Below are 538864 nucleotides of genomic sequence, written 5' to 3' on the forward strand. Positions count from 1 at the left end.
ATCTGTTGGCTTGGCACATTGGCTCAAATCCCAATACTTTGGGAGGCCAAGGCAGAAGGATCACTTGAACTCAGGAGTTTGAGACCAGCCTGGGCAACATAGGGCAACCTCTTCTCTACTAAAAATAAAAGTAAAAAAATTAGCATGGCATGGTGGTACTTGCCTATAGTTTCAGGTGGGGCTGAGGCAAGGCAAAAGGGTAACTTAAGTCCCAGAGATAGAGGATTCAGTGAAATATGACCGTGCCACTGTACTTCAGCTTAGGTATCTCAAAATAAATAAATAAATGAAATTAATCATTGGCCATAATTATCAATTCATAGAAATAGAAAAAGGAAATTTTAACAAAATGGGAAAGTGATCATTTCTGAATAAATTGGTAAAAAGGAATGGAGGGGAAAGAGATACAAAACACACAAAAAAATACGAATAGAAAAGTTTTAAAAAATATATAAATCTTTAGTTTGAATAATTTAGTTTCACACAAAGACTCACTACTTTGTCTTTAATTTTGTCATTTTGCCACAAACGAGGGAAAATTTACTACAGGATTCATTTGAAACTGAATCAATACGAAACCTCTCTGCTGCTTCGAACCTCCTGTCTTATTCCTGCTCCTATGTCATGAAGTTCTCAAATGCTACCCTGCAGCTGTAATAGAATTACTCAGTTCTTCCCCAGTGATATCATACATTTAATACATAATGTCATTATAGCATTAATAATACTGCAACCTTTTCTTACAAAGATTGTGAATATCTTTTTTGTTAAGCTAATATTTCCTATTTGTTGGTTCAAAGTACTGATTTGCAAAAAATACTCACATATTGATAGAAGAAAATAAAATAGCACCCAAGAAGAAAAACTGCAAAAAAAAGTTATACTTTTGTAAATTTAAAATCTATTAGAAGCTATTTGCTCTGTGTATCTGGAAAATAATTAATTAAATAAAATTAAATGTATTAGAAACTAAATTAACTCATCAGTATAGGTAACAAAATGAACATACCCAGCTTTCATATTTACAAACAACAACCTCTTAGAAATAGAGGTCTCAGCCAGGCGCTGCGGCTTACACCTGTAATCCCAGCACTTTGAGGGGACGAGGGTGGCCAATCACTTGAGGTCAGGAGTTCAAGACCAGCCTGATCAACACGGTGAAACCGTGTCTCTACTAAAAATATAAAATTAGCTGGGCACGGTGTCAGGCGCCTGTAATCCAAGCTACTCGGGAGGCTGAGGCAGGAGAATTGCTTGAACCCGGGAGGCAGAGGTTGCAGTGAGCTGAGATCGCACCATTGCACTCCAGCCTGGGCAACAAGAGTGAAATTCCATCTCAAAAAAAAAAAAAAAAAATAGAGGTCTCTAAGTTTACAGTTCACAATAGTAAATACATGTATATAAAGTTAACACCAAGGGCCCAAGATCTAGAGAAAAAAATTAAACATCCCCTCAGTTGTTCATTACTGTGTGTAACTAACCACCTGAAAACTTTATGGCTTAATAAAACAGTAACATATTTGCAAAAATAAAAAAAGAAAATATACACTTATACTACTTTCTTTAGTTGATTCTAAGACACTTTTTTTGTATTTTGACATCTTTAATATCATTATGCATCTCATCCTTAATGGTACATGATGCCATCTAATAGACTGGGAAAACAGTACATCCATTTTAAGGACATTACCCCTTCTAACCATCATCATCCAATCAGTGATTGCGTCCCATTGATTCTACCCCTACTTCCTCTTGAATCTGTTCCCCACACAACTTCCTCCAAACCCCACTGCCCTGGACATTTATTTAGTTCAGTCTGGTTCCTTGTAGCTGTAACTAATAGAAACCCCATCTCAAAGTGGCTTTTCTAAAAAGTAAATCTATTACCTCATGAAATAGAAAATCGAGAGAGAGGGCAAGATCCAGGCTTGCTTGACAGCAGCTTCTCTTTATTTTATTTTATTTATTTATTTATGTTGAGACAGGGTCTCACTCTGTTGCCCAGGCTGGATGGAGTGCAGTGACACAATCTCAGCTTACTGCAGCCTCAACCTTCCAGGCTCAGGTGATCCTCCCACCTCAGCCTCCCAAGCACCTGGGAATACAGGCACACACCACCACACCCTGCTAACTTTTGTATTTTTGGTAGAAACGAGTTCTCACCATGTTGGCCAGGCTGGTCTCGAACTCCTAGGCACAAACAATCCTGCCTCAGCCTCCCAAAGTGCTGAGAGTATAGGTACGTATGTGACAGTATAGATGTGCATGAAGATAGAAGAGTGTGGAAGAAAGCCCCTCACCACCAACTCACTCCAGCCCCACATCTACATCTCCAGTGACTTGGAGAAGGTTTGTTGTAAAATTACACATACAGAGAAAGATATAAAACATTAAATGTGCAGTTTAATAAATTACAAGAAAGGCAAATACCTGTGTAATTATCATCCTAGCTAAGAAATGAAACTTTAGCAGCACCCAGAAGCTTCCCATATGCTGCTTCCAGATAACAGACCTCTCCCTTCCCAAAGGTAATTACTGGCCTGACTGTGATGGAAATCAGCACTTCCTTGTGCCCATACCACATTGTTCCAAATATTTTAGATTGATAAAATGTCTTGATATCCAGTAGAGCAAGGCTTCTCACTTTGCTCTTCTTTTTTGGTTATTCTTGGTCGTTTACCTCTACACATACACACACACACACACACACACACACACACACACACATGCACACACCCTTTAGGATTTTATTGGAATTACATTGAATCTATAGATCATTTAGAAATAATTTACGTCTTTAAAATATTGAGTGTGGCCTGTTTCTTCATTTATTTGTGTTTTTATTGCTTTTTCGTATCTTATAGCTTCCTTATAGGGATTTTGTGTATGATTTGCTATTTGTTCCTTAGTATTTGACTTTTTTTTTCTTTTTTTAGACAGGGTCTCACTCTGTCACCCAGGCAAGTGATTCTCCCACCTCAGCCTCCTAAGTAGCTGAGAACACAGGTAAATATCACCACGGCCAACTAATTGTTTTATTTTTTGTAGAGATGGGATCTCACTATGTTGCCCAAGCTGGTCTCAAACTCCTGGGCTCAAGCAATCCTCACACCCTTGGCCTTCCAAAGTGTTGGGATTACAGGCGTGAGCCACCATGCTGGCAGTGTTTGACATTTTTGATGCTATTATAAATGCCATATTTTTGAAATTTTATTTTCTAATTGTTTGATGCTTATATATAGAAATACAACTGATTTCACAAATATATATATATTTGTGAGATATATATATATTTGTAAGATATATATATATCTCAATGACAGCACAGGAAAGACAAAGTATCAAAATAAATATAAATTTTCAGCTTGAATAAATTTAGTTTTATGAAAAATAATATTTTTTCTTACTTTTCTCATTTTGCTACAAACCAATGAAAACACTCTTTTGGTGGGGGGTCATTCTAGAGTAGCACTGGCCCCCAGACTACATTTTGGAATCACTGATCCAGGACAAACTTCCTCTGATGCTTCAATACCTGCTTTGCCATTTCTGTCCCAGTGTCACTCCTCAATTTCCTGAGCATAAATGTCACTCATGCCTCTTCTCCCTCAACAATGGGATGGATCACTTCCTGCCCGGTGTTGCCACATCCCTTATGCCCATTATTATCTTAACACGATAACATGACCTTTTCACTGTTTACATGTTTCTCACAGCAGTTCTTAAGAAAAGGTTTATGAGGCACCATATTTGTTAAGCTAATACTTTATTTGTGGAGAGAAAATATTGAACTATATATTTTCAGATATATTAACAAAAGGAAATAGACTGTATCTAGGTCCAAGACAAATATTCGATTTTTTTTTTTTTTTTTTTTTTGAGACATGGTCTTGCTCTGTCACCCAGGCTGGGGTGCAGTGGTACAATCATGGCTAATTGCAGCCTTGACCTCCTGGGCTCAAGCGATACTCCCACCTCTGCCTCCTGAGTAGCTGAGACTACAGGCACATGCCACCACACCCAGATAATTTTCTAATTTTTTTTAGAGATGGGGTCTCACTATGTTCCCCAGGCTGGTCTCTAACTCCTGGGCTCAAGTGATTCTCCCACCTCATTCTCCCAAAGTGCTGGGATTATAGGTGTGAACCACTGTGCCCAGTCCAAATAAAATTTATGCTTCTTATAAAACTATGTCTAACACTTTCATATCTCTGATATTGAGTGCATCCTTCATTCAATGGCATATCATAGTTTGTATTTCATCTTGAGTGGTACATAAAACAATGGTGCATTTTATACCTTAGATTTGGTGAAAAAATGCTAGCTCTGACATTAGCATAGAGTTGGTACTCTGAAATGAGAACTCCCTGCAAGCCCATAGGCTTGAGCTCCAATCCAAGATCATGTACTAGACATGTGACATTGGGCAAACCACTTCATCCCTCTGGACTTCAGTTTTCATGCAGTAAAATGTGAATAACAAGGCCAGGTGCGGTGGCTCATGTCTGTAATCCCAGCACTTTGGGAGGCGAAGGCAGGCAAGTCACTTGAGGTCAGGAGTTCGAGACCAGCCTGGCCAACATGGTGAAACCCCATCTCTACCAAATAATATAAAAAGTAGGTGGCTGTGGTGGTGCGCAACTGTAATTCCAGCTACTTGGGAGGCTGAGGCAGGAGAATTGCTTGAACCCAGGAAGTGGAGGTTAGAGTGAGCTGAGATCTCGCCACTGTGATCCAGCCTGGACAATGCAGCAAGATTCCATCTCAAAAAATAAAAATAAAAATGTGAGTAACGAGCTCTACCTCACAGGACTGTTGTGAGGAGTGAAATGACAAGAGCAAAATGAGAATGTACATGAATATGTGAAAGGTGTGATTATCATTAAGAAAGATTATCTCAAAAACCTGGATTTCTCTTTACTACCACTGCCATCAGCAGCTCACCTCAGCTGGGAAGCCCCAAACTCAATCAACAGGTGTGTATAGCACCCATATTTTATTCTTCATGGATTTTTTACTTTCCTATTTGGCCTGTGCAAAAGCCCCCTTGCTTTACATAAGCCCTTCTGCTACATACTAAGGTATACTTACACACTGCATTGCTTATGTGAGGATTCAGAAGATATTTATTGAAAGACAGAATGATAAAATGTTTACAACTCCAAGAATAGACCTGAAGTGGACCTATAACCAGGGTCTGCTAGAGATTAAATGATTAAATGAAAGTGTTTGGTATTCTAGGAGACTGCTAGAACCAAATTTAAAAAACAAAATCCCAACATGCTTTCATGTTAAAAGCCCTCAACAAACTAGGCATTGAAGGAACATACCTCAAAATAATAACAGCCATATATGACAAACCCACAGCCAACATCATATGGAATGGGCAAAAGCTGGAAGCATTCCCCTTGACAACCAGAACAAGACAAGGATGCCCACTCCCACCACTCCTATTCCACATAGTGCTGGAAGTCATAGCCAGAGCAATCAGGCAAGACAAAGAAGTAAAAGGCATCCAAATAGGAAAAGAGGAAGTCAAACTGTCTCTGTTTGCAAACAATATAATTCTATACCTAGAAAACCCCACAGTCTCTGCCCAAAATCTCCTAGATCTCATAAGCAACTCCAGCAAGGTTTCAAGATTCAAAATAAATGTACAAAAATCAGTAACATTTCTATACACCAACAACGTCCAGGCTAACTGCCAAATCAAGAATGCAATCCCATTCACAATTACCACAAAAAGAATAAAATATCTAAGAATATAACCAACCAGGGAGGTGAAAGATTTCTACAATGAGAATTACAAAGCACTGCTTAAAGAAATCAGAGACAATAAAAAACAAATGGAAAAACATTCCATGCTCATGGATAGGAAGAATCAATATTGTTAAAATGGCCATACTGCCCAGAGCAATTTACACAATCATTGCTATTCTTATCAAACTACTGATGACATTCTTGGCTGGGTGCAGTGGCTCACGTCTGTAATCACAGGACATTGGGAGGCTGAGGTGGGCAGATCACTTGAGGTCAGAATACAAAATACAAAAATACAAAACTCAGCTGGGTGTGGTGGCCCATGCCTGTAATCCCAGCTACTCAAGAGACTGGGGTAGGAGGATTGCTTGAGCCCAGGAGGTGGAGTTTGGGACCAGCCTGGGCAACATGATAAAACCCTGTCTCTACTCAAAATACAAAACTTAGCCGGCTGTGGTGGCACATGCCTGTAATCTCAGCTACTCAGGTAGGAGGATCACTTGAGCCCAGAAGGTGGAGGTTGCAGTGAGCCAAGATAACACCACTGCACTCCAGCCTGGGTGACTGAGGGAGATTCTGTCTCAAAGAAATTAATTAGTTTAATTTAATTTAATTCATATGGAATGAAAAAAGAGCCCAAATAGCCAAAGCAATCCTAAGCAAAAAGAACAAAGCTGGAGGCATCACATTACCAGACTTCAAACTATAGTGAAATGCTACAGTAACTAAAACAGCCGGGTACTGGTACAAAAACAGACACATAGACAAATGAAACAGAATAGAAAGCCCAGAAATAAAGCCACACACCTACAACCATCTAATCTTTGACAAAGTTGGCAAAAAACAGCAAAGGGTAAAGGACTCCTTATTCAATAAATGGTGCTGGGACAACTTGATAGCCATATGCAAAAGATTAAAACTGGATCCCTTTCTCACACCATATAAAAAATCAACTAAAGACAGATCAACTAAAGATTAAATGTAAAACCCAAAACTATAAAACCCTAGAAAAAAGCCTAGGAAATACCATTCTAGACATAGGTCCTGGCAAAGATTTCATGATGAAGACACCAAAACCAGTTGCAACAAAAACAAAAACTGACAAATGGGATCTAATTACGGTATTTAATAAAGAGCTTCTGCACAGCAAGAGAAACTATCAACAGAGTACACAGACAACCCACAGATATTTGCAAGCTATGTATCTGACAAAGGTCTAATAGCCAGAATCTATAAGGGACTTAAAAAATTTTACAAGAAGAAAACAACCCCATCAAAAAGTGGGCAAGGTGTGGGAGTCACCAAGATAGCTGAATAGGAACACCTCCAGTCTACAGCTCCCAGTGTGAGTGAAGCAGAAGATCGGTGATTTCTGCATTTCCAACTGAGGTACCGGGTTCATCTCACTAGGGCTTGTTGGACAGTGGGTGCAGCCCATGGAGCAGGGTGGAGCATTGCCTCACCCAGAAAGTGCAAGGGATAGGGGATTTCCCTTTCCTAGCCAAGGGAAGCTGTGACAGACGGTACCTGGAAAATCGGGACACCACCATCCTAATATTGCACTTTTCCAACGGTCTTAGCAAACGGCATACCAGGAGATTATATCCCATGCCTGGCTTGGAGGGTCCCACACCCACGGAGCCTTGCTCACTGCTAGCATAGCAGTCTGAGATCGAACTGCAAGGCCACAGTGAGGCTAGGGGAGGGGCGTCCACCACTGCTGAGGCTTGAGTAGGTAAACAAAGCAGCCTGGAAGATCGAACTGGGTGGAGCCCACTGCAGCTCAAGGAGGCCTGCCTGCCTCCGTAGACTCCACCTCTGGGGACAGGGCATAGCTGAACAAAAGGCAGCAGAAACTTCTGCAGACTTAAACGTCCCTATCTGACAGCTTTAAAGAGAGTAGTGGTTCTCCCAACATGGAGTTTGAGATCTGAGAACGGACAGACTGACTCCTCAAGTGGGTCCCTGACCCCCAAGTAGACTAACTGGAAGACACCCCCCCAGTAGGGGCCGACTGACACTTCAAACAGACAGGTGCCCCTCTGAGATGAAGCTTCCAGAGGAAGGATCAGGCAGCAACATTTGCTGTTCTGCAATATTTGCTGTTATGCAGCCTCTGCTGGCAATACCTAGGCAAACAGGGTCTGAAGTGGACCTCCAGCAAACTCCAACAGACCTGCAGCTGTGAGTCCTGACTGTTAGAAGGAAAACTAACAAACAGAAAGGACATCCACACCAAAACCCCATCTGTACGTCACCATCATCAAAGACCAAAGGTAGATAAAACCACAAAGATAGGGAGAAACCAGAGCAGAAAAGCTGAAAATTCTAAAAATCACAGCACCTCTTCTCCTCCAAAGGACCACAGCTCCTTGCCAGCAACAGAACAAAGCTGGATGGAGAATGGCTTTCATGACTTGAGAGAAGAAGGCTTCAGAAGATCAGTAATAACAAACATTTCCAAGCTAAAGGAGGATGTTCAAACCCATTGCAAAGAAGCTAAAAACCTTGAAAAAAGATTAGATGAATGGCTAACTATAATAAATAGTGTAGAGAAGACCTTAAATTACCTGATGGAGCTGAAAACCAACCAAGAAGACAAGTTTAGAGAAAAAAGAGTAAAAAGAAATGAACAAAGCCTCCAAGAAATATGGGACTATGTGAAGAGACCAAATCTACATCTGATTGGTGCACCTGAAAGTGACAGGGAGAATGGAACCAAGTTGGAAAACACTCTTCAGGATATTATCCAGGAGAACTTCCCCAACCTAGCAAGGCAGGCCAACATTCAAATTCAGGAAATACAGAGAACACCACAAAGATACTCTTCAAGAAGAGTAACTCCAAGACACATAATTGTCAGATTCACCAAAGTTGAAATGAAGGAAAAGATGTTAAGGGCAGCTATAGAGAAAGGTTGTGTTACCCGCAAAGGGAAACCCATCAAACTAACAGCAGATCTCTCAGCAGAAACTCTACAAGCCAGAAGAGAGTGGGGGTCAATATTCAACATTCTTAAAGAAGAGAATTTTCAACCCACAATTTCATATCCAGCCAAACTAAGCTTCATAAGTGAAGGAGAAATAAAATCCTTTACAGACAAGCAAATGCTGAGAGATTTTGTCACCACCAGGCCTGCCTTACAAGAGCTCCTGAAGGAAGCACTAACCATGGAAAGGAACAAACGGTACCAGGCACTGCAAAAACATGCCAAATTGTAAAGACCAGCGATGCTAGGAAGAAACTGCATCAACTAATGAGCAAAATAACGAGCTAACATCATAACGACAGGATCAAATTCACACATAACAATATTAACCTTAAATGTAAATGGGTTAAATTTTCCAATTAAAAGACACAGACTGGCAAATTGGATAAAGAGTCAAGACCCATCAGTGTGCTGTATTCAGGAGACCCATCTCACATGCAGAGACACACATAGGCTCAAAATAAAGGGATGGAGGAAGATCTACCAAGCAAATGGAAAACAAAAAAAGGCAGGGGTTGCAATCCTAGTCTCTGATAAAACAGACTTTAAACCAACAAAGATCAAAAGAGACAAAGAAGGCCATTACATAATGGTAATGGGATCAACTCAACAAGAAGAGCTAACTCCTAAATACATATGCACCTGGCACTCCCAGCCGGCCACAGCCTGACACGCCGCGCGGCCCCCCAGTCTCCCGCGGCCGCTCCCCCAGGCATGGCACAGGGCCTCGCCTCACTATGGCAGCAGCACGGCACAGCACGCTCGACTTCATGCTCAGTGCCAAAGCTGATGGTGAGACCATTCTAAAAGGCCTCCAGTCCATTTTCCAGGAGCAGGGGATGGCGGAGTCGGTGCACACCTGGCAGGACCATGGCTATTTAGCAACCTACACAAACAAGAATGGCAGCTTTGCCAATATGAGAATTTACCCACATGGATTGGTGTTGCTGGACCTTCAGAGTTATGATGGTGATGCGCAAGGCAAAGAAGAGATCGACAGTATTTTGAACAAAGTAGAAGAAAGAATGAAAGAATTGAGTCAGGACAGTACTGGGCGGGTGAAACGATTACCACCCATAGTGCGAGGAGAGCCATCGACAGATATTGGCCCACCGCCGATGGGCGCCTGGTTGAATATGACATAGATGAAGTGGTATATGATGAAGATTCACCTTATCAAAATATAAAAATTCTACACTCGAAGCAGTTTGGAAATATTCTCATTCTTAGTGGGGATGTTAATTTGGCAGAGAGTGATTTGGCATATACCCGGGCCATCATGGGCAGTGGCAAAGAAGATTACACTGGCAAAGATGTACTCATTCTGGGAGGTGGAGACAGAGGCATATTGTGTGAAATAGTCAAACTAAAACCAAAGATGGTCACTATGGTAGAGACTGACCAAATGATGATTGATGGGTGTAAGAAATACATGCGAAAAACGTGTGGCGATGTCTTAGACAATCTTAAAGGAGACTGCTATCAGGTTCTAATAGAAGACTGTATCCCGGTACTGAAGAGATACACCAAAGAAGGGAGAGAATTTGATTATGTGATTAATGATTTGACAGCTGTTCCAATCTCCACGTCTCCAGAAGAAGATTCCACATGGGAGTTTCTCAGACTGATTCTTGACCTCTCAATGAAAGTGTTGAAACAGGATGGGAAATATTTTACACAGGGGAACTGTGTCAATCTGAAAGAAGCACTGTCGCTCTATGAAGAACAGCTGGGGCGCCTGTATTGTCCTGTGGAATTTTCAAAGGAGATCATCTGTGTCCCTTCATACCTGGAATTGTGGGTATTTTACACTGTTTGGAAGAAAGCTAAACCCTGAAGATCAGTAGCCCCTAATCACATGTGCTGCAAATAGCCTTCCTGACCTCCATATGCTGTACATGACATCAAAATGAGTCAGGCAATTGATTGTGAAGTCCTTAAAGTTTTCCTTTTTTTAGTAATTATTTTTAATTTAAAAAAGCAAATGGAAAATGTATATTTTGATGAGCTTAGGGTGTTTTTTTTGAAAGTCAGCTGAAGGATGGTTAGACAGCACAGCGAAGACTGCTAAATGCACTGACCCCCCCATTAGAATGTGATTTTTGTTCCTTTTTATTTATCTGTGGGCTTTTGTTTTTGTTTTTGTTTTGGTAGATCTTCAGTTTGGATATTTGGAGGAGTGAACATCGTTGTTTTGCTGGAGGGAAGATCTTGATGGTGTTTCTTTCCCCAAAAATTGACTTAGATATTAAAAATTGGTGCTTATAAGAGAGAGTTAAAAAAATAGGATTGCTTCAATTAAAATTACAAAAGAGAAAAAAAAATACATATGCACCCAATACAGGAGCACCCAGATTCATAAAGCAAGCACTTAGGGACCTACAAAGAGACTTAGACTCCCACACAATAATATTGGGAGACTTTAACACCCCACTGTCAACATTAGACAGATCAACGAGACAGAAAGTTAACAAGGATATCGAGGAATTGAACTCAGCTCTGCACCAAGTGGACCTAATAGACATCTACAGAACTCTCCACCCCAAATCAACAGAATATACATTCTTCTCAGCACCACATCACACTTATTCCAAAATGGACCACATAGTTGGAAGTGAAGCACTCCTCAGCAAATGTAAAAGAACAGAAATTATAACAAACTGTCTCTCAGACCACAGTGCAATCAAACTAGAACTCAGGATTAAGAAACTCACTCAAAACTGCTCAACTACATGGGAAATGAACAACCTGCTCCTGAATGACTACTGGGTACATAATAAAATTGAAGGCAGAAATGAAGATGTTCTTTGAAACCAATAAGAAAAAAGACACAACATACCAGAATCTCTGGGACACATTTAAAACAATGTGTGGAAGGAAATGTATAGCACTAAATGCCCACAAGAGAAAGCAGGAAAGATCTAAAATTGACACCCTAACATCACAATTAAAAGAACTAGAGAAGCAAGAGCAAACAAATTCAAAAGCTAGCAGAAGGCAAGAAATAACTAAGATCAGAGCAGAACTGAAGGAGATAGAGACACAAAAAACCCTTCAAAAAATCAATGAATCCAGGAGCTGGTTTTTTGAAAAGATCAACAAAATTGATAGACCACTAGCAAGACTAATAAAGAAGAAAAGAGAGAAGAATCAAATAGATGCAACAAAAAATGATAAAGGGGATATCACCACCGATCCCACAGAAATACAAAATACCATCTGAGAATACTATAAACACCTCTATGCAAATAAACTAGAAAATCTAGAAGAAACAGATAAATTCCTGGACACATACACCCTCCCAAGACTAAACCAGGAAGAAGTTGAATCCCTGAATAGACCAATAACAAGCTGTGAAATTGAGGCAATAATTAATAGCCTACAAACCAAAAAAACTCCAGGACAAGATGGATTCACAGCCAAATTCTACCAGAGGTACAAAGAGAAGCTGGTACCATTCCTTCTGAAACTATTCTAATCAATAGAAAAAGAGGGAATCCTCCCTGACTCATTTTATGAGGCCAGCATCATCCTGATACCAAAGCCTTGCAGAGACACAACAGAAAAAAAGAATTTTAGACCAGTATCCCTGATGAACATTGATGCAAAAATCCTCAATAAAATACTGGCAAACTGAATCTAGCAGCACATCAAAAAGCTTATCCACCACAATCAAGTCGGCTTCATCCTTGGGATGCAAGGCAGGTTAAACATATGCAAATCAATAAATGTAATCCATCATATAAACAGAACCAAAGACAAAAACCACATGATTATCTCAGTAGATGCAGAAAAGGCCTTTGACAAAATTCAACAGCCCTTCATCCTAAAAACTCTTAATAAACTAGGTATTGATGGGACGTATCTCAAAATAATAAGAGCTATTTACGACAAACCACAGCCAATATCATACTGAATGGGCAAAAACTGGAAGCATTCCCTTTGAAAACTGGCACAAGACAGGGATGCCCTCTCTCACCACTCCTATTCAACATAGTGTTGGAAATTCTGGCCAGGGCAATCAGGCCAGAGAAAGAAATAAAGGGTATTCAATTAGGAAAAGAGGAAGTCAAATTGTCCCTGTTTGCAGATGACATGATTGTATATCTAGAAAACCCCATCGCCTCAGTCCAAAATCTCCTTAAGCTGATAAGCAACTTCAGCAAAGTCTCAGGATACAACATCAATGTGCAAAAATCACAAGCATTCCTATACACCAATAACAGACAAAGACAGAGAGCCAAATCATGAGTGAACTCCATTCACAATTGCTTCAAAGAGAATAAAATATCTAGGAATCCAACTCACAAGGGATGTGAAGGACCTCTTCAAGGAGAACTACAAACCACTGCTCAATGAAATAAAAGAGGACACAAACAAATGGAAGAACATTCCATGCTCATGGATAGGAAAAATCAATATTGTGAAAATGGCCATACTGCCCAAGGTAATTTATAGATTCAATGCCATCCCCATCAAGCTACCAATGACTTTCTTCACAGAATTGGAAAAAAATACTTTAAAGTTCATATGGAACTAAAAAAGAGTCCGCATTCCCAAGACAATCCTAAGCCAAAAGAATAAAGCTGGAGACATCACACTACTTGACTTCAAACTGCACTACAAGGCTACAGTAACCAAAACAGCATGGTACTTGTACCAAAACAGAGATATAGACCAATGGAACAGAACAGAGCCCTCAGAAATAATATCCCAAAACTACAACCATCTGATCTTTGACAAACCTGACAAAAACAAGAAATGGGGAAATGATTTCTTATTTAAGAAATGGTGCTGGTAAAACTGGCTAGCCATATGTAGAAAGCTGAAACTGGATCCCTTCCTTACAACTTATACAAAAATTAATTTAAGATGGATTAAAGACTTTAATGTTAGACCTAAAACCATAAAAACCCTAGCAGAAAATCTAGGCAATACCATTCAGGACATAGGCATGAGCAAGGACTTAATGACCAAAACACCAAAAGCAATGGCAACAAAAGCCAAAATTGACAAATGGGATCTAATTAAACTAAAGAACTTCTGCACAGCAAAAGAAACTACCACCAGAGTGAACAGGCAACCTACAGAATGGGAGAAAATTTTTACAATCTACCCATCTGACAAAGGGCTAATATCCAGAATCTACAAAGAACTTAAACAAATTTACAAAAAAAATCAAACAACCTCATTGAAAACTGGGCTAAGGATATGAACAGACACTTCTCAAAAGAAGACATTTATGCAGCCAACAGACACATGAAAAAATGCTCATCATCACTGGCCATAAGAGTAATGCAAATCAAAACTACAATGAGATAACATCTCACACCAGTTAGAATGGCGATCATTAAAAAGTCAGGAAACAACAGGTGCTGGAGAGGATGTGGAGAAATAGGAACGCTTTTACACTGTTGGTGGGACTGTAAACTAGTTCAACCATTGTGGAAGACAGTGTGGCGGTTGCTCAAAGATCTAGAACTAGAAATACCGTTTGACCCCGCCATCCCATTACTGGGTATATACCCAAAGGACTATAAATCATGCTGCTATAAAGACACATGCACACGTATGCTTATTGCGGCACTATTCACAATAGCAAAGACTTGGAACCAACCCAAATGTCCATCAATGATAGACTGGATTAAGAAAATGTGGCACATGTACACCATGAAATACTATGCAGCCTTAAAAAAGGATGAGTTCATGTCCTTTGTAGGGACATGGATGAAGCTGGAAACCATCATTCTGAGCAAACTGTCGCAAGGACAGAAAACCAAACACCACATGTCCTCACTCATAGGTGGGAATTGAACAATAAGAACACTTGGACACAGGGTGGTGAACATCTCACACTGGGACCTGTCATGGGGTGGAGGGAGGTGAGAGGGATAGCATTAGGAGAAATACCTAATGTAAATGACGAGTTAATGGGTGCAGCACACCAACATGGCACATGTTTACATATGTAACAAACCTGCACGTTGTGCACATGTACCCTGGAACTTAAAGTATAATAAAAAAAAAAACAAAACAGAAACTTGGGGTGGGGTTGAAGGTAGTGACTTGATATTTACTGAGCTATACTGGAATTCAAATGTAGTTCTTCTCTTTCAAAGAATAAAATCTCTCTTAACTTCAAAAAAAAAGTGGGCAAGGATATAAACAGGCACTTTTCAAAAGAAGACATACATGTGGCCAACAAACATATGAAAAAATGCTCAATATCACTAATCACTAAAGAAATGCAAATCAAAACCACAATGAGATACCATCTCACACCAGTCAGAATGGCTATTACTAAGAAGTCAAAAAATAATAGATATGGTTGAGGTTGTGGAGAAAAGCGAATGCTTATACGCTGCTGGTGGCAATGTAAATAAGTTCAGCCACTGTGAAAAGCAATTTGGCAATTTCTCAAAGAACTTAAAACAGAACTACCATTCGACCCAGCAATTCTATTATTGGGTACATGCCCAAAGGAAAATCAATGGTACTACTAAAGACACATGCACACGTATGTTCATTGCAGCACTATTCACAATAGCAAAGACATAGAATTAACCTAAATGCCCATCAACAGTAGACTGGATAAAGAAAATGTGGCCCATACATACCATGGAATACTATGCAGCCCATAAAAAGGAACAAGATCATGTCCTTTGCAGCAACATAGATGGAACTGGAGGTCATTGTCCTAAGCAAACTAACACTGGAACAGAAAACCAAATACCACATTTTCTCACTTATAAATGGGAGCTAAATATTAAGCACACATGGACACAAAGAAGGGAAAAACAGACACCACGGCCTACTGGAGGGTGGAGGGTGGAGGGTGGGAGAAGGGTGAGGATCAAAAAACTACCTATCCGGTACTATACTTATTACCTGGGTAACAAAATAATCTGTACACCAAACCCCCACAACATGCAATTTACCTACACGTGAAATCTGCACATGTACCCCTGAATCTAAAATAAAAATTAAAAATAAAATAAAAAATAAAACCTTTGGCATAAAAAAATAATTAAATTAAAAATAAAAATTCCATTACTTCGGCATTTTCTTATTTTGTAATCCACATCACTTACAAGTTGAGACATTTCAAGTAGGTTATATGCTGCGTTAAATTTTCACTTTGAATGAAGGGGCTCTCCCTTGGAAATCGAGCATTCTGGCTACATCCATCCCCTGTTCAAAATCCTCTTAGGGCATCTTCCTGCTTTAATTCCCACTTACTGGTAGAACGGTGATATGGCACATGTTTTATATTCACTATTCATTTGCAGTTTTCCCAGAGCCACAGATCCTTTATCTGGAGATACTATTAATTAGAAGAATTACTTTATTCATGGAAAAGCCTGCACCCTTCTCCTTTGGAGGCTGAGTAGAGTGGACCTTTGTGCCTTTTCTGGCTACCCCACACCAGAACACCGTTCTTCTTTTGGAGGAATCTCTCTCACACCCTGTATCATGTAAGATTTGGAGGGAGGCAGAGCCCCATCTCTAACTAAGGAAGCTGAAGGTCCCGATTCTCCCTTGCACCCCTCTGGACAGTCCATGATGCAGGCTGATGACCTAGGCTTGGCTGATGATCACTAGGCTTGGCTAGTCAGCGTTGCAGCCCAGAATTCTAAATCTTGAGACAGAGAAGCAAAGTCAGAGAGTCAGTTTGGTAATGACCACAGTAGTGGCAGCATCAGCAGCCCAGAGCAGCCTCAGAGAGCCTGACAGACACAGAGCCAGCAGCAGCATCCTGACAAGATTGGAGCTGCAACCAACCACAGTTGTGTTCCCTGAAGCTCTCCCTCCTTTGAGTTCCAGCCCATTTTCCAAGCCTAGGATGCCATGCCAGCCTTCCCACTTTCCATTGATTCTAGAATAGTTCTGAGATTCTAAAATAAATTCCTTTCTCCTTCAGTGAATTGTGTGTGTGTGTGTGTGTGTGAGAGAGAGAGAGAGAGAGAGAGAGAGAGATCTAAAATTCTTGACCACAAGAAAAAATAATCTCAGAGGAACCCCATATTGACAATATTTCCAGTCAAAATTTTATGAAAAACTAGACAAAAGTATGAAGCAATTGTACTTTGTTATACATCTTAATCTTCTGCCAAAGTGAATATCATTTTTTGTTGTTGTTGTTCTTGAGACAGAGCCTCACTCTGTTGCCCAGGCTGGAGTGCAGTGGTGCAATCACGGTTCACTGCAGTCTCAACCCACTGGGCTCAAGCAATCCTCCCACCTCAACCTTCCAAGTAGCTGGGACTACAGGCACACACCACCACACCTGGCTAGTGTTTTTAGGTTTTTGCAGAGAGGAGGTCTCACTATATTGCCCAGGCTTGTCTCAAACTCCTGGGCTCAAGCAATCCTCCCACTTGGTCCCCCAAAGTGCTAAGATTATAGATATGAGCCAACATGCCAGCCAATATCATAATTTTATTCTTATCTCTTATTTTAGAAAAAGAAGAAATACAGTCATTCCCTCTTATCTTCAGGGTATATGTTCCAAGACCCCAATGGATACCCAAAACCAATGATAGTACCAACCCTATATGTAGTGTGTTTTTCCTATACACACGTACCAATGATAAAGTTTAATTTGTAAATTAGGCACAGAGGCCAGGCACGGTGACTCTATACCTGATATCCCAGCACTCTGAGAGGCCAAGGCAGGCAGATTGAGCCCAGGAGTCTGAGACCAACCTGTGGAACACAGTCAGAACTCGTTGCTACAAAAACTAAACAAAATTAGCCTGACATGCTGGCTTGCACCTGCAGTCCCAGCTACTCAGGAGGCTGAGGCAGGAGGATTGCCTGAGCCCAGTAGGTAAACATTGCAGTGAGCTGAAATCACGCCACTGCACTCCAGCAACAGAGTGAGACCCTGTATCAAAAAAAAATAAAATTGAAAATAAAAATAAGAAATAAATTAGGCACTGTAAGAGATTATCAGCAAAAACTAATAATAAAATAGAGCAATTATAACAACATATTGTAATGAAAGTTATATAAATATGGTTTCTCTCTCTCTCTCTCTCATTACCTTATTGCACTGTACTCACCTATTTTCAGACCATGGTTGACCTCAGGTAATTGAAATTATAGAAAACAAGGCCAGGCATGGTGGCTCACGCCTGTAATCCCAGCACTTTGGGGTGCCAAAGTGGGGGCATATCACTTGAGGTCAGGAGTTTGAGACCAGCCTGGCCAACATGGTGAAACCCCCTCTCTACTAAAAATACAAAAATTAGCAGGGTGTGGTGGCAGGTGCCTGTAGTCCCAGCTACTTGGGAGGCTGAGGAAGGAGAATGACTTGAACCCAGGAGGCGGAGGTTGCAGTGAGGCAAGATGGTGCCATTGCACTCGTCTGGGGAACAGAGTGAGACTCCGTCTCAAAAAAAAAAAAAAAAGAAAAGAAAAAAGAAAAAAAAAGAAATTATAGAAAACAAAACTGTGAATAAGGGGGTACTATTTGTATAAACAAACCTATGGATGCACAAAAGGTTGCAGATGCTCAAATGACATTGCTAAGTCAATCTTTTTGTGCTGCTGACACCATTGGCAGGGAGAACAGCTTTAAAAAAAAAGAAAATCAAAGAATTTGAAACTTCAGTTACTGCCCCAAGACTTCTCTGTATAATGCACACGCCTTCTCTCCTTAACCAGGCAGCCCTTCTTCTTCTAGTATAGAGCATGTGCTAGGTAAGGTCCTACCATACCAGGGTTGGGACAAGCCGACATTGTCTATCCCCTAGATGCTCTGAGAAGAACATAACAGCAACAACATATATTCCTGCCAGAGATGTTTAGCCTGGAACCAATAACCTGAAGGAAGCAGCCAGACAAACCCAAGTTGAGGAACATTCTGCAAAATAGTTGACCCCCTAGACTCTTCAAAAATGATAATATCATTAAAGACCAAAAATAATCTCAGTTACTAGTCTAGATTAAAGGAACCTAGGTACACACGACAAATAAATGCAGTGCATAATCCCTGGTTGGATTCTGGATCAAACAAAAAGCTATAAAGAACATTATTGGAATAATTAGTGAAATTTAATATAAGCTACTCTTAAGTACTAGTATTTTATTAATGTAAAATTTCTTGAATTATATTTGTATTATGTAGGAGATTAATGTTGAAATAATTAAAGGTAAAGTGTCACAGGCTGGGCAAAGTGGCTCACGCCTGTAATCCCAACAGTTTGGGAAGCCAAGGTGGGCAGATCACCTGAGGTCGGGAGTTCAGGATCAGCCTGGCCAATATGGTGAAACCCTCTCTCCACTAAAAATACAAAAAAATTAGTCAGGCATGGTGGTAGGCTCCTGTAATCCCAGCTATTTGGGAGACTGAGGCAGAAGACTTGCTTGAACCCAGGAGGCAGAAGTTGCAGTGAGCCAAGACGGTACCAATGCACTCCAGCCTGGGTGACAGAGGGAGACTCTGTCTAAAAAAAAAAAAAAAAAGTGTTACACTTGCAACTCTTTTCTAAGTTCTTCAACAAACCATAGTGAGAGAGAGAGAGAAAACAAATGTAGCAAAATGTCTAGATGAAGGAGTTCATTGCCAATCTTTTGCACCTTGTAGGGGATACATGGCAACATATTCAAGCTTCTATACAAGGCATTTGAGGTCGAGGTATGGCAAAATACTGAAGCACTGTGTGCATGTTTTTTGGGCATGAGACTGAAATTCCTTGACCCTGAAAACAGAGCAAGGAACAGAATGTGTGATAAGGAGCTGTGTGATAAGGAGTTGTGTGATAAGGAGCGCTGAAAACAGCCTCCTGAGAATGTGGTCTGAGTGATTTTAGATGTAATAAACAAGGCCGTATGTGCCTCATGACCCAACTGCAAATTGTTACCTAGTGGATGTCTCTTGGTTGTCTAAATTGTAATTCTTGTACAATTACAATTTAGATTACAATTACAATTACAATTAGAACTACAATTTAGAGAGGGCTTGTTGCCCTCTTAATAAATACTTGGCAGACAGATCTTAGAGTGGCACTCTCTCAGAAGAGCTACTCCCTGCCCTGCTCAGCTGGAATTCTCTGAGTACTTCATTCTTGGCGTTCGCTGTAGCTACAAGCTGCAAGTGGTGACCCTGACATAACTGCGTTGAAATTACACGTGGAGTATGAAAACTCATCAAACTTCAGGGAATACCAGTAAGGGACAGTCCCAACCCATTTCAGGAAGATGGGACCAACGCATATAATACCAGGGATTGGGCTATCATGGGTCAGGAATTGACCAAAGAGCAGAAAGTATTTTTTAAAATGGTGCAACAATTACTTAAGGCTATCCACTGCACCTTAGAGTCTGAAGATTTGCATCAGCTTATGCTTTTTATTCAGCAGGAATGCTCTTGGTTCCCTGATCAAGGAACATTAGACTTAGAGTTATGGGAGGAGGTGGATCACTGCCTGAAAACAGGATTTAGGCAGGGCCATTTTACTAAGGTTATCATTTTGACCACCTGGGCCCTGGTACGCTCTGCATTGTACCCTCTTTATATGCCAGATTGCGGTGAGTCAGACTGCCCATTAGCTCCACCTGAAGGGAATTCAGGAGATTTAAAGAAAAACAGGAACCAGAACAACAGGGAGGGGCTCCTCTCCCTACTTCATTCCCTTCCGTAGGGCATAAGGAGGACACTTTCTAGTGATGATGAGGACAGACCGGAGCTTTTTCCTCCCCCAATAGAAAAGCCATTGCCCTCCTTTCCTCCACCCCTAAAAAAATCCACATCTATTGGCCCTGTTCAGGCTACAGTGCCTCCCATCCCCCTGGAGGAGATTGGAGGCCACCCAAGGGATGGACGGTTCTTGGATAAGACCCCCTGTCAGTGAACATCTATATTGTCACGCACGTCCGTGTGAAGAGACCACCAAACAGGCTTATGTGAGCAATAAAGCTTTTTAATCACCTGGGTGCAGGCGGGCTGAGTCTGAAAAGAGAGTCAGCAAAAGGTGGTGGGATTATCATTAGTTCTTATAGGTTTGGGATAGGCATACAAAGTACATTCCCAAGGGCGGGGAGAATATTACAAAGTACCTTCCTAAGGGCAGGGGAGAATATATCATATCAGTTAGGGTGGGGCAGGAACAAATCACAATGGTGGAATGCCATCAGTTTAGCCTATTTTCACTTCTTTTGTGGATCTTCAGTTGCTTCAGGCCATCTGGATGTATACGTGCAGGTCACAGGGGATATGTTGGCTTAGCTTGGGCTCAGAGGCCTGACATATATGATCAGGTGAACGCGTTCTCAGTGACGACTCCTCATCAAACTTCCCTAGTAGAGGGGTGCCTCCAGGAGGGACTTAAAAAGGGAGACTCTTAGGCACTTTTTGGCGCATTCCCTGTCATTGTTCAAAATGATAGGAGACGGCATGAGAGTTTGCCTTTTACTGTTTTTAAAGAGATAAAGAAAAGTATCTGTGAAAATGGTGTACATTCACCCTTTACCCAGGGGATGATTGAGGCTCTGGGAAATGGCTATAAGATGACTCCGCATGATTGGAAAACTTTAGTAAAAGTTTTGGTTTCAGCTGCAGAATATACTGTGCGGTGGAGTGAGTACAGTGATCTATCCATGCAGCAGCCCTTGCAAAATTTGGATAATAATATCCCAACACAGCTTGATATGCTATTGGGACCAGGTCCTTTTGCTTGAGCTCAGGCTCAAGCTCAAATAAACAGCCATCTATTTCCACAATGCTTGCAGCTAGCAATACAGGCATAGAAGAGGATACCCACGGGACAATCCCAGGGTTCCTTTATAACAGTTAAACAGAGTGCCACAGAAACATTCCTTTATAACAGTTAAACAGAGTGCCACAGAAACATACGTTGAATTTATCAACTGATTGCAAGCTGCACGTAGTGACCAACATCACATCAGCAGAGCTATAAAAAAACTCTGCTATTCAAATCCACTGCACACGGAATAAATCAGAAGATAAAATAAAAGTCTGTCAAAATTCATACAACTTGTGAGTGAGTTCTAAAAAGCTTAGTTTAGAAGGGCTAGAGAAAGAAAAACTTCAATGGGGCCCAAATCAGAATGCTTGTAATGAAACCCAGTCTCCAGGAAAACAACACTCACATGTGTTCAATCATATAAAATGATTTGTAACATCTCTAATTAGGTGAATCAACTAGAAACAAACTCACTAGTCAAAATAAATTTTTAAAGTATCTTGTAACCTATATTTTACTTTTCTGAGTATATTAAGGGGCTGCCAGCCCAGAGATATACTTAAGATATAGGCAAAAAATCCCCAGGCCTTTACACAAAAGATTTCCACTTTCAAACCAATGTCAGTGGACATTGATAAAAGTATAGCAGCATCCTCTACTAAGGTGATTTCATTTATTCCCTGCAACCCACTAATAAATATCCCACTTCTCCCAAACAGTATTTAAGCTCCTAGCTAAGCAAAAAACTATTGTCTATTAGCATTCAACTGAAGAAAAGAAAGATAAAATATTGTCTTGTTTCCATCACTGTATTACTTGGGCAACATAATTACATAATTCTTACCCTAAGAGAAAGCCTTCATATTTTTTTAAAAGTCTTTTCAAATAAAATCTTCTTATGTTTTAAACAATATAAAATACAAACTTTCACTTTATTTATTGTAAATTATAAAGAGATCATTGTCTTAATATATTGTTAGCTTCAAGCTTCCTAAAATATAAAAACATTGTTGTCTAAAGTCACATATTAACACTAAGCTCCGTGGTTTACAGAATCTCCTACATTTTTGCAAGCTCAAGCTGATCATTCCTTTTTTTATCAGAACAACCACAGTCTTAAACAACAGTTTTATTTGGCGCTCACTCAAGCTCGCATGATTATTAAAACCTGTCCTGACTGCCAATGGCATTCGCTCTCCCCTTTTTCGTTAGGACTTGGTGCCAACCCACGAGGTCTGGTGCCTAATGCTATCTGGCAAACTGATATTACTCAGCATCCACCCTTTAGATGCTTCAAATTTCTCCACGTTACTGTAGACACTTATACAGGCCTGAAATATGCTACTCCTCAGACTACAGAAAAAACTAAAGATGCAATTGCTCATCTTTTTAAATCTATTATGACTTTAGGCCTTCCACAAATTACAAAAACTGATAATAGACATTGCTGTCTTAGTGCTCGATTTACATATGCATTTACAACTGTGGCACATACAACACAAGACTGGCATTCCTTATAACTCAACCAGTCAGGCCAATGTTGAGCGAGCTCATCAAACTCTTAAAGTATATCTTAACAAACAAAAAAGGGGGAATATTGGGCTTTCTCCTCGAGAACAGGTAGGAGACAACTGAACCCCTCCTGATGATGAAAGACCTGTCGTTGGAGAATCGACCAGCAATGATAGCGATGACTCGGAAGGCATCTGACATTACCTGAGGGCAGCTAAAGAAATTGGATCAACAGGCAACTATCCAGCTTGTTGCCATGGGAGCCCCTGCAATTGCAGAGAATTGGTTTCTTATGTATCTGGCAGTAATTGGGGGAGCTTTTGAGAAAGTAAGACAGACATGGATGCTGGGGTGGCTGGTGATTCTCATCCTTTGCCAAGTGGGATCAGCTCAAGAACATGTTTACTGGAATCATATTCTGAATCCCACTGTTGGAAATGTTATTATGTGGTGGGATGCTGACCCGCCTTTGTCATCTAATGATACTTCTTGGATGGGAGGTCGATGGATGCCCCTGTCTTACCCCTTAACTGAAAATTTGGGATGGATTAAACTCAATGACTCCTTGACTTTATTGTCTAGCAACCCCCTTCTTTGTTTTTCTACAATAGCCCATGATAAGCACATTACTCTTATTCCTCTGGAGTATCTTTACTGTCACCTCAAAAGGGATGCCAAGCCCGCAAACTTGACCTTTATTTCTGCTGTTACCATTAATCTCACTAAGGTCTCTAATGAAGCTACACAAGTGCCTAGTCTTCTTATATGCTGTCTGAGAAGGGACTGGCAATGTAAGTTTGAGGCTGTCCAGTGTGAACCCCATGCAGACAACCTGCGCCACGACAAGGGCCTCTGCTTAATAATGGCACCTTACTTGATTGGGGTCCCCATGCTAATCTTATGTCTGCAAATCAGACTATTGGATTTGGGAGTCCTCCAATAGTTCCATCACCTGGTCAGAGTATGGGCTTTCAGGACCAATATTACAACTAAAAGGGAAGCAAGCTTTAAGCCCTGCTCATACCCAAATTTGGAGACTAGGTCTTCCCTTTTTTGAATGCGTTGTTTTGTATGGTGATTACATTTACAGCAGTGGCAACTATACCCTCTCCTTGCACAATAATGTTACTGATACAGTCCTGATTTGTACTACACACCCCTAGATAATTTTGTCTGGGCAGGGTATTCCTAACATAGAACAGAATCAATCCTTATATAGTATTACTTTCTCTTCCAGTAGTTGGTACGCTACATGCTTGTCTCATCAAAATGTTACATAGTTAAATATAACCTATGGCATGATCCTAAAATGGCATGTAGAATTGTGGCTCCCTGTAAATTTAACCCTACGGTTATTTAGAAAAGCACTATCTCATACTCAAAAAAAAGATTTTTGGCCACTTTAATTGCCTTTTTTGTCTCAGCTATTATTATACTGTGTCCGGAACTGTTTCCTTCTGGTGGGTTCTTGGTCTCGCTGACTTCAGGAGTGAAGCCACAGACCCTCGTAGTGAGTGCTACAGTTCTTAAAGATGGTGTGTCCAGAGTTTATCCCTTCAGATGTTCAGATGTGTTCGGAGTTTCTTCCTTCCGTTGGGTTCGTGGTCTGGCTAACTTCAGGAGTGAAGCTGCAGACCTTCACAGTGAGTGTTACAGCTCTTAAAGGTGGCACATCGAGTTGTCTGTTCCTCCCGGTGGGTTCGTGGTCTCACTGACCTCAGGAGTGAAGCCGCAGACCCTCGTGGTGAGTGTTACAGCTAATAAAGATAGTGTGGACCCAAAGAGTGAGCAGCAGCAATATGTATTGTGAAGAGGGAAAGAACACTTCCACACAGTGGAACAGGACCCAATGGGGTTGCGGCTGCTGGCTCTAGTGGCCAGCGTTTATTCCCTTATTTGGCCCCACCCACCTCCTGCTGATTGGTCCATTTTACAGAGTGCTGATTGGTACATTTACAAACCTTTAGCTAGACACAGAGCACTGATTGGTGTGTTTACAATCCTTTATCTAGACAGAAAAGTTCTCCAAGTCCCAACAGGACCCAGAAGCCCAGCTGGCTTCACTTCTCAATACTAGCAACTGCCGCTACTACAGCTGTTTCTCTGACACAATCTATTCACACAGCCTTGGTAGCAAACCACATGGTATACAAAGTAACCCATGGATTTCAAGAACAAGTAAATATTGATAAAACTATTTTGTCTCACCTGGAGGCTCTTAAAGCCGCTGTTGAATGGCTGGGGGATCAGCAGCAGGTATTCATTACTTGTCAAAATTTACATTGTGATTGGCAATATAATTCTATCTGTGTCACACCTCTGCCATATAATAGCTCCCAATATACTTGGGAGAGAGTGAAGGCGCACCTACAAGGGGCTTATCAGGACCACTTATCCTCTCAAATTTCTACTCTTGAGTGCGAGTTAAAGAAACAACTTAAAGAATGATCACAGCAGGCCAGGCGCGGTGGCTCATGCTTGTAATCCTAGCACTTTGGGAGGCCAAGGCGGGCAGATCACGAGGTCAGGAGATCTAGACCATCCTGGCTAACACGGTAAAACCTCATCTCCACGAAAAATACAAAAAATTAGCCGGGCGGGGTCGCGGGCGCCTGTAGTCCCAGCTACTCGGGAGGCTGAGGCAGGAGAATGGCGTGAACCCAGGAGGCAGAGGTTGCAGTGAGCCAAGGTCGTGCCACTGCACTCCGGCCTGGGCAACAGAGCGAGACTCTGTCTCAAAAAAAAAAAAAAAAAAAAAAGAATGATCACAGCAATTACAAACAAATATCCTTCAGCAATTACAAGAAGGTTTTCAATGGTTGAACCTGAACACTTAGTTGTCTGGATTAAACATACACATTTGGGTGATGGCCACTATACCTATTCTTTTTTGTATCTGTTTGCTAGGCATCTGCAAATGGCTCTGTGCTGCCCCCCGCCCACGCATCTATGATCAGGAAAGAACGATAGAAGCTTACCTTGCATTAGATAACCAGCATGCTCTAAGAATTAAAGAAGGGGGAGATGTGGGGGGTGCACAGCAACATATTCAAGCTTATGTGCAAGGCATTTGAGGTCGAGGCATGGGAAAATACTGAGGCACTGTGTGTATGTTGTTTGCGCATGAGACTGAAATTCCTTGACCCTGAAAACAGGGCAAGGAACGGAATGTGTGATAAGGAACTGTGTAATAAGGAGTTGTGTGATAAGGAGGGCTGAGAACAGCCTCCTAAGAATGTGGTCTGAGTGCTTTTAGATGTAACAAATAAGGCTATATGTGCCTCGTGACCAGACCGCAAATCGTTACCTAGCCAATGTCTCGTTTGTCTAAATTGTAGTTTAAGAAGCCCTCTCAATAAATACTTGGCTTACCCATCTTAAAGCAGCACTCTCTCAGAAGAGCTGCTACTTGTCCCGCTCAGCTGGAATTGTCTGAATACTTCATTCTCGGTGTTCGCTGCAGCTACAAGCTGCAGACCTTGTTTCTTATTCTGCTCTTAACAAATTACCACAAACGTGGTGTCTTAGAACACAAATTTGTTGTTTTAAAGTTCTAGAAGTCAGAAATTCAAAATGAGCTTTATGGAGCTGAGAGGTGTTGGCAGAGCTGTTTCTTCTCAGGGCTCAGGGAAGAATGTTTTCTTTTCCAGATTCAAACACCACCCACACTCCTTAGCTCATGGCTCCTTCCTCTATCTTCAAAACACATCACTCTAACCTCTGCTCTGATCATCGCATTTCCTTTTCTGTACCCTCTGCCTGCCTTCTGTACCCTTGTTTGACCCTTTGCCTGCCTTTAAAGGACTCATGTGATTACATTGAGCCCACCTGGATAATCCAGGACACTCCTCTCATCTCAAAATCCTTAACTTAATCACATCTGCAAAGTCCCTTTTGCCATCTAAGATAACATATCCACAGGTTTCAGAAATTAGAATGTGGACATCTTTGGGGGGCCATTATTCTGCCTTCCATACCCTTTACTGTAGATTTGAACATTTTCAAAATAAAGAGTAAGGAAAATGTCTAGAAAATTAGAGCAATCAAAATAAATGTAGGCCTGTAACTCTTTGTGAAGCTTTGCGAAGGCCCTTCTTAGGAGCTAACCTTGGAGTCCAGGAAGCCTCGCAGGGGAACCAAGGCTAAACAGAGGTTCACAGAGGACTCCTGAAACCAGGAATACATCCTCCAGTCATGCAGTCCAGCATGGTTAATGAAAGAAAAAGCACAACTCTTCCTTCAAAAGCCCACTGCTGAGCCAGGTATGGTGGCTCAGAACTGTAATCCCAGCTACTCTGAAGGCTGAGGTGGGAAGATTGCTTGAGCCCATGAGTTTGAGTCAACCTGGGCAAAATAGCAAGACCCCATCTCAATTTTTTTAATAAAATTTAAAAAAACTTTTTTTGAGATGGAGTCTCACTCTGCTGCCCAGGCTGAAGTGCAGTGATGCGATATCAGCTCTCTGCAACCTGCACCTCCCAGGTTCAAGTGATTCTCCTGCCTCAGTCTCCCAAGCAGCTGAGATTACAGGTGCGCACCACCACACCCAGTTAATTTTTGTATATTTTTTAGTAGAGATGGGGATTCACCATGTTGGCCAGGCTGGTCTTGAACACCTGACCTCAGGTGATCCACCCGCTTCAGCCTCCCAAAGTGCTGGGATTACAGGTGTGAGCCTGTGGAGAAAAGAAAGAGAGATCAGATTGTTACTGTGTCTGTGTAGAAAGAAGTAGACATAAGAGACTCCATTTTGTTCTGTACTAAGAAAAATTCTTCTGCCTTAAAATGCTGTTAATCTGTAACCTTACCCCCAACCCTGTGCTCCCTGAAACATGTGCTTTGTCAACTCAAGGTTAAATGGATTAAGGGCTGTGCAAGATGTGCTTTGTTAAACAGATGCTTGAAGGCAGCATGCTCCTAAAGAGTCATCACCACTCCCTAATCTCAAGTACCCAAGGACACAAACACTGCGGAAGGCTGGAAGGGGAAGGCCGCTTGGGCCTCTGCCTAGGAAAGCCAGGTATTGTCCAAAGTTTCTCCCCATGTGATAGTCTGAAATATGGCCTCGTAAGAAAGGAAAGACCTGACCGTCCCCCTGCCTGACACCCGTAAAGGGTCTGTGCTGAGGAGGATTAGTAAAAGAGGAAAGAACGCCTCTTTGCAGTTGAGACAAGAGGAAGGCATCTGTCTCCTGCCTGTCCCTAGGCAATGGAATGTCTTGGTGTAAAACCCGATTGTATATTCCATCTACTAAGATAAAGGAAAACCACCTTAAGGCTGGAGGTAGGACAGCAGGCAGCAATACTGCTCTTTAAGGCATTGAGATGTTTATGTGTATACATATCTAAAGCACAGCACTTAATTCTTTACCTTCTCTATGATGCAGAGACCTTGTTCACGTGTTTATCTGCTGACCTGCTCTCCACTATTATCCTATGACCCTGCCACATCCCCCTCTCCGAGAAACACCCAAGAATGATGAATAAATACTAAAGGAACTCAGAAGCTGGCAGAATCCTCCGTAATGCTGAATACCAGTCCCCTAGGCCCCCTTTTTCCTTTCTCTATACTTTGTCTCTGTGTCTCTTTCTTTTCAAAGTCCCTCGTTCCACCTAATGAGAAACACCCACAGGTGTGGAGAGGCAACCCGCCCCATCATGAGCCACTGTGCCCAGCCTGAATTAAATTTTTTAAAGTTTAATTGAGCAATGAACAGTTCCCGAAACTGGCAGCCTCCCAAGCCAGAGTAGGTTCAGAGACTCCAGCGCAGCTACGTGGTGGAAGATTTACTGATGGAAAAGGAAAGTGACATACAGAAAATGGAATTGAGGTACAGAAACAGCTGCATTGGTTATAGCTTGGCGTTTGCCTTATTTGAACACAGTTTGAACATTTAGCCACATTTGATGGTCAAAATTTGGTGACTGGCACAAGAGTAGACCACAGTTTGTTCACATTTCCACTTAGGCTATAGTTCATGATGAAACCTTTAAGCCGAACTGAAAATATGTAACGAAGCCGCTTTAGGCTAAACTTGATTTAACAAATTCCCCCTTTTGGTCATCCTCTCAATTTTGAGAGATTTACTGAAACTTTAGTCATTGATGTCACAATCACCGTCATAAAAGTACTTATTTGGTCTTGAAACCCACTGGGAAATGGTAGAACAGTGGGTTTTTGCAAGGTGAGAACAAGGACTTTGGGTTGTTTTTTTAAGGGTAGAGGGTACTTCCTTATGCTGGGACGTCCTGTTTACAGGAGAAAAAACAAAACCTGGTCTGTTCTAGGATCTATGTGCTTCCTTAAAATCTTAATTTGATTATGTCACATTTAGAACAAGTGACTCCATTTTGGTTTGGTCTGGTCTGTTTGGGCCTAGTGCATGAGCTCAGTCCAAAACAATGGCCTTCCATAATTTGGTTTACAAATTTCCCCATTTGGTCCTCACTTAGGTGAGATGGTGACCAAAACTTAGTGTAACTCTCAGTTGCCATCATTTTGGATTCCAGTATCAGCATGTCATTCACAGGTTACAGTGCCCTCATGGTCACACATTTCTTTTCTTTTTTTTTTTTTTTTTTTAGACAGGGTCTTACTCTGTCACCTAGGCTGGAGTGCAGTGGAGCGATCTCGGCTCATTTCAACCTCCACCTCCTGGGCTCAAGTGATCCTCCCACTTTTGCCTCCTGAGTAGCTGGGACTACAGATGTGCACCACCACACCCAGCTAATTTTTGTACTTTTTGTAGAGATGGGGTTTCGCCATGTTGCCCAGGCTGGTCTCAAACTCCTGGACTCAAGGCATCTGCCTGCCTTGGCCTCCAAAAGTGCTGGGATTACAAGTATGAGCCACCATGCCTGGCCTATGGTCACACATTTCTTTCAGCCCTTGTCATTCCAGTTGAAGCAAGACCATTTGACATTTTAGTGATGGCTGCATGCAAACATTTAAAACTTTTGAGAGAATACAGTGCACCAAGGAGACTACTATTATGACAATCATGAGGATAATACCAAGAGTTTGGCATATATTCTTTACTCAGGGTCCCCATAAACCAACTCCTAAAATCAAATAGGTTAAAAAAAAATGAGCTAGATATACAGTCTACTTGCTTAACTAAGCAGTCTCTTCATTAATCCCTTACAACTGAATCGCTGTCATACCCAAGACAAGATATTTCTCATTAGGCTACAAAGTGTCAGCAGTTGCACAGGTATTTCTCTGTTTAGCCAGTAAGTAATCTAAAGCAATTCTATTATTTAGCATAACTTTCACAAATAATTTAAAGTCTGTTGTATAATCATATCTATTACAGTAGAATCTGCTGTAGAGCCTATCATGAGGGATACATTTCTAATCAATGCCTCTTTTACTCCAAACCATGGAAAAATGGACCTAACGAATGATGCCCTTCTAGAAGAGTGAAGACCTCCTGGCAATGTTCTCTTTAACCCATCATGTAAGTTAAGAGGGGTGAACCAATGTTCTGTTTCTGAATGATTATGAAGTAACATATGTACCATTAAAATTTCTCACCTACATTGAGCCTTCATCTCCCATCTATCAAGGTATAATATCATCCATGTATAAGGCTCACTACAAAATCCTTCACAGATAAAAGTATACTAACAGATCCTCTTTTTTTTGTTGGGGGGGGGACAGAGTCTTGCTCTGTCACCATTCCAGACTGGAACCCAATGGCATGATCTCAGCTCGCTACAACCTCTGCCTCCCAGGTTCAAGTGATTCTCCTGCCTCAGCCTCCTGAGTAGCTGCAACTACAGGCATGTGTCACCACACCTGGCTAGTTTTTGTATTTTTAGTAGAGATGGGGTTTCACCATGTTGGTAAGGCTAGTGTTGAACTCCTGACCTCAAGTGATCTGCCCTCCTTGGCCTCCCAAAGTGCTGGGATTACAGGCATGAGCCACCATGCCCAGCCGCTCTTTTCATTTCTGTTGTTCATAGAGGCATAAGCAAGGGAAAAAATATTCAAAGAGTCTCACGATAGTAGAGAGGTCTGGATCCATGGCCTCAGGAAAAAGCTGTTCACATCAAGGATGTCATCTTCTTCTGGGGAGAAACTTCCCTGATTGGCTTTACCTTAAGTGTTCCAATGGCTCTACAAGAGTGTGGAGGGACCCGTCTCAGTTGTGAGATTGTGAACCTGAGATTCGAAGTCCCAAAGTTTTGCTGCAGTGTGGATGGCAAGGGCAGTCTTTCTCTGATATTCTCAGAAGATCCAATCTTTGGGTTTTAGATTGTGAAGGGGTTGATTGTCCTCATAAAAATCTTTCTTTACCTGTGGCATAATAATCTACTGTTATAACATCAGCCCTCTTCCATGGGAAAGCTCTTATGCAACCAGGAAACATGCGTTGAAAATGACAATTGAATGAATTCTCTCTATAAATGTTTAAATGGCCCATCAGGTTGCAGAATGTACTTGAAGTTTTGATTGTCTTCCTGGGATGTGGGTTGACAAACCAAACATTGGTCATAAACTATTTTAGCAATTTAGAAGTCACCGCACCAATATGTATTTAATTTGGATCATTTTATCTTTTCCATAATGAGTCATAGAATGAAGAGCTTTTAATAACAAAAGCTTTAAGGACTCAGAAAGGACAAGGCAGACGTCCCAGTTCTCCATGAGTCCATGCTTAACTGGACTTATATCTTCTTGAATACTAGTTGTTTCTCCAATTTAGGGACATAGCACTGATAGCTGATGGGTTATCATAAGTAATTTGACTTAGACCATGGAATTCATTCAAATTGTATATTTAAACAATTTCAGTATTGGCTGATCCAGCATGAAAATCTGACAAAGTATTCTCTTGGTTTTCAAATAATTTTTGTTCTACTTGGATTAGCAGTTTTATAAACCAGTCAGTCTTTTTATTAAAGTTCCAGGAATTCTTATTCAGTCCAAATGATATGATTCTAAAGTCATCAGAAACCTGAATTCAAAAGTGCTTTTCAGGGTCCTTTTCATCCTTTCACGAACCTCCTAAAAGACACTATATTCTAGGATTTTGCCTGCTTATGAAGCTTTCAGAAACTGCATCAGAATTAAGTAATTAACTATGGAAATTACTTTAAATTGTCATAAAGACAAAATTGACAAGGAAATTTCTGTGGCCTACAATATCTTAATATAATAACCATAATTATTATTGATAGCATATACTCAGACATATTAGAATTTTAGAAATCCCATATGATTTGGGAACATGTATTAATAAATTCACTAAAATATAAGCTGAAGAAAGATAGACATTATTTCTTGTTTTAACAATGCTTCCCATGTAACTTGTCAAATAATTCTGTTTTCCTCTCTTTTGGATGCTTCAGGGGTACTCTGTAGCATCCCAAAGTTAGAGGTTAAAAAAGACTTAATTTTGAAGCTAAAATTTGATTTTGGGAAGCCTGTCAAACATGTTAAAGTTTTAAAAGACTTAATGTTATAAAATATAATTACAGGTCTGCATTTGTCCATTTTCACACTGCTGATAAAGACATACCCGACACTGGGCAATTTACAGAGGAAAGAGGGTTAATGGAGAACTCACAGTTCCATGTGGCTGAGGAAGCCTCACAATCATGGCAGAAGGCAAGGAGGAGCAAGTCATATTTTACATGGGTGGCAGCAGGCAAAGACAGAGAACTTGTGCAGGCTAGCTCCCATTTTTTTTTGTTTTGTTTTGTTTTGGGGTTTTTTTGTTGTTGTTGTTGGTTTGTTTTTTGTGTGGTTTTTGTTTTGTTTTGTTTTTTTTTGAGACAGAGTCTTGCTCTCTTGCCCAGGCTAGAGTGCAGTGGCACAATCTCAGCTCACTGCAACCTCCGCTTCCCAGGTTCAAGTGATTTTCCTGCCTCAGCCTCCCGAGTAGCTGGGGTTACAGGTGCCCTCCACTGCACCCGGCCAATTTTTGTATTTTTAGTAGAGATGGGGTTTTACCATCTTGGCTAGGCTGGTCTCATACTCCTGACCTCATCATCCACCCACCTCAGTCTCCCAAAATGCTGGGATTAAACTTCCATTTTTAAAGCCAACAGATGTCATAAGACTTATTCACTACCACAAGAACAGCACAGAAAAGAGCAACCCCCATGATTCAATTACCTCCTGTCGAGTCCCTCCCACCACACGTGGGAATTATGGGAGCCACAAGATGAGATTTGGGTGGGGACACAGAGCCAAAACATATCAAGCTCACTATAAGTCATTCATTTAGCCAAAATGATAACTCAACAATTTTTAAAAGGCAAAAACCTCTACTCATTGACAGAGGGAATACTTAGTTTCCCAAACTCTGTCTGTTGTCTTTCCCTTCCCTTTCCTATAGTTTATTCAAAAGACAAACAAAAATATTTCATAGCCAGCCATGGTGTCTCATTCCTGTAATCCCAGCAATTTGGGAGGCTGAGGTGGGTGGATTGCCTGAGCTAAGGAGTTCAAGACCAGCCTAGGCAACATGGTGAAACCCCATCTCTACTAAGATACAAAAATTAGCTGAATGTGCACACACCTGTAATCCCAGCTACTCGGGAGGCTGAGGCAGGATAATTGCTTGAACCTGGGAGGCAGAGATTGCAGTGAGCCAAGATTGTGCCACTGCACTCCAGCCTGGGTGACAAAGAAAGACTCCATCTCCAAAAAAAAAAAAAAAAAAAACTTTCATTATTCTTTCATATACATAAGTATCTTACTCAAGAGAAAAGCCAAGTTTCTTTTCTTTCTTTAATTTTTTATTTTAAATTCTGGGATACATGTGTTGAACATGCAGATTTGTTACATAGGTATACATGTGCATTGGTGGTTTGCTTCACCTATCAACCCGTCATCTAGGTTTTAAGCCATGCATGCCTTAGGTATTTGTCCTAATGTTCTCCCTCCCCTTTTTCCCCACCCACCAACAGACCCAGTGTGTGATGTTCCCCTCTCTGTGTCCATGTGTTCTCATTGTTCAGCTCCCACTTATGAGTAAGAACATGCAGTGTTTTGTTTTCTGTTCCTCTGTTAGTTTGCTGAGGATGATGGTTTCCAGCTTCATCCATGTCCCTGCAAAAGATACAAGCTCATTCTTTTTTATGGCTGCATAGTATTCCATGGTGTATATGTGCCACATTTTCTTTATCCAGTCTATCATTGATGGGCATTTGGGTTAGTTCTAAGTCTTTGCTATTGTAAACAGTGCTGCAATAAACATAAGTGTGCATGTGTGAGAAAGCCAAATTTCACCCTTGCATTTGTGTACTATTAATGTCAACATCAATTTTTAATAAAACCTTATAGGCAAATCTATCTAATCCTAATCAGTTTCACCATAAGGTAAGAGTCTCATAAGCCTCTTAAAACCCTTTACAAATTTTTGTTAAAGAGCAGATCAGTTCTCTAAGAAAACCCTGTTGTGCTTATTCCAATGTTCAATTTATGGAAAAATCAAATAATACCCCTTTAAATTTAGCTGATATGTTCCCACACAGAATTTCTTTTACAATATTAATGTTCTATAAACCTTCCACAACTTGCTCAAACTTTCAGCCTTATCCTATCTAACTTAAAACAATCCTTTAATCCTTTAATTTAGGCACAAACAAAAACCCACATTCCCTTGCCTTCTTATAATCTTTTGCCAAAATCACATTTTGCTTTCCTCACACACCTTGCATTTAAAACTGTTTTTTCAGTAGTCTCAATTACATGGTACAATGTTAACTCTTAGCAATTTTTATTTTTGATGAAAAACCTGGTAAGTGATTTTAATTATGTACTAGGTGTGGAGCCTAGGACACCAGAAAGAAATGCAGATAAAGTCTGATTTATTCCAGCATAGCCAGGAGGCATGGCTAACTCCACATGTCCCCAGGGCTTACCTAGAATGTAATGGCTCCAAAACAAGTAAGTTGAACAATTTTCAAAAGACAAAGCAGTTTATTACCTTAAAGCATTTAGCAAACCTAATATCTGACGTGCCTAATTTAGACCAAATAGCTTCATTTTACCAATAATCTTTAAAACTCTTCATTTCTCAAAGTCACATTAACTAAAAGGCATTAATTACAGTTTTTATTTTTGATATGGTTCAGCTGTGTCCCCACCCAAATCTCATCTTGAATTGTAGCTCCCATAATTCCCATGTGCTGTGGGAGGGACTAGGTGGGAAATAATTGAATCACAGAGGTGGTTTCCCCCATAATGTTCTCATGGTAGAGAATATATCTCATGAGATCTGATGGTTTTATGAGGGAAAACCCCTTTGATTTTGTCCTTGTCCACCACCATGTAAGACATGCCTTTCACCTTCTGCCATGATTATGAGGCCTCCCCAGCCATGCGGAACTGTGAGTCCATTAAACCTCTTTTTCTTTACAAATTACCCAGTCTTGGGTATGTCTTTATCAGCAATGTAAAAACGAACTAATACAGTAAATTGGACCAGGAGTGGGCACTGCTGTAAAGATACCCAAAAATATGGAAACGACTTTGGAACTGGATAGCAGGCAGAGGTTGGAACAGTTTGGAGGGCTCAGAAGAAGACAGGAAAATGTGAGAAAGTTTGGAACTTCCTAGAGACTTGTTGAATGGCTTTGACCAAAATGCTGATAATGACATGCATGCACAATGAAACCCAGGCTGAGGTGATCTCAGATGGAGATGAGGAACTTGTTGGCAACTAGAGTAAAGGTGACTCTTGTTATGTTTAGCAAAGAGACTGGCAGCATTTTGTCCCTGCCCTACAGATTTGTGGAACTTTGAACTTGAGGGAGATGATTTAGGGTATCTGGTGGAAGAAATTTCTAAGCAGTGAAGCATTCAAGAAGTAACTTGGGTGCTGTTAAAAGCATTCAATTTTAAAAGGGAAACAGAGCCTAAAAGTTCAGAAAATTTGCAGCCCAATGATGTAATGGAAAAGAAAAACCTGGCCAGGCATGATGGCTCATGCCTGTAATCCTAATACTTTGGGAGGCTGAGGTGGGCTGATTGCCTGAGCTCAGGAGTTTGAGACCAGCCTGGGCAACACGGTGAAACCTCATCTCTACTAAAATACAAAACAAATTAGCCAGTTGTGGTGGCATGCACCTGTAGTCCCAGCTACTTGGGGGGCTGAGGCAGGAGAATTGCTTGAATCCAGGAGGCAGAGGTTGCAGTGAGCCAAGATTGTGCCACTGCACTCCAGCCTGGGTGAGAAGAGTGAGAATCCATCTCAAAAAAAAAAAGGAAAGAAAAACCCATTTTCTGAGGAGAAATTCAAGTCAGCTGCAGAAATTGGCCTAAGTAATCAGGAGCCAAATGTTAATCACCAAGACAATGGGGAAAATGTCTCCAGGGCATGTCAGAGGCCTTGAAGCAGCCCCTCCCATCACAGGACCTAAGGCCTGGGAGGAAACAATGGTTTGTGGGCAGGACACAGGGGCCCCATGCTCTGTGCAGTCTAGGGACTTGGTGCCCTGCATCCCAGCCACTCTAGCCATGGTTAAAGGTGCCAAGGTACAGCTCAGGCCATGGTTTCAGAGGGTGCAAGCCTCAATCCTTGGCAACTTCCATGTGGTGTTGAGCCTGCAGGTGCACAGAAGTCAAGAATTGAGGTTTGGGAACCTCCATCTAGATTTCAGAGGATGTAAAAAAACACCTGGATGTTCAGGCAAAAGTTTGCTGCCAGGGTGGGGTCCTTATGGAGCATCTCTGCTAGGGAAGGGAAATGTGGGGTTGAAGCCCCCACACAGAGTCCCCACTGTGGCACTGCCTCGTGGAGCTGTGAGAAGATAGCCACCATCCTCCAGACCCCAGAATGGTAGATCCACCAACAGCTTTCACCATCCACCTGGAAAAGCCAAAGGCACTCAACACCAGCCTGTGAAAACAGCCAGGAAGTGGGCTGTACCCTGTAAATCCACAAGGGCATAGCTGCCCAAGACCATAGGAACTCACCTCTTGCATCAGTGTGACCTGGATTTGAGACACAAAATCAAAGGAGATCATTTGGCACTTTAAGATTTGACTGCCCTGCGAGATTTTGGAATTGCATGGGGCCTTCAGCCCCTTAGTTTTAGCCAATTTCTCCCATGTGGAATGGGTGTACTTATCCAATGCCTGTACCCCCATTGTAGCTAGGAAGTAACTAACTTGGTTTTGATTTTACTGGCTCATAGGTGGAAGGGACATGCCTTGTCTCAGATGAGACTTTGGGCTGTGGACTTTTGAGTTAATGCTGAAATGACTTAAGACTTTGGGGAACTGTTGGGAAGGCATGATTGGTTTTGAAATGTGATGACATGAGATTTGGGAGGGGCCAGAGGTGGAATGATATGGCTTGGCTGTGTCCCTACCCAAATCTCATTTGAATTGTAGCTCCCATAATTCACATGTATTGTGGGAGGGACTCAGTGGGAGATAATTGAATTACGGGGGCAGTTTCCCCCACACTGTTCTCATGGTAGTGAATATATCTCACAAGATCTGATGGTTGTATAACAGGAAACCCTATCACTTCATTCTAATTCTCTCTTGCCCACTACCATGTAAGATGTGCCTTTCACCTTCTGCCACGATTGTGAGGCCTCCCCAGCCATGTGAAACTGTGAGTCCATTAAACATCTTTTTCTTTATAATTTTTTTTTGAGACAAAGTCTCATCTCTGTCACCCAGGCTGGAATGCAGTGGCACAATTATGGCTCACCTCCACCTCCTGGATTCAAGTAATTCTCCTGTCTCAGCCTCCCGAGTAGCTGGGATTACAGGCATGCACCACCATGCCCAGCTAATTTTTGTATTTTCAGAAGAGACGGAGCTTCACCATGTTGGCCAGGCTGGTTTCAAACTCCTGACCTCAGGTAATCCACCTGCCTCAGCCTCCCAAAGTGCTAGGATTACAGTCATGAGCCACCGTGTCTGGCCTTTCTTTATAAGTTATCCAGTCTCAGATATGTCTTTATCAGCAGCATGAAAATGAACTAAAACAATTTTTCTGAAAAAATATTTGATTTAAATGCTTATTATTATTAAGCCAATTAATCAGAACTTTTTCATATAAACATCACACACAACACATAAATATATAGACAGAAGAAGATCCAGTAGTTGTAAGATTTTTCATTTGCCAGTTTTTAAGATTCTTAATTGGATTACTGGATTCAGGGTGGAGTCCTTTGAGGAACAGGGCTAGGAAAACATGCAGTTTCTAGGGCCTAATAAGCAGGCACAGCTGGAAAGCAAACAGATCTCCAAAAATTCAGGGTCCCATTTTTATACTGGATTCTGGATCCCCAAAAGAGAAATGCTGTGGAACAAGACAGTGCAATGATTTTACCGTACATTTCATTGCAAAGCAACCCAAACTCAATCAACCCAGTTTTGATCAGTCCATCCTCCATGGGAATCTTATCTCTCAGTGGGCAGGTAGGAGGACACCCAGCTAGGTGTGGAGCCTAGGACACCAAGCTCCTAGGCTAGTGTATCTTGATATACTAGGATATCCAAAAGTACATTTAGCCTTAGATTTTGAGAAGAATGGTATGCTTTGGCCGTGTCCCCACCCAAATATCATCTTGAATTCCCACATGTTGTGGGAGGGACCTGGTGGGAGGTAATTGAATCATGGGGACAGGTCTTTCCCATGCTGTTCTCATGATAGTGAATAAGTCTCATGAGATCTGATGGTTTGATAAGGGGAAAGCTGTTTTGCTTGGCTCTCATTCTGTCTTTGCCTGCTGCCATCCACACAAGATGTGACTTGTTTCTCCTTGCCTTCCACCGTGATTGTGAGGCCTCCCCAGCCATGTGGAACTGTAAGTCCAAAAACCTCTTTCTTTTGTAAATTGCCCAGTCTCAGTTATGTCTTTATCAGCAGCACGAAAATGGACAAATACAAGGGATTTATCTACTCTCAGTTCCTGGGGTTTCATGAGGAAAAAAGGTTTTTCCCAAAATGGGGTCTGTGGCACTTCTTCTGATTTTCCCAAGGAGTCTGGGCTGTTAGAAATTATCTTAGGTATTCACATCTGTAATCCCAGCACTTTGGGAGGCTGAGGTGGGCAGATCACAAAGCCAGGAGTTCAAGTTCAATGTGGCCAACATGGTGAAACCCCTTTCTCTACTAAAAATACAAAAATTAGCTGGGTGTGGTGGTGCGTGCCTATAGTCCCAGCTACTCAGGGGGCTGAGGCACGAGAATCACTTGAACCCAGGTGGCAAAGGTTGTAGTGAACTGAGATTGTGCCACTGCACTCCAGCCTGGGCGACAGAGTGAGACTCCATCTCAAAAAAAACAACAAAAAAAGAAAAAAGTAATTATCTTAAGTCTGGCCAGACATAGTGGTACATGCCTGTAATCCCAGCACTTTGACAGACTGAGGCAGGTGGATCACCTGAGGTCAGGAGTTCAAGACCAGCCTTACCAACATAGTGAAACCCCATCTCTACTAAATACAAAAATTATCCAGGCACGGTAGCGCATGCATGTAATCCCAGCTACTTGGGAGGCTGAGGCATAAGAATCACTTGAACCTCAGAGGCGGAGGTGGCAGTGAGCCAAGATCATGCCATTGCACTCTAGCCTGGGCAACAAGAGTGAAACTGCTTCTCACAAAAAAAAAAAAAAAAAAAAATTATCTTAGGTCCTCTCGTGTGTGCATCAAGAGTGGCAAGAAGACAAAATGAAGAAAATCAATTCAGTTGACTGAAAAGATAAAAATATTTTTTTCCTAGAAAAACAAGACCCAGAAAGAGAAAAAAAAAAAAACATAAAGGTCTTGTCAATATACCTATAGCTTGAATATCTGCTTTTAATTAAGTTGACTTTGAACCAAATATCTTATTACAAGACTCTAGCCAAAACAAGCAGCAAATATTTCTTACCTTTGAACTTTACCAAAGGCAACCTCCCAAGTGCTCAGAGAAAGGAAAATTCAAGACAGGAAGTCAGAAGTTGTTCATGGAGGGAAAGAGAATCAATAAATGGCAAAAGTCACACAGATATCAAACCAGAAAGTGTTACAACAGTGGGTAGCTAATTAGGTATGAGCAGGGCAGGAGAGGGCTCCCCACACACAGACACACACACACACACGCACTAGGAGTGTTGGGCGCCAATCAGGTGATGGTCAGGCGGTTGTTAACTGTTTCCTTAAAGTAGTAATCATTCACAGCTGGTGCCAGGGAACAGCAGTCTCCTAATAGATACAAAACACCTGAAACTGATCAGCAGCTTCCCAATAAGATCTCAGGAGTTGGGAGAAGTAACACAAGATCCTGGAAGGATGCCAACGTATAAAACCCCGAGTCAAGAGGTCAAGTTGTGCACTTGGTCTCTTGAGTCACCCACTTGGCTTGTATTTCCAAGTGTACTTTCCTTACTGCTCTAAAGCTTTTTATAAACTTTCCCTCGTGTGCTAAAACTTGCCTCAGTCTCTCCTTCTGCCTTATGCCCCTCAGTTGATTTTTTTCTTCCCAGGAGGCAAGAACTGAGGTTGCTGCAGACCCATGTGGATAACTACCACTGGTAAAAAAAGTACTCATTCCCTAAGTCGGGAATTGAACCCTGGCCACCACTGTGAAAAGACAGAGTCTTATCCACTAAGCCACAGCATCAGGCAGTTTCTGCTGCTCTTCCCAGAAGTAGCCTAGAGAGGTCAATTTTGAACTTCAAATGGCTTTTAAATGTTCAAAATAATTTTCAGAGCTGTTACATGAACTCCGAAATTCCTGTTCCCTGGATGATGGAGACCAAGACAAAGTATTGCTCTATGGTTACAAGATCAATCTCCCAATGACATTAAACAAGAAGATAGAGAAACCTCATCCAGCTTTTTTGTTTCAGGGATCTTCAGCAAAGTTTGTAACTAACCAGTTTGCCAGAATGGCTTGAACAGTGAGCTTATGGGGGTCCTAGGCCCACATTCTATTTTATTGTACCCCTTTTTATGACAGAACAATGCAGAAGGACACATTCATAGCACAAAGTACACCAGATTTGCTACAGCTTAAGACCAGCCTCACGAATCCTTTTACTCATTAATTAAAACTTTGCGGTCAGGCATGGTGGCTCATGCCTGTAATCCCAGCACTTTGGGAGACCGAGGTGGGCGGATCACCTGAGGTCAGGAGTTCAAGACCAGCCTGACCAACATGGAGAAACCCCGTCTCTACTAAAAATTCAAAATCAGCCAGCCATGGTGGCGCACACCTGTAATCCCAGCTACTCAGGAAGGCTGAGGCAGGAAAATCACTTGAACCCGGGAGAATTGCTTGAAGCCAGGAGAATCACTTGAACCTGGGAGGCAGAGGTTGCAGTAAGCCAAGATCACGCCATTGCACTCCAGCCTGGGCAACAAGAGAGAAACTCCATATCAAACAAACAAAAAAAAAAAGTCTTAAATGCTGGGCACGGTGGCTCACACCTGTAACCCCAGCACTTTGGGAGGCTGAGGCGGGCAGATTACCTGAGATCAGGAGTTTGAGACCAGCCTGGCCAACATGATGAAACCCCATCTCTACTAAAAATACAAAAATTAGCTGCGCATGGTGGCACGCGCCTGTAATCCCAGCTACTCAAGAAGCTGAGGCAGGAGAATCCCTTGAGTCTGGGAGGTGGGTTCACTGCAAGCCACTGGAGTGCACGCCACTGCACTCCAGCCTGGTGACAGAGCCAGACAAGAAAAGCAAAGGGGTGGAACACAAAAATCCATGCAAATTTCCAAAAGCCAAATTTTACACCCCCTGCAATATTGCCATTTACTACCTGTTTCTTTCTGACCCAGTCAGATGTAAGAGGCTTCTAACTAGATCCAAGCCAGTTGATCAGTTAATTACTGAATCCAATCTGGTCCTGGACCCAGTCTGGTTTCTGTCAGGACTTTCAAACCAAGTTTGGATCAGAAATTTGCTCAGAGAAACTCAGAGAGCTCAAAACACAAATCTATGGCGCTTCGGAATCCGAGAGAGAACTTACCCATGATCCCTGCTTGGTCACTCAGCACTCCTGGGGGTTGTGAGAAGCTCTACTTCAGATCCCACTTCTGACACCATCTGAAAAACTTCAGCCAAATTAAATTTAAAAGAGTTTAATTGAGCAGTGAATGATTGATGAATTGGGCAGCCTCCTGAGCCAGGGTAGACTCAGAGACTCCAACAGGGCTATATGGTGGAAAATTTATGGACAGAAAAAGGAAAGTGATGTATGGAAAATGAAAGTGAGATGCAGAAACAGCTGCATTGGTTATAGCTTGGTATTTGCCTAATTTGAACATTTAGCCACATTTGACTGACCAAAACTTGGTGGTGATTGGCACAAGAGTAGACTACAGTTTGTTTATACTTCCATTTAGGCCATAGTTCGTGATGTACAGAGAAACCTTTAGGCCAAACTTAAAATATGTAAGGAGGCAGCTGTAGGCTAAATGTGATTTAACAATGGAGAAAATTTAAGATTACATCACCCAAACAGAAAGAAGGGCCTGGGCACCTGTAGTCCCAACACTCTGGTAGGCCAAGGCAGGAGGATTGCTTGAGCCCAGGAGTATGAGACCAGTCTGGGAAACACAGGGAGACCCCATCTCTACAAAAAAAATTTTTTAAAATAAAAATTTAGGCCAGGTGCGGTGACACTGAGGTGGGCAGATAACCTCAGGTCAGAAGTTTGAGACCCACCTGGCCAACATGGTGAAACCCCATCTCTACTAAAAACACAAAAATTAGCTGGGTGTGGTGGCAGGCACCTGTAATCCCAGCTACTTGGGAGGCCAAGGCAGGAGAATTGCTTGAACCCAGGAGGCAGAGGTTTGCAGTGAGCTGAGATCATGCCATTGCACTCCAGCCTGGGCAACAGAGGGAGACTCCGTCTTAAAAATAAATAAATAAGGCTGGGCACAGTGGCTCACACCTGTAATCCCAGCAGTTTGGGTGGCAGAGGCAGGCGGCTCACAAGGTCAGGAGTTTGAGATTAGCCGGCCAATATGGTGAAACCCTGTCTCTACTAAAAATACAAGCCGGGCGCGGTGGCTCATGCCTATAATCCCAGCACTTTGGGAGGCTGAGGCAGGCGGATCACGAGGTCAGGAGATCGAGACCAACCTGGCTAACATGGTGAAACCCCGTCTCTACCAAAAATACAGAAAATTAGCCAGGTGTGGTGGCGGGTGCCTGTAGTCCCCGCTACTCAGGAGGCTGAGGCAGGAGAATGGCATGAACCCAGGAGGCAGAGCTTGCAGTGAGCCGAGATCGCGCCACTGCATTCCAGCCTGGGCGACAGAGTGAGACTCTGTCTCAAAAAAAAAAAAATACAAAAATTAGCTAGGCACAGTGGCGGGTGCCTGTAGTCCCAGCTACTCAGGAGGCTGAGGCAGGAGAATCGCTTGAACCTGGGAGGCTGAGGTTGCAGTGAGCCAAGATCACGCCACTGCACTCCAGCCTGGTTGACAGAGCGAGGCTCCATCTCAAAATAAATAAATAAATTAATTAATTAAAATAAATTTTAAGAAAAGAGAAAGAAAGTTTAATAATGATTTGAAAGGTTATATATCAGATATCACTTAAGGCCAGTCACAGTGGCTCACGCCTGTAATCCCAGCACTTTGGGAGGCCAAGGCAGGTGGATCACCTGGGGTCAGGAACTCGAGACCAGCCTGACCAACATGGTGAAACCCCTTCTCTACTAAATACAAAAAATTAGCCAGGTGTGGTGGTGCATGCCTGTAATTCCAGCTACTCAGGAGGCTGAGGCAGGAGAAGCGCTTGTACCCAGGAGGTGGAGGTTGCAGTGAACCAAGATTGTGACACTGCACTTCAGCCTGGATGACAGGAGTGAAACTCTCTCTCAAAAAAAAAAAAGAAAAAGAAAGGTATCGGCCAGGCGCGGTGGCTCACGCCTGTAATCCCAACACTTTGGGAGACCAAGGCAGGTGGATCACGAGGTCAGGAGATCGAGACCATCCTGGCTAACACGGTGAAACCTGTATCTACTAAAAATACAAAAACTTAGCCGGGTGCAGTGGCGGGCACTTGTAGTCCCAGCTACTCCTTGGGAGGCTGAGGCAGGAGAATGGCATGAACCCGAGAGGCAGAGCTTGCAGTGAGTTGAGTCGAGATCACGCCACTGCACTCCAGCCTGGGTGACAGAGCGAGACTCTGTCCAAAAAAAAAAAAAGCTATCACTTAAAAATAGCAGCAAGTGAATGAGTAAGTCAGCCTCACCTTCAAAATAGTCTAACCTGACCACCATTCACAATCCTACTGCTTTCATCCTCTTCTAAGCCACTAGCATCCCCTGGCTGGCTGCAAGTCTCCTCATTGGTCTCTCTGCTTCTGCTCTTGGCAGTCTTCAGTATATCCTCAACACAGCCAAAGTCATCCTGTTAAATCAGGCTACCCTCCTACTCAGACCTCTCTGAAGGCTTCTAGTCTTGCCCAGAAGGCCCACAATATCCTACACAATCTGCTCCCATCTTACCTTTGTGCTGTCATGACCTGCTGCTTTCCTCCATACTTATGCAGCTTCTGCTAGCCAAATCTCCCTGCAGCTCCCTGAACGCAGTGAAGATACTCCCATCTCAATACCTTGGCAGTTGCTATTCCCTCTGCCTGGTACTTTATGGCTCAATCCCTCACCTTCTTCAGATCCTTCCTCAATGTCACCTTCTCACTGAAGTCTTCTTTAAAGATCTATTAAAGTTGTAAACCACCACCACCCCCAATATATCTATGTCGCTACTCAACTTTCTTTTTCTCCATAGCACTTTTCAAACTTAACATTCTAGTCTGGGTGTGGTGGCTCATGCCTGTAATCCCAGCACTTTGGGAGGCTGAAGCGGGGGGATCATTTGAGCCCAGGAGTTCAAGAACAGCTGGGCAACATAAGGAGACCTGGTTTAAAAAAATAAAAATAAATAAATAAATAAAAACTTGACATTCTATTATTTATTTTTATAGCATATTGTATATTTCCTGGTACTAGGGTACAATCTCCAGAAAGGCAGAAATGTGTACCTGACTTGTTGCTATATCCCCAGCATCTAGAATATGTTCTGGCACATAATAGGCTCGCAATTAATGCTTTTAAAAGAAATAAACACACAAATTTGTGATTAGAAAACATTCATGAAGCCTGCTGTTAGTTCTAGAGCAGCCACTAAAAGGATAGAAAAAAAGCTTACAATTTTAAAACTAGTAGAGAGAAAAAAACAATGACACAATTGTGTCAGTTTCCTAGGGTTGCCATAACAAATTGTCACAACCTAGGTGGCTTTTTAAGAAATTACTCTATTTCAGAGGTGAGAAGTCCAAAATTAAGGCATCAGCAGGACTGTGCTCTGTCCAAAGACTCTGCAGGAGGATCTTCTCTTGCCTCATCCAGCTTCAGGTAGAAAGCAATCCTTGGGTTTTTTGTTTGTTTGCTTTTGGTTTTGATAGAAATGGAGTTTCACTGTATTTTTTGCCCAGGCTGGTCTCAAACTCCTGGGCTCAAGCAATCATCCCACCTCAGCCTCCCAAAGTACTGGGATTACAGGTATGAGGCACCATGCCTGGCCAATCCTTGGTATTTATTGATTTGTGGCCACATAACTCCCTTCTCTGCCTCCGTCTTCATACAGCTGCCTTCCATCTGTGTGTGTTTCTGCATCTGTGTCTCTTCTCTTCTTATAAGGATATTAGTTATATTGGAATTAGGGCCCACCCTAATCCACTATAACTGCATTTTAAATAGTTGCATCTGCAAAAATCTCATTTCCAAATAAGGTCACATTCACAGGTACCTTGGATTAGGACTTTAACATACCACTTTAGGGAACACAGTTCAACTCACAATAGCAATCATCAGTCTTGGTCTTGAATTATGTCTATATTCATACAGAATGCTCAGCAATGCTATGATCTGAACATTTATGTCCTCTCAAATTCATATGTAGGTTTGTTAATATCCTGTTTAGAATTGTTGCATATACAGTCATGAGGGTGGTTGGCTTATAATTATCTTTTCTTGTGATACTCTTGTGAGATTTTCATATCAAGGTTATGCTGGATACATTGTTAGAGGAGCAGCCCACAAGACCACCCTCACTTCTGACACCGATTGCAAGGTTGGGGTCCCCCAATATCCTCCTCCTCTCTGACATTAATTGTCAGCTTGGGGGGACCCCAAGACCACCCGTGAGTTTAATAATTCACAAGACAAACTCACAGTGCTCATGGAAAGTTACGGTTTATTGCAGCTAAGAATACAGGTTAAAATCAGCCAAGGGAAGGGGTACATAGGGCAGAGTTCAGGAAAGCTCTAAACACAGAACTCCCAGTTGTCCTTTCCATGAGTTGTGGACAGTGTTAATTTCCTGACATCCAGTGTGTGATAATACTCGCAGAATATTGTCAACCAGGGAAGCTTACTCAGGCCAGTTTATTAGGCTCAATCACATAAATCTGGTCAGCTGCCCTCAGTCTCCTAGCCCTTGCAAAGTTTGAGCTGATACCACTGTTCTGGTGTGGGGTTTTCATGAGGTTGCAGTCACATGGTGGCTGGGGTTGGGATAATCTTTAAGACTCTTTCTCTAACATGTCCGATCCCTGGGTGGGCAGACTGAAACAGCTACAGAAAGAAGCATATATGGCTTCTTGGGCATCTTTCTACTTCTATATGATCTTTTCACATGGTCTCTCCAGCATAGCAGCTTCAGGATAGTGGACTTCTCACTTAATAAATCAGGATCCGAAGGCACAAGTCCTAAGAAAGAGAAAGCCAGGAAGAAGCTGTATCATTTTTTAGGATGCAGTCTCAGAGGTCACACTTCTGCCATATTCTTTTCATGAAAACTTAGTCACTAAGCCCGCCCAAATTTGGTGGGGTGGGGGGAATTACCAAAGAATTGGCAGGCTATATGCAGAATATGCCATATCAGTGAATTTTCTATGTCAGAATGATCTTTCCAAGGTGAAAAACAATACTGGGTCAGGGTTGGTCTCTGGATTTTGAAAGCAACACATATAACATGTGAGCCTGCTGCTTTCATCTAGGCCAATTTTAAGTGGGGCACAAAGCAAGAAAAGCCTCCACGGCAAGTCTAGGCTTTGATGAAAATTTTCCTTCCACGTGGACCTTATGGTTGAGCATACCATATAAGATTGCTAGTTGGAAAAGGTATTTTAGCTCTCCCTTTCCCCTCCCCCTCCCCCCTCCCTCTCACTCTCCTTCTCCCGCTTTCTGCTCGGTCTCCCTCTCCCTCTGTCCTTCTCCGGCTTTCCACGGTCTCCCTCTGTTGCCGAAGCTGGACTGTACCGCCATGATCTCCGCTCGCTGCAACCTCCCTGCCTTTTTCTCCTGCCTCAGCCTGCCCAGTGCCTGGGATTGCGGGCGCGCGCCGCCAGGCCTGACTGGTTTTTGTATTTTTTGGTGGAGATGGGGTTTCGCCCTGTTGGACGGGCTGGTCTCCAGCTCTTGACCGTGAGTGATCTGCCCGCCTCAGCCTCCCGAGGTGCTGGGACTGCAGACGGAGTCTCGCTCACTCAGTGCTCAGTGTTGCCCAGGCTGGAGTGCAGTGGGGTGATCTCGGCTCGCTACAACCTCCACCTCCCAGCCGCCTGCCTCGGCCTCCCAAAGTGCCGAGATTGCAGCCTCTGCCCGGCCGCCACCCTGTCTGAGAGGTGAGGAGCGTCTCTGCCTGGCTGCCCATCGTCTGGGATGTGAGGAGCCCCTCTGCCCAGCCGCCCAGTCTGGGAAGTGAGGAGCCTCTCTGCCCGGCCGCCCATCGTCTGGGATGTGGGGAGCGCCTCTGCCCGGCTGCGACCCCGTCTGGGAACTGAGGAGCCTCTCTGCCCGGCTGCCACCCTGTCTGGGAGGTGAGGAGCGTCTCTGCCCGGCCGCCCCATCTGAGAGGTGAGGAGCCCCTCTGCCCGGCAGCCGCCCCGTCTGGAAAGTGAGAAGCCCCCTCCGCCCGGCAGCCACTCCGTCCGGGAGGTGGGGGGCAGCCCCCGCCCAGCCAGCCACCCCATCCGGGAGGTGGGGTCAGCCCCCGCCCTGCCAGCCGCCCCGTCCGGGAGGTGGGGGGCAGCCCCTGCCCGGCCAGCCGCCCCGTCCGGGAGGTGGGGGGTGCCTCCGCCCAGCCGCCGCCCTGTGTGGAAGGTGGGGGGGCGCCTCTGCCCGGCCGCCCCGTCTAGGAAGTGAGGAGCCCCTCTGCCCCGCCGCCACCCCGTCTGGGAGGTGTGCCCAACAGCTCATTGAGAGCGGGCCATGATGATGATGACGGTTTTGTGGAATAGAGAGGGGGAAATGTGGGGAAAGGAGAGAGAGATCAGATTGTTACTGCGTCTGTGTGGAGGGAGGTGGACGTGGGAGACTCCAGTTTGTTCTGTACTAAGAAAAATTACTCTGCCTTGGGATGCTGTTAATCTATAACCTTACCCCCAACCCCGTGCTCTCTGAAACATGTGCTGTGTCCACTCAGGGTTAAATGGATTAAGGGCGGTGCAAGATGTGCTTTGTTAAACAGATGCTTGAAGGCAGCATGCTCGTTAAGAGTCATCACCACTCCCTAATCTCAAGTACCCAGGGACACAAACACTGTGGAAGGCTGCAGGGTCCTCTGCCTAGGAAAACCAGAGACCTTTGTTCACATGTTTATCTGCTGACCTTCCCTCCACTATTGTCCTATGACCCTGCCAAATCCTCCTCTCCGAGAAACACCCAAGAATGATAAATAAATACTAAAAAAAAAAATTAAAAAAAGAATACCACAGGGAAAAGGTATTGTATGGAGTCTCTGACAAGCCCCAATAGGAGAACCACACCACTCACCTCTAGGGTTTTAGAGTAAGACTGTTTCTGTTTGGTCTTCTGCCAATTATTCTCCATTTGAACAGCTCCTGCCTTGCTGCTGGGTGCTGGAGAGGCTAAATGTATGACTAAGGAGCATCAAGTGACTACCAAACCCAAACTCCCCATCAAGCACTGGGTACGAACTGTGAGTAAAAACTTCCTGGCCAGGGGCAGTGGCTCATGCCTGTAATCCCAGCACTTTGGGAGGCCAAGGCGGGTGGATCACCTGAGGTCAGGAGTTCGAGACCAGCCATGGTCAACATGGTGAAACCCCTTCTCTACTAAAAATACAAAAAATTAGCCAGGCGTGGTGGTGGCGCATGCCTATAATCCCAGAATCCCAGCTACTCAGGAGGCTGAGGCAGGAGAATCACTTGAGCCTGGGAGGCAGAGGTTAGAGCAAAGTTCCATTTCTAAACAAAAAAAAAACAAAAAACTTCCTTCATGACAGTCATTTTTGTGTCTGTATGCCTTACCATACCCAAAACAAATTCCAGGTACCCTTAAAACACAATGTGACCAACAGACTTCCTCCCCTCAAAGAAGGTGATCAAAACAAGAGCTGCATTTATATATGTATATAATATATATATGCATTTATATATTATATATATTATATATTTATATTTATATATAATATTATATGATATATAATATAATAATATATAATAATATAAATATATATTTACATATATTATATATTTATATATACATTTATAGAATTATATGTAATATTTATATATAATATATATTTATATATGTACATATATATTGTATATATATGCTATATATATATATATATATTTATTTTTTATTTTTTTTTTTTTTGTAGAGACTGGATTTCGCCATGTCGCTGGTGCTGGTCTTGAACTTCCTGGACTCAAGCAATCCACCTGCCTCAGCCTCCCAAAGTGCTAGGATTGGCCAGGCGCAGGGGCTAACACCTGTAATCCCAGCACTTTGGGAGGCCGAGGCTGGGGGATAACTTCAGGTCAGGAGTTCAAGACCAGTCTGGCCAACATAGCAAAATCCTGTATCTACTAAAAATACAAAAACTAGTCAAGCATGGTGGCAGGCACCTATAATCCCAGCTACTCGGGAGGCTGAGGCAGGAGGATCGCTTGAACCCAGGAGGCAGAGGTTGCAGTGAGCCAAGATGGCACCACTGCACTCTAGCCTGGACAACAGAGTGAGACTCCATATCAAAACAAAACAAAAAAAAAAATGATTCTTCCTGCAGCACGTATGTGCTGTCGCTACAGAGCAGCGCCATGGCAGACTCAGAAGCACTGAGCTTCGAACACATAGGGCCTTGATCCCTGGCTCCTGCAGGCTGTCAACAACTTGGGCTGCTCGTGACCTACGGTGATCCAGGAAAAGGCTATCCCATTGGCCCTAGAGGGGAAGGACCTCCTGGCTCAGGCTGGCAGGGGCTCCAAGAAGACAGCTGCTTATGCTATTCTGATGCTGCAGCTGTTGCTCCACAGGACGGCGACAGGTCCAGTAGTAGAACACGCAGTGAGAGGCCTTGTTCTTGCTCCTACCAAAGAGCTGGCACAGCAGGCACAGTCCATGATTCAGTGGCTAGCTACCTACTGTGCTCGGGATGTCCGAGTGGCCAATGCCTCAGCTGCTGAAGATTCAGCCTTTCAGAGAGCTGTGCTGATGGAGAAGCCAGATGTGGTAGTGGGGACCCCATCTCGCATATTAAGCCACTTGCAGCAAGACAGCTTGAAACTCCGTGACTCCCTGGAGCTTCTGGTGGTGGACAAGGCTGATCTTTTTTCCTTGGCTTTGAGGAAGAACTCAAGAGTCTCCTCTGTCACTTGCCCCGGATTTACCAGGCTTTTCTCATGTCAGCTATTGTTTTTTAGTTCCTTCTTCTTCCTCTTCCTCTTCCTCTTTTCTTCTTCTTCTTCTTTTTTTTTTTATTATTTTTTTTTTATTGATCATTCTTGGGTGTTTCTCAGAGAGGGGGATTTGGCAGGGTCATAGGACAATAGTGGAGGGAAGGTCAGCAGGTAAACAAGTGAACAAAGGTCTCTGGCTTTCCTAGGCAGAGGACCCTGCAGCCTTCCACAGTGTTTGTGTCCCTGGGTACTTGAGATTAGGGAGTGGTGATGACTCTTAATGAGCATGCCGCCTTCAAGCATCTGTTTGACAAAGCACATCTTGCACCGCCCTTAATCCATTTAACCCTGAGTGGACACAGCACATGTTTCAGAGAGCACAGGGTTGGGGGTAAGGTCATAGATCAACAGCATCCCAAGGCAGAAGAATTTTTCTTAGTACAGAACAAAATTAAGTCTCCCATGTCTACTCCTTTCTACACAGACACAGCAACAATCTGATTTCTCTATCTTTTCCCCACCTTTCCCCCTTTTCTATTCCACAAAACTGCCATCGTCATCATGGCCCGTTCTCAATGAGCTGTTGGGTACACCTCCCAGACGGGGTGGTGGCCAGGCAGAGGGGCTCCTCACTTCCCAGAAGGGGCGGCCGGGCGGAGGCACCCCCCACCTCCCTCCCAGAGGGGGCGGCTGGCCGGGCGGGGGCTGACCCCCCACCTCCCTCCCGGATGGGGAGGCTGGCCGGGCGGGGGCTGACCCCCACCTCCCTCCCGGCCGGGGAGGCTGGCCAGGCGGGTGCTGCCCCCCACCTCCCTCCCGGATCGGGCGGCTGGCCGGCAGGGGGCTAACATTTAAGTCTTTAATCCATCTTAAATTAATTTTTGTACAAGGTGTTAGGAAGGGATCCAGTTTCAGCTTTCTACATATGGTTAGCCATATGTAGAAATGGCCATCTACAATTGGCCAGCACCATTTATTAAACAGGGAATCCTTTCCCCATTTGTTATTTTTGTCAGGTTTGTCAAAGATCAGATGGTTGTAGATGTGTGATGTTATTTCTGAGGGCTCTGTTCTGTTCCATTGGTCTATATCTCTGTTTTGATACAAGTACCATGCTGTTTTGGTTACTGTAGCCTTGTAGTATAGTTTGAAGTCAGGTAGTGTGATACCTCCAGCTTTGTTCTTTTTGTTTAGGATTGTCTTGGCAATGCGGGCTTTTTTTTGGTTCCATATGAACTTTAAAGTAGTTTTTCTAATTCTGTGAAGAAAGCCTTTGGTAGCTTGATGGGGATGGCACTGAATCTATAAATAACCTTGGGCAGTATGGCCATGTTCACGATATTGATTCTTCCTATCCATGAGCATGGAATGTTCTTCCATTTGTTTGTGTCCTCTTTTATTTCATTGAGCAGTGGTTTGTAGTTCTCCTTGAAGAGGTCCTTCACATCCCTTGTAAGTTGGACTCCTAGGTATTTTATTCTCTTTGTAGCAATTGTGAATGGCGTTCACTCATGATTTGGCTCTCTGTCTTTGTCTGTTATTGGTGTATAGGAATGCTTGTGATTTTTGCACATTGATGTTGTATCCTGAGACTTTGCTGAAGTTGCTTATCAGCTTAAGGAGATTTTGGGCTGAGATGATGGGGTTTTCTAAATATACAATCATGTCATCTGTAAACAGGGACAATTTGACTTCCTCTTTTCCTAATTGAATGCCCTTTATTTCTTTCTCCTGCCTGATTGCCCTGCCCAGAACTTCCAACACTGTGTTGAATAGGAGTGGTGAGAGAGGGCATCCCTGTCTTGTGCCAGTTTTCAAAGGGAATGCTTCCAGTTTTTGCCCATTCAGTATGATATTGGCTGTGGGTTTGTCATAAGTAGCTCTTACTATTTTGAGATATGTCCCATCAATACCTAGTTGATTGAGAGTTTTTAGCATGAAGGCTGTTGAATTTTGTCAAAGGCCTTTTCTGCATCTATTGAGATAATCATGTGGTTTTTGTCTTTGGTTCTGTTTTTGTGATGGATTTCGTTTATTGATTCATGCATGTTGAACCAGCCTTGCATCCCAGGGATAATGCCAACTTAATCTTGATGGATAAGGTTTTTGATGTGCTGCTGGATTGGGTTTGCCAGTATTTTAGTGAGGATTTTTGCATCAATGTTCATCAGGGATATTGGTCTAAAATTCTGTTTTTTTGTTGTGTCTCTGTCAGGCTTTGGTATCAGGATGATGCTGGCCTCATAAAATGAGTTAGGGAGGATTCCCTGCTTTTCATTTATTGGAATAGTTTCAGAAGGAATGGTACCAGCTCCTCTTTGTACCTCTGGTAGAATTCAGCTGTGAATTTGCCTGGTCCTGGACTTTTTTTGGTTGGTAGGCTATTAATTATTGTCTCAGTTTCAGAGCCTGTTATTGGTCTATTCAGAGATTCAACTTCTTCCTGGTTTAGTCTTGGGAGGGTGTATGTGTCCAGGAATGTATCCATTTCTTCTAGATTTTCTAGTTTATTTGCATAGAGGTGTTTATAGTATTCTCTGATGGTAGTTTGTATTTCTGTGGGATCAGTGGTGATATCGCCTTTATCATGTTTTATTGCATCTATTTGGTTCTTCTCTCTTTTCTTCTTTATTAGTCTTGCTAGTGGTCTATCAATTTTGTTGATCTTTTCAAAAAACCAGCTCCTGGATTCATTGATGTTTTCAAGGGTTTTTGGTGTCTCCATCTACTTCAGTTCTGCTCTGAGCTTAGTTATTTCTTGCCTTCTGCTAGCTTTTGAATTTGTTTGCTCTTGCTTCTCTAGTTCTTTTAATTGTGATGTTAGGGTGTCAATTTTAGATCTTTCCTGCTTTCTTTTGTGGGCATTTAGTGCTATACATTTCCCTCCACACACTGCCTTTAAATGTGTCCCAGAGATTCTGGTATGTTGTGTCTTTGTTCTCATTGGTTTCAAAGAACATCTTTATTTCTGCCTTCGTTGTGTACCCAGTAGTCTTTCAGGAGCAGGTTATTCAGTTTCCATGTAGTTGTGCAGTTTTCAGTGAGTTTCTTAGTCCTGAGTTCTAATTTGATTGCACTGTGGTCTGAGAGACAGTTTGTTATGATTTCTGTTCTTTTACATTTGCTGAGGAGTGCTTTACTTCCAACTATGTGGTCAATTTTGGAATAAGTGCAATGTGGAACTGAGAAGAATGTATATTCTGTTGATTTGAGGTGGAGAGTTCTGTAGATGTCTATTAAGTCAGCTTGGTGCAGAGCTGACTTCAAGTCCCAGATATCCTTGTTAACCTTCTGTCTCGTTGATCTGTCTAATATTGACAGTGGGGTGTTAAAGTCTCCCATTATTATTGTGTGGGAGTCTAAGTCTCTTTGTAGGTCTCTGAGGACTTGCTCTGTGAATTTGGGTGCTCCTGTATTGGGTGCATGTATATTTAGGATAGTTAGCTCTTCTTGTTGAATTGATCCCTTTACCTTTATGTAATGGCCTTCTTTGTCTCTTTTGATCTTTGTTGGTTTAAAGTCTGTTTTATCAGAGACTAGGATAGCAACCCCTGCTTTTTTTTGCTTGGTAGATCTTCCTCCATCCCTTTATTTTGAGCCTATGTGCATCTCTGCATGTGAGATGGGTCTCCTGAATACAGCACACTGATGGGTCTTGACTCTTTATCCAATTTGCCAGTCTGTGTCTTTTAATTGGAGCATTTAGCCCATTTAAATTTAAGGTTAATATTGTTAATATTTACATTTAAGTTTAATTATGTGTGAATTTGATCCTGTCATTATGATGTTAGTTGGTTATTTTGCTTGTTAGTTGATGCAGTTTCTTCCTAGCATCGCTGGTCTTTACAATTTGGCATGTTTTTGCAGTGCCTGGTACCGGTTGTTCCTGTCCATGTTTAGTGCTTCCTTCAGGAACTCTTGTAAGGCAGGCCTGGTGGTGACAAAATCTCTCAGCATTTGCTTGTCTGTAAAGGATTTTATTTCTCCTTCACTTATGAAGCTTAGTTTGGCTGGATATGAAATTCTGGGTTGAAAATTCTTTTCTTTAAGAATGTTGAATATTGGCCCCCACTCTCTTCTGGCTTATAGAGTTTCTTCTGAGAGATATGCTGTTAGTCTGATGAGCTTCCCTTTGTGGGTAACCTGACCTCTCTCTCTGGCTGCCCTTAATATTTTTTCCTTCATTTCAACTTTGGTGAATTTGACAATTATGTGTCAGATTCACCAAGATACTACTCTTCTCGAGGAGTATCTTTGTGGTGTTCTCTATGTTTCCTGAATTTGAATGTTGGCCTGCCTTGCTAGGTTGGGGAAGTTCTCCTGGATAATATCCTGAAGCATGTTTTCCAACTTGGTTCCATTCTCCCCATCACTTTCAGATACACCAATCAAACGTAGATTTGGTCTTTTCACATAGTCCCATATTTCTCGGAGGTGTTGTTCATTTCTTTTTACTCTTTTTTCTCTAAACTTCTCTTCTCAGTTCATTTCATTAATTTGATCTTCAATCACTGATACCCTTTCTTCTGCTTGATTGAATTGGCTACTGAAGCTTGTACTGAAACTTGTACATGCGTCACATAGTTCTCGTGCCATGGTTTTCAGCTCCATCGGGTGATTTAAGGTCTTCTCTACACTGTTGATTCTAGTTTGCCATTCGCCTAATCCTTTTTCAAGGTTTTTAGCTTCCTTGCGATATGTTTGAACATCCTCCTTTAGCTCAGAGAAGTTTGTTATTATGACCTTCTGAAGCCTACTTCTGTCAACTTGTCAAAATCATTCTACATCCAGCTTTGTTCCATTGCTGGCGAGGAACTGCAATCCTTTGGAGGAGAACAGGCTGTCTGGTTTTTAGAATTTTCAGCTTTTCTGCTCTGATTTCTCCCCATCTTTGTGGTTTTATCTACCTTTGGTCTTTGATGATGGTGAAGTACAGATAGGGTTTTGGCATGGATGTCCTTTTTGTTGATGTTGATGCTATTCCTTTCTGTTTGTTAGTTTTCCTCCTAACAGTCAAGTCCCTCAGCTGCAGGTCTGTTGGAGTTTGCTGGAGGTCCACTCTAGACCTGTTTGCCTGGGTATCGCCAGCAGAGGCTGCAGAATAGCAAATATCGCAGAACAGCAAACATTGCTGCCTGATCCTTCCTCTGGAAGCTTCGTCTCAGAGGGGCACCCAGCTGTATGAGGTGTCAGTTGGCCCCTACTGGGAGATGTCTCCCAGTTAGACTACATAGGGGTCAGGGACCCACTTGAGGGGGCAGTCTGTCCATTCTCAGAGCTCAAACACTGTGCTGGGAGAACCACTGCTCTCTTCAGAGCTGTCAGACAGGGATGTTTAAGTCTGCAGAAGTTTCTGCTGCCTTTTGTTCAGTTATGCCCTGCCCCTAGAGGTGGAGTCTACAGAGGCAGGCAGGCCTCCTTGAGCTGCGGTGGGCTCCACCCAGTTCAAGCTTCCAGGCCACTTTGTTTACCTACTCAAGCCTCAGCAATGGCAGACGTCCCCTCCCCCAGCCAGGCTGCCACCTCGCAGCTCAATCTTGTACTGCTGTGCTAGCAGTGAGCAAGGCTCTGTGGGCGTGAGACCCACTGAGCCAGGTGCAGGATATAATCTCCTGGTGTGCCATTTGCTAAGACCATTGGAAAAGCACAGTATTTGGGTGACAGTGTCCTGATTTTCCAGCTACAGTCTGTCACAGCTTCCCTTGGCTAGGAAAGGGAAATCCCCCAACCCCTTGTGCTTTCCAGGTGAGGTGATGCCCCACCCTGCTTCAGCTCACCCTCCGTGGGCTGCACCCACTGTCCAACCAGTCCCAATGTGATGAACCAGGTACCTCAGTTGGAAATGCAGAAATCATCCGTCTTCTGCATTGATCACGTTGGGAACTGCAGACCAGAGCTGTTCCTATTTGGCCATCTTGGAACCCTTCCCAATATTTAGTATTTTAAATATTTAGTTTCTTGTTAGCTGGTCTTCAGTTGACTTGGTTCTCTATCCAGTTACAGCCATGGTGCATGTTGCATGCAGTCGTCTATACATTATTTAAACGGGCTTAAATATTAAATGTGTTACCCACCAATAATAAAATAGACCCTTATGAAAACTATAAAAACAAAACACACAAAAAAAGCCATTGGGTACATTTGTTCAAATCTTTTTTTTTTTCGAGATGGAATTTCACTATTTGTTGCCCTGGCTGGAGTGCAGTGGCACAATCTCAGCTCACTGCAACCTCCGCCTCTCAGGTTCAAGCAATTCTCCTGTCTCAGCCTCCCCAGTAGCTGGAATTACAGGCACCTGCCATCACACCCAGCTAATTTTTAATATTTTTAGTAGAGATGGGGTTTCACCAGTTGGCCAGGCTGGTCTCGAACTCCTGACCTCAGGTGATCCGCTCCCCTTGGCCTCCCAAAGTACTGGGATTACAGGCGTGAGCCACCATGCCTGGCCTTAAATCTCTTTTTTTAAATGCTCTTGGGCTTGGCACGGTGGCTCAGCCCTGTAATCCCAGCACTTTGGGAGGCTGAGGCAGGCAAATCACGAGGTCAGGAGATCAAGACCATCCTGGCTAACACAGTGAAACCCTGTCTCTACCAAAAATACAAAAAATTAGCCGGGCATGGTCGTGGGTGCCTGTAGTCCCAGCTACTTGGGAGGCTGAGGCAGGGGAATGGCATGAACCTGGGAGGCAGAGGTTGCAGTGAGCCAAGATCTTGCCACTGTACTCCAGCCTGAGCGACAGAGCAAGACTCCATCTCAAAAAAAAAAAAAAAAAGTTCTTTATTGCCTTCAGCTGTCAGGGCTTCATGACTTCCATTCTATAGAATTTAAACAAAATCCTCTGTTTCTCAATGGCAGCACAGCTGGCATTTGAGATCAGACCATTCTTTGTCATGGAGCAGGGATGTCCTGTGCAGTGTAAGGTGTTTCACAGCATCTCCAGCCTCTATTCACTAGATGTCAGTAGCGCTCCTGCCAGGCCTTCCACCACCACTCATTGCGGTGTCTCCAGACATTGCCAAATGTTCCCTAGATGTAGGGTTGCCAGGTAAAATATTGCATGGGACAAACATACTAAAAATATTATCGATTGTTTATCTGAAATGCAAATTTAAGTTGGCCTTCCATATCTTTATTTGCTAAATCTGGCAACCCTATCTGAGAGGTGAAAAACCCTATCTGAGAGGTAAAATCACCACTACATCTCCTACCTCCCATCCCATTTGAAAACCAATGCTCTAGTCCACAGGGAGCAATGGAGAAAAAGTGTGGTAATGGGTTTGGGAAATGTTATGATTAGATTTGCATTTGGAGCAAAGCACTTTTTGTTTGTTTGTTTTGTGTTGTGTTGTTTTGTTTGAGACGCAGTCTCACTCTGTTGCCCAGGCTGGAGTGCAGTGGCACGATCTCAGCTCACTGCAACCTCCGCCTCTGGGGTTCAAGTGATTCTCCTACCTCAGCCTCCCGAGTAGCTGGGATGACAGGCACCCACCACCACACCCAGCTAATTTTTGTATTTTTAGTACAGACGGGGTTTCACCATGTTGGCCAGGATGTTCTCGATCTCTTGACCTCGTGATCCACCCGCCTCGACCTCCCAAAGTGCTGGGATTACAGGCATGAGCCACCGCACCCAGCCTGGAGCAAAAAAACTATAAGACGTCCAAGCCCTCTTCACCAGCCAGGACTGCTGTAGTCAACATCCTGTTTGAGACCTGATTGGAATGCCTGGCTCTCTTTTTTTTTTTTTTTTTTTTTGAGATGTAGTCTCGCTCTGTCACCCAGGCTGGAGTGCAGTGGTGCAATCTTGGCTCACTGCAACCCCCACCTACTGGGTTCAAGCGATTCTCCTGCCTCAGCCTCCTGAGTACCTGGGACTACAGGTGCACACCACCACACCTGGCTAATTTTTGTATTTGTAGTAGAGATGGAGTTTCACCATATTGGCTAGTCTGGTCTCAAACTCCTGACCTTGTGATTCGCCTGCCTCGGCCTCCCAAAGTGCTGGGATTACAGGTGTGAGCCACCACACCTGGCCATCTCTCCTTTTTAGTAAGCAACTAGAGTTGGGATTCCAGATGTGGCCAGGCACATGCACCTCTGGAGAGACTACCCTGTCTGCTAAAGCTGGAAGAATAAAAGAAATGGGTGATTGTGCTATCTCCTGTTTCTCTTCTTTAATATGTTTATATTGAAGGCTTAATTTAATTAGCTAATAAAGGTGCATTAGGAAGAACTAACATGAAATATTTTCTCTTGTCCTTAAATCCAGTTCAGGGATCTCCTAAAAACAGGAACATACTTGTGTTCTGGGACAGATGAGACTTGAAATTCCAAACCCAGAATGTCTTTGTCTTTATTTTTCTTTTCTTTTCTTTTTTTTTTTTTTTTTTTGGGTAAAGTTTTGCTCTGTCACCCAGGGTGGAGTACAATGGCGAGATCTTGGCTCACTGCAACCTCTGCCTCCCTGGCTCAAGCCAACCTTCCACCTCAGCCTCCTGAGGAGCTGGGACTACAGGCACGCATTACTTCCTAGCTAATTTTTGTACTTCTTGTAAAGATGAAGTTTTGCCATGTTGCCCAAGCTGGTCTCAAACTCCTGACCTCAGGCAATCCACCTGCCTCGGCCTCCCAAAGTGCTGGGATTACAGGCATGAGCCACCATCCCTGGCCCAGAATGTCTTTTTATTTTTCAATTTTTTTATATCTTTTTGCTAATCTTCTCTGTATTGTTCCAATTTTAGTATATGTGTTGCTGAAGTGAACATTTATTTTTATTCAATGGGTTCTTCCTAGCCACTGTGCAAGCCCAGAATATGTGAGGTGGAATTCACCAGAACCATAGGTATTCTTTTAAAATATCCCTCAACACATCAGCCAATTTATAAAAAGAATTCAAAGAAACATAGAGTTGCAAATTGATGTGATTTAGTCTCCTCTCCTCCTTGTTAGAATTCCAGTTTTTCCGTCTCCAAATAGCCGGGGTTGGAAGATGGGTTCTCGCCCTGACACCGCAGAGCTCTGTCTCATCTATAGAACAAGAGTACAGCCGCCTCCGTTATCTCCCGACTGCAGCTGCTCTTAACGTGAGTTCCATATCCATCCCAGTCAAAGGCGGAGAAGTCCCCACACTGACGGGGTTTGCCCTGTGGGAAGAACCCTCCTCCACCGATGCAGTGCTGGGAAACAGAAAGAAGAAACACTGTGAGGAATTTGATTTGCTGCTGACACCAGTGAGCGCAAGGCTGGTCTCGAACTCCAGACCTCAAGTTATCCGCCTGCCTCGGCCTCCCAAAGTGCTAGGATTACAGGTGTGAGCTACCACACCTGGCCCTATGCATGTATTTTAAAGTAGTAATGCATGCAGGAACATACACAAACACGCACTAATGGACAGTCTGAGGAGCACAGAGCCAGTAGAGAAACTTGTCAAGGAAAAGGGCATAAAGACATATACTCTAGTCCACCCCCACTGCCCACGTGGTCGTCATCCTCCGAATTCTAATCTGCGAGTCCCTCCATGAGAGAATAGCTGCCTCATCTTAGCTGGAAAATGAAAAAGCTGAAAGCTGGGGCAGGGAAGATGGAACCGTGAGTTCAGACTGTCAGTTGGGGAGGGAAGGGGGCCCTAAGTGAATGCCCTTGTTCTTGATGGCTCTGACGCTCTCTTCCTCCAACCCCTAGGCACAGGATGTCCCTCAAATACAATCTCCCACCACTACAACTGTGGTGCTGTCTCCTACAAGACTGGAAAAACAATAAAAATATAAAGCTTCTAAAAGTTAAGATTAATATTGGAGAATATTTTCACGACCTCGGTGTAAGGAGGTACATCTTAAAGAAAACATTAAAAGTACTAACCATAAATGAAAAGTTTGATAAACTGAATTCCATTAAAATAAATTATACTCAGCCGGGCACGGTGACTCATGCCTGTAATCCCAGCACTTTGGGATGCCAAAGTGGGCAGATTGCCTGAGGTCAGGAGTTTGAGAACATGGAGAAACCCATCTCTACTAAACCCATCTCTACTAAAAATACAAAAAAATTAGCCGGGTGTGGCAGTGCATTCCTGTAATCCCAGCTACTCAGGAGGCTGAGGCAGGAGAAACACTTGAACCCGGGAGGCAGAGGTTGCAGTGAGCAGAGATCCTGCCATTGCACTCTAGCCCAGGCAACAAGAGTGAAACTCCCTCTCAAAAAATAAATAAATAAATACATAAGATTTAAAAGACAAATAAATTATACTCAACTTCTGGCATCTACTACTCCAAACTTTGTACCACTTAATTTTTATTAAAAATATGGACTCTTCAGGCTGGGCGTGGTGGCTCACGCCAGTAATCCCAGCACTTTGGGAGGCCGAGACGGGCGGATCACGAGGTCAGGAGATCAAGACCATCCTGGCTAACATAGTGAAACCCCGTCTCTACTAAAAATACAAAAAAAATTAGTGGGGCGTGGTGGTGGGCCCCTGTAGTCCCAGCAACTCGGGAGGCTGAGGCAGGAGAATGGCATGAACCCGGGAGGTGGAGCTTGCAGTAAGCTGAGATCGCGCCACTGCACTCCAGCCTTGGTGACAGAGCGAGACTCTGTCTCAAAGAAAAAAAAAAAGAAAGAAAAGGACTCTTCAAAGAAAAAAAAAGAAATAAAAAATAAATTATATTCATAAGACATCATCAGGAGAGTAATGAGAGTAAACAGAATGAGAGTAAGCGAGTAACCACAGAGACACACATTGATACACCCCACACAGGTACACACATGTGCATACCCATGCACACACATGGTGAAGGGGGCCAGCCCCTCCACATCTGTGGGTATTTCTCGTCAGGTGGGATGAGAGACTGAGAAAAGAAATAAGACACAGAGACAAAGTATAGAGAAAGAACAGTGGGACCAGGGGACCAGCACTCAGTATACGGAGGACCTGCTCCGGTGCCAGCCTCTGAGTTCCCTCAGTATTTATTGATCATTATTTTTACTATCTTAGTGAGGGGAGTGTAGCAGGGCAACAGGTAAGGAGAAGGTCAGCAGGGAAACATGTGAGCAAAGGAATCTGTATCATGAATAAGTTCAAGGAAAGGTACTGTGCCCGGATGTGCACATAGGCTAGATTTATGTTTCTCTTTACCCAAACATCTCAGTGTAGCAAAGAGTATCAGAGCAGTATTGCTGCCAGCATATCTCGCCTCCAGCCACAGGGCGGTTTTCTCCTATCTCAGAATAGAATGAATGGGAGTGGTCAGCTTTACACCCAGACATTCCATTCCCAGGGATGAGCAGGAGACAGAAGCCTTCCTCTTACCTCAACTGCAAAGAAGCCTTCCTCTTTCACTACTCCTCCTCAGCACAGACCCTTTACGGGTGTCAGGCTGGGGGATGGTAAGGTCTTTCCTCTCCCATGAGGCCATATCTCAGGCTGTCTCAGTGGGGGAAAACCTTGGACAATACCCAGGCTTTCTTGGGCAGAGGTCCCTGCGGCTTTCCGCAGTGCATTGTGTCCCTGGTTTATCAAGAATGGAGAATGGCGATGACTTTTACCAAGCATACTGCCTGCAAACATATTGTTAACAAGGCACATCCTGCACAGCCCTAAATCCATTAAACTTTGATTCATTACAGCACATGTTTCTGTGAGCACAGAGTTGGGGCTAAAGTTACAGGTTAACAGCATCTCAAAGCAGAAACAATTTTTCTTAGTACAGATTAAAATGGAGTTTCTTATGTCTTCCTTTTCTACATAGACACAGTAACAATCTGATCTCTCTTTCTTTTCCCCACACGTGGGCCATTGATCTCCCCAAAAACTCACATGCTCAGTGTTACAGCCAGTAACTTTTATCCCAGCACAAAGGGCGTTGGCTGCTCTCTCGTTATTAAACACCCGGAACTGAACGAATCCTGCAACAAATTCCCCTGAAAAAGAAGAGGTGAAGAAACAGCCAAGTAGTCAAAGGATGAACTAGAAGCAGCATCCCATTGGCCAGTCCAGGGATTCCCTAAGCCAAAAGCTGAGGCTACAGCCAAACACCCCAGGCTGTAGGGGTGCAGCCCAGTACCTTTATGGCCAGTGGCTGGTGCACGTCAGTCCTAAACTTGTCCCCAAGGAAACCTCTGTTCATAGGGGGCAAGAGGACAAAGGCTGGGACTCACAAAAGGACCCAGGTCTGCTTACAGCTTACAGGAGAAACTAGACTCTACAAAAAGATTACCAAAAAGATCTGAGAAGGCCCAGCAGGAATAAGCAATGATCAGATGTGGCTGCCTATTGCTGTTTACACACTTCTCATCCAATTACCATGGGTTAGTTTCCCTGACCATCACCTGCTTTCATCAAAATATCAAAGGCAAACAGTGATGTCTTTGATTTTTTTATCCACAACTTAACTTCTGTGCTCTTATTATACTGAAAACTGTCTTTTGTAAGATAATTAAAGTTATCCTTCATAACAAAAGTAAATCTCTCTCACCACTCTGCTAGTGGTTCTTTCCTGTGAACCTCAGTGTGCACTTTTTTTTTTTTTTTTTTGACAGGGTTTCGCTCTTGTTGCCCAGGCTGGAGTGCAGTGGTGTGAACTCAGCTCACCGCAACCTCCGCCTCCCAGGTTCAAGCGATTCTCCTGCCTCAGCCTCCCGAGGAGCTGGGATTACAGGCATGCGCCATCATGCCCAGCTAATGTTTTGTATGCACCTTTTCTTAACTATTATTGAAGGGGTGGCCTGCCCCTCCACACCTGTGGGTGTTCCTCGTTGGGTGGAACGAGAGACTGAGAAAAGAAAGAGACACAGCGACAAAGTATAGAGAAAGAAAAGTGGGCCCAGGGGACTGGCGCTCAGCATAAGGAGGACCCGCACCAGCACCAGTCTCTGAGTTCCCTCAGTATTTATTGATCATTATCTCTACCATCTCAGAGAGGGGGACGTGGCAGGACAATAGGGTAATAGTGGGGAGAGGGTCAGCAGGAAAACATGTGAACAAATGTCTGTGTCATAAACAAGGTTAAGAAAAGGTGCTGTGCTTTTGACGTGCACATACATAAACATCTCGGTGCATTAAAAAGCAGTATTGCCGCCAGCATGTCTCACCTCCAGCCCTAAGGTGGTTTTCTCCTATCTCAGTAAATAGAACATACAATCGGGTTTTACACCAAAACATTCCATTGCCCAGGGATAAGCAGAAGACAGATGCCTTCCTCTTATCTCAACTGCAAAGAGGCCTTCCTCTTTTACTAATCCTCCTCAGCACAGACCCTTTGTGGGTGTCGGGCTGGGGGACAGTCAGGTCTTTCCCTTCCCACGAGGCCATATCTCAGGCTATCACATGGGGAGAAACCTTGGACAATACCTGGCTTTCCTAGACAGAGGTCCCTGCGGCCTTCCGCAGTGTATTGTGTCCCTGGGTACTTGAGATTAGAGAGTGGTGATGACCTTTAACAAGCATGCTGCCTTCAAGCACTTGTTTAACAAAGCACATCCTGCACAGCCCTAAATCCATTAAACCGTGAGTCAACACAGCACATGTCTCTGTGAGCACAGGGTTGGGGGTAGGGTTACAGATTAACAGCATCTCAAGGCAGAAGAATTTTTCTCAGCACAGACCAAAATGGAGTCTCTTATGTCTACTTCTTTCTACATAGACACAGTAACAGTCTGATCTCTTTTTCTTTTCCCCACAATTATAAGAGTATACAAGGTGGTGATGAAGAAACCTGGGATTACGTGCTGTGAAATGGGGATAACAGCAATTCTAACTTCATAGTTTTCTCATGGTAATTAAATGACACAAAATCATGTTAAGTTCCAAGACAAGAGTCTGGTGCATTTTAAGTGCTCAGTAAATACTAGCAATTATTAATTGTTGTTATTTGCCACCATTCTCCAAGAGTACAAGAAAATATTTATGACTGGACTTAGGGAGCAAACACTCACGTTGACCATACGGTGAGTAATAAGATGCAGTCTTCTTAGCATCACCAAAGTCATAGACCACAGGTATGGCTGGGCCATTGTCATTCCAACATTTCCCTGATCTGTATTTCACTGGGTATTTCTGCAGAGACCCAGAAGAAAGGTTTTGTGAGGACAGTAGAGATGCTGCCACAGTGTGGGGGGAGGAGGGGTTTCAAATTAACTGCCATTACCCAAAACCAATCCTCATAATAGTGACTGCTTTTCCCCATAGCTGTGTCTCCCCAACAGCCCCAAACCCCTTGTCCCTGTCTCTTTCTCCCCATGCTTTCCTGTCCCACAGGCCTCTTCCTTGCTGGCTTAGAGTTTCTGAGAGGCCAGACATGAGTTCACAGTGAATCAAAGGAAGGAGAAACAGCCAACCACTCAGTAGTGATGTGGAACCACAGGACAGATCTGCCCCCTACCCTAGACACTTCGATCTCTGTTCACCAAAGAAAGTGCCCCCCAGCCAGCAGCCCTGTGTACCTGGTAGATGCCAAACAGATTATGTCCCAGTCTCTGGAGGAAGCCAGTGTTGGTGCGGTACCTCAGCAGGGCGCTGTTTCTCCAATGCTGCATGGGGGACTTGTTGGGCACATGCCAGATGCCCAGGTCCTTGGCCTGGATGTCGTAGTAGCCAGGGTTCTGGAAAGCAACAGACACTGAGCCTGACTGGGCCAGGAGGTACCAGGAGGCAGAAGGTCCACATGTGCAGCCTCAGCTGGGCTGAGAGCTCTGGGATCAGTAGGCAGATGGCCAGCCACGCTCAGACACCCCACTCCCAGCTGATGATCCCACCACCACCCAGGGCCCTAACAGCCTTGTTGAGAGGAAGTTGTGATTCAAGTCCTGTATTTCTCTCTTCTTCTCCAGCCCTTCCCCATATCCCCACCTTCCAGCCCTCCCTCCTGCAGGCTGGTGGCCAGCCACACTCCACACCTCACCCTCACCCAAGTAGGAGAGAAGTGGCACCAACCTTGTAGTCATCGCTCGTGGCCGCCTCTGCAGATCCAAAGGTGTTGTAGTTGGCCCAGTTGCCATCCCCCTCTGGGTAGTCTGCTTTGTTGCCCTGCTGACTGGACCAGCGATCACCCACCGTGCACTTCCCACGCATGTCATTCTCGTGCACGCTGGCCACCAGGGTCCAGCCGCCACCCCCAGAAGTCATGTCACAGAAGGTCTGGTAGACAACACCATTCTTGGTGCGGAGAAAATACAGGCCATCTGTAGAGAGAACCAGCCCAGAGCCTCCCTGTCTGAGAGCTCAGGGTTCATCTCAGCTCCGTGAATAGAAAAGCCCTAGGAAGTCAAAAGCACACTCAGAAGACTCCAACACATACTTGCTGGAAGACGATGCTCCATGCATCTTGTGTTCTGCTCACCTATGAGCAGAGGCACTGACTGTCTTGGCTTCACACTATCTTTTCAAAGAGTTTGTAGAGCAAATAGTCTTAGAAGAGACAGAGATGGTATCTCCCTCTCGACAGTGCCACCCTGTGGCCAGGAGAGGCCAGAAATCAGCACACGCCACATCTGATTCTACAGCAGGATAGGGCCTCTGTGCAGCTCAGAGCAAAGGTTGTGCCCACTTCATAAGATTCAGCTTCCCTAAGCTCAGAGTTCCCCTCCTGTTCACAAGCTTGCAGGAGACTGGCTCCACGGTGGCATCCTGGTGACCTTGCACATTTGCGCATAGGCCACATAGGGACAGCTGACCTAAGTCTTGGCAGAAAGCCTGTGGTCTTCCCCAAACATGGAAAGATGGGAACCTTGTGAGGAGCTGCAACAAGGTCACTTCTCACCCCCCTTCCCATCTTTCGTGGAGGCTGTCATGAGACAGCTGTCATAACTGTGTCATCATCTCCTGGGTTCTGAAGAGGTATGAGGCTTTTTGCCTCACTCACCCCCACCCCGTAGGGTACACAGGCTATGAAACAGCTATGGCAGCATGGACTGGCTCCTCAGCCACTGCCCATGTTGTGTTGTCACTCGCCCTCTTTTCTGTGCTGTCTTGTGGGGCAAGGGATGGGAAAAGCTGACACTTTTGCCGATCTTGAACTTGCTAGCTATGTGAGTAATAAACTCTCTGGCTCTAAAAAGGGTTTGTTGTTTCCTTGCCAGCCACATTTGTCAGCCAGCTTGACAAACCCACTACTTGGGCAGATGTCACCTGGCCCAGTACAAGAAAATGCTGATGCTCTGGCTACTGCTATTTCTGTGATTAATAAAGCTCTTTGTCTCTGGCTCGGGAGTTTCAGGTTTTCTGCCAGCATCTATAAACCTGGGGCAAGTAGGGGCAAATCTCAGACGCATCACAGTTCTTGCCACCACCATAAGCATCACCAGGAACACTGCATTCTCTCTGTGTTCAGAAGACTTTGTGACTGGAATGGGACACAAAAGCCTCAAAATTCCCACTAGAAACCTCCTTGAGTAGGAGCTGGGGGCAGAACAGGCTCCATATGGATATGTCCCTCCTGATTTCCATGACTGGGCTCTGTTGAGCTAAAAAGTGGCTTCAAAGAGAGAATGCTGAGTTGGTTCATTACTCACCACCTGCACTATGGCAGCGTTCCTTGATTTCTTTGCAGCTTCTAGGCAGGGAAGAAAAGGAGAAGGCACAGGTTTCGAATTCCCTCGAGAGCATCTCAAGAGAAGAGGCTGCTGCTAGAAAATGTGAGAATGAGTCTCATTAGAAGTCTGACCACTGAGGCCATCTTTCCTGGCCAATCTCTGCCCCTGTATCAACTCATCACTCTGCTCTGAAGTCCCAGGAGGTCAGGGATTCCCTATGCTAAGACGGTCTGATCCAACAGCTGGTATAGGTTAAACACCTGGAATCTTCCACTCGACTAATTTTAATTAAATACCTACTGTGTGAACTACCTAGACACCGGACAAAGACAATTTGACACATTTCTTCAAGAGACTACATTCTACAAGGAAGGAGCACATGGAAAGGGACCCAACTGAGATGGGAGGGCAAACCCACTAACGGGGGTGAGGCCTGGGAACTGCTGGGGAAGGGACCAGCTGTAACTCAGAGCAGGCTGATTTTGATGGGAGAATGGGAGCTGGCTACAGGACAGGAAGGAAAGGGGAGAGTACACCCCAGGAAGAGAAGAAAGCACATGAGATGGCCTGAAGCAATAACAGAGCCCAGCCCAGCCCAGCCTGCCAAAAACTACAGGTCAGTCGCTTATTGTGGCTGGAACATATGTTGTAATACAAAGAAGTCTGGAAACCAAAGCTGAAAAATTAACAGAGGCCAGTGGATGAAGGGCCATGTATATAAGTCTAAAAGCCTAGAAATCATTCCAAAAGCCTGGCAGAGCGGGAAAAAGTGTAAAATTACAGGACTCAGGCCAGGCACAGTGGCTCATGCCGGTAATCCCAGCACTTTCGGAGGCCGAGGAGGGTGGATCACAAGATCAGGAGTTCAAGAACAGCCTGGTCAATATGGTGAAACCCCATCTCTACTAAAAATACAAAAATTAGCTGGGGTGTGGTGGTGCACACCTGTAATCCCAGCTACTGGGGAGGCTGAGGCAGGAGAAGCTCTTTAACCCAGGAGACGGAGGTTGCAGTGAGCCGACATCACGCCACCGCACTCCAACCTGGGCAACAGAGCAAGACTCCGTCTAAAAAAAAAAAAATTACAGGACTCAAGGTAAAATCCAGACAAACCCTGATGACAGTGCCTCCTTGAGCAGACACTTAACATCTCTGATCCTTTTTCTTCATCTTTAAGATGTCATTAATAACTTCTTTATACGCATGGAGATCAAATGAGATGACATATGTAAATGTGCTTTTTTTAACTGATGGATTGAAATAAACAATAAACCCAGTATCAATGAAAAAATATCACTATTGTGCCTACTGGAAGAATAGAATTGTGAGGATTCTATTCTCACAATATCCTCCTCTGCGACTAGAGGAGGGTGTACCCTGGACACAGCACTGATCACCCAGCTGCCTCTGGAGATCCCAAGGCCAAGGCCACAAGAGCAGCTGAGCAGGGACACAGTTCTTACTCTCTCACCCCATGAACCCCTCACAGCCACAGAAGCAGAGAATCAAGCCCTAGGAAATACCTGAGCTAACACCCTGACTGCTTCAGACCAGACCCCAGGAGAGGCCAGAAATCAGCACCCAGTCCACACCTCAAGTTGGCTGCCTAGCCTGGGTTCCCTGCCTCTCCAGAACTTCCCCTTTGACCCTTGACTTCAGAGCCCTGCCCAGCTCTACTCCCTCCAGGCCCTGCACAGCAGAGGGGAGCCCAGGAAACTGCAGCTCCTACTCTCAGAAGCCATTTACCTGCACTGCACCCACTGGTGGCCACAGAGAAGAATAACAGGAAGCAGAGTCTGGTCATTGTCCTCTAAGGAAAAACAAGATGCACAAGGTCACTGGCTGGCCCTTCCTTTGTCATCCTCTCGTTCTTACTTCCTAACCTTTCTGAGTCAGGAATCCTCAAATGGAAAGTGATGGGCTCATGAGCATTCTAAAACCTCCTGGAATATGCCCCACGGCTGTCCAACACTACAAATACCCAAGGGGCCATGGGCTCATTTCCCTGAAACTCTAAATCTCTAAAACTGAGACCTGAGCTGGCATCATTGCTCCCACACACATGGATCAAAAACATTTTTCTCACCAGCATGGACAGCATCCTTACAGATGCCAGGAGCTGATAGTTCCCTTCCTGTGGACACTCGGAGCTCCCCTGCAGAGGATCCTGATGAAGGGTGAAGTGCTGGTCCCTTTATGTGGAGAGCTGTGGAGAGCCAAACCACCTGAGCCCTGCCCAGCCCAACCCTGAGCAGCCTAGGCTGCTAGCCCCTCCCTCTGAAGCCCTTCCCTCTGAGGGTACCTGAGCCTGGGACCGTGGAAATGAGAAAGGACGTGCGACTGGCTGGAGGAGCAGGGAGCTGTGTTCCTGGCCACACAGGTGACTGTCGCCATCTGAGGAGGGGCATCCTGCTTTGCCAAGGCAGGCCATACAATGTAGCAGTATCTAATCAGATTCGTGGATAGGTCACAATCCTCCCCTGCGTTCTCCCTCTCCCACCTCCCCCAGATGCCCTGGCCCCCTAGACACAACTCTGTCAAGAAATCATCCTTTTAGACTGAGGTGACACCTCATGAAAAATAAATTAATTAATTAAGAATAATAATTGGCCAGGCACAGTGGCTCACACCTATAATCATAGCGCTTTGGGAGGCCGAGGTGGGCGGATTACCTGAGGTCAGGAGTTCAAGACCAGCCAACATGGTGCAACCCTGTCTCTACTAAAAATACAAAAATTTAGCTGGGTGCAGTGGCGTGCACCCGTAATCCCAGCTACTCTGGAGGCTGAGACAGGAGAACTGCTTGAACCCAGGAGGTGGAGGTTGCAGTGAGCCAAGACTGCTCCACTGCACTCCAGCCTGGGCAACAGAGCAAGACTTCACCTCAAAATAATAATAATAATAATAATAATAAATAAATGGGAAAAGAAGACATCATCCTTCCAATCTTTCCTCCAATTTCTCTATGAGGCCTTCCCTGACACCCCCATCACCAGACAAAGCTGATGGATCCTTCCTTTGTCCCACTATACACTGTCCAAACACTAATTATTGCATGTATCCTGCTGTAATTTTATTGTTTTATTAACTCTGTTTAGAAACAATTTGAAATTTATTAAATGTTGCAAAAATAACAATAATATAAAGCCACATATATGCCCTTTACCTAGATTCAACTATTGTTAATATTTCACCCCATTTGCTTTATCTTTCGTGTTCTCTCTCTCTCTCTCTATATATATATAGATATATGTATATAAAATACACCCACACACACAAAATTTTTTTCTGAACCATTTGAAGGTAAGGTACATACATCATGGGCTTTTACCTTTAAATAAATGCGTATGGGTTTTTTTTATTTTGTTTTGTTTTTTGACACAGAGCCTCACTCTGTCACCCAGGTTGGAGTGCAATGGCATGGTCTCAGCTTACTGCAACCCCCGCCTCCCAGGTTCAAGTGATTCTCCTGTCTCAGCCTCCCGAGTAACTGGGATTACAGGCACCCACCACCACGCCCAGCTAATTTTTGTATTTTTAGTAGATACGGGGTTTTGCCATCTTGGCCAGGCTGGTCTTGAACTCGTGACCTCGTGATCCACCTGCCTCGGCCTCCCAAGTGCTGGGATTATAGGTGTAAGCCACCATGCCTGGCCAACTGTGTGTTTTCTAATAATAGGAATATGTCATGTATAACCACAGTACAATTATCAACATCATATTATTAAAAACTCTTTTTTTGGGCTGGGCGCGGTGGCTCACGCCTGTAATCCCAGCACTTTGGGAGGCCGAGGTGGGTGGATCATCTGAGGTCAAAAGATCGAGACCAGCCTGACCAACATGGAGAAACCCGGTCTCTACTAAAAATACAAAATTAGCCGGTCGTGGTGGTGCATGCCTGTAATCCCAGCTACTCAGGAGGCTGAGGCAGGAGAATCACCTGAATCCAGGAGGCGGAGGTTGCAGTGAGCCGAGATCACACCATTGCACTCCAGCCTGGGCAACAAGAGTGAAACTCCATCTCAAAAAAAACAAAAAACAAAAAAAACTCTTTTCTTTTCTGTAGAAACGGGGTCTCCCCATGTTACCCAGGCTACTCCAGAACTCCTGACCTTGATCCTCCTGCCTCAGCTTGCCCAAGTGCTAGGATTACGGGCGTGAACCACCGAGCCAGCCTGTTAACTCTTTTTAACATAACTGATACTTCCCTAGAGTATCATCAGCCCAGGGGTCATGGTGAGTTAGCATTAATGAGACAGGAATTTCTCTGGCTTTCATGCCCTCCCATTGTAAGGAGACTTCTGGTCCCCTTTTAAGTCCATAATCCCAAGGGGCATCTTGTGTGTGCTAACAAACATTTCTCCATTCCACACATACTCCCAGCCCACCCTGACTCCTTTCAGCACTGCCTACTGAAACCACAGTAGGCACACACCACAGCTGAACACCAACCGTATGATTTGGCATCCCTGCTGCCTCTGATGCTGGATCTGGTGTCGGGACAAGTTGCTGGTGTTTAAGGCACTGCTTCCTCTCACTCCCAGGCCTCCGGCACATCTCTTGCTATTCAAGGCATGGAAGTCATCCACCTCATAGGGTGCTGGAGAAGGGAAACGCCTCACTGCTCCCATGATGGGCACCAGACCAGGACATGTCTCCAGGTGTCTCAGTGACCTCAGTGACACTGTTCTTTCAGTGTCTCTTGCAGTCTGTCTCTCTCTTGGACTCAGACAGGAATCTAAGGAGACGAGGATAGAGGACAAACCTGGAAGATGTCATACTACTCTGATGGACCTTTGTCTCTGAATACTAAGATACTATTATTGGAAAGATTTTGTAAGCTCCTTCTCCTGAAACTTTTGAATTTTTTTATTTGAGTATTTATATAGGTATTTGCTTAATACCTGTCTCCTTCTTTATAGAGACAGAATCTATGTCTGTGGTTGTCCACCAGATGTCCAGGCCTATGCACAATGCCTGGCACACAGTGGGCCTTCAATATGCATTAGTTGAATGAAAGAAATTGACTCCAGGTGGTACTAAAAAACACACATGAACGCTTCCTCCAATCCAAAAAAATTTTAGGAATGAAAATGGCCAATGCAAAATTTTACAGTTTTCTCCCCTTTGTTGTAATTACTCTAAGCCATGTTTCCACCATCAAATACTCAATAAAAGTTAGAATGCATGCAACAGCTTGGTGTTTACCAATGCTTTGGAGGAAAAAAGGAAGAGATGTGGTGTCCTGTTTGGGAAAGAACAACAGGACAAAGGAAACCAGACAAAAACAATGGCATCCCCAAACAGATGGATGATAAGGAATAGATGAGAGCCCAGGAACTGGCTGAAATGCAGAAACACACAGGAGAAAAATAGGTCTCCTTGGCACTCTTCAGTTGAATTGGGTAATTTTCTACAGTAGATTTTTCCCGCAGTACCAGAACTACTGGGAATGGCAATGAAAACGTAGCTGGAAGAAAGGGGACCTGAGGCTTCCATTACATATTCATAAATGTTTATTATCCACTTAGTACCTTTCTTTGTAAATTCTGGATTTTTTTTTTAAGACAAAGTCTCACTCTGTTGCCCAAGCTGGAGTGCAGTGGCATGATCTTGGCTTACTGCTACCTCCACCTCCCGAGTTCAAACGATTCTCCTGCCTCAGCCTCCTGAGTAGCTAGGACTACAGGCACGCACCACCATGCCCAGCTAATTTTTGTATTTTTAGTAGAGACGGGGTTTCACTATGTTGGCCAGGCTGGTCTTGAACTCCTGACCTCATGATCCACCTGCCTCAGCCTCCCAAAGTGCTGGCATTACAGGCATGAGCCACCAAGCCCGGCCAATTCTGGATATTTTAAATTTCATTTTTAATACCTCTGGCATTAATTTTCATGTAAATCTGAGGTGAACATCTAAATTGATCTTTCTTCATCTTGCAAATTTTTTTTTCCCAACATTGTTTATGGATTGTTTTCCATCATAATTTTTTTTTTTTTTTGAGATGGAGTTTCGCTCTGGTTGCCCGGACTAGAGTGCAATGTAACGATCTCCGCTCACTGCAACCTCTGCTTCCCAGGTTCAAGCGATTCTCCTGCCTCAGCCTCCCAAGTAGCTGGGATTACAGGTATGTGCCACCACGCCTGGCTAATTTTGTATTTTTAGTAGAGACAGGGTTTCACTATTTTGGTCAGGCTGACCTCAAACTCCTGACCTCAGGTGACCCACCCACCTCAGCCTCCCAAAGTGCTGGGATTACAGGGATGAGCCACTCCACCCCGCCTTTCATCACAATTAGTGCCTTTAGTAGGCATTAAATGAGTTCTTACTTAGGGTCGATTCATCTATTTTTGTACGAGTACTATGTCGTTTAAATTATTACAGCTTAACAACATATTGTGATTCCAAGAAGGCTAATGCCTACATTTACACGTACATATAAAATAGTTGTTTATCAAATGCAAAACCTTATTAAGTGTTTCTTTGGGCCAGGCGCAGTGGCTCACAACTGTAATCCCAGCACTTTGAGAAGCTGAGGTAGGAGGATGACTTGAGCCCAGGAGTTCCAGAACAGCCTGGGCAGCATAGTGAAACCCTGTCTCTAAAAAAAAAAAAAATTAGCCAGGTGTGGAGATTTGCACCTGTAGGCCCAACTACTCAAGAGACTGAGGCAGGAAGATCACTTGAGCCCAGAAGGTTTAGGTGGCAGTGAGTAATGATTGTGCCACCAAACTCCAGCCTGGGCCACAGAAAAAAAAAAAAGTTTATTTTTTATTCTTCCTTGTATATTTATTTCAGACTAACTTTAAAAATCAAAGACCAGGCCAGGCGTGGTGGCTCACACCTGTAATCCCAGCACTTTGGGAGGCCAAGGTGAGTAGATTCACTTGAGTTCAGGAGTTCAAGACCAGCCTGGGCAATATGGCAAAACCCCATCTCTACAAAAAATATAAAAATTATCCAGGAGTGGTGGCACACGCCTGTAGTCCCAGCTACTCAGAGGCTGAAGCAGGAGAATTGCTTGAACCTGGGAGGCAGAGGTTGCAGTGAGCCAAGATTACACCACTGCACTCCAGCCTGAGTGACAGAGCAAGACTCCGTCCCAAAAAAAAAATTATAATAATAATAATAACCCTTTTTAATATATAGTTCAGAGCTAGTTATTTCCTTATATGTCTAATTTCCTCATTTGCTCATCTTGGACAAGCATCAGCAACCTTTTTTCTGTAAAGGACCAGATAACAAATACAATAGACTTTATGGCCACATAAGTCTTTGTTGCATATTCTTCTTTCTTTTTTGTTTGCTTGCTTGCTTATTTTTAACAATTTTTATGTGAAACCCTTCTTAGCTCACTGGCCATGCAAGACCAGGCCATGGTCTAGAGTTCGCCAACCCCTGATCTTGAAGACAAGCAAAGGGTATCAATGTTATTCTCTTCTGTTTTTCCACCCACCCACCTCCTCCTGGAATCTATCACAAGACCTGGTCTGCAGTAGAATCTTTGTATAAATTTGTTTAAAAAAATAAATCTGGCCAGGCATGGTGGCTCACGCCTATAATCCCATCCCTTTGGGAGGCCAAGGTGGGTGGATCACTTGAAGTCAGGAGTTGGAGACCAGCCTGGCCAAAATGATAAAACCCCATCTCTACTGAAAGTACAAAAATTAGCCAGGCATGATGGCTTGTGCTGGTAGTCCCAGCTACTCGGGAAGCTGAGACACAAGAATCACATGAACCTGGGAGGTGAGGTTGCAGTGAGTGAAAATCATGCTACTGCACTTCAGCCTGAGTGACAGAGGGAGACTGTCTCAAAAAAAAAAAAAAAAAAAACATGTGCACACACACACACACACACACACACACACACAAATTAGCCAGGCATGGTGGTGCATACCTGTAGTCCCAGCTCTTCAGGAGGCCAAGGCGGGAGAATCACTTGAGCCTGGGAGGTCAAGGCTGCAGTGAGCCGTGAGCATGCTACTGCACTCCAGCCTGGGCAACAGAGCAAAACCCTGTCTCAAAATAAATAAATAAAGAAAATAATCTGCCTCCTGAGACTAATTATTCCATTTGGGACTGCTTTTTGATTGTAAAAATAAATCTTATGTTCTTTTGTGCTAAATATCTCCTCCATTGGTGGTGTTTCAATTGTCTGGTAAGAGAAATGCAAAATTCCTAGGAAAAGCCCACACCTGCAGATGCAGGCCATTCCTGCTGGAAATCGTATCGTTGGAGAGGCTAGGAGATGGAGTAACCCATGAGTGCCTAAACTACAGGCACCTTGGTCTTTAGAGGCTGTGTTAGACCAGGAGAGAAAGAGTGAGGCAGGGTGTACAGAAGTTACCCTCACCTGGAACCTTCACAACCTTCACTACCACCTACTTACAATTCATCATCCCCACTCTGCCCAAGAGTCCTAGGGGGAAGGCTGTCCCTTCAAGAAGTCTGTGTTTCCTCATAGGTAAAATAGGGGTAGCAATTCAGGTCCACATTTCCTTGTCCAAAACTCTGCACCAGGTGAGTTTTAGAATTCAAAAAGTTAAAGATTTGCAAAAGAAACAGTTCATATATACCATATATACATACCATATATAGCTACCATATATGGCTAACATACCATATATACCATATATAGCTAACATCTCCAAGAGAATCTAACGCAACCCTTGTAATAGAATATGGTATAGCTTTTTTGGAATTTTAGAATTGTGGGTAAGGAATTGTGGACTTGTACTGACCTTATAGAACTGTTGCAAGGTTCAAATAACCATGCACTTTGTACACTATAAAACATTAAGAAAACATTAGATCATATTAATTTCTTTATCATTGTTGGGCTCACCTTCTGCTCCCTAAGGCCTGCTCCCCAGATACTGTGGCATCAAAGGGAAGCCCTCCTGAATATGCCTTTTGTGTCAAATGGCTGTGGGTTTGGGATGAAGGAAGGGTCAAATTACAGTAGGATCTGGGGAAAACACCGCTGGCCCAAAGTTTACTCTGCAAGTCACAAAATGCTCTGTTTCCAGGAATGATCAATTGTTCCCTAAGTTCTTGAGGTCAATGCCTTCCCATTACTGTAAATTATCATGGTGATGTCAGTCCAAATTTCTAAATATTTCCCTGGCAATAAAACAAATTTCTATAGTTTTTTTCTGCAATATAAAATACTTCTAGGTCAGGTAAGGTGGCTCACGTCTGTAATCCCAGCACTTTGGGAGGTCAAAGCGGGCAGATCACCTGGGGTCAGGAGTTCAAGACCAGCCTGGCCAACATGGTGAAACTCCATCTCTACTAAAAATACAAAAATTAGCTGGGCGTGGTGGTGGGCATCTGCAATCCCAGGTACTCAGGAGGCTGAGGCAGGAGAATCGCTTGAACCTGGGAGGCAGAGGTTTCAGTGAGCTGAGACGGCGCCATTGCACTTTAGCCTGGGCAGTAAGAGCAAAACTCCATCTAAAAAAAAACAACTTCTAAAAAGTAAAGTGATGGCCAGGATGGTGGCTCACACCTGTAATCCCAGCACTTTGGGAGGCTGAGGTAGGAGGGCTGCTTGAAGCCAGGAGCAGAACTTGAGACCAGCCTGGGAAACATAGTGGGACCCCATTTCTATAAAAAAAAAAATTAGCCAGGCATAGTGGTGCATGTCTGTGGTCCCAGCTACTTGGGAGGCTAAGGTGGGAGAACTGCTTGAGCCCAAGAGGTTTAGGCTACAGTGAACCAGTGCATTCCAGCCTGGACGACAGAGCAAGACTCTGTCTCAAAAACAACAACAACAAAAAAAAACACTAAGTGATAACAACTGCATGAAAAATAAGTAAAAATTATTACAGCAAGCAAAAAGGATTCAATGAAGTATATTTATTATTAAATGTGTTTCAATATCACCCCAATATTATTGATTTATTTATTTAGCTGTGATAAAACTGGGAAATCCTAATTGTTGTACTAAATTACAAAATGTGCCCTGAAAATTCAGGAAATGGAACCCATTCTATTTCTCCTGGAAAACAAATCACCATGAAATCTTATTCTACTTGTAATTTTTGTGCATTTCCACTGGTGGTTGAAATGGAAAGAGGAGCCTGAGAAAAAGATTTATACCTCCTTCTGGTCAATCGTATGAATTCAGACTGGTCTCTTTACTTCTCCAGGAGTTACTATTCTCACCTGTTAAGTAGAGATAAGGGGTTTGCTGAAAACCAAAGTGAGATGAGGAAACCTTTAAGGATAAGATAGGGAATGCAGGGATTTGACAGTGTGTTCTCAGTGTTATTCCAAAAATACTTATTACTCTTTTCTCTGTTTTTTGTTTGTTTGTTTTTGTTTGTTTGTTTGTTTATTTGTTTTTTGTCTTGCTCTGTCGCCCAGGCTGGAGTGCAGTGGTGTGATCTCGACTCACTGCAACCTCTGTCTCCTGGGCTCAAGCGATTCTCCTGCCTCAGCCTCCTGAGTAGCTGGGATTATAGGTGCCCACCACCATGCCCAGCTAATTTTTTGTATTTTTAGTAGAGGCGGGTTTTCTCCATGTTACCCAGGCTGGTCTCGAACTCCCCACTTCAAGTGATCCGCCCGCCTTGGCCTCCCACAGTGCTGGGATTACAGGTGTGAGCCACTGCGCCCGGCCTTCTTATCACTCTTACTCAAGCAACATCATAGTGCATTTGGGAGACACGTTTTCCATTTTTACTCCAAGTTGGAAGAAACTTTTCTCAGCCAAAGACCTTTAAAATTCATCGTATCCACAGAGCACAGTGAAGCCTGCAGCCTTCTGGCAAAGGAAATTGATCCAGCACCAGGGGAAGAATGATAGAGCTGAAACACCCATTCCTGGGCTCACAAGCAAAGGAAGGCCCAGATCCAAGAGAGTCCTCTGAGCACACACCCAAACAAGGATAAAGACCCAGAAATAAAGGCCCAGGAGTAAAAAGTGGACCAAGACAGTACGGCAGCATGATTAGGAAAGCAAACACTTACCATTCCCTTGGGGAAGCTCCATTTCCCCAGTCGTAAAGTGAAGATATTAAGGCCTCTCACGGGGTTATTATGAGCATAAAATGGAATGACATGTGTTAACACTTTAGAGCCTATAAAACACCGCACAAATACTAGATAACATTAAACTGCTTTGGAGTTGTGGAACATACCATCTGCTCCTTCATGTCTGCTCCCCAGATAATGTGGCATCAAAGGGAATCCTCAGCCAACCCAAACTCACCTGAATGAGCCTTGCTTTGTCAAATGGGCTGTAGTTTTGGGAGGAAGGAGAGGGAGGGAAAGGGCACAGGCGATAAGCTGGACCTGTGCAGGTGTCCTGCTGGCCTAGGTTCTCCTGCTCTCCTTTGAAGTTCAGAAAAGTCCTGTTTCCAGCAATCACTTATTGATCCTTGTGTTTGCTAATTAATGCCAGATCTTCAGCAAGACTGGGTTTGGTGTAAAAATAGTTCAGTATCTTGTTAGTAATAAACTGTTTTAATTAGCGAGGCATGGTGTGGGACACCTGTAATCCCAGCTACTCAGGAGGCTGAGGGAGGAGAATCGCTTGAACCCAGGAGGTGGAGGTTGCAGTAAGCCAAGATGGTGCCACTGCACTCCAGCCTCAGTCACAGAGCAAGACTCTGTCTCAAAAAAAAAAAAAAATTTTTTTTAATGTTTTGACTGTATCAGGAGCGGTGACTCACGCCTGTAATCCCAACACTTTGGAAGGCTGAGGCAGGTGGATCAAAAGGTCAGGAGTTCAAGACCAACCTCTCCAAGATGGTGAAACCCCATCTCTATTAAAAATAAAAAAAAATTAGACGGGCATGCTGACGTGCATCTGTAATCTCAGCTACTCGGGAGGCTGAGGCAGAGAATTGCTCGAACCTGGGAGGTGGAGGTTGCAGTGAGCCAAGATCGCGCCATTGCACTCCAGCCTGGGCGACAGAGCAAGACTCCATCTCAAAAGAAAAAAGGGCCGGACGCAGTAGCTCACACCTGTAATCCCAGCACTTTGGGAGGCCAAGGCAGGTGGATCACGAGGTCAGGAGTTTGAGACCAGCCTGGCCAATATGGTGAAACCCCATCTCTACTAAAAATACGAAAAAAATTAGCTGGGTGTGGTGATGAGCGCCTGTAGTCCCAGCTACTCGGGAGGCTGAGGCAGAAGAATCCTTGAACCCGGGAGGCAAAGGTTGCAGTGAGCCGAGATCGTGCCACTGCACTCCAGCCTGGGCAACAGAGGGAGACTCCATCTCAAACAGAAAAAAAAACAAAAATGTTTTGACTGCAGTTCAAAAATTGTTTCAAAACTTTGTTGCAATTTTAAAAATATTTCTCAAAATTAAAATGTTTGGAAGACTGCCCAAACAATATAAACAAATTCAATTGAAACATGCATTTAACTTTTATAAACTTATATTTATGACTCAACGACAAAAAAGCAAGCAACCCAATTAAAAATTTGGGCAAAGTAGGACTTACAGTATGATGTTGGGAAAAAAAACTGGACAAAGGACTTGGATAGACATTTCTTCAAAGAAGGTATACGAATGGGCAACAAGCACATGAAAAGATATTCAACACCACTCATCATTAGGGAAATGCAAATCAAAACTACAGTGAAAGGCCGGGCGCGGTGGCTCACGCCTGTAATCCCAGCACTTTGGGAGGCCGAGGTGGGCGGATCACGAGGTCAGGAGATCGAGACCATCCCGGCTAAAACGGTGAAACCCCGTCTCTACTAAAAATACAAAAAATTAGCCGGGCGTAGTGGCGGGCGCCTGTAGTCCCAGCTACTTGGGAGGCTGAGGCAGGAGAATGGCGTGAACCCGGGAGGCGGAGCTTGCAGTGAGCCGAGATCGCGCCACTGCACTCCAGCCTGGGCGACAGAGCGAGACTCCGTCTCAAAAAAAAAAAAAAAAAAAAAAAACTACAGTGAAATACCACTTCACACCCTTTAGTATGGTTATTACCACGGGGACCGAGGGAGGTGAACAGAAAACAAGAAATGTTGATATGAATGGGCCGGGCACGATGGCTCATGCCTGTAATCCCAACACTTTAGGAGGCCGAAGTGGGTGGATCACTTGAGGTCAGGAGTTCGAGACCAGCCTGGCCAATATGTTGAAACCCCGTCTCTACTAAAAACACACAAAAATGTGCTGGGTATGGTGGTGTGCACCTGTAATCTCAGCTACTCGGGAGTCTGAGGCAGAAGAATCGCTTGAACCCAGGAGGCAGAGGTTGCAGTGAGCCAAGATCACACCATTGCACTCCAGCCTGTGCGACAAGAGCAAAACTCCATCTCAAAAAAAAAAAAAAAAAAGAAATGTTGGTATGAAGGTAGAGAAATTGGAACCCTTATGAATTGCTGGTGGGAATGTAAAATGGTGCAACCTCTGCAGAAAACAATATGGCAGGTCCTCAAAAAAGTAAACAGAATTCAGCTGGGCACAATGGCCCATGCCCATAATTCCAGCTCTTTGGGAGGCCAATGCAAGAGACTCGTTTGAGGTCAGGAGTTGGAGTCCAGCCTGGGAAATGTAGTGGGATCCCTATTACTATTTTAAAACATTTTTTTAAGAAAAAAATTAGCCAGGTGTGGTGGCACATGCCTATAGTCCTAGCTACTCAGGAGCCTGAGGGTGGAAGGATCACCTGAGCCCAGGAGCTTTAGGTTACAGTGAGCTCTGATGGTGCCACTGCACTCCAGGTTGAGCAACAGAACAAGACCCTGTCCCAAAAACAAAAATAATAATAATAAACAGAATTACCACATCATCCAGCAATCCTACTTTTGGGTATATACTAAAAGAATTAAAAGCAAGGGCTTTCAATTTTACAGATATTTGTACACCCATGTTCATAGCAGCATTTTCCACAATAGCCAAAAAGTATAAACAACCCAAACGTTCAACAACAGATGAATGGATAACAAAACATGGTATTAGGAGTCTCTCTGAACATATTCTGGTTCTGGAGGCTGCTTGATTCACAAATTACAGAAAATAAATATAAATATAAATATGCTTTTTTAAAGAGATGGGGTTCCGCCATGTTGCCCAGGCCAGCCTCAAACTCCTGAGATCAAGCAATCTGCCAGCCTCAGGCTCCCAAAGTGCTGGGATTACAGGCGTATGCCAATATGCCCAACCAAAAATAATTTTTTTTAAATGTGGCATGTACAGCCAATGAAGGAAGGAAAGTCTGACAGATGGTACAACATGAATGAACCTTGAAGATTATGCTAAGTGAAATAAGTCAGAAACAAAAAGATAAATACTGAATGATTCCACTTATAGGAGGTACCTATAAAAATCAAATACACAAAGACAGAAAGTAGAACAGTGATTACCAGGGGCTGGAATTGGCAGGCAGGAATGGGGAGGCGTGGGGTTTTTCTTCAATTTCAACGGCTTTAGAGGTACAAGTGGTTTTTTATTACAGGGATGAATTGTACAGTGGTGAAGTCTGGGATTTTAATGTACCCATCACCTGAGTAGTGTACATTGTACCCAATAGGTGGTTTTTCATCCCTCACCCCCTCTCACTCTCTACACTTCTGAGTCTCCAATGTCCATTATACCCCTCTGTATGCTTTTGTGTACCCATGGCTTGGCTCCCACTCATAAGTGAGAACATGCACTATTTGGTTTTCGATTCCTGAGTTATTTCACTTACAATAATGGCATCTAGCCCCCTCCAAGTTGCTGCAAAAGACATTGTTTTATTCTATTTTATGGCTGAGTGGTATTCCACGGTGTATATGTATATATGTTATATACATATACCATATTTTCTTTTTTTTTCGCTTTTTGAAACAGAGTTTTGCTCTTGTCACCCAGGCTGGAGTGCAATGGCATGATCTTGGCTCACTGCAACCTCCACCTCCCAGATTCAAGCGATTCTCCTGCTTCAGCCTCCCGAGTAGCTGGGACTACAGGTGTCTGCCACCACGCCTGGCTAATTTTTGTATTTTTGGTAGAGATGGGATTTCACCATGTTGGTCAGGCTGGTCTCATACTCCTGATCTCAGGTGATCCACCCACCTCAGCCTCCCAAAGTGCTGGGATTACAGGCGTGAGCCACTGCGCCCGGCCCATATACCATATTTTCTTTATCCATTCATCAGTTGATGGGCACTTAGGTTAATTCCATGTCTTTGCAATTTTGAATTGTGCAATAAGCATACACGTGCAGATGTCTTTTTGATAGCATGACTTCTTTTCCTTTGGGTAGATACCTAGTAATGGGACTGTTGGAGAAATAGGAGGTTATTGATTAAAGGCTATAGTATGATTGGAAGTAAAATACACCCAGTTTTTCAAAAAATAGGTATAGTATGAGATGATGAAAAGCTCTGGAGATAAATAGTGGTAATTATTGCTCAACAATGTAAATGTACTCAATGCCATAGAACTCTATACTTTTTTTTTTTTTTTTTTTTTGAGACAGAGTCTCAGTCTGTCACCCAGGCTGGAGTGCACTGGTGTGATCTTGGCTCACTGCAACTTCTGCCTCCCAGATTCAAGCGACAGAACTCTACACTTAAGACACTTAAAACAGTGGCTCATGTCTGTAATCCCAGTACTTTGGGAGGCTGAGGCAGGTGGATCACTTGAAGCCAGGAGTTCAAGACCAGCCTGGCCAACATGGCAAGACCCTGTCTGTACTAAAATACAAAAATTAGCCAGGCGTGGTGGCGCATGCCTGCAATCCCAGCTACTTGGAAGGCTGAGGCACGAGAATCGCTTGAACCCAGGAGGCAGAGGTTGCACTGCACTGAGATCATGCCACTGCACTCCAGCCTGGGCAACAGAGTGAGACTCTACCAAAAAAAAAAAAAAAAAAAACAAAACCTCTACACTTAAATATGGCAATGATAATAAATTTTGTTATGTATTTTTTACCACAATAAAAAGTTCTTATTGAAAATAATTTATGTTTGGCTGGGCGCAGTGGCTCATGCCTGTAATCTCAGCACTTTGGGAAGCTGAGGCAGGCAGATCACCTGAGGTTAGGAGTTCGAGACCAGCCTGGCCAACATGGTGAAACCCTGTCTCTACTAAAAATACAAAAAAAACTAGCTGGGCATGGTGGTGGGTGCCTGTAATCCCAGCTACTTGGGAAGCTGAAGCAGGAGAATTGCTTGAACTCGGGCAGCAGAGGTTTCAGTGAGCTGAGATCACACCATTGCGCTCCAACCTGGGCAAAAAGAGTGAAACTCCGTTTCAAAAAATAAATAAATAAATAATGAAAATAATTTATGTTTATGATTATGTATTTTTTTAAACAGGGTCTTTCCTGTCACCCAGTCTGGAGTACAGTGGTGCGAATATGGTTCACTGCAGCTTCAACCTCCCAGGCTCAAGTGATCCTTCCACCTCAGTCTCAGCCTCCCAAGTAGCTAGGACTACAAGCATGCACCACCATACCTGGCTAATTTTTTTTTTTTCTGTAGACAGAGAACCTCACTGTGTTGCCTAGGCTAGAATTTTGCATTTCTGATGACCAGATGGTCCCACCTGGACTCATGACTCTTGACTCAACTGGTCCTATAGCCCCCACCCAGAAGCAGACTCAGTGCATGAACCATTTTCCACATGGCATCCCCAACCAATCAGCAGCACCCACCCATACCCTAGCCCCTGCCCACCAAACTACCTTTGAAAAACCCGCCAGGCGCGGTGGCTCACGCCTGTAATCCCAGCACTTTGGGAGGCTGAGGCGGGTGGATCATGAGGTCAGGAGATCGAGACCATCCTGGCTAACACGGTGAAACCCAGTCTCTACAAAAAATACAAAAAATTAGCCGGGCATGGTGGTGGGCGCCTGTAGTCCCAGCTACTCGGGAGGCTGAGGCAGGAGAATGGCATGAACCTGGGAGGCAGGGCCTGCAGTGAACCGAGATCGCGCCACTGCACTCCAGCCTGGGCGACAGAGGGAGACTCCATCTCAAAAAAAAAAAAAAAAAAGAAAGAAAGAAAAAGAAAAACCTTAGCCTCCAAATTTTGGGGGAGATTGATGTGAGTAATAACTCCATCTCCCATGTGGCATGGCCGGCTTTGTATCAATTAAACTCTTTCTTTACTGCAATGCTGTGGTCCCAGTGAATTGATTTTGTCTGTGCAGTGGACAGGATGAACCCACTGAATGATTATGTAGTCAGGAAATTTTCATCAAAGGTACAGGTGCTCCTCAACTTACCATGGGGCTCCATCCCAATAAAGCCATTGGAAGTTGAAAATATTGTAAGTCAGCTGGGCGCGGTGGCTCATGCCTGTAATCCCAGCACTTTGGGAGGCCAAGGTGAGTGGATCACCTGAGGTCGGGAGTTCGAGACCAGCCTGACTAACATGGAGAAACCCCATCTCTACTAAAAATGCAAAATTAGCCGGGCATGGTGGCACATGCCTGTAATCCCAGCTACTTGGGAGGTTGAGGCAGGAGAATCGCTTGAACCTGGGAGGTGGAGGTTGCGGTGAGCCAAGATCACACCATTGCACTCCAGCCTGGGCAAGAAGAGCGAAACTCCATCTCAAAAAAAAAAAAAAAAAAAAATTACGAGTCAAAGGAGTGTTTTAGACTTATGATATTTTCAACTTATAATGAGTTTATTTAAACAGAGCTCCACTGTAAGTCCAGGAATATTCTGAATTCATGTTGCTTTCAGAACATCATAAAGTCAAAAAATCATAGGTTGAACCACTGGAGACATCTGTAATATAAATCTATGTCAACCCACCATAGACAAAAATGGCACAATTAATTAGCTATGTAACTGAGCATTCTGGTGATAAAGTCAGGGTGTGATGGGATAAGTACAAGACTCAGATGAGATCATCAGGCCCCTCCATCTCCAGCTCTTCTTTTTGCGTATCTTGTCCATTCTTTACTTCTGCAGGCAGGCTGTCTCCAGGTGGCAGAGAAGATACACCTGGATGCACTCCTCACTCTATGAAAAGGGGCTTGGCCAGGGACACTAGAGCAGTGCCCTCTAAAGCACAGGACCCAAATCAGGTGCCCTTTTTGTCTGGGCCTAAGAATAGTACTACCACTGGCTGGGTGCAGTGTCTCACGCCTGTAATCCCAGCACTTTGGGAGGCCGAAGTGGGAGAATCACGAGGTCAGGAGATTGAGACCATCCTGGCTAACACGGTGAAACCCCGTCTCTACTAAAAATACAAAAAAAATTTAGCCTGGTGTGGTGGCGGGCTCCTGTAGTCCCAGCTACTCAGGAGGCTGAGGCAGGAGAAAGGCGTGAACCCAGGAGGCAGAGCTTGCAGTGAGCCGAGATTGCGCCACTGCACGCCAGCCTGGGCCACAGAGCAAGACCGTCTCAAAAAAAAAAAAAAAAAAAAGAATAGTACTGACCACCAGTTCAAGCTATGAGTTGGAAGGCTCAGGTTCAAATCCTGTTGGTTCTGCTTCCCACATATCACTTAAAGTCTTAAACCTTCCCCTCTTGGCTGGGCTCGGTGGCTCACGCCTGTAATCCCAGCACTTTGGGAGGGCGAGGTGGGCGGACCACTTGAGGTCAAGAGATAGAGACCATCCTGGCCAACATGGTGAAACCCCGTCTCTATTAAAAATATAAAAAATTAGCTGGGCATGGTGGCACATGCCTGTAGTCCCAGCTACTCAGGAGACTGAGACAGGAGAATCGCTTGAACCCGGGTGGTGGAGGTTGCAGTGAGCCAAGATCCCGCCACTGCACTCAGTTCACTGCAACCTCTGACTCCCTGGTTCAAGCGATTCTCTTGCCTCAGCCTCCTGAGTAGATGGGACTACAGGCACGCGCCACCACACCCAGGGAATTTTTGTATTTTTAGTAGAGACCCTGTGTCACCATGTTGGCCAGGATGGTCTCGATCCCCTGACCACGTGATCCAACCACTTCGGCTTCCCTCAGTGCTGGTATTACAGGCATGAGCCAGGGCACCTGGCCAAGTTGTGTTAAAATATAGGTTTTTATGATAATTTAGGTATGGAAAGATAAATAGATCAGGAGACAACTGCAGTTTGAAAGATAGAGTGTCATACTCACAGTTCCCAAGGGAAGGGGCCATGCCACGCAAATGGCAGGAGGCAGAGCTACATGGGAAACACCGGGGTGAGTCAGGAGGCAGTGAAAGCAAGGGGGGAAAGTGGGCTAGAGCCTTTATTGTGGTTTTCACAAGAAGAAAGGAATAGGCAAGGGAGGGTGAGCAAGTTTAGGCCTGGCTAGTTTGAATAATTTCATCAGGCTCTGGGGCACAGGGGCTGTCCCTCGTTGTCTGGTATCTGGCACTGGATGATTAGGGCAGATGCATAGCAACCCAGAATACGAGCCTCGCTGGAGGAGTTGGTTGCATGGGCTCTGGATTGGTCGTTTTGCATATGAAAGGCATGCTCACAGGCAAGTTGTTTGCTATCTCTAAGAATCAGCCAAACCTAGGAGAGATTGTCTGTCCAGGGTCAGCAAGGTTTAAGGTGAAGATGTCAAAGTATCAGAAAATAAAAGGAATGGCTAATACAGCCTCACCCCCATAGACTGAGGTAGACACACCCTAAATATATTTCCATCACCAGATTTATTAAACTCCATTGTAAGAATTGTTTTGTTGGTCTTTTCCTGTTGGACTTAATTCTGCTGGATAGGGATTTTGTCTCCTTCATCTTTGTGCTCTCAGTTCAGAGTACAGTGTCTAGCCCAGAGCTTCTGAGCTCATGTATCATAGCACCCTGGTATGGCATAAACAGGTTACAGGTGTCCCGGGAGATGCTGATGATTGTAAATTTTTTATAGTGATACAGAATCTAAAATTGTGTTTTCATAGGCATTTAGATTTTTACTCCAGTTAAAATTATATTTAAACATTATTTGTGTGGCTCTTTCTGTATACTTAAATTCAGTTCTTATTATCTTGGCAAAAGACTTTAGGCATAACACCCACCATCCGAGAGTGTTCTCTATGGGCTACACCAAAGAGCATGTGCCCTGGAAATACCAGGCAAAGAGTATCCTCCTGTGTGTCCCATGATGCAAAGGCTTGGGAGCTCTAGTCTAGCAGGATTCAAAAAAGGGATGTTAATTAAATCAAATAAGATTGCATAAATGAATTGATGAGTGTAATCAAAGTACTTGTTTTGCCTCTTACATACTGCAAAACACTAGCCTCTCTAACCCTTGACTTTCAAGCTACAAAGAGAGAATAATGCTTATCTTATAGGACTATGAAGATAAACAAGGAATGTTATAAGTGAAAATTTAGATAAAAAGCATTATGCAAATCTAATTATTACCACATTTGGCGTGAACCTACTGATAATTCTTCAACTTTGCCAGTCTGCCATAGATCCTGCTCTCATTAGCAAATTATTCTTCAAACTCTTTTCTACCTCAAATCCCTCTTCAAATTAAAAAAAACTTCGCGGCATCCCTTTGCCTACTCAGCCACAAGAACCTTCAACTACCTGGCTGCAACTTCCCTCTGTTCTCTGTGACAGGTCCTGGGGAGAATCCAGGGCCAACCTGGCAGGTACACCAACCACCAGGGGTGTAAAGTCCCAGGACCAAGCTGTATTAGGCAAAAGTTCACCCAGAGAAGTCGGAAGCAACAGTATAAAGGGGCAACAGATGAGGCAAGGAGCCAAACTGTAGAGCTGTAGGAGCATCAATGTCAGGGTTAGAGGCAAAGTAAGGACATAAGTCATGTGTTTTCATCAAGATGGGCTCTGTGCAGCCGGGCACGATGGCTCACACCTGTTATCCTAGCACTTTGGGAGGCCGGGGCAAGTGGATCACCTGATGTCGGGAGTTCGAGACCAGCCTGACCAATATAGAGAAACCCGTCTCATCTAAAAATACAAAATTAGCTGGGCATGGTGGCGCATGCCTGTAATCCCAGCTACTCAGGAGGCTGAGGCAGGAGAAGCGCTTGAACCCAGGAGGCAGAGGTTGTGGTGAGGCAAGATTGCGCCATTGCACTCCAGCCTGGGCAACAAGAGTGAAACTCAGTCTCAAAAAAAAAAAATGGGCTCTGTGATGCTGCCCTAGCCAACAACTTCAAAACTCCAGTAGCTTAACATAACAGAGGTTTATTGGTTGCTTATGCAAACTCTGCTGCCCGTCTGAGTGACTCCCAGGGTAACTATCTCCCATGGAGCAGCTCAGTAACTTTACCATCAAACCTTTTTGATTTCAGAAGGAGATAATAGATCTGGAAGATTGTGCAGGCCTTTTTTTTTTTTTTTTTTTTTTTTGCTTCAGCTTGGAAATGAAATATGTCGCTTTTGCTCACAGCCCCTTGTCCAAAACTAGTGAAAGTCCCTGCCTAATTGCAGGAGGAAAGGTAAATGTGGATGTAGTAGACAGAATCCAAAGATGTCACCCACAATCTCTCCCCTCCCTATACACACATAACACTCCTCCCTCGCATCGAGAAGAATCCTGGCCAGTGCCCTAGCTCACGTCTGTAATCCCAACACTTTTGGAGGCTGAGGTGAAAGAATTGATTGAGGACAGGAGTTCAAGACCAACCTGAGCAACATAGTGAGACCCTGACTCTACAAAAAATAAAAATAAACATTAACTGGGCATGGTGGTGCATGCCGGTAGTTCCAGGTACTCAAGAAGCTAAGGCAGGAGGATTGCTTGAGCCCAGGTGGTTGAGGCTGTAGCCTGAGTGACAGAGTGAGACCTTCTCTTTAAAAAAAAAAAAAAAAAAAAAATTAAAGAAATGGAGTCCATGCTGGGTGTGGTGGTTCACGCCTGTAATCCCAGAACTTTGGGAGTCCGAGGCAGGTGGATCCCCTGAGGTCAGGAGTTTGAGACCAGCCTGGCCAACATGGCAAAATCCTGTCTCTATTAAAAATACAAAAATTAGCCAGGCCTGGTGACAGGCGCCTGTAATCCCAGCTATTTGGGAGGCTGGGGCAGGAGAATCGCTTGAACCCAGGAGGTGGAGGTTGCAGCGAGCTGAGATCCTGCCATTGCAATCCAGCCTGGGCAACAAGAGTGAGACTCCATCTCAAAAAGGAAAAGAAGTGGAGTCCTTTTCCCTCTCCCTAAATATGGGCTGACATTGTGATCTTCTTTGACCAATAGAATGTCATGGCAATAATGAAGGTGCAGTTTAGCCCATAAGAAGTGGTACCTTCTGTTTGGCTCTCTTGGAACCCAGCCTCCATGTTGTAAGGAAGTCCAAGGTATATTGCTGAAAAAAGAGGGGCCATGTAATGAGGCCCTGGAGGATGAGACACCGTATGGACAGAGGCATGTGGTGGAGAGCTGAGGAACCCCCGCCCAGTTTCCAGCTGAATGCAGCCACATGAGTGACCCCAGCTGAGAATGTGTGTTAGTCAATATACAGAATCTGGAGAAATAACACACATGTCCATCAACCGATGAACAGATACATAAAATACGGCAAATCTATATAATTATTATTTGGAAATTAAGCACTGATACATGCTACAAAACAGACTAAACACTCATGTGAAAGTCCAGAATAGACAAATAGACAAATCATAGAGACAGAAAGTAAGAAGATTAGTAGTTGCCTAGGACTATGGTGGAGAGAAGAGAAATGGAGCGTGACAGCTAATGGGGAGGTGGTTTCTGTTTAGGGTGATGAAAATGTTCTAAAATTGATTGTGGTAATGGTCACACAACTCTGTAAATACACTTAAAAGCATTCAATTGTAACTTACAATGGGTGCTTTATATGGTATGGGAATTATATCCCAATAGTATTTTTTTTTAATCAAGGTAAACAATATACCCTCAGAACTCTTAGAAAAAATTATCCTAAACTTGGAAAAAAGGCAAAGGGATAAATGAATGTTGTTTCAATGTCGTACAGAAGTGTGGTCCCAGAGACGCCCACGGATTATGGAATTCTCTAGTTCTACACTGTCTGATTCTGTAGTCACAAGCCACTTGTGATTATTGAGCACGTGAAATGTGGATAAGGCACCAAATATTTTATTTTAAGAACCAATACTCTGTTCAGTTATTGGAAAAGTTTTAAGTATGTTTTTACTTTTATTTGGAACAACTTTTTCAACTGTAAATTTTATGAAACCTAAATGTAGATCAATTATTGAAGCAGTCCCGTTCGTCTGGGGTAATACCCGAGGATTGTTGCCTCATGCCAAGGAGATCAAGGACACGGACACGTGTGGAGTGAGCTTAAGAGTAGAGGTTTAATAGGCGGAAGAAAGAGAAAAGAGAATGGGTCTTGGGGCGCCTGGCTGGGTCTTCTGGTTTCCTGGAGAAATGCACAGGTTTTACAGACGAGCTTGAGGAGGAGGGCCCAAAGATTGGTTGGACCAGGTGTGATGTTTACATAGCCCCGGAAGAGCTGGCCAAGCCATCCTAATCTTTTTTTTGGAGACGGAGTTTCCCTCTTGCTGCCCAGGCTGGAGTGCAATGGCGCAATCTCAGCTCACTGCAACCTCTGCCTCCAGAGTTCAAGCAATTCTCCTGCCTCATCCTCCCGAGTAGCTAGGATTACAGGCTTGCGCCACAACACCCAGCTAATTTTGTATTTTTAGTAGAGACTGGGTTTCTCCATGTTGGTCAGGCTGGTCTCGAACTCCTGACCTCAGGTGATCCGCCCGCCTCAGCCTCCCAAAGTGCTGGGATTACAGGCGTGAGCCACCGCGCCCAGCCTCACCCTAACATTTTTATTATGCAAATGGATTTTCTACCTGGCCGGTGCCATGTTGTCTGCTCCTTATCGTACACGTTGTTGACAAGAAAAGGGAAGATGGAGCCTCCATGTTGAACAAGCCTGGCCCCCAGGTAGCCTTTTCCTATTGGCACAGCTGCCAACATTCACCCGTGCAAGCTTCCAGCTTGCTTATCTGTGTCTGCAGCTCGATTTTACAGGCGGCTCTTTGTTCGTAAAGAAATGATTTAGAGGCTGCTTTTAATTAAAAGGAACCCTTATCCAGGACTTCCTTACCCTCACTATCGGCCTGAATAATTTCTTTTCAACTCCTATATCACTATTTCTGATGGAAGTTTAGGATACAAATTTAGATGAGCTGTGAGTGTTAAATATACACTGGATTTTGAAGACTTAGAAAAAAAGGAATGCTGTGATATAAACTTAATATGTTTATATGTATATTTAAGTATATATATATATATACATATATATATACACATATATATATATACATATATATATACACATATATATATACATATATATATATATATATATATATATACATATATATATATTTTTTTTTTTTTGAGACACGGTCTCGCTCTGTCACTCGGGCTACAGTGCAGCTCTGTCTCAGCTCACTGCAGCCTGGACCTCCCAGGCTCAAGCAATCCTCCTACCTCAGCCTCCAAAGTAACTGGGATTACAGGCACTTACCACCACGCCTGGCTAATTTTTGTATTTTTAGTAGAGACGGCGTTTCAGCATGTCGCCCAGGCTAGTCTCAAACTCCTGACCTCAATCGATGCACCCACCTCAGCCTCCCAAAGTGCTGGGATTACAGGCATGAGCCACCACGCCCAGCCTTAAGGTATATATTTTTTATTTGCTATTTACTATTAATTATGGCCTACACTCTGAAATTGCATATTAACTTGTAAATTTTAACCTAATAGAAATACAAATAGTTGGGGCGAGTGCGGTGGCTCACACCTGTAACCCCAGCACTTTGGGAGGCCAAGGCAGGCAGATCGCTTCAGGTCCAGAGTTTGAGACCAGCCTGGGCAACATAGTGAAACTCATCTCTAATAAAAAATATATTAAAAAATAGTTAGGCATGGCAGTGTGTACCTGTGGTTCCAGCTACTCGAGAGGCTGAGGTAGAAGAATCACTTCAGCCTGGGAGCAGAGGTTGCAGAGAGCTGAGATCACACCACTGCACTCTAGCCTGGTGACAGGGCGACTCCATCTGAAAAAAAAAAAAAAAAAAAGGCTGGGCGCGGTGGCTCATGCCTGTAATCCCTGCACTTTGGGAGGCTGAGGTGGGCGGATCACCGAGGTCAGGAGCTCAAGACCAGCCTGGCCAACATGGTGAAACCTCGTCTCTACTAAAAATACAAAACTTAGCCAAGCATGGTGGCAGGCACCTGTAATCCCAGCTACTCAGGAGGGTGAGACAGGAGAATAGCTTGAATCCAGGAGGCGGGGGTTGCAGTGAGCCGAGATCGCACCATTGCACTCCAGCCTGGGGGACAAGAGGAAGACTTTGTCTCAAAAAAAAAAAAAAAGTGTAAGTTTCCCCTTAAGTAAGAGAAATTTACATTTGAAAAGAAAATTTCCAGCCAGCTGTGGTGGCTCAAGCCTGTAATCCCAGCACTTTGGGAGGCCAAGGCAGGAGGATCGCTTAAGGCCAGGAGTTCAAGACTAGACCCTGGGCAAGAAAAGAAATGTCCATTAATAAAAGTATCTGTATCAGGAAGAGAGCTAATCTGACACAACTTTAATCACCTGAGAGACTTCTATCTGCATAATCAAGCAACTTTTACTCACCATACATTTCCTCTCCTCACCCTCCTATAATTTGCCTCCACCACCCTATAGAAGCCCCAAGCCCGTATATCTTTCTGTAGCTCAGGATGGCATGTAAACCTCAATCATCTGGCTACTTTGAATCTCTTTTTATTTTATTTTATTTTTTTTGAGAAGGAGCCTTGCTCTGTTGCCCAGGCTGGAGTACAGTGGCAAGATCTTGGCTCACTGCAACCTCCACCTCCCAGGTTGAAGCAATTCTCCTGCCTCAGCCTCCAGAGTAGCTGGGGACTACAGGCATGTGCTGCCATGCTCAGCTAATTTTTTTCTATTATTTTTAGTAGAGATGGGGTTTCCCCATATTGGCCAGGCTGATCTCGAACTCCTGACCTCAAGTGATCCACCCGCCTCAGCCTCCCAAAGTGCTGGGATTACACAGGTGTGAGCCGCCGCGCCTGGCCTTTCATATTTTTGTCAGACTCCCACTTATATATATGTAACTAAGAGAGAAGATTATTTTTCCTCCCCTACGATTGTTTTTTTAGGCTGGGTGCCATGGCTCACAGGCGTATTTGTTCACGCCTGTAATCTCGGCACTTTGGGAGGCTGAGGAGGAGGGAGGATCGCTTCATCTCAGAAGTTCAAGGCCAGTCTGGGCAACATGCCAAAACTCCATCTCTACAAAAATACAAAACTTAGCCAGGCATCGTGGCACATACCTGTAGTCCCAGCTCCCTGGGAGGCTGAGGTGGGAGGATCACTTGAGCCCCGGGGGGTGAGGCTGCAGTGAGCCGAGATCCCACCACTGCACTCCAGCCTGGGCAAAGAGAGAGATGCTGTCTCGAAAAAAAAATAAATAAATAAGATTGTTTTTCTTCTGTTAATCTTATATTAGTTTAATTCTTAGACCAGCTACAGAATCTAGAGGGGTGAAGAAGGCATTTTTCCTTCCCTACACTTAGTTGACATTTCAGCATGCCATTTCTGACTATATAAACCTCTATTCTCAGGAGGAGATGAAAATCTCATGGAGGAGATGAAAATATGCCACCCCAAAATATGACTGTAGGACACCTGAGTATGCCACCCAAAACATGCCTTTTGGGCATAAGGATTATTTTGAGCTGATTATTTTGAGAACTGCAAACATAGAAGTTACCCTTTTGTATGTGAAATCTATATCTCAATAAAGGAAATCTTCCTTTGTAAGAATGATTCCTAAAGCAGAACTACTACATGACTCTCAACTGCATGAGACCAACCTAGTAGAAATGTGAGCTGCAGATTTTGACTTGGAAAAAAAGAACTTTAGGCCAGACAGTGGCTCATGCCTATGATTTCAGCACTTTGGGAGGCCAAGGTGGGAGGATTGCTTGAGCCGAAAAATTCCAGACCAGCCTAGGCAACATAGCTAGCGAGACTCCATCTCTACAAAAAACTAAAAAATTAGCCAGCTGTGGTAGCATGTGCCTGTACTACCAGCTACTCAGGAGGATGAGGTGGGAGGATCATCTGAGCCCTGAAGGTGCAGCAAGCCATGATTGCACCACTGAACTGCAGCCTGGGTAACAAAGCAAGATCCTGTCTCTCAAAAAAAAAAGAACTTTATAGTCCTTGAGAAAAGTACGACCCCAGGCTGGGTGTGTTGGCTCACGCCTATAATCCCAAAACTTTGGGAGGATGAGGCGGGTGAATTGCTTGAGCCCAGGAGTTCAAGACCAGCCTGGCCAACATGGTAAAACCCCGTCTCTACTAAAAATACCAAAAAAAAAAAAAAAAAAATTAGCCAGGCTTGGTGGTGGTCACCTGTAGTCCCAGCTACTCAGGAGGCTGAGGCAGGAGAATTGCTTGAACCCAGGAGGCTGAGGTTGCAGTGAGCTGAGATCGCACTGCTGCACTCCAGCGTGGGCAACAGAGCGAGACTCCGTCTCAAAAAAATAAATAAAAGAAAAAAGAAAAGAAAATTATGAGACCCAGTAGGTTCTGACTCCAAGACAAGATTCAGAAATCCAAAGGGGCACGAGACTGTCGGTAAAGTAAGACTGAGTTATGAGTAAAACTGTCAAGTATTAATGGAAATATGGAGTAATGCTTAGATTATATTTCCTATACAAATTAAAAGCATACTCAACCAGACTGGGCGCCATGGCTCAGGCCTATAATCCCAGCACTTTGGGAGGCCAAGACAGGCAGATCACCTGAGGTCAGGAGTTCAAGATCAGCCTGGCCAACATAGTGAAAACCATCTCTACTAAAAATACAAAAATTAGCCTGGCGTGGTGGCCCATGCCTGTAATCCCAGCTATTTGGGAGGCTGAGGCAGGAGAATTGCTTGAACCCAGGAGTCAGGGGTTGCAGTAAGCGGAGATGGGGCCACTGCACTCTCGCCTGGGAGACAGGGCAAAATTATGTCTCTAAATCAATTAATTAATTAAAATAAATAAAAGCATACTCAGCCAGGCAGTGGGATTACTCCTGTAATCCCAGCATTTTGGGAGGCTGAGGCAGGATTGTTTGAGCCCAGGAATTTGAGACTGGCCTGGACAACATAGTGAGACCCTGTCTCTATTTTTTTGAGAAATTAAAAAAAAAAATTAAAAGTCTATTCAATAGGCATCATCCTTAAGTACAGCTGTATCAGTTCGTAACACAACCACAGACTGAGTGGCTTAAATAACAGAAATTTATTGTCTCACAGTTCTGGGGGCTAGAAATCCAAGATCAAGGTGTCAGCATGTTTGGTTTCTTCTGAGGCCTCTCTCCTTGGCCTGCAGATGGCCATCCTCTTGCTATTCCTCATGCAGTCGACCCTTGGTCTGTATTAGTGTCTTAATCTCTTATAAGAACACCAGTCACATTGGATTCGAGCCCACCCTAATGACCTCATTTAACCTTAATAACCTCTTTAAAGGCCCCATGTCCAAATACAGTCACACTCTCAAAGGTACTGAAGGTTAGAACTTGAACCTAAGGGTTTGAGGGGACAAAATTCAGCCCAAAACACCAGTGTTAGTGATAATATTTGTTACAATTTTTGACATTAAAGTGTAAAAGTCTCCTGGAGGGATCCTATTGGGAAAATCATGTTCCAAATAAGCACAAAATAATTAGAGGGAAAAAGCCCTCTTTACACTGCCTCCCAAAAGACATTGAAAGGGGATAAATCCTTAATCTCAGTAATACTTTTTTTTATTTTTCTTATTTTTTTGAGACGGAGTCTCACATTGTCGCCCAGGCTGGAGTGCAGTGGCCGATCTCGGCTCACTGCAAACTCCGCCTCCCAGGTTCACGCCATTCTCCTGCCTCAGCCGCCCGCCACCTTGCCCGGTTAATTTTTTTGTATTTTTAGTAGAGACGGGGTTTCACTGTGGTAGCCAGGATGGTCTCGATCCCCTGACCTCGTGATCCCCCCGCCTCGGCCTCCCAAAGTGCTAGGATTACAGGCGTGAGCCACCGCGCCCAGCCAGTAATACTTTTTATAATCCCCTTTCTCTTCTCCCTCATTTTCTCCAATCCCGCTCCCCTAACCCACAGAATCCAGTTGCGCACCCTAGTTCCCAGGGCGGGTCCCCAGCCCTCGGCTCTTTGCAATGTAAATTAAGTCAGCTTCCCCGTAAATACCTTGCGCTGGCCTCTCCCAGGCTTTTCAGTTCTGCCCTTTCTATAATTCTGCATCACAAAAGTTCAGAACCAGTCTGGCCAGGATCTACTCTCCCAGAGATGGGAAGTGGGACGCAGTCGCTGCAAGGTATCAGAAATGGGGTCGGGACAGGAGGCGCAGCTTGCAGTGAGCCGAGATAGCGCCACTGCACTCCAGCCTGGGCGAAAAAGCGAGACTCCATTTCAAAAAAAAGAAAAGAAAAGAAAAAAAAAGAAATGGGGTCGGGAAGCCTGGAGGAGGGGACGCGGCGGCGCCCCTGCACTCACCCACACCTCCAAACCCTGCGCAGGGAACATCCCCGCGCGTCCCCGCTGCCCCGCTTCAAGCCTAGCGCATGGCTCCTCCCCGTGCCTTGAAGATGCCACGGGGCTGAGCCACCTTGCACAAAAAGATTTGGAACCCACACCTTCTTAGAATCAAGGCCTGGGGATTAAAGCCCCTCCACGATTAGGTCTTCCGCCCCAAGGGAGAGCAAGAAGACGAGCGGCCACTCGGTGTCCCCCTGAGCCGTATCCAGGGCCACTCGGGGCTCAGCCAGACCGCGAGGTCTTGGTGTTCGTTCCTCCCTAACTTGGCCGTGGGGCGGCACAGCAGGCTTCCTGGCCCCAGCGCTTCCCCTTAGGGCCAGATTGGCCTCCGAGTGTAGCAGGACTAGCCACAGACAAAACTCCTCAGACACCGAGTTAAAGAAGGAAGGGGTTTATTCAGCGAGGGCCATTGGCAAGACTCCTGTCTCAAGAGCCGAGATCCCCAAGTGAGCAATTCCTGTCCTTTTTAAGGGCTCACAACTCTAAGGGGGTGCGTGTGAGAGGGTGGTGATTGATTGAGCAAGCAGGGGGTACATGACCGGGGGCTGCACGCACTGGTAATTAGATCAGAACAAAACAGGATAGCGATTTTCACAATGCATTTCTATACAATGTCTGTAATCTATAGATAACATAACCGATTAGGTCAGGGGTCGATCTTTAACTACCAGGCCCAGGGTGCGGCCTGGGCTGTCGGCCTGTGGATTTCATTTCTGCCTTTTAGTTTTTACTTCTTTTTTTTGGAGGCAGAAATTGGGCATAAGACGATATGAGGGGTGGTCTCCTCCCTTAGGAGGAAGCGAATTAGCTGACGTAGTCTCCAGCCAGAGGCTCGGCTAGCTCCGTGAGAAGCGATCCCCGTGGGATCTTAAGAACACCCTCGAGGCCGGGCGTGGTGGCACGCCCCTGTAATCCCAGCACTTTGGGAGGCCGAGGCGGCGGATCACGAGATAGGAGATCGAGATCTGGCTAACATGGTGAAACCCCGTCTCTACTAAAAATACAAAAAATTAGCCGGGCGCGGGGGCACCCGCCTGTAGTCCCAGCTGGGAGGCTGAGGCAGGAGAATGGCGTGAACCCGGGAGGCGGAGGTTTCAGTGAGCCAACATCGCGCCACTGCACTTCAGCCTGGGCAACAGAGCGAGACTCCGTCTCAAAAAAATAAAAAAGAACGGCCTCGAATCTACTCGCAGGGACCTCAGGTATGGAAGTTTCTTCTGTCTTTTGGGAATCCAGCCAGGTCAGGCCTGAGTCCCAGATCCCAAAGACACCCACAACCCTGGGGTACCGGGGACAGTCTCAAGCTGAAGTAGAAAAGAATCTGCATTTCAATGCATTGTATACATCCTTCCAGGTTCCTTCTTTGAGGTACTGCATTTTAAGTCGTAGGTAATTGATAGTAAATTCTGTGACTTACCTAATTTGTATTACTTCCTTTCCCACGCCCCCAACGAATTTTTGCGTCCATTTGCATTTCAACATTATTTTACTCTCCGTATAAATTTGTGTTTTTTCTATTCTCCCTTGAATCGGTTATAACATTTACCTGGCTATCTCATACAAGTAAAATAAGGTCCTTCACCTGCGTTCATTTTTATATCGCTATATCACTTTTATTCATGATTTGACTTTTTTCTGAAAATTACTTTTTTAACAATGATTAGAGGCAGAATACGATTTTTTTTCCCTTTTTTTTTTTTTAATGTAGAGTGTCTCGCTCTATCGCCCGGTGGTGCAGTGCCAAAGATCATAACTCACGGCAGGCTCAAACTCCTGGGCTCCAGCGGGTCTCCCACTTCGGCCTACCAAAGTGCTGGGATTACAGTGCGAACCACGGCTCCAGGGACAATAACTGCAATATTAAAGTAACTGAAGCTTCAGGCCCCCGTCCAAGGTCCTGTACCCAATTTTGTATTTTTTCTTAAAGAGATCCTCAATCGGTGCCGGGCTCAGTGACTCACGCCTGTAATCCCAGCACTTGGGGAGGCCGAGGTGGGCAGATCACTTAAGGTCAGGAGTTCGAGACCAGCCTGGCCAACATGATGAAACCCTGTCTCTACTAAAAATACAAAAATTAGCTGGGCGTGGTGGCGCATGCCTGTAGTTCCAGCTACTCGAGAAGTAGACAGGAGAAGTGAGACAGGAGAATCACTTGAACCTGGGAGGCAGAGTTTGCAGTGAGTGGAGATCACACCACTGCACTCCAGCCTGTGCAACAGAGCTAGATGCTGTCTATATATATATTATATATATATTACATATATAAATAATATATATTATATATAATATATATTATATATAATATAAATAATATATATTATATATAATATATAAATAATATATAATATATAAATAATATATAATATATAATATATAAATAATATATAATATATAACATATAAATAATATATATAATATATAAATAATATATATAATATATAAATAATATATATAATATATAAAAATATATAATATATAATACATATATAAATAATATATTATATTATATATGATACATAATATATTATATATAATATATTATATGATACATAATATATTATATAGAATATATTATATGATACATAATATATTATATAGAATATATTATATGATACATAATATATTATATGATACATAATATATTATATATAATATATTATATGATACATAATATATTATATATAATATATTATATGATACATAATATATTATATATATAAATAAATCCTCAATCAAATGAACTTCAGGCCAGCCAAACCTGTCTTCTGCCCTGCTGCTGACTGCTAGCTCTGACAGCTTCCATTAGGTAGTTGAAAGATAATTTAAGGTATATTATTCTCACCACAAAGAAATAATATTTGCTGTGATGTATATGTTAATTAGCTTGATTTGATCATTCCACAATGTATACAAGTATCAACATATCACTTGTACCTCATAAATATATGCAATTAGTATTTGTCAATTAAAAATAAAAGTTGGCTGGCTGCGGTGGCTCACGCCTGTAATCCCAGCACTTTGGGAGGCAGAGGCGGGTAGATCACCTGAGGTCAGGAGTTCAAGACCAGCCTGGCCAACATGGAGAAACCCCATCTCTACTAAAAATACAAAAATTAGCTGGACGTGGTGATGTGCGCCTGTAGTCCCAGCTACTCGGGAGGCTGAGGCAGGAGAATTGCTTGAACCCAGGAGGCAGAGGTTGCAGTGAGCCAAGATCGCACCATTGCACTCCAGCCTAGGCAACAAGAGACTCCATCTCAAACAAATAAAAAAATAAAAAATAAAAGTTTCGGCTGGGCGTGGTGGCTCACACCTGTAATCCAGCACTTTGAGAGGCCAAGGCGGGTGGATCACCTGAGGTCAAGAGTTCGAGACCAGCCTGGCTAACATGGTGAAACCCCGTTTCTACTAAAAATACAAAAAATTAGCCAGGCGTGGTGGTGCACGCTTGTAGTCCCAGGTACTTGGGAGGCTGATGCAGGAGAACTGCTTGAACCCAGGAGGCAGAGGTTGCAGCAAGCCAAGATCACGCCATTGCACTCCAGCTTGGGCAACAAGAGCAAAACTCTGTCTCTTTTTATTATTACTTTTTTAATAATAATAATAATAAAAGTGTTATGCGTGTCCACATAAGAGACCACCTGAACAGGCTTAGTGTGAGCAACATGGCTGTTTATTCACTTGTGTGTGAGTGGGCTGAGTCCGAGAAAGGGGTCAGCAAAAGGTGGTGGGATTATCATTGGTTCTTATAGGTTTGGGATAGGCGGTGTAGTCAGGAGCAATTTTTTACAGGCAGGGGATGGATATTACAAAGTACATTCTCAAGGGTGGGGAGGATGTTACAAAGTACATTCACAAGGGCAGGGAGGGTGTATTGTCACAAGGGCAGGGAGGATGTATTGTCACAAGGGTGGGGAGGAATGTTACAAAGTACATTCACAAGGACAGGAGTATCACAAAGTACATTATCACAAGGGTGGGGGAATGTCACCGTGGCTTGACCATAGTGCAGCCAGCTCAGAGGACCTTACAAAAAGTTTCATACTTGCACGTGTTTTCTTGTGGCAAAAATATAAAACATTTAATTTCTGGGATTCTTTTTTTTTTTTTTTTTTTTTTGAGATGTAATCTCACTCTGTTGCCCAAGCTGGAATGCAATGGCGAGGACTCAGCTCACTGCAAACTCCGCCTCCCAGATTCAAGCAATTCTCCTGCCTCACCCTCCAGAGTAGCTGGGATTACAGGCGCCCACCACCACGCCTGGCTAATTTTTGTATTTTTAGTAGAGACAGGGTTTCACCATATTGGCCAGGCTGGTCTCGAACTCCTGACCTTGTGATTTGCCTGTCTCGGCCTCCCAAAGTGCTGGAATTGCAGGGTGAGCCACCACGCCTGGCTGGGATCATCTTTTTTTCTACAGAGAGAAAATCAATTGTATCTCTACCAGGCAAACAATTTGCATTTGTATTAATATGAACAGGGATCATTTGTATCACTGTCAGGCTTCTACATATTTAACTTTTCTTTCTAGAGTTGCAAAACAGTACAAGACAAGGAAGGATACTGACCTGTAGAGAATCAGAAAACCCCCAGAAGCATCCTGTCCTCTAGTCTAGACAAATCCTAGTAATCCACTGGAAGGATGCCTGTATTTGTCCATTTCAGAAACTGTCACAATTTTTCCTTAACTAACAGCAGGAATTTTGATAGCCAAAAGTCATATTGTTTATTATCACTGTGGGAGCCAAGGCCTTTGGCTCCCTGAAGTTTGCTGAAAATCACTGACGCAAGGCAGATTAATAGGAAAAAAGGCATACAAACTTATTTAATATGTATACATAGAAGCCTTCAGAATGAAGACCCAACCTCCCAGTGAGGTGCAAAAGCTTATACGCCATCATGAGGTTACAGAAAGAATGAGTTTGGATCCTGCGGGAGAAAAGGAATTCTGTTGATGGGCAATAAATGATTACTAAAGAGAATGATTTGATCAGGAAACAAATTAACTTGTAAATAGTTTTCTTTGGAATTTAGATGACCATGAGAAGCAGGCATTAACTCATGAAAAGGTCTGTTCAGGTGTGGTTACATTTTTGGTCTTACAGGAGGAAAAGAAACCTACTGTTCTCCTTGGAGGGTCTGGATCTTAGGCAAATAAAGGAACTTCAGCTTTTTGGGAGAGACCGTGTGGAGCGGGGAAGGTCAGAGAGATCTTCAGGTTGCTTCTTCGGTTCAGTACTATATTTGGGGGTATCGATTTATAAACCCCAACATTACCTAATGTATTGTTCCCGATGAGCCTCCCTCCAATCCCTTTTCCCCTGTATCCCAATGGCCGGAAACTTGTGGAAATTCTTCCCAAGGCCTCTAAAAGCAGCACTTGCTTTTGCCTGGTTGCTAATGCAAGTTGTGAATTGCGCACGTGAATCACTATCACTGTCCATCCACCACTCTCTTGCTCTAAGGCATTGAAACGGCACTGCAGAGAGACGCCAGGTAACAAAGACTCTCCTTAACCAAGCTCTAGCATGGCTTCTAGCAACTTAAGGCCTTGTCCCTAGGAGGACCTCAGCCCCCCGCTTAAAATGCCTGCCTGAAAAAGCTCATCGCTGTCAGAAAAATTTACTGTGCATCCCAGCCCAAACCTAGCAATAGACACAGGCCCCTGAACTTCATCTTAGTGCAATTACTTAGAAAGAAAGCTTGCAATTAAAACATCTTTCTCTGCCTCTTTGAGATGTAAATCTTCTACCCAGAGCTATTTTCACTGGGACCTGAGAGTTTCTTTGAAATGCAAACATTTGAGGAAATAAATCTTGCTCCAGCTCCCAACCAGGTGGGTGCCTTGCTCTAACTTGCACTACTAGCTCCTGTCGTAAAAATAGGTGCTTATTTCTCTTCTGGACAAGAGCCAATTCACAAATCCAGATTGTCTAGTCACATGGAGCAATTCTCCTTAATATCTTCATGCCTATCCCTTAGCACATCCCAGCCTTCAAAAGGCCTCCTGCATTTTTTTTTTTTTTAAGGAAGTTAAGTTCAGTTCACCTTGGGCCCTCTTCCCTACTGCAATAGTTACTACTTAAAAAAACCTATCCTAGGCCGGGTGCAGTGGCTCACGCCTGTAATCCCAACACTTTGGGAGGCCGAGGTGGGCAGATCACCTGGGGTCAAAAGTTCAAAACCAGCCTGACCAACATGGAGAAACGCTGTCTCCACTAAAAATACAAAAAAATTAGCCGGGCGTGGTGGTGCATGCCTGTAATCCCAGCTATTCAGGAGGCTGAGGCAGGAGAATCGCTTGAACCCCGGACACGGAGGTTGCGGTGAGCCAAGATCGCGCCATTACCCTCCAGCCTGGGCGACAAGAGTGAAACTCCATCTCAAATAAATAAATAAATACCTATCCTTACTTCTTGTCTAAACTATTGTCTGGCTTTGTTTAGCTTTGACACAGGCTTTATAAGCCCACAAGTAACTTTAAGGCAAAGCCTTATAAATTCATCCAAGGCACTGACATTGAAGAATGTCTAACATTTCTGTGATATGCTTCAATCTCACTTCCAGCCTGTTCCAAACCTTCTTTTTAGTTTTCTACTTCCAGAGACTTTTTCCTTTGGTTAATCACCTTGTAATTCTTAGGTCTGATTCTCGAGCTAGCACATTTCAGCCCCTACAAATAAATGCCTTCTCCCAAAATGTGCAGCTCTTTTGCCATGCTACATTCTATTTGTCTTTCTAGTACTATTTTAATAAGTATCATAGCTCAAGCATGATCAACCCTCAGCTTCTTTATATGGTTATAGGAGTCTCTGACAAGCCTGAGGACAAGCATGTTCTGCATATTTTTTCTTGTCAACTTTTTTTAATGTGCAAAACATTAACATGGATCCAGAAGTCAAAACTAGACAAAATGGTAAATAAACTCAGAGAAGTAATACTCCATCATGTATCTATTTTTATTTTTATTTTTTTGAGACAGAGTCTCGCTCTGTCGCCCAGGCTAGAGTGCAGTGGCGCGATCTGGGCTCACTGCAAGCTCCGCCTCTGGGGTTCACACCATTCTCCTGCCTCAGCCTCCCAAGTCGCTGGGACTACAGGTGCCCACCACCACGCCCGGCCAATTTTTTGTATTTTCAGTAGAGACTGGGTTTCACCGTGTTAGCCAGGATGGTCTCGATCTCCTGACCTCGTGATCCGCCCGCCTCAGTCTCCCAAAGTCCTGGGATTACAGGTGTGAGCCACCGCGCCCGGCCGATCATGTATCTATTTCATCTAGACCTTATCTACCTCTTGAAATAACCAATTTAGTTTATTTTCCTTCCTGTGTTTGTTTCTGCAAAAATAAGCAAATATAGTATGCTTTCTTATTTCCCCTCCTTTCGTATCAAAAAGGTGGCCTTTTTTTTTTTAATTTTCTCATAGAGACAGGGTCTCACTTTGTTGCCCAGGCTAGTCTCAAACTCTTGGCCCCAAGCAATCCTTCCACCTCAGCCTTCCAAAGTGCTTGGATTATAGGTGTGAGCCACCATGCCCAGCCATTTGTCTTTTATTTTCCTTTTTTTTTTTTTTTTTTTTTTTGAGACGGAGACTTGCTCTGTTGCCCAGGCTGGAGTGCAGTGGCGTGATCTCGGCTCACTGAAACCTCCGCCTCCTGGGTTCACGCGATTGTCCTGCCTCAGCCTCCTCAGTAGCTGGGATTACAGGCGCGTGCCACCACGCCCAGCTAATTTTTGTATTTTTGGTAGAAACGGGGTTTTACCATGTTGGTCAGGCTGGTCTTGAACTCCTAACCTCGTGATCCACCTGCCTCGGCCTCCCAAAGTGCTGAGATTACAGGCGTGAGCCGCCGCACCAGGCGCCATTGTTTTTTTTAAATTGGGCAGCTTCCAGAACCTGCCCAGGCTCAGATAGACTCCCTATCAAGCTTTTGAATTTTTGCCAATCAGATAGGTAAGGTTAACTATTTTTATCCCCTCTTACTTATCTCCAGCGAACCAGGCCTGTTACGTAGCATCACTGTTTAGAAGTTCCATGTCAGACTGGGCGTGGTGGCTCACGCCTGTAATCCTAGCACTTTGGAAGGCCGACGCGGGCGGATCACTTGAGGTCAGGAGTTCAAAACCAGCCTGGCCAACATGGTGAAACCCCGTCTCTACTAAAACTACAAAAAAATTTAGCCAGGTGTGGTGGCGGGCGCGTGTAATTCCAGCTACTCGAGAGGCTGAGGCAGAAGAATTGTTTGAACTCGGGAGGTGGAGGTTGCAGTGAGCCGAGATCGCGCCACAGCACTCCAGCCTGGGCGACAAGGGCGAGACTCCGTGTCAAAAAAAAAAAAAAAAAAAAGTTCCATGCCAGGAGAGTCTGGCTCCACCTAGTGGTAGCATATCTAGTTGCAGAAAAAGTACCTTTTCTTCGTAGCTGTGCCTTTGTACTTACTTTTACTTACCTACTAAATTTCCTGCTCCTTCCTCCCTAAATGGAAAAAAAACCTGCATTCTAATCCCTTTCCTATGGGTTGCAGCATGTGCCACACTCTTTGAGGGAGGCTTCCATGTGGTCCTTATTGGGCACTTCAACATCTTAAATCATGAGTTGGGCTCAAAGGTAGGAGGAGTGGTACTGAACTCTAGGGTCCACTTTCTCAACATACCAGAGACAAGGAAATGAGGCTGGTTTGTTGGTTTGTTTGTTTGCTTGCTTGCTTGTTTGTTTTTTGGCCCTTCAACCTGCTCTACTGTCCACACACTAAGAACAAAGTGTTGGTGGTGGCAACTTTGAAAAATTCAGGGCCGGCCTGAATGACTCATGCCTGTAATCCCAGCACTTTAGGAGGCCAAGGCAGGTGGATCACTTGAGGCCAGGAGTTCGAGACCAGCCTGGCCAACATGGTGAAACCCTGTGCTAAAAATACAAAAATTAGCTGGGCAGTAGTAGCACGTGCCTGTAATCCCAGCTACTCGGGAGGCTGAGGCAAGAGAATCGCTTGAGCCTGGGAGGCAGAGGTTGTGGTGAGCCGAGGTCTGGCCACTGCACTCCAGTCTGGGCAAGAGAGTGAGACCCTGTCTCAAAAAAAAAAAAAAAAAAGTTGTTCTAAAATGGGTATGGGTATCCCCACCAGTTACATGGCATCTCCCAACACTTCTCATTGGTTTCTCATTCACCCCTTTTTCTTCATTCCTCATTCTTTTGTGGCTGCTCCTAACCACTCTGCCTTCTGCATTCCTTTCTCCCTGGGGATGTTACAGACCACGACCAAAGTAATCTGCATTTTATAAGTCTGCGTTGAAAAACAAATGACGCGGCGGGTGTGGTGGCACACACCTGTAATCCCAGCACTTTGGGAAGCCGAGGCGGGTGGATCACGAGGTCAGGAGATCGAGACTATCCTGGCTAACACGGTGAAACCCCGTCTCTACTAAAAATACAAAAAATCAGCCGGGCATGGTGGCGGGCGCCTGTGGTCCCAGCTACTCGGGAGGCTGAGGCAGGAGAATGGCGTGAACCCAGAAGGCGGAGCTTGCAGTGAGCCCAGTTCGCACCACTGCACTCCAGCCTGGGTGACAGAGTGAGACTTTGTCTCAAAAAAAAAAAAAAAAGAAAGAAAGAAAAACAAATGAGGCTAGCTACTTTTTTTTTTTTTTTTTTTTGAGACGGAGTCAACACAGATTTTCAGGCTGGGCACAGTGGCTCACGCCTGTAATCCCAGCACTTTGGGAGGCTGAGGCGGGTGGATCACCTAAGGTCAGGAGTTCAAGACCAGCCTGACCACATGGAGAAACCCCATCTCTACTAAAAATACAAAACATTAGCCTGGCGTGGTGGCGGGCACCTGTAGTCCCAGCTACTCGGGAGGCTGAGGCAGGAGAATGGCGTGAATCCAGGAGGCGGAGCTTGCAGTGAGTCGAGATTCTGTCACTGCACTCCAGCCTGGGCGAGAGCCAGACTCCATTAAAAAAAAAAAAAAAAGATTTTCAATCTTGGTTAATTGCCAATTACCAACCCATCACCTGTTTTTGCACAGCCTCATATATAAACATCGTTTTTACTTTTTTTTTTTTTTGAACTGGAGTCTCACTCTGTCTCCCAGTGGCGCAATCTCAGTTCACTGCAACCTCCGCCTCTCAGGTTCAAGTGACTCTCCTATCTCAGCCTCCCAAGTAGCTAGGATTACAGTCACCTGTCACCACACCTGGCTAATTTTTTGTATTTTTAGTAGAGACAGGGAGACAGGGTTTCACCATGTTGGCCAGGCTGGTCTTGAACTCCTGACCTCAGGTGATTCACCTGCCTTGGCCTCCCAGAGTGCTAGGATTACAAGCATGAGCCACCACGCCCAGCTGTTTTTACATTTTTAAATGCTTGAAAAAGATTTGATAATTATTTCACAACACACAAAAATTATATAAAATTCACATTTTAGTGTCCACAAAAGAAGGTTCATTGGAACACAGCCATGATCATTGTCTATGGATGCTTTCCCAATAGAACTGGAGTGGTATCATTGTATAGAGACCTGCAGAACCTGAAAAATTTATTCTCTAGCCCTTTACAGAAAGTATGCCAACCCTTGAGCCGGGCACGGTGGCTCACACCTGTAATCCCAGCACTTTGAGAGGCTGAGGCAGGTGGATCATGAGGTCAGGAGTTCGAGACCAGCCTGACCAACATAGTGAAACCCCATCTCTACTAAAAATACAAAAATTAGCCGGGCGTGGTGCTGTGTGCCTGTAATCCCAGCTACTCGGGAGGCTGAGGCAGGAGAATTGTTTGAACCCGGGAGGTGGAGGTTGCAGTGAGCCGAGATTGCGCCACTGCACTCTAGCCTAGGCAACAGAGTGAGACTCTGCCTCAAAAGAAAAGAAAAAGAAAGAAAGAAAGTATGCCAAACCTGACCTAGAATACCCAATTTAAAATCAACCATAGACGCTCTTAGGTGAGGTGCTGCAAAGTGATTTACAGACCTTGCTACATTACGTTTCCAAACTTTGCAGAATACATATTACTACAATTTTTAAGTGAGAAAACTAAGACTGACATAAAACTTTGTCAAGAGTCTGGAATTAAACAAGGTCTGCCTGACTTGGAAACCAGTATTTTTTTCCAGTGCACAACACCCCTTCCTTAAATCTCTGAGGGATACTACATTCTGAATTAATACAAGCAGTATCCATCCACTGGCCCTAATTTTCTCCCTTCAGTCCATTAATACAGTATATCTAGACTATAATTTTGTTTTCCCTGAGTCTTTATTATCTGGGCTTAATGCTGATTCTTCAGAAGTTTCTACATGACAAAATTTTAGGTCCCTTCACCCTCCAGATCACTCCTCTGAATATATTCATTTGTTGATAATGCCCTTAAAGTTTGGCACTTAAGACAGAACTTGATGCAGGGGAAGGGTGCTGTCAGCAGAGTGCCTCCCTAGTTCTAAAAATTCTACATCTTTCCTACTTTATCTATGAAGAGTTGACTTTTTGAACCCAAAGGCAGAATCTGACTTATTACTATTGAATTTCAATTCAATAAAATTTAATAAGCTGGAGTTTACCATTCCTGACTATTTGAATCCTCATTCTGCACACTGAGAATGTTGCAATTCCTACTAACTCCTTGCCGTCCACAAATATGATATGCATGCCTTCTGTTTTTCATCCCGGTCACTGGCAAAATTGCATTAAGTTTTATCCTTTACTCCAGAAGGTGGCACTCATAGGCCCTCCATTTCATAAAGAGCCTCATACTTAATATGCCTCACTCTGTCCAGAGTCTGTCTGTTGGGATAGCAGACTCAAGTGAGATTTTGTCACACTTCAGGGGAAACCGTAGGTCAAACATCATCACTTTTTTTTTTTTTTTTTTTTTTTGAGACTCAGTCTCACTGTCACCCAGGCGAGAGTGCAGTGGCGCCGTCTCGGCTCACTGTGATGTCTGCCTCTCAGGTTCAAGCAATTCTCGTGCCTCAGCCTCTCGTGTAGCTGCAGTTACAGGCACACACCACCACCCCACCCAGCTAATTTTTGGTTTTTTGTTTTTTTGTTTTTTGAGATGGAGTTTTGCTCTTGTTGCCCAGGCTGGAGTGCAATGGCGTGATCTCGGCTCACGCAACCTCTGCCTCCCGGGTTCAAGCGATTCTCCCGCCTCAGCCTCCTGAGTAGCTGGGATTATAGGCATGCACCACCATGCCCGGCTAATTTTTGTATTTTTAGTAGAGACAGGGTTTCTCCATGTTGGTCAGGCTGGTCTTGAACTCCCAACCTCAGGTGATCCGCCCCCCTCGGCCTCCCAAAGTGCTGGGATTACAAGCGTGAGCCACCACAACTGGCAATTTTTGTATTTTTCATAGAGACAGGGTTTCACCATGTTGGCCAGGCTGGTCTTGAACTCCTGACCTCAAGTGATCTGCCTGCCTCAGACTCCCAAAGTGCTGGGATTATAGGTATGAGCCACCGCGCCCGGCCCCAGCATTACTTTTAATGTTCTCTCTCCTCAAACCCAGATACCCACCTCTACAAAAAAAAAGTTAACTTCTGTTTCCACTCCTCCTCCTTCATTCTTTTCCATTCTGGGTCACTGAGCAGGATATAGGTTACCCAACCTCCCCTCCCCAGGATCTTAATCCCGGACCTACCATTTGCCTAGTACTGGTTGTGTGAACTTGGGCAAATTCCTTAGCATTTCTCTGCCTCTCTTCCCCATCTGAGAAACAGAGATAGTAATAGTACCCAGTAAATAAGTTAATGGATGATAGTAGTAAGAAAAAATGGGCTAGGCACGGTGGCTCACACCTGTAATCCCAGCACTTTGGGAGGCCAAGGTGGGTGGATCACGAGATCAGGAGTTTAAAACCAGCCTGGCCAAGCTGGTGAAACCCTGTCTCCACTAAAACTATTAAAAAAAAAATTATCCGGGTGCAGTGGCAGGCGCCTGTAATCCCAGCTGCTCGGGAGGCTGAGGCAGGAGAATCGCTTGAACTCAGAGGGAGAAGTTGCAGTGAGCTGAGATCGCTCCACTGCACTCCAGCCTGGGTGATAGAGTAAGACTCAGTCTCAAAAAAAAAAAAAAAGAAAGAAAAGAAAAGAAAAAATGTTCCGTTTCATATCAGATTTTCATAGCTAGTACCAGAGAAGGGGTAATAAGCTGGAAAAGCTAAAGAATTGGATATTTTTTAATGCAAATTGTTGTTTTTCTTCATTTGTCTACTTTATTAAGCTGTCCTCAGGCCCCAAGAAACATACTGTCCCCTCATTTAGAAACAGACTAACTCCGTTTTCCTCCACTATCCCCTCCCCTGTCCTTGATCTGTAGATCCTGTTAAGACAGGAAAAACAGTGTTGGTCAAAGGGTACACGCTTTCAGTTACAAGATGAACAAGTTCTGAATACGTAAGATAGAACATGGGAGGTGATGTGGCCGGGTGCAGTGACTCACGCCTGTAATCCCAGCACTTTGGGAGGCCGAGGTGGGCGGATCATGAGGTCAAGGGATCGAGATCATCCTGGCCAACATGGTGAAACCCCGTCTCTACTAAAAATACAAAAATTAGCTGGGCATGGTGGCACACGCCTATAGTCCCAGCTACTTAGGAGGCTGAGGCAAGAGAATTGCTTGAACCCAGGAGGTGGAGGTTGCAGTGAGCCAAGGTTGTACCATTGCACTCCAGCCTGGCAACGGAGCAAGACTCCCTCACACACACACACACACACACACACAAAAATGGTGATGTGTTAATTGACCATGGCAATCATTACACAAATGTATGTGCATATCAAACCATGTTGTATACTTTGAAGAAAATAAAAAAACGACAGGAACAACAAACACATCCTTAACACTCAATCATTTTATCCCAGATTATGCTGAGTTCATGTCTCAGGGGAAACACCAAAATCCATGGAACTGCTCTCATTTTTTATCCCCTAAATGTCACTTTAACATAGGAAATGTCCATTGTGGGGTTATTTGCATTTAAACACAGGCCAATGAAAAAAGCTAAATTAAAACGTAATTATCAAGGTAATGGAAAGATATCCTAATCTCTTAATTAACAAGACTATCAGGAATATTTTGAATGTCCAATCACTCTAGGAGTCCCAATTCTCTTAAGGTAAGAACTTCAGGATTTAAACAAACTCAATGTGAAAATAAACATTTATTATAAAAATTAGTTTTGACATTTTAAAGTGAATGCAGACAAGGTGTTTTCCAGTTCAAAAGGTCCATTGTAAGCTAGAGAAGTAAATTCCAAGGCTGGCAATAACTGACTCATATTCTTCACAAGTGGCCTAGACAATAAGGAACCATTCACCTCAAATTCACAGAGCCATGAATCACCTCTGCTTCCCCATGACCTTTTCCATATCCTTCCTACTCTGTCTTCCAACCATGACACAGAACTGAAACATACTTTAAAAATCTCATCCTTGGCTAGGCACGGTGGCTCACATCTGTAATCCCATCACTTTGGGAGGCCAAGGCAGGCGGATCAAGAGGTCAGGAGTTTGAGACCAGCCCGACCAACATGGTGAAACCCTGTCTCTACTAAAAACACAAAAATTAGCCAGGCATGGTGGCACGCACCCGTAATCCCAGCTACTCAGGAGACTGAGGCAGGAGAATGGCTTGAACCCGGGAGGCGGAGGTTACAGTGAGCCAAGATCATACCACTGCACTCCAGCCTGGGTGACAGAGCGAGACTCCGTCTTTAAAAAAACAAAACAAAACAAAACAAAAAACAACAAACTCATCTTTACTGAACCATTTCATAAGCTCTACTTTATTTGTCTAGTTGGATTTCATTTCTTCTGGAAAATTTATTGTTTATTGGCATGTGACCCTTGACTGATGGCTTCATTAGCATTTTGTTTTTCTTTTTGGATCCTTAATAGAAAACTCAATTCTGTTAGGGATTTCCAAATAGGATAGGGCAAAGTCGCACTTAGTATATCCTCCACAGAAAGAAAGAAGCAAAATCAAGCCAAGAGGGCCCTTTACTTGTCCTCTTGCTAAGTTAATAAATAGACTGGTGGATGGTGGTAGATGGAGAAACAAAAATGTAAGGGCAGAGAAGGGTCCAAATGGGGAGGAAGAAAGCAATGACAGCCAGGCTGTCCGGCTCATTCCTGTTCATTCACATGCAGACCACCCATGATCTGGTCTTCAAATTTCTTCTGAATTCCACCCCACTAAATACAGTAGCAGTTACTACTTTAAACTACTACTAAAGCACTTGTTCTCCAAATGACCTGAGAAATCCCCTTGCCTCAGCTCTGGGACAGTAGTTCCTACAGCTGTAGGGAGGTCTGTTAATGCACCTGGCTGAACAGGAGGTACAAGAGTAAGTACCTTCTCTCACTTGGTGGAACAGGCCAAGGAGATCCCCCAAGTACAGCATCAGCTTCACCCTGTGTACCTTCCTCCAGCAAAGGAAGGCCTGGCCACAAGAGGGCTCTGGAATGAAGGCCTGAAATTCAGAAGCTCTGCCTTGAGATAAGAACCAGGAAGGGGCAGGACCAGGCACTGGGAACCAGCCCCAGGTTGCTGGGAAGCAAGGCTTTGAGGCATTTTCCTGTTGTACAAAGGAGCCTAGGAACCCTCAAAGACCTTTTCCCCTACTTACTTCCCACAAAAAAGAGCCTTGACAAACCAAGGTTTTATTTCCAGCAACATTCAGCTGATACAAACACATAGAAATACAATCTCACCAAAGAGCTAAGAAGCCCTCCAACACACGCCCAATTTCAGCATACAGCTAAGACTACACAACACACACACAAGCTCAACAAAGAGCTAAGACCACTACACACATCTCCACAGCACCACAGGCACATCTCAAAAGGGTCTGTCCAGTAGTTCCAGCCAAGGGAAGGGTGATGGCCTAAGCCACCAGCTCCAGCTTTCTTTTCTTTCTTTTTTTTTTTGAGCTGGAGTTTTGCTCTTGTTGCCAGGCTCCTGAGCAGCTGGGATTACAGGCATGCACCACTATGCCTGGCTAACTTTGTATTTTTAGTAGGGTTTCTCCATGTTGGTCAGGCTGATCTTGAACTCCTGACCTCAGGTGATCCGCCTGCCTCAGCCTCTGGGATTATAGGCGTGAGCCACTGCGCCCAGCCTCCAGTTTTCTTTTCTTTAGAGCAGCGGTTTTAAATCCTTTTGGCTTCAAGTTCTCTGAAAATTTACTATGCTCTCCACAACAAGAGCTCCCATTTTCCACAGACACAGTCAATGTCAGTCAGCTTGTATTCAGGAGGACAGGGCAGAGGGATCCCAGTGGCACTTCCCATGGGAAGACAGAAGAGAGTGGGCCCCAGAGATGGAAGGACCCCAGTGTCATCACCAAACAACCATTTCAGCCGCTCTAGCCTCTAATTCCCGCTCTAGAACAGCTGGCCCTGGTCGTCAGTACACAAGGAAAGAGCCCAGAACCAAGCTCAAGATACCTATTCAAAGATCCCTGCCAGCCAGGTGGGCAGTTGAGTGCAGATTCCTGCGACCCCCGCCATTTTTGCTGTCTACTTAGAAGGGAAGTCAATGGCATACCCAGGATTCCTTCCTGATCCCTCAAAGAAATGGGGAATAAACACTTTAAACAAGTTCCAGGCCACTCAGCAGTGGTAGGAAAGGGAGGGAGGGCATGAAGGAGGATGGGGCACATAGCTGACATTATTAAAAACACATCCGAAGAAGTAGGGGGCCCTGTGGGGTGTAGAAGACAAATAAGGCATCCTGTGAAACTACAGACATCAGGGGCCAGAGTCCGGTAGCACCTGAGTAAGGCAAATGCAGATGATAGGCGGTGAGCCGACCAGGCTCACACCAGGAATGACGAGGTCTGTTTGAATTCTCCCTGCAGAAATAAAACATCCAGTCAACTCTCAATAGTCTTCTTTAGCTGATAATCCCCAAAACACATAAACATGGGCTAGAAATCTCCTCACTCCAGCCCCAGGTGGCCCACCCCTGCCCAGGGGAGGCATACTCACTTCACTTCGGGCACTAGGCTGGCTGTAAATCACCTTCTTACTCGAAGTCCTGTGAACAAGCCAGAAGACAGAGACACTCAGCCACCTAGGTGCTTATTAACCTCCCCTTGCCAACTTTAAAGGCCAGAAGCGAGAATGCTACAGAAGCACAGAGTGCGCAGCAGACAGGTATGGGTGGGGTAACAGGACAGACCCAGGGCCAAGGCCACAGAGAAAGGGCTGGATATCCAAATGCCTTCCCTCCAAACTGGTTGCTTCTGCCTTCAACCCATTCCCCTAGGCCCACTTCAGCTTCAAACCACATGCATCCATGCTCTCAAACTTGGAGAACCCCAGGACAGCACCTCACTCACCCTTTCTTTGTTCCTGAAAGAGAAGAAATGGGATCATGAGTGTCAGCAGGACAGAAGACAGCATGGCTTGGGAAGATGGAGGGGCAGGCCCCCAGCTCTTGGTGTTAGATGGGTGATCAGTGTTCCCCAGGGGACAACACCCACACACATGAGCACAGTATCAGGGTCAGTACTCAGATGACACCCATGCCAGGCCCTGGGATGGGGGCAGTACAAAGGAGAGCCTCTGGGGGCAGATACTTACTGTCAAAGTGGCCTCGGCTATAGGCAAACCAGATGCCAAAAACCAAGATTCCCAGGAGAATCAGGGTTACAAGGACGGCTGCCACGATGACCCCCACATTCCGCTCCACTGCGAGACACAAATAAGAAGTCAGGCACGGGGATACTCACTCACGGCACCTACAGTATCACCAATGGCAGGATGAAAAGCAGACCCCAATCCCCACCCCAGGTCTGGGCTCAAGCCCTAACTCTCACCAGCTTCCATGCGCACAGCATTTGAAGTCATGGGTGTCCCATACCCATTCCGTGCCTCACAGCTGTATTCTCCAGTATCAGAGGCTGACAGGGGATCAAAGACCTGAGGAAGGAAAACAAATTGGCTTCCTGCTGAAGAAGCAAAATAGACATTTTTTAATGTCTCTTGACCCCAGTTCCAAGTTCACCCTGTTGCCTGTTCTTCCTCCCACCTTTTGGGGTTCTATAACTGCATCCCCCACACATCTTTCACCACCACCCCATACATACCAGCTCTCCTGTTGTGGGATTCAGGACATAGGAAGAGTTGCTGAAGGCACGGGTGCTTTTGGGATTCGTAGGCATCACTATCCCATCTTTGAACCAGGTGTATTCAGAAGGTGGGGAACCATCTTGTTCTGAGCATGTCAGCACTGCCCGGTTCCCAATGGTGGCAGAGGAGGGGATGTTAACTGTAGGCTTGGATGGAGGCACTGTGGAAGAGAAAGACAGAAGGTGCTGAGTACAGGGTGGGGGCTGCTTGAGTCTAAGTAACCAACTACAATGGTACCCCCAACTACTCAGCTCAAGCCTCCTACTCTCACCATGCCCCTGGCTGCCACCTAACCAGGGGCTCATCTCCCTCTCTGGCAGCTCCAGGACTCTGAATAGCCCACCTGTGGGTATTCTCACCATCAAAGAGCTCCAAAGTGCAGCAGAGCCTGCTATGAGAAGTAACTAACTCCAGGCCCACCCAGAAGACATGGGGCACGTACCAAGCACGATGAGCTTGACCTTGACCTCCCCATAGCTGTTGCCGCCTTCCTCAGAGACCATACAAGTGTATGTCCCAGTGTCTTCCCGTGTCACGGACTTGAAGGTGATACCAGTTGGCAAGAAGGTCACCCGGTCCTCATAGGAAGCTACCACAAGAGGAGGCAAGAGCAAGGACAGAGTGAACTGGAGAGCTAAGGGAGGCTGATGAAGGGGGCATCCAAGGTACGCAAGTGCTCTCCTCTTCCCCCAGAAAGGGGGGTAGGAAGGCCATGAGGACTTCAGCCCCAGGGTGTGCCCTGGGATAAGGGCACAAAGTCTGGATCGTAGAATCCAGGCATGATAATCCCTCCACAACCTAGGCAATCAGGAAGGAGGAGAAGCAACTCACCTGTGATCTTGTTATTATAGCAAACGAGTCTGGTGGTGTCTCCTTGGTCAAACTTCCACTCCACACGGGGAGAAGAAAAGCCCGAGTAGGCACAGGACAACTTCACAGCTGCAGACAGGGTCAAAATGAGCCGAAGGAAGAAGCAGCAGCAAATACACGAGATGGGGAACAGCCCCAAACTGCAGGCTGGGCTGGGTGCTCTCTAGATCCCCAGGCGGCCGGCAACTGCTCACCCTCACACCCTCCATGGCCCCTCCCAACTCACGATTATTCTCAGGAATTCTGACTTCAGGTTCAGAAGAGTGCACTGTAACACTGCCCAATGCCAGGGAGCCTAAGGAGAAAGAAAGAGGTGGGCCCTGTCAGGAGTGGACAGAGAAATGCCAGGAAGAAGGAGTCACAGACCCAGTGGACAGGGCTTCTCCATTCACAGACCCTAAGAGGAAGGGATTCCAGACTTATGCTCCCTCTGGCTCTCACACTTTGTCACCATGATCCTAAATGTCTTCTTTAAGTGCTTTTTGCTACAATTGCCAGCTAATACTTCTTTTATCCATGGGAATGCAGTTTCTTTTGCTTCTAATTTTTCTCTCTGTGACTCCCAATAATCTAATTAGATTTCTACTAGTCCAAGGGCAGCTTCCAGAATGACATTTCACTGTTCAGAGAAAGCTTCTCAACAAATGATTGCAGCCACTTGTCAGGACAATCCTGGAAGGAAGCCAGCAGGGCTGGAGGCAAGGGATGGAAGGGAAGGGCAGAGCCATGATGAGGATAATAATAATACTCGACATTTGTGGAGCATGTGGTGCTTTTAAAAGTGTTTTCGTGTACATTATGACACGTTGCATCATTTGATCCTGGACACAAGCATGACAGATCGGCAAGACGTATATTATTATCCCGAGTTTACATGAGGAACTGAGAGTACAAGAAGTAAATGTGCCTAAGATCACACAGCTGGGGCCAGGTGCGGTGGCTCAGGCCTGTAAACCCAGCACTTTGGGAGGCCGAGGTGGGGAGGTCATGAGGTCAGGAGTTCAAGACCAGCCTGGCCAATATGGTGAAACCCCATCTCTACTAATAATACAAAAATTAGCCAGGCATGGTGGCACACCTGTAGTCCCAGCTACTTGGGAGGCTGAGGCAGAAGAGTCGCTTGAACCCGGGAGGCGGAGATTGCAGTGAGCCGAGATCGCGCCACTGCCCTCCAGCCTGGGCGACAGAGCAAGACTCAATCTCAAAAAAAAAAAAAAAAAAAAAACACACAACTGGTTCTGAGGTGAAGTTTGCACTAGAAGTGGGTTCAGATCACCTCATTAGAATATTCTACTTGCCAAATGGAGAAAGAAAAGAAAAGATAGTGTGTGCTGGGTGGAGGGAGGGAGAAGCAACAAGGCTAATTAAATAATATGGGGGAGGTGCATCAGGGTTCATAGGAGGGACCCACAAAGGTCAAATTAAGAACCAGTGACCAGGGATTCTGGGATCACATGATGCAGCTACAAACCTGCACTTACACAATTATTCTCATCCATGTTTTCAAAGTCAAATTCATGAAATATCCTTTTATTTGTAGCTTCAAGTCAGGACCCTGTCTTAGATAAATGTTTGTAGAAGTCAAGCACATCTGTTAAATTCAAGTACATTTTTCTTTTACTTAATTATGCACATAACTGAATATGGTCTCTTGACCTCTGAGACTCCCCTTCCTCTCTGAAATATGAAATAGATGTGCTCTAAAGTCCTTTAGGTTCTTTTTTTTAAATTTTGGCATTAATGTTTAGATAATATTTGTATACCTGTATTTCAATCTGATATAATAACACTATGAATTAGTCCAGATAAGTATTCTCTCTCCCATTTTATAGATAAGAGACTAAAGATATAGGTTACTCCTATATCCTTTTTCTCTTATTATACTCTCTATTTATTTGTTTTTTTTTTTTTTGAGACGGAGTTTCACTCCTGTTGCCCAGGCTGGAGTGCAATGGCGCTATCTCAGCTCACTGCAGCCTCTGCCTCCCAGGTTCAAGTGATTCTCTTCAGCCTTCCAAACAGCTGGGATTACAGGCGCTTACCACCATGCCGGCTAATTTTTGTATTTTTTTTTTTTTTTTTGAGACAGAGTTTCGCTCTTGTTGCCCAGGCTGGAGTGCAATGGCGCAATCTCGGCTCACCGCAACCTCCACCTTCCGGGTTCAAGGGATTCTCCTGCCTCAGCCTCCCAAGTAGCTGGGATTACAGGCATGTGCCACCATGCCCGGCTAATTTTGTATTTTTAGTAGAGACAGGGTTTCTCCATGTTAATCAGGCTGGTCTCGAACTCCCGACTTCAGGTGATCCGCCCGCCTCAGCCTCCCAAAGTGCTGGGATTACAGGCGTGATTAAGCCACTGCACCTGGCCTAATTTTTGCATTTTTAGTAGAGATGGGGTTTCACCACGTTGGCCAGGCTGGTCTCAAACTCCTGACCTAAAGTGATCTGCCCGCTGCAGCCGCCCAAAGTGCTGGAATTATAGGCGTGAGCCACGGCGACCGGCCTAATTTTCTTTTTTTTCTTTTGTTTTTTTGTTGAGACAGAGTCTCACTCTGTCGCCCTGGCTAGAGTGCAGTGGTGTGATCTCGGCTCACTGCAACCTCTGCCTCCCACATTCAAGAGATTCTCCTGCCCCAGCCTCCTGAGTAGCTGGGATTACAGGCGCCCGCCACTACGCCTAGCTAGTTCTAACTAGTTTTTTGTATTATTATTATTATTTTTTTAAGATGGAGTTTTGTTCTAGTTGCCCAGACTGGAGTGCAGTGGCGCAATCTAGACTCACCACAACCTCCGCCTCCCAGGTTCAGGAGATTCTCCTGCCTCGGCCTCCCTAGTAGCTAGGATTACAGGCAGGCGCCACCATGCCCGGCTAATTTTGTATTTTTAGTAGAGATGGGGTTTCTCCATGTTGGTCAGGCTGGTCTCGAACTCCTGATCTCAGGTGATCCACCCGCCCTGGCCTCCCAAAATGCTGGGATTACAAGCGTGAGCCACCGCGCCCGGCAATTTTTTGTATTTTTAGTAGACAGGGTTTCACCATGTTGTCCAGGCTGGAATTTCTTTTTTTTAAAGAGCTGGGTTCTTGCTACATTGCCCAGGCTGGTCTAGAACTCCTGGTCTCAAGCAGTTCTCCTGCCTTGGCCTCCCAAAGTGCTGGGATTACAGATGTGAACCATCACGCCTGGCCATATAGCATGGTTTTCAAAAAAGAAGGGTATAGGCTGGGCACGGTAGGTCACACCTATAACCCCAGCACTTTGGGAGGCCAAAGAGGGCAGATCACTTGAGGTCAAGAGTTTGAGACCAGCCTGGCCAACGTGGCGAAACCTTATCGCTACTAAAAATACAAAAATTAGCCAGGCGTGGTGGCGCGTGCTACCTGGAAGGCTGAGCAAAGAGAATCACTTGAACCCGGGAGGCAGAGGTTGCAGTGAGCTGAGATTGTGACACTACATTCCAGCTTGGGCAACAAAGTGAGACTCCGTCTCAAAAAAAAAAAAAATTAACCAGGCATGGTGACACATGCCTGTAGCCCAGTAACTTGGGAGACTGAGGCAAAAGGACTACTTAAGCCAAAGAGTGGGAGGTTACAGTGAGCTACAATCACACCAATGCATTCCAGCCTGGGTGCCTGGGTGACAGAGCAAGACCCTGTCTCTAAAAAACATAAGAAAAGAAAACCGAGCTGTTTCTTAGAAAAACCATAGGTTTAATGAAAAAAAAACTAATAAAAATATTTCTAATGATATTATTTTATTTATATATTTGCCATTACATTTTTAATGTCAAATTTATGCTCAAATGTAATAATAGATATGGAGGCTGAGCACGGTAGCTCACACCTGTAATTCCAGCACTTTGGGAGGCCGAGGTGGGGAGACTGCTTGAGGGCAGGAGTTCGAGACCAGCTTGGCCAACGTGGCGAAATCTCGTCTCTAGTAAAAGTACAAAAACCAGCCAGGGGTGGTGGCACTAGCCTGTAATCCCAGCTACTCGGGAGGCTGAGGCAGGAGAATCACTGAACCCAGGAGGTGGAGGCTGAAGTGAGCCTAGATAGTGCCACTGCACTCCAGCCTGGGTGACAGAGCAAGACTCTGTCTCAAAAATAAAATAATAATAATAATAATAATAATAATAATAATAGATATGGAAATTAAACCAAATAGCTTTTATTAAATTGAAAATTCTTCCTGAGGACACATAAGTCTCCTCCCTTCCTCCCTCCTTCCTCCTTCCCCTCCCTCCCCTACCTCCCCTATCTCCTCCCTCCTTTCTCACTCTGTTGCCCCGGCTAGAGTTCAGTGGCACCATTATGGCTTACTGCTTAGGGCCCAGTGTTGGCCTGCTGGGCTCAAGTGACCCACCTCAGCCTCCTAAGTAGTTGGGACTACAGGCCTCTGTCTCCCGGGTTCCAGCAATTCTCCTGCCTCAGCCTCCTGAGTAGCTGGGATTACAAGCACGAGCCACCATGCCTGGCTAATTTTTTGTATTTTTAGCAGAAACAAGGTTTCATCATGTTGGCCAGGCTGGTCTCAAACTCCTGACCTCAAGTGATCCACCCGCTTCGGCCTCCCAAAGTGCTGGGATTATAGGCCTGAGCTACCGCACCTGGCCTGCCCAGCTAACTTTTACAATTTTTTTGTAGAGACCAGGTCCCACTATGTTACCCAGGCTGGTCTCAAATTCCTGAGCTCAAGCAATTCTCCTGCCTTGGCCTCCCAAAGTGCTAGGATTACAGGCGTGAGCCACCATGGCTGTGGAAGTCTCTTACTCAACTCTCATTAAGAATGCTAATAGGCTGGGCATGGCAGCTCAACAGCCTGTAATCCCAGCACTTTGGGAGGCTGAGGCGGGCAGGTCACCTGAGGTCAGGAGTTTGAAACCAGCCTGGCCAATATGGCGAAACCCCATCTCTACTAAAATACAAAAATTAGCCGGGCATGGTGGCGGGCAACGGTAATCCCAACTACTTGGGAGGCTGAGGCAGGACAATCACTTGAACCCGGGAGGCGAAGGTTGCCGTGAGCCAAGATCGCACCACTGCACTCCAGCCTGGGTAACACAGTGAGACTCCATCTCAAAAAAAAAAGGGGGGGGGCACTTCTGTTCCAAAGTGTTCCAAAGCTGTCTGTGGGATAGGCTGAGGCCTCACCAAGACTATAACGCAAACTTGGCCTCTCCCTCTGTCCAACTTTGCTTCCTTCCCCTCCTTTCCACGGGCGTGGATCCCAAGTGCACTCCCTAATAAATGTCTTGTATGATTATTGACATCTCAGAGTCAGCTTCCCAAGAACCCAACCTATGGCACCACCCAAATGAACAGCAGCATCTAATTAGACTAAAAACTAGCCTTTGAAATAAACACACATATACACACAAATCACAACATGTGAATTTGATGGTTGTTCCTCCACCACTTCTGGTTTAGCTAAAGTTCTTTGTTGAGTCCTCTCAGATCATCACATTCACACCACACATATACAAACACGTTGGGCTACAGGCATATTACCCTTTTCTTCATTAATCCGCACTGCCATCACCTGGTCTGGGCTTCTGTTATTTTGTTTCAAATACACGAACCTCCGCCTTAGTGTCCTCCCACCCACCTCTGTTGCAGGATTAACTACGTCTGCCTGTGACCTGACTGTGCCAATACTCCCAAGGTGTATTGTGATTGCCTATCACATCATGAGTCAAGGCCAGCCTTATCACCATGTCCTTCCCATTCACCACAGGACACCTCAGCCATCCTGGTCCACATTCCCCTTCTCATTCTTGAACAGGCCCCTGGAACCAGACTGCCTGCGTTCAAATCCCAGCTCTAGGCTGGGTGCGGTGGCTCATGCCTGTAATCCCAGCACTTTAGGAGGCGAAGCAGGTGGATCACCTGAGATCAGGAGTTCGAGACCAGTCTGGCCAACGTGGCAAAAATCCGTCTCTACTAAAAAATATATATATAAAAATTAGCCGGGTGTGGTGGCACATGCCTGCAATCCCAGCTACTTGGGAGGCTGAGGCAGGAGAATCGCTTGAACCTGGGAAGCAGAGGTTGCAGTGAGCTGAGATCGTGCCATTGCACTCCAGCCTGGGCAACAAGAAACTCCGTCTCAAAAAAAAAAAAAAAATGCTGGGCGCAGTGGCTCATGCCTGTAATCCCAGCACTTTGGGAGGCCAAGGCGGGCAGATCACCTGAGGTGGGGAGTTCGAGACCAGCTTGACCAACATGGAGAAACCTCGTCTCTACTAAAAATACAAAATTAACCAGGCGTGGTGGTGCATGCCTGTAATCCCAGCTACTCAGGAGGCTGAGGCAGGAGAATTGCTTGAACCTGGGAGGCAGAGGTTGCAGTGAGCCAAGATCGTGCCATTGCACTCCAGCCTGGCCAACAAGGGAGAAACTCTGTCTCAGAAAAGAAAAAAAAAAAAAAATCCCAGCTCTGTTACTTACTAGGCTATGTGACCTGGACAAGCCACTTGGCCTCCTCAAATCTGAGTTTACGCATCTGTAAAATGGGGATAATAACAGTTTCTACATCAAAGGGCTGTTCTGAAGGCTAAACAAGCTAATACTGTACAAATAAAGTGCTTAGAGCAGTGTCTGAACAGGAAACCCCAAATAAGTATTATATTTTATGATTATCATCATCTGTTCATAGGCCCTTCTGTACACATACTTCTTTCTGACTTCAATGTTTTCTTCAACAAGACATATAAATAAAGCCTGAAAAGTGCCTACTCCAGCCTACCAAACCATATCTCCCCTGTCATTGCAGCTGCCTTGGGAAGGCGGCCCCTTCTCTAGAACCTTCACAGCTGTACCAGCAGAGCTAGGAACTTGCTCTCACTGAATCCAATCTACATCAGGACACTCACAGTTTCCCTGTCCATCCTCCTCATCTATTTCATATTTTCCCGTGCCTCTTCACAGCCCCCCTTTTGCACTTAACCTTGGGCCCATACATACCATACTGTACACACACATGCAAATGTCCTACTGATGTACGTGGTAAACGAATAATAGAAGGAAATTCCATCCTTTCCATTGTCAAGTTTAATTTTCTCTAAGTTCACAACAAGAAAAGCCACAAAGTTAAAGGCATCAATAGATTTTGGCCTGCTTAGGTTTTGGGCCCATGTATAGAAAGTCCATTCTCCAGCCAGGCACGGTGACTCACGCCTGTAATCCCAGCACTTTGGGAGGCTGAGGCAGGCGGATCTCGAGATCAGGAGATCAAGACCATCTTGGCTAACACGGTGAAACCCCATCTCTACTAAAAATACAAAAAATTAGCCGGGCGTGGTCGCAGGCACCTGTAGTCCCTAGTCCCAGCTACTCCGGAGGCTGAAGCAGTAGAATGGCGTGAACCCGGGAGGTGGAGCTTGCAGTAAGCTGAGATGGCACCACTGCACTTCAGCCTGGGTGACAGAGCGAGACCCCGTCTCAAAAAAAAAAAAGAAAGTCCATTCTCCATTCCACTACTGGATGAAGTGCTAGCATTTATTGAGCACATACTATATTTGAGGCACTGTTGTAAGCATATTATATGTAATATCATTTAATCCCTGCAACAGCCTTTAGAGTTGGGTGATTCTATCGTTATCACCCATATTTACATGGGGAAACTGAGGCCCAGAGTAGTTAAGTAACTTGGCTAAGGCCACACAGTGAGTGGTAGTGCAGATTCACACCAATGCAGTCCAACTGCAGAGGCTATACAATGCTACACTATACTATACAGCCTTCCTAAAAATGCAAATCTGATACCTCCTTTAAGCTTTTGATGATTCTACATTGCTTATATGATAAAATCCAAATTTTTCTGCAAGCTAAGAAAGTTCCAATAATCCCTATACTCTGCCAAACGCCCACCTCCCTCTCTCCCACCAGGAAGTGCTGGAAGAAAGTTCCAGCACTATCTGACCCCTTGATAAGGTTATCATCTTCATCACCCACTCTACTGTTGCAATTTACCCTCTAGCAATACAAAACTACTTAAAATTCCTAGCAAAGTCTGGGCTGTTTCACAATCTCTGCCTTTGCTCATGCTATTTCTGCTATGTAGAACACCCTTTTCCCCCTCTTTATCTGGGCAGCAGTATTCATCCACATTATTTTCTGGAAAACGACCTCCCACATGCCCAGTCCTCACCATAGCCTCACCTAAGCCTCTTTCCTAGGCTTTAATTATCCCATGCAAAACACTGTCAAAGCAATTCCCACATTATAATGACATCATCTGTGTACAAGCATGTCTCCCATGGTAAACCCCAAGTGAAAAGGGACCATGTGTTATTTAATATTCTGAGTATCCCACACTTAGCATAATAAAACTGGTACAAGTTGACATTCAATAAATGTTTTCTCAGCCTGGGCAACACAGTGAGACCCCCATCTGTACCAAAAAAAAAAAAAAATTAATCAGCTGCAGTCATGCACGCCCATGAACGCCTATAACACTGAGGATGTAATTCCTGGAAATTACTACGTACCTGAATAATAATAATGAAACAACTGTGGCAAATAGTATTTTCCAAAACAGCCACATCTATCTATATATTTATCTCCTCCCCCATGCTCTACTTACATTGTGACTGAGGTGGAGTCTAAGTTAAGTTTCCTCCCCATGGGCCGGGTGCGGTGGCTCACGCCTATAATCCCAGCACTTTGGGAGGCCGATGTGGGTGGATTGCTTGAGGTCAGAAGTTTAAGACCAGCCGGGCCAACATGATAAAAATTACAAAAATTAGCCAGGCATGGTGCATACCTGTAGTCCCAGCTACTTGGGAGGCTGGAGAACCACTTGAGCCCAGGAGGTGGAGGCTGCAGTGAGCTGATATGGTGCCACTGTACTTAGTCTGGATGACAGAGCAAGACTCTGTCTCAAAAAAAAAGTTTCCTCCCCATGAATCTGGGAGGGTCTTATGATTGACAATGGCATAATGGTAGAAGTGGCATATTATTAATGTTAGGCCTTATATGCATTTTCTCACTAAACTCTTAAAAAAAAAAAAAACCTATGAGACAAGTACCATTGAAGATTGAAGTACTACCGTTACCATTTCATTTTACAGATGAAAAAACTGAGGCTTAGAACAGTTGACCCAGGCCAGGCATAGTGGCTCACACGTGTAATCCCAGAACTTTGAGAGTCCGAAGCAAGCGGATCACAAGGTCAGGAGTTCGAGACTAGCCTGGCCAACGTGGTGAAACCCCGTCTCTACTAAAAATACAAAAATTAGCTGGGCATGGTGGCAGGCGCCTGTAATCCCAGCGACTCAGGAGGCTAAGGCAGGAGAATTGCTTGAAGCCGAGAGGGGGAGGTTGCATTGAGCTGAGATTAAGCCACTGCACTCCAGCCTGGGTGACAGAGCGAGACTCCATCAAAAAAAAAAAAAAAACAGTTGATCCAAACCATATGGCTACAAATAGCAAGGTAGGAATCTTAACTCTGCCTGATTTTGAGGCTCTAAAACTATTATGCTATATGTAGCTTTATTGGACAAGCAAGGAAATCCCATGTATCTTTCAAGATCCTGTTCAAATGTCTATTGATCTCTTATACCTTTCCTCAGTCAAAATTAATCTCACCCCAATTTCTAGGAATATAGCCTAAGAAAGCAATCAAAGATAAGTTTAAATATTTTGGCTGGGTGCAGTGGCTCACGCCTGTAATCCCAGCACTTCGGGAGGCTGAGGCGGACGGATCACTTGAGGCCAGGAGTTTGAGACCAACCTGACCAAAATGGTGAAACCCCATCTGTACCAAAAATATAAAAATTAGCTGGGCGTGGTGGCAGGCACCTGAATCCCAGCTACTTGGTAGGCTGAGGCTTGAACCTGGGAGGTGGAGGTTGCAGTGAGCTGAGATTACGCCACTGCACTCCAGTCTGGGCGATAGAGTGGGACTCCATCTTAAAAAAAAAAAAAAAAAAAAAAATTCATGTACAAGAACAATTTAACGTTATTTAGGTTTCATTGTTCGTTTTTTTTGGAAACTGAGTCTTGCTCTGTCGCCCAGGCTGGAGTGCAGTGGCGCGATTGTGGCTCATGGCAACTTCCACCTCCCAGGTTCAAGAGATTCTCCTGCCTCAGCCTCTCCAGTAGCTGGGATTACAGGCACACACCACCATACCCAGCTAATTTTTGTACTTTTGATAGACACGGGGTTTCACCACATTGGCCAGGCTGGTCTCAAACTCCTGGCCTCAAGTGATCCGTCCGCCCCAGCCTCCCAAAGTGCTGGGATTACAGGCATGAACCACCATGCCCAGCCAATTTAATGTTATTTAGTATAACAAAGAAAAAAAAGAAATCTAAATGCCCAACAAAAGGTGAATAAGTAAATTATGATATAGCCATACTTTAGGAATAATGTAGAAAGGACCTTAAAGTATATTTTGGGCCAGGCGCGGTGGCTCACACCTGTAATCTCAACACTGAGAGGCCGAGACAGGTGGTCAGGAGTTCAGGACCAGCCTGGCCAAGATGGTGAAACCCCATCTCTACTAAAAATACAAAAAAATTAGCCAGGCGTAGTGGTGGGCACCTGTAATCCCAGCTACTTGGGAGGCTGAGGCAGAGAATTGCTGGAGCCCAGGAAGTGGAGGTTGCAGTGAGCTGAGATTGTGCCACTGCACTCCAACCTGGGTGACAGAGCGAGATTCCACCTCAAAAAAAAAAAAAAAGTATATTTTGTAGGAAATATAGACGTATCTCACACATTAATTCATAAAGACTAGAATGAAACACCAGTAATAAGTGTTTATCTCTAGATAATAGAATTACATGTGATTTTATTTTCTCCATAGTCCTTTGCATTTTCCTATTTTTCTACATGGAGCATGTATCACTTTTTTTAATAAAACAAAAAGCTTATATCTTTAAAAAGTTACTCTCTTCTCGTCTATGCTCCTAAAACATTTTGTACTTTGTTGACAGCCCCTGGCACACGCTGCTCTGTACTCTACCTAGTCAATACGTGTCTGCAGTTTCTTGAGTTCTGCTTGTATCCTTCCCCAGCTCCCAGCACTACACTTTGCACAGAGGAGGTGCTCGATGAACTGCACCAAAGCACTGCTGGGGTGAGAAGATGGTCACAGAAGGCAGAGGCCTCCAGACTCTTAACAGAACCCACCAACAACCATCCCTTGTACGTGAAGGGTCAGGTCAGACCCATAACAGAAAAGGACCTACTTCCTTCTACTACTTTGCTAAGAAACCTTTAGTTTTTTCTAGATATCCTGTTAATTATTAGAATTTTCTGGCCAGGTGCAGTGCAGCAGCTTAGGCTTATAATCGCAGCATTTTGGAAGGCCAAGATGGGAGAATCACTTGAGCCCAGGAGTTCAAGACCAGCCTGGGCAACATAGAAAGATCCCATCTCTATGCCTCAGGGATATCAATAACAAAACATAAAAGAAGAAATACAACATAAAAAAGAATATAACAAATTTTAAAAAGAGAGAGGCTCTGATCTCTATAAAAATAAAAGAAAAAAAGAATTTTCCTTGAGTTGCTTTTGTGTCGTTTGAATTAATTAATTTTATTTATTTATTTATTTATTTATTTATTTATTTATTTTGAGACAGAGTTTTTGCTCTCGTCACCCAGGGTGGAAAGCAATGGCATGATCTCAGCTCACTGGAATCTCTGCCTTCTGGGTTCAAGCAATTCTCCTGCCTCAGCCTCCCAAGTAGCTAGAATTATAGGCACCCACCACCATGCCCGGCTAATTTTTGTATTTTTGGTAGAAACAGGGTTTCACCATGTTGGCCAGGCTGGTCTTGAACTCCTGACCTCAGGTGATCCACCCGCCTCAGCCTCCCAAAGTGCTGGGATTATAGGCGTAAGCCACTGCACCCGGCCGATTTATTTATTTTTAACTTTAATTTTAGGCTCAGGGGTACATATGCAGGTTTGTTATATAGATGAATTACATGTCGTCGGGGTTTGGTGTAAAGATTATTTCATTACCCTGCTAATAAGCAAAGTACCCAAAAGGTAGTTTTTCTATCCTCACCCTCCTCCCATCCTCTAAACTCAAGTAGGCCCTGGTGTCTGTTGTTCATTTAGGGAAAAAAAAAAAAAAGAAGAAAGAGGAGGAGGGGGAAAAGGAGGGAAAACAGTCAACCAGTCTCTCTCTGGTTTTCTCTAAGAATTCATCCAAACTTCCCTCTGGGCATATGAGACTCACAAGACCCCCCAGTTGCCAGGGAGCTGGAGCCCTGCAATAGGAAGGATGAGTCAGGGCCTCCTCACCCCACCAGCTACAGCATACCCAGTTTAACTTCATGTTTTCCCCCTAATCTCTAGCACAGTGCTCAGAACATAGTAAACACCAATGTTTGTTGGATTAACAAGTGAATTTCACACTGCAATACAATTAGAACCTGGACCTAGAGCTTCCACTCTGGTTTTCCCCTTCCTCCCCACCACTCACCCTGTAGAGATTGAAGTAACTCCCATAAGGGTTGGCCTCCTCGTAAAGATCAAGAGGCTCCATGGGCCAGGGAAGTTCCACAGGGAAGGGCCTTTCCGGGGTTTGGGGTAGAACAGTTTAGAAATGTGTGAGCAAGAGGAAGGCTCTGTGAGGCCAACAACAGGCTGGGCTATGTCTAAATAGCCATCCTTGGCTGCACTTTCAGTGATGTCGATCAGCTGGCTCGGGTCCTCTGAGGATGGCAGAAAGTGGTAATGGCAGGGTAAGACAGGCTCGCTTTCACTCCCTGGCTCCCTCCCGCCCTCTCTGCAGAATTTCCGGTTCTACCTGCTCAGCTCCCCCGCCACCCCATCTTCCCAGTGCAAGGGAAGGTCGAGCCTTCCAGCGCAGGACTTACTTCAGGGGCCCAGCACCCACTTCCTGCCAGCCAGCTGCTTCCTCCTGTTCCGCCCCTACATTGTGAAACAAATGACGCAGCCGGACTTTAGACAGAAACCCTGCTTATCAGGGAGTCCAGGCAGATGAACTCTGGGTTCTCAATGCCAGGAAAACCCTAGTGTGTATCCACTCTCACAGTATGTGTTCACTCATACTGCTTTCCACAACCGTCACACAATAGTGAAACCTCATCCTCAATTATGTTGGACGCAAGGTCATCCAGGTCTTTCCTGAATCTCTGAAACAGAAACTGGTTTGAGTTTAGAGATCTCCAGGGTCTCTAGTCAAACCTAACAGATGTGATAAACAAGTCTCATTATTATCACATAAAATGTGCATGGCATTTAAATCTATTTTTGGGTGTGGTGGAAACGTGTGTTGCCCATTTATGTGTCCACAGAACAAGTGCAAATTGAACTCAGCTGACTTGGAGGGGGGTGGGATGTATCCTAACAGCCAAGGCCACAATCCCTAGAAACCAATATGGGCCAGGTGTAGTGACTCATACCTGTCATTCAGCATTTTGAAAGGCCAAGGCAAAAGGATCCCTTAAAGCCAAGAATTCAAGACCAGCCTGTACAACAGATGAGACCCTGTCTGTACTAAAAAAATAAAAAATTAGCCAGGTATGGCTCACCACTCACACTTGCCTATAGCCTCAGCTATTCAGGAGGCTAAGACTGGAGGATTGCTTGAACCCAGGAGGTCAAGGCTGCAGTGAGGCCAGGCACGGTGGCTCATGCCTGTAATCCCAGCACTTTGGGAGGCCAAGGCAGGCGGATCACTTGAAGTCAGGAATTCAAGACCAGCTTGGCCAACATGGTGAAACCCTATCTCTACTAAAAATACAAAAATTAGCCGGGCAGCTCACACCTGTAATCCCAGCACTTTGGGAGGCCAATGGGGGCAGATCACAAGGCCAGGAGATCAAGACCATCCTGGCTAACATGGTGAAATCCCATCTCTACTAAAAATACAAAAAAAAAAAAAAATTAGCAGGGAATGGTGGCGGGTGCCTGTAGTCCCAGCTACTTGGGAGGCTGAGGCAGGAGAATGGCGTGAACCCGGGAGGCAGAGCTTGCAGTGAGCCGAGATCACGCCACTGCACTCCAGCCTGGGTAACAGAGCAAGACTCCATCTCAAAAAAAAAAAATTAAATTAAAAAAATATGTACAAAAGGCTGGGCACAGTGGCTCATGCCTGTAATCCCAGCATTTTGGGAGGCCGAGGCAGGCAGATCACGAGGTCAGCAGATCGAGACCATCCTGGCTAACACGGTGAAACCCCGTCTCTACTAAAAAAAATACAAAAAATCAGCCGGAGTGGTGGCGGGCCCCTGTAGTCCCAGCTACTCGGGAGGCTGAGGCAGGAGAATGGCGTGAACCCGCGAGGCGGAGCTTGCAGTGAGCCGAGATTGCTCCAGTGCACTCCAGCCTGGGTGACAGAGCCAGACTCCATCTCAAAAAAAAAAATATATATATATATATATATACACACACACAAAAATTAGCCAAGAATGGTGGTGCACGCTTGTGTCCCAGCTACTCGGGAGGCTGAGGCAGGAGAATCACTTGAACCTGGGAGGCAGAGTCTGCAGTGAGACAAGATCACGCCACTGGACTCCTCCCTGGGCAACACAGCAAGACTTTGTCTCAAAAAAAAAAAAAAAGGCTGCAGTGAGCTATGATCATGCCATTGTACTCCAGCCTGGGCAACAGAGTGAGACCCTGTTTCAAAAACAACAACAACAACAACAAAACTCCATGATATATATATATAAGCAAGATGTAGAATATATGTAGTATGCCTCTTTTTGTGTCAGAAAGGGGAGAAAAAACAAGTATTATTTATATATACTTGTATCTGTAAAATGAAACACTGAAGAGACATTAGAAACTATTGGGGTTTGGGGTGAACAGGAGCAACATGGGAATGAGATACCCCACCCCTTTGATATCATTTTAATTATAAAACCATGTCAATTAACCTATTCTAATTAAATTTTTTTAAAAAAAATCACAGTAGCTCTATCTTGAATCGGAACTGGGCTGGAGACTCCACAAGACATGATCACAAAGGAACTGAAGAGCAACATGGTGAGGTAAAAGTGGTCTGGAGTGGCCAGGTGCAGGGGTTCACGCCTGTAATCCCAGCACTTTGGAAAGCCTAGGCAAGAGGATTACTTGAAGTCAGGAGTTCGAGACCAGCCTGGCCAACATGGTGAAAACCCGTCTCTACTAAAAATACAAAAAATTAGGGGCCGGGCGCGGTGGCTCACGCCTGTAATCCCAGCACTTTTGGAGGCCGTGGCGGGCAGATCATGAGGTCAGGAGATCAAGACCATCCTGGCTAACACAGTGAAACCTCGTCTCAACTAAAAATAGAAAAAATTAGCCAGGCATGGTGGCGGGCGCCTGTAGTCCCAGCTACTCAGGAGGCTGAGGCAGGAGAATGGCATGAACCCGGGAGGTGGAGTTTGCAGTGAGCCGAGATCGTGCCACTGTACTCCAGCCTGGCGACAGAGAGAGACTCTGTCTCAAAAACAAATAAATAAATAAATAATACAAAAAATTAGCCGGGCGTGGTGGCGCGTGCCTGTAGTCCCAGCTGCTGGGGAGGCTAAGGCAGGAGAATCGCTTGAAGCCGGGAGGTGGAGGTTGCAGTGAGCCAAGATCATGCTACTGCATTCCAGCCTGGGTAACAGAATGAGACTCCGTCTCAAAAAAAAAAAAAGTGATCTGGAGCCAGAAGGCAAAGACTAAAGGACACTGAAATTCCACTGCCACTCGTTTCCTAGTTCCAGGTAGAACTAGGAAGTGCCAGTCACCAGTTTCTAGTTTGGAGGGAACAATTCACTCCTGGGAGTAGAGGGAGAGGAAAGGAGGAGTGACTCACCAGTGTGGGGAAAAGCAAGAGAGATCAGATTGTTACTGTGTCTGTGTAGAAAGAAGTAGACATAGGAGACTCCATTTTGTTCTGTACTAAGAAAAATTCTTCTGCCTTGGGATGCTGTTAATCTATGGCCTTACCCCCAACCCCTTGCTCTCTGAAACATGTGCTGTGTCAAACTCAGGGTTAAATGGATTAAGGGTTGTGCAAGATGTGCTTTGTTAAACAAATGCTTGAAGGCAGCATGCTCCTTAAGAGTCATCACCACTCCCTAATCTCAAGTACCCAGGGACAAAAACACTGCGGAAGGCCGCAGGGACCTCTGCCTAGGAAAGCCAGGTATTGTCCAAGGTTTCTCCCCATGTGATAGTCTGAAATATGGCCTCGTGGGAAGGGAAAGACCTGACTGTCCCCCAGCCCAACACCTGTAAAGGGTCTGTGCTGAGGAGGATTAGTATAAGAGGAAGGCATGCCTCTTGCAGTTGAGACAAGAGAAAGGCATCTGTCTCCTGCCCGTCCCTGGGCAATGGAATGTCTCGGTATAAAACCAAGACATTGTACGTTCCATCTACTGAGATAGGGAAAAACCGCCTTAAGGCTGGAGGTGGGACATGCGGGCAGCAATATTGCTTTGTAAAGCATTGAGATGTTTATGTGTATGCATATCTAAAAGCACAGCACTTGATTCTTTACCTTGTCTATGATGCAAAGACCTTTGTTCACGTGTTTGTCTACTGACCCTCTCCCCACAATTGTCTTGTGACCCTGACACATCCCCCTCTCAGAGAAACACCCACGAATGATCAATAAATACTAAGGGAACTCAGAGGCTGGCGGGATCCTCCATGTGCTGAACGCTGGTTCCCCGGGTCTCCTTATTTCTTTCTCTATAGTTTGTCTCTGTGTCTTTTTCTTTTCCAAGTCTCGTTCCACCTTACGAGAAACACCCACAGGTGTGGAGGGGCAACCCACACCTTCACACCAGTCTACGGTTTTGAGGTATGCCTGCCCCTGAAAGGGCAAAGCTAGAAGGGCTTGAGTCAGAAACATCAATAGTAAACACTGGGACTCAGAGAATGACCCAGAAGCAGGGCAGCAGTTCTGCCCTGCCCACGCGGAACTCTTCAGTGATGATACCACACTCAAGGAAGGGCAGGGGAGCAAATGCCAGCATTCCAACCCAGGTTTCCCTCTCTCCCCTGTGGTTACACTGTAAGTTGACCTATCCACACTCACCTCTACTGTGTCTCTCCCTACCTGGTAGACAGCTGAACCTTTTCTAAGGGACAGGTTCCCTAGGGAAAGGGAGGCTAGTACTCTGGGTCATCAGTTTTACTTTTCCCAAGTCCAGCTCTCCCAGTGTCTACCCTCTGGATCTCTGCCCCACAGGGTCAGGGTTTCCCCTCCATTAGGTTCCCCAAGCTGGGGCCAGGCCTTTGCCTGACTTGTCAGTCCTATCTTGCCTTTTCTACTTCCTCCCTGACAGCAGAGCCCACAATGAAGAACAGGGAGAACATATGGGCAACCTATCCACGCCTCTCAGGGACAGTGGACAAGCTAGACACCCAAGAAAAAGCTCCTGCTTTTTGATTTCTGACTCTAGCCATTTGGGATCTCCCTGCTTCCTTTTTTACCTACTCAGCTAGGGACAGCATTCTGGCATTCTTCCATCCTCACAAAATCCACAGGGGATAACAGCTGCCCAAAAATAATCCCTTCATGTATATGTAATGTAACTATTATGCTGGTTGATCCTCCTGACAAAGGTGGGACAAGTATTACTGCTATTTTACAGATGAAAAGACTGAGCTACTGCCTAAGATCACAAACAAGGCAGAGAGAAAGCCAAGCTAGAATGCAGGTATGGTGGCCCAGCTCCCATTTCCATCCTCATTTGCACTAACCAAATCACTCCCCTCCCCCAACCCAACCCCAGATCTAGCCTGATTTAAAAGTTACAAGGTCAGTTCCTCCATCCCCTGGACAAGTCACTTCCCAGGACCCACTGTCCTAACAGGCTAATGCGACATCATCTCAGGTTCCCTCTGCACTACTGTGGCTTGGTTCCCTGAAGACACCTCCAAGCTCAAAATGGTGTTATCATGACCTTCCAGTGCCAGTATATGATTATTTTAGGATTATCATAAATAATATAGGAAATTAGAGGGAGAAAAAAGAAAGGAAGCAGTGGCAAAGGATAGGGAGTAAGCAGCTCCAGGAAGCTTTTAAGCCTGACAAATACTGTCACAGACAAACACTGTTACAAATACAGTCACTCACACAGAAGAAACTTCTGGGCTTAGGGGAAAAATACTGGCACAGTACAAAGGTTGGAAAAACCTTTAGTACCAGAACCACATAACCAAAAATTGACTATGGGTGTCACTAGCAGTTCTAAAATACAGGCAGAAGTAAAATAGGCAAGGGGTAGGGAAAAAAGGGAAATTAAAGAAAAGGGAACTCAAAGAGTAGAAAAAAAGGAAGACATGGCCAGCCGCGGTGGCTCACACCTGTAATCCCAGCACGTTGGGAGGCCGAGGCGGGTGGATCACCTGAGAGCAGGAATTCAAGACCAGCCCGACCAACATGGTGAAACCCCATCTCTACTAAAAACAAAAAATTAGCCGGGCGTGATGGTGCATGCCTGTAATTCCAGCTACTCGGGAGGCTGAGGCAGGAGAATCGCTTAAACCCGGAAGGCGGAGGTTGCGGTGGGCCAAGATGGCACCATTGCACTCGAGCCTGGGCAACAAGCGAAACTCTAACTCAAAAAAAAAAAAAAAAAAAGAGGGAGACATGAATGAAGAAGCTAGTGGGAAAGTAAGTTTAAAGGTAAGTAAGACAGTAGATTCTGAAGCAGTATCCCAAACAGTTCTTGTGCTATAGGGTGCCTGAGATGCTGGATCAAAGAATGGAAAAAGGAAAAGCAAGTCAAGAGGGTTTGGTTCCATTCCCAGGTTCCACCCCTAACTCTATTGTCATTGAAGTCATTTCCCCTTTTGGACTTGTTTCCTTATCAGTAAAATAGAAAGAGGATGATATATGCCTCTGGTCCAATCTCTCCCAAGGGTTTATGTTGTGATAAGGTAGAAATGAGCAGTCAATCCATCTAAGGGCAGGGAATCTACATACACCAAACTGATTGTAATCATTCATTTAACACTTTCTAAAACAAGAACCTTGGGGGTGGGGGGAGACTCATGTAGAACACATACTGACACAACTACTCACACAACGACACGCACACTCAAGAATCAGATAAACACACAGGTACTGCCACAGGTTGACTAACGCACAAACCAACCGACTAAACGCTCAGCCCCACACAAACACATCTAGAGACAGAGGCATGCCCTAGCAAGTGAGCCTCATTGTTCCTCAGGAAAGGGAGTTTACAAAGGAAACAAAAACTCTCATACACAGCCAGAGGGAGGGCAGAGCTCTGGCTCTGATGAGAATCCAGCCAACCAACAGATACACTCTCCCCCTGGGAAGAGTCACTCAATCAACAACACGTATTAAGGACTCCTGAGGTAGTTATTCCATAAAGGAACTTCGCTGGAACCTCTGCTGCGCTTAGAGAAATTTCAGGTTTCTATTGCATTTCCTCTTTAGACTGTGCACCCAGACATTTTCCCAGAGCAACCGCCGCAATTCAAAGATTCAGAAGAGCCAGAGACTCCTTCAGCAAAAGCTAGGGGAAGAGACTTCCACCCCAGACCACCTCCATTTGATTTTCTTCGAAGACCGTTAAAGGAGCCAAGGCTCCCGGCTGCGCAGCGGGGTTCGTGGATGCTGGGTGGCCGTTGGAGGGGCAGGCTGGCCCTTCCCAGGTGCGTGTGGAGCGCGCGCTGGGTAGATGAGTGTGGAAGGGTCCTTGGCCCGACGGCCCTCTCCAGTGAGGACGAGGAGTGTACCTCTGGTGTGTGCAGATGGGTCAGCTCCCTCCTGGTGGCCGTGAGGGGTGCGGTCACAACTCACCAGTGTGGGGGAGGGGAGCCAGCCACTCACCCAGCTGTGAGAGTGGTGAAAGAGGGACCAGCCAGGGGTGGAAAAGATAATTCGCAGAACGATATAGGAAGGTTTCTGAGCTCCTCCCCTCCCGCGGGCTAGGGGCGTGGGGAGAGCCTTCCTCCAACCTCTGACCCGACCAACCGATTCCTCCCGAAACTCTGGGAACTTACACAACAGGATCGCCAATATGAAGAGGCACAACAGTTTCCTCTCGACTTGCGCCTTTGTCCCCATCGCGATCAGGCTCCCGACACAACAGCCGCCGAAGGACTCCTGGGAACAGACACAGCTCCGCGACTACAGCGAGGGGACTGAGAGCCAGCCGCCAGGTGGAACCCCGCCCGGCCCCGCCCTCCGCGCCTGATTGGCCAGCTCCCCACCCCTGCACGTTCCGATTGGTGTAAGGAACCGCTGCTCTTCAGAACGAGTCACCTCGGCCAGGTGTTACCCCGCCGCCACTCCCCGCCTCGGCGCACTGGCGCCTTTCCCCACAGGAGCTGCCTCAGATTGGCCCAGGAGACTGTCGCGTCAGGAGACGAATTCCGCACCTTCAGCAGGTGACGGCCCCCTGATTGGTTGGTGTTCCCGAAGTAGCGACTTCCTGACTGGCTGGGTTCTCAGTTGGAGCTAGAGGGCTGAGAAGTACCTCTAAGGAGGAAGTAGGAAAGGCAGTCGTGGTGTGGGATTTACGGAGACCGGCTTGGCTTGGGGTTTTGTGTTTGTTTGAATGTAAGTTGCTTGGTGCAACTGCACCTGCAGTTTGGTCCTGCAGAAACTTTGGTCCTGCCTCTTGGCAAGTAAAAAACAAATATTAATATGGGAGGGTAGGGGAGAAGACCCGGAGAGAAATGGAATGTTACTTTGGCACCACCTCCAAACTGTTCCTCTGTCCACCCCACCGGCTTTGAGAGATGAGCTACGCTGGGAGGAAGAAAGGGGAAAAAAAAGGGAAAGGGAGCACTCAACTGGAAAATGGGAGCCTGGGCAGTATAGTCCCAGCTACTTGGGAGGCTGAGGTGGGAGGATGGCTTGAGCCCGGAGGCGGAGGTTGCAGTGAGCCTAGATCGCGCCACTGAACTACAGCCTGGGCGACAGAGCCAGACCCTGTCTCAAAAAACAAACAACAACAACAAAAATTTAAAAACCCACAACAACACAACTTGGGAAGAGCAGAATTACGTTATCTCAAGAAGAAAGTTAAACAGATGTACACAAAACACACCCAGATGATACAAACTGAGCTGAACATGCTCTAGAAACATCTCTGGGTGACTGGATATGTCCTTTACACATATTTGATCTGTGAACAGGTCCCTACATTTCAGAATTGTTTGTTTTCTCACTGTGACTAATAGTTGTGTGCTGACTAAGCCACCTTTTTTCTATAGACAATGTTGATACTCAAACTTTCTGTTAATATTTATATTGCTACATCATTTTTAATTGAAATTCATGCTCAACACCTTTGCTAGTTGTAGTTTCTATTTTACGATGATTTAATTTTAACTGTACTAAGCATATGCAGACTGTGGGGAAAAAACTTCCTTAGCATTACCTCATTGCAAGGGAAAAGACCACATTTTTATCCAAAAGAATGATATTGTTTGACATTTTGCCTTTTTCACCTTTGCTCTCATTCCTTTGTCCCCATCTCTTTGGCCAAAGTTCTGCTTCTGGTTCCATTCAATTTAAACCACCTACTGGGTGCTTAATAGTCTTGGCCGGGTGCGTGGCACACGCCTATAATCCCAGCACTTTGGGAGGCCGAGGTGGGTGGATCACCTGAGGTCAGTCTGACTAACGTGGTGAAACCCTGTCTCTACTAAATACAAAAAAAATTAGCCGGGCGTGGTGGCACATGCCTGTAATCTGAGCTACTTGGGAGGCTGAGACAGGAAAATCGCTTGTACCTGGGAGGAGGAGGTTGCAGTGAGCTGAAATCGCGCCATTGCACTCCAGCCTGCTGGGCATCAAGAGCGAAACTCCGTCTCAAAAAAAAAAGAAAAGAAAAGAAAGAAATTTAAAGTCTTGGAGAAAGGTATATACACTGACAGCTGGGCTCTGTGACGTGTGCCTGTAATCCCAGCTACTCAGGAGGCTGAGGCAGGAGGGGAGGATCACTTAAGGCCAGGAGTTTGAAACCAACCAGGGCAACATAGGGAAAAGACTCTGTGTCTAAGAAATTTTATTTATTTATTTATTTTTGAGACGGAGTCTTGCTCTGTCGCCCAGGCTGTAGTGCAGTGGCGCGATCTCTGCTCACTGCAAGCTCCGCCTCCCGGGTTCACGCCATTCTCCTGCCTCAGCCTCCGGAGTAGCTGGGACTACAGGCGCCCGCCACCATGCCTGGCTAATTTTTTTTTGTATTTTTAGTAAGACGGGATTTCACCGTGTTAGCCAGGATGGTCTCAATCTCCTGACCTTGTGATCCGCCCGCCTCGGCCTCCCAAAGTGCTGGGATTACAGGCGTGAGCCACCGCGCCCAGCCTATTTATTTATTTTTATTTTTATTTATTTATTTGTTTTTTGAGACGGAGTTTCACTCTTGTTGCCCAGGCTGGAGTGCAATGGCGCGATCTCGGCTCACCGCAACCTCCGCCTCCCGAGTTCAAGCGATTCTCCTGCCTCAGCCTCCCTAGTAGCTGGGATTACAGGCATGTGCCACCACGCCTGCTAATTTTGTATTTTTAGTAGAGACGGGGTTTCTCCATATTGGTCAGGCTGGTCTCAAACTCCCGACCTCAGGTGATCCGCCCACCTCGGCCTCCCAAAGTGCTGGGGTTACAGGCATGAGCCACCGTGCCCGGCCTTTATTTATTTATTTTATTTTTGAAACAGGGTCTTGCTCTGTTGCCCAGGCTAGAGTGCAGTGGTGCAATCATGGCTCACTGCAACCTCCACCTCCTGGGCTCAAGCAATCCTCCCACCTCAGTCTCCTGAGTAGATGGGACCACAGGCGTTGCCACATCCTGCTAATTTTTTCTTTCTTTCTTTCTTTTCCTTCCTTCCTTTCTTCCTTCCTTCCTCTCTCTCTCTCTTTTCTTTGTTTTTGTTGTTTTGTTCTGTATACACGATGTCTTGCTATGTAGCCCAGGCTAGTCTTGAACTCCTGAGCTCAAGTGATCCTCCCACCTCAGCCTTCCAAAGTGCTGGGATTATAGGCGTGAACCACCATGCCCCGCCAGAAAATTAAATTTAAAATTTTTTTTAATAAAAAATTAGCTGGGTATGGTGGTGTAACCTGTAATCCTGTACTCCGGAGGCTGAGACAAGAGAATCACTTGTGCCCAGGAATTCGAACCTGCAGTAAGCTATGATTGCACCACTGCACTCCTGCCTGGGCAAAGGAACAAGAAAGATCCTGCCTCTTAAAAATATAAAAATAAATAAAAATAAATTTAAAAAGCATGCATTCACAAATATAATAATAGCCATGTTACACTATTGAGTTATATTCAATTTACAGCATACTAAAATGGGTAAGCCCTTTATTTTCACTTGAACTACTGTTAAATTGGGTCTCCCACATCCTATACTTATGCATTTTTTTTTTCAGATGGAGTATTGCTCTTGTTGCCCAGGCTGGAGTGCAATGGCGCGATCTTGGCTCACTGCAACCTCCGCCTCCCAGGTTCAACCGATTCTCTTGCCTCAGCCTCCCAAGTAGCTGGGATTATAGGCCACCACGCCTGGCTAATTTTGTATTTTTAGTACGCGGGGTTTTTCCATGTTGGTCAGGCTGGTCTCGAACTCCCGACCTCAGGTGATCCGCCCAACTCGGCCTCCCAAAGTGTTGGGATTACAGGTGTAAGCCACTGCGCCCAGCCGCATTTCTTTCTTAACCAAAGTACATTTTGCATTGATCTCTATTCAATTTTATATTTTCTGTTTTGAAAATATTAATAATGGACAAGTATACATGAAATATTGTTAATAACTAAAATGAAAAAAGTAAATACAAACAGTGTGCACCTCAGTTATTACTATATAAAACATCTGCATATACAGTTACAAAGCATGAAGGTATTTTAGAGCATGCAAGTAATTTGATGTTCATCAGATTCTTTTTCCCATAAAGTTGCTTAAATGTATAATAAATGTTAAAATTTCATTGTCATTGACATTTGTTTTCCATAGTCCTTCAAAACAGATTTGTAAACTACAGACTGATTAGTTTGTCTGTAAAGTAGAAAATTATGGAAGGAATTATTCAACAGCCCCACGCACACACAAAAAAATAGACTGTGACTATAGACAGTTCAATTGAAATTCTGCAGAGAAGGCCAGCAGAGAAAAGGAGCAACAGCTGTAAGGGATGTTGAATAAACGCAGAGTAGGTATTTTGTTTAGATGGAAATACTTGTGTGCTAATAGCAATGATCCAGTAAAGAGCAAGAAATTAATCGTGTGGAAAAGAGAGGCCAGGCACAGTGGCTCATGCCTACAATCCCAGCACTTTGGGAGGCCAAGGCAGGAGTATTGCTTGAGCCCAGGAGTTCCAGACCGGCCTGGGGAACAGAGAGAGACAAAAAATAAAAAATAAAAAAAAATTAAAAAATTAGCCGGGCATGGCAGTGCCTGTGGTTCCAGCTACTCCAGAGGTTGAGGTGGGAGGATCCTTTGAGCCTGGGAGGTGGAGGCTGCAGTGAGCCATGCTCATGCCACTGCATTCCAGCCTGGGTGACAAAGCAAGACCTTCTCTCAAAAAGGGGGTGGGGGAAGAACAGTTATGGTATCAAGTAATAGAGGAGAGAAGAGATGGCATCCTGAGCTCAAGTTGAGGGTTAAAAGAAAGCAGAGAAAACTAGCCACCACAACGAGAGAAGCATGTGGTACAGCTTGTAGATTTGTTGGTGAGAAGATAATGGCAATTTCTTTGATTTCTTCAGAGGTAAACTCATTAGCTTAGAGTGCAGAGGAAAAAGGAAGTTTAGGAAATCTAGAGAGTAGGGAGAAGTGGAGACTGAAAAGGTACACACTAGTGACTGGGCTCAGTGGCTCACACCTATAATCCCAGCATTTTGGGAGGCCAGGCCAGGCGGATCACTTGAATTCAAGACCGGCCTGACCAACAAGGCAAAACCCTGTCTCTACTAAAAATATAAAAATTAGCTGGGCGTGGTAGCTCACGCCTGTAATCTCAGCTACTCGGGAGGCTGAGGCACAAGAATCACTTGAACCCAGGAGACAGAGGTTACAGTAAGCAGAGATAGCACCACTACACTCCAGCCTGGGTTACAGAGTGACACTCTGTCTCATAAAAAAAGGATACACACTAGAGAAGGGTGTTAGAAGCTGGGCGTGGTGGCTCACATCTGTAATCCCAGCACTTTGGGAGGCCAAGGCAGGTGAATCACGTCAGGAGTTCGAGACCAGCCTGGCCAATATGGTAAAACCCCCGTCTCTACTAAAAATACAAAAATTAGCCAGTCGTAGTGGCGGGCGCCCGTAGTCCCAGCTACTTGGGAGGCTGAGACAGAAGAATCACTTGAACCCAGGAGGCGGAGGTTGCAGTGAGCCAAGATCGTGCCACTGCACTCCAGCCTGGGTGACAGAGGGAGACTCCGTCTCAAAAAAAAAAAAACAGAAAAAAAAAAATTGCATATCTCTTATTACAAGTGACCTGAGCATCTCCCTGGATTAAGAGCCAGTTGTGTCTGGGTGCAGTGGCTCACGACTATAATCCCAGCACTTTGGGAGGCCGAGGCAGATGGATCACCTGAGGTCAGGAGTTCAAGACCAGCCTGGCCAACATATAGTAAAACCCTGTCTCTACTAAAAATACAAAAATTAGCTGGGCATGATGGTGCATGCCTGTAGTCCCAGCTACTTGAGAAGCTGAGGCAGGAGAATCACTTGAACCCGGGAGGTGGAGGTTGCAGTGAGCCGAGATCATGCCACTGCACTCCAGCCTGGGTGACAGAGCAAGACTGTCTCTCCAAAAAAAAAAAAAAAAAGAGCCAGTGGTATTCTGTGAATTGTCCCTTCATATGCTTTGCTCATTTTTTAATTAGGATAGTTGTTTTTTCTGATCCATTTGTACATGTTCTTTATATATCCAAGGAATTAGCTATTTGCATATGCTCTGAATTGATTTCCCCAGTTTGCTGTTTCTCTTTTGGCTTGACTTCTGCAGATGTGTTTGTTTCCCATGCAGAAGGCTTTGGCTTGTTTGTTTTGTTCTTTATCAGCCTTTTATGGCTTCTAAATTTTGAGTCATAGTTAGAAATATTTTCACCACTTTAAGGTAATGAAAGAGTTTGTACTAGTTTGTTCTCATGCTGCTAATAAAGACATACGTGAGACTGAGTAATTTATAAAGGAAAGAGGTTTAATTGACTCACAGTTCCACATGGCTGGGGATGTCTCACAATCATGGCAGAAGGCAAATGAGGAGCAAAGTCATGTCTTACATGGCAGCAGGCAAGAGAGCTTGTGTAGGGGAACTCCCCTTTATAAAACCATCAGTTCTTGTAAGATGTATTCACTATCATGAGAATAGCATAGGAAAGACCTGTCCCCATGATTCAATTATCTCCCACCGGGTCCATCCTACAACATGTGGTAATTATGGGAGCTACAATTCAACATGAGATTTTGGTGGCGACACAGCCAAACCATACCAGAGGTCTTCTTCTTAATAGTTTACATTTTTGCCTTCTCTTTTTTTTTTTTTTTTTTTTAGACGGAGTCTCATTCTGTCACCCAGGCTGGAGTACAGTGGCGCGATCTCTGCTCACTGCAAGCTCCGCCTCCCGGGTTCATGCCATTCTCCTGCCTCAGCCTCCCAAGTAGCTGGGACTACAGGTGCCTGTCACCATGCCTGGCTAATTTTTTTTTTTTTTTTTTTTTTTTGAGACAGAGTCTCACTCTGTCACCCAGGCTGGAGTGCAGTGGTGGGATCTCGGCTCACTGCAACCTCCACCTCCCGGGTTCCAGCAATTCTCCTGCCTCAGGCTCCCAAGTAGCTAGGATTACAGGCGTGCACCACCACGCTTGGCTAATTTTTGTATTTTTAGTATAGATGGGGTTTCACCATGTTGTCCAGGATAGTCTCGATCTCCTGACCTCGTGATCCACCTGCCTCGGCCTCCCAAAGTGCAGGGATTACAGGTGTGAGCCACCACAATCGGCCTTTTTTTTTTTTTTTTTTTTTTGAGATGAAGTTTCATTCTTGTTGCCCAGGCTGGAGTGAAATGGCGCAATCTCGGCCCACCCTTCCACCTCCTGGGTTCAAGCAATTCTCCTGCTTCAACTTCCTGAGTAGACGGGATTATAGGCATGCGCCACCACGCCCAGCTAATTTTGTATTTTTTTAGTAGAGACAAAGTTTCTCCATGTTGGTCAGGCTGGTTTCGAACTCCCGACCTCAGTGATCTGCCCGCCTCATCCTCCCAAAGTGCTGGGATTACAGGCATGAGCCACCATGCCCAGCCGACATTTTTTACTTTCAATCTTTCATCCATTTGAAATTTATCTTAGTATAGCGTATGGGTTACAAAACCCATCTGTATATCCATTCACGTTGTTTTAATTACTAAGAATTTATTTCATTTCATTTCATTCATTTATTTATTTAGAGGCAGGGGTCTCACTATGTTGTCCAGGCTAGCCTCAAACTCCCGGTCCCAAGCAATCCTCCCACCTCAGCCTTCTGAGTAGCTGGGACTAGAGTTATGTACCACCAAGCCCAGCTAATGAATCATATATTCAGGGGAGTCAAATCTTTTGGCTTCCCTGGGCCACACTGGAAGAAGAATTGTCTTGGGCTACACATAAAATACACTAACACTGGCTGAGTGCAGTGGCTCACACCTGTAATCCCAGCATTCTGGGAGGCCAAGGCGGGTGGATTATTTGAGGTCAGGAGTTTGAGACCAGTCTGGCCAAAATGGGGAAACGGTGTCCCTACTAAAAATACAAAAATTAGGTGGGCATTGTGGCAAGTGCCTGGAGTCCCAGCTACTCGAGAGGCTGAAGCAGGAGAATCACTTGAACCCAGGAAGCAGAGGTTGCAGTGAGCCAAGATTGTGCCACTGCACTCCAGACTCACACACACACACACACACACACACACACAAATCTTATAATGTTTTAAGAAAGTTTCTGCCTCTGCCTCTGCCTCTGCCCTTTGCACGGTCCTCATCTCCCCTTTGCACGGTCTCCCTCTGATGCCGAGCCGAGGCTGGACTGTACTGCCGCCATCTCGGCTCACTGCAGCCTCCCTGCCTGATTCTCCTGCCTCAGCCTGCTGAGTGCCTGGGATTGCAGGCGCGCCGCCACACCTGACTGGTTTTCGTATTTTTTGGTGGAGACGGGATTTCGCCGTGTTGGCCGGGCTGGTCTCCAGCTCCTGACCACGAGTGGTCTGCCAGCCTCGGCCTCCCGAGGTGCCGGGATTGCAAACGGAGTCTCGCTCACTCAGTGCTCAATGTTGCCCAGGCTGGAGTGCAGTGGCGTGATCTCGGATCGCTACAACCTCCACCTCCCAGCCGCCTGCCTTGGCCTCCCAAAGTGCCGAGATTGCAGCCTCTGTCCCGCCGCCACCCCGTCTAGGAAGTGAGGAGCGTCTCTGCCTGGCCGCCCTTCGTCTGGGATGTGAAGAGCCCCTCTGCCCGGCCGCCCAGTCTGGGAAGTGAGGAGAGCCTCTTCCCGGCCGTCATCCCGTCTAGGAAGTGAGGAGCGTCTCTGCCTGGCCGCCCATCATCTGGGATGTGGGGAGCGCCTCTGCCCCGCCGCCCCTTCTGAGATGTGAAGAAAGCCTCTGCTCGGCCGCGACCCCGTCTGGGAACTGAGGAGTGTCTCTGCCCCGCCGCCACCCCGTCTGGGAGGTGAGGAGCGTCTCTGACAGGCCGCCCTGAGAAGTGAGGAGCCCCTCTGCCCGGCAGCCGCCCCGTCTGGGAAGTGGGGAGCCCCTCCACCCGGCAGCCGCCCCATCCGGGAGGTGGGGGGCAGCCCCCGCCCGGCCAGCCGCCCCGTCCGGGAGGTGGGGGGCAGCCCCCGCCCGGCCAGCCACCCCGTCCGGGAGGTGGGGGGCGCCTCTGCCCGGCAGCCCCGTCTGGGAAGTGAGGAGCCCCTCTGCCCGGCCGCCACCCCGTCTGGGACGTGTACCCAACAGCTCATTGAGAACGGGCCATGATGACAATGGCGGTTTTGTCGAATAGAAAAGGGGGAAATGTGGGGAAAAGAAAGAGAGATCAGATTGTTACTGTGTCTGTGTAGAAAGCAGTAGACATAGGAGACTCCATTTTGTTCTGCACTAGGAAAAATTCTTCTGCCTTGGGATGCTGTTAATCTATAGCCTTACCCCCAACCCCGTGCTCTCTGAAACATGTGCTGTGTCCACTAAGGGTTAAATGGATTAAGGGTAGTGCAAGATGTGCTTTGTTAAATAGGTGCTTGAAGGCAGCATACGCGTTAAGAGTCATCACCACTCCCTAATCTCAACTACCCAAGGACACAAACACTGCAGAAGGCAGCAGGACCCTCTGCCTAGGAAAACCAGAGACCTTTGTTCACATGTTTATCTGCTGACCTTCCCTCCACTATTGTCCTATGACCCTGCCAAATCCCCCTCTCCGAGAAACACCCAGGAGTGATCAATAAATACTAAATAAATAAATAAAGTTTATGAATTTGTGTTGGGCTGTATTCAAAGCTGTCCTGGGCCATGTGTGGCCCACAGGCCGTGGGTTGGACAAGCTTGATATATATGAATAGCTGGTGGGGCTTGATGCCCCTCATTGATGTTCTTTTTCAAGCTTTTCTGGTTATTCTTGTTTTCAACTAAACATCATGATATATTTACAAAGTTGAGTCTTCCTATCCAAGAACCTTTTAAGTCTTTTCTTTTTTTTTTTTTTTTTTTTTTTTGAGACAGAGTCTCGCTCTGTTGCCCAGGCTGGAATGTAGTGGCACGATCTCAGCTCACTGCAACCTCCACCTCCTGGGTTCAAGCGATTCTCTTGCCTCAGCCTCCCTAGTAGCTAGGATTACAGGCATGCACCACTACGCCTGGCCAATTTTTGTATTTTCAGTAGAGACAGGGTTTCACCATGTTGGCCAGGCTGGTCTTGAACTCCTGACCTCAAGTGATCCACCCACCTCGGCCTCCCAGAGTGCTAGGATTCCAGGCGTGAGCCACCGCACCCAGCCCAGTCTTTTCATTTTTACAAGTCTAATTTTAGGTCTTTTTATTGTATTTTTACCACTTTCTTCATACAGGTCTTGAACTTTCTTAATAAGTATATTCCTAGTTATGCAAAGGAATGATGACAATTACGAATCATGTATAGAATCTAAACTCAATTAGGAGGAAAATATGGGCATGAGGAAAGTTGTAAAAATTTGGTAAGGTCAATTAATTGAAGGATTTGATAGGTTCAAGCATATGATTAGGAATGGAAATGCTAGTAGAATGAGCTGGAAGGATTTCTTATTGGGAAATACCATCAGGCCTCGTTTCTTAGGATTTTCCATTTTCTTGGCTTATCTTCACTTTAAAGTCTCTGGCCATGAGCTCAACATGTATTTTCTTTGAATTTTAAAAATCTGTTTTGCTGTAGTCTATTTCTTGTGTCTAACTGTGCTTAGTGGTTTTTTTTTCCTTTGGTTAATATGAATTTCAGGAGGCATGATCTATTACTTCTCATGTAAATACTAACCAAAATCGAAGTGGTATAGTTGTACTAATAGCAGATAAAATGGATTTGAAGGTAGGAAGCATCCCCAGGGATAAAGAGGGACACAGTGAGAAAGGGATCAATCCAGGAGGGAAGCATAACAATTCTAAATTTGTATACATCAAATAACATAGCCTCCAAAATATATAAAGTAAAACTGAACAGAACTAAAAAGAAAAATGGTCAAATCCAAATCATAGTGAGATATTTAAATACACCTCTGTAAGTAACTGGTAGAACAAGCAGAAAAAAACAATCAGTAGAGAGATAGACTTGGGCCAGGTTCAGTGGCTCATGCCTGTAATCCCAACACCTTGGGAGGCTGTGGTGGGAGGACTGCTTGAGCCCAGGAGTTCAAGACCAGCCTGGGCAACATAGCAGGACCTTGTCTCAAAAAAAAAAACGAGAGAGAGAGAAAGAAAGAAAAAGGGAAGGAAAAGGAAGGGGAGGGGAGGGGAGGGAAGGGAGAAGGAAGGCCAAAAAAAAAAGAGATAGATTTGAACAACATAATTTAGTAAATTGGACCTAACCGACATATATAGAACACTGCACCCAAAAGCTGCAGAATACACCTTCTTTTCAAGTGTTCAGTGACCATTTACAAAAACTGGCCATAAAGCAAATCTCAACACTTTTTAAATGATTCATATCATACAGTATATATTTTCCTACTGAGTACCTCTCATATGCCAGGTTATAGTTTTACTGTTGGCCATACAATAATAAAATAAAGTCCCTCCTCTTAGAGAGCTCAGGCTATTTTGCTCCCCCTCACCCCCACCCACTTCAATAAGCTGGTCTAGAAAGCTCAGTCTAAAGTGGGAAGAACCATGCAATGTGATAAGTGCTACAATAGAGGTACATACTTTATCCATTTTTCCCATGTCTTATGTCCTTCATGGAATTCAGCTATATAATTTTATCTGGTTATTTTTCTCCCCTCTCCTTCAGTTTAAAAGCCATCTTGATGAAAACAACAAGTCTCATGCCAAAAAAATTCTGCTAATTCTTGTGAAATTCAGAGTGGTACAAAGGAGACTGGAAACTTCCCAAACAGGGAAAATGGCAAGTAAAGGCCAGGGTCAGGAAGGAGTAGGGCCTACTTAGGACACGAAGAAAACCAGCTTGTGGGGAGCAGCCACTGGAAGATAAATTTGGAAAGGCAAGGTGACACCAGATCTAGACTACAGATTGCTCAAAAGGCCAGGCTGAGACAAGTGCTTGAGCCACTAGACAACAAGGACCTATTATAAATTATCAATTCTGACTAAGATAAAAATGTTATTTTAAGATCAGGCAGGCAGTGATTCTTCAGAAAGGCTGAAATTAGAAGATTCTGAAGGTCGGAAGGCTAGTGAGGCTCAGCAGACACCTACTGAGAAGTCATGTTTGAGGCACTGGAGGTAAGAAAGTGAAAGCCAGTCCCTCCCTTTGAGAAACTCACAATCAATTAGGAGAGACAAACAAATGAACAAGAAAAATGTGGTGTAATAGAAATGATGACACACATTTGTGGTAAATATAAACGTGGGAGAGATACAGGATGAAAGGGCAGAGTTTAATTTAGTATGAAAAGGAAGGTGTAAGGCAAGAGAAGTGCATATAGCTGGTAAACTCCAAGACTTCAACCTCACCTGCTGAAATAGTTGTGAGGAAAGGGAAAGAGAATTTTAAAAGGCAAGATAATGGCTTGGAACAGCCTATCGGGGTTATGAACCAAACAGCTAATGAAGGAGAAAGAGGAATGTTCTCTTAATGTTGATCAAGCCAGAGGGCATGGTTATGTAATGAGCCAGGTCCGTTTACTTCCAGGATTCTCTCTAAACCTCATCAGTTATAAAACTGAAGAAAGCAGCTGGGCGTGGTGGCTCACACCTGTAATCCCAGCACTTTGGGAGGCAGGTGGATCACAAGGTCAGGAGTTCGAGACCAGCCTGGCCAATATGGTGAAACCCCATCTCTACTAAAAATACAAAAATTAGCTGGGCGTGGTGGTGGGCGCCTGTAGTCCCAGGTACTTGGGAGGCTGAGGCAGGAGAATAACTTGAACCCGGGAGGTGGAGCTTACAGTGAGCCAAGATTGCACCACTGCACTCCAGCCTGGGTGACAGAGCCAGACTCCATCTCAAAAAAACACCTGAAGAAAGCAAATGGCTACTTTTTTTTTTTTTTTTTTTTTTTTTTTTTTGAGACAGGGTCTCACTCTGTCACACAAACTGGAGTGCAGTGCATAATCATGGCTCACTGCAGTCTCAACCTCCTGGTCTCAAGCAATCCTCCTGCCTCAGCCTCCTAAGTAGCTGGGACTACAGGCGTGCACCACCATACCCAGCTAATTTTTTGCAGAGATGAGGTCACACTATGTTGCCCAGGCTGGTCTTGAACTATTTGCCTCAGGCAATCCTCTTGCATCAGCCTCCCAAAGTGCTGGTATTATAGGCGTGAGTCACCACACCTGGCTAAAAACTACTTTATGGTGATAAAAGATAAAGCGGTTACCTAGAAAGGGGGTAGGGTGGGATTGACTAGAAAAGGCCACCTAGAGATATTCTGGGGATTTCCATGTTCAAGATTGTGTTTAGGATGGTGGTTACAAGTGAGTATATTCAAAATTCAGTGAATTGAATGCTTAAGAATTGTGCATTTTGGCCAGGCACGGTGGCTCACGCCTGTAATCCCAGCACTTTGGGAGGCCAAGGTGGGCGGATCACCTGAGGTCGGGAGTTCGAGACCAGCCTGACCAACATGGAGAAAACCCGTCTCTATTAAAAATACAAAATTAGCTGGGCGTGGTGACGCATGCCTATAATCCCAGCTACTCAGGAGGCTGAGGCAGGAGAATCACTTGAACCCAGGAGGCGGAGGTTGTGGTGAGCCAAGATCGCACCCTTGCACTCCAGCCTGGGCAACAAGAGTGAAACTCTGTCTCATAAATAAATAAATAAATAAATAAATAAATAAATAAATAAATAAAATAAAGACTATTCTAGTCGAGTGCGGTGGCTCACGCCTGTAATCCCAGCACTTTGAGAGGCTGAGGTGGGCGGATTACCTGAGGGTGGGAGTTTGAGACTGGGCGGATTACCTGAGGGTGGGAGTTTGAGACGAGCCTGACCAACATGGAGAAATCCCATCTCTACTAAAAATACAAAATTAGCCAGGCATGGTGGCACATGTCTGTAATCCCAGCTACTCGGGAGGCTGAGGCAGGACAATCACTTGAACCCCGGAGGCAGAGGTTGCAGTGAGCTGAGATCGCCCCATTGCACTCCAGCCTGGGCAACAAGAGCGAAACTGTGTCTCAAAAACAAAAAAGACTATTCCAACTGGCCCACTATCCTCAATGGATACCTCAATGGCGAGTTTGTGGGGGGCTGTGACATTCTTATGCATATGTACTAGAATGGGTACCTGGTGAAAGAACTGAAAAAGCTGGGGCTCTGTTCTGCCCTTTTAGATTAAAAGAAAGACCAAGACTCCAAGTGAGGGCGCCTGGGCCTCAATGAACAGAGAGGGGGCCGTTCATGTCAGAGACTCCCTGCCAGAAAAGCCTTTCCAATTTTGGTTTTCATTACTGAGACAACAACTGCTTGCACTGATCATTTCAGTTCATGAGCAGTCTAGTGATTTTAGTTTGTCTGGTGTTTGGGTTAAGAATATTTTATTGTGAACTTAATTACAACCACTGCACTGTAATAATTAATGCTATATTATGATATTGTTGCAAACAAAATTCATTCTTATATTGTCATTTATTCTTTGCCCAATTCAGGAGTTAAAGTAGGGGCTTTGAAATCATTATTATTCATGACCCCTCTTGCAGACTGTGTCAGTCTGCAAGGACAGTATCTTCCTCCAAATTTTGTGTAGCTTCTTTTGTTATGGAAAATGGACTAAAAAGAAACTGTGATAACTGGGGCGTTGTTTTTTTAAAATAAACTGCCAACCACAGGGTAAAAAAAGAAAATGGTGCATTTTTTTTTTTTTTTTTGAGACAGAGTCTCGCTCTGTCGCCCAGGCTGGAGTACAGTCTCGTGACCTCGGCTCACTGCAACCTCTGCCTCCTGGGTTCAAGCAATTCTCATGCCTATGCCTCAGCCACCAGAGTAGCTGGGACTACAAGCGAGCACCACCAGGCCTAGCTAATTTTTGTATTTTTAGTAGAGACAGGGTTTCACCATGTTGACCAGGCTGATCTTGAACTCCTGGCCTCAAGAGATCCGCCCGCCTCGGCTTCCCAAAGTGCTAGGATTACAGGCATGAACCACCATACTGGGCCAAGAATTGTGCGTTTTATTGTTAAGTAAATTATGCCAATAATAATAATAAAATGCTATAACCAAATTATAATAAAGACCTGTGGAGGGGAAAACTCGTCTCTACTAAAAACACAAAATTAGCTGGGTATGGTGGCGCATATCTGTAATCCCAGCTACTCGGGAGGCTGAGGCAGGAGAATTGCTTGAACCCGGGAGGCAGAGGCTGCGGTGAGCTGAGATCACGCCATTGCACTCCAGCCTGGGCAACAAGAGCAAAACTCCGTCTCAAAAATAAATAAATGAATGAATGAATGTAGGAGGGCTGGGTATAGTAGAGAAGGCAGAAGGGAAGAAAAGGAGGTGAGAGACAGGCAAGGAATGCAGGAAATGCCTGAAAGAAGTTCTTCAGAGGCATGAAAAATCAGAAAACTGGATTCATTTCTGACTCAATCTTCTCTTCCACAGATTAAGGAATACATTTTCCAAAAATCAAACTTAAGAAGTAAAAACTCTGCCATGAAAATATTTAAAATGTATTATGCATCAAACTATACACTATACTAGAGGGAAGTCATATACCTACTGTGTAGTGCTGAATTTTGTTTCAGTAAGCATGTGTAATTTCATCTTTTTAACCAATTAAATTTTGGTTTTTTTGAGACTGAGTCTCTCTCTGTCACCCAGGCTGGAGTGCAGTGGCACTATCTCAGCTCACTGCAATATCTGCCTCCTGGGTTCAGGCAATTTTCCTGCCTCAGCCTCCCAAGTAGCTGGGACTACAGGTGTGCACCACCACACCTGGCTAATTTTTTTATTTTTGGTAGACATGGGGTTTCACCATGCTGGGCAGGCTGGTCTCAAACTCCTGACCTCAGGTGATCCGCTGCCTTGGCCTCCTAAAGTGCTGGGATTACAGGCATGAGCCACCGTGCCTGGCCAACCAATTAAATTTGTTAAATCCAGTATAAGAGATCAGTGTTGATAAAAACAGAAACCTGAGGCCGGGCGCAGTGGCTCACGCCTGTAATCCCAGCACTTTGGGAGGCCGAGGTGGGCGGATCATGAGGTCAGGAGATCGAGACCATCCTGGCTAACACGGTGAAACCCCGTCTCTACTAAAAAAAAATACAAAAAATTAGCTGGGCGTGGTGGCGGGCACCTGTAGTCCCAGCTACTCAGGAGCCTGAGGCAGGAGAATGGCGTGAACCCGGGAGACTGAGCTTGCAGTGAGCCGAGATCGTGCCACTGCACTCCAGCCTGGGTGACAGAGCAAGACTCTGTCTCAAAAAAAAAAAAAAAACGAAACCTGGTTTTGGTGGCACAGGAAAGGCTCCTCACACCTGTAATCTGTGCATGACACATCAGTAGGGATGAAGGGTTCCATCCATTCCCTCACCCAAAGGCCTGGGATTGCCCTTTCACCTCCTCAATCCATGGACAAAGCAGCCATAGACAATAACCAAAGTTCACAGCAGCACAGCCAGTTGGGGCCATAGTTTGCTGACCTCTGGTCTACAGCAGTGGTACCTGCTTCTGGCTGTATATGAGAATCACCCCAGGGGCCCATAAAGCCACTAATGCTCAGGCTCCACCCTCCATATTCTGAATTAAAAAATAAAACAAACAAAAAAACCTACTAGGTGATTCTGATGTGCATTCTGGGCTGAAAACAGCTATTCTAGAAGAACTGTACATTGTAGCCTCTCAGGAAACTGCTAGAATGTTGCATGTGGGGAGTGCTAGGGGGAAGCAGATGAATGCTGCGAAATGATGATCCAGGGCTGAATTGAGGTCTAGATAAAGATTAGAACTGTTTTCAGTCCACCTGACACATTAAGTGCTTCCAATACTTTGATTAAATGTTCTTTATTTGATGCTTTTGTGTGCACAACACTATAAGGAGTTGCCCAATTCACCAAGTCAGCCCGTTCACACCCTTAGTTAAGGTGGCCATTAAGGGGCCAGGGGGTGGCAATCAGTAAGCTGCCTCCTGCCTAACTCTCTTTCTCCAACCATTCTCTATAGGCTCCAGCGTAGTTGCGAGCCCTGTGGAGACAAAGAAGCGTGAGAGACTGACAGGAATGACAGGCAGTCCCCATCACCTCCCAGCTAGCAGCCACACCTCCCCGTACCCAGTGTATCCAAGACTCCGGGCCAGCTGCGTGGCCTGGAGGCCCCGCTTGCCCATCTGACAGAAGAAAACGAGATGCTCATCTTCCAGCTTTGGCTTCTCAGCAGAATATAAAGCCTGGAAGGCAGCTGGCTCCATCTGCAGAGCACTCTCCAACTCGGACACTGGAGGAGTGGAGAGGGTAGAAGGGAAAGCCAGCAATTTGGCACTCAGGTTCGGAAGCTGGGCCTGGAAGGGCTGGGTCCTGGGGGCCCCCAAACAACATATGATAACCATCCCCTACCCCCACCCCAATTTCAAGGAACAGAAACCGACAACTTTTGAATGCAAGCCACTCCCTAAGCTGTGAGGAGGCGGGGCGGGATGCCCCCTCAGGCGTCCAGATTTGGGGAGGTCAAGAGAAGCTGGTCTGCCCCTCTCCTCTCCGCCTGCTGTCTTCTCAAACTGGATGGGCCAGTTCCGATGCCAAGATCCGCCCCCCATCAGTCCTTCCTACGGAAGCTGAGGGCTGGCTCCCGGGAATGCAGGACCCCCATAATCAGTGCCTTCCCCATTCCATCCTAAATGAGGTCCCATTGGCAAAGAACCTCCTGAACGGTCTCTATTCCACCACCTGGGCGTCCCCTCTCCACCCTATACCCGGGATGTTGAGCGCCCCTGGGATGGTCCCAGCTGCCGCCTCCTCGCGAGAGCGCACGTCGAAGAGCCGGGCCCGTCCGGAGGCTAGGAGTGAACGGAGTTCAGGAAGCGAGACCGTGGGCGCTGAGGAAGGGGCGCGACAGCCTTCAGGAAGAGGGGGCCTAGGAGTCACGGCCGCCATGGCATCCCCTCACCTGGCAGCGCCCCTCCCGGTAGGGTGTGCACGAAGACCCCTCAGCCACGCCCCTTCGCTCCGCCACCCCACTCCCTGCCACGCCTCAACCCAGAGGACCAAGAGAACCGCGGCCCCAGGAATCCCCCGCAGGTACCTCCAGCCATGGTGCGCGTAGCAACCGCGAGTCTCCGGAGTGCGGCCCTGGCCCGCCCTCTCGGCGCCTGCAACATCTCCCGTTCCCTCCCAGAGCTGAGACCGGATCCGGAAGCAAGGGCACCGCCTCCCGCGCCGCCCCCGCAGCACCTGTTCGCGGCGCCTCTAGCACCAACCCACCGCAGAAGCCCTTAACATTCTCTAGCTTGGGCCAAAAACGACACACCGGTCTGGCCCAGGAACCAGGACTCCGGGTAATAAATGCAGGAGCAGCACCCCACCCTGAACTTGGCACAGCCCTTACTGGTCGAAGAGCAATGTGCCCCTCCCTTCCAGCCCGTGGCCCACAAAAGGAAGAAAAACAGACAACTGTGGCTTTGAACAATTTTATCTTAAAAAAAAAAAAAAAAAAAAAAAAAAAAGAAAAGAAAAAAAAAAAACGACCCCCACAAGGGGGAAGGCCCCAAGTGGGCCCCTGCCTGTTGTTCTCTCTGGCTCCAGAGATGTCTGCATAGGCCTCAGCTTCTCACTGGCCAATCTCCTCTTCATGGGCACCAGCCACTGCTAAACATCCTTCCCTCACTTCTTGTGTAAGCTTGCTCCCCTGAGCCACAGGTTGCACATCTAAACCTCAGCTCCAGGGAAAGGAAGAACCAATGGAAGTGCCAGAGTCCTGGGGCAAGCCAGAGCATCACCTGTCAGCAAACCTCTGCTGGGCACTCTAAGCAAGCACAGGACAAGCCCCAGAGTTTAGTGTGTCCAGTATCCAGCATGGAGACAGCACATGCATTGTGCGAGAGGAGCACAAGGGCCCAGGGGCTGCATGGTGGGGGTGGGCAAGGCTGTCAGTGCACGTCCACATTGTGTGTTTCACACCACTGCAGGCCGCCATATCACAGGGCCTCAGTTCAAGGACACACCTTCTGAACTTCCCCCTGTCCCATGCCAGAAGTGGGGCAGTGAAGGAAAGGGGCACGGGATTAGGCTGTTGCTCCTGGGCTATCTGCAGTTCTTGGGCCCAAAGCCCCTGAATCCCCATAGTTAGTTGCTGTCATTCTTGATGACGACCTCTAATCCGTGGTGCCGCAACTGAGCTCGAAGCAGCAGATTCTTGTTTTTAAGATCTTCCACCTGACATGGGAAGGAGGCAGTAAAGGGAATGGGTAGTAAAGCTGGCACTTCCAAGCCCCTGAATGTATTCAGACATCCACTGGTGAGGGGGAAAAGATGAAGCCTTCTCCATGGAGAACAAAGTAGAGGGTGTCAAACTGGGTCAGTGGCTAGCAGAACTGAGAAGGGCTGCACTGGGGGTAGGAGTCTGACCTGTTGTCGAAGCACGTCATTGTCCAGCTGCAGTTGGTCAAGTCCCTGCAGTTCTTCAGACAAGCGGTGGTTACTCTGCCGAAGCTCCTGGATATAATCACAAGCTTTGGATAGAATCCCACCTTTACTCTGCAAGATAAGGTCAACAAAATGAGAACTAGGATTTCAGATACCCAGCTTGCTTTCCAAAAGTAGGTTCACACTTTGGACCTCATTTTCATCTAAGGAAGGTGGTATAATATCTCCCAGGGATACAGGAACCTCAGGGAGAGATAAGACTACTGTCATGTGTGCCCCTCTCTCTACCATTTCTGGAAACAATACCAGGAGGCAGAATTCAGGCATCCTGCCCACTACCAGGGTCTTTCCATGACCTGGCCAGACTTGGTGCTCTCCATAGAGCAGTCTGGGATTATCTTGGAGAGCTGCACGATCCAGTTGTTGATCTTGTCTCGGCGGCGACGCTCCACTGTGGGGCAAAGTGGAGGACAAGGTGACTCAGTGAAAACTCGCCACAAGTCCCAGGGTAAAATTACCTAATCCCTCCTCCCCTCAGACATCACTGCTGAGATCACACCAGACAGCTTCTAGCTCCACCCAGATCATACCTACCTTCATTATGCTGAGCCCTGCGTTTCTCATCCCGAGTCGTCCGGGGAGCTTCTGACTTCCTGACAACAGAGCCCAGGGTGGCCAGAGTAAGAAGACAAAATACATGATTGAAGTTTGGGGTTAAGGAATTATACAAGATTTAGCAGGTATTAGGACCACTTATGGTAGCTAGGTGTGGTGTCTCACACCTGTAATCCCAGCACTTTGGGAGGCCGAGGCAGGCGGATCACTTGAGGTCAGGAGTTCGAGACCAGCCTGGCCAACATGGTGAAACCCTGTCTCTACTAAAGATACAAAAATTAGCCAGGGGTGGTGGTACATGTCTGTAGTTCCAGCTACTCAGGAGGCTGAGGCATGAGAAACGCTTGAACCCTGGAAGCAGAGGTTGCAGTGAGCTGAGATCATGCCACTGCACTCCAGCCTGGGTGACAGAGCAAGACTCTGTCTCAAAAAAAAAAAAAAAAAAAAAAAACCACTTACGGAATCTGAGAAGAAACAAGGGTCACTCACGGGGAATAAGGGTGAGTCCTAGGGGCAATTGAGCGCTGGCTTCCTCCCTGCAGTACTTCTTGTGGTGACATCATCACAAAGAATTGACCTGTGAAGATGCAGGGTAGGTTCTGTCAGGACATGGGTAGGAACCTCACCAAGCCCTGAGGTGAAGACCCTGGTCCCCTCCTCTAAAAAGAACATGCTAATAGAAGAGCAGCCCCAGACTCACTGCCTGTCCAGGTCTTAATGATCACTAAGAGTCATGAGTGAAGGCTCACTGCCTACCAGTCATGTCCCACAGCCTATTCTAGCCCTTTCAGCCAGCATCCTCATGCAATATCTCACCAGTGCCAGGAGGGGTCGCCTGCCCCAGCAGTGCCTCTGAGCCCTGGGTAGTAACAACAGCAGCTGTACTCCCCGATGTGGTACCCCCTGCCCCATCTCCCACTGCCGTGCTGGGGAAGTAAGTATAGTGCGTCTCAGCAGCTGTCCCCTCCGTGTCAACTGCATCATCACTGGTGAAAGCACCCTGGATCACCGCCTGGGAAGGGGAGCAAGAAAACTGATTCTGGTAACAGTCAAAAACTTCTTCCCACTACACCACTCTGCAGCTTCTATCCGTTGGGGTGGTAGGTAGGGTGGAGAGAGAGAGAGAGAGAGAGAGAAACATCCAGAAAAGGAGAGCCTAGTGCTTTGGGACAAGGCAGCCTTAGATGCCTCACTGTTCCTAGCTTCACCCCCATCCTACTGATTCCCTTCTTCATCTTACTTCTCAGAACTCTAGTGACCTCCCCAGCCCATACCCTGTACCTGGGTCATGGATTGAGTGGCAGGGTAGCCACTGATGGCGCCAGTTCCCTCAGTTTGGCCATCCAGCTGCCCCTCAGACACCTGGATCACCCTGTACATCACCTAGAAGTGTAGAGGAAGGCAGAGGGAGTGAAGAGAGAAGAAAAGATTAAGTGTTGGGAATCCTAGGGCCCCTCATAAAGCTTCCCTTGGATAGGGCCCCAAAACAAAGTCCTTCAGAGACATGGATTCAGCCATTCTCCCTTCTTTCCCCACACAGAGGTTTCAGCATACATCTAACCTCACACCAGTCTCTACTCCAGTATTAGCACCTCCCTCCCCTGCAACAGTCCACTCTTTCAACTCATCCTCCAAGCCAGGTCTCCCCAAGACATGTTCAATTACCTCCCTCAATCCCAACCCCAGATAACACCTGCAGCCACCTGGCCCCCTCCCTTACCTGGCCCCCATTCTCAGTTCGGAAGACGTACTTGACGTTGGGGTCAGGGAAGGTGGCAGCTGACTGGATGCTGGCAATAGCCACACTGGTTGGGTCTTCCCCAGTAGCCACTGCACCTGAATTAAAAGAACAAAGGAAAAGTCTGTGAGTTAACTGCCTTTCTACCCCCGTTCCATTTGCATGTCACGGAAGGAGGAGGATGCACAGGAGATGGTCTGGTGGGGAAGGAAGGGAGGCCATGATGGGTTCTTAGTCTTGGTTCTGTTTCTAGCACTCACCTTCCTGAATCTGCACTGTCCCCTCTTCCGTTTCAGCTGTTTTCTGCTGCCTGTTTGTGGTGAAAGGACAAAAGGAAGAGTATGAGAAGAAGTCAATGAGAAGCTCACTGGCCCAGTAACATATGGCTGCAAACTCATTGGCATTCCCAACAGAAGCTGGGTTAGGTTAGAATAACAACTAGTGTTTACTGTTTACTATGTACATAAGCACTAAGCTAAGTACATTACATGTAATCTTATTTAGTACTAAAAACAGCACCACGAGATAGATAGCACTACTTCCATTTTATAGATAGAGAAACCAAATCACACAGTAAGTGATAGAGTAGAACCTGAATCCAGGTCTGCCTGACTCCAGAGGCAGTGCTCTTGGTCATTTTGCATTCTTCCAGGCCACCCATCTTTCATCCCAGACCCTACCTCTTCTTCACTCACCCCTTCATCTCTCTGTGAGGGGGCACATCCGAGGAACTGGTCCTTTTTTGGAGGTCTTTGTATCTCCTGATTCACAGGCCTGAGTGCTAAGTCCTGGTAGAAATCATGAAGTTTGCAATGAGTTTAGGAAACAGAACAGTATCTCTGGTTCTAGAACTTAGGTTCCATGAACACATAGCCAGGAAAATAACCCAGTCATCTGCAGGGGACAATCAGCCTCCACCATACTGATGTTGAGGACTGGCCTACAGTGATTGAAAAAGCAAGGCTACAAATAGTGTTCCCCATCCCTCCATTATCACTCCAACTCCTGGTGGAGAGTGGATAATTATACTGGAAGACAGAAACAACACTTTTTTTTTTTTTTTTTTTTTGAGACAGAGTCTCTCTCTGTCACCCAGGCTGGAGTGCAGTGGCGCGATCTCAGCTCACTGCAACCTCTGCCTCCCAGGTTCAAGTGATTCTCCTGCCTCAGCCTCCGGAGTAGCTGGGATTACAGGTGCACACCACCACGCCTGGCTAATTTTTGTATTTTTAGTAGAGACGGGGTTTCACCATGTTGGCCCGGCTGGTCTCGAACTCCTGAGAGCATGATCTGTCCACCTCGGCAGCCTCCCAAAGTGCTGGGATTACAGGTGTGAGCCACTGCACCTGGCCGAAACAACACATTTCTTTCTTTTTTTTTTTTTTTTTTCTGAGACAGAATCTTGCTCTGTCACCCAGGCTGGAGTGCAGTGGCACAATCTCGGCTTACAACCTCCATCTCCTGGGTTCAAGTGATTCTCCTGCCTCAGCCTCCTGAATAGCTGGGATTATAGGTGCCCACCACCACGCCCAGCTAATTTTTGTATTTTCAGTAGAGATGGGGTTTTACCATATTGGCCAGGCTGGTCTGGAACTCCTGACCTCAGGTGATCCGCCTGCCTCGGCCTCCCAAAGTGCTTGGATTACAGGCATGAGCCACCGCACCCAGCCAACAACACATCTCTAAATGGATCATTAAAGCTATTATGACCTGCCATGATGGCAGCTTCATGGGAATCAGGAAGGGCCATGTATTGGCCCCACCATCAAAAAATACAGTGTCATGGACACTGATGCTTCTTCCAGTTTCTCAGCCACATGTTGTCCATCAAGACATTTCTGTTTTCAAACCTAGGAAGAGGAAATCTGAAGCCCACTACCACTGGAAGAATATCCCTGACCACAAAGACTAGACTTGGCATTTGGGCCCCATTCTACTGACAGGACTCTTGTTTTGGGGTATCCAGATTTATATAATCTGTTAGAAACCCTAAAGCCCAAGTGGATCCTCTTCAAGCATTCTCTATTTTATTCATCAAGCCTTCCTGCAGAACAACACTGTTGCTAAAATGTTGCTATGACAACTCCAAATCAACTAAGCCTGAGCAAGAAGGGGTAAAAAAAAAAAAAACAGGGTTCTGAAGAAGAGACAAAGGGGGAAGAATCCACCTACAAGCTCTGCCTTAGGACCCTGACACCCAGCCAGAGGGCAGGAAAAACAAAGAGCTGGGCAGACATGCCTCCAGAAAGAAACAGCTACACAGTACAAAGCAATAAGATAATCCCAACACAAAAGGGGCAAGATTTTTGGAAATTCTCTACCCATAAGGTCCTCCAAACCTTTCCTATCCAAGGAAAATTTTCAATGGATAAGCCTCGGAAAGACCGCGTCCGAGGAAAATGTTGAAAAAGGAACTGAAAGTGAAACCGTACAGACGAAGTAACGCTGCAAGGAGATCCCAGTCGATAAGGGGAAGTAGCACTAGTGTTTTGGGACCACCTACATTTCCATCTTCAAACCTGAAGAGGAAATGCCCTGCGAAGCTTGCCGCGCTGACTGCAGGGGAAGGCAATGAAATAGAGGGCCCGGCACAGGAGGCATCTCTATTGGCCACAGCTGTCAGCCGGGGCAGTCTCTGAGGACACCCAGCAACGGGGTCAGGGTACTTATTCAAATCTTAGTTGGACATCCGGAAGCATTTCCTAGGCATTAGGGATCGGTGACACGGAAACAGGGATGGGACGTTGTGGTGTGCACGCTCAGGCCAGAAGGGCCCAGTAAGAGCCCTTGCTAAGTCTGGACACAAAGGGAAAAAAAATCAACTCCCGAAAGAAGTCAGGCACCTAGACCTTGCCTTAGAATGAGGCGTCTCCCTGCAGGCTCACCAACCAGAAGGCGCTTACGGAGCTGAGCGCCCGCCAGGCGCGAGCCCGGGAGCCTGCGCCGTGACCCCGCAGCCCCGCAGTCTTAGCCCCGCGCCCCAGCTGCTCCGCGGAGGAGGCAGGAAAGGGCCTCGGGGACTAGGGAGCTCAAGCGCCCGGTGCCGGCGGCTGCGGCGCGCAGCTGGACAGCGCAGGAGGGCTGGGACGCTCGCGCTCTGGGGAAGGGAGAGAGTTTGGCCCACAAAGCAGGGTATGAGATAAAGAACCAGCACAGCCCCCTCCCCCAAAACAAAGGCTTCCTCCCCAGCAGTGTTCTCTAACTTGAAAAACGGAAACAAAATCAAAGCTGCCCTGCCTTGCCAGTCCACCCAGTTTCCAGACTTCTGCCCGGTCCTACACTCACCGGCCAAGGCCGTCTCAGCTGCCGATTTTCTCCAACTGTGTTCTCCCTCTCCCGGCCTAGGTATCTCCATAGACAGCTGCTCATGCGCACTTCCAGCCCGCGGCCATGTTGGTGAGGGGCGGAAGTGTCGCTCTCGCCCCGCCCATAAACTCAAACTCAGAACTGCCCCACTTCCGCTCACTCCATCTTGATGAGAGTTGGTGTTTGTGGGTTATTTGTGAAGCCGGAAAGAAGCCGTGTCCTGGAGAATGTAGCTGAAGGCCTGGCCACTTTCGACAAGAACGGGAAAGAGACGACTAACTTGTACTAATATCTTAGTGCTTGGCAGGGCATTTTTTCATTCCAGGAAAGAAGAGAATCCAGCTGAGATCAAGGGAGGGACGTCCGACGGAGGCGCCATCTTTAACAAGGGCTATTTGGGAGGCCATCTTGGCGCAGGGCGTCTTTTTGAAAGGTTACCTGCTAGAGATTACGACCTATCGGGGCATGCATAGAATTGGATATGTTCCTTGTTATTCGCGTCAGCAGTCACTCATCCAAAGACCCCAAAGCTTCTAGTGTTCTAAAGGCTCACACCTTCTGTGACAGGAATCTTGATTCCCATTCTTCTCAATCAAGACCTACCCTGAATGGATTTGGAGTAGTGTGGTATAATGGGAAAAATTCAAGCTTGGGGGCCAGGCAGATCCAGGTTTCAAACCCATCTCTGCCACTTCTTACCTCTGAGACCTTTGGCAAACATTTTGACTTAATTGAGCCTTAGTTTCCTCATCTATAAACTGGAGATACTAGCACCAACCTTCCAGAATTGTGTGGATTAAATAAAATCAAGGACATAGATTTTGTGAGCACAGGATACTTAGTCCAGTTCCTGGCACATAATGAACGCATTATGTAAATATAAGTTTCTCTTCCTTATTTCCTGACCACCATGAACCTAGCTCTAGTTTCTGGCCACTAGTCTCCATGACAACAACTGAGGAAGAGCACCCAAACAAGAAGAAGAAAAAGAATGTTTTGCCAAATATGTGAAGATATAATACCTATCACCAAAGACTTTAATAAGAATAATGAGACTCCACACTATGTGTAAAAATACAGCTTTTATTCTGAGACATTGACCTTCACTAGAGTGGGACCTGTGGCCCCAGCCTGGCTGGAGAAGCAGTCCCAGGGCCTGAGTGACACCATTTCCCTTTCCTGAAATAGGAACAAGTTATTCCAAAGGAGAAAGGAGAGCCCAGAGAGATCTGTACAGGACCTCTCTTGCACATGGTGACTGGAGGCAGAGGGTGGGGAGCTGGAGAGGAGTCCAGTCCCTCCAACAAATATTGAGGGCTTCAAAGAGCTCTTCCTGGACGTTTCTCTTAATCTGGATTTAAAAGGGACAGGAGGTATCTTAGGGTCCAAGAACATAACAGGAATGGGCAACTCTAGAAGTGTTTGTGTGTGGAAGGCCCTAACCTGGCCCTGTCCTCCCTGTCTCTACCTTTGGCTTTCATGAAGAGAGATTCACAGCTCAGAGGAAGGGAGGAATTTCTCCAGTCTTCACTTTAACAAACTCTTTTAAGTTTTCTGCCTACCTTATGTTCCCTTTGGCCAATGACCCACTCCCTGGGAACAAGATCTTGTTGACTTTCTTGGGAATCTCCTAAGAGATAAGTGCTTTGTGTCGGAGACAAGTTCAGGTAAACCAACCAAGGCAGTGCCTCCCACAGTCAAAGAGAGAAGCTGGAGGGCCAAAGCCTATAGAGTTGGGCACTACAGCTGCTCATGCTGCAGAGGAGACAGCTAGTCAGGAACCCTGGAGATTCAAGACAACTTGCTGGTCCCCTTTGCCCAGGGCTGTGGTCCTAATCACAGTCCTTCACCTTTCCCAGGGTTAGCCTGTGTTTCAAATGCATATGACCTGCGCTGAGAGGACAACAGGGGGTCAGGAACCTGGGGTTCTCTGGGGGGCAGACTAAGACGACTCCGGGATCCAGACCCTTCTGCACCTTCAGATGGGAGCTCCAGGCAGCTAAGGGGCCGAGGAGAATGGGCAGAGATCATGCTACAAGGGGAGGTTCTGGGGATGAGGCAGTAATCCCCACCCTCAGTACAGGTCTGGGTTCGCCGAACTCCTTGAGCCTCAGTCCTTTGGCGGTCCCGGGCTAGGGCCACAGCAGCATCAAAGGAAAGACTACCCCCATTCCTCCAAGAGGATCGAGAAGCTCGGGACCCCCAAGCCCTTTCTCCAGGAGTCCCATCAAGCCGGCCAGGCCTCGGGCATGGATTTGCAGGTGCCACATGAATCTTGCTACACATTGCACTGGGCATCTTGGCAAACTGTGGCTTGGGGGGCACCACAGGCACAGAGCGGACCTGTTGGACCTGAACCAGAGTGGAAGCTAGACGCATGCCCACGCCACCCAGGCCAAGAGAACAGGGGCATAGACAGCCGTCTGGACTGGGCTGCCCCTCAGGCTCCATCTCCTCTGGCTGAGGTGGCTGTGGGGCTACCTCTTCCATCTCAGAAGAGTGAGGATTGCCCTCTTTGGCACAGTCAACCTCCAGGGACGCTACACCTGAACCTTCAGAGAGGGTGTCCTCTTCTAAATAGTACCCTCCAGCCCTCTGGTCTCCCTCAGCCTCTCCATCCCCACTCTCCCGTTCCTTGCTGACCTCCCCTGCTCCTCCTTCAGTTGCTGCTTCTGGGCTTCTGCTGTCTTCACCATCTCCTTGGTCTTTTCTTGCTTCATGGTACCCCTTCTCCCTCTGTCCTTTGTCCTCATCCTCTCTGACTCCCTCAGCCTCTTGTTTCTGTACAACTTCCCATTTCTCCTCAGCAACTTGATCTTCCTGGGCCCCTTGCTCTAGGTCCCTTCCAGCTTCTACCTGGGCTTCCTCTCTTTGTTCATCCTCTTCTCTCTCAATTTCTTTTTCCTTCTCATCTGTATACTCATCTCCTCCTGGTTCCTCCACACCTTTAGCCTCCATACTGTCAGCCTTCTTCTGACCTTTGGACTTCTCTTCCTTGGCCTCTGTCTCTTCCCTACTCCCTTCTCTCAATCTGACTTTTGTCTCTTGGCTTCCCCCAGCCTCCCCTCTATCCTCACTGGCCTTTCCAGCCTCCACCTTGGTCTCTGGACTTCCCTCTGCCTCTTCCCTGATGTCTAGCCTGCCTCCAGGCTCAGCCTGCTTGTCCTCCCCAACTTCCCAGCATGCCTGCTCTTCCCCACCCTGTCCCAGAGCCTGCCTTCCACATCCTGCTGCCTCTCCCTCCAGACTCCCTGAACCCTTCCAGATTGGGGGTTTAGGTCCCAGAAGGGGACTTAGGTCATCATAGGCACTCAGGAAAACTTCCTCCCCATTTTCCTCCTCAACTTCAGGCCTGGGGCCAGCGGAGTCCAGGGAACAGCAGCTGGGGGCCAAGACAAACTGTGCCTCATCCAGAGACAGGTCATCCAGGGGTGGCTCCACAGAGAACTCCTCCACCTGTAGGCACAGCATTGTGACTCAGGACCAGGAGGCCCTGTCCACCCTTGACTCCATGCCACCCCCAAACCCAGCACGGCTCTCCTTACCTGAGGCCCAACTCCCAGGAGCTCCTCCAGGTAGCCCATCCCAGGGTCGTCCTCCCCAGGGGAGAAGGCTGCTCCTGCTGCTTCTGCCTGGGCCACCTCCCCATCCTCTGCCCCCACCCACTCAGGTTCTGAGCTGCTTGAGTCCTCTAGGAAGGAGAAGGAGTCCTGCACCTCCTGGGACAGCGAGTCCTCCAGGGCAGGAGCCAAGTCGTCTGGGCCTGAGTCTGCCAGGGGACTTGAGGCTGGACTTGCTTCCAACTTTTCATCTGTTGGGGGAGAAGTAGTCCCAGGAATACAAAGGTCAAGCCCTGACCCTTTTCAGTGTGAGTCCTCCTAGCATTGATATAGCAGGGGCCCAGCACTCCCAGCATTGCTACTCTGCATGACTGATCCTTTCAGACCAATGTCCCTAGTTATTGGCTTGCTACCTTAATTGAGACCCTACCAGGTGCCAAGCACTGTGCTATGTATTTTACAATGCATTGGCATTTTTTCCTCCAAACTATTATGTGGGGTATTGTCCTCATTTTACATATGAGGAAACTGAGGCTCAGAGAGATTAAGCAATTTGTCTAAGGTCATGTAATGAATAAGCAGTACAGCCAAAATTTGAACCCAAGTCTACTTAACTCTATAGCCCATGTTCTTACCCACTATCCTATCCTGCCTCAGGACTTCTCATGAGTGACACTTCAGGAACTGGAGTCAGAGCAAGGATCAGATCCTAGCTCTGCTACTTCTACCTAAATCAATTGCAAATTGATTAACCTAAGTCTCAGTTTCCACTGCTGTAACATAAGGCTAACAATACCTATGTCATAAGATTATGAGAAAATGAAACAAACCAATCCTGCAATCACAGCACTTGGACCTTTTTTTTTTTTTTTTTTTTTGAGACGGAGTCTTGCTATGTCTCCCAGGCTGGAGTGCAGTGGCGCAATCTCAGCTCACTGCAACCTCCACCTCCTGGGTTGAACCAATTCTCCTGCCTCAGCCTTCTGAGTCTCTGGGATTACAGGCATGCCTCACCACGCACGCCTGGCTAATTTTTTTTTAATTTTTTTTAGTAGAGACGGGGTTTCACCATGTTGACCAGGCTGGTCTCGAACTCCTGACCTCCAGTGATCCACCCTCCTCAGCTTCCCAAAGTGTTGGGATTACAGGTGTGAGCCACCGTGCCTGGCCTAGCACTTGGTACTTAATAAACTGTTTTTTGTTTTTTTTTTTTTAATTTGAGACAGAGTTTTGCTCTTGTCGCCCAGGCTAGAGTGCAGTGGCGTGATCTCGGCTCGCTGCAGCCTCTGCCTCCTGGGTTCAAGCGATTCTCCTGCCTCAGCCTCCCAAGGAGCTGGGACCGCAGGCATCTGCCACCACACCTGGCCAGTTTTTTGCATTTTTAGTAGAGATGGGGTTTCGCCATGTTGGGCAGGCTGGTCTTGAACTCCTGACCTCAGGTGATCTGCCTGCCTAGGCATCCCAAAGTGCTGGGTTTACAGGCATGAGCCACGGCGCCTGGCTGGTACTTAATAAACTCTTGCTAAATGTTAGCTGATAGTATTGATGTTACTATTATTGTTACCCATCCATCTATTATATATTCCCACATTTGTCCTTAGTAATCCCTGCTGTATGTTTCTGACACAGGCCCCTATTCTTGGGTACATCAATGTTCTGAAGGCTGCTAGAGATCTCCTCTCCATAGATTTCACATAGCCTGATAATATTACTGGATTTCCCTAATCCTGAATCTAGGGAGGCAGCTAAAGGTAACCACCCCAAAGCCCAAGGGCTGAGGCCTCTGCCCTTCCTAGGGTGGATCTTCCAGCATCAGAGCTTCAGCCTAGAGTTCCAGTCCCCTTTCCTAGTCTTGGTCAATCAATGGGTCCTCACCTGGGGGGCCAGGGCCAAGGCCAGGGCCAGGGCCAGGGCCAGAGGCAGGGCTTGGCCGGTGCTGTAGAGCAGGGCACTCAAGGCCACGGGTGAGCCTGGCCAAGGAAACGTTAGAGATGATGTTCGGGGGCACACTGAGGATAGAGGTGATGTGTAGCGGGAGGTTGACATTGTAGGGGTCTGAGATGTGGACACCAGCACAGCGTTCTGCACGGCTGCTGCCCCCAGCCCGGATGGCTGACCGCCCAGCTCGTGGTGTGCCTGGTTCAGAGTTTGTGCCACCCAGTGCTTCTGCCTCAGGCTCCTGTTCACCCTCTGCTGCCTCTATAGAATCGTTCTCCAAGCTCTCAGGCAGCAATGGGCTTGGCCGGGGGCTGCTGGGCCCCACCAGCCCCTCTGGCTCTGTGGAGGAAAAAGAGGGCCAGGTAGGCAATAGCCTAAACTCCAAGGGGCCTAGACATCTCAAGAAGGCTCTGGAGAATGCTCTCTGCTTTCTCAGGCTTGAAAGCAACGATAGCCTGGAAGGCACCAGGCCCAGCTTCTTTTGATCACTACTGCAAACTTTTCACCCAGCCAGTAGGTCAAAGATCACCTCACCTTCACATACCTAGGGAACTCCCTTCCTTCCCTGCAGATACAGTCACTGGCCGTTGTCACCACCACCACCACCACCACCACCACCACCACCACCACCACCACCACCACCACCACCACCACCACCACCACCACCACCACCACCACCACCACATACCCATGCTGTCCCATCCCATACGAACACTCATCAACAAAGTCATAGATTAGACAATCAACTCACCGTAGCATTCAGCTACATTTACAATGTGGCTGGTATATAATAGGCACTCATTAAATATTTTTTGAAATTATTGAACACAGTTGGCTGCATGTACACACAAGCCCACGCTGGTCACATAGCACACACACATACACACAGAAATGCACCCCTATACTCACCATCACTGGCCCCAGCTGCAGCACTCAGTGAGTCCATGCTTTTGGCTGGCCGCAGTGTCCCCTTGTTGGATTTATCCTCTGTAAGACAGGGATGTGTGTAGAGCCAGGGCCTTGTGCACCCTCAGCAGAGCTCCCCCCATCTCCCCAGACTTACCCCTGTCCTCAGCCCCCCGTGGAAGTTTACGCTTAGTCTCATGGCCAGAGCGACCTAAATTGAAGATAGACCTCCACTTCCTGACCTTCAAAGACCCCTTCCTCCTACAAAGAATGGAGGGGCATAATTGGAGGTTGGAACATGAAGGTCGGTGCAGGGGAGGAAGGCCCAGGAAGGAGGCCTTACTTGTGCTCTGCAATCTCGATGATAGTATGGTAGGGCCGCATCTGTGGGGGTCCATCGCCAGCCTGCAGTATGCTAGGCAGGTGATAAGGCAGTGGCCTGGGCATAAGGTCCTCGGGGCTGCCTGATGCCCGGGTCCCTGGAAGCGATCGCCACCCACTCTCCACCTCACCACCTGGGAAAAGAAAAGGAATTGGCCAGCCAGGAACAGAGCCAAGAGAGGGACCTCAGGCACCCAATCCTTCATCACCCCTCGCCAACTACCAGGTTAGGGATATATTCAGAAGCCCCTGAAGACAGTGCCTCCATGTCCATCACCTCAAAAGAGTGCCCTCATGGACAAAGAGGGCTGGGAGATCCGAGAACGTTGGCCTGGTGGGCTGGGGGTGGATATGAGCCATCACTAGCCTTGGGAGCCAGGATGGTGACTCAGAGGTCAAGCCATGCCCTAGACTGACAGCAGAAGAAGTCTTCTCAAGTCCTGACTGCACAATTATCTCCCCAGGGTTCTCTCCATGTGGCCACTACCAACATCCCTGTATGAGACTCAGCTGAAGTAGGTGATCTTCAAGGCTCTCTGTAACTAACTTGACTCCCCAACAGTGGGATATGTGGAGGGCAGGAAGGACACTGACCAGAGAGGGCAGCACCCCCAAAGAGCTGGTCCACGTGTGTGAGGATGAACTCCACGACGATGGATTGTACCCGCACCTCCATGAAGGCCGCTGTCCCATTGAAGCCTGAGGCCTCTATGTCCTTAGACCTGTGGAGATGTGGAATTATTCTCCCCCTCAGCCCCACCAAACTTCCCAATCCAGATTCTCCCTGAAAATACCTTATTCTCTCTCTCTCTCTCTCTCTCTCTCTCTCTCTCTCTCTCTCTCGAATGACCTTAACCCCTTCTCTACCTCTTAAATTGTATGCATAATTCTTCCAATTCTCAAATGCCACTTGAAGACTTCTAGGAAGGAAGCCTTCTTGGACACCCGCCTCAGGATTAATCTCTATTTCCTTTGCACACCAGGGTGTCTAGTTTATAATGAATTTTATAATGAATTACAGGACTTCTCATAGTCTGTCTTGGACCACAGTGAGTGATATGCACAGTGAGCACAGCCAACAGACTGCAAGACGTTTTGCTCAACAAACATTTGGCGTGAGGCCGGACAGAGTGGCTCACACCTGTAATCCTAGCACTTGCACAGGGAGGAGGTGGGTGGATCACCTGAGGTCAGGAGTTCAAGATCAGCCTGACCAACATGGTGAAACCCCTTCTCTCTACTAAAAATACAAAAATTAGCCAGGCATGGTGGCTCATGCCTGTAATCCCAGCTACTCAGGAGGCTGAGGCACGAGAATCCCTTGAACCCAGGAAGCGGAGTTTGCAGTGAGTTGAGATCGCACCGCTGCTCTCCAGCCTGGGCAACAGAGCAAGACTCTGTCTCAAAAACAAACAAAAAATTGATATGGAACTGTTATGTTCCAGTCCCTGAGCTCAGTGACACACTGTAGGAAAACACAAAAGTCCTGCCTTTTAGGGACTTTATTTGATCACAGAGAAGGGACTAAAATAGATGGGGCCCATCCGACCCACCATGATCTTGAACCTTCTTTTCTCACTGGGCTTTGTGAGCCCTACACCCTTCTCCAGTGTACCCACACAGTCACACCTCATCCTGGGAGCAGCCTCCCAAAGGCCAGTGTCTCACAGGATCCCCATACACTGCTCACACAGGCACCTACCTCAGCAGGTTGGGAGCCCACACGATGGCCAGGTTGCGAGCATGCATGTTGGTCTGGGCACTGAATGAGGCCATGTGTACCAAGTGCCTCATGAGGAACTCCAGGGTCCTGCAGAAAGCGGGGGCAGGGATCACACAGGGAATGCCCAGGGCAGGCATTAGGGCTGGGACCTGGGAGCAGTAGGACCCAGTTAAGGCTCCAGGCAGCGAGTGAATGAGTTGTCTCAGGTTGCTGGGCAGATATGGAGTGTCACATACCTGTAGTTTGGGACAGGGAGTTCCCGAAGCACCTCTAGGATCTTGACCAAGCGCTCAGGTTCCAATTGCACTCCTACAGCCTCCTGATTGAGAAGAGTGCAAGAAGCAGGAATCAGTGACCCAGCAATGCCCCTGCTTACTCCCCAGAGCTTGTAACCAAGTTCTCAGGAACAATGTGCACTGGACTCTGTGCTACCCCATCCTACATCATCTGCGGTGCACTGACTTGGTAGAGAGAGCTCAGAATTGGGGTCCACGAAGATGGCAGCTGAATTTTGGTTATGCCACTTAATAGCTTTTGTGAACTTGGCAACTCGCTGCCTTACCATCCTCCATCCGTAGAGCTCTGGTACTGGGATACTTCAGTGGCGCCACCCTGTGGGTGCCCCAGGGACCACAGAGTTATTTCAGTGTGTCCAGGAAAGCTGTCCCCCACCCCAACCTAGCCGGTGTGGACTGAGCAGGGTGCTGCTAGGATTTAGGGTCTCTCAGTGCTCTTATGCTCAATAAAGTGCAACTTATTTTTAAAGTGTTACTCAATTCAAAATAGCATATTTTTCATGTGTTTTCGCATTTAAAAGATGTTCAGGCTGGGCACAGTGACTCACACCTGTAACACCAGCACTTTGGGAGCTGAGTTGGGAGGATTTCTTAAGCTTAGGAGCTTGAGACCAGCGTGGGCAACACAGCAAGACCTTGTCTCTACTAAAAATTTTAAAAATCAGCCAGGCATGGTGGTGCACGCCTGTAGTCCCATCTACTCAGGAGGCTGAGGTAGGAGGATCACTTGAGCCTGGGAGATTGAGGTTGCAGTGAGCTGTGATCACACCACTGCACTCCGGCCTGGGTGACCGAAGGAGACCCTGTCTCAAAAAACAAAAAACAGGCTGGGCGCAGGGGCTCATGCCTGTAATTCCAACACTTTGGGAGGCTGAGGTGGGTGAATCACTTGAGGTCAGGGATTCAAGACCAGCCTGGCCAACATGGTGAAACCCTGTCTCTACCAAAAATACAAAAAATTAGCCAGGCATTGTGGCGGGCTCTCCAGCTACTCGGGAGGCTGAGGCAGGAGAATCACTTGAACCTGGGAGGCGGAGGTTGCAGTGAGCCAAGATTGCACCACTATACTCCAGCCTGGGCAACAGAGTGAGACTCCATCTTAAAATTAAAATAAAATAAAATAATAAAATAAAATAAAATAAAATAAAATAAAATAAAATAAATAAAATAAAATAAATAAAATAAAATAAAATAAAATAAAAATAAATAAAATAAAATAAAATAAAATAAAATAAAATAAAATAAAATAAAATAAATATAAAATAAAATAAAATACCAAAGATGTTCAACGCATAATTAGAGTGAATGGAGAGGCATCCTTGAAAAAATTTTACTTCTAAAAAGTATTCTGATTCTCTTAAGTGTAGGGAAGCTCTGGTCTACATGCTTTCCAAGGCCCTTCCAGCTACAACAATCTGACCTCTACCTCCCCAAGTCTCACCACTGTGCTGTGTGCAATCTTCAGGCCTTAGGGAGAAAGAAGGACATAGCAGAGAGAGAGTGAAGAGAAAAGGAATGGGGGAGGACAAAGGTAGTAGGGGCTAGGAGATTTGGGGAGGAGGGGTCTTTTCCCCGGTAAGTTTTTCTGTGGTCTCTGTCATTCAGGATCGCTAGGACTCTGGCTAGTATGTGGCACACTTGGGATGTCAAAACCAGGCTGTCCACCCCTGAGCCCTGTCTTCCACCCCTCGGCCTCTCAACTCACAGCAAACTTGTCATAGAGCCGGTAAGTGAGCAGGGGATCCGGCAGTTCTCTGAAATAGGCCTTGCACAGGGAGGAGACGCAGTGAATGTCTTGGAGGTAAACATCCCGACGCAGGTCTGGCTTCCGCTCTGACTCAAATTCCTGCCTGGGGAGGCGCGGTGTGGTCAGGAGTGGTAGGGGTTGGGGTGATGTGGGGAGAGGTGGGTCCCTATAGAGATGGGTCCCGGCATGGTCGTGGGTCAACATGTGTTGGACTTGGAAGGAGAATGTTGGGACACGTACACATGTAAGCCAGTAAGTATAAGATATTGCATATGTTGACATGTAGATGTGAATGTGAGGATGGGTACATGTACAGGTAAGTGGATCTATGCGTGAACAGGGATATGTTAGGGATGTAGCTGTAGATATGTGTAGCAGTACAAGGGTCTGTAAGAGTCAGTAGGGTATGGTCCTAAATCTGTGCCACTGGGTACATGTAAAAATGGATGGGTATAACTCTTAGAAAGAAACGTTAAGTGTAAATCTTTATGTCCTAGGATTAGGCAACAGTTTCTTAGATATGATACTAAAAGCACAAGCAAACAAAGAAATGGATACATTGAACATCAAAATTAAAAACATTTGTAGCCAAAAGTCACCATTAAAAAAGTGAAGACAACCCACAAAATGGGAGTAATATTTGCAAACAATATATCTGATTGAGGGTCTAGCATTCCAAACATATAAAGAACTCTTGTAATTCAATGACTAGAAAGACAAATAAGCTAATTTTTTTTTTTTTTGAGACAGAGTCTCACTCTGTCGCCCAGACTGGCATGCAGTGGCACGATCTCTGCTCACTGCAGCCTCCGCCTCCCAGGTTCGAGTGATTCTCCTGCCTCAGCCTCCTGAGTAGCTGGACTACAGGCACCCACCACCATGCCCGGCTAAACAAATAAGCCAAATTTTTAAACAGGCAAAGTCAGCACCATAGGAAAGGGGGAAAAAATGGGCAAAGGGTTTGAATAAACATGGTATTGCTCCAAAGAAGATATGCAAGTAGACAATAAGCACAGGAAAAGATGTTCAACATCATTACCTATTACAGAAATGCAAATATAGGCCAGGGGAGGCGGCTCATGCCTGTAATCCCCACTACTCAGAAGGCTGAGGTAGGAGGATCGCTTGAGCCTAGGAGGTAGAGGCTGCAGTGAGCCATGACCATGCCACTGCACTCTAGCTTGGGTGACAGAGTGAGACCCAGTCTCAAAAAAAGAACAGAAAAAGAACAAAAGTAACTCAAATATAAATCACTTTGAAATATCAGTTTACATTTACAGGGATGGCTATAATAAAAAAGGTAGGCCGGGCGCAGTGGCTCATGCCTGTAATCCCAACACGTTGGGAGGCTGAGCCAGGTGGATCACCTGAGGTCTGGAGTTCGAGACCAGCCTGACCAACATGGTGAAACCCTGTCTCCACTAAAAATACAAAACTGTGGGCTGAGCATGGTGGCTCACACCTGTAATCCCAGCACTTCTGGAGGCCAAGGCAGGCAGATCACCTGAGGTCGAGAGTTCAAGACCAGCCTGACCAACATGGAGGAACCCCGTCTCTACTAAAAATACAAAATTAGCCAGGCATGGTGGCGCTCGCCTGTAATCCCAGCTATTCAGGAGGCTGAGGCAGGAGAATCGCTTGAACCCGCAAGGTGGAGGTTGTGGTGAGCCAAGATCGCGACACTGCACTCCAGCCTGGGCAACAAGAGTGAAACTCCATCTCAAAAAAAAAAATTAACCGGGAGTGGTGACATGTGCCTGTAATCCCAGCTACTCGGGAGGCTGAGGCAGGAGAATTGCTTGAACCTAGGAGTCAGAGGCTGCAGTGAGCTCAGATCACGCCACTGCACTACAGCCTGGGCAGCAGAGCAAAACTCCATCCCAAAAAATAAATAAATAAATAAATAAATACACAGGCCAGGGCATGGTGGCTCATGCCTGTAATCCCAACACTTTGAGAGGCTAAGGCAGGCAGATCACTTGAGGTCAGGAGTTCAAGAGCAGCCTGGCTAACATAGTGAAACCCCATCTCTACTAAAGATACAAAAATTAGCTGGGTGTGGTGGTGCATGCCTGTAGTCCCAGCTACTCGGGAGGCTGAGGCAGGAGAATCACTTGAACCCAGGAGGCAGAGGTTGCAATGAGCCAAGATCACGACACTGCACTCCACCCTGGGCAACAGAGGGAGACTCTGTCTCAAAAAAAAAAAAAAATTGAAAAAAAAAATATTAAGACCAGCCTGGCCGACATAGTGAAACCCCATTTCTACTAAAAATACAAAAATTAGCCAGGCGTGGTGGTGTGCATCTGTAGTCCCAGCTACTCAGGAGGCCGAGGCAGGAGAATCACTTGAACCCAGGAGGCAGAGGTTGCAATGAGCCAAGATTGCGCCACTGCACTCCAGCCTGGGCAACAGAGTGAGACTCTATCTCAAAAAAAAAAAAAAGAAAGAAATGTCCTGGAATTAGATAGTGATGATTATTGTACTTCATCACTATCTAAAGTAAATATACCATGTGAATAGTATGTGAATACACTAAAAACAACGGAGTTATACATTTTTAAATGGTGAATTTTTTGATATGTAAATTATATCTAAGTTTTTTGTTTTTTGTTTTGAAATGGAGTCTCACTCTGTCACCCAGGCTGGAGTGCAGTGGCGCAATCTTGGCTCACTGCAACCTCTGCCTCCTGGGTTGGAGCAATTCTCCTGCCTCAGCCTCCCAAGGAGCTGGGATTACAGGTGTGTGCCACCACACCCAGCTAATTTTTGTATTTTTAGTAGAGACGGGGTTTCACCACGTTGGCCAGGCTGGTCTTGAACTCCTGACCTCAGGTGATCCACCCACTTCAGCCTCCCAGAGTGCTGAGATTACAAGCGTGAGCCACCGCGCCTGGCTCAAGTTTTTTTTTTTTTTTTTTTTTAAGCCGGGTGTGTGTGTGGGAATGGTGTATGTGAGAGTGGAGTTTGTGTGTGTGTGTGTGCTAAGTTGGGGGAGGGACCATGGTCTCCACCTTCCCTGAGGAGTTGTTAGAGCACCTCCCTAGGACCTTACCTAGTATCTGTGTTTCCTTCTCCCCACTGCCTCTCACTCCCCATCTCTGCTGTCCTCAGCAACTCTTACTGTGACCTTCTGGCTCCCTGGCCTCCTGGTCACAGAGCCCTCCCACTCTGTTTGACTCACCGAAGCTTCTGGATGTTGGAGGAGACCCCTGAGAGGCGGTAGATCCCATCCACCACTCCATACTCCTCCACAAATTCTGCACAGCTCTTTAGCACCTGGGGCACTGGGGACACAGACGGGGCAGAGACATAGAAATCAGAGGATCTGGGTGGTCAAAGACTGCACTGGGTCTGAGAAATGGAATTTGGGGAGACCACGACGAGCAAAGCTCATGGAATAAAAACTTGTCAGAACAATTCTTACAGATCATCAGCTTCAACCTGCCAACCCCTCTACAGTATCTCTGCTTAGTGGGTCCTAAAGGTCCTGGGAGCTCACTGCCTCTCCAAACTACCCAATCAGCTCTTTGTTAGAAAGTTCTGCCTTTGTTAAAGTGAAATTTGTCAGGCTGGGTGCAGTGGCTCACCCCTGTAAGCCAGCACCTTGAGAGGCCAAGGCGGGTGAGTTGCTTGAGCCCAGGAGTTCAAGATCAGACTGAGTAACATGCTGAAACTCTGTCTCTACAAAAAATACAAACACAAATGGGGTGTGGTGGTACATGCCTGTAGTTTCAGCTACTCAGGAGGCTGATATGGGAGGATCACCTGAGCCCAGGAGGCAAGGGCTGCAGGAAGCCGCACTCTGGCCTGCTGGGTAACAGAGTGAGACCCTGTTTCAAAAAAAAAAAAAGAAAGAGAAAGAAAGAAATTTATCTCTCTTGGGCCAGGTGCGGTGTCTCATGCCTGTAATCCCAACACTTTGGGAGGCTGAGGTGGGTGAATTGCCTGAGGTCAGGAGTTTGAGACCAGCCTGACCAACATGGTGAAACCCCATCTCTACTAAAAACTACAAAAACTACCTGGGCATGGTGGCACATGCCTGTAATCCCAGCTACTTGGGAGGCTGAGGCAAGAGAATCACTTGAACCAGGAGGTGGAGGTTTCAGTGAGCTGAGATCACGCCACTGCACTCTAATCTGGGTAACAAGAGTGAAACTCCATCTCAAAAAAAAAAAAAAAAAGGAAAGGAAAGAAACTTGTCTGTAATTACTAGTTATTTTTAAAGGGGCAACAATCTGGTTGGTAGGGGAGGCAGAGTCAAGGACTTTTTTTTTTTTTTTTTTTTTTGAGACGGAGTCTCACTCTGTTGCCCAGGCTGGAGTGCAGTGGCGCGATCTTTCCTTACTGCAACCTCCGCCTCCCGGGTTCAAGCGAGTCTCCTGCCTCAGCCTCTCAAGTAGCTAGAATTACAGACGCCCGCCGCTACGTCTCCAGCTAACTTTTTTGTATTTTTAGTAGAGGCAGGGTTTCACCATGTTGGCCAGGCTGGTCTTGAACTCCTGACCTCATATTTCGCCCGCCTCGGCCTCCCAAAGTGCTGGGATTACAGGCGTGAGCCACCGAGCCTGGCCAAGGACTTATCTTAAAAGTGCATTTACTTAACACTCTACATAAGGTGAAGGAACATTAGTTGTCCCAACCCAAATGGAACAGGACTGTTGGGGATTATTTGAAGCACACCCTCTGGTAAGAAAGCTCATGGCTATTAGTTCTTTGTTGTTGTTGGGTTCTGTTTGTTTGTTTGTTTTTTTTAGATGGAGTCTCACTCTGTTTCCCAGACTGGAGTGCAGTGGCACAGTCTTGGCTCACTGCAACCTCCACCTCCCAGGTTCAAGCAATTTTCCTGCCTCAGCCTCCCAAGTAGCTGGAATTACAGACACGCGCCACCACGCCCAGCTAATTTTTGTATTTTTAGTAGAGACCGGGTTTCACCATGTTGGCCAGGCTGGTCTCGTACTCCTGACCTCAGGTGAGCCTCCCAAAGTGCTGGGATTACAGGCGTGAGCCACCGCGCCTGACCTGCTTTATATATGTTCTATCATTTAATCTTAAAAATTAGATATTCTGAATGACAGACCTTTGGCAATCAAATACAAGAATATCTGAAAAAAAAAACTTTAAAAATTAGATATTCTAGTACCCATTTTACAGATAAGAAAACTGAGGGTCAAAGAAGTACTGAGTGCCCAGCAGCACCCAGCTAGAGCCATGACTCAAATCAAGGGTGCAAAACCTGTACTATCTTTCCCAACCCTAGGCCCCCTCCTGTTACTAGACTGTAAGCTTTTTAAGGACAAAATCTAAGTGTGATCCATCTTGGTATTCCTTATATTATCTGACATGGTGTCTCATACATGATAGATCCTCAAAAATGGCCAGGCGTGGTGGCTCACGCCTGTAATCCCAGCACTTTGGGAGGCCAAAGTGGGTGGATCATCTGAGGTCAGGAGTTCGAGACCAGCCTGGCCAACATGCTGAAACCCCGTCTCTACTAAAAATACAAAAATTAGCCGGGCGTGGCAGCGCACGCCTATAATTCCAGCTACTTGGGAGGCTGAGGCAGGAGAATTGCTTGAACCCGGGAGGTGGAGGTTGCAATGAGCCAAGACTGTGCCACTGTACTCCAGCTTTAATGACAGAGCAAGACTCGGTCTTTAAAAACAACAACAACAAAAAAAAACCATGTATTGAAACCCATCTCCACCAGGCCACGTAGTTATCTTTCCAAAGCACTTCCCTACTTTAGATCCTTTGCCTCGCATACACCCCACTCTGCCCCACTTTAATCCCCATTGCTTACCTTACAAATACGAAATAAAATATAAACTCCTCAACCTGGTATATAAGACCCTTCACAAATCAGGTCCAGACACCATTTCAGCCACAGCTCCAGACAATTCCTTGACAAATCCTATGAGCCTTGGTAGCATCACTCATATTATTCCCGTGCCTGGAATTACCCTCCCTCTGACTCTGCCTGGTGAACTTCTATGCATTCCTTAAGACACATCTTAGGCCAGGTGCGGTGGCTCACACCTGTAATCCCACCACTTTGGTAGGCCGAGGTGGGCAGATCACTTGAGGTTTAGAGTTTGAGACCAGCCTGGCCAACATAGCAAAACCCCGTCTCTACTAAAAATATAAAAATTAGCCTGATGTGGTGGCATGTGTCTGTAGTCCCAGCTACTTGGGTGGCTGAGGCAGAAGAATTGCTTGAATCTGGGAGGTAGTTGTTGCAGTGAGCTGAGATTGCACCACTGCACTCCAGCCTGGGGGACAGAGTGAGATTCCGTGTCAAAAAAAAAAGAAAAAAAGCACATCTTAAACATAACCTCCAATTCCAAACCTTTTTCTTATATCTATATTATAATTCGCCACAGTCTTTGTTCTTTTTTTTTTGAGACGGAGTTTCGCTCTTGTTGCCCAGGCTGGAGTGCAGTGGCACAATCTCGGCTCACCACAACCTCCGCCTCCCAGGTTCAAGCGATTCTCCTGCCTCAGCCTCCCTAGTAGCTGGGATTACAGGCATGTGCCACCGTGCCCAGCTAATTTTGTATTTTTAGTAGAGTCGGTGTTTCCCCATGTTGGTCAGGCTGTCTCGAACTCCCGACCTCAGGTGATCTGCCCACCTCAGCCTCTCAAAGTGCTGGGATTACAGGCGTGAGCCACTGCGCCCAGCCATTCATGTTTGTATTATAGCACTTCTTGCAGTTTGTTATGATTAGTTTATTTTGTATTGATACCTCCTGACATATAATAACATCCTCCCAGCATCTGGCACAATGTTGAAACAGAGCAGATGCTCAATGAATGTTTGTGAAATTGTTGTGGGAAGTCAGGGACCCCAAATGGAGGGACCGGCTGAAGCCATGGCAGAAGAACGTGGATTGTGAAGATTTTATGGACATTTATTAGTTCCCCAAATTAATACTTTTGTAATTTCTTATGCCTGTCTTTACTGCAATCTCTAAACATAAATTGTAAAGATTTCATGGACACTTATCACTTCCCCAATCAATACCCTTGTGATTTCCTATGCCTGTCTTTACTTTAGTCTCTTAATCCTGTCAGCCAAGAAGGATGTATATCGTCTCAGGACCCCGTAATAATTGCGTTAACTACACAAATTGTACAGCATGTGTTTTTGAGCAATATGAAATGTGGGCACCCTGAAAAAAGAACAGGATAACATCAATTGTTCAGGGAATAAGAGAGATAACCTTAAACTCTGACTGCCGGTGAACCGGGCAGAACAGAGCCATATTTCTCTTCTTTCAAAAGCAAATGGGAGAAATATCGCTGAATTCTTTTTCTCAGCATGGGATATCCCTGAGAAAGAGAATGCGCACCTAGGGGTAGGTCTCTGAACGCCCCCCCCACCGGGGCGTACCTGTCTCTTATGGTCCAGATTGCAGAGGTGAAATAAACTCCAGTCTCCCATAGCACTCCCAGGCTTATTAGGAAGAGGAAACTCTCGCCTAATAAATTTTGGTCAGACCGGTTGATCTCAAAACCTGTCTCCTGATAAGATGTTATCAATGACAGTGGTGCCCAAAACTTCATTAGCAATTTTAATTTCGCTTTGGTCCTTTGGTCCTGTGATCTCACCCTGCCTCCACTTGCCTTGTGATATTCTGTTACCCTGTTAAGTACTTGATGTCTGTCACCCATACCTATTTGTATACTCCCTCCCCTTTTGAAACTCTCTAATAAAAACTTGCTGGTTTTTGTGGCTTGTGGGGCATCACGGATCCTACCAATGTGTGATGTCTCCCCTGGATGCCCAGGTTTAACATTTCTCTCTTTTGTACTCTGTCCTTTTATTTCTCAAGCCAGCCGACGCTTAGGAAAATAGGAAAGAACCTACATGATTATCGGGGCAGTTCCCCCGGTATGAAATGACTCAGTGAATTAATCAATTATGAGAATCAATAACATCCCTTGGAGATTTAACAGAGAATATTGCCAGTGACAGAATACTGGGTTCTATTAACTAGGACTCATCAGAGCAATTCGTCTCACATATCAGTGTCAGAAAAAGCTGTGTTTGGCATGGCAGCTCATGCCTGTAATCCCAACAGTTTGGGAGGTCAAGGCAGGTAGATCACTTGAGATCAGGAGTTCAAGAACAGCCTGGGTAGCATAGCAAGACCTCATCTCTACAAAAAACAAAAAATTAGCAGGGCATGGTGGCTCACACCTGTAGTCCCAGCTACTCAGGAGGCTAAAGCAGGAGATTGCTTGAGCCCAGGAGTTTGAGGCTGCAGTGAGTGATGATGGCACCATTGCACACCAGCCTCGGCAACAGAGTAAGACAAGAAAGAAAGAGAAAGAAAGAAAGAAAGAAAAAGAAAGAAAGAAAGAAAGAAAGAAAGAAAGAAAGAAAGAAAGAAAGAAAGAGAAAGAAAGAAAGAAAGGAAAGGAAGGAGAGGAAGGAGAGGAAGGAGAGAAAAGAGAGAGGAAGGAAGGGAGGGAGGGAAGGAAGAGAAAAGGAAAGGAAGGGAAGGGAAGGGAAGAAGGGAAGGGAAGGGGGAAAAAGCTGTGGTTCTCCTAAACCATCTAACTTTTTTTCCTTATGGGCCCATGAGTCTTGCACTTGATTATGTTTATTTATTTATTTATTTTGAGTTGGGGTGCATTCAAGCAGTTCTGGTGCCTCAGCCTCCTGAGTAGCCAGGACTACAGGTGCACGCCACCATGCCCTGCTAATTTTTATGTTATTTAGTAGGGATGGGGTCTCACCATGTTGGCCAGGCTGGCCTCGAACTCCTGACCACAAGTGATCTGCCTGCCTCGGCCTCCTAAAGTGCTGGGATTACAGGCGTGAGCCACTGGGCCTGGCCTATGTTTACCTCTTTAACCACTAGGAAGCTCAGAGCCCACCTCTAAGAACCATACAGAACAATGTAATATGCATTTCTGGGTGCTGATCTTTCTCTTCCTCTTGTTTTTCCTTCAACCCAATTCCTTCAATCATTTATTCTAATTTTTTGTAAAGTTTTAGGTTTTGAAAGTCATTCCAAGCTCTTTGTTGAATAAAGTATGACAGAAATATGGAATGAAGAAAATAATCAATAAATTCATCAATCCCAATCTTTCCTTTTTCTTTTTTCTTTTTCTTTTTTCTTTTTTCTTTTCTTTTTTTTTCTGAGACGGAGTTTCACTCTTGTTGCCCAGGCTGGAGAGTGCAATGGCGCGATCTCAGTTCACTGCAACCTCCGCCTCCCAGATTCAAGAGATTCTCCTGCCTCAGCCTCCCAAGTAGCTAGGATTACAGGCACCCACCACTCTGCCCGGCTAATTTTTATATTTCTAGTAGAGACAGAGTTTCTCCATGTTGGTCAGGCTGGTCTCAAACTCCCGACCTCAGGTGATCCACCCACCTTGGCTTCCCAAAGTGTTGGGATTACAGGCGTGAGCCACTGCACCCGGCCCCTTATTTATTTATTTATTTATTTATTTATTTATTTATTTATTTATTTGAGACAGAGTCTCACTTTGTTGCCCAGGCTGGAGTGCAGTGGTGCAGTCTTGGCTCACTGAAGCCTCAGCCTCCCGAGTAGCTGGGACTACAGGCGCACACCACCATGTCCAGCTAATTTTTGTATTTTTAGTAGAGACGGAATCTCACCATGTTGGCCAGGCTGGCCTCAAACTCCTGACCTCAAGTGATCCACCCGCCTTGGCCTCCCAAAGTGCTGGGATTACAGGCGTGAGCCACCATGCTCAGCCAACCAAAATCTTTCAACTCTCCTCATACGACCTGGCTTTCAGACCCTTCATCCTCCTGCACACCACAGCCAGGAGTTGGGTGGGATTAGGGAAGCATCTAGTGTGCAAAATTTAAGGAAGCACTTATTCTCAGGGCCATGGAGATGCCAACCATGCCCATGCACGGTCTTGAGTACCTCCTTGAGAATGAGGCATCTAGGGGCCTGGTGTGGTGGCTCACACCTGTAATCCCAGCACTTTGGGAGGCCGAGGCGAGTGGATCACCTGAGCTCAGGAGTTCAAGACTAGCCTGGCCAACATGGCAAAACCCCGTCTCCACTAAAAAGTACAAAAATTAGCCAGGCGTGGTGGTGCCTGTAGTCCCAGCTACTCGAGAGGCTGAGGCAGGGAGAATTGCTTGAACCCTGGAGGTCGAGGTTGCAGTAAGCCAAGATGGTTGTGCTGCACTCCAGCCTGGGTGACAGAGCAAGACTGCATCTCAAAAAAAAAAAAAAAAAAAAAAAAAAAAGGCACCTAGGGCAATTGTACGACACTGAAAGTGAGTGCTTCCTTAAATTTTGCACCCTAGTCATGTCTCTTGCCTCGTCTTAGTCTCAGTCCTACAGTTCACCATCCATCGTTTCAGTACCTACTCCCATTTTCTAGGATCCCACTGACCTCAGGTTCCCAGCATTGAATGCAGAGATAGGGCAGGCCCCTCCTTGTCTGAGCTGCTGCTGTACTCTCGGGTGCCTAATGCTAAGCCAACTCTTTTGACTCATAAATAGTCTGCTGTCACCTAAACCACCAGGTTTTTGTCACATGAGCAGCATACAAACCAGGTCTTCTCTATCCTATCCTTCTCTGCTGATTTTGAACCTCCAGAGTCCTTTAAAGGGGACACTCAAAAGCCTAAGGAGTCACAGCCATAGAAGAACTGGGTCAAGGAGATGGGGGAAGAGACAACAGGGTCACAGAGATGGGGGAGTTAGGGAGATAGAGATCAGAGAGATGAGATCAGAGATAAAACCTACAGACAGGATTGGAGCGATGAAGTCAAAGGGATGGAGACATCGAGGAAATAAGAGTAGGGTCAGGGAGGAAGGCCAAAAGCTTAGGGACCTGAGAATTAGAAACCTGAACAATCGGCCAGGTGCGGTGGCTCACGCCTGTAATCCCAGCACTTTGGGAGGCCGAGGCGGGTGGATCATGAGGTCAGTGTTCGAGACCAGCCTGGCCAACATGGTGAAACCCTGTCTCTACTAAAAATACAAAAATTAGCTGGGTGTGGTGGTGCCTGCCTGTAATCCCAGCTACTCTGGAGGCTGAGGCAGGAGAACTGCTTGAACCTGGGAGGCAGAGGTTGCAGTGAGCCGAGATCACCCCACTACACTCCAGCCTGGGACAGAGCAAGACTCCATCTCAAAAAAGAAAGAAAGAAAGAAAGAAAGAAACCTGAACAATCTATCAAAGATTAGGAAAAGAAAGAATTCAGTATATACAGGGCTTAAGGAAGGAAGAGACCCATGTGGGGGCAAAGAGCTGGAGAGAGGGCTGAGATGGAGCAAGGCTGTGGGGATGGGGGAGACCAACGTGATCAGGGAGGATAAATTAAGCGAAAACAAAGATCTCTCTGCTCTCATTTTTTTGTGGATGTTGGATTAAAGAGAGGAACCATCACCAGCCTCTCTCTGTCCTTCCTTCCACTTTCCACCTCTCTGTACCAGGAAGACCTGAGGGATAGGGAAGGAGCCACCACTGCTACTCTGGTGCCCAAGATCAACCCACCCTTGGGTTCTGTGAGGTTCTGGTCTCCTGCTCTCGGATTCACCTAGGATCAGGATTCAGCAATCAGATCTGTCTGTCCCCTCTAGAGAGTGTGCCCCTTCCCTGCTAGGAATCCAGGAAGAGGCCGGGAGGGTTATAGGAGCAGGGTCTGGGCTGGCTGTGGGTTCAGTGTTTCAAGATAAAATTGGTTGGTGGACCACAAAAAAGGGCAGTACCAGGAAAGGCTGAACTGAGGGTTTGCATTGAGCTGGGAGGAGCACATCATCCCCAATTAAATCTCATAATCCTTGGCTAAGAATCATAGCTCTTGAGAGGAGTCCCTTAGAAAGGAGTAAGCCCTGCACTGATGGCTGTGCCACCTCCACTCTGCCCAGTGAGAAGAGGAAGGCTCAAATAAGCTCGCTTCAGCTGTTTAACACTCTTCCTTGGGGTCTGGGCTTTCCCTTAACCAAGGGCAATGGGGATAGGGGTCCTCTCACTGGAGGAGAAAAGGGGAAGGAGGTGTCTGGGGACGCAGGGGCGGGGCTAAGAGCAGGAAATGATCTGGGAACCACCATCACCCTCCCTCCGCTGCAAGCACCACAGCCCAGAGCAGAGGAGGGGACAAAGAGGAAATGACAGATTGGGGTGGGGTGGAATGGGGTGGAGTGGGGAAAGAATTATGCCTTTCTCTAGGAGGAGCTTGAAGTGCCAAAAACAAGCTGGGCTGGGCAGCCAGGGTGCCTGGGTTCAATTTCAAATTGAATCAAGAAATGATTTTGAGTGGCTGCTCCATGCCAGGCCCCGTTGTGAACCTGATATTGTCCCTGGTCCTTCTGGCTTCAAAGCCCACTCTAAGGTAACCCAGGGAGGGAGCTGGGTGAGCTCCACAGACAGCTCCACACCCACCCTCCTTTGCACCCTCCACCTCCAGCTTCAAGCCAGGCCTCACACCCTCTCTTTCATTCTTCCCCATTTCAGCAGCTTCTCCCCTTGCCCCCCACTTTGAACCTGTTTCTCTTTTGCACAGGGACAACAAGAGAATCACAAAGACTAGGGGCAGAGGTTGTTTCCAGCCCGACATCATCCCCTGCGGCCCAGCAAGGCTGCAGTGGGAACAGAGCCCATGACCTTGTCCTTGGGTGTTCTCCAGCCAGGAAACCACCCGCCTCAAGGGCCATCTTGAGACCCTTCTGGGGCCATTTCCCTGTCTCCTTTCATTCAGACCTAAGGATAATCATTTCCCCTTCAGCCACTCCTCTCCTGACCCTGTCGCCTCACCCTCCCTCTCCTGTTCCCAGTCACCTGCCCGCTGTTTCATCCACTCCTCCTCGGTTTCCAGTCTCTCCATCCTCCCCCTCACTGCTACCTGGGTACTCACATTCTCATCCCCTCAGCCACCCCATCCCCAGAAAGTTACACAAGGGAGCCGCCCTGCCTTCTTCACTGAGCCACATTTCCTGTCTTGCCCACTTACAGTTCTCTTGAATGGTGACCCCAGGCCACTGCCCCTTCCCCAGGAGCACCGGAAACTGCTTCTGCCCTTCAGGCTGGATCGGGCTGCAGATGCCCAGTGCCTCCCCACCCACCCTGCAGAAGCTGAGCCGGCCTCCTTACCCTCCTGGCCTGAGTGCTGCAGGTGCTCCTGCAAGTCGCACCCAAAAACCCGCTCCTTTGCGCTGCCCTTCTTCTTTCCTTTCTGCCGAGACTTCATGGCCAGAGCCCCAGGGCACTGGCCCGGTCACCTCTATCCCCCAAGACCTGTGCCCTACCAGTCCCCCATGGGATCCCAGCCAGCTGCTGGGCTTGGCCCGGCCCCAGGGGGGCAGGGCTCCCAATTGGGGGTGGAGGGTGGCCTGGGCAACGGGCAGCAGCTCCTGCCCCTGGGGCCCCGGCCACACGGAAGTGGCTGTTGAAGAGGAAGCTACCAGGACCCTGGCAAGAAATTGTGTCCTGTGTCTCGTGGCCCAGCCTGGCACTCGCCCTCCTCGCCCCGCTCAGCTTTAGGGGGCAGGAAGCAGTGCAGCTCCTTAACCCACTTCCTGTTAGAGCATCTTTGCAACCACAGGGCCTAGGGTGGGGGAGGTAGCTGACATTCACATCCTCACCCTTTGCTTGGACTTCATTCATTGGTCAGGGGAGGTGATGTCAGAGCCCTGGGGTGGGGTGATGGCGTCTGTGGTGTGAGCAGGTGACCAACTCCCTTAGAGACCAGAATTCTTGGGTCCAAGGTAGAGACCTGGGGCTTGCCTGGGAGCAAGTTGACACAGGGCTGTAAAAAGCACACTCACAAGGGAGGATGCCTGGGTTCTGCCTCTGATGGATCTAGCACCTCAGTCAAATCGCATTACTTCACTGAGCCTCAGTTTCCAAACCTAGGAAAATGAAGGGAGCAGACTAGAGGACCTTTAAATCCTCCCACCTCTAAGAGTCTGTAAAACTCATTTAACTTGAGTTTCAGTTTCTTTACCTGTAAAAAAGGGTACACTGCTGCCTATTTCACATAGCTGTTGTTGAGTCTCCAGTACAATAAGGAATTCAGGCTGGGCGCAGTGGCTCACGCCTGTAATCCCAGCACTTTGGGAGGCTGAGGCGGGTGAATCACCTGAGGTCAGGAGTTCGAGACCAGCTTGGCCAACATGGTGAAACCCTGTCTCTACTAAAAATACAAAAACTAACTGAGCATGGTGACGGGTGCCTGTAATCCCAGCTATACGGGAGGCTGAGGTGAGAGAATCGCTTGAACCTGGGAGTCGGAGGTTGCAGTGAGCTGAGATAGTGCCACTGCACTCCAGCCTGGGTGACAAAGTGAGACTTCATCTCAAAAAAAAAAAAAAAAGGAATTTAAAACACTTTGCAAACTAAGGTACTGGCCATCCTCGAAAGGGTTCTTAGCTTCACTTTCCTACCAGGGGACTCTCAGAGATGGCCAAAGGCCTTGTGGAGGCCAATTCTTTCCCTTCCCTCCCAGCTACAGGCATCCTAAGTCTTCCCCTACTTGGGACTACAGGAAGGATGGTACCGAGACAGAGAGTATGTGACTCAGAGCTTACACAGTTCAAGGGGCAAGACAGGAGCCAGACAGAACAAGTTTTGTCTGTTTATTTAAAAACAGAATATCATTTTATGTACAAATATGCACATATTTACATAAAATGTACATGTTAGGATCTTAGATCTTCAGGCTCCACATTCGAAGTCCTAGGCTGGCTGGGGAACGAAGGATGGGAGCCTCTCCCTTAGGCCAGAAATCCAGCAGATTTCAGACTAAGAAGAGTTTGGGTACTAAATCTAGGTATTCTGGCTGAGTGTATCTGGGTGGGCCAGCTAAAAATAAACCTCATTGAACTCCAGCCCCAACCCAGAGAAACATCCAGAAGAGCCTTGAATTAGTGATCCAAAACCCAGGGGGAAAGGCGACATTCTCACCCCCAGCACCTCCTTCACCTCACCTCAACTCCTACTCTCTCGGTCTATAATCACTGCTCTCTCTCTCCCCAACACCACTATTGAACAGGAGCCCTTGTCACCAGGTCCAAGCAATTCCCTAAGGTATCACAAACAATGGTGGATGCAATTTTACCTTACTCAGTAACCACGAGGCTCACATCCCTAATTTCAGACTCTACCAGCTCTCAGGTGCCCTCCCAAGGGGCTGCCTGCATGAAGATGCCTTGGAAGTAGCCCCTTTCACAATCACAGGAATTAACCCCCTGGTGTTGGAGGGGCCTCACTTTAAGCAATCCCAGTAGTAAACATTGGATAAATCTAAAGGCTTTCTTTAATTTTTTTTTTCTCTTCGTAAAGGATTCAAAGCAGGCACAGTGGTGTACACTTAAAGTCCCAGCTACTAGGGAGGCTGAGGCAGGAGGATTGCTTGAGCCCAGGAGTTCAAGGCCAGCCTGAGCAACATAGTGAGACTCCATCTCTAAAAAAAAATAAAAATAAAAATAAATAAAAAATACAACTAATGGAAAGGGCAAGAAAAAAAAAAGAAAAAAATTAAAAGTGATTCGGAGCAGTATTCCTGCAAGAAGCTCCCGGCGCATGTATATTTACAGAAAATATGTACATGCAGCAGGCCCAGAGGCCACCAGAGGGCAGAGGGCTTCTGTAACAGTTCAAGCCTCTGGCTGACCCAGGGACTGGCTGCTTCACACTTGCCCCCATGGCTCCGAAGTGGTAGGAGACAGGTTCCCTCACACCGGAGGCAGATTCCAGCTCCAGCTATGCCCGCACACCTGGGTCTGAGCCACAGTCTCCACCTCTCTCCTCCAACCTCTGCATCATTAATACTGCTCTGGGGTCTGAGAAAATACCTGCTTTTTCAGGCAGAGGTCACACACAGCCACATGACACACACGCCAAACCCTGACAGTGTTGCCCACGCAACCACTCAAATCCCGTGGCACATACACCACAGTTCACTTGACTCTGATATGACAGCATAATACACACCACGGACACAGTCACCCCTCCACGGACAGTCACCCCTCCACACACACACAGTCAGTCAACACTCACACAGGCACACATGCACACACACAGTGACCTGCATGCATGGTGGGAGAGACTCAATTGGTGGAGCCCTCCCGATGAACAGAAGGGTTGGAGGTAAAGGTCAAGCAGTCAGTGGGATGGGGAGCATCTTCCGCAAGAAATGGGGGTGTTTAAGGAGGCCCCCAAGATGAGCTAAAATCTCCCATGTCAACAGAAGGAGCCAGGCCTAGGGAAGGGAGGCAGGCCTGGGTCAGACCAGGTGTCCCCGCCCATTGATGTAGATGCCATTGCCCGTGGGCTTGGCCCGTAGGGTCCCATTCTCCTGAACAAAATGGTTCATGGCCTGTTTGATGCCTTCATCCTGATCTTCCTCCTCCTCGGCCCGCCCAGAGCCTGGAGACAGCAGTTCAGTCTGTGTTTCTATCTCCCTCACCGTGGTCAGCGTGGAGTAACTGCGGCCCTCGGGCTCTTCACTCTGGAGACCAAGGGCAAAGGGCAAGTCAGGAACAAAGGCAGGGCAGCTGCACATGGTGGGGCATGGCTGGGTCATGGTGGGATCAGAGGCCAGGCGTAAGCAGGGGTAACGGTTGCCTCAGAAGCATAGGGGCCCAGAGATCGGGGACCAGGAACAAGTGTTAGGCATGGGGAGAGGGAGACGGGAGAACAAAGACGTAGCAGAGATGCGGTGCTGGGCTGCATGAGCCAGGGCTAAGGAAAGAGGGACTGGTAAGGGGGCTGCTGACGCACCATATCTGGGACCAGGACAGGGGCCCGAGGAGAGTGGTGGGGACACCGGTGGGGCCGGGGGCCTCACCATCACAGAGCAGCTACTGTTGTCCTTGAGACTATCAGGGTGGCCCTCGGCTCTCAGCCCTACACTCTCCTCCGGCTGCAGGGCCCAGACACGGGGCAGTTAGAACAGGGCTCAGCCTCCTCCCCTCAGCCTCTTCCCCTCTTGTCCTCCACCAGCCTCCTCCCTACTTGCCTGTCCCCCAACCCAACAGGTCCATTCTCTCCTGGAAACAAACATCCTCATTTCCCCACTGCGACCACAAACCCACCCTGGAAGCAGAACTGATGGTGGCTTCCCAGAAAAGGCCCTAGGCCAATGCTGAAGGGGGCCTTCTGGAGCAGCCCTAGCAGACCCAAAGCAGCTACACCCTCTCAACTCTACCCCGGCCAACCCCAGCTGTGAGTCAGTGGCTGACCCAGCAGAGAGCTGTGCTCCTGGTCTGCAGAGGGGCCCAGGCACAAGCAGACCCCAATGCGACCACACCCCTGCATGCATACACCCAACCTTGGCACACACCTGGCTCCTGGGGTCCGTGTGATGGGAATGCAGCCTCCGGATGGAGTTCTCCCTGGTCAGGGTCAGCTCCTCCTCACTGGGAAAGACACACCCTTGTCAGGAGCTGAGGGTAGTGGCAGCCTCCCAAGGTGAGCCTATCCTGGCTGAGCCTAGTGAGACAGGCCCGGAGGGTGTGGGTGCCGTGCTGGCCCTGCAAGTGTGAGTGTGTGGCTGCAGGTGGCAGTGAGGCTGAAGAGCATGTGTGTGCTGTGTGCGTGTGCATACTTGGCAACATCCAGGCACATGGATCTGAGCCTCACTAAGGTGGAAGGATTGAGTGCTCCATCTGTGCTCCAGACCCTTAGCTCCTCCTCAGCCCTAGAAACACCCTGCCCACCTCTAGTCTGAAACTCCTCAGTTTTCAGCCTACCCAGTCTCCTCGGTCCTGGCCCACCTCCTGCTATCCTCTTCTTTGTTCTCAGCTTAGTTCTACCCACCCAGGAGTGCCCAGTACTCACTATTTCTGGGTCATCTGCTGGGCCTTGCGCCGATGGTATCGGGACATGAGCACCACCACCACCACCAGAAGGCAGAACAAGAGTGCGGCGATCACACCCACCACCACCACCGAGGCTGACACTAGGTCCACCTGCTTCCCAGAGTCTTCCTGGGGGTCTGCTGGAGACAGGCCACTGTCTGAGGTGGAAGCCTGCAGCCACAACCCACCCCAGACCTCACAGCTCCCCCGCAAAACATCTAAAACCACACCTCAGTTTGATTCTCTGCAAGACACACAGCCCAGCCCCCTCTGAATAAACACTTTCCCAATTCACTGTCTCTGTCTTGCTTCCTGCTGCCCCCACCAAGCCCTTGGCCCAGGTCCTTACCAAGGACTTCTGCTCCAGTGCTTACCAAGAACATCCACAGTGACCTGAGAATCCCTTGAGGAGAACTCATTGCTGACATGGCAGACGTAGATGCCGCTGTGCTCAGTGGTCAGTGGGGGAAAGCCCAAAGTGTCCCCATCCACTCGTACCCCACTGGGCAGAGGCCCATCCAGCCTGGAAGACAGGGAAGCTGAAGGGTGCCAGCCGGGAAGGGCTGAAGCCACCACCACCCAACGTGTCCAGACAGCTCTCCACCCTCCACCCCCATGACGTCACCCAGAGCCGCAGGCTGTTCCCACGGTGCCCCTCCCTCCACCAGGCAGGTCTAGGCAGAGGTCCTTTCTCCCTGCTGCCCAGCCTGACCTGGGCACCCCCCACACACACCCGGGGAAGATCCACACGTGTGCCATCCCACATGCTTCCACAGGCATCACGTCATCCAACACTGGGTACCAGGTACACATGTTATAAAGTCCACACAACAGGACACTCCACTCCTAGCTGGGTGTAGAGGTAATTGGAAAATGTGACTGCCTGCTCCAACACCCGTGATGTTGCATGGCAGGATACACAAACATAGCCCCAGGCACAAGGCCACATGCATCGCTCATATGCTCACATGTGAGAACATGCCCATGATGTGCTCACACACATGTGTACCCAACCTCTCCCTGACTCTCTAGATATTTCAGATCTTGGAAAAAGGCCAAGGATGCCTTGAGGGAACTGGAGGTAGTGGGTGTTTTTGAGGTGCTAGCAATATTGTGGTGGTTATAGGAGTGTTGGCTTAACAACAATTAGAAAAAGACACAGCTGTCTTGTCCATTTTATGCACTCACATAAATATATAAAATATTAATATCGAAATATTGTGTTATATTTCACAATTTAAAAGTTAGACAAGGCCGGGCATGGTGGCTCACGCCTATAATTCCAGCACTTTGGGAGGCCGAGGCTGGCGGATCACCCGAGGTCAGCAGTTCGAGACCAGCGTGGTCAACATGGTGAAAGCCCATCTCTACTAAAAATACAAAAAACTAGCTGGGCATGCTGGCACACACCTGTAATCCCAGCTACTTGGGAGGCTGAGGCAGGAGAATCTCTTGAACCTGGCAGGCAGAGGTTGCAGTGAGCCAAGATCGCACCACTGCACTCCAGCCTGGGCAACAGAGTGAAACTCCATCTCAAAAAAATAAAAATAAAAGACAAGGGCTGGGCGTGGTGGCTCACGCCTGTAATCACAGTACTTTGGAAGGCCAACGTGGGCAGATCACAAGGTCTAGAGATCGAGACCAGCCTGGCCAACATGGTAAAACCCCATCTCTACTAAAAATACAAAAATTAGCTGGGGTTGGTGGCGCGCACCTGTAATCCCAGCTACTCAGGAGGCTGAGGCAGGAGAACTGCTTGAACCCAGGAGGCGGAGGTTTCAGTGAGCCGAGATCATGCCACTGCACTCCAGCCTGGCGACAGAGCAAGACTCCGTCTCAAAACTAAAATAAATAAAATAAAAGACAAAAAATTTAAGGGCTTATCCATTTATTCCCTACTAATGACCATGTATCTTAGATTCCCTGGGCAAGCCAATAATATTTGGTGACCATACATATTCTTGTATGATGAGTATAATAATACAAGAGATCTGAACACATACCCCAATTTATTTGGGGGCTCAGAATATGTTGTCCCATTCCATAGTGGTATATCCTGGCCCTGAGAGGGGAGGAACCTAGTCTCAAGTTAGGCCTTCCTCAGGCTCGGGCCCTTACCGTGTCCAGTTGTATGAGGGAGGGGGCTGCCCTTCACTCAGGCACTTGAGCATAGCTCCTTCTCTGCCAATGTGCCACAGATTTTGGTCTTCAAGGCCCCTCACAGAGGCCTCAGCAAGGACTGGAATGGGAAGTGGGAGGAGAAAGAATGGGAATGATGCCTTTGATCATGTGGTACCTCAAAGGGCCCTGCCCCCACCCCACCCTGCCTGAAACACCCTCCCCTTGCCCTTCTCCATCCTACTCATCTGCTGCCAAACCTAGCTCAGCCCCACCCTGCTGACAGCTCCTGGCCACACTGTTCCCTCCCCTCTCTAAGCTCAGAGAGTCTGTATTGGTTTACCTGTACAATGAGACCATAAGTCCCTCAAGGTAGTGATCCATCACACATTTTCTGGATGTCCTGTGTTGCCTAGCATAGTGCTAGTCATAGAACAGGTGCTGAATAAATGTTGCCTGATTTTTCAAAGGTGTAACAATCCTACTAGTTCATTCATTTCTTCAACAAACATTTGTTGAGGACCTGCTTTGAGCCAAATGCTGACAGTCTTATCCCCTCCAGAGGCTTGAAATCTAGCACTGGGAAAACAATATCTACCATTTACCAAGCGCCTTCCATGCGCTAAGCACTGTGTGAGTTGCTCTGCATTCATAGTTTCTAATTCCCATCAAAACCCTCTAAAGTTGGTATGAGTTATATATAATTATACCCATTTTGCTGATGAAGAAAATGAAGCCTAACAAGAATGAATAACAGCTGGTAAGTAGAACTAGGGCTTGTCTAAGTTTATCTATTTCCAAATCCTAAACTAATATTTTAGAAAGTGCTTTCAATTCCATGTTTCTAATTGATTCTCCCAACAACCCTGTGAAACAAGGCAATCTCCTTTGTAAAGATAAGGACACAGAAGCTCAGAGAGGTCTATCCTCTGGGATCGGGCTCCAGGTCTTCCACATTTGGACTAGTGCTCTGTCACATACTATATATAGCCTCCAGGACCCAGGCTGGCCAGCCTGGCATGGCTCAGGGACCTGTGGCATCTCACCAATCTGCTGAGAACCCCTTGGGCCTCCCTACCCAAGCATCCAAGTACTTACAGGACACGTGGAGGATGTGGGTGATCCTTTGGTCCTGGAGCAGGCCAGGATGGGACACCACACAAGTCAGTGGCTGCCCATTCATGCTGCGGCTAGGCACCAAGTGGAACTCTGAGGTGACGGCAGCAGAGCGGGAGTGCTTGAAGGAACGGCTGGACGTTGTGCCTTTGACCTCCGTGTCCCAGGTCACGCTGGGGGCTGGGCTGCCCTCAGCTGTGCAGGAGGCTGCCAGGGTCAGGCCCTGGCCCTCTTCTAGTGCTGGACCAGGATTCAGTGAGGGCAGGGGAGGCACTGCAAATGGGGAAAGGCAGGGGTCACAGGTCTACACAATCCCTGTCAGGAGGCCCCCACTCATCGCATTTCAGTCTTGCACAAGTACAAACTTTCAGGCCCCCTTTCCTTCTCTTATTTCATGGAGACGCAGATGAATGGTAGAAATTCAGGTGACTTTGTATCCTTCTCTACTGTGCGAATTTTTTACAATGAACGTAGGTTATTTTAAAAAATAAAATAATGAAGTAATTAAAAAACTAACCAGATATCATCTACCTAATAATAATAACCACCATCTAGTAAGCATTTACTATGTGTCAACTATTATGCTAAATACCTTATAAATGTTATCTCAAATTCTGTCAACAAACAGTGAGTTAGGTATTATTATCTCTATTTTCCAGATGAGGAAACCAAAGCACAAGGAAGTTAAGTGACTATCCCAAGTCATCAGCTATTAGGTGACAAAGCCTAGATTTACACTTGGGTTTTTATTTTTACTCCAAGGCTGATGTTATTAACTTATATGTGAATAAAGGGAAACTATAAAAACCTTTATTTTATGTATTTATTTATTTATTTATTTATTTATCTACTTGTGAGACTGAGTCTCCGTCTGTTGCCCAGGCTGGAGTGCAGTGGCATGATCTCGGCTCACTGCAATCTCCGCCTCCTGGGTTCAAGCAATTCTCCTGCCTCAGCCTCCTGAGTAGCTGGGATTACAGGTGCGCACCACCACACCCAGCTGATTTTTGTATTTTTAGTAGAGATGGGGTTTCACCATGTTGGCCAGGCTGGTCTCGAACTCCTGACCTCAGGTGGTCTGCCCACCTCAGCCTCCCAAAGTGCTGGGATTACAGGGCATGAGCCACCTCACCCAGCCAAAAACCTTTATTTTTACCTTCAAAATATTAACACAGAATGGAAAAGACTTAACTTGACCGTAAGTCCAGAGTTCACCACAAGTGCCCACAATATAAAGTGATGGTTTAAAAAGTGATTGTGGCTGGGCGCGGTGGCTCACGCCTGTAATCCCAGCACTTTGGGAGGCCAAGACGAGCGGATCACGAGGTCAGGAGATCGAGACCATCCTGGCTAACACGGTGAAACCTTGTCTCTACTAAAAATACACAAAAATTAACTGGGCGTGGTGGTGGGCGCCTGTAGACCCAGCTACTCGGGAGGCTGAGGCAGGAGAATGGCGTGAACCCGGGAGGCGGAGCTTGCAGTGAGCCGAGATCGCGCCAATGCACTCCAGCCTGGGCGACAGAGCGAGACTCTGTCTCAAAAAATAAAAAAAGCGATTGTGATCTCAGACCACATTCACTGAAGGTCCATATCAAGGAAGGTATTAGCTCCTCTGATCGTGTATGGCCACACCATTGCTGGGCCTGTGTTCACATTCAGGACCCACATTGTAAAAAATACCATGGAGCACAGGATGGTGAGAGAGGCTTTGAAATTGTCTTTGGTGGAACTGTGTCAGGAACCAGTAAGTTTAGCTTGGAGAAGAGTAGATTTGGGTGGGGCACGACAAAGGGCCTCTGCTTTTGGAAAGGTTGTTGTGCAGAAAAGAGAATAAGCCAGTGCCATATTGCCACAGGGCAAAAGTAACAGAGGGAGTTTCATGTCGTCGGAAGGAAGAACTTCCTAATAAATGGATTCTTCCCCAGCTTTTGGGGTTACTTGGAGAGAATTTCTGGATTGGGTGCGAGGATAGCTAGCTGGATGAAGCTCCCTCACCTGAACATGACCCCACTTTTTATTCCTGTTCTACCTCTGCCCCATCCATCTCTGCAGTCCCCATCTCTGCTTCCCCCTGCATCCACAGCGGCTCAGACCGTACCCAGAGATCCCCGCTTACCCAGCACTCGGAGCCGCAGCCGCGCCTGGAAGCTGCCGGCGGGGAAGGTGCTGACCCGGCACTCGTACTCGCCCTCATCCGCCTGCACTGCGTTGCGCAGGAGCACTGAGCCGTCCAGGGGGTTGCGTGGGGGCGGCGGCTGCTCCACGCGGCCCTCGTAAGCCGGGCTCACATGAAGCCCGTATTTGGAGTGCAGTAGCGCTAGTTCCTGGGCGCCTTCGCCCGCGTCCACCCGAGCCCATGCCACTTGCCCCACTTGCTCGCCGGAGTCCCCTCGGTAGAAGCAGGGCAGTTTTGCGTCCTGGCCCAGCACCACAGTTACCACGTCTGAGGTCTCCAGCTCACCCGCGGGGCACCGGCCTGCAGGGGGCAGAGAGGGACAGCCACCATTAGGGGTGCTGCCAGAGCTGGGGGAGCACAGTCATAATGATAATGACAGCAAAGGTGACCGGAACTCCTGGAGCATTTGGGCTTGCAAAGCACATTCAGTTCATTACCTTATTAAATCTACAAAACGCCTTCCCAAGAGGTAGGCGTTATTATCACCGTTTAACAGATGAGGAAACTGAGACCCAGAGAGAGGAAGTGGCTTGCCTAAGGCCACACAGACGATTTATGGAAGGCTCACACCCTCTTGCAGCCTAGGATTGTATCCTGAGCAGTTGCAAGGTGGGAGGCTGTAACAGAACAGGAGACCCAGCCTCTGCCCTCAGGGAGCTCACAGTCATCAGGGAAAATAGAATTTATGCACAAAGAAACAGGGAAAGCCATGAACAAACTTTCAGAAGAGGTTCAACCCACCAACCGGGAAAAAGTGGATAGTTTCAGAAAGTGTGGCCGGGAGCCACGGCAAGAATCCAAAACTGTTGGTGTCTGGAATGGGGCACATAGGGTAGGAAGGGTCTATTCAGTAGGCCCTTTGGAACATTCTTTTCATGGCTTGAAGATGAGAGACCTGGATTCCTATAGCGCAGGAAATGTTCCATGTGGGAGGAAAGGCATGAACCAAGGCTCAGAGGCAGGAATGAGCAAGCCACTAAAGACAGAAAGGGCCCAGGTCAGAGGCCCAGAGAGATGAGATCAGGGCAGACACACAACAACCGGGTCAGAATTGTAAGCTGGAATCGGAGGACAAGGGACAAAGGGCTAGTACAAAGGGCTAGTATTTAGCATATTAATGAAGCCCTCAGGGATTCTGGAATCAGAGCTATCCATCATGTCACCTTATCTGCAAATAAGGATCCACTCCCTGCTCTCATGGGACTTGAGTTCTGCTCAGGAGCAAGAGATACATATGGAGACACATATGGAAACATGTGATGATGGTTTCTGATTTAGTGCTCAGGGGTGTGTTACAGGCCAACTGTGGGATGGGGCAATCACTATGGGACTGAATCATTTGGGAGGGCCCCATGCATGAGTTGGGTAGGATTAGGAGGGAGAGAGGCCTAGAAAGGCATTCTAAATCAGGAACCACGGTGAGCAAACACCAAGGAGATGGAGAAGGTGGCTTGTTTAGGAAGCAAAGAGGAGAGGACCCAGCCTAAGACAGGGTGTGTGTGTTGAGCAGGAGTGGAAAATATGGTTGGGACAGGGTGGGGCCAAATCACCGGGGAACTTCCATACCAGCAAAGGAATTCATACTTGGTCAAGAGGAAATGGGGAGTCACTAAAGGTTCCTTAGCCAGGGAGTGCCATGAGCAAGTGGTGAGGGGCAGTCACTGAAGGCTGCAGCTGCAGCCTGGGTGCAGTAGTGCTAGGGTGGAGAGGAGGGGACAGTTCTGGGGGGAGATTTGACAGGGATTTGGTCACTGACCAGAAAGAGAGATGAAGGAGAGGAAAGACTCAAAGGCAGCTCCTAAATTTCTAGGATGAGTAACTTATGAGGGAGACAGGGCCTGAGGATGTTCATTTTTGGGAAGAAATAAATTTGGAGTCATGGAATCAAAAGTGAAATATGGGGATTGGGGCCTGGGGGCAGAGCAAAGGAACATGCTGGGATGGCAGGAGCTCCTTGCCTTGGAACGCGTGCCCCAGCAACCCCCAACAGTGTGTTGTCCCTGCCTCTGCCCAGCAAGCCACACACCTTGTTGTTCCTCACCTCTGCTCACACCGTACCCGCTGCCTGGAATGCCCTCCTCCCTATATCTGGTAGCACCTACTCATCATTTAAGACTCCGCTTAGACATCATTTCCAGCAGGAGTCCTCCCTCCTCCCACCCCCACCCCAGGCAGCATTAGGTGCCCTTCCTCTGTGCTCCCCAGCACCCTGCTTTCATTCCCATCACAGCACTTTATCCCTATTTTCTGGGCCTCACATCACCATTGGAACCATTGTTTCTGATTTAGTGCTCAGTGGTATGTGGGTTCCGTCAACATTTATTGACCAAGTGAATGAATGAACAGGTGAATTAATAAATGAGAGAGACAGAAGGAAAGTGTAGAATGAGGAGGAACAGGCTGGGCACAGTGGCTCACACCCTAATCCCAGCACTTTGGGAAGCTGAGGCAGGCAGATCACCTGAGGTCAGGAGTTTGAGACCAGCCTGGCCAAAATGGTGAAACCCTGTCTCTACTAAAAATAAAAAAATTAGATGGGCGTGGTGGCGGGCGCCTGTAGTCCCAGCTACTCGGGAGGCTGAGGTAGGAGAACTGGTGAACCCAGGAGGTGGAGGTTGCAGTGAGCTAAGATCATGCCACTGACCTCCAGCTTGGGCAACAAAGCAAGACACCATCCCCCCGCCACCAAAAAAAATGAGGAGGAACAAGCATTGGGCTGGCCAGGGAGGAACATTACATGGTAACCTTGGGGTGGAGGCAGGATAGGCTGGGCTAGCTAATTGGGTTCACTGCCAAAGGGAGCACCTCCAGACTGGACAGAGGAAAAAAATAGGGATGGAAGGAGGCAGGCATGGAGGGAGGAAATGAAGCCCCACCAGAATGGATCAGAGAGTTTTAGTGAGGCAGCACATAGAGCACAGGAAGGGGTTCCTGTGGCCCTGCTACCAGAAGGAGAGGGAAGAAGGATGCTGAGAGGGCCCAGATGGGACAGGATAGACCTGCAGGGCCAGATACCAGAGCCCTGACCTGCCTAAGCTAATGTTGGTCCCACCCAGCCCAGCCTGGGAGTCCAGCTAACCACCCGCACCCCTCCCAGGCTTTTTCTCCTCCTGGCACTGGAAAGAACAGGGCTGCCAAGGAAGGGCTGTGAGTGAGCTTGGGTAGGGGATCTCCAGCACAACATATCCTCTGCTTCAAACGCTGGTGTCTGTGAAGGTCACAGGGATCCCAAGACCTGCCCCATTAGGACACTCAAACCTTTCTAAAGACTATTTCTGAGACAATATCAGATGGCATATTTTCCATCCCTATTCCTATACTAGCCAACCACCTGCTGCCTCCCCACCACTAATCACCTATATTTCCCTTGGAAAATACCTTCTTAGGGTACAGCAGGCATTAGATACCCAGCGCATGCCTGAATGTCAATCCTCCATGTTCTCACCTGTGAGTCCACGATCCCCACCCCTAGGGGACACACTGAAGCTTCACAGACCGAGGAACCCAGTAAAACAGGAAATTCCCTTCTGGATATCTCCCACAGATCCTCATTGTTCTAAATCCACTACTTAGTAGGAACATCTCAGCCTGAGGCAACACCCTCCTCCAGCTGCATACCCCCCTACCACCCTAGGGTACAAGAGAAGAGAAAATAGAATTTGGGCCCTAGAATCCCTGTCCTTGTCTAAACAGACCCAGAAGTCCAGGTTTCCAGGCCAGGGCAGGCCAGGACTGCCTCCTCCTTCTCTCCTCCACCCAGTGTCAGCCTGGCGTCAGCATGATGATGTCATCAGACCAAAGGAGACACATTGCCTGCCTGGTGAGGTCACCTTGAGGGCATGTGGTGGCCAGGCCAGGCCAAGCCCAGGGACCCTTCTGTTGCAAATTGTTTACTGAGGCTGGTGGACTCCGGCTGGTTAGACACTCCTCCCTCTGACCCTCCCACCCCTCCTCCCTGGAGTACCAGGACGCTGGTCAGGAGCCTTGGTGACTCAGAAGCTGCCTCACAGCAGCAAGCCTAGCCACAGCCACCACCACCTTGCGCAAGGGAGAGAACAGGCCCAACTGGCCAGACGGGATCCCTGCCCTTGGCCTCCCCCACCCTGGCCAGGCCCCCACGGGCCTCTTTGGAGCCCAGCCCTTTGTGTACCCCGCCCGCTCCCAGACAGGCCCTCCATTCCAGGTTTGGGCTGGCTGGCTCTTCCCCACCCTATGCCTGGGTCTCAACTTTCCTTCCTATGTGAGCCTGGCCTCTGATCTCAGGAGGGGAAACTGAGGCTGGCACTTGCTGACACCCAGCCATCAAGAGCATCTTTAAGGAAGTATCTTTTCTTTATGAGGGGCCTTTCTCCATCAGTATCCCCTGCTGGGACTTACAGATGTGAATGTAGGGGATCGTAGAGGTGGGTCTGTGAGAAGGAGGAAGGGAGTAAGTATGAGTTTTTTGTGTATGGGGAGCTGTGGCTGAGGGCCTGGCCAATCTTAGTGCTGGTTCAAACGCATGTGAGGCTATCTTCTTGCATAAACTGGTGGGTGTTTGGCACATATATGTGTTCATGTCTTATCTTAGGGGCATATACGTACTTACTTGTCTGTGTCCAGAGGGAAGAGCTGTGTATCAGTATGTGTGAATGTGTGTGCACACATGATTCCGTGTGCATGTCACACCCTCTGTATGCATGGAGTGCATTCTTGTCTCGCGGAACTCTGCACACATAGTAAATATTTTGCTGTCGGTTTATCTTGGCTTCCACATGTCTCTCTGTCTCAGCTGCCCTTGGTCTGTGGTATGTGGCTGTGAGCCTTTGCCTCTGCATCCTGCCTGGAATGTCACCCCCAGCATCCTTCCCCACCTTACCCCAAGACTTGAAGACATATTAATCTCAGGCTCAAGGTGGAAGTACCCAGAGATGAGGTCACTGTCCCTCCAGGTGATGGGAACTTGCCATTAAGGACTCCCCAGCAGAACAAAACAAATGTTCCCTCTCCCCTTGCTCCTCAGGTTCCTACTAAAAGGACTGCCAACCTTCTCACCACTACCCCCAGCCACTCCCCTGGGCCCCTCAGCAGCTCTGGCCCCCCAAGGAGGCCTCTCCCTGGGAATCTCTGTCAGGGCTCTGCTGCTGCCACCACCAGAAAAACCAGCTCTGGCTCCAGGCCTGGGTAAGGGTTGTCTGGTGTGGGTTTGGGGGGGTGAGGGGAATCCTGCCTGGGGCTAGGGGGAGGGGTCCAGGCTGTCTAGGGTCTCATGCTCCTTTGTTAACTCCTGCCTCCCCTTACCTGACAGCAACAATCTCCACCGAGAGCTGGAGTATGTGGGTGAGTCTGGGGTGAGAAAGGACCTAGGAGGGACGCACCGAAGCTCACCATCCAGGACAGGTGACACAAACAACCCAGCAAACCCCTTTCCATCCACTCTTTGCCCCATAACCTTGGCCTTGGAGTGCTAAGGAACTTTAAAAACCAGAAGATTCCCTCTCCGCCTTCATCCACCTCCCTCACTTACCCCCCATTGTACTAAGCCCCCCAGCTTAGTGAGAGCTTCCCAGCCTGGGCAAAACGCCCACCCACAGATTAGTGTCTGGGGAGGGGGGCCACACAATCACAAAGGGAGATGAGAACAATGGGGAGGACAGGCCTTGAGGCAGCCCCACTCTGGCCCAGACACAGCTCCCAGCACAGATAAGTCCCCTAAACCCCCCGGAGCCAGAGTCTGAGCCTGGCTGAGTCACCACAACAGCCACACTGTGGGTGGGAGAACCAGGATTCAGCTTCTCCCAAACTCCTGAGATCCTAACCCCTGCTCCACACTGCCCCTCCACCCACCATGGCCAGCTCTGCCCCATCCCAAATCACAGCCTCAACTCCAGCTCTCAGGACACACCAGATTTAGAGGGAAGGGGGTGGGGGTGGCCAGAAAACTATGAGAAAATCTCCTGAGGCCAGAGGCTGCCTGTTCCAGTGAAAGAGTGACCTCAGCCGCCTTCTCCACGGCCTTCCTTTAGGAGGCATGGCAGATGTCTCCCCAGTTCTGAACTTCGCCTCCTCTTTTTTTTTTTTTTTTTTTGACACAGAGTCTCACTCTGTCACCCAGGCTAGAGTGTAGTGGCGCGATCATGGCTCACTGCAACTTCAGTCTCCTTGGATTCAGGCAATCCTCCCAAGTAGCTGGGACCACAGGTATACTACCATGCCTGGCTAACTTTTGTATTTTTTGTAGAGACGGGATTTTGCCGTGTTGCCCAGGCTGGTCTCAAACTCCTGGCCTCAAGGGATTCACCTGCCTTGGCCTCCCAAAGTGCTGGGATTATAGGCGTGAGCCACCACGCCTGGCCCCCTCCTCATTTAGATTCTCTTCCCAAATTAAGACCCTAGGCTTCTCTACTCCCTTCCCTTCTGACTTCGTTCCCCACATCACCTCCATCCCTTCTCTCTGCCTAGACTTCGGTCAGAGCAAGGGCAAGTTTTTGGAGGCTAGAACATCCAATCATTCTCTCCTCACTGGGCCCCAAAGTAGCTAATCCCCATTCACTTTGCCTAGAGGACCCCCAGATCCTGAGGCTCTGGTCTGGCTGATGGAATCATGAACTCTAACCTCCTCATCTCTGTAGCTAGGCTCTCCTTGGCCCGGCCTCCTTAAACACTAGGGTGGGAACAAGGTCACTGGGGTCACAGGGCTTCCCTGGGATTCTCCCAGTTCTCACCACCTCCCTTGCTGGCTTCCCTGGGTTTGGGTAGGTCCTACAGGAAAGGGCCTGCCCCCCTCTGTAAACAGGAGTAGAAAAGTAAGGATGGGCCCCTCCCTTTCAAGGAAATTAACCTCAGACAGAAAGCTGATCCTAACCCCCAGAAGGCAGACCTCAGAATGCAGAGCACCACTTGCCCTTTGGTCCTGCAGGGCTCCTGAACCCGACAAAGAGCTAGGGACTAGGATCCTAATGGGGGGAGGGGTGTCTCGTGGATTTGGGTCCCTCAGCCCCAGGGCAAGAGATGGGGGAGGGAGAAGGGAGGAGACTTCACCCGGAAACTCAACCCATTAAGGAGAGACAAAGAGCTGTGGTGCTGAGGCGCCTCCCAAGCCTGGGCTCCTTTCCCTGTCAGGGGTGGGGCAGGGCCCTGGGGCTCAGAGCTCTAATGGCCCAGGATTTGGGTGGGGGGTGAATTTGCAGTAGGGCCAGGAAGGCCTGGGGAAAGGTACTCTGGTACCCTCTGAGAGATGCGACCAGAACGCTTTCCTCCTCCTATCTCCACAGCCAGACCCAGTGACCCTTCCAACACCCCAGCACCCCACTTCAGCCAGGCCTGGACCATCACAGAGTCATCGTATTTCAGAGCTGGAAGGTCAATAGAGATCATCTGGTCCTAGCTCTCGGTCTACTGAAGTCTGGTTTCATCGCTGCCCAAGGTTACCAAATAGATTAATAGCAGAAACGGGATCTGGACCAAGACTCCTGACTTCCCAGTCCAAGGATTTTTTCAGAGACATGAAACATTCCAGGTTCCTGGGAGCCATTAAGGAGAGTCTACACACAGAAGAGCCAGAATGGGGGTGGTAGTGGAGGTAGGACCATCTGATCCTCAGGCTAGGAGCCTCCAGCCCCCAGAGCAACCTCAGCTCTGTGCAGGTTGTAGCTGCTGCAGCAGCAGCAGAGTGGCCTCCTACCAGGTGCCAGCTTCCTGGGGCAATCTGGAGCCAGGCTTCCTCCCTTACTGCCAGGCATTGCATGAGGTCTAACTAGAAGGGGGTCTCCTGTCCCCTTCCCTGGGCTTCTCTTAGTAAGAACAGTTTTGCCATCATGGAAAAGAAAGGCAAGAACCATGTGATGCAGTCACCATTGCATCTCCAGCATCTAGTATCCAGGTTGTACCCAGTGTGCACTCAAATGTACTATTCTTCAATGAACTTAGAGTGAGAACACCAAGACACTAACCCTGGTTATGCTTCTAACACTGAGCAGAGGTAATCAGGGATTCCAGCCATAGTGACCGGGCCTGGGGGCTGGGAGGGAACATGAAAGGGAAGGGCTACACTGGCTCTTCTGGGGGTACTGCTGGAAGCTGGGGGTGGGAGAGAGAGATTGGCTCCTCAGTTCAGAGTCATAGGAAAGAGATGTTTGTGTGTGTGCGTGTGTGTCTACTCCTAACGTTGAGTAATCTTGCAGATCTCACTTGCCTATCTCTCTCAGTTTTTTCATCTGTAAAATGAGAGAGTTGGAGTGGTGATCTCTTTGATCTCTTCCAAGTCCTGAGATGGCATGACTCCACTCTTTAAGTGTGGGTAGATCCCACAGGAAAGTGACTGCTGGTTCCCCAACTCCAGCAACTAGGCTCCACCTTTTTGGCCTAAACAAGTGAGAAGGATTATCTGGAAGATGGGAATTAAAACACAGGTGGTAGGGGACTGTGAGGGGATGGCAGGGGTAGGAGCTCAGTATCCTACGACTGGAGGCTGGGCCCATGACCTATAATAAAATCAGAGTTGGAGCAGCCCATACCTCCACCAATCCACACATCTAGGCCTTATTTCCCTCCTCAAAGCTTTGGCTGGAGATGGAGGTAGGGGAATCACTGCCAGATCTTGCTGGGCAACAGAGGCTCCCTTGCTACTGCTCCTGGGCCTGAGAATCAAACTGTCCTGTCCAGATCAGGCCCTATCTTTTGAAGGAGAAATATTTCTGTTACTCATTACCCTAGGAACACCCTATGGAATCCCACTGAGGTCTCACTGTGCACACACACGCACACACACTCTCCTCTACTCTGAAGATTATACATTCCTATAATTCATATTTGCTCTATATGCATTAGACAGACAGGAGGTGAGAAGTAATACAAGGCATCTAGTTAAGAAAATGGGGGAACAGGAGATGAACAAATGGGGACCACACCCTATCTAGAAGGTTCCCTTCCTTAGACCCCCATCCATCTAAACCCCCTTATTACCACCCTGGCACCTAATATTGTGCCCAGGGAAAGGAAGGGGTCAGAGTGACGGGCATTCTCAGCTCTCCTATAGTCCCCAACAGGTGCCCCAGTCCTGGTGCTCTAGAACATCATGGAGAGAAAAGAAGGAAATAGAAATCCCCCATCCACTCTCTGGGCATCAGGCTTCCTGCACCCTGATGACTGCAGAAACCAGCTGAGCTCTGAGTCAGCCCCAGTTCCAGGCAGCCGTTCCAGAGCCCAGGGGGTAGGCCAAGGCACCTCTAGGAAACCCTGGGGTGAACAGGATCCTCACAAGTCCCACCTGCCTGCCCATCTACACTGGGTCACCACGTCTATTCCCCAAGACAGCTCAGGCCTAGGCAAGGCTTTGGCAGAGGTGTCAGGGATCCCAGACATAGTGACCTGGCCTGGGGGCTGGGAGGAAACAAGAAGGGGGAGGGCTATACTGGCTTTTCTGGGGGCACTGCTGGAAGCTGGGGGCAGGAGAGACTGGATCCTCAGTTCAGAGTCAAAGAAAGGAGGATATGTGTGTGCGTGCGTGTGTGTCTATGTGTTTGTGCATGTGTGTCAGTGCCAGGTTGGGCTCAGAAGCAAGTGTCCTGATGGTTCAGGCAAGTCCTACCTGTAAATGATGCCAGCAGTAGCAGCAGCAGCAGCCAGGCCTCAGGCCCCCACATCTCGGCTCCCAGGGACAGGGGCATGGTTGAAAGGCAGACTGCCCAGCGTTTCTGAAGTTCCACCGAGATCTCCCTGGGAGCCGGCTGCAGACTTGAATAAGGAACTGACCCAGAAGGCAGGAAGCTGCAGAGTTCTTGCCTCTCGCACTTGGGTCTCCACTAGGGGACCCAGCCCCAGCCCCGGCCCCGTTCTACACACCCAGCCGTAGCTACCCCCAAGAAGCCGTGATCGGGAGCTCCGAGCTCCCCCAGAGCTGCTTCCCACGCTGTGGCCAACAACGACGGCAGAAACCTGGGAACCTGCTCAGCAGGTCAGAACAGGTGCGTCTCTGGGGGCTGGGCCTGGCACGGAGACTCAGCAGCCACCGCCCCCATGGCCTGGGCTAGCTAATAGGCGCCAGGGAGGGAGGGAAGGAGGGAAGGACCTGGGTGGGGGCGGTGGGGTCCCATCCTCAGCTCCAGGCTTTACCTGCGAGTATGTGGAAGGGGCTATGAAGGGAGAGGCAAGGGTGGGGACTAAGGGAGGCCCAGGGCACCAGGCCAGGCCAGGATGAAAGGGGCAAGGCCCTTGTGGGTAGAAAGGAACCCAAGCGTCCCACACCCCAGCTAGCCTTGGTACCTCCTGGGGGCCTTGACAAGTTCCCGGATCTCCTGGAGGGTCTCAGCTTTGGAGCCACAGAATCGGAGAAGGCCAGAACTGAGGAGGAAGGAGTCTGTCAGTGCTGCGCTGTATACTTCATTCTTCAGAAGAGAAAACCAAGGCCCAGAGAAGGGGAGGGACTTGCCAGAGGACACACAACTTAGTCTCATGGTTTGCTCAGACACCTCTATCCCTGAAGTAGGGAAGTAGTTCAAAGACCCCTGAGAAAGAACTTACGTAACTCCTCTAACTCCACCTCCATATATAAGAGGCCAAGGAAGTGGCCAAGGAATTAGCCGTAGGGGTTCCTGGTTTCCCTATCAGGGCCCTCTCTCAGCTTCAACACCTTGTTACCTGGCCAGGAGTCCCAAAAGCGCAGCAGCACAACTTGAATGGAGAGAGGTTCCTCTCTACCCTCTCCATGGCCATTTTACCCAGTTTACTCCAAGGTCATTGGACAAGACCACATGTCTGGACTTTGCAAGGAGAATCTTAATTTCAAGTACTCTAGCCCTGTATTCCTATAAGTACATCCTTGTCAGACCATGTGTTTCCATTCTGAATGCATAAAAAGTGACCGCCAAATTACACAAAACCTTCCTGGCCTCCCTGGGATAGCCAGAGGAAGAGGGCATATTCTGAGCCCACTGAAAATTTAGTGAACGGGAGGGACAACATCACTTGCAGTCTAGGGCTAATACAAAAACCAGGTAAATACAGAGATAGACGTGGGAGAAGAAAAAAATATAGGTTAAAGTTTTGCCATAGGACCCTTCCATCTGGAGAAGGCAGAAAGGAGGAATAAAGAAGCCATAAGGAAGAGTTGTTCTGTGTAGATTTTCTACCACCACCATCCCCACCAACTCTACCTGTCAAACTCTTATTCATCTTTCAAAGCTGACCTCAAATGCCACATCTTCGTGAAGCCTTCTCTGCTCCTCCCACCCCAAATTAATCTTTCTTCTATTCTTCCTCAGCCTTTGCTAGTCCTTTTATTATAGCTTATGTGCTCATAATTTGTGCACATCTTATCTCCTTAACTAAATTGTAAGCTTCAAGTCAAAAAAACATCGATTGAGGCCTGCTGTGTGCCAGGAATTCAGTAAATGTATTAAATTGCGGGACAGGACAAGAGTTGTAGCCTGTGAACTCCTTGAAAGTTGGGCTTGTTTTATAATCTTGTCTCAGTCTTCCATGCTAGGACAGGCCACAGCATTTCATGGGAACTGACTACATTTTGGTGAAGCCATGAATTTCTGAATAAATGAGTTGTCCGGATGAAAAGGATGGTGAAGTCGGATCAGTAAAGCAGAGATCCCGACTGGCTGTGAGTTACTATCCTGAACTAGGGTTGTGACCTGGACTTTACTCCTGTCACTGGACTATGACCCCAACTCTGGCTCTAGATGCCAAATGACCACGGCAGTGACCTCTTCTTCAGGGGCTATTTCCTGCAGGTCAGAGGCCCTTAAAGGCCAGGCCGGTTGCCAGAATTCCCCAGTTTCTCTCCACCTCCAACCCCTTCTCTTTTTCAGGTCCCCACCTGTGCCAGGGGAACAGCCCCACCCAGATGCTGCTTTGAGATCCTCTGTGGCAGGGGTGGAGTAGGGCCAGCGGGAATGGGAGGGGGAGCATCCTGTGTTATAATTATAATTATCACACCTTGGATCCTATCGCATGCTTTCGGAGGAGCTGCTTTCCTTCCCACGGATTCACCCCTCCAGGTACAGGAAGCCACAGGAGAAACTGAGGCACAGGAGTGGAAAAGCAGTTAGTTCACAAGATGGATATCCAATCTCCTTCAGCCTATCCATTCACAGTATACCCCGTGAAAGTGCTACCAGTCAGGATGTCTCTGAACCCCTGGTTGGGCCCCTTAATCACTCACCCTGAACTCTAGCCATACGGAGCATGGAAAGGAGGCAGAACTGTCCAGAGGTGGAGTTAGGGTATGGCTATACTCATTTTTTCATGGGTATGATGCAGCCTTGAAGTAGGCTAAGGGCACCACAGGGCCTGAGAGGGAGCACTAGAGTCCAGCAGCCCACTCCAGGCCTTTGACAGAGTTAGGGATCTCTCTCCTCATTTCACAAATACCTATCTCAAGTCCCTCTGTCCCCTCCTTCCCCTCAGCCCTGTATGTCTCACAAGAGCCATGCTTTTGGAGAATATGCCCTCAAACTTAGGCCTTTCCTACCCTCTCCTAGGATGAAGGCTGGGGAAGGCATATTCTAGGATTGAGACTGGAAGGAAATATTGGATGAGGAAGATTTTCAAGACCAATGCCTGGTATCCTGGTTCGGTTCTCCCTTCCATATTGAATTCCCATTCCCCACATGCCTCACTCCTACCCTCCTCCTACCCACATTGTGGTCGCTAAGAATGAGAACAATTCAAGCCATGATAGTGTCTTTATCATGTGTGTTTGTCTGAGTGACATTGCTGCGTGCGCGCCTGCACCCATGCATTCCTTCAACAGACATTAAATGAGTGCCACTATGTGTCAGGCTCAAGGGAGGAGACCGAGACACATAACACATAGTCCCTGCCCTCAAGGAGCCTTCAATCAGGAGAGGCAGACACAGAAACAACTGTAACATGCTATATCCCACCATCATGTGTTCCCTACGTATCTCTGTACACATACATGCTATGCACATATGTGGGACTGTCTCTGTATGCACAGCAGCGGATGTTCTTCATGATCTGCATGCATCCAAGCATCCGCTTATACCTGTCTCTGTCCCCATGACAGGCTGCACGCCTCAGCCAAACCGGTTGGAGTGGGTTGTGCTGAAATTTTTGTTTGTGTCAATGGGACTTGAGGTGAGTCAGAGAGGGACAAGGATGGGTGGGGTGGTGTGGGGGAGAAGAAGAGTGAGAGTGAGGGTCAGATTGAGTGGGGGAGGGAAGGAGTGGGCCCAGGTTGGAAGGGGTGGGAGTGAGAGTGGGGTGCAGGAGGATGAGTTGGGGGTAGGAGTAGATGAGAGAGCTCCTTGGTGAGTAATATCCTGTCTGCCTGCAGTGAAGTCCCAGGTCAGAGAAGAGTCAGAGGCTGGGGGAGAGTCCCTTGTGCTTAGGGAGAGAGGAGGGTGAAAAATAAATCAGAGTGGAACTAGTTGGAAGCATGAGAGTGGATAAAATATTTGTGATCCATTTCTGTACAGCTTTGTCTCTGTGATAAGCTATTCCTGATCTGCTCATTGCAAACTTTCCGCAGTTTGTACAGAAAGGTGTTGGGGAGCTGATGACGTGGTGAAAGATTACCAATATGGGCCTTGATCTCACCCCCCAGGACCAAGGCTTCAAAGTCACTCCTCCTGCTCCTCCCTAGGATCACCCCTGCTCCATCCCGGGAGGTATGGGCATACCCCCATACAGAACACAGGGGCTCCAGCAGCTTTTCTTCCCCTAGAAAACACCTTTACTCCCCTCCTGATGGAACTTCACTATGCTCAATATTAGGATGGTGGCCTCCTGTTTTCTAGAAAATTACATCAAAACATTGCCATGTGCTATGTTGTTCTTTGCCTATCCTGCAGGCCCACCGATTCCCCAATACCCAGCCCCCAGCCCCATCCTTTAATGATAACCACATTTCTTGGTTGCCTAACAACCCTTGGAGATCAGGGGGCTGAATTTGCTTGTTCCTCGAGGGCCCTAAAGCTGGAGTGTGCCATCCAGGGGAGGAGGCAGCTAAATGCAAGACATGTTCAGGTCCCGTTTCTCGGTAGGTCCAGTTGTGTGCAGAGCCCCATCCTCCTTGCTCTCAACCCATGAACTTCGCAAGTTTCCATGAACACACTACCATGAAATCCAGGACCACAGTATGGGTTAAGGGACAAATATCTTTATTTTGACACTAAGACCCCACTGTGGGGAAATTCTACTCCCTGAAAAGGCCCTATGTATTGAAGCTCACTCAGGTCTTCATCAAAAATTGAGACCTTATGACTGTGCCCGGGGACCCCAAACTGGTGCTATAGTTCTAGAAAGCAGCCAAAGGGAAGAAGTCTGGCCACTTCTGGAAAGTTCTAAAGCTCCTTGCAGGAAAGTCAGATGGCTGGCTCTGGTCAGCAGGAAAAAAAGGGCAGTAACCCAGAGAGAAAAACACAAAAGTCGAAACAGTGAGAGACAGATCTCAAGGCACAGTGAGAAAAATGGAAACTTAAAGACAGAAAAATATACAAATGCTCCTTGACTTTTATGATGGGGTTATGTCCTGATAAGCCCATTGCAAACTGAACATATAAGTTGAAAATGCATTTAATATACCAGTCGCTAGCCCTAGAAAATATCAAAATTTAAAATTCAAGTATGGGTCCTACCGAACACGCTATCATTTTTGCATCACTGTAGTTTAAAAATTATAAGTTGGGTTGGGCATGGTGGCTCACACCTGTAATCCCAGCACTTTGGGAGGCTGAGGTGGGCGGATCATGAGGTCAAGAGATCGAGACCATCCTGGCCAACATGGTGAAACCCCGTCTCTACTAAAAACTCAAAAAATTAGCTGGGCTTGGTGGTGCGTGCCTATAGTCCCAGCTACTCAGGAGGCTGAGGCAGGAGAATCACTTGAACCCAGGAGGCGGAGGTTGCGGTGAGCCAAGATTGTGCCACTGCACTCCAGCCTGGTGACAGAGCAGGACTCCGTCTCAAAAAAAAAAAAAGAAAAAGAAAAAGAAAAATTGTAGGTTGAACCATTGTAAGTCAGGGATTGTATTGGAGACACACACACACACACACACACATGCGCGCGCGCGCCCGCGCGCGAGTTATTGAAGGGGGAGAATTCAAAGAGACAAAGTGGCTGAAGTGGCCAAGACAAAATCTGAAACAGAGACAGAAGGACCCGAAGAGAAATTTCTGGATGCCATGATTACTCAAAGTCCTTCTGTCTTCTGCCCTCAATTCCCACCGCTCAGCAATGACCCAATGATACTTTCCTACTCAACATTGCCTACTCCCTCAACAACATAAGCTTCTCCCCATCCTTATTCCACCTCTCCATCATTCTCTACCTTGGCTGATTACCACTCCCCTCCACCCTAAAGCCTGCTTACAATTTCACCTTTCTCTCAATCTCCTTCTAGCTCACATTCAGTCAAAGGAGCTCTCAAGATCTGACCTCATGCAGTCTCTTTGCCTGGTCATTTCTCTGTCCTTTTGTCCCTGTCTTTATTCTGGCTGAGCTGAGAGCAAAGAGTCAGAAATGGGGCCAGGATGGCATAGGGCCAGGAAGTCAAGCAGCTAGAATGAGCTGTGTGAGAAATAGAGAAGGGTCAGGGTACAGCAGAAGAAGAGTCAAAGAAAGGGCCTGAAGGATGGGGACAGCCTGGGAGACATGGGCAGAGGGAACTGTGGGAGTCTTGAGTGCGATTAAGACCGTTTGGTGCAATTGTTGGTCTTTCTTTCTTTCTTTCCTTCTTTCTTTCCTTCCTTCCTTCCTTCTTTCTTTCTTTCTTCTTTCTTTCTTTCCTTCCTTCCTTCTGTCTTTCTGTCTTTCTCTCTCTTTTCTTTCTCTCTCTCTCTTTTCTTTCTTGCTCTCTTTTCTTTCTCTCTCTCTTTTCTTTCTCGCTCTCTCTTTTCTTTCTCTCTCTCTTTCTTTTCTTTCTCTCTCTCTTTCTCTTTCTCTCTCAGTCACCCAGGCTGGAGTGCAATGGCACAATCGCGGCTCACTGCAACCTCAGCCTCCCAGGTTCAAGCGATTCTCTTGCCTCAGCCTCCAGAGTAGCTGGGACTACAGGCATGCACCACCACGGCTGGTGAATTTTTTATTTTTTATTTTTAGTAGAGATGGGGTTTCACCATGTTGGCCAGGCTGGTCTTGAACTCCTGGCCTCAAGTGATCCACCCACCTTGGCTTCCCAAAGTGTTGGGATTATAGGCGTGAGCCACCACACCCAGCCCAATTGTTGGTTTTCTGTATGTACCGAATAATGCTAAGAACCAGAGATGGTTCCAGGGTCAGAAAATGGGGTTAAGGAAGGGAGAAGATAGAGTAAGAGCTTTGTGAAAGTTTGAGGCAAGGGGGCGTAGATTTGGGGCTAGGATAGACATCTAAGGCTAGGTAGGAAGCTGGGTGCTTGCTTGCTAGAGATCATATAGACTCTTGGCCAACTGAGACAAAGCCAACATCAGGGGATCACATCAGGATTACGAGACTTTCAGGATATCCAGTCCCTGCTCTCATTTCTGGACAGAGGTTGTCCCTGGATATTATTAGCAGGTGAAAGCAGGTTCACAGCCCTGGCTGCCCTTTTCCCTGTCTCTCACAATTTTCTCTCAGTTCCCCCTTTCACTTATCTTAATGCCCTTTCAGTTTGTGTATCATTGACAAGGTCATTATAGACCACTGCAGATGCTGTCCTGCGGTGTGAAGCATGTGTCATACAAGTCCAGGTTGGCTGGTTTGCTTTCTTCCTCTCTCTGTTTCTCTCTTTCTGGCTTCTTTTCTCCCTCCTCCAAAATATGGATTTGGTTCAAACTAACCTAAGAAGGTAGGAGTCCTAGGCAGTTCCTCTCCCAGGGTCTTGGGATGGCAAAGCAATGGACAGATGCTTCCAGCTATTAGGAGGAACTGGAAGCATCTAGGTACAGAACTGGAGAGGGTACAGCCAAGGAGTATGTGAGGTTCAAGCTCTATGTCTAACTAAGATGCCTACTGCTAAGGACTCAGAGTCAGAGAGGAAGCTGGGAGAGAGGAGCTGGAAAGGCCCGTGGGGTGGGGAGTTCCCATTTCTATCCAGGAAAGGCAGAAAGTAAGTCTAACAGAACAGCCAAGACTTAGGCAAAAGCAAGAGCCTAAAATGGACATATAGGCCAATAAGGTTTAAGCAAAATTGCCCCACCCCTGAGGCAAGCCCTTGCCTAATCCTAGGAGTATGACAGATCTGAATCCAGCTGTTGGGAGGTTAGCCAGTGAGAAAGAAGCCTGAGGGAAAAGACTGACTTTTAAATTTCAGCCAAGGACAGTAAAAGTTAGTGATTTTTTAGAGATTCTTACCATGATTTTGGAAAACTGAGAATACTGCCTGTCATACTCAGGGAAAGCTATAGTTGGGAGGGCAGAGACTTTCAAAGCTATTGTTGAATCTTGGCTTTAAGGTACAGGTGGGGAACAGGTCCTGGTAATCTTCCAATCTCTGTAACTGTGCCTTTCCTGCCCATGCCATCCCCATGCTGTGTTCTCTGAGGACCAAGAGTTGGGAAGAGGAGGGGAAAGCCCTGCTGTGCTATCAGACCCTGCATTACATGCCCATCCTCACTGCAGCCCTGGCCACTGTCTCCTTTCTTCCTTTCTTTATTTCTTTTCTTTTTTTCTTTCTTTCTTTCGCCAGGGTCTCACTATGTTACCCAGGCTGGTCTTGAACTCCTGAACTCCTGGCCTCAAGTGATTCTCCTGCCTGGCCACTTTCTATGGTCTCAGTATCTCAGGTATGATGGGGAGCAAGGTGATGTGTAGAAACCAAAGGCCACAAGTAGCAGTCATCATTCCCACTTACAGCCCAGTCCCAGAGGACACAGATCCTGTTTTTGCCCCACACCAGCTGTGTTGGGAGGAAAATTCTGTCTGTATTTCCTCCTTCAGCTGAAAGCAGAAAGCTTGCATCTGGGCCTCTTCAGTTATCACTTGGTCCTGGGGGACAGAGTTAATATCTGGAAACTGGCTTAAATAAAAGATATCAGGGAAGGGTAGGAGTCTGTTTTTCTCATTTTCTCACTCTTCCCCCACTTCACCCTTCTAAGGCTGCGTGGGTTCTCTCTCTCTCTCTATCTCTCTCTCTCTCTCTCTCTCTCTCTCTCTCTCTCTCTCTCTCTCTCTGTGTGTGTGTGTGTGTGTGTGTGTGTGTGTGTGTGTGTGTCACCTGAGAGACTGGGTTCTGCTACCCTCTAGTGGCCAGAGCTGAAAGGACTCTCCCACCCAATCAATCGGGACCTTCAAGCCTTTGGGAATAAACGAACAGCCTATTTGATGAATGACAAAACTGAGAAGGCCTAGAGAGAAACAATGCCTTTGAGGGTCAGGGGCATAGTTGGGACTAGAACCCAGGTCTCCTGTCTCTCGGGCCAGTGGTCAGTCCACTTTCACTTCCCCACCCTCTGACTTTTGCTTCTCCTTCCTTGCTCATCCCTGGGGTGGTTAGCCCGAGTAAGAAACCCTGAAGCCAAATGATCCCTCCCGGCCCTAGTGGAGCAGCACCTGCACCTCAAATGTCAAAATCGCAAATCAGTTCACAGCGGAGATCACAGGGGTTTATTCTAAGGACCCGACTGTCCTCCGACTTTCTGAGGTTAACAATCTTGCAGGATTTTTATTGACCTGATACAGCTCCCGTAGCCTTGGTGGCACCACCATACGGTTCCCGATAGCCACCCAGGTGTCCTGTCTCCACGGTAACTGCTGCTTTGCGACCTTCGGTTTGCAGCGGTCGCGCTGCAGCCGCTGCAGTGGTTGCTGGGCGACCACGGAGAGAAAGCCGGGACTTGAGGTGGGAACCCCGGCTGGCGTCCGGTAGGGGGAGGTTCCCGGGGAAGCCCGCGGAAGGCGAGGTGCCTGGCCTGCCATGTAGGGGCTCGTTCCAAGCCGCAGACCCCACCGCCCTCCCTCTCCCCGGGGCCCATGGCGGTGGCCGTGCCCCCGGGTCGGGCCGCAGGCTCAGGCTGGGCCTGGAGGCCAGTGGCGCGGGACGCGCTTTTGGCTAGAGCTTTCCATTCATGCACCGAACTGCGGGGACGGTTCTATCTCGTAGGTGGTCTCCTAGCAGGAGGAGCGAGAGAGCCCAGCAGCGATACGGTGGTTTTCGACCCAGCTAGGGGCCAGGCCGTACGATTGGGAGCCCGGGGCAGCCCCCCGCGCAGTCACCACGACGCGGCACCCGTGGACGGGCGTTGGCTCTGCGTGGTGGGCGGCTGGGACGGGTCTCGCCGCTTGGCCACAGTGACCGCACTGGACACAGAGCGCGGTGTGTGGGAGGCGTGGACAGGGACCCCTGGTGACTGCCCCCCCGCCGGCCTCAGTAGTCACACCTGCACCCGAATCTCTGACCGAGAGCTGCAGGTGGCTGGCCGGGAGGGCGGTATCCACACTCAGCGACGCTATGGAAGCATCTACACATTAAGGCTGGACCCCAGCGCCCGCACCTATTGGTATGGCACCCTCCGCCCAAAACCTTTCACTCTCATCCACACTCTCGAAAAACAAAAGCCTAAGCAGATTTCTCAGGCAATTTATCCACCTCCTCACTCTAGCACCCTCCTTCCAGGGGAACCTACCATGTTTAAGCTAGCTGAGCTCTCTACAGTATTACCCTCCCTCTTATCCCACCTACCGCACTGCCCCATGCCTCTTCTCCATCCATCCTTGGCAAGGGCGGTGGCACTTACATTTTCCAGAAAACCCACTCAGCCCTGAATTTCTGCATGTCCACAGCTACAAGCAAGAAGGCTGCCACACAGCCTCACGCTCAGGTCACTGTGCGGCCCTGCTCCAAACTCCTGGACCCCATCCAGGTCATCAGCTATTGCTCTTTGGAGGTTGCAACTTAGCTGAACCAGAAGTAGCTGGGCATTGGAGTCATGGGAAAATTAAGGTATTAGCTCCTCACACATCTTGTTTAGGATGGGAAGAGGCTAAAATTGTGATGCCCAGGTCTCTTCGGACAGTCCTTTCTTTCTCCCCAAGGAGGAACCACCTGTTGCTCCTCATTTGATGGAACAGCTTGCAAGGCTTGTGAGCAGTGGGCAGGGGTCCCAGAAGGGGCCCCATGGACTACGGCATCACTCATGTTCTGTGGTCGGGCCCTTTGCTGTGCTGTTTGGTGGAGAAACTCTGACCAGAGCTAGAGACACCATCTGCAATGATCTCTACATCTATGATACTCGTGAGAGCCAGACTAATGGCTGAAGGGGGGGAAGGTGGGAAGATGGGGGAACCTGAAGACTACAGAAAGAGGATGGAGTGATGGGGTAGGGAGGAGGAAAAATTAGTTGACAGGAGTTAAAGGAGTACACAGAATATTAAGCATTTGAAGAGGCCTACAAATCAAGTGAGCAGAAAAACAATGGGCAAGCCCTTGGTCATGTTGAATTCTGTGAATGACAAAGTGCTACTGCCTCAATAACCACCCTCTGCCCGTATCCAACAGGCACATCTCCTCCTTTGTGGTTCCACTTCCCCTGTGCAGATCGTGGGATGAAACGCATGGGCCATCGCACCTGCCTTTGGAATGATCAGCTTTACCTGGTTGGGGGTTTTGGTGAGGATGGCAGGACAGCCAGTCCACAGGTTTGCATCCTGGACTTTATCTAAATAGTGCCAAGACACATCACTAAGCCTCGTTTTGTTTTGCTTTGTTGCAAACCTATAAAGCGTTATCACCAGAGCTATCTGCTTCACTTCAAATGCTTATTAAATTTCAATCTGAGACTCAAGATTTGTCTCTGAAATTTTTGGGGGGAGGGGGAAGGGCAGTAAATAAGTGGACATACCTTTATTTGCAAGGAAAGGATAAAATAAATATGGGTCCTACTCTCATATTATGAGTCATTAACCTGATGGAAACAAAAACCACACATCATATGCTGTTCCGTGTCTCAAAACAATTTCCACCCCCAAGTGGGAGAAAACTTCAGGCTACAGCTAAGATTCTGACCAAAACATTTAATTAACAAAAAAATATTACAATAGCAGAGAAAATAATAATAATAACAATAAAGAGAAATTAGAAGTGGGAGTCAGGGTAGAAAAAAATGCAAAGGCCTTGGTCCCTAGGAGACCAACACTCCAGCTGAGCTGGCCTTAGCCCCAGCCCCTTCTGAGTTTTCCTTGGCTGCTGGCTTCTCATCTTCTCCCATGAGACGAATGTTGTGCTTTTCCCGGAATTCATTTAGTTCTTTTCCCTTTGCCTGAAGCTGCTGTGTCAGTGTCTCAATGATCTTCTGTATCTAGAGGACAAGTGACAGGGATTATATAAGGAATTCAGGACTCCTTTCCCCCACCTGGAATGGACTATGGTTGGAGGAAGTGTTAACACATTTAACCTTACCTTTAACCAAGTAGAGGAGCCCAGACATTAAAATTATTCCTTTCTTGAACACAGTGGTTTATACACTTTAATGTACTTAGAATCACCTGGGCTGCTTATTTTTATTTTTTACAGAGACAAGTTCCTACTATGTTACCCAGGCTGGTCTCAAACTTCTGCCTCAAGCAGTCCTCCTGCCTCGGTCTCCCAAAGCGCTAGGAATACAGGCATGAGCTTATTTTTATTTTTTCATTTTTTATTTTTAATATTTTTTTTTTGAGTTGCAGCATCGCTGTGTCGCCCAGGCTGGAGTGCAGTGGTGCAATCTCAGCTCACTGCAAGCTCCGCCTCGCAGGTTCACGCCATTCTCCTGCCTTGCCCTCCCGAGTAGCTAGGACCACAGGCGCCCACCACAACGCCCAGCCAATTTTTCGTATTCTTAGTAGAGATGGGGTTTCACCATGCTAGCCAGGATGGTCTTGACCTCCTGACCTCGTGATCCGCCCGCCTCGGCCTCCCAAAGTGCTGGGATTACAGGTGTGAGTCACTGCAACCTGCCTAGCTTATTTTTAAAATGTCACTTCATGGCACTCCCAAAGGTTCTAATCCAGTGGGTCTGGGAAGCTGCATTTATAAATTAGTCCTTCAGGTGATTTTGATTCATGTATTCGTGAAACACACACTATGAGAAACATTACTCTAACCCCAATCCTCCCACCCCAATTCAGCCAAGTCACAGAGCCCACAGCAGTCAGCAATTCCTCTTGTCTAAGAGTTGCACTTAGCATAGCATAATGAGCATAGGCTATTTTATGCTGCCCTCCTTTTATCTGAGACAGGGTCTCACTCTGTCACCCAGGCTGGAGTGCAGTGAGGTGATCACAGCTCACTGAAGCCTCGACATTTTAGGCTCAGGTGAGTAGCTGGGACTACAGGCACATACCACCATACCCAGCTAATCTTTTGTATTTTTTGTAGTGATATGGTTTCACCATGTTGCCCAGGCTGGTCTCGAACTCCCGGACTCAAAGAGTCCACCTGCCTTGGCCTCCCAAAGTGCTGGGTTTACAGCCACTGTACCCGATCCTATTCAATGATTCTTGCTCACCTGCTCCTTGTTGTTCTCCAAAGCGGGCAGCACCTCTTTGACAGTTCGCTCCACCAGCACTCCTCCAACCATGCGGTAGCACTTACGAGTTTCATCTACCTCCTTCAGTGTATCGATCACTAGGCTGGGATAGGAGAACAAGGCAGGACCTGAGGATTCAGCCCCACTCTACTACAAATCCCCCTCACGGAGTAGCCCACACAACTGTCCTACTGTTTGCCTCTCCCTGACTTTCTCACCTGTGCTCATTCAACTCCATCTCCAACTCAGCTGCTTTGGATGCCAGGCCTCGCTGTTCCTGCCGAAGGCGGTTGAAGCCAGCAATCACCTAACAAGGTGAGAGAAGAGATGAAAGAGGGGATAGTGGAAATGGCAGAGGGTCCAGATAGCACATAGGGTGGCAGGCTTTACAAAGGTGCAGTAGTGGGCACCTACCTTGGAAAAGGAGTAGAACCACAAGTTTGCGATTTCTACCTAAAATTTTTCTGGAATTCCATTCACCAAACACGGAGGGCTTACTATTTTTGAGATATTTGAGGGCCCACTGAGGGATATCACAGAATAGATTTGGCCTCTGGCTTCTCCTGGCTCATAGTTTGGTGGGAAATAGGCATTTAATATAAGAATGGGGGCCAGGTGCGGTGGCTCACACCTGTAATCCCAGCACTTTGGGAGGCCAAGGCAGGCGGATCACAAGGTCAAGAAATTGAGACCATCCTGGCCAACATGGTGAAACTCTGTCGCTACTAAAAATAGAAAAATTAGTTGGGTATGGTGGTGTGCGCCTGTAGTCCCAGCTACTTGGGAGGCTGAGGCAGGAGAATCATTTGAACCCGGGAGGCAGAGGTTGCAGTGAGCCAAGATCGCACCACTGCACTCCAGCCTGGCGACAGAGCGAAACTCCGTCTCAAAAAAAAAAAAAAAAGAATGGGGTTGGAGAGCTACTGGAGTACCTACAGGGGAGCCTAGACTTGCAGTGAGGGCTGTCAGGAAGGGCTTTGTAATGAGTAACTTTTGTTTGGGTCTGCTCAGTATCCCATCCATTGGGGAACTGCCCCTCCTTAACTTGGTGTGGTTCTTTTGGGGCTACTAACCACATGACCCCTGACCCAGGGGCAGTGACCTATGGAATCTCTCTACAGGAATTGGAATTTTGCAGACAAATGGGTATAGAAGACAGCTGGAGTTAAGATTCCTATTGGTTCTGTAGAGATGACCTTCCATTCCTATTCCTAGATTCCCTAAAGCTGCCCCAGTTCTTGAACTTTGTTCAGTCTAGTTATTTAGCCTTCTTTTTCATTCTGTTCAATTCTGTGAAATACCCACTATTATTCAAAAATAGCCCTTTAAAAAAAAAAAGGGCCAGGCGTGGTGGCTCACGCCTGTAATCGCAGCACTTTGGGAGGCCGAGGTGGGCAGATCACCAGGTCAGGAGATCAAGATCATCCTGGCCAACATGGTGAAACCCCATCTCTACTAAAATACAAAAAAATTAGCCGGGCATGGTGGCATGTGCCTGTAGTCCCAGCTACTCAGCAGAGGCAGGGGAATTGCTTGAACCCAGGAGGCGGAGGTTGCAGTGAGCTGAGATCACGCTACCACACTACAGCCTGGCAACAGAGCAAGACTCCGTCTCAAAAAAAAAAAAAAAAAAAAAAAAAAAAAAAGAAAGTTGGTCAAAGTTGGTTTCTGTAGCCTATAAACCCTAACTGATACAGAATTGATACAGGCTTCCTGAGGGATAATGTAATGGTCTTAAATGAAACCTGAAAAATCAGAGTGTGGGGGGAAAAAATGAAAAATATGAGGCTCAGAGACAAAAGACCAGGTTTCAGGTTCTGCCTCTGCTACTTTATTGGCTCTATGGCCTGGCACAGACATTTAACCCTGTGGTTCTTAACCATGGCTATATGTTAGAATCACCTGAATCATTTTAAAAACATGAATACTGGACCCTCAGAACAACTACACAACTACTGGGGGTAAGGCTCAGGCCTCAGTATTTTTAAAAAGATCTCCCACATAATTCTAATGTGTAGTGTGAACTGAGAACCACTGGATTAACCCCTTTAAGCCTTAGTTTTCTTACCTGCAAAATGCAGATAATGATTCCTACTGCATAAGGTTGTTGTATCATGTGAACCAATGAGTGTGAAACATCTTTGTGAACAGTGAAGTACATTAATGCTATCATGGACTTCTCTCCAAGTCCAGAATTGCCCCTTTAGACTCTCCTGGTCATCTGACAACAGTGGACTCAATCCATTCAAACCATTACCAAATACGAGTGTATTTGCAAATATCATCTCCAGTCACACAGCCAGAAACTTTCCCCTAATAAAGATGATTAACCACTTCATCTTTACTAGGGCCCTATCTCTTTTTTTCTTTTTCTTTTTCTTTTTTTTTTTTTTTAAGAAAGGTCACACACTGTCACCCAGGCTGGAGTGCAGTGGCACAATCATAGCTCACTGCAGCCTCAATCTCCCTGGGCTCTAGTGATCTTCCTGCCTCAACCTCCCAAACAGCTGGGACTACAGGTGCACACCACCTAATATTTTTGTAGAGACAGGATCTTACTATGTTGCTCAGGCTGGTCTCAAACTCCTGGGCTCAAGTGCTCTGCCTGCCTCAGCCTCCCAAAGTGCTGGGATTACAGGCATGAGCCAACATGCCTGGCCTGGCCCCTTAGCTCTAGTTCGCCTTCTGCAAGGATCACATACAGCAAATATTATCCAAATGGCTGACCTGCACCACCCTTATGTCCCTTCTACTGCCAATAAACCAAGGAGTAATACTTCACCAAAAACTTGTCATTCCAGCAACCTCCTCCTTTCTCCCATCTATCACCCCTTCATCTCAAGCTACTTTAGCCATTCATTTCAACAAATGCCTTGGAAATCTAACTTATCTACAGATTGTTTTTCCTTAACCTTCATTGCCTGTCTCAAAACCATCCCATTTATATTAGCTTTTTCTCCACTGTTAATATTCTAGATCAAAATAATTCCATCTAAAAAAAAATTATGACTAAAGCAGATTCTAGATGTTCCCTCAGCACCCAAATGATCCACTTTTCTGGATGTATGTTGTTAAATACATCAAAGAAATCAGCTTAAGTGTCTAAAATTTCTGATGCCCCAACTTTTAACTCCTGGGCTCAAGTGATCCTTCTGCCTCAGCCTCCCAAGTAGCTGGGACTACAGACATGTGCCACCACGCAATTATTTTTATTTATTTTTATTTTTTGTAGAGACAGGGTCTCACCATGTTGCTCAGGCTGATCTTGAACTCCTGGCCTCAAGCAATCCTCCCACCCTGGCCTCCCAAAGAGCTGGGATTACACGCAGGAGCTACCATGCCCAGCAGAATTTATTTTCCTTAGTAATTAACAGGAATCTACTTTTCTTTTCTTTTCTTTTTTTTTCTGAGAGGAGTCTTGCTCTGTCGCCCAGGCTGGAGTGCAGTGGCGCGATCTCAGCTCATTGCAACCTCCGCCTCCCGGGTTCAAGCGATTCTCCTGCCTCAGCCTCCCAAGTAGCTGGGACTACATGTGCATACCACCACACCAAGGTAATTTTTATAATTTTAGTAGAGATGGGGGTTCCACCATATTGGTCAGGCTGGTCTTGAACTCCTGACCTCAGGTGATCCACCCACCTCAGACTCCCAAAGTGCTGGGATTACAGGCGTGAGCCACTGCACCCGCCTGAGATTTTTTTTTAATTCCAACTTTTCTTCAACATTCTTGCTAATAACTAATTTCCTCTTGTTCCATTTTATGAACTTTTAATCAAATACCAAACTAAAATCTACTTAAACATGTTGAGTTATCTACAGTTATTATGGAAAATTTCAGCCATAAGTGCACTTAAAGGAAATGAAATCTCTTAGCAGCTGATATAGTTTATGTGTCCCCTCTAAGTTTCATATTGAAATATAATCCCCAACTTTGGAGGTGGGGCCTGGTGGGAGGTGTTTGGATCATGGGGGTAGATCTCTCATGAATGACTTGGTTGCCATCCCCTTGATGATAAGTGAGTTATTGGTCTGAGTTCACACAAGATCTGGTTCTTTAAAAGTATGACACCTACCCCTCTTTATTCCTCCTGCTCCCACTATGCATAAGACACCTGTCCCCTCTTTGCCTTTCATCATGATTGGAAGCTTCCTGAGGCCACCCCAGAAGCAGATGCCATGCTTCCTGTACAGCCTACAGAACCATGAGCCAATTAAACCACTTTTCTTATAAATTACCCAGTCTCAGGTAATTATAGCAACACAAGAACGGCCTAATACAGCAGCTAACTGCAACTTAACTGTAGACTATATGTAAATAAGCCAATATTAAGCCATTTCTGGGGTCTGCCAGGTAATGAAAACAGAGAAGCTATCCTCTATTCCCACATTTTTCCTTTTAAAACATAACTTTTCTAATAGTCTTCTCCCCTATGGCTAGGACCTAATTATCCTTCCCTTTCCTTATTCCTTATTCTCTGTCTGCTGTAAGCACAGATTGACACATCAGTGTTGCGTCTCTCAACCCTATTAAATCATCATCTATGTACAAACAATTTTTTTCTTTTCTTCTTTAGACAGGGTCTTACTTGAACTCCTGATTCATCTGTTGCCCAGATGGAGTACAGTGGTGCAATCATGGCTCATTGCAGCCTTGAACTCCTGGGCTCAAGTGATCCTCCTGCCTCCACTTCTAGAGTAGTTAGGACTATATAGGCACCCATCACCACTCCTGGCTAGTTTTTTAAACTTTTTGTAGTGATGGGGTCTCACTCTGTTCCCTAGGCTGGGGTGCAGTGACACAATCATGGCTCAGTGCAGCCTTGAATTCCTGAGCTGAATGAAGCGATCCTCCTACCTCAGCCTCTTGAATGATGGGACCATTGGCATGTGCCACTATGCCCGGCTAATTTCTGTATTTTTTTGCAGAGACAGGGTTTTGCCATATTGCCCAGGCTGGTCTTGAACTCCTGGGCTCAAGTGATCCTCCCATCCTAGCCTCCCAAAGTGCTGGGATTACACGAATGAGCCACCAGGCCCATACCCTATTGATATATTTTTAAAAACTGCTTAACTAGGGCCGGGCATGATGGCTCACGCCTGTAATCCCAGCACTTTGGGAGGCTGAGGTAGATGGATCACGAGGTCAGGAGATCCAGACCATCCTGGCTAATATGGTGAAACCCGGTCTTTACTAATAATACAAAAAATTAGCCGGGTGTGGTGGCACATGCCTGTAGTCCCAGCTACTTGGGAGGCTGAGGCAGGAGAACTGCTTGAACCCAGGAGGCGGAGGTTGCAGTGAGCCGAGATCGTGCCACTGCACTCCATCCTGGCTGACAGAGCGAGACTCTGTCTCAAAAAAAAAAAAAAAAAAAAAAGCTTAACTAATCCTCTGCGTTAGAACATTTAGGTTGTTTCCAATTTTTCTGTAATAAATAGTACCAATATAAAATCTCTTTGGACAGGCCTGGCATGGTGGCTCATGCCTGTAATTCCAGCAGTTTGGTAGGCCAAGGCGGGCAGATTACTTGAGGTCAGGAGTTCACGACCAGCCTGGCCAACATGGTGAAACCCCATCTCTACTAAAAATACAAAAATTAGCCGGGCGTGGTGGTGCACACCTGTAGTCCCAGCAACTTGGGAGGCTGAGGCAGGAGAATCGCTTGAACTCGGGAGGTGAAGGTAGCAGTGAGCCTAAGATCATGCCACTGCACTCCAATCTGGGATACAGAGTGAGATTCTGTCTCAAAAAAACAAAACAAAGGCCAGGCGTGCTGGCTCACACCTGTAATCCCAGCACTTTGGGAGGCCAAAGCGGGCGGATCACCTGAGGTCAGGAGTTCGAGACCAGCCTGGCCAACATGGTGAAACCCCATCTCTACTAAAAATACAAAAAATTAGCTGGATGTGGTGGCGTGTGCCTGTAGTCCCAGCTACTTGGGAGGCTGAGGCAAAAGAATCGCTTGAACCCAGGAGGCAGACGTTGCAGTGAGCTGAGATCACACCACTGCACTCCAACCTAGGCAACAGAGCGAGACTCTGTCTCAAAAAAAAAAACAAAAACAAAAACAAAAATAAAAATTAAAAAAAAAAAAAAAACAAGGCTGGGTGTGGTGGCTCACCCCTATAATCCCACCACTTTGGGAGGCCAAGGCCAGCAGATCATTTGAGGTCAGGAGTTCAAGACCAGCCTGGCTGACATGGTGCAACCCTGTCTCTACTAAAAATAATACCAAAAAATTAACTGGGTATGGTGGCACATGTCTGTAATCCCAGCTACTCAGAAGGCTGAGGCAGGAGAATCGCTTGAACCTGGGCGACAGAGGTTGCGGTGAGCCAAGATCGCACCATTACACTCCAGCCTGGGCACAAGACCGAAACTCCGTCTCAAAAAAAAAAAAAAGGAGAATCACTTGAACCCAGGACATAGAGGATGCAGTGAGCTGAGACTGCGCCACTGCACTCCAGCCTGGGCAATAGAGTGAGACTCCATCTCAAAAAAAAAAACAAAAAACAAAAAAAACCTCTGGACAAATAATGCACGATTTACAGCCACTTTTCTTGAATTTCTTGAATCGTATTCCAAAGTAAGATCAATGAGTCAAAAAGGCATTAGCATTATTATAGCTTCCACTGCATGTCGCTAGAAAGCTCTCCAAGATGACCAGATTAATTTATACTGCTACCAGCAATATCATGATTATATCTCTTCTCTTTCCCCAGAGCCCTAATGGTAACTTTTATTATTTTTGTTACTTTAATAATTTTTAGAGTTGGAATGTAACTCCAGAAACCTTGGAATCATCCTTGATTCACTATCCACATCAAATTAATTACATGTGTACTACTTATTATACCCTCCTGATTTCTATACTGCCTCCTGATTTGCCCCCTTTAATCTACTCCCCACACTGCAGCATAAGTGACCAAAAATATAAATCTAACCAATTATTCCTTTGCCTAAAACCTTCTCAATGCTCACAGGATAAAATCTGAACTCCTCAAAAAGTCATATAAAGACCGGGTTCCAGTTTACCTCTCCCAATCAGTTGTTCCCTCCACATCTTAACTCAGCACTCAGTGTCCTAAGTCACTGGTAGTTTCCCTTAACAGCTGTCTTCAGGCATCTGCATAGAATCTTCACCCTACGTTTGGTATACTTTCCCAAACCTCTCTCATTCAGTTTTTCTCTGCTTAAGTCTAGTTCTTTCTTCAGGTTTCAACTTAGATTCTTCTGGGAAGCAGAAGAATCTGGCCATCTTCCATTCCCATATGTTAACCCTTTATATGTGCTCATATAAAAATGCATATTAGTTACTTAAATAATTTGACAAAATCTTTTCTATTTATATTGTGTTATTTTCCACCATGCAGACTGCCTTCTATTCTTTATCTTCTTTTAAAATTGTAAATATGCAAATGCAACCTATTTTAAAATATCTATTTCTTTCATAGTCCTACTATAATCTGCCTTCCACAGTCTCAAGAGTAAAGGAACACCTACTATATGCCAGGCACTGTGCTAGACTATCTCATTTAATTCTAAAAAACAAAAAAGACGGTAAGACCTGTACCTTCAATTTGTAAATAAGGAGACCAAGGCTGGTGGAGTGTTGTGTGGTGGTCAAAATAACATAGTGTGGATCCAGGCACGGTGGCTCACGCCTGTAATCCCAACACTTTGGGAGGCAGAGGTGGGCTGATCACTTCAGGCCAGGAGTTCGAGACCAGTCTGGCTAACATGGTGAAACCCTGCAGATCACTTGAGGCCAGGAGTTCCAGATCAGCCTGGCCAACACGGTGAAACCCCATCCCTAATAAAAATACAAAAATTAGCTGGGCGTGGTGGGGGGAGGGTGCCTGTAATCCCAGTTACTCGGGAGGCTGAGGCAGGAGAATCGCTTGAACCTGGGAGGCGGAAGTTGCAGTGAACCCAGATTGTGCCATTACACTCCAGCCTGGGTGACAGAGCAAGACTGTGTCTCACAAACACAAAACAAAATAGTGTGGGATGGGCGCAGTAGCTCACTCCTGTAATCCTATTACCTTGGCAGGCTGAGGCAGGCAGACCACTTGAGCTCAGGAGTTCGAGACCAGCCTGGCCAACATGGTGAAACCCCATCTCTACTAAAAATACAAAAAATTAGTCGGGTATGGTGGCTTATGCCTGTAGTCCCAGCTACTCGGGAGGCTGAGGCAAAAGAATTGCTTGCACCTGGGAGGCGGGGGTTGCAATGAGCCAACACCACACCACTGCACTCCAGCCTGGGTGACAGAGCAAGGCTCCGTCTCCAAAAATAAAAAATAAAATAACCTAGTGAAGTGCAGAAATCATACCTGTACCCAGGTTTGTCTTAACTCTAAAAATCTCTGTTAATATATTATTCCTGGCTTATCAAATATTAATTTCTTATCAAAGCAAATTTATATTCCTGTTTTCTTTTTTGTTTACCATATAGTTTTAATAATTTTAGGAAAAAATCTATAATCATTACCTTTCTCTCCAAAATGTCCTAGGGTCTTCTTACATGACATTTACTCTTACTGGTTTCAATAGAAGAATAGAAGAGGTAGAGAGTTATGATTGGATGAACCTGGAAAAGCATGATCTGGGATACTGCTCCACTAATTACCTTCTTTTCAGTTCAGTGCCCCCTTTTCTGAAGAACATACTCAACTCTCTGTCAAAGAAAACTTCTTTGACCTTATTACTCCATCAAATAATAGTACTCATCCCTTCTCTTCATGAAATTTTTTTTTTTTTTTTGTAGAGACTTTTTTTTTTTTTTGAGATGGAGTCTCGCTCTGTCGCCCAGGCTGGAGTGCAGTGGCATGATATCGGCTCACTGCAACCTGCACCTCCCAGGTTCAAGCAATTCTCCTGCCTCAGCCTCCCGAGTAGGTGGGACTACAGGCGCCCGCCAATGCGCCCGGCTAACTTTTTGTATTTTTTAGTAGAGATGTGGTTTCACCATGTTAGCCAGGATGGTCTCAATCTCCTGACCTTGTGATCCGCCCGCCTCAGCCTCCCAAAGTGCTGGGATTACAGGTGTTAGCCACTGCGCCCAGCCCGAGATGGGGGTCTTACTATGTTGCCCAGGCTGGTTTCAAACTCGTGGCTTCAAGAGATCCTCCTGCCTCAGCCTCCCCAAGTACTGGGATCCAAGTAGCAACATAGTAAAGTGGAAAGAACCCAAACTTCTTATTCTGACCTGGGTTGAAATCCCAGTTTTGCCATTTACTTGCTATATGACTGAGTCACTTAACTTTCCTTGTTTCCTCATTTATAAAATGGACTTAATATAATATACCACAGGGCAGGGTTTCTCAACATTGTCACTACTGACATGTTAGGCCAAATCATTCTTTGCTAGGAGGGCTGTCTCAGGCATTATAGGATGTTTAACAAATCCCTGGACTATACCCACTAAAAGTCAGTAGCAACCCCTTTGATTTGTGACAACCAAAAATGTCTCCAGACACTGCCAGATGTCTCCTAGGAAAAGATAATGCCAGTTGAGAATCACTGCTACAGGGTAACAATGAGAACTAACTGAGATAATAGGTCAAGTGCCCGATACAATGTAGATCTTCGACTCCCCTTTGGTTTCCAGGTCCCTTCAGTTCTCCTTCCTATCTCAAGCCTCCTTCTTTCTCCTTTCTGAAAGTTCTTCCTCTTTCACTCCCACAATGGCCACAGGATCTAAGATTCTATTCATAGCACTTCTTCATTACCTACATTATTTTTGAAATTATTTTTTATTGATTCATAATCATATTTTCATGGTATTGTGATAATTTGATATATTCATATAATCAAATCAGGGTAACCTATACTATTTCAAGTGGCATTCTTAGCTACTTCTATAGTTCCAGCAATTGCCTTTATTCTACTTGCCTGCAAAACCAGGCCTTTTCAGAAATTCTAGTCCCACATTTACAAGTTAGAGGAAGGAGCTTTTTTGTGCCTGACAGAAATGGCTTAACGTCAGACCATGACAAGTTACTTCTTTTCTGAATGTTTCTTCACCAATAAAATACAGATTAATACCTGTCTCACAGAATGCATAAGTATTAATTACTTCTTTTCTGATGTTTCTTCACCAATAAAATACAGATAATACCTGCCTCACAGAATGTTGTAAGGATTAAGTAATTACATCAAGAACTTAGGACAATATCTATCATATAACAAGTTTTCAATAAATAGTAGCTGCTATTATTACAGATCATCTCCACCTAAATGTCCCATGGATATCTTAAACTCATGTTGTTCAAAGCTGAAGTGATCTTATCTCTTCTATTTCTGCTACTGACATCACTCTAGGCCTCCTGGTAGGAAACCTTAGTTTCATCTTTTGTTTTGTTTTTAAAGATGGGGTCTCCCTATGCTGCTCAGACTGGTGAAAAGTGGTTATTCACAGGCACAATTATAGCACACTATAGCTTCAAACTCCCAGACTCAAGTGATCCTCCTGTCTCAGCTTCCTGAGTAGCTGGGACTACAGGCACTTGCCACCATACCCAGGTTCATCTTTGAACATACCATAATCCCATGAACTGCCAAATGTATTGCACTTAGTTTAGCAATTTCTCTTAGGCTCACTGACATAACCCTAGTTCAGATGTTCATTACATTCTTATCTGAATTACTGCAATAGTCTTCTAAATGATCCTATTTTTAGACTCCCCAAACCTACCCTACACACTGCTAATTTAATCTTCCTAACACTTAGATGACATAGAAAAATGTTCAACATATACTATTAGGCTTAAAAAACAGATTACAAACCAGTACATACTGTAGTATAATCCTAATTTTATAAAATATGTAAAAAAAAAAAAAAGCTCCCCCTTCCATCCACACATATATACACAAAAAGACAAAGGAGGGGGGAAAAAATCTCTCAAAGGATATACTCCTAAATGGCAAGAAAAGTTATCTCTGGATAGTTGGATTATGGGCAATTTATTTCCTGGTTTGAACTTTTTCCTTTGTTTTCTGCAGTTCCGACAATAAATGTATTATTTTATATAAGAGTTAAACAATTAATAATATAACATATATCCTTCTGTGACTTCCTCACTGCTTATGTTAAAAAGTCATAAATTCTTTGGCATGCACTCAAAGACCTCTATGGCCTTATTCAACTACTCTCCTCTTATCATATTCCCTACTTTCTATTCCCACTGCTACCTGTTCAAATCCATCCACTCCTTCAGGGTTCTGCTCAAATACCTCTAACATAATCATGGCATAAGTGAAAAAAATACCTGATTCTTAAGTCCCTCATTTAAAAATCCTGCTCTTCCAGTTACTGACCTTGGGCAAGTTAACTAAAGCCTCTGAAATTAAAATGTCCTCACCTATAAATGGAGGACAACACAACCTACTTCAAATGGCAGTAATTGAATAACAGAAGGTAGGCCTGAGCGGTGGCTCAGCTCATGCCTGTAATCCTAGCACTTTGGGAAGCCAAGGCAGGTGGACTGCTTGAGCCCAAGAGTTCAAGACCAGCCTGGGCAACATGGCAAAACTCCATCTCTACAAGAAATACAAAAATTAGCTGGGCAGGGTGGCACACGCATGTAGTCCCAGTAACTTGGGAGGCTGAGGTAGAAGGATCACCTGAGCCTTGGGAGGTTGAGGCTGCAGTGAGCCGTGATCGCACCACTGCACTCCAGCCTGGGCAACAGAATGAGACCCTGTCTCAGTCAGTAACAGAAGGTAAAACAAGTGTCTAACACAATGTGTTATTTGCTTCCATCTTGTTTGTAAGGGACATATGTGGCTCAAATTTGCAGCAGTGATAAATCTTGTAATGTTTTACCCAGTGTTCTCTCCAGAATAAACAAAGGCAAGAGAATGTTAATCAAGGAACAGCCTCAAAACTCACTTATCACACTTCCTCAGTTTCCTGAGGGAAGTTTGAGGGGTTCTCTTTAGCTCCCCTAAAACAGTGGTTCCACTCTTGTTCTACTTCTTTTTTCACTTTCTGTACAAACTATGGAAAGTGATCATTTTTATCCATAACCACGGCTTTATCATCCATAAACTCAATTCTCAAATCTGTATCTCCAACTCAGATTTCTTACTGTATCTCAAGATTTAAAAATCAAAGTGTCTACTGAATGTTTAACCTGGGTGTCCCACAAGAAACCTAAACTCAAAATCCTAAAATAAACTTACATTTCCCCCAAAATTGTCTGTCTTCCTACATTCCTTATGGCACCATTATCCACCAAAGACAGAAACCTGAGAGACATCTTATATTCCTCTTTTACCCCCTTTTCTCCATATTCAAGTTCTGTAATCCACCTCAAACATTAAGTCCCACCTGCATCCCAAACATGCCAGGCAGTTTCACGCCTTAGTGTTTTGGAACACATTTATTCCCTCTACCTAGAAAATCTTCCACTTCCTTCTTTGCTTGACTAACTTCTCTCATCCTTTAGAATTGAGCTGAAGGATTTTTCTCCTCTAGAAAACAAAAGCTAACTAGCATTTACTAAACACACACTATATTCTAATCACTGTGCAAAACACTTCGCATGCATTGTCTTGCCTAATACTCTAAATTCAGTGATGAGGTAGGTATTGTTATGTTTCTACAGATGGGGGAGGCCAAGATGTAACTCATGGGAGGTCATATATAAATAGTAAATAGTAGAAATGAAATTCAAACTTAGGTCTGACCCTAGTGCATAAGAATGCTCTTAGCCACCCTACTATACCACAGCTTCCCTTATCCAGCCCCTACCCCCACAATCCTACAACCTCGTGATTAGTTAGGGGTCTCTCCTCTGCTGCCATAATGAAGGGATTGTGCAGCACACTATAAATCTTTATTGTTTGGTTTGTCTTTTCTCAAATGAGTCTGAGTAAAGCAATTTGAAGACAAAGTCTGTTTCATGTACAATAGTCTCTCATTATCCAGAGTTATCCAATGTCTGAAAATAAATGGAAAATTCCAGAAATAAACAATTCATACTTTTTGTGTGTTTGTTTTTTGAGACAAGAGTCTCGCTCTTTGCCCAGGCTGGAGTGCAATGGCGTAATCTTGGCTCACTGCAACCTCTGCCTCCCGGATTCAAGCGATTCTCCCTGCCTCAGCCTCTTGGGTAGCTAGGATTACAGGTGCCCGCCACCACACCTGGCTAATTTTTTTATTTTTAGTAGCGATGGGGTTTCGCCATGTTGGCCAAGCTGGTCTCGAACTCCTGACCTCAGATGATCCACCCACCTCGGTATCCCAAAGTGCTGGGATTACAGGCGTGAGCCACGGCACCTGGCCAACAATTCATAAGTTTTAAGTTTCACACTGTTGTGAATAGCGTGATGAAATCTCTAGCCATCCCGCTCAGGATGTGAATCATCCTTTTGCCCAGCCTATCCATGCTGTATATGCTACCTGCCCTTTAGTCATCAACATCTGCTCAACATTGTCGTGGCTCAATGATCTGAGATCACCTAAAGCAGATGATTCTCCTTCTGACTTATCATCAATAGTGGCCTAAGGCTATATCACAATGCTGTCATTCACCTTACCTCATCAGGAAGGCAGTTTATCATCTCACATCATCACAAGAAGGGTGAGTACAGTACAATCAGATATTTTGAAAAAGAGAGACCACATTCATGTAACCTTTATTACATTGTCATAACTGTTCTATTAGTTACTGCACCTATTATATAAATTAGACTTTATCATAGGTATGAGAAAAAACATAGAGTTCAATACTATCCCAGGTTTCAGGCATCTACTGGGGTCTTGGAATATGTCCCCCTCAGATAAGGGGGAGCTACAGTATCTGTATCGCTGTACCCAGCAGAGTGCTTGGCCCATGGTAGCCTTAAAAATTATTAGGGGGAGCCAGGCAAGGTGGCTCACACCTGCAATCCCAACACTTTGGGAGACCAAGGCAGGTGGATCACCTGAGGCCAGGAGTTCAAGACCAGCCAGAGCAAGAAAGTGAGACTCCCATCTCTACCAAAAAAACAATTTTTAATTAGCCATTCAAATGGCTTATGCCTATAGTCCCAGCTACTCAGGAGGCTGAGTCAGGAGGATGGCTTGATCACCCAGGGATTTCAAGGCTGCAGCGGGCTATCATCACGCCATTGCACTCAGCCTGAGCAACGAAGTGAAACTCTGTCTCTAAAAAAAAAAGTACTGTGGCTCATGCCTGTAATCCCACCACTCTGGGAGGCCAAGGCAGGCGGATCACTTGAGGTCAGGAGTTCGAGACCAGCTTGGCCAACATGGTGAAACCCCGTCTCTACCAAAAAGACAACAATTAGCCAGGTATGGTGGTGCACCTGTAATCCCAGCTACTCGGGAGGCTGAGGCACCAGAATCTCTTGAACCTGGGAGGCAGAGGTTGCAGTCAGCCGAGATCACGCCACTGCACTCCAGCCTCGGCAACAGAGACTCCGTCTCAACAACAAAAAAGTATTAAAAAGCATTAGGTTCCTTTTCCCTTCCCCCACCCCAAGTCAGAAACCATATTCCATAGCACTTTATACTTCTCTTAGGACACTTATCTTCTGCCTCATATGAGCATTTTGCTTCTCTTATTTACCCCACTAGACTATGCTCTTCGAGACCAGCATGGGCAACATGGTGAAATCCTGCCTCTACAAAAATTAACTGGGCGTGGTGGTGCGGGCATGTAATCCCAGCTACTCGGGAGGCTAAGGCAGAAATGCTTGAACCCGGGAGGTGGAGGCTGTGGTGAGCCGACATCCCGCAACTGTACTCCAGCCTGGATGACAGAGCGAAACTCTGTCTCAAAAAACAATAAAAATAAAAATCTTTATGCTGATACATCTGCTTGTATTAATTGTTCAACAAAAACTGAACCTATAATTAAGACAGCTGTAGGCCGGGAGCGGTGGCTCACGCCTGTAATCCCAGTACTTTGGGAGGCCGAGGCGTGCGGATCATTAGGTCAGGAGTTGGAGACCAGCCTGGCCAATATGGTGAAACCCCGTCTCTACTAAAAATACAAAAATTAGCCAGGTGTGGCGGCGCGCGCCTGTAGTCCCAGCTACTCGGGAGGCTGAGGCAGAAGAATAGCTTGAATGAACCACGAGGCGGATTGCAGTAAGGCGAGATCGCGCCACTGCATGCACTCCAGCCTGGGCGACAGAGCGAGACTCCGTCTCAAAAAAAAACGATAATAATAAAGTAGCTGTTAACTGTTTTCATTTCTATTGTGTAGCTTTCCTCCCACTCCTATTTTTCCACTTAGCAAAACACGGTTCCCAAGCCACAAAGGGTTTTCTAATTAACTTATCAAACGCTTCCCGATGCTAGGCACTGGGGAAAATGCAAACTCGGATTAGAAAGGGGTTTCTGGTCTCTAAAGAAATTCGATCTAGTAATGAACTCCCGAATTAAAATAGTATATAGAACACTAGGCTGTTCGAGTATGAGAGTCACGTGGCTCTGCAGCGTGACGGCGATTGTCAACGTGGGTTCAGGATCACGTAACAGACTACACAGCCAGCCCGTTAACTAATTCTCTAGGGTTAGTTTCGAGCTGTCTTGCCCAGCCATAACCTGTTTGGAGAGGCTGAGGAGAGATAGAGAAAGCAGCAAACCATCTCCCCTCAGACCTGTGCATCTTCCCAGACCCTACATGTCAGGGCTTTCCCCTTGCTCAGGCTCACCCACCACCTCACGGAGGCGTGGCTCTCACCTACCCACCCGTCTACCTCTCCGAAGGGGTTCGGCTAGCTTTTCCGGGGACCCTTCCCTCTCTAGGTGCCACGCACATGTGGTGCTGGAGTAAAGGCCTGCACAAGCCACAGGCTCCCCCTTCTCGCTAGTATTCCAGACCCAGGTGGGTACCCTGCTTCGCGTTAGCCACTCCTCACCTGCTCTGCGGACACCGCCCCCTTCCCCGCGCCGCTCCCGCTGCTCTTGCCGGCGCGACCGCTGTTCTCCGCCATCTTCGCCGCCTGCTGGGTTTCCGGCCGGCGCAGCTCAGCCCCCGCCTTGCGTCACGTCCGGCCTGCGAGTTACCGCCCACTCGCTGCGGCGCTTCTGGCTCCAGACCGCCCTCCGGATCGGACCCTGCGAATGGTTTTGGCTATATCTTCATGTAGGACCTACTCCCTATCCCGTCGGCCGCGGTGAATCCCACCTGCGGTGCTTTAACTTGTGTAACAGAGATGCTGCCTCTGGGAGAGGCGGGGAGGGACGGGCCAACTGGAGCGGGCGGCGGGAGGGTGGAGGGCGGGGCGCGGCTTGGGGCCTGGGTTCCTTTGCCCCTTGCCCACCAGGGAGGGGTGGGAGACGAGAGAGGGTGAACTTTCCCCTGCGAGATTCTGGTGAAAGGGGAAATATGCTTCGAGTCAGTAAAGCTGCGCAAGTGCACAGTCAAGGAGAGAGTCTTGGGAAAACCAAGGATAGTTCCCGGAGATGACTTTTGGACTGCGGAAACGTTTGTCAGAGGAAAGAGGCTTCAGTTTAATGTGAGATCATTGGAAGTTGAACTATTCAGGCGGCGAGCAGAGCCCCTTTCTCCATCTTCCCACTGTATGGTCTTGTCCCTTAGCCTATAATTTCTTATAAAGAGCGTTTTGAAGACTAGGTTTTTACTGGCAGGGCCCTGATTCAGGCTCACAGTATAAAGAGAGAAGTCAGAGAATCCTAGAAATTTATTGCTTGAAGAAGGGGTTGGTGTCCTCATATCTCACCTTCCTCAGGCTGGGCTTCATCACCAGGCCTCCTCACAGATTCCTGTCCCTTCTGTGTCCTGGACTCCGGATACCTCAACTCTCAGTACTTTGTGCTCAGCCCAGGTAACACGTTTTGTTGTGTCCTCAGTGCCTGGCACTTAGATGCTCAGTTTGTTAAATGGATAGTGGGAGACACAGGAGTGTCAACTATCCACACATTTGATTGGTGAGCCCTACTAGCCCTGGGTCAACGTGCCCTGTAAGAGCATGATCAAAAGGAAGTCCAGCTTTCCTGCCTCTCCACTTGCACCCCTTAGCATTAAATTTGCTTCCCTGTGCTATGAAATCTGAGAATCCTGCCTATGCTGTTCACAGGCCCAGAGCCATGGCTATCTCCTCTTCCTCCTGCGAACTGCCCCTGGTGGCTGTGTGCCAGGTAACATCGACGCCAGACAAGCAACAGAACTTTAAAACATGTGCTGAGCTGGTTCGAGAGGCTGCCAGACTGGGTGCCTGCCTGGCTTTCCTGCCTGAGGCATTTGACTTCATTGCACGGGACCCTGCAGAGACGCTACACCTGTCTGAACCACTGGGTGGGAAACTTTTGGAAGAATACACCCAGCTTGCCAGGTATCAGGGAAATAGCGAGGGAGAGGTAGAATCTTTGTTGGACAGTGTCCCTGGGTTGCCAGATATGAGGGTAGAGCCTTGAGAAGTCAGTGAAGAGTTGTCAGTGTCCCTTCCCCCCAGGGAATGTGGACTCTGGCTGTCCTTGGGTGGTTTCCATGAGCGTGGCCAAGACTGGGAGCAGACTCAGAAAATCTACAATTGTCACGTGCTGCTGAACAGCAAAGGTGAGACTTTATAACCCTTTAGCCTGCCTCTTCCCATGCTCTTCTACCTAGATTCTCCAGAATTGTTTCTCAACTCTTATTTCCTTGACCCAAGGATTTAGGGGTGGTCCTACTTCAGTTCCTAGCCTATAAACTATCTCCTCCTTGGGAGGAGTAAGCAAGGCTTCTAGAACACCAGCACTGATATTCCTTCTTTCTTACTGTAGGGGCAGTAGTGGCCACTTACAGGAAGACACATCTGTGTGACGTAGAGATTCCAGGGCAGGGGCCTATGTGTGAAAGCAACTCTACCATGCCTGGGCCCAGTCTTGAGTCACCTGTCAGCACACCAGCAGGCAAGGTAGGAGTTGTGAAAGGATGAGGGAGGGGAACAGGAATACTTTGAACTGGCAGTAGAGGATAGAAAGCCCTAAGAGAGGGGGTAATGGAAATATGACTAGATGCTGTGACAAACAGAGCAGGAAGACTACTAAGTAGGCTGTTTTTCATTCCAGATTGGTCTAGCTGTCTGCTATGACATGCGGTTCCCTGAACTCTCTCTGGCATTGGCTCAAGCTGGAGCAGAGATACTTACCTATCCTTCAGCTTTTGGATCCATTACAGGCCCAGCCCACTGGGAGGTAAGATGATGCCTTTTTAAAACATAAGGGCCTTTTCTTAACCTCATCTTCCCCCCTTGGCCCTACCAGTTAAATTCCTTCCCCTTTCCACCTAATGGGAAAACTCATTCCCCAGATATTTCTCTCATGAATAGTTAAAATAGTAAATCATTCCTAGGCAATTACCAAAATAGTCACAATGGGTAGATTGGTCTGTAATGTCCCTCACCTGTCACTTCCCCACTATTTGCTACATGTACTTAAGTGAACACACATCTCATGCCCAGGTGTTGCTGCGGGCCCGTGCTATCGAAACCCAGTGCTATGTAGTGGCAGCAGCACAGTGTGGACGCCACCATGAGAAGAGAGCAAGTTATGGCCACAGCATGGTGGTAGACCCCTGGGGAACAGTGGTGGCCCGCTGCTCTGAGGGGCCAGGCCTCTGCCTTGCCCGAATAGACCTCAACTATCTGCGACAGTTGCGCCGACACCTGCCTGTGTTCCAGCACCGCAGGCCTGACCTCTATGGCAATCTGGGTCACCCACTGTCTTAAGACTTGACTTCTGTGAGTTTAGACCTGCCCCTCCCACCCCCACCCTGCCACTATGAGCTAGTGCTCATGTGACTTGGAGGCAGGATCCAGGCACAGCTCCCCTCACTTGGAGAACCTTGACTCTCTTGATGGAACACAGATGGGCTGCTTGGGAAAGAAACTTTCACCTGAGCTTCACCTGAGGTCAGACTGCAGTTTCAGAAAGGTGGAATTTTATATAGTCATTGTTTATTTCATGGAAACTGAAGTTCTGCTGAGGGCTGAGCAGCACTGGCATTGAAAAATATAATAATCATAAAGTCTGTGTCTGGACATCGCCTTTGGGAACTAGAAGGGGAGTTGGTATTGTACCAGCTGGACTAAGCTCCAGTTCTAGACCTCCTGGCTCATTCAACATGCCTCCCTACCTAAATAAAAGTGCAACACTCAGTGCATGTCCCAGCCCCATTCTCCCAAGCATGGGAGTGGGCGTAGGAGTGGAGGAGGGGGAAGGAAAAAGGAATTACTTCACTTACACCTATGATGCCCTTTGCCCAAGCCAGAAGAAAGCAAAGGGGAAAAGGGCTGCAGGGTACATTATTTATTTTCACTTGAACATGGAAAGAAAGTGTCACACTCCCCCTTCCCCTTTATAGGGGGAGTGTATTTTAATCAGCAACCTCTTCTCCATCCACCCTGTGTATGTGTGTACACATATACCACCACAGTTGGGAGGCATGACTAGGCTGACCCAGTCTTATCTGTTCCTCCTTTGAAGAGGGTTTGACAAATGGGAAAAAGGAAGGAGCCACATCAGGCAGAGGTTTCAAGCCATGGAATGGAGGAAAGGCGGCAGAGAGGAGCAGCACCAGAGGCCAGGAGAGAGTGGAAAGGGCCACAGCTTGTTTTTAAAAAATTCTATAATTTGGAAGAGGGTGGCGATTAATTTTCAAAATACACTTCAGAGTCCCACTTTCCACATAGCTCCCTTACTCACAGCCCTTTGGTTTTTTAGACAAAATTTAAGAGCTCTCATAAAGCCAGAAGTATTGATAACTCCTTAGTGCATCCAAAAAAAAGTGTTCACATCAATCCCTTACAAAGACTATGTGCTGTAGACTTTGCTTCTTCCTATACATTTGTCTTACGGCTCAGTGGTAAGGTAGCTGTAGAGACACATTACGGGGTAAATGGAAAAGGGAAATAAAGGGGAAGCCCAGGCACATGGGTGCAGGGAGGGGTGGGGAATACCACTTCCACTTTCTTTTGTCTTTTTCTTTAAAAAAAAAAAAAAAAAGGCAGGGGTGTGATTGGTTGGAAGGGTAGAGAACAAACCCCAGAACAGTGTAAGCTCCAGAGGTGGGTGATGGGAACAGTCCCCAAAGTGAGAAGAGGGAATAGGTCAGGGCAATGCTTGCAGCATCAAGTTCCTCAGGAGTTTCTGTCGGCCCAGCTCATAGTCCTCCTCGTCTACATTTACCAGCAGCTTGATGGCTTCATGGCCCACAGCTTGCTTGAGGGAGTCTGTGATGAAGACACCTTTAAGTGCCTCTAATAAAGAGCCATTGATGTAGTCACGCCAGAATGCATCGAGGTAGGTGAGCTCAGAGAACTTGATGTCACAGATGATGGAGCCCAGGTCCCGGGACTTGAGGATGGTGTTGGCCTGGTTAAAGCGCTCAAACTGGCGCTCAAGTGGGTCCTGCTTGTTAGAGAAGACATTGCCCTGCAGAGCAGTCTCATGCTGGCAGTATTCAGCCCGAACCCGCAGTCTGATGTCTGTTGGAAACAGAAGATACAGAGCAGAAGAGGTTACAGTAAGGGATGAGTTTACAAGCCAAGCTTGAAAACTGAAAAGCACAACAGAATAAAAAAGTAGGGAATATCACCTGACAGCTTCTCTACCTCTTCCCCAGGACTATTTCTATGTATCTCTGAAATCCTTGCCTGAATGCAGGAGGTTCCCTTAAACGGGACATGCCGAGGTCAGCACTGTTCCCATTACTCACAGGTAGCAACTTGTTTATAGGAGATATTTTCCTAATTACCAGGCATAGAAGTTCATTTTAATACTCGACTTGGCTCATCCTACAATAAGGATGTCATAACAACATCCCTGTGATGTAGTATTAACTAACAAGAGTTGAAATGTACCCTGCCACAATCATAAAGAGCAGTTCTTCCACCAGACACCAAACCATTCAGCCTCACTTTGCAATGGCAATCAAAGTGAATCTCACACTGAATAGCATAAACTGCCCAGTGTCCCAGCAGTTCTTTATATTCTCCTTCAAGTCTGCTCCATCTCTGGAACCCTTGAACTTCCTCACCACATGTCTGCTTCTCCTTGGGATCTGGTGTCACTGACTTCCGGCGTTTTCGCTGGCTCCCAAGTGTGGCTCTCCCTCGGGCTGGCCGCTTGCTACACATCTGAGGACCCGAAGTGGGGCAACACACCACAGGATAGTGGGGAGGCACTGACCAGAAAGTAAAAGGGAAGAAAACACAGTAGGGTAAAGGCAGAAATTCAAACACTTCTGTTGGAATGAGGAAGGAATCATTTAGACTTAGCACTAAAAGCAGTGGAAAAATGTGACTTGAAAAGACATGTGAGACCAGGTGCAGTGGCTCACGCCTGTAATCCCAGCACTTTGGGAGGCCAAGGCGGGTGGATCATGAGGTCAGGAGATCGAGACCATCCTGGCTAACACGGTGAAACCCCGTCTCTAAAAATACAAAAAATTAGCTGGGCGTGCTGGCGGGCGCCTGTAGTCCCAGCTACTCAGGAGGCTGAGGCAGGAGAATGGCGTGCACCTGGGAAGTGGGGCTTGCAGTGAACCGAGATTGCGCCACTGCACTCCAGCCTGGGCGACAGAGGGAGACTCTGTCTCAAAAAAAAAAAAAAAAAAGACAAGACATGTGAGAGCAAATACAGGACCTAGGAGAAATGTCACCTCGCCTGATTTTTTTTTTTTATGGGGCAAGATGTGGGCGCACAGCATCCTTTCATTTAAGCTGGCAAAGCCCAGAATGTGATGGGATCAGTGTCCTTTTACTTGATGATGGAAAGCAGGGGGAGTTAATGTCTTCTCACCTGTTTTAGAGGGCTGGGGAGGCCTTGGTTCTGGATCACTGAGGGCTCTGGGGGTCACATAGCGAATTGATGTCTCCTCCAGATACTTGTCTACAAGATCAGGGCACACTGTAGGAGGAGAAGTAATCATTCAGGAAAATATACACCCTTCCCTTCTGTCAGTCCAAACCCCCAGTGGGCCTCACAACTTACTCTAAGTACTCCCCAGGATCAATGTGTCCTCCCCTTTGGACGCCTATGCTGCTCCTTCCTGGCCTCCCACAACTCTTCCCTGATTCCAGCCCCTAATACTTCCTCACCAGCCCGTCTCCTCTTGAGGGTGACGTAGGGCAGCAGGTCGTGGCGAGTGATGATGCGCAGCAGCTGCAGCACCTGGCGAAAGTTACTTTCATCACAGCGGCCCTGGCGCTCCAGTGCCAATAAGAAGTCACGTCCATTTCGGATGAGTCCACGCTCGTGGTCATCAATGACATCAACAAAGAGGAAAGAAAGCACGCGCACATCTCTGTGTGTCAGATGAGTGCCCACGATGTCAAACATGCGGTGCAGGCTGTACAGCCCATGTTCCTGCTCACCATGCTCTTCTGGCCACACCTGGCTTGCCCGCCGCTTTAGGCCCGCCATGCTGGGGGCTCAGGTACGCAATGCTTTCCAGAATCCCTGCTCAGCAGCTGCAATCCCCACCGTACTGAAAGGGCAGGGAAAGAACCGATGAGACACTCAAGGGCAGGAACTAGTCTCATGCATTCCCATATTCCCAGTTGCTAACAATGCCTGGCACAGTATAGTGCTTTATACATGTTTATTAAATTTTTGAAGTGTTTGTTTAAAAATAAACACTGGCCAGGCACAGGGGCTCACACCTGTAATCCCAGCATTTTGGGAGGCCAAGGCAGGAGGATCACTTGAGCCCAGGCGTTTAAGACCAGCCTGGGCAACATAGGGAGACCCGTTTCTACAAAAAAAGAAAAAATTAGCTGGGCTTGGTGGTACACGCCTGTAGTCCCAGCTGCACAGGAGGCTGAGGTGGGAGGAAGGCTTGAGGCCAGGAGTTCAAGATCAGCCTGGTCAACATAGCAAGACCCCATCTCTACAAAAAAGAAAAAAATTAGCAAGGCATGGTGGCATGTGCCTGTAGTCCCTGCTACTCAGGAGGCTGAGGCAGGAGGATCACTTGAGCCCAGGAGTTCAAGGCTGCAGTGAGCCATAATCCTGCACTGTAGCCTGGGTGACAGAGTGAGTCCCCCATCTCGGAAAAAAAAGAACTAGTTTAAATTCTGACTGTATCACTGAAAGGCTGTGTAGCTGTGTGACCGTAAGCAAGTCACTTAACTCCAGATTCTCAGTGCTGTCATCTATAAACAGGGATGAATGAATATACACCTCAGAGTTGTTAAGAATCCAATGAGAAAATCACGGGTAACCCTTATATAAATGGTTGTGAAACATTTCAAAGATACAAGCATCCTTGGCCTTTGCAGCCCAGAATCATCCCTCCACATTTTTCCTACAATCCAACCACATCAAGAAATGATAACTGCTCAGAAAGTTTATCAATATTTACCAAAACTCATGGATTTAAAATAAACATTAAGTTTCTACAATAAGCATTCTTGTAATTCTATGCCATTTGTACTCCCTTGATCTTCACCCTATTTGGCAATATCAACTTTTTTTTTTTGAGATGGAGTCTCACTTTGTCACCCAGGCTGGAGTGCAGTGGTGCAATCTCGGCTCACTGCAACCTCCGCCTCCCAGGTTCAAGCAATTCTCGTGCCTCAGCCTCCCAAGTAGCTGGGATTACAGGCACGCACCACCACGTCTTGCTAATTTTTGTATTTTTAGTAGAGATGGGTTTTTACCATGATGGTCAGGCTGGTCTTGAACTCCTGACCTCAGGTGATCCACCCACCTCGGCCTCCCAAAGTGCTGGGATTACAGGCGTGAGCCACCGTACCTGGCCTTGGCAATACCACCTTCTAAGCTTTCCTCATGGATGTCATTTACCAATCCCCTATCAATGACCAATCACAGCTCCACATTCGTTATATAGTTTGGCTCTTGATTCACAAAGTTCCTCCATCGTTATGGGCTACAGGTAATACCAATGACGCAGCCATTAATCAATTCCCAAATTCAACAACTTTGACTCAAGTCACTCATACTTACTGCTCCACCAGACAGTACCATCCTATACTGTGCACTCTCTGGTCACACTCTCCAATCACACAATCAATCCTAAATTCCTGTTAATGCTACTTCTAGATATTTCTTAAATCTATCCTACCTTTCCACCTCCACTGCCATGGTTCAGATTACAATAATCTCTCACCTGGACTACTGTAACTTTAAAAGTTCTCTGCAACACCAATCTTAACCTACCTAAATCCATCCACTGCCACATCTAGTTCAGTTAGCTGTCTGAAGTCCACAACTGACCAAGTCACTTTCCTGCTTCAGACCCATTGATTGCCCCATCGTTATCTATAAGAACACTCCAAACTCTTTTTTTTTTTTTTTTTTTTGAGACAGAGTCACTCTGTCGCCCAGGCTGCAGTGCAGTGGCGCGATCTTGGCTCACTGCAACCTCCGCCTCCCAGGTTCAAGCGATTCTCCTGCCTCAGCTTCCCGAGTAGCTGGGACTACAGGCACCCACCACCACGCCCAGCTACTTTTTGTATTTTTAGTAGAGACGGGGTTTCACCATATTGGCCAGACTGGTCTCGAACTCCTGACCTTGTGATCCGCCTGCCTCGGCCTCCGAAAGTGCTGAGATTACAGGTGTGAGCCACCACGCCTGGCCGAACACTCCAAATTCTTTACACACACATCAAGCCTTCTAAGATCAGGCCTACCTTCCCAACCTCATTTCCCATCACATCCGCTTTTTATTCTCTAACATTATCAGTTTGTTTATAGTTCACATACATCATGCAATTTCTCTATACCTTCTTCAGGCTCTTCTCTTTGCCTGAATGCCCCTCTCCCTTCTCTATTCCACACCCCCATCATCACTCTTTTTCAGATGGCTAACTCCTACTCATTCTTTAAGAGTCAGCTCAGATGCCATCTTCAAAATGCATTTTCTACACCCCCATGCAGAGATAAGTAGTCCTCTTCTGTGCGCTTATGGAACACTATGCATATCTCCTTTACACCATTTATCACCATGTACTAAAATTATTTGTGTATTTATTATCCCATTAGATCCTACTCAACTCATGGAGAGATATATTCATCTTTATATCCCTAGTGCCTAGTAATGGACAGAGCCTCAAATATAGTGGGAGCAACCCACTGTTGAACTGAACTTAATCTCCAAGAGATCACCTCAAGCAATTCCAATTAAGAAACAAATTCACAAAAGTCCAAGAGAGGACCCCATTAAAAACAGATACAGGTAATTCAGTTACCATGCATATATTCTAACTAGCCATAGCCTCCTCTGCAATGTCCAGAACTACCCACACCATACCACACCACTCTACCCTACTCAACAATTAAACAGGTTGCTCTGTCCATTTTATACAAAAAGGAACTGAGGCTAGACTAGGAAACAATAAAATAATAAGCTTCTTTGGAAAAACAAAGCTGATAGAGAAAGCTGAAGAGTAAGTAGGAACTGGTCCTTTCTTCCTCAGATGAAAAACTAAAATGAAAGCACAGAGAAACTCATTCCCTTAAGAAAAGGGGAGGTACACTCTGGGATCACTTAACCCTATACCATGGGTTCTGATATGTAGACAGGAAATGTAATCCATATATAGTTTTGAGAGCCCAGATGCCCCACCCAAAGCATGGGAAATAGCTATTCAACTATAGACTGGTATTCCTTGCCTCTTCCTCTCGATTCACCTGTTGCTGTTACTGGGTACAAATGAAGGTGCTAAAGGAAAATAAGTTATTGCTCATAGCAGGCAACATGAGAAAACTGAGCCTCCTCAGAGCCCCTGCAACTTCTCTTTGTTCCCTATCCCACCTGTTCCCTTGGGCCAGCTGTTGATTGTGAGGCTCTCAGATAAAGCAGATTGGGTAGGTTTCACATTAAACCAACCAGAAGAGCTGGTTGCTCCACAGTTCCCTAATTTAAAGTGTGCTTAAACCCCAGGAAATGAAGAAACACTGTCCCCACATACCCTCGCAATGGAAAATAAGGCAAAATACAGGAAAGCACTGTGGTCCTAATTATGTATCAATGGATGTAATTCTATAAGCTTCAATCCTTTGAAGTTAACTCCCTACATTTGAGAGGAAACAAACACACTAGCCACCTTTAAGTCCTAGATCCCAGGCTAGATCATCAATGTACTAGGAATTATAATAGCTTTTAGGTCAGTGGTTCTGAACCAGGGGCAAATTTGACCCCTGGGGAATATGTGGCAATGTCTGGAGACATTTCTGATTATTATGCCTGGTGGGGAAGGGGACTGCCATCAGCATGTAATGAGTAGAAGCCAGGGATATTTAGAAACATCCTATAGGACAGGTGCAGTGGCTCCCGTCTGTAATCCCTGCACTTTGAGAGGCCAAGGTGGGAGGAACACTTGAGCCCAGGAGTTTGAGATCAGCTTGGACAACATGGTGAAACCCCATCTCTATGCAAAATATAAAAATTAGCCTGGCGTGGTGGCATGCACCTGTGATCCCAGCTACTTGGGAGGCTAAGGTAGAAGAATCGCTTGAGCCTGGGAGGTCGAAGCTGCAGTGGGATGTGATAGCGCCACTGCAGTCCAGCCCAGGTGACAGAGTGAAACCCTGTCTCAAAAGAAAAAAGAAACATCCTGTAATGCACAGAACAGTCTGCCACAACAAAGAATCATGCAGCACAAAATGTCAATAATGCCAAGGATGAGAAACCCTATTCTAGGTGGAGCATGGTAAAGGGTCAAAAGAATGCATGTCACTTTCCACACTAGATCTAGAAAAAGCCATCTGGTCCCTCCATCCAAACCCATCAAACAACATTCCAGAAGAAAAGAAAAGCCTGTCGGACATACATGTTCATTTAACTCCCAAGTCCAACTGCACTAAGGTGTTTCATGCCACTCCAACCTTGGGTCCTCTGTCACCTGCTGTTGCCATTCAGCTGAGGAACAGGTGGTAGTTCTACATCCACTTCTGCCCCATCCCAGGAGGTCTACTTTGACCTAGTTCAATCTGGAGTTCTATGGGGATATTAGAAATGTAATCCTCTGCAAGACAGACACAAAGGATCCTGCTCGTAAGCCTCAGGGTCATCTTTAAAGTCTTGGAACTGGATGAGCAGCAAATTCTCCTTGTGAGGTCACTAATCAGACTTATATTGCTTATTCAATGAAGCAAACATAGAAATATGTAAGTTCCTCAAGGCCATGTGCTTGGGAGAAATATGAGGATACTGTCATGCAGGTTAAGAGGCAGCCCTCTCCACTTAATGCAACCCAGATAAGGGTTCCAAGAATCTATCTAACTTTAACATTAAAAGAATGTGATGAGGCCTCGCATGGTGGCTCACACTTGTAATCTCAACACTTTGGGAGACCAAGGCAGGAGGACTGCTTGAGCCCAGGAGTTCGAGACCAGCCTGAGCAACATGACACAACTCCATCTCTACAAACAATAAACAAAAATTAGCTGGGCATAGTGGGACATACCTGTGGTCCCAGCTACTCTGATCGCACCACTGCACTCCAGCCTGGGGTACAGAGTGAGACCTTGCCTCAAAAAAAAAAAAAAAAAAAGTGATGAAAGTTCAGCTGATTAGTAAAATTAGAAAAGAAAACATGACCAATTTCCTCTAAAACCAAAATATACTCGTATTTCTGTGACAGTGAAGCAAGGGAGCTCAACTTAAAACATACAGAGATTCTAGATGACAGGTATCAGAATGGTGAGGAGAATGTAACCCTCTGAACAGAAAATTAGAACTAACTCAAGTCTTGGTATCTGAAACACTGCCAAATACCAAGAGACGAAACTCCAGCACACAGAAAGTCCTGATCCCACTGACTGGTCTGGCTGTATTTGAGATAGTAACACATGAATTCTCCCCTACAGTTTCCCAAGAATAATTGATTCTGAGGAATTGTTGTATTTCCTGGAGTTTTGCTTTTTTCTTTAGAGAAGTCCAAGTCAGCCAAGGGCCAACAGTCTATAGGTATCTTCAGGATTTCCTCCTGATTGGTCCTTCTCTACTATGTTTCTACTTCCAAGCAAAGTCTGGTCTCATCCCAACCAGGAATATCTGTAGTTTTTGAGGTACTTGGCTCTCTCAGAAGCCCTTAGGGGAAAGCGACATGAAAGAAATAAAAAAGAGTGCTGTCTTGAAATGAAAATGACAGTCATCTTTTCTGAACAGGGATGATATTTGTAATTTCATAGAATTAAGAGATATCTGACTCTCTCAGAAGTCCTCAGAGGAAAAGTCATGCAGAAGAACTACAAAAAAAAGTGGTATCTTGAAACTTAAATTAAAACTACATAGAAAATCTTAAAGATGGTTAAGAGTACATTCTTGCTGGTGGGATAGGAAATGTAATCAAATATCTGGAAGTCAGAATTACATAGTATGTTTTCAAAAGAAGGATGCCAGGAACCCCCCAACAGCTGAAAGAGAAAGTTAGAGGAAAAGTTTCCCACGGAAGGAAGGTGTCCCAGCAACCCTCCAAGGGCAACATTTAGTAGACAATGTACTAGAATACAGCCTTCCATATGTTAAAAAAAAAAAATGTTTCAGAGCTGACCAAGAAGACTAGACAATAACAAACCAAAGCTGGGGGATTGTCCCAAGACATCTAAATCTCCTTCTCTTTCACCTCCTATCTCCAATTAACTAAAGACAGTGATTACAACAGATCTCATGCACTCAGATGGATGAATGATAACTCATTTTCCCTGGCATTCTCCTCCTCATTAATGGACCCAACCTCAAAATAACTCCCATGCTATTTCCATTCCCTTCCATTGTTTGAAAACAATAAAAAAGTTCCAGACTTACCTCCGCAAGAAACTTAATTTCCCAGGTCTCTTCCTAGCACAAGTTTCACAGCCAGCAGCAAAACAAAAACAAATAAGGAGGGGAAAATAATTAATTTTCAAGTTTTACTTTGAAACCTCAGAGGCCCATAGAATTAGACAATCTCGTTGCAAAAGTACACAGACAAGCCTAAAACCATTTAGAGAACTCACCCCCAACAAGTCTCCAGGCTTCCCTAACTCTCTATTAGTCAATTTACAAAAACAATACCAACTCCAAGAATTTCCAGTCTCAATGGCTTGCGGCAAGACAGCTCCCAAATTTAAGAACTTCTGGGAAAACCAATTACCCTCTGGCAGCTTCTCATCTTCCTCCACAATTCCTTATTCCTATTTTGTTACAATATTAACGTTAACTTTCACCTTTAGAAAAAACTGGGAGGAAAGTGGTTACAGCAGACCAGCACTATCCTCCAAATTCTACATTTGGCCCTTTCCCTTAACTAGCACACAATGAGAACAAAATATCTAATGGCGCAGCATCCACTCATACGTCTATGTTTCACCAGGGAAAAGTTTTTCTACATACAGTATCCATGTTACCCCCTCCCTTCCAGACTTAAAACAGCAAAAGGGTCTGGAAACTACAGCACTCATTTAATTAACCTGTCTAGATGCCACTCTATCTTTTCTCTTTCCCTCCTCAGACTTCCAGAGCCTCCACCTTAGCATATAGGGTTCCAATATAGCCATGTCTGCTCCCCCACTCTTGTATTGCTAATGCTAAAAACTAGAAAAGTCCTTTGCTCCTCCACACTTGGGCGACACCGGCTTCCCCATTTTCCCAAGCAGGAAAAACAAGGGAACAGTAAGCTAGGGAGTCTTTTGGAAAACAAACCCAGTTGAATTCTCATCCAACCCCAATTCTGCAAACCCACATGACCATTCCCTTCTGCCCTTCCCACCCTCTTAAAAGCTAAGGGCCTGGCAATTAGAATTGGCTGCAACTGATGCTGCTTAACTCTGTTCTCTCCTCCTCTCCACCGGGGAAAGGGAAACCCCCGAACCTCTATCACCCGTGCAGCTCCACTGTCCTATCTCCCATTCCACTCCCCTTCCTCCCAAACTTTCTTCCTCCCAGTCTCTCACTTTCTCCATTACCTCCTCCCACCGACACTCTCTCCATTCCCCAAGCCTCCGTTCTCTCCTTTTCCACCCAAATTCTCCCCTAGGCCCTTCCCCCTCCCACCTCCAATTTAACACTTTCGAAGCCCCCCAGAAACGTCTTAACTCCAATTCTGACCTTTACCCACCTCCTCGCAACACCCCTCATCAGAGTCCAGTCCTCCCTCCAACCACATGCCACAGCCCCCTTCCCCTTCACACCCTCAGCCTCTCCCTCCTGCTCCTACCCCCTTCAATACGAGCGGATCGCAGCCCCACTCCCCACCTCGGCCTCTCTAATACCCCTGGCTGGGCCCAGTCTCAGCCCTTGTTTACGCCCCTCCCCATGCCCTCACTCCTCCGTCTCGACCCCTGCCCTCTCCCGCAGTTGCCATCTCCCCTGCACGCCCCCCTCGGCAGCTCCCCTCCCCCACCTCTCAGCGTCCCGTCACCTCCCTCTCTTGAGGTTCTCAGGCTGGACGTCGCCACCGCCTCCCCCTCCACTTTCCTTCCCCAAGCCCTTTGCGGCCCCGCCCGGCCCCGCCCCGTCCCGCTCGACTCCCTCTCCCCACTCCGGCCGCCCCTCCGCCTCACTCTCGGCTCAGGCTCGGCGCCGCCATGTTGGATCCATCCGCGCCGCTCTCCCGGGCCTGCCTCACGGCGCCGCATCCGGGCTCCAGCAGCCGCCGCCGCCGCCGCCGCCGCGGCCGTGGGGGAGGGGACAGGCGGGCGGGGGTGGCTGCATCCTGAACGGCGCCTCCCGGAACCCGGCCGGTTAGTGGCGGCTTCGAGGCCATAGTGAGACATGAGCCGGAGTAGCCATAGTAAGTGAGGGCAGCCTGGCAGCGGCATTAATCGGGGAGTGGATAGCTTCACTTCGGGAGGAGAGATAGAGATTGGCAGCCATCTTGCTTTGGGGCAAGCTGGCAACGCCGGTTTGTCTTGACGGCTGCTTAGGGCGGTAATAAGGGATCGAAGAGGATAGCATTCTTGAATGGGAAACATTGGTGGCGCCACAGCTGGCTGGTGGCGACTTCAAGACCCACTGGAAGGCTGGGATTGGCAGCCATGACTCATAAGGGCGGAATACCACGGGGATCGGTTTGTCTGGCGAACTTGAGTGAAGGGTCAAGATCTGGATTTCACCTTTCCTCTGAGCTTCCTGATAACCCGGACGTTCCGTAAACCCGGATCCGGAGCCGAAAGTGGTGCCCAGATCCCGTCTCGGAATTCATTTGTTCAGCATTTACCTTTTGAACGCCGGTTTCCTGTAGGAAGTGTCGCCTAGCTGATCCGTGTAGGGCTGTTGGGAATTGGGGGTGGGGAGGATGGTGCGGGTACGTTCTGGTGTGGCTTAAGAAAGTGGTAATAGATAGGGGAAGACCAGATTATGCGAAGCCTTGTAAATTAATTGATTTTTATCCTTAAGGCAATGAAAAGTCTTTGAAGAATCTCAGCAGAGGTGTGAACAATTTCATTTGCATTTTAGATCGCTGCGTGCAGTGTGAAGGATGAATGAATTGAGGAGAATCAAGGAGAGCAGTTGTGAGGCTCTTTTCCAGGCAAGGATGATGATGGTCTGCCTGTGGAAGGGAGAGTGCGGATGGGGAGATACAGATTGGTTTAAGAGGTACGAATGTTGTGACTTGGACAACTGGGGAATAATGATACCAGTTTCTTTCTCGTTTAGGGGGGAGATAATGAGTTTTAGGTGCCCCTGGGATATTAGCTAATGTGGGTTGGGAACTCAAAAGAAAGGTTTGAGGTGTGTGTGCGTGTGCATATAGATAGCTGTTGAAGCCATGAAGTGGGCTGGAGAGGATACCTGCATTTGCGGGATAGGATGAGGGAAGCCGAAAAGAACACTGAGAAGGGGCAAACCGAAAGGAAAGAAGAAAACCATAGAGAACTATCAAGGAAACTGGTGAAAGCGTTTAGTGTAACAGAGATATAGTAAAATGCTAACTAAAATATATACATCAGGGCCGGGCATGGTGACTCACACCTGTAATCCTAGCTTTGGGAGGCCGAGGCGGGTGGATCACTTGAGGCCAGGAGTTCGAGACCAGCCTGACCAACATGGTGAAACCCTGTCTCTTCTAAAAATACAAAAAAAATTAGATGGGTGTGGTTGCACATGCCGGTAATCCCAGCTACTTGGGAGGCTGAAGCATGAGAATTGCTTGAACCCAGGAGGCAGAGGTTGCAGTGAGCCGAGATCGCGCCACTGCATTTCAGCCTGGGCACCAGAGCAAGACCCTGTCTCAAAAAAAATGAAATAAATAGGCCGGGTGCTGTGGCTCACTCCTGTAATCCCAGCACTTTGGGAGGCCATGGCGGGCAGATCACCTGATGTCAGGAGCTGGAGACCAGCCTGGTCAACATGGTGAAACCCCGTCTCTACTAAAAATACAAAAATCAGCCAGGCATGGCAGTGCGCGCCTGTAGTCCCAGCTACTGGGGAGGCTGAGGCACAAGAATCGCTTGAACCCAGGAGGCAGAGGTTGCAGTGAGCTGAGGTCGTGCCACTGCACTCCAGCCTGGGTGACAGAGTGAGACTCTGTCTCCAAAAAAATAAAATAAAGTAAATAAAATGTATCTATCAGATATTGCAACAAGGGCCAGGCACAGTGGCTCACACCTGTAATCCCAGCACTTTGGGAAGCCTAGGCAGGTGAATCACTTAAGACCAGGAGCTGGAGACCAGTGTGGTCAACATGGCAAGACCCCATCTTTACAAAAAATACAAAAATTAGCTGGGCATGGTGGTGCGCACCTGTGATCGCAGGTACTCCAGAGGCTGAAACATGATAATCACTTGAACCCAGGAGGCGGAGGTTGCAGTGAGTCAAGATTGCACCACTGCACTCTCGGCAACAGAACAAGACTTTGGTTTTTTTGTAAATAAAACAAATAAATAAAAAGGCCAGGTGTGGTAGCTCACACCTGTAATCCCAGCACTTTGGGGACCGAGGTGGGCCGATCACCTGAGGTCAGGAGTTCGAGACCAGCCTGGACAACATGGTGGAACTCCCATCTCTACTAAAAATACACAAATTAGCCAGACATGGTGTCGGGCACCTGTAATCCCAGCTACTTGGGAGGCTGAGGTGGGAGAATCGCTTGAACCCAGGAGGCGGAGGTACAGTGAGCCGAAATTGCACAATTGCACTCCAGTGAGACTCTGTCCCCCCAAAAAAGATACTGCAACAAGGAGGTCATTTAGGAAATTTGGAGAAAGCTGTTTTGTAGTTATGGTGGATAGAAACCAGATTGAATTGAGAAGGCACAACGTATAAAGACAGTTTTTTCATGGTGTTGATGTAAAAAGGAGACTAGTGGTAGGGTGTTGCAGGAGGGAGAATTCCAAAGAAGGTGAAGAAGTTTTAGGTACCTGTGAGATAGCTAGATAGATATGTCCTAGTGGCATGTTTAATACACAGATCTAAAACTTAAGAGAAAAATATAAGTGGAGAAAAAAAGCAAGCACAGAATAAATATGACACATTTACACATGCATTAAAAAATTATGAAGAGTGGGCCTAGGAGGGATAAGACTTATACTTTTCATTTTACATCTATCTTTATTGCTTGAAATTATTTTATTATGCACATATTATTTTACAGAAAGCTACTTTTTTTTTTTCTTTTTTGAGACAGTCTCGCTCTGTCACCCAGGCTGGAGTGCAGTGGCACATCTCAGCTCATTGCAACCTCTGATTCCCAGGTTCAAGCAATTCTCCTGCCTCAGCCTCTTGAGTAGCTGGGACTACAGGTGCACGCCACCATGCCTGGCTAATTTTTTGTATTTTTAGTAGAGACGGGGTTTCGTTATGTTGGCCAGGCTGGTCTCAAACTCTTGACCTCGTGATCCACTCTCCTCGGCCTCCTAAAGTGCTGGGATTACAGGCGTGAGCCATGGTACCTGGCCAGAAAACTACTTTTTAGAAAGCCCTGTGATATATAGGCCAGAAATTCTGAAACATCAACATTTCGGTGGTAGTTGAAGCCATAGATTTGGATAAGCTCCCCAGAAAAGAGCAGAGGGCTAAGAAGAGTGCTCTCGGAAATTCCAACATTTAAGGCACAAGTAGAAAAAGAGCTCTTGGAGAATCTTTGAAAAGGAACAGCGAGTGAAGAAGAAGAAAACCTGGGAGATAATTGTCACAGAATCAAAGGGAAGAGTATTTCAAGGGGGTGGATGTTGAAAGTGTCAGATGTCCCCACAGAGGCAGCTGATAGGAAAGGTGCTCTTACCTCTGAACCTAGGTTTCTTGGAAGCTTGGCACAAGAGTCAAATCCAGATCTTGAACCTTTCCCCAAGTATCACTGGGCAGTACAACCCCCAGGCTATTCTGCCCTTATGCATCATGGCTGCCAGTCCCAGTCTTTCAGTGAGTCTTCAAGTCAACACCAGCCAGTGCTGGCACCATCAATCTTACTACACTTAATAATGATACCCTGGCTGGGTGTGGTGGCTCACACCTGTAATCCCAATACTTTGGCCAGGAGTTCAAGATCAGCCTGGGCAACATAGTGAGAGACCCCATTTCTACAAAATTTTTTTTTAATTAGGTGGGTGTGCACTTGCCTGTAGTCCCAGCTATTTGGGAGGCTGAGGTGGGAGGATCACCTGAGACTGAGGAGTTTGAGGTTGCAGTGAGTCCTGATGGCACCATTGCACTCCAACCTGAGTGACATAGCGAGACCCTGTTTCAAAAAAAAAGAAGAAGAATGCTACCCTCTCCCAGTCCTTACTATGGCCCTGAAGCTGCCATCAACAAAAACCTGTTTTTCTAGAAATGGTGAAATTAAGGAATTGAAAGTGGGAGTATTCGTTGGAGTTGGAGGTCAGGAACTAACTGTATTTTTCATGGGTTTTTGTAAAACCTCCCAGGATGATAGTAAGAGTTGGCACAAAAAGAGGTTAATAGGTGCTGAAGGCTGGGTTTGGAGGATCACTTGAGCCCAGGAGTTTGAGGCTGCAGTGAGCTATGATTATTGCCACTGCACTACAAAAAGAAAAAGAAAAAAAAAAGGTGTTAAAGGGCAGTAAAGCCAGATGGCATAAGCTTCAAAGGGAGAAGAATTTTTGCAAGAGGATGGAAGCACAGTGGTCTAAAAGTAGCAGTGGGTAGCAAAGAGAAAGCTGATACCTTGCCACGCCTTCCTACAGGAGCAAGAATAAACAGCCTGTAGAAGGTTGAAGGGAAAAGGTGTTCATTAATTGGGGAAAGTAAAAAATTTCTACCTCACCTCTGACCATTTTTTCCTCTATACCCACTGGAACACTTTTCTTTTGTAAACAATCTCCCTTATGTATTCATTGTCTTCGTAGATTGCTCCTTAGCTTTTCCTAGAGGAATAGCCATCAGGACAGAGGTAGCTGTGATGTGTGGAATGCAGATGTAATCCACATAAGCCCGCAAAAAAGACAGACACAGGCACTACTTCTTAAAGGAGAATAATATTCTCCCTCCGTATCCATATTCTGAAGTGGTTTGACACTCAGTAGTCTTGGCACCATGATGGTAATTCCTTTCCATGAACCCACCTCTCCTCTCCAAACCTAACCCAATTCCATTCAGAGGATTAGAGAAAGCTGAGGATTGCCTTTTCTAGTCATAGTATGATGTCCAGTCTGCTTATTGCAACCAATGGGGAAGAGAACAGATCACTTTCTTCACTGAGAATGGAAAGCTTAGCCAGGCACGGTGGCTCATGCCTGTAATCCCAGCACTTTGGGAGGCTGAGGCAGGAGGATCACTTGAGGTCAGGAGTTCGAGACCAGCCTGGCCAACATGTTGAAACGCCATCTCTACTAAAAAATAAACAAATTAGCTGGGTGTGGTGGCATGCACTTGTAATCCCAGCTACTCGGGAGTCTGAGGCAGGAGAATTGCTTGAACCTGAGAGGTGGAAGTTGCAGTAAGCCAAGATCACGCCACTGTACTCCAGCCTGGGCAACAGAATTGAACTCTGTCTCAAAAAAAAAGAATGGAAAGGTGAAGGAAGGGCTGAGATTTGCCTTCATTAGGCCTTCCAAAGTAATCTGTCTTCCCCTGCAGGACTCACAGAACTCAGTTCTTTTCCCTGGGGCCAGACTTCAATGACCAAATTTTCCAAATTCCAAACATTGGGACAGTTGCCTGGCCAGCTGTTCCTAAACTAGTCAGTTTATTTGGAGGGATATTTTCTGCTTGGGGAGCCCTGGAAGTTCACTCTTTCAACATGAAGTCCTAAGATCGTAACGCCAACAAAGAGAGCTGTGCAGATTTCCTGAGCTAAGCCAAAGGGACCTCCTGTGTAGAGATGGGCACCCTCATGTCCATCACTGAGAAAAAAATATTTCAAACAGTTTAGAGTTTTTTGTTAGCTATAGCTAGACTGCTGTTCCTCCTTAGCTTAAACTATACATCATCTGTACAGTTAAAACAAAAACTTCATCTCTTGCCTTATGAACCACCCTCTCCTTAATTCAACTAAAAACTTGGGGGAACTTCCTCTGAGAAGATTGAGAACCCTGTGTAGAATTCTCTTGCGGAAGTCCTCTGCTTGTTATGTTTCTTCCTTTACATTAGTTCCTGTCTCTTCCTCAGCTGAGAAAACATCCCTCCAGCTTTCAAAGACTGGCCCCTTCAGCTCTATCCTGATGCCCATCCTTTTCTACTTATCAAAACACTACTCCCACAGTTACCTCTTCCTTCACTGGAATCTGTAACCTGGAACCCTTCAGCTATCCACAGGCTCACATTTCCACTGTGTCCTTAACTGTAGTTTTCAACTCCCTGTAATTCTCAGTAATTAGAAAGGCCTTTTTACTATCCTTAGATAAATCTCTTTGTAACTTCCATGTATTGGTTCTGTTTTTTCTCTCTGGGTCAACACATCATAGCCACATGTCCCTACTAAATATTTTTTTACAAGTCAGTGGTAGTACCAGTTTAGAGTAAAGCAGATCTGTTCTCTTTCTTGATCTGAATACTCTATTAAGGCTGCTTGTCCTAGTCCATGTTCCTTCCCAGGTCTGCCAGATTAATCTTTTCAAACCAGATATTCCCTTAAGAAGTCTCTATCTTGCTAGCACTAGCCCCTTGTCACAAGTATCCTCTTGACTCTTCCAGGGCCACTCGGATCCCTGTGTCCCTACCAGGGCTTTACTCTTCTGCTTTACTCTGCAGGGACTTGCTGACCTGATGATCTGCTCTATTCTTGGTTTCCTATTAACTCTAAGCTGCCCCAGTTACTCATTTTCATCCAGGCATTATACTACTGGCTCCTCCTAATTTCAGTTCAGCTTGGAACCTAGCTCTAAGTCCAGAACTAGAATTTATTGCAGTTCTGGCTTCTATGGCTCCCGAATAAAAGAGTAGGGACCTCGGCCACACATGGTGGCTCATACCTGCAGTCCCAGGACTTTGAGAGGCTGAGGCGGGTGGATTGCTTGAGTCCAGGAGTTCAAGACCAGCCTGGGTAACATGGCCAAACCCTGTCTCTACAGAAAAAAATACAAAAATTAGGCATGGTGGCATGTGCTTATAGTTCCAGCTACTCAGAAGGCTGAGGTGGAAGGATCACTTGAGCCTGGAAAGCCGAGGTTGCAGTGAGCCAAGATCGCACCACTGCACTCCAACCTGGGTGACAGAGCCAGACCCTGCTGCCTCAAAAAAAAAAAAGAAAAAGAAAAAAGGAGTAGGGACCACAATCAGTTGCTGAATCCTAGTGATCTGCTGTTCAAGTCGCCTCAACCTGTTCCCTTTTCTTCATTCCCCAGCTCTGACCCTCACTAATATGACAGGCAAGTTCCTTAACTTCTCTAAACTTGTTTTCTTATCTGTGAAAGAAATATAACATCCACCTTACAGATCATTGTTTTAATGATTATATTAAATGATGTATAGAAAGTGTTGCACAGGGCCTAGTGCTGGATAAATGTTACCTAATATTTATTATTGTATTATATATAACAAGTTTCACCAGGTTTCAGAAATTCAGCAGGCTCTTTATCAATGACTCTTTGCTGCCCCCATGGGGATGACTTTTTCCAAGTCATTGGTTATTCCAAAGACCGTAACATAAAACAACCCTGTCTCACCAATCCCACCAGTTAATTAGAGAATTAACCAATTTTTCTTTGGGTGGTTGTTCAATTAAGTAAAAATGCTCTTATATTCCAGACCATTCTTTTTCAAATAACATAACAGGCTGGGCGTGGTGGTTCATGCCTATAATTGCAGCACTTTGGGAGGCCAAGGCAGGTGGATCTCTTGAGGTCAGGAGTTCGAGACCAGCCTGACCAACATGGTGAAACCCCGTCTCTACTAAAAATACAAAAATTAGCCGGGTGTGGTGGCCCGTGCCTGTAATCCTAGCTACTCAGGAGGCTGAGGCAGGAGAATCATTTGAACCCGGGAGGCAGAGGTTGCAGTGAGCTGAGATTGTGCCACCGCACTACAGCCTGGGTGATAGAGCGAGACTCCGTCTCAAAAAAAAATTTTTTTTTAAATAAATAAATAACAATAGGCCGGGCGCAGTGGCTAACGCCTGTAACCCCAGCACTTTGGGAGGCCGAGGCGGGCAGATCACGAGGTCAGGTGATCGAGACCATCCTGGCTAACAAGGTGAAACCCCATCTCTACTAAAAACACAAAAATTAGCGGGGCGTGGTGGCGGGCGCCTGTAGTCCCAGCTACTCAGGAGGCTGAGGCAGGAGAATGGCATGAACCCAGGAGGCAGAGCTTGCAGTGAGCCGAGATCGCACAACTGCACTCCAGCCTGGGCAACAGAGCAAGACTCTGTCTCAAAAATAAATAAATTAAATAAATAAATAAATAAACAATAATAAGGTTATCAAAAGGTTGAAAGTAAAATTATAGGAAAAGATAAGCTATGCAACATAAACCAAAAGAAGCTTATGTTAAAATCAGACACAGTTGACTTGAAGGCAAAAAGCATTACTAGAAATAAGGACATTTTATACCAATAAGTTTAATTCACCAGGAAGTTAAAAAATAAATTTATTTATTTATTTATTTATTTATTTATTTATTTATTTATTTTAGACAAACAGCTTTATTTGAAAGACGGGGGACAGCCAAGTCCCCCTGACCCTGCGGTCCTGGCAACGTCGGTCTCAGGCGTAGGAGGACCAGTGTCCTGCGGAGAGAAAAATAGGGTTAGGGGTCTGCAGCCGGGGTCAGGAGTCAGGGGTCAGACCACGCGAGCAGCCACACCCGGGGGGAGGCCGCGGCCCCTGTCGGGGCCTGGGTTTCACCGTCGCACATGGCGGCAGCACGCGGTGAGCTGAGGCCCCCGGAGGCTCTTGCGCGCCGAATTTCACCCGCGGCCACGGCCAAAACCGGGGGTGATTTTCAACCAACGCCGGAAAACATTTCTAAATTTGTATGCACTTAACAAAACCTCAAATAATATACAGCACCGAGCTACAAGGAAAAATAGACAAGTTCACAATCATCGTAGGAGATTTAGCACACCTCTCTCAATTAATAGAGTATACTTCTTTCAGAACTGATAGAAAAAGTCAGGGCCAGGTGCAGTAGCTGATGCCTGTAATCCCAGCACTTTGGGAGGCTGAGATGGGAGGATTGCATGAGGCCGGAGTTCAAGACCAGCCTGGGCAGCATAGGGAGACCCTCATTTCTACAAAAAAAAAAAAAATTAGGGGCGGGCGCGGTGGGTCACGCCTGTAATTCCCAACACTTTGGGAGGCCGGGGCGGGCCTGAGTTCAGGAATTCGAGACCAGCCTGGCCAACATGGCGAAACCCCGTCTCTACTAAAAGTACAAAAATTAGCTGGGTGTGGTGGCGGGCACCTGTAATCCCAGCTACTCAGGAGGCTGAGGCAGGAGAATAGCTTAAACCCGGGAGGCGGAGGTTGCAGTGAGCCAAGATCGCGCCACTGCTCTCTAGCATGGGTGACAAGAGCAAGACTCCGTCTCAAAAAAAAAAAAAAAATATGCTGAGCATGGTTGTGCATGCCTATAGTCCCAGCTACCCAGGAGGCTGAGGTGGGACGATTACATGACCCCAGGAGGTTGAGGCTGCAGTGAGCTATGATGGCACCACTGTACTTCAACCTGAGAGACAAAATGAGACCAACTCTTTCTCTAAAAAAAAAAAAAAAAAAAAAGAGAAAGAATAAGAAAAAATCAGCAAGGATATAGAAAATTTAAATAACACGAGCAGTAAATTTGATTCAACAAGCGTATAGAGTCCACTATACCCAACGACTTCAAATTACAAAGCACATGTTCAAGCACATTTGGAACATTTAAGAAACTGACCAGATTGTTCTATAAAGCAAGTTTCAACAAATTTCAAAGGCTTCAAATGATGCAAAGTATGTTTCTTGCCTACATTACAGTGAGGCTAGAATCAGTAACAAAAAGGTAACTGGGAAGTCCCTATGTTTACAAGTTAAATACAGCCGGGCACAATGACACATGCCTGCAGTCCCAGCTACTTGGAGGCCAGAGGATCCCTTGATTCCAGGAGTTTAAGGCTGTAGTGTGCTGAATACATTTTTAAATGACCCACAAAATAAATCACAATTGGAGTTAGAAAATATTTTGACCTGAGTGATAATTTAAAATGTCACAAAGCATTCCGGGCACCATGGCTCAAACCTTTAATCCCAGCACTTTGGGAGACTGAGGCAGGTGGATTGCTTGAGGTCAGGAGTTGGAGACTAGCCTGACCAAATGGTGAAACCCCATCTCTACTAAAAATACAAAAACTTAGCCGGGCGTGGTGGTGGGCACCTGTAGTCCCAGCTACTCAGGAGGCTGAGGCGAGATAGTCACTTGAACCTGGGAGGTGGAAGTTTCAGTGAGCCGAGATTGCGCCACTGCACTCCAGCCTGGGTGACAGAGCGAGATTCTGTCTTAAAAAAAAAGAAAGAAAGAAAGAAAAAAGGGCCGGGCGCGGTGGCTCACGCCTGTTAATCCCAGCACTTTGGGAGGCCAAGGTGGGCAGATCACAAGGTAAGGAGTTTGAGACCAGCCTGACCAACATGGTGAAACCCTGTCTCTACTAAAAATACAAAAATTAGCCGGGTATGGTGGCGTGTGCCTGTAATCCCAGCTGCTCGGGAGGCTGGGGCAGGAGAATCGCTTGAACCCAGGAGGCAGAGGTTGCAGTGAGCGAAGGTCATGCCACTGCACTCCAGCTTGGGCGACAGAGTGAGACTCTGTCTCAAAAAAAAAAAAGAAAAAAGAAAAAAAAGAAAAGAAAAAAATGTGCTTAGAGGAAAATACATAGTCTTAAGAGCACATAAGAAAAAAGAGCCTGGATGTGGTGGCTTACACTTGTAATCTCAGTGCTTTGGAAGGCCAAGGAAGAAGGATTGCCTGAGGCCAGGAGTTTGAGACCAGCCTGGGCCACATAGGGAGACCCCTGTCTCTTTTAAAATAAGTAAGTTAATAAATAAATAAAAATTTTAGGATGAAAGAAAAGCTGAGAATTTGTGAGTTCTGCATCCATCTCAAGAACCTAGAACAGTGAATTACACTGAAAGGATTTAGAAGATTGGAAATGTGTACATAGAGATGTCTGGAAGAATATATACCTAAAATGATAGTGGCTTTTTAAAATCTCTTGGGGTGGTATTTTTGGGTTAATTTTATTTTTCTCTATTGTTCAAATAAGCTAAAACAAATAATAAAGCCATTGTAATTTTTGGGGGTAAAAACACTAATGGAAATTTTTTTTTTTCTAGACTGAGTCTCGCTCTGTCACCCACGCTGGAGTACAGTGGCACAATCTCAGCTCACTGCAACCTCTGCCTCCCAGATTCAAACGATTCTCCTGCCTCAGCCTCCCGAGTAGCCGGGACTACTGGCACCTGCCACCACACCCGGCTAATTTTTGTATTTTCAGTAGAGACGGGGTTTTACCATGTTGGCCAGGCTGGTCTCGAACTCCAGACTTCAAGTGATCTGTCTGCCTTGGCCTCCCAATGTGCTGGGATTACAGGCATAAGCCACCGCGCTGGGCCTGAGGAAAATTTTTAAAAAATAATCGAGACTGCTGTTATGGTGACACCACCACGAGAAGCTACAAGCAAAATACTGATAACCTCATATGTGAAAATTTTTCATATTGTTTAAAATATTATGAACAAAAGAAAAGACAAATAACAAACTGGGAAAAATATTTACAACTCATCACAAATGGCTAATCCTTTTAATGTTAATATTTAAAAAAAAATACAAATCAGGTCAGGCACAGTGGCTCATGCCTGTAATCCCAGTACTTTGGGAGGCTGAGGTGAGAGGATCACCTGAAGTCAGGAGTTCAAAACCAGCCTGGCCAACACGGAGAAACCTGTCTCCATTAAAAATACAAAAAGTAGCCGGACGTGGTGTGGGCACCTGTAATCCCAACTACTCGGGAGGCTGAGGCAGGAGAATCGCTTGAACCCGGGAGGTGGAGGTTGCAGTGAGCTGAGATTGCACCACTGCACTCCAGCCTGGGCGACAGAGCAAGAATCTGTCTAAAAAAAAAAAAAAAAAAAAAAAAAAAAAAAAAAAAAAAAAGGCTGGGTGCAGTGGCTCACACCTGTAATCCCAGCACTTTGGGAGGCCCAGGCAGGTGGATCACGAGGTCAGGAGATGGAGACCATCCTGGCCAACATAGTGAAACCCTGTCTCTACTGAAAATACAAAAATTAGCTAGGCGTGGTGGCAGGCGCCTGTAGTCCCAGCTACTCAGGAGGCTGAGGCAGGAGAATCGCTTGAACCTGGGAGGCGGAGGTTGCAGTGAGCTGAGATTGTGCCACTGTACTCCAGCCTGGGCAACAGAGCGAGACTCCATCTCAAAAAAAAGAAAAAGAAAAAAAAGACGGGGCATGGTGGCTCATGCCTGTAGCACTCCCAAATCCCAGCACTTTGGAGGCCAAGGCGGGTGGATCACCTGAGGTCGGGAGTTCGAGACCAGCCTGACCAACATGGAGAAACCCTGTCACTGCTAAAAATACAAAATTAACTGGGCGTGGTGGTGCATGCCTGTAATCCCAGCTACTCAGTAGGCTGAGGCAGGAGAATCGCTTGAACCCAGGAGGCAGAGGTTGCGGTGAGCTGAGATCGCGCCATTGCACTCCAGCCTGGGCAACAAGAGTGAAACTCCATCTCAAAAAAAAGCAAATCAGTAAGAAAAATGAATAATAGGCCGGGCGCAGCGACTCACGCCTGTAATCCCAGCACTTTGGGAGGCCGAGGTGGGCGGATCACAAGGTCAGGAGATCGAGACTATTCTGGCTAACGCGGTGAAACCCCGTCTCTACTAAAAGTACAAAAAATTACCCAGTCGTGGTGGCGGGCGCCTATAGTCCCAGCTACTCGTGAGGCTGAGGCAGGAGAATGGTGTGAACCCAGGAGGCGGAGCTTGCAGTGAGCCGAGATCGCGCCACTGCACTCCAGCCTGGGCAACAGTGCAAGACTCCATCTCAAAAAAAAAAAAAAAAGAAAAGAAAAGAAAAATGAATAATAATTTAAAAGGGGGAAAGGAGGTAAGACTTTACAGAACAGAGCTGGGTGTAGCATGCACCTCTATGTAGCTGCTTGAGAGGCTGGGTCCCTTTGAGCCAAGGAGTTCGAGACCAGCCTGGGCAACATAAGGAGATTCTATCTCTAAAATAAATGAATAATAATGAAATATTGTACAGAACAGGAAATACAAATGGAGACTAAACATCTGAAAAGATAGTAGGCCAGGTGCAGTGGCTCATGCCTGTAATCTCAGCACTTTGGGAGGCTGAGGTGGGCAGATTGCTTGAGCTCAGGAGTTCGAGACCAGCCTGGGCAACGTGGCATGAAACTCCGTCTCTACAAAAATATACAAAAATTAGCTGAGCATGGTGGCATGTGCCTGCTGTAGTCCCAGCTACTCGGGAGGCTGAGGTGAAAGGATCACTTGAGCCCAGGAGGCAGAGGTTTCAGTGAGCTGAGATTGCACCACTGCACTCCATCCTGGGTGACAAGAGCAAAACTCTGAAACATAGGTTTCACCGTATATTCTTTTGTCCTTTTTAAATTTGGGGCAAGTGCATGTATTATCTATTCAGAAGTAAATATTTTAAAATCAAATGTATGTAAAAGTTTGTTCGCATTTTATCATATTTGTGCTTTCCCTGCTCTCTCCTTGCCTGCATGTTTAATGTATTCATCCTAAGAGTTCCAGTTCAAAGGCCATCAGCCATATCTGATTCTCTCAGGCATAGTTACTCAGACAGTACTTTGTATATCTCCAGAATAGGGATTTCTTTTTATTATTATTATTATTATTATACTTTAAGTTTTAGGGTACATGTGCACAATATGCAGGTTAGTTACATATGTATACATGTGCCATGCTGATGTGCTGCACCCACTAACTCATCATCTAGCATTAGGTATATCTCCCAATGCTATCCCTCCCCCCTCCCCCTGGGATTTCTTATTTTATGGTAATTGTCACCATATTAGTTTCTCCTACCCAAAGAGGAGGTAGAGATGAAGTCCCATTAATGGTTAAACGCAAAGTCTGTAGTTCCAGAATCCCTAAGGGTGATACCAATACCACAGAAGGTGCTGCACATACCTCAGCCCATTCAAGGGAGGGGGGGTTTAGAGTCCCTGCAGTTCTACTGTGCTTAATGGAGAACCACCAGGCTCTCCTTGTGTTTTCAGAAACAGGTTCATTATTGATCACTGTCTGCCATTTAGGGCCATCAATAGCCCCCTGCTACTGCTCCTAATCGCTCAGATCCCTGCTGCTAATTTTATATTGGCCTAGCGATGGTAGAAAGGTATATCAATTGGTTAAGTGTGTGACTTCTAGAGCCAGGCTGTGCTTGGATTGAATTCCAGGTCTCTACCATTTAATTGCTGTGTGATAGGGCTTTCTTTCATTCAACTTGTACTTCAATTTCTTCACGTGTAAATGAGGATAATGAGAGAACCCACCCCAGGGTTATAACCAGAAATAAAGGAGCTGATGTTTGTAAAATGTTTAGGACAGTGCCAAACACATAATAAGCACCGTATAAATGTTAGCTTAATATTATAATTCTTTTTACCAAGTGATTCTAAGTGTGAACCCAGTTTCTCATAGCATAAGAGACCAAGCTACAATTTACCATAATTCTTTGTTGAAGTCTCCAGGATAATTAAAGGTAATAACAAAAGAGAATAACTTCCAAAACTTACTGTCCATCTACACTAATCTTCTATAACGTGGCTTCCTCCCTATAGCAGAGCTATCATTTCTTTCACCGTTCTGAGTTATTTTCCAGCATATTAGAGTCCAGACCAATGCCTTAAAGAACAGAGGAGCCGGGTACAGTGGCTCACACCTGTAATCCCAGCACTTTGGGAGGCCGAGGCGGGTGGATCACAAGCTCAGGAGATCGAGACCATCCTGGCTAACACGGTGAAACCCCGTCTCTACTAAAAATACAAAAAATTAGCTGGGCGTGGTGGCAGGTGCCTGTAGTCTCAGCTACTCAGGAGGCTGAGACAGGAGAATGGCGTGAACCTGGGAGGCAGAGGTTGCAGTGAGCCGAGATCATGCCACTGCACTCCAGCCTGGGCAACAGAGCGAGACTCTGTCTCACGAAAAAATAAAAAATAGAGAACAGAGGAAAAGCTTCCTCTTTTTTCCCTAATCCAAGATTTATTTCTCTAATCCAGTATTCACTTCTCTTTCTGTCCCAGGAGCTGCCTTTTCCCATGATGACAGACAGTGGGGCTTTCAACTACCTTCAGGGGTTCTCCGATGCACCCAACTGTCCTATTGCATTGCCTACATTTCCTAGAATTGAGCTATTTAATCAATCCTTTTCTATTCTTTTTTTTTTTTTTTTGAGATAGAATGTTGCTCTGTTGCTGAGGCTGGAGTGCAGTAGTGCGATCTCACCTCACTAAAACCTCTGCCTCCTGGGTTCAAGCAATTCACCTGCCTCAGCCTCCAAGTAGCCGGGACTACAGGCACACACCACCACACCCTGCTAATTTTTTGTATTTTAGTAGAGATGGGGTTTCACCATGTTGCCCAGGCTGATCTCAAACTCCTGAGCTCAGGCAATCCACCCACCTCGGTCTCCCAAAGTGCTAGGATCACAGGCGTGAGCCACCACGCCTGGCTGAATTCCTTTTTATAACTATTTAAGGATAATTTCCATGAGGACAGGGAGCCCACCTGCCTATGCACTACTGTATTTCCAATGCCTGGAACATATTAGGAACTCCATAAACATTTGCTCATGAATGAGTTCTTCCTCTGAAAAACAGTGAGGCTCAGGCCTACATACTCTTCCTTATTATTTTTTTTTTTTGAGACGGAGTCTCGCTCTGTCGCCCAGGCTGGAGTGCAGTGGCGCGATCTCAGCTCACTGCAGGCTCCGCCCCCCGGGGTTCACGTCATTCTCCTGCCTCAGCCTCCGAGTAGCTGGGACTACACACTTTTTTTTTTTTTTTTCAGAGATGGAGTCTCTCTCTGTCGCCCAGCCCGGAGTGCAGTGGCGAGATCTCGGCTCACTGCAAGCTCCGCCTCCCGGGTTCACGCCATTCTCCTGCCTCAGCCTCCCAAGTAGCTGGGACTACAGGCGCCCGCCACCACGCCCGGCTAATTTTTTTGTATTTTTAGTAGAGACGGGGTTTCACCATGTTAGCCAGGATGGTCTCGATCACCTGACCTCGTGATCTGCCAGCCTCGGCCTCCCAAAGTGCTGGGATTACAGGCGTGAGCCACCGCGCCCAGCCCCAGTCTTCTCAATTTTAGTTTCTTGTCTCATGTGAGCATTACTTAATAGTAAGTTAAATCCATAGTTTAAACATTTCTCTAAAAGAGGCATGTCCTACTGAGATGCAACTATGCCTATAATAGAGGCAGGCCTATGTTTATAACAGAGACAGTGCTTTGTATTATCATACATTATTATGTGCTATGCTTTACTAAATGGTTTAATAAGGTGATTTTCCGGCCCGGTGCGGTGGCTCAAGCCTGTAATCCCAGCACTTTGGGAGGCCAAGGCGGAAGGATCACTTGAGGTCAGGAGTTCGAGACCAGCCTGGACAATATGGTAAAACCCGTCTCTACTAAAAATACAAAAATTAACTGGGTGTGGTGGTAGGCCCCTGTAATCCCAGCTACTGGGGAGGCTGAGGCAGGAGAATTGCTTGAACGCAGGAGGCGGGGGTTGCAGTGAGCCGAGATTCAGCCATTGCACTCCAGGCTGGGCATCAAGAGTGAAACTCTGTCTCAAGGAAAAAAAATAAAAATTAAAAATGGGGTGGTTTTCCAAAACTATGAAACAAAAACAACATGCAGCTTTATAAAGACAATTTTTCTGGTGCTTACTTTATGTATCAAGATACTCATTGATGTTAAAAATATTGATTGAACATTTAATCTGTGGCAGACGCTATATTAGGTTTTAGAAGCACAGCATTGAACAAGATAGATACACAATCCCTACCCTGATTGAGCTTCCAGGCTATCAAGACAATTATACAATTAATAAAGTGTGATGAGTAGTTACCATAGAAGTATTCTCAGGGATAGAGGTCTTCTGCCTGCACTTGAACAAGAGCAGCGCTATATTGATTATAATTTGGGACTCCAGGTAAGATTTTGTTTGTAAACCTGGCTTCACTACCATATAAAAGTTTGAATACTGCCATTTATTTATCTGAATTTCATCCTAACAGCCTATTATGTAAATGAATGGCCATTGCGTATATAGTTATAACTATATAAGCTTTTTTTTTTTAAATTGAGACAGAGTCTTCCTCTGTCACCCAGGCCGGAATGCAGTGGTTCAATCACGGCTCATTGCAGCCTTGACCTCCCAGGCTCAAGTCATCCTCCCATCTCAACTTCCCAAGTAGATGGGGACACAGGTGCACGCCACCACGTCCAGCTAATTTTTAAACTTTTTGTGGAGACGGGGTCTCTCTGTTTTGCCCAAGCTGGTCTCGAACTTGTGTGCTCAAGAAATCCTCCTCCCTTAGTCTCCCAAAGTGTTGGGATTATAGGTGTCAGCCACCATGCCCAGCCTTATAAGCCTTATCCTCATTTTATAGTTGAGAAAATACAGTTAACAGAGTTAAAGAACAGAGTTAAAGTAACCCTTTTTTTTTTTTGAGATGGAGTCTCGCTCTGTCGCCCAGGCTGGAGTGCAGTGGCCTGATCTCGGCTCACTGCAAGCTCCGCCTCCTGGGTTCATGCCATTCTCCTGGCTCAGCCTCCCGGTAGCTGGGACTACAGGAGCCCACCACCACACCCGGCTAATTTTTTGTATGTTTAGTAGGGACGGGGTTTCACCGTGTTAGCCAGGATGGTCTCGATCTCCTGACCTCGTGATCTGCCCCCCTCGGCCTCCCAAAGTGCTAGGATTACAGGCGTGAGCCACCGCACCCCGCCGCTAAAGTCTTACGACAATTAAATTGCAAAGCCTCATTCCAAATCTCTGCTCTCTATATCACACCACAGTGCCCACACCCAAAATGGAATAAATCTTATTTCCCCAGAAGAGAGATCTCTAGTTAAGAAGTACAAAGCTCTGCCTTAGCCTTATCCAATATCCATTTTTTTTTATGAAAGAGATATATAGCATGCTGATAAAAAACAAAAAACACACCATCATCTCAATCAACATGGAAAAAGCATTTGAAAAACTCCTTTATAAGGCCGGGCGCTTTGGCTCATGTCTGTAATCCTAGCACTTTGGGAGGCCGAGGCAGGCAGATCACCTGAGGTCAGGAGTTCAAGACCAGCCTGGCAGACAGGGTGAAACCCCGTCTCTACAAAAAATGCAAAAATTAGCTGAGCATGGTGGCCTGCGTCTGTGGTCCCAGTTACCGGGTGGCTGAGGCAGGAGAATCACTTGAACCCAGGAGGGGAGGCAGAGATTGCAGTGAGCCGAGATCACACCACTGCCCTCCAGCCTGGGTGACAGAGGGAGACTCCGTCTCAAAACAAAAATCAAAAAACAACTCCCTTTTGAGAAAAACCGTCAACGCCAGAAGGGAACTTCCTCAACCTGACAAGGGCATCTGTGAAAAATCTGCAGCTTAACCTCATATTTAATGGAGAAAGACAGCCGGGCGCGTGGCTCACGCCTGTATTCCCAGCACTTTGGGAGTCCGAGGCGTGTGGATCACGAGGTCAGGAGTTCAAGACCAGCCTGGCCAACATGGTGAAAGCCCGTCTCTACTAAAAATACAAAAAATTAGCTGGGCGTGGTGGCGGGCGCCTGTAATCCCAGCTACTCCGGAGGCTGAGGCAGAGAATTGCTTAAAACCTGGAGGGGCGGAGCTTGCAGTGAGCCGAGATCGCGCCACTCGACTCCGGCCTGGGCGACAGAGGAAGACTCTGTCGCAAAAAAAAAAAAAAAAGGAGAAAGACATTGATTTTCCCCCTAAAGGCAGAACGAGACAAGGATGTCTGCTGGTAACACTGTCTTTTTTTTATTTTGAGACGGAGTCTTGCTCTGTCGCCCAGGCTGGAGTGCAGTGGCGCGATCTCAGCTCACTGCAAGCCCTGCCTCCTGAGTTCACGCCACTCTCCTGCCTCAGCCTCCCGAGTAGCTGGGACTACAGGCACCCGCCACCATGCCCGACTAATTTTTTTGTATTTTTAGTAGAGACGGGGTTTCACCATGTTAGCCAGGATGGTCTCGATTTCCTGACCTTGTGATCCGCCCGCCTCGGCCTCCCAAAGTGCTAGGATTACAGCCGTGAGCCACCGCGCCCCGCCAACACTCTTACTCAATATTGTACTGGAGGCTGAGCACGGTGGCTCACGCCTGTAATCTTAGCACTTTGGGAGGCCGAGCGGGCTGGATCACCTGAGGTCAGGAGCTCGAAGCCAGCCTGGCCAACATGGTGAAACTCCATCTCTACTAAAAGTACAAAATTAGCCGAGCGTGGTGCTGCATGCCTGTAATCCCAGCTACCCGGATGGCTGAGGTAGGAGAATCGCTTGAACCCAGGAGGTGGAGGTTGCAGTAAGCCAAAATCATGTCACTGCACTCTAGCCTGGGTGACAGAGTGAGACTCTGTCTCAAAAACAAAACAAAACAAACAAACAAAAAAACTTACTGCCACAGGCTGGAATGATTCACTGAATAAACAGTGAAATAAACATAAATAAAATAAATAAATATATTTTTAAAAATTTTGGTCTTACTTTGACCCCCCAGGCTGGAGTGAAGTGGTATAATCTTGGCTCATTTGCAATCTCGACCTCCGGGGTTCAAGAGATCCTCCTGCTTCAGCCCCCAAAATAGTTGGGACTACAGGTGCCCGCCACCACTCCGGCTAATTTTTGTATTTTTTGTACAGCTGGGGTTTCACCACGTTGCCTAAGCTATTTTCGAACTCCTGGGCTCAAGCCATCTGCCCACCCCGGCCTCTGAAAGTGCTGGGGTTATCTGCGTGAATCACCGCACCCGGCCAAACAAGATATTTAAATCTATAATTAACGTTTTTAGGTTTTATTTATTTTTTGAGACGGAATCTTGTTCTTGTTGCCCAGGCTGGAGTGCAATGGCAGGATCTCGGCTCATTGTAACCTCCGCCTCCCGGGTTCAAGCGATTCTCCCGCCTCAGCCTCCAAGTAGCCGGGACTACAAGCGTGCGCCACCATGCCTAGCTAATTTTGTATTGTTAGTAGAGACGGGTTTCACCAGTCAGGCTGGTCTGGAGCTCCTGACCTCAAGTGATCCACCTGCCTTGGCCTCCCAAGTTGCTGGGATTACAGGCTTGAGCCACCACGCCAGCCAAACAGGATATTTAAATTAAAGCCAAAATGGCCGGCGCGGTGGCTCACGCCTGTAATCCCAGCACCTTGGGAGGCTGAGGCAGGTGGATCACCTGAGGTCAGGAGTTCAAGACCAACCTGGCCAACATGGCGAAACCCGGTCTCTACTAAAAATACAAAATCAGCCGGGCGTGGTAGCACATGCCTGTAATCCCAGCTACTCAGGACGCTGAGGCAGGAGAATCAATTGAACCCGGGAGGCGGAGGTTGCGGTGAGCCGAGATCATGCCATTGCACTCCAGCCTGGGCAACAAGAGTGAAACTCGGTCTCCAAAAAAAAAAAAAAAAAAAGCAAAAATTAATGTGTTTAGATTTTAAGTCCAACTGGAGTTTGTTTATTGTTTCCCCACAAGTAATCCCAGCACTTTGGGGAGGCTGGGGCAGGAGGATCGCTTGAGCCCGGGAGATGGAAGATGCAGTAAGCTATGATCGTACCACTGTACTCCAGCCTGGGCAACAGATTGAGACACTGTCTAAAAAAAAAAAAGTCTAGGACTCAGTGAATGGCTAGACTAAGGCAGAAATCTTGCAGGGATTTGTCTTTTGATTCTGCATGGTTTCTAATCTTTATCAGGAGTTAAACATCCTTCTACAGGATAACTGCATCTAGAGGCAGGACTATATATAAGCAAAGGAAAAGTTCTTCGAAGAGGAAACACGAATCGCTCGTTTTAGGAAGTCAGTGCCTTGAAAAGCGCCTTGGGGTTGGGGGCTCGGGGCTGGGGGAGGGATAGCATTAGGAGAAATACCTAATGTAAATGACGAGTTGATGGGTGCAGCAAACCAACATGGCACAAGTATACCTATGTATCAAACTTGCACGTTGTGCACATGTACTCTAGAACTTAAGGTATAATAAAAATAAATAAATAAGTAAAAATGCCTTCAGCAGCCTGAAGTTCTAAGAGCTTTCCAAGTTTGGGAAGGTGTCCGGGTTTTCTGCGATTACTTCTCTGAGCATGAACGGAAGTCACCCTTTGTGCCTTATGCGGTGATTTTAATGATAGGTGTCATATATAGGACGGAGTAATCTGTTTACATTCTGTTCTTCTCGATGCACTCACAAGCGGGTAACTAGGTGACAAGAAAACAAAGATCTTATTCAAAAGAGGTCTTACAGCAACCCAACGTCTCATCTTCCCATAGTAAAGATGACGGCGCCTTGAGGTAAGCTACAGGCAACACCACTTCCGCGTTTCTCTTGCGCCCTGGTCCAAGATGGCGGATGAAGCCACGCGACGTGTTGTGTCTGAGATCCCGGTGCTGAAGACTAACGCCGGACCCCGAGATCGTGAGTTGTGGGTGCAGCGACTGAAGGAGGAATATCAGTCCCTTATCCGGGTTAGTTGTGTTTCTACAGTCTAACGCGTAGCATAAGGGTTGGGAGAAATCAGGTGTCCTCAATAATAGGCTCCGTGTGGAAGCCGCTTCCGGTTTTTAAGTTTAACGCCCAAATTCATAGAAATGGGACTATTGTGGGGCTCGGGGACTAAGGAGGGATGGTGGGGAGAGGGCAAAAAAGACTCGGGTGAGGTGCACAGTGGGGCCAGACCTTGCGGCTAAAAGCAGCAGTTATTTTAGGGATACGCTTCCCCAGAAGGTGACGTGTCTCCCTGGCTACAGGTGTTTGTTCACCTGGATGTGAACAAAAATCCTCAGGGCGCCAACTCCCAGTCCGCATCTCTCTGCCCCCTTCTTCACTCTTCACTGTTTTGTTTGTTTGTTTGACGGAGTCTCGCTCTGTTGCTAGGCTGGAGTGCAGTGGCGCGATCTCGGCTCACTGCAACCTCCGACTCCCGGGTTCAAGCGAGTCTCCTGCCTCAGCCTCCTGAGTAGCTGGGACTACAGGCGCGCGCCACCACACCCAGCTAATTTTTGTATTTTCAGTAGAGACGGGGTTTCACCGTGTTGGCCAGGATGGTCTCGATCCCCTGACCTCGTGATCCTGATCCACCCGCCTCGGCCTCCCAAAGTGCTGAGATTACAGGCGTGAGCCACCGCGCCTGGCCTCACTCTTCACTCTTTCAAGCCACATTAGGGCTGAAAATTCAAGTAGGTGTTAACTACAGAGAGTTGGGGAGTTTAGCTCATAGTTAGAAACGGGCTGTCTTCTCAGTTATCTCTACTGTGGAAGGTGAGAAAAGTTTGTCTTCCTTGTAGTTTCTGCCTGCTTCAAAGACCAGCAGTTCTAGTTCTCCTACCTCATGTATTCATTCACTAAAAAAAAAAAATTACTGTGCATATAGAACCTAGGGAGGAGATACCAAGCCGAATAAGGAGGAACTTACTGAGGTAGACAAAACCAGATCATTATAATACAGTGTTTAAGTGGAGAGAGACTGAGACAGATATGGACAGATATAAAGCGAGAAATGGCTAGGATGTTTTGAGAGCATAAGAGGAGACATCCAGTTTGCATTCGGTCACGGAAGGTTTCCTGGAAGAGGTAATGCTTGAGCTGAAACTTAAAGAGTAAACATAAGCTAGCCTGATAAAACATAAGAGTAGAAGGACATTCAAGCCAAAAGGGACAGCATGAGCAAAGGCATAGAATCTAGAAACGGCACAGGCACCAGCATGATGTGTTTGAAGAAACAAAGTAGCTCAGAGTTGTTAGAGCATCAAATGTGAGGCAGGGAATGGTAGACAAAGCTAGGAGACATATTTGAGCACTTGAATTTTCTCTTGGAGGCTTTGGGATACCGTTAAAAGTTATTAAGCTGAGGAATTACATGGCCGATTTGGGTTTAGATCAGTCACATTGGCAATAAGGGGAAAATACAATTGACAGGGACAAGACTGAAGGTAAGAGACAAGTTAGGCTGTCATTAATCTCAGCGAAACAAAAGGCAATCTAAACTAGGCAGTTGTGAGGATAGAGAGGAGAGGTAGATTTGTAGAATATTCAGAAGGTAAAATTAGCATAACATGGATTAGTGTAGTAAGGGATAGGGAGGGTCAAAGATGATTCCCAGGTTTTTGCCTTGGGTGAATGCTCATACTGCCACCTGAAATTGATAATTCAGGAGGATAATTCAGGAAGTGTATCCAAAGGAATATAAAAAATTCCAGATGGAAATGCTGAGTTTGAAGTACCTGTGAAATGAAGGTCAAAACGTCAACATACAGTTGGATACTAAAGGCTGAAGTTCTGAGGAAAGATCTGGACCAAAGATGAAAATCTGGGAGTCATTAGCCTGTGGGTGTTAGTTGAAACCAGGACTATATGAGGCTAGAAGGGAGTTACCCAGGGAAGGAGTCTATCATTAAATGAGTTGTGGGCTGAGGGCAGACACTATCAGAGAAGTGAGAGGAGAATCCAGATGGTATCTTCAGGTCTTTTGTGCTTGCTAAATTGAGTGGAGCCCATTCTATTCTCTGTTCTGGGCAGACCCCCACTTACCAGTATAGCCTTGTCTTCAGCTTTGCTAATGTTAGAAAAATTAGGTAAACATATTAAGAAAAAGTAGGCTGGGCGTGGTGGCTCACGCCTCTAATCCCAGCACTTTGGGAGGCCAAGGTGGGCGGATCACGAGGTCAGGAGATCGAGACCATCCTGGCTAATATGGTGAAACCCCATCTCTACTAAAAAAAAAAAAAATACAAAAAATTAGCCGGGCATGGTGGCGGGCACCTGTAGTTCCAGCTACTTGAGAGGCTGAGGCAGGAGAATGGCGTGAACCCAGGCAATGGAGCTTGCAGTGAGCCGAGATTGCGCCACTGCACTCCAGTCTGGGTGACAGAGCGAGACTGTCTCAAAAAAAAAAAAAAAAAAAAACCGGCTGGGTGTAGTGGCTCACGCCTGTAATCCTAGCACTTTGGGAGGCCAAGGCAGGTTGATCACCTGGGGTCAGGAGTTCGAGACCAGCCTGGCCAACATGGCAAAACCCCGTCTCTACTAAAAATACAAAAATTATCCGGGCATGGTGGTGCACGCCTGTAATCCCAGCTACTCAGGAGACTGAGGAAGGAGAATCGCTTGAACCTGGGAGGTGGAAGTTGCAGTGAACCCAGATTGCGCCACTGCACTCCAGCCTGTGCGACGGGAGCGAGATTCCATCTCAATAAAAATAAAAAATAAAAAAAATAACCACATACTTTTCTTTTGAGGAGAGGGGGACTGCCCTTGGCCCCAACTACTCTCTCAAAGACCTCATTCTCTGCTTTCAGTATGTGGAGAACAACAAGAATGCTGACAACGATTGGTTCCGACTGGAGTCCAACAAGGAAGGAACTCGGTAGGTAGACCCTCTTGGGAGGTGTGGGGTGGGAGTCTTATATGAGTTAGGCAATTTGGTATCCTAGCGCCCACTACCAAAGCTGCCCTGTCACATGTTAGCTGTCTCCACTCCCACAGCGCCAGAGTTCCCCAGTTCCCATCCTATGAGTCTCCCAGGCTGGTGGCCTAAGCCAAGATATCATTTGAGTACTGGAAGAATAGGCAAATTGGACTGAGGTTTGGTCTTTGTTACAGGTGGTTTGGAAAATGCTGGTATATCCATGACCTCCTGAAATATGAGTTTGACATCGAGTTTGACGTGAGTGTGATAGAGTGGGAAATATGAAGGTTAGTAGAAGGGGAGGGATTAGATGATGGGTAACAAGCTATCCTTTCTTGAAGGGACCAAAGAAAACTTTAAAAATGGGAGAGAAAAGCTGAGGTTTGAGGCAAGCATAAGTTATATTTACTCATCTCCACATCCAGAATCCTGGTATGGATGTGCTCCTTGGGGAGTTTTACTTAACATTTCAGTTTAACCAAGAAATATGTATGTCTGATTATATTAGTTCCTTTCTATCCTGATTCTGTTTTATTAAGGTTTTATAATTTCTCCAGATTCCTATCACATATCCTACTACTGCCCCAGAAATTGCAGTTCCTGAGCTGGATGGAAAGACAGCAAAGATGTACAGGTAGGACTGAATAGGAGATGGCAAAGAGTCAAAGAAAGCCTTAAGGAAGAACTTCGTGGCGGGAGGGAGAGCATCAGGAAGAATAGCTAATGGATGCTTGGCTTGATGTCTGGGTGATGGGATGATCTATGTGTAAATCACCATGGCACGTTTACCTATGTAACAAACCTATACATCCTGCATGTGTACCTCTGAACTTAAAAGATGTAAGGAAAAAAAAAAAAAGGAAGAACTTTGGAGGCAGAGATTTTCCCAGGGTCTGCTGGCCTAGTGGGGTGCCAGGCCCTCCTTTGCTGAGCCTAAGCAAAGTACTTAGCTGAACTTGTTCTCAATTCTGATCACTAGTAGTCTTCCTATGCCCCCAAGAGGCTGCTGTGCTTTATGGTAAACTTTGCATGTCAACACCTTCTTCATGTCCCTCTCATAGGGGTGGCAAAATATGCCTGACGGATCATTTCAAACCTTTGTGGGCCAGGAATGTGCCCAAATTTGGACTAGCTCATCTCATGGCTCTGGGGGTAAGTTTTGTGTATTTGGCATAAAAGGAGAAAGAGGGACTTAGGCCCTGAGCAGTACAAGAAAAGCAGCTAAGAATAAAAGGAATAACAGTGATGTCCCTTAAGCATGTTCCCCCAGAATCTGTCTCCAGGAAGGAGCTTCTAATGGAACAAGAAGCATTGACTGGTAGTAATCTCACAGGATTTTCCTTGTATTGCAGCTGGGTCCATGGCTGGCAGTGGAAATCCCTGATCTGATTCAGAAGGGCGTCATCCAACACAAAGAGAAATGCAACCAATGAAGAATCAAGCCACTGAGGCAGGGCAGAGGGACCTTTGATAGGCTACGATACTATTTTCCTGTGCATCACACTTAACTCATCTAACTGCTTCCCCGGACACCCTCCACCTCTAGTTGTTACTAAGTAGCTGCAGTAGGCATTGCTGGGGAAGAAACAAACACACACCAAACAGTACTGCTACTTAGTTTCTAAGGCTGCACAGGGAAGGGAAAGACTGGGCTTTGGACAATCTAGAGGTAATTTATATCCGCCCCCAGGTGGAGCAACATGCGATTCTGGAGGCACGGGGGTAACTGAAAGTGAGTACATATAGTCTTTCTGGTTTCTGGAGATAACCCATCAATAAAAGCTGCTTCCTCTGGTAGCCTGTGGTTCTCATTGGGAGCTGTTAACAGAGGGCAAGTGGGCTGAAACCTGAGGCACATGAACAGCTACGCCGGGTTGGGTTGGGAAAGAGTCGGAAATAGGGGATGCTCTGGTCAGGAGTGGGAATGAAATGTTGACTGTTCCCCCTGCTGCTCAGATCTACCTTTGTCCTTTAGTGGTGAGCCATGCTTTGCCCTACCGTGTTAGCCTGCAAGAAGTGGTTTTGCCGGACCAGCACTTCCCGCCCTCCAGGGATCTTCCCAGCCCTCTGTGAAGTGCTAGATGCTTCTCCACTGGTCTGCGGGCTGGACCCAGGCCTGCAGTTTGCCATACTTGCGCCCCTGCTGTTTGGGAAGGATCTGTGCTGTAAGCCTCGCGGCCATACTACGACTGTCAGATCTCCATCCCTATGGGCTATAGGATGGGGCGACGGCACCCTATACCTCAGGGACTTGCTTTGGAGTCATGGATTAAAGACCTCTCTGGGCAGCGTTGAGAACCAGCGACCCTAAACTTGGCTGCGTTTCCATGGTGTCGATCGCGGAGCCGTGGGGGCGGGCTCACGCAAGCGCCAAGGGACCGGTGGGAGGAGTTCGGGTGTGGATGCGCAGGCGCTTTGAGAGACGGTGAAGCCGGTGGCCGGTGGCCGGGCGGGACCAACAAAGATGGCGGCGGCCCCTGCGGCGGGAGCGATCTGGGCAACGGCTGCGGCTAAAGCTGCAGCCGGGCCCACGGGGGGGCTGCACGGGGGTAGTAGGGGGTGGCCCTGAACTGGGGCCTGGCCCTGGCTGGCCTCTCCCGCCGCCTCACTGGGGGACAGGTACGGGCCGGGGCGTTATGGCATGGCGGGGTGTGGGGGGGCGCAGAGGGAAGACTGCTCCAGACCCGAGAGGACACTCTCCACAAAGGCGCGTGGGGCCCGGCGGGGCCTGGGAGAACTGGGCTGGAGGGACAGCATCCCTGGACCGCGGGGAATACGCCGCCGGATTCCGTAGCCAATCAGCGGTCTCGGCCTTTCTGCCCTCGAGGGGGGCGGACCCGGCTAAAGCCCTGCTGTGGTGGGAGAAGTGCAGAGATTAAGGGTCAAGGAGTTGTTCGTCCTCCATCCCCGACTACTGCTTTCTGAACCTCGACACCATGTCGGAGGTCGGAGGTGGGGGAGGGAATGGATCGTAAGTCACCCATATAGTCTGCTTCATTTGCAGCCCAGAGAGGCAGGGATTCGAGGATGGAGGGCTGTCTTTTGGGCTGTTATTCTTGCATCTACACTACCATTTGGCTAGGGTCTTAAGTGACCCGAGGCACATCCTACTTTACTAGCCGGGTATGGGGTCCCATGTTACGTTAGAGCCGAGATAGGAGTTATCACTGGCTTTTCAGTAAAGATGTGTTCTGCAGGGAGGGGTCGGGAGTATAGAAAGGGTCAAAGCCATGGGCTGCTTATCTTTCATTCATTTGTTTACCCAATAGATACTAAGTATTTACTTTGTACCAAACACGATGCCAGGTACTGGGGATACGATGGCTGATTCGATAGATCTGGTTCCTGCCCTCAGTGCGTATACTGCTCCCCACTTTCGTTGATGTGGTAGTGGTGATGACTGAGCCAACCACCTAATGTGGAAATGAGAGGACAGCAAGATTGTGGGTATGGAATGGGGCAAAGCAATAAGGGAAAATTAGTGTGGCAGGGTTCAGTACAGCAGCCTGGGTTCCCATTTCCCCCCATATTCAAATGCTGACACTCTCTTCTCCTCCCAGGTCCAGCCTGTGGTGTCCACAATGCCCCAGGCCTCTGAGCACCGCCTGGGCCGTACCCGAGAGCCACCTGTTAATATCCAGCCCCGAGTGGGATCCAAGCTACCATTTGCCCCCAGGGCCCGCAGCAAGGAGCGCAGAAACCCAGCCTCTGGGCCAAACCCCATGTTACGACCTCTGCCTCCCCGGCCAGGTCTGCCTGATGAACGGCTCAAGAAACTGGAGCTGGGACGGGGACGGACCTCAGGCCCTCGTCCCAGAGGCCCCCTTCGAGCAGATCATGGGGTTCCCCTGCCTGGCTCACCACCCCCAACAGTGGCTTTGCCTCTCCCATCTCGGACCAACTTAGCCCGTTCCAAGTCTGTGAGCAGTGGGGACTTGCGTCCAATGGGGATTGCCTTGGGAGGGCACCGTGGCACCGGAGAGCTTGGGGCTGCACTGAGCCGCTTGGCCCTCCGGCCTGAGCCACCCACTTTGAGACGTAGCACTTCTCTCCGCCGCCTAGGGGGCTTTCCTGGACCCCCTACCCTGTTCAGCATACGGACAGAGCCCCCTGCTTCCCATGGCTCCTTCCACATGATATCCGCCCGGTCCTCTGAGCCTTTCTACTCTGATGACAAGATGGTGAGGACTTGCCACACACATGGCCTTCATGCCCATGTTCCTCTGTGCTTTCCTGCCATCCTCTGCCTTTTCTGTCCCCCATTTCCCTGAAGTTCCTTTCTCAGCCCTTCATTACAGCAGTTTGGACATGCCTCTCCCTTGCTTAAATACCCTTGAGCCTCCTAGACCCTTTTTTGGGTTGTTGGTGACTCTTCAGCATGGTGTGCCATTTCGGTCCCCAGGGGATTACCCCAACTATTTAGAATTCTTCTTTGGGTCCCCAGGCCCTTCCTTTCCCTTGCTTGCACCTTCTCTACTGGGACTCTGCCTAGGCCTAATTAATCTCTGGAGCTAAAGAGAGGCAGGCACAGAACATCTTAGCAAACGTGGTTGCACATTTTCTGAGCTAAGTAAGCTAGGCTGATTGCAATTGGAGCCAGCAGGAGAAGGGCAAGAAGGGGCCACGGGGGCAGGAGGGGGTTTTGGGGGCAGAAAGGTGGGAGTGGTGAGCAGCTGGGCAACCATGCCGGTGCTGGGGGAGTTGCCCCAGGAGCTGCAACGTCAGCTAGCTGAGCAGAGGAGTAAGTGGGCAACAGGTGGGACAGCCATGGCTGAGTCCGTGGTACATTCAGCTGTGATGGGCTTACTGCTCATGACCAGTGAGGTAGGGAGACTAGAATACCTAGTGAGGGGAATAGGGTAGAGTTTGGGGATGAAACATGCATGGGATGGGGGAGGCAGTGGGCAGCATGCTGTTGAAAGGTTAAAGTGCCAGGTAGGATATATAGGAACTTGCCGATTGTACTCTGACCTTCCAGGCTCATCACACACTCCTTCTGGGCTCTGGTCATGTTGGCCTTCGAAACCTGGGAAACACGGTGAGAGCTATTCTCCTATCTTTCCTCTCTAAAAGGAATGTGAAATGGTGCTGGGGGTGGGGAAAACCCACGAGCTTGGGGAAGGCATGTGGAAGGAGAGCTCTGAAGCTCTTCTAAGGCTTCCTGGGCAGTGGTCTGGAGAGATAACAGCAGTGTCCCTACTGCTCCCCAGTGCTTCCTGAATGCTGTGCTGCAGTGTCTGAGCAGCACTCGACCTCTTCGGGACTTCTGTCTGAGAAGGGACTTCCGGCAAGAGGTGCCTGGAGGAGGCCGAGCCCAAGAGCTCACTGAAGGTGGGGCAACAACTCCTGCTCCCTCTGTTCAAGTCCCTTTTTCCCCAACCACTTGCAGGTCCATCTGCCACTGGTGGTGGCCCCCAACCCTTAAATCTGGCAGTTGTATCTACTTTTCCCAGTGCCTACTTTCCTAAAGGTTATTTTCTACCCTCTGAGCCACCTTTTGCTTGCCTCTTCCAGACATTAACCTTTGTTTGCCTTCCCCACTCCCATCCCAACAGCCTTTGCAGATGTGATTGGTGCCCTCTGGCACCCTGACTCCTGCGAAGCTGTGAATCCTACTCGATTCCGAGCTGTCTTCCAGAAATATGTTCCCTCCTTCTCTGGATACAGGTGGGAGAGCTGGAGGCTATGGGATTTCTCTCTGGCCATGTCTGGGGGTAGGGCCAAGCAAGGGCCCTGGCAGCATTGTTCTGAGCCTTGAGATGTTCTTCATCCAGGAAGTGGGGACCAATATCTGGGCAGGGAATAGTGTCTGTGGACTAGGAGAGGAGTCAGTTGCCCATACTCTTTGTCTGGCTGTAGCCAGCAGGATGCCCAAGAGTTCCTGAAGCTCCTCATGGAGCGGCTACACCTTGAAATCAACCGCCGAGGCCGCCGGGCTCCACCGATACTTGCCAATGGTCCAGTTCCCTCTCCACCCCGCCGAGGAGGGGCTCTGCTAGAAGAACCTGAGTTAAGGTAAGGGTCGTTCCCTCTACCTCCTTTCCCCGTAGTTTATCAGCATCATTCACACTTCATAGAACTAAACTAGTAAAGATTGAAGATGTAGGGTCCAGGGAAACCCTTTAGTATAGAAAATAGTATGAGAAGCAACATAGAAGTAGAAGGAAGGAAGGAAGAGGGGGAGTCTAAGGGAGCAGATGGAGGCAGAAGATCATGCTAGGGATGTCACCAAATTGAAGAAGGGGATAATTCATTTACAGGTAGAGGAAGACAGCATATTCTTCCCTTATGTACATTCCTTTCTTTTCCTCTCACCTCGGATTTCCCTAGAAAGTTCATTGAGGCATTATTCTTTTGACTTTTCCTTGAAATTTAGGGAAGGAGCAGGGGTGTGGATGGGGAGTAGGGCTCTGTAGGTTGTTTCAGTGGGTGTTGGGGGTGCCCAGTGTTCCTGCTGTCTCATGGGTGCTCCCCACTTCCTTTGATCTGTGGTAGTGATGATGACCGAGCCAACCTAATGTGGAAACGTTACCTGGAGCGAGAGGACAGCAAGATTGTGGGTATGGAATGGGGCAAAGCAATGAGGGAAAATTAGTGTGTGAGGGGGGTACAGGCTTGGGGGGAAAAATCGATACTATCAAGGGGTATGGGAACAAGACTGGATGATGCAAATGTGAAGCTGTGTGAAGAGTTGATTAGGAGTGTTGGTAGTGGGAAAGGAAGGGTCAAGCAAAGGGGCAGGAAGAGATGGAAATCCAAGAAATCATCTCATAACATCCAACAATGACCTTTTCTCCTGTCCCTGTGCTTCTGTCTAGACCTGTTTGTGGGCCAGTTGAAAAGTTGTCTCAAGTGCCAGGCCTGTGGGTATCGCTCCACGACCTTCGAGGTTTTTTGTGACCTGTCCCTGCCCATCCCCAAGGTGGGATTCCAGAGGATTCCGGGGTGGACAGGACAGGGGCTCTGTGACCCAAGCCTACCCACCCCCAGAGTGTGGGCGGGAACCCTGTGGGTTTCTGGAGCAGAACTGAAGCCTGGATTGATTGAGAAGAGTTGGAAAAGGAAATTCAGAACATGTTGACCTTTCTTCCCCTTTTCCCCCAGAAAGGATTTGCTGGGGGCAAGGTGTCTCTGCGGGATTGTTTCAACCTTTTCACTAAGGAAGAAGAGCTAGAGTCGGAGAATGCCCCAGTATGTGGAGGTTCACAAGGGATACAGTAAGGGTGGGAGACCTGGGGGGACTCCATGTGGATAAAAGGGATTGCATGATGTCTTCATATGGGGAATAATATTTATGTATCTGGGTTTGTGTTGGAGTCTCAGATCTGTTCTAGTACTCCTAGAGCAAAGGGGAGAAGCCAAGAGGATCCAGCTGTAATGAAGAGCATACTAAATTTGTATGTGGATCGGGGTGTCAGAAAAGCCAATTGAGGTTAGGAGCATATTAACCTAACACTGTTTGCCATTTATTCAGGTGTGTGACCGATGTCGGCAGAAAACTCGAAGTACCAAAAAGTTGACAGTACAAAGATTCCCTCGAATCCTCGTGCTCCATATCCTAATCTTCAGATTCTTACTTCTCTTAGGATACCTCCCATACATTCTCTTTCCTCCATGTTTCCAGAGAATTGAATTTTCCTTAGGAAAAGTCTGCCACCCACTTTTCCACAAGATGCTCCCAGTGTGTCGGGAGTGGGGAGAGGACAGCTTTCAGGATAGAAGAAGTTCCCCTCAGAGGCCCACTGCCTCCCAAATGCTCCTTAACCAGGGCTTAGATCTGAATCGATTTTCTGCCTCCCGAGGCTCCATCAAAAAAAGTTCAGTAGGTGTAGACTTTCCACTGCAGCGACTGAGCCTAGGGGACTTTGCCAGTGACAAAGCCGGTGAGTCTGGTGGGGAAAGTCCTAAGGAGCCAAAGGAGTGGGGGCACAGCTCTGATTATAGAACTTGATCATCTCCAACCCCGCAGGAAGTCCTGTATACCAGCTGTATGCCCTTTGCAACCACTCAGGCAGCGTCCACTATGGCCACTACACAGCCCTGTGCCGGTGCCAGACTGGTTGGCATGTCTACAATGACTCTCGGTGAGAATAGCCTCCTATTTACATCCTGCCCCATTCCCACTCAGCCCTGACACCCTCCCCTTCTATGAAGCTCCAGGAGAGCAGAGTGCCAGGTGAAAGGAGAGGTGGAGGTCTTGCCTGATCATTTCCTGGATGCTCTGAGGTTCGGTCTTGTAGGGAGAAGGGAGTAAACAGGAATGACCACAACCCTTTCCCGATCTCCTTTTTTCCTAGTGTCTCCCCTGTCAGTGAAAACCAGGTGGCATCCAGCGAGGGCTACGTGCTGTTCTACCAACTGATGCAGGAGCCACCCCGGTGCCTGTGACACCTCTAAGCTCTGGCACCTGTGAAGCCCTTTAAACACCCTTAAGCCCCAGGCTCCCCGTTTACCTCAGAGACGTCTATTTTTGTGTCTTTTTAATCGGGGAGGGGGGAGGGGGTGGTTGTAGCTCCATTATTTTTTTTATTAAAAAATACCCTTCCACCTGGAGGCTCCCTTGTCTCCCAGCCCCATGTACAAAGCTCACCAAGCCCCTGCCCATGTACAGCCCCCAGACCCTCTGCAATATCACTTTTTGTGAATAAATTTATTAAGAAAAAATGATGTGCTTATTTGTATTTTTGCTTAGGGGGTGATAGAGAACTGAGCCAAATTGGAGTCTTCTTGGGACCCAAGTTCCCTCTCTAACAGGTGGGGGCGCTCTCAGAGCCGAGGGGGAAGGTTTCGGGGATGGTGCTGGACCCGGACCTGTGTCCCCCAGCAGTGAAGGTTATGTACTGGGAGGAAAAGAGGAAAGGCATACTTGAGTGAGGCTGCGTGCAGGCTCTGGGGCGACTGGTTTGGTCGGCGATGGGGGAGTGCCACTGTTGACAAACACTGGGTACGTTGCCGGGCGGCCCTAGCTCCCGTAGGCCCGGTCTGTTGCTAACATCAAGGAGCTGTTTATGGAGCCGCCTCCCCGTGGACTGGCCTTAAGTGTCCCTATCTATTCTCCCTACGACCAAAGCTCCTGCGGCCTTCCCTCTAGGGTTGTCACCCTAGCTGGACCTGGTAAGCTTGTGCTGGGGAACGCTAACTCCAGCATTAAGCGCTCGCCGCCTCGGTCCTGAGGAGGGCAGTGACGGGTACGGCCGCTCACTCCCAGCTCGGCGCTAACACGGTTAACCTCCAGCTCTTACAGCTGCCGTCGCTCCGCCTCTGCCAGTTCAATGTTTTATTGGTGAACGTGATCCGGGGCCTTCCAAGTCCCGCCAATCCAGATGTAGGAGAGGTAGGGTTAGGCGCGTGCCGCGAGAACAGAGTGGACGGAGCGTAGGAGAGACCGAAAAGGCTGGGGGTGGGAGTAGCGGATTTGAAGCACTTGTTGGCCTACAGAGGTGTGGCAAGCAGAGCACCTCAGAACTCAGGCGTACTGCCCGCCGCCCGAGCCCTGCGAGGGCCGATAGCGAGGGTGTGGCCCTTATCTGCACCCAGCAGAGCGCCGGCGGGGTACGGTCTTAGGACCTCGATCTCCTTCTCCCTCATTTTCTCTCATCCCTACCTATTGTGGGTGAGTCCTGGCCCCTGGACGGGGACCTCGCTGTTCCACCAGCCCATCCGTGCACACTTAGTTTCCCCTAAAGCAGTGAGTGGCCGGGATAGAACTCAAAACCGGCGGGGCTTCTGGAGCGCAGGTTGTCCCCGGTCTGCCTGTCCATATCGCCCCCTTTCCCCCAGGTTTCCGCATGGGCCGGACCGTGGTCGTGCTGGGCGGAGGCATCAGCGGCTTGGCCGCCAGTTACCACCTGAGCCGGGCCCCCTGCCCCCCTAAGGTGAGTGCTCCACTTGTGCCAGAGGGAGCTTCATTTAATGCTCTTCCCATTTCCATCAAAAGCTAGATGGATCCTGGCCCTCTGAATATGCCTCTTCCCCTCCCCTCCTGACCTCTCGCCGGCGGCTACAGGCGGTGCTGCAGTGTCTCTCCCTCTTGTCGCCAGGTGGTCCTAGTGGAGAGCAGTGAGCGTCTGGGAGGCTGGATTCGCTCCGTTCGAGGCCCTAATGGTGCTATCTTTGAGCTTGGACCTCGGGGAATTAGGCCAGCGGGAGCCCTAGGGGCCCGGACCTTGCTCCTGGTGAGAGGCTTGTGGGATGTCTAGGAGAGGTTGTGGAGGGGGCTTCCATTGGGGAATAGAGTTTAGGGGAGGAAGTATGTTTGGTGGGTCAGATCTTCCCTTAGTTTCTCCTCTTCTGAGGGCATGTGGAGAGCAGGTTTCTGAGCTTGGCTTGGATTCAGAAGTGCTGCCTGTCCGGGGAGACCACCCAGCTGCCCAGAACAGGTTCCTCTACGTGGGCGGTGCCCTGCATGCCCTACCCACTGGCCTCAGGTAACACCAGCACCTCCGCTCCTTTTACTGTGCCCTCATCCTCATATGCCTTCCATTTCTTTCTTCTTTTCTTTTTTTTTTTTTTTTTTTTTTTTTTTGAGACGGAGTATCGCTCTCGCCCAGGATGGAGTGCAATGGCGCGATCTTGGCTCACTGCAACTTCCGCCTTTCGGGTTCAAGCGATTCTCCTGCCTCAGCCTCCCGAGTAGCTGGGACTACAGGTGCCTACCACCACGTCTGGCTAGTTTTTGTATTTTTAGTAGAGATGGGGTTTCACCATATTGGCCAGGCTGGTCTTGAACTCCTGACCTTGTGATCCGCCCGCCTCGGCCTGCCAAAGTGCTGGGATTACAGGCGTGAGCCACCACGCCCGACCTGCCTTCCATTTCTTCATCTCCCTGTCAGCCTTCCCAGCAAAAGGAAGCCAAATGAGTGGAAATGACCCCAGCGCCTGGAGCTGGGGAGGTATGTCAGGAGCTTCCCCCTCACTATGCCTTTCTCCATGCAGGGGGCTACTCCGCCCTTCACCCCCCTTCTCCAAACCTCTGTTTTGGGCTGGGCTGAGGGAGCTGACCAAGCCCCGGGGCAAAGAGCCTGATGAGACTGTGCACAGTTTTGCCCAGCGCCGCCTTGGACCTGAGGTGACACTTGCCCAGAGGCCCCAAACCTCTTCCCTCCTAAACCAGCTGCAGAGCTCCCTGTTCAAATCTACCACCTAGGGGCTCTTCTGTATCATTTGGGGATGCCCTCTTCTCTTCATACCCCACCCCCTCATAATTCCCAAAACTCATTATTGGGAGTGAAGGCCTTCATTTCCATCCGTCACAGTGGGAATGTCCCCCAACCCAAACCCTATCCCACCCTCATTCCCTACCAAATAGGGGCTGTGGAAATCAGTCAGTGTAGATTATTTTTTCGCTCCTTAGTCCTAGTCTCACCCTTAAGGTGGCGTCTCTAGCCATGGACAGTCTCTGCCGTGGAGTGTTTGCAGGCAACAGCCGTGAGCTCAGCATCAGGTCCTGCTTTCCCAGTCTCTTCCAAGCTGAGCAAACCCATCGTTCCATATTACTGGGCCTGCTGCTGGGGGCAGGTGAGGGGGGATTGATTCAGAGGGTGAAAATATTAAGTACTGCCAAAGTGAGGGAGTGGGGACAAGGGGTGCTATTCAATGATTCTTTTTTTCTTTTTTGAGACGGAGTCTTGCTCTGCTGCCTAGGCTGGAGTGCAGTGGTGCAATCTCAGATCGGCTCGCTGCAACCTCCGCCTCCCAGATTCAAGCAATTCTCCTGCCTCAGCCTCTTAAGTAGCTGGGATTACAAACATGTGCCACCACTCCCAGCTAATCTTTGTATTTTTTTGTAGAGATGCAGTTTCACTATGTTGGCCAGGCTGGTCTCAAACTCCTGACCTCAAGTGATCCACCCGCCTCGGCCTCCTAAAGTGCTGGGATTACAGGTGTGAGCCACTGCATCCAGCCTCAATGATTCTTCTTTGCTTCCTCTGCAGGGCGGACCCCACAGCCAGACTCAGCACTCATTCGCCAGGCCTTGGCTGAGCGCTGGAGCCAGTGGTCACTTCGTGGAGGTCTAGAGATGTTGCCTCAGGCCCTTGAAACCCACCTGACTAGTAGGGGGGTCAGTGTTCTCAGAGGCCAGCCGGTCTGTGGGCTCAGCCTCCAGGCAGAAGGGCGCTGGAAGGTAGGGGAACCCCTGGAGTGTAATGAACCTGTCAGTGTTTCCATCTTTATCCAAGTGGCTTAACTAGGCCAGGGCCGATAGGACTGGAGTTCCTCATTGTTTTTGTGCCTTAGAAGCTACTTAGACATGGGCTACCCCAGAATCCTAGGCCCTATTTGTGAACCTTCCTCAAAGAGCCTATGCAAGTCTGTGGATAGAAGTAGTACTTATAAGTGGCTTAGAGATAGGGGAAAGAACCCAGCTTCACTGAACATTTCAGAACAGCCACACTGGCCTGTCTGGTCCACTTCCTGGAGTACACAGAGGAATGATTTTTTGTGAAGTCTACATAGTCACCCAATCTCTTCATCCTGGGTCAGTACACAGTCTCCCCGGCCACATGGGTGCCTGGGAAACTGAGAGTGAGGCACCAGAAGTCTCTTTTCACTCATCAAATTCTCATTTTCTGGGTCTCTCAAATGTTTTCATGCTCTCAGGTATCTCTAAGGGACAGCAGTCTGGAGGCTGACCACGTTATTAGTGCCATTCCAGCTTCAGGTAATGGAATAGCCACCTTCCCCTTCCCCAACCCCTACCAGTGAGAAGCAAAAGCTATACCTTCCTGGGTCAGCAGGACCACACCATGCCCCTGAACTGGTCATCTCTATGGGAGTCTAATCCCAAAGAGGACTGACAACTGTAATGGGAATGCCTTCTGAGTCAGGCCTCTGCCTGATCTCTAGTGCTCAGTGAGCTGCTCCCTGCTGAGGCTGCCCCTCTGGCTCGTGCCCTGAGTGCCATCACTGCAGTGTCTGTAGCTGTGGTGAATCTGCAGTACCAAGGAGCCCATCTGCCTGTCCAGGTATGATAAAGGGACGGAGAGGCTGGGCATGGTGGCTCACACCTGTAATCCCAGCATTTTGGGAGGCCGAGGTGGGCAGATAACAAGGTCAGGAGTTCGAGACCAGCCTGGCCAACATGGTGAAACCCCATCTCTACGAAAAATACAAAAATTAGCCAGGTGTGGTGGCTTGCACCTGTAATCTCAGCTACTCGGGAGGCTAAGGCAGGAGAATCGCTTGAACCCAGGAGGTGGAGGTTGCAGTGAGCTGAGATCTCGCCATTACACTCCAGCCTGGGTGACAGAGTGAGACTCTGTCCCCCCCACCCCCCCAAAAAAATGGGAAGGAGAGACAGCCTCAGCTAGAGCCCTTTCCTTCTGACGCATGAATGTCCTTCTCTCCAGGGATTTGGACATTTGGTGCCATCTTCAGAAGATCCAGGAGTCCTGGGAATCGTGTATGACTCAGTTGCTTTCCCTGAGCAGGACGGGAGCCCCCCTGGCCTCAGAGTGACTGTGAGGAGGAGGAAACTTTGCCTAGTGGCATTTCCAGAGGGCTCCTCTGTGCTCCATTGTAGGCAAGGCCAGACTGATCAGTGCTATATTCCCTCCTTAGGTGATGCTGGGAGGTTCCTGGTTACAGACACTGGAGGCTAGTGGCTGTGTCTTATCTCAGGAGCTGTTTCAACAGCGGGCCCAGGAAGCAGCTGCTACACAATTAGGACTGAAGGAGATGCCGAGCCACTGCTTGGTCCATCTACACAAGGTAAGTTGGGATAAACTTCCCTCAGCTCTCCACTGAAGGCCTTGAAGACAGAGACTGGAACATTTGTCACTGTATGTCAGCCAAGGCCTAGGACATCAATAATAAACTTTTCCCTGCATCCTCTCCTCTCTTCTCAGAACTGCATTCCCCAGTATACACTAGGTCACTGGCAAAAACTAGGTAAGTTGGGAAAACAGCTGGGCTGAGGAGGGCCAAGGACATCAGACCCCCAGCTAAAACATTCCTTTCATCCTTTCCTTCCAGAGTCAGCTAGGCAATTCCTGACTGCTCACAGGTTGCCCCTGACTCTGGCTGGAGCCTCCTATGAGGGAGTTGCTGTTAATGACTGTATAGAGAGTGGGCGCCAGGCAGCAGTCAGTGTCCTGGGCACAGAACCTAACAGCTGATCCCCAACTCTCATTCATGAAAATAAAAATTGCTGGAGCTTGGCTTGGTCTGGCTGTTCTATCACCTATAGGCATAAGAATGCGGGGCAGCAAAGAGGCAAAGTGTGCCTGGGATGCAGAAAGCAGGAGCAGATGCGAGACAAAGTCCTTTATTAGAAAATATATCAAAATCCCAGCCCCCTGAGCCAGGACCAGAAGAGGGAGCTATTCCAGCATAGGCAGAAAATGCCCAGGGAGGGGCTTCCTTCACCAAACAACTTCCCGGGAACCATAAATAGAATAAATATTCACAGAGGTCCGAGGAGAAGCCAGATCACTCTTCTCTCCATGGAAGAGGGAGGGGCTTGGGGTCCAGCCCTGCTCCTACTCTAGGGGCAGGGACTCCTAGGAATCGTCACATAAAATCATGACATCAAGGATTCACAGTCATAAGCCCTACAGGAGACCCTAGAGAGAGGGACCCCTCAGGTCTACAGGAGCCCAGCTCCAGTCCAGCAGTGAGGGAGAGGCCCCTACCCCCTAGCACGGCACCAGAGTTCAGTTCCCTCACATCCCTCTGAGAACAGTGAGGAGCTGAGGGTGGGGAGAATACAACCCCATGAATTCGGTTTCATGATTAAGGTAGACAGGAAGGAGGAGTCAGTGTGAACCTCGGAGGGCTGTGTGGTTGGCAGTAGATAGAGGCCCAGGCCTGGCTGGGGGCCGGCGTTGCAGCATCTCTTGACGGAAGGCTTGGGAGGAACCAGGTGGGTAACGTGGCCCAGAAGGAGCCCGAGGACCCCGAGGGTCAGTCCCAATGTCTGCTGTGATGTTGGTATAAAGAGGCCCCAGCTCTCGAGCCAGCAACTGGTATGTCAGTGAGTTCATCCCATCTTGCGTCCAGGAATTCTGGGTACGGACCAGGAGGTCAAATCTGAGGGTTAGAGGTTGGAGACTAAGACCCAGAAAGGAACAGCCAGAAATCTAGGGACCTTTAGGATTTTCCTGGCTAGGGGTACAGAACCCTGAGGATCCAGTAACAATTCCCAGGCAGTCCTTCCTTCTTCCTACCTGTGGGGATTTTCCTCATTGCCCTTATCTCCTCGGTGCTTCACCATCTTATAGTGTCCTACAGATGTGGGGGGCCGAGAGATCTTCATCCCAGCCAGGCGCACCCTATGGGAAAAGTGAGGGTATCATGGGGGATCCAGAGTAGAGAAAAGCAAGGAAGGGATTAAATGTTTCTGTACACACAAAAAAACAACTATTACTTAGTAGGCAAAAGAAAAAAAAAGCCCAGGACAGAAGTCAAACAGAAAGAAGGAAATGGCTGAAGAGAATATAAAAGCTGGATGTATCCAAATCCTCAGGGCCCAGTGCCAGTCACCCTAGGGCCTTTAAACAGTTGGCAACCTATTCCCTTGGCTTCCTAAAGGGCTCCTAGGAGCTGCCCTTGCAGTCTAGGAAGGACGCAGAGAGAGGCCATTCTGTCAAAAGAATAAGAGAAGACTGGGAGTTGCTGAGAATCTTAGAATAGTGACTGAGCTACCCCAGCTTCTCTCCCACATCCCCCATGTTAAGAAAAAGGTAGGCCAGGTGCAGTGGCTCACACCTGCAATCCTAGCACTTTTGGATGCCAAGGCAGAAGGATCACTTGAGGCCAGGAGTTCAAGACCAGCCTGGGAAAATAATGGGACCTTGTCTCTAGAGAAAAAGAAAAAAAAAAAAAACGAAAGAAAGAAAAGAAAAGGGTAGAACCAGGTAATCAGGACCTTAAAAGAAACAAACTCCACTTCTGACACACAGAAGCATGGAGTGCAGATGGCCTGGGAAGGAACTAGAAGAATACTTATGTATATTTACAATTCACTGGGTATTTCACACACATACAGAGGATGAGAATTCACAGAGATGTCATCACAGAGGACACAGGGGGAATGGAGGCAATTGGTCCTGCATACCAAGCCCAAATATTCATACCACAGACATGAAATTGGGTCAGCTGAGGCTGAAGGTCAGAATGTTTCACATGCTAAAAATGAGTTGGCCCTGTGCCAATGGCACAGGCCTTTTACAAAGCGATTCTGGGAACATGGAGCAGAGCCCCTCTCTCCTAACCCCATAGGAAGTGGCCTGGCTGGAACCCCAGCAGAAGGCAAGACTAAGCTGTCTCTGGGCCCCTTTCCAGTTCTGGAATCCGACGATACTATTTCCTATTGATCTTATGTCCTCTCCCAAGAACAAACTAACCAGGAGACTGAAGGATGACACAATGGGCAGTAGCATGCAAGCCTGACCTGGGTATCCTAAAAAGACTAAGGGAAAGGAATGGGCTCAGTGCAGGACCAGGGAGCTAAAGGTTAGTGTTGAAGGGCTATGGTCAAAGGTGGTCTTAGAGGACAGGGATCCAGACTGGGGTCAGGAGGGAGGAAGTGGCAGGAAGTCTGACCTGGTAGCAATGTCGTCATCCTCACCACCCCAGCCCCAGTATTCATTGGGGAAGCCATTCATCTTCAGGTACTGGTCAGGAGTAAGTGCTGAGACTCCTCCGAAGTACTGGGGGTACGGGAGGCTAGGGAGAGAAAGATCCTTGCATACCCCGAGTCTTCTGGGGACACATCCCCAACCACAATCCGCTTGGCTCTCCTCCTTCCACAGGATAGTAGGCTTCCCTGTTTCCCAGTACCCTTCCATGCCCTCTACCTGTATCCAAACTTGTTCATAGCAACGGCAACATGGCGGGGTCCCCGGGGGTCACACACATACAGATTGTGGTCATTTTCTGGCAAGAGGTCCACATCGTGCAAGAACAGGCAGTCCCACTCTTCATCACGCAGGGCCTCTCGCACCCCAACGTTCAACAGTTTTGCCCTGTTAAATGTTCCATTTCCAGCCTGGAAGATAATGGAGGGGAACCAGACTATGTCTGTAGGTGGCACGGAGAAAAGGGGGCTAAAGAATAAAAGTGAAGGCCGGGCGCGGTGGCTTACGCCTGTAATCCCAGTACTTTGGGAGGCCAAGGCAGGCAGATCACAAGGTCAGGAGATTGAGACCACCCTGGCTAACACGGTAAAACCCCATCTCTACTAAAAATACAAAAAATTAGCTGGGCATGGTGGTACACGCCTGTAGTCCCAGCTACTCAGGAGGCTGAGGCAGGAGAATGGCGTAAAACCCGGGAGGTGGAGCTTGCAGTCAGCCGAGATCGTGCCACTGCACTCCAGCCTGGGGGACAGAGTGAGATCTCAAAAAAAAAAAAAAAGAAAAAAAAGAATAAAAGTGAAAAGAGGGAAATCAAAGTGGGGTGGAGGGCAAGGAGAATGAAAAAGAAAGACTATCTTTTTCATTTTTCCACTTAGTCATTTGACAAATCTTGCTTGTGTATTGGTATGGACCTGATACTTAAGATGCTGCTGTCTAACATTTAATCCTGACAATTGGCAACCAACAATGGTGTGGTGTGGAACAGATGGTATATTAGTTATCTTATGCTCTTTCCTCATGTTAGATGTTTAAGTATCTTGCTCAGAGTCATACATGTAACAAGTGACGGAACTAGAATTTTAGCCCTATTGTGTCCAATTCCAACTCTGCACAAGCCATTCAATAAAGAAAAAATCACAGGAGAGTGTAGGACAGTGGGAATAACCTAAGCAGATTAAGGAAAAGTATGGGACTAACAAAGTTGGAAGAGCAGTGCCGGGTGCTTCTCCACACTCTAACAGTCTGGCCTTCTTAAAATTATTCTAGGGACCCATTTAGATGAAAGTGAAGTGGCATGTGCTTGAGGCTTCCTTAGAAGAAAGTCAGTCAAAATGAGGTGGAGATTGGGGGTACCTGGTGGATGACATAGATGCCATAAGCAAGCTGCTGGCGCTGCAAGAAGGGGTGCAGGTGGTAGAGCAGCAGGCGCAGGTGGTGCTCCCGGGCACGATGAGGCACAATGATGGCTGTTCGGGAGCGGGGCTCACAACCTGCAGGGCGGTACCGGCCCCCTGGTTCTACCCGGGGATTCCGCTCCACAATCTCTGCCAGTGATGGCACTGGGCTAAAGGACACCGACACAGGACCCACTGTTGGGAAGGAATGGCAAGTAGAGGGATCAGAGGGGCAAAGAGAAAAGAATCAAACTAGGGTTTGGGAATACCTCTGACACTGGCAGTCTGGTTCTGGGGCTTAGTTCTCAGGGCTCACTCAGAAATCTCGCATGCCTTGGATTACCTATCACTGGGACAGCTCTACAAAGGCTGGAAGGTGCAGGATCCTTACCTAGCCTTCTCTTCTTATTTTAGGGTTGCCTAACTTTCTCCTGTCTTACAGGGTTGGAAGCTATAGTTGAAGGCTGGAGAGACTTGCAACTAATTAAACCAGGGCTCATCTACAAGGAAAACAATTCCTAGCCTGGGGCAGGAAGAGCCCATAAAGGGACAAGCAGTAGAAAGTGGAAACCCAATAGTCTAATCTAAACTCCCAATTCAGAGTCTACTCTATCTCAACCTCAGCCCTCTATCTCAACCTCAGCCTACCTGCAGCCTCAGCCTACCTATCCTCTTCTAAGTTCCACTTCTGCCACTCCATGCCTCCCTATCCCCAAGCCTCCCTGTCTCCGCACCTTGTCCTTCCTTTCACCACCTCCTTCCTCCTGCACTTACCTAAGAGAGGAGATCGTTCTGGACAGTAGGGCAGACCTTGAGGAGCTGGAGGACCCCCTGGGGCCCCAGGCAGGTGACTGAGGTTACTGTAGACATCACGAGGGTGAGAATAGTCAAATGTCGGTCCCTGATCTCGGCCAAATAGGGCACTGAGACTTCGGAAGCCCCCCAGTGACAGGTACATCATGACAGCCAGCTGGGAGCCCACAAGCAGGGCCAGCGTGCAAGGCCGCTCCAGCAGCCTCCGCAACATCCTGGGGGTGAGATCTAGGGAGGGAGAGGGGAATTCTGGGGGTAGGCAGGAAGAGAGCAAGCCAGCAGAGAGGTCAGTAGGTAGGGTTGAAGGTGATGCCAGGGGTAAAGAGGAAAAAGCAGAAAACAAAGTCACAGAAGGGAGCACACAGGTGCACAGTCACGCAAGGAAACAGAATGTAACCACCAGTAACCCTACCACCTGTCACTTCAGCCCAAGTTTCGCTCTCCTCTACCTCCCCCCAAACCACTCCCACCATCTACTGTCAGTCCTCACCCCCAAAAATGTTTACATCATTCAAATCTCATGTTCATTTCAGAAAGTCTCTAGAGAACCCCCTCTTCCAATTTTAGAAGGGAAGAGATAGACTCACCTAGGTTCAAGCTGTCTTCTTAGGGATCATGGGGGCTCCAGGGGGTCCCGGGGGGACAGAGATGTGAGGCATTATCTAAAATTGGAAATGTCACAGAGGGCAGAGAAAGGCTCCATCCAGCACTCCAGCAGCGAATCTGGGACCAGCTGGAACAGAAGTGGTAAAGGATAACTAGCTACCTGCACCGCCAGAGATCAGGATCAGGGTGAAGCTGGTTTCCCAGCAGGCGAAGTGAAGGAAAGTGGTTGGAAAGGAAGAGGAGGAGCAGGAGATGGTAGGTCCCTCGCCTATCTCCCGTGCTACCCTGGAATGATAAGTGTCAGGTTCATACTTAACCACCCCCGTACCCCCACCCCAACAGGACAGATTGGGGAGTGGGGACAGGACAGCTAATGGAAACATTGTTTTCCCCCAGACCAAGAACCAGTTGAAGTGGCGACAGAGTCATGACAGGACCGTGGAGTGGCCTAAGGAGTACCCAGGGCGAAGTAGGAAACAGGCTCCTTCTATTCTTCATGTGCCTGGGTGCCAACTCCTCAGGTGCAGGGACCGTGACCACCTGGGGGCTGTAAGCGAACAGCCCCGGAGCTCGGCGGAGAGTAGGGTGGGGGTGGCGTCCTCTACCTTTTCTACCTTTCCCCTCTTCTAGCGGGGGTGGGGAGGAGGGTTACTGCTGAAGAGAAAGGGAGAGGGAGAGCAGGGGCAGAGACAGTCAGGGGTGGCTGGAAGGGCTCACCTAGAGGGGCGTGGTCCGCGCTGTGGAGGGGGTTAAAACCCAGCTCTTTCGGAGCACGCCCATCCTATCCCAGTCTCTTGCTTTTGCCCTACCTACTAGCAACGTGAGCCCGCCCGGCCCCCGTCCATACTTCCACCTAGGACCCCGTCCCTGCTCAGGCTCGTCTCCAGGCGTTACCCAAAACTTCTCACTCTCTCGAATGCCCAAACCTTTATCCCAGGCCTCCGTGTCGACGCATTCCCAGCGCACATACCTGGTCTTTTGCTGCCTGTCGTCACCGCCACCCCAACAGCCGGGCAGGCATCGCTGCCGCCATCTTGGAAGCGGGCGCTGCGGGGGCGGGGTCTCGCGTCATGGGGCGGGGCCTCGGGGCGGAGCCACCCGGGCTGACTAGGCACCCGGTCCCAGACACCGCGTGGCCGGGGGCTTGTGAGGGAGCAGCGCCTGAGCCTGCCCACCTGGAACGCGTTGTAGGCGACCCCCTGGGGAGCGGGTGCTAGGGTTCAACTCCACTACGCAGACTGCTAGTGGGATTTCATTTCCTGCCCCTCAGATTTGTAAAAGCAGAAGCTCAAGCCCTTCATTTTCCTCTGGGCCGAGACTGATCAGGAGGCTAGTGAGCCGGTTTCTGGTGCTCCGCTGACCTCGTTATCACCTTGTGGTTGGCTGAGCCCTCTCCCAGTGTGTCAGTGGCACCCCCTGCAGCCTAGTGCCACTTAGTATCAATTGTTCCTTACGCAGGCTACAGCGTTGCGGACCGCTCTAGCGCATTTTTGTATTCCCGTTGTATCCCGCAGGCCTGGAAATAAAAAGCGATTAGTTAATAAAACAATGAAACATTGAAGGTGGAGGGAAAGACAGCGTCTTCTTTAAAGTCAAATGATGTTTCCCCAGATATTAGAGTAAAATGGATGCTCCGTTAACATGCAATATGTTTACCTTACGACAAACACTACCGCCTAGCATATTGTGTTCCTTAGAAGCAGATATTCACGCTGAAGAAGCAATCAGAGACTTGAATAACTCACAGAATCTGCCCCAAAAAGCCCATGGTCTTGTGTATCTTGTATGGAGGGAGGGATGTAAACAATATAACGTGATAAATATGCTGGCCTAGAAGTGGCAACTCATTCATACGTGGAGATTCTAGAAAGGCTTCCCAGAAGTGATGGCTAATGGGAAACCTGAAGGACTTGTCTATAGCATATCCTTCTGCTTTAAAGATTCTGTTTTCATGGGAGTTATTTTACAATTCATGTAGGTAACTGATCTGTATGCAAATTCTATCCTGTCTGGTAGAGGTTCAATTAACCTGCTGTTCCCCACACTGTGGGGAAAAAAAGCAGTTTTGGCGTCCATTTTCATATTCATTTCTGTTTTCCTGATCCATAAATATGTCCGTTCTCTAGATTTTCTCTTGTATTAATTATAACATCTGCTAGTTTCTTCATGAGTTAGGTAAAATAAACACGTGTTCATTCTTTTCTTAATTTCTTTTTTCTTTACTTTTTTTTTTTTTTTTTGAGAGGGAGTCTCCCTCCTGTTGCCCAGGCTGGAGTGCAATGGCGCTATCTCGGCTCACCGCGACCTCTGCCTCAGCCTTCCTCAGTAGCTGGGATTACAGGCATGCGCCACCACACCCGGCTAATTTTGTATGTTTAGTAGAGACAGGGTTTCTCTGTGTTGGTCAGGCTGGTCTGGAACTCCCGACCTCAGGTGATCCACCCGCCTCGGCCTCCCAAAGTGCTGGGATTACAGGTGTGAGCCACCACGCCCGGCCTTTTTGTTTACTTTTTTTTTTTTAATTTAAAAATTTGTGACAGGGTCTCACTCTGTCACCCAGGCTGGAGTGCAGTGGCAAGATCACAGCTCACTGCAGCCTCAACCTCCTAGGCTCAAGGGATCCTCCCACCTCAGACCCGTGAGTAGCTGAGTAGCTGGGACAACAGCACATCCAGCTAATTGTATTTTTTGAAGACACAGAGTTTTACCATGTTGTCCAGGTTGGTCTCCAACTCCTGGGCTCAAACTATCTGCCCACCTTGGCTTCCCAAAGCGCTGGGATTACAGGCGTCAGCCACAGCATCAGGCCTCTTAATTTTATTTCTCTTTTTCCTTCCTTCCTTCCTTCCTTCCTTCCTTCCTTCCTTCCTTCCTTCCTTCCTTCCCTTCTTCCTCCCTCCCTCCCTTCGTCCCTTCCCTTCCCTTCCTTCTTTTTTTTCCTTTCCTTTCCTTTTTTTTTTTCCCAAATACCCAGTCTTCAAGGAGAATTTTTTTTTTTTTGAGTCGGAGTCTTGCTTTGTCACCCAAGCTAGAGTGCAGTGGTGCGATCTGAGCTCACTGCAACCTCCGCCTCCCGGATTCAAGCGATTCTCCTGCCTCAGCCTACCGAGTAGTTGGGATTACAGGCTCCCGCCACCAAACCCGGCTAATTTTTGTATTTTAGTGGAGACGGGATTTCACCATCTTGGCCAGGCTGGTCTTGAACTCCTGACCTCATGATCCACCTACCTTAGCCTCCCAAAGTGCTGGGATTATAGGCATGAGCCACTGCACCCGGCCTATGTGTTCATTTTTATGTTGGTATTGACAAAGACCATCTCCTTAACCAGACTTTCAACAGGCTCCTCTAAGGCCTCTTTTTGGCTAGGTCTTGTCCTTATGCGCTGTCTTGGGCCTGCCTAGCCAGTTATAGCAAGAATCCTGCCAAGTCAGTTTAGGGATAATTCCCTGCCCGCTTCTCCACCCTTGATAGCTGATCTATCTGATCACCCTCACCTGCCTTCAGGAAAGATCCTGTTAGGTCAGTTTAGCAAGAATCCTCCTAGCCTTAATGTAATTTTCCTTCCATCCACTGACTCTGATTCTGCTCATTGACTATTGCAATAGTCTTCCTTACTGTTTTAACAAGTGTCAGAATAATTTTTTCTTCAACAGTTTAAGGGTCATAATTTTACCTTCTTCTGAAAATTACCTTTTTTTTTTTTTTTTGAGACAGAGTTTTGCTCTTGTTGCCCAGGCTGGAGTGCAATGGCACCATCTTGGCTCACCGCAACCTCCGCCTCCTGGGTTCAGCCAATTCTCCTGCCTCAGCCTCCCGAGTAGCTGGGATTACAGGCATGCGCCACCACACCCAGCTAGAAAATTAACTTTTAACAGATGAATAGTGTTCCAAGCAGAGGAAACCATAAGTGCAAAATTCTGGAAATGAGGAAGAAATTAGGGAGTTTGGGAAATTAAAACTGGGCCCGCAAGGCTGGACAGTAGAGTGAAGGGAATGTTGAGATATGAGACTGGAGAGGTAAGCAAATGCCAAATAATGAAGGACTCCACAAACCATGCTAAAAGAGTTTGGGTCTTATCCAGAGGGCAAGAAGAAGGCATTAAAGTGCTGTAAATAGAGAGTGCTATGATCAGAACTTTAGGAAATGTGGAGCACTAATTGAAGTAGTCAAGACCAGAGGCAGGGAGACTATTTAGAAAGTTACTGCAGAAATCCAGGAATAAGATGAAGCTCATGCAGAATAGGTAATACCCGTGGGACTGGAGGGAAGAAAGTAACTTTGGGAACTTTCAGGAGGCAAACAGGACTTGAAGATTGACTGGATGTGCCAAGTTAGGGAATTGGACTCCAAGAGGACACCCAGATTTCTAATTTGGACCACTGGGTGGTGCCATTTAATGAGAAACAAAACTTAGGAAGAAGCACATTTTGGGGAAGGGGTAGAGATGACAAACTTTAGACATAATGAGTTTGAGGTGCCTGTGAAGGCTCAAAATGAGATAATGCTGGGTTTAAATACAATACCAACTTTGAAACCCATTGGCTGTGTACTGAGCAATACACTCTGGATTTCATCTGTAAAATGAACTCTAGCCTTAAGGGGTTTTGTGATCATTAGAACTATGGAAAACTTTTGAGCACAAATAGAAGCCAAGACAAAGCCTTGATTTTTTTTATTATAATTTTTTTTTTTTGAAGAGACAGTCTCACTATGTTGCCCAGGCTGGTCTCAAACTCCTGGGTTGAAGTGATCCTCCCGCTATGGCCTCCCAAACTTGATTTTTTGTTTGTTTTACTTTTATTATTTTTTATTATTATTTTTAGCTTCTGATATAGTATAACTCAAAAAGCCTTGATTTTTTAAGAATATCACTGTGTAGTGGAAAAGACAGACTTAAACAGATCATTGAAATGTGGTTCTTGGCCTGGCATCATGGCTCACGCCTGTAATCCCAACACTTTGGGAGGCCCAGTTAGGTGGATCAGTTGAGTTCAGGAGTTTAAGATCAGCCTGGGCAATATGGCAAAATTCCCTTCCAAGAAAAATACAAAAATTAGCTGGGCATGGTGGCTCACAGCTGTAGTTCCAGCTACTCACAGGGCTGAGGTGGGAGGATCACTTGAACCCAGGAGTTCAAGGCTGCAGTGAGCTGATTGCACCACTGCACTACTCCAGCCTGAGTGATAGAGCCAGATTCTGTCTCAAAGAAGAAAGAAAGAGAGAAAGAGAGAAAATGTGGTTCTCCCAGAGGACCCTTCCTTTGAGCCTCTGTTCCTCCATCGCGTTCTGTCTTACAGGACTGACCCTCACTTTCTTTTTTTTTTTTGGGATGGAGTTTCTCTCTTGTTGCCCAGGCTGGAGTGCAACAGCATGATCTGCAGCTCACCGCAACCTCCGCCTCCTGGGTTCAAGTAACTCTCCTGCCTCAGCCTCCCAAGTAGCTGGGATTACAGGCATGTGCTACCACGCCCGGCTAATTTTGTATTTTTAGTAGAGACGGGGTTTCTCCATGTTGGTCAGGGTGGTCTCAAACTGCTAACCTCAGGTGATCTGCCCACCTCGGCCTCCCAAAGTGGTGGGATTACAGGCTTGAGCCACCGCGCCCAGCCTTCACTTTCTGTCTCCTTCTGTATCTAACCATCTTCTTTTTTAGAGTCAGAGACTCACTCTGTCACCCAGGCTGGAGTGCAATGGCATGATTATAGCCCACTGCAGCCTTGAACTCCTGGGTTAAGGTGATCCTCCTGCCTCAACCTCTCAAGTAGCTAGGACTACAGGTGTGTACCTAGCTAATTTAGTTTTTTGTGGAGACGGAGTCTCACTCTGTTGCCCAGGCTGGTCTTGAATTCCTGGCCTCAAGTGAGCCTCCTGTGAGCCACCACAAAGGCCTATCTACTATCTTCTGGCCATTCCTTTACATTAATTTGTAAGCTCCCTGTTTTCAAGAACCTTCCCTTCTGCTCTGTCTCACCCTGGCCACACCCTGGACTTAGTCATCACCTAGAACTGTTATGTTTCTGAAAACTTAAATTTTAACATGCTGGTTTCCACCACAACATCCTGTCTTTCAATATTCTGAATAAATCCTGGGGCCCACACTGGCCCAGTCATGGCACATAACACAATAGAAGAAACCCAGTTTAGTAATCAAAAACTAATTTAAATCTCTACTTAATTTCTCAAGGAAATATCAGAGACAGGGGAAAGGGGCAGTGGATTAGGAGCACATTTTAATGGACAGCCCAATGTCTTTAAAATCCTCTGTCTCGGCCGAGCGCAGAGACTCATGCCTGTAATCCCAGCGCTTTGGGAGGCCGAGGCAGGTGGATCACCTGAGGTCAGGAGTTCGAGACCAGCCTGACCAACATGGTGAAACCCTGTCTCTACTAAAAATACAAAAATTAGCCGGGTGTGGCAGCACACGCTTGTAATTCCAGCTACTCGGGAGGCTGAGACAAGAGAATTGCTTAAACCTGGGAGGTGGAGATGGCGCCACTGCACTCCAGCCTGGAAAACAGAGGGAGACTCTGTTGCAAAAAAAAAAAATATTCCTCTCCCTCTTCCATTCAACATTTTCTACTTGGATGTTATTTCTTCCCAAAACTATCCCTTCCAACTCCCCTCAGCCTACACTGTTGTTCCAGATCTCTCTCCCACTCAGCTCTTTCTCTTACCATATTATCCTCCAGTTTCTGGTTTTCTGGTCTGTTCTCTTTACCTCTTTACCTCACTTTGGTTTTGTATAACATAGAAGAACCTGAACCTGACCTAGCAAACAGAAATCATGCCCCCCTGACACCCTCCCACCATCCATGGGTTCCCTGCAGTCTTACAGCTTTCTTTTTTTTTTTTGGAAACAAGTTCTCATTCTGTCACCCAGGCTGGAGTGCAGTGGCACAATCACAGCTCACTGCAGCCTCCACCTCCTGAGTTTAAGTGATCCTCCCACCTCAGCCCCCACCCCATTCCCTGAGTAGCTAGGACTACAGGCGTGCACAAGCACACCTGGCTAATTTTTTTTTTTTTTTTTTTTTTTTTTTTTTTTTTGAGATGGAGTCTTGCTCTGATGCCCAGGCTAGAGTGCAGTGGCATGATCTTGGCTCACTGCCACCTTTGTCTCCCAGGTTCAAGCAATTCTTCTGCCTCAGCCTCCCAAGTAGCTGGGATTACAGGTGCCCACCACCGTGCTGGCTAAATTTTGTATTTTTAGTAGCTATGGGGTTTCATCTTCTATCTACTAGGCTGGTCTCGAACTCCTGGTCTGGTCTCGAACCAGAGACCAGATTCTCAAACCAGGCTGATCTTGAACTCTGACCTCATGATCCACCTGCCTTGGCCTCCCAAAGTGCTGGGATTACAGGCATGAGCCACTGCACCCTGCCTTTTTTTGTATTTTTTGTAGAGACCAGGTTTCATCATGTCCCCCAGGCTGGTCTTGAACTTCTGGCCTCAAGTGATCCTCCCACCTTGGCCTCCCAAAGTGCTGGGACTACAGGTATGGGTCACTGTGCCCAGCCTTACTGCTCACTTCTAGAAGGAGAGACAGGCACCTCCTCCAGAAACACTTCTGTGGCCTCATATTCTGTGCTAGGTGCCCCTCCTTGATCATGGCACCTATCACAGAAGTCTGAAATTTTTGTCCTACTTGACTGTCTCAGCCACCAGATTGTGAACTCTGAGGATTAGGACCATGTCTTTCCTTTTATCATCCCTTCAATGTAAGCCAGAACTTTTTGCACAAATTTACAAAATGGCCCTTAGATCTGACCTAGACAGTTCCTTGATATAACTGTTTTCTCACGTGAATGCAGGGGTTAGAAGTCAGGGAGCAGACAAAGGAAGAGATATAAGGAAAGGAGAACTGGCCTTTATTGACCACTTACTAAAAGCCAGACACAGTGCCAAACATTTACATCATCATATTCTTAAGTCTGGACCTCTCTATAAGGCAGGTAATAGTACAAACGTTTTGTAGGTAAGGAAACTGAGGTTTACAGAGATCAAGTAATTAAGGTTGCATCATTACAGGTAAGTAAGTAGCAAGGCTTAGATTCAATTTGACTCCAAAAATCCATGTCCTTTCCACATGCTGTGGAATGTTTACAATGTTTACAACCCATTGGCTTATTTATTGAACAAATAAATGGGATAAACAGTCAATTCTCAATGCACGATTAGGTCAATTAATATCTTTTACTCTTCAGATCCATTTTCAGGTGAAAATTCTTACATTTTCCGCTCCCTACTACTTATTTGCATCTATATTATCAACAGAATGTGTTGGCCAGGCACCCTGGCTCACACCTGTAATCCCAGCACTTTGGGAGGCCGAGGCAGGCAGATCACTTGAGCCCGGGAGTTCAAGACCAGCCTGGGCAACATGGAAAACCCCGTCTCTATACTAAAAATACAAAAAATTAGCTGGGCATGGTGGTGCATACCTGTAATCCCAGCTACTTGGCAGGCTGAGGCAGGAGAATCACTTGAACCTGGGAGGTGGAGGTTGCAGTGAGCCGAGATCACGCCATTGCACTCTAGCCTGGGTGACAGAATGAGAATCTGTCTTAAGAAAAAAAAGAAGAAAAAGAAAGGCAGGGGGGGAGGGGGGAGGGATAGCATTAGGAGATATACCTAATGCTAAATGATGAGTTAATGGGTGCAGCACACCAGCATGGCACATGTATACATATGTAACTAACCTGCACATTGTGCACATGTACCCTAAAACTTAAAGTATAATAATAATAAAATAAATTTTAAAAAAAAGAGAGAATGTGCTAGTGTGTCTCTGTGAAGTTGGATGTGTGTTATGTCAATGTGTCACTGTTGGTGTGGGTGTATGGTGCCTGTTTGTTGTGCCAAGACTGTGAGGGATACTTAATCTACTTCCTCCCCTCCCTTTCCTTCCTAATGCTACTTAAGTACCCTGGGTCTGTCCCCATGTAAGATCCTGCCTGGGGAAGTTGTTCAGTGTTGTTGCTCCCCCGCCTTCCCTGACCCCCCTCTTTCTGAGCATTTTTAGCACTCGTGGTTTCCTCCAGCTGTCATCTGGTTTCTCGTGGTGCCAATGATTTTGGCTTGGCCCCAGCAACAGTCAATGGGGAAGGTACTCAATTGGTTCAGAAACATCCTCTCAGCCAATAAAATGTTAATACATTGAAATCCACTTTCTTCTCCCTTCCTCCCCCACAAGCCCTGACCAATGAGATGCTAGTTTTGTCACTTACTGCCAATCTGGTATTTTAGAAAACAAAATACTGTAATACTGTATGAAGATTACAGAAATGAGACTAGAGATGGAAGAGAAGTGTAAATGCCGATTCCACAGCACACTCCAGGAACCCTGGCTGTCCCACCTCCATTACAAAAATAGTGGCTGGACAAATGTCCAGATTTCCTCTGTTTGAACCACAGAAGCAGAGAATCTCAGGGGCAGAAGGGACTTTAGGAAATTGGCCCAACTTATTGCTTCAACTTCCTCCCCCACCTCAAACACATACTCATGCACAACACTTGCCATCTCATAAAATGGTTGTCCAAACTCTTCTTGAACTTCTCTAGGGACAGGGTTCTAATCCCTTGTCATTCAATGCCTTTTCTTTTTCCATTTCCTCTTTTCATCTCCAGGACCAGATACTTGAATTGTTTCAGTGCCTCCTTACTTCCTGTTATTACTGTTTCTGTTCCTCCTTATATATCTACACCCCAGCTCAGGCCCACGAGGGCAATAAGTAGGCAGATGGGAAACAGAGCTCACTGTGGCTCTTACAGGGAGATATGTGCCCCCCCACAATCCCATCCCTAGCAAGAACTTGTTGGACTCCTATTAGGTAAAGCCTACCTACAATCTGGGTCTTGGAGGTGTGGTAAGGCAGAGACCATTCCAGAAAAGGGTCAGGCCTTGCCTGGGATTGAGGGCTGAGATGCCCATCACTTCTCTTCGATGAGCTAGCTCTCTCTGCCCCTCTTTCACTCTAGCTCCTGCTTACTTACCCAATCACAGAGGTGGCCCCTAAGCTCAGTCTCATTTTCAGAAAAACTTACTTATGCCAGTGAGAACCCTACTTGGTGAGCGAAGGGCTTTCTCTTAAAATAACAGGCAGAAAAGTGATTTAAAAGTGAATCTACACCTGTAGTCCAAGCTACTTAGGAGGCTGAGGTGGGAGGATTACTCGAGCCCAGGAGTTCAAGGCTGTAGTAAGTTATGATGGTGCCACTGCACTCCAACCTGAGCCACAGAGCGAGACTGTCTCAAAAGAAAAGGCCAGGCATGGTGGTTCACACTGGTCATCCCAACACTTTGGGAGATCGAGGTGGGAAGATCCCTTGAGGCCAGGAGTTCAAGACCAGCCTGGGCAATATGATAAGACCTCGTCTCAACCAAAAAAAAAAGTAAATTAGCTGGGTGTGGTAGCTCGTGCCTGTAGTCCTAGGTACTCAGGAGGTTGAGGTGGGAGGGTTGCTTGAGCCTGAGAGTTCAAGGCTGCAGTGAGCCAAGATCACACCACTGTACTCCTGCCTGGTCAACAAAGGGAGACCCTATCTCAAAAAAAAAAGTGTATCTCCATGAACATTAAAGGAAAGTGAGAAGGGCTATCATGATGACCTGTTCTCCAGGGCCCAGCCCAAGGTAGCCCTCCATAACCCTCATAGTCCATTCAGTTCAGGGCTCATTAGGCTCTTATCTTCTAGTCCCTTTTACTGTCCCATTGCTTCTGTTTGCGGGGAAGGTGGAGTGGGAGCAGTATACAACCTCCCCTGCCCAGAATGCAGTGTGAACCCCTTTAGGACAGTCGTATATATTGTTTGTATTTGTACCTTACATCTACTTATCACAGAACTCTGCTCATTGTACCATCAACTCATAGTATCAAGGTCCATAAACATACTATCTGTGGTCTCATTTTGCAAACTAGATGAAACGAGTAAAGATCACTATTGTCTTGTCTCCATCTTCTTCAGCCTGGTTAGTAGGAGGACCACAGGAAGGGCCAGGGGGCCAAGCCTAGCAGGGAGAACCGTGTTTACTGGAGAGAAGAGAGTGTGGGCAGTCTTTTCTCATTGCTGCAGAGGAAGCAGGCGCTGTGCTGGCTGGTGTAGAGTACAGGGTGCTGTATAAGGCACTGCCTGGTACAGAACTTGATTAGCAAAGCCCAGATCCAGTAAGCATAGCACATATAACCACTACAACCTCCATGGCCTGCCTCAACCCCATAGTCCCAGCTTCACATTCCAAGCAGTATTTGGCATCCCAGCTAGGGGCTGCTATGGCAGAGTGAAGTGCCTTTGGTTCCCCCATTCTTCACTCTTCCACCTCAACCTCAGGGTCTTCTTTACCTATAGTTTCTCCCACAACCCCACATCCAGTACCTTCCCCAATCCCTAGCAGTCCTGCGTCTGCCTCTCAAAACTCCAAATTCTTGCAGGGTCTACCTACCACCCTTGCCCATCCCTGTTCCATCCATGACACATAGAGGACTGCCCAAGTTCTTTTTTTTTTTTTTTTTTTTTTTGAGATGGAGTCTCACTCTATCGCCCAGACTGGAGTGCAATGGCGCAATTTCGGCTCACTGCAACCTCCACCTCCCAGGTTCAAGCGATCCTCCTGCCTCAGCCTCATGAGTAGCTGGGACTATAGGCGCTTGCCACCACACCTGGCTAATTTTTTGTATTTTTTTTTTAGTAGAGATGGGGTTTCACCATGTTGGCCTGGCTGGTTTTGAACCTCAGCCTCCCAAAGTGCTGAGATTACAGGTGTGAGCCACCATGCCTGGCCCTTTTTTTTTTTTTTTTTTTTTTTTTGAGTTGGTGTTTTGGTCTCTCACCCAGGCTGGAGTATAGTGGCATGATTGTAGCTCACCATAGCCTCGAAATCGTGGGCTCAAGCAGTCCTCCTATTTTAGCCTCCCAAGTAGCTGGGACTACAGGTGCCACCACGCCCGGCTAATTTTTCAATCTTTTTTTTTTTTGGTAGAGATGGAATCTTTCTATGTTGCCCAGGTTGGTCCCAACCTCCTGGCCTCAAGCAATCCTCCTGCCAAAGTACTGGGATTACAGGTGTGAACCATCTCATCCAGCCCAAAATTCTTTCTCAAGCAAAGGCGCCTTGCCCAGAGGGGAAAATGCAGATGTTTTATTCCCTCCCTCTCCTCAGGCATCAGGTATTCTGCCATTTTGAGGCACCTGGCTCCCTTACCTCAGATCCTTTTCCAGGTTATTCTTTTTGCCTTCTTGCCTATTTCCTGCCAAACCATATCCTGTTTTTGTTTTTGTTTTTGTATCGAGACGAGTCTCACTCTGTCTCCCAGGCTGGAGTGCAGTGGCGCAATCTCGACTCACTGTAAGCTCTGCCTCCCGGGTGCAAGTCATTCTCCTGCCTCAGTCTCCCAAGTAGCTGGGACTATAGGCACCTGTCACCATGCCCGGCTAATATATATATATATATATATATATATTTTGTATTTTTAGTAGACACGGGGTTTCACTGTGGTAGCCAGGATGGTCGGTCTCAATCTCCTGACCTCGTGATCCGCCCATTTCGGCCTCCCAAAGTGCTGGGATTACAGGCATGAGCCACCGTGCCCGATTGTTTTTGTTTTATGAAATTTTATTCTAATCTCACATCTTCTAGGCATTCTGCTGGGTTTACACTGGCAGATTCTGGAGACTCCGTTCCATCTTCAGGTAGTCATAGGGGTAACCTCTCACATGGCCATGACTATAACCTTTACTATTTTGAAAATATTCTAGCATTTGTTCCCAGAACAACTCTGTGGGAGTAGATACTGTTAGTCCCATATGAGCAATCTAAGGCTCAGCATCAGTGACTTACCCAACACCACCCAGCTAATAAGACGCCGAGCCCCAAATTGAATCCAGACCCGCTGGCTCCCACTCCAGTGCTCTTTCTACTGTTGTGAAACCCAGACCCCTCAACTATCACCCTTATTACTAAGCACTCATTTGTGTTGATGCAGTTGTTCTTGTTATTTGTTCTTGTTATCCTGCACCTTCATGTTCTTGTCAATTGTATTTGTAGCCACGTGCTTACTATGTTTCCTTCCTGTGATTGGGAACTTCCAGAGGTGAGGGATGGAATTTTCCTTTCTCTGTTGGTCCCTCAGAACCCAGGATAGGGGTCTGCCAACCAAAGGAACGGACCCTGAGGATAAAGGCAGGCACCATGGTTGTGGATCTTTGCCACCTTCAAGTGCATATGGAGAGTGGATGTGGACAGAAATTTGATAACAGTAAGTAACAGCAGCTGCTATTTGTTGAGCACTTACTAGATGCTGAGTGTTATGCTAGTTCTTTATTTACATTATTTAATCCTCACAACAAACTTCTAAGGGAGGTATTATTATTGGCAAATGAGAAATCTAATGCTCAGAGACATGGAGTTAGGATGCAACCACATCTGTCTGACTCCAAAAGGATCACATAAATAGTAGAATTCAATTTAAAAAATATGTACCGGGCGTGGTGGCTCACACCTGTAATCCCAGCACTTTGGGAGGCCGAGGCAGGTCGATTACCTGAGGTCAGGAGTTCAAGAGCAGCCTGGCCAACATGGTGAAACCCTGTCTCTACTAAAAATACAAAAATTAGTTGGGCGTGGCCAGGCACGGTGGCTCACGCCTGTAATCCCAGCACTTTGGGAGATGAAGGCGAGTGGATCACCTAAGGTCAGGAGTTCGAGACCAGCCTGGCCAACATGGTGAAACCCCGTCTCTACTAAAAATACAAAAATTAGCCGGGCGTGGTGGTAGGTGCCTATAATCTCAGCTACTCGGGAGGCTGAGGCAGGAGAATTGCTGGAACCCAGGTGGCGAAGGTTGCAGTGAGCTGAAATCATTCCAGCCCTGGTGACAATAGCGAGACTCTGTCTCCAAACAAAACAAAACAAAAATTAGCCGGGCGTGGTGGCAGGAGCCTGTAATCCCAGCTACTCAGGAGGCTGAGGCATGAGAATCACTTGAACCCGGGAGGCGGAGGATGCAGTGAGCCGAGATTGTGCCATTGCACTCCAGCCTGGGCGACAGAGCGAGATTCTGTCTCAAAAAAAAAAAAGAAAGAAAGAAAGAAAAAAAAAAAAAGATAATCCCTCACTCCCTGAAGGCCCACCCTACCCTTGACTTTTCTTTTCCCAAAAAATAAAATTCAGGAAGAGGAAAGCAGAACAGGTTGTACCTCATACATAAGCACACACACATTTTCACACACACACACACGCATACACACACCACTTATACCTATCACCACCACCCTGGATTTCCTAGCCCCAGGGTGAGGGCTATGAGGGGTCAGGGGTCAGGTTCCCCAGGACCCTAGTCCTTGTCCCCTTCCCTGGTGCTAAATAAAAGTGAATAAATACTAAATAAATACAACTGGGGCCCAGGCCCTCCCTGCCTTCCCCCTCCCTCCTGTGACCCGCAGGGCAGAGGGGGCAGTTTAGATGGAGGGCTGTCTGTCAGCCCCTTCCATCCACTAACCCATCACTGCCTCCCAGGGCAGGAAACCAGGGCAGGGCCAGCCTGCGCATTAGGGCAGAGAGGAGGGGCAGGTCTCACGCCCACAGCCCCTCCCCACTGAGTCTTAGCATGAGGCAGCAACAGAAGCTCTCTCTTTCTCCCAGCTAAGTCCGAGGCCCCGGTGCCCAGAAAGGGCAGCCGGGATAGTGAGGTTATTTCCTGCCCGCCCAGGGGCGCCGCCGAAGGATCTCCAGAATCTGTGCTCTTCGGTGCAGCCAGTCCTGGGGAGTGGGGCGTGGCGTTGAAGGGGTCGGCCGGGGCACGAAGAAGCTGTATCGGAGGCGTGTGTCCTGGGGGTTGCCAGCCACTAGGACTTGCAGTGTCAAAGGCTGGGCCAGTGGCCCATGGCCTGACAGTGTCTCTGAGGCTGCAGTGGCCCCGCTGTAGCGCAAGCTGACTGCCCCAGGCAGTACCACATCTGTGGGGGAGGGCATCAGCGTGTATTCACCATTGAGGGCATAGGAGCCATCTGGCAGCTTCAGGGCCAAGTAGATGCTCCGGTGGCCAGGGTTTCCCTGCTGCCGGACAAGAATGTGGGTGGCCCCCGCGGGGATAGTGACCACATTGTTGTATCCGTACCTGTGTGGAAGGAGTAGATGGGGAGCTCAGGATCACCTGAATCCCCTCAGCCTTCTGAGCTGTGCTTATGTGACTGTATGTGTGTACATGTGTGTAGATGGCTGTCACCCAATCCTATGTGAGCTGTTCGGTCTGGATCAGAGCTACATGCACATGTGCCCTACTGCCTCTTATCTCTGGACCTTTACACCCACTGCCCCCTTATTGAGTTGCCCTTCCAAGCCCCACTTCCTTGGTACCTGTCTAATTCCTACCCTCCTTCTGAGACTCAGCTCAGAGGTCACCTCCAAGGAAGCCTTCCCTGATGCCCACAAGGGCACTCACAACACCCTGTTCCAACTTCGGATGAATACATGGGAAACCGCACTGTAGCTGCCTACTCGTCTATCTCCCGCTAGACTGTGAGCTCTTTGAGAGTGGAAACAGTGCTGAGTTCCCCTCTGCATCACTAGGACCCAGAATGTCCAGGAAGGTAGAGGGAGGAATGATGGTGAAAGAACCTGAATTTCCTGAAGGAGCCTGACTGCTTGCTGCAACCAGAACCGTCCCCTCCGCACACCATGCACTTGTCAAACTTCTTCTTGGAGCCAATGATGCGATCACAGCCAGCATGGATGCATCGGCCCTGGACACAGACCGAGGAGCTGTCCGGGGAACAGGGGGTCCCATCTACCACCTGAGGAAAAGAGAAAGAACAATGCTGAAGGTTCCTCCTAAGTCAAAAGGGGTTGGTAAATCAAACGAGACCCATGTCCCATCAGGGAAGCAATGTTGTCGGAAAAGTTGGATGAAGTAGGGGATGTAGATGGGTGAGTGCCGGCCACCATGTGGGTGATAATCATAACAATAATAATTATTATCACATATAACATCTAGCCAGCATTTTCAGAGCACTGAGTATGAATCAGGCAGCATGCTAAGTGTTTTATAAACACAAATGTAAATCTCACCACCACTATTTGAGGTTTTTAGGGATGGAACGTTGAGGTTTAGAAAAGCTAAAGAACCTGTCCAAAAGCCACACAAATGGCAAGCAGAGGAGCCAAGATGGGAAGTGCAGTCTGTCTGGTCCCAGCACCAAGCCCTAAACCTTGATGGCACTGTCCCTAAATGGACGCTAGAGGGCAGCCAGCCTGTAGAAATTCTCAGGTTGGGGCGAAGGGAGCAAAATGCTGCTGGGGCTTGTTTTTCTTTGTGCAGCCTTCAACCCACCACCCTATCACAGAGAGGGAGTGTAGGGACTTCAGTCATCTCCAGGAGGCCTGTCCATTGAGGGACTGGCTGTCCAGGAGCTGAATGAAACCACCACTATAATTTGACAGAGGAGCCCATGGAAGAGGGGTGAAGGACTTGTCCCAAAGGCCACACATTCGATTCTCACCAAATGCAGCATTAGAAGATGGGGAGTCAGAGGAAAAGAAACCACGGGAAATAGGATAGGCTAGAGGGACCTATTGGCCACATATCTGGAGTCTGGGGCTCGTTTTCCTGATACCCATGTACAGATAAGTCTGAGTGGAATCCTGGACTGGGCTGGCGTGGCTGTAGGAACAGGGTTACTTTGGGTGATCTTTGTTATCAGAAAGCAGAGGGAGCACTGCGGGTGTGTGTGACCATAGACAGGGCCTGGGGGTGTCCTGACCCTCACCCGTGGCTCCAGCACATAGTAGTAGCCCAGTGCCTGGGCCTGGCAGGTGAGTTTGCACTGGTCCTGGGGGGCCACGCCTGTGTAGCGAGGAACCCAGTCCATGGGCCCTGGGAAGCTCTTGAAGAGGTCGGTGCGGTGGTTGTAGGCAGCACACTGCTCCTCGCGGAAGGTCAGGGCTGGAGGGGTAAAACAGTCAGAGCCCCTCCTTCCTTCCTCACATCACCCCACATCCCTCCACCCAACCCCTGAGAACTCTAGACAGCACAGCTCTGCTCTTCCCTGCAGACGGCCAAGGACAATTCCCAGAGGTTAAAGGCACTCCCCACAGCAGCAGGGGAATCAACACCCCCTTGGTCTTGCACTCAAGGGACAGTCCTTCCTGCTCTACTGTCCCCTCCCAAGGGCTCCCATCCCCCCTACTCCTCACCTGAGCCAGTTGGGCAGTCCTCAGTGTTGCAGGAGCGGAAGCGGGTACGGCGGCCCTCACAGTACTTGCCACCATTCCGGGGGACAGGCCTCGTGCAGTCTCGGGAGGAGAACTGGACACCACCCCCACAGGTCCGAGAGCAGTCACCCCATGGTCCCCAAGGACCCCAGCCACCAGCCTGTGGAATCTGCAAAGGCACAGAACGGAAGTGGGGCATAAGTGAACTCTCTCCTGGGCTTAAGGCCAGTCCCCACACCCCCGGGCCCTTTACCCCACCCCTGCCCTAGGATCTCACATTGAAGTCCTGGAGCTGGTCCATGTGGAGGCAGCGACCACCCATGCAGGCCTGTGCGGGCCCGCAGGGTGTGCCATCGGCCCAGGGCGAGTGTTTGGTCTGGCACATGGCATGGCCATTGAGGTGGCCAGAGCACCAGAGGGCAGCACAGGGCGGCGGCAGCTGTGGACAATGGCGTGAGTCGGGCCCGAAGGTCAGCTGGCACTGGCGGTCAGCATCATAGTCCTTGCCAGGGAAAGTCACAGGCAGATGCAATGGAGCCTCTGGTTTGTCTAAGAGACAGTGCCCTGGGAAGGGGGTTGGGGCACAAAGTCAGCAACGGGCTGAGGGGAGCATTCAGGATTGCCAGCAGAAAGCTTAGGCTCCCTGGGGCCTGATGGAGCCTAGAAAAACAATCCTAGGACTATAAGAGGATTTAAATTTTTGTTATTTATAATTTTTATTTTAATTACTTACTTTTTTTTTTTTTTCCTGAGACAGAGTCTTGCTCTGTCGCTCAGGCTGCAGTACAGTGGCATGATCATGGCTCACTACAGCCTCAAACTTCTGGGCTCAAGCAAACTTCCTGCCTTGGGCTCCTGAGTAGCTGGGATTACAGGCATGTGCCATGTCCAGCTAATTTTTTGGAATTTTTTGTAGTGATAAGGTCTTGCTATGTTGTCCAGGCTAATCTCAAACTCCTGGTCTCAAGCAATCCTCCCACCTTAGCCTCCCAAAGCATTGGGATTACAGGTGTAAGCCACTGTGCCTAGCCCTGTAAGAGGCTTTAATGGGCAGCTATAGTTTATTGGATGCTTATTATGAGATGAGCATTGGCTAAATGCTTGACCAGCACTATTTAATCATGGCAAATACCTATGAGATAGGTACCGCTATTATACTTATCTGACATATCAACTACAAACACAGAGAGGTGAAGTAACTTACAGTCACACATCTACACCTGCTTAAAGAACAGAATAAGAGGCCAGGCATGGTGGCTTAATGTCTGTAATCCCAGCACTTTGGAAGGCTGAGGTGGGAGGATTGCTTGAGCCTAGGAGTTCGAGACCAGCCTAGGCAACACAGTGAGACCACATCTGTATTTAAAACAAAACAAAACAAAACAAAACAGAGTAAGGATAGGAACTCAATTCTGCCTATTCTAACCAACTATAGAATATTTGAGTTTGCTTCTCATCAACATCTCTGCCTAGTGGCAGTCATCCTGCTATTCTTGCATACCTCACTGCGTGACAAGGTAATCACCTCCTTCATAGCCAGCCCATTCCAGTGGTGGACAGTTCTGGCCCTCAGAAAGTCAGTTCTAATTCTACTGAGCCAAAATTCGCCTCCTCTAGCTATGCTATTTATTCTGGGAGGAAGTGAGAACTACACAAAGACAGCAGCATTTCTCACCCCTTCCCACACTGCAGAGGAAGCACACTTGGGGGAGGCAATTTGGTCCATGCAGAATGCAGCGGAAGTGAGAGTGCCCTGGAGGACAGGAATTGAGTGCTACCCAGGGAAAGGTAAGTGCCATCTGCTTACCATAGCCATTGTCCAGGAAGTCAGTGATGAAGCGGGCACTGCAGGGGGACCAGGGCTCCTCAGGATCCACATGAGCCATCACAGGGGCCATGACATGGCGAGAGGTGCTCAAAGGCCCATTCAAACTGATGCATGGCTTGGAGTTGTCATGGAGCATGTTGAAGACATGACCTGTGGGAGCAAAGGCCCTGATAGGATCTGAGGGTCCCTTCCCCATGCCCTGAGGGACTCCATAATAAATCTGGCTGCAGCTGTGGATGATCAGATCCATTACCCACCTCACCCTGCCCCCAGTCCTTTCCTTTATGGTACTCTCAGGGCTCCCAGTATGTAGCCCCGTCTCTTTCTCTGTCTCCTCTTCCCCAAAATATACTCAGGGTCCCTCCCTACCCACTTTTCCTTATAGCCAACATTCCCAACTGTGACCCCACCCATTGTCTCTGACTCCCCCTCCAAATACACACACACAGACACACACACACACACACACACACACACAGAGGAGTTCACAGTAGTTTCGACCAACTAATTTATTTAATAGAAAAATGTAAATGTATGTCTACACCTGGAGCAGAGAGGAGTAATAGCCCTATACCTAGGCCTGGGGGAAGAATACCTTGGGACCCCCATTAACACTGTGGTGAACTTGCTACCCCCTCCCCCACCTTCTCCTCCCTAATACCTTTCTCATCCACCCCTACTTTACCCAGTTCATGAGCAGCAGTGAAGGCTGACTGGAGCCCATCATCCTCCACAATGGCACAGCTCCGAGCCGGGTCACAGACGGTGCCCACATCAGCCATACCCAGCGTGTCGCAAGTGGAGACTCCACACAGGTCCTGTGGAGAGGGATCATAGAAGGTGCATAGACAGCCAAGACACCTGGGTCCATTGGGTTGAGATCCAGATTCCCGGGGACCTGGGCACTGAGGACCCAGCACTGTCAGGGCCTAGGTAGCCACACATGGCAGTGTGGCTGGGGCAAGGCACCATGTCACACAACTCCAGGAACATCATTTGCATCATAGTCTATGTAGTGGCGCTTCTTAGAATTGTGCAGTGCATGGCCTGCGGTGCTGACTGGGGCCTCACCTGACGGGTAAACAGAATGGCTGTGTCAAAGTGGTCAGGGTCCGAGTCCTCAGGGGTGTTGAGGCCCCGCTGCCAGGCACAGAAGCTGCGCAGGGTCTGGGCAGCACTGGGCCCCACTTGGGGCCCCTCCTCGCCTGACCCCAGGATCACTAGCCGAGTCACCACCAAGCTGACAGGATTGCGGATGCTTGGGTGCTTGAAGGCCTTGGCTGCTGCTGCCATCACTGTTAGCAGGTAGCGCTTTAGCCCCGCACCGTGGAATGCGGCCATCTTGTCATCTGCCACCACCAGTGTCTCCACAAATCTACTCAGTGAAGCAAAGCGCTGTAGAGAAAAAGGGAGAGGAAGATCCTGAAATAGCCTCTCAGACCCATGGGTCGGTCGATTCTCCAATCCCTCACTTCCTGGGTCTGGAACTCAGCATAGTCAGCTGGGCCCCACACACCCCACGGGATTCCTGACTCCTGGCGGGTCTTGGTTGGGCCCTTCCCCCAACGCCAAATCTCAGGGCTTTTGTGGTAACTCTGAGGAGTCAGCAGCTGGTTCTAAGAAGGGGAGGAGAAGGGGACGCCACATCCCAGGGCTGCGGGAGCCCCAGAGGTGAAAGCAGCCTGGACTGCCGTCAGGAGGGACTTTGGGGTTCTCCAGGCCTGAGTGTGGCTGGGGCCTATGGGACCAGGGCTAGAGGGCTGGGCTGCAACGTGTCTGCCCTGTGTGGTTGGAGGAACGATTCAGTCAGCAGCTAGGGCCAGGGCCAGAGCTCAGCGTGGCGGTTGTGGAGGGAGCGTCTGGTCTGGATTAAAGCTAGAGAGGGAGGAGGGAGGAGGGAAGGGAAGAAGGGGGAGACCAGGAGTGGGAGGGAGGAAAGGATGGAGCCTCAGGCAGCCTCGCAGTCCGGCCACAGTGTGTGAAGGGGATTGACCAGAAGGAGGTATGGGATACCCTCCCTCTCTTGCCACTCCTGCCCTAGTTTGCAGTTTGCCACAGTGATTTTAAAGGCAGCATCAGAAGCCAGACACCAAGCCCTAGGGCCTCAAACCTGACTCCTATAGCTGGGAGTGGGGGATGAAAATCAAATTTGGAGCAGAGAAAAGAGCCAAGGCCAAGGGGCTGTTAGGAGACCTTTACTGCTGGGGACTGTGTCAGTAGGAGATGCCATGGCCAGGAAGGGGTGGGGTGGGGAGAGGGAGCAGTTATTCCCAGCCCAGAGTCTGTGACCCACCTCTGAGAACCCTCGGTGGGTCTGGCTAGGAGAAGGGTGAAGGGGAGAGGCCTGAGCCTTACCAAGAAAGGAGGCTCATGGAGAAAGGAAAGGCAGGCAGAAGGGAGGGAAGCAGAACGGCCAGAAGTGTAAGTGGGTGGAGAGAGGGTGAATAGGGGTCAGTAGGACAGACATGGCGGGAGGACACCGCAGGACACAGACTCCAGAGATGCCTACCTTGGCTCTTCGGGGTCTGGGGCTGGGGCTTCCAAGAGGAGCCTTGACGTTGCACATGGGACCTTGACCGCTGGCAGGACTCTTCCGGCGTAGGATGTGAGCCCCAGGTCCCCCAGCAGAGTTAGGGGTGCCTCCCTCCAGGGGCTGGAGGTGGAGTTCAGCCCCCCGATATTGTAACACGCCTAACAGGGCTCCCCCATCCCAGTGCAGAGATGCCACCGACTCCGGATCTCCATTGATGGTGCCAGTCAGGTAGGTGCCAGGCTCTGCTCCACCCAGCAGCTCAGGCGCCTGGCCCAGGTACTGCACTGTCAGCCCCTCGACCTGCACACCGGAGTCCTGCTCCAGCTCTAGTAGCAGCGTCTCCCCAAAGGCCTGCAAGCGGCACAACAGCCTGGCAGGGGCGCCCGAGCCAGGCAGGACGCTGCCGTTGAGCTTCTCTGGAAACACGATCTCCTCCTCCCGGGGGAGGGGGCTGGCCAGCCGGGCTGAGGGCAGGAGAGAGGCCAGCAGTAGCAGAAGCAGCCACACCAGCCAGGAGAGCGGCACAATGGGGAGCAGGAGGCAGGGTTGGGCTCCCCACAGCCAGCGCCCTGCCAAGCCCCTCCCGGGATGCGAGCCTGTCTGGGACATGGCACTGGTACTGCAGCTGGGAGGGACTGAGGCCGTCTAGGGCACCAAGTCCTCCACACCCTAGCTTTGGAAAGCTCCTCTCTGTAGCCTGGGGGCTTGGACTCCTGCCAAGGTCAGAGGCAAAGTTTTCAGAAGGGCTGAGGACCGTTAAAGGAAATGGAGAAAACTTAGTCCTTGGGCTTGGGAGAGGTGCCCAGGGGTCTGGCTTCTCCAAACTCTCCTCCTGAGCCCTCCTTTCCTGGATCTTTGTCTCTCCCTGCCTGTGTCTTCTGCAGCTTCTCTGGCCTCTCCCTCTGTAGGACTCTGTCTGGGCCGCTTCTGTGCCTGCCCTGTCTCTGCCTTCTTCCGCTGTGCCTTTGTCTCTGTCTCTTTCCTCCTCTGTCTCTCTCGTGCATATGTGTCTGTGGGTCTCCCTGTGGGTTCTCCCCAGCCTCTCTCCGCGCCAGCTCTTTTAAGCATGGTGAGCCTCTGCGATTGATTGGCTGATCTCTAAGCCACTCAGCTGAGCTCTGTCGGTGGGACTCAGATGGGTGTATCATCGCTTCCCAAAAAAATGGGACTTGCCCAGGGGAGGGGAATCTCTAGCAGCCGAATGGATAATAGGCACTGGGCCAGCTGATGACATAGCCTTTTCCCAAACCCCACAATCAGCCCTCAGCTGTCTCTTTCCCTTTTTGGTGGGACAGAGCCCCAGGAGAGGCAGAGAGTGAGGGAAAGGGCCTGGCCGGCATGCACAGATAGGATCACGGTCCTGGGAGAATTCCTGCTCTTATAGTCTAACCTACCATGGCTTCTCTTTTCTCAAGGCTCCCTCATGCTGCCCTTTGGCCCTAGTGGCTGGTTTCCAGGGCTGAGGGGACTGAGTGAGCTGCCTGAGAAAAGAGGGTAGGGAACAGGTAAGGAGGCATCAAGAGGGAAGAACAAATAAAAGAGGTAGCTTGACATGGCTCAGGATAGAACTGAGCAGCTGGGAAGAGTAAAAAAGGCAGAACATTGGGGGAGGCAAGGAGACAGTGATCAGGGAGTTGACTGCCCAAAGGTAGGATGATCCTGCTTGGAATGAACATAACAGAGGCGGCAGATGACAAGGCAGGAGGGGTTAACGACTTTTCCTTTTATAGAAGGCGGATCCAGGGTGGCACCTCCTCTTTTCTAACGTCCCTTCTCTCCCTCAGGATCCCCCTTCCTGAGTTACCACTACCCACCCCCTCCAAAGCCCAGAACAGCCATTCCGCCTCCATTTCCCCCCAGGGTTCCCCCTCCCCACTTCCTGACTCCCCATTTCCCTGGCCCAGCTCCCAGTAGCTTCCCCCAGGCTTTTGGCCCTGCTCCTACCCACTCCCAACTGCCCTAAACCCTCCCCCAGCCTCAAGTCAGCCAGCCCCCAGCATAGGCAAGACTTGCTCTCAGGAACCCAGATTCACCCAGTATCAATCTGGGAGAATCCCCACCTGGCTCCCACCATCCACCCCACCTTGCTCTGAGAACCCAGTGGTTCCTGGAATATCTAGTCATCTTTTCTTTTTAATTCTCCCTGGGGCAGGGAGAGGGTGGAGACAGCATTGTGCATATAGGGAAATTAGGGTACTGGGAGAAATCCATTGCCTGGGGTGGGGAAAGTGGCTGGGGAGGAAGAGGTGGTGTTAGGGAAAGGAAGCAAATTATTCCTTTGGCTTTGGATAGGAGGGAACTCGGAAAAGAGGTCTTGGGTATGAACTCTCAAGGCAAGGAAGGGTTCAGAAGTAGGGGCAATTTCTGCTCACCCCATCCTCTGGCTGCTTGTTTCCCCAGGAAATCCCCAGGAAGGAGAGTGCAGTCAGCAGTCTCTTTCCTTTCCCAGAAGTGGACCACCTCCTCTTGCCTCTATTCCCCTATTCACTCTGCTTTGTCACCTCCTGTCCCCCGCATATCATATCCGTCAGAATACTTCCTTTCCCCCTCCCTTCCTGCTCAGGTCGGTAATACCTGCCCTGGTGCCTATCACTTCCTGGATCACCCACCCCCTTGTGACTGCCAGACCCACCTCTTGACCCACCACTTGCCTGACCCTGGTTCTAAGCCAACGGGGCTGGGACTAGAGGAGTCGGACAAAGGGTGGGAGACCAGAAGGGGCAGGGGCAAGAGGAGCTATCACCAGAGAACTCTACTGCCCCTTTCCACTCCCCTATTTGAGATGAGGACAAAGGGGGTGACTAAGCAATGAAAGACAAAGGGCTTTAGAGTGGCTGCAGCAGTGTGTGTGGGGGTGTTGGCAGCAGGGAGAAGGCACAAAAGCTGCAGTGTCCTAGGCAGCCCCTCAGGAGCCCCCCACCCCAGTCCCAGCTCAAGCTGCCTCCAGGGCCAAGCAGCCCAAAGTCTATCCTGACTTCTCCCAGGCTGGATCAAGGCAAATAAATGCAGTCCTTCCCATCCCCCACCACCATGGCCACATTTGCTGTGTTTCAACAATAGAAAGAAGGCCCAGGGAAAGAGCAAGGAATGAGGACAACAGAGGGACCAAACCTCTGCCCTGGCTCTGTGGCAGCTGCCTTGTCTAGCCCAGGTCCTGGTCAGTTCCCACAGCTAAGGATCTGGCCCCACCCTTTGGTACAGTTCCCATTAGGTCAATTCCCAGGCCAGAAGTCTGGCTTTCCCCTCTTTCTCTGCAGTGAAGAATTCCACCATCTCTGCTTCCTGGTCTGTCTGCCTCACCCTGCTGCGCTGCTGGTGGGCTGTGTCCCTGGGATCCTGTCTAGGGGATATCTGGGGAAGGCCTCTTTCCAGGCTCAGAGTTGGAGAGTTGTACAAACTCTACGGGTGGGTGGCCCAGCTGGAGTTGGGCTTAGAGGCAGAGGGAGAAAACAGGAACTAGCCTCTAAGGCTGGAAGAATCTTTGTCCATACAGAATTGTGATCAGACTCCTGGTGCTACTACATTTCCGTGCTGTTGGCCATTACCCAGGAGGGCTATAGCAGGGTCAGAAAGACGTTAGGGAAAAGAGGCTGACGCAAGACGGAAGTGGGGTGTGAGGCATCTCTAAGGGCGCTTCCTGGGTCTGTGATTCTGTAGGTTCGGGAAGCCTGGAGGATGTCAGGGTCACCCACAGAGGACCTCCACTCCCCCATCTGGGATGAGGTGGCTCCTACACACCCCGACACTCCCCTCCGCACCACCAATGCCGGCGGCCTTGGCATCCTATTCTTTTTTGTTTTGGTTTGGCGGGAGCTCTCAGACCCGCCCAGCCCCACTTAGGCTCCTTTCTCCAATCTCAATTTATGACATCTGGAAATTAGCTGGCTTTCCCAACTCCTGTCTTTTGGATTCAGTGATGGGAAAGTAATTGGCAAAGCCTGGGGCTACCCTATAAGGGCAGGGCTCAGATACAATCCGAGAGCAGGACTAAAGCATGAGGGCGGCCAAGGCGGAAGGGAGTAGGGAAGGAAGCGCCGCGCGTTTCCAAGATACGCAGGCGGGCTCGGCGAGAGAGCACGAAGTATCTGCCCCACGCAGGAACGGCAATTTTCCCTTGCTCGCTCCTAGAAAAGCCAGCCAGGAGCTGTGGGAGGAAACGCCCTCAGTAAAGATGACCGCGGTCACTGTTATCTAAACGCAAGTGAAGCCGAGTCACAGGACCCGGATGTTGTCAGTTCGACGGTAAACGACCCTGCCAGCTTCCAAGAGGGCGGCTTCACTGTGCGAATAGGTGAGAAGCCAAGAAGGAGGCGCGCTGGAGTTACTTCCGCCCGGTTCTCCTTCCCGCAGTCTGCAGCCGGAGTAAGATGGCGGCGCTGAGGGCTTTGTGCGGCTTCCGGGGCGTCGCGGCCCAGGTGCTGCGGCCTGGGGCTGGAGTCCGATTGCCGATTCAGCCCAGCAGGTGAGATCGAGGGCAGCTCTCGACACACTTTCTCCAAGGCTAGGGTTTCTCAGGTTGGGGACGCTTTACTCCCCCAGAAAATAATAACCCAAGCCTGTGACCCCATTGTCCATCCCTGATTTCTTGGGCTACGGGATGCAGTGGCGCCCACTCTGGCGAGGGAGGGGAGAGGGTCTAGAGTTCGTTCGTGCCGAGGTGAAATCAGCGGAGTGGGAGACTCTGCTTTTTAGCTTCAGTAATTTGAATGCACCTCTCCTGTCATACCTGAGTAGAGCTCAGCCAAAGAGCCAGAATGCTCGCTGTCTCTCTGTCGTTGACCTTGAACAAACACTTTTCTCACGTTCATATTCACCTGGTTGATAATATCAATATGATGAAAATATGAAGAAGCTAGGATCCCAACCTTGCATGCCCAGGGGTGATGGGTGGAGTTATTCCAGGAATAATTTGTTAGTAGGAATGGAACCTCTAGAGTTCCAGCTTGTTTTGCCGAAGCTACATTAACTTCAGATCAGTGACTTGGCATTAAAAAATCCAGGACATTGGCTGGGCGCGGTGGCTCACACCTGTAATCCCAGCACTTTGGGAGGCCTAGGCGGGCAGATCATCTGAGGTCGGGAGTTCGAGACCATCCTGACCAAAATGGAGAAACCCCCGTCTTTAAAAAAATACAAAATTAGCCGGGTTTGGTGGCGCATGCCTGTAATCTCAGCTACTTGGGAGGCTGAAGCAGGAGAATCACTTGAACCCGGGAGGCGGAGGTTTCAGTGAGTCGAAATCACACCATTGCCCTCCAGTATGGGCAACAAGAGTGAAACCCAGTCTCAAAAAAAACAAAAAACAAAACAAAACAAAAAAACAGGTCATCCTTCCTGGGTCCCCTTGAGAGTGAATGGGAACACAGGAACCAAACACTGTTCAGGCCCTTTGTCTAGGATCTGTCTTTGACTCCCCAGAGGTGTTCGGCAGTGGCAGCCAGATGTGGAATGGGCACAGCAGTTTGGGGGAGCTGTTATGTACCCAAGCAAAGAAACAGCCCACTGGAAGCCTCCACCTTGGAATGGTGAGTGACCAGAGTTGCTGTCCCAACCCACACCCATCCCTGCCCCCAGCTGATTTCCTTTTCTTTTTTTGAGACAGGGTTTCCCTCTGTCTCCCTGGCTGGAGTGCAGTGGTGCGAAAGTGGCTCACTGTAGCCTTGAACTTCTGGGCTCAAGGCAACCTTCTGTCTCAGCCTCCCCAGAAAGCCGCAACAACAGGCCTGTGCCACCACAACTGGCTAATTTTGAAAATTTTCCTTTTGTAGAGACAGAGTCTTGCTATGTTGACCAGGCTGGTTTCAAACTCCTGGCCTCAGGTAATCCTCCCAACTCAGCCTCCGAAAGTGCTGAGATACAGGCTTGAGCCACCATGCCTGGCCTCCAGCTGATTTCTAAGTGCTCTTGAGCTCTCTGTCTTAGGCAAATTTTAGCCCCTATCCTGTTTGCTTCTTTCACCACGAAATTCAACAGACATAATAGTGATAACAACAGGTATTTGTGAAGTAGAGAAGGAAAGGAAGGATGTTGCAGAAGAAAATAAAGAATGGGTCCCAGTAAATACCCAAAAGTCCCTACCAATTTAAATATTAATGCCAGCTTTTCCCATGTTCAATATATTTCAGGTTCACTACATTATCTCCCTCTCCAGACAAGGTGGTGGTTTTCCCGTTGGTAACCAAATGAAACCTACATGAATACAAACCATTTTTTTTCCTATCAAAACTAGCTCTTCCTTTTGACTTTTGATTTTGATCAGTGGCACCCTCATTCTCCTAATCCCTCAGGATTGAAACTTTTTAGTCATCTTTGGCTGTTTTATCTTGCCCTCCATGTCTATGTCCAGTAAGTTACCAAACCATGTAGATACTTTCGTAATGTCTCATATCTGGTCATCTCTCCCTTTTAATTTTTATTGCCATCATTCTTATTCAGATTTATCTTGTATTAGACCCTGATTATTTTAGGAGTCTATTCACTGAGTTTTTGCCGCTGATGTTGTCCCCTTTCCATCTATCCTATACAGTGTCATCACCTTCATCTTCCCCAAACATTATTTTACCATGTTATTCATACTCTTGCTCCAAAACCTTCAAAGACACTTCCAGTTACTTTCCACAAACTTACAGTAACAATAGCTGAGTGCTTACCATTTGCCAAACATTTTCGTATGCATTATTTTGTTTAATCTTTACAACAGCTCTATGAGAGTATTACCCCAGTTGTGAGGAAATTATGGTCTAAGGAGATTAAAACTTGATTAAAGCCCGGATGCGGTGGCTCACACTTTGGGAGGCCGAGGTGGGCGGATCACCTTAGGTCAGGAGTTCAAGACCAGCCTGGCCAACATGGTGAAACCCCGCCTCTACTAAAAATACAGAAATTAGCCAGGCGTGGTGGCACGCACCTGTAATTCTAGCTACTCAGGAGGCTGAGGCAGGAGAATCGCTTGAACCTGGGAGGTGGAGGTTGCAGTGAACCGAGATCACGCCATTGCACTCCAGCCTGGGTGACAGAGCAAGACTGTCTCAAAAAAAAAAAAAAGGTTAAGGACACACAGGCAGATTTGTACTCGGGTCTGTCAGACTCCAAAGCCCATCATGAAGAATTTTGGTGGAAAAGATGGGCTCTGGTTTCAAATCTCCACTCTCAATTTACCAGTGAATAAAGTGTCTATTTATAGCATTATTTTAAGGATTAAATGAGATAACATGTGCCTGGCACATGTAAGTCCCCTATAAGTGTTCATTGTTATTAATGATATGTACAGATAATTGAACCACTACCCCCTACTTTGTCCCAGTACTAATCATCCCTCTCTTAGGAAGTCCCAATAAGAGTTCCATGGATGTTTACTTCCTTGTTTCTAAGATTTGGCCCATGTTGATTTCATAGCCTGGAATGCTTCTTCTCCCTTCTAGCTATCTAAATCATTTCCTATATTTGAGCTCAGATCCTACCTACATGAAGTCTTTGCAGTGTTCTTTCCTTCTTTTAAAAACTTAATGGCTAAGGCACTTTCTTGGTTACTTACAAATTTGGCCTCTGTTCCTAGTTTTTCACATGTACTTCTTTCGCAAATTAAAATGTAAGCTTCAGATTAGGTGGGCATGGTGGTGTGCGCCTGTAGTCCCAGCTACTCTGGAGGCTGACACAGGAGAATTGCTTGAACCTGGCAGGCAGACATTGCAGTGAGCCGAGATGGTGCTGCTGCACTCCAGCCTGGGTGCAGAGTGAGACTCTGTCTCAAAAAAAAAAAAAAAAGGTAATCTTCTTGAGGGTAAAAGTTCATTTAGTGCGAGTAAGCATTAGGTATACCATTTCCTGACTGGTTGGCCATTCATTGGATACATTTGGAGGACAGTATATCATAGTAGTTAAGATGTTTGGATCCTGGAGCTAAACAGGCTGGGTTAAAATCCTGGTTCTGCCACTTACTAGTTTTATGATCCTGGAAAAGTCATTTAAGCTCCATGGCCTCAGTTTATCCAATGAAATGGGGATAACGATAGTACCTATTACTCATAACAGTTGTTGTAAGAATTAAATCAATTAAAGTGCCTAAGGTAGTGCCTGGCACATAATAAAGCTATATAAGTGTTATGTATTATTAAAAAGATATTCTATGCACACTGACTATGAACCATGAAAAAAAAAAAGGTATTCTAGGAGACATAGAGTGAGATTCATGATGTCTGTCATCAGAAAGTTTAGATCTTCCTTTTCCCCATCTAAGAGTCCTCTTCCTGGTTATAGTGGAGATTAGGAAATTAACAAAGTATGGAATGGTGAGTTAGAAAATCTATAGGGAGAGGCTAACTCCTTGCTATCTTTTGGGGGATCCCAAGGGAATAACCATGTGGCTCTGAACTATTTCTTACTTCTCAGATGTGGACCCTCCAAAGGACACAATTGTGAAGAACATTACCCTGAACTTTGGGCCCCAACACCCAGCAGCGCATGGTGTCCTGCGACTAGTGATGGAATTGAGTGGGGAGATGGTGCGGAAGTGTGATCCTCACATCGGGCTCCTGCACCGAGGCACTGAGAAGCTCATTGAATACAAGACCTATCTTCAGGTGTGGGGGGTGAACAGGAGCCTTTTGGCGGGATCTGGGGTTGCTTTAGCCTGGGGCTTTGCCAGTTTGCTGCCCTTAAAACGTGAGGGGAGGAAGGTGTTGAGAGGAGTAACCCGTTGAGATTACTCTTGGTTGGGTGGATGGAGGGAAGTGGCAGGGGATGCTTGAGTCATTAGGATTTGGTTTATTTAGCAGCAGTGCTTTGAAGCTGGAGCTATACTCAGCTTTTCTCTGGCTGACTTTTTGGCAGGCCCCTTTGCCATTACTTGAGTGCCTCAGTTTCCCTGCTCTTACGTTAGACTAGTGCGTCAAAGCCAGTGTCCCTAGGGGCAGGGAAAGAGAAAAGACATTAGCTCGCTAAGTTTAACAGCTGATTCTTGTATCTTCCAGCTGTCTACGTTTGTTTTCAAAACATTCAATGAGTCACAGCAACTCAGAGAGGGTTTATGACAGTTTGCCATTTTTAGGAGAACTGTATAACCCAAATGATGAAGGTCAGATTTGAAGGAGTTGGATCTCTAATAGGAATCTGAAGTTTTTTTCTTACTGTCATGAAGAAAGGTCCTGATAACAGGATGGTAGGATTAGGATTTAGATCCAGCCCAGTGTCGGGGTGAACAGTGACTAGAATGTGATTCCCCAAGAGAGCCTCGGCGATGACAGTTTCTGGTCCTGGAGTCTATGGGTTAACCCCTGTAGCATTAGCCCCCGTCACAGTGACATCAGAATAAGAACAGGCTGTCCCAGCTAGTAGCGTCTTAGCTCCACCCTCTTCCTGGAAGCTGAAGCTGGTTCAGCAGACAGCTAGGACTTGGCTTTTTGGCATTCTGGAGGAAGGACCATTTCTACCTGATGCTCTGTCTTCCTTAAATACCTCACTCTGGCCGGGCTCACGCCTGTAATCCCAGCACTTTGGGAGGTCGAAGCAGGTGGATTACTTGAGGTCAGGAGTTTGAGACCAGCCTGGCCAACAAGGTGAAACCCCATCTCTACTAAAAATACAAAAATTAGCCAGACGTGGTGGTGTGCGCCTGTAGGAGAATCACTTGAACCTGGGAGGCAGAGGTTGCAGTGAGCCAAGATGGTGCTACTGCACTCCAGCGCCTGGGCAACAGAGCAAGACTGTGTCTCAAAAAAAAAAAAGATTAAAAAAAAAAACCCTCCCAGATACTCTTAAGACTGATTGCCTTTCTCCTTCAGTATCTGAAGTTTTTTGTTTGTTTTGTTTTTTTCCCTACGGAGTCTCGCTCTGTCGCCCAGGCTGGAGTGCAGTGGCGTGATCTTGGCTCACTGCAACCTCTGCCTCCCGAGTTTAAGCAATTCTGTTTCAGCCCCCAGAGTAGCCAGGATTATAGGCACGCACCACCATGCCTGGCTAATTTTTTTTTTTTTTTTTTTTTTTTTGAGACGGAGTTTCACTCTTGTTGCCCAGGCTGGAGTGCAATAGTGTGATCTTGGCTCACTGCAAACTCCACCTCCCAGGTTCAAGCGAGTCTCGTTCCTCAGCCTCCCAAATAGCTGGGATTACAGGTACTCACCACCACGCCCAGCTAATTTCTATATTTTTAGTAGAGATGGGGTTTCACCATGTTGGCCAGGCTGGTCTCAAACTCCTGACCTCATGAGCCACCCTGACTTGGCCTCCCAAAGTGCTGGGATTACAGGTGTGAGCCACCGCGCCTGACCAGTATGTCAGTTTTTTAAATTTTTATTATTTTTTGAGATGGAGTTTTGCTCTTGTTGCCTAGGCTAGAATGCAGTGGCATAGTCTTGTCTCACTGCAACCTCTGCTTCCTGGGTTCAAGTGATTTTCCTGCCTCAGCCTCCCAAGTAGCTGGGATTACAGGCATGCACCACCACGCCCTGCTAATTTTGTATTTTTAGTAGAGAAGGGGTTTCTCCATGTTGGTCAGGCTGGTCTCAAACTCCTGACCTCAGGTGATCTACCCGCCTCGGCCTCCCAAAGTGTTGGGATTACAGGCGTGAGCCACGTGCCCGGCCAAGGACTCTTGACAGTGGTATCCTGGAGCTAGCTCATACGGGCTTGCAAGAGTGCAGTTGTTAAATTTTCAGGAGTTTTGTGAGCCAGTTGTTGAACATAGCCATTGTCAGAAATTAATTTATATAAGCTTATGATTTAATACATTATATTAAAAGCAAAGGTAAGATTAAATATTCAAAGCTCATCACTTCATTATTTTACCACATTTTACTATGCTCTGCCTTTGAGGTATTTGCTTTGAATGTGTCTGTATGGTGGAAATACTGTATAATGGTGTGGTATTCTTCCCAATGCTGCATTCAGTTACATGATATTGGTAACTTAAAATTGGCCATTGTGGGAGTATTTTTACCATGGAAATTGGCAAACATGACAAATCAGAGTCCTCCCTCACTTTGGAGAGCCAGTTTTTAAACATTTACTAGAATACTACTGGTTTTTGGGATATTTTTACCTGCCTTGTTGGGGCTCCTGAGACTAGAAAGGCTTATACAGCACCAACTTCTGGTGCCGACTGAGAGCAAGGCTTCAGGCAGCCAGACTGTGGGCTCCTGAGCCTGTTAGATGTGACCCACATTCCTCCCTCTTCCCAGGCCCTTCCATACTTTGACCGGCTAGACTATGTGTCCATGATGTGTAACGAACAGGCCTATTCTCTAGCTGTGGAGAAGTTGCTAAACATCCGGCCTCCTCCTCGGGCACAGTGGATCCGAGGTATGTCCCCCCAACTTTTTCTGTGGCCCACTGTGAGCATAGCATAGTGCCTTTTCCACCACTTCCCCGTTGAACCCAAGCTTAGTGTTCAGACCCCAGGCTCTGCCCAGACCTCTCTGTCCGCCTCAGTGCTTGGCTCCTATATCCTGTCTTCTCCTTGTCTTCACAGTGCTGTTTGGAGAAATCACACGTTTGTTGAACCACATCATGGCTGTGACCACACATGCCCTGGACCTTGGGGCCATGACCCCTTTCTTCTGGCTGTTTGAAGAAAGGGAGAAGGTAAGAGTGGGAGGAAAGGATAGGAATAGGGAAGGAAGTGCAGGAAGTAGAGAAGGTATAAAGGAGACAGGAGATTAAAAGAAGAGAGAGAACATGGGAGAACATTTAGAGGGGGAAGGTATGTTTAACTTGGGTTATATTTGTAGAAACTATATCATGAGGGGTTGGTTGGGCACAAGAAGGCAGAAAGTGGGGGAGTAGGCCATCATAGGACCTGGGGGCCTGGGACTTTGACACTAATTCCCAGCACGTTCTATGAAGATGTTTGAGTTCTACGAGCGAGTGTCTGGAGCCCGAATGCATGCTGCTTATATCCGGCCAGGAGGAGTGCACCAGGTGAGCAGGTCCCCGGCTTCCCCAAATGTCCAGCCCAGGCCTATTTTCCCTGTGGCCACTGGAGGGCAGTGCTGGATGATGGAAACTCCAAACCTGTATCGCTGGGGGAGGGGGTGCTGAGAGGGCTCTCCTTAGTGAAGGCTATGCCACATTCAGTAGCACTTCCGTTTGGCTTCTAGGACCTACCCCTTGGGCTTATGGATGACATTTATCAGTTTTCTAAGAACTTCTCTCTTCGGCTTGATGAGTTGGAGGAGGTAAGCTAGGAGTCAATGGGAAAAATCTCTCCCCCACAAGAAGGGCTAGAGAAATACAGAGATATTTGAAGAGTGTGAGGAAGAGTATTAACACACCAGTTTTCTTGATCAATAGTTGCTGACCAACAATAGGATCTGGCGAAATCGGACAATTGACATTGGGGTTGTAACAGCAGAAGAAGCACTTAACTATGGTTTTAGGTGAGGGGAATACAACTTCTCTCCGTAGGAGTGGGGGTGGGAGTGGGGGAGTTCCAGCCTAATATCTTGTCTTTGAAGACTTGTTGGCATCCTCCTAGTCATACCCTGAATGTGAAGGATCAACAAGGGAGGCTAAGGAAGAAGGAGCCTCCTTACTTAGTTTGTGGAGAGTGGCCCTTATTCCCATTATGCTCTCCACAGTGGAGTGATGCTTCGGGGCTCAGGCATCCAGTGGGACCTGCGGAAGACCCAGCCCTATGATGTTTACGACCAGGTTGAGTTTGATGTTCCTGTTGGTTCTCGAGGGGACTGCTATGATAGGTAAGGCCCCAATCCTTTCTTGGCTGATATTCCAGCTAGTTTCCCCTGCCTCACTCTTCTCTTTGCCACTTCCTTCTTTACCCTACTTCTCAGTGTCTGTGGGAGCTCTTGTGTGTGTTAGACGAGGTTGCTCTCAAAACACTTTCACATATATGGAATCTTACTTATTTTTTTCTTTTTTGAGACGGAGTTTTGCTCTTGTTGCCCAGGTTGGAATGCAATGGTGCAATCTCGGCTCACTGCAACCTCCGCCTCCTGGGTTCAAGTGATTCTCCTGCCTCAGCCTCCTGAGTAGCTGGGATTACAGGCATGAGCCACCACGCTCAGCTAATTTATGTATTTTTAGTAGAGACGGGATTTCTCCATGTTGGTCAGGCTGGTCTCAAGCTCCTGACCTCAGGTGATCTACCCGCCTCGGCCTCCAAAATTGTTGGGATTATAGGCGTGAGCCACCACACCCGGCCTATGGCATTCTTTTTATCTTTACATTATCCTTGTCTTAGATGGAGCTAGCTTTGGCTGCATTTTATAGCTGAGAAAGCTGAGGCATAAAAGTTAGGGATTAGCTGGGATTATTCTTCAGGAGTGGTCGAGACTAGAATCCTCCTGATCCAGTGTTCTTTCTAGTAGATCCTAAGCTTCAGATTCTCCTCCTGGGCCAGGCACAGTGGCTCATGTGTGTAATCCCAGCATTTTGGGAGTCCAAGGTGGGTGGATCACTTGAGGTCAGGAATTCAAGACCAGCCTGGCCAACATGGTGAAACCCCATCTCTACTAAAAATACAAAAAATTAGCTGGGTGTGGTGGTACATGCCTGTAAGTCCAGCTACTTGGGAGGCTGAGGAAGGAGAGTTGCTTGAATCTAGGAGGTGAAGGATGCAGTGAGCTGAGATGGAGCCACTGCATTCCAGCCTGGGCGACAGAGCGAGACTCTGTCTCAAAAAAACAAAAAACGAAAACCAAAAACAAATTCTCCTCCTGTTTTCTCACCCTGAGTCAGATTTGTTACTGTGTATTGTTTTTTTTATTTTTGTTTGTTTTATTTTTTGAACCTGGTAGCTACTGCTGTTATTTTTGTTTGTCCATTTGACTCTCACCCATCCTGTGGTCCAAAAAGTGCTTAAGGAGGTAATTAAAGAAATAAATACTACAGGCCATGTTCTGAGAAAATAAGGAGAGGGTTTGGGGAAGCACCCAAGAGTAGAAGCAAACGATTACAGGGGGCTGGGGTTGGTGGCTCATGCCTATAATCCTAGCACTTTGGGAGACCAAAGCAGGCAGTCGCTTGAGCTCAGGAGTTGGAGATCAGCCTGGGCAGCAAAGTGAAACCTCGTCTCTACAAAAAATATTCGGATGTGGTGGTGCACGCCTGTAATCCAAGCTACTTTGGAGACCGAGATGGGAGGATCACTTGAGCCCCAGAGTTCGAGGCTGCAGTGAGCTGTGAAACCCTGTTTCAGAAAAAAAAAAAAAGACTACAGGGTTTATATGGGTGGCCAAGCCAAGCAGAGATGCTGTACTTGGAGAAAAGAGTGGGGAGAGTTGACCTAACCCTTTTGAGGTTGGCCAAAGGGCATCCTTCCTAGCCCCATACCTGCTCCTCTGACTGTTCTTCTCTTGCTCTGTCTCATCTTCTTGAGGTACCTGTGCCGGGTGGAGGAGATGCGCCAGTCCCTGAGAATTATCGCACAGTGTCTAAACAAGATGCCTCCTGGGGAGATCAAGGTTGATGATGCCAAAGTGTCTCCACCTAAGCGAGCAGAGATGAAGGTTGGCTGCAGGGAGGGGGAAAGTGTGGGGTGTTGGAAAGGGGCCAGTGGCTGGGGAGGAGTATCCTTGGATTAAATCCTATCTTTTGGTTTTCTTTTTTTTTTGAGACAGAGTTTTACTCTTATTGCCCAGACTGGAGTGCAATCTCGGCTAACTGCAACCTCCGCCTCCCAGGTTCAAGCAATTCTTCTGCCTCAGCCTCCCAAGTAGCTGAGATTACAGGCGTGTGCCACTACGCCCAGCTAATTTTTTGTATTCAGTAGAGACAGGGTTTCACCATATTGGTCAGGGTGGTCTCGAACTCCTGACCTCAGGTGATCCTTGGCCTCCCAAAGTGCTGGGATTACAAAGCGTGAGCCACCACACCCAACCCAGTTTTCTTTTAATAGAGAATTTACTGTGTAGTAAGAGATTCGGGTTTTTTTTATTTTTTTATTTTTTTTGAGACGGTGTCACGCTCTTTCACCAGGCTGGAGTACAGTGGCATGATCTTGGCTCTCTGCAACCACTGTCTCCTGGGTTCAAGCGATTCTCCTGCCTTAGTCTCCCGAGTAGCTGGGATTACAGGCACCCACCACCACGCCCAGCTAATTTTTGTATTTTTAGTAGAGACGGGGTTTCACTCTGTTGGCCAGGCTGGTCTTGAACACCTGACCTCTTGATCTGCCCACCTCAGCCTCCCAAAGTGCTGGAATTACAAGCGTGAGTCACCGCACCCGGCCATATAAGAGATTCTTAATCTCCCATAGCTCTCCTGTTTTATTCTGTATCCTCTCTGCTTACTGACTGACATGTGGCTTTAGTCTCCCTGAGGGTAGAGATTATTTTCTGTGCTGGGGGAGGCCTAGGAGACAGAGTTTGGATATGGTTTATTGATGCTCCCTGTTTCCTCTCTTCAGACTTCCATGGAGTCACTGATTCATCACTTTAAGTTGTATACTGAGGGCTACCAAGTTCCTCCAGGAGCCACATATACTGCCATTGAGGCTCCCAAGGTAAGGAGAGGAGGGGAAGGAAAAGACCATATGTAGAGTAGGTAGCTAAAGATAGATGTTTAACAAATAGCTCATTCATCAATGAGAGAGAAAACAGAATGAATAGAGGTTTTGTTGGCAGAGAAAAATACTCTTCATGTTAATACAGACACCCAACCTTCTTCCTTGAACAGGGAGAGTTTGGGGTGTACCTGGTGTCTGATGGCAGCAGCCGCCCTTATCGATGCAAGATCAAGGCTCCTGGTTTTGCCCATCTGGTAAGAATCAATCCCAGTAACTATAACTCCAATGAATTAAACCTGACCTTGGTTGAGGTTTTTATGAACTCTTCTTTCTCCTCCCACCTTGCAAGTCTTAACTAACATTGTTGCCATCTCAATCTCCCTAGGCTGGTTTGGACAAGATGTCTAAGGGACACATGTTGGCAGATGTCGTTGCCATCATAGGTACGAGGCCTATTGTGTAGTAGAGGTATCCTAGACAAAGGAGTTCGGGACGCCCACTGGGGACAGAAGGAGAACACTTCCTGTTCACCATAGGCCATGGCATGGACTCGGGTCCTCAATCTTTTGAGCACAGTAATGGGTTCTGGATCTTGGGTAACACCACTTTTTTTGTTTGTTTTGCCTCACAACAGGAAGATAAGTAACATCACTTTTTTCCTCCATCCTCTCACCTAGGTACCCAAGATATTGTATTTGGAGAAGTAGATCGGTGAGCAGGGGAGCAGCGTTTGATCCCCCCTGCCTATCAGCTTCTTCTGTGGAGCCTGTTCCTCACTGGAAATTGGCCTCTGTGTGTGTGTGTGTGTGTGTGTGTGTGTGTATGTTCATGTACACTTGGCTGTCAGGCTTTCTGTGCATGTACTAAAAAAGGAGAAATTATAATAAATTAGCCGTCTTGCGGCCCCTAGGCCTAAACTTCTGGTATCTTAGTGTCTCAGTATCTTAGTGTCCTTCACTCGGACTGTAAACCTAAGAATGTTCATTAACCCTCCATTCCTGTTAGATTCAGTCAGGTCTTAGCAATTTTTCCTGCTCGTCTCCACCCCCTTCTCTGACTCTTGTCCTTTCCACTTCTCTATTCCCCATTTCCTCTTTCGCCTCAGTTCCCTCCTTGCCCAAACCTTCTCAGTGCCCACATAACTTGGTAAACCACTCAAATCAAGACCTGGGGTAAAGTTGGGAGGGAAAGGGCTATAGTGGGGTCTGAGGGAATGTTGACGGGCAGTTTCACACAGATAAATCTCTGAACCAGCCGGGCGCAGTGCCTCACGCCTGTAATCCCAGCACTTTGGGAGGCCGAGGCGGATGGATCACCTGAGATCAGGAGTTCAAGACCAGCCTGATCAACATGGAGAAACCCCATCTCTACTAAAAATACAAAATTAGCCGGGCGTGGTGGTGCATGCCTGTAATGCCAGCTACTCGGGAGGCTGAGAGAATCGCTTGAACCTGGGAGGCGGAGGTTGCGGTGAGCCGAGATGGCGCCATTGCACTCCAGCCTGGGCAACAAAGCAAGAGTCCGTCTCAAAAAAAAAAAAAAAAAAAAAAATCTGAACCAGGTGGAGTGGAAAATGGCAGATGTAGACAGCCTTTCCTGAGCGTGAAAGTCTCCTCATTCTGTGGGTTAGGAGTTGGTCATTGAAGGGCTGACGCTTAAGAGCCCAGATCTCCCAACTCCCTTAGTTGGCCCTTCCGGGAGCCGCCCGGTCTCTTGTGCAGGAAGGGGAAGGGGCCAAAGCATGGGGGAAGGCGTGGCAGGAAGAGGGGGACTCTGTGGTCAGGGAACTGCTCGCTGAGCACAGCTGCACAGTGCTGTCAGAACGGCCGATCTCCAGCCCAAGATGATTCCAGCAGTGGTCTTGCTCTTACTCCTTTTGGTTGAACAAGCAGGTAAGAGGGTTTGGTGAGGGATAGCGTGAGCTGGCTCCAGGGTGGAAGTCCAGAGCTTGGGTCTGAGGGCCAAGTCAAACACAGGTGAAGGAAGGCTGACAGTGGGTAGGTGGGCATAGGGAGACCCTGAGGCTAGTCCTCTCCAGCCCCGACCCAGGGCACTAGACTCATAGTTCCCTCCTTTCTTGTTGCCTTCTTACTTCATTCCAGACTTTTCTCCGTATTATTATTATTATTTTGGAGATGGAGTCTTGCTCTGTCACCCAGGCTGGAGTGCAGTGGCGCAATCTCTACTCACTGCAACCTCTGCCTCCTGGGTTCAAGCGATTCTCCTGCCTCAGGCTCCCGAGTAGCTGGGACTACAGGTGCCCGCCACCACGCCCGGCTAAGTTAAGTATTTTTGGTAGAAACCGGGTTTCGTCATGTTGACCAGGGTAGTCTTGAACTCCTGACTCAAGTGATCCACCCACCTCGACCTCCCAAAGTGCTGGGATTACTGGTGTGAGCCACTGCACCCAGCTATTATTATTATTAAAAAAAGACAGGGTCTTACTATGTTGGCCACATCGGTCTTGAACTCCTGGCCTCAAGCAATTCTCCCACCTCGGCCTCCCAAAGTGCTACTGTGCCTGGCTGACTTTTCTCTTTTCAGGGTTGATAGAAAGTGGCAGGGGAAGGGTCTGGTTGTATGGCATGAAGAGCTGGTCTGGTGAAAAGCCTCATTTCTCATGATGAGCATTTCCCATGGGGTGCCTTTGGTCTTGTCTGCTGGGAGCTGATCTCTAGCTGGTTTAATATACAAAGCACCCTTGGTGCCTATAATTCCAGCTACTCAGAAGGCTGAGGCAGGAGAATCACTTGAACCCAGGAGGTGGAGGTTGCAGTGAGCCAAGATCGCACCACTGCACTCTAGCCTGGGGGACAGAGTGAGACTCCGTCTCAAAAAAAAAAAAAAGATTTTACATATATATCTCTATCTATCTATCTATATACACACACACACACATACACACACACACACACACACACACACACACACACATATATATATATATATAGAGAGAGAGAGAGAGAGAGAGATAACCCTTTAGGAAGGTAGGACTCTGTTCTTGTGCTTGGGAGTAAGGCAAGGATATAGCCAAGACAAACAGACGGGATTGCTGTTTCTATGGGTCATTGTTAATGCTCCATTCTGTCAGCAGTTGATAATGAGGGTGGGCAGCATGAGATCCCCAGTTCCAGAGACCTGAGCGTCAGCTGAGAAATAGAGGCAGAAATGGGAAGGTCTCTGAAGCTCTACAGCTCCAGCCACTATCTAAGAATTCTCACTCCTCGTTCACTCTGTGTTGTCTGTGCTGGATTGGTGTGTGTGTGTTGGTGGCAGCTGGGTGTTGGGGAGGAGGAGGTCAGTAAACTTCAGGGAAACTGTGGAAATTGAAAGAGAATGACTGGGGAGGAATTCCAGCAGCCTAGCTGAGAAGGTGGGAGCAAGTATTAAGTTAGCCACTGGTCTGCTGCCGTGGGATGAGGAGGGAGGAGGCCCGCTGAGGCACAAAGGAAAGCATGGGCTTTAGAGGCAGAAAACCTGCATTTGAGTTCCAGCTCTGTCACTTAACTCTGTGGCTCTGAGTGAGTTACTTAGCTTTTCCGAGCCTTGGTTTCGTCACCCATAAAATGGCGATGATGATGTTTCCCTCACAGGGTAGTTTTAAGATTTGTGCAATATCGTGTGTGTGAAAGAGTGTTGCAGAATAAAAAGTACTTGACCGATGTCAGCAATTGACTGACGTTAGTCACATGTTCCCTACTGGTCCTCTGATACGGGGTGAGAGCAGTCTCTGGAGCCCAGACTTGATTTGATTTTTTAAATTGCACAAAACTTCCCCTCTCAGAGACCCAGAGAGTGAGTAATAGGGCAGAGTAACAGGAGCTGGAATCCATATAGCTGTGGTCATTCCCCCAGCCTTGTGTTCAGGGCCAAAGGTATCTGTAAGGTCTGGGAAAAACAGACACACTTTTTTTTTTTTTTTTTTTTTTTACATATTTAAGTGTCTTGTGGTGGGACAGAAAGCAACAAGGCTGAGGCTAGGAGATGACCAATGATAGAGTAATTGCCTTCTCTCCCTTCCCCAGCTCACATCCTTCCTGTCCAGCCCTCAGCCACAGGTCACAGGACTTAGTAGAGACACTTCTGTGGTTTCTTCACTGAAATTTGCCACTACCTCTCCCTCCCACTACCCATCTTGGCTGAGGTTTTGGTTTCAGTCCAGTGGACTCAGATGGGTCCCTTGAGGTGGATAAAGTGCTCAATGGTGCCTGAAGAACCCACAGTGCTAAAAAGAAAAGGTTGGGGGCTGAGGGGGAAGGCCTCAATTATTAGTCCGTGTGAGTCCCATTTCAATAGAACCCTCAAGCTTCCTATCCTAGCCTGACCCTATGGTGTGGGAGGAGGGAAAGGTAAGGGCAGTGGAAGGCCAGAGAGAAACAGAATTTCTTCCCTTAGACGGCTCCCCTCCAGGCCCTGTCCTACCTCCCAGAGCCCCTTCCCTTCTCTCCTCTGAGTACCAGATCCTCCCTGATACCCCCGACCCCATGGGCATCCTCTATCCCCTCAGCGGCCCTGGGAGAGCCTCAGCTCTGCTATATCCTGGATGCCATCCTGTTTCTGTATGGAATTGTCCTCACCCTCCTCTACTGTCGACTGAAGGTAGCGCTGGGCAGGGTGGGGTAAGGGCTGGAAGGGGAAGTGGGAGGAGGGCAGCAGCAAGGATTCGAAGAGAAGGAATAAAAGGGGATCCTCCACAAAGTTTGGAGGGAAGGGGGATGGGCCATTAACTTACCCTTTACTGATAACCTTTCCCCCATTCCAGATCCAAGTGCGAAAGGCAGCTATAACCAGCTATGAGGTATGGACCCTCCTACACCTGGTGTGGACAACTTTTCAGACCCTCAGCCCTCCTGGGGCTCTAGCCTGGGTTTCCGGGCCTCTGGGAGGGCCTGCCTCTCAGGTGCTGATCTGCATACACCTCAGAGGCCTCCCTCCCACCTTACCTAGCCAAGCCACAAGTAAAATATTCAGCAGGTGACAGGGAAGAATCAAGCATAGAGTGATAAAGAATATGTGAGAGACTTGGATGTAGTATGTCGGGTGTATATGTGTGCTTGTAGCCATGTGGGCAAACAGGTATCCATGTCCCAGAGTGTCCATGTGAGTGCCCTCTAGCCCAAGGTGGCTGGCTGCCCACCCCCCATGCCTCCCTGGGTGGGGCAGATGCTGAGGGGCCCTGGAGAAAGTGTGGGTCTTTAATGTTTTGCTTCTTTTGTCTCTGCAGAAATCAGATGGTGTTTACACGGTAAGTGTGCCTACCTCCCCCACCCAGGAAGTCAGCAGAAGAGGGTGGGATTTTGAGCGATCTTTGGAAGGCCGGTGGGGGGAGGGGGGTCCTGTGGAGGTGGGAGGGGCCTCTGATGGACTCCAGCTCCTGATCGCCCTTTGACTCCCATCTCCAGGGCCTGAGCACCAGGAACCAGGAGACTTACGAGACTCTGAAGCATGAGAAACCACCACAGTAGCTTTAGAATAGATGCGGTCATATTCTTCTTTGGCTTCTGGTTCTTCCAGCCCTCATGGTTGGCATCACATATGCCTGCATGCCATTAACACCAGCTGGCCCTACCCCTATAATGATCCTGTGTCCTAAATTAATATACACCAGTGGTTCCTCCTCCCTGTTAAAGACTAATGCTCAGATGCTGTTTACGGATATTTATATTCTAGTCTCACTCTCTTGTCCCACCCTTCTTCTCTTCCCCATTCCCAACTCCAGCTAAAATATGGGAAGGGAGAACCCCCAATAAAACTGCCATGGACTGGACTCTATTCATTCATTCATTCATTTATCATAGATTTATTCAGTCTCTGCTAAGCACTAGATACAGCTTTTCAGTTCCAGAACTCACAGTCTAATGGACTTCAGAGCTATTTTGCTCGACTGAGGGATAAATGCTGACTATGGCTGGGGGAGGGATAAAAACCTTTGACCTGTAGGTGCTCTGAGGATGGAGCTGGAGCAGGGACTAGTGTGTTGGGAGTCTAGGCATATTTGGAAACATAAGAAATGACTTCTGTATCAGCATGGCCTTCTGTGTTCGACAATTGAACCAAGGTTGGGTTGTAGGGGAGGCTGGGTGTCCCCAGATGGCCACCAATCCAGACAGCATCAATCCAGTACATGCATATGGGAATTAGCATAGCTGAAAAGCCAAATATGCAGAACGGATGGTGTAACTAGGGCTGAGTGAAGCTCCTAATGGAAGGTTTTATAGCAACAGTGAATTTTCAGGGCATCTGGGGCAAGTGGGACCTTAGAGGGCCAGATGGGTCAGTGGTAGGTAAGGCAAAGGGAAATAAGTTGGGTCCAAATGGGGGGGTCATCTCCTTCAAGTGCATGGGTGGTGGTCAAGGCCCTGTCAATGCCTGTCCTGTTTTCAGAGCTACGAGGAATATTTGCCTGAAAGAATTTAAACCTCAGGAGATGCTGCCAGTCCTACTCGTGACCCAGTCTTTTCAGAATGGGTCTAGAGACTCCAAGCTTACCCCTGGCATAACCCCCAACCTCCACAGTGCTGCACAACACTTCACACTGCATAGTGACTTACACTTTTCAAAGTATTTTCCAGCTCATTGTACCATTTGATCTGCTAATTAACCCTGTGAGGAAATTCAGGCTCTTTGAAGTTAATTAACCTGTCCAAGGTCACCTTGCAAGGAACCGACTGAGATCACTTTCGTCTCTGCACATTTTGCCACATGAGAAGAAGCAGATATTGGGAAAGAGAAGGGGTAGTGAGTAATCATGAATGGCGAGGGTCTTGAAGGCCAGATGAAGCAGGTTGATCAATATCTGGAAGGAATTGGAGCCATCTCCGGTGTCTGGCGGGGGAAAGGTGATTTCAGATGAGATAAGAGAAATGAGCCAGGGTAGGAAAGTAACTTTTTTTTTTTTTTTTTTTTTTGAGATGGAGTCTCCCTCTATCACCAGGCTGGAGTGCAGTGGCATGATCTGGGCTCACTGCAACCTCTGCCTCCTGGGTTCAAGAGATTCTCGTGCTTCACCCTCCCGAGTAGCTAAGACTACAGGCACCACCATGCCCAGCTAATTTTTTTTGTATTTTTAGTAGAGACAGGGTTTCACTATGTTGGTCTTGATCTCTTGACCTCGTGATCTGCTCGCCTCAGCCTCCTAAAGTGCTGGGATTACAGGTGTGAGCCACCGAGCCTGACCTGGAAGTAACTCTTTTAAAGATAAAGTGGGAATAAACTTTTATTGGAAAATGTTTCATTTTCCTTTGCTCTGCCTTTTGGGATTGTAAGTCTCTCCCCATCAACCCGGACTGATTTCCATTCCATTTTCATTTAATCCAGGTATCACAGCTCCCAAAGTTTTTCTAGTCCCACATGTCCACCGAATTGGATACTTGCCAGGCCTTTAAATGGCTACCACAGCTACTACTTCCAGGCTCCAAGATGGCTACCAGGCCAGTTCTATGAATAGTGCCTGGATAGCAGTGGAGGAGAGGCTTGGAATGGGTCTTCCACAGACAGTGTCTAGATAAGAGGGTTTTTGTTGTTGTTGTTGTTGTTGGGATGGAGATTCACTCTTGGTGCCCAGGCTGGAGTGCAATGGCGTGATCTCGACTCACTGCAACCTCCACCTTCCGGGTTCAAGCGATTCTCCTGCCTCAGTCTCTTGAGTAGCTGGGATTATAGGCATGTGCCAACACTCCCAGCTAATTTTTGTATTTTTAGTAGAGACAGGGTTTCACCATGTTACCCAGGCTGGTCTCGAACTCCTGACCTCAGGTGATCTGCCTGCCTCGGCCTCCCAAAGTGCTGGGATTACAGAGGTGAGCCACTGCACCCAGCTGGTCTTTTGTTTTTAATTAAAAAAATATATATATTAGGGGGGCTCACTGTGTTTCTCAGTCTGGTCTCGAACTCCTGGCCTCAAGTGAGTCTCCCACCTCAGCCTTCCAAAGTGCTGGGGTTACAGGTGTGAGCCTTGATGCCTGGTCTAGATAAGAGGTTTTAAATGGAGAAATTAGAGCACTTCTAGGGAGAGGAGCAAACTCAAGTCTTTTATTGTGGGAAAGGGGGAAACACAGTGTTCCCCTGGCTCAGAAGGGAAAGGAGGGCCACGGGTGACACCTTGGGAAGCTTTCTTTTCTTCATAGAATGACTAACAGGAAATTATGAGGGGTACCCTCATTTTCTTTTTTTCTTTACTTTCTTTTTTTTTTTTTTTTTTTTTTTTTTTTGAGACGGAGTCTTGCTCTGTCACCTAGGCTGGAGTGCAGTGGCACGATGTCAGCTCACTGCAACCTCCGCCTCCCCGGTTCAAAAGATTCTCATGCCTCAGTCTCCCGAGTAGCTGGGATTACAGGCACGTGCCACAACACCTGGCTAATTTTTGTATTTTTAGTAGAGACGGGGTTTTACCATGTTGGCTAGGCTGGTCTGGAACTCCTGATCTCAAGTGATCCACCTACCTTGGCCTCCCAAAGTGCAGGGATTACAGGTGTGAGCCACTGCACCCCACCAGGGTACCCTCATTTTCTATGACCTCCAGAAATCGAGGGATTCAGTTTGTGAATCCTTCCTTCCTCTCCTAGTTCCTTGTGCAATGCAAAGCCTCTTTAGTGTTCACCTGCAGAGTCGTGCCCAGGCTGTAGGAGACTCTGGGTTTGGAGAATCATGGCACCCTCATCCTGTCATTTTCATCAGTTGTGTCTTCAATCCTTTCTTCACCCCTCCACACTCAAACCTCTCTCCTTCTAGAAGCAGATTTTTCCTTTTCCTTCCTCTTCTCCTCCCTTACTCCCCTACTTTTCCCAGTCCCCCAAACATACCAGGCTCAGAGCTGGATTCATTCAGCATTTATTGTAGCAAAGAGTGGGTAGGGACAGGAGCTCTAGGACTGGCCAGTGGGTGTTCTAGAGGCCAGCTGGGGTTGGAAGACAATGGTCTGGACACTTCACTGGGTGGCAGGCTGTGTTCCAAGTTCCACGAAATAGCTCAAGAAGTTAACCAGTTCCGTTCCAGCCTTCTTGATCAGGGGTGTCAGCTGCTCCTTTGACTTTTCAAAGTAAGACCTGGATAGGTGAGGGGATTAGAGTTTAATCTGAGGGACCCTAGGCACTGGCAGGGGCCTTGGTGGTGGTGGGAGGTCAGAGCAGACTGACTCAGGTCCCCAAACTCTAGTGCCTGGTCCATCGCATGGCAAAGCCCCTAGGTAGGAATAGAGTCAAGACCTTTGCTAGGTAGAGGGACAGACTCTAGAGACTGAAATTCAAGGCCCAGTTCTTGCTGTTCCTCTCTATCTAAGAGACGTGTGGGATCTTTGGGTGATGAAATACTTTTTCTCTGCAATTTAAGCCTAATCTGCCCTAATCCCCACCCCTGGGTTCAGACTTCTGTGGGACCTCTCATCTTCCCTTCTTTCTCTCCACAGTTCCACAGCCCCTGAACCCCTTGCCCTGAGACTTACTTGGCCTCGGCCTGAAGCTCTGGGCTCTTGACCTTCTCCATCAGGTCCTTGCCATAGTCAGTCACGGTCTGGAAGTACTGAGAAACCAGGCTCTCCACACATGGCTCCTTTGCCTGTCTCCGAACCAAAGCTCCTGCCCACACACACACACACACACACACACACACACACACACACTCTTTTCAGCTGGGTCCACAGCAGTGAATCCTGGCCTCCTGCCATACCTCTGCCAGTACCCACCCCAGCTCTCTGCCCCCTCCCCAAAAAGGTATCCAGCCAGATCTTTGGATGGGCTTTCTGGGCTTTAGAGAGGGAATGATCTTCCTTTTGAGCCCTTTGGTTGCCAGACCTGGATATAAGAGCACAGGCAGATAGGTAGCTATAACCACCAGCACATTCTCCCTTTTGGCCCCCTCTCCATATCACACCCACCTTCAAGGCTGCAGATGGTGAGGAGTAGCACAGTTGCTGCGAGCAGCTTCATGTTGGTAACAGTGGGGAGGGCGGCCTAGGAAGAGGGTGGTGGGGGTTTGGGGGACACTGAAGCCAAATGGGCTTCAGCTCCTCCCCAGGGATCTCCCTACCTGCTGCCCATTCCAACCTGGCTCTCTCCCTCTCCACAACTGAAGCCCAGGCCTCTTTGGATGCTGCTCACACATCTTGCCTCCTTATCTTACCTAGCCAGCGTCTCTGTCCTTGGTGTCTGTGCCTGCCCTGGCTGGAGAGGAAGGGGCTATATACCTGTCTGTTTACCCACCCCCTGTCAGGTGACAGGGACTATGGATGGGCCCAGTGGGGCAGGGATTATGTGAGGATAAACAAGTTGGAGAAATGGGGGAGGAGAGGACAAGCACATGGAAGACTCATGGTGATGGGGTGAGAGGCAGGGGGTACAGCTCTTAGTGGAGGCTAAGGGGGTACACTTCAGGTATATTTGAGGTTCATTCTTTTGAGATCTGAGGTCCTTGGACTTGAGTGCAACAGGAAGCAGGATTCCAAGTTATTTCTCTGGAAAGCTCTGACATATCAACCCATGGAATACCATCAACCCATCATACCATGGAAAGCTCATGGTGTCTTTATTCCATTATGGGTAGATCTCATCTCTCAACCTTATCCCACTTTACTGCAACTTGGCAGAGAGATATTGGGGAGCAGAAGAAAGGAGAAAGGAATTGAAATCAGGGACAGGGTTGAGGGCTATGGGGGTTAGGGGAATGAGGGTCGGGTAAGAGGGCAAGTGTAAATGATCTTGTCCGTTTTTGAGTTAATGTGTAATGAGACGGGGAGAAAACAGGAGAGCCCAGAATGACCTGGATGCTGATCACTGAACATACCCTACCCCCAGTAAAACAAATTCAGAAAACAGCTTCCGCCCGTCCCCTCCCAATGGAGGGCTCTGGCAGGAAAAGAGGTGAATAAGAGGCTTCTACCAGGGTAAAGGTTGAAGGCACCTGGTCATTTGATCACCTTATCAGTTCTAGGCAGTGATTAGCCAATATTGAGTCAGCAGGGGCAATAGCCCTGGCCCTTGTCTCACTCCTGTTGGGGGTGGGGGAGGGGGAGAGGTACATTCCCAGGTTCAAAGCATTTGGGTGAAATCAGTTAAATAGATATCAGAAGCTTTTGTATCTTTCACCCTTTTGCCCCCCAAGCATACTCGCTGAGTATGTGGAACATTCCTGAGGGTGACAGTGGAGGCGCAAAGCTGATGAGGGAGGTAGTGACCAGAGACCAAGAAATCTTTGTTTTTTAACTTTTGTTTTAAATTCAGAAGTATATGTGCAGGTTTTTTTGTTTGTTTTCCTGAGACGGAGTTTTGCTCTTGTTGCTCAGGCTGGAGCGTAATGGCATGATCTCGGCTCACTGCAACCTCCACCTCCCGGGTTCAAGGATTCTCCTGCCTCAGCATCCCAAGTAGCTGGGATTACAGACATGCGCCACCACGCCCGGGTAATTTTGTACTTTTAGTAGAGACGGGGTTTCCCCATGTTGGTCAGGCTGGTCTTGAACTCCCGACCTCAGGTGATCTGCCCGCCTCGGCCTCCCAAAGTGCTAGGATTACAGGCATCAGCCACCGCCCCTGGCCTATATATGCAAGTTTGTTACACACGTAAACTTGTGTCATGGGGATTTGTTGTACAGATTATTTCATCACCCAGGTATTAAGCCTAATATCCATTAGTTATTTTTCCTGATCTTCTCCCTCCTCCCACCCTTCACCCTCCAAGACCAAGAACTCTTACTCCATTTTCAATTATTCCCCTGTGGAGCGCTTAGTGCTTGAGGTCAGCCCTTTGGCTTGTCCCTGGTCCTGGGATGGAGTGCCTTTGGGGGCCAGGCTCCATATTCCTAGATTTTATTTGCCAACTCTGCCTTGGGACTCAGGGAAGGAAGGGTTAAATACAGAAAGCAGCTGTTTCAGCGAATAGTTCTGCTAGAACTTACTCCTCTGCGCCAAACTCTCACACCCGTTTCCATTCCACCAAGTGGTCAAGAGCGGGGACTTCGAGAGATGTAGACCTCCAGAAGAGAAGGGTGGGTCCCTGTTCTAGGGAGTGCTGCGCTTAATGAGTAGTACTCATTTGGAGGTGTGCTGTGGAGGGCTGTGAGGAGGATTTCCCATGGGTTCTTTGGAGAGAAGGGAGCGATAGAAATGAACCAGGGTTCCAAAGAAGTCTTCATAATCGTTCTTTCTGCCACCCTTCACACTATGCCAGTCTACAAGCTGTAGTTCCACTTTTCTCATGGATGAAACTACATGGGTGGAAGGAGCTTCAGTGGCCCAAGCTACAAGATGCTCCCTCTAGTGTCTTGTACGCTCACAAGTTTTTTTCCGACCTTGGAGAGGCCTAGTGATCTAAAGCCTTCCACTTAAGTCTAAGGGGCCACCAATCAAGTCCTGCCCGCCTCTGCAGCTCCAGGGTTGAAGCTCTTGGGCCGTCAGACCTGCCACTCATTTTCTTCCTCCCTTCCCATTGGCCCATGGTAAATAGCGAGGCTTTTTTTTTTTTTTTTTTTTTTCATTGATTGGGCGGGGCCCAATCAGGGTTGGGTTGGGTCTTTGACAGCTTTCTTTGCCAGATTCAAAGATGGCGCTTACGGCCACGCTAAGAATGCAGCGTGAAGCTGCAGTTCTGCCATCACTCAAGATGGCTGCCCCCATCAAGATGACCGGGGTGTGCCGGGGGGAAAGGGGCAGCATGATGGTCTGAGATGGTAAGGGATACTGCACCATTGCGGGCCTGGTCTTGGGGCCTGGGAATGAAGAATAGAGAGGCTAGGGAGCTAGGTGAAGTCTGTGGTGGGGGCTAGGATCAGAGAAAGGGAGAGAGGACAAGGGTGACAAGTGGGGGTGAGAGATCAAAGATGGGGCGGGAGTGTGCCTAGGGTTGTCTCTCCATGAGTGCTCTCCTTCCCTACTCTTCCTGTTCCAGGTGTAGCGTCGGACCATGTGGAAGTTTCTGAGGCTGGGGAGCCGGATAATGGGGGGTGGGGCCCGTTGGGGGGTAAAGGGGCAATAGCGTCCTTTCACAGGCTAACCTCGGCTCTTCCCAGTCCTCTGGACTAAAATGGGGAACACATTGGGCCTGGCACCAATGGGGACTTTGCCCCGCCGGAGCCCCCGCCGAGAGGAACCCCTGCCCAACCCTGGGAGCTTCGATGAGCTGCACCGTCTATGCAAAGGTGAGAACTTGGCACTTGGGTGTCTCAGGATGAAGGGGCAGAGGAGTGGAGGGTCTTGAATGCCGGATGTCCGGCGATGGGAGCAGGAAAGGGGAGATCATAGCTGGGTCATGCAGCCTCAGGGAGGATCAGGTGCCCAAATGAAGTGGAGCATTTCATTGCAGGACTTGAAAGGAGGTTAATTCCTCCAAAGTGTTCCCTATGGGATTGAAAGGGGAGACTATCTTTTGGGGTAGGGGTTCTTTGTCTGTGCTTATTCCTTCCCTTCCCCTACCCCCTTCAGATGTATTCCCAGCACAGATGGAGGGAGTGAAGCTCGTTGTCAACAAGGTTCTGAGCAGCCATTTCCAGGTGCTCCCACTTCTCTGGCCCCTCCTTACTATTCCCCCTTTCCTGTCCCTGGATCATCTTCTCCTTTCCTTTGTACTCCAGCCCTAGCCAGTCTATGTGGGACAAATGAGGGAGGATGTGGGGTTCTCTTTACCTCCGTGCCTGTGGGACTTGTTGCTTTTAATCCGATGACCTTCTCTGTATATGTTGGAATATTTAGGATTCTTGAGAGGCCCTCTGGATGGGGAAAAGACTAAGGGTGGGATGAGGGATTGAAGTGGAGCAGGAATGCGCTTTTCTCCACTGAATCCTCTTTTCCTCAGGTGGCGCACACTATACACATGAGTGCCCTGGGCTTGCCGGGATATCACCTCCATGCGGCCTATGCAGGGGATTGGCAGCTCAGTCCCACTGAGGTGAGGGCTCCACACACCTGGGTCATCTCCCTAAAAACCAATCTGGGACCCAGGTCTGGAGGAAGAGGAATTGTGTGTGTTATGGGGAGGAATGGGCCGTAACCTGATTCTCTGTGTCTTTTCTGAATGAGAGAGGGTAGAGAAACATTTTCTGTGAAGAGCCCAGAGTGTGTCTTTGTGACTCCACCAGGGGGCGCTGTGCACTCTTAATGAAGTTCTATATTTGGGTTTAGGCTGAGTGGTGCCATCCGGCTCAGCCTTACTACTGTGTACACCCTTCCACAGGTGTTCCCCACTGTGGTAGGGGATATGGACAGCAGTGGCAGCCTGAACGCCCAGGTCTTGCTCCTCTTGGCAGAGCGGCTCCGAGCTAAGGCTGTCTTCCAGGTGACCACAGTTCCTGCCTCCATCCCCTGAGGCACTTCCTCTTTCTCCTCCACGGGTTTCCTGCTCTGAGGGCTTGGAAGGAGGAGCAGAGTCTATAATGATCATAAAGAGGGAGGGAGATTTTACTTCTTGCTCTTGCCACCCAGACGCAGCAGGCCAAGTTCCTGACATGGCAGTTTGATGGCGAGTATCGGGGAGATGACTACACAGCCACTCTGACCCTAGGAAATCCTGACCTGATTGGGGAGTCGGGTGAGGAACTGGGACAGGGTTCTTTTTATCTTGGCGGCCCATTTGCTAATGTTACTATGCCTCTTCATCTTCTGTACAGTTTGGAGTTTAGAAAAGGAACTTCTTGGGCAGGCTGGGGTGGCGGTTATTGGGAGTGAGGGAGCAGGTCTGGATATTGTCTCTATGACTGACTCCATGTCTCCCCATTCCCCCACAGTGATCATGGTTGCTCACTTCCTGCAGAGCCTCACTCATCGGCTGGTGCTGGGAGGAGAGCTAGTTTATCACCGGCGGCCAGGCGAAGAGGGGGCCATCTTGACACTGGCTGGGAAGTACTCGGGTATGGGGCGAAGTGAAGTAGTGGTGGTGGTGGGGGGCAATTCTGGACTTTTCTGGGGTTCCTGGCCTGTGTCATACTACAGTTAACACTCCTTCCCCTCTGTACTTTGGATTTTACAGCTGTACACTGGGTAGCTACATTGAATGTGGGATCAGGCGGGGCCCATGCAAGTTACTACCACAGGGCAAATGAACAGGTGAGACCTCTGATCTCATTCCCTCCTTGTCAGCAAGTCAGTCATGAACTTCTGTTCATCTGGACCTCTATCGCCCTGCTGACCTATTTTTCTTCCTACCACGCTGTGTATATATTTACATGCATGCCTCCATTCTGCTGATTCCCCATCAGGACCCTTCTGGTCTTCACTGATACTGATCTCTCTCTCATCCTTGCCCATGGTTCTCAGGTTCAGGTTGGAGTGGAGTTTGAGGCAAACACAAGGCTACAAGACACAACATTCTCCTTTGGTTACCACCTGACTCTGCCCCAGGCCAACATGGTATTTAGAGGTGAGGGTTATTGGGAGACATTTGGCTATCCTGAGGAATGGGGGATGCAGAGGAGGGAGGGAAGCTCGACCTTACTTCTGGTGACTATTTCCTCCAATCCCTGTTAAATAATCTAGTGGGTATTCTCTCCCCCAACAGGCTTGGTGGATAGTAACTGGTGTGTAGGTGCTGTGCTGGAGAAGAAGATGCCCCCTCTGCCTGTCACCCTAGCCCTTGGAGCCTTCCTCAATCACTGGCGCAACAGATTCCATTGTGGCTTCAGCATCACTGTGGGCTGAGGTTGTCCAGAGCCAGCCCCCACAGCAGCTGGAACCTCTGAGTCAGGTGCCCTAGGGCCAAAGACTAGGCCCCTCTTCAGAGCCCACCTTGCTGGGTGATCTCTAGGACCCAGGAGCAGAGTGGTGGACAGGACCATGCCCTCCTCAGAACTGGAGCTGCCACAGGGGCAGTTGATGAGGCAGAGGTTTGAGGATCCCCCCTCTGCTACCAGCCCCAGTATCACCTTCCCCATGCTCTTGTGGCTGTGGACTAAGGGAGAAGGATTAAGGGGTATGGCTGAATTCCCCCGGCACCCCTTGCCCTCAGGCTTCCTTCTTCCTTTCCCTTTGGTTAATCCTGCATGGGATTAGCTGACCATCCTGTTTTCCATCCCAGAGCCTCCCAAGGCTGGGAAAGTAGGGCTGAAGGGCTAGATGTTTGGTCTCAGGAAGTGGGGCCCACCCATTCCCAGAAGGAGCTTCTTTACCTCTTAGCCCTGAGGTTTCCTCCTTCCCATCTTCTGTGCTTCCAGAGAACAACTTTGTTCCTATGGTCACCCCCACTATCCCCATGACCGCATGAAGAGGCAGTTATTGCTTTAGTCTTTCATTGCAACCACTGGGCTCCCTTTGAACCCGGCCCAATCTTTGGTCCCAGCATTTTCCCACTCCAGTGTATCCAGGGTGTTCCAGGTGAGCTGGGGAAGGAAGTGAGCATGGCCTCAGCTGCAGATCTCCTGGAGCAGCGGCATCATGGCAGACAGGCCCTGGATGTGCTGGATTTGGTACCCGTAGGCCTCATTAATGCTCCGGAGCTCAGCCAGCAGGCCTAGCAACTTCGCATACAGAAACCTTTGGAGGAAGTAGTGGGGTTGCCAGGAAAACAGGAGGGAAATAAGGCAGTTGGGAGTCTTGTCTCTAGGCCCTGATCCCCTGAACTATTCCTCAGTGAAGCCAGGTCTGAACATTAGAGAAAATCATGCTCTGGTATGACAGACTATCAGAGGTTCCAAAGGTCCTCCAGGGGGCCTCGGTCTGACACTGTCTTCTCTCACCATGCTCAGTTTTTTCTGAACCCAGAGCTCTGAGAGCCGAGTGTGAAGAAAGCTCCAGACTTGGCCAGAACTCCAACCATGTGGAATCTGAGGGCCTGGCCTTCTAGAGCAGGTTCTAGAAGGTGGATGTGTTCTATGGTATAAAGCATCCCCTTTCTGGCCAAACTAGCTCTTGGAGGAACGAGCAAAACAGAAGCGGTGCATACCTCAGAGCCTGGATAAATCACAGACTATTGAACCTGGAACTGGCTTTGACCATGAAACTGTGAATGGCCCTAACTTCAAGGGAAATGAGAAATCGAAGGAATTGGCCCAATGGCGAGGAGAGGAAAGGCCAAGGGAAGAGAAAAGTCTGCGTTAGTCTGGAGAAGTTGGACTAGTGAGGTAATGGATGTCATCAATCTCAGGAATGCTATTACCCAGAGCCTCTGAGCTACTACTTTGCATCTGTACTGAATAAAAAAAAAATCTGGAAAAAGTGAGATGAAACAGCAGTATCCAAATACAGCAATTTGGATGCTGAAACGATGTGAGACAGGGATGGCCAGGGGGAAGGACTAGACCCCACGATACCTGAATTCCCTAAGGAAAGGACAGTAAAAAAACATTCCTCCCAAGCTCAATGTTTCACCAACCCCTTCCTGCCCTGGTGTGGCCTCCAAGCCCTCAGTGTCCCACCGTACCGATCCCGGGGCCTTCGCTGCTGGCCCTTGATGTAGCTTTGCAGAGTCAGTGCCATCTCCTCTTGCAGCTGATCAATCTCATCTCTCTGGGTAACTCCAGGTCGGTCTGTAAGATAGGGAGCTGGGAAGGACAAGTTGGGTGGCAGGGGTGGGCCTGCGTGGTGCCCCGGGGACTGAGGCTGGGATAGACCTAGTCTGCAGGTTTGATAGCTAGGCTAGAAGGCCTGGGTGGATGGACTCAAGGAGCTGAGTATTTGGGCAGAGGTGGTGCAGCAAAAGGCTCTGGGCTTTGGGAGGTGCTCACCAGGAGAGAAGAGGGCCATGGCAGCCAAGAGCACATACTCAGGCTCTTGGAGCTGCAGTTTTCGTAGTGTTCCATGGAAGTGAAAGAGCAACTCCAAAAACTCTACCTGGAACCCCACTGTGGGAGATACTAGGATTAGGAGCCTCTAGGTCACCTGACCACATCCTGTACCATGAGGACACATGCCCCCTATTGCTCTAGCACCATCTCACCACGGGCTCCATCTTCAATTGTGTAGCGAAGAGGCCCGCAGAGGAAGTTTTGTGTTTGGAGACAGAAAGTGGTATTGAGTACGATGTGACAGATTTCCACAGCTGCTCCCTTGAGAAGGGAGATCTGGTCTTCAATGGGCAGGGAACTGTGGAAAGCAGGAAACAAGGACACTTTTCAATTTTTTTTTTTCTGAGACAGAGTCTCACTGTCACCCTGGCTGGAGTGCAGTGGCGTGATCTCTGCTCACTGTAACCTCTGCCTCCTGGGTTCAAGCAATTCTCCTGCCTCAGCCTCCCAAGTAGCTTGGATTACAGGCGTGTGCCACCATGCCTGGCTGATTTTTTGTATTTTTAGTAGAGACGGGTTTTCACCATGTTGGCCAGGCTGGTCTCCAACTACTGACCTCAGGTGATCCACCTGCCTTGACCTCTCAAAGTGCTGGGATTACAGGCATGAGCCACTGCACCCGGCCCACTTTTTAATTTTTTGTTTGTTTATATGTTTTTATTTTTTGTAAAGATGGAGTCTTACTATGTTGCCCAGGGTGGTCTCGAACTCCTAGGCTCAAGCAGTCCTCCTGCCTTGGCCTTCCAAAGTGCTGGGATTATAGGTGTGAGCCACTGTGCCCAGCCGACAAGGGCACCTTATTATTATTCTTATTAATTAATTTATTTTTGAGACAGAGTGTTGCTCTGTCACCCAGGCTGGATGTAGTGGCCTGATCTCGGCTACAGCAAACCTCCGCCTCCTGGGTTCAAGTGATTCTTCTGCCTCAGCCTCCTGAGAAGCTGGGATTATAGGCGCCCACCACCACACCCAGCTAAGTTTTGTATTTTTAGTAGAGACGGATTTCACCATGTTGGCCAGGCTGGTCTCAAATTCCTGAGCTCAAGTGATCCACCCACCTTGGCCTCTCAAAGTGCTGGGATTACAGGCATGAGCCACCGTGCCTGGCCTATTATTATTATTTTTAGCTTTCATTTTTTGAGACAGAGTCTCACTCTGTCACCCAGGCTGGAATGCAGCGGTGCTATCTGAGCTCACTGCAGCCTCAACCTCCTGGGCTCAAGTGATCCTCCCACTTCAGCTTCCTGAGTACCTGGGACTACAGGCACCCACCATCATGCCCAGCTAATTTTTGTATTTTTTGTAGAGTTGGGGTTTTGTCATGTTGCTGAGGCTGGTCTCAAACTTCTGGACTCAAGCGATCTGCCAGCCTCCGCCTCCCAAAGTGCTGGGATTACTAGTGTGAGCCACTGCGCGGCACCTCAAGGGCACTTTAGATGCAAGCCTGTACTTCAGAGATGGAGAAGAACTCCCAGTTCTGATTGGCACATTTAAAACCAAAGCTGGGAATTCAAGACCTAATGCTTGGAAAGGCTGACGCATGTGATAATTTGTAGTCAGTGACTTTTCGGGGTGGATATACAATTTACTGAAGTGTTTGCCTCCTGAAAGATGAGGGGAGGTCACTCACCGGAAGACGGGCAGGTCCTTAGTAAACTTGATGACTTGCAGTACCATGAAAGTGTTGATGTCTGCGAAGTGTGTGACCAGAGGCAGCACAGGGGCCAGGGTGGGCAAGGGCTGGTGATGGATGAACAGATGAGCTGGAGGCTGCAATGATCAGAACATTAGCTAGAGGCTCTGGCCCTAGGGCCCTCCTTTAGGCCTCGCCAGCCTTATCTTGGAAGAGTTCCTTGCTGAGAAGCCTGCTCAGGCTGGGGTTCTGGAGATCTGTTCTCAGTATCAGTGCATGGCATACACCCCTCTCCTTCAGACCAGCATTTTTGGGTGCCCTTTTAGTTGTATTCCAACCCAAATCCTGTCGGTGCTCACCCTAAACTGCACAAACTGTTCAAACATGGTGCCCATGTGGCGGGTGTGGGCCCCCAGGAGTGTCCGGATCAGCTCTTCTTGCTCCTTACTCAGTTGCACAGGTGTTTGCTGTGCCCGCCGCTGGGCCTGCTTTGCTCGCCGCAATGCCAGGGCTTCTGCCGACAGTATCACTGTGCCAGGCAAGAGATCATGACAAAGCTGTTGAGACCAGCAGAGCATTTCTCTCTGCTGGTCCCTGATCTGGGGCCCCTCAGCTGCCCTGCACAACGAAGGATGGGGGCAGTGGGGGGAATTCCTGAGACTTTCTTGGGCTTGGCTAAAGTCCTAGAGGCTCCAGGAGGCAGGGGGCTCCTATACACTTCCACCAACCTGTGAAGAACTGCAGCAGAAAACTGCACTGTGGGGGAGAAGGGAAGGGTGGCGAGGAAAGTATGAAAGATGTGAGGAAAGGTGCGAGGGCTTTTGGGGAAACAGTGTAGAGGGAGGGGTCTTCATACCTAGAACATCACTTTATATGATGTTTTCAAATAATCCTTCAAAAATAATCAAATAATCCTTTCAAATAAACCTTTATCTGATGTTTTAGCAAAATTTCAAAACTTCTGAGGTTAAATCCCACTGAATGAAACAACCCCAGGATAGGCAGGGCTGGTATTCATCATATATATATGTGTGTGTGTGTGTGTGTGTGTGTGTGTGTGTGTGTGTGTGTGTGTGTGTATATGTGTGTGTATATATATGTGTATATATGTATATATATGTGTATACATGTATATATGTGTATATATGTGTATATATATGTGTATATATATATTTTTTTGTTTGTTTTGTTTTGTTTTGAGATGGAGTCTGTCACTCTGTCGCCCAGGCTGGAGTGCAATGGAGCAATCTCGGCTCACTGCAACCTCTGCCCCCTGGGTTCAAGCAATTCTCCCTGCCTCAGCCTCCTGACTAGCTGGGATTACAGGCACCCACCATCACGCCCTGCTAATTTTTTTTTTTTTTTGTATTTTTAGTAGAGACGGGGTTTCACCATGTTGGCCAGGCTGGTCTCGAACTCCTGACCTCAAGTGATCCACTCACCTCGGCCTCCCAAAGTGCTGGGATTACAGGCGTGAGCCACTGCACCCAGCCCAATCACATTTTTTAGAAATGTGGACAGGCTTAGATTCTGGTGACAGAACCAAGGTCACAAAATAAGTAATATAGATTGAATTCAAACCAAAATCTTTTGACTTCTGCAAAAGATCCAAGATCAAACCAAGATCTTGAATTCAGACCAAGATCCTTTGACTTCTACAGTTTCCTTTCATTCTTCCATAGTGAGAATCGTGTGATATGGAAAAAGCAAGAGTTTGGGAGTCAGGTAAACTTGAGTTTGAATACTGACTGTACAACTTCTTCTTCCTTCTTCTTTTCCTAGAGAGGACATCTCACTCTGTTGACCAGGCTGGTCTTGAATTCCTGACCTCAACAATCCTCTTGTCTCAGCCTTCCAAAGTGCTGGGATTAGAGGTGTGAGCCACCGTGCTCGGCCTGCACAAGTTTTTAGTTGAATTAACTTGGGCAAATTAACTTCCGTGAGCCCCAGTTACATCCTCCTTTGGGAGCATAGCACAGTTACCTGGCACAGAGAAAGCATTAATTAAGTTATTGAGCACCTACTAGGTGACAGGCACTATACTCAACAGATAGAAAATAAAAAACACACCTGTAATCTGAGCACTTTGGGAGGCGGAGGTGGGCAGATCGCCTGAGGCCAGGAGTTTGAGACCAGCGTGGTCAACATGGTGAAAGCTCATCTCTACTAAAAATACAAAAAATTAGCTGGGTGTGGTGGCACATGCCTGTAATCCCAGCTATGCAGGAGGCTGAGGCAGGAGAATCACTTGAACGCAGGAGGCGGAGGTTGCAGTGAGCCGAGATGGCGCCACTGCACTCCAGCCTGGGCAACAGAGTATGAGACTCTATCAAAAAAAATAGAAAGAAAAGAAAAGACAAGACTAGCCATGTGGCTATCTAGGAGAAAAGCATTTCAGGTAGAGGAAATGGCAAGTGGAAAAGCCTTGGGGAAGAGTGCGCTTGGTGTTTTTTTTTTTTTTTTTTTTTTTTTTGAGTCGGAATCTGGCTCTGTCACCCAGGCTGGAGTGCAGTGGCGCGATCTCGGCTCACTGCAAGCTCCGCCTCCCGGGTTCACGCCATTCTCCTGCCTCAGCCTCCCGAGTAGCTGGGACTACAGGCGCCCGCCACTACGGCCGGCTAATTTTTTTTGTATTTTTTTAGTAGAGACGGGGTTTCACTGTGTTAGCCAGAATGGTCTCGATCTCCTGACCTCGTGATCCGCCTGCCTCGGCCTCCCAAAGTGCTGGGATTACAGGCGTGAGCCACCGCGCCCGGCCTGGTGTTTCTAAGAATGACAGTGAAGTCAGTGTGGCTAGAATTGGTTGAGTAAAGGGGGAAGAGTATGAAATAAAGTCTGAAAGGTGTTGTGGGAGAGCTAGATCATGAGATCACGTACTTTGAGATGGGGAGCCATTGGATGTCTTGAGTGAATAGTGACATAATCCAACTAGTTTCAAAAAGAGTACTGTGCCTGCTATGTAGAGAATGCACTGTTGGGAACAAGGACAAAGACAGACGCAGTCAATGGATTCTTGAGATGTAGGGGGCCAACTCACTGTCTTTCCTCATGCCAGCATCTAAGCACTTCTGCAACCTGCAGGCTGGGCAGTGGCGCCTCTGAGTCTTGCTGACTTCACAGCTTCCAGCAAAGGGGCAGGTGGGACCAATGCTTTTGCTGACTGTTCTCCTGTGAGACACAGAGATGTTGTTAGAGTCTGGGATGCAATGGATAGGTGAGGGGCTGAGATGACATGGTCTAAAAGACCTGGGAATCTGGTGAAATGGACTAATCTGAGCTGTGCCCAAAGGTCCCCAGGGGTGGATAGTATCCAACACATCTCAAGCATTTCCATGGCAACACAGGATCACTCCAGAAAGCCTAGTTGATGTAGTACTAGCTAGGTGCTTCACAGGCAGTGGGTACATAATAAATGCTCTTGACTAATGGGCTGTGTCCATCAGACAAACATTCAGCTTTCCCTCTGTTATGCCACCAGTTTATACAGTGATGTGTTTGGCAAGATGTAGGATGCCAGCCACAGGGTAGTTAGACTCTAAGATAAAGGAGTAATGTAGCTGGACAGGCTTGGGCACCAGCGAGGGTGTAAAGGCTGACTAATAGGGAGTTTGGTTTGGAGGGCTATTTCCATTGGGGAGGAGACTCTCACCTGAAGAAACCCTTGCAGCCCTCACAAGTCAGCGCATTAAAGTGGTAGCCTGTGGCTTGGTCCCCACATACCACACAGTTCCTCAGCTCATCTTCCCTACTGGCCATGACGTCACGTGTTGGGGTGGCTGTCACAGACTCCTGAATGTAGGAGGGGTCAGCAGTCAGTTTTGGGCCACCCTTGACCCTTTTCTGTCCCTTCTAGAGAGTCTCTTTCCAAACCAAACCAAACATGCCCTTGACTTGATCCCTGGCGTTATCTTTTGTGGTTTTCTTTTTCTTTTTCTTTTTCTTTTTTTTCTGACACAAGTTCTTGCTCTGTCACCTAGGCTAGATCTCTGCTCATTGCAACCTCTGCCTCCTGGGCTCAAGCAATCCTCCACTTCAGCCTCCTGAGTAGCAGGGACTACAGGTCCAGACCACCATGTCCAGCTAATTTTTGTTTATTTATTTATTTATTTTTTTTGTAGAGATGGGGTTTTGCCATGTTGCCCAGGTTGGTTTTTTTGTTTATTTTTTTTTGTTTATTTGTTTGTTCTGTTTTTTGAGATAGAGTCTTACTCTGTTGCCTAGTGTTGCCTAGGCTGGAGTGCATCATAGTTCAATGTAACCTCACACTCCTGGGCTCAAGGGATCCTCCTGCCTCAACCTCCTGAGTAGCTGGAACTATAGGTACACACCACCACACCAGGATATTTTTTTCTTTTCCTTCCTTCCTTCCTCCCTCCCTCTCTTATTCCTTTCTTTCCTTTTTTTTTTTTTCCCTGAAATTGAGTCTTGCTCTGTCACCCAGGCTGGAGGGCAGTGGTGCAATCTTGGCTCGCTACAACCTCCGCCTCCCAGATTCAAGTGATTCTCATGCCTCCGCCTCCTGAGTAGCTGGGATTAAGGTGCCCGCCACCATGCCCAGCTAATTTTTTATTTTTAGTAGAGATGGGGTTTCACCATATTGGCCAGGCTGGTTTCAAATTCCTGACTTAGGCCTGGTGCAGTGTCTCATGCCTGTAATTCCAGCACTTTGGGAGGCCGAGGTGGGCGGATCACCAGGTCATGAGATCGAGACCATCCTGGCCATCATGGTGAAACCCCGTCTCTACTAAAAATACAAAAATTAGCTGGGCATCGTGGCATGTGCCTGTAGTCCCAGCTATTTGGGAGGCTGAGGCAGGAGAATCGCTTCAACCTGGGAGGCAGAGGTTGCAGCGAGCCGAGATTGCGCCACTGCACTCCAGCTTGGGCGACAGAGCGAGACTCCATCTCAAAAAAAACCCAAAAAAACAAAACAAAAAACAAAAAAACAAAAAAACAAATTCCTGACTTCAAGTGATCAATCCTCCCACCTTGGCTTCCCAAAGTGCTGGGATTACAGGCATGAGCTCCCGCGCCTGGCCTCTTTTCTTTCTTTTTTGTAGAGATGGGGTCTGTTATGTAACCCAGGTTGGTCTTGAACTCCTGGGCTCAAGCGATCCCCCCACCTTGGCCTCCCAAAGTGCTGGAATGACACACGTGAGCCACTATGCCTAGCCCCCAGCATTATCTGTATTTTATTACATTTAGTCTTTGGTCCCCAACAGATTTCCTACCTGCTTCTCTTAGGCAGCATGTCACCTGCAGGCCACAGAATCTGGTATGGAATGCCTCTCCCCAAACTCCCACGCTGTTGCTGGTTTTCCTCTGATCTCAGGAGTTGCCAGTGATTGGAGTTAGGGATTATGACCCGTAGTATCTGGAAAACAAGAGATGTCTGTTTTATGTGGCCTCCAGTTGCTCTCAGTGACTGTGGGGTTAGGGCACAGACCCTGGACTCAGGGCAAAGGCCTGGGTGGGAGGTTTTCCCAGCATGACAAAAGTGCTGGTTGGTGGCACACGGGGAGGGACTCCAGTGGGTGGGAACCTTGTGACTCATTGGAAGCTGCTGCTTATTAGACTCATCGAGATTTTCCCTGTTGATGAGTTTAAGGCTACATCTGCAGCCTTCTGTGTACAGAGATCCTGAACAAGCTGGGAAGAGAGAGAGAGAGAGAGAGACAGGCAGACAGACAGAGCAAGCTTTTTCACACGCAGTATGTCAGTACTAAAAGAAGAGGTGTGACAGTTCCACAAGGCTCCCCCAAAAAAAGTTTTTAAGAGACTAGGGGCTGGGCACGGTGGCTCACACCTGTAATCCCAGAACTTTGGGAGGCTGAGGCAGGCAGGTTACTTGAGGTCAGTAGTTCGAGACCAGCTTGGATAACATGGTGAAACCCTGTCTTTACTAAAAATACAAAAATTAGCTGGGCATGATGGCACATACTTGTAATCCCAGCTAATTGGGAGGCTGAGGTGGGAGGACTGCTTGAACTCGGGAGGCGGAGGTTGCAGTGAACTGAGATCATGCCACTGAACTCCAGCCTGGGCACAGAACAAGTGAGACTCCGTCTAAAAAAAAAAAAAAAAGAGAGAGAGAGAGAGACTACGATCTAAGTAAGAGCTTACGGAAAGAGCCCTCTCACTTCCTAACTAGGGAGGGCTGAGAATCAAATCAGAGTGACCACAGGGCACAGTGACATGCCCTGTACATCCCCCTACTCTGGAGACAGGGAGAGAATGGTTTGAGCCCAGGAGTTTGAATCCAACCTGGGCAACATAGCAAGACCCTATCTCTAATAATAATAATAATAAAGTGCTATTTTTAAAAAATATTTTTTTTTTGGCTGGGCGGGGTGGCTCATGCCTGTAATCCCAGCACTTTGGGAGGCCGAGTTGGGCAGATCATGAGATCAAGAGATCTGGCCAACGTGGTGAAACCCTGTCTTTACTAAAAATACAAAAATTAGCCAGGCATGGTGGCGCACGCTAGTATTCCTAGCTACGTGGAAGGCTGAGGCAGGAGAATTACTTGAACCCGGGAGGCAGAGGTTGCAGTGAGCCGAGATCGCAGCACTGCACTCCAGCCTGGGTGACAGAGCGACCACACCCAGCTAATTTTTGTACTTTTAGTAGAGCTGGGGTTTATGTTGACCAGGCTGGTCTCGGACTCCTGACCTCGTGATCCGCCCGCCTCGGCCTCCCAAAGTGCTGGGATTACAGGCGTGCACCTGTAATAATAGCTACTGTGCCCGGCCTATTTTTCTTTGTTTTGCTATTATGTCTTCTGCTTCTTCATTTGCATTAAATTATAATTAATGTTTCTCTAAAGATGAGTTAAAACCCCAAGTGCAGGCTGGAGTCATACACACACACACACACACACACACACACACAGAGAGAGAGACTGAGTTAAAAAGATCCTTGTTTAGGTTACCAGAATGAGTTGGTAGAACCCCTAATCTCAAGTGGTATAGCATCTAACTATGCATAACTTTGTATTTTGAAATAAACTGAGTTCCAGAGAGCACAGATGCTTGGATCTGTTCCTTGGGAGATGGTAAGAATATTTATGTGTATGTATCTGTTGGTGTCTTTGTGACTCTGACAATTCATACTAATTTATTCAATCAACAAATATTGACCAAGAATCCACCTATGTCTTAGATACTAGAGTTAAAAGATGAGTAAGATGCTCTCCTACCCTCATGAATTTTAATCGCTAATGGGGGAGACAGACCTTTACACAGATATAAAGAAATATGGTCAGATCAGTGATGGTGCCATGCACAGAGCATTATGGCACTGAAATAGCGGGGCACCTAATTCTGCTTTGGAAAAGGGGTGTCGAGGAAGAGGCAGGAGAGGCTTTCTGGAGGTGTGGCAACTGAGTTGACTTTTACAGGGTAATGATGAGTTAGCTAGGGGGAATATAAAAGGCAGTTCAGGCAGAGGGTGCAACCTGAGATGGTCAAGAAGCCAGATACAAAAAGGTAGATATGGTAGAACCACAGACGGGCCTCTCTTACTGGAGTATAACATTTCAGGCTGGGAGTGGGAAGAGATAAGGCTGGAGAGGTGGGATATAAGGCTGAGATGTAGGCAGATCACAGGAGACCTCATGTGTCAGGCTAAACACTTTGAGTCCATCAGGAAACTTTGAAAGAGAAAGCTGTGAAATGACATTGTCATGTCTATATTCTAGATCATTTACTCTGCTGGCTGTTGGATTTGAGGGGGTAGGACTGAAGGCAAAGAGACCAGTTAGTAAGCTATTGCCTGCCGGGTGTGGTGGCTCATGCCTGTGATCCCAGCACTTTGGGAGGCCGAGATGGGCAGATCATGAGGTCAGGAGATTGAGACCATCCTGGCTAGCGCGGCGAAACCCCGTCTCTACTAGAAATGCAAAGAATTGGCTGGGCACGGTGGCGGGTGCCTCCCAGCTACTTGGGAGGCTGAGGCCGGAGAATGGCGTGAACCTGGGAGGCAGAGGTTGCAGTGAGCCGAGATTGCACCACTGCATTCCAGCCTGGGCAACAGAGGAAGACTCCGTCCCCCCTACCAAAAAAAAAAAAAAAAAAAAAGAAGAAGAAGAAGAAAGCTATTGCCATAATGTAGGTGAGAGAAGATTAAGCTGGAGCTAAGATAGTGGAAGGATGTAGGGGAGGAGAGGGTTTTGAGAAATACATGGAAAGTGGAATTATTGGAATTTGGTGACTACTAGAGTGCCTGGATTAAGAAAGAGGACGAGGAATTAAAGATGACTCCAGGTTTCTGGCATGGGTGACTGAGTGGATGGTAGTATCGCCAATTGGGAGACAGACTACAGGAGAAGGACAAGGGCCCTCCATACTTGGGTGCCAATCCATTTTCACAGTTGACAATTTACTCCAGCAATAAGTTATCAAGTGTCCACTCATGATTAGGCACCAGAAGGAGAGACAAAAGAGAGTCCCTATTACAGAGACACTTCCAGATTAATTATGAAGACTGAATACATAAATTGAATTCCTAGGTCTTAAAAGAAAATATATAATCAAACCTTAAATGTTTGATTTAAGGTTGTGGTAAAGACTATGTATAATATTATAGGTATTAATTGCTCCCTTAATTTATTCTTCTTGTGTACCCAGTATGAGCAGAGTACTATGTAAAAATCCTTGCCTGTGTTAACACTGTAAGATAGGTAATATCATCATTTTACAGATGAGAAAACTGAGGCTCAGAGTGTTTAGATAGCTTATACAAGGGCCAATATACCCAACAGTTTATTAGATGACTCCACTTGGATGTCACATAGACACCTCAAATTCAATATGTCTCAAATTGAATTGTCAATCCCCCACAAACTAACTTTTCCTATGTTACCTAACTTGGTGACTAGTCCAATGTGAGAAAGTGGAAAGAACATGGGCTTTGGGGTCATATAGACTTAGGTTCAAATTCTGACTGGCTCTTGCTAGTTGAATTACTTATTTTTTGCCACTTCTCTAATTGTTTGACGTGACTGAGACCCAGCTCCATGGGGCCCTGGGAATCAGATATCATCAGGCTGAGCCAATACCGGACCAGGGAAGGGAGGCATACTTCCTCTTCCTACATCAGCTTTGAATGCTTAGGGAGAGGCTAGGCTAGAAAGATGTTCTGGTCCAGGGATGCCCTTCACCTGGGGCCAGGGATTACACCGAGCCTTGTTCTTCTTGGAGAAGTCCACCTTGAAGTTCTTTGAGATGGGGTTGCCTTGGGAACAGACTGCTTTGAGTTTGCTCTTCTGTGTACACAAACCCTCCCCTGGCTTCAGGGTCACTGCTGTAATGCAGATGGAGAGTGGAATCTGCTGCAGGATGCCCCTGGCATCCATGGTGAACAGGCTTTCAGGGTTAACTGACACCCTCACCCTCTTCCAACATGCCTTTTCCAGGCCAGGGTCTGAAAAACACCTGTGAGGATTGTGACCTGATGGGTTAAGCTCTCTGAATTTCAGTTTTCTCACCTGGAAAAAAAAAGGGTTAAAACACTCATTATCCAGGTTTGCTGTGAAGATTAAACAAAGTAATAAAGTAGTAAAATGTAAAATTCCTTACACGGTGCTTGAAATATGGAAGGAAATCAACACATATTCATTCTCTTACCTTCTTCGTTTCCTTCCCCTTTTACTGCTGTCTTCTCCCAGATACAAAACCAGAAACTGGTGAGTCACCTAGTCTCCTTTCTCTCCCTCACTCCCTATAAATGACCAAATGCCATGACCTGTCATTCCTATCTTCTGACCTCTACATGCCCACTACCTCTTAGCTGAGTTTAGGCCCTCATCATTTTTCACTTACTGCTGCAGTAGACTATTCAATTATTCTCCCTGCTCCCAGCCTCATCTCCTTCCAACCCATCCTCCATGCTGTTGCTATTTCTAAAATGCAAATTTGATCATGTCTCTCCTCTGCTTAAAATTCTTCATTTGCTTTCCATCACCTTCACGATAAAATCCAATCTCTTTAGCATGTCACACAAAGTCCTTTGTGATCTGGCCCCTATTTAATCACTCTGGCCTCATCTATTCTGTCCCCACTTCCCTCCCCTGACCTAGCACATCACACTTTGGCTCTAGATGTGCTTAGGCATTTAGAGTTCCCTGAACAAGCTGTGCTCACTCACCTCTGAACAACTGCCCTTGTTGTTCCCTCTGGTTGGAATCACGTCACACACCCTTACTTTCAAACCCTCCTCCTCGATCCTCCTGATCCTCTTGGTCCTTCAGGCCTGGGTAGAGCAGATCACCTCTGTGAGCCTAATAGATCTACACCTCTGTACACAAATTTGTGACAGCACTTATCACATTGCAGAACAACTGACTGTTTCTTTTTGACTCTATCAATCAACTGTGAGTTGATGAAGTCAAGGGCTGCACCTGTCATTTGGGGATCCTTAGGGTCTTATGTACTCCAAGCATATATAATAAATATTTATGGAATGAATAAATGGACTAGGATACAAATTAAGATCTGATTTCAAACCCGTGCTCTTTTCATGCAACATCATATGCTATTGTTTGTGAATGAGCACACTCATTCATTCAATAAATATGTAATGGGTATCTACTTTGTGCCAGGCATTTTGCTAGCACTATCATCTGAATACATTTCTATTTCCCTTTTAGCTGCTTTCTTTTTTAATTTTTTAATTTTTTTTTTTTTGAGATGGAGTTTTGCTCTTGTTGCCCAGGCTGGGAGTGCCATGCAGTGGCATGATCTCGGCTCACTGCAACCTCTGCCTCTTGGGTTCAAGCAATTCTCCTGCCTCAGCCTCCCAAGTAGCTGGGATTACAGACATGCACCACCACATCTGGCTAATTTTGTATTTTTAGTAGAGACTGGGTTTCACCATGTTGGTCAGGCTGGTCTTGAACTCCTGACCTCAGGTGGGCCACCTGCCTCTGCCTCCCAAGTGCTGGAGTTACAGGTGTGAGCCACCGCACTTGGCCTAGCTGCTGTCTTTCACAGCTCTGTCACCCAGGTTGGAGTGCAGTGTCTTGATCTCGGCTCACTGCAACTTTCTCCTTCTGGGTTCAAGCGATTCTCCTGCCTCAGCCTCCTGAGTAGCTGGGACTACAGGCGCACGCCACCATGCCCGGCTACTTTTTGTATTTTTAGTAGAGATGGGGTTTCACTATATTGGCCAGACTGGTCTTGAACTCCTGACCTCGTGGTGCACCCACCTCGGCCTCCCAAAATGCTGGGATTACAGGTGTGAGCCACCACGCCCGGCCTTTCATAGCTTTTTTTAAAAAAAATTCTGAGGCCGGGCGCGGTGGCTCACGCCTGTAATCCCAGCACTTTGGGAGGCCGAGGCGGGTGGATCATGAGGTCAGGAGATCGAGACCATCCTGGCTAACAAGGTGAAACCCCGTCTCTACTAAAAATACAAAAAATTAGCCGGGCGCGGTGGCGGGCGCCTGTAGTCCCAGCTACTCGGGAGGCTGAGGCAGGAGAATGGTGTGAACCCGGGAAGCGGAGCTTGCAGTGAGCCGAGATTGCGCCACTGCAGTCCGCAGTCCGGCCTGGGCGACAGAGCGAGACTCCGTCTCAAAAAAAAAAAAAAAAAAAAAAAAAAATTCTGAGACATGATGGGCGTGGTGGCTCATGCCCACTCCGGGAGGCGAGGCAGGTGGATCACTTGAGTTCGAAACCAGCCTGGCCAACATGGTGAAACCCCGTCTCTACTGAAAATACAAAAAATAGCCAGGTGTGGTGGTGGTGCCTATAACCCCGGCTACTCAGGAGGCTGAGGCTTGGGAATGCCTTGAACCTGGGAGGCGGAGGTTGCAGGGAACCGAGATCGTGCCATTGCGCTCCAGCCTGGGTGACAGAGGGAGACTTTGTCTCAAAATATATAATTAATTAATTAAAAAATAAAACAAAATAAAATAAAATAAACTCGGAGACAGGCCTTGTTCTGTTGCCCAGACAGGAGTGCAGTGGTGTGACCACTGCTCACTGTGGCCTCCACTTCCTGGGCTCAAGTGAATGAATTTCCTTCCTTGTCCTCCCAGGTAGCTAGGACTACAGGTGCATGCCACCACACCTGGCTAATTTTGTTTATTTTTTGAAGAAACAGGGTCTCACTATATTGCCCAGAGTGGTCTCGAACTTCTGGGCTCCAGCAATCCTCCTGCCTGGCCAGACTTCCGTTAGTCTTCTAGTCCTATTCGTGACTCCTTTCATACTTCTGAACTGTTCCTACCTGCTGTTCCTACTTGCCATGTTTGCGTTTGCTATCTGGCTGACCTCATTCAGGTATCTACTGAGCCAAATATCCAGTCTGGGCCTGTTGTGTCCTATTTGGCCTCCCAGATTCTGGCACAAACACTTTGAACAGGAAGAGTTCCTTTCTTTTGAGACTTATAATCTGGTTTTAATCTTCTTTCTTTAAATTTACCACCAATCACCTGTGGTCTATTGAATTCAATGGGCTTTCTTTCATGTTTCTCCCAATCAACCAAACTCCCTTCTGCTTTTGACCTCCTAACAACTATTTTCTTTTCTTTGAAACTTATTCTCCCTAACCTCTATGATGTTATGTATTCTTGGTTCTCCATTTCTATTTCTAATAGGTCTTTTTTTCTTTCTTCTCTAATTGATCCTCCTTTTTTCTAGGCCCATGGGTTAGGAAAAACTATGGAAACTATGGGTTTTTTTTGTTCCCAAATGCTCTTTTTTTTTTTTCTTTTCTTCTTTGAGATAGAGTCTTGCTCTGTCACTGAGGCTGGAGTGCCGTGTGCAATCTTGGCTCACTGCAACCTCCACTTCCTGGGCTCAAACAATCCTCGTGCCTCAGCCTCCAGAGTAGCTTGGATTACAGGCGCCTGCCACCACACCTGGCTAATTTTTGTACTTTTAGTAGAGACAGTATTTCGCCCTCTTGGTCAGGCTGGTCTCAAACTCCTGGCCTCAAATGATCCAGCTGCCTTGGCCTCCCAAAGTGTCAGGATTGCAGGTGTGAGCTGCCACGCCTGTGACCTAAAGCTTGATCTTAACCTTCCTACCCTTCTTTCATGTTCTTCCCTAATGCTTAATTTCTACACAAGGCTCTGGTAAAAAGTAAAAATGTCTAATATTTTAACATCACAGTTTACAGAGTTTATATGCTTCATTTCGTTCACCCTCATCTCAGTATGTGAATGTCTCTAAAATCTACAACTCTAGTTCCAGGAAATCTTGCTGTTCTTTTTATTTTTATTTTTTATTTTTTGTACAGACGGGGTCTCACTATGTTGCCCAGGCTGGTCTTGAACTACTGAGCTCAAAATATCCTCCTGCCTTGGCTTCCCAAAGTGCTGGGATTACAGGCATGAGCCACTGTGCCTGGACAAATCTTGCTGTTCTTAATAGTCACTCTTTTTTATTTTTATTTTTTTGAGACAGGGTCTCACTCTGTCACCCAGACTGGAATGCAGTGGTGTGATCATGGCTCAATGCAGCTTCAACTTCCTGAGCTCAAACGATCCTCCTGCCTCAGCCTCCTAAGTAGCTGGGACTATAGGTGCACACTATCACACTCAGCTAATTTTTATTTTTATTTTTTGTAGAGATGGAGTCTCACTGTGTGGCTCAGGTTGAGTAGTCACTTCTAATGCCTCTGCAGATTGCATTTCATTCTGTTCCTTTCTCTGGACTCCCACTGCACTTGCCCAGACTTCTATCAGATAACCTATAACAATATCATGCCTTTGCATTCACATGACTGTCTCTCCCCTACCACACCATAAGCTCTATGTTGTGTAGGTTTTTCTATCCAAACACTCAGCATCTGTCCTGGTCATAATGTGTGCTTAATAGCCAATGAAAGTTTGAAGAATTTTCCCAATTTCCCGATCTTGAATTCCAAAATCACTGTGAATCCTCCTCTAAATCTTTCTAGTCACCAAGTCTTGTAGATTTCTTATGTCACATGTTTCTTGATGCTGTCTCTTCTCTTCTGTTACTGTCACTACGCTCACCCAAGATCCTACACTTTGTACAACTGCAGCGTCCTCATCTTGGCCTTCCTGCTCTTAGTCTTTCTCTTGTCAAATCAGTCCTATGTTTCTTCTGCAAGAATAAACTAAAGGTGCTATTTGTATGAAGGCTAAATTTAAATTCCTTACTCTGATATTCAGGACCCTGCCATATCTCCTGCAATTTCTCCATTCAAAACCTGAGTTTTCTTTCACCATTTTTTTTCTTATTGTCACTCGGATACTGAAGAGACACATCTTTTCCTCTTTCTTCTCTCCCATTCTCCATTTGTTTATATTCTACTCTTCGTTTAAGGCCTAACCCAAATTTCACTTTCCCCAGGAAGTTTTTGATTCTTTTGGTCCCGGCTGATGTCTGTCTTCTTTGACTTATTTATTTACTTATTTATTCATTTATTGAGACAGAGTCTTGCTCTGTCGCCCAGGCTGAAGTGCAGTGGCATGATCTTGGCTCACTGCAACCTCCATCTCCTGGGTTCAAGCGATTCTCATGCCTCAGTCAACCGAGTAGCTAGGACTACAGGCATACGCCACCATGCCTGGCCAATTTTTGTATTTTCAGTAGAGGCAGGGTTTCATCATGTTGGCCAGGCTGGTCTTGAACTTCTGACCTCAAGTGATCTGCCCGCCCTGGCCTTCCAAAGTGCTAGGATTACAGGAGTGAACCACTGCACCCCACCTGTCTTCTTTGACTTATTACATTTTTTTTGGAGACAGAGTCTCTCTCTATCCCCTAGGCTGGAGTGTGGTGGCACGATCTCAGCTCACTACAACCTCTGCCTCCCGGATTCAAGCGATTCCCATGCCTCAGCCTCCTGAGTAGCTGGGATTACAGGCACCCACCACCACCCAGCTAATTTTTGTATTTTTAATAGAGATGGTGTTTCACCATGTTGGCTGGGCTGGTCTTGAACTTCTGACCTCAGGTGATCCACCTGCCTTGGCCTCCCAAAGTGCTGGGATTACAGGTGTGAGCCACCACGCCCAGACTGACTTATTACTATTTATTATTATACAATTAACTGTTGGAGCATACTTGGGCATTTAGTCGCCTGAGGCAGATATTGACAATTTATGACCTACGAGCCCAATCTGGCCTGCTGCCTGTGAGCTAAGAATGGTTTTACATTAATATTAAACATTTTTTAAAGAAGAATATTTTGTAACGCATAAAAATTACGTGAAATTTAGACTTTAGTGTAGATGGAGTCTCACTCTGTTGCCAGGCTGGAGTGCAGTGGCAGGATCTCAGCTCACTGTAACCTCTGCCTCCCTGGTTCAAGCGATTCTCCTGCCTCAGCCTCCCAACTAGCTGGGACTATAGGCCCGTGCCACCACACCCAGCTAATTTTTGTATTTTTAGTAGAGACAGGGTTTCATCAGGATGGTCTCGATCTCCTGACCTCGTGGTCCACCCCCCTTGGCCTCCCAAAGTGTTGGGATTACAGGCGTGAGCCACCATGCCTGGCCGTCTATGTCCTCCTTCAAGCTATAATGGGAGACTTAAGTAGTCTTGACAGATAACATACGTGGCCTGCAAAGCCTAAAATATTTATCATCTGGTTGATACAGAAAAAGCTTACTGATCCCTGATCTCAGATCTTGAATTCTCTTTATAATCTTTTCATAGCTGTTTAAGAACTTTGGAAAGGTCTGCTTCACTAAAGATAATCTTTTGAAGCTAATTAGTGGTTCATTAGAACAGTGGGGGAAGCTGGAGGAGTAGGCTTTATAGAGTGTGTAGGAGCTATCCTAGTTAGAAACTTAGTAACTTAGGCAACTGGATTGCCATTGGAAAGTGAGAGTCAGAGGATCTCAGGTGGATGAGGGAAAAGACGTGATCTTTTTTCCATCTTCTCTTTTTCTTTTTTCTTTTTTTTTGAGACGGAGTCTCACTCTGTCACCCAGGGTGGAGTGCAATGGCGTGATCTCTGCTCACTGCAACCTCCACCTCCCAGGTTCAAGCAATTCTTCTGCCTCAGCCTCCTGAGTAGCTGGGACTACAGGCGCACGCCACCATGCCCAGCTAATTTTTGTATTTTTTAGTAGAAACGGGGTTTCACCATGTTGTTCAAGCTGGTCTTGAAGTCCTGACCTCATGATCCGCCCACCTCGGCCTCCCAAAGTGCTGGGATTACAGGCATGAGCCACCACGCTAGGCCTCCATCTTCTCTTTTTCTGACTTAGCAGAGGAAATGTAAAAGCAAATGGGATCTAGCTACAGAAAGGAGTATCTGAGGTCTTACCTGAATCTGGTTGTTGAGAAGAGATCAATGGTTGCTGGCTGACAGCAGCTCAACTATCAATGATACAGTTATAACAGGCAATGAAAGAAATCATCAAAAGGGTATAACTGCTAAAGCTGAAAGTAGCCTCAGCTGACTGAAGCTCTAAGTGGCTAAGAGGTTTTACGATGCCTAGGAATATTATAGGCTTGATAATTTCAAGGATTTCTTTAAAGAAGAAAAGAAAGCTAAATATTTAGATAAACAAGAATAGCAACTGAAGTTATCAGAAAGTTCATGCCTTTTACCAGGTGTTCTATTTCTTCTCATCTTCCCCTAATCATATTTTTTCCTTAAAATTATTCAGCATAGTAACTTTTTTTTTTTTTTTGATATGGAGCTTCACTCTTGTTGCCCAGGCTAGAGTGCAATGGCATGATCTCAGCTCACCACAACCTCTGCCTCCCGGGTTCAAGCAATTCTCCTGCCTCAGCCTCCCGAGTAGCTGGGATTACAGGCATGCACCACCACGCTTGGCTAATTTTGTATTTTTAGTAGAGATGGGGTTTCTCCATGTTGGCTTGGCTGGTCTCAAACTCCTGACCTCAGGTGATCCACCTGCCTTGGCCTCCCAAACTGCTGGGATCATAGGCATGAGCTACCAGGCCTGGCCCACAGCATAGTAACTATTTAGTAATAAATTATATAGATTGGATTGTGGGGCCCATCTTTCACGTCTGCCCCGTATACCCTGACAGAATCCACTTGGCTAGTTTGGGTACTCAAATATGGTACCAGCAACCAGATGGTGAGTTGCTGCCTGAAATGTGTGAAGAAACAAGCTAGACTCTAGGAGACAGGACTTGCATATTTTAATGGAAACAATAGGTGCAAGGTCATAGGAAGTGTCTTTTTATAAATAGCTTCACAGCCTTGGCACAGTGGAGAGCACATTGTCAGACTGAGATTGAATGAATAAACAGTTGGAAATTAACTTTTGTGGGGCATCATTTACCTATTCAAGTGGACACTGGAGACCATCATTTTGTTGGAGTGAGTTTTTTGTTTTTTTGCATTGTGTGGGAGGTAGTGAGAAGTGAAGCCAGCTGGACTTCTGGGTCGGGTGGGGACTTGGAGAACTTTTCTGTCTCACAAAAGGATTGTAAAATGCGCGAATCAGCACTCTGTAACTAGGATTGTAAAATGCACCAATCAGTGGTCTGTAGCTAGCTAGAGGTTTGTAAAATGGACCAATCAGCATTCTGTAAAATGGACCAATCAGCACTCTGTAAAATGGACCAATCAGCATTCTGTAAAATGAACCAATCAGCAGGACATGGGCAGGGACAAATAAGGGAATAAAAGCTGGCCACCCCAGCCAGCAGCAGCAACCCGCTTGGGTCCCCTTCCATGCTGTGGAAGCTTTGTTCTTTCGCTTTTCACAATAAATCTTGCTGCTGCTCACTTTTTGGGTCTGTGCCACCTTTAAGAGCTGTTAACACCGTGAAGGTCTGTGGCTACGTTCTTGAAGTCAGCGAGACCAAGATTGCACCAGAAGAAACCAACTCTGGACACATCTTGGCAACCCAGATGGGACTATTGCCAAGTGGTAAGTACCATTGGACCCCTTTTGCTTGCTAGTCTGTCCTATTTTTCCTTAGAATTCAGGGACTAAACACTGGGCACCTGTCAGCCAGTTAAAAGCGACTAGCGTTGCAGCTGGACTAAAGACATGGGTGTCAGGCTTTCTGGGAAAGGGCTCTCTAACAACCCCCGAATCTTTGGAGTTGGGAGTGTTGGTTTGCCTGGAACCAGCTTCCACTTTTCCTGTACTTCCGGGCTGAGCCAAGGGTCGACAGAGAGGAAAGCCATTCAGCTCTGGGGTCCCGACAAAAAGTTAGTTGACCCTGTAGCCATGAGCAGAACTCTCAAAGTCATGTTGCCCAAGCGAGACTTGCCCATCTATCCTGTCTATCCTGACCTTTGCCTCCTGGGTCCTAATGCCTGTCAGACAAACTTCCTTCCGCCTCTCTTCTCTGAGGCTAGTCCTGCTTCTAAAAACCACTCCCCGCCTCTGGTGCTTTTCTAGTTTCTCCTATAAGAATGACTTCTAGTATAAATTTCGGGACTCTGTTCCTTTCTTTGGGCACCCAGGCTCACCAATTAGACATAATTTTTGCCCAAAGCCCTGTCAGTTGGGGAGACCAACTATCCTTTTAGGATCCCTCCTCAGACAAGCAGGCCTAACAAAGGCTATTCCCGAAGCTAGGATATGGGGAGCCTCAGAAATGATATTCTTCCTAGTCGTATGATGAGAAGTGAGGACAAAAGGCGTCAATCTTCCAACCCTGGAGATCCCTTCCCTCCCTCAGGGTATGGCCCTCCACTCCATTTCTGGGGCATATCATCTTTATAGGAGAGGGGTAAGGTCCCAATACTACCAGGAGACAACACTTAGGACTCTAACAGGTTTTTGAGAATGTGTTGGTAAAGGCCACTAAATCCGATTTTTCTTGGTCCTCTTTGTGGTCTAAGAGGAAAGACAAGGGTGCAGGTTTTCAAGAATGCACCGGTAAGGGCCACTAAATCCGATCTTCCTCAGTCCTCTTTGTGGTCTAGGAGGAAAACTAGTGTTTCTGCTGCTGCATTGGTGAGCACAATTATTCCAATCAGCAGGGTCCAGGGAGCGTTGTGGGTTCTTGGGCAAGAGGGGGATCTGCTGCTGCATCGGTGAGCACAACTATTCCCATCAGCAGGGTCCAAGGACCATTGCGGGTTCTTGGGTTGGGATGGAAAACAAACCGTAACCGCGGGTGGTTTTATCTTTCACATGGGAAACACTCAGGCATCAACAGGCTCACCCTTGAAATGCATCCTAAGCCATTGGGACCAATTTGACTCTGAAACCCTGAGAAAGAGGTGGCTCATTTTTTTTCTGCACTATGGCCTGGCCCCAGTATTCTCTCTCTGTTGGGGAAAAATGGCCACCTGAGGGAAGTATAAATTATAATACTATCCTGCAGCTTGACCTTTTCTATAAGAGGGAAGGCAAATGCAGTGCAATACCTCATGTCCAAGCTTTTTTTTCATTGAAGGAGAATCCACAACTATGCAAAGCTTGCAATTTACCTCCCACAAGAGGACCTCTCAGCTTACCCCCATATCCTAGCCTCCCTATAGCTCCCCTTCCTACTAATGATAAGCCTCCTCTAATCTCCCCTATCCAGAAGGAAACAAATAAATCTCCAAGGGACCACAAAAACCCCCAGGCTACTGGTTACGTCCCCCTTCAAGCTGTAGGGGGAGGGGAATTTTGGCCCAACCCAGGTACATGTCCCCTTCTCCCTCTCTGATTTAAAGCAGATCAAGGGCTGGGCACAGTGGCTTATGCTTGTAATCCCAGCACTTTGGGAGGCTGAGGTGGGTAGATCACCTAAGGTCGAGAGTTTGAGACCAGCCAAGCCAGCATGGAGAAACCCCATCTCTACTAAAAATACAAAAAAATTAGCTGGATGGGGTGGCGCATGCCTGTAATCCCAGCTACTCGGGAGGCTAAGGCAGGAGAATCGCTTGAAGCTGGGAGGCAGAGGTTGCAGTGAGCTGAGATCATGCCATTGCACTCCAGCCTGGGCAACAAGAGCGAAACTCCATCTCAAAAAAAAAAAAAAAAAAAAGCAGATCAAGGTAGATCTGGGGAAGTTTTCAGATGATCCTGATCCTGATAGGTACATAGATGTCCTACAGGGTCTAGGGCAAGTCCTTTGACCTCACTTGGAGAGGTGTCATGCTATTGTTAGATCAAACCCTGGCCTTTAATAAAAATAATGCAGCTTTAGCTGCAGCCTGAGAGTTTGGAGCTACCTGGAAGCGGAAAAATTACCTACTGGCCAGCAAGCCATCCCCAGTATGGATCCCTACTGGGACCCCGACTCAGATCATGGGGACTGGAGTTGTAAACATCTGCTGACCTGTGTTCTAGAAGGACTAAGGAGAATTAGGAAAAAGTCCATGAATTATTCAATGATGTCCACATAACTCAGGGAAAGGAAGAAAATCCTTCTGCCTTCCTTGAGCAGCTATGGGAGGCCTTAAGAAAATATACTCCTCTGTCACCTGACTCCCTCGAGGGTCAATTGATCCTAAAAGATAAGTACATTTCCCAATCAGCCACACATATCAGGAGAAAGCTCCAAAAGCGAGCCCTGGGCCCTGAACAAAATCTGGAGGCATTATTAAACCTGGCAACCTCAGTGTTCTATAATAGGGACCAAGAGGAACAGGCCAAAAAGGAAAAGTGAGACCAGAGAAAGGCCGCAGCCTTAGTCATGGCCCTCAGACAAACCTTGGTGGTTCAGAGAGGACAGAAAATGGAGCAGGCCAATCACCTGGTAGCGCTTGTTATTAGTGTGGTTTGCAAGGACACTTTAAAAAAGATTGTCCAACAAGAAACAAGCTGCCCCCTCGCCCTTGTCCACTATGCCGAGGCAATCACTGGAAGGTGCACTGCCCCAGAGGACAAAGGTTCTCTGGGCCAGAAGCCCCCAAACAGATGATCCAACAACAGGACTGAGGGTGCCGGGGGCAAGCGCCAGCTCATGTCATCCCCCGGGTACGATTAACCATTGTAGGCCAGGAAATTGACTTCCTCCTGGACATTGGCACGGTTTTCTTAGTGTTAATCTCTTGTCCCGGACAGCTGTCCTCAACATCCATTACCATCTGAGAAATCCTGGGACAGCCTGTAACCAGGTATTTCTCCCACCTCCTCAGTTGTAATTGGGAGACTTTGCTCTTTTCAAATGCCTTTTTTGTTATGCCTGAAAGTCTCACACCCTTATTAGGGAGGGACATATTAGCCAAAGCTGGAGCTATTATCTACATGAATATGGGGAACAAGTTACCCATTTGTTGTCCCCTGCTTGAGGAGGGAATCAACCCTGAAGTCTGGGCATTGAAAGGACAATTCAGAAGGGCAAAAAATGCCCACCCAATCCAAATCAGGCTAAAAGACCCAACCACTTTTCCTTATCAAAGGCAATATCCCTTAAGGCCTGATGCTCATAAAGGATTACAGGATATTGTTAGACATTTAAAAGCTCAAGGCTTAATAAGAAAATGCAGCAGTCCCTGCAACACCGCAATTCTAGGAGACTAGTTCAAGATCTTAGACTTATCAATGAGGCAGTAATTCCTCTATATCCAGTTGTACCCAACCCCTATACCCTGCTCTCTCAAATGCCAGAGGAAGCAGAATGGTTCACTGTTCTGGACCTCAAAGATGCCTTCTTCTGTACTCCCCTGCACTCTGACTCCCAGTTTCTCTTTGCCTTTGAGGATCCCACAGACCACACGTCCCAACTTACATGGACAGTCTTGCCCCAAGGGTTTAGGGATAGCCCTCATCTGTTTGGTCAGGCACTGGCCCAAGATCTAGGCCACTTCGGAAGTGCAAGCACTCTGGTCCTTCAGTATGTGGATGATTTACTTTTGGCTACTAGTTTGGAAGCCTCATGCCACCATGCTACTCTAGATCTCTTGAACTTTCTAGTTAATCAAGGGTACAAAGCATGTGAATCGAAGGCCCAACTCTGCCTACAACAAGTCATATATCTAGGCCTAATCTTAGCCAGAGGAACCAGGGCCCTTAGCAAGGAATGAATACAGCCTATACTGGCTTATCCTTGCCCTAAGACATTTAAACAGTTGTGGGGGTTTCTTGGAATCACTGGCTTTTGCTGACTATGGATCCCCGGATACAGTGAGATAGCCAGGCCCCTCTATACTCTAATCAAGGAGACCCAGAGGGCAAATACCTATCTAGTAGAATGGAAACCAGAGGCAGAAACAGCCTTCAAGACCTTAAAGCAGGCCCTAGTACAAGCTCCAGCCTTAAGCCTTCCCACAGGACAAAACGTCTCTTAATACATCAGAGAGAGAGCAGGAATAGCTCTTGGAGTCCTTATTCAGACTTGTGGGACAACCCCACAACCAGTGGCATACCTAAGTAAGGAAATTAATATAGTAGCAAAAGGCTGGCATCACTGTTTATGGGTAGTTGTGGCAGTAGCCGTCTTAATATCAGAGGCTATCAAAATAATACAAGGAAAGGATCCCACTGTCTGAACTACTCATGATATAAATGGCATACTAGTTGCCAAAGGAAGTTTATGGCTATCAGACAACTGCCTGCTTAGATACCAGGCACTACTCCTTGAGGGACCAGTGCTTCAAATATGCATGTGTGCAGCCCTTAACCCTGCTACTTTTCTCCCAGAGGATGGAGAACCAATCAAGCATGACTGTCAACATCTCTTATGACTGCCAACAAATTATAGTCCAGACTTATGCCGCCCAAGAGGATCTTTTAGAAGTCCCCTTAGCTAATCTTGACCTTAACCCATATACCAGTGGAAGTTCATTTGTGGAGAATGGGATACGAAGGGCAGGTTACGCCATAGTTGGTGATGTAACAGTACTTGAAAGTAAGCCTCTTCCCCCAGGGACCAGCGCCCAGTTAGCAGAACTAGTGGCACTAACCTGAGCCTTAGAACTGGGAAAGGGAAAAAGAATAAATGTGTATACAGATACCAAGAATGCTTATCGAATTCTACATGCCCATGCTGCAATATGGAAAGAAAGGGAGTTCCTAACCTCTGGGGAACCTCCATTAAATATCACAAGGAAATCATGGAGTTATTGCATGTAGTGCAAAAACCCAAGGAGGTGGCAGTCTTACACTGCCAAAGCCAAAGGAGAAGGAGAGGGGAGAACAGCAGCATAAGTGGCTGGCAGAGGCAGGGAAAGACCAGCAGAGAAAGAAAGAGAGAAAGAGAAAGAAAGCCAGAGAGAGAGAGAGAGAGAGAGAGAGAGAGACAGACAGACAGAAAGTCAGAGAAAGAGAGAGGGGAAAGACAGAAAGTCAGAGAAGAAAGAGAGAAAGACAGAGAGAGGGAAGTAGTAAAGAAAAAACAGTGCACCCTATTCCTTTAAAAGCCAGGGTAAATTTAAAACCTATAATTGATAATTGAAGGTCTTCTCCGTGACCCTATAACACTCCAATACCACCTTGTTGTCAGTGTAAACAAGAGCATAGTCCAAAAGCACTGAGGCCACTGACAGCCCATAGCCTTCCTATCAAAAATCCTTAACCCGGTAGGTTTCCTAACAGGGCAACTAAATCTTAATTAATTACCATACAAAGGTCTAACCAGACCTAGGAAGAACTCCCTCCAGGACAGGATGATAGCTGGTTCCTCCTGGGTGATTAATGGAAAAAGACACAATGGGTATTCGGTAAGTGATAAGGCAATTCTTGTAGAAGCAGAGTTAGGAGAATTGCCTAATAATTGCTGTGCTCAAACATGTGAGCTGTTTGCACTCAGCCAAACCTTAAAGTACTTACGGAATCAGGAAGGAGACATCTATACCAATTTTAAGTTAATATGGACTGAATGAGGTCTTATTAATAGCAAAGAATAATTGAAATCCCAAATTTACAAGGTTTTCAACAAAAGTAAAGTTTGCTGAAAGTTAACAGTATAACATGTATTATCCTAACTTCTAATCTTGTGGAAATCAGACCCTATCAGTGCCCCACAAAGCTCCTGTCAGCACAGGGCCATACAACTAATACCCCTACTTATAGGGTTAGGAATGGCCACTGCTACAGGAACCAGAATAGCAGGTTTATCTACTTCATTATCCTGCTACCACACACACTTGAAGGATTTCTCAGACAGTTTACAAGAAGTAACAAAATCTATCCTTACTCTACAATCCCAAATAGACTCTTTGGCAGCAGTGACTCTCCAAAACCGCTGAGGCCTAGACCTCCTCACTGCTGAGAAAGGAGGACTTTCACCTTCTTAGGGGAAGAATGTTGCTTTTACACTAACCAGTCAGGGATAGTACGAGACTCCGCCCGGTGTTTATGGGAAGAGGCTTCTGAAATCAGACAAAGCCTTTCAAACCCTTAGACCAACCTTCAGAGTTAGGCGACATGGCTTCTCCCCTTTCTAGGTCCTGTGACAGCCATCTTGCTATTACTCGCCTTTGGGCCTTGTATTTTTAACCTCTTTGTCAAATTTGTTTCCTCCAGGATCAATGCCATCAAGCTACAGATGGTCTTACAAATGGAACCCCAAACGAGCTCAACTAACAACTTCTACCGAGGACCCCTGGACCAACCCACTGACCCTTTGGCTGGCCTAGAGAGTTTCCCTCTGGAGGATACTACCACTGCAGGGCCCCTTCGCCCCCATCCAGCAGGAAGTAGCTAGAGTGGTCATCGCCCAATTTCCAACAGCAGCTGGGGTGTCCTGTTTAGAGGGGAGATTGAGAGGTGAAGCCAGCTGGACTTCTGGGTCAGGTGGGGACTTGGAGAACTTTTCTGTCTTACAAGAGGATTGTAAAATGTGCCAATTAGCACTCTGTAGCTAGGATTGTAAAACGCACCAATCAGCACTCTGTAGCTAGCTAGAGGTTTGTAAAATGAACCAATCAGCACTCTGTAAAATGGACCAAACAGCAGGACATGGGCGGTGACCCCAGGAAATAAAAGCTGGCCACCCCAGCCAGCAGCAGCAACGTGCTCGGGTCCCCTTCCATGCTGTGGAAGCTTTGTTCTTTCGCTCTTCACAATACATCTTGCTGCTGCTCACTCGCTCACTGACTCACTCTTTGTGTCCGTGCCACCTTTAAGAGCTGTAACACTCACTGCAAAAATTCCCAGCTTCATTCTGGAAGTCAGCGAGACCAAGAACCCACCAGAAGGAACCAACTCCAGACACAGTAGGATTTGATGAATCCTAAAATGTCTTCCAACTCCTGAGATCTATGATCTTCCACATCAAACAGGCACTTCACAATTTCCCTGTTCTTTGCCAAAGAAAGCTGTCCATTTGCTCCAGTCTCTCTCTCATTCTGTCTCTCTCTCTCTTCCCCCAGCCTTCCTCCCTCTCTTGTGCTATTCTCTGGTCCAGGGTTCTGTTCTTTTTTTTTTTTTTTTTTTTGAGACGGAGTCTTTCTCTGTCACCCAGGCTGGAGTGCAGTGGCGCGATCTCGGCTCACTGCAAGCTCCACCTCCCGGGTTCACGCCATTCTCCTGCCTCAATCTCCCGAGTAGCTGGGATTACAGTCGCCTGCCACCACGCTTGGCTAATTTTTTGTATTTTTAGTAGAGACTGGGTTTCACCGTGTTAGCCAGGATGGTCTCGATCTCCTGACCTTGTGATCTGCCCGCCTCGGCCTCCCAAAGTGCTGGAATTACAGGCTTGAGCCACCGCGCCCGACCTCCAGGGTGCTATTCTACTAGGAAATCTTAATCTGCAACATCTCTTGGCTTTACCCCTTTCATTCACTGTTTCCTGTTTTCCGTGTACCCTCTTGATTTCTTTCCAGGCCTTCTCTTTCTCAGACTCACACACTCCTTCCATTCCACTCCCCACCTTGCCTTCTTCGTGTACATCTCCTTTCTCCCTCTCTTTCTTTGCTCCCCCTACTTCATTTTCCGTCCCCGCATCCCCCGATGGTCTCCCCCTCCTTCCCGCTCTCTGTCTTACCCTAGTTTGGAAATGCAGCAGACCTCTAAACCTGCCAGCATTGGATGCAAGAGGCTGTCATTCTACGGTAGGAGGAGCTTCTATTGGTCGGGCTGGAGGCGGGTACCGAGCTGAGTATAAAAGGTGGGGCCGGAGGCGGCGAGCTGAGCGGCTCTGACAGGACGGGTCGCAGGGGGTCGCCTGGCCGGAGCTGGGCTCCGAGAATCCCGGGTGCCAGCACCAGAGCAGCGGCTCTCCGCACTAACTCTCCTCTCCTGGTCAGCTGTAACCCCTGCCGCAGAGCCCGGCAACTTTCAGCTGTCGCCCGCGGAGCCCCGAGGGCCACTCGCCTCACCTGTGCGTGCAGCGCCTCGCGCGCCCTGTCCGGCTGCGGAGATGAGCGAGGTGAGCGGTGCGGCCCCCGGCGCTGTCGGCAGGGCTGCGGCGGGGAGGGTGCTGCGGCTCGGGATCCCAGGGAGGCGAGGGAGAGCGAGGCAGACCGGAGCCGCGAAGAACCCTCCAGGGGCGCCCCACTGCCCTCCTAGGAAAGCTCCCACCTCGGGGCGCTGGGAAACGATTGGAAGACGGGGTGCTTTCAGTCTCCCTACTGTGGACGGCGCTTTTGGGGGTAATTGGAATCGGCTGTAGAGTCCGGAAGCGGGGATGCTGAGCTCTCAGGTGGTAGGTCATCCCCTCTGGATACTGCCCCCTGCATCTGTCTTACTGCCCGAGATTATTCTGGCTCCCCTTACCCCCCTCACTTCGCTTCTGTCCTCTCTCTCCTAGGGATGTAAGGCACTCACATTCCTTCTGTAGCATCTAACAAGAACTCCATCCCTGGCCCCCGGGGAGGGCCACTGTGCCCCTTTTAGAAAGGTGGCATCCTGCCCTCCACTCATTCAGTCAGGAACGTTGGAGGGACGTGTTCCGGTATTTAGAAGCCCCTGCCAGTTGCTGGGGAGATTTCCCCTTCAAGAATAGACCTCCCTCTGCAGTGCTTGTTACAAACTAGGTCTTCCGGCAGGCTCTGTGGTGTTCACCGTGGCCAGACCCAGGCCATTAACTGATTTACTGTTTTCAAAGAACACTGTTCATGGGGTGGGGGAGTGGGGGGTCAAAGCAGAGACTTTGGAAAGACGTCTCCTATTGTCTATTTGTAGGCACAGTCTCATCTCCAGAAACAAGGATCAGCCTTTCCAAGTGAAGTCAGTCTGGTTAGTGGCATCACAAGCTTGCCCTCTGCAACCTCTTTCCTAGTACCCACATCGTTGTGTTAAATCCAACTCCTCTGCTATATGTCAGATATGTATGTAGGCCAGCTACTTACCTGTGATGTAGCCTTAGGCAAAGTACAAAACCTTTGTTTCATTTTTTGTCTGTAAAATGGGGATAATACTGGTTGTTGTAATAATTAAATGAGATAATATATGCCAAATACTTGAAACAGGACCTGGCACTCAATCTATATTAGCTATTATCTTTCTGTTTCTTTTTTCTTCCTCTCCCATTAGAGTATTACAGAAATTTAACAGAAGAATTCCCAAAGACATTAGATTACTGAAGGAATAGGACCCTGGAGCCTGGGTTCCAGTTTAGATACTAAAAATGAAGATCTCTATGACTCCTACCAAAAGTTGTCACCCAGGGAGCTAATTAGTGCCAACTGCTGTGTTGTCTTGGTTGCCGTGTTCACTAATTTTATCCTGGAAAATTCGGCTAGTCTGGGGGCTGCAGATGAACCAAAGTGGTTTCCAGTCCCTCAGCTGGTTGTGACTCTGATGATGGCAATCTTTCAGAAAGAAAAGAAAAAAACGCATCAACCTCCTCTTTCACCTCTAATGTGGGAAGAGAGGTTTTCTTTGCCCCTTTTCACTGAGGTCTAGGGTTCATACTACTCCTCCCACCCCGAGCATTTCTAAATCTGAAAGTTGTAATCCAAGCCATCCCCTGGGAGTTTGTGATCTGAAGGCTATGCCAACGTGAGGATTTGCAGTTAGCCTGTGTTTTCTGGGGTAAGTGCACAGCCCCTTTGTAGGACACACTACAGGGGCTGGCATTTAGAGTGGTATTTGGTGGAATGAGAAGCCTGTTTTGTAGCAAAGGAAACAATTCGGTGTTTGAGGAGAAAGCCAAGTCCGCTCCCTCCTGACTCAGCAGCTGAATTTGGTTAGCCTTCATCAGGGGCTCAGTAGAATGATGAGAGAAGGATCCACGGATGGAGACTATCAGTGTACCCAAGTCTGCCCAGCCTCCTAGGCTATCAGAGCAAACTGGTTTTAACTAGCAATTTAGTCATAGAAGCTGTCTCCTAATACAGAGCTGAGCCTGGTCTTAGGGATGAATACTTATAAAATCCAGAAGCAGCTGTCTCTGAATCAGGTCACAAAGGGGTCTCTGCTTCTCTAGGGGCCGAGATCCAGCCTGTTTTCTTCCTCTTGTAAAAGCTATGGTAAAAGGTGGAAGTGTTGCCCAGAGCTCTAGGGAGACTCCAAACTGCTTCATTTCTCTCAGGCCAGCCCCATGGGGCTCCTCTTTCAGGTGGAAGAGCCCCGCCCAGGAAAGCCCTGTGTACCTTGAATCTTACGTAAGTTTCACCTCCCCCAACTGCTTATTTTCTTGCTTCAGAGAAAGTGCATGAAGTGAGACAATTTGGGATGTCTTTAAGAGACTCCTATTTCAACTGAAGAACAAAACCAGGGAGGAGTCTCCAGACCTAGAACAACCAACAGTGCAGGGGTTCTGGTGGGGCTGCTGGGGAGGATCTCTGGCTCTGCCTTGCCTTTGTGGCTCTTTGCTGTCACTCATTACTGCAGTAGAGCATTTCCCTGTGAGTGTGTGTGTGCGTTCGTGCACGAAGGAGCTGCAGGGACTCATCTCCAATTTGTCTGCATTCACAGCTGCAGGCGGGACTTGATTGCTGTGGATCACACTCTATCTCCTGTGGTTTAATAACTTTTCCCTAGTTTCAGTGAAGGATGGGAATGAGAGATGTGTTCAGTCCCTGAGGGCTCTTCCCTATAATCCTTTTTCATACAGTGTAGCTGGCTGCTTAAAGCAGAATTGCAGGTTCTTTTGTAATCCTGTTGTATTTCTCATCTGCGAGAAGCCTAGCTAGGGGAATCCCTTGGTCCAGCAGTCGTTCTGCTGAAATGGGAGTCATGGACCATTGGTGACAGTCTTCATGGTGTCTGTCCTGTGTTTTGGCTGGCAGGGGCTGGGGCAAGGGACAGATCAACTAGAAATATCATTTAGGGGAGAGCTTAGACCTGGTGCTCCTTCATTATCCTGTTTGCTCTCTTCTTATCTAATGAGAATGGGATATCACACTTTGGAGATCCACACACTCTTTCCTGTGCACATCTGTCTGCATCTGCCACCTTCCCAACAAGGGAAGTTCAGTCAGAGTGATACTATTCTGTTATGTCTCCTGTGAACCAGTTGTTAGGGAACCTGGTGTGGACTTGGAGGAGATCCAAGTTTCTCTCTCTCATTGGTATGTTACTTTTATTATGGTTATATTGGATATACAAAATAGAAAGTCTAGTCACTTACTGCTATTGAAATGCCTTCTACCGGCCAGGCGCGGTGGCTCACGCGTGTAATCCCAACACTTGGGGAGGCCAAGGTGGGTGGATCATGAGGTCAGGAGATCGAGACCATCCTGGCTAACATGGTGAAACCCCATCTCTACTAAAAATACAAAAAATTAGCCAGGCATGGTGGCAGGCGCCTGTAGTCCCAGCTACTCGGGAGGCTGAGGCAGGAGAATGGCATGAACCCGGGAGGCGGAGCTTGCAGTGAGCCGAGATCGCACCACTGCACTCCAGCCTGGGCGACAGAGCGAGACTCCATCTCAAAAAAAAAAAAAAAAAAAAAAAGAAATGCCTTCTACCTCTGGAAACATCTGCGTTGGAGTGAGGAAAATGAGAACTTGCTCATCCCTTTCTTAGTCTCCCATTTATGTTGCTGGTTTTAGCTGCTTAGGCAGGAGCCTCTGACTGGTAGAAGTGGATGACTTTGTCATCCTGTGACCTGGAAATATGGATGATTCTTTCTCTCAACTACAGCTGTGATTTGTTAGCTCTGAGAATGTCATCTTTATAGGGTCAGGCAGCCATAAGTAATATGGCTGAAGTCCAAGTGCACAAACTTGATGCATCTTTCATGTCTGCCTATGGAGGGTCTTAACTGATGGAAGTGGTGGAGATAGAGTTGCAGGCAGAGAGGATGAAGAAAGATGAATAATTGTCTCTTCAAGGTGGTGGTTCTATGCATGCCTCCCACTATTTTCTTTTTACTTTTCTATATTTCTAAATTGTCTTTCATGAGTCTATTTTATCATAGAGAAAAATAAACTTAGTTCTGCAAAAAATTCTTCAAAATAGAAAGATATATCTTTCACCCAGAAAACCTCAAATAAAATATCAAAACATTTTAGTGATGCGATTTTAGATTTGTTAAGGAACGCTAAAGATCATCTGGTCCAATATTCTCATTTTACAGGTGAGAAAACTGGGGCCCAAAACTTATCTAAGTTTACACTGTACTAGAACCAAGGCTAGGGCACTGTACTTCTGACTTCTCATTCCAAAAGAACATTCCACAAGACTCCTTTAACATTTTACTTCAGTAAATACAGGGTTTTTGTTTTTGTTTTTGTTTTTGTTTTTTTTTGGGTTGGAGTCTTGCACTGTTGCCAGGGCTGGCTGGAGTGCAATGGTGAATCTCGGCTCGCTGCAACCTCCACCTCCGGGGTTCATGCAATTCTCCTGCCTCAGCCTCCCAAGTAGCTGGGATTACAGGCACTCGCCACCACGCCCGGCTAATTTTTTGTATTTTTAGTAGAGATGGGGTTTCACTATGTTGGCCAGACTGGTCTCGAACTCCTGACCTCAAGTGATCTGCCCACCTCGGCTCCCAAAGTGCTGGGATTACAGGGGTGAGCCACTGTGCCTGGCCACAGAATTATTTGATTAGCATGTAAACTTTTAATGAATATATTTCAAGTACTTTTTTTTTTTTTTTGAGACAATATCTCTGTCACCCAGGCTGGAGTACAGTGGCATGATCATGGCTCACTGCAGCCTCAAGCTCCTGGACTTAAGCAATCTTCCCACCTCAGCATCCCTTGTAGCTGGGACCACAGGTACACGTCACCATGCCTGCTTAATTTTTTTTGTATTTTTTGTAGAGACAGGTTTCACCACGTTGCCCATGCTGGTCTCGAACTCCTGAGCTCAAGCAGTTCACCCATCTCAGCCTCCCAAAGAGCTGGGATTACAGGCATGAGCTACCATGCTTGGCCTCAATACTTTCTTTCCTTTTTTTTTTTTTTTTTTTTTTTTTTTTGAGATGGAGTCTCACTCTGTCGCCCAAGCTGGAGTGCAGTGGCGCCATTTTGGCTCACTGCAATCTCTGCCTCCTGGCTTCAAGTGATTCTCCTGCCTCAGCCTCCCAAGTAGCTGAGATTACAGGCGTGTATCACCAGGCCCGGGTAATTTTTGTATTTTTTTTAGTAGAGACGAGATTTCACTATGTTGACCAGGCTGGTCTGAAACTCCTGGCCTCAAGTGATCCACCTGTCTTGGTCTCCCAAAGTGCTGGGATTACAGGCATGAGCCACCATGCCTAGCCTCAAGTACTTTTTATAAGAAATATAGGCTGGGCACTGTGGCTCATGCCTGTAATCCCAGCATTTGGGAGGCCAAGGTAGGTGGATAACGAGGTCAGGAGTTCGAGACCAGCCTGGCCAACATGGTGAAACCCCGTCTCTATTAAAACTACAAAAATTAGCCAGGTGTGGTGGCAGCCACCTGTAATCACAGCTACTCGGGAGGCTGAGCCAGGAGAATTGCTTGAACCTGGGAGGCAGAAGTTGCAGTGAGCCGAGATAGCACCACTGCACTCCAGCCTGTGACAGAGTAAGACTCTGTCTAAGAAAAAAAAGAAAAAGAAATATAAGCAATGTAGCTGAGTGTGGTGGTTCACGCCTGTAATCCCAGCACTTTGGGAGGCTGAAGCAGGAGGACTGCTTGAGCTCAGGAGTTTGAGACGAGCCTGGGCAACATGACAAAACCCTGTCTCTACTAAAAATTAAAAAATTAGCTGGGCATGGTGGCACATGCCTGTGATCCCAGTTACGTGGGAGGCTGAAGTAGGAGGATCTCTTGAGCCTGGGAGGTCAAGGCTGCAGTGAGCCGTGATGGCACCACTACACTCCAGCCTGGGCGATAGAGTGAGACCCTGTCTCTCACAAACACGAAAAAGAAATATAAGCAGTGTGATCTAATAATGCTGAGCAAGAGGATAGAGACAGGAGACCAACATTAGATAATATTTTATCAACAGGGTACATTCTGGTAGAATACTAGTCAGGGCAGGTACTATCCATCATTACGCAGGATGCCTAGTCACCTTAAAAATGGGTGCAGAAAATTGGGTGGAGTAGGTAAGCTGATAGGAGTGAAGGAAGTAGGGAGCCTGGAGGCCCTCTTTTCATGAGTTCTTAATTTCAATGTTCATCATTGATTCCCATAATTGCAGGCAAGCAGGTGTCTAAGTAAAATTGGTGCACCTGATGAACAAACAGCCTCTGGGTATTCAGTCCTCTTTCGTTTGGCCGTTTGACTTCCAAGTCAGGAGTTCAAAGGCTTTGGGAAGAGAATGGTAAGGCCAGATGTGATGGCTCATACCTATTATCCCAGCACTTTGGAAGGCTGAGGTGGGAGGATTGCTTCAGCCCAGGAGTTTGAGACTAGCCTGGGCACCATAGCAAGACCCCGTCTTTACAAAAAATAAAAAATTAGCCAGATATGGTGGTGTGCATCTGTAGTCCCAGCTACTTGGGAGGCTGAGGTGGTGCTTGAGTCCAGGAGATCAAGCTGCAGTGAGCCGTGATTGTGCCACTGCATTCCAGCTTAGGCAACAGAGCACGACCCTGTCTCAGGGAAAAAAAAGCAAGAAGATGGGGAAGGAAGAATGAGAAGAATGCATTAGGCTGGCAAGGTAAGTGATGAAATCTTACTGGGATTCAAGCATCCTGAGTGCATGATTTTCTAAATCCATACTCCGACCTGCTGCTCAAAATGGCTTGACTTGCGTTGGAATTATTTTAGTTACAAAAGTAAGCTAAATCAGAGCAGATCCAAAACCACTTTTTTTTTTTTTTTTTTTTTTTTTGAGACAGTTTCGCTCTTGTTGCCCAGGCTGGAGTGCAGTGGCATGATCTCGTCTCACTGCAACCTCACCTCCCGGGTTCAAGCAATTCTCCTGCCTCAGCCTCCCAAGTAGCTGGGATTACAGGCACCCAACACCACGCCCGGCTAATTTTTTTGTATTTTTAGTAGAGACTGGGTTTCATCATGTTGGCCAGGCTGATCTCAAACTCCTGACCTCAGGTGATCCACCTGCCTCGGCCTCCCAAAGTGCTGGGATTATGGGTGTGAGCCACCATGCTGGCCTCAAAACCACTTTTCTAAGAGATCTGCATCCCTGAAAGGTGCCCATAAACAGGTACCTAGAAATCTAGACCTTGTCACAGTCTCCTCACTGAAGGCTGATTTCTATTTCCCTCCAGGCTTATTCCCGAAGCCATGCCCAGTACCCCACCCAGGGAAAAGGGGTACATTTATCGTTCTGTTGTCCTTGGTGCTGCCTCCCTCCCACACAAAGCCCTCCAGCTGAGTGTTTGCTTTGTAGGCTGCAGCGGGGATTAATACGTTTATTTTGGGACATTAACACCATGGGTGGGATGCACATTGAAGATTATAGTAATAAATGATGCTTTGGCACTACTCTCTCTCCCCCATTCCCTAAACCTCAGTGTGGGGTGAAGGCACAGCTCTAAGCTGTGTGCAGAGCACCACAAATAACCACTCATTAAACTGTGGCAGCCCATGCTGGGGGGAACAGGCTGGGGCTGTTGACTCACTGCATACCATGAGCTGGCATGGCCAAGGAATTCTGCCTCTGACTCCAGTTGGGGGTACTTCTATTCCAGGAAACAGGGATGGGGTGGCTAAGGGGAGAATCAGACAAGGGGGCTTGGGAGCTAGGGTTGTTTAGGTTCTATTTTTGTCTCAGGATGCATCTGAGATATAGGGCATTGGGGGAAATAGTATATATATTAAGAGAGGAATGTGTGTATGTAGAACCTGCAGTAAGGATTCCTAGTTCTTTTTCTGTTATTATCTTGAGGGTGACCTTGAGCAAGTCTTTCTGAAGCTGTTTAAGGACTGCAGCTGGTTGCTGCACTGAAAGAATTGAAATGGTTCCAACGGTGCTCCAAAAACAGCAGTCTAGGGTCTTCCAGGGGCACTAGAGGATCCCAGAGGCCTCTATAAGGTTTTTTAGCAGTTACTTTCATTTAACATTGGAGGAGAATATGTCAGAAGGGATAAAAGGGTCCCAGGGTGGAGTGGGAGGGTGCAAAGCCTCTTTGTCGCCACTTGGAAGCAGATCCACTAACTCTCCTGTCCCCCTTCACTTCCTGCACCTCTAGAACAAGCAGGGAGCTTAGGAAGCCTAGGATTTATGTCAATACAAAGGCAAGGAAAGGGATTTTTAAAGGCTAGAATTTAGGATTTTTAGGATTCAGTCCCTTTTTAGGTTTCTCTGCCTTGGACTGTAGGACAGGATTCTGAGTTCCTGTGTGTATTCATCCAAACTAAGTATTCTGGCAGTAAGTACCAAAATGTGTTTATAATGTGTTTTTATTTACACAGCACCCAAGCTATGTCATGCAAATACAGGTATAGGTAGTCTAGGTATGATGAGGTGATCCTTGTTCCTGTCTGTTGCTGCTGTTGACAGCCTGTGATCTCTCTTTAAAGAGCCCAGTGGGCTGAGGAATATGGGGAAATCTGGATAGTTTATCTTTTCCAAGGTTCTAACTCACTGCTTGGAGCAGAAGGGGCAACACTATCTTCCCTTTTCTGGTGACAGTGGTTGCTGTGGCAACGCTATTAAAGATGAAAGCCACAAAGGAAGGAGGAAACACAGCCCAAGAAGGGAGCGGGGAAGATTGGGCCTAGAGTTATAGGGGATCTGTTCCCCAGTAGTGGCAGCAGGAAAACAGCACCAAAGTTGCTACCGTTTTGAATGTCTAGGTGCTTGCTACCACAATACTATGTTTTGTTTTTGTTTTTTTAGACAGAGTCTGGCTCTGTTGCCTAGGCTGGAGTGGAGTGCAGTGGTGCGATGTTGGCTCACCGTGACCTCTGCCTCCCAGGTTTAAGCAATTTTCCCACCTCAGCCTCCTGAGTAGCTGGGATTACAGGTGCCCACCACCATGCCCGGCTAATTTTTGTATTTTTAGTAGAGACAGGGTTTCACCATGTTGGCCAGGCTGGTCTCAAACTCCTGACCTCAGGTGATCCCCCTGCCTTGGCCTCCCAAATTGTTGGAATAACAGGCGTGAGCCACCGCACCTGGCCGACAATACTATCTGGTGAGGCAAGGAATAGACTTACACAATCATTTTCATGACACAAAAGTGGACGAAAGGACTCAATCAAGGAGTATAGTTTGTTGACTCCTGAGTACTAATCTCCTTTTCCCTGTGGTGTATAACTTAAAAAAAGAGATGTCTCAGGGTTCCCAGAGGTTTAGAGCCATTCTCAGCACTTTTGGGGACAGACATTGGGAAGACAGGGAGATTGTGATTTCTAGGGCTTGTTTAGAAGGGGAAAAAAAAAAGTATTTATGAAACTCCTACGGTAGCAGAATAAGCCTCCAGGGCCCTTCGAGCAATCCCAGGTATTCTCTTCCTCTTTCAGTTCCACTTAGAGAAAAACTACTCTGTGGCAACTCCACTCTCTGATTCTAGTATTTTAACCCTGCAATAAATACCTCAGCATCTTGACCTAAACCTATTCTTATATTCAACCCCAGGTTATATTACTTTGGAATAATAACTATTTATTGTAATATGTGCTATGTATTTTACATACATTTTTCTCTGGTTCCTTTTACCTTTTTTTTTTTTTTTTTTTGAGATGGAGTCTCGCTCTTGTTGCCCAGGAGTGCAATGGCACGATCTCAGCTCACTGCAACCTCTACCTCCCAGGTTCAAGTGATTCTCCTGCTTCAGCCTCCCAGATAGCTGGGATTACAGGCATGCACCACCATGCCTGGCTAATTTTGTATTTTTAGTAGAGGTGGGGTTTCACCATGTTGGTCAGGCTGGTCTCGAACTCCTAACCTCAAATGATCCACCCGCCTTGGGCTCCCAAAGCCCTGGGATTACAGGCGTGAGCCACCATGCCCTGCCTTTTTACCTTTCAAGATAGATATTATCTCTCTTCTGCAGATGAGCGATCTGAGCACAGCAAAGCTAAGTAATTTACCCAATGTCACACAGCTAGGAATGACAGAGCTGAGATTTGAACAGATAGTCAATGCAGATCCAGGGTATGAATCCAGATCTGTCTGACTAGTGTGCCACATTGCTGCTCCCAGGAATTTGAAGCCTAACAGAATTTTATTTTATTTTTTTTCTTTTATCCTCATCCTCTATGTAATGGTAAGGCCTAAGCAAATTTTAATTCACATAAATATCCATTAAGTACCTACTATTACAAGACATGGGTTGTAGTTATTGTAGCCTAGACATAAACAAATGGAAAACATGGACTGTGCTTCAAAGGAAATAAAATCTATCAGGGTGCTGAGGGTGGGGAAGGGGGGGTAAGACATTACCTGTACCTGTAGTACAGGTAATATGAAATATACTTCATGAGAAGGTCTTTCCTTCATTCTCAGCTCTTTTTCAGGCACATATGTTAAAGTGAAGGAAAGCAATGACTTGGCTTCTGAATCCCTTTTCCACAACCTCTGAACTGGCTACAGAATGGAGGCCTTCAACTTCTGAAAACAAATTTGATTTCAGAAGTTTAGATGAGGTTGCAAATAAAACAGAGAGCTCCCTTCATTTATTTAAAAAATTATTAGTGTAAATCATATGTAAAGGATCAAAAAGGATCAATAGGAATTAATGATACAAAAAGGAGGCAGGGATAAGAGAACCATATGCCAAGGTCCTGAGGTGGGAAGGAACATAGTATGTTCCAGAGATGAGGTTATTGAGGTAATCAGAGGCTGAACAATGTAGAGCCTTTTAGGCCGTATTAAGGATTTTGGGCTGAGTGTGGTAGCTCACACCTATAATCCCAGCACTTTGGGAGGCCGAGGCAGGAGTACTGCCTGAGTCCAGGAGTTTGAGACCAGCCTGGGCAACATGGCAAAAACCCATCTCTACAAAAAATACAAATATTAGCCGGGTGTAGTGGTGTGTGGCTGTGGTCCCAGCTACTCAGGAAGCTGAGGTGTGAGGATTGCTTGAGCCCAGGAGGCCAAGGCTGCAGTGAGCTGAGATTGTACCATTGCATTCCAGCCTGGGCAACAGAATAAGACCTTGTCTCAAAAAAAAAAAATAAGGACTGGGCGTGGTGGCTCACGCCTGTAATCCTAGCATTTTGGGAGGCTGAGGAAGCTGGATCACCTGAGGTCAGAAGTTCAAGACCAGCCTGGCCAACATGGTGAAACCCGGTCTCTACTAAAAATACAAAAATTAGCTGGGCATGGTGGTGCATGCCTGTAATCCCGGCTACTCGGGAGGCTGAGGCAGGAGAATTGCTTGAACTCAGGAGTCAGAGGCTGCAGTGAGCTGAGATCATGCCACTGTACTCCAGCCTGGGCAACGGAGAGAGACTCTGTCTCAAAAAATATATAATAATAAAATTAAAAAGAATTTCATCTTTTATCCTAAGAGCATCAGTAACCACTTGGGTTGTTACAATTGCTCATGTCAGAGCCAACTGTGTTAGGGTGTGCAATGGTCTGAATGTTTGTGTACCCCCAAAATCCATATATTGAAATCCTAACCCCCAAGATGATGATACTAGGAAGTGAGGGCTTTGGGAAGTGATTAGGTCATGAGGGCAGAGCCCTCATAAATGGGATTAGTACCCTTATAAAAGAGACCCCAGGCTCAAAAAAAAAAAGAGAGACCCCAGGCTAGGCGCAGTGGCTCATGCCTGTAATCCCAGTACTTTGGGAGGCTTAGGCGGGAGGATCACAAGGTCAAGAGATTGAGACCATCCTGGCCAACATGGTGAAACGCCATCTCTACTAAAAATACAAACAAAATTAGCTGGGCATGGTGGCATGTGCTTGTAGTCCCAGCTACTGGGGTAGCTGAGGCAGGAGAATTGCTTGAACCCAGGAGGTGGAGGTCGCAGTGAGCTGAAATCGTGCCACTGCACTCCAGCCTGGTGATTGATAGAGGGAGACTCCGTCTAAAAAAAAAAAAAAAGAGACCCCAAAGAGATCCCTCTCCCCTTCTACCATGTGAGGATATAGCAAAAAGATGGCCATCTACATATGGAAAGTGGGCCTCACCAGTCATTAATTCAGGTTGTTTCCAGTTTTTGGCAATTACAAGTAGAGCTGCTATAAATATTAATTTACAAATGTATGTGTGAATATAAGTTTTAATTTCTCTTGGATAAATAACTAGCAATAGGATTGCTGGTTGGTATGGTAAATGTATGCTTAAGAAATTGCCAAAGTAGCTATACCATCTTGCATTCCCACCAACAACGTATGAGAGTTCCAGTTGCTCTGTATCTTTGCCTCTACATTGTATTGCCACTAAACAGAAAATTTTTAATAGGTATGTGGTGATATCTCATTGTGGTTTTAATTTGCATTTCCCAAATGATGATGATGTTATATATCTTTTCATGTGCGTGTCATCCATGTATCTTCTTTGGTGAAATGTCTGTTCAAATATTTTGCCCATTTAAAAAAACTGTGTTTTTATTATAGAGATTTAAAAGTTCTTTCAATACTTATTCTGGATGCAAGCCTTTTATCAGATATTTGATTTGCAAACATTTTCTTCTAGTCTGTACTTTGTTTCTTTTTTTTTCCCCTCACCCCCAAGACAGAGTCTTGCTCTGTCGCCCAGGCTGGAGTGTAGTGGCATGATGTTGGCTCACTGCAACCTCTGCCTCCAGGGTTAAAGCAATTCTCCCACCTCAGCTTCCTGAGTAGCTGGGACTACAGGCACGTGCCATGACGCCCGGCTAATTTTTGTATTTTTAGTAGAAACTGGGTTTCACCATGTTGGCCAGGCTGGTCTCCAATGCCTGACCTCATGATCTGCCTGCCTTGGCCTCCCAAAGTGCTGGGATGACAAGTGTGAGCCACTGTGCCTGATCTTTTTTTCTTTTTTCTTTTTTGAGACAAGCTCTCACTCTGTCACCCAGGCTGGAGTGCAGTGGCATGATCATAGCTCACTGCAGCCTTGATCTCTGGGTTCTAGTGATCGATCCTCATACCTCAGCCTCCCGAGTAGCTGGGACTACAGGTGCATGTCACCACACTTGGACTAACCTTTTTTTTTTTTAGTGGAGACAAAGTCTATGTTGCCCAGGCTGGTCTCAAATTCTTGGCCTCAAGTGATCTGCCTGCCTTGGCTTCCCAAAATGCTGGGATTACAGGTGTGAGCCACCGTGCCCTGCCTAATTGTACATATTCATGGGGGTACATAGTGAGTGATATTTTGATACATATAACTTATAGTGATCAGATTGGGGTAATCCCTTTTTTTTTTTTTAAGCAAATTCTTCTAGATCCTGATTTCTTTTTTTCTTTTTTAAAGCATTTCCCTAAACTTTTAACATTGGTATTCCTGGGCTGGGCACAGTGGCTCACGCCTGTAATCCCAGCACTTTGGGAAGCCGAGGCGGGTAGATCATGAGGTCAGGAGTTCGAGACAAGCCTGGCCAACATGGTGAAACCCTGTCTCTACTAAAAATACAAAAATTAGCCAGGCATGGTGGTGGGCACCTGTAATCCCAGCTACGCGGGAGGCTGAGGCAGGAGAATTGCTTGAACCCTGGAGGCGGAGGTTGCAGTGAGCCGAGATCGTGCCACTGCACTCCAGCCTGGGCAACAAAAGCGAAACTCCGTCTCAAAAAAAAAAAAAAAAAAAATTGGTATTCCTCAATATTGACAATTCCTATTGTCCGAGACCTGCTTCTTTCGTCTCTAATGGTAGTTGGAAAAGAAATTCAGGTTGAGGGAGGCTTTTATTTATTTATTTATTTTTATTTAAGGATAAATATATTTATTTATCCTAAGTCATATATTTATTTACTTCTTAAGGAGAGAGGGAAGCTTTATATGTGAGAGAGTAAAGGGAACTGATTGTCAAGATTCCTGAGGAGGAGAAGGGTGATGGGATCTAGAGCTCAGATGGAAGGACAAGACATCATCTGACAAATGCTCTGGGAGGAGGCAGATAGGCAAGTGTGTGGTGCTTCTCTTTCCTGGAAGTGGGAGGAAATGAAAAGGGTAGGTACTCCTGGGGAAAGTATTAGGGAAAGGAGGAATGTTACTATGTCATGTTCCTCTCTGCAATCTCAAAGCCGAAAGAAAAAAAGACCCTTAAGCCAACAAGACTCTCCTTCCTTTCCTTCTTCCCCATGGGAAGGGAGAATCTGCAGCTTTGAGCTGCAGAGGAAACAAAAGAGTACTCATGGGGAATTGGCAGTATCACCAAGATGATGGAATGGAACACTGGTACACATCAGGCTCAGAGGCAAGGATTAAAGAAATATAGGAAGGTAGGCAAGGAAAGCAACTAAAACCCTCTAGGGAAAATAAATTAAGGAAAAGAAGGAGTTGATGGGCCTCACAGTTGCTAATTAGTGTTTGGTATCTATTGAGAAGTGAGAAACATTTAGTCCTGGCTGGGGAGGGTGTGGGTGGCTCACACCTGTAATCCCAGCACTTTAGGAGGCTGAGGCTGGAGTATTGCTTGAGTGAGAACCTGTTTCAAAACAAACAAACAAACAAAACCCCCAAAGTCCCATTCAGTCCTATGTGGGCAGTGAGGCTGAACGAACCAAGCTCCAAGCTCACTAGAAACTTGGAATAACAGGCTTGAATGACAGTGAGGGAGGCATTTGAAATGGAAGCCAGTAGAATGATCCTACACATGGAATTCTCAGACTCTGAAGGGCTGGGTTCTGGCTCTGGGAGTAAAGAATGTAAACTATGGCTGTCCTCCAGGAGTCAGCCTCGTGTATCAGGAGGCCCACTGAGCAAACATTAAGATGAAAACCAGAATCAGGGTGATTAGATCAATTAGAGCAGAAATCTGAGTGATAGGCGTGGTCTGGGATCAGGTTGTCAAATATTAATAACATGTAAAATTGCCCCATAATGGCAGGACTGGACCCTGTTCCCCAAGTTCCCTTTGGAGTATATGTGAAGATAGCATTGTATACGCATGCACATACATACTCATACATCCCCATACTTTTGATTGGAGATTGAGAGATAGTGTAGGATAATGATCAAGAGCATGGATTCTAGAGCCAGACTGCCTGGGTTCAAATCCTAGCTTTGTGGTTTGTTTGTTCTATGGCTTTGGGCAAGATAACCTCTCAACTTCAATTTCCTTCTCTGTGAAATAGAAATAATAATTATACCTATTTTATAGGGCTGTTATAATCATTCAACGTGTTAGTGTTTATAAAGTACTTAGAAAAGTAGCTGGCACATAGTGTATTATATATGATTGTTCATAAAGTAAAGCGAGGTGACATTCTGAAATCCTTGATTTCTTCCAGTTCCCCCAGTTGGGTCCTATAAGGAGAAGGAAGGATTTCCTAAACCATGTCATTGTTGTTATTTCTGGTCAGAAAAGCTCAGTATCGAAAGGAGTAGAAGGCTAGGCACTCCAGCCTGGGTGACAAGAGCAAAACTCTGTCTCAAAAAAAAGAAAAGGAGTAGAAGAGCACCTGAGAGGTTTGTGATCCATACCTGGCTAGAATGAGGAGCTGAGAAGTGCTGACCTGTTACAGCTCTTGCAGTTTGGCCTCACTCCTCTGCAGGTATGAGTTTTTGTGAGAAACACTAGAGTATGTGGTCTCTGGTCCCAGGGTGTACCTCTGTGCCTCCTTTGTTTATGTGAAGTATGGTTAGTCTGATGGCTTGCAGATGCGTATACCAGAGGACCTTAATTCATCTAAAATTGCTGCGTTTCTGGAAGATAAACAGGAGGGTTGAGGCAGAGACCAGAGACTAATAAAGGACTGAGCACCACATAGAGGGTGGGAGCAGACAACTTGTGATCTAACTGCCCCCACCCCTAACCTCAGCAAATCACAAACAACTAAATCCAGAAGAGTGTCCAGAGTGGCTATTTCGAGAACTGGCTAGAAAGAGGGAAGAGGGGCAGGAGGTAAAAGCTCCTGCACCCCTTTCAGTGGAAGGTAAAAGGGAAATTTCAAGGGGCATTGTGAGTAATAGGAGTTTTCTTCTCCTTGCAGCATCCTTTGCTGGTTTCCCAAGTGGAGACCCCACTTTTAGATTATTATCTCTCATAAATTTAACCTAAATGGAGCTAGAAACCCCGGGGGGTGGGGGGACCAGATGGCAGCTGAGCCACTGCTCCATTCCAGGGCCAGTGATCTCCAGAGAGACTTGGGAGGGAAGCAGCTGGCAGGGCAGAGGGAAAGTGGCAGCCTGTGTGGTTTAGTCCTGACACACATTCCTGCTTATTCTCAAGGTCTGCTGATATGAGAAGGAATGTAGAGGAAACAGCCACCTGAGGGAAGATATTTAGAATCAGAGTCCAGTGGCCGGGTGTGGTGGCTCACGTCTGTAATCCCAGCACTTTGGGAGGCTGAGGCAGGCGGATCACGAGGTCAGGAGATCAAGACCATCCTGGCTAACACGGTGAAACCCCGTCTCTACTAAAAATACAAAAAATCAGCCAGGTGTGGTGGCGGGCGCCTGTAGTCCCAGCTACTCGGGAGGCTGAGGCAGGAGAATGGCATGAACCCAGGAGGCAGAGCTTGCAATGGGCCGAGATCGCGCCACTGCACTCTAGTCTGGGCGACAGAGCAAGACTCCGTCTCAAAAAAAAAAAAAAAAAAAGAATCAGAGTCCAGATTTTCCTTCAAAGAGGAGGGGTTGGGGTGAGAGAAAAGATCTGATGGATTAAGGGAATAGGCTTAGAGTCAGACAGAGGGATAATGGCTAAATCATAGATCAGAGTCCGAGATTTACTGGCAAAAGAGAGCATAGGATTTGAAGTCAGAGATCATGAGACTATAGAACTTGCCTCTTAACCTATGATCCTCTTGTCTGGACAGTTGCTGTTATCCTATTAACTGCATACTCCATCTAGGTCATACTTTTTTTTTTTTTTTTTTTGAGACAGAGTCTTGCTCTGTCACCCAGGTTGGAGTGCAGTGGTGTGATCTCAGCTCATTGCAACCTCCGCCTCCCTGGTTCAAGCAGTTCTCCTGCCCCAGCCTCCCCAGTAGCTGGGATTACATTTGCCTGCCACCACGCCCAGCTAATTTTGTGTTTTTAGTAGAGATGGGGTTTCGCCATGTTGGCCAGGCTGGTCTCGAACTCCTGACCTCAAATGATCCGCCTGCTTCGGCCTCCCAAAGTGCTGGGATTACAGGTGTGAGCCACTGTGCCCGGCCAGGTCATATTTTTACAGTGTGGACAAACCTCTTGTGATGACAGTATTCCTGTGGAAGGTGTCACCTCAGTAACTATTGGGACATTTTATCGATTATGTGCAAAATTAAGCAAAGAAAAACATTTGACCACAGGGGGATTATGGGGAGAGAAAGAGTAACAACTGGGTCAGTCTCCTAAGTCTCAGGAACAGTCCTTCCTCTCATGGAATCTTTCTTTTGGTCAAAGGGGAACAAGCAGGAATTCCATAGGGTTTCAGGAACACCTTTATGTATGTTCTTCCAGATTTTAAAATGAAAATACATATGGGCCTGGCGTGGTGGCTTGTGCCTTTAATCCCAGCTCTTTGGGAGGCTGAGATAGGAGGATTGCTTGAGTCCAGGAGTTTGAAACCAGCCTGGGAAGCATAGCAAGACCCAGTCTCTACAAAAAATACAAAAATTACCCAGGTATAGTGGTGTGCCTGTAGTCCCAGCTACCTGCAAGGCTGAGGTGCGAGGATCGCTGGAGCCTGGGAGATCAAGGCTGCAGTGAGACATGATTGTGCCACTGCACTCCAGCCTGGGTGACAAAGCAAGACTTATCTCTTAAAAAAAAAAAAAAGGAAAATATGTGTGTGTGTGTATATATATATGTGTGTGTGTGTATATATGTGTATATATGTATGTATATATATAAAAAATATACATATAAATATAAACACATATGTATCTTACACAAAATTTGGACCATATAAAGTTATAACTGAGTTTGAAAAACTTGCCCATGTCAAATACAATATCGCATTAGCATTTTTAATAATTTTTTTCTAAATTATTATTTTCTTTCCCCCTAATGTTTTATTGGAACCATTTACCAGAAATGAAAGAATAGTTCAAGCCAGGTGCAGTGGCATTACACCTATTATCTCAGCTATTTAGGAGGCTGAGGAGGAAGAACTGCTTGAGCCCACCAGTTTGAGACCAACCTGGGCAGCATAGTGAGACCCCATCTCGAACAAACAAATAATTAGAGTTAATAAATGATTTCAGCAAAGTTGTTGGATACAAGATCAATATATAAAAATCAGTGGTGTCTCTAAACACTATCAATGAAAACTCCAAAAAAGGAAATTAAAGCAATCCCTTAAGGAAAGAAAAAATAGTTCAGTACATATCCACGTCTTCCACTTAGATTCAGTAATTGTTAACATATTAGCATATTTGTGTCAGCATGTGACAATATTTGGTCTTATGGAGACAGTACAGCCTGTTGGCTAGGAGTATGGAGTCGGTCTACCTGGGTTCCAAAGCCAGGTTCACTGTTTTCTATTGTGTGATTTGACTTGGGCAAGTTCCTCAACATCTTTCTAAGCCTGTTTTCCTTAACTATAAAATAGGGTGCCATCTTCTTAGAGATTTCAGAGGATTAAATGGGATAATGTTTGATATATAATAAACAATACATATTATTTGGGTCCTTATCTCCTCTAAAATCACTTAGCCTGGAAGATAGGAAGAGTATCTTGATTGGTTTCACCTTAAATTCACAGCCATTAACCCCCAATGTGCCCTTTGTGCTATCTGGTAATCCTGCTACATCTTTAGGGTCTAGTTGTGTTGCCTAGGCTGGTCTTGGACCCCTGGGCTTAGGTGATCCTCCTGCCTCATCCTATATCTCACCAGCTCACTCGCTCTCTTACTTTCTTAGATAATCCTTTCAGTCATTCTCCTCTTTCCTCAAACATTTAATACTTCCGTGCCTTCTTCACTCTCAGCTGACAACTGTCTTTCGTGTTTCATTGAGACAATGGAAACAATCAGAAGAAAACTTTTATACATTTCTACGTCTGCCACCTTTCCTGCATCTATTCCTTCATTCCTATATTGTAGATAAACTGTCTGTATTCTTATCGAAGGGCAACCCCTCCACTTATGCACCAGATCTATTTCCTCTTGCCTATTCAAGATATCACTCTGGTAATTATCCCCTCTCCTGTATCATCAGTTTTTTTCTTCCTTACTAAATCATTTCCATCAGCATTTAAAATCCCCCATCTTACCAAGCCCTCCCATAACCCCACATTCATCTCCAACTAATGTCCAATTCCTCCACCGCCCTTTAAAGAAAGGCTCTTTGATAGAGCTCTCTGTACTGAAAAATATACAGGCAGATCCAGCTTATTTTACCATGAAACTTGTCTCAAGTCTTAGTATTTCCTATTATCTCCATCACTACCACCCTAGTCCAGGCCCCATCATCTTGCTTGTACCATTGCAAGACTCTCTTGTTTTCCCTGGTTTCTTGTACCTCTATTTTCTTTCTTTCTTTCCTTCTTTCCTTCCTTCCTTCTTTTTTTTCTTTTCTTTTCTTTTTCTTTCGAGATGGGGTCTCGCTATGTTGCCTGGGCTGGTCATGAACTCCTGGGCTCAAGTGATCCTCCCATGTCAGCCTCCCAAAGTGCTGGGATTATAGGCATGAGCCACCACGCCCAGCCAGTAGTCTTTTTTCTACCCATCTGTCAGAACAATCCTTTAAAAACATGACAGACCATGTTTTCCTCTGCCCCAAAACCTATAATGCCTTTTCATCAGCTCAGAAAAAAATCGAAATTCTTTGTCCTGTTCCAAAGACACATATTCTGGCTATCTACCTAACCTCATTTCTTATACTCTCTCCCTTACATAGCTCCAGCCATGATGGTCTTTCTTTCTCTTTCCTCTTCCCCTTCCCATTCCCTCACTCTTGTTGCTGAGGCTGGAGTGCAGTGGCGCAATCTCAGCTCACTGCAACCTCCGCCTTCCAGGCTCAAGTGATCCTCCCATCTCAGCCTCCTGAGTAGCTGGGACCACAAGTGCACGCCACCATGCTTGATTAATTTTTGTAGTTTTTGTAGAGATTGGGTTTCACCATGTTGCCCAGGCTGGTCTCAAACTCCTGGACTCAAGCAATCCGCCCACCTTGGCCTCCCAAAGTGCTGAGATTACAGGCATGAGCCACTGCATCTGGCCCATGATGATTTTTTTTACTCTTCCTTGAACATACAGGCACAAACCTGCTTCAGGGACTTTCTAGTTGATATTTCATCTGCCCAGAGGATCTTTTCCCACACATTCACATATCTTATTCTTACATCGTCATTAAAGCCTCTACTCAAATGTCAGTCTTCAGAGAGACTTTCCTAGACTACTCTGCTTTATTTTCTTTCATGGCATTTGTCACTAACTGATGTATTTGTTGAATAAGTGCAGGGACTTTCTTTTGCTCACTGCTGTATGCCCAACACCTAGAACAATACTTGCCATGTGATTAGGCACTGACATATTTGTTGAATGAATCTTTTGCTTCTTTTATACCTCTTGAGTGTATAGAACAGTGCTGAACACAAGTAAGTGCTTGATAAGTATTTATTGAAGTGAGATGGAAACAGCATAATCTACAGAACATAAATTGGATTCTATCAGTTTCTCAAAGCAGAACCCTTACGTCTGGCAGTCATTCAACAGAGGTCTGCATCTGTAAAATGGGGGATAATATTAAATACTCCACTAAGCTGTTCCAAGAATTAGATGAGAAAACATTTATGAAAGCACCCAGTTTTTGTATTTTGTTAAATATAAAGTACTTAAAATTGTGAGGTGAATAAACAGACTCCAAAAGTACCAAGTGCAGGAATGATTCTGTCTCCAGATGAACCATACCTTGAGACTGATGAATGTCCAGATGAAGTAGCCTTATTAATATAATTTTGAGGAAGGGGAATTACTATTTTTTTTTAAAGAGCTAGGATCTTGCTATGTCTTGCCAGGCTGGTCTTGAACTCCTGGGCTCAAGGGATCCTCCCAAGTAGCTGAGACTACAGGTTTATGCCACTGTACCTGGCCTTACTATTACGTTTAACTCTCCATCTGAGCAGGGAACCTGGGAAAAAGCATAGACATCAGCTGATTAGTCTCACTTCAAATTCATGACCTCCTGCCTTATGAGGGGCCTTAATGTCTCCAGCAATCCTATCACTGTTCCTTAGTCCATTTACTCTCCTACTTGCCTAGGTGAGTATTTCTCCCTTCCTTTCTTTAATACCTCTTCCCTCCTCCTCTTGGATGATGACCTTGTTACATATTTTACTTCAAAATATAGAAGCAGTTAGGGAGACCCTCCAAATGTTCCCTCTGCTTGCGCCAGGGCCTATAAGCTCTGCCTTCCCTCCAGTTCCTGTGGGTATCCTAGTCTAGCTCTTATTCAAGGCCAGCCCTCTACTGATGCACTAGATCTCACCCCCTCTCTCCTATTCCAGTAATGATTCTCTTTCTCTCCTACAGTTTTTCCTTGTCTACTGGATCATTTCCATAAGAACACAAACATTCTGTAATTTCTGTCATCTTAAATAAAATCTTCTTGTGACCTCATGTCTGCCAAAAGTTATGCCCCCATTCCCATTTTTGGAATTCCTTCTATATTTGCTGCTGCAATTCCTCTCTTCCTTTTCCCTCTTGAGCCCATTACAATCATGCCCTCCCCTTGCTCCCCTCCTTCATGGACACTTCTCTTATCAGTGTCACCAGTGATCTCCCCATAGCAAAACTCAATGGTCAATCCAGTTCTCATCTTACTTGGCTTACCTGCAGAATTAGACATAGTCATTCTCTACTCCCTGAAATATTTTCTTCACGTGGCTTCCACATTACTGTAATCTCTTGGCTTTTCTCCTACCTGGCTTCTTCTCCATCCTGTTGATTTTTCTTAATTTCTACAATTCTTTTTTTTTAATGTTATTTATTTTATTTTTATTGATCATTCTTGGGTGTTTCTCGCAGAGGGGGATTTGGCAGGGTCATAGGACAATAGTGGAGGGAAGGTCAGCAGATAAACAAGTGAACAAAGGTCTCTGGTTTTCCTAGGCAGAGGACCCTGAGGCCTTCTGCAGTGTTTGTGTCCCTGGGTACTTGAGATTAGGGAGTGGTGATGACTCTTAACGAGCATGCTGCCTTCAAGAATCTGTTTAACAAAGCACATCTTGCACCGCCCCTAATCCATTTAACCCTGAGTGGACACAGCACATGTTTCAGAGAGCACAGGGTTGGGGGTAAGGTCATAGATCAACAGGATCCCAAGGCAGAAGAATTTTTCTTAGTACAGAACAAAATGAAAAGTCTCCCATGTCTACTTCTTTCTACACAGACACAGCAACCATCCGATTTCTCAATCTTTTCCCCACCTTTCCCCCTTTTCTATTCCACAAAACCGCCATTGTCATCATGGCCCGTTCTCAATGAGCTGTTGGGTACACCTCCCAGATGGGGTGGTGGCCGGGCAGAGGGGCTCCTCACTTCCCACAAGGGGCGGCCGGGCAGAGGCGCCCCCACCTCCCGGACGGGGCGGCTGGCCAGGCGGAGGCGCCCCCCACCTCCCTCCCGGACTGGGCGGCTGGCCGGGCGGGGGCTGACCCCCCACCTCCCTCCCGGACGGGGCAGCTGGCCGGGCGGGGGCTGATCCCCACCTCCCTCCCGGACGGGGCAGCTGGCCAGGAGGGGGCTGACCCCCACCTCCCTCCCGGACGGGGTGGCTGCCGGGCAGAGATGCTCCTCACTTCCCAGACGGGGTGGCTGCCGGGCGGAGGGGCTCCTCACTTCTCAGACGGGGCGGCCGGGCAGAGACGCTCCTCACCTCCCAGACGGGGTCACGGCCGGGCAGAGGCGCTCCTCACATCCCGGACGGGGCGGCGGGGCAGAGGCGCTCCTCACATCCCGGACGGGGCGGCGGGGCAGAGGCGCTCCCCACATCTCAGACGATGGGTGGCCGGGCAGAGACGCTCCTCACTTCCTAGACGGGATGGCGGCCGGGAAGAGGCGCTCCTCACATCCCAGACGATGGGCGGCCAGGCAGAGACGCTCCTCACTTCCCAGATGGGGTGGCAGCCAGGCAGAGGCTGCAATCTCGGCACTTTGGGAGGCCAAGGCAGGCTGCTGGGAGATGGAGGTTGTAGCAAGCGGAGATCATGCCACTGCACTCCAGCCGGGGCACCATTGAGCACTGAGTGAACAAGACTCCGTCTGCAATCCCGGCACCTCGGGAGGCCGAGGCTGGCGGATCACTCGCGGTTAGGAGCTGGAGACCAGCCCGACCAACACAGCGAAACCCTGTCTCCACCAAAAAAATACGAAAACCAGTCAGGCGTGGCGGCGCGCGCCTGCAATAGCAGGCACTCGGCAGGCTGAGGCAGGAGAATCAGGCAGGGAGGTTGCAGTGAGCCGAGATGGCAGCAGTACAGTCCAGCTTCAGCTGGGCATCAGAGGGAGAGCGTGGAAAGAGAGGGAGAGGGAGACCGTGGGGAGAGGGAGAGGGAGGGGGAGGGGGAGGGAGAGGGAGAAGGATTTTTACAATTCTAATCACTGGGATACCTCAGGATTTTATCCTCTTCTCTATCTGAACTCAGTTTCTTGGTGATCCCATTCAGTCTCATGGCTTTAAATGCTATCCATATATCAATAGCTCCCTAACTGATATCTATAGCCCAGGCCCTTCTCTTTAACTCATCTTGACTATTCAACTGTTTATAAAAGCATCTTCTCTTGGATAATTAATAGCCATCTCAAATTTGTTAAAAAATAAGCTCCTTATCCTCCCCCTAAAACCTCCTCTCCCTGTTTTCTACATCTCAGGAAACGGCAGCTCTATTTTTTTCAGATCATCAGGCCAAAATTTGGAATCATCCTTGACCCCTCTCTTTCTCACAATGCCATCTTTCGAATCAACAAATCATATTGGTCATAGCTGGAAAATATACCCAGAATCCAACCATTTACCATCTTCATCGCCACCATGCTGATTCAAGCTACCATCGTCTCTTGCTTGGTTTTCTGCAATAACCTCTTAACAGATTTTTCTGCATCCTTTCTCTTTCCCTTTTATGCAAATCAGAGGTCTCCAGCAACTCCTCATCTCACTTGTAGTAACAGTCAAACTCCTTAAAAAGACTTCTAAAGCCCTACATAATCTGCTTCCACCCCCAGTTAACTCTGTTCTCATCTCCATTAATCTTTCCTCTTTCCTCTCTCCACTCCAACTACACTGGTCTGCTATTCCTCAGACAGGCTAGTCACACTTCCAACCCAGAGCCCTTGAAAACTCCTGCCAGATATCTATGAGCCTTACTTCCTCATCTCCTTCAGCTATTTGGTCAAATGCTGCTTTTCAGAGAGGCTGTTCCTGACTACTCTATGTAAAACTGTATTCCTCCATTTCCACCCCAGTACTTACTATTTCCTTTCGCTACCTTTTCTCCATAGCACTTATCATCATAGTAGTCATTTTATGTGCTTTATTTGTCTCTATATACACTGGAATGTAAGCTCCATGAGGGCAGAATTTCTTTGTCTGTTTTGTCCTCTACACTTTCTAGCATCAGTAAATCTTTGCTGGATGAATTTTGATAACTTTTCCTCTGGTCTCTGATCTCAAGACTTGCTTCTTCAAAAGACTAAGGGAATGCACCTGGTAATAGGGTTTGAGAGTATATAAGAGGTCTAAGGTGATGATGCCTTCAAATTACTTCCATGAATATCTAATATTCTGATATCCTAATATTTTTTCCAGCTTAATACCAAAACATCCCCAGCAACCAACCAGGCAGCTGGCCAAGAGGAAAAAGGTGAGTGGGGTTGGGCTAGGCAGTTTGTAGAGCAGGTGACTGTAGAGACATAAAGACAAGTAGGGTGAGTCTGGAATTTCCTAAAGTCAGACATGAAAGGAATAAGAATGTGGATAAGTGAAACAAAGTACCAGTTTGGAACTACAGTACTATATCTATAGGCTTCCTTCTATTTTTCCTAGAAAGTAAACGATCAGTATTTCCTCCTTGATTTTAGAAACTGGGTCTGGAGTGTTGGGGGGAGAGAGGTACAAGATAAGAAGAAACTCATCAAAAGTCCCAGCATTATCTCCATCAGAAACTGAGAGAAAGCTGAGGAAAGTGAGTGTGCATTGGAACTTGAACTGTAGGATTTATGAATAAGTGATGAAAGAAGACATTTGTTGTTTGGTCCAAGAGTAGCAGAGCTCCCCTAAGTAACTATAGCTAATTCCCAGCCTAAGTACCTTGACTCAGACTTCTAGGGGAATTATCAGGCATTCATAATCCTAGCAAAAATTTGGGGACCCCACAGAGTCTGGCACAAGGTGGACCTTACCCACTGTATTGGGGGCCTGGAGAAAGGGTCTAGAGCAGGTCAGATTAACTCATTAATGAGTCTCCCAACTATCTGCAGGAAAAGCTGGCAATGTCAAGAAGGCGGAGGAGGAGGAGGAGATTGACATTGATCTGACAGCACCAGAAACAGAGAAGGCTGCCCTTGCTATTCAGGGCAAGTTCCGGCGATTTCAGAAAAGGAAAAAGGATCCCAGCTCCTGAATGGCCAGGCTTGCCCTTCACCTTCACCTTCATGCTGGTCCCTTCTCTCCCCTTCTCCACACCCATGTATCTTTATCCCTTGTCCCTCTAGCCTTTCCTTGAGGCAAGTTCAACCTTTATATACTCTTGTATCTGGCCCCCTCAAGCCATCACAGAAGTAGAGGCACAAGAGAGGTGGAGAAGATGAAGACTTCAATCAGCAGTCACTAGTCTAAGGGTGGAACAATTTCTTCTTGGTATAAGGTTCTTTGATCAGTAGCTATGCCTGCCCTGTAGGGCTAAACAAGAGGCTTCGAGGCTGAGAGATCTCCCCAAAGAACAATGTGGGAAGGAGGGGAAGGCTTTCAGAGTAGGGTGCCTGAGGGTGGGACATATGCACTGTTCTGCTAGTTACGGCATTCACACTTTAGGTAACATTTTTTTTCCCCTTCAGATCCTTCTGCACCAACTCCAACTTCCCCTCCCAGGATCTAAGCCACAGTGGGGACTGGAGCCTCGTTTTCCCCCTAGGCAGACCTAAATCAAGCAGCTTACCACAATAGTGCATGCTGAGTAGATTAGTTCCAAGGAAGGGAGACTGGAATGCTGGTGTCAAGGAAAAGCCTCCCTCATCATCTAGTCTAAGACCATAACGGGCAGAAGCATAAGAGGTTCCAGGGCCATAGGAGAATGAGAAGTAGGGCACATATAGGGAGGAAAGAAAAGTGAAGAAGGGGGAAATCTCTGAATTTTTTTACTGCTGGGAAAAGTGTACTACATGAAGGATGCTTGGGGCTTTGCTAACCTGCTCACCGCTAACCCTCCAAGTCTAACCATCCCCAGAGGCCACACAAACCAAGTGACTCCTGTAGTTCCCATTTGCCCCACTATGGAGTCAGGGCAAAAGTGGAATAGCCACTCCATGTGATTTTAGCATGTTTAATCATTTTAACAATAAACCACCCCACAAATGGGGTCATTTAACCTCTACTAATGTTTTTTTCTTGGGAGGAATGTGAGTATAAGCCTGAGCTGGCCTCAGGGAGTGGGGTGGAGAAGCAACTGCGTTGACTGCGTGGTAGCGCAAGAAACTAACACTGCCTGAGCAATTTTCAGACTGAAGCCAACCCTCCCTTTCCCCCACCCCTACTGACCTTGCCCTCACCTTGATTTGCCACCCACATTGTCTCTGTGTTGCTGTCACCACCCCCAGGGTGCACTTGCAAGAGTGCTCATTTTTCCTTTCTCCTTCCAGCTGAGAGCGTGCTGGGTACACATCCCTCTGAAAACAAACCTGGTCTTCCTTGCTCCGGATTCCCAAATGACCTATCCTAGATTTCCTTCTTGCTTTGTCTTCCTCCCACATTCTCCCCTCCCCTCCCTCTTGTTTATCAGATGCAAGGAAAGGAAAAGACTGGTCACTAGAGAGCACCACTGTTACATTAAAATTTTAATCCACTAATTACATAAAATTATGGCTTTCAAGTAGCTTAAATTGCTGAGAAATTACCTCTATATGCTAAAACCGGAAGCCAAATGTTTAAAGATGGAGCAAAGAATGATCTATTTTTTTTTTTTTTTGAGATGGAGTTTCGCTCTTGTTGCCCAGGCTGGAGTACAATGGTGCAGTCTGGGCTCACCGCAACCTCCGCCTCCCAGGTTCAAGCGATTCTCCTGCCTCACCCTCCCGAGTAGCTGGGACTACAGGCATGTGCCACCACGCCTGGCTAGTTTTCTATTTTTAGTAGAGATGGGGTTTCTCCATGTTGGTCAGGCTGGTCTCAAACTCCCAACCTCAGGCGATCTGCCTGCCTCGGCCTCCCAAAGTGCTGGGGTTACAGGTGTGAGCCACAGCACCCGGCCTTTTTTCCTTTTCAATTGTTTTTGTTCTGGTAAAATATACATAACAAAATTTTTCATCCTAACCATTTTTAAGTGTACAGTTTAATAGCATCAAATACATTCAATAATACTGTGTAACTATCATCGCTATCCATCTCTGTAACTCTTTCCATCTTGTAAAATTGAAACTCTACACCTATATCCTTTAGACAGTAATCCCCATCTCCCCTCTTCCCAGCCTCTGGCAACCACCATTCTACTTCCTATTTCTAAGTCCCCTTACTTCTTCATATTTACCCTTCCCTTCTTGATTTAAGAATACAGAAGTCAGGCCGGGCCCAGTGGCCCATGCCTGTAATCCCAGCACTTTGGGAGGCCAAGGTGTGTGGATGACCTGAGGTCAGGAGTTCAAGACCAGCCTGGCCAACATGGTAAAACCCTGTCTCTACTTAAAAAATATAAAATTAGCTGGGCATGATGGCAAATGCCTGTAATCCCAGCTACTTGGGAGGCTGAGGCAGGAGAATCGCTTGAACCCAGGAGGCAGAGGTTGCAGTGAGCAGAGATGGCACCACTACACTGCACTCCAGCCTGGGTGACAAGAGTGAAACTCTGTTTCAAAAAATATATATATATGTATATATATATGTATGTATATGTCAGCTGGAGGCCAAGTGCGGTGGCTCATGCCTGTAATCCCAGCCCTTTGGGAGGCCAAGATGGGTGGATCACCTGAGGTTGGGAGTTCAAGAACAGCCTGACCAACATAGAGAAACCTCATCTCTACTAAAAATACAAAATTAGCCTGGCGTGGTGGCACATCTTTTTAATCCCAGCTACTTGGGAGGCTGAGCAGAAGAATCACTTGAACCCAGGAGGCAGAGGTTGTGGAGCTGAGATCATGCCATTGCACTCCAGCCTTGGCAACCAGAGTGAAACTCCATCTCAAAAAAAAAAAAAGTCAGCTGGGCACGATGGTGCATGCCTATAATGCCAGCTACTTGGGAGGCTGAGGCAGGAGGATCGTTTGAGCCCAGGAGTTCAAGGCTGCCATGAGCTATGATCACACCACTGCACTCCAGCCTGGGTGACAGAGGGAGACCCTGTCTCTGAAAAAAAAACGTGTATGTGTGTGTAAACCATGTGGCAGCTATGAATGGGAAACAAGGAACAATATCCCTAGAAGGTAACCTATAGCTCAAAGTTTACTCATGCGTAGCAAGCCCGTTGCCATAGGATATGAGGAGAATTGACCAGTAATTCATTGGAAGGTCCTATGTTAAAGGAATTCCCCCCTTCTTCTGATGCCAGGGAAAAGGAGGAAATTTTACTGTTACTTTTGGAATCTGTTCTGAGTACAGTATGGTAATGATGGTGAACTTTGGTCCCAGCCTCATAGGCAAATAAAAGGATAACCTCATTGCCACACCTGCTGTGTGTCCAGTGTGTCTGATAAAGCTGGAGTATTCCCCCTTCCCTTGTTCCATGGACATAAGATGAGAATTGATGGGTGCTGTACCTGGTCTGCCCCTGTGGGTACTAGGGTAAGGCAGGGGCTTCCTCTTTTTGGTGAAGTGAACTTTTGTGGCTGGTGCTAAGGCAATGCTGGAGTCCTTTGCCACCAGCTCCTCTCTTGCAGACTCTGCTGCTTGGGGGTATCTGTTTATTTGTTTTTTGCCACACTGATCTGGAGCACAGTGCTGAAATGATTTTTCCCTTTACCATCTCTCGCTTTAAAAATGTTATGCTTGTTCTCATGCTCATACTCATATTTTTAATAAAGGGCATGGTAGCAAAAACATAGTCATTGCTTTGGGAAAGAGCTCTAACCAGAAAGAGAGACTTGGGCATCTTTTGCTGAACAAATGGTAGTTCTCAATGAAGGTTCTGAACACTGTTTTCTCTCTGCCATGCTACTTATTCCTATCATGGGCACTCAAACTGAGCCTCTTTTCTCTAGCATGCCTATAATTCCTCCTTGGGGCCCTGGGCTGAGGCTGGGATCTTGGGGCTCTAGAACCTTGCTTCACTTCCCTGTCCCTCTAGTACCTACTACTGAAGAACTAATCCTCAAATACTAATCACTGAGGAATTATTCTTGAGTGCTTTCTTTTGTGGAGCAAAAACTGAGTATTTGGGGAATGGGTGAATGCCTTTATAAATGGCTTAGCAGAAAATACAAGCATAAGAAACAGTCAAGGAAGAAAGTTAAAAAGAAGAAACTCATTTTTCTTATATTCAGCACTTCCGACACCAAATGTTTGAGTTTTCTCCTCCCATTAGGCAATTCTCCAACTGTGGACAGCAACTGGGTGTCCTGCAATCCAATTATGACACTACCAAGACTTCACACTAGTTGCAAGTCTCAGATTGTGACCTATACTTCTGGCAAACTGGTTGTACATCAGGGGTTCCCATGACCATGCCTCAGGTTCAGTAATTTTCTAGAATGGTTCATAGAACTCAGAAAACTGCTTTACTTACTGTTACTGATTTATTAGAAAGGATACAACTCAGGAACAAACAAATGCAAGAGATGCATAAAGCAAAGTATGGGGATAAGAGGTGCATGGGGCGTCCATGCCCTCTCTGGTGTGCCAACCTCTCAGCACCTCCATGTGTTCACCAACCTGAAAGCTCTCCGAATCTCAAGCCCCATTGTTTAGGGTTCTCATGGAGGCGTTATTATGTAGGCATGGTTGACTGAATCATTGACCATTGTTGATTGAGTCAGTCCCCTCTGCCTTTCCTGAAGGCCTGGTGGGGGTTGGGGGGGTGGGGGGCGGGCGCTGAAATTTCCAAACCTCTAATCACAAGGTTGGTTTCTCTGGCAACCAGGCTTTCATCCTCAGAGAGTTGGCTCATTAACATAAACACAGATAAGGTTGAAAGGGGCTTATTAAGCCGGGTGCGGTGGCTCACGCCTGTAATCCCAGCATTTTGGGAGGCCAAGGCAGGCTGATCACCTGAGGTTGGGAGTTCGAGACCAGCCTGACCAACACGGAGAAACCCCATCTCTACTAAAAATACAAAATTAGCCAGGCATGGTGGCGCATACCTGTAATCCCAGCTACTCGGGAGGCTGGGGCAGGAGAATTGCTTGAACCTGGGAGGTGGAGGTTGCGGTGAGCTGAGATAGCGCCATTGGACTCCAGCCTGGGCAACAAGAGTGAAACTCCATCTCAAAAAAAAAAAAAAAAGAAGAAGAAGAAAGGGGCTTATTACAAATAATAAAGATGCTCCCCTCCTAACACTCAGGATATTCTTTAATTTTTTTTAACTAAAAAATTTGTTTCTAGAGATAAGGTCTCACTATGTTACCCAGTCTTCAGTACAGTGGCTATTCACAGGTGCAATCCTCCCACCTCAGCCTCCTGAGAAACTGGGACTACAGGCATGTACCACTGCACCTGGCTCACTTAGGAAATTCTAAGGGTTTTAGGAGCTGTGTGCTGGAACCCACTGTGCCAAAACTGAAGGAGGAAAACCAAATATATATTTCTTATTATATCACAATATCACATCCATATCGCTGATATCTGTTTTGGTATTTTTTTCAACTGCGTAGGGGTGGCAGAGCTGGGATAATAGTCCCATCTATACGTGGGAGAGGTCTGGCAATCCAAGCAGGGGATATAGTTGTAATTATGTTCCTGAAGTCCAAATATGTACATCTTGGTGAAGTTTCAGGCAGCTAAAGGTAGAAGGATTCTGCTCCCTGGATGATCCTGCAATTCTAATTTCAGAGACTTAGTGTTGCTGCTGGGTAGGACCCTTGATGTCCCCTTGATCTTGCCCCAATCTAGAGTCAGCTCTTTCCACTTTCATCTCTTCCATCTCCTCCTCTTGCAACTAATCCCTGCCCTAATGTCCTTTTTGGGAGCTGCCCTCGGTGCCCACCTCTTTGCCATTCCCTCCACCCTCTTTCCCTTGCTGAGTTTCCCTTATTTTTGGAACTGTTTGCAGTGGGAGTGGCTTCTGGCAGCTTCCTTGTCCCTGCTGTGCTCGGTCCCTGAAAACTTGCCCTCACAGGAATCACTCTCCAGTGAGCTGCTGTCTTCCTTCATCATCTTCTCTGCAAATGTAGCTCCTCTGCTGTCTGTGCCTCTGAAAACTGAGGGTGGGGGTCAGGAGGTTTGCTTTTTTTTTTTTTTTTGAGACAGAGTCTGGCTCTGTCGCCCAGGCTGGAGTGCAGTGGTGTGATCTCAGCTCACTGCAAGCTCCGCCTCCCGGGTTCAAGCGATTCTCCTGCCTCAGCCTCCCAAGCAGCTGGGACTACAGGCACCCGCCACCAGGCCTGGCTAATATTTTGCATTTTTGTTGAGATGGGGTTTCACCGTGTTAGCCAGGATGGTCTCAATCTCCTGACCTCATGATCCGCCCACCTCGGCCTTCCAAAGTGCTGGGATTACAGGCATGAGCCACCGCGCCTGGCCTGAGGTTTGCTTTTTGTGTAAGATGGTGCCTTTCCTTCTGGTTGTTTAGGTGGCAGCTTTGACTCCAGATCTACAAAGGCAGAGATTCACAGTCCACAGATAATTAGAAAGTCAGCCTGTTCACTAGGGTGCAGGAAGAGCTTCCTCATTCCTTTGTTGGCTCTTTCTCTCCTGCAGTCATCGGGTTAGGGTGAACCCTTCCTCTCAGCATCATGCTTCAATCATCATCATCATCATCATCATCATCATGGTCATCATCATCATAGGCTTTCCTTACTCACCAATCCACATGAAGCAAAGGGAGCCACCCCCACTAGATCACTTGAGAGTATCCTTACCTGCACATAACTCTTTGTTGGCTCAGGTTACATGAGACTTAGGATCTTCAGTGATGCTCACCCCCAAGTTGGGGTGATTCCTCAGCCTTATGCTACCTACAGAATATGAATGGTGATGATAATAGTAATATCTAAGATTTGTAAGTAGTTGTGTGTCAGATCCCATTCTAAGCACGTTTACATATATTAACTCATTTAATTCTTGCTGCTTTATGACATAGATACTATTATTATCCCCATTTTATAAATGAAGAAACTGAGGCACATAAATATTAAATAACCTGCCCAAAACAAATAAATGTTTGAGCTAGGACCAGAACTCAGGCAGTCTGGCTCCAGAATCTGAGCCCTTTGTATTACCCTGATAAGGGGCTAGATAAGTGAAGGGCAATAGATTGGTTGTCAAGAATGTTGTCCAGCCTAGCTTATAGGGCAGAGCTTCCCTTAGCTGAGCTCAGGCATATCCACTTGGTCCCTCATAACCTAGACAGGTAAAATCTGTACCTTCTCTGGTCCCTCATCCTTCCAGGGAAGAACCAGTGAGTAGGTGTGGATATCCTGAAGCTAAGCTAAACTCTCCTCTTAACTCATGGGAAGGCCCTAGGCCTCATTTATTCTTCTAAATCAGTTCTCAACAACAGGGTGCACTGCCCTCTAGGGGATGTTTTGGGTATCTGTGGGGGGATTTTTTTTAGTTGTCACTGTGTGTGTGTGTGTGTGTGTGTGTGTGTGTGTGTGTGTGTGTGTGTGTTGGGGTGGGGGGTGAGGTGGTGATGGTGGTGGTGAAGGTTCCTGGTATTTAGGAGCCAAGGATGCTAGACAATACTGCAATGACCATTGTGTGTGTGTGTGTGTGTGTGTGTGTGTGTGTGTGTGTGTATTGGGGTGGGGGGTGGGGTGGTGATGGTGGTGGTGAAGGATCCTGGTATTTAGGAGCCAAGGATCCTAGACAATACTGCAATGACCAGGACAGTGCTGCACAAAAAAGAATTGTCCCACATCTCACATGACTTTTAAAAGCCCCATTGGAGGCCAGGCGCCATGGCTCACACCTGTAATCCCAGCACTTTGGTAGGCCGAGGCGGGCGGATCACCTGAGGTCAGGAGGTCGAGACCAGCCTGGCCAGCATAGTGAAACCCCATTTCTACTAAAAATACAAAAATTAGCTGGGCATGGTGGTGGGAGCATGTAATTCCAGCTACTCGGGAGGCTGAGGCAGGAGAATTGCTTGAACCTGGGAGGCGGAGGCTGCAGTGAGCTGAGATCGTGCCACTGCACTCCGGCCTGGGCGACAGAGCAAGACTTTGTCTTTAAAAAAATAAATAAATAAAAATCCAAAAATTAGTTGTCCATGCTTGCGTGCACCTGTAGTCCCAGATACTCGGGACGCTGACGCAGGAGAATCGCTTGAACCAGGGAGGCGGAGGTTGTAGTGAGCTGGGATCGCACCACTGCACTCCAGCCTGGGTGACAGAATGAGACTCCATCTAAAAAAAAAAAAGTCCCATTGGATATTAATTTAGGTAAATAAAGCCTGTTATAACCAGAAGGAGCCTGGAACACAACTCCATTTTACATATAAATGCAAAGTATTTTTGTCATTGTTTTAGACCCTGAATTTCCAAGAAATACAAGTAATGTGTAGATTGAAGGGACATCATAATTTTTGTTCAGAACTTTACCAAGAGTTGTTTGCCATTTCAGGAATCCATGTCATAAGACAATGCTATCTGTGGTATTTGAGTCTCTAATACCTACCTATCAGTTTGCATGTATTACTGTTGCATTCACAGCAGTTTTTTTTTGTTTGTTTTTGAGACTGTCTTGCTCTGCCTCCCAGGCTGGAGTGCAGTGGCAGCATCTCGGCTCACTACAGCCTCCATCTCCTGGGCTCAATTGATCCTCCCGCCTCAGCCTCACAAGTAGCTGGGACTACAGGCATGTGCCACCACACCCAGCTAGTTTTTGTATGTTTTGTAGAGAAGGGGGTATCGCCACATTGCCCAGGCTGGTCTTGAACTCCTGGGCTCAAGTGATCCGCCTAATAAAAATTAGCCGGGCATGGTGGTGCTTGCCTGTAGTCCCAGCTACTCGTGAGGCTGTGGCAGAAGGATCGCTAGAGCCCAGGAGACCAAGGTTGCAGTGAGCCAAGATCGTGCCACTGCACTCCAGCCTAGGCAACAGAGTAAAACCATGCCTCAAATCAATCAATCAATCAATCAATCAATCAGTCAATCAATCTGACTTAAAATTAGCCGGGCATGGTGGCGGGCGCCTGTAGTCCCAGCTACTCGGAGAGGCTGAGGCAGGAGAATGGCGTGAGCCCGGGAGGCGGAGCTTGCAGTGAGCCGAGATCGCGCCACTGCACTCCAGCCTGGGTGACAGAGCGAGACTCCGTCCCAAAAGAAAAAAAAAAAATCCTACATGACTCCAAAGCCACTTTTGAAGGAAAGAAGGTATTACTGAAGATGATTCTGAATCAGGTCTATTTATGGTAAATAAATTTTTTTCTTTAACACCATAATTTGACATTCAACATTTCCCTTGATTCTCTAACAGTTATATATTATTACTCCTATTTTATAGATTAAGAAGGATTCATAGAGAGAGACTAAATAATTTCCTTAAAACTTTAGGCCTTTCTGACTTCATAACTCATATTTTATTTTAAACCCCTAATACTCCTCTGATGGTCTCCTGCATTCAGAAATAAGTTGCGTAGCTGGGTGTGGTGGTTTATGCCTGTAATCTCAGCACTTTGGGAGGCCGTGGCTGGAAGATTGCACAAGGCCGTGAGTTTGAAACCAGCCTGGACAACATAGTGAGACCCTGTCTATACAAAAAATTAAAAATAAAAAATAATTTTAAAAAGGAAGAAATTAGGCTGGGCATGGTGGCTCATGTGTCCAATCCTAGCACTTTGGGAGGCCAAGGCTGGCAGATCACCTGAGGCCAGGAGACCAGTCTGACCTATATGGTGAAACCCTGTCTCCACTAAAAATACAAGAAAATTAGCCAGGCATGGTGGTGCACAACTGTAGTCCCAGCTACTCAGAAGGCTAAGAATCTCTTGAATCTGGGAGGTGGAGGTTGCAGTGAGCCGAGATGGGGTTTCTCCATGTTGGCCAGGCTGGTCTCAACCTCCTGACCTCAGGTGATCCGCCCGCCTTGGCCTCCTAAAGTGCTGGGATTACAAGTGTGAGCCACCGTGCCCAGCTGCAGCATTTTTTTTTTTCTGAAACAGGGTCTCACTCTGTTGCCTAGGCTAGAGTGCAGTGGTGAGATCTCAGCTCACTGCAACCTCTGCCTCCCAGGCTCAACTGATCCTCCAACCGCAGCCTCACGAGTAGCTGGGACTACGGGTGTGCAACACCACACCTGGCTAATTTTTGAATTTTTTGTAGAGATGAGGTTTTGCCATGTTGCCCAAGCTAGTCTCAAACTCCTGGGCTCAAGCCATCCACATGCTTTTGCCTCCCAAAGGGCTGGGATTACAGGCATAAGACACTGTGCCCAGCCACAAAGCAGCAATTTATCATTAAATGGAAATGGTTATATGTGATGGTTAATTTTAAGTGTCAACTTGACTGGGCCACAAGGTGCCCAGATACTTGGTTCAACATTATTCTGGGTGTGTCTGTGAGGGTGTTTCTGGATGAGACTAACATTAGAATCAGTAGTCTGAAGCAGATTATCCTCCCCATTATAGGTGAGCCTCATCCAATCTATTGAAGGTGTAAATAGAACAAAAGGCTGAATGAGAGAAAATTCATTCTCTCTGCCTGATGGTATTCAAACTGAGACATTGGTATTCTCCTGCCTTTGGACTTGAATTGGAACTTATGCCATTAACTTGCTGGTAGTCAGGCCTGCAGACTGCAGGTTTTGGAACTTCTCTGCAGATCTTGAGAATTCCCAGCCTCCAAAATCATGTGAGCTAATTTCTTATAATAAACATATATCTATATCTATATTGGTTATATTATAGATGAAGAAGAGATACATGAATGGAACACAGAATGGATACAGACTGTGAAAAAATTAATGTTCCAGGTGACTGTCCACCAAAAGCCTCTTTTCCTGGCACCCCCAGTGCTGCTCAGTTAGCCCTTGGACAAAGTGGCCATTTTGGCAGGCATGGAGCCTATGCATGAGCTCAACAACACAGAGTTTCCCTTACCAAGGCTGATCTAATTAATGCTACCACTGAGTGCCTAATATGTCAAGAGCAGAAACCAACATTGAGGCCCTGATACACACTATTCTCTGAGGGGACCACCTTCCCACTGGATGCTTAATGGCAGGTTAATTACACTGGCCTTCCTCCATCATGGAGGGGGCAGAGGGTTTTTTGTTTCGTTTTGTTTTTGAGGCAGGGTCTTGCTCTGTCACTCAGGTTGGAGTGCAGTGGCACAATCACACAATTACAGCTCACTGCAACCTCTGTCTCCTGGGCTGAAGCAATCCTCCCACCTCAGCCTCCCAAGTAGCTGAGATTACAGGCATGAACCACCACGCCCTGCCAAAAGATACATTCTGAATATGGATTTGCTTTCCTTATACACAATGCGTTTACCAGGACCACCATTTGTGGGCTTACAAAATGCCTTATCCATAGTCATGGCATTCCCCATAGCATTGTGTCTAATCAAGGAACTTATTTCACAGCAAAGGAAGTACAGTAATGAGCTCAATGTTCATGGAATTAAGTGATCTTACCACATTTCTCATCACCTGGAAGCAGATGCCTATTTGAAACATGGACTGACTTACTAAAGACTCACAGCAACACTTGGCAGACAATACCCTGAAACAATGGGGATCTATCTTACAAGGTACAGTATGTGTTTTGAATGAGAGGCCATTATATGGTGGTGTTTCCCCCACAGCCAGAATATATGGGTTCAGGAGTCAGCAAGTAGATGTGGGAATGGCTCTTCCACTGTTACACTAATAACCCACTCATTGAACTTTTGTTTCCCAGCAGCTTTGAGCTCTGCTGGTTTGGAGGACTTTGTCTCCAAAGGAAGATTGTGTCCACCAGTGAACACAGCAATGGTTTCATTGACTTGGAAGACAAGAATGCCACCTAGCCATTTGGGGCTTTATATGACACTGAACAAAAAAGCCAAACAAAAGGATTATAATAGTTCCCCCTATCCACTTATTTATGGCTTCACTTCTCAAAGTTTCAGTTTCCCACAGCCAACTGTGGTCTGAAAATATTAAATGGAAAATCACAGAAATAAACAATTCAAGAATTTTAAATTGCATACTGTTCTGAGTAGCGTGATGAAATCTTGTGCTGCCAGGGATGTAATTATCCTTTTTCCAGCATATCCATGCTGTATACATTACCTGCCCTTTAGTCATTTAGTATCTATCTCAGTTATCAAACCAACTGTCCAAGTGCTTGTGTTCAAGTAATCCTCATTTTACTCAATAATGGCCCCAAAATGCAAGAGTAGTGATGTTGGCATACTGTTATAATTGTTTTCTATTATTAGTAGTTATTTATGTTAATCTCTTACTGTGCCTAACTGGTAAATTAAACTTTATCATAGGCCAGATGCGGTGGCTCATGCCTGTAATCTCAGCACTTTGGGAGGCCGAGGTGGGCGGATCACCTGAGGTAAGGAGTTTGAGATCAGCCTGGGCAACATGGTGAAACCCTGTCTCTACCAAAAATACAAAAAATTAGCCAGGCGTGGTGGCGCACACCTGTAATCCCAGCTACTTGGGAGACTGAGGCAGGAGAATCGCTTAAACCAGGGAGGCGGAGGTTGCAGTGAGCCAAGATTGTGCCAATGCACTCCAGCCTGGGCAACAGAGCTAGACTCCATCTCAAAAAAACAAAAACAAAAAGAACAAAAAACTTTATCATAGATATATATGTATAGGAAAAAACATAGTATATATAGGGTTCAGTACCATCCCTGGTTTCAGGCATCCGGAAAGTTCTTGGAACGCATCCCCCACAGATAAAGGAGGGCTACTGTATTCCACTGGCTGGTGTGACTGATCCTGATTACATAGGGGAAATTGAATTGCTGCACAGTGGGGACAAGGAAAGCTATTTCCAGAACCCAGGGGATTCTCTGGGAGTGCCACTTAGTACTTCCCAGCCCAATAGTAAAGGTTAATGGACAAATACAGCAACCAAATACAGAAAAAAAAAAAAAAAAAAAGGGCAAGACAATTGAGAACTCAGACCTTGAGCGAGAAATGGAAGTTTGGGTCCCTGTACAGGTGAAGAACTCTGACCATCTGAAGTTCTGAGTGAGAATGGGGAAATACAGAATGAGAAGTAGAAGTGGAATATGTCTTTTGACCCAATTATGGAAATGAGGACTGGACTGCAGGAAGTTGGCCTATTTTCTATTTGCTTATTATAATAGATATGTGTTTATGTTAGCCATTTATTCACCTCTCTTCTTTTTATATTATTAGACAGTTTACTGGAAGTGAACTTTACAATATAGTCTACATCATAGAATATTTGGTGGGACTGTGACAGAATTAACATAATCAGGGATGAATACAATCACTGTTGGCCTATTTGAAGAACTGTGAAAAGCTCTGTGTGTGTAGTCTGCCCATGCCTTTCCTTCTTCAACCTTACTTCTACACATGAATATTTGTCCAACAATTTCTCAGATGTTTTAAGGCAGGGTAGCAAACTCATATGTTCATAGTGGTCAGGCAGGTAAGGAAATGAGAGAAGTGAGGATTTAGATCCCATCTAAAGGGGAAAAACAATATTCAGTTCAAAGTGATTGTTGCCTGATGACAATCAATTGTAGCATTATTTGAATAAACAAACATATAGGACAAACAACAGATGTTTTCCAAGTTGTTGCAATCTCTGATTTAAAGTTAATTTATTGGCCAGGCGCAGTGGTTCACGCCTGTAATCCCAGCACTTTGGGAGGCCGAGGCTGGCGGATCAGGAGGTCAGGAGTTCGAGACCAGCCTGGCCAACATGGCGAAACCCCGTCTCTACTAAAAATACAAAAATCAGCCTAGTGTGGTAGTGGGCGCCTGTAATCCCAGCTACTAAGGAGGCTGAGGCAGGAGAGTCGCTTGAACCCAGGAGGCAGAGGTTGCAGTAAGCCAAGATCGTGCCACTGCACTCCAGCCTGGGTGACAGGGCGAGACTCTGTCTCAAGAAAAAACAAAAAAAAAAAGAGAGAGAAAGTGTTAACAGAAAGAGGAAGTGGCTAGTAATGTTGAATACTTCTGAGAGGATGAGAAAGACAAGAGTGACCACTGAATCTGCAAAATAAGCATCATTAATGCCCTTTGAAACAAGCAGTTTTAGTGGAGTGATGAGGATAGAGACATGATTGAAGTGGGTTGAAGAGAGAATGGGAGGTATTAAATATAGTATCCTAGACTTGTTCAAGGAGTTTTGCTATACAGGGAAGCGGAGAAACGGGGCAGTATCTGGAGGTAGGAATTTCGGAGATATTAAGAAATGTATAGAGGCCGGGTGCAGTGGCTTACGCCTGTAATCCCAGCACTTTGGGAGGCCGAGGCTGGTGGATCATGAGGTCAAGAGATCGAGACCATCCTGGCCAACATGGTTAAACCCTGTCTCTACTAAAAATACAAAAAAATTAGCTGGGCGTGGTGGCGCGCGCCTGTAATCCCAGCTACTCAGGAGGCTGAGGCAGGAGAATCGCTTGAACCTGGGAGGTGGAGGTTGCAGTGAGCCGAGATCTCACCATGGCACTCCAGCCTGGCGACAGAGTGAGACTCCATCTGCCCCACCCCCCCAAAAAAAAAATGTGTAGAAAGACATTTCATATGTCTTGTGTTTTATCCATCATCACCAGTTGTCTTTTGTCTTTGTTTATAATGTATTTTGCCATTAAAGAGGTTGAACTAGGTTGGGCATGGTGGCTCATGCCTGTAATCCCAGCATTTTGGGAGGCCGAGGTGGGAGGATCACTTGAGGTCACGAGTTTGAGACCAGCCTGCCCAACATGACGAAACCCCATCTGTACTAAAAATACAAAAATTAGCCGGGCATGGTGATGGACACCTATAATCCCAGCAACATGGGAGGCTGAGGCAGGAGAATCACTTGAACCCAGGAGGTGAAGGTTGCAGTGAGCCAAGATTGTGCCACTGCACTCCAGCCTGGGTGACACAGCGAGACACCATCTCAAAAAAAAAAGAGAGAGATTGAGTTTCTTTTTTTTTTTTTTAATGTAGTCAACTTTATTCTCCTTAAACCACAAAATAGAGTCTTTGGTTGTACAAACATCACTAGTTACAGTCTCGACCAGGTCTCTGCTGGGGTGGGGCAGTTAGTCAGAGGCCAGAACTCCTGCAGGGTCTCTTTAAAATGCTAACACTCAGGTTAAAAGACTCGGGGCAAGGGTGGTGCTGGAGCTGGCAGAGCCCCCACCTCAAGTCTGGGGGACCTGCCTGCTCCTCTAGGAGGGCACAGGGCCCAGGCCACAGGGCCCAGGCCACAGCGCCCAGGCCTTACGAGGCGGCGGCTGCTACACAGCGCCACATCTTCAGGGCCCACAGCCCCGGGAGATTGAACTTTTTATCACTTTCTTTTATGATTTCCGGATTTCCTGTCTTGCCTAAAGACCTTCCCCATTTGGAGATTAAACAAATATTTTTATTTCCTTCTAATATTTGTCTTTTTAAAATTTTTATTTTATTTTTGTATAGGATGTGAGGGAAAAAACTTTTTACTTTGATTTCTTCCAGGCGTATAAGTCAACTGTGCCAATGCCAATATATTTTATTAAATAATCAATTCATTTACCACTGAACTGAGTGGTAAATGAATTTTTGAGACAGGATCTTGCTCTATCACCCCGGCTGAAGTACAGTGATGCGATTTTGGCTCGCTGCAACCTCCACCTCCTGGGCTCAAGCGAGCCTCCCGCCTCAGCTTCCGGAGTAGTTGGGACTACAGGCACGCACCATCATGACTGGCTAATTTTTTTTTTTTTTTTTTGAGATGGACTCTCACTGTGTCACCCAGGCTGGAGTACAGTGGTAAGATTTTGGCTCACTGCAAGCTCCACCTCCCGCGTTCACGCCAGTCTCCTGCCTCAGCCTCCCAAGTAGCTGGGACTACAGGCGCCCGCCACCACGCCCAGCTATTTCTTTTTGTATTTTTTAGTAGAGAAGGGGTTTCACCGTGTTAGCCAGGATGGTCTCAATCTCCTGACCTTGTGATCCGCCCGCCTTGGCCTCCCAAAGTGCTGGGATTACAGGGGTAAGCCACCGCGCCCAGCCACGACTGGCTAATTTTTGTATTTTTTGTAGAGATGGCAGTTTCACCATGTTGCCCAGGCTGGTCTCGAACTCCTGGACTCAAGCAATCCGCCTGCCTTGGCCTCCCAAAGTGCTGGGATTACAGGCGAGAGCCAATGTGCCCAGCTGACAAAGGTTTTTAAAGGCAAAATGAGGAGGCTCACATAATTGTTTTGAAATATTAATAATTATCCTTTGCTACAATAATCAATAAAGACAATGCCAGTTGGAGGTTTGACAGACAGTTGTTGGGCAGATGTCCTTGTAGATGTAATTTTTGTGTAAGGTCGTGAACAGCATTTGTGCAAGGTTGCAGTTTTTGCATTTTTTTTGTTTGTTTAATTTCAACGTTTATTTTAGATTCAGGGGGTACATGAACAGGTTTGTTACATTGGTATACTGTGTGATGCTGAGGTTTGGGGTACAAATTATGCCGTCACTAGGTAGTGAGCATAGCACCCAATGAGTACTTTTTCAGCCCGTCCCTCCTCTTTCTTTCCCCTCAAATAGGCCCCAGTGTCTATTGTTCCTATTGTCATGTCCATATATACCCGATGCTTAGCTCTCACTTATAAGTGAGAACATGCAAAGATAAAGAAAAAATTTGGCTGCAATATAGTAGGCAAAATTCATTTGCAAGGAGATCAGAAAGCCATTTGATTATAGCCTAATCCAAATAGATTTATCATTTAGTTTAATAATTTAACGAGGGGGAAGGGAATATTTCAAAAACGTTTAATGTTTATTTCTCATAGAATTAAAAAAAAAATTTATTTATGGCCGGGCGCGGTGGCTCACGCCTGTAATGCCAGCACTTTGGGAGGCCAAGGCAGATGGATTACCTGAGGCTAGGGGTTCGAGACTAGCCTGGCCAACATAGTGAAACCCCGTCTCTACTAAAAATACAAAAATTAGCTAGGCATAGTGGGCGCCTGTAATGCCAGATACTCGGGGGGCTAAGGCAGGAGAATTGCCTGAACCCGGGAGGCAGAGGTTGCAGTGAGCTGAGATCACGTCATCACACTTCAGCCTGGGCAATAAGACCAAAACTCAGTCTCAAAAAAAAAAAAATTATTTCCATAGGTTTTTGGGGTACAGGTGGTGTTTGGTTACATGAGTAAGTTCTTTAGTGGTGATTTGTGAGATTTTGGTGCACCCATCACCTGAGCAGTATACACTGAACCTAATTTGTAGTTTTTTTTATCCCTCACCACCCCCACCCACCCTTTCCCCTAAGTCCCCATTTTGCATTCTTTTGTCATAGCTTTTGTTATCAAGTATTTATGCATGAGAACCTGTTTCTTCATAGCCCTCCCTGGTTCTGTTTGTCAGGGTTTTCTTTTGTTTTGTTTTTGTCTTTTTGTTTGTTTTGGGGTTTTTTTTTTTTTTTTGAGACGGAGTCTCGCTCTGTTGCCCAGGCTAGAGTGCAGTGGCATGACCTCAGCTTACTGCAGCCTCCGCCTCCCAGGTTCAAGCGATTCCCCTGCTTCAGCCCCCTGAGTAGCTGGGATTACAGGTGAGCACCACTATGTCTGGCTAATGTTTTGTATTTTTAGTAGAATGGAGTTTCACCATGTTGGCCAGGCTGGTCTTGAACTCCTGACCTCAAGTGATCCACCCACCTCAGCTCCCAAAGTGCTGGGATTACAGGCGTGAGCCACTGCGCTTGGCCCTGTTTTTCTTTTTTAACACGAGTGTCTCCATCTTGATTCTGACAACTTTCACATATTGTTACTTAATAAATCTTATAATTTTTTTCATACAGGTTATGTACCTTTCTTGTTAATTTCTGTTTCTGTTCTTTTTACTGTCATCAGTGGGCTTCCCTATTATTTTCATTTCTAGCTAGATTTCTAGTTATAGACTGAAATTAATTTATTTTATAATCACACTACCAGATTGACTTCTTAGTTCAATACATGTCTAGTTGCATCTTATGGATTTCCTAGAAACACAATCATATTATCTGCAAATAAAGATAAGTTTCTCATCTATGTATACAGATTGTTCCTTGTTTTTGGTTAATTACACTAGCTAAATTCTTCAAATATAATACTGAATATTTTTAGCGATAATGTAAGTACTGTCTTTTGTTTTAATGACAATGGCTGCAATATTTCATATTTAATATGCTTTTTAAATGATTTTTGAAAAATAGTGTCCATTATGGTTATTTCTATTACTATTTTACTTAGAATGTTTTGTAGGAATAGCTACTAAAAAACAATTGCTTTTTTTTTTTTACATCTCCTCTTGATAGAATTACGTTTTTTCCCTGATGATATAACACATCCTGTTAGTAAATTTCCTGATACTGAACTATTCTTTCATTCCCAGAGTAAATTCTTCATGGTCATAATTTATTATTTTATTAACTCATTGTGGAATTCTCTTTTGCAAATATTTTATTTAGACTCTTTGTCTGCGTATTCATAAATTGGGTTATAATCTTTTTCTTTTTATGGTTAACACTGAAAAAGGCTTTAAATTATTCTCAAAGTGCTCACATGCCTGGGCAAAATTATTGCTATTATTAACAACGCACTGAGGATTGTGAACGATTTATTTCAAAGTAATAATTAGATGGGATTCAAAGTTTCCCATATAACAATGTCATTTCCCTTTATCTGAATCATTATTCTAGACTTTATTTAATGCTTTACTGCAGAGGAAAGAAAGGGGGGATGTGGCTTACTTTGTTGGGGATTGTGGAAAATGGGCACAGTCCTGGAAAAACCCACATTAAGTGTGCAATGCTTGTGAAAATGCCTAATGCAAGAGATTGCAAAATGTTGTCCCAGGGTACCAGGATTCTTGATGGAATAAGAAATATTAAAATAATTGGATAAACTGAGCTAGCAAAATGCAGGTGGCTGATAAATTTTAGAACAAAAGTGTAATTAAATGAGAAGCTTTGAGCTATACTCTATCTCATAAGTAGCATAATATTTCATTTGACTCTCTCTCTCTCTCTTTCTTTTTTATTTTTATGAGACATAGTCTCGCTGTGTTGCCCAGGCTAGAGTGCAGCGGCATGATCTCGGCTCACTGCAACCTCCGCCTCCGCGGTTCAAGCAATTCTCGTGCCCCAGCTGCCCAAGTAGCCAGGGTTAGAAGGCGTTCACCACCATGCTCGGCTAATTTTTGTATTTTTAGTGGAGACAGTGTTTAGCCATGTTGGTCAGGCTGGCCTCAACCTCCTAGCCTGAAGTGATCTGCCCACCTCGGCCTCCCAAAGTGCTGGCATTACAGGCATGAGCCACCACATCCAACCTCATTTGACTCTCCTGACAGTCTGGGAAGTTTAAGCAGGGAACCCAGCTGCAACTATCTAATGAATAATGGACAGTTTAGCATCTTAACTAATAAGGAATCTTGGGCTTAAGATATTCCCAACTTTATTACTGGGTTGTGACTAAGTTTCCTCTCCCACTTCCCCCCAACAAAAGGCTATATATACTCTATTAGCTTTTATATTTAAATGAAGGCAGATTGATTTTTTTTAAAAGACATTGAAGACACCCCTCAAACAAATGGAAGCACTCTGGGTTTTGGTAAAGCTGGTGTTAATCATATCTTTAGCTTCTTAACAAGGGGAAGAAATTACTTGTGGGCACTTTGGGTTTTTTTGTGCCATCAGTAATCCCCAGGGGAAAATGATACGTATATGTTTTTCCACAATCAGTTCAGGATACCAGGATATTAATGGTATACCTAAATCAACATACCAACAAACTAGCTAATGAGGTATTAATAGTATACCTATTAATAGGTAAACAGAAGTAAAATCATGTACCAACAAAACAAAGCAGTGATTGTTTAGAGAGGTGAATGGGATTTGTGCTAATTTGTAAAGTGTACTACCTTAGGCAAGCACTAGAAACAAATATTGAACACCTTAATATTTAGTTGTATATCAACTTACAGTTTACAAAGTTTTCCATACACAGGATCTCATTTGATTATTATAAAATCCCTAGGAATTAAGCAGGGCAGATATCATTATCTCAGTTGTTTACAAGTACATAAACAAGCTTACCAAAGTCAGGTAACTGTCCTGGGGATCACACAGCTAGAGAGTGGCTGGGATGTTTTAAAATTCAGATCTTGGTGAAGACAGATTCTGCGTTTTAACTCATGTAAAAGCAGAGACTGGCAGAGTTTACAACGTAGTATAATCTCACTGATTATTTGCTGAAGGTATGAATGTGTCTTGTGAGGCTATTTCAGAGTTCTTTCTAGTATACTATATAAGCCCACCCCAAAAAAACAAACTAAACAACTGAAGCCAAGTATGGAAGGTTGGGGATGGGATAAGGGGCAGGAATTATTCCCAGGAGGACTAGGAAATTCTAGACAAGGCAGCAGCTTCTGGAAATGTCAGTGTTTATTAAACATTTAAGGACATTTGGAGGTTTGAGAAGAAATATACAGAATGTAGAAAAATCCTAAGAATCCCCTGTGGCTGCAGTGCAGCCTCTTCCTCCCCCCCGCCCCCCCATTTCCCATTTGTTTTTCCTGCTTTTTGTTTGGTTGTTTAAAAACCATTTCTTAAGGCTCATTTGCCCCCTCCCCCACTCCCTGACCTATGAGGATCCATTCTCTCTCTCTGTCTCTCTCCTCAAGACCTGGAGTCCCAGAACAGTGCTCCAAAGTGGTCAGGGGGAACCAATGCTATACTGAAGTGTGAGGATCAGGGGCCCCTCTACTTGGGCTGGCTCTTCATTAAGGACTTAAGGGGGGCGTGAATTGCAAAAGCCACATGACGTCATTGGTCCTCAGTCATGGGTGTAAGGGCAGAGGATGAGCACAGGTAAACAAACAAAGAATGGATTAAAAAATAAAAAATAATAACCTAAATAAACCCTGAAGGAGAGTCTGATCTGGGTGCTCTGGGTATTAGCTGGGGGGACAGAGTATGGAGCTGGGCCACCTGGTAGAGGGGAGGGAGGGACGGGAGAGGAAACAGCCAGGGGGACAGGCTGGGGGATGCAGGAGATGGGAATGCCAGGTGGCCTGGACTTGAGGCAGAGGGTATCAAAGTCCCTTTCTTCTCAGTGCTCAGGTGGACAGGCACCAAACACACAGCCCCCGGGGCAGGTGAGGGGTAGGATTAGCTCCTGGGCTCCCAGAAAGCCAGGGGTGAAGGTGGGGGAGAATACAATTGCCTGGGGAATGAATTCTGGAATGAAACTTACATCTCAAAGGGAGGTGAGGGCAGGGCAGGGCGGGGGAGCAAAGAGGGAAAGCACCTAGACGGGGGTAAGAGGAGCCTAGGTCCCCCTGCTCTGGCAGGGCCTGGGGTGGGGGGGTGGCGATCACTTGTCCGAGTTCAGGCCCATCATGTTCTTGAGGGCGTTTTTGAGGCTGGTTCTGCTGGGGGACTTGACAGCAGGCCGGAGCTCCGGGCTCTGCTCATCCTTTCGTAGCTCCATCTCGATGACCATCACCTTTGGGCCTTTGGCGGACTCCACCCCTAACCCCCGATCCCCCGCCCGGCCCGCTAACCGCTATTTCTTATCCTTGCGAGACTCCCCCAGCCCCTTGGCCTTCTTCTCACTGACAGCTTTGGTGCTTCTGCTGTGGTCCAGCATTGCATACAGCACTGGCGTCTGGGGGAGGGGCGCACACATCAGTCACCGAGCGACTGGGGCTTGACTGTTCCCATCCCACCCCTCACTGCTGCCCGGCGGCTCCCAGGGTTCTCCTTCCCATCTTGTCTAGGCCCCAAGTCCCGCTAACCTGCCGCCCGCGCTTCGACGCGTCCTTTCCTGGCTTGTGCAATTTCCCCTTCTCCATAGCACTGCAAGAAGAGAGACTGCTGTACGTTTGGCCTCGCCGGAACCCCTTGCACCGCGGACACAGCTTCCTCTTCCCCTTGGCCCTCCCACCCACTGGAGTAGTCTCCGCCCAGATGGGGGATAGTGGGGAGAGGGGGAGGGGAGCTAGGCTCCGCCCCTTACCTGAGCCTCCTCTGCAGGGCCGCCTGCCTGCGTAGCCAGCAGTACCGAACCACGTAGAAAAGCAGCAGCAGCAACAGCACCACCCCGAGGACACCCCCGATCACAGCTCCCAGAACGACCCCGTACCTAGTTGGCACTAGGAGGGGTGGGAAAAGAAGTGGGAGAATGAGCAGGGCCCTGTATCTGTGGTTCCTAGTCCGAGTGTATGCCCTGCATTGAGGATGTAGGACTCCCAGCTAAAACTGCCTTCTGCCCACGCTCCCAGAGCCTGAATAAAGGTCCTTAGGCCGGGCTTTTTGCCTCTTCCCCCAACCTATCAGTCCTCCCTGATCCCCTCCCAAACTGCTTCCCATACCCTTGTCCCCATCCCTTCTCACACCTTTTTCAAAGACATACAGCGTGACCTGAGAGGTCTTGCCCACTATGTCTGGAGGGTTTTTGACGTCACAAGTGAACGTGCCATTGTCACTGTAGTCTAGGTTGTGTATGACAATGGAGCCATCCTTCCAGCGAGGGTCCCCTACCCACTGGATGCGCTCTTTGAAGGTCCCCACCTCGTCAATGTAGGGTTGTCCCTTGGCATAGTGGAAGATCTATGAGGAATGAGGGGAAGCATGTGAGAGGACCCTAATGAGAACACAGCTGTCAAAGCTTAGCTCCATAATTTGTTACAGAAAGAAAAAAGCAAAAAAAAAAAAAAAAAAAAAAAAGCTTCGCTCCAGCCTCAGGGTAAGGGATCTTGGGCTGGAAAGGGTAGTGCTGGAGAAGGGAGGACAATGTAGTCAGGGTGACAAAGACTGTCATTTACCTTGCCAAAGTTGGGGTTATGGCTCAAAAAGGATTTCCCCCTCCTTAGCCCAAGTTATCTTTTTTGTTGTTCTTTGAAGCACTTTCTGTTATCCAACCCCAGGATTCCCCCAGGCACTCACCGAAATGGCATCTCTGCCCCCTTCGGGCTGGTAGCGCCAGGTGAAGGAGATGTCATCTGAGACCCACTCACTGGACCAGAAGGAGCAGTGCAGGGTCACCCGGGAGCCCACAGCACCATGGACCTCCCTGTCGGTGTAAACCACGATGGCCTGGGCCGGGGACAGCACTGCAAGCACAAAGTGGGGAATCAGATGCACCTATGGGCCCAGTAAGGGATACAGAGGAAGTGAGATCAGTAGGAAATCAAGTGCTGAGTCACAGGTCAGAGGCCAATTTGGAAAAGAAACAACAAATTCTGAGCCCCAAGTCTCTGGGGACTAACTGAACAGATGAGCATAAATGCTGTGTCTGTCAAGCTCTTTAGCATGTCTGTAGAGAAGATGAAATCAGCAGTAACAGAATTCTCTTGAGGACTTCCAGAGATTGGGTTCTGTCTTTAAGTCTCACTTCTCCTTTGGGTCAGTATCTAACTTTTAAGCTATCCTTTAGATGCAGTGTTCTAAATTTTTAAAATTTATTATAAATTATACAGGTAATACATATTGTACTCTTCTTATAAACTATTCAAGCAATAGAAATAAAACAAAAGTCTCCTTTGACACTTAGCCCAACAAATTCCTTTCCTGTATTCCCTTCCAAGATGTAACAAGTTATCCATTTAATATGAATCAAACTCAGTATAAACTCAATAAACTCAAGATATACACATACTTACAACAAATAGTTTTGTGGAGTTTTTTTTTCCACATACATATTGCATTGTATTCTAGTGTCTTTTTGCTTAAGAACTTACGTATCTGGAGGAGCTTTCCCTGTTGATTCATAGATATCAATCTTATTTTAACAGCTGCATTGGATTTCACAATACAGCAAACTCAGATTTCTTGCAGAAAAAAATGAAGATAACTAGAAAATATAAGTCTTCTTCCCTGGCACAACTGTCCTCATTGCTGAATCCCTGGTTGCCATACAGCTTGCTCTTGACTGGAGAGTCAGGAAGGGAAGGGCCTCATACCCCTCTCAGCTGGGTGCAGAGCAACACCCCAAGCCTACAGCTCAGATGACCCTACATGTGAGCCCTCTATGGTTCAACTGTCCTCACCTTCCTCTTGGCCACTGTGGCCCAGTGCCATCCCCAAGACTTACCCACACAAGGAAGGTCATTCCAGAGAGACTATGTGTGTGGGCTGGCCCCAGGGAGGGGCAACTGTAGACCTTTTTGTTCTACAGGAGGGGGAGGTGGCAACCAAACAAAGTTCCATTGTCTGACCAACGCTGGGGGGCTCATGCCACCCCTACTCCCACCCCAACTGTCCTGAATCTCTCACCTCAGCATGCAATACCATGTACTTACCTTCTGGAACTTCCACCTTAGAACCTTCTTGGGAATCCCCCTTGTTTAACAAGGGAGATAATTCACTGGCTCTAACTTCTATTCCTCCTGTTACAATATCAACCATTGCCCTTCTCAGCTGTGCTCAATGGTTCTATGAGTGGAACAAGTGTTGAGACACAACTCTCCCTCTTCCTTATACATCAAGATTCCTTCCCCCTATTTCCCTCACTATGCCCTTCTCCAACTCTCTATCTTTAACATTTTCTCAGGGTACCCCCAAATAGCCCAGTACAACCCAGAAGAGTCTAGGGCTCAAGCAGCTGACAGCAGAGAACCCTGGGCATTCTGGCCAGCCCCCTTTCCCTTGATGTCCTCCCCACCACCCCCACTTGCCTATGGCTCACTCATTGCACTAGGATTCAGGGCAGTTCAGAGAAGGGAAGGGGCCATTCCAATAATCCTGCTTTGACCTCTTACTCACCCAACATCTGCCAGGGGGCAAGGAAAGGGCTGGTCAGCTTATGAAGGAAGACAGCTTTAGAGGGATAAGATCCCAGAATCTCATAGAACCTCACTCCATTCACCCACACAACAGGTGAGGAGCCATAGAGAGACAAAAAATCTGAGGAGCTGAGACCACAAACCTGGGCTCCTTACTTAGATCGCACTCTCTTTTTCCTTCTGGGAAACTAAGGTTAAGGCACCTCCTGCACTGCTAGGGGACGAGTGGGAACCAAACCCAGGTGTTTGAGCCTATTTCTTTATGTAATCTAACACTGCTTCCCACCAGGCTGTTAGCATGGCTCTGGGGGCATGCTACTATTTCCAACCTGGGTCCAGCCATGGCCACCACTCAGGGAAGCTTGCTACACTCTCTTTTACCCTTTCTTTTAAAATAAAACCTCTACTTCCTCCCTCTAAATGCATATTTTTTTCTTTTCATATATATATATATATATTTTTTTTTTTTTTGAATTTTACAGATGGAGTCTGGTTATGTTGTCCAGGCTGGTCTCCAACTCCTGGGGCTCAAATAATTATCCCACCTTGGCCTCCCAAAGTGCTGGGATTACAGGCATGAGCCACCATGCCCAGCCGCATATTTTTTCTTTCTGAATATAATGTCACCTTCCTGCTCCTGCTTGTTCTTTCTTTGGTTGCAGTGGGGAGTGCAGCAAAGGCTGTGGGGATTGCTGAGAGACACCTGAGTCCCAAGACTCCCAGAGTAGAGTGGCTCCACTTACCCAAAGAAGAGAAGAGCAGCACAGCCAGGATAGGGCTGGGGCTGGATGAGGGAGCCCCAGGAGCCATAGCTGGGGCAGGGGCAGGGGCCCGGAGCATCTGTGGGGTTGAGAAAGTGGGGGACCAGGAACTGAACGGGGGGTTCCTGGAACCTGCTTAAAATCCCCTAGGGCCCCAGCATGAGGGGGCTGTCCTCAGCCAGTAACCAATTGCAGCCTGGCATGTGCAGTTGAGAGGTGGTGGGGAGGGGGGCAGAGTGCAGGGAGCAGAAGGGGCATTGTATAGTCTGGGTGGAGGGGTGGGGGGACACATACCACCCCATACACAGAGGGCTTTGTGTCCACTGGCCTCCCCCTGCCCCAGGCTGGAATGTTGTGGGGGGTGGTGAGGGAGAGGGACAAAAACAGGGACACAGACACACTTCTCTGAGGGATAGATATGGAACCTCAATTTAAAGGCCATAAAAAGGGATTTCTCCTCAGCCTCCTTGCCTGAGAGAGGCTGCCTCACAGCCCTAGGAACTAGAGGGAGGTTTCCCCCAGAGAACTCTGAAAATAGGATATCCCCTGTTATCTCCTCTAATGTGGGCTGCATTACAGACTTCTTGAGATGACCAAGTCCTATGGGAGTTTTTTTCCCCGCACCTCCCTTCATCCTGTGCGATTCTTCCCAGACAGAAGTTTTTCTCCACTGGACTATTTCCAGGCAAGAAGCCCCTGACCTTTCCGTTTGTCAAGAAGTCCTTCAGTGCTTCATGCTGCTGTTTAAGTCCATTTCAATTTATTTCAAGGCTACAAAATTGTATTAAGTGCCAGCAATATGTAAAGTATGAGAATGCAGGTAATAGAGAGAGGAATAAAAATTAAGTCCTTCCAGCAAGGAGTTGAAAATTTGGTTTGGGGAGGTGGAGATGGGAAGATCAGAGGACAAACCCATCAACAATCAAGTATAATAAGCCATGACACTTCCTTTAGTAATGAACAAAATGCTGGGAGTACAAAAGAGGGGCACACACAGCTGCAATATCAGGAAGACTAAGTTATATGAGAGATTAAAGACAAAATAAACTTTAATAAATGAAGTTTATGCCAGGCATAGTGGCTGACACCTGTAATCTCAGCACTTTGGTAGGCTTATGCAGGAGGATTGCTTGAGTTTAGGAGTTTGAGACCTGTCTGGGCAACATAGCAAGACCTCGCCTCTACCAAAATTTTTTAAAAAATCAGCTGGGCATGTTATCACATGCTTGTAGTCCCAGCTACTTGGGAGGCTGAGGCAGGAAGATCGCTTGAACCTGGGAAATCAAGGCTGCAGCGAGCTATGATTGTGCCACTGCTTTCCACCCTGGGCTACAGAATGAAACTCTGTCTCAAAAATAAATAAATAAATAAATAATCAAACAAATAAATAGTTCAGAGGGAAGAATAGTTGTGTCTAGGAGGCAATGTTAGATATGAATCAGCCTTGAAGGATGACTGTCATTTTGGAAAGGGAGATAGGGAGGGTTACCAGAAGATAGAACAGCAAAAGCAAGGACAAAGAGGTGAGACGGAGAGACAGAATGTGTGTGTGTGTGTGTGTGTGTGTGTGTGTGTGTGTGTGTGTGTGTGTGTGTATGTATATGAGATGTAGGTTTCTGAAGTGTTGGATATATTCAGGGCCGATCTTGTGCCATCCACTTTGACTTGATTTGGGGAAACTTGAAGTGGCATAGTCAGAAATGAGACTGGACAGGAAAGTCGAAACCAGTTTGTGAAAGGCCTTAAATGACAGGTGAAAGAAGGTGAATTCAATTTGGTACATCATGAGAACCTGAAGGTGTTGGGGTGGAGTTAGCCATGGGGATGTCTACATAACCAGAGCTGAGGTTTTTTTGTTTGTTGAGGCAGTCTCGCTCTGTTGCCCAGGCTGGAATGCAGTGGCATGATCATGGCTCACTGCAGCCTTGACCTCTGAGGCTCAAGCAATTGTCCTACCTCAGCTTTCCAAGTAGCTGGGAACTACAGGCGCATGCCAGCATGCTGGGCTAGTTTAAAATTTTTTTTTTTTTTTTTTCAGAGATAAGGTCTTGCTCTGTGGCCCAGGCTGTAGTGCAGTGGTGCAATGATAGCTCACTGCAGCCTCAACCTCCCAGGCTCAAGCGATCCTCCCACTTCAGCCTCCAGATTAGCTGAGCCACAGGCAGCCACCACCATACCCAGCTAATTTTTCAATTTTTTGTAGAGATGAGGATCTCACTGTGTTGCTCAGGTTGATCTTGAACTCCTATACTCAAGTGATCCTTCTGCCTTGGCTTCCCTAAGTACTGGGATTACAGGTGTGAGTCACCGTGCCTGACCTCTAGAAGTTAATGTAAGTGGGGTGGTCATTGTTATTCCTGCTATGAGACCACTGCAGGCTCACCCAGGTGAAGGACAGTGTCCTGGTACCTTCCTGGCATCTCATTAGACCACAGCCCTGGTGGGTATGGTCATTAGTATTAGATTTGGGTTGTGGAATTCTAAATATGGGATTGCTTATGAAGTCCATAGGCAAAACCATCATCATTGACAAATGTTTACAGGATGTTGTAGTCAACATTTCTATAAAACAGCAATTCAAAGTACAAAAAAAAAAAAACCCCCAAAACTCTCCCCTCCAAAATTTCCACCTAACTCCACCTCCCAACTGTAAGCAATCATTTCCTCTTTATCTAACCACCCCTTTTATCAACACCCTCTTCAATGGGTTGTTGCTACTTTCTTTGTTGCATGTCTTTATTGATCCTGCTAAGGCTATAACCTTCTTGGGGACAGTACAAACATCTGTATCTTTGAATCCCCTACAGAACTTTTCACGGACTGACAAAAAGTCCATAACTACATGCTAAATGAAATTATTAATATTTAAAGAGCTGAGTGGGCTGGGAGTGGTAGCTCGCACCTATAATCCCAGGACTTTGGGAGGCCGAGGCCGGTGGATCACTTGAGGTCAGGAGTTCTAGACCAGCCTAGCCAACATGGTGAAATTCCATCTCTACTAAAAATACAGAAAATTAGCCGGGCATGGTGGTGCAGGCCTGTAATCCCAGCTACTTGGGGGGAGGCTGAGGCAGGAGAATCGCTTGAACCTGGGAGGCAGAGGCTGCAGTGAGCTGAGATAGCGCCACTGCACTCCAACCTGGGCGACAGAGTGAGACTACGTCTCAAAATAAAAGAAAAAGAAAAAGAAAAAGAAAAACCAAAAAAGATCTGAGTGAAAAAGGCATTCCTTGGGTTTGTTAACGTGAAGCTCCAGAGAGCCAAGTCAATGACTGGAATTTCGATAGCACAAAACTGTATTTAAATATAATAACTAACGAATAAGTTGTTCATTAAATAAAACTTGTTGTTTGAGGTACCCATCATTGAATATGGGGGGGTAGAGTCTTGAAGATCAGCTGTTATGGGTGTTGCAGAGGAGATCCCTGCATAGATAGTAGATTGGATTAGAGAGCCTCTTTCAATCCTAAAGTGTACGAATGTGCTTTGTCAAGCATTATAGAAATGCAAAGTAGTATTATTCATCTGATGCAGAAATAAGTGAATTTGTGCTATTTAAATCCTGAAGTGCAGGGATGCTAAATATACATAAGATCTGAATATTAATATAATTGAGTATTTTTTTTGTAGAAATAGGAGTTGCTCTAGCCTGTCCCTTTTACTCCTCTCCACCCTACTCCCCACAAGAGTCAAGAACTTTTGTGCTCTGTTCCCTTCCTTTATCATTTGCTCTTCTTCTTTCTTCAGTCTTGAGTGCTCGGCAGTTGATTCCTGTGCTTGGGTTCCCTAAAACTGTATATATATATATACACATATATAAATCAAAGCGTGTTCTTCCCCTCACTCCGGGTTCTTCTAGCTGTGGGTGTCACCCACATAGCGCTGAAACAACGAACAAGGGAGCATTGTCCTCGGCTAGTGGGCGCCTGGTCCATGTGGCAGCTCAAACCCAGGAATTGTGGGGTCTAATCGAGGTGGTTAGATGAGGCTCCTCGTTTTCGGGAATGGTGGTCCGCAAGGTCTTCTCGAGGCCCCTCTACACACTCCCCAACTTAGGTCACAATTTATGTATCTGTCTGGTTAAAGCTTCGTATTAGAAAGGGAGGGAACCCAAAGTATCTTTTCTCTTCGGGGTCTCAACCGGCCAACCACCACGTTTTTAGGCCGACCTGGGAGGCAGGGGGAACGCAACAGACTGCGAAGTCCTTAAGGAAGAATCTAAACAAGTCCGCCGTTTGCTGTTTGGGAGTGCGATACAAAATGAATATGTACGCAGGTGGAACGTAGACTGCAGATTTTGAGCCAGCGGCGTTTCTGCCGAAATCCTGGCAAATTCCGGTAGAAGTCGGCTGCAGGAGGCGGAGGAGGAGACTAAAAAACCAGAAAACAACCAGCAAACCAGCTAGGCAGAGCTGAGCGGAGAAGCTCCAGAGCCTTTTAAAGAGACTCTCGTCACATGACACCCCCAACCCCGACCCCCAGCCGGCGCGCCTCCGCCCTCGGGTGGCGGGGCCGCCTGGCGTCACTTCCGTCCAGACCGGAACCCAAGATGGCTGCGCTGTTGCTGAGGTGACTTCAGTGGGACTGGGAGTTGGTGCCTGCGGCCCTCCGGAGATCTGAACTGGCCCCTCACGTTTTGCTGATAACTGTTTATCCTGTGCCTGGGCAGGGAAAGGACCCATGGGTGTGGAGGCCAAGCGCTCGGGGATCCTAGAGACCCCTTTTCCCGTCCCCCCCAGCCGCTCCGGTGCGCTCCGTAGGGCTTCGGGGTCACTGACTTCGTATCGAGGGGCCCTCGGCTCTCGCCCCTTCTGTTTTCCCCACCTCCTCTAGTACTTCTAACGCAAATTGCTCTCGGGCCTGCACCCAGAGCCGAGCTCTGAGAAAATAACTTCAAGGTCAGCCACCCATGGGTCCTACGATTTCGAGAGCGTATTTAGACATTTAGCTTCGGAGAGAGAGATCTTCGTGTATTTTGCCTTTGCTTCGAATGCCTTCAGACACTAGCTGCTCCCACCGTGAGTGGGCGCTGTCTGGGTTCCCAGCGGGCTGCTGGCAAAGGGTGGATCCCTACTGGGGTGGCGATTAGCATTAGCACCCAGGGCGGACCTCTGCTGCCCCAGAGCAACCCGGGGAATTCATTTTTAGTTAATCATTTTACTTGGGAGGGAGAGTGAGTGTCCCAGTTTTTCTCTAAAATGTGAATTAGTTGTCCAGAGAAATACCCTAGATTTTCTTTCATTCTGAACTTTCCGCTGTCTAGGTCTCATTCTCTGCTCAGCCTCTCTAGTCACAGCGACTAGCGCCTTTAGACACGCCTGGTACAAATCCCAGCATAGTTTTGTGCCAGCCTTATTTTTGGAAATTGTTTGTTATGGAAAGTTAGCTTCAATGCTGTTGAGATTTCAATCCCTGATTTCCCCAAATGTGTTCTCATTTCTCTTTCCACTTCAGTCACCCAGTTTAAAAATAGAGGGACTTTGTTTAGTTTTTCTGTGACAAAATGATTCCTCTTGGAGTTGAAATCAGGGTTATCTTAATCCTTCATTTTCTCCCTGTTTTTCATCTCCATATGTATCTTCTGTCTAAGGTATGCCAAGGCTTGTCTTGCCAGTGCTGTCTTCTTTATTCCAGATGGTTTGACCATAATTGAATGCTTTTGAATTCTCTGATATATTTTGGTATCGATGTTAGGGGCTTTTGGTAAAATTAACATTTAGTTTGAAGTGATCATATTGGTTCCAAACAGTTCATTTTAGGAGTTTTGGAATTAGTGTTTAAAAGCTGAGGATCATTATAGTCATTAAGTGTATCCATACAGTATCATTTTGAGTTGTGCAGCGCTGTCCACTGAAGGGATGGGTCGCCCCTCCACACCTGTGGGTGTTTCTCGTTAGGTGGAACGAGAGACTTGGAAAAGAAAGAGACACAGACAAAGTATAGAGAAAGAAAAAAGGGGGCCCAGGGAACCGGCGTTCAGCATACAGAGGATCCCCGCCGGCCTCTGAGTTCCCTTAGTATTTATTGATCATTATTGGGTGTTTCTCGGAGAGGGGGATGTGGCAGGGTCATAGGATAATAGTGGAGAGAAGGACAAAGGTCTCTGCATCATAAGGTAAAGAATTAAGTGGTGTGCTTTAGATACGTATACACATAAACATCTCAATGCCTTGAAGAGCAGTATTGCTGCCCACATGTCCCATCTCCAGCCCTAAGGCGGTTTTCCCCTATCTCAGTAGATGGAATATACAATCGGGTTTTACACCGAGACATTCCATTGCCCAGGGATGATCAGGAGACAGATGCCTTCCTCTTGTCTCAACTGCAAAGAGGCGTTCCTTCCTCTTTTGCTAATCCTCTTCAGCACAGACCCTTTACGGGGGTCTGGGGGACGGTCAGGTCTTTCCCTTCCCACGAGGCCATATTTCAGACTATCACATGGGGAGAAACCTTGGACAATACCTGGCTTTCCTAGGCGGAGGTCCTTGCGGCCTACCGCAGTGTTTTGTGTCCCTGGGTACTTGAGATTAGGGAGTGGTGACGACTCTTAATGAGCATGCTGCCTTCAAGCATTTGTTTAACAAAGCACATCTTGCACAGCCCTTAATCCATTTAACCCTGAGTTGACACAGCACATGTCTAAGGGAGCACAGGGTTGGAGGTAGGGTTACAGATTAAAATGGAGTCTCTTATGTCTGCTTTCTATACGGACACCTTAACAATCTGATCTCTCTTTCTTTTCCCCATAGTCCACACTAGGATTCAATGCCAAGAAAGGTATATTTTTCATTAGTGGTAATCTGAAGCTCTCGTGGAAAGGACACCTCCATTTCTCATAAGGGATTTTTTTAGGAGGATAAATGAGGAATTAAAAATTTTTTTTTTCTTGATAGAAGTTCCCAGTCTAATTCCATTTCACTAGAGGGATTTGGAACTGTTTATAATGTGCTGATTTAACCTCAAAGGAAAATACCTTCTGAGAAATCCTAGGAGCTGATTTCTGGTTCTACATTTATTTTGGACAAGTCAAGGTCATTGATTCCATGATTTTGGTTTCCTCATTTGTGTTGCAAACGGCAATAACTTGGGCCCACTTAAGAGAAATATTGGTTAAACTTTTCTTTTTGTTCTTTTTTTGGGGGTCTCTTTTTTTTTGGTTCTTTTTCTTTTTTTTTTTTTTGAGACGGAGTCTCGGTCTGTCACCCAGGCTGGAGTGCAGTGGCACGATCTTGGCTCACTGCAACCGCCCCTGCCCGGGTTCAAGCATTTCTCCTGCCTCAGCCTTCTGAGTAGATGGGATTACAGCAGGGGTCTGCCACCACGCCACCACGCCTGGCTAATTTTTGTATTTTTAGTAGAGACGGGGTTTCACCATCTTGGCCAGGCTGGTCTTAAATTCCTGACCTCATGATCCATCCGCCTCGGCCTCCCAAAGTGCTGAGATTACAGGCATGAGCCACAACGCTTGGCCTTTATTTTTATTTTTGGTTAAACTTAAAAAATTTTTTTATTTACTTATTTTAATTGGCAAATAAAAATTGTATATATGGTGTACAACACGATGTTTTGAAATATGTGTACCTTGTGGAGCTATTGACATATGCATTACATCTTTGTGGGGGAACACTTGAAATCTATTCTTAGTGATTTTCAAGTATGCAATGCCTTGGTTTTGTGTGTGTGTGTGTGTGTGGTTTTTTTTTTTTTTTTTTTTTTTTTTTTTGAGACAGAGTCTCACCCTGTCGCCCAGGCTGGAGTGCAGTGGCGCAATCTCAGCTCACTGTAACCTCTGCCTCCTGGGTTCAAGCGATTCTCCTGGCTCAGCCTCCCAAGCAGCTAGGACTACAGGCGTGTGCCACCATGCCAGGCTAATTTTGTATTTTTAGTAGAGACGGGGTTTCACCATGTTGATCAGGCTGGTCTTGAACTCCTGACCTCAGGTGATCCACCTGAGCCAGGCATCAGCCACCGAGCCAGGCATAAGCCACCACGCCGGGCCAATGTAACAACATAATAACATAATAATAACAATTGTGGCTGGGCATGGTGGCTCATGCCTGTAATCCCAGCACTTTGGGAGGCTGAGGCTGTCAGATCACAAGGTCAGGAGATCAAGACCATCCTGGCCAACATGATGAAACCCCATCTCTACTAAAAATACAAAAATTAGCCGGGTGTGATGGTGCGCGCCTGTCGTCCCAGCTACTCGGGAGGCTAAGGCAGGAGAATCGTTTGAACCTGGGAGGCGGAGGTTGCAGTGAGCTGAGATCATGCCACTGCACTGCAGCCTGGGCAACAGAGCAAGACTCCATCTCAAAAAAAAAAAAATTGTACTGTGTTATACAATAGATCTCTTGAACTTATTCCTCCCTTCTAACTGACATTTTGTATCCTTTGACCAACTTCTTCCCCTTCCCCCTCCCCCGCATATAAACATGTTTATGCTTGGCTAATTAAGAATTATTAGTTATCAGAGTATTGTATTGTCATGGCTTTTGAATATATGCTCTCTATTTTGTATGTTCTCTAAACAGTTCAGGGACCAGCTAGAGATGAACAACCAGCTAAGTAACACAAACCATTGGCACTCAGTCAAGGAATGACTTGCCAAGGCCAAGGAGTTAGAGAACTAAGCTAAGGACAGCTAGGCTTCTATGTAATAATGTTCATGCTCCTTAAACACAAAGTCACCAAGAGTCATTAACTATCTGGCCAGTACTCATTGTATTAAATGCCGTATGTGAAATGCCCCTAAATATTAAGGTTTAACTCTCAATTTATGAAACTGCTTTTTAAAATAAGCATATTCATTCACAAACCTTTTTATTTTGTTATTTTTATTTTTTTTAACCTTTTTCTTTGTGTCAGACATTATTATAGGTACTGTGGATCCAAGGCCAGGTGCAGTGGCTCATGCCTGTAATGCCAGCACTTTGGGAGGCCGAGGCGGGAGGATCACCTGAGGTCAGGAGTTCAAGACCAGCCTGACCAACATGGAGAAACCTCGTCTCTACTAAAAATACAAAAATTTGCTGGGCGTGGTTGTGGGTGCCTGTGGGTGCTGGTAATCCCAGCTACTTGGGAGGCCGAGGCAGGAGAATCACTTGAACCTGGGAGGCGGAGGTTGCAGTGAGCCAAGATTGTGCTGTTGCACTCCAGCCTGGGTGACAAGAGCAAAACTCCATTTCAAAAACAAACAAAAAACAGAAACAAAATTAGCTAGGTTTGGAGGCACATGCCTGTAATCCCAGCTACTCAGAAGGCTGAGGCAGGAGAATCGCTTGAACTCGGGAAGTGGAGGTTGCTGTGAGCTGAGATCGTGCCATTGCACTCCAGCCTGGGCAATAGGAGCGAAACTCTGTCTTAAAATAAATAAATAAATAAATAAATAAATAAAGTACTGTGGTACTATGGATCCAAAATATTTTGATAGTTTGAGCTCAAAGTCTAGCAGGGAGATAAATAGATTAATTATTAAACCACATAAGAAATATTGATAGATATGAACAAGTGTGAGAGCAAGGCAGATATAGCAAGTAAGGCTAAAGAAGTGATCTTGCTATCCAGGAATTGGTTGTTTTTTTTTTTTTGGTTTTGGTTTTTTTTTTGAGACTGAGTCTCGCTCTGTCGCCCAGGGTGGAGTGCAGTGGTGTGATCTTGGCTCACTGCAACCTCTGCCTCCTGGGTTCAAGTGATTCTCCTACCTCAGCCACCCGGGTAGCTGGCATTACAGGGGTGTGCCAGTATGCCTGGCTAATTTTTGTATTTTTACTAGAGGTGGGGTTTCACCATGTCGGCCAGGCTTGTCTCAACCTCCTGACCTCAAGTGACCCACCCACCTTGGCCTCCCATAGTGCTGGGATTACAGGCATGAGCTACCACGCCGGCCCTTAGGAATTGAGTTTTGAAGGATGAGTTTAACAGGCTCTGAGGGAGGCTCTATTCAGAGAACAGCATGAGCAAAGGCATGTGGTCAAAAGATGGTTTGCTGTAGCTGGACATAATGTAATGTTCAGTGTGGCAGAATTACAGTGGATTGAAAGGAATTTGTGGGAGGTTAGGTCCAGAGAGTTGGCCACGTTGTGAAGTGCGTTGTTTGCCCACAGTTTGGATCTTATACTGTAAGCAGCGGGAAATTGTTAAAGACTTTTAGGCAGGAGAATGATGAAACCATGTTATTTTATTTATTTTTCAGTAAATTAGTGTTGGTGTTATTGAATGATATGTAAGAGATTGGTGCGAGGGAGATCAGTTCAGGAGCTCTTGTTACAGTCCTAGTGAGAAACGAAGAGGATATAGACTATAGCAATGGATTGGAATGAATTTTCCTAGCTGTTAATGATAGGATTGGGTGATGCCATCATATGGGGGGGGTGGTGAAAGAAAAGAAATCAAGGATGACTTAGGTTATAGTTTGGTAGTTGGGTGGTAATAATCATTAACCAGAACTTTTGTATACAAATTATTATTCATCATGCCATTCAAAGTTATATATCTATTTTATTGTTGCTGTTACCTAGACATTTATGAAACTTTTTGGTATACCATCAGATCAAGTTTAGAAACTCATTATATTACAGTCATATAATGTATGACTATAATAAGATAAATTATAGTCACATCTTGTTTTGGACTAAAAATGGTATTCAGTTTGATCACATAGACTTGGCTTTGAATAACTTTTTTTTTCCAGAAATCAAATTTATTTTCAGTGGATGAGTATTTTTGTCACCACTGAGGGTTTTAAAAAGAATGTGATGCAAATTCTAAAGACCTCGGGGAGACCAGTGATAATATGTTACATATATATGTGGTGTATTGTAGTTTAGACAATGCTTTCCTGTATGTTTTCTTGTGCAGTCCCCTCAGCAACCAATAAGGTAGGTATTATCAATCCCATTTTATAACTGAAAACGCTGAAGCTCAATGACTCACTCAAGTTATACAACTTATTCTAAGACTTCAGTCTTGATTTTTTTTTTTTTTTTTGAGATGGAGTCCCGCTCTGTCACCAGGCTGGAGTGCAGTGGCCCAATCCCAGCTCACTGCAACCTCTGCCTCGCGGGTTCAAGCGATTCTCCTGCCTCAGCCTCCCGAGTAGCTGGGATCACAGGCGTGCGCCACTACGCCCAGCTAATTTTTGTACTTTTAATAGAGACGGGGTTTCATCATGTTGGCCAGGATGGTCTTGATCTCCTGACCTTGTGATCTGCCCGCCTCGGCCTCCCAAAGTGCTGGGATTACAGGCGTGAGCCATCGCGCCCGGCCCAGTCTTGATTTTTTACTTCCCAATGTTATTTTTACATTACCATTGCTGCCCCAATCCAGAGAAGAGTTTCAAAAATGATTTCAGCAATGATTACATTTTGGGGAGACATGTTAATGCATTTAGAAGGGGCAACAATAACTAGAAATTGTAAGTTCTGGCTTGTCAATTAAAAATACAGAGTTCCTGTTTTCACATGAAAGGGAAGGATAATTACTTTTGTCATATTTCAAATAAGGTTATGGCATTTGTGCAGCTAGTTTCTGTGAGGGCCTTGTAGAAAGTTTACATTGATATTTGTCTGGGAAACAATAGCGCTAGACAGAGAGGGCACGCCATAGATTCCAACCCACATCTGCAAACTCTTGCTGGGTAGCTGAGTGACTGGGCCTAGCCTGGTGTGAGGAATGCGTGCCCTGCAACTTCAGAGTCACAATTCAATTGATTAAAAGAGATTTGTTCCCACTTCTTTCTGGGAGCCTTGGGTATACAATGTCTGTATTCACCTCTTGCCTTCAAAGCTGGAAAGAGGGAAGAGCTGAAGAAGGAAGTGTTCGTTAGATTTTTTTCCTTTAAATAGTGGGCCCTTCTAGTGTACTAATATGAAGCTTTTGAAAAGTTTGTGCATCTAATATCAATGGTGTGAGGGACATCATGAGCTTTTTTAGAAGATCATTAGATCTGTATGAGATCTTGTGTCCTAGTGCCTTGCAAGTAGTGGATATGCAATAAACTTTTGTAGAATCAATGTGTTTTTAAGTTTTAGTCCCAGAAATTCACTCTATTTACCTTCTTAAATGCTTTTGGAAAGATTTGATACAATGATGTGACTGAAGGATATAATGATGTGACTGAAGGGTATAATGGTCGTGTGTTTTTCATAGTACACAATGAACATCCCTTTTCTGAAAAGCTTGGGACCAGAAATATTTAGGATTTCTGATTTTTTTCAGATTTTGGAATATTTGCATTATACTTAACTGGTTACATGTCACTAAGCTGAAATCCAAAATATTCCAGTGAGCATTTCTTTTGAGCATCATGTCAGCACTTAAAACATTTTGGGTTATGGAGGGTTTCAGATTCTGGATTTTCCACAGTAGGGGTGCTCAACCTGTACCGTGTAAACTTTGGATCAGTTAAATTCTCCTTAGAATGCCTAGGCACATCTTAGTTTTTGACTTGAAAAGCAATTCTGGCACTGATGTATACATTTCAAAAATGGCAATTTTTAAGTAGAAAACTTTCATGGGGTCAGTAAAAATTTTTTTTATTCCCATTTTTTTGCACATTATAATAATTACATGAAAGACTTTTTGACTTGAAATTCATTCAGGATATCTGGAGTTTGACTGATGTTAGTTCCTGAAATGAACTAGCTTAATATTTAGGATGCTCTCTTCACAAACCCCTTGTACTCTTAAACCTTTTTTTGTTTGTTTGTTTTTGTTTTTTTTTTTTTGAGACAAGGTCTAGCCCTGTCACCCAGTCTGGAGTGCAGTGGTGCGATCTTGGCTCGTTGCAACTTCTGCCTCCCGGGCTCAAGTGATACTCCCACCTCAGCCTCCAGAGTAGCTCGTATTATAGGTGTGCACTACCACACCCAACTAATTTTCATGTTTTTTGTAGAGATGGGGTTTTACCATGTTGTCCAGGCAGTATTGAACACCTAGGCTCAGTCCACTGGCCTCAGCCTCCCAAAGTGTTGGGATTACAGGCGTGAGCCACTGCACCTGGCCTGACCTTTTAAATTCATCCGTTTGTAGTAGATATTTGCTAAAGCTAAGCTATATGGTTGCAGTTACCAGTGGGCTTATTCTGTTTTTTTGTTTGTTTTGTTAACCCCGTCTCTTAGACATCACCTCCTGTAAGACCTAGCTTTTATTTTTTTTTTGAGACAGAGTCTCGCTCTGTCACCCGGGCTGGAGTGCAGTGGCACCATCTTGGCTCACTGCAAGCTCCATGTCCCAGGTTCACGCCATTCTCTCGCCTCAGCCTCCTGAGTAGCTGGGATTACAGGCATGCGCCACCACGCCTGGCTAATTTTTTGTATTTTTAGTAGAGACGGGGTTTCACCGTGTTAGCCAGGATGGTCTCGATCTCCTGACCTTGTGATCCGTCCGCCTCGGCCTCCCAAAGTGCTGGGATTACAGGTGTGAGCCAGCGCGCCTGGCCCAAGACCTAGCTTTTAAAAAATCACTTTCTCTATTTCTCTGTTGAACATTACCAACTCTGATTATTCTTATTCTTTTGTCTTGCATTATTTGTGTTTGATTAACTCTATTTTGCATTTTTAGGTAATATTTCTTATTATTTTCAAGTTACTTGGAGTTGTAGCTTTTCAACTAGAAAATGGTATCAAGGACACTGATACTGTCATTGTTTTTATATCTTACTTTTAATCTATCCCTTCACCCCTAAAAATAGAGAAGTTGATATACTAAAGTTGATCTCTAAATGTGTATTGATTTTTGATTCTCTTATCTTGCAGACACGTTGGTCGTCATTGCCTCCGAGCCCACTTTAGCCCTCAGCTCTGTATCAGAAAGTAAGTTTCTAAGTCTGGAGATTATTTATTTATTTTTTTTTTTGAGACGGAGTCTCGCTCTGTCACCCAGGCTGGAGTGCAATGGCGCGATCTCGGCTCACTGCAAGCGCCGCCTCTTGGGTTCACGCCATTCTCCTGCCTCAGCCTCCTGAGTAGCTGGGACTACAGGCGCCCACCACCACGCCTGGCTAATTTTTTTGTATTTTTAGTAGAGACAGGGTTTCACCGTGTTAGCCAGGACGGTCTCGATCTCCTGACCTTGTGATCCGCCCGCCTCGGCCTCCCAAAGTGCTGGGATTACAGGCTTGAGCCACCGCGCCCGGCCCTGGAGATTATTTTTTTTTCCTTAGGGAAGAGCAATAGATTGTTGACTTAGATTTGATGGATATGTACGACAGTGGGCAGTTGTAGACAGTTGACTGAAACTTAAGTAATTGTGGTGACTATTTATGGTTTGTGTGTATGTGTGTTGTTTGTTTGTTTTTGAGACAAGCTCTCACTCTATTGCCCAGGCTAGAATGCAGTGGTATGATCAGGGCTTGCCGTAGCCTCAGCTTCCTGTAGCTGGGACCACAAGCATGTGGTGTGCCACCATGCCTGGCTAATTTTTTGTATATTTTGTAGAGACGAGGTTTCACCATTTTGCCCAAGCAGGTCTTGAACTCCTGGGCTCAAGTGATCCCCCTGCCTCGGCTGGGATTATAGGCATGAGCCATTGCACCTGGACTTTCATGGTGTATATTTATTCTCAGCCTGTTGATGTCAACAATTGCCTTTGTGTTATTTTTTAAAAACTTTTTATTTTGGAAATATTTTATACTTTCAGAAAAGTTATACGAATAGTAGGATGAAGTTCTACATATCTTTCACCCACATTTGCCAACTGTTAACATTTTATTGTGTTTGCTTATCACTCTTTTTTGTATTTTAGATTATGCCATATGAAATTTTTATTTTTGTAGGTCAAAACTGGTAAAATATTAATGATTTAGTGTAGTTCAGCCGAATACATATTTAATTATTAGTATTTTCACTGAATGCTTTAAGGGTAAATTGTGAACATCATGACCATTTACTTCTAAATATTTCTTCTAAGAACAAAGAAATTGTTTTACATAATGCAGTATAATTATATAAACATAATTATCAAATTCAGGAAATTTAACATTGATGAACTCTTATCTGATACACAGTTGATTTTCAGATTTTTCATTTGTCCCAAATAATATATTTCATAGAAATATAATCAGCTAGGCATGGTGGTTCATGCCTGTAATCCCAACACTTTAGGAGGCCTACACAGAAGGATAGCTTGAGGCCAGGAGTTCAAGACCAGCCTGGGCAACAGAGAGAGACCCAGTCTCTACAAAAAATTAAAAAATAAAAAATTAGCTGAGTGTGGTGGTGTGTGCCTATAGTCCCAGCTATGGGGAGGCTAAGGCAGGAAGATGGCTTGAGTCCAGCAGTTCAAGGTTGTGGTGAGCTATGATCATGCCACTGCACTCCAGCCTGGGCAGTAGAGTGAGACCCCTCATCTCTATTTTAAAAAAAAGAAGATTGGATGTGGTGGCTCACACTTGTAATTCCAGCACTTTGGGAACCTGAGGCAGGAGGATCCCTTGAGCCCAGGAGGTCAAGACCAGCCTGGGCAACATAGGGATACCCTGTCTCAATAAATAAATAAATAAATAAATAAATAAGAAACAGCTATCCTCAACAATTTAGTAGGCTGGGCATGGTGGCTCATGCCTGTAATCCTAGCACTTTCGGAGGCTGAGGTGGGCGGATTGCTTGAGCCCAGGAGTTTGAGACCAGCCTGGGCAACATGGTGAAACCCCTTCTCTACAAAAAATACAAAAACTAGCTGGGTGTGGTGGTGTGCACCTGTAGTTCCAGCTACTCGGGAAGCTGAGGTAGAAGGATCACCTGGATGGGGCAATGGAGAATTGTGCATAGCCTGAGCATGGCTGTTTAATAGTTGGTTTCAACCTAGCCCAGTGACAAAGGAAACCAAGAAACTACTGAGGTACCGAGCTGAATCTAGTTCTTGATTTTTGAGAACCTGAAAGGGAATCTTGAAAAGCCAGATGAGAGCAGATGGTAATGTATGAGATAAAACTGTGGCCCTGGAAAAGCATAATCTATTTATGTGAATATTTTTTAAATATACTTGCCCTGCCACCCAACAAGAAGTTGTGCTTTCATTGCCAGACCTGTGTATTGGGTGGGTTTAGAAAGCAGAGTTATCGGCCTGGCACGGTAGCCATGCCTGTAATCCCAGCACTTTGGGAGGCCGAGGCAGGCAGATCACGAGGCCAAGAGATCAAGACCATCCTGACCAACCAACGTACTGAAACCCCATCTTGACTGAAAATACAAAAATTAGCTGGGCGCGGTGGCATGTGCCTGTAGTCCCAGCTACTCAGGAGGCTGAGGCAGGAGGATGACTTGAATCCAGGAGGCGGAGGTTGCAGTGAGCCGAGATCGCACCACTGCACTCCAGTTTGGCCACAGAGCGAGATCCCATCTCAAATTAAAAAAAAAAAAAGCAGAGTTATCGTCTGATATGACCTCATCAGATGATTCAGGTTAACTGAATTAAAGTTGGTATAAAAATAAGATAAGTGGAGGAACATGTTTTCCTAATACTGTGGGTTTATCCAGCCCACCATACTGTTACCGGAAAAGGGGTCTTGACCCAGACCCCAAGAGAGGGCTCTTGGATCTCATGTAGGAAGGAATTCAAGGTGAGTAGCAAAGTGCAGTGAAAGAAGCAAGTTTATTAGAAACTACTCAATTATATAGTAGGGTGTCCTCAGAAAGCAAGTGGGGGAACATGCTGTCTTTGAGTTTCTTTTTTTCTTCTCTCTTTCTCTCTCTTTTTTTTTTTAAATATATATATATATATATTAGGTCTTTAAGGTTTTATTTTATTTTATTTTAATTTTTAATTTTTTTTTTTTCTTTTTTTTTGAGACAGAGTCTCGTTCTGTCGACCAGGCTGGAGTGTAGTGGCGTGATCTGGGCTCACTGCAACCTCCACGTCCTGAGTTCAAGTGATTATCCTGCCTCAGCCTCCTAAGTAGCCGGAATTACAGGTGTGCACCACCACGCCTAGCTAATTTTTGTATTTTTAATAGAGATGGAGTTTTACAATGTTGGTCAGGCTAGTCTCAAACTCCTGACCTTGTGATCTGCCTGCCTCAGCCTCCCAAAGTGCTGGGATTACACGCATGAGCCACCGCACCTGGCCAATTGTTAAAAATATTTTGATGTAGAGTGTTGCTCTGTTGCCCAGGGTGGAGTGCCATGATGCAATCACAGCTCACTGCAGCTTCTACCTCCCTGGGCTCAGAAGATCCTCCCACCTCAGCCTCCCGAGTAACTGGGACTGCAAGCTCGGACCATCATGCTTGGCTAAATTTTCTTTGCATTTTTTGTGGAAACAGGGTTTTGCCATGTTGCCCAGGCTGGTCTCAAACTTCTGGGCTCAAGCCGTCTGCCCACCTTAGCCTCCCAAAGTGCCGGGATTATAGGCGTGAGCCACCATGTCTGGCCTAAGTTTTCCTTATATAGGGATCTTGTCTATGTAAGGACTAAACTAAGCTGTGCCTACATGCGGGGGACCAGACAGCATGACAGAATTTATTATTCTATTGATTTAAAGAAAACTGTCCTTGACATTTTAGTGTGTAAGTACATCAAAGCATAACTATAATTATTTTGAAAGCATATGTTGTTATGGGTATTGGGACATCTGGACTTTCTGTTGTTGGAGTTTGTCCTTGCAGGTATTACCAAGCTGCTTCCTTAGCTGTAAACATGTTAGAACCGTGGGTTGTCACTGGCAAGGAATGTGCCTTGCTAGTTTTAAGATGGAGTTTATTTATTTATTTTATTTATTTTTTTGAGACGGAGTCTTGCTCTGTCTCCCAAGCTGGAGTGCAATGGTGTGATCTTGGCTCACTGTAACCTCTGCCTCCCGGGTTCAAGTGATTCTCCTGCCTCACCCTCCTAGGTAGGTGGGATTACAGTCGTGCGCCAACACACCCGGCTAATTTTTTTCTATTTTTAGTAGAGATGGGGTTTCACCGTGTTGGCCAGGCTGGTCTTGAACTCCTGACTTCATGATCCACCCACCTCGATCTCCCAAAGTGCTGGGATTACAGGCTTGAGCCACTGTGCGTGGCCTATTATTTTATTTTATTTTTATTTTTATTTTTATTTTCTGTTTTCTGTTGCTATAACAAGATGGAGTCGATTTTAAAATAGTGTCACTCTGGCTCTCCTAGGCTCCTGCTTCCCTAACAAAACCTTTTCTAAAAAGATACTGCAAATTTTTTTTTTTTTTTTTGAGAGAGAATTTCTTGTTGCCCAGGCTTGAGTGCGATGGCGCAATCTTGGCTCACCGCAACCTCTGCCTCCTGGGTTCAAGTGATTCTACTGCCTCAGTCTCCCGAGTAGCTGGGATTACAGGCGCCCGCCACCACATCTGGCTAATTTGTATTTTTAGTAGAGACGAGGTTTCTCCATGTTGGTCAGGCTGGTCTCGAACTTGTGACCTCAGGTGATCCGCCCGCCTCGGCCTCCCAAAGAGCTGAGATTACAGGCCTGAGCAACCATGCCTGGCTTGGTATTGCAAAATATTGACTTAATAAAACGTTATGCAAAATATTAAACCAAGTTTACTTTTAGTTATTTTCAAACGGTCTGGTTTTATTTTAGTGCTGTTCCTTTGGGAACCACGGCCAAAGAAGAGATGGAGCGGTTCTGGAATAAGAATATAGGTTCAAACCGTCCTCTGTCTCCCCACATTACTATCTACAGGTAAGGAAGGATTCTGGAGCCAGAGAATCTAGAGGTAGTGGGTGAAAGTTCTGAAGGTTGATCTTTAGCCTACTTGATACTTCCCTCACTTTTACTCAACCAAAATACTGCTATGTAGATGAGGTGAACCCTTCAGGGTAGAGGGAGATGACATAAGGATTATCTTACACCTTTTTTATGTGGAGATGACTAAATTCTATCTTGTCATTACAAGGGTAATCTATTTTGCAAAACTACCATTTAGAAAATTCTGGTAAGTCAAAATATAATTCCCATTAATTAAAACATTTTTGAAACAATTTCAAATTTACATAAACGTTGCAGAAATAACATACAGAGTTCCCATATACCTTTATATGGAAGGTATATAGTATATATGCTAAGTTATATAGAAGTTGCAACTTTGCAAATTCTTCTTCTTTTTTTTCTGAGACAGAGTCTTGCTCTGTTGCCAGGCTGGAGTGTAGTGGCGCGATCTCAGCTCACTGCATCCTCTGCCTCCCGGGTTCAAGCGATTCTCCTGCCTCAGCCTCCCGAGTAGCTGGGGCTACAGGTGTGCACCACTACGGCCAGCTAATTTTTGTATTTTTAGTAGAGATGGGATTTCACCAGGTTGGCCAGGATGGTCTTGATCTCTTGACCTAGTGATCCGCCCGCCTCGGCCTCCCAAAGTGCTGGGATTACAAGTGTGAGCCACCATGCCCGGCCACAACTTCTTAAATTATTCAGACATGCTAATAAGCAGATTCCCAGCTGCTTAACATGTCTGAATGATACAAGAAGAAGTTGCAATGATGATGATATCCAAGTATTATTCCTGTATTTGTTTTCTTCTTCTTTTTTTATTTTTCTGAGGCAGAGTCTTGCTTGGTCACCCAGGCTGGAGTGCAGTGGTGCGATCTAGGCCCACCGCAACCCCTACCTCCTGAGTTCAAGTGATTCTTGTGCCTCAGCCTCCTGAGTAGCTGGGATTACAGACATGAACCTCCATGCCCGGCTAATTTTTGTCTTTTAGTAAGAGATGAGGTTTTGCCATGTTGTCCAGGCTGGTCTCAAACTCCTGGCCATAAGTGATCCACCCACCTCGGCCTCCCAAAGTGCTGGGATTATAGGCATGAGCCATCACGCCCAGTCCCTGTATTTGTTTTCTATTGCTACTATAACAAGTATCACAAACTTAGTGGCTTAAAATAACACAGATGTATTGTCTTACCATTCTTTAGGTTAGAAGTACAACACAGGTCTCATTAGGCTAAAATTAAGTTGTTTGCAGGGGCTGCATTCTTTTCCAGAGGCTCCTTGCCTTTTCCAACTTTTATAGGCCATCCACATTCCTTGGGTTATGGCATTCTTTTTCTATTTTCAAAGCAAGCAATAGCAGAGTCCTTCTCGCTTTGTATCACTCTGACTTCTTCTACCTCCCTTTTCTCCTTTCAAGGGACCCTTGTCATTATATTTAGACCTCCCCAAATATTTCAGGACAATGCCTCCATCTCAAGGTCTTTAATTTAATAATATCTGCAAAGTTCTTTTTGTGATATAAGATAATATATTCACAGGTTCTGGGGATTAATACATTGACACCTCTGGAGGGGAGGGTGCATTATTTTACCTACCACAGTCTACCCTCTAGCCCTCAAAGTTTATGTCTGTCCCATGACAAAATACATTCACCACATCGCGGTGGCCCCAAAAGTTTCAACCTACTGTAGCCTCATCTCAAAGTCTTAAAATTTCATCTAAATCTCCCCATCTGAACCAGATATGGGTGAGGCTCTGGGTATAATCCTTTTGAGGAACATTTTCTCTTCATCTGTGAATCTAAAGCAACAAGTTACATACTCCCAAAATACAGTGGTGGGACAGACATAGGATAACAACTGTAGACATTCCTGCTCAAAAAGTGAGAAAATGGAAGGAAAAAAGGAGTCTCTGGTTCTAACCAGGTTTGAAATTCAGCCAGGCAAACACCATTTGATTTCAAGGCCTGAGAATAATCCTTTGCAGCTATTGGCTTTGCCCTCTGGGCTTATAGCTCCATCCGCTATCCTTCTTTGTGAAAGGTGACACATGCTTTTGCAGCTGAGTCATTTTTAACAGCCTCTTTTTTGTCTGTAGAAATTTCGGGGTATGACAGTCTTCTTTTCATCTTCTCTCTGTCACTTTTAGTCTATGCTGGCAGTATTTCTGTTGGTATAACATTCTTAAGAACATTGTTGGGACCAGGCGCGATGGCTCACATCTGTAATCCTAGCACTTTGGGAGACCAAAGCAGGTGAATTTCCTGAGCTCAGGGGTTTGAGACCAGATTGGGCAACATGGTGAAACCCTGTCTCTACGAAGATACAAAAAATTAGCCAGGTGTGGTGGTGCGCCTGTAGTCCCAGCTACTTGGGAGGCTGAGGCACAAGAATCTCTTGAACCTGGGTGGTGGAGGTTGCAGTGAGCCGAGATTGCGAGATTGTGGCGCCACTGCACTCCAGCCTGGGCTCTGTTTCCAAAAAAAAAAAAAAAAAAAGAGAACCTTGTGGGTCTCCTGCTTGTGTCATGGGAATTTGCTCCATTAGACAAGACGTTCCCTTATAGAATTTTCCTAAATAATCCTGCCTCTGTTTCTGCCTTCTGATGAGATGGTTGAGGGGATCTACTAGTAACATGCTTAATTTCAAAACGCCTTTTATGTGACTAAATATTCTGCCCTTTCAATCTTTCTCAGGTATTAACATAAGGTTACATGGCCACGCCCTGACTTTTTCTTTTTGCCAATGAATATCCTTTTTTTTTTGTCCAGACAGAGTCTCACCCAGTCACCCAGGCTGGAGTGCAGTGGCACGATCTGGGCTCATTGCAACCTCCGCCTCCCAGGCTTAAGCAATCCTTCCACCTCAGCCTCCTGAGTAGCTGGGACTACAGTGCATGTCACCACGCCCAGCTAATTTTTGTATTTTTTTATAGACATGGTGTATCACCATCTCTATAAAACCATGTTGCCCAGGCTGGTCTCAAGCTCCTGGGCTCAAGTGATCTGCCTGCCTTGGCCTCCCAAAGTGCTGGGATTATGTGTGAACCACTGTACCAGGCCTTGACAGTAAATATCTTTTTTTTTTTTTTTTTCTGAGACAGAGTCTCACACTATTGCCAGGGCTGCAATGCAGTGGCGCAGTCCCGGCTCACTGTAACCCCCGCCTCCCTGGTTCACGCGGTTCTCCTGCCTCAGCCTCCCAAGTAGCTGGGATTACAGGCGCACACCACCATACCTGGCTAATTTTTTGTATTTTTCGTAGAGACGGGGTTTCGCTATGTTGGCTAGACTGGTCTTGAGCTCCTGACCTCGTGATCTGCCCGCCCTGGCCTCCCAAAGTGCTGGGATTACAGGCATGAGCCACCGCGCCTGGCAACAGTGAATATCTTAATTTTAGTATTTTTGCTGGGAAGGCTGAGAATTTCCCAAATCATTAAGTCCTGTTTTTTTGTTTGTTTGTTTGTTTTATTTAAGAGACAGGGTTTCACTGTGCCACCCAGGCTGGAGTGTAGTAGTGGTGTGATCATAGCTCGTTGTAACCTTGAACTCCTGGACTCAAGTGATCTTCCTGACTCAGCCTCCTGAGTAGCTGGGACTACAGGTGCATGCCACCACACCTGGCTAGTTTTTAATTTTTTGTAAAGACGGTCTCAATATATTACCCAGGCTGGTCTTGAACCCCTGAGCTCAAGCGATCCTCTCACCTTTTTCTCCCAAAGTGTTGGGGTTACAGCTGTAAGCCACCGTGCTCAGCTTGCTTTTTATTTAACAGCTCTTCCCTCAGTCTGTTTCTTTCCTTTCACATTTTACTATAAAGAGCAAAAAGAAATCAGGTTGCCACTTCAGTAGATTCTGCTTTCCACATTATCGTGGGACATAATTCTGCTAAACTTTCTGCCCTATGTAACAAGGATCCCCTTTCCACAAGTTTTTAATAACATGTTCCTAATTTCCTCCTGAGCCTTTACTAGCTGAATTAACATTCATATTTTCCTTTTTGAAATACAATTTGTATACCATACGGTTCACACATTGAAAGCATACAGTTTAGTGGCTTTTGTTAAATGCAGAGTTGTTCAGCCATCACCACAATTTTAGAATATTTTCTTTTTCTTTCTTTTTTTTTTTTTTGAGATGGAGTCTCGCTCTGTTGCCCAGGCTGGAGTACAGTGGCATGATCTCGGTTTACTGCAACCTCTGCCTTCTGTGTTCAAGTGATCTCCTGCCTCAGCCTCCCAAGTAGCTGGGATTACAGATGTGCATCACCATGCCTGACTAATTTTTGTGTTTTTAGTAGAGACAGGGGTTTCACTGTGTTGGCCAGGCTGGTCTTGAACTCCTGACCTCAGGTGATCTGCCTGCCTTGGCCTCCCAAAGTGCTGGGATTATAGGCATGAGCCACCATGCCCAGCCAATTTTAGAATGTTTTCATCACTCCAGAAAGAAACACTACATTTCTTAGCCATCACCACCAATCGTTTGTCCCTCCCAGCTCTAGACAATCAGTTATTTACTTTCCATCTTATAAACTTACCTATTCCGAACATTTCATTTAAATGTAGTGATAAAATATGTGGTCCTTTGTGACTGGCTTCTTTTACTTACCATAATGTTTTCAGCGTTCATCCATGTTTTAGCATATATCAGTGCTTCCTTCCTTTTTATGGCCGAATAATATTTCATTGTATGTACATACAGTGTTTTATTTACCCATTTATAAATTGATGGACGTTTGAGCTGTTTCCACTTTTTGGCTATTAGAAATAATGCTGCTATGACCATTTATTTGTGTACAAGTTTTTGTGTGCACATATGTTTCATTTCTCTTGGGTATATACCTAGGAGTAGAATTATTGCATCATATGGTAACTCTATGTTTAACTTTTTTTTTTTTTTTTTTTTTAAAGACGGAGTCTCGCTCTGTTGCCAGGCTGGAGTGCAGTGGCGCAGTCTCAGCTCATTGCAACCTTCACCTCCCAGGTTCAAGCGATATTCCTGCCTCAGCCCCCAAGTAGCTGGGACTACAGGCATGCGCCACCGCGCCCAACTAATTTTTCTATTTTTAATAGAGACGGGGTTTCACCATGTCGGTCAGGATGGTCTTGATCTCTTGACCTCATGATCCACCTGCCTCAGCGTCCCAAAGTGCTGGGATTACAGGCATGAGCCACGGCATCCGGCCTATGTTTAACATTTTGAGGAACTACCAGACTGTTTTCCAAAGTGACTGTACCATTTTACATTCACACTAGCAGTGTATAAGGGTTCTAGTTTCTCCACATCCTCACCAGCACAACATCCATATTTCTACTAAAATCTGTTCAAGGCAATCTGGGCTTTTTAAAAATCATGGTCCTAAAAATTCTTTTAGTCCCTTCCCACTGCCCAATTTCAAAGGCACTTCCACATTTTTGGGTATTCGTTACAGCTGCACTCCTCTTCTAGTTACCACAATCTATACTAATTTTCTATTTGCTGCCATAACAAATTACTGCAAACGTTGTGACTTAAAACAACACAAATTTATTACCTTATAGTTCTGTGGGTCAGAAGTTTGACAAGATCTCCCTGGGCTAAAATCAAGGTGTTGGCAGGGCTCTGTTTCCTTCTGGAGGCCCTAGGGAAGAATCCATGTCCTTGCCTTTCCTAGCTTCTAGAGGCTATCTGAATTCCTTGGCTTCTGCCCTCCTTCCTCCATCTTCAGAACCAGCAATGCTACATTGAGTTCTTCAGTCACATCATGCTGACCCTGCTTCCGTCATCTCATTTCTTCTTTGACTCCTTTCTTCTGTGAGCCTCTTCTGCTTTTCTTTTTTCTCATTTCTCTCTTCTGCTGTTAAGGACCTTTATGATTACACTGGGCCCGTCCTAATAATCTAGGATAGTCTATGTTGTTTTGTTTTTGAGACAGGGTCTCGCTGTGTTGCCCAGGCTGAAATGGCACAAGTTTTCTACAAGTTTTTAATAAAACTTGTGGGGCATGATCATGGCTTACTGCAGCCTTGACTTCCCAGGCTTAAGTGATCCTCCCAGGTCAGCCTCCCAAGTACCTGGGACTATAGGCATGTACCACCATGGCTGACTAATTTTTAAATATTTTCTAGAAATGGAGTTTGGCCATGTTGCTCAAGCTGGCTTTGAGCTCCTGGGCTCAAGCTGTCCTCCCACTTCGGCCTCCCAAAGTTCTGGGATTACGGCTCACTCCCTCTTTATCTTAAGGTTGTCTTATTAGCAACCTTAATTTCATCTGCAACCTTAATTCCCCTTTGCCGTAAAAGGTAACATATTCATAGGTTCTAGAGATTAGAACATGAACATCTTTAAGGAGACTATTATTCTGCCTACTACAACTTCTTAATACTTGGCTGTGCATTTCCTCAATTGCAAGACAGTCTCCAAAGTACAACCATCACAATGTTACTATCTAAACCGTAGGTCCCATTCAAATTTTGCCACTTGTCCCATTAATGTCCTTTATAGGCCTAAGATTGAACCTAGAATTATATATTACATTTAGTTGTCATGTCTCTTTTTCCTGCAGTATGGGAGAGATTTTTAGTCTTTCCTTATTTGTTATGACCTTGACGTTTTTAGAATGTTCCTTAATTTGGGTTTGTTTGGTGTTTTATGATTTATGCATTTTTGGCAGGAATACCCCTGCGGTAATGCTATACTTCTGTCAGTACATTGTATCAGGAGGCATGTGCTAATGATTTATCCCATTACTGGTGATGTTAACTTTTGTCACTGTTTAAGATGTGTCTGCTAGATTTCTCTACTGTAAAGTTACTGAATAAGGATGTTGTATTAATTAATACATATTTTGGCGGGAGATACTTTGAAACTCTAAATATTCTTTCTCATCAGATATTTACTCACCAGTATCTGTTGGAGGTACTTGCCTAAATCATTTATTACTGTGATAGTTGCCAAATGTAATGTTGCTAATTTTATATATTATAATAATATTTTCTAGATTTGTTTGTTTTGATAGGGTAAAGCTTGCTTTTTTTATCAGTATGGACTCAAGGATAATATGGATCAAGCATTAATTTCCCCAAAGGATTATACTTTGTTATTATTTATTTTGGTGTTCAAATTGTCTCAGACCTGGCCAATAGGAGTTCTTCAAAATGACTCCTGTGAAATCAGTATCTGGGTGCTAGATGTGCTCATTGCTACTAGGATGTCATTGCTTCTAGGCCCGGTCTGTGGATAGAGGTAGCATATATATGTATGCAATCTCTGTCACATACATACGTGTGTGTATATAAGTATATACATACATCATACATACATATATACATATATACATACATCTCTGTTTATCTCATCTTCAGAAGTGGCATTGATAACAGTTTTTGCTGATGTCTTTGAAGATAAGTCCCTGTAAATCTGCTTTTTGTTTTTTTAGGCTAACCCAGCAAAGCATCTTGAGCTCTGCTACTCTCTTGGGTTTCTGCCAGTGAGGCTGGCCATTTTTTAACCACCTCCACAAATACCATAACCCTTCAGTTTTTTTCCAAGCCAGATTCCAGGAATAATCCTGTTTGTAGAAACTGGACATGCCACTAAAACAGAAGGAGGCTAATAAGTGATCTTATTTCTTGCTTCTCAATCGTGAAACTTTCTTTTTTAAGAGATAAAAGTTTTAGGAGGCCCGGTGCGGTGGCTCATGCCTGTAATCCCAGCACTTTGAGATGCCAAGGTGGGTGGATCATGAGGTCAAGAGATCGAGATCATCCTGATCTCAGGTGAAACCCTGTCTCTACTAAAAATACAAAAATTAGCTGGCCGTGGTGGCACGTGCTTGTAGTCCCAGCTACTCAGGAGTCTGAGGCAGGAGAATCGCTTGAACCCGGGAGGCGGAGGTTGCAGTGAGCCAAGATTGCGCCACTGCACTGTAGCCTGGCAACAGAGCAAGGCTCCGTTTCAAAAAAAAAAAAAGTTTTGGGGAAGAATTATAATGAAAAAGAGAAAAGAGCATCCTAAATTATTCTGAATCTGTATATTTAAAGCCGTGGCCTTTTTTCACAGGTCATATAAAGAATGGTTGTAGGTTGGTGAGGTGAGTCTTTCACTACCTTATTTGCTTTTCTGGTTATGTAACTCCAGACATACTTGGGGGGAAAAAAGCAGCAGGGAACACGGGGCTATATCCAGAGTGGCATGTCAGGGAAAGATATCTGAGATACCTGAAGTCATATTTTCTATTACCCATTTTTTGGGTTTTTTGAAAGAGGCCTGGAAGTAAATGGTTAGTGATGTTAAACATCTTTTCATGTACTTATTGGCCATTGGCAGTCTGGGCTGTTGGAGAAATGTTTTTACTTTCTGGAGGTATTTTTTTATTGTTTTTTTTGCTTTTGAGGCAGAGTCTCCCTCTGTTACTCAGGCTGGAGTGCAGTGGCGTGATCACGGCTTGCTGCAACCTCGACCTCCCGGGCTCAGGCAATCCTCCTTCCTCAGTCCCCCAAGTAGCTGAGACTATAGACACACGCCACCATGTCCGGCTAATGTTTGTATTTTTTGTAGAAATGGGTTTTTTTTTTTTTTTTGCCATCTTGCCCAGGCTGGTCTCAAACTCCTGAGCTCAGGCAGTCTGCCCACCTCAGCCCCCTAAAGTGCTAGGATTACAGGCCTGAGCCACTGTGCCTGCCCACATCTTGATTTTCTATACTAGACTCTTACCTAATGTTCAAACAGGGCCTAGTGAAGAAGACTTGTCTTTGCTCCATGGTGCCCGAGGCCTCAGCTGGAAAACACAAAGGCTAGGGCCTGAATTAATCTGAAGATCCAGTCACTCACATGTCTTGGAGTTGATTCTGGCTCTTGGATGGGGCCCTTATTTTCTCACCACATAGGTCCTTTCACATGTCTTTGTAGGCTGCTTTGGGTTTCCACACAGCATGAGGAAGGAAGGAGAATTCGTAAGTCATGCAGCATTACTTCTGCCGCATTCTACCTTTTGAGGCCGTCGGTCATCAAGTCCTGCCCAGGTTCAAGGGTAGAGGCTAAATACTTGCTTGATGAGAAATGACAAGATTCTGGAAGATCCTGGGGGACTGGAAATAATATTATGGTTATTTTTAGAAAACAATATTTTTACCTTGTCATTACTGGGCTAGCCAGGCTATGATTTTAACCGTTTTTGAAAAATAGGGTAACATTTGAATTCAGCAGTTTCATATTACATCACTCCCATTTTGTATATCAGTATTTCTGAAAGATTTCTGGAACAGTGCATATGTTTCTTCTATTAGCTCTTTCAGTCATGGGATTTGATTCATCTGGTCCCAGAGCCCCAAGTGTGTTTGGAATCTTCCAATTTCCTCACCTCTTTAGGGTTTCAAGTCTTTCAGATCAATATTTGTTCTGTCTTTTTCATGCTGATAATTATTCTCTTTGACAAGAAAAATAATTGTGCAATCTGTTTCACACTCTTGTCATCAATTAGCATAAAATTGTTCATCCCAGTTAGGAGGCTGACTGTGTCAGAATACAATTTTAAAACCTCTTTTTTGTTGTCCTTGAAATTGTTGCAAGCCTCAGCTCCTTCTGGGTTTCGGTCTCCTGATTCTTCTTACCAAATTATGCTATCGTTCTCTGTCCTTGGTTATGTGTCTGTTCTTCCACCTTTTATATTTCTGTTGTTAAATCTGAGTTGATCAGAGTGGTATGTGGCTCTTCTTCCACCTTTTATATTTCTCTTGTTAAATCTGAGTTGATCAGAGTGGTATCTAGTTAGTATTAATATTTTTAATTTATTTGGGAATACTCCTTTCTTACTTACTATGACCATTTTCATTATGTAGGCAGAATTTTCTTTTGAGATCTTTTTAACCTCTTTATTTCTCTTCAAAGTGTTGAAGATACGGTTTGATTATGCTTAGTATTCTTTGTCTAAGCTAACATTCCAAGATGAGCGTTAGCTTTCTTCAGAGACTCTTGTTCTTTCCATTTTACCCACCAGTTCTCTCTTGAGCATGAGAACTAGGTCTAGAATAACAATGTTGGTTGTCCTTCAATGGAAAGTTGATGATTCATAATTTAAAAAGGGGTTTGATGATGAAAAGTATTTCAGAACTACTGTGGATTAAGAAATATATACTAAATCCAGAAGATTGGATATAAAAATTTGGGATAGGTAACTTATTAGGAAATAAGTGGTATGTTCAGTTTGGATATTTTGGGGCATATAATAAGGGAGGATTCAAGGATGACCATGTATTATATGAAACTGTGGATAAATGAAACTCAGGTTTTCTTCCATCAGTGTTATACCTGGAGAAATAGAGGGACCCAGGTTGTATTACAGTGATTGCTTTCTTTCTTTTTCTTTTTTTTGAGATGGAGTCACCCTCTGTCGCCCAGACTGGAGTGCAGTGGCGTGATCTCCATTTACGCCAAACTCCGCCCCCCGGATTCAAGTCATTCTCCTGCCTCAGCCTCCCAAGTAGCTGGGATTACAGGCATGCACCACCACGCCTGGCTAAATTTTTGTATTTTTAGTAGAGATGGGGTTTCACCGTGTTGGCCAGCCTGGTCTCGAACACCTGACCTCATGATCCACCCGCCTCAGCCTCTTAAAGTGCTGGGATTACAGGCGTGAGCCACCGTGCCCGGCCTATAGTGATTACTTTCTAATTGTATCAACTGTATTTATTTATTTAGAGGCATGGTCTCTGTCTCTCTCTCCCCAACCCGGGCTGGAGTACAGTGGCACAGTCATAGCTCACTGCAGTCTGGAGTTCCTGGCCTCAAGCGACCCTCTCACTTCAGTCTCCCAAGTAGCTGGGACCACAGGCCTCTGCCACCACACCCAGCTAATTTTTTTTTTTTTTTTCGTAAAGATGGGGTCTCATTACGTTGCCTAGGTTGACCTTGAACTCCTGAACTCAACGGCCCCCGCCTTGGCCTCCCAAAGTACTAGGATTACAGGTGTGAGCCACCATGCCAGCTCCAACTTTAATGAGTGTCTTTGACCCATGTTTCTCCTTGCGAAAGGAGTTTTGAGTTATAATCATTTTTTTTTTTCTCAGCCCTATCAGTGATGCAGTCTGGTAAAGGTAGGGATCCTTCTCCATAAATCAGTTTTCTTTATTCTTTAATTTATTTTTGTAACCTAATCCTGATACAGGTGTTTTTTTTTTTTTTTTTTTTTTTTTTTTGGAGACAGAGTTTCACTCTTGTTGCCCAGACTGGAGCTGGAGTGCAATGGTGCGATCTTGGCTCACCGCAACCTCCACCTCCTGGGTTCAAGCAATTTTCCTGCCTCAGCCTCCCGAGTAACTGAGATTACAGGCATGTGCCACCACATCCGGCTAATTTTGTATTTTCAGTAGAGACGGGGTTTCTCCATGTTGGTCAGGCTGATTGCGAACTCCTGACCTCAGGTGATCCACCTGCCTTGGCCTCCCAAAGTGCTGGGATTACAGGCGTGAGGCACCGCGCCTGGCCCAGGTTTGTATTTTTAAAGTAAAAAGTGGAAACACGGCTGGGCACAGTGGCTCACACCTGTAATTCCAGTACTTTGGGAGGCCGAGGTGGGCGGATCATGAGATCAGATCAAGACCAGCCTGGCTAAGGTGATGAAACCCCTTTACTAAAAATACAAAAATTAGGCGGACCTGGTGGCAGGCACCTGTAATCCCAGCTACTCAGGAGGCTGAGGCAGGAGAATCTCATGAACCCGGGAGGCAGAGGTTGGAGTGAGCTGAGACTGTGGCATGGGACTCCAGCCTGGGTGACAGAGCAAGACCCTGTTCCGGGGGGGTAAAAAAAAAAGTGAAAAGACAGGAATGCAAAAGCTGGTGATTTTTTGTTTTGTTTTGTTTTGTTTTAAGAAAATATTACCTATTCAGGAGAATTGCTTGGACCCGGGAAGTGGAGGTTGCAGTGAGCTGAGATCATGCCATTGCCAGCCTGGGCAACAGAGCGAGACTCTGTCTCAAAAAAAAAAAAAGAAAAAAAAGTGCCTATTTCAGAATTAGTTTATATTTTTGCCAAGATAGACTCTCTACTATGGTGTCATCTTTTCCTTTTTAAAATTGTCTTTGTGTGTTTCTTTACAGTTGGTCTCTTCCCATGGCGATGTCCATCTGCCACCGTGGCACTGGTATTGCTTTGAGTGCAGGTATGTATATGTGTTTTTACACACACATATGTGCTTCTTTGAAAAACTTGGCTGTTTCATTGGCCCTAGTCTCCGCCTCCTTTGAAACTCAGCACTTGATTTAGAGGGAACAGTAAGTCTCTTAAGTTTATTGTTCATTCATCCCTTTAACAATTAATTATGAGTTTGCACTGTGCTCAGATTCTTTTCTTCTTTTTTTTCTTTTTGAGACAGAGTCTTGCTCTTTTGCCCAGGCTGGAGTGCAGTGGCGCGATCTCGGCTCACTGCAACCTCCGCCTGCTGGGTTCCAGCGATTCTCCTGCCTCAGCCTCCTGAGTAGCTGGGATTACAGGCATGTGCCACCACGCCTGGCTAAATTTTTGTATTTTTAGTAGAGACGGGGTTTCACCATGTTAGCCAGGATGGTCTTGATCTGACCTCATGATCCGCCTGCCTCAGCCTTCCAAAGTGCTGGGATTACAGACATGAGCCACTGTGCCTGGCCCAGATTAGTTTCTTAGCAAATTTTTAAACCATTCCCTAGCACTTCCTGATATCATGTTTATTGAAATTATAGAGAGCAGAGAAATGTAATAGAGATGGGCTGGCTGACTGATCATTGATGAAACACAGTCCAACCTTATTTTTCCAGAAGCTCAGTTTTAGCACCCATTCTTATCACCTAGACATGCTCAGTCCCCCAAAGACTAGCTCACTAACCAGTCTCACAAAATCTTGATTTACAGACCAGAATGTCTATTTATTCATTTATATAATATGAACTGCAGCTACAGAGTGAATTATATACTGGTCTTAGATAATTAGTACATCCTTTTTAGGTAGGAAGGTTTATTATATGGAGTGCAGATTATAATCAGTTTTCTGGGATCTGATGTATCTTTTCACAGTAGGGATATACTTTACAAGAGGGTCAGCTAGATTTAAAAATTATGTCTGGCTGGTGCTGGAGACATAGACATTTTTGCTTTTTTATGTATTTATTTTCTCACAAGAATGTGCATGTAACATATTTTTACTTTTTTAGCTTTCCTTTATTTAGCCTTATAGCATACTTTGCTCTCCTACCCCCACCAAAAACAGAAACAAAAACTAGATTATGTTCCCTGGATACATGCTCTTAAAGCATTCTAGTTTTTCTTTCATAATCATAGTTGTAATTTACTTGTTCATTGTTGTTCTTCCTTACTGGATTGTCTGTTCCCTGAGGGCTTAGACTGCATCTGTCTGTATTTTTAATTATCTAGTAGGGTACCTAGAATGCAGTAGATAATTTAGTAAATATTTGGTGAATACAAAATGAATACCACTCTCTTTTTTGTTAATGTGTTTTATATATTTCTGTCCCAAATTTCTATTCCATTTATAATCATATTTTTTGGCTCTAGAAGTATCTTATTTTGGTCCCCTGCATATTGACTATAATAACTACCTAACTAGTATTGTATTTCAACTGGCATTTCTGTGTGATGTGATTACTAGTTTAGCTGAAAGCTATTCAGTTCAGTGGGAGCCAGAAGAGGTTATTGTACATGAGAGTGCTGCATAGGTAAATCTGAGTTTGCTCTCTATTAGTCTCCTTGAGACATTGGGGGAACTTGTGTTCTCTCCCAGCGAAGGTGATCTAGCCCATATATATCCACAGGGAGAACAGGTGCAAACTAGGAGTAGTGGAGTGCTTTCTAAAAGAAATGCTCCAATGCACTATTAGCACATACTCAACAAGACTTCTGTTCCAAGTTGATAGTCCTGGGACCTTTGCTGGCAAAGGAAAATGAGCTTATGACTTAGAACAGTGTGTAAATCCCTGCTGTGTGTACAAACTTTTCTCTCCTGTGGATAGTTCCCTGGTATGTCTTTTTTTTTTTTTTTTGAGACAGAGTTTCGCTCTTGTTGCCCAGGCTGGAGTGCAATGGCACAGCCTTGGCTCACTGCAACCTCATGAGACCAGCCTCCTGGGTTCAAGCTATTCTTCTGCCTCAACCTCTCAAGTAGCTGGGATTACAGGCGCCCACCACCATTCCCTGCTAATTTTTGTATTTTTGGTAAAGATGGGGTTTCTGAACTCCTGACCTCAGGTAATCTGCCCGCCTCGGCCTCCCAAAGTGCTGGGGTTACAGGCGTGAGCCACTGTGCCTGGCCCCTTGGTATATCTTTAACCTCATCCTAGGGAATAAGAGGAAATATCTTGCCTAGAATCGGTATGAAATTATATACCTGAGAGACAGAAGCCCCACTGTTTTACCTTATGTAAAGCTCTGTCTGAGCCCCTCCATCGCGTCTCTTTTGTTACTTTAGCCTGGGAGCAATGCCTAAGTTTTATTCATCACATCAGGCATCATTACAGTCTTGCCAGGAGATGGCCCATTTGTACAGAGTAGAGCAGATGGCAACCTTCAGGTCCTATCGTGTAAGTGTGCTCTTGCTCCAGAAATTTGATGCCAAATAGAGCTTTCGAGGTAGGAAAGGGAGTTTCTATTGACTTTTGCTTTGTTGAAGCAGTGGTGGTATTGGAAAAGTGCTCTTGTTTCTGTCTTCTGAGACCCTGAAGGATCTCTCCTAGGCTTCTGTAGACTATGTTTTTAACTGACGTGGTCATCAGTAGGGCCAGTGGCTCTAGTGTAGGGATCCTGTATTTAAGGAACTGCTGATGAGACATTGGCAGGAATTATCTGAATCTAAGCCTCTGCTATTTGCAATCTCATATATGTGTGTGTGTATATATTTATATATGTCCATTTATAGACATATATATGTAGTTTTGTTGATAAGGATAGAGACTCCTATCTAAGATCTGATGCCGTCATTTTTGTTCTTTTTCATTCCTTTGGTTGGTAAAGGGACGATGGAATCAAGGTATAAGGATGATTTGTGTTGTTAGGAATCCATATGTAGTTCCTGGTTTTTAACCTGCTTGCACTGAACTGGTGGGGATGATAGGGTAAATCTCAAGATTAGGCTATTCTAACTGTAGATTCATAATTACTTTTATTTCTGCTTCCTTAGAATAAGAAATTTTTAGATTGATTAAGGAATTTCTAGATGGATGCTTTCTACTCAGTTTGGTGATATTGATGAACAGATTTAATCCTAAAAATCACTGAAAGAACAAGAGCAGTTTATTTATTAGGCTGTAGTTTCCCTTATTATCTCAGTATATTTGTCACCACTAAATGAAAAAAAGATACTGACTTTTTTATAGACTATAATGATAAAAAAATATTCATTTGTATTCATGGCTAAAATTGAATATTTTTCACAACTGAAGAATTATTTGGGCAGGGTGCAGTGATTCACACCTGTAATCCCAGCACTTTGGGAGGCCGAGGCAGGAGGATTGCTTGAGCCCAGGAATTCGAGACCATCCTGGGCAACATATCAAGACCCAGCACTTTGGGAGGCTGAGGTGGGCAGATCACGAGGTCAGATCGAGACCATCCTGGCTAACACGGTGAAACCCCGTCTCTACTAAAAAAATACAAAAAAAAATAGCCGGGCATGGTGGCGGGCACCTGTAGTCCCAGCTGCTTGGGAGGCTGAGGCAGGAGAATGGCGTGAACCTGGGAGGCGGAGCTTGCAGTGAGCTGAGATTGCGCCACTGCACTCCAGCCTGGGAGACAGAGCGAGACTCCGTCTCAAAAAATAAAATAAAATAAAAAATTAGCCTGGAATGGTGGCATGCATCTATAGTCTCAGCTACTAGGGAGGCTGATGTAGGGAGGATTGCCCAGGAATTCAAGGCTGCAGTGAGCTGTCACTGTGCCACTGCACTCCAGCCTGATGACAGCAAGACCCTATCTCAAAAAAAAGAAAAAAAAAAGAAAAAAGTTGTTTTTTTTCTGTCTTTACCCCTTTGAATGGTGGCCTTGCATTCATCAGCATATGTCCTGTTTTTCCTCTCTCCTAGTTCCATGATAGAATATAGTAGCTGTTTTCTATAGAGTAGAAGTTAAGTATAACTACAGCATTTTCTTCAAATGTTGAAGGTCCCTCCATCAAAATCGTAAAGGAATAGGTTTTTGCCAGGTGGATGACTTAAGCAAATTACTCAGTTCTCTAAACCTCAGCTTATTCCTTATAAAATGGGCATATTAATAATGCCTATCTCAGAATTCATGGGATTTCAAGAAACTTTATGCTCTGGGTTTTGCTTTATGGAAACAAGGATGAAAAACATGATACCTTTAATAACAACTGTCTCTTAGAAGATAATGTGCCCTGGACCGAATGGCAAGAGAAATTGGATCATTTGTTCTGAAATGAAGTCAGTTCCAGCAACTGTGGTCTTTGCATTCTTGTGGCCCTAGTCCCATCCATTTTTCACACAACAGCAAGAAAAATCTTTTGAAAATAAATGGAATCATGTCACTCCCTTCCTTAGACTCTCCTAATGACTGTGTTCACTTTAGCACTTAGATTAAAATTCAAATATCCACCTTTGCCCTGCCAGCTCTGGCTCTTCCCTAACTCATTCCTGCCATTCCTCCCTTTGCTTACTGTGCTCCAGCCACACTGGTGTTTGAACTCATTGGAACAGGCAAAATTATTTCCTACCTGAGAGGCATTGCATGTTTTGTTTCTTTAGTCTGAAATGCCCACCCTGACCTCTTGCTGCACTGTGCTTGGTTAGTTCTTTCTTATCCTTTACATCTTAGCAAAATGTTAACTCAAAGAGCACTTTGCTTACCACCATATTTAAAGTACAAGCTTCCTTACATCTGTTTTACAGTACTCTATTCCTTCATAGTTCTTATTGTGCTGTGTTGTTTCTTTCAAAGCTTTTATTACACAAGTTGTAATTATTTTATTTTATTTTATTTTTGAGACAGAGTCTCGCTTTTCTGCCCAGGCTATAATGTAGTGGCGCGATCTCAGCTCACTGCAACCTCCACCTCCCGGGTTCACGCCATTCTCCTGCCTCAGCCTCCCCAGCAGCTGGGACTACAGGCGCCTGCCACCACGCCTGGCTAATTTTTTGTATTTTTAGTAGAGACAGGGTTTCACCATGTTAGCCAGGATGGTCTCGATCTCCTGACCTTGTGATCCGCCCGCCTCGGCCTCCCAAAGTGTTGGGATTACAGGCTTGAGCCACTGCGCCTGGCAGTTGTAATTATTTTATTTGCTAACTTTTTATAAATCTGGGTTTTTTTGTTTTGTTTTTTGTTTTTTTTGAGACGGAGTCTTGCTCTGTTGCCCAGGCTGGAGTGCAGTGGCGCGATCTCAGCTCACTGCAGCCTCTGCCTCCAAGGTTCAAGCAATTCTTCTGCCTCAGCCTCCCGGGTAGCTGGGATTACAGGCACCCACTACCATGCACGGCTAATGTTTGTATTTTTAGTAGAGACAGGGTCTCACTATTTGGCCAGGCTGGTCTCAAACTCCTGACCTCAAGGAATCTGCCCGCCTCAGCCTCCCAAAGTGTTGGGATTACAGGCGTGAGCCACCACGCCCAGCCAAATCTGCGTCTTTTATTAGACTGTAAAGTCTTCAAAGAGTGGATACTCTATCTATCTTATTTACCATTCATACCCTCTAGCACTCAATAGGTGCTTAGAAAATCTTTATTTACTAAATGAACATACCCATGTAAATCACTTTGCTCATAGTGGTCACTTAGAAGTGTTCATTTTTCCCACCTTCTAATTAACCTCCTGTTACACATTAGAAATTAGATAGGGATAATATATAGTCTCTACTCTCAAGGATAGAGGAATCTAAGGAGTAAGACAAATATTTATAATGCACTGTGATAGCTTTTTTTTTTTTCGAGACAGAGTTTCGCTTTTGTTGCCCAGACTGGAGTGCAATAGCGCGATCTCAGCTCACTACAACTCTGCCTCCCAGGTTCAAGTGATTCTCCTGCCTCAGCCTCCCGACTAGCTGGGATTACAGGCATGCACCACCACGCCTGGCTAATTTTGTATTTTTAGTAGAGGCAGGGTTTCTCCATGTTGGTCAGGCTGGTCTCGAACTCCGGACCTCAGGTGTTCTGCCCACTTTGGCCTCCCAAAGTGCTGGGATTACAGGTATGAGCCACCATGCCCGGCCATGATAGCTTTTTAATAAGAGATATGAGACCCCAGAGGAGAAACCAACAAATACAGTTGTCCCTTATTATCTGTTGGAGATTGGTTCCAGGATTCCTCCTCAGATACCAAAATCTACAGATACTCAAGTCCCTTATATAAAAGGATGTGGTATTTGGATATATCCTATGTACATCATATACTTAAAATTATCTCTAGATTACTTATAATACCTAATACAATGTAAACGCTATGTAAATAGTTATATTGTTTATGGAATAATAACAAGAAAAAAAAAGTGTACGTTTTCAGTACAGATAAAACCATTCATTTCCCCCACCCAATATTTTCAATCCACAGTTAGTTGTATATCCACAGATGCAGAATCCATGGATGCAGAACTCAGGACACAGAGTTGACAGCACTCTGAGGGAGTTAGAAGGCTTGAAAGAAGTGTGAACAGGAGAGTTTGTGAAGAGGAGGTAGAGGAGGGCATTCCAACAGAGAAATTCCTTTATGGAAAGGCATAGGGATTGGAAATCTCCCGGATCATTGGATGATTATGACGAGGTCTGTTTCTTTTTTTCCTTTTTTTTTGAGATGGAGTCTCGCTCTGTCGGCCAGGCTGGAGTGCAGTGGCACGATCTCGGCTCACTGCAACCTCCGCCTGCCAGGTTAGAGAAATTTTCTTCCTCAGCCTTCCGAGTAGCTGGGATTACAGGCACCTGCCACCATGCCAAACTAATTTTTTTTGTATTTTTAGTAGAGTTGGGGTTTCAACATCTTGGCCAGGCTGGTCTTGAACTCCTGACCTCGTGATCCACCTACCTCGGCCTCCTGAAGTGTTGGGATTACAGGCATGAGCCACCACACCCGGCTGAGGTCTGTTTCTTAAGAATGGTGTTTATGGGGCCAGGCGCGGTGGCTCACACCTGTAATCCCAGCACTTTGGGAGGCCGAGGCAGGTGGATCACAAGGTCAAGAGATCAAGACCATCCTGGCCAACATGGTGAAACCCCATCTCTACTAAAAATACAAAAATTAGCTGGGCATGGTGGCATGTGCCTGTAGTCCCAGATACTTGGGAGGCTGAGGCAGGAGAATTGCTTGAACCCAGGAGGCGGAGGTTGCAGTGAGCCGAGATCACGCCACTGCACTCCAGCCTGGCAACAGAGTGACACTCTGTCTCAAAAAATAAAAAAAGAATGATGTTTATGGGAGAAGTGACAGAAGATAAGGCTAGAAAGTGGGCCAAATGGTGAAGGACTTTGACTGCCATGCTGTAGACCATGAAAAGCCATTAAAAGTTCATGTGCTCTTTTGTTCCAGTAACAGGACAAGCTGGCCTCCTGGATAAATACAAAATAAGTTATTTATTTTAACTATAGAGATTTTATGGCTAATATATAAATTTTAAAAAGCATGTTAACACTAGTTTGACTTTAAAATAGAATTTATTAAAAAGAAACTTGACAATTTTTGTTTGTTTGTTTTTTTTTGAGATGGAGTCTTGCCCTGTCGCCCAGGCTGGAGTGCAATGGTGCCATCGTGGCCCACTGCACTTCTGTCTCCTCCTGGGTTCAAGCAATTCTCCTGCTTCAGCCTCCCAGGTAGCTGGGACTACAGGCATGTGTCACCATGCCTGGCTAATTTTTGTATTTTTAGTAGAGACGGGATTTCACCATGTTGGCCAGGCTGGTCTTGAACTCCTTACCTCAAGTGATCCGCCTGCCTCTGCCTCCCAAAGTACTGGGATTACAGGCATGAGCTACTGCGCCTGGCCTGCAATGTTTTGAAAGGTTGAAAGAGGAGACTAATAGCACTCTTATATTGCTTAGGATCCATAAAGATTAAAATACTCAGGGCTGGGTGCGGTAGCTCATGGCTGTAATCCCAGCACTTTGGGAGGCTGAGGCGGGTGGATCACCTGAGATCAGGAGTTTGAGACCAGCCTGGCCAACATAGTGAAACCCCATCTCTACTAAAAATCCAAAAAAAAAAAAAAAAAAAAATTAGCCAGTTGTGGGTGGCGCATGGCTATAATCCCAGTTACTTGGGAGACTGAGCCAGGAGAATGAATTGAACCTGGAAGGCAGAGGTTGCAGTGAGCTAGGATCGCACCAGTGCACTCCAGCCTGGGTGACAGAGCGAGACTCTGTCTCAAAAATAAATAAATAAAAATACTCAGGATTTTTCATAGTGACAGAAAAAGTCTATTTGACTTTTTCCTATAAAAGTCTAGTTGAATTTAGGTACATGCCTTGAGAATGGCAGATAGCTGAAGTTGCAATAATGAATGAGTCTAGGAAATCATAAATAACAAGATAAAACATACAACATAAAGCATGAGATTAGGAAGAGAGAATAAAGATACTAAACAACAGATATTTTAAGCTTTGAACCAATATATACAGATATTCATGTATCTGTATATGAATTGTACAATTAGCTTGAATGGATATAAGAATGGTCCTGCATGTTTTGGGTAGTCTTTAAAAACAGTCAGGCCAGGTGCTGTGGCTCACGCTTGTAAACCCCGCACTTTGAGAGGCCAAGGCAGGTGGATTGCTTAAGACCAGGAGTTTGAGAACAGCCTGGCTAACATGGCGAAATCCCATCTCTACTAAAAATATAAAAAATTAGCTGGGTGTAGGTGGCACATTCCTGTAACGTGGGCTACTTGGGAGACTGAAGCACGAGAATCGCTTGAACCCAGGAGGCAGAGGTTGCAGTGAGCCGAGATCATGCCACTGCACTCTAGCCTGGGTGACAGCGAGACTTTATCTCAAAAATAAAAATAAATAAAAATAAAAAATAAAATAAAAACAGGGTCAGATGGAAGAATCAGAACTTTTGTGAGAGATTGCCTGAATTTGTAGGCAAACCTGCTGCTCAGGCAGGTAGCCTATTCTCTAGAAAAGCCAAAAGATTTACAGATTCATAAAGTAACTGATGGGCTTTGAAAATGACTGTGTTTTTCTTCTGTCATGAGATGGGATATTAGTTATTGATTCTTAAATATCATCTGTTATACTTTAGAAATCCTGGTTATTCCAGACTGAGTGTAGAAAAAGTGAAAAAAGTGCACTTTGGAATGAGACAGATCTGAGTTCAATTCTAACTCTGTCACTAACTGTGAGACCTTACCTTGAAAAAGTTATTTGTCACCACACCTGCCACCAAGCCTCAGTATTTTTGTCCACAAATTTGGATAATACCTTTTTTTTCTCTTTAGTTTAAAAAAATTTTTTTGAGACCAAGTTTCGCTCTTGTCTCCCAGGCTGGAGTGCAGTGACATAATCTCGGCTCACTGCAACCTCCACCTCCTGGGTTCAAGTGATTCTCCTGCCTCAGCTTTCCCAGTAGCTAGGATTACAGGCACGCGTCACCATGCCTGGTTAATTTTGTATTTTTAGTAGAGACGGGGTTTCACCATGTTGGCCAGGCTAGTCTTGAACTCCTGACTACAGGTGATCCACCTGCCTTGGCCTCCCAAAGTGCTAGGTTTACAAGGGTGATCCATGTACCCGGCCTCGTTTTTAAACAATTTTTTAAAAATGGAGATGAGGTTTCACAGTGTTGCCCAGGCTGGTCTCAACTCCTGAGCTCAAGTGATCCGCCTACCTTGGCCTCCCAAAGTGCTGGGATTACAGGCGTGAGCCACCATGCTCAGCCTGGATAATACCTTTTTGCTGTGTATGGGGGCAACAGTTAGAATTTAGAGACCTTAAAACTAGTATAAATTCTTTCACAGTGGATATGATTTGCTCTCCATTTGAGAAAAAGTTTATGCATGTCACTGAGTAATGTAGTGTAGCTTAAAACATCAACAAAAGTTCCAGACTCATAAAAACATATGCATTAAATATGTACAATTTTTTCATGTTTCAATTATACCCAATAAAGGTATTTTTTAAAAAAAATCAAAGATAGCCCAAATGTGTTAGAGACATAAGACCGGAATGTGATTGAAATTAAGTAAGGCAATAATTCAGTTGGTAGTATTATATTCTTTCTCAGGATACAAACTGGCAGCCTGTGGGCCATGTTTGGTCAACAGATGTACTTTGTTTCTTTGTGCTGTGATGAAAAGAAATGGAATTTGAGTGCATTTAGGTGGAACATACATACTTCCCCTTTCCAACAGTTTTCTATGAGCACCACTAGTCTATATGGCCTTAATTGCCTTATACTCTGCTTGATTCACACATCCGTTTGGCTCCTTAGGCATTTGGGTTTGACCTGCCTCTTGGGAGGGGCAAAGAATGAGATGAGTGGTGGTGACAGTAAGAGGGAAATGGGTAATCAGAAACAAAAAAGGAAAAAAGAGAAGGCCAAGGAACCAAATATTCAGTGTTTATTCTCTAGAGTCCAAAGGAGAGAGGCATTGAACCTGGAAGGCACAAATTATCCAGTCAGTGGAGAAGTGTGTGTGGTGCACGTGTGATTCCGGTTTATCCAGCCTCAACTTGGCCTAAATGACATTTCTGTCAAAATTAGTTCCTCCATTTGCTCTAATCTGCTAATTTTTAATTTGGCTTTCTGGGTCTTGGATTTTGGTTATTAGAAGAGGTTTTGCCATCTATCTTCTATACTTTAGTCTCTTGTAATTTTGACAAGCCTGAAGGTAGGCTTTGGGCTGTAGAAAATGCACCAAGAGTTCTTGTCATCTTTGAGATCTCTTGAGAGATCTTGTAGTTACTTTTCACTCTGCTACATCATCATTTCTTTTTCTACTTAAAATAATGCCTGTTAAGGATTATAAAAATTAAATACTATATTTGAAATTCCTAATACAGGCTTGGTGGTGATTATTATTTACATTAATAATCAGAATAGTTAATCTTATACCTCTCAGAAAATGTGTGATATTTGTAGTTAAACAAGTCCTTCTCAGCCCTTCCTATTTCACAACTGCTGACTGCTACATCTTAGTCCTTGCATTACCAAGTTGGGATGACCTGGCAAAACTCTTACCAGAAGAGAAAATGCTTCTCAGAAATGCTTTACTTTACCTCAGTACGTGAGTACTCTTGACCTCAAGAGAGGTTGTGGGGAAGCAGATGGGCAGAATACATCATGATGAGATTAGTGTGACAACACTGGAAATAAAAGAACAGTTATGTGCTGTCACACTGAGTTTTAATCATCAGTTGGACAGCTTCATGAAGGCTCTTTTAGATGTTTTCTTTTCATTTGCTGTGACATCTGCATGGGCTTTCTAGGAAGAAGTGTCTGAAAGAGCTTATGATGACTTCTGGAAGTGACAATAGGACTTGCTGACAGTCCGCACAGTTACATATATAGGACTTAACTGGGGTGGATCCAGCAGGAACTGGTCTTGGCAGTCAAGAAAAAGCACTATTTAATTTTTCTCAGTGATTAGATAGGACAGCTTCAGTGGCTTTATTTTCCCAATTGAAATTGTTCAGCTGTTAGAGGACTCTCTGAGGCACTCAGATTCTAGGAGTGGGGTCAGTTTCCTGATGCCCAATATACTGAACATCAGAGGAGAATTCAGAAAATCTCATATTTAATTCTCATATGTTTTTCACTTGTAGTGATGAAAGCTTTGGCTAAAGTAGCTTTCAATTGAATTAACTGATTAATATTCCTGTTTGAAGAGGTAGAGCCTTTTTTGAAAATTAGTGAGGCAGCCAGCCAAAATGATCTCTCTCCTGATTATATCTGGCTTGGAATCTGGTAATGATCCCAGATCTCCTTGACCTCCCAGAGATTTGTATAAAAAAAAATTTTTCCTGATTACAAGAACATATTACCAAGAATGAAAATATTATACAAATGTATACTTAGAAAAGTTGCCCATAATCCCGCCAGTCAGAAATAACCAGTATTCTATGTATATCCAGAGACTGTATCATTTTATGTTTTTTGTTTAAGGACTCAACCCATCAGAAAAATACCTAATTCAAATACAACTATTGCTATAGCCATTATTTACTAAACATTTACATAATTATTTAACCCTCATAATAATCTGAGAAACAGGAGTATCTTCATTTAAGAGCTTAAGAAACTGAAGTGGCCGAGGTGGGTGGGAGGCCAAGGCGAGTGGATCACCTGAGGTCAGGAGTTTGAGACCAGCCTGGCTAATGTAGTGAAACCTCGTCTCTACTAAAAATACAAAAAAATTAGCCGGGCGTGGTGGCACACACCCGTAGTCCCAGCTACTCGGGAGGCTGAGGCAGGAGAATTGCTTGAACCTGGGAGGCGGAGGTTGCAGTCAGCTGAGATCGTGCCACCGCACTCCAGTCTGGGCGACAGAGCGAGACTCCGTCTCAAAGAAAAAAAAAGAAAAAAGAAAAAATTGGTGTGGGGGTATGTAGTAGTAGAATGATTTTGAGAACATTTGACTTATTTAGAGGCAGTCTTCTCTTTTTGAATTGATTAAACTAATTGACATAATTCTGTATTATTCATAGGAAAACAAAAGCTGAAGACACTGTTATTCACATCCTAGTATTTCCAAGAGTTTTGACTCTCGTAGGTCATTTGAGAGTAGGTGGTGTTATCCTAGGATAACACCATATCAGGGTCTGGTTTTCTGTTGGTTAATATTGGTGTGGGTGGCCATCCCTGGGACTCAGCTGTGAGCCTGTTGTCCTATTTGATGCATAGATCAGGGATGAGTTTGCCCAGATATCTAAGGCATATATTTGGCTATTGAAGTTTCAGAGCTTTGTGCTGGCACTGAAATTCAAAAGATAGTTTTGAATTTCCTATCAAAACTACCAAAAGAGGGGTTCCTGCAGTCTTCTATAATAGCTTATCATCTATCCAGAGTGTCAAAGACTCTGAACCCTCTTGAGTCATATCTTCCTCCCAAATGTTCATCAAACTGTTTGAGTTCAGGTTTACCTCAGTGTCTTCAGTAATTATTTTCATGGTGCTCCTAAGTCAAGGTAAATACCTAACACTTTTGTTTTATTAGTTTGTTAGATCCAAACAGCTTATTTATTTCTTAGCCATTGAGTAGACATTTTTTAAAAAAAATCATCCACATAGGCTGGGCACAGTGGCTGACAACTATAATCCCAGTGCTTTGGGAGGCCAAGGCAGAAGGATCGCTTGAGCCCAGGAGTTAGAGACCAGCCTGAGCAACATAGCAAGACCCCGTCTCTATGAAAAACAAAAGCAAAAACAAAATCATCCACATAAATGGAAAGAAAAAAATATTTTTATTTCATTCTTAAATAATCATACTTTTTTGTTTGTTTGTTTTTGAAACAAGATCTCACTCTGTTACCTGGGCTGGAGTGCAGTAGCACAATCACAGCTCACTTTGTGCCTGGCTAATATTTTTTATTTTTGTTTTTATTTTTTGTCTTATTTTTAGTAGAGACAGGGTCTCATTATGTTGCCCAGGCTGGTCTTGAATTCCTGGGCCCGAGTAATCCTCCCACCTCAGCCTCCTAAATTGCTAGGATTACAGGCATGAGCCACCATACCCAGCCAATCATAATTACTTACTAATAGGATGTATATGCTGTTGGATATTATACAACTCCTCCAACCTTAGAAATCAGATTGGATACTGCCACCCTCATTTCTTGTTCCACAGTGATTTTCACACAGTACTTCATTTTTGCTGAAAACCCAGCTTTGCAAAGATGTGATCATTGAAAGAAATCTAACATCTAATGTTGAAACTGAACTACCTTGAGCTAGTAGTGGTTCACATGATGACCAACAGATGTTAAGTATCACTGTGTTTCATTTGAATATGTAAAATATCCTGTAGGACCTGTGAGTTTGCTTTGGTACCCCAGGGCAGCTTGGTGTAGTTTGGAAACCACAGTTCTAGCAATGATCCCAAACTATCAAATCAGGGTCTCTGGGAGTTGTGATGTGGGTACTCTTTTTTGCTTCCCCAAAATATTTTTTGGTGATTATGGGAAACAACTGGCCTCTTCTTTTTTTCTTTTTTTTTTTTTAATTCCCATTTTACAGATGATGTCTTATTTCTTTGTGTGTGTGTGTGTGTGTGTGTGTGTGTGTGTGTGTGTGTGTGTGTTTTGTCATTTGAGATGGAGCCTCACGCCTCACTCTGTTGCCCAGGCTGGAGTGCAGTGGTGCGATCTCAGCTTCCTGCAACCTCCACCTCCCAGGTTCAAGAGTTTCTCCTGCCTCAGCCTCCTGAGTAGCTGGGACTACAGGTGTGCGCCACCACAACTGGCTCATTTTTGTATTTTTAGTAGAGATGGGGTTTCACCATGTTGCCCAGGCTGGTCTTGAACTCCTCACCACAAATAATCTGCCCACCTTGGCCTCCCAAAGTGTTGGGATTACAGGCATGAGCCACCGTGCCAGCCAAGATAACATCTTATTTCTAATTTGAGTTTCATATTTGTTATACTTGATTTCTCAGTCATTGGTGGTCGATAGCCACTGAGCTCCAACAGATAATGCAGCCCTGTCAGACATTAAAATATTCATACTTTTTCTTTCACATAGGGAAATAATCTTCCAAGTATATACACATAGCAGTTACATTATATCATTATGGTTTTGATTTGCATTTGTCTAATGGCTAATGATGTTAAGCACCTGTTCATGCACTGATTGGCCATTTATTTATCGTCCTTGGAAAGATGTCTATTCAGATCCATTTGTCATTTTATTGATTGAGTTGTAAGAGTTTTTTATGTATTCTGGATAAAAGTCCTCCATGATTTGCAAATATTTTCTCCCATTCCTTTGAGTTGTCTTTTCACTTTCTTGATGGTATTATTTGCAGCACAAAAGTTAGTAATTTTGATGAAATCCAATTCATCTGTTTTTTCTTTTGTCATTTATGATTTTGGTGTCATCTGTGAAACCACTGCCTAATCCAAGATCATGAAGATTTATTTCTATGCTTTCTACTAAGAGTTTTATAGTTTTAGTTCTAGCATTTAGGTCTCTAATTCATTTTAATTTAAATTTTTGTGTAATAGAGATTTGAATGATTTAAAATTTTTCCTCTCTTCAGAGGTAGCAACACTAGAAGATAAAGATAAAAAAAGGGCCAGGCGCAGTGGCTCATGCTGGTAATCCCAGCGCTTTGGGAGGCTGAGGTGGGCGAATCACTTGAGGCCAGGAGTTTGAGACCAGCCTGGCCAACATGGCAAAACCCTGTCTCTACTAAAAATGCAAAAATTAGCGAGGCATGGTGGCATGCATCTATAAGGCCAGCTACCTGGGAGGCTGAGGCACAAGAATGGCTTGAACCCAGGAGGCGGAGGTTGCAGTGAGCTGAGATCACGCTTACTGCACTCTAGCCTGGGCAACAGAGCGAGACTCTGTCTCAAAAAAAAAAAAAAAAAAAAGAGAACCTAATTTTTTTTCTGACTCTTCTCTGGACTGAGTACACTGTTTTTACCTTTTCTTAGTTAGATGATGAACTAGATGATATAGCAAGGCTTGATGTCTAAACTGGCAAGTGAAGTTTTTATAGAGACGGATGTTGAAAGGAGGAATAACATACTAAAACATATGGCACATTTAGTTTATGATGAGATCCCAAGTAGTCTGTCTCCCATCATAAACTTGAACATGAGTTTAAATCTTCTCCTTTTCAAGGCCGGGTGCAGTGGCTCACACCTGTAATCTCAGCACTTTGGGAGGCAAAGGTGGGCAGATCACTTGAGGTCAGGAGTTCGAGACCAGCCTGGCCAACTTGGTGAAACCCTGTCTCTACTAAAAATACAAAAATTAGCTGGGCGTTGTGGTGGGCACCTGTCATCCCCACTACTCAGGAGGCTGAAGCAGGAGACTCGCTTGAACTTGGGAGGTGGAGGTTGCAGTGAGCCAAGATTGCACCACTATACTCCAGCCTGGGTGACAGAATGAGACTCTGTCTCAAGAAAAAAAGAAAACAAAAATCTTCTCCATTTCAAAATGGTTTAGAATTGTATGAGGTGCCAGGGGTCCCAGTTTTATGTATCATATTAGTTGTAACTTATGAGCAGCTGTGACAAGCTACTTGGTTTTCTCCTCAGGGGTCTCTCTTTTTGGCATGTCGGCCCTGTTACTCCCTGGGAACTTTGAGTCTTATTTGGAACTTGTGAAGTCCCTGTGTCTGGGGCCAGCACTGATCCACACAGCTAAGTTTGCACTTGTCTTCCCTCTCATGTATCATACCTGGAATGGGATCCGACACTTGGTAAGTTAATTCGGGATTTGCACATTTTCTCTGTGAAGGGAGTGGGGAGACTGGGAGGATTCTTTCCTTCATTACTGGGTTTAGTGCTGTTCTTTTTTTTTTTTCCCAAGAGTGGAGTCTCGCTCTATTGCCCAGGCTGGAGTGCAGTGGTGCGATCTCAGCTCACTGCAACTTCTGCCTCCTGGGTTCAAGAGATTCCTGTGCCTCAGCCTCTTAAGTAGTTGGCGTTATAGACGCATGCCACCACTCCTGGTTTTTGTATTTTTAGTAGAGATGGGGTTTCACCATGTTGGCCAGGCTGGTCTCAAACTCCTGGCCTTAAGTGATCCGCCTGCCTAAGCTTCCCAAAGTGCTAGGATTATAGGCGTGAGCCACCGCGCCCAGCTAGTGCTGTTCTTAAGGTTAGTTGTGACTCAGAGTCCTCTTGGGGAAAGCCAGACAAGTTCACAAGTTCCCCTGTGTGTTACCTGGCAGTCCTGCTGGTGGTGTAGCTGAGCAATGGTATAGGCCTCACAGATACTTGCAGGGTCTCATTGGGAACTCTTCCTTTTTTAATTTAATTTAATTTTATTTTTTGAGACAAAGTCTCGCTCTGTCTCCCAGGCTGGGGTGCAGTTGGCGCGATCTTGGGTCACTGCAAACTCCACCTCTTGGGTTCAAGAGATTCTCCTGCCCCAACCTCCCGAGCAGCTGGGACTACAGGCGCCTCCCACCACGCCCGGCTAATTTTTTGTATTTTTAGTAGAGATGGGGTTTCCCCATGTTAGCCAGGCTGGTCTCAAACTCCTGACCTTGTGATCCACCCCTCTCAGCTTCCCAAAGTGCTAGGATTACAGACGTGAGCCACTGTGCCCTGCTGAACTCTTCATTTTTAAGAGGGATATTTAAAAGAGATCCCTGAAGGCATAGAATGCATGTTTATGACATAAATATTAATTGGTACCTATTTATGTGTCAGGTACTGTTGTAGACACTGGGGATTCAGTTATGAGCTAGATAACCATTGTTGCTGCTTTCATTCTTCCGTTCCTGTTGACCCAGAGTAGTGCTTCTGACAGGACTCAAATAGATTACCTTTTCTTATCTACACATTATATTGCATTTCTGTTTTGAGATGTTGGACAGAATTGGGCCAACTTTAATAGAAACTGGGTGCCAAGAATTCCAGGTTTCAATATTGAGGTTAGGAATCTTTTTTTTTTTTTTTTTTTTTTGAGACAGAGTCTTGCTCCATTGCCCAGGCTGGAGTGCAATGGTGCAATCTCAGCTCACTGCAACCTCCACCTCCCAGGTTCAAGTGATTCTCCTGCCTTAGCCTCCCAAGTAGCTGAGATTACAGGTGCCCACAACCACGGCCAGCTAATTTTTTTTTTTTTTTGGTATTTTTAGTAGAGACGGGATTTTGCCATGTTGGCCAGCCTTACAGGTGCCTGCCACCACACCCAGCAAATTTTTTTTTTTTTGTATTTTTTAGTAGAGATGGGGTTTCACCATGTTGGCCAGCCTGGTCTTGAACTCTTGGCTTCCCAAAGTGCTGGGATTACAGGCGCGAGCCACTGCACATGGCAGGAATCATTTAATAGATTGGAAACTGTCCATGTTGCCTCCTATGTGACCTCATCGTCTGCTCAAAACTGGTTTCTAAAATTAGCCAGGTATGGTGGTGTGCGCCTGTGGTCCCAGCTACCCGTAAGGCTGAGGTGGGAGGATCGAATGAGCCTGGGAGGCGGAGGTTGCACTGAGCCGAGATTGTGCCACTGCACTTCAGCCTGGGTGACAGAGTGACCCCATCTAAAAAAAAAATAGGCGGGCACAGTGGTTCACGCCTGTAATCTCAGCATTTTGGGAGGCCGAGGCGGGCGGATAATCTGAGGCCGGGAGTTCGAGACCAGCCTTACCAACATGGAGAAACGCTGTCTCTACTAAAAATACAAAATTAGCCGGGCATGGTGGCACATGCCTGTAATCCCAGCTACTCGGGAGGCTGAGGCAGGAGACTTGCTTGAACCCGGGAGGCAGAGGTTTCAGTGAGCTGAGATCATGCCATTGTACTCCATCCAGCCTGGGCAACAAGAGCGAAATTCCGTCTCAAAAAAAAAAAAAAAAATACAAAAATTAGCTGGGGGTGGTGGCATGTGCCTGTAATCCCAGCTACTTGGGAGGCTGAGGCAGGAGAATCCAGGAGGCAGAGGTTGCAGTGAGCCAAGATCATGCCACTGCACTCTAGCCTGGGTGACAAAAGTGAAACTCAGTCTCAAAAAAAAAAAAAAGAAAAGATTTTATATTTTGTAGTCTCCCTAGTTTTGCTTCCAAGAAGGCAATTAAAATTCAGTTCTTTCTGTATTTTCATTACTTCTGAATCTGAGTCAACTGTCAGATGGATGCTTTTGCCTTAATTTGACTTTTTATTACTTCCAAATCATAGCCTTAGAGACAAGCACTTTCTGGATTTCAGTCTGGTCCAATAGACAGTTTAATGGAATAAAAAAAATGAGAGACTAAATTACTTATTAAATTAAGTGTCTGTATCAACTGTTCCCTGGGGCAGTGTTCAGTTTGATTTAAAATGACTTTTTACTTCCCTGAGGGGGAGGCAGTAGAGAGGGAGGACATTTCCATTAATGACTTCCTATTCCACAGAACAAAGCTCTGTAAAGAAAATCAGCTGATCAGCTTCCTCTGTTCATATTTTGGCTCAGACAGAGACTTGCCCTATATTTGTCTTTGTCTCAATATGGGGGTAAGAGAGGGGAGGTTTTATAAAATTGCAGAACTTAGAGCTTTTCTGCCCTGGTTCTTGCCTGTGATGGTAATCTTTTTGTTGAGGGAAGTGAAGAACCTAAGGGTCCTTAAGTCTGCTTTTATTTTTTCTTCTAGCAAGTACTGGCTGTGAGTGTGGGACAGGATTTTGTGTTTTCTGTGACAGTCTGCAGTTTTTGGCCTCTGAACTTGATAGTTGACTTGCCAGAAGATCTAATGGGGGAGTGAGGAGTGAAAGAGTAGGATGTTATAGGGTCTGTGGCATTCTAGGGAATATCCCTGCCTACTACTGCTACCCAGTAGGACTCACTCTCTATAAAACATTGTCCTTATTTAAGCAAAACAACTCTTTGTGGAATCTGCTTGACTCCTAATCTCCTAGTTAGAAGCAATTTGAGGGTTGAGGTGGAGGCATCTTCTCATCTTGATTTTTTTTTTTTTTTCTGGGCTTCCATCTTTTCTCTGAACTGACTCCTAATTTAGGCAGTTTTACATTCAGACTGTGGGTGTATGTGTGTATGTGTGTGTTAAGGCGCCATGTATGTGGGAAGTGTGGAAAATGAAGACTGCTTTTGCCCCATGGGCTCATTTAGTGACTTATAATATAATATTAATATGTTAATATCCCTAAGACACAAGAGAGTCAAAATTAGTGTTTTGTTAAATGTGGGGCTGGGGGCATGGTAGCTCATGTCTGTAACCCTAGCACTTTGGGAGGCCAAGGCAGGTGAATTGCTTGAGCTCAGGAGTTCAAAACTAGCCTGGGCAACGTGGCAAAACTTCATCTCTACCAAAAATACAAAAAATTAGCTGGGCATGGTGATGGGTGCCTGTAGTCCCAGCTACTTGGGAGGCTGAGGCAGGAGGATTGCTTGAACCTGGGAGGTCAAGGCCTCAGTGAGCTGAGATTGTGCCACTGCACTCCAGCCTAGGTGACAAAGTGAGACCCTGTCTCAAAAAATTAAAAAAAAAAAAGTGGGGGTGGGTGGTGGGGTAGGGGCTGGGTGAGATGGCTCACACCTGTAATCTCAGCACTTTGGGAGGCTGAGGCGGGAGGATTGCTTGAGCCCAGGAGTTCAATACTAGCCTGGGCAAGACATAACAAGAGTCTATCTCTATTTTTTAGTATTAAAAAGAAAAGTGGGTTTTAACTCAATTGGTAGAAAACCAATTTAGTGGCATGCTACCAACAAAAAAAGAAATTTAAATAGAATAGAAAATATAGGCTGGGGCTGGGCGTGGTGGCTCATGCCTGTAATCCCAGCACTTTGGGAGGCTGAGGAGGGTGTATCACTTGAGGTCAAGAGTTTGAGACCATCCTGGCCAACATGGTGAAACCCCATCTCTACTAAAAATACAAAAATTAGCTTGGCATGGTGGCATGCGCCTGTAGTCCCAGCCACTGGCAGGGCTGAGGCAAGAGAATCGCTTGAACCTGGGAGGCTGACGTTGCTGTGAGCCAAGATGGCGCCACTGGAGTGGCTGGGTGCAGAAGTTCACGCCCGTAATGCCAGCTTTTAGGGAAGCAGAGGCAGGAGGATAGCTTGAGTCCAGGAGTTCAAGACCTGCCTGAACAATATAATGAGACCCCGTTCTCCACAAAAAGGAGAAAATATATGTTTTTTAATGAAGTTTATTTATATATAAAATATATAAATATATACTTGTATATATATGGCACCACTTAGTAATGGTAAATATTGTTTTATCAACTTTTGCTATATTATATATACATATCTATTGGGTTCCAGTTTTAAAGGTATTTCTTAGTGGAGTCACAGTCAAAACAAAATTGAGAAATAGTGTTCTAGATCTCAGAGTATCCTTTAGAATACTAGTCCTCTGATAAATAGAGTTTCCCTCTATAAAAAGATTCTGAGATTGACTGTATCTAGGAAATCAGGCATATTATATCTCTCTTTTGGAGATTCACAGTGTGCATTAGTAAACTGTAAGAGGCTGGGCGCAGTGGCTCACGCCTGTAATCCCAGCATTCTGGGAGGACAAGGCGGGCAGATCACGAGATCAGGAGATCAAGACCATCCTGGCTAACTCGATGAAACCCCATCTCTACTAAAAATACAAAAACAAAATTAGCCAGGCGTGGTGGCGTGTGCCTCTAGTCCCAGCTACTTGGGAGGCTGAGGCAAGAGAATGGCATGAACCTGGGAGGTGGAGCTTGCAGTGAGCTGAGATCATGCCACTGCACTCCAGCCTGGGCGACAGAGTGAGAGTCCGTCTCAAAAAAAAAAAAAAAAAAAAAACTGTTTAGAAAGTCTTGCAGTTAAATGTTTATGAACTTTGTATGACCACAGAACTTTTTTTTTTTTGGCCCATACAATGGCTTTCAACATTCTGAGAGCAAGTGTTTGGAAGAATACACCTTGAGAAACATTAATCTAGATGTGTGGTCCTGAGGAAAAGTTGTATCTATTCATTCTGGAAGCTTTTGTATACCGTATGGGGCCTGTGGCATTCTAGAGAACATTCCTCCTACCATCACCACACAATAGAACCTGATTTTCTGTCATTGGAATAAGTGGATAATAGGTTCCATACTGTGGGTTTTGAGAAGGGTAAAGGTGGGGCATAAGGGTAGAAGCGCTTTTCTCTAGAATCATGCTGAGAGGAGATATCTATTCCTTTAGGTAGAATTACTTTCTGAGACAGGAACTGTTAATGTCCTATTTACTGAAATTCCTTTTTTTTTTTTTTGCTTTGTCCACAGATGTGGGACCTAGGAAAAGGCCTGAAGATTCCCCAGCTATACCAGTCTGGAGTGGTTGTCCTGGTTCTTACTGTGTTGTCCTCTATGGGGCTGGCAGCCATGTGAAGAAAGGAGGCTCCCAGCATCATCTTCCTACACATTATTACATTCACCCATCTTTCTGTTTGTCATTCTTATCTCCAGCCTGGGAAAAGTTCTCCTTATTTGTTTAGATCCTTTTGTATTTTCAGATCTCCTTGGAGCAGTAGAGTACCTGGTAGACCATAATAGTGGAAAAGGGTCTAGTTTTCCCCTTGTTTCTAAAGATGAGGTGGCTGCAAAAACTCCCCTTTTTTGCCCACAGCTTGCCTACTCTCGGCCTAGAAGCAGTTATTCTCTCTCCATATTGGGCTTTGATTTGTGCTGAGGGTCAGCTTTTGGCTCCTTCTTCCTGAGACAGTGGAAACAATGCCAGCTCTGTGGCTTCTGCCCTGGGGATGGGCCGGGTTGGGGGGTGGGTTGGTGAGGCTTTGGGTGCCACTGCCTGTGGGTTGCTGGCTTAAAGGACAATTCTCTTCATTGGTGAGAGCCCAGGCCATTAACACCTACACAGTGTTATTGAAAGAAGAGAGGTGGGGGTGGAGGGGAATTAGTCTGTCCCAGCTAGAGGGAGATAAAGAGGGCTAGTTAGTTCTTGGAGCAGCTGCTTTTGAGGAGAAAATATATAGCTTTGGACACGAGGAAGATCTAGAAAATTATCATTGAACATATTAATGGTTATTTCTTTTTCTTGGATTTCCAGAAAAGCCTCTTAATTTTATGCTTTCTCATCGAAGTAATGTACCCTTTTTTTCTGAAACTGAATTAAATACTCATTTTATCTTTGACTCTCCTTGAAATCTAGAGAAACCAAGAAAATGGCTGTTGGGAAGGAACCAATTTCCTCCTCTTCCCTCGGGTCTCAGGCATTTACATCCTCCCTCTCCCCGCAATCTGACCTTTACCAGGAGGGAAACAGTTCTCCTACATCTCATCATTGGAAAAGTTTTCAGGGAATCAGATAGAACTTAGCCAGAGATTTAAATATCACAGAAAAGCCTCAGAGAAGGAAGGAGAAAAAGAAAAGAAGTGACGCATGTAGAGTGCTTTTGGGTTATAGGCACCAAAATCCCATTAAGGACTGATTATAAGCTTCATGGTACAGTTCAGCAAATTATGATTCATTGAGGGGCACAGAGGACCAGTGTTGGTGACAGCTAGGGGATGATGACCTGAGGTTATAGGCTTGGGGTGAATGAAGCATAGAGTTTTTTTTTAAAAAAGAAGGGATTGTTGAAAACCTGGCAAAAATGTATAATTTAATGAGAAAACTTGCTGCTTTTAAAATCCATATAGGCCAGGCTTTAGCAGGCATGCTGTTTTGATAGTTTTTGGGAACTCTGGAATAAGAGACTTATCTCATCTGTCACTTCGAGTTGTTGGCCAGCCAGTTAAAGCTGTGGGTCGAAGAGGGGAAATGTTAACTGGCTGGTGTCAATTGGATAGGAAGACCTTAGTTAAGGTGGGGACCCGCTGTTTTAACAGTCTTCATTCAGGGTCCCAAATAGTATTTGGCTTTAAGTAATGATTGGTTTTCCCTTTTTACTAGAGGGGCCCTGGGAAGTCCTTGTACCTTTCCTCCATTTTAAACCAGCTGTTCTCTACTTTGTCCTTGGAATGAGGGACAAGTGATCATGACAGAACACTTTGTCATTGGGACTGGGAAAGGTTTGGCAAGGGCATTAAATTTAACAGCCAGTGCCAGGAAAATATAAAATGGGGTCAATGATAAACAGCTGTTAGAGGCTGGAAAATGGGTAGGGCAGTTGAATTTTTTGGTGGTTTCGTACCATTTGGGTGATTGAAGCATGGTAGTGGGTGGGTGGGGGGTGTGACAGAGCATCATGTTTGTTATTCTGCCTTAAATTTCTACTTACTGTCTTTTTCTTCTCTGTCTTCCAATCACTTTAATATCTTCAATTTTCAAACTATATTTGTACTTGGGCTTAGATAGAAAGTCTTACACAAGCATAGTATCTTCTACTTTGGTTTTCCCTACCTTTTCTTCCCCACCTTCTCCAAACACACATATACATACTCTACTCAATTCTATTTCTGATTTTGTAGTTGTTAGTTGTCCATGCTCAGGATAAAAAATGAGTGGGTAGGGTTGAGGGACTGGTTCTTTGAGGTTCTGCCCTTTTTCCATGATTCAGACCAACTTTCTCTTGGTCATTTCTGGAGTATAACTGACTCAATTCTTGTAAAAATGTGTTCCACCCAAACCACTGTATGTTCTTTTCCCTACTTTATTTTCTCCTACCTTCCTTCTCCTAATTGTGTTACAAGAGGCAGCCATAGCAAGAATGGAAAATCCAGATCAGTAAAAGATTCAACAAAAAAAAGTTTATTTTCCAAATTTGCTTTTACTCCCACCCCAAAATTTCCCTGTTTCACAGTTCTGACTGGGGGCTCTTGTTTATTTCACTGAGTCGCTATACGGGTTTTTCAGTGTGTGGCCACTTGGTCCATATGAAGTTCCAGGTTTGTATTTCTGGACCTCAGCTAGATTAGGCCCTGCCCAGAGTTCTAGCATACGTGGACTTCCAGGTGGGCTCTTAGGATTTGGCTGGTCTTTGGGGACCTGGAGTATGACCTGCAGAGGGGTGTGAGCTTTGGAGTTCATCTGGGGAATTGAGGTTGGCAGCTGGGGAGCTTGGAATTATGGTTGGACTTCGTGCTTGTTGTACAGTCTTTGTGATAGACTTCTTTCTGAGTTTCTTCTGACTGTCTGGATCATGGGGCTGTCAGTGATAAGAGTGGGAGAGATAGTCATGTCTCTGGTCAGGCCCGGATCATTCCTAATGCACCTCAGGATTCTAACTCCCTTTCTCCCCATACCATGGGCAGTAGATCAAGTTTCAAATAAGAAAAGTTAAATTTGATTTCTCTAACCACCCTCCCCCACCTTGAGATTAGATCATTTTCTACTGTTGGGGGTATGATGTCCTTAGCCCATCCCTTCAGGCCTCAGAAGGTGATTAAGGACTAGTCAAGATAAGACAAATTGGTTAGAGGTCCCCCATGCTGGGATAGTGGTGGCATAACAATAGACATTTTTTGAGGTTGAAAAGAAATTGAGACTACAGGGTTTTGGGTTAGATGGGAAGAATAGATACCTTGCCTAAGATTTCAGGACACAGCCCATTGGAGGCCTTGAGTAAATCAGGATTTTTCTGTATCCATTTGGTGAGGGAGGCAGCACCAGCAGTTGTACGGGAGGTCAGGGTCACCCGAGCAGGGGGTATCTTCAGAGGCATTTGCCAGGTGCCCATGAAGGAACCCCAAGGATTTGCCTAAAAATGAAAAGGGATTCCTCAGTAGGGCTTCTCACTCCCAGTAACTGACTTAGACCTCTGTATTATTTCCTTTCTTTACCTTTAGGAATGCATGGTTATGAAACAAGACTGAAAGCATAATCTTCCCACCCTTCCTTATCCCCCTCCCTCATTTAGGCTTTGCAGGCCTAATTTTTTCATCCCCTTTACTCTGCCAACTTAAATTCCACATCCTTAGGCCGAGTGTGGCAAAGGAGTACCCACTGCACAAATGTCATCACCTGAAGGCTTTCATTTATACAGATCATTGATCAATTTAAGAACTTCTGAAGGGTGCTAAACACAACTCTATCCTGCTGGGTAAGCTGGCCGGAAGTTCAGGGGCTCTCACATTACAACATGAATTAGATTAAACTTTAATTTTCCCGATAATGGCTGTGAGAGACTGCACATCTCCCAGTTCTGTGCCTTAATTATTTGACTTTCTTGATAGGAGTGAAGATAGTATCTCACCTTGGAACGGGGCACAGAAGGCAGTAGATGACCACGATCGTTGGCAATAATTTGAGTGTAGCCTTCATGAGAAGAGATGCTCTGGGGTACAAGTGGGAGAGATAAAGGTTTGTGAGGGGAAAAAGGGAAGTATTTGGGGAGCTTGGTCAGAGAAGGATATGGGAGTTTAGAGAATGCTAAAAGGAGTTAATTGACAGGGAGAGCATGAGGCTATCTTGTAGGTGCACTGAACATGGAATACCTCTTTTGTTGGCTTAGTGGGAGACCAGTTCTGCAGATACTTGGATGAGAAAGCCTTTTCATACTGTGGAGAGAAAGATAAGTAGCCCTATGAGACTTCAAGGCCCCAAACCCAGGAAATGAAGACTAGGCACAATTCTTTAGATTTGAAGACCAAAGGCCTGACCAACCATGTAGGCTTTAAGTCACTATGACAAGGGTGTAATTTGTTTGGTCTAGATGTGTGCTGTCCAGCATGGAGCCGGGAGCCACATGGAGCTGTTGAGCACCTGAAATATGACTAGTTCAAATTGAGGTGCTTTGTAAATATGAAATATGCTGAATTTTTAAGTTTTTTTCTTTTCTTTTTTTTTTTGAGATAGGATCTTGGTCTGCCACCTGGGTTGGAGTCAGTGGCATGATCCTAGCTCACTGCAGCCTTGGACACCTGGGTTCAAGCGATCCTCCTCCCTCAGACTCACAGGTAGCTGGGACTACAGGTGCATGCCACCATGTCCAGCTAATTTTTAAATTTACTTGTAGAGACGAGGTCTCACCATATTGCCCAGGGTGGTCTCAAACCCCTGGCCTCAAGCGATCCTTGTGCCTCAGCCTCCCAAAGTGTTGGGATTACAGACGTGAGCTACAACACCCAGCAGGTTTTGGAGATTTAGTACAAAAAAAGAACGTAAAATGTCTGATTATAATTTTTTAAATACTGATTAAATGTTGAAATAATATTTGGATTTATTGGGTTAAATTCAATATATTTAAATTTTATGTTTTAATTTTTTCATGTAGCTACTAGAAAATTTAAAATTACATTTGTGGGTCGCACTCTTTTTGTTGGGCAGCACTGGTCTAGATCAGGAGTTGGTAAACTATGGCCTATGGGCCATATCCATATTGCTGCCTGTTTGGGGATGGCCTGAGAGTAAGGGTGATTTTTATAGATGAACATTTACAATTGATTCAGTCAAATGGAACACTAACTTTGAATCCCAGTTAAGTGAAATGTTTTCTCAACCCCCAAAATTCCATTATTTTCATTAGTAGTACAAAAAATTGTACTCAGTTATATTTTGAATTTGTCAAAAATGTTATGGAAAAATGTTTTTCTTTAATTATGCAAGTAGCTACAGAATATTTTTGACTTTGCCACTTGGCCTGCAAAGCCTAAAATTTTTACACTCCGCCCTTTTACAGAAAAAAAATTGCCAACTTCTGGTTTACACCCTACAAATTTAACCAAGAGATACCTTTGGATCGCCCCTGGGCTCTCTCTATCCCTGAGGAGGTAAAATATTATCTCACTCCACTCTCAGCTATCTGTTCAAAGATCAGAATCCTATGAGAGGGGACAGTCCAAAGATAGAATCTGAAAAACAAAAGTAAACGTTAAAGAAATGGAGAATGGGAACTTACCTGGTTGGCACTGTAGTTAGTGGCCATGATCTTGTGCTGTTTACACTCGTTGCTTGGCAACTGCAGAAGGCCGACCTCCTGGGACTACCAATGAGCAGAGGCTGCCTTTCTCTTCTGCTTATTATTATTCACTTCCTTGGCTCACACTGCCCCCATTTGTTTTCTCTGGAACTTAGATTCATTTTTATTTTACAGACGGGAAAGACTGAGTAAATGTGAGAAAATTAGCTGAATAGCCACTACTTTTTTTCTGGCATAACCTACCCCTGCTTAAGAACTTCCACGGGCCTTTGATTGGGGTTTTTAACCACTTTAACAAACCATGTAACCCTGAGAGCTATGCTTGTTGGACAACATGGTGTAATGTACCACAGGCTGTAGAGCCAGATACTGGGGTTTGAATCCTTATTCAACATGGGAACATAGGAGCTATATGACATTAAACAACTGTCTTGTCTTCACTAAATTTCTATCAACTCATTTGTATTGTGGGGATAATAGAGCCTGCTTTTACAGGGTAAGTGAGATAAAATGAATAAAGTGTCTAGACAATATCATAGCATAGTAGGTATTCAATCCTGGTGAGATCCTGTTTATAAGGCCCACTACTTTGTCTTATCAGGCAGAATAACAAAGGAACAATATTTAAAAAGCAACTAGCTCAAATCTGTCCCCAGAAGGAAAAACATATCTTGTCCTTGGTCCTTAAAAAATTTCCTCTGTCACTGTCTAGAATCAGCACCTAAGAACACAGGCGTTTAGTGTTGACTGGAATAAAATGGAATCGGGTGCTGGTGCAGGGAGATTGAGCAGGGATGAAGAGAGAAAATCACAGAGTGGAAAGGATCAGGTTTGGAGAGTTCAATGGGGGGCTGCCAGGACATAAGCCTAATATGTGTGGGACAAGGAAACCCCTCTGAAACTCATAAAATGGTATTGTAATACCCATCTATGAGGTGGTTAGGAGAATTAATAAGTAAGTAGAACTGTGCTTTGTGAATTGTAAAGTGAATTTATATATAAGGTGTCAAGATGAAAGGGAAAAACTAAGAAATAAGTTGCCCAAAGATATCATTAGGACCAGGAGACCATTATAAAGTATATCCAGGCCGGGCACGGTGGCTCATGCCTGTAATCCCAGCACTTTGGGTGGCCGAAGCAGACGGATCACAAGGTCAGGAGTTCGAGACCAGCCTGGCCAACATGGAGAAACCCTGTCTCTACTAAAAATACAAAAAATTAGCCAGGCATGGTGGTGCATGCCTCTAATCCCAGCTACTCGGGAGGCTGAGGCAGGAGAATTGCTTGAACCCGGGAGGCGGAGGTTGCAATGAGCAGAGATCATGCTACTACTGCACTTCAGCCTGGGCGACAGCGTGAGACTCCGTCTCAAAAAATAAAAAATAAATAAAGTATATCCATCAGTCCCTTCTCTTTTCCTTCTTCCCCCAAAATCCTCATCTTAACCAACACACCAAGTATAAGAGCACTCCTATGCTTCTGCAGATGGAGGGAAGAACAGCTCTTGTTTTATAGGCTCTGGAGTTAATACCTGGATAATGTGAGATCTGGAAAGATAACTCATGAGCTTAGTCCCTGTGGTTCTTATCACTCTCTAGAGAAGAGTTCTTTAAGGACCAAGGACTATCTTTGCTCTAGGATATCCATTTTGGCCCTTTAATCTGCAATGATAGGCTAGCATTATTTCTCTTAGAATTTGTCTTCAGTTGGTATGCCTCCCTCTGCCTTTCTGATAGGAATGTAATGATAAATGATGACTGCACTCATTTTTAAAAGTTAACCAGTTTTTGTTCAATTGAAAAAGTAATGTACATGGAAAAAATTTCATGTTTACAGGATGTTCAGTGAAAAGCAAATCTCCATTTGATTTCAACTCTCAGTCTTGCTCCTCAGGGCAACTGCTGTTACTCATTTCTTGTGTCTCCTTCCAGAAATCTTCTCTGCATACAAACACTAATGAGAGAGCTGTCCACATTGCTTTTTGATTTGCTTTTTGACTATCTTGGGGATTATGTTTTTATCATAATATTCCATTTTGGGATGCACCATAGTTTGTTCAGACCCATATGGATGACCATTTAGTTTATTTATAGTCTTTTGCTAATAAGGACATTGCTGTAATGAAAAATCCCTATGTATCTTTATGAATATGTATGTATGTATTTTTATGTACATATGTGATCTGTAGGATAAATGTTTTAAAGTACATTGCAAAGTCAAAAGGGTTTGTGCATTTAAAATAAGTAGATAGGCCGGGTGCGGTGGCTCACATCTGTAATCCCAGCACTTTGGGAGGCTGAGGCGGGCGATCACGAGGTCAGGAGATCGAGACCATCCTGGCTAACATGGTGAAACCCCATCTCTACTAAAAATACAAAACATTAGCTGGGCGTGTGGCGGGGGCCTGTAGTCCCAGCTACTCAGGAGGCTGAGGCAGGAGAATGGCGTGAACCCAGGAGGCGGAGCTTGCAGTGAGCCACGATCGCGCCACTGCAGTCCAGCCTGGGAGACAGAGCGAGACTCCGTCTCAAAAATAAATAAATAAATAAAATAAAATAAGTAGATAATGTCAAATTACCACTGAAAGACATTGTGCCAGTTTGTACTTCTACCAGTGGTGTATGATGGCGTATGAGTGCCTAGTTCTCTGCTTTCTTTTCAACATCATCGTTTTTTCTTTTTTTTTCAGTTTAAACCAATTTTAATTGAACTAATAGAATTGAACTAATAGAACTAATTGATTGAACTAGTAGAACTAATGTTAACTGAGCAGTTACTATATACATGCCAGGCACAGTTCTAATTGCTTTACTACATTTTCTCATTTAGTTCTCAACCCAACCAAGGAAACTGGAGAATACACAGTGAGGAGTAGAGCCAGGATTTAATCCCAAGTATTCTGACTCTAGAGCCAGCAGTTTTAACCATTATATCATATTGCTTGTTAAGCTGTAGGTTAAACATGGTATATAATTTTATTTTTTGTTTTTGTTTTGAGACGGTCTCCCTGCCGCCTAAGCTCTGGAGTGCAGTGGTTCCATCAATATCCTGAGGTCAAGCAATCCTCCCACCTTAGCCTCCCAAGTAGTTGGGAGTATAGGCATGAGCTACCATGCCCAGCTAATTTAAAAAAACAAATTTTTTTTAAGAGATAGGGTCTTAACTATATTGTTCCTCTTGTCTTGAATTCATGGCCTCAAGTGATTCTTCGACCTCTGGAAGTGTTGAGATTACAGGCACGAGCCACCACACCCACCCAACATGGTATATCATTGTTTTAAATTTGCATTTCTTTAATTAGGGTGTTTTTATATGTGTATAAACTGTTTTTATTTTAATTTTTTTCCCTGAAAATGGCCTTTAATGTATTTTGCCACTTACTATTGGGCTGTTGACTTTTTTTTTTGAAACCAGTCCTCCCTCTGTCACCCAGGCTGGAGTGCAGTGGCATCATCTTGGTTCACTGTAACTTCTGCCTCTCAGGTCCAAACAATCCTCCCACCTCAGCCTCCCGAATAACTGGAACTACAGGGATGCACCACCACACCCAGCTGATTTTTTAATTTTTTTTGTAGAGATGGGATTTTGCCATGTTGCCCAGGCTGGTTTTGAACTCCTGGGCTCAAGCCATCTGCCCACCTCAGCTTCCCAAAAAGCTGGGATTACAGGCTTGAGCCACTGCACCCAGCCTGTTGATCATGTTCATTAATCTGTTTGAACTCCATATATTAAGGAAATTAGTCCTTTGTCAAATATGTTGCAAATATTCCCTCCAATTTGTCACTTACTTTCATTTTGTTGGTGGTTTTTCTGTTTTGTTGTTGTTTTTCTGTGGGTTTTTTTTTTTTTTTTTGCCATGGACATGTTTTTAGTACTTATGTAGTAGTCAGATGTATTACTCATTTTTTCTGTGCTCTGGATCTTATGCTTTGAATGGCTTTTTGTGAATTCCAATATTTTAAAAATAATTTACCCCTAGCTTCAGTTCTTACATTTAAATATTTGTTCCTTCTGGAATTTTAGTGAATGTGGACAAGGTTATGCTTCAGTTGCCTTAACTAGTTGCCTTGGCATCATTAATAAGTTTTCTTTTCCTCTACTGATTTGAAATGCCATTTTTAATGTATTCCCTAACATATTTGGGTCTGTTTCTGGATCCTCTAACCCACTGTTCTAGAGAGAAAGGTGATCGTTTTAGATTATTTGTCTCTCTGTAATCTAAAATCCAAGGTACACGCTGGGCACAGTGGCTCACACGTGTAATCCTAGCACTTTCGGAGGCTGAGGCAGGTGGAACAGTTGAGGACAGAAGTTCGAGACCAGCCTGACCAACATGGCGAAACTCTGTTTCTACTAAAAATACAAAAATTAGCTGGGCATGGTGACACGTGCCTGTAGTCCCAGCTACTCGGGAGGCTGAGGCAAGAGAATCGCTTGAACCCGGGAGGTGGAGGTTGCAGTGAGCCGAGATTGCGCCACTGCACTCCATCCCCCGGGCGACAGAGTGAGACTCCATCTCAAAAAAAAGAAAAAAAAAGGCCAGGCGCGGTGACTCACGCCTGTAATCCCAGTACTTTGAGAGGCTGAGACGGGAGGATCACGAGATCAAGAGATGGAGACCATCCTGGCCAACATGGTGAAACCCCGTCTCTACTAAAAATACAAAAATTAGCTGGGCGTAGTGGCGCGCGCCTGTAGTCCCAGCTACTCCAGAGGCTGAGGCAGAAGAATCGCTTGAACCCGGGAGGCGGAGGTTGCAGTGAGCCGAGATTGCGCCACTGTGCTCCAGCCTGGCGACAGAGTGAGACTCCGTCTAAAAAAAAAAAAAAAAAAATCCAAGGTGGAGTCCTGGCTTGATCCTATGTGAATTCTAATATTTAAGATTTCAGGCCGGGCGCGGTGGCTCAGGCCTGTAATCCCAGCACTTTGGGAGGCCCAGGGGGGTGGATCACAAGGTCAGGAAATCGAGAGCATGCTGGCTAACACGGTGAAACTCCGTCTCTGCTAAAAATACAAAAAATTAGCCCGGCGTGGTGGGGGGTGCCTGTAGTCCCAGCTACTCGGGAGGCTGAGGCAGGAGAATGGCGTGAACCCGGGAGGTGGAGCTGGCAGTGAGCCGAGATCGCGCCACTGCACTCCAGCCTGGGCGACAGAGCGAGACTCCGTCTCAACAAAAAAAAGATTTCACTAGGAAATTGTAATATCAGTAGTAACAGGCAATTTTAAGCTTCTAATAAAAGTGTATTGAATTTTAGCCTTTCTTCAGATGAACTGGTTGACTTCAGGTACAGCAGATGGTCTTTTACTAGGACCAGATTTACTTCTTCCAAAGTTGGAAGGGCTCTTTAAAGGCCCCATCCTTTACGTATGCCTTAAGATACTTTTTTCCATTCACTTAAATTCTTTGATGACTGAAACTAAACCATTAGGAAATCTTTTATTTGGACTGAGATTATCTGCTATTGAAGTACAAGTTTAACCTGTACTCTATAGGCGATGTGTACATTGGACCTACGTGAAGGCAACCACCAGCATAAGTACTAGAGTCACATTGCCTGGATTAAATTCTGGCTTTGCCTAAATGTGTGGCCTTACACAAGTTAATCTTTCTGGGTCTCAGTACCCTTACATGTAAAATGGGGATAATCTTAGTTTTGAGCATTAAATATATGTAACATGCTAATAGGGTGCAAGATGCATAATGAATGCTCAATTATTTTAGCATTATTATTGGCTTAAGACTGCCAAGTAAGAAGTACTCATTCAGGTTACCTTAAACAAAAAAGGGGAAGTGGGGAAATTATAATTAATAGGAGTATTTAACAGATTCCAAAGGTAGGAAGTATAGTTTGGGCTTCAAAGGATACTAGAATTTCAAAGATAGAACATGATCAGAAAGATTTTCTGTTTCTTCTTTATCATCTCTGTTTCTCACTGCCTTTATTCTTTTCTTTTCTTTTTTTTTTTTTTTTTGAGATGGAGTTTCGCTCTTGTTGCCCAGGCTGGAGTGCAATGTGCGATCTCGGCTCACCGCAACCTCCGCCTCCCGGGTTCAAGCGAGCGATTCTCCTGCCTCAGCCTCCCGAGTAGCTGAGATTTTAGGCATGCACCACCACACCCGGCTAATTTTGTATTTTTAGTAGAGACAGGGTTTCTCCATGTTGGTCAGGCTGGTCTCGAATGCCTGACCTCAGTTGATCCGCCCACCTCAGCCTCCCAAAGTGCTGGGATTACAGGCGTGAGCCACCGCGCCCGGCCTCCCATGGCAATTTTTAAAACCAGAAAAAATTATTAGTAACCCCTTCATAGTAAAAATGGGGCATTTATCTCATCTATTACACAGTGTAACCACCTGAATCACTGTCTCTAGTTATACCATCAGCTCTCTACTAAGGTTTCTTCTAAGTAGCTCCAAGGTGCCCTCCATGTCACCTCACTGGGTCAGGTGTTGATGGGTCTTGGATAGGAGACCTGGCTTTTGCCCCATTTCCTGGGCTAACAGGATTTCATCCAACCAAGCTACTGGCCAAATTTTGAACTATTCAAACACCCTGGTTTTTGTAGATTTCCTTATAGGAAATGAAGGCGTAGTTCTGACCCCTGAAGAGATGCATGGCTACAAATGTAAAAGCTATAGTTTCAAAACTTCTCTATAGAGTTAAAATAGCTGATCCAGTTTTCTTTCCTGAGACTAAGGCTCCCTCTCTCGGAGACTGCTGTTACATCTCTCCTTTCCACTGACAATACCACAAAAGAATAATATTCTTGATAAGATCCCCTTCCTGAGGAGCCAAAGAACAAGCTTTGTATACTCCCCACACACTGCCTATGGGGTAGCCCTCTCTGCAGCATTCATAGAGCTATTTAACACTATTTCTTTTTCTTTTCTTTCATTCCTTTTTTTTTTTTTTTTTTTTTGAGACAGAATCTTGCTCTGTTGCCCAGGCTGGAGTGCAGTGGCACCATCTCAGCTCACTGCAACCTCCGCCTCCCAGGTTCAAGTGATCCTCCTGCTTCAGCCCCCCTCCATAGCTGGGATTATAGGCACACACCAGCATGCCCTGCTAATTTTAGTATTTTTAGTAGAGACAGGGTTTCGCCATGTTGGCCAGGCTGGTCTGGAACTCCTGACGTCAGGTGATCCACCTGCCTTGGCCTCCCAAAGTCGTTGGATTACAGGCGTGAGCCACTGTGCCTGGCCTATAACACTATTTCTTAAAACAAAACAAAAAGACCAAAGAACAAGCTTTAAACAACCAAAATGACTGAAAAGACATCAGTATCTCTCACTAGTGGTGTGAATTAAGTTTGTTTACTTGCATAACTAAGAATAAATGATGGTTATAATGGCACCAGTATAGGATATCTTGGCTATGTGCTTTAACAATATACAGGTTGACCATGAAGTCTGGAAATAGATACTATTATTTTATCATGTATTTAAATATATTAATAAACCATTAATATGTATTCATTAACTTTTCCACATTTCTTGGCAATCTTGTAAATATAGTACAACTATCAGTAAAGAGAGATTAGGGGGCTGGGCACGGTGGCTCACGCCTGTAATCCCAGCTTTTTGGGAGGCTGAGGCAGCGGATCACTTGAGGTCAGGAGTTCAAGACCAGCCTGGGCAGCATGGTGAAACCCCGTCTCTACTAAAAATACAAAAACTAGCCAGCTGTGGTGGCACACGCCTGTAGTCCCAGCTACTTGGGAGGCTGAGGCAGGAGAATTACTTGAATCCGGGAGGCGGAGGTTGCAGTCAGCCGAGATCGTGCCGCTTTAGTCCAGCCTGGGCGACAGAGCGAGACTCCGTATCAAAAAGAAAGAAAGAAAGGGTTTAAATAAAGAAAGAGAGAAAGAATGGGTTTACCTACCTATTAAAAGAAAATAGTTTTCACATTGACAAAGCAAAGTCCAACACTGTGCTATATAAAAGAGCTACATCTAAGAAGAGTTTCAGGAAGCCTAAATAAATGACTAAGAGATGTACCAGAATTTATTCCTAAATGTAAGCAGGGGTTGCAGTTGTAATTATCCATCAAAGTAGAATTCTGACTAAAAAGCATTACTTTTAATGAGAAAAGAGAAAGAAATTTTAGCCACAATTTTTATAAAGATAATGACATTTTATACAAGGAGAAATAGAAGCACACTATAATAGGAGGACTAACAAATCCCTCAGATCTAGAAAGGTCAAGTGAACAATAAGTTAGGATACAGAAGACCTAAACAACATAATAAATATATTTAAGTAGATTTAATAATATTAAACTCTGAACCTTAATAATAGAGAATAAACTTTTTAAAAAAATGCGTAAAGGGCTGGGCGTGGTGGCTCATGCCTGTAATTCCAGCACTTTGGGAGGCCGAAGCGGGTGGATCATGAGGTCAGGAGTTTGAGACCAGCCTGGCCAACATGGTGAAACCCCATCTCTACTAAAAATACACAAAATTAGCTGAAGATGGTGGTGGGCGCCTGTAATCCCAGCTGCTCGGGAGGCTGAGGCAGAATTGCTTGAACCCAGGAGGAGAGGTTGCAGTGAGCCGAAATCGTGCCACTGGACTCCAGCTTGGGCGACAGAGTGAGACTCCATATCAAAAAAAAAAAAAAAAAAGAAAAAGAAAAAAAGAAAAAAATGCATAAAGCATTCACAAAAATGTGGCACATTCACATCCTAAGCTACAAAGAAAATCTCAGTGTATCCAAAGTGAAGAAACAATAATTCAAATAGTATTATCTGACCAAAATGTAATACAATTAGACAAATCAAACAATAAAACAAAAAGGCCTCTTCCAAAGGGAATTTTATTTGCACACACTCACACTCACTCTCCCATACATTTCCCCAAAGGGAAATTTCAGAACGTGTTAAACCACTCCTGGGTCAAGGGGGAAATGCAAAATAAATTGCAGGGGTTTGTTTTTGTTTTTCTGACAATGCAAGGCAAAGCCTTTATTCATTTTAATGTTGCACAAGTGTAAGGACCATATAATCTGGGTTTATTTAGGTAACAATAAAAGATAGAAAATCTCATATTACAGAAATTTTAAAATTGACTATATAATAAATGATTAGGAAAACTAAAAATAGAACAGGACAATGTTCAAATAGATAATAAAATTAACAAATGGGGCCAAAAGATCAACACATATCCTGCATCATCTTTCATGTAGTGTCTCAGCTTTCTTTTTCCCAAACATAAAGGCAGATTAATTCAAACTAGCCCTATTAAGAATATTAGTTTGCCAGGTGCAGTGGCTCAAGCCTGTACCCAGCCTAAAAAATATTTTCTAATTTCAAAGACATGTAGGCCGGGCGTGGTGACTCATACATGTAATCCCAGCACTTTGGAAGGCCAAGGGGGGCGGGTCACCTGAGGTCAGGAGTTCGAGATCAGTCTGGCCAACATGGTGAAACCCCGTCTCTACTAAAAATACAAAAATTAGCCCACCACCACGGTGGGCCCTGTAATCCCACTTACTCGGAAGGCTGAGGCAGGAGAATGGCTTGAGCCCGGGACGCAGAGGTTGCAGTGAGCCAAGATCTCACAACTGCACTCCAGCCTGGGCAACAGAGCGAGACTCTATTAAAAAAAAAAAAAGGGCCATATAGTAAATGTAAATGAATTAACTATTAACTCACACAACCTACTTAAACAAGACTAGAATAAACAACTTTTAGGAACCAACTCCAGTTGATTTCACCACCTAACAGGAGCAAGATCTTAGGTGGGTCATTTTGTTTAAGGATGACTTGAAATTTTACAATGCCACTGTAGTCCCCACATATAAAAACTCTTCAATAATTTTTTCTTATCAACTAGAAGTTGGGGAAAATATAGTGAGAAATAAAATGATATGGCTTCTCACACATATGAAGGCCCAGATCATGCCTAAATTTCTCATCTGTCTTTGCCGTGAGAGATTCCTTAATCCACAACACTCTACTCAGATAGGACAGAGAATCCCAGGACACTCCCCAGGCCACAGGATAAAAAACACTACCTGTCTTCTATCTGGCACCAACAGACTAATATCTAGCTATATACAGGATTGACTTTAAAGTTGATTAAGGAATATTTTAATTCATTCAAGAAAATAAAATTTAGAAATTATATGCTTAGTCTACACAAGTTTAACTTACTTTAGTTACTTAGTGAATTTTGAATTGGCTCCAATTAGTGGTCAGCAGAATACTTTGGTGTAGAAACCAAATAAATCAAGCTATTATTACCTTGATAGTACAAACAATGTTTGTAAAGTGCCAGTTTTATATTTAAGTAAACAAAATCTGCTTTGAAGTAGGGAGGCTGCATCTTTCAACTGCCTGTGCTAGTTAAGTGAATGTTTAATCCTGCTGGGCCAAGCTCACTAGAGAGTCACCCCTCACTTTAAAGCCAAGACTGCTGCTGTCACTGCTATGGTAAGTCACAGCCAGCCAGCCTGCTGGCAAAAGGTGATACCACCAGCATTATAAATAAACAGGCCTGGTCGTGAGGTAGCTACACAGTTTTAAAGATGCTGTTAATGGCCGGACGCGGCGGCTCAAGCCTGTAATCCCAGCACTTTGGGGGGCTGAGGTGGGTGGATCACCTGAGGTCAGGAGTTTGAGACTAGCCTGACCAACATAGAGAAACCCAGTCTCTACTAAAAATACAAAAACTAGCTGGGTGTGGTGGCGCATTCTTGTAATCCCAGCTCCTCGGGAGGCTGAGGCAGGAGAATCGCTTGAACTCGGGAGGCGGAGGTTGCAGTGAGCGGAGATCGCGCCATTGCACTCCAGCCTGGGCAACAAGAGCGAAAGTCCGTCTCAAAAAAAAAAAAAAAAAGAAAAAAAAAGAAGATATCTTCCACTGCAGCAAAGGCTACAACACATTCACCATAGGTAGCCTCTTTGTCCCCAATACAACTCAAGGCCCAATTTGCCTTCTTGACACAAGGTGTTTCAATGGTGTTGAAGAGAAATTCCCTTTCTTTGGCATCTTTTATGTAAGTGTCAATAAGGAGACTATACATTTCAGAATGTGTGTTTTCCATGGCAATTTGGAAGTCATAGAAACAGCGGGCTTCTGTAATCTGAACTTCTTGGCTAAATCGCTCCACCAAGTTTTCATTTACTATGCCATCACTTGCTGCAAAGAAAGCCAGAACACGGGATATAAAATCACTCTCCTCGGTCTCCTCGGTTTAAGGAAGCCTCCGCCTTCTTATACATCTGCCAAATATCATGGTACTCGTTGGGGAAGATGATAAAGTGGCGGGGTCTTCTCTCAGCAGTGGTTCATCCTCCACGCCAGGAGCAGCTATTTTAGTTTTCGGCTCCGCTGGTTCCTGGAAGATCCTCCTCGCCGCCTTGCTGGCCAGGATGCGAGTTCCGCTCAGGGTCGAGGGCGTGTTCTCCTTGTTGGCCAGACTGAGAACCTTCAGCAGCAAGAGCTGCTGTTGCTGTGGGTCAGCGATGGAAGTGATCCGGACGCGGACCGAGAGCATGGTGGTGGCGCGGGAGAAGTTTTTGAAAATAGCAATGAAAACCCCCAGAATTTATGGGAAACAGCAAAAACAGCTATGAGGGAAAGGTTTATAGCATTAAATACCTATATAAGTAAAAATAAATAACAATCCAACTCAAAATATTATACACAAAACCCAGGGTAAACCGAATGACACAAAAATAAGAAATTAGTAAAAATAAAGGCAGAAGTTAATGGGTTTGAAAACAACAACAATAACAATAACAATGGTAGCATTATATTAATTAAAGAATCCAAAACTGTTTCTTTGTAAAAATAATTTTGATAATTTCCTAGCTAAGGAAAGCACAAATCCATGAAACTGGAAATAAAGTGACACAAAAGAAGAAATTTGAAAAATATTCTTGTAAAAATATTTTAAAATCTACATTAAATGGATTTTTTTAGAAAATCCAATTTAACAAAATTTGCCCCTATAGAGACAGCAAATTTAAACCGGCCAAGTAACATAAAATAATCATAGAAACTAGTTAAGGAGTTCCCCTACAAAACAAAGCAGGCCCAGATCGTTTTACAGATGATTCTACCAAACTTTAAAAAACAAATCTTTAATTTTTAAAACTATTTTAGACTATGACAAAAAAGGGAAAACCCCCAAAATCATCTTGCAAAGTAAGTATAACATTGATTTCCAAACCTCAATTTTAGAATCGTGACAAAGACTGTAACAAAAAAAACCATTATAGATCAATTTCACTTTTGTATTAATATTGATACATATATATAAAACATTAGCAAAGTGAATCCAACAGCATGTTAAAAAATATTTATCATGACCAACTGGATAATATTCCAAAAATGCAAGAACATATAATATTAGGAAATCTATTAATATAATCCACCATATTAATTGATCTAAGGTGGAAAAAATGTTTGATTATCCCCATAGATGCAAATTGATAAATTTTACATAATAACAAAAAAAAGTAAAAAGACTAATGGGAAAAGAAATTTATAAATTACATTACAAAGGAGTAATATATTTGATTCAGGAAAAACTTCTAAAAATAGGGAAGAAAAAGACTAATAGCTCTGTAAAAAACTGGGCTAGAAAATGGGGCCAGCCTGATCTGTCCTAAAAATTTATTTTAGGCCGGGTGTGGTGTTTCATGCCTGTAATCCCAGCACTTTGGGAGGCTGAGATGGGCGGATCACCTGAGGTCAGGAGTTCGAGACCAGCCTGGCCAACATGGGAAACCCTTTCTCTACTAAAAATACAAAAAGTAGCTGGGCATGGTGGCATATACCTGTAATCCCAGCTACTTGGGAGGCTGAGGCAGGAGAATTGCTTGAGCCTGGGAGGTGGAGTTTGCAGTGAGCCAAGATCGTGTCATTGCACTCCAGCTTGGGCAACAAGACTGAAACACTGTCAAAAAAAAAAAAAAAAAAAAGATGGAATAGTTTTGTCAGTACATGAAAATGTGAGGGGGCCAGGTGTGGTGGCTCACACCTGTAATCCCAGCACTTTGGGAGGCCGAGGCGGTCTGATCACGAGGTCAGGAGTTCAAGACCAGCCTGGCCAAGATGGTGAAACCCCGTCTCTACTAAAACAGCAAAAATTAGCCAGGTGCAGTGGCAGACGGCTGTAATCCCAGCTACTCGGGAGCCTGAGGCAGGAGAATCGCTTGAACGCAGGCGGCAGAGGTTGCAGTGAGCTGAGATCTCGCCACTGCCCTCCAGCCTGGGTGACAGAGTGAGACTCAGTCTCAAAAAAAAAAAAAAAAAAAAAAAAAAAAAAGAAAGTGTGAGGGACTCTTAGTGGTTGTCTGTTTGTATGTATACTCCTCAGTAAAAGAGGGTTGTTTTGTGTATGTGTGTGTGTTTTTGTTTTTTTGTTTGTTTTTTGAGACGGAGTCTCGCTCTGTTGCCAGGCTGGAGTGCAGTGGCTCCATCTTGGCTCACTGCAACCTCCGTCTTCCGGGTTCAAGTGATTTTCCTGCCTCAGAGTCCCAAGCAGCTGGGACTACAGGTGCGCACCACCACGCCCAGCTAATTTTTGTATTTTTAGTAGAGACGGGGTTTCACCAGGTAGGCCAGGATGGTCTCGATCTCTTAACCTCGTGATCTGCCCGCCTCGGCCTCCCAAAGTGCTGGGCCTGGCCAAGTGTGCTTTTTTGTTTGTTTTTCATTACAAAAAGAAGAAGGGGCCAGGCACGGTGGCTCACGCCTGTAATCCCAGCACTTTGGGAGGCCGAGGCGGATGGATCACCTGAAGTCAGGAGTTTGAGACCAGCCTGACCAACATGGAGAAACCTCGTCTCTACTAAAAATACAAAAATTAGCTGGGCTTGGTGGCGCGCGCCTGTAATCCCAGCTACTCGGGAAGCTGAGGCAGGAGAATCACTTGAACCCAGAAGGCAGAAGTTGCAGTGAGCTGAGATCGAGCCACTGCACTCCAGACTGGGCGACAGAGCAAGACCATCTCAAAAAAAAAGAAAAAGAAAAAGGAAGCTGAGCTACAGATTAAACAAACATTTCATAGAGAAGGAAATACCATGGCCGGCTGCGGTGCTTATGCCTGTAATCCCAGCACTTCAGGAGGATCACTTGAGGTCAGAACTTCCAGACTAGCTGGGCAACATAAATGAGACCTCATCTCTACTAAAAATCAAGTGATTACCTTTAGGGAGAGAGAAGGAGTGATATGGAAGGTGTGGAGGTAGATGATAAACTTATTTAAATATGCCTTGTTTTATAGCGTTTATTTTGAAACCCAAGTATTTTACATAGTTATAAAACAAAATTTTAAAAATTTCTAAAATAAATAAATAAATTCTCTTCATTTTTACAACAAAAAGATTTTTAAAGAAGAGATAGTTGGCTATAATACAAAAGCTATATAAACAGTTAATACCTCTGCTTCCTCTCAACTTGACACAGATCATATTGTTTTCTTTCTTGAGATTAAGTCTCCCTCTAGTGGAGACTAGTTTTACAACTAATCCCCAACACCCAGCACCACAAAGGAAAATATCCTTTGCCTATTTCCTCCTGCTGCTGTAAAATTGTATATTTTAGGTATCAGAGTCTTGAGAAGGAGGACGTGGTAGAAGATACTGAGCAATGGGATAGTAAAGAGCTGGGGACAGAGTTAAGTTTTATAAGGAATTAGGGATATGAGAAGCTCTAAGAGCCAAGATTTGGGTTATTCAACTCAGAATGGGCAAGGAACCTCAGCTTCATGATGGTAAAAAATTCCACCACCTCTGCCCAGAAAAAGGTGATTCACATCCTGATATCACTGTGTACTCAGGGAAATAGCTCCCCACAAGGCATTGCATTAGGGAGAAACTATGGTGAGGAACAGCGATGAGCAGGACATGAAGAGTGATGGTCCTAAGCCAGATATGATGTCATGAGGGTGAACTCCAGGACCTCCTGTCCTTCAGGACGATCCCACAGTCTCACTAACCACTGAGGGCAGATGCAGAAAAGCTTTGCCTTCCCAGAGACTGATCAGGGGAAAAGGTACTGGCACAGCCTCTTCAGTTCCTGGCAGGGACGGGCAGAGACTAGCCCACATTGAAAGTGGCCCCTTGGGGGATTATGGGAGGATCCTTGTGTCCTGGGCTACCCTAGGTCTCATCTGATCTTGCACAGTGAAAGCTACTCATGGAAGAACTCCCTTAGCAGGGAAGCCGTTAGAGTGAAATCTTTCCTAACATTGACTCTGGTTTGTGGAAGTATATGACATTTTTCTCCATTCTCTGTAGCACTGTGGTCTTACCCTCTGAAGAGAATGTTTGTTGGTTGCCACCTCAGCATGTATCTTCCACCCCCTTTACAATTTTTGATAAGAACACAAAAAGAAATGAAGACTAAAAATGGCCCAGTTTCCTAAGATTGTTTTCTGATCCTATAAAATCTAATTCCTTAATGCAGCTCTGTGGTCCTGCTCTTTTGCATACCTAGCTTGAGAATGCTGTCTAGGAAGGGACTCATTTGAAGAATTATTATTTCTGCCAATTCCCACATCTTTCTTTCTCTTGCCTTCACTTCCTCCTTTAAGAGGTGAATTTTCAGACACATTAAAATTCTGGAGGAAAAAAGTGGGCTAATTAGGTGTGGTGACCCTTCCTGGATGCAAAATGTAGCATAATTCTCTAGGAATCCATCAACAAAGAAGATAGGCCATTGAGGAAGATATCTCTCTCCCCAAACATATTGGTTGCTAAAGGCCAGCCCCCAGACCATGATTCCTAAAGTAACAAAAGGTAATGTGAAAAATAATGGAATGTTATTTAGACTTGAAAAGGCAGGAAATTCTGACACATGCCAGAACATGGATGAAACTTGAGGACATTATGCTCAGTGAAATAAGCTAGTCATGAAAGGACAAATGCTGTATGATTCCACTGATATCAGGTACTTTGAGTAGCCAAATCATAGAACAGAAATTAGAAGAGTGGCTGCCAGGAGCTGAGGGGAGGGGTGATCGGGAGTTATTGCTTAATGAGTACAGAATTACAGTTTTGCAAAATGAAAAGAGTTCTGGAAATGGATAACGGTGATGGTTGCAAAACAATATGAATGTATTTAATACCACTGAGCTGTACACTCACAAATGGTTAGGATGATAAATTTTATGTTATATAATGTTACCACAATAAAAAAAATTGGGAAAAAAAGCAATATGACACTTACTGAGGACTGCCAAGGAGTAATGAAAGGAGATACCAGTGACTGATGCCAGGATGAGATCTTGTGTCTCTCTTTTTTTTTTTTTTTTTGAGACAGAGTTTTGCTCTGTTGCCCAGGCTGGAGTGCAGTGCCATGATCTCAGGTCACTGCAACCTCTGCCTCCTGGGTTCAAGCAATTCTCATGCCTCAACCTCCCGAGTAGCTGAGATTACAGGTGTGCACCACCATGCCCAGCTAATTTTTGTATTTTAGTAGAGATGGGGTTTCACCATGTTGGCCAGGCTGGTCTTGAACTCCTGACCTCAAGTGATCTGCCCGCCTCGACCTCCCAAACTACTCTAAATTTTACCCTCTCCCTTGTCTTTTGTCAGAAATCTTGCACAGAGTAATTTCCTAAAAAGTCTAGATCAAATTAAAAAACTAAAAAAAGAAGCTGGACTACAGTCTATCTAGATCAGTGTTGGTAGTCGCATCATCATTATAGTAGTGATTAAATTAAAATGTAACCAAAAAGGTTTAACTTATTTTTGCAACAACCAAATGTAAAACTAGAATAATAATAGCACATTTTGCATATGAAAAAATTGAAGCTTAGGAAAGTTAAGTAACTTCTCCAAGAACACACAGTAAGTTGTAGAACCAGTTACCAAACTCAGGTAGTCTGGCAAACCCCCACACCAGCCTGTTCCCAAAAGTCCAGACCCTGAAATCTGAAATCTCTAGCCTTCATCTAATTTGATTGGTTAAACAAATTGAATAAATTTATTTCCTACGGGAATGCTCAGATGTTTAATTTCTTTTCTTTTTTTTGAGACGGAGTTTTGCTCTTGTTACCCAGGCTGGAGTGCAGCCTTGTTACCCAGGCTGGAGTACTCGGCTCACCGCAACCTCCGCCTCCCAGGTTCAAGCGATTCTCCTGCCTCAGCCTCCCTAGTAGCTGGGATTACAGGCATGTGCCACCACACCCAGCTAATTTTGTATTTTTAGTAGAGACGGGGTTTCTCCATGTTGGTCAGGCTGGTCTCAAACTCCTGACCTCATGTGATCCACCCGCCTCGGCTTCCCAAAGTGCTGGGATTGCAGGCGTGAGCCACCGCGCCCGGCCTGTTTAATTTCCTAATGTTTACTGAGACTCTTCAAGAGTGGGAGAGGGATATAATATACAGCATTTCCTCAGTTTATTTAGCCACTGAATTTATTTTTTGTAAGCATCTCAAGGAACTTGAGCCCAAATTTTGCAAAACTGCATGTAATATACAATGTTGCTTTTGTTTGCCTTTTCCAGCTACTGTAAGAGAATATTTAAATTATTTTATCTCACTTAGAAACATTTTTAAATTGAGATATTGAGAACTTGATTTGCCCAAGGTCATAATCAGTTAATATTGGAATCAGAATGAGAATCTAGGTCTGGCCACAATTTCAGGTGTCTTCTTTTAAAGTTATTTATTTTTAAACACTTTTTTTTTTTTTGATACAGGATCTCACTCTGTCACCCAGGCTGGAGTGCAGTGGCAAGATCGAAGCTCATTATAGCCTCGACCTCCCCAGGCTCAGGTGATCCTCCAATCTCAGCCTCCCGAGCAGCTAGGCCCACAGGCTTGCACCACCATGCCCAGCTAATTTTTGTATTTTTTATAGAGACAGGGTTTCACCATGTCGCCCAGGCTTGTCTCGAACTCCTGGGCTCAAGTGATCTGCTTGACTCGGCCTCCCAAAGTGCTGGGATTACAGGCATGAGCCACCACTCCCAGCCTAAAGTTATTTTTTTAATTAGAGAAGGAATACTAGCAGATTTCATTGTAGCAAATCGAACAATACCAAGCAGTTACCTAGGTGAACTAAGTAAACCCCCATAGCACTAAGTCCTGGTTATCTATTTCTGTATAACCACTTTGAAATTTAATGGCTGTGGCAGGTTGTATTTTTCTTTTCTTTTTTTTTTTTTAAGAGGGAGTTTCCCTCTTGTTGCCCAGGCTGGAGTGCAGTGGTGCAATCTCGGCTCACTGCAACCTCCACCTCCTGGGTTCAGGCGATTCTCCTGCCTCAGCCTCCCAAGTAGCTGGGAGCCACGTTAGCTGCGCCACCACACCCAGCTAATTTTGTATTTTTAGTAGAGATGGGGTTTCTCCATGTTGGTCAGGCTGGTCTTGAACTCCTGACCTCAGGTGATCCGCCTGCCTCGGCCTCCCAAAGTGCTGGGATTACAGGCGTGAGCTATGGCGCCCAGCCAGGTTGTACTTTTTTCAAGAGAGTTGTAACAAGATATTCCACACCACATGCTCTTCTTTAGTGTGACACTCCTCCCATTAAGAGGTGGAGTCTGTATTCCTTCCTCTTGAACTTGGGTGGGCCTGTAGGTAAGGTGGAAGTGATGCAAGGTCAAAAAAGGTTATACATCTTCCACTTGATTGTCTTAGGAGTCACTCAGAATCCAGCCACCTTGGATATGAGGAAGCAGAGCAACCTCATGGAGAAACCACGTAGGTGTTCCTGCTGACAATCCTAGCCGAGATCCCAGCCAACAGCCAGCATAACCTCAGACATATGTTGAAGTAAATTAAAATGGAGACCAGGCCTGAAGAATCTCTGAGCAGACAAAACCAGTTAGGCCTCATAAGTGACCTCAACCTTGATTTACAAACACAAGGGAAACTTATGTTGAGCCATTTCTTGTAAATGCCTGTATTAAAGAAAAACAAAACTTAAGCTCAACCAATTGGAAGTAGCCAAAAACTTATATAACTAGGGACTTTCCAAGAAGGTGAATGAATGAATAAGGCAACTGTAAAATTGCAATCAATCAAATTATTTATTTTGCTCCACATTTACCCCATAAATACTTGCCCCTGATGATTTGTCATGAGAAAATTAAACTTCTTTTGGTTTGGTATTTCCCAATTCATTAATTGCTTCCTATTCAAATGAACTCTATTTTTTTTTTTTTTGAGATGGAGTCTCGCACTGTCACCTGGGCTGGAGTGCAGTGGTGCGATCTCGGCTCACTGCAACCTCTGCCTCCCCAGTCACACATTTCTCCTGCCTCAGCCTCCCAAGTAGCTGGGATTACAGGCGCGTGCCACCACGCCTGGCTAATTTTTTGTATTTTTAGTAGAGACGGGGTTTCATTATGTTGGCCAGACTGGTCTCAAATCCTGACCTCGTGATCCACCCGACTCGGCCTCCCAAAGTGCTGGGATTACAGGCATGAGCCACAGCACCCGGCTGGTCAAATGAGCTCTTAAAATTTTTTTTTTGTGCCTTAGTTTACCTTTTACATATGTGAATGAGCAACTCCAAATGATTCCAGCCCCAAGCTTTTAAGTCATCTCAGGCTTCCAAGTCTTCTCAGCTGAAGTCTCAGTGATTCTGAAGCAGAGACAAGTCATCCCCACTATACCCTTTCCGAATTCTTGACCCACAGAATCCATGACATAATAAACTGGTTGCTGTTTTGTACCAGTAAGTTTGGAGTGGTTTGTTACACACCAATAGGTAATTGGAACACTCCCTTATCTTCCCCGAGGTAGCATCTTGGTGAAGGTGGAGCAACCAATGACCTAGAGGTAGCAGAAAACGGAGGCAACCTCAGGTCCCTGTGGCTGGACTCTGGCACCCTAATGCTCTCCGATGTGTTGGACTGGCCTTGTCCCTGGGTACCCTGTGCTGAGCAAGGTGCAGCTTTTTTCTGCTGGGCCTTTTGGAGTATCATCCTAACATGAACTTCTCAAGTCCGTGGTCTCATACCATTCTATTTGCCTCTAGTTGCCAAGTCCCTGCCCAGTGGGCTTCCTTGTCTTATTCCCAGACTTCTACAAAAGACATTTATTCTTGTCTATGTATCTTCCCTTAGAAGGAGATGGGAGTCAAATCTGTTCAAAATCCATTCCTCTCTCCATACCCCCAACTCCTGATAGGGCTGGGTGAAGTTCTCACCACCTACTCCTAAGGGTTTTTATTTATTTATTTATATTTATATTTATATTTTTTTTGAGACAGAGTGTCGCACCCAGGTTGGAGTACAGTGGTGTGATATCGGCTCACTGCCAGCTCCGCCTCCCCTCCCGGGTTCATGCCATTCTCCTGGCTCAGCCTCCCGAATAGCTGGGACTACAGGCGAACGCCACCATGCCTAGCTAATTTTTAATATTTTTAGTAGATACGGGGTTTCACCGTGTTAGCCGGGATGGTCTCGATCTCCTGACCTCGTGATCCGCCCGCCTCGGCTTCCCAAAGTGCTGGGATTACAGGCGTGAGCCACGGTGCCCGGCCTCCTAAGGGTTTTAAAATCCATTCCTGGCCGGGCGCGGTGCTCAGGCCTGTAATCCTAGCACTTTCAGAGGCCCAGGTGAGCGGATCATGAGGTCAGGAGTTCGAGACCAGCCTGACCAACATGGTGAAACCCGTCTCTACCAAAAATACAAAAATTAGCCGGGTGTGGTGGCGTGCGCCTGTAATCCCAGCTACTCTGGAAGCTGAGGCAGGAGAATCTCTTGAACCCGGGAGGGGAGGCGGAGGTTGCAGTGAGCCGAGATAGCACCACTGCACTCCAGCCTGGGCGACAGAGCCAGACTCCGTCTCAAAAATAAAATAAAAATAAATAAATAAAATCCTTTCCCTCAGGAGCAGGAGGCTTAGATTCCTTCCAGCACTGGCCTTGCCTTCAGGGTTTCACTGGTATATTTGGGGAGTGTTCTGCAAGGGGTGTAAAAGTGAGCAGCTGCATTTGTTCAAGGCAGCAGGAAGTACTGCTGGGACCCCAAACCCAGCCTCCTGCAGTTTCCTCACTGCCTCACCTTGTGGCCAGAAGAAGCTAGGCAATCCACCCCTTCCATGGTAGGGCCGGGGCTCATGTTCCTTTATTTGGTTCGAACCTCAGTTTACCTCTCCAAGGACTCCAAGATAAAAGCACATTCTTTGTAGGACTGGTTTCAAGTGATGCACCAGTGTAAAAAGGGATTTGCGGGCAATCAGTATAAATGATTTGGGTTTGGATTTAGCTCCGTCACTTAATATAAGGGGATCTTGGGCATGTCTCTACAATTTTATTTCTTCATCTGTAATATCTTGATAATGGTTACTTCATAAGATTATTAAAAGGATTAGATGACACTGTAAATTACTTAGCCTTACAGAAAGTAAATGTAAAGCAGGCCACGCACGGTGGTGGCTCACGCCTTAATTCCAGCACTTTGGGAGGCCGAGGCGGGTGGATCACCTGAGGTCGGGAGTTCCAGACCAGCCTGACCAACACGGAGAAACCCCCATCTCTACTAAAAATACAAAATTAGCTGGGCGTGGTGGCACATGCCTGAAATCCCAGCTACTCGGGAGGCTGAGCCAGGAGAATCGCTTGCACCTGGGAGGCGGAGGTTGCAGTGAGCGGAGATCGCGCCATTGCACTCCAGGCTGGGCAACAAGAGCCAAGAGCCAAACTCCGTCTCAAAAAAAAAAGTAAATGTAAAGCAAAAGTTAGTTACGATTAGAAAAATGCATATTAACAAATTAAAGACTCCGCAAGCTATTTAATTAAAGAGAATTGCTTAATTCTGTCGGACCCCAAATTTTCCTGCTTGACAAATTCACAGAACCCTTTCAAACGAAACACCAATAATTAGGATTAGGGTGGAGACGGAGGAGCTGGAGTGAACGGGACTTGGCTGGAACACGTCCACGCACGAGTATGAGGTGAGGTATGCAGGTCAATGGGAACGCCACTCCCCTCGGGAAGGACACGGCACAGTCTTTTCGTCCTCCTGGGGCTGAACCCGGGACGTCAACACGAGGCTAACGGGACAGCTGTTTCTCCGCTCCCTCGTCACAGCCCGCGCGTGCTCCGCTCCGCTTCCCTTCAACCGACGTATTGCCAGTACCGTCTCCGTCTTGTCCAGCCCCCGCTGTCGGGAACTGAGAGCACCCTTTCCCAGACTTCCGGTCTTGACTCATTGCTGACGGGAAAGCTCCGGACCTCTGCGAGCCGTGGGGCGGGGCGCGGCGAGAGGAGGGGCGGGGCTCACGAGTGACGAAGGGCAGAAGGGCGGGGCGGGACGAGAGGAGGGGAGGGGCGAGCGGAGGGGAGGGACGAGAGGAGGGGCGGGACGAGAGGGGGGCGGGACGAGAGGAGGGGCGGGGCTCACGAGTGACGCAGGGCAGAAGGGCGGGGCGCAAGAGAGACTGAGAGCACTACGCGGGTGAGAGGAGGGGCGGGGCGTGGGAGTGACGGGGCGTGGGAGTGACTGGGCGCGGAGAGGCCGGAGCCGGAGGCGAGGCGAGGCGTGAGAGTGAATGAGGGAGGAGGGCTGTGAGGGGCTGGAGCGCCCCTGGGTGTCCTTGAGATTGCGGGAAATTCGGGTCACTTTTTCCCCAGGCCTCAGGCCTGCCGCGTCGAATTTGGGGTCTTCGCTAGGCCTGCAAGGTTGGCCGACGTTCAGGATCGGTGCCCAGGAGATGGGCTGCCTTCTCTGGGGCTGGGCAAGGGACTCTGCCTGGCAGCGCGCCTGGACCGGGGCGGGAGCACAGGGCTGGATGCGGGGCACCTCGGCGTGATTCGCGGCGGCAAGTCTCTTTTGCATCCCTACCCTGAGTTCCCCCATTCTCTTTCCCCGAAGCAACCACTGTTAGGGTTTTTGCGTGCCCTTCCTAGATGATCTCCAGTCGTCCCTCGGTATCCGCAGGCAGATTAGCTCCAGGACAGCAAGCACCCCATACTAAAATCTGCGGATGCTGAAGTCCCTCCTATAAAATGGCATAGTATTTACCTACAACTACGCACATCCTCCCACACACTTTAAATCAGCTATGGATTACTTGTAATACCTAATACAATGTAGTTATACTGTGTTGTTTGTATTTGCATTATTTTTATTGTTATTTTTCCTAATATTTTGGGAACCCGCTCGTGTGGGAGGTTCCCATACATGTATATATATTAATATGCATAAATATATTTCCTCCATTTTCCCCTTACTCAAAAACCCCACACTACACACTACTCTTCACCCATCTTTTCAGTTAGCAGTAAGTCTTGAATCTGTCCAAGAGCAGGATGACATGCAAAATGAGTGATTTAAAACTCTTTCTACAGCTGGGCTTTAAAGTACTTCCAGCTTTTTACTACTGTTTTGGCAGAGGGCTCACCTATGGGAATTAAAAGATGAATTTCCAGCCTGGGCATATAATAAGACTTGTCACTACAAAATAAAATAAAATTAGCTGGGTGTGGTGGCAGTCGCCTGTGGTCGCAGCTACTCAGGAGGCTGAGGTGGGAGAATCCCTTGAGCCTGGAACGTCGAGGCTGCAGGTTCAAGTGATTCTCCTGCCTCAGCCTCCCTAGTAGCTGGGATTACAGTGTGCACCACTACGCCTGGCTAATTTTTGTATGTTTAGTAGAGACAGGGTTTCACCATGTTGGCCAGGCTGTTCTCAGACTCCTGACCTCAGGTGATCTGCCGGCCTCGGCCTCCCAAAGTGCTGGGATTACAGGCTTGAGCCACTGTGCCTGGCCCGAAGTGGGGAGTTTTTATGCAGCTGGAGAGTAAAGGAGGGGGAGTTTCAGAGACCTGAGGGGAAAAGTCTATGTTTCTTCAGTCTCCGATAATGCCTTGAACAACCAGACTTCTGGGCATCAGCAATTGGACATAACATCCTTAAAGTAATTCATCCGAATCTTCTGCTTTTTTTTTTTTTTTTTTTTGAGACAGGGTCTCACTCTATTGCCCAGGCTGGACTGCAGTGACATGATCTCAGCTCACTGTAACCTCCGTCTCCCAGGTTCAAGCGATTCTGCCACCTCAGCCTCCTGAATAACTGGGACTACAGGCACGTATCACCCAGCTAATTTTTGTTTTTTGTTTTTTTTTGGTAGAGATGATGTTTCACTATGTTGGCCAAGGTTGTCTCGAACTCATGACCTCAAGTAATCTGCCTGCCTCCGCCTCCCGAAGTGCTGGGATTACAGGCATGAGCCACTATGCCTGTTCCTTCTGCAATTTTTTTTTCAAGACCCTGAAGTTATATTCTTTTGCTTGACAAAGAAAACAGTACATCAGCAGTTTATAATTATATTATAGAAGGAATATTGGGCAAAACACAAGTGCAAGCAAGCAAGGGCCTGATCAGAATTTTCATCCTTTCAGTCACTAAAAATGCTGGTGTGGTAAAATCTCAAGGGGTCCCATTATAAAATGTACCTTAGAAATTCCATGGGATGCCATGGTCTTGTTTGTTTTCATAAATAAGGCCTGTCTATCTGCCGCTGGATTTCCCTCTTGTATCCTAGCAAGGATCAGACTTTGTTTTTTGTGTATATTTTTTGATATGGAGTTTCACTCTGTCACCCATGGATGGAATGCAGTGCCGCAATCATAGCTCACAGCAGCTTCAAACTCCTGGGCTCAAGTGATCCTCCCATTTCATTCTCCCAAGTCTTTGGGACTACAGGTGTGCCCCAGTGCACCTGGCTAGGATCAGACTTCAGAAGATCCTGGCCCGACTGGGTGGCACAGGCCCATCACTCTTACTATTTCACTGTGCTCTCCGTAAAGTCCTGAAATATTCTGACCAACAGGGATGGACTCTTTTCAAGATCCACAGAGCTCCGAGGAATTTGTCCTATCCTTTTCTTCCCCTACTGCCTCATGTTGCTGGTGTCTGCTTATAAAGGAGCTAATGGAATGGGTAAACTAGGAGTGCTAGAGTGGTTGGTCTGAGACAAGGGTGAGGGGAAGGAATCAACCACTTTGGGATCAGAACAGAGGAGAAAGCAGGGCCACCACGGGAACTGTAGTTATTCCTTTCTTGCTGCTCTTTGGCTGTAGTTTCCCTCTCCCATACCATCAAGAAGCCCCAGTGAAACCACATGTACCACATTTATATTTCTTGCTCTGAGATCCATTCCCTGCCCTAACTCTCCCTGTTGTACTTGCAGGGAAATGCATTTCCCCAGGATCCCATCATGCAAAGTGAAAGCCAAAATCCTTGCTGTGTTCCACAAGACCCTTCACCTCCTCCTAGCTTACTCTGATCTGGCTACACTGGTTTTTGCTGTTTCTGGGACACAACAGCTTGCTGCTGCCACAGAACCTTTGCACTTTGTAGCCCCTCAGCCTGGAAGCTTGTCCTCTAGATAGTCTACATGGCTAGTTCCCTCACTTCCTTTAGGTCTTAACACAAAAGTTACTTCTCAGGGGGCCTGCCTTGGCCACACTATCTAAAATTCCACATACAAAGACACCCAGATATTTCATCTTCTGTTTCCCTCTTTATTTCTCTTTAGCACTTGTCACATCTGACATACTAAATAAAAACTGTTTCCTCTGCCCACACACTTTTGACATCAAATGTGTGGGTTTTCCACACCAAGCAATTCTCCAGTTCTCAATGGTCACCAATTGTGTGTCCTCCCATCTAACTCAAGTCTGGCACTAATTACCTGGAATTAATGAAGTTCCCACAGGTTAAGGACTCAGGCTCACAAGACTGCTCCTAACTTCAGATGTCAATCACAAGTTCCAGATTCTCATCTGTACTTCTCACCAATTGGCTATCAACTGGGGCTTTCCCAACACCCTCCTCTTGTTTGATAATTTGCCATAATGGCTCACAAACTCAGGGAGACATTTACTTACATTTACCGGTTTATTATAAAGAATATGACAAGGCCGGGCGCAGTGGCTCATGCTTGTAATCCCAGCACTTTGGGAGGCTGAGGTGGGTGGATCACCTGAGAGGTCAGGAGTTCAAGACCAGCCTGGCCAACATGATGAAACTCCATCTCTACTAAAAATACAAAAATTGGCTGGGTGTAGTGGCAGGCGCTGTAATCCCAGCTACTGGGGAGGCTGAGAGAATCGCCTGAACTGAGGAGGTGGAGGTTGCAGTGAGCTGAAATCGTGCCACTGCACTCCAGCCTGGAAAACGAGTGAGACTCTGTCTGCAATAATAATAATAAAAAAATAAAGAATATGACAAAGTTTACAGATGGACAGCCAAATGGAAGATGCACCGAGGGCAAGTATGGGTGAGGGCTTGGAGCATCCATGCTCTATTTAGGCTTGCCATCTTCCCAGCACCACAGTGTGTTCACTAAGCCAGAAACTCTTGGAACCCTGTTGTTTAGGGTTTGAACATAGGTTCCATTACTTAGACAGAATTGATGAAATCATTGACCATTGGAGTCAATCTCCAGCCCCTTTCTCCTCCCCAGAGGTTGGCGATGGAGCTGAAAGTTCCAGCCCTCTGATCATCTGGTTGGTTTCTCTGGAAACTGGCCCCCATCTTCTAGGAATCACCTCATTAGTATAAACTCAGGTGTGCTTGGAAGGGGCTTACTATGGATAACAAAAGACACTCCTCTCACCCCTATTACTCAGGAAATTACAAGTGTTTTAGATCTGTGTTAGGAACTAAGGACAAAGACCAAATGTATACTTCTTCACAATATCACACAAACCATATATTTTATCTTATTATCTGCCTCACAAACTAGGATGTAAACTCTATGAAGACAGGGATTTGTTTTTTGTTTGAGACAGGGTGTCACTCTGTTGCCCAGGCTGGAGTGCAGTGGCACTGAAACGGCCTTGTTATCTGGAGTAACATCCGAGGTTCGTTGTCTCACAGCCACCAAGAATAAGGATGCAGACACACAAAGAGTGAGGTTGAGAGTGGAAGTTTAATAGACGAAAGAAAGAGAATAGCTCTCTGCTGCAGAAAGGGGTCCTGGAAAAATGGGTTGCCAGACCCGTGGTGAAATTCAGGGGGTTTTTAGATGAGCTGGTGGGAGGCAGAGTCTGATCTACATAGCATGCAAAAAACTGGTCTGACCAGGTGTGCTATTTGTATACTATGGGAATCTCTGGCCTCCTCCACCCCAATCTTTGATTATGCAGGCAGGTTCACTGCCTGAGCTGCACCATGTTGCCCATTTCTTTATTACTGTACATGTGGTAACAAAAAAAGGGAAGATGGAGCCTCCATGGTGGACATGCCTGGCCCCCAGTTACCCCTTTTCTATTGGCACAGCTGCCAGCATTCCCCCATGCAAGCTTCCAGCTTGCTTACCTATGTTTGCAGCTCAATTTTTCAGGCTGCTCTTTCTTAGAAATGATTTTGGGGGCTGCTTTTTTGTTAGCAAAGAAATTCTACTGAGGACTCTTCTGCCCTCACTATCTCCTAAATAATTTCTATCTCCTGTATCAGCACGATCATGGCTCACTGAAACTTCTGCCTCCAGGCTCAAGCAATCCTCCCAACTCAGCCTCCCAAGTAGCTAGGACCACAGGTATGAGCCACCACATCTGGATAATTTTTCTGTTTTTGGTAGAGCCTGGGTTTTGCCATGTTGCCCAGGCTAGTCTTGAACTCCTGGGCTCAAGTGATCAGACCGCCTGGGCTCAAGCCATCCTCTTGCCTCAGCCTCCCAAAGTGCTAGAATTACAGGAATAAACCACCACACCTATCCATACAAAAAAAAAATTTTTTTTTTTGAGACAGAGTCTCGGTCTGTCACCTAGGCTGCAGTGCAGTGGCACGATCACAGCTCACTGCAACCTCTGCCTCCCAGGTTCAAGCGATTCTCCTGCCTCAGCCTGCTGAGTAGCTCGGATTACAGCTGCCCAACACCATCCCCTGCTAATTTTTGTGTTTTTAGTAGAAACAGGGTTTCACTATGTTGGACCAGGCTGGTCTTGAACTCCTGACCTCAGGTGATCAGCCCACCTTGGCCTCCCAAAGTGCTGGGATTACAGGCATGAGCCACTGCACCTGGCCATACAAAATTTTTGATTAAAGAAAAATTTAAGGCTGGGTGTGGTGGTTCATGCTTATAATCTCAGCACTTTGGGAGGTCAAAGCCTGAGGATCTCTTAAGGCCAAGAGTTCAAGGCCAGCTAGGCAATTTAGTGAGACTCACTTTCTACCAAAAAAAGTTTAAAAATTAAACTTTAGCTGTTTAAATTAATTTTTAATTTTTAAAAATTATACATTAGCAGGCCCGGCCGGGTGTGGTGGCTCACGCCTGTAATCCTAGCACTTTGGGAGGCCAAGGTGGGTTGATCACCTGAGGTCAGAAGTTTGAGACCAGCCTGGCCAACATGGCAAAACCTCGTCTCTACTAAAAATGCAAAAAATAGCCAGGCGAGGTGGTGGGCACCTGTAATCCTAGGAGGCAGAGGTTGCAGTGAGCCGAGATCAATGGTACTCCAGCCTGGGTGACAGAGCAAGACTCCATATCCAAACCAAAAAAAAAAAAAAAAAAGTATATATATATATATATATAGAGAGAGAGAGAGAGAGAGAGAAAGAGAGACAGAGAGAGCAGGCCCTGTTGGTGCATGCCTGTAGTCCTGATACAGGAGGTAGAAAGAAATTATTTAGCCACTGCAGCCTGGGTGACAAAGCAAGACCCTGTCTAAAAAAAAGAAAAAAAAAGCCTTAAAAATATGTACAGGTTGGCCAGGTGCGGTGGCTCACGCCTGTAATCCCCAGCACTTTGGGAGGCCGAGGCGGGTGGATCTCCTGAGGTCAGTAGTTTGAGACCAGCCTGGCCAACATGGCGAAACCCCATCTTTACTAAAAATACAAAAATTAGCCGGGTGTGGTGGTGGGCGCCTGTAATCCCAGGTACTTGGGACGCTGAGGCAGGAGAATTGCTTGAACTCGGGAAGCAAGGTTGCAGTGAGCCGAGATCACGCCATTGCACTCCAGCCTGGATGACAAGAGCGAAACTCTGTCTCAAAAAAAAAAAAAAAAAAAAAGTACAGGTTGAGTATCCTTTATCTAAAATACTTGGGACCAGAATTGTTTCAAATTTTGATTTTTTTCAGATTTTGGAATATTTGCATTATACCCACCCTAGTTGAGTATCTCAAATCTGAAAATCTGTAATCCAAAGTGCTCCAATGAGCATTTCCTTTGATCATCCTGTCAGCACCCAAAAAGGTTAGGATTTTGGAATATTTTGGATTTCAGATTTTCAGATTTGGGATGGTCGACATGTATTTTATATGAATAGTCCAAACAGCCTTCAAATATTTGGGCTTTTTTATTTTTTCTGGGAAATACTAAGAAATTATAATAAGGGAGGAGACCACCCCTTATATTGTCTTATGCCCAATTTCTACCTCCACAGAAAGAAGAAGTAAAAACTAAAAGGCAGAAATGGAATCCACAGGCAGATAGCCCAGCTCTGCGCCTGCGCCTGGTAGTTAAACATCAGCCCCTGACCTAACTGCTTGTGTTATCTATAGATTTCAGACATTGTATGGAAAAGCATCGTGAAAATCCCTGTCCAGTTCTATTCCGTTCTGATTACCGGTGCATGCAGCCCCCAGTCACGTACCCCCTGCTTTCTCAATCTATCACGACCCTCTCACACGGACCCCCTTAGAGCTGTAAGCCCTTAAAAAGGATAGGAATTGCTCACTTGGGGAGCTCGGTTTTTGGAGACGTGAGTCCACCGATGCTCCCAGCTGAAAAAAGCCCTTTCTACAACTCGGTGTCTGAGGGGTTCTTGTCTGTGGCTTGTCCTGCTACAATCATAGCTATGTTAAGGCTTAGCTGACATACAATAAACTGAACATACTTAAAATGTACAAGTTTTGACACGTGTATACACCTGGGAAATTATCACCGCAATTCGGGTCTGATTTACACGTTAGGCACAGTTCATAGGGCCTACTTTTTTTTTTTTTTTGAGACAGATTCTCTCTGTTGCCCAGTCTGGATCTCCGCTCACTACAACCTTCGCCTCTCAGGCTCAAGCGAGTCTCAAGCCTCAGCCTCCGGAGTAGCTGGGATTACAGGCGCAGGCCACCACGCCCGGGTAATTGTTATAGTTTTAGTAGAGACGGGGTTTCGCCATGTTGGCCAGGCTGGTCTCAAATTCCTGGGCTCAAGCGATCCGCTCACCTCAGCCTCCCAGAGTGCTGGGATTAAAGGCGTGAAACACCGCGCCTGGCCAAAAAATGTTTTATTTTAAATTCAAAATGCTGTAATGGAGGCTGGGTGCAGTGGCTTTTTTTACTCAGCATACTTGAGATTCATGTTGTTGTATATGTGAGCAGTTCCGTCCTTTTTTTGGCTGAGTAACATTCCATTGTATGGATCGGTCTTTCACTTGTTGATTGACATTTGGATAGTCTACAGTTTGGGGCTATTACAAATAGAGCTGCTATGAATGTTTGTGTACAGGCGTTTGTATGGGCATATGCTCTATTTACTCTTGGTAAATACCTAGGAGTGGAATGGCTGAGTCATATTGTAGTAGTTTAACGCTTTTAAAAACCCCCAAACTGTTTTCCAAAGTGAATGTACCATTTTACATTCCCAACAGCAGTGAATGAGTGTTCCGGTTTCTCCACATCCTTGCCAACTTGGTATGGTCAGTCTTTTAAATTTTAGACATTCTGATATGTGTGTAGTGGTATCTCATTGTGTTTTAAATTTGCGTTTCCCTAATGATTAATGACGTTGGACATCTTTCCATGTGATTATTTGCAATCCACATATCTTTTTTTTTTTTTTGAGATGGAGTCTCGCTCTGTAGCCCAGGCTGGAGTGCAGTGGCGCGATCTCAGCTCACTGCAACCTCCGCCTCCCTGGTTCAAGCAATTCTCCTGCCTCAGCCTCCTGAATAGCTGGGATTACAGGCACCCGCCACCACGCCCAGCTAATTTTTATATTTTTAGTGGAGACGGGGTTTCACCATCTTGGTCAGGCTGGTCTGGAACACCCTGACCTCGTGATCCACCCACCTCAGCCTCCCAAAGTGCTGGGATTACAGGCGTGAGCCACCGCGCCCAGCCCCATATATCTTTTTTTTAATCAAGTGTCTGTTCAAATTGTTTGTCCTCCTTTTAGGAGAATTGTGAAAATCTTTTAATTAAAAATGTACATTCTTTCCACCTGATTTAGAACCTAAAAATCTTGAAAGGAAAGAGAAAGAACTAACATTTTCGTGACTGAGAACTGGATGGTGACAAATGAGAAAATAAACACAGTAAAGACAAGTTTGGGGGGGTGACAGAGCAGAGCGAGTTGTGATCCCCGCTCCGTCACCACGTTCGTTTCGTTCCTCTGGACTACTGAGTTAATGATACCGGCAATCAGCGCAAAGCGAGATAATCACCAGCGCACTCTTGGATCTGTATACAGGTTTGTAAACTATGTGGAGGAAACCGACCCATCGCAGTCTCGGCCGAAGAGGCCGGAGCCGGAGCCAGAGCCAGAGCCTGAGCAGGGTCTGAAAAAAGGACCGGCCGTTCAGGACTAGGCCCTGAACTACAACTTGCTCCTCAGGGGTCCGGGTCGGAAGTGACGACTTCATTCACTGAGCAGCCATTTCCGGTTCCCAGTGTGTCCGAAGTTCCTTCTGGGTGTCAGAAAAGACACAAAAACTGACAGGGCGGAACCGCGACACGGTGCCTGATGATATCAAAAGGTCTCACGGCTCCGGAGGGACCCAGTCGCCCACAGCCGCCAGGGGCGCCGCCGGCTCCGAGCCCGTTGTCGAGAGCCGCTCGGCTGCTGGGGTCTGCCCTTCAGTCCTTCCAACTCTCCTCGGACCTAGAGTTCCGGGATCTCACTGCGATCTGGGCGAATTCTTACGTAGAATTCGAAAGGATATGGGGAAGGAAAAAAACAAAAACGGGAACCACTTTGTTTCCGCCCGGTTTCGAACCGGGGACCTTTCGCGTGTGAGGCGAACGTGATAACCACTACACTACGGAAACCAGGCGGTGGCAGGTTTTCCACAAATGACTCTGAAAAGTCAGAGGCTCACCACTGTGTCTCTGACCCACGAGAAAAGTACCCGGGCGGGCCACCCACAGCTTCGGGATCGGGGCGCGCAGGGAAGTAGCCAGCAAAGCAGGTAAGTCCCGGGCTGCTCGCGGCGGGGTCATGACTGAGGGCACAGGGGTGAACTCCATGGTGCTTCCTCAGGAAACTTCCGGCGCAGTCAGGGCTGCAGCCAGAGCCCGGAGATAGTTGGGCAGGGCTCCAGGCGTCCCCGAATGCTCGTCGTGGAGTTTTCCTGATCCTGTCGGGTCCCTAAGGAACGCTTGGCGGGGAGCGTGGACGCCCTGGGGCCAGGCCACCGCGGTCACTGAGAGCCACCCCCCCGGAAACTGGAGAAAAACGGAGTAGAAGAGACCTAGGGGACAGACTTGGCCGGGTCAAGGGAAACCAGCTCATATTTGGAACAAAATACGCCTTATGTTTGCCCAGCACTGAATTTAGAAGCATTTTCACATTCTCGAGTTTAACTAGTTTTGCAACAGTGCCACGAGCAAATTATTAAACGTGTTTTAAAGATGAAGAGACTGAAGCTAGGTAAATTGGACTTGGGTAAGATGGAAGCGCTACTTAACGTTAAGGAGAGTCTGCGACCCTGATGTTCTCAGGCTGTATCTCGCTTAGTGGGACTACACCTTATTATTGTCGGAGGAAACAAATGAAGAGGAAAGAGACCGTGAAGAGTATTCCTGGAGGGACTCAAGATACCGCTGTAGGTAGAACCCCAAGATAGCTGTGTAGAGTGACAGCTGATGTCGAATGACTTCATCTTTTCCACTGCTGCGGGTGAAATTATCTGAGGAGGTAGGAAGAGGAGATGGTTTAGGGATGCCATATGACAAAAGCTTTGGAAAATTAAGAAGAGGCCGGGCGCGGTGGCTCATGCCTGTAATCCCAGCACTTTGGGAGTCCGAGGCGGGCGGATCTCACCTAGGATCAGGAGTTCCAGACCAGCCTGGCTAACATGGTGAAACGCCATTTCTACTAAAAATACAAAAATTATCTGGGCGTGGTGGCGCGCGCCTGTAATCCCAGCTACCCGGGAGGCTGAGGCAGGAGAATAGCTTGAACCCGGGAGGCTCAGGTTGCAGTGAGCCGAGATCGCGCCATTACACTCCAGACTGGATGAAAGAGCAAAACTTCGTCAAAAAAAAAAAAAAAAAAGGAGAAGAAAATTAAGAAGAGAAGGATGAGAGAATTACCAAGGCAGCAGTGAAGACTTACGTGCTGTTGTATGATACAAATGTCCAGGGGCTAGCATGGAACAATGTTGGCTGACTGCGCCAGGAGCTCTAATCTGGCAAGAATCTAGAGGAGAAGGTGGATTGTGGGATGAATAAGCAAAGGAGGAGAGTTAAAGAGTTGGGGGTGGTAGTGAGAGAGCAGAAGAGAAGCACCTGGTTACAGGTTGAGGCTGTGCAGAATGTAGAAAGACATCAGAGATGTTCAATGGTGCTCACTTCGGCAGCACATATGCTAACATTGGAATAATACAGAGAAAATTAACATGGCCCCTGTGCAAGGCTGATGTACAAATTCATGAACTGTTCCTTTTTTTTTTTTTAAAGAAATGTCCAATGGACTGAATGCTAGACAGATAATAGTTTATCAGGTTAAGGAACTTTATCAAAAAATTGGCTTAAATAATAAAGGGAAAATATTGCCTCACAATCCTAGGTAGATCTGGGCTTCAGGTAAGTCTTCACACAAGGCTCAAAGAAGTCTCTGGGCCAGGCGCGGTGGCTCACGCCTGTAATCCCAGCACTTTGGGAGATAGAGGCAGGCAGATCACCTGAGGTCAAAAATCCAAGACCAGCCTGGTATTACTAAAAATACAAAATAATTAGCCGTGCATAGTGGTGCACACCTGTAGTCCCAGCTACGTGGGAGGCTGAGGCATGAGAATTGCTTGAACCCAGGCGGTGGAGGCTGCAGTGAGCCGAGATTGCACCACTGCACTCCAGCCCGGGCAACAGAGTGAGACTCCATCTCAATTAGTAATAATAATAAAGAAGTATCTGGTTTCTCTTGGTCCTTCTTCTTCAATGTGGACTCCATTCTGGGGCAGGCTCTCTACTCATGTTTTCAAAGTGCCCACCGTAAGCAGCTTGGGCTACAGGTTCCTGTGTTCACAGCCAGCAGAAAAAAGTGTGTACTTCTTGGAGAACTCATTGTCATGTAACAGGGATGGGATATGCTGCTTCGTTTAAATCATTAGGGCCTACTCCTGAGGTCTGGGGTAAGACTAATCCTACTCAAACTCTATGGCTGACAAATTTAGGGTACCCTTAAGAAGGGAATGGGATGTTGTAATGCTGAGGTGGCAACCAACAAACATTCTCTTCAGAGGGTAAGCCCACAGTGCTACAGAGAATGGAGAAGAATGGCATATACTTCCAGAAACTGGAGTCAATGTTAGGAAAGATTCCATTCTAAGGGCTTCCCGGCTAACGGAGTTCTCCCATGAGTAGCTTTCACTATGCAAGATCAGATGAGACCTAGGGTAGCCCAGGACACAAGGATCCTCCCATCATCCCTACACTGAAAGAGGCCACTTTCAATGTGGGCTAGTCTCTGCCCTTCCATGCCAGGAACTGAAGAGGCTGTGCCAGTACCTTTTCCCCGATCAGTCTCTGGGAAGGCAAAGCTTTTATGCATCTGGCCTCAGTGGTCAGTGAGACTGTGGGACCGTCCTGAAGGACAGGAGGTCCTGGAGTTCACCCTCATGACATCACATCTGGCTTAGGACAATCACTCTTCATGCCCTGCTCATCACTGTTCCTCACCATAGTTTCTCCCTAATGCAATGCCTTGTGGGGAGCTATTTCCCTGAGTACACAGTGATATCAGGATGTGAATCACTTTTTTCTGGGCAAAGGTGGTGGAATTTTTTACCATCATGAAGCTGAGGTTCCTTCCCCATTCTGAATTGAATAACCCAAATCTTGGCTCTTAGAGCTTCTCGTATCCCTAATTCCTTATAAAACTTAACTCTGTCCCCAACTCTTTACTATCCCATTGCTCAGTATCTTCTACCACATTCTCCTTCTTGAGATTCTGAGGCTGGGCGCAGTGGCTCATGCCTGTAATCACAGCACTTTGGGAGGCTGAGCTGGGCGGATCACCTGAGGTTAGGAGTTCGAGACCAGCCTGAGCAACATGATGAAACCCTGTCTCTACTAAAAATACAAAAATTAGCTGGGCATAGTGGCGGGTACCTGTAATCCCAGCTACTCCGAGGCTGAGGCATGAGAATTGCTTGAACCCGGGAGGCGGAGGTTGTAGTGAGCCAAGATGGCGCCACTGCACCCCAGCTTGGGTGACAAAGCAAGACTCTGTCTCAAAAAAAAAAAAAAAAAAAAAAAAAAAGACTCTGCTATCCCATAATATATAATTTTATGGCAGCAGGAGGCAATAGGGCAAAGGATTTCTTCCTTTGTGTTGTAGATGGGCTGGTGATGATGGGAAGATAAGGAATGTTATAAAATGAGTCTTCAGTAGAGGAGTCTAGTCTCAGGCAAGAAAATTGGATATTAAATTTGTAATCTGGAAAGGAAGTAGAGGAATTAACTACAGTTTTGAAACTAGTTTTTATGGCTTCCAGATTTCACCTTTTAACCTTGGTGCTATATAGTTTCTCAAAGAGGCACATTTGTTTTGATTAGCTACATAGAAAATGAAGCAGAATTATTAGTAAACTATTAGAATGAATAAAATAGTTCAATAAGATTGCTGGCTACAAAGTCAACATTAAAAAATCAGAAATTTCCACCACATCAGCAGTAGTCACCTAGAAAATATGAGAAAATAACATATCATTCATGATAGAACAAAATCATAACATGTCTAAGAACAAGACACAGAATAAATGCACATAACCTTTGTATTGAGAAACACTTAAAATTATTCAAGGGCAAGTTGAGAACTAATTAAGTGAAGAGATTTACCTTATTTATAAATGAGGTGATTTAGTATTATAAAGATGTGAATTTCCTCCATGTTCTCCTGCAAGACCCATGCGATATCAATATATCAACAGAATGGCTTATATAACTTGACAACTGATTGTAAAATTTATATGAATGCATAAGTCCATGGATAATCAACGGAATTTTGACAAAAGAAAATAAGGAGACTCATTGTAACTGATAACTGGGGGAGGGGGGAAGTGTTTGCTCGAGTCCACGATGCCAGCTCCAGACACCTCCCATGGAGGAGTCCAGTGAGCTGCCACTGGATGCCAAGTCCAAGGTCACCAACTAGCTTGTAGATTTTCTTTTCTTTTCTTTTTTTTGAGATGGAGTTTTGCTCTTTGTTGCCTGGGCTGGAGTGCAGTGGCACTGTAGCAGGACCAGCTGCAGACAAAACTCCTCAGACACCGGATTAAAGAAGGAAGTGGTTTATTTGGCCGGGAGCGTCGGCCGACTTGCGTCTTAAGAGACGAACTCCCCGGAAAAGAAATTCTTGGCCTTTTTAAAGGCTTAAAACTTTAAGGGGTCCACATGAAAGGGTCGTGATAAATCGAGCAAATGTGGGAAACGTGACTGGGGGCTACATGCATCAGCTAACAGAACAGAAAGTTTTACAGTGCTTTTTTCATACAGTGTCTGGAATTTACAGATAACACAAGTAGTTTAGGTCAGAGGTTGATGTTATTATTATTACTTTTTTTAACTCCTAGGGCTGGGTGGTGGTGTCAAGGTTGTCTGGCTATTTATCTTTTTTTTTTTTTTTCCAACTTTTTGCTTTCTCTCTTTTCTCCTGTCTTGTGAACTAGGCAAGATGGGGGGGAGGCAGCAGGAGTAGTAGTGGTCTCCTTCCTTATCCCCCACTTTGAGAATTTTCACTAATTAGTGGGAGTTCTCACTTTTATTTTTACCTTTTGAGTCTTTTTGCAAGACAGAGTGATAATGTTTTATGTAATACACTCGTGTTGAAGTTTTCTGACAAACCATGGTAGTTACAAAACCTTTTATCGTTTGAAAGAGCAAGCGTAATACACAGGGGAGCAGCAAGCAAGTTGCTATTACTAGTAATGCACTTACAGTGAGGGTTTTAAATTTTTTGTAGCTGGAAACTATTTTCTAAATAAAGACCTAGGATCAAACCTGTGTTAAACCTGTATATGCACATGTATCAACTTTGTCATGTCCTAAGCAGGTTAGTTTATTAACTGGGTCTTAAAAGCTTTTTCCTAGAGAATAACACAGTATTTTTTAATAATAGAAGATTTTAAGAGCCAGACACTTGAACTTGTGGCGTCTCTTTGGGGAAAGAGCTAGTTGAAGTTATCTTCGAGGCATTAACTCTTTTGCTTCTCAAGGCCATTGGTCTCTTATGTTAGCCTTTTTTTAAACATAACATGAAGAAACATCTAGGCTGCCAGCAATGTTTTCAGCCAGCTGAGCAAATAGGTTTTTTCCTTTTTTGCTAAAGGAGGAGGTTCTGGTAACTTCTGGTTTATATGTTTAAAGAATGACTGAAAGACTTGGAATTGTTGCTGGGCTGGATGGGTCTGGGTTTCCTAAGTAGTATGTGTACAGTGGGGACACCTTATATAGATGTTTCTTCTAGCATGGTTATGGGGGGGGTAGCAACAACAAAACAATGTACAGCATATTCATATCCAGCAAGGACAAAAGAGGTCCTTACTGGGAAAAAGGTTGAATACAGTGACAGAACAATAGGAAAACAATATTACAGGAAAACTATTAGTCTTAAGATTTTTAACTACATTTACTTGCTTGATGAGTCCTCAAGCTTCGGCTGTGCATAGACTAGTCAGCTGCCGGTGTGTGACTAGAGCAGGGCTTGTTGTCTCCTCAAGGTTCAGCCATGCGCAGACTGGTCAGCCTCTGGAGTGACCAGAGCACGGCTGTCATCCTCAGCAGCAGTTTGGTCTCATCTCAGGATCATCAGGGTTGGATAATCTGCATCCTGCTGGCTGCTACTTGTCTTGAGCTGCTGGTGTTAGCCAACTGTGGTGGATCCAAGACACCACACCTGCAACTTTAACAGCAGTGGGAGTGGACAAGGTTACAGTATAGGGCCCATGCTATATGGATCCTAGAAAAATTAGATTTTGCTTTAAACAGAGTCACTAGATTTAAAGGGGTGTCTGGCTTATAGGCATTTTCATTTATTTAATTATGAACACTTTGTATGGCTATTTTTAAAGCCTGCATTTGCTTTCTTAAGGTTAATTCCTCTTCTTCTGCGAGAAAACAACAAATGGCGGATGACACCGGTGCAGCGGGTGGGGGGGGGGGGGGCCCGGAGGCCCTGGTGGCCCTGGGATAGGGAACCGTGGTGGCTTCCACGGAGGTTTTGGCAGTGGCATCCAGAACCGGGGTCGCGGCCATGGACGGGGCTGGGGCCAAGGCCCTGGAGATCGCGGAGGCAAGGCCAAGGATAAGGAGTGGATGCCTGTCACAAAGCTGGGCCGCTTTGTCAAGGACATGAAGATCAAGTCCCTGGAGGAGATCTATGTCTTCTCCCTGCCCATTAAGCAAGGTGTGGTGGTCATGGCTAGGCCAAAGCTGGACAAAGCAAAAGGAAACCTGAGTGGAAAGCCACATCTCACCAAACAAGAGGAAAAAGGCAAATATGAAGAAACGATTGAGATGCAGAAATATGGAATCAGAGATCATTGACTCTTTCCTGGGGGCCTCTCTCAAGGATGAGGTTTTGAAGATTATGCCAGTGCAGAAGCAGACCCGTGTCGGCCAGCGCACCAGGTTCAAGGCGTTTGTTGCTATCGGGGACTACAATGGCCACGTTGGTCTGGGTGTTAAGTGCTCCAAGGAGGTGGCCACCGCCACCCGTGGGGCCATCATCCTGGCCAAGCTCTCCATTGTCCCCGTGCGCAGAGGCTACTGGGGTAACAAGATCAGCAAGCCCCACACCGTCCCTTGCAAGGTGACAGGCCGCAGCGGCTCCGTGCTGGTGCACCTTATGCCTGCACCCAGGGGCACTGGCATCGTCTCCGCACCTGTGCCCAAGAAGCTGCTCATGATGGCTGGTATCGATGACTGCTACACCTCAGCCCAGGGCTGCACTGCCACCCTGGGCAACTTCTCCAAGGCCACCTTTGATGCCATTTCTAAGACCTACAGCTACCTGACCCCTGACCTCTGGAAGGAGACTGTATTTACCAAGTCTCCCTATCAGGAATTCACTGACCACCTCATCAAGACCCACACCAGAGTCTCCGTGCAGCGGACCCAGGCTCCAGCTGTGGCTACAACATAGAGTTTTTATACAAGAAAAATAAAGTGAATTAAGCATTAAAAAAAGGTTAATTCCTTTAGTTTCTGGAGGTCACCTTTAATTTGACCTATGATTTAGGGGTGGCCGACCGAACAAAATCTTATACGGCAAATACCTAGTTTGTTTGTTGGGGGTGCACCTGACTCGGAGGAGGACCGTAGGCAAAAACCTGATTTTATCTTAAATGAATTTCCTGGCAATATTTTTTTCAGTAGCTGCTCGAGTGTCCAGTTCATGTGTTCCACCTTTTCTTGAAGTTTGTGGCCGATAGGCTGTGTGTAACTTCCATTTTATTTTTAACAGTCTTGTTAAATCTTGCACTATTTCAGCTACAAATGCTGGCCTATTGTCTAACTTTAAAGTTAGAGGTAGTCTAAACCTGGGGATAATGTCTTTTAACAGTACTCTAGTCACTTCTTGTACTTTTTCTGTCCTGGTGGGGAAAACTTTAACTTACCCTGAAAAGGTGCAAAGAAGCACTAGCATGTACCGATAGCCTCCAGCACGGGGCAGTTCTGTAAAGTCCATGAGCAAGTTTTCACAAGGTATGGCTCTTTGTCCTGTTTAAGTTTCTTAGAGGAGGGTTTCTTCCCCCCACCCGGCCTTTGTAACTTTATCTAGTGGCTTAGCCTTCAGTGAGAAGCTGGAATACAGATACGGCAGAATCTTGCTGCTTTTAACTTCTAATGTGACCATGGGCTCCTGGGAGCCTAATGAGAAGGTGCCTAGTCTGCCCTAGTCTTTACATTCTTCAGCTCCTGTCAGCCTGATCAGATCAGTATTTGGTTCCTCCAAGGTGCAGCTGCCCTTGGCCGATGGCCTCTTTGTCTTGCGGCCTTGGCCATTTCCTTTATTGCCTTCTGAACATTTACCCTTCTAGTGTCCTTTCTTTTTGCATCTCATACATTATTCTCTCTCTAGCCTTGTCTGGCTCTTGAATACTTGCCTAACTTGACTTCTTTCTTGTCTACATCCACGTCCATGTCCTCTCACATTGCTAATTTTTTTTATAAGAGCTGTTGCTAACATATTGGCTTTTTCTTCTTAAGTCTTTAATTTACTTTTTTTTTTTTTTTTTTTCTGAGTTCTCCTGCTCCTACAGCCAGCTGGTGGGGCCGGGCAATGGCACGGGCCCTGCCCCCACGCACTGCTGTCTGTCTCTCCTGTTTCCTTCTGATTCTCTTTTTCACACTTAGTCTTTCTTTTTCTTTTGCTCTTTCCCAGTTTTGTTCCTTGGTCACAGTTAACGTACACCTTGGTGGCCACTTTTATAGACTAGGTGGTATTCATGCCTGCAGCTTCTGCTTGCTGTTACCGTAGGCTTGCTTTACAAATGAAGTATTCACTATATACTGATTTTCAGCAGCCTCAGGGTTAAATGGGGTGTAAAGCCAGAATGCTGTATAGAGTCTCTTATAAAACTGACTTAGGCTCTTGCCAGCTCCTTAAAGCATTCCTGAAATCTTTTTTATATTACTTGCTTTTTTCTACCAACTCTTAACCTCTGCAGAAGTGCTTCTCAGTACCTCTGCAAACACTGAAGCTGAGTTGCATTCTCTGGGCCTTTTTTCCCCTTTTTCCTGGAGTTTAACAGGCCCTTTTCTTTATATAATTTTTCATGCACTTGGAGGGTTAAACAGGCATACTGAGAGTCAGTGTAAATGTTTACAGTCTTACCTTCACTGAGTTCTAAGACCCGAATTAAAGCAATGAGCTCAGCTTAACAACAGTGTCCAGGGTTACCACTGCATATTCTGCATATCTCTCTCCTTGTGGGTTGATGAAGCTGTATAGCTCCCAGTCTACTGATGCCCAAGGCTGGTCCCGGAGGTCAGGTCTGCTAGAGTAAACTTGAGTCCAACACCTCTGCACTGTTATGCTCGACAGGGCTCTAGCTGCTGGGAGCAAGGTGGCAGGTTCAGGGTGTTTCCAGTTTAGTAGATCAATGGTTGAAAAGGGCTGATAGATGAAAGTCTGTTGCCCCCCAAGATGTGGGCCTGGTCATTATAATAGACAGGTCCTGGTGTCTTCCTGAGAGGCATTTGCATAGCTCCAGCAAGACCAGATCTGAGACGGCCCACTTGACTATCTTGACCTTCTTCCTTGGCCTCTCGAGGCTCCAATCCTCCCCTTCGAGGTGAGACCTGGGGCCTGTTAGCTCCTGAATCTCATTTCTGAGGGGGCTGTTGGCTTCAGTAAAGGTGGGTAGGCTGGGATATGTGGAGAAATAATTTCTATTATCTTTGGTGGCTCCTGCAAAACTGGCTTCTTTTGCTGTTTCTGGGACTCCCTTTTTAACTCTGACTGCTGGCGAAGCTGCTCTTACTTTTACTTTTGGCTTTTTTGCAATAAGCTGTTAAACAGGGCTAAATTTATGCTGGTTTTGTCTATATTATATTTAACCATGAGTCAATATAAAGGAATTTAATCTAGGTACACTGGCTGTCCTCTGACCCCTGTCACCACCTTAAATACATGGCCAATTGTTCCCTGTCTATAGTTCCTTCGGTGGGCCATCCAACACCAAAAGAGGGCAATTCTAATTCACACAGAGTTCCTAACCTCTAGGGGGTTAACTTAACTCTGTAATCTCCTGTGAAACCTTTCTTAAGGTTCTGTAACATACATTTTAATAGAGTAAGTTTTGATGATTTGATGACTATCCTTTTATTTTTCTTTTTGAAAATTTTTTACACAGTTCCTAGCGGAGTGGGCTTACTTTGTGTCTGACCTATTTTTCTCTTGAGACAAAACAACATTCACACTACAAGAAGGAAAGGGTAAAAGGTCACTCACTTGTCTAATTCACACTAAATCAAAATCGAAACGAAAACCAAAGTGTTGTTAAAGGCACACCTGTTCATCAAGCAATTTAAGCCAAGTCAAAATCAGAACCAAAACCAAAGTGCCAATAAAGGCATGCCTGTTTATCAAGCAATTCAAGTCAAATCAAAATCAAAACTAAAACCAAAGAGTCAAGCAATTCAAGTCAAGTCAAAAACAAAAACCAAAGTGCTGGTACAGGCACGCCATGGGTGATCAGGCCATGCTTCCACTCAAATGGAGTGGGCAAGATCCAAAGACCAGTCTTACCAAGTTTTAGATGTCTGGACTTAAAGTGCCAGTTCCTTCCCGGTGTTCAGCTACTGCATTGATCCTCTGCGGGGGCCTGCTGTGCACTGCTCTGACAAGGCATTCCACCAGGACAAATGCCTACCTGGGAGCGCTCTCAGGATCTGCATGGCTCAAGCTGGCCAGAGTCCCCCGCAGGGATGCTCTACAGGGCAGACCTAAGCTGCCTAAGGGGCTGCCTTGGCCTTCCATTAATCCCCTCACTTCCTGGTCAGGGAACCAAGAAATGCAGCAGGACGAGCCACAGACAAAACTCCTCAGACACCGGATTAAAGAAGGAAGTGGTTTATTCTGCCGGGAGCATCAGCCGACTTGCGCCTTAAGAGCTGAGCTCCCCGAAAAAGAAATTATTGGCCTTTTTAAAGGCTTACAACTTTAAGGGGTCCACATGAAAGGGTCGTGATAAATTGAGCAAGCGTGGGAAACGTGACTGGGGGCTACATGCATCAGCTAACAGAACAAAAAGTTTTACAGTGCTTTTTTCATACAGTGTCTGGAATTTATAGATAACACAAGTAGTTTAGGTCAGGGGTTGATGTTATTATTATAACTTTTTTTAACTCCTAGGGCCAGGTGGTGGTGTCAAGATTGTCTGGCTATTTATCTCACTTTTGTTTTTTTTCCAACTTTTGGCTTTCTCTCTTTCCTCCTGTCTTGTGAACTAGGCAAGGTGGGGGGAGGAGGGCAGCAGGAGTAGTAGTGGTCTCCTTCCTTAGCACGTTCTCAGCTCCTGGGTTCAAGGCACCTGGCACAAAATGCAGTTTCTTATGTCTACTTCTTTCTACATAGACACAGTAACAGTCTGATCTCTCTTTCTTTCCCCCACAAGCTCAAGTGATCCACCCACCCTCTCAAAGTGCTGGGATTGCAGCTGTGAGCTAATGAGCCTGGCCGCTATTATCTTTTTTTTGTCTGAATTTTTAAAATTATTTTTAAAAATGGAAAAACAGCTGGATGTGGTGGCGCACATCTGTAATCCAGCACTTTGGGAGGCCGAGCTGGGCGGATCACCTGAGGTCAGGAGTTCGAGACCAGCCTGGCCAACATGGTGAAACCCCATCTCTACTAAAAATACAAAAATTAGCGGGGTGTGGTGGTGGGCACCTGTAATCTCAGCTACTCAGGAGGCTGAAGCAGGAGAGTCCCTTGAACCTGGGAGGCAGAGGTTGCAGTGAGCCGAGATCATGCCACTGCACTCCAGCCTGGGCAACAAAGAGTGAAACTCCATCTCAAAAAAAAGAAAAAAAACAAAAGTGCAATTTTTCATTCAATAAATACTTCATTCTTATGCGGTTTTGTTGCAGAAAGTGAAGTCCATGACTTTAGAATGATAGTAATTTATCAACCAAATAATCCATTTCACATAGTTTCAATAACTGCAGCAATCTCCTTGAATTGTCTGCATAAATTCTGAAACTGTGGAATTGTCATTTCAAAGGACTTGTTCTTTACTTGGACTGAATGAGTGGCACTTTTAGCATCACTGCAACATAAGGATACTTAAGAGATCTGCAACTGTCACATCTCACAGCCAAACCCAGTTTCCATTGAAAATCTACAAGCTCAGCCAGGCGTGGTGGCTCATGTCTGTAATCCCAGCATTTTTGGAGGCCGAGGCGAGTGGATCACAAGGTCAGGAGATGGAGACCATCCTGGCTAACACGGCGAAACCCCCTCTCTACTAAAAACACAAAAAAATTAGCCAGGTATGGTGGCGGGTGCCTGTAGTCCCAGCTACTCAGGAGGCTGAAGCAGGAGAATGGCATGAACCTGGGAGGCAGAGCTTGCAGTGAGCCAAGATCACGCCACTGCACTCCAACCTGGGCGATAGAGCGAGACTGTCAAAAAAAAAAAAAGAAAAAAATCTACAAGCTCTGACCAGGCGCGGTGGCTCACGCCTGTAATCACAGCACTTTGGGAGGCTGAGGTGGGTGGATCACCTGAGATCAGGAGTTTACACCAACCTGACCAACATGGTGAAACCCCGTCTCTACTAAAAATACAAAATTAGCCAGGCATGGTGGCGCATATGTGTAGTCCCAGCTACTCGGGAAGCTGAGGCAGGAGAATCGCTTGAACCCAGGAGGCAGAGGTTGCAGTGAGCCGAGATTGCGCCGCTGCACTCCAGTCTGGGCGACAGAGTGAGACTCCGTCTCAAAAAAAACCAAAAAAACTGCATTTTGTTCTGTACTAAGAAAAACTCTTCTGCCTGCCTTGAGATGCTGTTAATCTGTAACCCTAGCCCCAACCCTGTGCCCCAGAGACATGTGCTGTGTTGACTCCAGGTTTTTTTTTTTTTTGAGACAGAGTCTCACTCTGTCTCCCAGGCTGGAGTGCAGTGGCGCCATCTCCGCTCACTGCAAGCTCCGCCTCTGGGGTTCACCACATTCTCCTGCCTCAGCCTCCCGAGTAGCTGGGACTACAGGCACCCGCCACAACACCCGGCTAATTTTTTGTATTTTTAGTAGAGACAGGGTTTCACCGTGTTAGCCAGGATGGTCTCCATCTCCTGACCTCGTGATCCGCCCACCTTGGCCTCCCAAAGTGCTGGGATTACAGGCGTGAGCCACAGCGCCTGGCCATTGACTCAAGGTTTAATGGATTTAGGGCTGTGCAGGATGTGCTTTGTTAAAAAAAGTGTTTGAACGCAGTATGCTTGGTAAAAGTCATTGCCATTCTCTACTCGCGAGTACCCAGGGACACATATACTGCGGAAGGCTGCAGGGACCTCTGCCCAGGAAAGCCAGATATTGTCCAAGGTTTCTCCCCATCTGATAGCCTGAGATATGGCCTCATGGGAAGGGAAAGACCTGACTGTCCCCCAGCCCCACACCCTTAAAGGGTCTGTGATGAGGAGGATTACTGAAAGAGGAAGGCCTCTTTGCAGTTGAGATAAGAGGAAGGCATCTGTCTCCTGCTCATCCTTGGGAATGGAATGTCTCGGTGTAAGACCCGACTGTACGTTCTATTTACTGAGATAGGAGAAAACCGCCTTGGGGCTGGAGGTGAGACATGCTGGTGGCAATACTGCTCTTTAATGCACCGAGATGTTTGTGTACATGCACATCAAGGCACAGCACCTTTCCTCAAACTTATTTATGACACAGAGACCTTTGCTCATATGTTTTCCTGCTGACCCTCTCCCCACTATTACCGTATTGTCCTGCCACATCCCCCTCTCCGAGATGGTAGAGATAGTGATCAATAAATACTGAGGGAACTCAGAGACCAGTGCCAGTGCGGGTCCTCTGTATGCTGAGCGCCAGTCCCCTGGGCCCACTGTTCTTTCTCTATACTTTGTCTCTGTGTCTTATTTCTTTTCTCAGTCTCTTGTCCCACCTGAGGAGAAATACCCACAGGTGTGGAGGGGCTAGCCCCCTTCAGAACTCAGGTGTTTGAAACCAGCCTGGGCAACAAACATGGCGATACCCTCATCTCTATTAAAAAAAAAAAAAAGACAATAGCCATAGTAAATTTTAAAAACTGTGTAGCACTGACACAAGAATAAATAAGTACCCAATGGAACAGAATACAGAATCCAGAAACAGACCTGAGTGTGAACAGAAATTTCATATATGATATAATATTTGAATTAATGAGTTGTTTAGCGGATAATCTTGAGAAAACTGACTTACAGTATGTTGGGAAAATAAAATTGGATTATAACTCACACAGTTACCACTTTCCAATAGATTAGATATCAAAAAGTCAAAGATGAAACCATGAAGCTAATAGACAAAAATTCAGAATAACGTTTTTGTTACCTTGGGGTGGGAAAGAATTTTTAAAATAGAAGATCGTAAAACCATACAGCATAGAGGGAAAATAAATGGATGAATCTGAGCAACTCGATATGAAAGACTTCAATGAGGCACATCATGGACGAAGAGATAATAACAAGGAGAAGATATGATATCTAAAACAAGGGATTTATAATTAGATTCTAGAAGATACAAGGAACTTCTGAAATTAGAAAGAAAAGAAAATACCCAACAGGAAACCTAACATAAAAAAATGGGTAAAGAATGTGAATAGTCCAACTTAAGAAGGGGAAAGCTAAGTAGCTAAAAATATGAAGAATGATGAACCTCACTAGTAATCAGAGAAATGGAAATAAATTAAAATGGCGAGATACCAATTTATATCTTTGGTAAACATTAGAAAGTCATGTCTTGGGTAACATATAGGCAAATGAGAGGCCGGGCACAGTGACTCGTGCATGTAATCCAAGCACTTTGGGAGTCTGAGGCGGGTGGATCGCCTGAGGTCAGGAGTTTGAGACCCGCTTGATGAATATGGTGAAATCCCATCTCTACTAGAAATACAACAATTAGCTGGGCATGGTGGTCCATGCCTGTAATCCCACATACTCGGGAGGCTGAGGCAGGAGAGTCGCTTGAACCTGGGAGGCAGAGGCTGCAGTGAGCTGAGATCATGCCATTGCATTCCAGCCTAGGTGACAGAGTGAGACTCTGTCTAAAAAAAAAAAAAAAAATAGAATAGAATAAAATAAAATAAAACATAGGCAAATGGGAAGTCTCATGTCCTGCTGATGGGAATTAAACAGGTATAGCACGTTGGGAAGCAACCTGGAAGTATTTAAGTAACTGTATGCTTTAAGACTCAGCAATCCTTCTAACTCTATATCTAAGAGAAACTAGCACCTAGGTCTATAAGGAGACATGTATCAGAATATTCATGACAGGACTGTGTGTGATGGTGAGAATTGGAGGCAGTCCAGATGTCCATCACTAATGCATAGATTTACTTAGGCTTGGTTTACTGATGCAAAAGAGAGAGAATAAAAATACACTGTTTTCACAAAAACAGTGAAAAGGGAGTAGGAAATAGCATAAAATTCATAGCAGAAACCCATTTTTGCAAATATACAATATTGCATTTTGTTAAATAAACACACTCTCACATACACAAACACTGATACCTTTTATATCTCCAGATTCATTTTTTTTTTTTTTTTTGAGGTGGAGTCTCTGTCACCCAGGCTGGAGTACAGTGGCACAATCTTGGCTCACTGCAACCTCCCCCTCCTGAGTTCAAGCGATACTCCCACCTCAGCCTCCTGAGTAGTTGGGATTACAGGCACTTGCCTTCATGCCTGGCTAATTTTTTTGTATTTTTGTAGAGACGGGGTTTCACGATGTTGGCCAAGCTGGTCTTGAACTCCTGACCTCAGGTGATCCACCTGCCTGGGCCTCCCAAAGTGCTGGGATTACAGGCATGAGCCACCGTGCCTGGCCTAATATTTTTAGAAATAATATGTATATTTAAAAAACAGACTAAATATACAAAACTGGGTGCATTGTAGGGGAGAGGAATTGGTGTAAGAATGGGAGATGAGGAGAAAATAATGAGACAATATAACAGAACAGGGATCTTACCCAATCAATGATTATAATGAGCAATAGGGCTGGGCGGGGTGGCTCATGCCTGTAATCCCAGCACTTTGGGAGGCTGAGAAGGGTGGATCTCTTGAGGTCAGGAGTTTGAGACCAGCCTGGCCAACGTGGAAAAATCCTGTCTCTACTAAAAATACAAAAATTAGCCAGGCATGACGGCGCATGCCTGTAGTCCCCACTACTCAGGAGGCCGAGGCAGGAGAATCGCTTGAACCTGGGAAGCAGAGGTTGCAGTGAACCAAGATCATGCCCTTGCACTCCAGCTTGAGTGACAGAGTGAGACTCCATCTCAAAATAAATAAATAATACATAAATAAATAAAGTGCAATAAACTGAGGGAGATGATTGAATCAATTTTGTGTGCCCGTGAGTGATAAGAGGGAAAAAAAGTGAAAGTATACAATACCTTTTGGGAGAAATAGAAGAGGACTGACTGGGGTGAAGATATTCACAACATAATATCAAAACTACTCCTACAAATCCATGAGACAAAGACAACTCAAGAAAAACATGTATTTTGGCCGGGCATGGTGGCTCACCCTTGTAATCCCAGCACTTTGGGAGGCCAAGGCGAGTGGATCACTTGAGGTCAGGAGTTCGAGACCAGGCTGGCCAACGCGGTGAAACCCCATCTCTACTAAAAAATACAAAAGTTAGCTGGGCGTGGTGGCTCATGCTTGTAGTCCCAGCTACTCAGGAGTTTGAGGCAGGAGAATCATTTGAACCCGGGAGGCGAAGGTTGCAGTGAGCCGAGATTGTGCCCCTGCACTCCAGCCTGGGCGACAGAGTGAGAATCCTTCTCAAAAAAAAAAAAGAAAAGAAAAAGAGAAAAATATGCTTTTTTGGCTGGGCGTGGTGGCTCACGCCTGTAATCCCAGCACTTTGGAAGGCAGAGGCGGGCGGATCATGAGGTCAGGAGATCGAGACCATCCTGGCTAACATGGTGAAACCCCGTCTCTACTAAAAATACAAAAAATTAGCCGGGTGTGGTGGTGGGCACCTGTAGTCCCAGCTACTCTGGAGGCTGAGGCAGGAGAATGGCGTGAACCCGGGAGGCGGAGCTTGCAGTAAGCCAAGATGGCGCCACTGCACTCTAGCCTGGGTGACAGAGCGAGACTCTGTCTCAAAAAAAAAAAAAAGCTTTATATATATATATAAAAAAGCTTTTATGTATATAAATATATTTTATATATATAATTTTATATTATATATAAAAATATATTTTTTATATATAAAAAAGCTTTATATATATATATATATATATATATATATATATATATATATATATATAAAGCTTTTTTTTTTGAGACAGAGTCTCACTCTGTCACCCAGGCTGGGTGTATATATATGTATATTCTCTCTCTCTCTCTCTCTCTCTCTCTCTCTCTCTCTCTATATATATATATATATATATATATATATTTTTTTTTTTTTTTTTTTTTTTTTTTTTTTTTTAGACAGTCTCACTCTGTCGCCCAGGCTGGAGTGCAGTGGCATGATATTGGCTCACTGCAACCTCCACTTCTGAGGTTCAAGTGATTCTCCTGCTTCAGCCTCCTGAATAGCTGGGATTACAGGCACAAGACACCATGCCCAGCTAATTTTTGTACTTTTAGTAGAGATGAAGTTTCACCATGTTTCACCATGTTGGCCAGGCTGGTCTTGAACTTCTGACCTTAAATGATCTGCCCACCTCGGCCTCCCAAAGTGCTGGGATTACAGGTGTGAGCCACCAGCCTGGCCTCTAGTTATTTTTTACATAATGTTCAGCATACAATAAAAATTAGGAGACATGTGAAGAGAAAGGAAAATGTGACCAATGGTCAAGAGAAAAAAGAAAACAGTAGAAGCAGAAACAAATATAAGCCAATTGTTTAAGTTCACAGGCAAGAACTTTAAAATAATCACAATTTTATTTTTAAAAAATAGAGGAAAAGATGGAAAGTAGATGAGAAGAATTTCAACAGAGAATTGGAATAGAGACAAAAACTTCTAGAACAGAACCCTCTGAATGGGTTTAACAGCAAATTGGACACAGCAGGAGACAAGATTAGTGAATTCAAAGACAGATCAATAGGCTGGGCACTGTGACTCACACCTGTAATCCCAGCACTTTGGGAGGCTGAGGCGAGTGAATCAGCTGAGGTCAGGAGTTTGAGACCAACCTGACCAACATGGTGAAACCCTGTCTCTACTAAAATACAAAATTAGCCGGGCGTGGTGGTGGGTGCCTGTAATCCCAGCTACTCTGGAGGCTCAGGCAGAAGAATCGCTTGAACCCGGGAGGCGCAGGTTGCAGTGAGCCGAGATCACACCATTGCACTCCAGCCTGGGCAATGAGTGAGACTCTGGCCTCAATACAGAAAGAAAGAGAAGGGAGGGAGGGAGGTAGGAAGGAAGGAAGGGAGGAAGGAACCAACCCATATTGAAGCACACACACGAGTTGAGCCTGAGACCTTGGTCAAGAACCAAACCTAACAATACTCTGGCTAAAGAGTGAGGGGACTGTGGGCATGGGGGAATGCCTCCCCACAGATTCCCATCCACGACCCTTGGCCTGATGACCACAGCATCTCAGTAATGCTTCTGTAGTCCAGTATCATTTCTTCTTTCTGAAATACATACATACATACATACATATATATATATATATATTTATTTATTTATTTGTTTATTTTTTGAGGCAGAGTCTTGCTCTGTCACCCAGGCTGGGGTGCAGTGGCATGATCTCAGCTAACTGCAACCTCTGCCTCCCGGGTTCAAGTGATTTTCCTGCCTCAGCCTCCCAAGTAGCTGGGATTACAGGCATGCACCACCATGCCTGGCTAATTTTTGTATTTTTAGTGGAGATGGGGTTTCACCATGTTGGCCAAGCTGGTCTGGAACTCCTGACCTCAAGTGATCTGCCTGCCTCAGCCTCCCAAAGTGCTGGGATTACAGGCATGAGCCACTGCACCCGGCCTGAAATACATGTTTAAAAGAAAAATGTTGATCGTTTACTCAAAGGGGTAAATTAAGAATGGTAGTGAGCTCCTAATATCGCTAGCCACAATTCTCAAGGGAAGCAAATGGGGAGGCCAAACATCTGGTTGCTAACCTCATCAGCACCTGATGGGTAGGGAGGCTGCGCGAAGGCTGATGTCCACTGAGGAATTCTGAAATGCTCCTTAAGGGGACTAGGCCCACCCATGTTGAGAATCACTAATGTATACTTGTGTTTAATTTTTTCTCTATTTCTTCTTCTTTTTCTTTTTTTAAGAGATGTTATGCTATGCTACCCAGTCTGCTCTCAAACTCCTGGGGTCAAGCGATCCTCCTGCCTTGGCCTCCTGAGTACGTTTAATTTTGCCACGGAAACATGCAGTCTCTCAGGAATATTCTAAATCTAGAATGGGTGGATTAGCACAGTCATAGTATTAGTAATTAATAAAACTTTCCCCCACTTTGAAATCCTGAAAGTAGTTAAAATCATGGAGTTCTAGGCAGTCCGGTATTAGCAGCCCTTGACCTTTGCATTGGCAGCTGTCACCAGGTGTTTAATGTGGCTTATTAGGGAAGTCCAGAGCCAGCCAATACTTTACTGAGCTTGTAAACTCATAATCCGTTTAGATTTTTTTGTAAAATAAAAACCATATATCTATATGGTAACGAATTGGTTAATTGTAAGCCAGGAAATAAAATGTATAAACAAAAGTGAAGTGGTAACAAATTAGTTAAATGGCAGGGGGATCAAATCCAGATCTGTCAGGACAGAAGGGAATACTCACCAACTATGCTAATGAGGAAGGAGATGAATCTAAAGTCAACAACATCTCCTCTAACTGCCCACTTTTACACTGGGCCCAGATAGGTAGGAAGCATTGATTGCTCATGCCCCATTTGCTCCCAGGCCACCACCTAGTCTGACCCTTTGCTGGCAGGACAGAGCGAGAGGCCAGCATCAGAGTGGCCATTTGTGAAAATGCCAGAAACGTTGTCTACTCTCCACCCCACCCCATCTCCCACAAAACTCACCTGTGCCATGCAAGACTGTGGCAGATGGTTGGAATTCCAGGCGCTACTGCTCTTCATCCTTCTAGGGAGGCAGATGTCAGGGCAGAGGCCTGGGAAGTGTGAGGCTGCTGGATCCAAGAGTGGGGGCAGGTGGAGCAGAGGTGAGGTTTGGCCTTTTGGAAGCACTGGGTCACGAAAATCCAACCACGTGCTTTGACCAGATTCGTTTCCTGCTCAGATTCTGGATTGAGGAAGGCGGGGAGTGAGACCATGGCAAAGAATTGACTAGGAAGAAGCTGTCACCCTTGATGGAGTGGGCAAAGAGAAAAAGCAATCATTTGGGCATAGGGCCCAGCTGGACTCCTGGGTGGAAGGTGTGGCCTGGGTGTTCTTGGGTTCCTTGTCTGCTTGAGCCCCAGAACAATAGAAAATCTTGATGGCCACAGCAACAGGAGCTTAATAGTGGGAAGGAAGAAAAATGAAGGACAAAACCAAGACTTAAACTCCCACTGGGAAGTTTGAGAAAAAAGCCTTAACCACTATACCAAAAATGTACCCCAGGAAACTGATCTTACCTTCTGGTACCAGCATCAGCTACATAAATTGTCGGGTCTAGTGCAAAGTGAAAATGCAACCTCTTCTGAAAAAAGCAGCAAGAAAAGTGCTGTGAAGAGTAGTGAACTATAAAGCTTTTTCCTTTCTTCCATAGTCCTTCCTATGATGGGGCTTTTTATTTGCTCTTATTTGTCATTCTATGTAAAGAAAAATTAAGAATTTAAATAATTAGCATGATTTTTTTTTTTTTCCGAGACAGAGTTTTGCTCTTGTTGCCCAGGCTGGAGTGCAATGACACAATCTCGACTCACTGCAACCTCCACTTCCCGGGTTCAAATGATTCTCCTGCCTCAGCCTCCGGAGTAGCTGGGATTACAGGTGCCCGCCACCATGCCTGGTTAATTTTTTATATTTTTAGTAGAAACGGGGTTTCACCATGTTGGCCAGGCTGGTCTTGAACTCCTGACCTCAGGTGATCTGCCCACCTCGGTCTCCCAAAGTGCTGGGACTGCAGGCGTGAGCCGCCGCGCCTGGCCGGCTAATTATTTGAAATTTTAAGAACATTTTCCAGACACTCCTAAAAGTTTATAACCTACGCTTGCAGTGGTTAAAGCGTCAGTCCTAAGGTATTTTTCCAAAAGGTGCTGCCCAGGTAACTAAGCTGTCTCTCCCTGGTGGTCTAGTGGCTAGGATTCTAGTGCTTTAACTGCCAGCGCCCAGGTTCAATTCCCGGTTAGGAAAGTTTGCTTCTTTGCTTTCTTGATCACACGCATTCTATTATCGCCGTGGCTGCGGCTGTCACTGCCCTCCGGAGCAGTTAAGGTTTGCTTGCAGGCACGCCTCTCTGCAAGGCACTACTGACATCCTGTACATCAGTATCCAGGGAATGGGGACTGCCTGTATGGAGTAAAAAGGTAGGCAGATTCAGACTCACCTCAGCCCCACTCTATTGAGAATTACTGATTTTTATTTTTACTTCTTGGGGGCTGAGTCTCGCTCTGTCGCCAGGCTGGAGTGCAGTCGTGCGCTTTCAGCTCATTGCAACCTCCGTCTCCCGAGTTCAAGGAGTAGCTGGGACTACAGCTCAGCCTTCCGAGTAGCTGGGGCTACAGGCCCGCACCACCACGCCCAGCTAATTTTTGTATTTTTATTTTTGTATTTTTAGTAGAGACTGGGTTTTACCATGTTGGCCAGGATGGTCTCGATCTTTGACCTCGTGATCCGCCCGCCTCCCAAAGTGCTGGGAGCCAACGCTCCCGGCTTGATTTTTAAAAATCAATATAAGTAATTTTTACATGAAACAAGTGAGTTATTTCAAATGTCTTCTAAATCTAGAAAGGTCTGATGAATTGGCATAGGCACAGTTTTAAGAATAAATGTAATTCTCCCTCCCCGACCTCCTGCCGAGTTCTCATTTAAACCCTAAGGGCGGTTTGTTTACATTTCAGAGATGTAGTAGATGCCCAGGTTATTTTACCAGATGCGCTACTGTTTCCTCTGGTAACAGGTGTTCCAAATCGGAAAACAAACTAGTCCGTTATGCTAATTTGCATATTTGAAACATGGAAAACCTCTCTTAATTCGTTTGGTATTTTGTAAAAATAGAAACATATTTTTATATGGTAATAAGTTAGTTAACTTTACCCGTAAGAGGAATAGACGAAAGTGAACCTCCTATGATGACAAGTTACTTGACAACACTAACTTGTCAACGTTCTTACTTGTCAAGGGCTCCCTAATGACATTGCCCCGCGGTTTTCAAGACTGACTTCAGGATCATCTGGGAGAGGTTGAAAGGCACATGCAGTGTTCACCGCCTTGAACTGAAGATCACTGAACATGGCTTTGGTGGAAACCACTGCAGTGATATCAGAAAGGAAAAAAGCAAACTTCCCTGACCGGGAATCGAACCCGGGCCGCGGCGGTGAAAGCGCCGAATCCTAGCCACTAGACCACCAGGGAGGGCTGGTGACACTGTGGGCAGCACCTTCTGAGAAAAGATCTTAGGACAGACGCCTCAACCACCTCAGGCACATGTTAGAAACCTATAGGAATGTCTTTTTCTCCCTCTCCCTCTCCCCACGGTCTCCCTCTCCCTCTCTCCACGGTCTCCCTCTGATGCGGAGCTGAAGCTGGACGGTACTGCTGCCTGATTCTCCTGCCTCAGCCTGCCGACTGCCTGCGATTGCAGGCGCGCGCCGCCACGCCTGACTGGTTTTCGTATTTTTTTGGTGGAGACGGGGTTTCGCTGTGTTGGCCGGGCTGGTCTCCAGCTCCTAACCGCGAGTGATCCACCAGCCTCGGCATCCTGAGGTGCCGGGATTGCAGACGGAGTCTCGTTCACTCCGTGCTCAATGGTGCCCAGGCTGGAGTGCAGTGGCGTGATCTCGGCTCGCTACAACCTTCACCTCCCAGCAGCCTGCCTTGGCCTCCCAAAGTGCCGAGATTGCAGCCTCTGCCCGGCCGCCACCCCGTCTGGGAAGTGAGGAGCGTCTCTGCCCGGCCGCCCATCGTCTGGGATGTGAGGAGCCCCTCTGCCTGGCTGCCCAGTCTGGAAAGTGAGGAGCGTCTCTGCCCGGCCGCCCGTCGTCTGGGATGTGAGGAGCCCCTCTGCCTGGCTGCCCAGTCTGGAAAGTGAGGAGCGTCTCTGCCCGGCCGCCATCCCATCTAGGAAGTGAGGAGCGCCTCTTCCCGGCCGCCATCCCATCTGGGAAGTGAGGAGAGTCTCTGCCCGGCCGCCCATCGTCTGAGATGTGGGGAGCACCTCTGCCCTGCCGCCCCGTCCGGGATGTGAGGAGCGTCTCTGCCCGGCCGCCCCGTCTGAGAAGTGAGGAGACCCTCTGCCTGGCAACCGCCCCGTCTGAGAAGTGAGGAGCCCCTCCGCCCGGCAACCACCCCGTCTGAGAAGTGAGGAGCCCCTCCGCCCGGCAGCCGCGCCGTCTGAGAAGTGAGAAGCCCCTCCGCCCAGCAGCCACCCCGTCTGGGAAGTGAGGAGCGTCTCTGCCCGGCCGCCCCTACTGGGAAGTGAGGAGCCCCTCTGCCCGGCCAGCCGCTCCGTCCAGGAGGGAGGTGGGGGGGTCAGCCCCCCGCCCGGCCAGCCGCCCCGTCCGGGAGGGAGGTGGGGGGGGTCAGCCCCCCGCCCAGCCAGCCGCCCCGTCCGGGAGGGAGGTGGGGGGGGTCAGCCCCCCACCTGGCCAGCCGCCCCGTCCGGGAGGTGAGGGGCGCCTCTGCCCGGCCGCCCCTACTGGGAAGTGAGGAGCCCCTCTGCCTGGCCGGCCGCCCCGTCCGGGAGGGAGGTGGGGGGGTCAGCCCCCCACCCGGCCAGCCGCCCCGTCCGGGAGGTGAGGGGCGCCTCTGCCCGGCCGCCCCTACTGGGAAGTGAGGAGCCCCTCTGCCCGGCCAGCCGCTCCGTCCAGGAGGGAGGTGGGGGGGTCAGCCCCCGCCCGGCCAGCCGCCCCGTCCGGGAGGGAGGTGGGGGGGTCAGCCCCCCACCCGGCCAGCCGCCCCGTCCGGGAGGTGAGGGGCGCCTCTGCCCGGCCGCCCCTACTGGGAAGTGAGGAGCCCCTCTGCCCGGCCACCACCCCGTCTGGGAGGTGTACCCAACAGCTCATTGAGAACGGGCCATGATGACAATGGCGGTTTTGTGGAATAGAAAGGGGGGAAAGGTGGGGAAAAGATTGAGAAATCGGATGGTTGCCGTGTCTGTGTAGAAAGAGGTAGACGTGGGAGACTTTTCATTTTGTTCTGTACTAAGAAAAATTCTTCTGCCTTGGGATGCTGTTGATCTGTGACCTTACCCCCAACCCTGTGCTATCTGAAACATGTGCTGTATCCACTCAGGGTTGAATGGATTAAGGGCGGTGCAAGATGTGCTTTGTTAAACAGATGCTTGAAGGCAGCATGCTCCTTAAGAGTCATCACCACTCCCTAATCTCAAGTACCCAGGGACACAAACACTGCGGAAGGCCGCAGGGTCCTCTGCCTAGGAAAACCAGAGACCTTTGTTCACTTGTTTATCTGCTGACCTTCCCTCCACTATTGTCCTGTGACCTTGCCAAATCCCCCTCTGCGAGAAACACCCAAGAATGATCAATTAAAAAAAAAAAAAAAAGAAACCTATAGGAATGTCTTTAAGAATATTTTGCAATGATGTGT

The 538864-nt window shown here is 46.3% G+C and overlaps 24 protein-coding genes, 8 long non-coding RNA genes, 4 other non-coding genes and 7 pseudogenes across 178 annotated transcripts, besides 88 other annotated features; 21 read left to right on the forward strand and 22 right to left on the reverse strand.

Moving 5' to 3' along the window:
• On the forward strand, nt 9396–10782 carry LOC646347 (spermine synthase pseudogene; annotated as a pseudogene).
• Nucleotides 25986–26280: a silencer, noted in NCBI's record as "tiled region #12849; HepG2 Repressive non-DNase unmatched - State 24:Quies". NCBI's record gives its function as "represses a minimal TATA promoter and a strong SV40 promoter by Sharpr-MPRA in HepG2 cells {active_cell/tissue: HepG2}" and the evidence as "EXISTENCE:reporter gene assay evidence [ECO:0000049][PMID:27701403]".
• Nucleotides 27249–27903: an enhancer, noted in NCBI's record as "NANOG-H3K27ac hESC enhancer chr1:160882532-160883186 (GRCh37/hg19 assembly coordinates)". NCBI's record gives its function as "activates a minimal SCP1, AML or CMV promoter by ChIP-STARR-seq in naive H9 embryonic stem cells {active_cell/tissue: H9 hESC(naive)}" and the evidence as "EXISTENCE:reporter gene assay evidence [ECO:0000049][PMID:30033119]".
• Nucleotides 27904–28558: an enhancer, noted in NCBI's record as "NANOG-H3K27ac hESC enhancer chr1:160883187-160883841 (GRCh37/hg19 assembly coordinates)". NCBI's record gives its function as "activates a minimal SCP1, AML or CMV promoter by ChIP-STARR-seq in naive H9 embryonic stem cells {active_cell/tissue: H9 hESC(naive)}" and the evidence as "EXISTENCE:reporter gene assay evidence [ECO:0000049][PMID:30033119]".
• Nucleotides 40453–40653: a silencer, noted in NCBI's record as "peak433 fragment used in MPRA reporter construct". NCBI's record gives its function as "represses an SCP1 promoter by STARR-seq MPRAs in K562 erythroleukemia cells {active_cell/tissue: K562}" and the evidence as "EXISTENCE:reporter gene assay evidence [ECO:0000049][PMID:32103011]".
• Nucleotides 46153–48833, reverse strand: LOC124904441 (uncharacterized). The gene is made up of 2 exons (XR_007066689.1): nt 48752–48833; nt 46153–46684 (listed from the first exon to the last, which is right to left on the reverse strand). It is a non-coding gene; the product is annotated as an uncharacterized LOC124904441 (long non-coding RNA).
• Nucleotides 46972–64429, forward strand: LOC101928372 (uncharacterized). Its single transcript, NR_110695.1, has 6 exons — nt 46972–47098; nt 47424–47833; nt 48817–48908; nt 59365–59465; nt 59573–59706; nt 63158–64429. It is a non-coding gene; the product is annotated as an uncharacterized LOC101928372 (long non-coding RNA).
• ITLN2 (intelectin 2) lies at nt 59532–69316 on the reverse strand. Of its 2 annotated transcripts, none has more exons than XM_024453321.2 (8): nt 69234–69316; nt 68894–68957; nt 67127–67237; nt 65550–65797; nt 65060–65218; nt 64553–64673; nt 62436–62539; nt 59532–59799 (listed from the first exon to the last, which is right to left on the reverse strand). In XM_024453321.2, the coding sequence occupies exons 1-8, from the start codon at nt 69246–69248 to the stop codon at nt 59647–59649; spliced, it is 975 nt and encodes a 324-aa protein (XP_024309089.1). In that variant the 5' UTR covers nt 69249–69316; the 3' UTR covers nt 59532–59646. The 2 variants fall into 2 exon arrangements, with proteins under 2 accessions (XP_024309089.1, NP_543154.1); NM_080878.3 differs by having other exon boundaries at nt 67127–67240.
• Nucleotides 75838–76356: an enhancer, noted in NCBI's record as "OCT4-NANOG hESC enhancer chr1:160931121-160931639 (GRCh37/hg19 assembly coordinates)". NCBI's record gives its function as "activates a minimal SCP1, AML or CMV promoter by ChIP-STARR-seq in primed H9 embryonic stem cells {active_cell/tissue: H9 hESC(primed)}" and the evidence as "EXISTENCE:reporter gene assay evidence [ECO:0000049][PMID:30033119]".
• Nucleotides 93006–93300: a silencer, noted in NCBI's record as "tiled region #3396; HepG2 Repressive DNase matched - State 9:DNaseU, and K562 Repressive non-DNase unmatched - State 21:Repr". NCBI's record gives its function as "represses a minimal TATA promoter and a strong SV40 promoter by Sharpr-MPRA in HepG2 and K562 cells {active_cell/tissue: HepG2 | K562}" and the evidence as "EXISTENCE:reporter gene assay evidence [ECO:0000049][PMID:27701403]".
• Nucleotides 93072–93272: a silencer, noted in NCBI's record as "peak434 fragment used in MPRA reporter construct". NCBI's record gives its function as "represses an SCP1 promoter by STARR-seq MPRAs in K562 erythroleukemia cells {active_cell/tissue: K562}" and the evidence as "EXISTENCE:reporter gene assay evidence [ECO:0000049][PMID:32103011]".
• Nucleotides 101906–102200: a silencer, noted in NCBI's record as "tiled region #578; K562 Repressive non-DNase unmatched - State 23:Low". NCBI's record gives its function as "represses a minimal TATA promoter and a strong SV40 promoter by Sharpr-MPRA in K562 cells {active_cell/tissue: K562}" and the evidence as "EXISTENCE:reporter gene assay evidence [ECO:0000049][PMID:27701403]".
• Nucleotides 105648–106486: an enhancer, noted in NCBI's record as "H3K27ac-H3K4me1 hESC enhancer chr1:160960931-160961769 (GRCh37/hg19 assembly coordinates)". NCBI's record gives its function as "activates a minimal SCP1, AML or CMV promoter by ChIP-STARR-seq in naive H9 embryonic stem cells {active_cell/tissue: H9 hESC(naive)}" and the evidence as "EXISTENCE:reporter gene assay evidence [ECO:0000049][PMID:30033119]".
• F11R (F11 receptor) lies at nt 109718–135659 on the reverse strand. 6 transcript variants are annotated; one of them, NM_001382733.1, is made up of 10 exons: nt 135517–135659; nt 115792–115860; nt 115527–115634; nt 115138–115284; nt 114653–114855; nt 114383–114485; nt 114147–114224; nt 113903–113915; nt 113550–113598; nt 109718–113413 (listed from the first exon to the last, which is right to left on the reverse strand). In NM_001382733.1, exons 1-10 carry the CDS (start codon nt 135578–135580, stop codon nt 113378–113380), a joined length of 870 nt encoding a protein of 289 aa, NP_001369662.1. In that variant the 5' UTR covers nt 135581–135659; the 3' UTR covers nt 109718–113377. The 6 variants fall into 6 exon arrangements, with proteins under 6 accessions (NP_001369662.1, NP_001369659.1, NP_058642.1 ...); NM_001382730.1 differs by having other exon boundaries at nt 109718–113398; nt 114147–114254; NM_016946.6 differs by having other exon boundaries at nt 114147–114254.
• Nucleotides 120498–121007: an enhancer, noted in NCBI's record as "H3K4me1 hESC enhancer chr1:160975781-160976290 (GRCh37/hg19 assembly coordinates)". NCBI's record gives its function as "activates a minimal SCP1, AML or CMV promoter by ChIP-STARR-seq in primed H9 embryonic stem cells {active_cell/tissue: H9 hESC(primed)}" and the evidence as "EXISTENCE:reporter gene assay evidence [ECO:0000049][PMID:30033119]".
• Nucleotides 121008–121517: an enhancer, noted in NCBI's record as "H3K4me1 hESC enhancer chr1:160976291-160976800 (GRCh37/hg19 assembly coordinates)". NCBI's record gives its function as "activates a minimal SCP1, AML or CMV promoter by ChIP-STARR-seq in primed H9 embryonic stem cells {active_cell/tissue: H9 hESC(primed)}" and the evidence as "EXISTENCE:reporter gene assay evidence [ECO:0000049][PMID:30033119]".
• Nucleotides 121518–122026: an enhancer, noted in NCBI's record as "H3K4me1 hESC enhancer chr1:160976801-160977309 (GRCh37/hg19 assembly coordinates)". NCBI's record gives its function as "activates a minimal SCP1, AML or CMV promoter by ChIP-STARR-seq in primed H9 embryonic stem cells {active_cell/tissue: H9 hESC(primed)}" and the evidence as "EXISTENCE:reporter gene assay evidence [ECO:0000049][PMID:30033119]".
• Nucleotides 127991–128140: an enhancer, noted in NCBI's record as "active region_1965". NCBI's record gives its function as "activates an Ori minimal core promoter by ATAC-STARR-seq in GM12878 lymphoblastoid cells {active_cell/tissue: GM12878}" and the evidence as "EXISTENCE:reporter gene assay evidence [ECO:0000049][PMID:35858748]".
• Nucleotides 128551–128770: an enhancer, noted in NCBI's record as "active region_1966". NCBI's record gives its function as "activates an Ori minimal core promoter by ATAC-STARR-seq in GM12878 lymphoblastoid cells {active_cell/tissue: GM12878}" and the evidence as "EXISTENCE:reporter gene assay evidence [ECO:0000049][PMID:35858748]".
• Nucleotides 130412–131009: an enhancer, noted in NCBI's record as "H3K27ac-H3K4me1 hESC enhancer chr1:160985695-160986292 (GRCh37/hg19 assembly coordinates)". NCBI's record gives its function as "activates a minimal SCP1, AML or CMV promoter by ChIP-STARR-seq in naive H9 embryonic stem cells {active_cell/tissue: H9 hESC(naive)}" and the evidence as "EXISTENCE:reporter gene assay evidence [ECO:0000049][PMID:30033119]".
• Nucleotides 134900–135029: an enhancer, noted in NCBI's record as "active region_1967". NCBI's record gives its function as "activates an Ori minimal core promoter by ATAC-STARR-seq in GM12878 lymphoblastoid cells {active_cell/tissue: GM12878}" and the evidence as "EXISTENCE:reporter gene assay evidence [ECO:0000049][PMID:35858748]".
• Nucleotides 135040–135089: an enhancer, noted in NCBI's record as "active region_1968". NCBI's record gives its function as "activates an Ori minimal core promoter by ATAC-STARR-seq in GM12878 lymphoblastoid cells {active_cell/tissue: GM12878}" and the evidence as "EXISTENCE:reporter gene assay evidence [ECO:0000049][PMID:35858748]".
• Nucleotides 135390–135639: an enhancer, noted in NCBI's record as "active region_1969". NCBI's record gives its function as "activates an Ori minimal core promoter by ATAC-STARR-seq in GM12878 lymphoblastoid cells {active_cell/tissue: GM12878}" and the evidence as "EXISTENCE:reporter gene assay evidence [ECO:0000049][PMID:35858748]".
• Nucleotides 135792–136389: an enhancer, noted in NCBI's record as "H3K27ac hESC enhancer chr1:160991075-160991672 (GRCh37/hg19 assembly coordinates)". NCBI's record gives its function as "activates a minimal SCP1, AML or CMV promoter by ChIP-STARR-seq in primed H9 embryonic stem cells {active_cell/tissue: H9 hESC(primed)}" and the evidence as "EXISTENCE:reporter gene assay evidence [ECO:0000049][PMID:30033119]".
• Nucleotides 146870–147806: an enhancer, noted in NCBI's record as "H3K27ac-H3K4me1 hESC enhancer chr1:161002153-161003089 (GRCh37/hg19 assembly coordinates)". NCBI's record gives its function as "activates a minimal SCP1, AML or CMV promoter by ChIP-STARR-seq in primed H9 embryonic stem cells {active_cell/tissue: H9 hESC(primed)}" and the evidence as "EXISTENCE:reporter gene assay evidence [ECO:0000049][PMID:30033119]".
• On the forward strand, nt 149337–149982 carry GLRX5P2 (GLR5 pseudogene 2; annotated as a pseudogene).
• Nucleotides 149660–150166: an enhancer, noted in NCBI's record as "H3K27ac-H3K4me1 hESC enhancer chr1:161004943-161005449 (GRCh37/hg19 assembly coordinates)". NCBI's record gives its function as "activates a minimal SCP1, AML or CMV promoter by ChIP-STARR-seq in primed H9 embryonic stem cells {active_cell/tissue: H9 hESC(primed)}" and the evidence as "EXISTENCE:reporter gene assay evidence [ECO:0000049][PMID:30033119]".
• Nucleotides 150167–150672: an enhancer, noted in NCBI's record as "H3K27ac hESC enhancer chr1:161005450-161005955 (GRCh37/hg19 assembly coordinates)". NCBI's record gives its function as "activates a minimal SCP1, AML or CMV promoter by ChIP-STARR-seq in primed H9 embryonic stem cells {active_cell/tissue: H9 hESC(primed)}" and the evidence as "EXISTENCE:reporter gene assay evidence [ECO:0000049][PMID:30033119]".
• Nucleotides 152138–153471, reverse strand: TSTD1 (thiosulfate sulfurtransferase like domain containing 1). Of its 3 annotated transcripts, NM_001113207.2 has the most exons (4): nt 153387–153471; nt 153058–153180; nt 152420–152582; nt 152138–152333 (listed from the first exon to the last, which is right to left on the reverse strand). In NM_001113207.2, the coding sequence occupies exons 1-4, from the start codon at nt 153394–153396 to the stop codon at nt 152282–152284; spliced, it is 348 nt and encodes a 115-aa protein (NP_001106678.1). In that variant the 5' UTR covers nt 153397–153471; the 3' UTR covers nt 152138–152281. The 3 variants fall into 3 exon arrangements, with proteins under 3 accessions (NP_001106678.1, NP_001106677.1, NP_001106676.1); NM_001113206.2 differs by lacking the exon at nt 153058–153180; NM_001113205.2 differs by having other exon boundaries at nt 152138–152582.
• Nucleotides 153400–153449: an enhancer, noted in NCBI's record as "active region_1970". NCBI's record gives its function as "activates an Ori minimal core promoter by ATAC-STARR-seq in GM12878 lymphoblastoid cells {active_cell/tissue: GM12878}" and the evidence as "EXISTENCE:reporter gene assay evidence [ECO:0000049][PMID:35858748]".
• Nucleotides 153758–160484, reverse strand: USF1 (upstream transcription factor 1). 4 transcript variants are annotated; one of them, NM_207005.3, is made up of 11 exons: nt 160365–160484; nt 157775–157867; nt 157340–157389; nt 157093–157177; nt 156623–156724; nt 156158–156353; nt 155831–155918; nt 155321–155379; nt 155083–155177; nt 154709–154837; nt 153758–154516 (listed from the first exon to the last, which is right to left on the reverse strand). In NM_207005.3, the coding sequence occupies exons 5-11, from the start codon at nt 156719–156721 to the stop codon at nt 154427–154429; spliced, it is 756 nt and encodes a 251-aa protein (NP_996888.1). In that variant the 5' UTR covers nt 156722–156724; nt 157093–157177; nt 157340–157389; nt 157775–157867; nt 160365–160484; the 3' UTR covers nt 153758–154426. The 4 variants fall into 4 exon arrangements, with proteins under 4 accessions (NP_996888.1, NP_009053.1, NP_001263302.1 ...); NM_007122.5 differs by having other exon boundaries at nt 157062–157177; NM_001276373.2 differs by lacking the exon at nt 160365–160484 and adding an exon at nt 159419–159491 and having other exon boundaries at nt 157062–157177.
• Nucleotides 156264–156423: an enhancer, noted in NCBI's record as "active region_1971". NCBI's record gives its function as "activates an Ori minimal core promoter by ATAC-STARR-seq in GM12878 lymphoblastoid cells {active_cell/tissue: GM12878}" and the evidence as "EXISTENCE:reporter gene assay evidence [ECO:0000049][PMID:35858748]".
• Nucleotides 159284–159513: an enhancer, noted in NCBI's record as "active region_1972". NCBI's record gives its function as "activates an Ori minimal core promoter by ATAC-STARR-seq in GM12878 lymphoblastoid cells {active_cell/tissue: GM12878}" and the evidence as "EXISTENCE:reporter gene assay evidence [ECO:0000049][PMID:35858748]".
• Nucleotides 159573–160453: an enhancer, noted in NCBI's record as "H3K27ac hESC enhancer chr1:161014856-161015736 (GRCh37/hg19 assembly coordinates)". NCBI's record gives its function as "activates a minimal SCP1, AML or CMV promoter by ChIP-STARR-seq in naive and primed H9 embryonic stem cells {active_cell/tissue: H9 hESC(naive and primed)}" and the evidence as "EXISTENCE:reporter gene assay evidence [ECO:0000049][PMID:30033119]".
• Nucleotides 159573–161334: a biological region, named in NCBI's record as "BRD4-independent group 4 enhancer GRCh37_chr1:161015335-161016534".
• Nucleotides 160052–161251: an enhancer, noted in NCBI's record as "BRD4-independent group 4 enhancer chr1:161015335-161016534 (GRCh37/hg19 assembly coordinates)". NCBI's record gives its function as "activates an origin of replication core promoter dependent on BRD2, P300/CBP, MED14 and CDK7 cofactors, and independent of BRD4, by STARR-seq in HCT116 cells {active_cell/tissue: HCT116}" and the evidence as "EXISTENCE:reporter gene assay evidence [ECO:0000049][PMID:35650434]".
• Nucleotides 160364–160843: an enhancer, noted in NCBI's record as "active region_1973". NCBI's record gives its function as "activates an Ori minimal core promoter by ATAC-STARR-seq in GM12878 lymphoblastoid cells {active_cell/tissue: GM12878}" and the evidence as "EXISTENCE:reporter gene assay evidence [ECO:0000049][PMID:35858748]".
• Nucleotides 160454–161334: an enhancer, noted in NCBI's record as "H3K27ac hESC enhancer chr1:161015737-161016617 (GRCh37/hg19 assembly coordinates)". NCBI's record gives its function as "activates a minimal SCP1, AML or CMV promoter by ChIP-STARR-seq in primed H9 embryonic stem cells {active_cell/tissue: H9 hESC(primed)}" and the evidence as "EXISTENCE:reporter gene assay evidence [ECO:0000049][PMID:30033119]".
• Nucleotides 161453–184398, reverse strand: ARHGAP30 (Rho GTPase activating protein 30). 8 transcript variants are annotated; one of them, NM_181720.3, is made up of 13 exons: nt 184035–184398; nt 174121–174223; nt 170895–171039; nt 169130–169212; nt 168873–168980; nt 167765–167892; nt 167133–167304; nt 166947–167050; nt 166793–166870; nt 165821–166222; nt 163931–164196; nt 163496–163841; nt 161453–162862 (listed from the first exon to the last, which is right to left on the reverse strand). In NM_181720.3, exons 1-13 carry the CDS (start codon nt 184129–184131, stop codon nt 162222–162224), a joined length of 2673 nt encoding a protein of 890 aa, NP_859071.2. In that variant the 5' UTR covers nt 184132–184398; the 3' UTR covers nt 161453–162221. The 8 variants fall into 8 exon arrangements, with proteins under 8 accessions (NP_859071.2, XP_005245127.1, NP_001020769.1 ...); XM_005245070.3 differs by having other exon boundaries at nt 161453–163841; nt 164102–164196; NM_001025598.2 differs by having other exon boundaries at nt 161453–163841.
• Nucleotides 183691–184237: an enhancer, noted in NCBI's record as "H3K27ac-H3K4me1 hESC enhancer chr1:161038974-161039520 (GRCh37/hg19 assembly coordinates)". NCBI's record gives its function as "activates a minimal SCP1, AML or CMV promoter by ChIP-STARR-seq in naive H9 embryonic stem cells {active_cell/tissue: H9 hESC(naive)}" and the evidence as "EXISTENCE:reporter gene assay evidence [ECO:0000049][PMID:30033119]".
• Nucleotides 183691–184283: a biological region, named in NCBI's record as "H3K27ac-H3K4me1 hESC enhancer GRCh37_chr1:161038974-161039520".
• Nucleotides 184134–184283: a silencer, noted in NCBI's record as "silent region_1465". NCBI's record gives its function as "represses an Ori minimal core promoter by ATAC-STARR-seq in GM12878 lymphoblastoid cells {active_cell/tissue: GM12878}" and the evidence as "EXISTENCE:reporter gene assay evidence [ECO:0000049][PMID:35858748]".
• On the reverse strand, nt 185505–204065 carry NECTIN4 (nectin cell adhesion molecule 4). Of its 5 annotated transcripts, none has more exons than NM_030916.3 (9): nt 203725–204065; nt 194097–194456; nt 191960–192250; nt 190862–190982; nt 189118–189266; nt 188724–188880; nt 188227–188302; nt 187732–187806; nt 185505–187392 (listed from the first exon to the last, which is right to left on the reverse strand). In NM_030916.3, exons 1-9 carry the CDS (start codon nt 203801–203803, stop codon nt 187168–187170), a joined length of 1533 nt encoding a protein of 510 aa, NP_112178.2. In that variant the 5' UTR covers nt 203804–204065; the 3' UTR covers nt 185505–187167. The 5 variants fall into 5 exon arrangements, with proteins under 5 accessions (NP_112178.2, XP_047287244.1, XP_011508323.1 ...); XM_047431288.1 differs by having other exon boundaries at nt 187665–187806; XM_011510021.3 differs by having other exon boundaries at nt 188724–188883.
• Nucleotides 186428–186477: an enhancer, noted in NCBI's record as "active region_1974". NCBI's record gives its function as "activates an Ori minimal core promoter by ATAC-STARR-seq in GM12878 lymphoblastoid cells {active_cell/tissue: GM12878}" and the evidence as "EXISTENCE:reporter gene assay evidence [ECO:0000049][PMID:35858748]".
• Nucleotides 189260–189936: an enhancer, noted in NCBI's record as "H3K27ac-H3K4me1 hESC enhancer chr1:161044543-161045219 (GRCh37/hg19 assembly coordinates)". NCBI's record gives its function as "activates a minimal SCP1, AML or CMV promoter by ChIP-STARR-seq in naive H9 embryonic stem cells {active_cell/tissue: H9 hESC(naive)}" and the evidence as "EXISTENCE:reporter gene assay evidence [ECO:0000049][PMID:30033119]".
• On the forward strand, nt 198333–205239 carry NECTIN4-AS1 (NECTIN4 antisense RNA 1). 2 transcript variants are annotated; one of them, NR_183641.1, is made up of 4 exons: nt 198333–198585; nt 199159–199319; nt 199444–199535; nt 201410–205239. It is a non-coding gene; the product is annotated as an NECTIN4 antisense RNA 1 (long non-coding RNA). The 2 variants fall into 2 exon arrangements; NR_183640.1 differs by having other exon boundaries at nt 198333–199319.
• Nucleotides 207283–207382: an enhancer, noted in NCBI's record as "active region_1975". NCBI's record gives its function as "activates an Ori minimal core promoter by ATAC-STARR-seq in GM12878 lymphoblastoid cells {active_cell/tissue: GM12878}" and the evidence as "EXISTENCE:reporter gene assay evidence [ECO:0000049][PMID:35858748]".
• KLHDC9 (kelch domain containing 9) lies at nt 212868–214853 on the forward strand. Of its 4 annotated transcripts, none has more exons than NR_033386.2 (5): nt 212868–212911; nt 213173–213569; nt 213853–214012; nt 214086–214303; nt 214568–214853. NR_033386.2 is itself a non-coding variant. In NM_001007255.3 (4 exons), the coding sequence occupies exons 1-3, from the start codon at nt 213043–213045 to the stop codon at nt 214263–214265; spliced, it is 867 nt and encodes a 288-aa protein (NP_001007256.1). In that variant the 5' UTR covers nt 212868–213042; the 3' UTR covers nt 214266–214303; nt 214568–214853. The 4 variants fall into 4 exon arrangements, 2 of the variants coding, with proteins under 2 accessions (NP_001007256.1, NP_689579.3); NR_033385.2 differs by having other exon boundaries at nt 214105–214303; NM_001007255.3 differs by having other exon boundaries at nt 212868–213569.
• Nucleotides 213002–213181: a silencer, noted in NCBI's record as "silent region_1466". NCBI's record gives its function as "represses an Ori minimal core promoter by ATAC-STARR-seq in GM12878 lymphoblastoid cells {active_cell/tissue: GM12878}" and the evidence as "EXISTENCE:reporter gene assay evidence [ECO:0000049][PMID:35858748]".
• Nucleotides 213242–213291: a silencer, noted in NCBI's record as "silent region_1467". NCBI's record gives its function as "represses an Ori minimal core promoter by ATAC-STARR-seq in GM12878 lymphoblastoid cells {active_cell/tissue: GM12878}" and the evidence as "EXISTENCE:reporter gene assay evidence [ECO:0000049][PMID:35858748]".
• A 214-nt stretch (nt 214854–215067) lies between the features above and the next one.
• PFDN2 (prefoldin subunit 2) lies at nt 215068–232544 on the reverse strand. 2 transcript variants are annotated; one of them, XM_011509624.4, is made up of 5 exons: nt 232459–232544; nt 225071–225119; nt 216794–216882; nt 216555–216678; nt 215068–215366 (listed from the first exon to the last, which is right to left on the reverse strand). In XM_011509624.4, the coding sequence occupies exons 3-5, from the start codon at nt 216811–216813 to the stop codon at nt 215190–215192; spliced, it is 321 nt and encodes a 106-aa protein (XP_011507926.1). In that variant the 5' UTR covers nt 216814–216882; nt 225071–225119; nt 232459–232544; the 3' UTR covers nt 215068–215189. The 2 variants fall into 2 exon arrangements, with proteins under 2 accessions (XP_011507926.1, NP_036526.2); NM_012394.4 differs by lacking the exon at nt 225071–225119.
• Nucleotides 226864–227093: an enhancer, noted in NCBI's record as "active region_1976". NCBI's record gives its function as "activates an Ori minimal core promoter by ATAC-STARR-seq in GM12878 lymphoblastoid cells {active_cell/tissue: GM12878}" and the evidence as "EXISTENCE:reporter gene assay evidence [ECO:0000049][PMID:35858748]".
• Nucleotides 232000–232980: an enhancer, noted in NCBI's record as "H3K27ac-H3K4me1 hESC enhancer chr1:161087283-161088263 (GRCh37/hg19 assembly coordinates)". NCBI's record gives its function as "activates a minimal SCP1, AML or CMV promoter by ChIP-STARR-seq in primed H9 embryonic stem cells {active_cell/tissue: H9 hESC(primed)}" and the evidence as "EXISTENCE:reporter gene assay evidence [ECO:0000049][PMID:30033119]".
• On the forward strand, nt 232612–239952 carry NIT1 (nitrilase 1). 9 transcript variants are annotated; one of them, XM_024447363.2, is made up of 7 exons: nt 232612–233058; nt 233293–233388; nt 233641–233895; nt 234016–234119; nt 234326–234459; nt 234614–234739; nt 238648–239952. In XM_024447363.2, exons 1-7 carry the CDS (start codon nt 233006–233008, stop codon nt 238660–238662), a joined length of 783 nt encoding a protein of 260 aa, XP_024303131.1. In that variant the 5' UTR covers nt 232612–233005; the 3' UTR covers nt 238663–239952. The 9 variants fall into 9 exon arrangements, with proteins under 9 accessions (XP_024303131.1, XP_047277373.1, NP_001172021.1 ...); XM_047421417.1 differs by having other exon boundaries at nt 232612–232716; NM_001185092.2 differs by having other exon boundaries at nt 232612–232685.
• DEDD (death effector domain containing) lies at nt 235481–247174 on the reverse strand. Of its 6 annotated transcripts, none has more exons than NM_032998.3 (6): nt 247058–247174; nt 245322–245354; nt 238645–239033; nt 238346–238453; nt 237582–237728; nt 235481–237030 (listed from the first exon to the last, which is right to left on the reverse strand). In NM_032998.3, exons 3-6 carry the CDS (start codon nt 238967–238969, stop codon nt 236654–236656), a joined length of 957 nt encoding a protein of 318 aa, NP_127491.1. In that variant the 5' UTR covers nt 238970–239033; nt 245322–245354; nt 247058–247174; the 3' UTR covers nt 235481–236653. The 6 variants fall into 6 exon arrangements, with proteins under 6 accessions (NP_127491.1, NP_001317694.1, NP_001034801.1 ...); NM_001330765.2 differs by having other exon boundaries at nt 237492–237728; NM_001039712.2 differs by lacking the exon at nt 247058–247174 and adding an exon at nt 246898–246953.
• Nucleotides 238337–238837: an enhancer, noted in NCBI's record as "H3K4me1 hESC enhancer chr1:161093620-161094120 (GRCh37/hg19 assembly coordinates)". NCBI's record gives its function as "activates a minimal SCP1, AML or CMV promoter by ChIP-STARR-seq in primed H9 embryonic stem cells {active_cell/tissue: H9 hESC(primed)}" and the evidence as "EXISTENCE:reporter gene assay evidence [ECO:0000049][PMID:30033119]".
• Nucleotides 246044–246867: an enhancer, noted in NCBI's record as "H3K27ac hESC enhancer chr1:161101327-161102150 (GRCh37/hg19 assembly coordinates)". NCBI's record gives its function as "activates a minimal SCP1, AML or CMV promoter by ChIP-STARR-seq in primed H9 embryonic stem cells {active_cell/tissue: H9 hESC(primed)}" and the evidence as "EXISTENCE:reporter gene assay evidence [ECO:0000049][PMID:30033119]".
• Nucleotides 246044–246908: a biological region, named in NCBI's record as "H3K27ac hESC enhancer GRCh37_chr1:161101327-161102150".
• Nucleotides 246689–246908: a silencer, noted in NCBI's record as "silent region_1468". NCBI's record gives its function as "represses an Ori minimal core promoter by ATAC-STARR-seq in GM12878 lymphoblastoid cells {active_cell/tissue: GM12878}" and the evidence as "EXISTENCE:reporter gene assay evidence [ECO:0000049][PMID:35858748]".
• Nucleotides 246959–247308: a silencer, noted in NCBI's record as "silent region_1469". NCBI's record gives its function as "represses an Ori minimal core promoter by ATAC-STARR-seq in GM12878 lymphoblastoid cells {active_cell/tissue: GM12878}" and the evidence as "EXISTENCE:reporter gene assay evidence [ECO:0000049][PMID:35858748]".
• Nucleotides 247329–247638: an enhancer, noted in NCBI's record as "active region_1977". NCBI's record gives its function as "activates an Ori minimal core promoter by ATAC-STARR-seq in GM12878 lymphoblastoid cells {active_cell/tissue: GM12878}" and the evidence as "EXISTENCE:reporter gene assay evidence [ECO:0000049][PMID:35858748]".
• Nucleotides 249657–252449, forward strand: LOC112543491 (linc-UFC1). The gene has a single exon (NR_156734.1). It is a non-coding gene; the product is annotated as a linc-UFC1 (long non-coding RNA).
• A 3265-nt stretch (nt 252450–255714) lies between these two features.
• LOC124900457 (small nucleolar RNA ACA64) lies at nt 255715–255843 on the reverse strand. Its single transcript, XR_007067443.1, has one exon. It is a non-coding gene; the product is annotated as a small nucleolar RNA ACA64 (small nucleolar RNA).
• Nucleotides 264821–265681: an enhancer, noted in NCBI's record as "H3K27ac-H3K4me1 hESC enhancer chr1:161120104-161120964 (GRCh37/hg19 assembly coordinates)". NCBI's record gives its function as "activates a minimal SCP1, AML or CMV promoter by ChIP-STARR-seq in primed H9 embryonic stem cells {active_cell/tissue: H9 hESC(primed)}" and the evidence as "EXISTENCE:reporter gene assay evidence [ECO:0000049][PMID:30033119]".
• Nucleotides 268067–268847: an enhancer, noted in NCBI's record as "NANOG-H3K27ac-H3K4me1 hESC enhancer chr1:161123350-161124130 (GRCh37/hg19 assembly coordinates)". NCBI's record gives its function as "activates a minimal SCP1, AML or CMV promoter by ChIP-STARR-seq in primed H9 embryonic stem cells {active_cell/tissue: H9 hESC(primed)}" and the evidence as "EXISTENCE:reporter gene assay evidence [ECO:0000049][PMID:30033119]".
• Nucleotides 268067–269284: a biological region, named in NCBI's record as "MED14-independent group 3 enhancer GRCh37_chr1:161123368-161124567".
• Nucleotides 268085–269284: an enhancer, noted in NCBI's record as "MED14-independent group 3 enhancer chr1:161123368-161124567 (GRCh37/hg19 assembly coordinates)". NCBI's record gives its function as "activates an origin of replication core promoter dependent on BRD2, BRD4, P300/CBP and CDK7 cofactors, and independent of MED14, by STARR-seq in HCT116 cells {active_cell/tissue: HCT116}" and the evidence as "EXISTENCE:reporter gene assay evidence [ECO:0000049][PMID:35650434]".
• Nucleotides 268173–268222: an enhancer, noted in NCBI's record as "active region_1978". NCBI's record gives its function as "activates an Ori minimal core promoter by ATAC-STARR-seq in GM12878 lymphoblastoid cells {active_cell/tissue: GM12878}" and the evidence as "EXISTENCE:reporter gene assay evidence [ECO:0000049][PMID:35858748]".
• Nucleotides 268313–268362: an enhancer, noted in NCBI's record as "active region_1979". NCBI's record gives its function as "activates an Ori minimal core promoter by ATAC-STARR-seq in GM12878 lymphoblastoid cells {active_cell/tissue: GM12878}" and the evidence as "EXISTENCE:reporter gene assay evidence [ECO:0000049][PMID:35858748]".
• Nucleotides 268403–268792: an enhancer, noted in NCBI's record as "active region_1980". NCBI's record gives its function as "activates an Ori minimal core promoter by ATAC-STARR-seq in GM12878 lymphoblastoid cells {active_cell/tissue: GM12878}" and the evidence as "EXISTENCE:reporter gene assay evidence [ECO:0000049][PMID:35858748]".
• UFC1 (ubiquitin-fold modifier conjugating enzyme 1) lies at nt 268485–273363 on the forward strand. Of its 2 annotated transcripts, NM_016406.4 has the most exons (6): nt 268485–268627; nt 271457–271524; nt 271761–271824; nt 272124–272200; nt 272628–272718; nt 272919–273363. In NM_016406.4, the coding sequence occupies exons 1-6, from the start codon at nt 268505–268507 to the stop codon at nt 272997–272999; spliced, it is 504 nt and encodes a 167-aa protein (NP_057490.2). In that variant the 5' UTR covers nt 268485–268504; the 3' UTR covers nt 273000–273363. The 2 variants fall into 2 exon arrangements, with proteins under 2 accessions (NP_057490.2, XP_005245311.1); XM_005245254.2 differs by lacking the exon at nt 272628–272718.
• Nucleotides 274007–280230, forward strand: USP21 (ubiquitin specific peptidase 21). 13 transcript variants are annotated; one of them, NM_001014443.3, is made up of 14 exons: nt 274007–274185; nt 274873–275013; nt 275127–275747; nt 276545–276604; nt 276777–276897; nt 277122–277233; nt 277426–277581; nt 278062–278126; nt 278385–278488; nt 278671–278757; nt 279041–279119; nt 279342–279449; nt 279536–279650; nt 279864–280230. In NM_001014443.3, the coding sequence occupies exons 3-14, from the start codon at nt 275148–275150 to the stop codon at nt 279952–279954; spliced, it is 1698 nt and encodes a 565-aa protein (NP_001014443.1). In that variant the 5' UTR covers nt 274007–274185; nt 274873–275013; nt 275127–275147; the 3' UTR covers nt 279955–280230. The 13 variants fall into 13 exon arrangements, with proteins under 13 accessions (NP_001014443.1, NP_001306776.1, XP_016856527.1 ...); NM_001319847.2 differs by lacking the exon at nt 274873–275013 and having other exon boundaries at nt 274007–274273; XM_017001038.3 differs by having other exon boundaries at nt 274836–275013; nt 279041–279449.
• Nucleotides 274086–274235: a silencer, noted in NCBI's record as "silent region_1470". NCBI's record gives its function as "represses an Ori minimal core promoter by ATAC-STARR-seq in GM12878 lymphoblastoid cells {active_cell/tissue: GM12878}" and the evidence as "EXISTENCE:reporter gene assay evidence [ECO:0000049][PMID:35858748]".
• Nucleotides 280235–292520, forward strand: PPOX (protoporphyrinogen oxidase). Of its 31 annotated transcripts, none has more exons than XM_047423581.1 (13): nt 280235–280320; nt 281347–281441; nt 281607–281741; nt 281863–281993; nt 282502–282634; nt 282939–283083; nt 283500–283690; nt 284167–284227; nt 284413–284531; nt 284916–285026; nt 285127–285276; nt 291356–291508; nt 291897–292520. In XM_047423581.1, exons 2-13 carry the CDS (start codon nt 281355–281357, stop codon nt 292068–292070), a joined length of 1590 nt encoding a protein of 529 aa, XP_047279537.1. In that variant the 5' UTR covers nt 280235–280320; nt 281347–281354; the 3' UTR covers nt 292071–292520. The 31 variants fall into 31 exon arrangements, 30 of the variants coding, with proteins under 30 accessions (XP_047279537.1, XP_011507976.1, XP_011507972.1 ...); XM_011509663.3 differs by lacking the exon at nt 280235–280320 and adding an exon at nt 280362–280680; XM_011509664.2 differs by lacking the exon at nt 280235–280320 and adding an exon at nt 280363–280680 and having other exon boundaries at nt 281878–281993.
• Nucleotides 281988–282651: an enhancer, noted in NCBI's record as "H3K27ac-H3K4me1 hESC enhancer chr1:161137271-161137934 (GRCh37/hg19 assembly coordinates)". NCBI's record gives its function as "activates a minimal SCP1, AML or CMV promoter by ChIP-STARR-seq in primed H9 embryonic stem cells {active_cell/tissue: H9 hESC(primed)}" and the evidence as "EXISTENCE:reporter gene assay evidence [ECO:0000049][PMID:30033119]".
• Nucleotides 285817–292475, reverse strand: B4GALT3 (beta-1,4-galactosyltransferase 3). Of its 11 annotated transcripts, none has more exons than XM_047433401.1 (9): nt 291930–292475; nt 291419–291613; nt 290941–291086; nt 290315–290581; nt 289500–289735; nt 288366–288556; nt 288112–288234; nt 286734–286838; nt 285817–286571 (listed from the first exon to the last, which is right to left on the reverse strand). In XM_047433401.1, the coding sequence occupies exons 4-9, from the start codon at nt 290565–290567 to the stop codon at nt 286547–286549; spliced, it is 933 nt and encodes a 310-aa protein (XP_047289357.1). In that variant the 5' UTR covers nt 290568–290581; nt 290941–291086; nt 291419–291613; nt 291930–292475; the 3' UTR covers nt 285817–286546. The 11 variants fall into 11 exon arrangements, with proteins under 11 accessions (XP_047289357.1, XP_005245623.1, XP_047289358.1 ...); XM_005245566.3 differs by having other exon boundaries at nt 285817–286596; XM_047433402.1 differs by having other exon boundaries at nt 290315–290602.
• Nucleotides 290785–290834: a silencer, noted in NCBI's record as "silent region_1471". NCBI's record gives its function as "represses an Ori minimal core promoter by ATAC-STARR-seq in GM12878 lymphoblastoid cells {active_cell/tissue: GM12878}" and the evidence as "EXISTENCE:reporter gene assay evidence [ECO:0000049][PMID:35858748]".
• Nucleotides 291674–291723: a silencer, noted in NCBI's record as "silent region_1472". NCBI's record gives its function as "represses an Ori minimal core promoter by ATAC-STARR-seq in GM12878 lymphoblastoid cells {active_cell/tissue: GM12878}" and the evidence as "EXISTENCE:reporter gene assay evidence [ECO:0000049][PMID:35858748]".
• Nucleotides 291674–292201: a biological region, named in NCBI's record as "H3K27ac hESC enhancer GRCh37_chr1:161146985-161147484".
• Nucleotides 291702–292201: an enhancer, noted in NCBI's record as "H3K27ac hESC enhancer chr1:161146985-161147484 (GRCh37/hg19 assembly coordinates)". NCBI's record gives its function as "activates a minimal SCP1, AML or CMV promoter by ChIP-STARR-seq in naive H9 embryonic stem cells {active_cell/tissue: H9 hESC(naive)}" and the evidence as "EXISTENCE:reporter gene assay evidence [ECO:0000049][PMID:30033119]".
• Nucleotides 291934–292103: a silencer, noted in NCBI's record as "silent region_1473". NCBI's record gives its function as "represses an Ori minimal core promoter by ATAC-STARR-seq in GM12878 lymphoblastoid cells {active_cell/tissue: GM12878}" and the evidence as "EXISTENCE:reporter gene assay evidence [ECO:0000049][PMID:35858748]".
• Nucleotides 293340–293841: an enhancer, noted in NCBI's record as "H3K27ac-H3K4me1 hESC enhancer chr1:161148623-161149124 (GRCh37/hg19 assembly coordinates)". NCBI's record gives its function as "activates a minimal SCP1, AML or CMV promoter by ChIP-STARR-seq in primed H9 embryonic stem cells {active_cell/tissue: H9 hESC(primed)}" and the evidence as "EXISTENCE:reporter gene assay evidence [ECO:0000049][PMID:30033119]".
• Nucleotides 296872–296931: an enhancer, noted in NCBI's record as "active region_1981". NCBI's record gives its function as "activates an Ori minimal core promoter by ATAC-STARR-seq in GM12878 lymphoblastoid cells {active_cell/tissue: GM12878}" and the evidence as "EXISTENCE:reporter gene assay evidence [ECO:0000049][PMID:35858748]".
• Nucleotides 298809–313561, reverse strand: ADAMTS4 (ADAM metallopeptidase with thrombospondin type 1 motif 4). 3 transcript variants are annotated; one of them, NM_005099.6, is made up of 9 exons: nt 312502–313561; nt 311064–311387; nt 310678–310810; nt 309972–310142; nt 308442–308728; nt 308147–308333; nt 307720–307895; nt 306572–306747; nt 298809–306071 (listed from the first exon to the last, which is right to left on the reverse strand). In NM_005099.6, the coding sequence occupies exons 1-9, from the start codon at nt 313132–313134 to the stop codon at nt 305645–305647; spliced, it is 2514 nt and encodes an 837-aa protein (NP_005090.3). In that variant the 5' UTR covers nt 313135–313561; the 3' UTR covers nt 298809–305644. The 3 variants fall into 3 exon arrangements, with proteins under 3 accessions (NP_005090.3, NP_001307265.1, XP_047290860.1); NM_001320336.3 differs by having other exon boundaries at nt 304255–305910; XM_047434904.1 differs by lacking the exons at nt 298809–306071; nt 307720–307895 and having other exon boundaries at nt 306671–306747.
• Nucleotides 299256–299455: an enhancer, noted in NCBI's record as "active region_1982". NCBI's record gives its function as "activates an Ori minimal core promoter by ATAC-STARR-seq in GM12878 lymphoblastoid cells {active_cell/tissue: GM12878}" and the evidence as "EXISTENCE:reporter gene assay evidence [ECO:0000049][PMID:35858748]".
• Nucleotides 300226–300275: an enhancer, noted in NCBI's record as "active region_1983". NCBI's record gives its function as "activates an Ori minimal core promoter by ATAC-STARR-seq in GM12878 lymphoblastoid cells {active_cell/tissue: GM12878}" and the evidence as "EXISTENCE:reporter gene assay evidence [ECO:0000049][PMID:35858748]".
• Nucleotides 307445–308258: an enhancer, noted in NCBI's record as "H3K27ac-H3K4me1 hESC enhancer chr1:161162728-161163541 (GRCh37/hg19 assembly coordinates)". NCBI's record gives its function as "activates a minimal SCP1, AML or CMV promoter by ChIP-STARR-seq in primed H9 embryonic stem cells {active_cell/tissue: H9 hESC(primed)}" and the evidence as "EXISTENCE:reporter gene assay evidence [ECO:0000049][PMID:30033119]".
• Nucleotides 309727–309776: a silencer, noted in NCBI's record as "silent region_1474". NCBI's record gives its function as "represses an Ori minimal core promoter by ATAC-STARR-seq in GM12878 lymphoblastoid cells {active_cell/tissue: GM12878}" and the evidence as "EXISTENCE:reporter gene assay evidence [ECO:0000049][PMID:35858748]".
• Nucleotides 310147–310216: an enhancer, noted in NCBI's record as "active region_1984". NCBI's record gives its function as "activates an Ori minimal core promoter by ATAC-STARR-seq in GM12878 lymphoblastoid cells {active_cell/tissue: GM12878}" and the evidence as "EXISTENCE:reporter gene assay evidence [ECO:0000049][PMID:35858748]".
• Nucleotides 311395–312300: an enhancer, noted in NCBI's record as "H3K27ac-H3K4me1 hESC enhancer chr1:161166678-161167583 (GRCh37/hg19 assembly coordinates)". NCBI's record gives its function as "activates a minimal SCP1, AML or CMV promoter by ChIP-STARR-seq in primed H9 embryonic stem cells {active_cell/tissue: H9 hESC(primed)}" and the evidence as "EXISTENCE:reporter gene assay evidence [ECO:0000049][PMID:30033119]".
• NDUFS2 (NADH:ubiquinone oxidoreductase core subunit S2) lies at nt 311924–328902 on the forward strand. Of its 10 annotated transcripts, none has more exons than NM_001377298.1 (15): nt 311924–311994; nt 316654–316987; nt 317944–318050; nt 320914–321104; nt 323700–323820; nt 323990–324102; nt 324364–324438; nt 324618–324695; nt 324811–324896; nt 325098–325217; nt 326858–326987; nt 327887–327982; nt 328156–328239; nt 328371–328428; nt 328663–328902. In NM_001377298.1, exons 2-15 carry the CDS (start codon nt 316893–316895, stop codon nt 328698–328700), a joined length of 1392 nt encoding a protein of 463 aa, NP_001364227.1. In that variant the 5' UTR covers nt 311924–311994; nt 316654–316892; the 3' UTR covers nt 328701–328902. The 10 variants fall into 10 exon arrangements, 9 of the variants coding, with proteins under 9 accessions (NP_001364227.1, NP_001364229.1, NP_001364230.1 ...); NM_004550.5 differs by lacking the exon at nt 311924–311994 and adding an exon at nt 313822–314030; NM_001377300.1 differs by having other exon boundaries at nt 328371–328902.
• Nucleotides 314826–315547: an enhancer, noted in NCBI's record as "H3K27ac-H3K4me1 hESC enhancer chr1:161170109-161170830 (GRCh37/hg19 assembly coordinates)". NCBI's record gives its function as "activates a minimal SCP1, AML or CMV promoter by ChIP-STARR-seq in primed H9 embryonic stem cells {active_cell/tissue: H9 hESC(primed)}" and the evidence as "EXISTENCE:reporter gene assay evidence [ECO:0000049][PMID:30033119]".
• Nucleotides 316812–317141: an enhancer, noted in NCBI's record as "active region_1985". NCBI's record gives its function as "activates an Ori minimal core promoter by ATAC-STARR-seq in GM12878 lymphoblastoid cells {active_cell/tissue: GM12878}" and the evidence as "EXISTENCE:reporter gene assay evidence [ECO:0000049][PMID:35858748]".
• Nucleotides 329802–333752, forward strand: FCER1G (Fc epsilon receptor Ig). Its single transcript, NM_004106.2, has 5 exons — nt 329802–329877; nt 332493–332584; nt 332748–332783; nt 333210–333230; nt 333388–333752. Exons 1-5 carry the CDS (start codon nt 329829–329831, stop codon nt 333448–333450), a joined length of 261 nt encoding a protein of 86 aa, NP_004097.1. The 5' UTR covers nt 329802–329828; the 3' UTR covers nt 333451–333752.
• Nucleotides 331723–332709: an enhancer, noted in NCBI's record as "H3K4me1 hESC enhancer chr1:161187006-161187992 (GRCh37/hg19 assembly coordinates)". NCBI's record gives its function as "activates a minimal SCP1, AML or CMV promoter by ChIP-STARR-seq in primed H9 embryonic stem cells {active_cell/tissue: H9 hESC(primed)}" and the evidence as "EXISTENCE:reporter gene assay evidence [ECO:0000049][PMID:30033119]".
• On the reverse strand, nt 336799–338135 carry APOA2 (apolipoprotein A2). Its single transcript, NM_001643.2, has 4 exons — nt 338102–338135; nt 337857–337932; nt 337425–337557; nt 336799–337029 (listed from the first exon to the last, which is right to left on the reverse strand). Exons 2-4 carry the CDS (start codon nt 337906–337908, stop codon nt 336912–336914), a joined length of 303 nt encoding a protein of 100 aa, NP_001634.1. The 5' UTR covers nt 337909–337932; nt 338102–338135; the 3' UTR covers nt 336799–336911.
• Nucleotides 339973–340082: an enhancer, noted in NCBI's record as "active region_1986". NCBI's record gives its function as "activates an Ori minimal core promoter by ATAC-STARR-seq in GM12878 lymphoblastoid cells {active_cell/tissue: GM12878}" and the evidence as "EXISTENCE:reporter gene assay evidence [ECO:0000049][PMID:35858748]".
• Nucleotides 340543–340612: an enhancer, noted in NCBI's record as "active region_1987". NCBI's record gives its function as "activates an Ori minimal core promoter by ATAC-STARR-seq in GM12878 lymphoblastoid cells {active_cell/tissue: GM12878}" and the evidence as "EXISTENCE:reporter gene assay evidence [ECO:0000049][PMID:35858748]".
• Nucleotides 340567–345253, forward strand: TOMM40L (translocase of outer mitochondrial membrane 40 like). Of its 6 annotated transcripts, none has more exons than NM_032174.6 (10): nt 340567–340643; nt 340862–341111; nt 341395–341462; nt 341765–341857; nt 342143–342244; nt 342391–342496; nt 342693–342815; nt 342935–343011; nt 343222–343324; nt 343463–345253. In NM_032174.6, exons 2-10 carry the CDS (start codon nt 340997–340999, stop codon nt 343600–343602), a joined length of 927 nt encoding a protein of 308 aa, NP_115550.2. In that variant the 5' UTR covers nt 340567–340643; nt 340862–340996; the 3' UTR covers nt 343603–345253. The 6 variants fall into 6 exon arrangements, with proteins under 6 accessions (NP_115550.2, XP_006711635.1, NP_001273302.1 ...); XM_006711572.3 differs by having other exon boundaries at nt 340983–341111; NM_001286373.2 differs by lacking the exon at nt 342143–342244.
• MIR5187 (microRNA 5187) lies at nt 341693–341768 on the forward strand. Its single transcript, NR_049819.1, has one exon. It is a non-coding gene; the product is annotated as a microRNA 5187 (primary transcript).
• Nucleotides 342127–342306: an enhancer, noted in NCBI's record as "active region_1988". NCBI's record gives its function as "activates an Ori minimal core promoter by ATAC-STARR-seq in GM12878 lymphoblastoid cells {active_cell/tissue: GM12878}" and the evidence as "EXISTENCE:reporter gene assay evidence [ECO:0000049][PMID:35858748]".
• NR1I3 (nuclear receptor subfamily 1 group I member 3) lies at nt 344176–352710 on the reverse strand. 17 transcript variants are annotated; one of them, NM_005122.5, is made up of 9 exons: nt 352548–352710; nt 350966–351105; nt 350354–350484; nt 347676–347845; nt 347314–347453; nt 345836–345981; nt 345624–345740; nt 345320–345425; nt 344176–344433 (listed from the first exon to the last, which is right to left on the reverse strand). In NM_005122.5, exons 2-9 carry the CDS (start codon nt 351070–351072, stop codon nt 344304–344306), a joined length of 1047 nt encoding a protein of 348 aa, NP_005113.1. In that variant the 5' UTR covers nt 351073–351105; nt 352548–352710; the 3' UTR covers nt 344176–344303. The 17 variants fall into 17 exon arrangements, with proteins under 17 accessions (NP_005113.1, NP_001070937.1, XP_005245754.1 ...); NM_001077469.3 differs by having other exon boundaries at nt 344176–344279; nt 345320–345440; XM_005245697.5 differs by having other exon boundaries at nt 345320–345440.
• On the forward strand, nt 373252–399957 carry PCP4L1 (Purkinje cell protein 4 like 1). 2 transcript variants are annotated; one of them, XM_017002154.3, is made up of 3 exons: nt 373252–373766; nt 398175–398229; nt 398846–399957. In XM_017002154.3, exons 1-3 carry the CDS (start codon nt 373749–373751, stop codon nt 398986–398988), a joined length of 216 nt encoding a protein of 71 aa, XP_016857643.1. In that variant the 5' UTR covers nt 373252–373748; the 3' UTR covers nt 398989–399957. The 2 variants fall into 2 exon arrangements, with proteins under 2 accessions (XP_016857643.1, NP_001096036.1); NM_001102566.2 differs by having other exon boundaries at nt 373252–373490.
• Nucleotides 373620–374120: an enhancer, noted in NCBI's record as "H3K4me1 hESC enhancer chr1:161228903-161229403 (GRCh37/hg19 assembly coordinates)". NCBI's record gives its function as "activates a minimal SCP1, AML or CMV promoter by ChIP-STARR-seq in naive H9 embryonic stem cells {active_cell/tissue: H9 hESC(naive)}" and the evidence as "EXISTENCE:reporter gene assay evidence [ECO:0000049][PMID:30033119]".
• On the reverse strand, nt 393972–398850 carry LOC105371472 (uncharacterized). 3 transcript variants are annotated; one of them, XR_922213.2, is made up of 2 exons: nt 396209–398850; nt 393972–394499 (listed from the first exon to the last, which is right to left on the reverse strand). It is a non-coding gene; the product is annotated as an uncharacterized LOC105371472 (long non-coding RNA). The 3 variants fall into 3 exon arrangements; XR_922211.2 differs by having other exon boundaries at nt 396246–396279; XR_922210.2 differs by lacking the exon at nt 396209–398850 and adding an exon at nt 395201–395387.
• Nucleotides 399958–403284: 3327 nt separating the features above from the next.
• Nucleotides 403285–405839, reverse strand: LOC107985221 (uncharacterized). The gene is made up of 2 exons (XR_001738270.2): nt 405195–405839; nt 403285–404923 (listed from the first exon to the last, which is right to left on the reverse strand). It is a non-coding gene; the product is annotated as an uncharacterized LOC107985221 (long non-coding RNA).
• Nucleotides 405840–408835: 2996 nt separating this feature from the next.
• Nucleotides 408836–410857, forward strand: LOC124904442 (uncharacterized). The gene is made up of 2 exons (XR_007066692.1): nt 408836–410419; nt 410572–410857. It is a non-coding gene; the product is annotated as an uncharacterized LOC124904442 (long non-coding RNA).
• Nucleotides 418107–424475, reverse strand: MPZ (myelin protein zero). 3 transcript variants are annotated; one of them, NM_000530.8, is made up of 6 exons: nt 424346–424475; nt 421765–421931; nt 421215–421428; nt 420836–420971; nt 420615–420675; nt 419242–420484 (listed from the first exon to the last, which is right to left on the reverse strand). In NM_000530.8, exons 1-6 carry the CDS (start codon nt 424410–424412, stop codon nt 420383–420385), a joined length of 747 nt encoding a protein of 248 aa, NP_000521.2. In that variant the 5' UTR covers nt 424413–424475; the 3' UTR covers nt 419242–420382. The 3 variants fall into 2 exon arrangements, with proteins under 3 accessions (XP_016856810.1, NP_000521.2, NP_001302420.1); XM_017001321.3 differs by lacking the exon at nt 419242–420484 and adding an exon at nt 418107–418848.
• Nucleotides 428464–429227: an enhancer, noted in NCBI's record as "NANOG-H3K27ac-H3K4me1 hESC enhancer chr1:161283747-161284510 (GRCh37/hg19 assembly coordinates)". NCBI's record gives its function as "activates a minimal SCP1, AML or CMV promoter by ChIP-STARR-seq in primed H9 embryonic stem cells {active_cell/tissue: H9 hESC(primed)}" and the evidence as "EXISTENCE:reporter gene assay evidence [ECO:0000049][PMID:30033119]".
• Nucleotides 428779–428838: a silencer, noted in NCBI's record as "silent region_1475". NCBI's record gives its function as "represses an Ori minimal core promoter by ATAC-STARR-seq in GM12878 lymphoblastoid cells {active_cell/tissue: GM12878}" and the evidence as "EXISTENCE:reporter gene assay evidence [ECO:0000049][PMID:35858748]".
• Nucleotides 428869–428938: a silencer, noted in NCBI's record as "silent region_1476". NCBI's record gives its function as "represses an Ori minimal core promoter by ATAC-STARR-seq in GM12878 lymphoblastoid cells {active_cell/tissue: GM12878}" and the evidence as "EXISTENCE:reporter gene assay evidence [ECO:0000049][PMID:35858748]".
• Nucleotides 428888–477713, forward strand: SDHC (succinate dehydrogenase complex subunit C). 13 transcript variants are annotated; one of them, NR_103459.3, is made up of 7 exons: nt 428888–428932; nt 438121–438177; nt 442903–443004; nt 454069–454095; nt 455101–455162; nt 471184–471347; nt 476836–477713. NR_103459.3 is itself a non-coding variant. In NM_001407120.1 (7 exons), exons 4-7 carry the CDS (start codon nt 442937–442939, stop codon nt 476938–476940), a joined length of 399 nt encoding a protein of 132 aa, NP_001394049.1. In that variant the 5' UTR covers nt 428888–428932; nt 438121–438177; nt 441158–441275; nt 442903–442936; the 3' UTR covers nt 476941–477713. The 13 variants fall into 13 exon arrangements, 12 of the variants coding, with proteins under 12 accessions (NP_001394049.1, NP_001394044.1, NP_001394048.1 ...); NM_001407120.1 differs by lacking the exon at nt 454069–454095 and adding an exon at nt 441158–441275; NM_001407115.1 differs by lacking the exon at nt 454069–454095 and adding an exon at nt 447934–448053.
• Nucleotides 430754–431515: an enhancer, noted in NCBI's record as "OCT4-NANOG-H3K27ac hESC enhancer chr1:161286037-161286798 (GRCh37/hg19 assembly coordinates)". NCBI's record gives its function as "activates a minimal SCP1, AML or CMV promoter by ChIP-STARR-seq in naive H9 embryonic stem cells {active_cell/tissue: H9 hESC(naive)}" and the evidence as "EXISTENCE:reporter gene assay evidence [ECO:0000049][PMID:30033119]".
• Nucleotides 471218–471416: a silencer, noted in NCBI's record as "fragment chr1:161326501-161326699 (GRCh37/hg19 assembly coordinates)". NCBI's record gives its function as "represses an EF-1alpha promoter that drives an FKBP-Casp9 reporter gene in an ReSE screen in K562 erythroleukemia cells {active_cell/tissue: K562}" and the evidence as "EXISTENCE:reporter gene assay evidence [ECO:0000049][PMID:32094911]".
• CFAP126 (cilia and flagella associated protein 126) lies at nt 479240–482383 on the reverse strand. Its single transcript, NM_001013625.4, has 5 exons — nt 482349–482383; nt 480946–481008; nt 480705–480785; nt 480033–480209; nt 479240–479657 (listed from the first exon to the last, which is right to left on the reverse strand). Exons 1-5 carry the CDS (start codon nt 482373–482375, stop codon nt 479472–479474), a joined length of 534 nt encoding a protein of 177 aa, NP_001013647.2. The 5' UTR covers nt 482376–482383; the 3' UTR covers nt 479240–479471.
• Nucleotides 479686–480188: an enhancer, noted in NCBI's record as "NANOG hESC enhancer chr1:161334969-161335471 (GRCh37/hg19 assembly coordinates)". NCBI's record gives its function as "activates a minimal SCP1, AML or CMV promoter by ChIP-STARR-seq in naive H9 embryonic stem cells {active_cell/tissue: H9 hESC(naive)}" and the evidence as "EXISTENCE:reporter gene assay evidence [ECO:0000049][PMID:30033119]".
• On the reverse strand, nt 491308–493877 carry RRM2P2 (ribonucleotide reductase M2 polypeptide pseudogene 2; annotated as a pseudogene).
• On the forward strand, nt 499907–502014 carry LOC124904443 (uncharacterized). Its single transcript, XR_007066693.1, has 2 exons — nt 499907–500105; nt 500969–502014. It is a non-coding gene; the product is annotated as an uncharacterized LOC124904443 (long non-coding RNA).
• Nucleotides 504189–504388: an enhancer, noted in NCBI's record as "active region_1989". NCBI's record gives its function as "activates an Ori minimal core promoter by ATAC-STARR-seq in GM12878 lymphoblastoid cells {active_cell/tissue: GM12878}" and the evidence as "EXISTENCE:reporter gene assay evidence [ECO:0000049][PMID:35858748]".
• Nucleotides 504569–504788: a silencer, noted in NCBI's record as "silent region_1477". NCBI's record gives its function as "represses an Ori minimal core promoter by ATAC-STARR-seq in GM12878 lymphoblastoid cells {active_cell/tissue: GM12878}" and the evidence as "EXISTENCE:reporter gene assay evidence [ECO:0000049][PMID:35858748]".
• Nucleotides 513693–513832: an enhancer, noted in NCBI's record as "active region_1990". NCBI's record gives its function as "activates an Ori minimal core promoter by ATAC-STARR-seq in GM12878 lymphoblastoid cells {active_cell/tissue: GM12878}" and the evidence as "EXISTENCE:reporter gene assay evidence [ECO:0000049][PMID:35858748]".
• Nucleotides 513840–514439: an enhancer, noted in NCBI's record as "H3K27ac hESC enhancer chr1:161369123-161369722 (GRCh37/hg19 assembly coordinates)". NCBI's record gives its function as "activates a minimal SCP1, AML or CMV promoter by ChIP-STARR-seq in primed H9 embryonic stem cells {active_cell/tissue: H9 hESC(primed)}" and the evidence as "EXISTENCE:reporter gene assay evidence [ECO:0000049][PMID:30033119]".
• Nucleotides 514173–514252: a silencer, noted in NCBI's record as "silent region_1478". NCBI's record gives its function as "represses an Ori minimal core promoter by ATAC-STARR-seq in GM12878 lymphoblastoid cells {active_cell/tissue: GM12878}" and the evidence as "EXISTENCE:reporter gene assay evidence [ECO:0000049][PMID:35858748]".
• On the reverse strand, nt 514207–514279 carry TRV-CAC1-1 (tRNA-Val (anticodon CAC) 1-1). Its single transcript has one exon. It is a non-coding gene; the product is annotated as a tRNA-Val (tRNA).
• Nucleotides 514440–515039: an enhancer, noted in NCBI's record as "H3K27ac hESC enhancer chr1:161369723-161370322 (GRCh37/hg19 assembly coordinates)". NCBI's record gives its function as "activates a minimal SCP1, AML or CMV promoter by ChIP-STARR-seq in primed H9 embryonic stem cells {active_cell/tissue: H9 hESC(primed)}" and the evidence as "EXISTENCE:reporter gene assay evidence [ECO:0000049][PMID:30033119]".
• Nucleotides 515796–515902, forward strand: RNU6-481P (RNA, U6 small nuclear 481, pseudogene; annotated as a pseudogene).
• Nucleotides 520552–521628, forward strand: LOC148430 (ribosomal protein S2 pseudogene; annotated as a pseudogene).
• On the reverse strand, nt 526104–532585 carry COMMD6P1 (COMMD6 pseudogene 1; annotated as a pseudogene).
• TRUND-NNN3-1 (tRNA-undetermined (NNN) 3-1) lies at nt 535378–535450 on the forward strand (annotated as a pseudogene).
• Nucleotides 536530–536679: a silencer, noted in NCBI's record as "silent region_1479". NCBI's record gives its function as "represses an Ori minimal core promoter by ATAC-STARR-seq in GM12878 lymphoblastoid cells {active_cell/tissue: GM12878}" and the evidence as "EXISTENCE:reporter gene assay evidence [ECO:0000049][PMID:35858748]".
• TRE-TTC4-2 (tRNA-Glu (anticodon TTC) 4-2) lies at nt 536600–536671 on the reverse strand. Its single transcript has one exon. It is a non-coding gene; the product is annotated as a tRNA-Glu (tRNA).

This window comes from Homo sapiens, chromosome 1, assembly GCF_000001405.40.
Source record: "Homo sapiens chromosome 1, GRCh38.p14 Primary Assembly".
Lineage (NCBI taxonomy): Eukaryota > Metazoa > Chordata > Mammalia > Primates > Hominidae > Homo > Homo sapiens.

Bases quoted from the DNA above. Each gene is read 5' to 3' on its own strand.
- PFDN2 (NM_012394.4), bottom strand. From the start codon at position 232,533: ATGGCGGAGAACAGCGGTCGCGCCGGCAAGAGCAGCGGGAGCGGCGCG. The intron at 216,679-216,793 runs GTGAGAAAGTCA...CTCCTATCCCAG, and splicing joins ATGGAGTTGAATGAGCACAG to CCTAGTGATCGATACACTGA. The intron at 215,367-216,554 runs GTGAGCAAGAAT...CTTGTCCTCTAG, and splicing joins TGGAGAACAACAAGGAGCAG to ATACAGAAGATCATTGAGAC.
- USF1 (NM_007122.5), bottom strand. The intron at 157,178-157,339 runs GTGAGTGCTAGA...CTTTTAATTCAG, and splicing joins GACAGTGCAGATTCAGGAAG to GTGCAGTGGCTACTGGGGAA. The intron at 155,380-155,830 runs GTGAGTGACCCT...CTCTGTTGTCAG, and splicing joins AGGACTCACCCTTATTCCCC to GAAGTCAGAAGCTCCCCGGA.
- B4GALT3 (NM_001199874.1), bottom strand. From the start codon at position 290,567: ATGTTGCGGAGGCTGCTGGAGCGGCCTTGCACGCTGGCCCTGCTTGTG. The intron at 288,557-289,499 runs GTACCCCCAATC...ATTATCTTCCAG, and splicing joins GCATCTATGTCATCCACCAG to GCTGGAAATGGAACATTTAA. The intron at 286,597-286,733 runs GTAGGAAGAAGG...TCTAACCCTCAG, and splicing joins AATGAGGAAAATCCCCACAG to ATTTGACCTCCTGGTCCGTA.
- FCER1G (NM_004106.2), top strand. From the start codon at position 329,829: ATGATTCCAGCAGTGGTCTTGCTCTTACTCCTTTTGGTTGAACAAGCA. The intron at 329,878-332,492 runs GTAAGAGGGTTT...CTATCCCCTCAG, and splicing joins CCTTTTGGTTGAACAAGCAG to CGGCCCTGGGAGAGCCTCAG. The intron at 332,784-333,209 runs GTATGGACCCTC...TTGTCTCTGCAG, and splicing joins CAGCTATAACCAGCTATGAG to AAATCAGATGGTGTTTACAC.
- ARHGAP30 (NM_001025598.2), bottom strand. From the start codon at position 184,131: ATGAAGTCTCGGCAGAAAGGAAAGAAGAAGGGCAGCGCAAAGGAGCGG. The intron at 166,871-166,946 runs GTAAGTCTGGGG...CCTGTCTTACAG, and splicing joins ACGGGGGGCTGAGGACAGGG to AGGATAAATCCAACAAGGGG. The intron at 166,223-166,792 runs GTGAGTATAGGG...TTTCCTCCACAG, and splicing joins TGCAGCTGGGGCCAGTGATG to AGCCAGAGGGGCTGGTGGGG.
- UFC1 (NM_016406.4), top strand. From the start codon at position 268,505: ATGGCGGATGAAGCCACGCGACGTGTTGTGTCTGAGATCCCGGTGCTG. The intron at 272,201-272,627 runs GTAGGACTGAAT...TCCCTCTCATAG, and splicing joins AAGACAGCAAAGATGTACAG to GGGTGGCAAAATATGCCTGA. The intron at 272,719-272,918 runs GTAAGTTTTGTG...CTTGTATTGCAG, and splicing joins CTCATCTCATGGCTCTGGGG to CTGGGTCCATGGCTGGCAGT.
- KLHDC9 (NM_152366.5), top strand. From the start codon at position 213,043: ATGGCGGTGGCCGTGCCCCCGGGTCGGGCCGCAGGCTCAGGCTGGGCC. The intron at 213,570-213,852 runs GTATGGCACCCT...GCATGTCCACAG, and splicing joins CCCAGCGCCCGCACCTATTG to CTACAAGCAAGAAGGCTGCC. The intron at 214,304-214,567 runs GTGAGAGCCAGA...CGTATCCAACAG, and splicing joins TCTCTACATCTATGATACTC to GCACATCTCCTCCTTTGTGG.
- APOA2 (NM_001643.2), bottom strand. From the start codon at position 337,908: ATGAAGCTGCTCGCAGCAACTGTGCTACTCCTCACCATCTGCAGCCTT. The intron at 337,558-337,856 runs GTGGGTGTGATA...GTGTGTGGGCAG, and splicing joins CACCATCTGCAGCCTTGAAG to GAGCTTTGGTTCGGAGACAG. The intron at 337,030-337,424 runs GTAAGTCTCAGG...TCACCTATCCAG, and splicing joins GAGCTTCAGGCCGAGGCCAA to GTCTTACTTTGAAAAGTCAA.
- F11R (NM_001382727.1), bottom strand. From the start codon at position 135,580: ATGGGGACAAAGGCGCAAGTCGAGAGGAAACTGTTGTGCCTCTTCATA. The intron at 115,285-115,526 runs GTGAGTTGCTTC...CTCTTGTGGTAG, and splicing joins CTATAATAACAAGATCACAG to CTTCCTATGAGGACCGGGTG. The intron at 114,000-114,146 runs GTAAGTATCTGC...TCTAACACCAAG, and splicing joins TAGCCGAGGCCACTTTGACA to AGCTGGGGGCCTGCCCCTCC.
- PPOX (XM_011509663.3), top strand. From the start codon at position 280,575: ATGGAGCCGCCTCCCCGTGGACTGGCCTTAAGTGTCCCTATCTATTCT. The intron at 283,691-284,166 runs GTAGGGGAACCC...TCATGCTCTCAG, and splicing joins AGGCAGAAGGGCGCTGGAAG to GTATCTCTAAGGGACAGCAG. The intron at 285,027-285,126 runs GTGAGGAGGAGG...TTCCCTCCTTAG, and splicing joins CCCCTGGCCTCAGAGTGACT to GTGATGCTGGGAGGTTCCTG.
- NECTIN4 (XM_011510021.3), bottom strand. From the start codon at position 203,803: ATGCCCCTGTCCCTGGGAGCCGAGATGTGGGGGCCTGAGGCCTGGCTG. The intron at 192,251-194,096 runs GTAAGCGGGGAT...CCCCATTTGCAG, and splicing joins GCTGCGGCTCCGAGTGCTGG to TGCCTCCCCTGCCCTCACTG. The intron at 187,393-187,731 runs GTGAGGCCCCCG...CTTGGTCTCCAG, and splicing joins ACAGTAGCTGCTCTGTGATG to AGTGAAGAGCCCGAGGGCCG.
- NIT1 (XM_005245214.3), top strand. From the start codon at position 233,006: ATGACTTTTGGACTGCGGAAACGTTTGTCAGAGGAAAGAGGCTTCAGT. The intron at 233,059-233,292 runs GTGAGATCATTG...CACCTTCCTCAG, and splicing joins GAAAGAGGCTTCAGTTTAAT to GCTGGGCTTCATCACCAGGC. The intron at 234,740-235,005 runs GTAAGATGATGC...TCTCATGCCCAG, and splicing joins CAGGCCCAGCCCACTGGGAG to GTGTTGCTGCGGGCCCGTGC.
- DEDD (XM_005245600.4), bottom strand. From the start codon at position 238,969: ATGGCGGGCCTAAAGCGGCGGGCAAGCCAGGTGTGGCCAGAAGAGCAT. The intron at 238,454-238,644 runs GTGAGGAAGTAT...CTCCTCCTACAG, and splicing joins CCTCAAGAGGAGACGGGCTG to TGTGCCCTGATCTTGTAGAC. The intron at 237,729-238,345 runs GTGAGAAGACAT...CTTTCTGGTCAG, and splicing joins TCCCCAGCCCTCTAAAACAG to TGCCTCCCCACTATCCTGTG.
- NDUFS2 (NM_001377298.1), top strand. From the start codon at position 316,893: ATGGCGGCGCTGAGGGCTTTGTGCGGCTTCCGGGGCGTCGCGGCCCAG. The intron at 324,897-325,097 runs GTGAGGGGAATA...TGCTCTCCACAG, and splicing joins GCACTTAACTATGGTTTTAG to TGGAGTGATGCTTCGGGGCT. The intron at 326,988-327,886 runs GTTGGCTGCAGG...TCCTCTCTTCAG, and splicing joins CTAAGCGAGCAGAGATGAAG to ACTTCCATGGAGTCACTGAT.
- ADAMTS4 (NM_001320336.3), bottom strand. From the start codon at position 313,134: ATGTCCCAGACAGGCTCGCATCCCGGGAGGGGCTTGGCAGGGCGCTGG. The intron at 310,811-311,063 runs GTGAGGCCCCAG...CCCTCTCCACAG, and splicing joins CCATTCTGTTTACCCGTCAG to GACCTGTGTGGAGTCTCCAC. The intron at 308,334-308,441 runs GTGAGATCCTAG...GTGCCTTTGCAG, and splicing joins ACCAGCTCCAGGACTTCAAT to ATTCCACAGGCTGGTGGCTG.
- SDHC (NM_001407115.1), top strand. From the start codon at position 428,913: ATGGCTGCGCTGTTGCTGAG. The intron at 448,054-455,100 runs GCATGCGCCACC...GTTTCTTTACAG, and splicing joins CCAAGTAGCTGGGACTACAG to TTGGTCTCTTCCCATGGCGA. The intron at 471,348-476,835 runs GTAAGTTAATTC...CTTTGTCCACAG, and splicing joins GGAATGGGATCCGACACTTG to ATGTGGGACCTAGGAAAAGG.
- CFAP126 (NM_001013625.4), bottom strand. From the start codon at position 482,375: ATGGCCACTAACTACAGTGCCAACCAG. The intron at 481,009-482,348 runs GTAAGTTCCCAT...TTCTCTCCACAG, and splicing joins CTAACTACAGTGCCAACCAG to TATGAAAAGGCTTTCTCATC. The intron at 480,786-480,945 runs GTATTCCATGTT...CTTGTACCCCAG, and splicing joins CCACTAAGCCAACAAAAGAG to AGCATCTCTTCTCATGAAGG.
- MPZ (NM_000530.8), bottom strand. From the start codon at position 424,412: ATGGCTCCTGGGGCTCCCTCATCCAGCCCCAGCCCTATCCTGGCTGTG. The intron at 421,932-424,345 runs GTAAGTGGAGCC...TTGTGCTTGCAG, and splicing joins GCTGCTCTTCTCTTCTTTGG to TGCTGTCCCCGGCCCAGGCC. The intron at 420,972-421,214 runs GTGTGAGAAGGG...CACCCCTCCTAG, and splicing joins GCTGTATGTCTTTGAAAAAG to TGCCAACTAGGTACGGGGTC.
- TSTD1 (NM_001113207.2), bottom strand. The intron at 152,583-153,057 runs GTATAGGGTGGA...CCACTCCTCCAG, and splicing joins AGGGGCGCTCAACATCCCGG to TGTCCGAGTTGGAGAGTGCT. The intron at 152,334-152,419 runs GTACGGGGAGGT...TTGTCTCCACAG, and splicing joins CGGAGTCTTGGATACACTGG to GGCTCGCAACTACGCTGGAG.
- USP21 (XM_017001036.2), top strand. From the start codon at position 274,208: ATGGCGGGGTGTGGGGGGGCGCAGAGGGAAGACTGCTCCAGACCCGAG. The intron at 276,898-277,121 runs GTGGGGCAACAA...CCATCCCAACAG, and splicing joins AGCCCAAGAGCTCACTGAAG to CCTTTGCAGATGTGATTGGT. The intron at 277,582-278,061 runs GTAAGGGTCGTT...GATCTGTGGTAG, and splicing joins CTAGAAGAACCTGAGTTAAG to TGATGATGACCGAGCCAACC.
- NR1I3 (NM_001077482.3), bottom strand. From the start codon at position 351,072: ATGGCCAGTAGGGAAGATGAGCTGAGGAACTGTGTGGTATGTGGGGAC. The intron at 350,485-350,965 runs GTGAGAGTCTCC...TGTGTCTCACAG, and splicing joins GGCTGCAAGGGTTTCTTCAG to GAGAACAGTCAGCAAAAGCA. The intron at 347,454-347,675 runs GTGAGCACCGAC...TGATCATTGCAG, and splicing joins AACAGTTTGTGCAGTTTAGG to CCTCCAGCTCATCTGTTCAT.
- ITLN2 (NM_080878.3), bottom strand. The intron at 64,674-65,059 runs GTACACAGGGCT...GGGTCTCTGCAG, and splicing joins ATCTGTTTGGCATCTACCAG to AAATACCCAGTGAAATACAG. The intron at 59,800-62,435 runs GTGAGTTTTTGG...TCTGTTTCCCAG, and splicing joins CTGGCTGTAACACTGAGCAT to CACTGCATCGGTGGAGGAGG.
- PCP4L1 (XM_017002154.3), top strand. The intron at 398,230-398,845 runs GTGAGTGGGGTT...AACTATCTGCAG, and splicing joins AGCTGGCCAAGAGGAAAAAG to GAAAAGCTGGCAATGTCAAG.
- TOMM40L (NM_032174.6), top strand. From the start codon at position 340,997: ATGGGGAACACATTGGGCCTGGCACCAATGGGGACTTTGCCCCGCCGG. The intron at 341,858-342,142 runs GTGAGGGCTCCA...ACCCTTCCACAG, and splicing joins GGCAGCTCAGTCCCACTGAG to GTGTTCCCCACTGTGGTAGG. The intron at 342,245-342,390 runs GTGACCACAGTT...CTTGCCACCCAG, and splicing joins GAGCTAAGGCTGTCTTCCAG to ACGCAGCAGGCCAAGTTCCT.